This window comes from Narcine bancroftii, chromosome 5 (assembly GCF_036971445.1).
Source record: "Narcine bancroftii isolate sNarBan1 chromosome 5, sNarBan1.hap1, whole genome shotgun sequence".
Classification (NCBI taxonomy): Eukaryota; Metazoa; Chordata; class Chondrichthyes; order Torpediniformes; family Narcinidae; genus Narcine; species Narcine bancroftii.
The window spans coordinates 81,929,445-82,496,150 of NC_091473.1; the positions used below are offsets into that span (position 1 = coordinate 81,929,445).

The following is a 566,706-nucleotide window of genomic DNA, read 5'->3' on the forward strand; positions in this document are numbered from 1 at the left end:
ATTCTACAGAGTCCATTCTTTTCTTTCCTTCTCCTTCCATCAACTTAGGTAATGTTTGTCCTCTTGAAGAAATTCTAGGCCATGAAGGAGCAAGGACAATATTGTTGGTTTTATCTGCTGTGTTCATTTGTGCTATAAAACAAATTAAGGGTGAAGGAGACATTCACTAATCTAATACTTTATGATAATGAATTAACATTCCATCGTACAAATTATGAGCAGGAATACTCTGCTGGTTCATCAAGCTTGCACCATAATTCAATATGACCAGTGTTGATCTGATTGTAATCTCAATTTTCCTTAAATAGCTATTTTCTCCTCTTACTTACTAAGTCTCTATCTATCTGTGCATGGAAAATATCCAAAGACTCTACTTCCATTGCTCTTTGAGAATATGAGTTCCAAAACTCATGACCCTCTGAGATAGAAAATTAACCACTTCTCTGCCTTAGCCAATAGCTCTTTTTAAACAATGGACCATTGCTCAATGTTCTGCAAGAAGAAACCTCCTAAAACATCCACGATGTGAAGTAAGATAGGATTGTCCATCTTTTTTAATGAGGTGTGAGAATGGATTAAAAAAAAATCCTAGTGTATTTTAAGGATGATTTGTTGCTGCTGGGAATAGATTCAAGCATGGGCCCATTTTCTGACATTCCTTGAAGATGTATTTTCTTTTAAATTTTTTTATTGATTATGCAAATTCAAACAGTACAGTTATATAATGTAATGTACAAGTCAAAAGATAAGAAAAACATTATAATTCAAAACCTTTACCACTAACGCAAGGCTAAAAGCTGACACGTAGGAATCAAACACCAAAACTTCAGAATAACTCTAATTCTTTAGGTCTCGTCCATAAATGAGCCCCATGTCTTTTGAAAATTAATATTTGACTCTTTAATGGCATATCTAATTTTTTTTTCTAAACTTAAACAAGACATAATATCCCTTAACATTTTGCGTGTGTAGGTGGGTCATTATCTTTCCATTTTAATCAAAGTTGCACGTCTAGATATCAATGAAGTAAAAGATAAAATTCAGTTTTGAGTTGGAGTCAGTAAAACATCATCTTCCTGAAATAATTCAAATAGAAAAATTAAAGGGCAAGGTTCTAATTTGAACTTAAGAATCACCGATAATGTTTGAAAGATAACTTTCCAAAATTTTTCTAACCTAGGGCAAGTTCAGAACATGTGAACCAAAGAAGCATCACCAATTTTACATTTGTCACAGAGGATTTATATCTGAATAAAAATGAGACAATTTAACTTTAAATGTATGTACTCTATGGATCACTTTAAATTGCAACAAACGGTGTCGTGAACAAAAGGAGGTCATATCAATCAGATTACAAATAGAATCCCAGATCTTATCCGAGAATGAAAGGTTCAAATCCTGTTCCCAATCGTTCTTGGTTTTTAACTAACAAGGTTATCTTTAAATGAAGATTTATTTTCTGTCCGAGGGGTAAATAAGGAGGTGTTTGAGAATTGTTGTTTAGGTTTGGACAGTTAGGGCTGCAGAGCACAACAATGCTACCCTTGGCTGCAGTTTTGGTGGTGAGGTTCGGATTGGAGTGAAAAGGTGTTCCAAGGGAGTGTGATTAGAATGAGTGAGGGGAGTAGTGAAGTCAATAAGGTTGATGTCATGGCAGCATTTGTAAAGAGTGGTTAAGTTCCTCCAGCATTTCAGTTTTTTTTTACCATTTCCTGACATTCCACATTCAGAGTAATGAACTTATCAGTGACTGGAGGTGGGCACCCCCTACCCACTAATATTGCATCGAGTTGTTGATTCTCATTGGCATTTGCCTGGGACCATACTGATAAGAGAGAGAGTTTATTTTTCAAAAACATAAAAATTTCATTGTGGCTTGATCCTCATCTTTGACCCATGTACAAATTCCAGGATTGCTACAATTTGCAGTGATTGGAAACCTGGTTGACAAGGGGGAAGCTGGCCAATTTCCCCTGAAGGGAAGACAACCTCATGGCAGATATATGGACACTTTTGCAATAACTTTTCATATGATGGCTTTAATTTAAATGCTTGATGACAGTAACAATTTTATACATTTCAATATTGGGGAAGTTGCTGCTTCTATTGGTACAGTGCCACTAAACCCACACATACAAAAAAAAGCCTCCAGCTGGTCTTGCTCTGACTGCAATTGATCAGAACTAAATGGGTTTGGCTATTATGTGGTTCTATCAAATTGACATTTGTGTTGTGTACCCTGATTGTCTCTAATTCATCTTTCCTTTTAAATGAGTAAACAGGGAACTGAAATAACCTTGATAGGTTTATTTAGGTTCTACGATTGTCCACTACTGAAATTTCATATTTTATTGCACAAATGCAACTGTGAATATTTATTATTTATCTATCTTTTTATATTTATTAATGTTTTTCTGTCTCTTGGCACATTATGGTAATTTAATTTGCATTATACTATTGGCGTATCTTCTGTACCTGTATGTAGGAATTTTGGTTTATCTGCACATGTACCTGTAACATTAAACTCGTACTACCATATAGATGATATGATGAATGGTCAATGGGTATCCTACCAGAGGACAGATAGCATACATTGAAGTATCCAATGGCACACACCTTTACATTCAGGGAAAGTGGAATGGGTTTAGCTTGGATAACTAAAGCATCAGAAATATGTGTGTTTAAAAAGGTTTTATTTTTGCATATAGTTTCCTGAGAACGAAATAGTGGACTAAATTGCGTATAGAGATCTTCAAGGAATACTTCATTTTCTGTTTTTTTTTCATGTGGTGAGAATGAGTTGATAAATCAGAAATAATATCTTATGAACTTATATTAGTCACACATTCTGAGACGCTCCAACCTCTGCCAGGTCTGCGTTTGTATAATGCACTAAATGAGTCAAGCATGAAATGTCTGCACCATTTGATTTATATTCAACAACACCGTCTGTTATTGTTGGCATAAAGCAATCTGTTTCATTTCACAAAAATCTGTTCATGGCCTCCGAAATTTAAATATACTCAGCACTAATAATTGATGGCCTGTTTCCTTGTTTACTGTATTGTAAAGAGAAAATAAGAAATGTATAGAGACATTCAGTGTGAGCCATGGAGGCAAGTGCAGGTGTATGTGTGTGAAACAGCTGTGGCCGTCCAAACAGCAGCACCACTGTCGACATAGGACCACTAAAACAGATTCATTTGAAACTTGGACCCTTTTTCTTTTGGTCGAGGTGTAATTTTCTTTTTATCTTCCAAATTGCCTGCCTCGCCATATTTCTTCTCCCAATTTCTCCCCTCTCCACTCAAAGCACTTTCAAAAGTCTGGCACTTCTTCCCCAAATTATCACATTTAACGAATAATCAGATATTGTTGGTGGCCTGTTCTACCATGAGTGGGGAGAGGAAAGAGTGCATTATAGCTTGGCTCAAGCTCTTTCCAATTTGCATCCACAGGTAAATCGACTCCTAGTGGGGATCACATGCTGATATCAGTATCAAAGGCATATTATGGAGGGTTGAATGCCACATGTAACATTTAAATTATTGTCTCCGTTAATTCGCTTGTTTCTGAGGAGACAGAGGAAAATCTTGAGTTAAGTGTTTTGATTAGAATTTTCCCACCAATTAAACAAGTGCACAAAAAAACTGGTCCTTTCTTTATGAATTGACCAACTGAACACAGGAGTGAATTTTGAATGCAATGTAAAATAGACTGTTACCCACGTGTTGAAGCCTTTAATCTTATTAATCAGCTACTTGTCGAGTATGAATTCTCTCACAGAAGCTTGTAAATCTTTAGCTTCTAACTCTGGAAAGAAATCATGTTGATATGGCCAGTAAAATCTACAAGAAAGAGTTTATCTTTTTTTTCATAAGCAGACTTTAAACCCTTGAAAAATGTGCAATAATATGTATGTAAAATTTTAAATATATTTAAAGATTATTGCCTTCTCATTGTACCCATTTGGTGGACAAGTCCTTCAAATACAGACACAGAACGTAGAATTTTATAGCATAGGAACAGATCCTTTGGCTCACAAAGTCTGCGTCAAACATGACAAATTACACTAATTTTCTTGTCTGCATATGATCAATACTTTTCCATTCCCTGCATCTTCATGCATCCATCGAGAAGCTCTTAAACGCTACCATAGTTTCTGCTTACTTTACTATCTTTGACAGTCCATTTCTTACACCATTTTCTGTGCAGTAACTTGCCCCACATATCTTTAACTTTCCCCTTTTCACTTAAATGTATGCCGTCTAGTATTTGACATTTTTACCCTGGGAATGATTCTTACTGTCCACTCTTTCTCTGACTCTCTTAATTTATAAATTTCTAGCAAGTTTTCCCTCAGCTTCAGATGTATGAGAGAAGAAAATGTGCATGTTCCCAACCAATCATTATCGTTTACACATTCTGATCCAGGCCACATCCTGTAAGTCTCTTCTGTACCCTTTCCCAAGCTTCCACTTCCTTTCTGTAATGGGATGATCAGAATTGCTCACAATAAAAGTGCAGCCTAACTAAAACTTTCCACACACTGATTATTCATTATCCTGACCAATGAAGGCATGTATGCAATGTGACTTCTTTACCAGTCTGTCTAATTGTGTGACCATTTTCAGGGAGCTATGGACTTGTGGCCCCTTGATACATAATCCTTTGCTATTTACGTGGTGATTTGTGTAGTAATCTATGTTAAATATATGGTTTGATGGTCATATTGGAAGGGGAAACAAAAAAGATTTCATCTGGCTGTCTACCTGTTTATCCCATTTTGGAATGTTAAAGCCATGATTTTGCAAAGCTCAACTGATAGACCAGAGATCTCAAAAATAGCCTGAAATGTGAAAGAAAATCCTTAAAAAAAATTATGGAAAAAATATCATCTGACTAAATCATCTTTGAAACATAAAGGGCTGTCAAGCATTAGCTAAACCATGTTAATGTAGATAAATCAATCATAAATCAACATAGAAACCATGTTGGAAAATAAAACAAACTAGTTTCTTGACATACTTTTGGTTTTAAACTTATCTAGTCAGGAAAATATGGCAAAATGGACCGTGTGTTCGCCATTTCCCCCCCCCCCCCCAATAAAGCTTGAAATTGCTTTCATTTCTCTTGATGGATGAAAATATGGGTACTGTTCAGGGTTATTTTGGCTCTCAATCCAAATTTACTTTCTCTGCTTCATCCAGGTGCTGAAGGTGCAAATCCCCAAGTGATCGAAGCAAGCCATGCTCCATTAATTTTAAAACGCTTTTCTCCAAAATGTACAACAGGTGGCATACATAGAGCAATGGGAAACAATGAATACACTTGTAATATAGAGCAGAAAGCATGAGCTGGAGTGAGGTATATGTGTATGGAGATGGTATTTCACTTGAATAGCATTACTCACTCTCCTAAATCAGTGCCTACAGTACCAAGCTGCTTGGCTTGGGGTAACTCTATGTCTAACATGAGAATGTAGGCACAATCTCTCAGTGGCAGCTGACTAAATCTTTTTAGCCCCAAACTTTCTTAACTAATTACAGCATTCAGCACCTTGAGCTTATGAAGAATTATGGCAACGTTTAAAGAAAACAGGAGCTCTATTTGGGAGCTGAATCGATTGATATTCCATTCTTGAGACATGACATAAACCAGCTCAATGATTGACTTGCAGCCCAGACGTCCTCCTGGGTCTGGTGATGTGAAGGTTTCCAATCCTGTCCCACTTTCTTTTCCCACCCACCAGCCTCCACTGTGGCAAAGCAAGTTTTCAGGTGTGGGTAAGGAAAAGATGGTCTGAGTTTGCATTTTTTTCCCCCCATTAAATCTGTGATTTTTAGGTTTGAGATGTTGCCATTGAAACTGCTAGTCAAATTTTAAACTTTGGCATAGAATGTTGGCCTAGAATTAAATAAAGAACATTGCACTGGTCCCAGTCTTTCCCCATTTTATGCACCAATAACATGTTTTCCAGTGACTGGGATGGTCAGGAGTGCTGAGCCCAAATATGGCGGTCATCACTTCTGTTCTCCCTTACTTCCCAGTCATCAATGTTACAGTTTGCCACTTTGATTACACACTTGCAGCAATGTGTGCATTGGTGTGTGGGTGAGAACACGTGTGGAGGGAAATTTTCATTCCCTCTTAGTCCATCAAACCTTGTGAGTTCTTCAGTGCAGTGAGAGCACAGCCAATACACATACTGCCTCATTAAACATGGGCGGTCAAAGGAATTGAGCCAACTTGAACTGACTGGTCAGAGTACAGTCTTGCTAAGTTTGGCCCTTGAGCCATATAATCTTTATTTTAAGAGAGAAATGTAATTTGTCATGAATAGACTAATTCAAGGTTTAAAATAAATGATAACTGTACTAAAAGAAAAATACACCTCGCATAGCTCCATACTTGAATAGCAATAATTCATTGATAAGCATGATGCTCCTTGAGAAATTAAGGCAATATTGTCTTGAGTCAATTTAATTTGATGTTTTACATTAAAGATGAGATGAAAGGTGATATCAGTTAAAATATAAAAGGGAATATTTTGTAAATTTCCTGTTAAACCATGTAAGAGGGAGTTCTTATATTTACAATTTAAGCCTAGTCTGAATAGGTGGGTGGTGTTACTTAAATGCAGACACATTGTTGTTCCACCATGGGATTGCATGCAAGAAAGTGTTCATTCATTTAAAAGTTATTTAATAGCTCGATTATCTAACTGTACCAGAGCTGGAAGGATCTCTGTAATTGCAGCACATGGATTATTGTCAAGTACCTGATCTAGGAAGCTGGCTTAAATCTCTGCACATGCTAGTCATGCAGGATCTATCATTCCCAGAGCTCCATAGACAAGGTCACTGTGGTTCCCTTTTGCTATTTGAAATATGATGCACATCTGAACTTAGTAGCTATGATTCCCACTTGATTCCCTCCAGTGGATACCCTTTCATGAAGTTCGCTTAAAATGGAGATCAATAAACTTCTAGATTTTCAGGGACCAATGACCTAGTGCTAGGAAATAGCACTGAGGTAAAAGATCAGTCATGAATGGTGGAGTATGTTGGATGGGCCTGATGGTTTTTTTTTCTCCAAAACTTGTGTTCTAATGAACTTCATTTAACCAAGATAATCCTTGTGTCTGAATCCAGTCAGCTCCTGATATTTATTTTTTTGTCCTCCATCCCAAAGACAAGAAACTCAAAATAATGGCCTAAAATGCAATGCTCTGTATAACTTAGAATAAAATTGACTTCATTTTTGATCAGATCATCAAATAGAAATCTTCTGGATGATAGCTCTTTGATTGGAAAAAAAATTCTAATTTCCACAGGAGTAAATCATGTAATAGCTCATTGAAGCATTTTTTATTACTGAATTAAAATAACATATAACAGATAACGTGAAGGCAAGTACAATGAATAGGCTATTCTTCCTCAGTCATTGCCTGCGTTCATTAGTCTCTGACTAGGACCTGTTTAATCTGCCAATAATTCAGACTGAAAATAACCCTGTTGCAATTCAAAGGTAATGTTTGGGCTTTATTTCAAGGGGTGAGCCCTAGAAATGGAGAGACAGTGTACGATGCTCGGAGATGAAATATAGATTGAGCCAGGCAAAGAAGGAAGTGACTCTGCTAGTTGCCGATGGTGCAATGGATGGATTGCTGAAAGGAGTGATTGGCTTTGGAAAGGAGTGATGTATTCAAACAGTATTCCTATTCTTGGTGCTATCCATTGACATCACACTGTAGCACCCCCCCAACACACAAACCCCCCCCCCCCCACCATTTGAATGTTGAGTAGAATCAAGAATGGGATAGTTATTAGGTTGAGCTGACAGAAATTGACCAATGTCTATGGAATAGAATCCTATCACAAGGGTGGGGGGTGGTGGTGGGGGGATAGCTGAATGCTGAAAATTAACAAAGAAAAACTAGAAAGGATTACAAACTCAAAATTGAGGTCAATTTGCATGAAAATCAGCTTGCATAGTATGCATGGCTATCAAGGTAGACATCCATGTATAAAATAGTAAATCTTCAATTTATTCCAGTAAATTAAAAAAAAAAGACTTTATAATCTTTTTTTCTAAATTAGTTATGAGGATTTGCTTACCTCAAATTAAAAATGCAATTTAACATGTATTTCCCTATTGTGTCTTTTTTAGAATACATGGCACAGTTGGGAATAGCATGGAAACAAATTGGGTCTCACATATTGTGAGTCATTGGTGTTTCTATACCCCAATGATCAAAAAGATTCAGAACCTTTGTGTTTCCCACGAAGTTTAATAGTGAGAAATTTCACTTTATGGAAACACATTGAAATTACATCCATATGTGAATATATTTGATCAGAGTGGAGAAGCTGATGTTACTTTATAAAGTTTCATTTTTTTCTGGCTGGTGTCCTTTGTTTCCTGACAGCACACTTTCTGGACCTGAACAATGGGATCACCTGGCAGCTTGGTTTGCTGCATGTTGGCTACCCCAAAGAGGGCTTCTCTGGGGTTGGGACTGTGTGTCTGGTCATATTAACTTCATATTGATGCTGGGCTGTCAAGAGATTGGCATGATCTGAGTTTGAGAACACAGTAGACATAACCCTGGGAACCCAACATGGCTAGACAGTCTTTTAATCAATCCCTATGCTTTTTGTCTTTTCTGATTTACTAATGACAATTTCTTAGAGAGCTCCCTTTTGATGTCTGCCAATTTTTATTCAAAAGATATCACCTCTTGAAAAGCCTCATATCCTCTATCCTGACACAACAACATAAGAAATAGATGTTGGAGCCCTTTACCCCACTCATAAGTTCCCGTCCATTAAACATTTCTCATATGAAATAAAGAATAGGAAATAGAGCAATCAGGTCAAAGAAAAATAGTTACCCTGAAAGATGAGATGATTTAGAGCAAGACAAGATGAGGAATCTCTCTTGTTCTCATCTCACCACAGGTCCTAACCAACAACAAACCTCAAAAAAAAAGATTTTATCTCAGGTGGAGTGAGCTGCAATCACTGGTTCAAGAAAAGGATTGAAATGGGAGCCGATGAGGTATATTCTGCAACACAAATTTGGTTGGGGATGACAGTTCCTGCATTTAATTTTAATTTAATTTAAACAAACAGCATGGTAACAGGCCCTTCTGGTCCATGAGTCCCTGCTGCCCAAATACCCCAATTAACAAATGACCCGGAACTTTTTGAAGGTTGGGAGGAAATCCGAGCGCCCAGAGGAAACTCAAACAGACATAGGAATAACAAAAAAAAGTCCTTACTAACAGTGCTGTATTTGAACCTGAGTCACTGGTAGTGTAAAAGGATTATGCAAACCACTACGCTGACCACTTTTCTCCCCGAAATGGTGCAAGCTTTTTAAACCATGAAATTTGTGTATTTTGTTAATGAAAACAAAGTTCACATGTTCCTTTACCATAAAGCAATAGTTTCAGTAAGCCAATAAAATGATCAGGTATGGTTCAACATGAAAGACCTAACGGAAAATTTTCCAGTGTTGGGCAAAAGTGACAAATCAAAAGGCAATATATTTCCTATCAACACCATGATGAGTCTCCTTGGCCAGCTAATTTGCTATATTCAGACATTAAAAAGGTTTCTAGCCAGTAGTGGGTTGGAAGCCTGCCTGCATGTATGTGGGAAACAGTGATACTGACATTACACTGTGGGAAAACTTATAAGCTACAGTGTGTAGCCAATTAAAGACACCAAGGAATAGAGGTTTATACAGCCTTTGTAAAGTCTATGGCAAAGAAGGTGTGTTTTAAAAAAAAAAAAAATCTGAAGGTTCTATGGAATTTTTGTTCACATATGTCATAGTCTGGGAGAATCTATGGAGTAGATAGATTTGATGTACAATGGGATTAGTTGATGGGTGGGAGGGACTGAACCTGCAAATCTGGGGGTATCTCAAAGTACCAGGATCCTGGGTTCAATCCTGACCTCTGGTGCTGTTTGTGTAGAACTTGGATAGTCTCTGACTGCTTGGGTTTTCCCTAGGTGCTCCGATTTTCTGTTACATCCATGAGCTATGCTGGTATTTCAATTAACTACTTTTGGTGCAGATTAATGAAAAGAAAACAAAACAATCAAATAGGGAGTTGATCAATGTGTGTGAGAGAATAGATCTCATAGATACAGGGAAATTAGAAAAAGGGTCCAGGATTATTGAGATGCTCCTCTGTAATCAACACAGACTTGGTGAACCAAACAGCTTTCTTTGCACTGATGTAAATATAGGGTGTCAGTGAAGATGCAATTTGTTAGGAGCCATCAAGCCAATCTACAGCAAACCATTTGCAAATATACTTGGCACAAATTGTTACTGAGATAATGCCACTGAATACCCAGGTGTGACCTCCACAATCTACATAATTTGCTTTTCTATTCTTCCAATCTACCCTCCTCATCCCCTACATAATGCCCAATTTGCAGACATTTTAGTATTTTGTATAACCTGTCACTATAACTTGGCAGACTTTTTTGTATCTTCACAACTTACTTCCTAGCTATGCATCTTCTCTTTCTTTGGCTTGGCTTCGCGGACGAAGATTTATGGAGGGGGTAAAAAGTCCACGTCAGCTGCAGGCTCGTTTGTGGCTGACCAGTCCGATGCGGGACAGGCAGACACGATTGCAGCGGTTGCAAGGGAAAATTGGTTGGTTGGGGTTGGGTGTTGGGTTTTTCCTCCTTTGCCTTTTGTCAGTGAGGTGGGCTCTGCGGTCTTCTTCAAAGGAGGCTGCTGCCCGCCAAACTGTGAGGCGCCAAGATGCACGGTTTGAGGCGTTATCAGCCCACTGGCGGTGGTCAATGTGGCAGGCACCAAGAGATTTCTTTAGGCAGTCCTTGTACCTTTTCTTTGGTGCACCTCTGTCACGGTGGCCAGTGGAGAGCTCGCCATATAATACGATCTTGGGAAGGCGATGGTCCTCCATTCTGGAGACGTGACCCATCCAGCGCAGCTGGATCTTCAGCAGCGTGGACTCGATGCTGTCGACCTCTGCCATCTCGAGTACCTCGACGTTAGGGGTGTGAGCGCTCCAATGGATGTTGAGGATGGAGCGGAGACAACGCTGGTGGAAGCGTTCTAGGAGCCGTAGGTGGTGCCGGTAGAGGACCCATGATTCGGAGCCGAACAGGAGTGTGGGTATGACAACGGCTCTGTATACGCTTATCTTTGTGAGGTTTTTCAGTTGGTTGTTTTTCCAGACTCTTTTGTGTAGTCTTCCAAAGGCGCTATTTGCCTTGGCGAGTCTGTTGTCTATCTCATTGTCGATCCTTGCATCTGATGAAATGGTGCAGCCGAGATAGGTAAACTGGTTGACCGTTTTGAGTTTTGTGTGCCCGATGGAGATGTAGCTATGCATAGATTATTGGCAAATGTATATAATTCTCATGATCCCTTCATCTAATAGACTTTTTACACATAAGTTCTGTGAAATTGCAGTAAAGAAGACCCATCATTAAGATGGCTTTGGTCATTTACACTGAACCAAACAAAGCCGGCATAATACCAGGTCAGTGTGTCTTTTTACACAGCAAGCCAGCATTCCGGGAGCAAAAGAGGAAGGACGTATAACACAACAATGTTGACGTCTAGTGTCATGTTTGACAGGACATTAGATCCACTTTTTTCCCCTCAAAAAGTGGCTCAAAAATATTCCTCTGGTCTTGTATGCAAAGTTGAAATTCGGGTAAAAATGGTGAGTGTCGCCAACAATGATCATTCTCACAGCTTGGTTCACTAGCATCACTGCTACTGGTCCCCACACTGGTCATTGTGGTGCTGACAAAGTGTCAGGTTCAAGAGAGATGAATCTGGACACGAGGATTTGCAATTAAACGTTACTTTTATTAACACACACTTAATAGAAGAGCATGGGAAAATCACAAAAGTTTGGTACTTTTTCTTTCCAATCACATACCACTTTAAATAATCCCTATACCATAAGTACTCTGTGATTAGTAAGGGATTACTTAGGGCGGTATGTGAGCGGGAAGGGAAGGTTGAGAACCATTGCTCTAGACTCAATTGTTACTTCAATATTTTGCTTGAGAAAAATTGTCATTGGCCCATTTCCTTTGGAGTTATGAAACCATGCACATAATGAGTCAGTGAGGTACGATTAAAACAAGTGGTTTTCAAATTTTTTCTTTCCACTCATACCACCTTAAGTAACCCCTTACTTATCACTGCTATCTATCTCTGGGGGCTGGTGGAAGGCTGTCGGGACATGTGGGGTAGTGGGCTTCAGACTGTTCAAACTGAAGACAAACCCACAGACCATCTTGCTTCGAACACCTGGGGACAGCTGAGTGAGAGTGGGGTGGTGGGATGTGTGAGACCTGGTCTTTATCACAATGCCACTTCCTAACACTAATATCCTCTCCCTTAATATCTGAAGGTCTGTCAGTGACTGTCTTGAATACATTCAGTAATTGAGCATTGAACCCTCCTTCTGTAGAGTTCCAGATTCAATAGCCTTTGGTACATACTTTTTAATCCTATTCATGAATGATCAATCCCTATTTTGAAAGACCAACAGCTACCCCACATCTGTCCTGTCAAAAGCATGAATTATGTACTTATGAACTAAATCATCTCTCATTTTCCTCCCAGCAACACATCAATGCTTAATGGAAGTCTAGTAGAGGATGCATCACTACCTCCAGCCATTCCATCTCTAGCTCATTTTAGACCTGTATTTATGGGAGAATGCATAGACATCTGAGATGTGCAAAACCCCAAGTATCTGCTGGTCAGGCATTCCCTAGTGAACTACTTGCTGTCAGCCAGATTAATCCTGCCTTTTATCTTTGCTGTATAATTGCGGGCTGCTGAGAGAGAGCAGGGTAGTGGGCTGCTGGGAGAGAGCGGGGCAGCAGTATTATTATTAAAAAAGATTTTCCCTGTTGTCCTACTTGCATGCTTTGTCCAAGTTTTAAATGCTTACCCATAAATACACCAAAAAAATATGGTACACATATACATCCTTTCCCATCATGGTCCTGGAATGCCAGATCGCCCCATTTACACAGAAGGTTATCTGGCACAGTTACTACCTCTGCTGCCAAATAAAAGCTGGGACTGGGATGACCCCCACCCCATGCTCTTTACACAGAAGGCATAGCGTAATAAAGCCACAATTATCTTGGAACGAAGTGGCTAATTAAAAGGCAATTATGTCATTTGTTTAAAAAGTTGAGGTCTCAGCACTGATGCCTGTGGCATATCACTAGTTACAATTTGCCTGTCTATTTCAGATTTTCTTTTTCTATCAATTAACCAATTGTCTATCCATTATACAAGAACAATGAATTGAACAGCTAGAAACAAGCTGTGCACATGTCTGCTAAAACATAAATGAATAACTAAATAAACATAGATGGGGAGATGATGTTGTCCATTTGATTCCTCTTTTACCATCTTCAGGAATATGGGTGATTGAGTAGTTGTTATTAACTGTTGATGTGATGACGAAAAATCAAAAGGGCACTAAATTCAAGGGGACCCAACTGACCCTGAATTTATCAGAATGTTACCAGTGGTTAAAATCATCGGGAGAGATTATTCAAATTTTTTATTTCCTGGAATTTGGAAGATTAATGGGCGACCTTAATGGAATTTTTCAAGATGCTCAAGGAAACATGGAGTAAACGGAGAGAAATTATTTCTGTTAGTTTGGAAGTTTAGGACTGGGGGCATTGTCTTAAAGTTGGAGACATTTTTCATGAAATTCAGAAGTAATTCTTTACAAAAATGGAATTAAAAGTTGGAAATTCTCTCTATCAAGGTAACTGATGCTGGGTCAATTGGTGGTTTCATTTGAAAAATTTAATAGCTATATGTATTGAGGGATAGGGAAAAATATGGAGAAAAGTTTTAAAAAAAAAAGCATGATTACATTGAATGGTGAAATCAATGAGGGATGAAATAGCCTTTCCTTCTTCCTGTGTTCATATTTTTCATGCTCCTGAACTTTCAAAAAAGCATTACTCTGATTTATAAGTTCAGCCAAAAAATGTACTATTTTCTTTGTATGATGCCTCAAGCCATGGTTTTGAGATTTAACCAAGACAACTTTTCCATTGCTGACTTGTCTGTCTAACTAACAGTTACACAATTTAACTGAGGTCCAGAACAAATTAGTTGGGGGGGGGGGGGTAAATGGCAGAATGGCAGTAATAATGCCAGCCTATTCAAAAAGCTAGTTTCATGCCATTTTTCATTTCTCTTGTCCAAGGAATCTCATCTTTTGTCTTCAGAAAGAAAGGGAGGACTGGGGATCTGCAATGTTTGCTAAATATCTTTGGTTGCATGGTGAACTATCAGCATAAGTATGCTCCACAGTTTCTATGCATGAATTGAGATTTCAAAAGAACAAACCTTACAGTTTGGGATGTGTTTAGAGTATTTGCTTCCTGTGATTGTGACCGAAACTTGCTTCAAGATATTAATTTAATCAAGAATGACAAAAATGTAAGGTTTCAACCTTGGTGCTTTTTTTCTAAGATAGAAGATGAACTAGTTCTCGTCACTGAGTTTTATACATTTTTCGATAAATTTAATCCATTTTTAGCAACTTGTTATTTAAATTGTAGAAAAAGTTCAGATATCGTGTCACTTAACATGTCAAATGCACAAATAGGTGTGCATAAATTTTTAAAGCTTGAAAATTTGTGTTAACCAATTCCAGGAATGACAGTCAACCTGATTTTGGAGGGTAAATGCAAAGTTACACATCTTGATCTGTCCACATTTATGGATGATAATGCAATATGCGAGTGTATAGATGGGGATCATTCATTAACAGAAGCAGGAATGAACTACTTAGTGCATTGAAGCTGCTCCACATTCAGTGTGAACAGGCAGATCTAGCCTTATCTTTCTCTGCCAGTTTCCTAATTTTTCAAAACAAATGATCTATTTACTCTTTACGTACCTCTTATTATTTAGCTTGCACAATTCTCCAGGGTAGAGAATTCTAGAGTTTCACCAGCCTCTTCAAGAAGAAATTCTAATACAGGTCCTGATGTGAGAGCCTTGGGTAATTCTGCTCCTATCACCATGTGGGTCTGTTGAAACAGTACATCTTCTCTAAAATGAACTATTGCATGAATCAAAGATGGAAGCTGGAGATCTCCCCAAGTTTACAGCTCAGAACTATATTATTGTATATTTTTACACTGAACACAGAGAATGCTCTTGGTTTCTTTTTAAACTGGAATTTCTTTTTTTTTCCAAAATATATTTATTGAGCATCAAAAACAACTTTGTTTCCTATTTTCTTTTTTAAACAAAAAAAGCCACACATATACACAAATGTTCATATACACGCTTGGATCCCTCACCCCCTGTCCACTTTGACATTTTTGCTGACAGAATCATTGATATAGTACCAATTGTATTGGTACAACTGTCTCACCGTCACAGGTAGTTTACACCGTAAGCACTTGGAATTCATTAAAAAAAATACATAAAGCGTTGCCATTTATGGAAAAATTTTCTGCTGGACCTTCTTAAATGTGCATTTGATTTTCTGCCATTTAATAAAGAAACTGATATTCTTAATCTTTTGTGTAACAGAAGAACCTCTGTCAAGCTTCCATTGTAACAAGATGCTTGGCTAAGAGGGATGTGAATGATGTCACGTCTTTCTGCAGGGAATTTAGGGAGTTGTCAGAGATTCCAAATATTGCAGTCAATGACCAGGGCTGTAAATTGATTTTAAATATTTCAGATAGTGAGTTGAAGACTCCACTCCAGAACCCTTGTATTTTGGGGCACTGATAAAACACGTGACTTGGGTGGCAAGGGGAGCCATTACACTTAATGCATTTGTCCTCTATTTCGGGATAGATGGCTGACAGTCTGGATTTTGAACCCTGTGTAGCACCTTGAACTGAATAAGTCCCAAGCGAGTGCAAGAGGGGGTAGAACAAATTTTCTTCCCGTATTTTCTTCTCAATGTCTATTTAACTGATTCAGATGGGAGAAAACTTTTGATCTATTGATAGGGATTCCCATTCCTCTTATGTACCAACTGAGAAATCTGACAGACGTTCCCCCCCCCACCAGGATTGCTCCGATTCATTGGATTGTACATTTAAATTTTGTGGTCTATACTGCCCTAATTGAATTTAAACACTGAGGTGGTTACCCACCCCCCCCCCCCCAAACATACACAAATAAATCTGCATTCGTGCCCATATACTTACTACACTCGTCCCCCGTATTAAGACTAAGCCGTGGGGAGAACACTTAGCATCTATGCGGTCTAAATGTCAAGGACTCAGAGAGTGAGCTGAAGTAGAAAAGAAACATAACATCCCTCCCATTAATTTTGAATTAGATTTACAGGCACAATGCAAAGCACTTTGGTCAGCTCTATGTCATTCAGCCCAATAAATTCATGTATAAATTTAACAGTAATGCCATATTATACAAGTCATGAAATTCTCTCTCAACAACCTTAACAAGTTTGTATACTGTGTGGTGACCCACTTATCAGCAAGTGAACTGGCTCCTGAAGTGGCTGACATGCTGTGGAAAATGCAGGAAATTGACCTGCATCCAACACAGGTTTTTATCTGAGCTGATGACATCACTTCCTGTCCATGTGACAGAAGCAGTGATTGTATACAAGCCCAACATGCAAGTTTGGAGGTGTCAGTCTTGCACTAGATTCCACAGTGTGTACATTGACTTCCTTGTGTATATATCAACTCTACAACATTTACAGTGATTCCACAACATGTATACTGATGTCTATAGTAGCTGTATGGAATATTTTGTTGCATTGGTGACTCTGACAGTCCAAACTATATTTGGACCCCAACATGGAAAATTTTTATTCAATGTTTGCTGTGGTTCTGAAACTGCCAACATTTTGGATTTCACAACCAAGCAGAAGCTCAATTCCAGTTGGGGCGAATAACATCTGATTCCGTGTGGTACTACTATGTAGTAAGTGCCCTGGATCAAGAGATGGCATGCTGAGTTTACAATTTTCTGCAGCTGGCGCTCAAGAGTCTGCTGTTCCATACCTTTGGCCTCTCACGACGTGAGCGAGCGACCCGTTTACTTCACTTGGATGGCATGGGAGACCGGACACTTCTGTGCTCATGAATGAAATGCTGCTGCTAGCGGAAGGGCATAGGCCCTGCCTCATGTTTGAGCAAGCTTTCTTGGAGCAATTGCCAAAAGATGTCCACATGCTGATGGCCAATTAGAATTTCAGTGATTTATGGAGAGTCGCGGCCCATGCTGACATCCTATGGAGGGCTAAGCAAGAAAGTGTGACATCTGTAGGACAGGTCACCAGATCTTGTTCACAGCAGCAGGACCGTGCAACTCCAACTTAAGACCGGCAGTAGGGTCAACCAAATCCATTGTCAGTCTGCCAGGAGACAACAGGATGAAGATAGCACCCACTGGTGTTTCTACTATCAACGATGGGGTGCAGAAACTCACTGCTGCCGACTTTCCTGTGTGTTTCAGGGAAAATGCTGGGGCCAGCCATCACTGATTGCTGTAGTCTATGTCTGGGATAGACATTCTGGCCGGCGTTTCTTGGAGGATACAGGGATTGAGATCAGGGTCCTTCCCCCGTCGGGGGCTTGACACATGTAACGGAAAACTCGCACCATTATTGAAAGCCACAAACTGTAGTACTATCGAGACATTTGGCGTGCATAGGATCCCGGTTCAGTTCTGCAATACTAAGCTTACCTGGACGTTCACATTGACCGCAGTCGCACAACTGCAGTTGCACAACCGCTACTGGGAACTGATTTCTCAGAACATGTGGCCTGCTGGTTGATGAGGGACAAAGGCTCGTTCATACCAACACTTTCCAGTCCTCCGCCTGAGGTGAGGCCAAGCTGCCAGCGCCGCATTTAGACTTTGTTACTCTTTTGGAGAATGAATTTGCCATGTTGTTGGTGGAATTCCCCCCAATAATTACACTGCAATTCACCTCTGCAATGCCGAGACATGGGGTGCTGCACCACATACTAACTGAAGGGCCACCGCTGCATGATTGAGTGCACAGGCTCCCTCCAGATAAACTTCATCTGGCCAAAGAGAAGTTTGAAAGGATGAAGGACATGGTATTGTACAACAGTCTGATAGCTCCTGGACCTCCCCAAGGCCGCAGGTGGATGGAGACCCTGCAGTGATTACCGCAGGTTGAACGAGATTACTGCACCGGATCACATTTACAGGACTTCATGGGCAACCTGCAGGGAGCTTGCATCTTTTTCAAGGTGGACCTGGTCCGGGGGTATCATCAGCTCCCAGTCCACATTGACATTCCAAAAATAGAGATTATTACACCCTTTGGCCTTTTTGAATTCAAAAGGATGCCTTTTGGGCTCAAGAATGCAGTGGAGACTTCATAGACAGAGACTTTACCTTCATACACCAAGACGACATACTTATCATTAACTGCAGTCGTCAGGAACATCTGTCCCAACTGCGCAAGCTTTTTACTAGTTTGAATGAGTTTGGTTGACCATCAACCCAGCGAAGTGTCAATTTGGGTTAGCAACCTTTGACTTTCACGTAGCAAAGCCACTACTGGCAAAGGTCTAAGTGATCCGAGCATTCACTAAGCTCAGCACAATTAAAGGCCTTCATGAGTTTGTTGGAATGGTGACATTTTATTGCCGGTTTCTACTATCAGTGGCTCGCATCATGCGCCCCCTCTTCGTCCTGATGTCAGGCAAGGCAAGGGATGTCACTTGGGATGAAGAATCATCGGCAGTATTCAAGAACCCCAAGGAAGCACTGTTTAATGCTGCATTGCTTGTCCACCCAAGAATGGATGTCCCAACAGCCCTGACAGTGGATGCATCCAGTATGGCTGTCGGAAGGATACTTGGAACAGTATATTGATGGGCATCGGTAACCATTGGCCTAAGACACAATGGTTCAATGTACATTTTGGACATCAGAGGTAAAGAGAAAGCTTTTGCAATTGACCACCTTAAACCTGCCGATCTGGATGGACCAGTCATGGTTCAGGCACCTCAGAGGAAGGCTGACCAAGCAAAAAATACACAGTTTGGTGGTCCGGAGCAGGATTACCAGTTTTGTTGGGGGGGGGGGGTGGAGTCATGTGGCAACTCACTTACCAGCAAGCGAAGTGGCTCCTGAAATGGCAGATGTGCTGTGGAAAACATGGAAAATTGACCTGCATCCAACATAGGTTTTTATCTGACCAGATGATATCACTAATGATGTCACTTCCTGACCATGTGACAGAATCAGTGATGTGTAAAAGCCCAGCATGCAAGCCTGGAGATGTCAGCCTTGCACTAGGCTCCACAGCGTGTACATCGACTTCCCCGCATCTACATCAATTTGACAATGTGTACAGTGATTCCTCAATGTGTACACTGACATGTCAGTGTAGAATACTTCTCTACAACTACAGATTAAAATAATAGTACCCAACAATTGGCAGCGCCCCATTGCAATTGTGCTTTAATCCATTGTATTTCAACATCTTGACATATTCTCTCCCTTCTACAGTCAGGAGGAAATCCTTCACCTCATCACCTAAAAGATGGTAGTAAAGAAAGCGAATGCTATGTTGGCATTCATTTCAAGAGGAATAGTGTATAAGAGTTCAGAGGTGTTGATGAGGCTCTATGGGGCATTGGTGAGGCCTCATTTGGAGTACTGTGTGCAATTTTGGGTCCCATAATCTTAGAAAGGAGGTGATGTTGTTGGAGAAGTTGCAGAGGAGAATTACTAGGATGATTCCTGATTAACATACAAGGAGCGTTTGGCAGCTCTTGGGTTGTATTCATTGGAGTATAGGAGAATGAGAGGAGATCTCATAGAGGCATTTCGTATTTTGAAAGGTTTAGATGGGGTGGATCCAGGTAAGATGTTTCCCTTGGTGGGTGAATCGAGGACAAGGGGCCATAGTCTGAAAATTAGAAGTTATCCATATAAAACAAAGATTAGAAGAACTTCTTTAGCCAGAGGGTCGTGGATCAGTGGAACTTATTGCCGCATACAGCAGTGGAAGCCAGATCACTGGGAGTATTTAAACAAGAAATAGACAAGTATCTTATTAGTGAGAGTATCAAGGGATATGGGGAAAAGGCCGGAAATTGGAACTAGTGTAGATTAGCTTAGTGCAATTTTACAGAACAGACTCGATGGGCCTAGTGGCCGCCTTCTGTTCCTTTGTCTTGTGATCTTGTGACCATGAGTAATTCATTGTCGGGCTGGGTAGATTAACCTGTATCAGTCCCCCTTCAGGATACACAGTTCCCGTCTGACATCATGGAACACTGCTCGGGCCACTTTCACAGTGAGTTTGGGGAAAAATTAAGTTTTAACTTGCGGTGTAATCGCTATAATAGTGAAGTCTGGCCACTATAGCCAGTTAGCACTTCCCCAGCCCTGGTAATGGCCATAAGGTGCGGTGTGCTCTTTATCCAGTCCAAATCCCTCTCTTCATAAAGCTGATAATGCATTTTTACTTGGGCTATCGGTTCTTCAGGAATCTCACAATCTTGATGTTATTTCTCCAGCACCTTGCTTCAAAATCCTCACATCTGTTTTCCAACTTTATCATATCGGTGGTGAGTGTTTTAATTTTATTTTGAATCGAGGAGGTGTCACCGGTAATAAACTAACATTTCTAATCATATCTGTCATTGTATCGTATTGCATTTTTCTTTTTTAATTTCTTATTCAGTGAGCAAGCTAATTGGTCTCACCTAGACTACAAAGCTTTGAACTGCGAGTCTGACTCCAGAAAGTTGAAACATAAATGCAGTGCAGGGGACTGATGCACTGTGAAGGATGCTGTATTGTAGATGTGATATTAAATTGTAACTACATCTGCTCTTTTGGTAATGGTGTAAAATTTAAGCAAATTGCAATGAAGCTGCCCAAGCTAATACTTGTACCTCGATCATCATTATTAAGAGGGCTTACCTAGTCATTATCTCATTGGTGTCTGTGGGAGTTTGTAGTGTTTCCCCATGGTAATGTTTTTAGTTGATTTATTGAGTGCTTTTGGATGGCCAGAGAAAGACTATATAATTATATTTTTTGTTGGTGCTGGCTCTTTCACTTTATTGCGATTAAACCTTGTGAATTTCAAGCTGATGAATTTTAATTAAAAAAGGGTGAGATGATATGATGCTGCTCATAAGCTTTTCCTCATCCTGGACCAGATTGTCCTAAACTCCACCGTCTGGATGGGTGGGTGCCCATGGTTCCTGACTACCCACCCAGAATTTTTTTTCTAATGTGTAAGGTCATGCAAGCTAATCCTCTCCACCAAGAAAGTGAGGGGGTGGGGGGGGGGGGGTAGCAGAGTGCAAGATCTGAGTGCCAACTAGAACTCGGGTGGCATATTACCAAGCCCTTTCTCCCAAAATGTATTGTCTGCTATTGTGCTGTGTTCAATGTACTTGTACTGTGATGGATTGACTTGCCAGTTTGCTCACACAACAAACTTTTTCACTGAACCTGGTACATGGGTCAAAAAAAACATGAGCCTAAACCTGATGATACTTTGAACTGCTTTCAAATAATCTAAATAATTTGGAGAGCAAAAATTATTTTAAAAAAATTAAGAGAAACCAGAAATTTAATTGAAAACCCAAAATACCAACGTCATTAAGAGTATATTAAAAAAAAACAAGTACATAACGTACTTACCTGCATTTATTTCCACATGATCAGCAACTTCACTCAAATGGTGGGATTACTGTTCAGATATCACCCTTCCCTAGTGAAAATCTGAAGGGCTGGAGCATCTAGCCCATCTCCTTAGAATTACAGTGCTCTGCTACTGAGAATAATGAGTCCACAGTGGTCTGGGAGGTCAGATGTGTTGCCATTTGATGTCTGCTTCAGGCCATGGTATGACTTGATCAGCTGAGAGTTGGGGATTTCCTCTGGAACTGACAAGTGTCACTCATCTTGATTCAACCCATAATTTTCATAGGAGTACAATATATAATAAAGAAATGTAGCCGTAAAGAATGGTGTTCAAGAGAAATGTTTGTGGATTCAGACTGCATTGCACTTGTGTGTAAAATGCCAATTCTCTTGGCCATCTGAAATTTGTGCATTTACTACTTTGTGATCAGTAGTTACAGACTGTTGCTCCATCAAACTGTGCTGCATTCTTACCAGTGGTCCTCTTGCAAGATGCTACTTAGGATTTGCAAGTCGCTATTTGGGATTAACGGGGGAGACTGCTCTGGATGGTGTTGAGTTAAAATAGCCAGTCTGCAAAAGAATGCAGCCCAAATACTGATTTTTAAACCATTATTATTTGAAGCCATCAAGCATTAAATAAATTACAGACTAAAGTATAAACAACAGAGATCACAAGGGGAAGACACCAATTTAGGTTGTGACCACATGATCTATAATCAAGCACATTTTTATTTTGAGTTTCCTTATTCAATAATCTAGCTGGATTTGACATATATTTTAAAATAGCCTTTCTTCACAAACTAGAGAGGGGAATTCAGATGTCTGTTTATAATTTTATTTGTATCTGCTCTGAATGGGTCTATAGTTAAGAAATGATTAGCTAAAATAATCGTGTAATGCTCAACTTATAATGTTGTGCAATGGAAAAGTTTTGTATACATTTAATTAGATTGCAAAGGTCAGTTGTAAATTGAAATTAAACAGACTCAGACATGTACAAATGATTTGGAACATGCCAGAGATTTGAAAAAAAATAAAATGATCTTTGGAGCAGTGAATTAAAAAAAACAGGTCAAAGAGCACACATGTCTTTTGTTTTGGAGCCTTGTAAATACAATATTTGCAGAGTAGGATTTGTACATAATTTTTATTAATCAGTTCATAATTTTCCACATTGAGCTGCTAAAAAAATGCAGTTTATTTTCCCTTTGTTATTTAATCTGGCAAGATAGGCTGCATGGAAAAGAAATCAAAGCTATTTGAGATGCTTATAAAAAGAATTGGTACTTGAAGTTCTGTCATGACCCAATATTTCACTGTATGGGCAGCACATCATTGACTTTACTTTAAATCTTTGCTGACTGAGCTAATTCCAAAAGGACAGTACTTTTCGTGCTGCTCATAATCAATATCTTTAAAGCATTGTAGGCACTTGTTAAGTACAAATTAGCTGCTGCATTTCCTACAATTTAACATTGACTTTATATCCAAAGTACTTTATTTGTTGTAACGTGCTTTGGATGTTAAGAATTCACTAAAGGCATGATAAGTGCAATTTTTTTTCTCACCAGTAACAGGGACACAATTTAATTGAGGGATAAGTGCATCATGTATGAGCCACCTAGAATATTATCTTTCTGTAGCAATGCCAGAATCTCACATATAGTCAGTAATGGCTTACAATATTATTGCACACCAGTGAGTGATTCCATGAGAAATGAAATTGTACATGTATAGGTGATTTGTATAAAGAAGGAAATAGCATCTATATTCTACATTTCATACCCTCAAGACTTTTCTGCCACCTTCATGGACAAAAAGTTACTTTTGAAATATGGTCATTGTTGCATTGCAGACAAGCACAATCAATTTCTACAACGAGCTTCCACACACAGCACTAAGAAAACTGATTAGTTCAGTGGTTCTCAACCTTTTTCTTTCCAATCACATACCACTTTAATCCCTATGCATAGGTGCTCTGTTATTAGTAATGGATTGCTTAAGGTGGTATAGGGGTGGAAAGAAAAACTTTGAAAACCACTGTTTTAATCATACCTAATTGACTCGTTATGTGCATGGTTTCATAACTCCAAAGGAAATGGGTCAATGACAATTTTTCTCAAGCAAAATATTTCCGTAACAATTGGGTCTGGAGCAGTGATTCTCAACCTTCTCTTCTCACTCACATACCACCTTAAGCAAGCCCTTACTAATCACAGAGCACCGATGGCATAGGGATTACTTAAAGTGGTATGTGAATGGAAAGAAAAAGGTTGAGAACCTCTGGATTAGTTGGTCTGTTTTCAGTGATATTGATTTTTGAGTTAATGAATTGGATTGTTGCCATGTGTACTGTAATGCAGTTTTGCATGCTTTCTGGGCATGTCAACTCATACAGTAGGTGGTGCAATGATAAACAGAAGTTCAAGGAGTAGTGTTAAAGGAAGAGAAATGGTGCAGAATACAGTGCTTCAAAAACAATGTTCAGGGTATAGAGAAAAATACAGTTTCAGGGCAAAATCTTTTACCAGTGAAAGATTCATTTAAGAATCTGATAACAGCAGGAAAGAAACTATCGTTGAATCACAAGGTTTGTAATTTGAGGCACATATATTTTCTGCCTGACGGAAGGGTGTGGGGATCCTTAAATATGTCAACAGCTTTCCTTAGGCAGCAGAAGGTGTTAATGAAAGGGAGGTTAGTTTACATGATGGTCTTCAAATGATTTGGAATCTTTTACATCTACTTGAATAGCGTTCACTTCAATATGATACACTTGAATACGGACACCCAGGGATCAACATGATTTTTGGAGCCCAATTCACACTTAGCCTGAATTGATATTCCAACTCTTTAGGGAAAATATCATTTTTGGGTTTCCTATCCTGTTAATGTTATCCTTGATGAGGTCCTAAGAACAAGTTCCAATAGCTGTCTGAGTTGGGTGAGCTTTCTTGTGCTGAATGTGAAAGTAGAAATTATTAAATAGTTGAATGTGTTCATAACCTTATTGCTGTCTACATGAATTGCTGAAGAATTCTCAGTGAGGCAAGCCCTATAATCTGTCCTTGGTTTTGATGTCCACTGAGGATGTTTGATAAACAATTCTCAATATTTGACGTGGATTAAATTGATTTGCTTTGCACCCACTCTAAACCCAGAGGAGAAGAAGGACAAGTACCAATTTACATTTTAGATTTCACTATTTGGCCAGCTGCAATGAATTATGGAAATTACTTTAGAGAGAATGTCATGATGCTGAGAGTTTCAAGGAGTTGGATTAACATCAGTAAATTTAACATTTGAAGATCTGTAGCATGGATAGTGGGAGGTTGAATCTCATTGCCAGACCCCCATGATTCTGGCAAAATTATAGACCATTGAAAAATCTTAGTGAGGGGTTAAAGGAGGGTGGGCTGTTGGGTTGGGGTAAATTCACTGTAATAGAATGTGATGGGCAATCTTTTCTGTGGTCATTGTTCTCAAAAGAGTTGCTCCATTGCACTCCACAAAGTTGCTGGAGAAACTCGGCAAACTGCGCTGCATCCACAGAAAGTAAAAGGCAGTTGACGATTCAGGTCTGAGGCCTCTAACTCCCACAGTTACATTGACTACACCTCTTCCCACCCTGTCTCCTGTAAAGATTATACTCCTTTCTCCCTGTTCCTCTGTCTCAGCAGCATTTGCTCCAAGGTATGAGACTTTCCATTCCAGGACAACTGAGATTTCCTCCTTCTTTAGAAAACATGGCTCCCCCTCGACTGCCATTAAGTCAGCCCTCACCCACATTTCCTCTATTTCCCACACATCTGTCCTGGCCTTTCTCTAACTGCCTCCACCTCCCAGACGTAACAAGGACAGGGATCGCCTACCACCCTACCAGCCTTTGCATTCTAAAAATAATTCTCTGCAATTACTACCACCTCCAATGGGATCCCACCATCAGACACATCTTCTCCTCCCCTCTCTGCTTTTCATAGGGATAGCTTCCTCTGTGACCCCCTCATCCTTTCCACGATTTTCCCTCTTGGAACTGACTCCTCTGTCCATAAGAAGTTCATACTTGCGCATACACGTCCTCTCTCATCACTATTCAGGGCCCCAAACAGTCCTTCCAAGTGAAGCATCACTTCATTATGTAGGGGTATTTTGCAGCACTTGATGTGGCCTCTTTTACATTAGACATTTTTTTATTCTAGAACTAAGACCCCTAAGGGGGTAGACCACCATATTTGTTGTTATTCAGCTGCTATAGCCGGCCATACCAATTTTGTGGAACCTGCCAATCAGCTTCGCTACATTCAATATGGAGAGCATGGTTCAAAGCTCCTTGTAAATAGCAATAACATTCTCCACCAAAACCTTACTAGGGAGAGCATCTCTCGATAAACAAAGCACAGTGGATGTATTCTACACCAACCTTGCCAGCGCAAGTCTAATTATTTACTTAAAACAAAATAAAATACCATACAATAACGTTCCTGTTGTAAATCTAGGGTCTATTGGTAACATTTGTAGTGCTCCATATTTAATAAAATAATCATAAATGATACAGAATAAGTATTTTTGGGTTTCTAATCTATTTTCTGAGTGCTTGAAGGCCTTAAACTCTGAATCACCAAATGTCTTTGCCTTTTGATAGGGTTTCTACTCTGTATATGAACATCCATTTTATCTGTGCACGTGTGTTCATGTGCAAATGTGAGCAAAATTCAGCTAAAAAAGCCGACATTGTTGGTGTAGTGATTAGCGCAATGCCTTTTCAGTCCCAGTACGGTGAAAGGAGTTTGCACGTTTTCCCCAGTGGCTCCGGTTTCCTCCCACTGTTCAAAAATGTACCAGGGATTCGAGGTTTAATTGGGCAAGACAGGCTCATGGGCCAAAATGGCCTGTTACTCTGCTGTATGTCTAAATTTAAAAAAAAATTAAAAATTTAAATATAAATCGAAAGATTGGATGCAGATTTGGAGAGGGCTTTGTTGAGTACTTTCGCACTCTCTTTCTGCAACAGCAAGGACTTTCCAGTAACCAAACACTTATCCCACACACAATAATTGTCACCCTGATATGTCTAATCATGGCATCAATTTGAGGTCACCTGAAAACTGGACAAATGTCACTGTATTCTGCCTGAGCAATCTCCAATCAGATGGCCTTAATATTCACATCTCCAATTTCCATTAACCTACTCTCATGGTCTCTCTTCCCCTCATCCTTGTCTCCCTCATCTCACCCCTTCCCTCCTCCTATCAGCTCTCTGCCCTCTTCCCATCACTTCTCAGCTTCTTTTTCTTATCCACTCGCACCTGTATCCATGTATTACATCTCACCTGTTGGCCTGTGTTCTTCCCTTCTCCACCCCTCCCCCTCCACCTTTTCATTAGGGCATCTGGATGTTTTTCAGCATGCCTGACAAAGGGCTCAGGGCTGAAACATGGACTGTCTTTTACTTTCCATGGATGTTGCGTGACCTGCAATGTTTGTCCAGGGCATTTGTGTACTGCACTGGACCCTAGCATCTGCAGTTTTGTGGCATTCATTAGACCCCAGTAACATTGCCACATACATGCACACATAACAACAGGAACTATTGAAAGTGATTAAAAGTGCAAACCCTTGCAGATTCAGGTGTTCCAATGGCATTTGGTCTTGAGGATGAGTGTGCAAGGAAATGGGGTGAGTGCCTGGAGATGTTTGGCAAAAGTATGTTGATTACATTTCCCCTGTAAGTTTATAATGGCATTCTTTAAACCTCTTTAATGATCACATAAAATGACAAAATAAAATACTTTATTTATCAAGAGTAGTACCATTGCTACCTAGACAGCAAGATCAAATATTTTTCCTTGTGAGAGGAATGCATCACAATAAAATATTACATGAAAGCCAAATTGTTTAATCAATAAAATTAACTGCACAAGAAGCTGTCAAGCTGATCATACTCATCTTGGCTGTATTTCGATTTCGTGACTGAAGATGTTTAGAATTCAGTTACTTCCCACAATAATTAAAATGTAAAATTTAGTTCTCTTGAGTTTTAATATTACTTCAGTTAAATGCTTCAAGCTCTAATTTATGATATTTTTACACAAATGGGTTAGAACCAGTAGAGCTGACTTTTTCTCTGTGTTAATCTGCTTTTTTTTTTTGGGACTTCTAACAAAGTGTTTGCTTCAAACATCGCTATGAGTTCATTATGGGTGATAATTTGTAAATTCTGCAGTAGAAATATGTTGCAGTTCTGCCGAACAGACGTTAATTTCCATGACATGTGACTTTTAAACATGACGAGTCATTGCTTTGATATAATTTTGCCCTCTGTGGCTCATTGGTAAAATATACTATCCAACGTGGTTGAGAGTTGTAAGGATCCGGCCTGACTGTGATTTGATCATTAGTCTGTGCTGAATTAGACTGCAGGGGCATTTTAACTGGTGTCAATGTTTCTTGCACGATAAATGACATTGGGTCCAAGTCCTGATTTTGAGACAAAAAATTGACGTGGCGGTGAATAAGTCCACCTCTCCTCCAAATGGTCAAATGCAGCGTCTTGCAGCGGCCGATGTGAAGAGAGAGTTAGGCAAGGTCAACCCATGAAAAGCTGTTGGACCAGATAACATTTCCGGCAGAGTTCTCAGGGGATGTGCAGCTCAGCTAGCAGATGTTCTCACTGATATCTTTAACATCTCCCTGAGAAGTGCCATGGCCCCATCGTGCTTCAAAGCTGCCACCATTGTTCCTGTGGTGAAGAAGTCGTCTGTGTCCTGCCTCAATGACACCGCCATCATCATGAAGTGTTTCTAAAGGGGCACATCGAGCTCCTGCTGCCCCCATCACTGGACCTCCTGCAGTTCACATACAGACCCATCCACTCTATAGATGATGTCGTCATCACTGCTTACCATTAAACCCTCACCCACCTGGAAAATAAGGATGAATGTGTGACTGCTGTTTATTGCTGTTTGTTGATTCATTTCAGGAATCAACACATCATACCTCAGTACCTGATAAGGATGTTGAGCCAGCTGTGTCTAAAATCTTCCTGTGCAATTGCATTCTTGACTTCCTGTCAGAGAGACCTCAAGCAGTCTGGATTGGAAACAGCACTTTCAAGACCATCACACGGAGCACGGGGGCCCCCCAGGGCTGCGTGCTTAGTCTATTGCTGTTCACTCTGCTGACCCACGACTGTGCAGCCAAACACAGCTCAAACCACATCATCAAGTTTGCTTACAACACAACTATGGTAGGCCTTATTAGCAAGAATGAGGAGTTAGCATACAGAAGTGTGGTGCAGTTGCTAATGAACTGGTGCAGAACCAGCAACCTGTATCTGAATGTTATCAAAACAAAATAGATGGCTGTCAACTTCAGGATGGTCTGGGGGGAGAGTCGCACCACGCTTTGCTGAACATTGATGGCTCGACCGTTAAGGTCATCAAGAGTATCAACTTCCTTGGAGTGCACTTGACGGAGAATCTCACCTGGTCCCTTAACACCAGCTCCATAGCCAAGAAAGCCCAGCGGTTCCTACTTCCTGTGAAGGCTCCATCCTCACTGCATTCTACCCAGGATTTATTGAGAGCATCTTGTGCAACTGTATCATCTGGTTTGGAAGCTGTACTTCCTCGGACTGTAAGACCCTGCAGAGGATAGTGAAGTCAGTGGAAAAGGTAATTGGGGGCTCTCTTCCTACCATGAAGGACATTTACAACACTTGATGCAGACAAAAGACAATAAACATTGTGAAGGGCTCTACACACCTCTCACATAAACTCTTTTGCCATTTGGTAGGAAGGATATAGTACTCGGGTTGTTACATCCAGATTGGGCAACTTTTTTTTCTCCCCAAGTCATCAGGCTCCTGAATTCCCAGAACATATGTGGAAAGTGTACTGTGGACCTTTACTGTATATATCATAATATTTTAATATTTTCATTTATTTAACTTCTATTCTAACTTCTAATTATGTCAATATGCTCTGTGGTCCTCTTTACCGTGCAAGCATGGTATGAACGATAAATAAAGGTGACTTGATTGTGTTTGTCACAACTTCCTGTAATCTATATCAAAAGAGTCGGTGTGTTCATGTTAACATCTGGAATGAGACAATTCATTTGTGATCTGGCAGTGTTTATACATCACCACCTTTAGCTTATTTAGTTAATACTGATGGTTAATATCATGAGACAACATTATCCTGATAGCAGCTGTGAATTATCTAGGGATGGTTGGTCTCCTATACAACTCCTGCTGCGCATTTGAAAGTAAGGGAGAGTAAAAAAAAGTAACAATTTCTATAGATTATTTTAGAGTTCTAGTTTCAAGAACAATCGAGTGTAATGGAATCGTTATCACAGGATCTTCATTGACTGCAGACCACCCAAACTAAGTAAACAGATCAGAAGAGAATTGCTGTTCTAAAAGATGGAACAAAAAAAATGAAAGGCTGAAAATCCACAAATCTATCAATGTTAGATTGAACAAGAAAGCATAATTTTCGAGATGAGATTTGACAAATGAATGTAATTTGAAATTAAAATGTATTTCCCTCTGTTTATGACTTTTCATTTCTTTCATTGGCCGGTTTCCTGTATATTAAGAGGATACACTTACAGAAAATGAAGTTGTGCTGTATTGTACATGATGCATTATTCTAATTCTCACACACATCTCTTTCAATGCCTTAACTTTTTACCGTGAATTCTACAGTCGTGCAAACTTACTTTGTGATTCATACCAAAAAAAGCTGAAAAGTTGCTGAATTTTCTGTGTTCATAGCTTTCAGGAAACTGACTATTGCCGGATCAAACTGCCCGTTCAATGTCTAAATTATTCTAATTTTGTTAACTTCAATGCAAATTCAGATGTCAGTTGATCAGATAATGTCAGTTTACAGAAGGGCATTTCAGGCTAAGTGATCTTCATGTCACCATTCAGGATTATATTAAAGATACTGATAAGGGAAACAAGAAACGAATTGGTGGGAGAACCCATTCACTTCTTTTCCCCCTTTTTGCTCTGATGAATATTCAAGTTCCAACAAAAAATTTGTAACATTTATATACACAAAAAGAACATATTTCACAACAATATTTTTAAGCTTGGTGTGATGAGCTGTTGAGCCTATGAGTATTTCATTAGCATTTTTACTGCAAGCCCTGAGCCTCACCCAAAATGTTTTTTAACTTGATATTTTCAGGTAACTCAAAATCTAAATGCATGCAGAATTTATCACAGGAAATCATTATGACTTTCTCTGAAACATTAAATATGTTTCATATCTTTGTCTCTCCAATAATTGGAAAATTTATTGCTAAGTTTACCATCATCATGAAGTCGCTCTTTTCTTTTCTTCTTCTTTGGCTTGGCTTCACGGACGAAGATTTATGGAAGGGTAATGTCCACGTCAGCTGCAGGCTCGTTTGTGGCTGACAAGTCCGATGCGGGACAGGCAGACACGGTTGCAGCGGTTGCAGGGGAAAATTGGTGGGTTGGGGTTGGGTGTTGGGTTTTTCCTCCTTTCCCTTTTGAGGTGGGCTCTGCGGTCTTCTTCAAAGGAGGTTGCTGCCTGCCGAACCGTGAGGCACCAAGATGCACGGTTTGAGGCGATATCAGCCCACTGGCGGTGGTCAATGTGGCAGACACCAAGAGATTTCTTTAGGCAGTCCTTGTACCTTTTCTTTGGTCACGGTGGCCAGTGGAGAGCTCACCATATAACACGATCTTGGGAAGGCGATGGTCCTCCATTCTGGAGACGTGACTAATTTGGAAAAAAATATTATGTCAATGAGAGACAGAATTTAGGCCTTGTATTTTCTCTGTCATGTTTACTGGGAAATATAAAAGTCATTATGATTATTGTAGAAAAAAAATACCTTTAGGAATTTGGAAATTCTCAGCTGTGGAGAGATTAAAAACAAGCTTAGGTTGATGACTGCCCATGAGAATTATTTTGATGAAAGATTATAAGCCTGAAATGTTAACTATTACACTTCACAGATGCTGTCTGATTTGTTGTGTATTTCCTGATTTTTAAAAAAAACTTTATATATTAAAAAAAAAGTGTCTTGAAATTTGATCTCAAATTTTTATTTCAAATTGGCACATTTCCTTCACTTTGCAATTTTGGTTCATTATTATCAACACTATTTTTGACAGTCTAATTTCATTCAGCATATAAACAAATTCCTTCTGAATTGGTGGACTAATAGTACCTCATTTCAGTTTTGTTCTCAACTGAATTCTGTAATGTACCTTCCAGTGGAAATAAATAGGAAGCTCAGATTTTGCCTGAAATATGCACTGCCTTTGTTGGTTAGGTTCCCAATAGTACTGTTAGATCCATCCTGATGAATCTAAGCTACGCAGTACAACTCTGATTATCCGAAATGGTCGCAACTGGGCCGACGTCAGATGAAAGTTTTTTCTGGATAACTGGTCATTTAAAAAATAAAGCCAAGTAGTTACAGCAAATCACTTATATCAATGTTGAAACAACAAGGGAAGGCTTTTTAAAGCATTAAAATAATGTTTAATTCTCACCAAAAAAAAATGCCTGCCACAATGCTGCCGCCGATCACCAAGTCCTCCCAACCACTGCTGCCAATTCCCAACATGTCCCCACCACTGCCACTGAATCCCAGGGAGGCTTCCCACACTGGTGAAACACTCACTGTTGAGTCAGTCACTGGAGCTCCCAATGACCAGGGAGTCTGGTGTGCATGTGCAATAGTAGGTTGAGGGGAGGGTTCGGGTTCAGCATCAGGAGCCAGGGAGGGAGGGAAGTGAATAGGAGGGAACTGGATAGGAGGAAAGGTGAGGGAATGCCCGAGGTCCTGCTCCTGCCTGGGAGGCCACTCTCCTTCATGACGCTGGGACAAGTGATTCTTCCGACTACTTGTGGCTAAGAGACAGTGGCACACAGTTGAAGAGGGAGAGTTGGAGAGAAAAGTCAATAGGGGAAGGTTAAGAAGAAATGGAAAGAGAGAGGGTAGGCAGTTACCTTAAACGAGGACAATCGTCATTCTAATTTCATGTCGAGTGAATTTTTTTTTAACCCGTGAGGCCAATTTGGTTCCGAAAAAATTTCGGATAAATGAGGATTTCTGATTTGTTTCAGATATCTTCTTTTATCTGAAATTTAAATTTTTTTTGGATAAATGAGGATTTTGGAGAATCCGATTTCGGATAATCAGAGTGGTACTGTAATTCAAATCAATTCTGTTTCAGAGCTGGTGCAGGACTTGCGTGTGCATTATTGTATGTTAAAAATTTGCAGAAGCTAAAGAAGATTCAGTGATAGGCACATAAATTGCAACCAGAAAGAGCAAGGCAATAAACATTCCACATTCTTGGCAGGCAGCCCTTGTGAAATCCCAACACTACCAATCCATACTTGTTTTTCAAATGGACCAAATTACATTGGAGTTTTTATTCAAACACGAATGTACAGTTCAAAATCAGCACCTTAAGTGTCGCTTATTTTTAAGTGCCGTTGAAATAATGTGACATAGAACAGTACAGACAGGAACAGGCCCTTATGGCCCACTTTTCTGAGCTGATGATATATCCATAATAAAGGATTCACACCCAAACCATTGACTGGTGGATGCTGTCTGTCCTGTTAAATTCCTTCAGCAATTCTATGTTTGCTCAAGATTCCAGCATCTGCATAATTTCTGTTTCTCTAAAGCAGGGGTGGCCAAACTGTGGCTTGCGAGCCACACGCGACTCTGACATATAATGTGCAGCTCACGGGGAAAAATGTTGATTAAGACAGGAATTGTATGAACTGATGCTCACAATGGACATGGTTTAGTGGACATGGTTTAGTGGACATGGTTTAGTGGACATGGTTTAGTGGACATGGTTTAGTGGACATGGTTTAGTGGACATGGTTTAGTGGACATGGTTTAGTGGACATGGTTTAGTGGACATGGTTTAGTGGACATGGTTTAGTGGACATGGTTTAGTGGACATGGTTTAGTGGACATGGTTTAGTGGACATGGTTTAGTGGACATGGTTTAGTGGACATGGTTTAGTGGACATGGTTTAGTGGACATGGTTTAGTGGACATGGTTTAGTGGACATGGTTTAGTGGACATGGTTTAGTGGACATGGTTTAGTGGACATGGTTTAGTGGACATGGTTTAGTGGACATGGTTTAGTGGACATGGTTTAGTGGACATGGTTTAGTGGACATGGTTTAGTGGACATGGTTTAGTGGACATGGTTTAGTGGACATGGTTTAGTGGACATGGTTTAGTGGACATGGTTTAGTGGACATGGTTTAGTGGACATGGTTTAGTGGACATGGTTTAGTGGACATGGTTTAGTGGACATGGTTTAGTGGACATGGTTTAGTGGACATGGTTTAGTGGACATGGTTTAGTGGACATGGTTATGATCGTGTGGCTGTGTTGTGGATAGTGAAATTACCAGAGTGTAATTACGATCCCAGAAGCCCACTCTCCAAGGCTCCTGATGCTCCGACCATGGACTCTCGCTTAGGCCTGCCCATCTGAGCTTCAGATGCCTCAAACTCAGACTTGCCAACCGGCTGCCCACTTATCTGAGCTCCTGACTCCACGATCGCTGACATACCAATATGAACAAAATATTTAGTATGTATTTGTGTGATTATTGAATCCAATACAAATTAACAGTTTAAAAACTAGATACATTAATAAATATTATTATGTACATGTATTTAATATTTAAATAATTTTTTTCATCACAAAATGTATATGTGAGAGTAAAAATGTGTATATAATATTTTTTCATGCCTTGCAGCTCTTAAAATTCTGAATTATATTGTGTGTGGCCACCCCTGCTCCAAAATAAAACTCAAGTGCTGACAAATGACACTTATCCCTCTATTCCAGTGGTTCTCAACCTTTTTCTTTCCAATCACATACCACTTAAAGTAATCCCTTTGCCATCAATGCTCTGTGATTAGTAAGGGATTGCTTAAGGTAGTATGTGGGTAGAAAGAAAAAGGTTGAAAACCACTGTTTTAATCGTTCCTCATTGACTCGTTATGTGCACAGTTTCAGAATTCCAAAGGAAATGGGCCAGTGACAAGTTTTCTCAAGCAAAATATTTCAGGAACAGTTGGGCCTAGAGAAGGTGATTCTCAACCTTCCCTTCACACTTGCATACCACCTTAAGCAATCCCTTACTAACCACAGAGCATTAATGGCACAGGGATTACTTAAAGTGGGATGTCAGTGGAAAGAAAAAAGGTTGAGAACTACTGCTCTATTCCCTTCATGTTCATGGGTCAATCCAGAAGCCTCATAAATGCTACTAGTATCTGCTTCACTTCTATTTATGGCAGCCATTCCAAGCAAAAACATTTGCTCTAAATATCTCCTTTAAAATTTCCCCTCTTACTTTATATGCATGCCTTCTAGTAAGTGATGTTTTTACCTTGGGAAGAAGATTATGAGGATCTATTTTATTAACGCCTCTCCTAATTTTATAGACTTCACTGAGGTGATCCCCTCATCCTCTGATGCTTCAGAGAAAACTACTCCAATTGTCTGACCTCCTCTAATCCAGGCAACATCTTTCTGATGATTAATAAAGTACACCAACACCTCGACTTTCTCAGAGACTAAGGAAGTTTGGCATATTGCCTTTACAGATGCCATATACCCAGACCCATCCACCCCATTTCTCCCCCTCCCCCAATCTCCACCCCACTGTTCTCTGGTATGATTCTGACATTTTGCTTTTTGAATGAACTTGAGACCAATTTAAATGAGCTTATAAAATCAAGCTGGCATATGTCCAGAATGAAGCAAGACACTTAGCTGGGCATCTGCATTCCCCCCCCACAGTTAAGGACTTTTAATGATTTCCTTTTCATTTATTTGAATATGGCCTATATTTACCATCAAAAGCTAGATTGTCTACATTGCAAACCAAGGTATAATTGTTGATGTACCTGATTCGTAGTTCTACCAATGGCCAATGAGAAATATACTTGGTGTAAATCTGGCCAATTTCTCCGCCACTGAATTATTCAATCTACAGTGTAGAAAATACTCCCCATTTAATCACTTTATTTTGATTACTGTATTTGTTTACCAAGGCGTGCTTGGTATTTTGATTCTCCTGGTCGTTAGGGGCACAAATTTATTCAAAAGATCAAATTGATTTCTGTATACCTTGTAGAAGTGAACATTATAAAGTTAAAAATGAAATTAATGTAAGAAAGACTTTCCAAGATAGTTAACAATCTATTGAAAATGTTTCCAACCCATTTTCATTTCCTTCCACGTTTACCCCTTTGCTCTTTAGACCTTTTTTTCCCCCACTCATTTTTTCTCAGCTGTAAATACTGGATGTAATTGCACATATCACTTGCTTCCTGCATTTGCAAAGTGTTGTGAGCTAACAATTTTTCAACTTTAGGACATTCTTTCCAAGAGGTTATATATGTTTAGTATTTGTGGCAGTGGGTTGTGATATCCCTACTTGTATCTTTGTTCAGGAGAGTGAATCTGTGGAATTTTGCTGTACAAATGGCTGTAGGAGACAAATCATAGGATATATTTAAAGGTAAGGTAGATATGTTCTTGATTAGCAGGAATATAAAGATTATGGAGAGAAGGCTGGAGAATGGGGTTGAGAAGATAAATAGATAAACTATGACTCGAAAGGCATGTACCGAATGGACTAATATTGCTCCTATGGTCTTCACCTCAACCTACGCACTTCACCTTCACCTACACAGAAGCTTTGGTTTATTGACATGCTTTGGAATTAAATGTTGATGGTAATTATCAGAATTTATTGGATTTAATGACTGAAATAGTAAAAACCTACATAACAGTTTGTCCTTTCACCGTTTCCCAATTATAAAATTAATCCGTCACTGCCAGAATTAGTATACTATTTCCTGACAGCAGTTTATAGAATGATTATTGATTCATGTGAGTACTGTTTCTCTCTGTGCAACACACAGCTGCCAATTTTTTTTGCTGGAATGGACATGAATTTAAACATAAAGGCAATGAAATAACTGGGGACCATTATCACATGATTGGAATATGTGAACTTGAAAAATCTGTGAGAAATTGTGAAGATCAAATTGTTGGCATTGCTGCTGGCTCTGCACTCCGGAGTGGAGACCATTTCTTTTGTAGTTGTGAATTATGTTTAGAATGAAGTTGAGAGGACATCGCAGAAACTACTTGGTGGCTTCATCGAGAAAGTCTGCCAACAATAAGGAAATCTTAACCATTTTCAATGCCACCAAGACCCCCCATTTAGAATAAATTTAACCATTGCATAAAACAAATGCTACACAGTGATTTGAATTGTAGATCAGGACAATGGATATCTGTTTGAAATTATAATTATTTTAAAGCCAAGAAGCAAGTGACTGAAGTTGAGTTTTTTTGAACACTAAATAATCCAATTTCATTTAATAAAATGACCTTGAATAAAAATCAGGAACTTTTAGTGTGGTTTCTGAGGGCAAGAGTTGCCTCAGCCAATCTTTGTAATTGCAATCACCATACACAAACCACAAGGGGATATAGCTGTTTTCTTTTTCATGAATTCCCTTAAATATTAGATTTATTTGTGCCTTTATTATACTTGGTTTTTGGACCCTCCCCCCTATTATTTTTAATTTTCTTTAGTATGTTATTTAAGGAAGGCACTGCAGAAATGCTCTTTGGGTCTCCTTGCAATGCTAAAGACTATCAAAGTAGCTGGAAAAGCACATGCAAATGTTATTTTTAGAACCATTATTGTGGAAGAATGCCTTAAGCAATGAGGAATTCTAGATCTAAACAAATGAAATATTATCAGGAGTTATTACTTACTCAATTGATGAAGGAAGTCTTAGAAGAGTGGAAGGTTATAGAGAAGAATATTGGTTTATGGTGGGAATTCCAATTTGTCCTGCTGCGACAGCTGAAGGCACAGCCCTTCATGAGATAAAAGGCGAGCTCACTCAAGGTCTGATTTTAGGTCTGAATTTGAGGATTGGAAATAGTAGTGCTCCAAGGCTGAAGAAGGTTATGGGGTTGGATGGATGAACCCATAAGCCCAATAGATTTGCAGCTGCATTAATGTGCCATATTCAACTGATAATGTTACACGTGTATTGTGGGACTTTTCTTAACCTTTCCCTAATCCATAACAAATGGGCATTACGGTTGTTACTGGCAGTTGCCTTCAAGAGGTCCTGCACAACTATGAAGATAGACCTGTTTGGTTGCAATTAAACCATTGAGCTGTTCAGAATGGGTAATACAAGGTTGGGTGGCTTTCATAGCAGCCTTGTCCACCCTCTTGCCTTCTCAGCCCTGGCACTAACTGAGGCCCTCATTTACGTTTTCATTTAATTTCAATCATATATATTAAATACCCTTCAATTGATGGGTTCTTGATTGGTAAAGTGATGGGGAGAAGGTTTGAGATTGAGAGGAATGAATCAAGAGCTATGAATCAAATGGTAGCGCATACTTGATGGTCTGCATGTTCTAATTCTGCTCCTTTATCTTATGATGTTCTGGTCTTAATCCATCCTTGTGGCTATTCTGCACAATCTCTTGAAAGTCTGATCCAGGGATCCTTGCAGCTTTTGGTCTTGTTGGATGAAGATCTTAAACACATTGATTTCTGTTAACACTACACAACTTTTACTCCTGCAGCTATGACAGGCTTTGCTCCATGACCTCTAGGCCGAAAGATAGACTTCAATGGACAGGGTGAGGTGGGGGTCCAACTGGACCATCAGATGTGTTAAAGCCTTTCCAACCATTGATGGGACTTTGGGGTTGAAATAATTATATGTTATAGGACAAAATATATTAATTTTTAAATTCAGCCATCGAGAATCAGGATTTATTGTCATGAACAAGTTATGAAATTCAGTGTTTTGTGGCAGCATTATAGTGCAAACATACATATTATAACCATCTTATGACATTACTATAAAAAAATAAAAGAATAATAGTACATAAAAAGTAAGGCAGTGTATTTGATTCATTGATTATTCAGGAATCTGATGGCAGCGGGGAAGAAGCTGTCCTCGTGCTGCTGAGTGCTCGTACTCCTGCACCTTTTCACCAATGGTAGCAGTGTGAAGAGGGTATGGCCTGGGTGGTATCTCCATACCAAGCAGTGGTCCAACCAGCCAGAATGCTCTCCACTGTACACCTGTAGAAGTTTATGAGAGTCAGAACTATTAGGAGATGAAAATGAGATGGATGAATTTTTAAACAAATGTTGAACTTCCAAAATTAGAGATAGAAAACAAATTGATTTAGATGCCTCCTTCATGAGAGAAGAAATTGAGAAAGCCTTGGGTACTTTACAAGCTATAAATCTCTCGGGAGGTTGGGTGTCCTCTCGAATTCTACAGACAATTTAAAGATTTATTGATGCCTCATATGATGGATGCATTAGACAGGATGGTGGAGACCCAGACCCTCCCAGAATTTTTATTAGCTGCTATAATTACAGTTAAACTGAAGAATGGCAGAGACCCATTTATGGAAAAATCAAAAATAAAAATAATAATTTAATAAAAGGCTTGCCAGCGGCTATACTTTGTGAGGTGTTTGAGGAGATTCGGTATGTAACCAAAGACTCTGTATTTTTCTTGTGACCCTGATCTCTGTAATTTTTCCAATTTTCCTGTATCTTTCTCTAGGCCAAGTAGTTCTGTAACATGCTCTCTCTTAAGTTTTTTTGTATAGGAAATAATTTGTCCTCTTGGATAAGCTTTAAGCGTACCCCATATTAAAAAGCTATTATCAGGAGATTAAAGATTGGTTTTGTGAAATAGTTCTATCTGCCTCTTAATAAACTCACAAAAGTCCTTTCTTTTCAACAGTGCTGCATTGAGACACTATCTGTATACATTTCTTATTTTACCATTATCACAATACTTAAAGTTAATGGTGAATGATCAGATAGAAGTTTAGCCAAATATTCTGTTTTTACTTTTTAACTGGGCAGACATTAAGAACAAATCATTCCTTATATGTGAATCATGCATCCTTGAGTAGAATGAGTAGTCTCTTTTTATGGGGTTGAGCTGTCTCCATATATCAATTAAATTTAAATCCTTCATAAATGACAATGTCCTTTTTTTAAGCTTTTGCCTTTGTTACTGTTCTGGCTGTTTTATCCAGTGTTGGATTTAGACAGAAATTAATGTCTCCTCCAACCAATATATTTTGTCTTCCCTCTGCTGTTTTTTAAAAACATCTTTCATGAAGTCTTCATCATCATAATTTGATTCATAGATATTCATAAACATCAATGATTCTGCTTAAATTTTACAATGTGCCATTACGAATCTTCCGGCTTGGTCTTCTATTATTATTGGTATATTTTTATTAATTAGAATCACTACTCCTCTTGCTTTTGAGCCAAATTTTCCACCCATCCTCTTTTTAATTTAGCATGTTCCAATTTGGTAAGGTGTGTTTCTTGCAGAAAAGTTATATCTGCCTTTAACTTTTTTTTTAGGAGTGGCAAGACCTTCCACCTCTTCACCGACCTATTTATCCCATTAACATTAAGACTAATAAATTTTAACATTCTATCCATATTGATTTTTTAAACAAATATTTGTTTAACAATAAAACCTTTTCAATTGTTTAAATAACGCAGTGATCTTTCCCCTTTAAAAAACACATACAATGTCCCTGCCCTGATGGTGATGTAAACAGGAAACACCAAAGCCTGCGAAAAAAAGTCCGCAGAATCTCTCAAAGAAAAATGATTTCTCCCTTTAGCCCCATCTTTTATAGACACTCCTCTTTTGGTGGCATTATCCCCCTTAGAACAGAGTCTCCACCTTGTTACTACTTTTCCCAAGTGTTCTTTCTTTTCTGAGCTCTCTGTGAACATTTCAATAAAGATTACTTCAACAATAAATACAAGACAGATTTTAAAGAAATACAGAATTTACTTAGTCCCATTGTAAACATTCCTCACAGTTTTCCTCTTTGGCAGTTTTAGTCTTTTCATAAACCTCCCAGGAGGTCTTCCACCTTGCTCTTAGTCTTGAAAAATCATTGATTACCTCCTGGTATCTTGACCTTCAGTGTCACGTGGTATATCATCAAGTATTTCAAGTTTTTGGAACGTGGTTTTTGTTTTACATCATGAAACTCCTTCCTTTGCTAAATCAAAGCAGGACTAAAATCTTGAAAAAGTAGCAATCTCAGGTGGACCATTATTTTGCTTTGAGTGTTCATATGCTGCTCCCAGAATTGTCTCTTGTTCCCGGTAACTCAAAAGTCTTACCAGGACTGGTTGTGGTCGCTGATCGCTGGCTCTCTTGGGTCTAAGGGTCCGGTGAACCCTTTCAATATCCAATTTTTCTCTGAGTTTATCTTCTCCCAGCACTCACAGGATCCATGTTTTGAAGAAGTTCACCGGATCTCTTCCCTTGATTCCTTCTTTCAGTACAATAATTCAGACATTATTTTGTCTGCTAAAACTCTCCATATGGTTGATCTTGTCCAGCAGAGCTTGACTGTCTGACTTTCATGGCTTTGCATCTTTCTCCCAAGTTTTTAGCTTATCTTGTATTTTACCCAGTCTATTTCTGCTTGGGTCATTCTTTCCATTAAATCTTCAATAATTTCTTGAATTTCAGTCATCCTTTCAGTCATGTCTCATTACATTTTCAACACCAGCAAATCAGTAGCTCAAGTTTTCCATCTTCTCCAGGATAATATTTAGCTCTTGTCCTGACTCCCCAACTCTGCTGAGGTCCACCAATCCTGAGACCACTTTTGTGCTGCTCCTTTTTGGGCTTTTATTTGATTTTGCTGGCTCCATAGAAACATCTTCATTTTTTATTCTTGGCTCCCTTGGTTTTTTAGCAATTGTTTTATCCACATTTTAGTAGAAAATTCTTAAATTTAAAGATTTAACCATTTCTTTGATACTCTTCATGGAGAGCTCAATCAAAACATGTCTGTCTGGGTCCTTTGCATGGCCATGCCATCACCCCCCCTCCCCCAACCACGCTCCCAGAGAGACTTCTTTGTGATTGCATGAACGTGGAGGTTCCAGGATAGATCCTTGGAGATGTTGACACCCTGGAATTTGAAATTCTTGATGCTCTCTGCCTCTGAGTCCTCGATGAGGACTGTGTTATGTTCCCCTGACTTCTTTCTGAAGTTCACAATCATCTCCTTGGTTTTGCTGATGTTGAGTGCAAGGTTGTTGTCATTACACCATTCAACAGCTGATTTATCTCCCTCCTGTTGGCTTCCTCATTGCCCTTTGTGATTCTGCGGACAAATGTGGTGTCATCTACAAACACAGGTTACTATTTCAGGGTTTATAAAGCAGAGAAGATCATTCATTTTGTTAATAGGTAATTGTTTTATAAATCTGATTAATTCCAGTAGGCCACCTATGACATTGTGCCCACGAGTAATCAAATGTGATACTGAAATGGACCATCAATTTCACTGAAGTTTTGTAGGTTTTCCTCAATAGTCACGCAGTACATGGGAGATTAGTTCAGAAGTTTTAGACACAAGGTATCCACGGAGAGGTTGTAAACTGGATTTGAAATTGACTGTGTGGGAGAAAGCAGAGTGGTGGATGGTTGCTTAATGATGCCTTCTTAAAAGTTTATGGGAATGTTGCTTAGGGTCGTGTCCATGGTAAGTCAGTAATTTTCTTATACTTATTCTATTTTGTATTCTTATGTGAGATTTATGACTTTTGTGGATGAATAAACTAAGGTGGACACCCATAACTGTGAATTAACTTTTCAATATTTAAGTTGGCCTGTTCCAGCTTGAACAACATTGAAGGATATTTGAACCATTCTTCTGACCAGTACCTTGTCACCTCTTTATCCCTCCCCAGCTTCTTTCACCTTTGATGGACTTGATATGACCCCTTCAAACTTCAATCTCGATAAAGGGTTCCAATCCAAAATGGTGACTGACCATGGATGTTGCTGACCTGTTGAGTTCCTCCAGCAACTGAGTTCCTCCCACAAGGATCATTATTGGTTTTGTTATTTTCTTGTTGCCTTCAATAAAATTACATTCTCAGGACTTCTGAGTATAAAGGAAAACTGAGTTTATTGGGATATCATAAATAAATGAACAATTCACTAATTTTTGAGAAAATGTCTTTCTATCATTTCTATACAATGTTATCCCATTGATAACAATCTATTCGATTTGAACAGCAGGCAGTGGATAAACTGAGTCTCATTGTGTTCAGCATGTTTGAATCAATTAAATGAGTGGGCTAAGGGTATACAGAATATTTAGCATCGTTAAGTGCAATTTAATGTATTTTACAACAGGAACCATTTATTTGCATGATATTGAATGCCCACAAGCAAAATTGGAAAATGGCTTAGATGTGATTGCTGATCATTAATGGAAAGCATCAGCGTAAAACATTATGTAAAGGACTAAGCACGCAATGTGAATTTTCAAAGTGTAGTTGAGCTTTTGTGAATTCACAAAGGGATTTGAAGGATATGTGTGTTATATATTTGTAGAAATTATTTCTAGGCATAACTTAATATCTAGCCAATATTTCTAAAGAAGAGAATCATCAATTTGTGGATGACACAACTGTTGTTGGCCTTATCGGCAACAATCATGAGTCCATTTACAGAGAGGAGGTTAAAAGGGTTGTATGTAAGTGCAAGACCTGAATCTCAACAAGAATAAGACAAAGGAGATGATTATGGACTTCAGGAGAACAACTCCACACTACATTATCAATGGCTCTGTCGTAGAGAGAGTGGAGAGCACAGAGTTCCTTGGCGTCAATTTATAGGATCTATCCTGGACCCACAACTCATCTTCATTAGTCAGGAAGGTGCAGCAGGAGCTATACTTGCTAAGGAGGTTGAGGAGGGCAAGAGTACCAGCTACCATCCTAACAACTTTCTGCAGGAGCACAATAGAATGTCCTGGCTGACTGCATCATAGTGTGGTATGGTAGCTGTAAAACTTCAAATCAGAGGTCAGTACAGAGGATGATTAAAACTGCTGGGATCACTGGTTTTCCACTCTATCAATATCTGCAGGGAACAGTGCTTAAAGAGAGCTCAAAGAATAATTTGGGATCCTTGTCATCCAGCCTGCTGTATCTTTGAGACACTACCTTCAAGGAAGAGGTACAGGAGCAATGAAACAATTCATTCCTGCAGGCAGTGAACAATCCTAGAAACCCATAAATTATATATATCAGTATACCCTGCTTTATGAAACTAGAGTGTTCTTAGGAAATCTTTCGTAAGACAAAATGAGATAAATTGAAGACCCATTCACTACTATTGGAGCCTATTTTCATAAAAGCAAAAACCCATTTACATCCTTTCATAAAAACAAACACGGCTTTCTTTGTAAAAGTGGATTTTCATCATTTGAATATTCGTAAAAGCGGGACATACTTGTGTGTATATATTTATTTTGGATTGCTGTGTGTGTGTTTTATTATATAGTTTGTATAGGGTGTACTGTGACTGTGTGTACTGTGGTCTGGAGATGCACTTGAGTGGTACATGTATTTGTACAATCAGATGACAATAAACATGAATTTGAACTTGTACATGGTCTTGACAGCATGTTAAATTTGTGTTGACATTTCAGTAATATGGTTGAAGGATTCATTGGCTGCATGCTTGATAGGGGCAGAAGGGCTAGAAATTAGGCATCTCAGATGGTGCTTAAAGCCTGCCAGCACAAGGGTGTGCCGAGTCTGTGGACAGCAGATTGAAGAAGGAGGCTTGAAGACCCTTATGAGGATATACAAAATTGCTGAGGTGCTATCTGTAGGACAACAAGATTTTGTTCCACACAGGAACTGGAAAGTCCTCCAGGTAAAAAATGTAGCCAGTTAGAACATCAGGCTGTTCTAGGAATTCAGCTACTGGGATATGGCTGCAGTATGGCTTGGCCCTCCCATTCCATTGAAGGCATCAATGTGAGGTGCTGTCTCAAGAAGGCAACTAATATCATCAAGGACCTCAATCACCCAGGCATCATAAACTTTTCTCGCTGCTGCTTTTGTGAGGAAGGTACAAAAGCCTGAAGTCTGGGAAGTCTGAGATTTAAGAACAGTTTTTTCCAATGGCTTTCAGTCTTGAACCCCTCCTTATGACTAATAATAAAACAACACCACAAAAGACCCATCTGCATGAGTGAAGCCACTTATTTTTGCACTACTTAATCTGAATATTTATTATCTATCCTTTGTATTGTGTATGTCTTTTCATAAGGTAATTTAATATATACTATTGGAGTTGGTTTATTTATACAAAGTGTTTGTTTGGCTGCAGCAAGTAAGAATGCCAGTGCATAAGTACATTGTACTTGTGTGTTTGACAACAAATTTATTTTCATTATTCATATAAGTTCAGTGATGCACAAGCATTGTCAAGGTAAGAATATTGTTCCCTGGGGATAAGATTGCACATTATGGCTTGGCTGAGTAATTCCTTGTTGAAATGTTGAAGTTGAAGCCAGGACTTAAAATCCATGTTTACTACCAGACCATGAGAAATGGAATCTAGTTAGAAATATGTGGTGGTATTAGGATAGGGAACAAGAACAGGATTCAATAAAGAAGGGCTTTCATAAGGAGGTTTCTTACTTGTATTCTTCATCAATAGACCATCAATGCAATTGAAATGTTTGGTTAACATTTGTTCTTGGTTTATAGTTGATGTTGAAATGAAGGCCACAAAGTTTAAAAAAAATAATCTGATTGTTGCAGCATGGATAAAAATGATGGGTTACTTGGTGCATTAATGGTGGTTGGTTTCTTCAGGTGACATTCTCTAGGATGAGTTGCAATATAACGGTCCTGTTAACTAGTATCACTCGTGACCAATTGTATGATCCCTTCTCTTGCTTCTTTTCAGTTCTTGTAGTCAAGGTGGTAGGAAAAGTTAGCCCCCATGGTAGAAAAATTGTGCAGCAGACAAGGACTCATTTGAACATATGGTTATGCTTGTACTGCAAAGCTCCTCCCAAATGGTCAGCAGAACTATTCCTAGAGCTTGTTTCAGACAATGGCATGGGTCTTGTTGCCAAGTTATTAGTTATTCATGAACAAAAAAGCACTGCAGCCACTGCCTCACAACACCAGAGACCCAGGCTCAATCCTGACCTTGCCTGCTGCCCATGTGCAGTATGCATGTTGTCTGGAATTGTATAGTTTCTTCCACGTGCTTTAGTTCCTCCAGGATCCCAAAAAAGTGGGTGGAGGTTAATTAACTATTGTAAATTTCCCAGAGTGTACAGGTGAATGGTAGGATCTGATGGAGATGAGGAGAATAAAATGGATTAATGCAGGATTAGTAGTTGATGGTTCGCACGGACTCAATCAACATGAGGGCACATTTCCATATTGTGTGTTTTCATTCTTGTATCTATGGTAACCACTGTTGCTATAAATTCAGTATGTACTCTGACACCCAGGTGGAAAGATAAATGCAAGAAATCAACAGAGCATGAGCACAGCCAATAAACTGTATCATGTTAGTGTTGTAACTGTACTGGAGCAAGGCACAATTGGTTCTGGTGTGTACGTCTTCAGAAATCTTGCTCCTTACAATCCAAGCCCAATACTTCTTGCTGTATCTTGTGCTTTCAGGTGATATTATGTGATATGAATTGATTTGGCTGAGGACTGCCTTCTGTGGTCCAAAGGATATTTGAGGGATGCTAAGATTTACATGTTTCAGTCTTTTTTGTGGCACTGTTTCTTTGCCTTATCAACATCTGCAGAAGCTTTGATTGGCTGATTGACTTTGGTCAATTGCATGCTGCTGAACACACATCTAGGCTTGTGTTGCAGCTTCATCAGACACCTCATTTAATGGTGATGCTTGTTGTGTTTGCTTTGAATTTTCATTGAACTAGGATTGAACTGTTGCTTGATTTTAAGTAAGAATGAGGGCTGTGGTGGCACTGGTTATGGTGGAATATAGTTTCACTACTGCCCACAGAACCTTCATAGATTCCTAGTTCTGATCTTTACCTGAGATATTTCAGTGGGCATGATAGAGTAACACATGAAGGCATGACTTTGACTCCAAACAGACCATATAGTAGTCACTCTACCCATTTTCTCTTGTCTAGATTTCTCTGTAGCAGAAGGGTAGGTGAGGACATGATCAAGTAACTTTATTTTTTGTGTTGATTTCTTCTCCTGCTGCAGACCTAGTCCAACAAGTACTGTACATCTTTCTGGTTCAACAAGGTTCAAACTATTGTACATATTAGTAGAACTGAACACATTGGATAAAAGTGACATAGTTAAAAAAATTGTTGAATCAGAAAGCAAAAAGTATTGGTAAACCTTTTTTCAATTTGGCAGAAAGTGTGCGATTGTGTTCATCCAGAAGTTGGTTTTCGAACTAGAGTTTTGTTTATATTAATGAGATGCACTTGTGTATTCTGGGTATAATTTCAAATTTATAGTAAATAGGGAGTTGGTCTGTAATAAATTTCAGGAGGCACATGGGCAGAATAGTTAAATTGGTAATGACTTGGCAATGTAATATGAGGTATGAAATGATATCTTTGATAGAAAGTGTGAGGGAAAACTATATAAGCCCAATATGCAATGTTAAGGAAGCCTCAAAAATAGAGAATACAGTGGAAGTTTGTGAAGAAGTATTTGAAGATGACAGGTAAATTTAAAAAAAAAATGTATACAGCATCCCTGTCTTTATGCACTGGAAAGTAAAATTCAGTGGGGGTGGTGGAAAATAAAAACATAATGTGGAAGAAACTCAGCAGTGCACATTATATAGCAGATATAAAGATACATAACCAGCGTATCAGGCTTGAGCCCTACATCAAGGTATTAGGCTTCACTTCTCCAAATATTGTCCCATGGAGGGATTGACTGGAGCCTTCATCTCTAATTAGAGTCAGAGATGATAAAATGCTCAGTAGGTATTCAGACCCCATGCCTTTTCATCGAGTATCCACTTTCAGTCCTAGTTACAAGCCATTTTAATTCCCTTCACCATTCCCACATAGACATGTCTATCCTATACCTCATCCATTGCCAGTGTGAGGCCAAACATTAACTTGAATAACAACATATTATGTTCCTCCTGGACAGGCAATAATCCAATGGCATGTATGTTGGAATTTCCAAGTTTAGGTAACCTGCACCCTGATCTATTTCCGTCTCTTCTTTTAACTCTCTTTATCCAATTTATAAATGTTCTGCCTACACCAAATGTTTCCAGTATTTTAAATAAAAATGGCAATTCCAAATGGTTGAATGCTTTTTCCGCATCTAGGGAGGCTGTAATACTTGGATTTCATTCAGATTTAGCCACGTGTATTATATTAAATTATCTTCCTGGACTATTTGAAGAATGCCTTCCTTTACCAAATCCTGCTTGGTCCGTATGTATCAGTTTTGGCAAATATTGTCCCAACCTATTAGCCAATGCTTTCACTAGTATCTTATAATCAGCATTTAACAGGGATATTGGTCTGTATGACAAAGGTTTTAGTGGGCCCCTATTCTTTTTTGGTAGCACTAATAATTGCGGTTGAGAATGATTGCAGGAGGGTGTGTGTTTCCACTGCTTGGACCAGGACATCCATTTTACAGGGGCATTAATAGTTCTTTGCATTGTCTATAAAACTCAGGTGGAAATCCATCCTCCCCCTGTGATTTATCAGCCTGTAGGGTGCCCAGGGCCTTTTTAATTTCTTCCCTTGCGAAGAGAGTATCTTCTATCCTTTCTCTCTCTCTTCTAGTTTTGGAAGTTTGACATTCAACAAAAATTATTAGTAGTGACAAATTTGTTTCACAAAATATTTCTATGTGTCTCTTTATAAATTCATAGAAGTCTATTCTTTTAGCAATATAGTATTGAGACACCAACTGTAAACATTGTCTTGCTTTTCCATTATTGCTATAGTTCATATTAATGGAGTGTGGTCTGATAGAAACCTCGCTAGGTATTTTGTTTTTATCACTCTACTTTTTAACTGGGCAAACATTAAAAATAAGTCAATCCTTGTATATGAATCATGCATTCTTGAGCAAAAAGAATAGTCTCTCTCTGTGGGATTTCATTTCCTCCATAGATCGATAAGATTTAGATCTTTCATAAATGAAATTGTGATTTTTGCTGCTTTCACTCTTGTTACTGTATCTAGTATTGGGTCCAAGTAGAAATTAAAATCTCCTCCAGCCAATATATTTTATCTTCCCTCTGCTGTTTTTAAGAAAATATCCTTCATAAAGGCTTCATGGTCATAATTCAGAGCATAAATATTCATGTCCATGCTTTTTCATAAATTTTACTATGTGCCAGTACAAATCTTTTGGCTTGATCAATCGAGTTATCTTCTATTAAAACTGGTGTATTATTTTTATTGATTAGGATTGCCATTCCTCTAGCCTTTGAACTAAAGGAAGATGATATTATTTGTCCCACCGATCTTTTTAATTTATTATGTTCCAATTTTGTAATATCTGTTTCCTGCAAAAGATTAAATCCACTTTTAATTCCAAGTCAAGCTTCCTCTTCACCTTCCTGTTTATCCCATTAATATTAAGACTAATAAGCTTTGTTTTATCCATACCATTTTTCAAAGATAGTATAACAATAAAATCTTTTCAATTTTTAAAAATACTGTCATGACATTTCCCTTTTAAAAGACATTTCCAACATGTACATTTCCCCTTTAAGAAACAGCTTAGCTCTGATGGTGGCGTTGACAATAGTACCTGGAATCCCACAAAACAAATCCTGGGAATTCTTCTTGTTCTTCAGAAGAAAAAATTCTCCTTTTAGTGCCATCTTTTAAAACTGCTCCTCTCCCAGTGCCATCTTCCCTCCCCCACCCCCCCTCCCAAATTTGGAGTTCCAACCTTGCTGCTTTCCTTACCACCTTTCTATCTTTTCAAAGCTCTCCATAAGAACCACATGGTTTTTCTTTTATCAGTGAAAACAAGACAGCTCCATACTATTAGTATAATGTGTCTTTCAGTTAGTCTAATTTTGAAATGGTCTTTTGTGTCCTTTCAGCTGGTGACTTTGATTTTTTCACAACTTTCTTAAAAATTCTTCCAGTTCTTTATTCTTGAAAATTCGTCAACTATCCACCCTCAATATTACTGGGTAAATAATTGAGTATTTAAAGTTTTTTGATAGCAATTGTCTCTTTACCTCATCAAATTCCTTTCTTTGTTTCACCAAGGCAGGGCTGAAGTCCTGGAAAAACATCACTTTTGTATTGTCCACCACTAATCGGCCATTATTATTTTTTGAATATTTGTTTGCTGCTCCCCAAGATCACATCTCTCTCCTGATAATTAAAAAGTCTTATCAGTACTGGTCATGGTCACTGTTTGCTGGTTCTTCTGGGTCCAAGGGTCCAATGAGCCCTTTCAATTTGCAGTTTTACATTAACTTATCCCAGCACTTGTAGGATCCATGTTTCAAAGAAACTCACCACGACTTTTCTCTTGATTCCTTCTCTCAATCCAATGATTCTTACATTGTTACATCTGCTGAAATTTTCCGTATGATTGATCTTGTCCATAAATCCTGTTTTCTGTGTCCCAATGTTTTTGCTTTTTCTTTAGCCTGTCTTTTATCTAGCTCAGCCTCCAAACGAGTCATTTGTTCCATTAAGTTTTCCACAACTTCTTTGATTTCTGTTACCTTTTCTGAGATGTCTCTAATTGATGATTCCATGAGTGCATAAAATTTCCATTTTATTCAAATGTTGGTTACATCTTGGGCTGATTCATTCCCCCCCCCCCCCTTCCCCACTCCCCAGCTTTGTTGGGTTCAGCCAGTCTCAAGACCCCTCCTGAGTCGTTCCTCGTCAGGCTTCCACTCAAAGTTCCTGGCTGAGCTGTTGTTGCTTCAGTTTTTGCTTTTGGTTGCCTTGGTAGTTTGGCACTTGTTTTTATCCATTTTTGAAGCTAAAATTCTGGTTTTTAGTTTTCTAACCATCTTTTTAATACTTTTTGTGGAGAGCTTTGTCAAAGCATGTATGCTCAGTTCCTTAGCATGGCCATGCAGCTTTCTTTAGCATTCTCACCACGTTCTATTTCTCCCCAACCCCCACCTCTCAGACTCCACCATCTTTCAGATTTGACCATCCACCTGCACAGGAGAAACAATTTAGAGTGCCCAGTTAATCTGCCAACCTCAGTCAGTGCAAAGTCCATTTCTAGCTTCAAACTGTAAGAAGGATGTCATGCATGACCTTAAATAGGCTGCAGAGGGGATTAATGGAAAGTTGCAGGTAATGAAGGAAATCAGAAATGTAGAGAGACCAGAAAAAGTATTGAATAGATTCAACAGACATAGTCAAAATCATGATGGGCTTTGATAGAGTGCACAAGGGAAAATAATTTCCAGTGGCAGAAGGGTCTCTAACTAGAAAACACATTTAAGATAATTAGGAAATTTTTAAAAGTTGCTGGCTGTTATGTTCTGCAATGCAGTGCCTGAAAGGATGGCAAAGCCAGGTTCGTTAATGAAATTCCAAAGGCTAAAAGAAATAATGGAATTTCGGCGTATAAGCTGACCTTCAGATAAGTCAGTTCCCCATTGTCAGCCTCATTTTCTTGGTTTTATCATGCATCAGCCGTATAAGTTGAGCCCCCAAAAAAATCGCGGACTGAGGTGTTGGCCGTTGCCTGAGGATGGTTATTATCATGAAGCCTCCAATCAAATTCGAAAGTATGAAGCAATTTTTTTAAAGTTAAAAGTGGCCAAGAAATTTACCAACTGAGCTACTGCGAGGACATTTGAGTTCAGTGAGGAGTTGGTCAGAGAGTGGAGAAAGAATGAAGATGCTTTAGAAAAATACCAAAGAAACAATGTTCGATGAGAAGAGGACTCCTTCGTTGGTCAGAGTTTGAAAATCATGTTGCAGAATGGGTACTCGAACAGAGGCGAGATTGTTACATAGTTATAAGAAATAAAATCGGAGCATATGCACTGAAGTGGGCAAAGTCAAACCCAGAACGTAGTAAAGATTTTAAAGGTGCAGTCAGCTGGTGCACAGGAAAAATCTGGTATTACAACAAAAAACAATAATTACTCAGAAACTACCAAAAGATCTTGATCATAAAATTATCAGTTTTCACCAGTTTATTATATGTCAGTGGCAGAAACATCAGTTTGCATTGTCAAATATTGGAAATGCGGACGAAACTCCTGTGAATTTCAACACGATAGGCAATAAAACAGTGGAATGTAAAGGTGTGAAGATGGTGCAAGCGAGAAGTTCAGGCTATGGTGGACTGTGGGCATGTCCTCACTGGGCTGGACTGGCTGGCCCACCTTCTGTACCTGTAGCCCCTCCCCAGAAGATCCCCTAATAAAGGCTGAGAGCCCTAGTCTCCGCCCTCATACCTGCCTTGGACATGAGCCAGCAGCATGTAGAGGCACGTCTGGGTCTTCTGATCAATAAAGCCTTTGATTGTCTGCTTCATATCTGCGAGTGGTCATTGATCGTACCACAATTTATTGATCAGAATTTAAAAGTGCCATGGACAAGGCAATCCAACGGGAGAAGCTGGAGGTCGATCCAAAGGATCCAGAAGCTTCCGTAAAGTTTGATATGTGGTTACTCTGTTTGAAGGCCTACCTGAGGCACCACAAAATCACAGCTGATGGTGATCAGTACGACCTGTTCTTCACAGCTGTGGGCCACTGAGCGTACCAATTAATTTGTGACTGCACTGGATATGGAGGCAATGGCCCTACTCCAACAGCAGTACAGAGTCCCACAAAACGCAATGTATGCACGCTTCCAGCTTGGTCCAAGGACCAGGTGAGTTGGTTGACTATTTCATGAGGCCGTGCGGGAGCTGGGACGAGACTGTGGGAACCGAGATGTGACTACTGTGACCTACCAGGAGGAGCCCATCTGTGACGGGCTAGTTGCTGGATTCCTCTCCCATCAAGTACAGGAATGACTCCTGGAGAAATGTGATTGGTCCCTACAGGAAGTGGTGCAGATGGCTAGAGTGATGGATACTGCCCAAAAGTATACAGAGGCCTACTGAACGGGCCACGCAGCCAGCAGGTAGGGAGAATGGCCAGCACCATCTTGGGACGTGTGGCCCCTGACTGCCACTGCCATTGCTGAGCACCCGAGGTTCAACTACTGCAGCCAAAGCAAACACCCGTGAAAGTACTGCCTGGCCTGTGGCGTGACCAGCTTGAACTACCAGAGGGAAGGACACTATGCCAGGGTATGTCATTCTAAGCTCCACTCTAGCAGTGCCACGTGTGGACCATGACCTGTGTTGCCATCTTGGTCCGACCCACTTCTGTTGTCATTTCCGGTTGCTGAGAACTGAACGTCCGGGCCAAGGGCACGACGACATGGAGGGTCGTCACATCCGACTTCACTTCCACCATGTGCAATCCATGGGGGCTGCCATCTTCATGATGTCCTGGGTGGCCATCTTGGCAGCAGCCAACCCAACGACATAACACCAGTGACTCAGACAGTAAACTGACATTGGCTTCTATCGTGCTGGACCAGAGAAGACCACACGAGCTGAGATGATTGATGATGGACTTCGAGGTAAATGGTCACACCACTGGCTGTCTGTTCAACACGGGAAACACTGAGAGCTTCATACACCTTGGCATGACCAAACTTTATTCCCTGACCGTGCGCCCAGCCAAATGCAAAGTAGCATAGCCTCCACATCTCTCTCCGTGGAAATCCACAGGAGATGCACCATGATCCTAATCGTGGGGGGCACAAAATATAAGAACTTCAGACTGCAGGTGATGTCCCACCCCTGCATACCTGTCATATTGGGGCTGGATTTCCAGTGCCAGCTTAAGGAACTGCAAACCTGTGGCCACTAAGAGGAGGCGATACAGCCCCGAGGACAGGGAATTCATTAAGTCGGAGGTGGAGCAGCTGGTAGGGGAGGGCATAACTTGGAACAAGACTGATTCATCAATGGTGTGCATCCCCACCTTGGCAATCTTGTCCCTGATGCCCTTGAAAGCCTTACAGGCCTCTGTCAATGGGGGAAAGGTAGTGGTTTTCACTAGGGGTTGGGCCTTGTCTGCATTGTTGGGGATCCATTGGGCTTAATATGAGAAGAGCCCCAGGCACATTTTTAAAGCCTTGGGGTTCTGCGGCAGAGGTATTTCCAGAAGGGGCCATATGCGCTCGGTGTCAGGGGCCATGACACCATGGTCTACTACGTACCCCAGGATAGCCAGCTGCTTGGTGCTTAACATGCACTTTTTCTTATTATATGTGAGATTGAGGGCCTTTGCGGTGACTGTCGTGTTCTTTTTGGTCATGGCTGCAGATGGTGACATTGTCTAGGTATGAATGCGTAGCCTTTAGTTCGTTGCCATCCATCATGCATTCTATTTTCCTTTGGAACACCCATTCGTGAGGCCGAATGGGACCCATAGGAAGTGGTAGAGTCAACCATTGGCCTCAAACATCATGTACGGCTGGTCTTTTGAGCAAATCAGGATTTCATGGTACGCCGATTTGAGGTCTATGGAAAAGAACCTATACTTGATTATCTCATTCACCAAGATAACTGGGTAAAGAGTAGGCATCCAGTAAGGTGAACCAATTGATGGTCTGATTGTACTTCTCCCCACTCTTCCCCACCTCTGCTCGTGCCCTCCAGGGACAGTTATGTTCATAGCAACTGGGGATCTGCCCTTCATGAGTAAGGAGTTGCGGCAATAATTCCGTTCCAGGGGCATAGCTACAAGTAGAACCACCAGCTACAACCCCCGTGAGAATGGGCAGGTGGAGAGGGAGAATGGTACATTCTCGAAGGTAGTCCTTTTGACCCTCAAGTCGAAAGGGATGCCTGTATCCCAGTGGCAAAGGTTTTTCTAGAAGTGCTGCATGCCATCAGATCCCTACTTTGCACGGCAACTATTGCAATGCCACATGAAAAAATGTTCTCCTTCCCTCGGAGGTTGGTGTTGGGAACCATGTTGCTGGTCTGGCTGACGACCCCAGGGCTGGTGCTTCTCTTGAAGCATGTTAGAACGCACTGGTCGAAGAAGTTTACCTCCTGCATGTGAACTCCCAGTATGGTACCTGGACGGACAGAACAATACAGTATCCATCTGGGACCTGGCGCGAACATGAGGCCTGGCACGAGAGCTGCACCTAATATCCCCGGGCAGTGACCAGTCAGCCCCAAGGGTCACCCTGACAGGTGAAGTAGTGATCCCACCTCCAACATAGCCCTCTGAGTGCCCCCTTTATTGGAGTGACCCCCCACTCTTACAAACAAATTCCCCACCCCTACGGACCCGGTAGACACAGACTGGGATCGGTATATGATGCGAGTTTAAACAGTGAAACTCACGATGTTCTTGCTGAGATATTTGCCTCAGACAATGATAATGATTTCTGAAGGATTTTAAATTTTTTTTCAATTAAAAATGTGCTTTTTTTAATTAAAAAATGTTCTTTCTAATATACTGAAAGTATGAAAATTTGTTGTAGGTTGGTGTTTTTTGGGTGTTTCAAGGGTCGACTTGTATGTTGAATTTGCCTTGAGTGGTTTTTTCAGCTGAATTCATTTTTGTATCCAACGTATCAGTCGACCCTCCATTTATTGAGTGCTTTTTGAGGGTTTCAAGATTTGACTTTTATGCCGAAATATAACGTAGTTGGTTTGTTCTTTTAAAAATGCCATTTCACACTCTGATTTAAATGTTTCTGTCATTATTTTGCATGATTTCAGCACGAGTCCTGAATGGGAACTGAAGAGATCCATGATGCTAGTTTGTTGTTCAATGCACACTCCACCCCTTCTAACTTAAACTGGAGCTGTAAGATCCGGACAGTTACTGTTTGGAATTGTCACAGGAGAATCATTAAAATTATGTGAAAAAAAATCTTGTTTTATTTGTGATTTAAAGGGACATCTGACTGACCTTGGAACTCTACACATTTATAACTTCAAAATTAACTGCAAACTAACCATTTTCTAAATCCATGGTGTGGGTTGCAATTACCAAGGAACCTTGCTGAGGCATTTAGCTCAGTGGTACTGGCTGTACTGCATTACAAGAGGTTATGGGAGAGGTAATTCTGTGACCATAAGGCAGGAGGCACCAAATTCTCCATCTGAGAAGTCTATATGTACAAACAGCTGGACATCTTGATGAGCATGTCTTTGCAGGCTCAGGAGGAAACACAGCAGCAGCAATCCAGGTTAGAATCTGACACTGCCTGCAAGGATATCTGCATGTGTTTCCTTTGGGTGCTCTGGTTTCCTCCCACATTCCAAAGACACACAGTTCATAGTTTAATTGGTCACATGGATGCATTTGGACAGGTGGGCTGAAAGGCCTGTTATGATGCCATATCTCTAAAATTAAAATTCTCTCCTTTTGTTTAACCTTCCCTGAATAATAATATCCAGGAATTATTTTTAGCCAGGTCCATGTAAACCAAAATGGTGAGTTGCACCTGCAACTATTCACTCTTGTTTAATGCACTGATTGATTTTTGTCTTTGTACACTTTTTCTCTTACCAGTTTTGGGGCTGATTGCATAACACACACCCATATCATTGGTGAACTGAACTGCAAGGTCACAGGTCTCAGCTCTGAGAAGCAATCTTTTTTTAACCCGCAGTTTCTTCCTCCCTCCAAATTTATCCCTATGTCCCAAGAATCTGAAGCTTTTCTCATGCACCACCTTCCCAGCTGCACATTTATTCATGCTAACCTTCTATTTCTGAATTCACAGGCAGGTCACATGAGGATTAATGTGGAGATTGCTATCTTTGAGATGCTGTGTCTTAAATATTTTTTCCTAAAACCACAGTCACATATCACCTTAAGTAATCCCTATGCCATCGGTGCTCTGTGAATCACTGCTCTCGACCCAGTTGTTACTGAAATATTTTGCTTGAGGAAAATTGTCACTGGCCCATTTCCTTTGGAGTTATGAAACTGTGCACATAATGAGTCAATTAGGTACGATTAAAACAGTGGTTTTCAACCTTTTTCTTTCCACCCATATACCACTTTAAGCAATTCCTTACTAATCACAGAGCATCTATAGCATAGGGAATACATAAAGTGGTACGTGAGTAGAAAGAAAAAGGTTGAGAACTACTAAATTAAAATCTGCCTTTGGGATCTCCTCCATTCTTCTATCTATGTCATTGTTGTCAATGTTGACCAACCCCTCTGGCCTATTATCCTCCCCTTCCAGAATTTTCTGCTGCAGCTCAGACTGGCACATTACAGAAGTCTGTCTGCTTCCCTAATTAGAGAACCCATAATTATTGTTCTCTTGTCCTTTCTGTCTAGCTGAACCATCTAAATTGTATGATGTTGTTTCTGACTGGATTTCTCTGGAGACCTTTAAATATTGTGGGTAAACACTCCCCTTTTAACATCCTATATACTGCAGGCCAGCAGTGGATATTTCTGAAAGTAAATTTGTAAATAACATCACTGTAGCAGCCCGCATACGAAGATGCAGACCGGCCCACAAAATGGCCGACAAATGTGGTGACCATGCGGATCTGGGGGGGGGGGGTTGACACCGGCAGTCATCTCAGTTGACCTCCTGCATGACAAGAAGACAATGAACTGTGGTGGGAATACCTTCCAATCCCAGGCTGGTGCTCTGATGACACGGTGCTCTGATGTCAGCGCATGGAGCCCATATAAATGCGATAGCCAGTTCAATAAACCAGTCTTGACTTCAAGTCTTTGGTATGTGTGTGTGTGTGTGTCATTCTTCTCCATGCCCATGTAGCGCGAATGCTACATTGATGACCCTGACTAGTCCAACCGGCAGTTGGTCGCGAAGATGACTGATCAAGTGGATCCAGCAACTATCCACTCGGTCTCACTCAGGCTCCTAGCATTTCAGGTTTCGTAGCCACACGTGTGGTTCGAGCAGTTCCAGATTCAACACATCGCCTCTGACGACACCTGCTACTTCTACGTTTTGAGCGCACTCAATCAAGACACAGCAGCAAAGCAAATACGTGGTCCTCAAAGAGCTGTTAACCTGCACTTTTGGGTTTTCCTGGCGTGAGTGTGCTGGCCGATTTTTGCACACGGACGGATTGTGGGTCAGGGCCCCGTTCGCCTTAATGAGCGAGATGCTGACTTTGACCGATGACTATAAGTCTTAACTGCACATCGAGCAAATCTTTCTGGAGCAGCTGCCCAAGCATATCTGACTCTTCACCTGCCTGTTTATCCCATTAATATTAGTCTTAACTTCAAGGCTTTAGTATGTGTGTTGTTCTTTTCCATGCCTGTGTAGTGCGTGCGCTACATCATCATCATTGAAATGAGCATGGATTCTACAGGGACAAAAATTATAATGTTTTTGTTCCAGCACTTTTAAGGTCAAGAACAGTTTTTATCCAATGACGATCAATCTCTTGAACCTCCCCTTACTTCCCTAAGCAACAACTACTCTGGGACCACCAGAGAGACCTGTATGCACCATTGAAATGCCACTATTTTTTCTGGCGCTAAATGTGATTGTGAATATTTATCTATATATCCATATTTATTATCTTTTCTGTACTGGAGTAATGCGATTTATAAAAAGGTAGTTGATGTATCTTATGACAATATACCCATTATTATCAACATCAGTGAATGTGACCATATTTATCTGGATATATACATTAATATGCAGGAAATTAAGTGCACTCATGTATATGCAGGGCATAGATGGATAGGTGTCGTGTGCAAGGATCCAAGCTGAAGGGACCTTTCCTATGTCATATTACTCTGTGTTCTACATTTGATTAATAGTGGAATAAAAGCAGAGAATGCTAGAAATGCTCAGTTGGAAATGCTCCTTTCCTTTCCCCCTTTCTCGGTAATTTTTCTTTCATCTTCTCTTTTCCCAGTTCTAATGACAGGTCATCAATCTGAAACATAAACTTTGTTTTTTTTCTTCACGGATACAGCATGAGCTGCTGAGGATTTGCAGCATTTTCAATTTTTAGTTCAGATTTCCAGCATCTGTAATCCTTTATTTTTTAAACAAAATGGAATTCATTACAGTCTTGTGGCAAAGTCTTAAATAAGCTCTTTTAAATTCATCATTGCTAAAGTAAGAAGAGGATTTGTTAAACATTTAGACAAAATGTGAATTATGACAACATTGAGACTGTATAAATTGTACAACAGGTGTCTTCTTTGTTTTTTTTAAAGCCACAATTTAATCACAGTTTTGTACAGAAGCTCTCTCATTGCCTTTACTGTGTAATTAACCCTGTGGTTTCCATATTTGAAAGAAAATGGGGAAAACTTTTGCCTATGCTAATATTTAGCTTTGGTTTTTTTTGTTTGCAGTGACAATGAAACACCTACCTTTGAACATGCACATTGTATATGCTCAATGATTTAGATTGTCATTTTAAAATTTGATCACAAGTTAAAGATACTGTTCATTTTGTTGATAGCATTTGTTTTCTCAGGCTAAAAATGGCATCCCACTTAGCTTTCATTAAATGGAGTTCCAGTAGCCCTCACACCTTGATCATTAGTTTCTACTTCATATATTAATGCAATGTGAGGGAATCTTTGTCCATTCTGTCCAACATGCAATCTCTTCAGCAGAAAATGTTGGATAGAGAGTTCAAGCAGGACCTCTGGCAGACCTTTACTTTACATCCTCTCGCCCATGAGCTGACCAGAGCAATAGAAAAGCATAAACCAGTAATTCCACCTCCTATCTGTCCACCCACTGATGTGCTATCAATAACTCAAAAGACTGAAGTTACAGAACAAGATGGTTTTATTTACAATAAACTTGACGGTCACCGAACAAGAGGCTTTTATTTACAATAAACTTGATGGTCATCCTGTGCGGTGTCCCAGGTTTTCGGGAGGGGTTATGGTGATGAAGCCTTTATACAGGATCAAGAGGGAGGAGCCATGGGTCCAGTCACAGAGTGGGCCAGAGCCAGATTAATGAGTGTACAGCAGTTCCCCACATTCACCCCTTGTTTTTTTTTCATTTTGTGCTGTGGGGTGACGTGGGGCACAAAGTCTTACAGGTTAAATCTGTCCGATGGCTTGGTTTTCTGTTGTGACCAGCGGAGAGTCCATTGCTGTGCTGTAGCTGGGGTTGTTGGTGAATCCTGGACTTCCAATGCCATGTCGACCTGATGGGGGCGTGGCAACTTGACAGGAGTGACTGGGGTGGTAGGGATGGGGTTGGTTTTAATGGTATGTAGTGTTGGTCCATAAAGGGGGGTCCACAGTTTGGTGGGTATGCTCCTCAGGTGCCCCTGTGCATGCACGAGGTCCCGGATGGAGACCATTTCCTTGCGCCCATCTGGGTAGGCCACGTTCGCATATTGGGGGTTTGCATGGAGGAGCTAGACCCTTTCGACCAGTGTGTTGGTTTTATGACACCTCATGTGTTTTTGGAGCAGGACCCCCCTGGGGACATAACCAGGACGGCAGGGTGGTCCCTGATGCGGACTTCTTAGGGAAGGAGAAAATTTGTTCGTGAGTGGCAGTAGATAACAGCAACCTGATTGCGTGGAGTGCCTCGGGAAGGACCTCCTGCTCGTGAGATACTACCAGCCCCCTGGACTTAAAGGCAAGGATGATGGCCTTCCACACGGTGGCATTCTCCCTCTCCATCTGGCCATTCCCTCAGGGGTTATAACTCATGGTCCTGCTAGTGGTGATACCTCTGGCCAGAAGGTATTGGTGCAGCTCATCGCTCATGAATGAAGATCCTTGGTCGCTGTGGACATATGACGGGTACCTGAATGGGCTGAACAAGTTGTGCAGTGCCCTGATGACCGTAGTGGTGGTCATGTCCGGGCAGGGGATGGCAAAGGGGAAACGTGAATACTCATTGATGACTGTGAGGAAATACACATTGCGGTTAGTGGAAGGAGGGTGGCCCTTGAAGTCAATACTCAGGCATTCGAAAGACTGTGTAGCTTTTACCAGGTGCGCCCTACAGGTTGGTAGAAGTGCAGTTTGCACTCTGTGCAGACCAGCAATCCATAGATATGTCTCTGACACCCCTGATGGAGTTCGGCAGATTATGAGATTTGATGAAGTGGAAAAATCTCTTGACACCGGGGTGGCAGAGGTCATTGTGGAGGGGTTTAAGGTGGTCTTTCTGTGCATTGCTCATGTGCCTCAGGACAGGGCATCTTGATGAGTTTCCCCAGTTGATACAGGATATTGTAGTTATCCTCCACCTCAAATTTTTTTTAGTCTTTATCTTACCCCGTTGGCCAATGAGCAGGGTAAAACATCTGCTGGCCAGGTAATGCCTTCAGTGCTGACCACCTCAATTATTGCCTGAGCCTCCTCGATGGAGGAGTGTCTGACTTGAGGGCCTTGAAGGGTATGGAAGAAAAAGGCCACGGGTCGACCTGCCTGATTAAGGGTGGCAGCCAAGGCAAAATCAATCGCGTCACTCTCCTCCTGAAATGGGGCAGATTTATCCACTGTGTTCATTGCAGCTTTAGCAATGTCTTCTTTTATGCGACAGAAGGCTCTCCGGGCCACTTTTGTCAGGGGGAAGGATGTGGACTTGATAATGGGGTGGACTTTATCTGCATAATTAGAGCCACTGGGCATAGTAGGAAAAGAATCCCAGGCACCCAGCCCAGGAGCTTTAGGCTATGGGGGAGGGGGAAGCTCTAGCATGTGGTTGAGGCCAATTACTCCATTCTCCACCACACGGTCAAGGATCACTAGGCAGGTAGTGTGGACAACACATTTATCCCTGTTGTAGTTTAGGTGCTTGGCAGTTGTGAGGAATTTTGGGAGGTTGGCGTCATGATCTTGCCGGTCATGGCCGCAGATCGTGACGTTATCCAGGTAGGGGAAGGTGATGCACAGGTCATTTTGGACCACCATCCAGTCTATCTCCCACTGGAAGACACCATTGGTAACACTAAAGGGGACCCTGAAGAAATGGTAGAGGCTGCAATCTGGCAGTACTGCTGGTCATCCAGGCAGATGGGGAGCTGGTGGTGGGCAGATTTCTCATCAGTTGTGGAGAATAGATGATTTGATTGCCCATATCTGCAATGCAAGGGAGGCAATACACATCCAGAGGTTGATGATCTGGCTATAATCAAGCACCATTCTGTGTTTACCACCACCCTTGACCACCACTGCTTGAGCTCTCCACGGGCTGGTACTGGCCTTGATGATCCCCTTATCACATCTGTTTTAATAAACGCTCTTCACTTTATTGCCTGCTTTTAGTAGCAACTGGTTTACCTTGGAGGTGAGATTTGTGAACAACGATGGGGGATCGATATGGAGAGTAGAGACCGTGTATTGGTTTGACCGGTGGGGGAGGTGGGTGGGGAATAGGGCGGCTGGCTGCAGGTGGCTGACCATGAGGGGAGGAGGAGGACCATCATATTACATCATAATACCCTTGAGGTGGCACTGAAAGTCCACCCCCAGCTGCACTGGTGCACAGAGCTGTAACATGATGAAGAGTTTAAAGCCCCTGTAAGTTGTACCCCGCATGGTCAGTGTCAATGCTGTAGCTGCAGATCACAGCCGGTTGGGACTTTGAGGCCAGGGTGACTTTGTAGCTTACTGGCCTTGCTTTGAGGGAATAACACTGCACTGTATCGGTGTGGATAAAACTCTCAGTGCTCCTGCTATCAAAAAGGCATCTTTTTACCTGATCGTTCATAGAGATGTCCATCATAAACCAGGAGAGTTGATGCAGGCTGCTTTGATCCAGTACCATGGAGGCCAGTGTTGGCTCATAGTCTTGCCCGTGCTGACTTGTAGTCTAGGAACATAATGGCAATGCCCATGTGGCAGCATGGTTATCCCCAGAAGTTGGTGGCGTCCAAGATGGCAGCCCCCATGTCGTGGCATGGTTGCCTCTGGAAGATGGCAGCATCCAAGAGGGTGGCCTCCATGCTGTGCACGTGACAGTGCTGGGACTGGAAGGCAGCTGTGTTCAACATACCTTCGCGTAATGTCCTTTCTGCACTTTGAGCTCATTGTGTCTTTCGACAGGCAGTGTTTTTGGGAGTCCTTTGGTTGGCCTGGGAGACTGCAGCTGTGGTGGGCTCACTCATCGGATGCAGTAGCCTGTAAATGCATGTCCTAAGATGGAGGCCTCTGTGTGGACCCCACACTATTTGCAAAGTAAGCTTGCATGTTAGGAGAGCAATCTCCAGCAATTTCACGAAGTCAATCACTCCTTTTAAGTCCAACTTACTCTGCTCGAGTAGCCTCTGGCGCACGTAGTCTTATCTGATGCCTGCGATTATAGGTGTCCCGGATCATGTCCTCATGTTTTTGGCAGCCAACACCAACTGGAAGTTTCATGCTCTTGTGAGTCTATGAAGGGCCCAGGGGAACTCATCGCTCGATTCACCTGATCTCTGTCTGTGGGTAGCCAGCATGTTTCTGGCATATACCACGTTGACTTTCTCCCTATATTGGTCCTTGAGTATGTCCATTGCCTTCCCATACATTGAGGTGCCGCTGATCATTGGGTACACTCAATGTCCGACTAAGGAGAACAGTAGGTGCAGCTTGTTTGCCTCCGTGGCCATGATTTCAGGGGAATTGTGCAGAAAGACCTCAAAGCAGCGTAGCCAGAGTTCAAAACAGTTTGATGCTTTTGGCGATTGTGGGTTGATCTCCAGCTTATTAGGCTTCAAGAGTTGTTCCATCATTTGAAAAAAATTATTGTAAATAAAATTGATGCATTATCAATAACTCAAAAAAATGGAGTTACAGAACAATAGACTTTTATTTACAATAAACTTGAAGGTCAACTGTGCTGTGACTCAGGTGTTTTGGGGAGGTCTTATGGTGTTGGCTCCTTTATACAGGGTCAAGAGGGAGGAGCCACGGGTATAATCACAGAGCAGGGTGGAGCCAGATATATGAGCGTACAGCAGTTCACCACACTTGCTCCCCTTTCCTACCCCAACTCACCTTGCAACAATTAAATCAATAAAGATCAGACCCTGTCCCAATATCACAGCCAAAATAGCATTTAACAAAAGAGAAAATCTTGGCAAACTTCTATCTGTACAGTAAAAGATTTGTTTGCAATTCATAATAGGAAATCAATGACAAAAAAAGCATATTTAGCTTTTATGAACTTCCCAAACTTATTTAATCTTCTGAAAGTCAATGCAGAGGAAATTCTAGAAACTTTCATTTTAATTCTTGAAAAAGGTTTTTTTTTAGTTTTAGTGTAGAGCAGGGTAACAGGCCCTTTTGGCCCATGTGCCGGCACTGCACAAGTACACCATGTGACCAATTAACCAACAAACCCTGTACTTATTTAGAATGTGAAAGGAAACCGGAGCACTGGACGAAACCCATGCAGACACAGGATGAAACGACAAACTCCTTACAGACGGCATTGGATTTTATCCCTGTTTGCAGGTGCTGTGTTAACCACCACCCTGACTTACCACTCTTATATTCTATAAAAAAACATAAGATGTCAATCTACATTATTCACATCTGACTTCCCTGCTCAGATGTTTGCTTGTTCCCAAAATCACAAATCTTCATGCTCCATGGAACATTTGGAGATCCCAGTCTAAATTGATCCTGATAATCTTTAAATATGCCTTGAGACATTGTTCTTTCATCCTTCAGTATTAGCTACCACGTGTTGATCTTCTTTATTTATGGTTGAACAATATATTTCTGCCAATGAAAGCACTCTCTGATCTATGTGTAGATTGTTGTTTCAGTGGTTGTGAGGCACAATATTTGGAGCAATTTTAAACAATTTGTCCTTTTATGTGACTTTACAAAAATACTTTGCTTGAATACGTGAAAATACTGCATTCTCCTTGACTTTGAAAAGTTATTTTACTGTCATCCGACCAAATGGTGACCTGCTATTTTGGAGGCTGATGCACCTTTTGAGTGATTTCTATTAGTAATCATGGGCGCATTTGCTTCAAAAAAAAATGAACACTTTTGGAAATTTACCATTCTGTTCATGAAGTAAGAAACAAAATATTACAGAAGCAGGATTATGTCTGTTTCTCTCTTCGCAGGTATTGTCTGACATACTGAATATTTCCTGCTTTTTCTGTAAAAATCTTCTCTATTCTTGGGCAATGAAATGAGGAGAGTTTATAATAGAGCACGATCAATGTAGCCTTATTCTTCAATATGTTCTTTTTTGCATCACAAATGAAATAACACTGATTATTCTGGTAGTAAGATTTAATACCCATACATCTCATTTACAACATCTGTTCGTACTTGTGAATATTTTAAATTGATTCTTTGTCAAGAGGACTTTCAGGCTGGTCTCCACATGCAGAGTCCACATGTGTGTACATTAGAGGGCAACAGGAATCCCAAACATGAAACTAGAATCATGAAATGGCAAACATGAAACCCAAATAAAGTAATGCGCTGAAAGCTTGTAACAACACTTTTTAAAGTAATTGTACATTTATGTGTGTTCGAGTTACTATATTGTTTCAGAATCTAATTTTGATGTAATCTTTCAGAATGTGTAACAGGGACTTGTAGCATGAACATAAGCTAACCATAGTCAAACAGCACAGAAACAGGTCCTGTGGCCCACAATGGCCGTGTCAGCCATTGCATTCATTTATACTGGTCCCATTTACCCTCATTTGGTCAGTAGCCTTCTTTGCCCTAGTGAATTAAGTGCTTGTCTGGATGCTTCCTGAAGGTTGTGAGAACACCTGCCACCACCACACTTCAGGCAATGGGGGGGGGGGGGGGTGGTGGGGGGAAGAATTTATCTCTAATGTGACTTGAAGATTGTGGATTTTTAAAAAGAAATATCAACCCTTGATTAGTTGTGGTCATATTTGTGCAAAACTGGCAGTATTTTTATCTAACTTTCATATCTCTCTTCATATCATCTAACTTTCTGGTGCTTGGAGTGTGGCCATTGGGTGACAAGAGTCTGTCTTTGTATTGGAAAAAGGTGTCAAAGATTATACTCATTAGCTGCACAATCCCTAAATACAATTTTTTTTATTAGATCCTCACAATTAACTACAGGAACTGTATAAAACATTAATGCAAAGTTTAAATAGGTTCAATATGTTCTGTTAGAAAATAAATTGTATGCATATTGAAGAATTAATTACCCTCAAAAATAAAACCATCTTTTGTCATTACAAGTCTGCTCTTGTGAACACTTCACATGCAACTTTAATAAAAAGCCAAAGAAAAAAGTAATTAATTGGTGTAATTGCTCTTTTGAAATTGAGATGTGAAAAAGCACAAAATAAAATGCAAGGATATTCTTTTGAAAGCAAATTCAGCTCAGTGAGCTTTTCTTCAGATATTAGTGTTGAAGTATTTCTAATTCTTATGAGTTAATACAGATAGTTATTGCAAACTGGAAGTGCATCTGAGTAATCGTTTATATGGACGTTATTCTCTTCACTTGCTGAACATTACCTAAGATTAGTAGCATGTTAAATATTGATAACACTACAAAATGTATCAATGTAAATTATTTTGTAGTTTTGTTCAAAAAGTGATAATGTAAAGTTATAGCCTGTCTCAACGTTTTTCTGTCTGTCTCAATAACTGAAATTGCACTGATGTATCAACTTTGTGCTCATTTAAGCTTAGTTCAAGTGCCACAGAACTTCTTCTGAGCTGTCAATCAGACAGAATGTATATTCACTCAGTCCCCATTATAGAAGAATACTCCCACCTGCACCAGTGTAACATCTCTATACATTCTGAGTAAATTTGCAATTTATCTCAAGATCACAAGACAGGAGCAGGAAGGCCCATTGCCCATCGAGTCTGCTCTGCCATTCTAATCATGAGCTGATGCACCTTCCCACTCAGTCCCACTCCCTGTCATCGTTGATGCCCTGACTAATGAAATACCTGTCAATCTCTGCTTTAAATACACCCGAAGACCTCACCAAAAGCCGCCTGTGCAACAAGTTCCACAGACTCATGATGCCCTGACTAAAGAAATTTCTCCGCATTTTTTTTAAATCAACTCTTTTTTTTAATCCTGAGGTGGTGCCCTCTTGTCCTAGACTCCCTAACATGGGAAACATCCTTGCCACATCTACTTTGTCCAGGCCTTTCAGCATTCAAAATGCCTCTATGAAGTTCTCCCTCATCCTTCTGGTATCCAACGAGTACAGTCCAAGAGCCAACAATCATTCATCATGTGCTAAGAAGTAGAACATGAAAATCTGCAGACACTGAGATTGAAGTAAAACACACAATGCCAGACAGTGTCCTTTATGTAGCAAAGGTTAAAAATAGATAACCGATGTTTCAGGCTTGAGCCCTTCATCAAGGTATATAAAAAAAATGTCGGCAGGTGTCGGAGCAAAAGAGTAAGGGGAGGTGTGGTTGTAAAGGCAGAAGGTGATAAGTGGAGAAGGGAAGGAGGGAGGGGACAGCAGCGATCAAGGAGAGGAAAGATGGTTTTTGAAGGGAGGGAGGAGAACTGGGAAGGAGGGAGGGGAAGAGGAGAGCAGATTAGCAGAAACCAGAAAAGTCAATGTTAACGTCATCTGGCTGGAGAGTTCCCAGATGGAAAATGAACTGTGTTCCTCCAATTTGCGGGTGGTCTTGGTGGGATAGTATACAAGGCCATGGACAAACATGTAAGTATGGGAGTGTGACACAGAACTGAAATGGTTGGCTACTGGGAGGTCTCTGTCACTGTAGTGGATGTAGTGAAGGTGCTCAGCAAAGGGATCTCCCCTTTCATTCTGGTATCATTCTAATAAATCTGTGAACCTTCTCCAACTCCAGCACATCTTTTCTCAAATACAGGGCCCAAAACATCTGCACAGCACTCCAAGTGAGGTGTCAGCAGTGCTTTATACAGTCTCAACATTTCCATCCCTGCTCTTATCTGCTATGCCAACATCACATTCGCTTTCTTCACCACTGACTCAATCTGGAGGTTAACCTTTAGGGTATCTTGCATGAGGACTCCCAAGTCCCTTTGCACCTCGGGACTTTGAATTTTCTACCCATCTAAATAATAGTCTGCCTGTCTATTTCTTCTAGCAAAATACATGCAAGTTCCAACAACCACCTCTTTGCCCATTCTCCTAATCTATCCAAGACTCTGCAGCCTTTCTGTGTCCTCAGCACTACGCGCCCTACTACCTATTTTGGTATCATCTGCAAATTTAGCCACAAAGCCATCAATTCAAATAATTTATATACAATGTAAAAAGAAGCGGTCCCACATCAACCCCTGTGGAACATCACTCTTCACCGGTAACCAACCAGAATAGGATCCCTTCATTCCTACTCTATTTCCTGGTGACCAGCCAATGTCCTACCCATTCTAGTATTCTTCCTATAATTCCATGGGCTCTTGTCTTGTTTAGCAGCCTCATATGTGGCACCTTGTCAAAGGCCTTTTGAAAGTCCAAATACACAACAACCACTACATTTCCCCTGTCTATCCTACTTGTGTTCTCTTCAAAAATTGCAATAGGTTTTTTAGGTATGACATGCCGACTTAGGTCTAACTTTTCATTATACCTCCCAGGTATTTCATCTTTAACAATCGATTCCAACAGTTTCCCAACCCCTGACATCAGGCTAATAATTTTGTTTCTGTTGCCTTGCTCCCTTCTTAAACAGCGGAGTGACATTCGCAATCCTCCAGTCCACCAGAACCATCCCAGACTCCATTGATTCCTGGAAGATCATTACCATTGCCTCCACAATCTCTACTGCTACCTTCTTCAGAACCTGAGGGTGCATCCATCCAATCCTGGAGACTTATCTACCCTTAGAACACTTAGCTTCCCAAGTACCTTCTCTCTCATCATCTTGACTGCACTCACTTCTCTTCTGAGAGAGAACTGGTATGCTACTAATGTCTTCCACAGTAAAGATTGATCCAAAATATTCATTCATTTCCTCTGCCATTTCCTTGTCTCACATTACAACATGTCTAGCATCATTTTCTATCAGTCCTATGTCTACTTTGGGCACTCTTTTGCTCTTTATACAGAAATATCCCTGGGGATGCTGGATATGCAAAATTTCCGATTGACTGAGACACGCTCTTACAATGCCTAACTAATGCATCTGCATTAAGAATTAAAAGTATAAAAGACAAAAGACAACGTAAAATGTAAAGTAATTTGAAAATAAAATCAATATTGTAGTCGTAATTATGTAAAGTTCACCTTAATCAGGTAATTCTTGTAAATTACAAAATTTAAATTTGAACCCTGTCGTTGGTGCGGTAACAGTGTGGTGCTATCTGTGCTGCCATTATAATTAATCCTGCCCCTCCTCCAAGGTTACAGAGAAAGCCTTACAAATATATCAAATACTAATAAAGATAAAGGCACTTTTTAGGCAGGGATAGGGAGACACTTTGGGAGAATTATCCCAGTGGAGAGCAGCATCAGCTGACTGTTTATCCTGGGAAGCACCATTTTATTCAAACAAACCATATAGAAACTTTGTTCAAAATGCTGCTATGGGCTGGATGTGACCGGGGCGCTCCGGTGGCTGAATATTTGCTCTCATCTTCACCAAGGGGTGTGTGTTGCTTCGGAGAACATTTATTTTCACAATTTTAAACTTTTATTTAAATTTGTATTTATTCATATTTTTAAAAAAAAATTTCCTTTTGCTGGATGGTTGGGTTGCTAATTGTTCGAATTCTGAATATCATGTATTTTACTGTATATTTTAAATAAAGCTTTTAATATCCTCTTTGATATTATTTGCTAACATCCTTTCATAATTCATCTTTTCCTTCCTAATCATCATCTTAGTTTTCTTCTCCAAGTTTTTAAAAGTTTCCCAGTCCTCTCTCTTCCCACTAATTTTTGCTTCCTTGTATCCTGTGTTTTTTGTTTTTATTTAGGCTTTAACTCCCCTCATCAGCCACTATTGTCTCATTTTCCATTCACAAATTTTCTTTTTGGTATGTGCCTGTCCTGTGCTTTCCTGATTTCTCACAGTAACTCCAGCCATTGTTGATCTGCTGCTTTCCTAATGTGCTTTTCCAATTGACTTTGGCCAGATCCTCTCTCATGCGACTGTAATTTCCTTTACTCCACTGAAATATCAAAACATCGGACTCCAGCCTCTCCTTTACAAATTTCAAAGTGAACTCAATCATATTGAGTTTACCTCAGTGGTTTTCAACCTTTTTCCTTTCCATTCATATACCACTTTAAGTATTCCCTATGCCATAGGTGCTCTGTGATTAGTAAGAAATCGCTTAAGATGGTATGTGGATGGAAAGAAAAAGGTTGAAAACCACTGTTTTAATCGTACTTAATTAACTCGTTACTTGCACAGTTTCATAACTCTAAAGGAAATGGGCCAATGACAATTTTTCTTAAGCAAAATATTTCAGTAACAATTGGGTCTAGAGCAGTGGTTCTCAACCTTCCCTTCCCACTCACTTAAAGTGGTATGTGAGTAGAAAGAAAAAGGTTGAGAACCACTGCTTTATCTGAAGTTCTCTTATCACCCTTGGTCCATTACCCAGCACCCAATCCAAAACAGCTGAGCCCCTGGTGGGCTCATCAACAAGCTGTTCCAAAAAGCCATCCCAAAGACATTCTACAAACTCTCTCCTGAGACCCTGTGCTGACCTAACCTACCCAATCTACATTTATGTTCCAAATGTTGCTCAGAGTGAGGCATACTGCTAAATTTGTGCAGAATTTTACTTTGAATATATTCACTTAAAGCTATGTTGAAGCTGCACCTTGGCGGCCTCTGCTCCATAAAAGCTTAGAGAACTGAGCCTCGAGCTGCAAATTTGATTCAGGGTAGCAGTGTAAATCTGTAATTTTGATTCCAATAGCTCTCCCTGAGCCCTCTCCTATCTTATCACATAGCTACACTGGTATTAATTTATGTTAATTTATATTTTACACAATCACCTATATTCAAATTTACTTAGCTGTGTTCCATACATCTGGGATCTCTTTGAACACCTGGGCTGGAGATTAAGGAAAATTAATTTATAAAATACAAAAACACATTTCATATATCTGGTCATTTGATTATAATCTTTCCACCCCCTCACTTAAATTTATGCCCTCTAGTTTTAGATTCCCCTACCATGGGAAAAAGACACCCCTCATGATATTTATAGACCTCTGTTTATTGCCCCTTAGCCTCCTACATTCTATGACCAAGTGCAGTCTCACTGTTGTCCTGTACAATTGTCCTGGCTCCCTCCTGTATTTAGTGCCCTGAGCGATGAGGGTATGTATGCATGCCAAATAGCTACTACACTACTCTGTCTATCCATGTCACCACTTTCATGGATCTTTGTCTTTGCACACCTCCCCCCCAAAAAAAACAAGTCTCTTTATTCTACAGCACTCTCTCGGGCCCTACCATTCACCATGCAAGTCTTGCCCCTTAATTAATCTACAAAATGTAATAACTGAATTAAATCCTACCTGCCATTCCTTAGCCCAATTTCTCAATTCATCTTGCTTCTATTGTAATCTTAGATAACCTTCTCTATTGTCTACTATTCTACTAATTTTGGTGCCATCTACAAACTTACTAACGACATTGTCATTCAAGTGTTTAAAGCAGAAGATGAACAACAGTGGATTCAGCACCAATCCCTGTGGCACTCAAGCGGTCACAGGCCTCCCAGCTGAGTAACAATCCTCCACTCCCACCCTGTGTCTCCAACCATCAAGCCAATTCTGTATCCAAGCAGCCAGCTCTCCCTAGATTCCACGCGATCTGACTTTCAAGACTAGCCTTCCGTTCAAGAGCTTGTCAAAGGGCTTGCTAAAGTCCATATACCACCCTGTCCTTGTCAATCTTTTTGGTCTCCTCTTCAAAAAAAAACTCAATCAAATTCATGAGACATTAATTTCCTAAGCCATGGAGACAATTTCTAATCAGTCCCTGCCTTTCCAAATGCAAGTAGATCCTGTCTCTCGCAATACCTTTCAGTCATGATCATATTGAATTGCAGGGCAGGCTTGAAGGAACAGACGGCCTATTCCTTTAATTTTCTTGCCCCTTCAGTTAAATCCTCGACATAACAATTGTTTATTATGCCTTTATTATTGTCTTTTCTTGACATGAGTGTGTAAAGTGGAGTCCAATATTTTCATATATGTCACTATTAAAAAAATACTTTGCTTTCTGTTTAAAATATGTTTCACATTATTTTCCATCTGCTGCTCACTTGTCTTTACCCACTTAAAATCTTTTCATGTCCTCCTCCCTGCTCACAATCTTATCTTGATTTGCATGATCTGTAAACTTGGAAATATATGAATTTGATCTCCTCAGCCAAGTCGTACGTTTTGTCCTTTACTGTTCTTCCAAGTTACATACTTCAGCCCCTTCATTCTCCTTTTGTTAGAATAGTTCCTAATCCTTTGAGAAGGTAGTTTCCTCAAATTTGCTGATAGCCAGATGGGACTAGATATTTTTGAATCCATGCAGAACTGCTTTGAATGTAGACTTTTTCATCAGTTTGAAAGGCTGTTGTCCAATGGCTCATTAAAGGAGGTGCTTTATATGCTTAATTCATAATTTCACTGTATTTTAAACATGCTGCTTATATTTGAATCAGGATTGCACCTAGATCTATGTGTTTGGAGCTTGCAGTGAATTTAATCAGAAGCAAGACTTACTTGGTTGAAACAAAATTTAGATAAATGTTTGTAAACTGTCTGCTTGAAGCTGATAAATATAGAATGATTTTAGTGGGTGACAATGGGAAGTCTGTCAGTGTGAACTGCATGAATGAGATGAGCCCTACACCTGAGACAAGTCCATTGTGGATCTAATGCAAACTCGTTCAAAGTGCTCAGTGTCTTATGGTCCTTCAGTGGCAGTCCTAAAGCAGAAGGTTCATTGGAATGGGGGGGAAGTTGAAGTGGGAAATGGTGGAAATTAATTCACTGGTAGAAATAGAACCAGGAGGTACATAGGAAAAGGAATAAACATTTATTTCATCAAGTTGATTCCATCTCAGAATCAGAATTTATTGTTGTGAATTTTTTTGTTCTTTGGTAGCAAATATTGTGATAATTTACATTTAAAATAAATAAATTAGTGCAAAAACAAGAGAAAGTGAGGTAGCATCTGTTGTTGATTGTCCATTCAGATATCTGATGGCAGAGGGGAAGACGTTCTTATGCCACTTGCTGTTTGTCTTCTGTTCCTCCTTTCTGACAGTAGCAGTGAGAAGAGGGCATGGCCTGGACAGTAAGGGCCCACAATGGTTTCTTAAGACACCACCTCTTGTAGATATTCTCGATGGAGTGAAGACTGATGCCCATGATGGTGCTGGCTGAGCTCACAACTCTGAAGTTTCTTCCTGTCCTATGCATTGGCAGCTCCATACAAGATAGTGATGCAACCAGTCAGAATGCTCTCCATGGTACATCTGTAGAAATTTGCAAGAGTCTTTGGTGACATCTCTTCAAACTCATTACAAAGCGTAGCCACTGGTGAACCTTCTTCATGATTGCATTGACATGGAGGGTCCAGGGCAGATTTTCAGAGATGTTTACATCCAGGAATTTGAAGTTCTTAACCCTTTCCTCTGCTGACTGCTTGATGAGGACTTGTGTTCTCTTGATTTTCTCCTCCTGAAGTCCAGAGTTGTCTCCTTGGTTTTGCTAACATCGAGTGCAAGGTGTTCCTTTGAAACCACTCATCTAGTAGATCTATCCTGTATGCTTCCTCATTGCTGTCTGTGATTCTGCCGATGTCCATTGGCAAATTTGTAGATGGCATTTGAATTACGCCTAACCACACAGTCATGGGGGTAGATTGAGTAGAGCAGAGGATTAAGTGCCCATCCTTGAGGTGTGTCTGTGTTGACAGTCAGGGAGGAGGGGACGTTGTTTCCGATTCCATACTGATGGTGGTCTTCTAATGAGGAAGTTAAGAATCCAATTGCAGAAGGGTGCGCTGAGCCCAGATTTTGAAGCCTTGTTGACCAGCACTGAGGGCATGATGGTGCTGAATGCTGAGCTGCAGACAATGATGTACATGCTGCTGTTGTCTAAGTGATCCAGAGCTGAGCAGAAAGCCAGTGAGATTGCTCTTGTTTTAGAGCGATTGTGATGGTGGGTGAATTGGAGTGGGTTCAGGACTTAACAGTCAATTCTGGCCATGACCAATCTCTCTAAGATTTAATCACAGTAGATGTTAGTGCTACTGGGCGATAGTCGTTGAGGCAGCTCGCTCTGCTCATCTTGGGCACAGGGATGTCCTTTTGAATCAGGTGGGCACCTCTGACTGCAGCAATGAGAGATTGAAACTGTCCATGAAAACTCCAACTAGTTGATTGGCACAGGTTTGTAATGCCCTGCCAGATATGCCATCTGGGCCTAACACTTTGCGAGGATTCACCCTCTTGAAGGATATTCTGACATTGGCCTCAGAGACAGATATCACAGGATTGTCAGCTTCTACAGGGATTCTTGTAGGTACTGTTGAGTTCCCCTTCTCCCTAGTCATTTATGATGTTCAACCTTGCCTTGTAGGATTTAATGGACTGCACACCTTGCCGTAGCTGGCGAGTATCTGACGTTGTCTCTTGCTTCCCTCAGAATTCCTCTACTGCTGAAATGGGATCATGGTTGATCTGTAACATTAGTACAAAAGCCTTTGTCCTTTATTCTTAATTCCATTTGTTAACAAAAATCAAGCTCAGATTTAAAATGAATCATGAAGCAAGCATTAATTCCTGAGAGCGACGATAGTGCCAGATTTCTACCAACTTTTGTTTATAGAATTTCAGACTTGGCTCTAATATTTAGGCTACGATCCCTTGACTCTGAAACCAGCAAAATTATTTTCCTCATCTCTCCCATTCTCATTAGTTTCTCCACCCATTCATTATATTTTAATGATCAAAGTTAACAAATGGCTTTGTCTCTTTGGGCTTTCACTGTCTTTTTTTTCTGTTCAGAAGTTGCATTGTTTTGGGTCTAGAATGGATAACTTCATATTTTTCACTTCTGTTTCTATTTTATTCAGTTGTGAGATGTGGGCAATATTGGAAACATTTAAAGTTCATTCGTATTAATCCTTGAAGATAATTGTTAATTGGGTTCTTAAACCACTGCCTGCAAAAGTAAAATACTGGACATCTAATGCAAATACTCAACAGTAGTAGCTGTTGGGAAAGAAACAGACTCAGTATTTCAGGTTCTTGACTTTTCACTAGAACCCCAATGCTGTTAGATCAGAAGTTGCAGGAATGATAATTTGAAGTATGAGGCCATTTGCTGATGAGGACCCTCTCTATTCCCCTTTTAAGGTGGTAGAGGTGGTGTGTTTGGGAGTATAGACGACATATCCCCACTTCTAATATTTCCCAATTTTGAAACATGTCATGTTCAAGGAAATGTAAGCATCGATATTCCGAATTGCACCATATAACAATTACAGTACGGAAACAGGCCATATTGACTCTTCTAGTCCGCACCGATTTAAGTGAAACTTCACTGTTTCCTTACCTGCTCCCTGCCCATAACCCTCCAACCCCCTCATAACCATGTACTCATCCAACCTCCTCTTAAATGACAAAATTGACCCTGCTGCAACGACCTCTTCCGGAATGTCATTCCATTCAGCCACTACTCTCTGAGTGCAGAAGCTTCCTCTTGTGTAACTTCTAAAGTTTTGACCCTGATAATCCAAATAAATCAAACTTCATAATTGCAGCTTTATGTAGTCTTTAATTAGTTGATATAATATTTGTATAACTTTGCATTGAGATTTTCATAACTATGAATTTACAAAGCATTCAATTATATTTAAGGACAAAACAAAATAAGAAAAGATGATGAGAAAAGATGATTTCAAAGAAAAGTATTTCAATCTTACTCTCCTTCCATGGTTATTCCAAGAATGAGAAGAGAACATCTTGTCCACATGGATATTACCACATATAATGTCACAGTGACTATGGTAACACTACAAAAACAATTTATCCTGAAAGGGATGGTCATAAGACAACCAAAAATCACAAACAAGGTTTTAACCTTTGCAGGAGATGTCTTGAAATGGCTTGAGGAGTCACTGAAGTGCATTTTATGGATATCGCAAGGAGTCAATGATGAAGGAAGTGGAGGATTAAAAGGTGTTGACTGGCATGTCAGACAAAGAAATCAGTTTGTTCTGGTCAAAGTTGAGTTTCTTGAGTGTTGTTGAGGTAGAAATAATTCAGACATGTGAAGAGTGTTCTGTAACACTTTAATTGGTCTCTGCTATCAAAGATGGTGAGGTTTTTGGAGTTTATACTTTTTATTAGCTATGTCATTGCCTGCTTTTATTAGCAACAAGATGTGGAAGGACTGAGAAGTTTTAATCTGAAGTTTTCGTTGGAGGAATGATTCACTATTTTGTATACAATCTTGTGCTATTGCTTCACCTGAAAAGCGATCCATTTTTTTTCCAGTGGGTCTCGTTCTTCTGAGATACTGTTGAGATAGGATTGGTTCCCTACATTGATGCGTATGATGGTGTTTGGGATATGCTCTGAGATCATGTATTGCTGCTTTGGATAGCTCATGATGTTTCATTGAGCTTTGAGCTGCGACACTAAATCTATTCTAAATGTAAAGGATTCCATAGCAAGAGATTTAGTTAAACTTCTCTTTCTTGATGCCATCGTGTTACAATTACACTTAACTCTGAAGCACCTCCAAGGGGGAACATTGGTGTCACTAGAGGGGTGCACAGAGATGCGGACCACACTGAGTGACGCCATCAGAGGGGTTAACAACAAAATGACTGTCTATAAATTTTTTGTGCCGTGTTTCAGCAGAAATTTATTATTTTTATAAAAATATCCCTGTAGTTATAACAACCAAAACATTTTTTATAAGCCCTGTTTACACGTATCAATATGCCTACAAGGCTAAAACTCTATGCTAATTTACTTTTTGAACCTTCTAATGCGCTCTGGTCAGAGCTGTCATTATTCAATTACAATGACGCTTCAAATCACGTGGTTTCGTCTACACATGCTATGAACGCGCGCTGTTGTTTTCATTGCTGCTGGTGTTTTTATAGTTGCGGCTTTTGTCAAATTTTCTGGTGTTTTAGCTACAATATTATGGTGATTAGTATCTGTGAATACATTTAGGCTGTGCATATGATAAGCGTATACAGAGCCGTTGTCATGCCCACACTCCTGTTCGGCTCCAAATCATGGGTCCTCTACCGGCATCACCTACGGCTCCTAGAACGCTTCCACCAGCGTTGACTCCGCTCCATCCTCAACATTCATTGGAGCGCCTTCATCCCTAACATCGAAGTACTCGAGATGGCAGAGGCCGACAGCATCGAGTCCACGCTGCTGAAGATCCAGCTGCGCTGGGTGGGTCACGTCTCCAGAATGGAGGACCATCGCCTTCCCAAGATCGTGTTATATGGCGAGCTCTCCACTGGCCACCGTGACAGAGGTGCACCAAAGAAGAGGTACAAGGACTGCCTAAAGAAATCTCTTGGTGCCTGCCACATTGACCACCGCCAGTGGGCTGATATTGCCTCAAACCGTACATCTTGGCGCCTCACAGTTCGGCGGGCAGCAACCTCCTTTGAAGAAGACCACAGAGCTCACCTCACTGACAAAAGACAAAGGAGGAAAAACCCAACACCCAACCCCAACCAACCAATTTTCCCCTGCAACCGCTGCAACCGTGTCTGCCTGTCCCGCATCGGACTTGTCAGCCACAAACGAGCCTGCAGCTGACGTGGACATTTACCCCCTCCATAAATCTTCGTCCGTGAAGCCAAGCCAAAGAAAAAGAAATGATATTGTAATTTAAATTTAAATCTTGCTAGTTGTTTAACTCCTATTGCCATTACATTCGGTGATATTATGGGAATTACAATTTATGAATAACATTAGTTCAAAAAACATTACTAAGGATTCTGTATGGTCTGGTATGGGGAAGAAGTCCATGGTGGGAGGGGGGGGGGTTGGTGGGTGGTGATGGTGACACCATGCATTACTGCACTGAGTGACACCAACCTTGGGTGGAATAACGTGCGCAGATTCTTTTTCTGGAATTCCCCACAAGAAATGGTGGGAGGAATAAAATCCTTCAGATCTGGCAGCAGCGGTGGCGGCGTTACAGTACCTGAAACCAAGGGATGGAACACTGGAGAAATGTGAGAAAGAAACCAAACAGTAACAAGTTCGGCTTTAACTGACGGATTGCCTGGCACAAATCTAAATGTAATCTGAGCCATTCATATGAATGAAACAAAAATAACATAGTTATCTTCGGTATAAATTATGTTTCAGCTGGACATTTTTGTGTCCTTATTGCCAAGTAGGTTCTAAAGCAAATAAATTTTATTGGTTTGTTGGTTGTGCATTTTAAAAGAGCAATTTAAGCTTGCAAGGGAAGGCGTGGTTTAAAAAAAACAACAGCATACTTATGGTATTATCCAAAACCATTAAATGTTAAATGAGAAAAAAAACACAGTGACCCTTATCCTATCCCCTTTAGCGAAGTTTTAGTCAGCTACTGGAATGCTTTGGTCTAGCACTTTCAACTATTGTAATTGTGGATGTTTTGATTTCCCCCTTAATTTCCTTAGTTTTCTTTCTGGATTTGCAAGCAGAGAGTGAAAATGATATGAGAAGTGGACAGTAAAGCACACTCTAGTCCATCATGTTTATTGAAGAGCGCTACTCACACAGCAGGTGATTCACAGAGCATTAGCAATATGCTCCTCTTTGAATTTTAAATAATGCCCACATTTAAAAGTTTAGCTTATCTGAAGTTGGGATAATGCATTGCTGGTCATGGAAAGTAAAACCAGCTGAAATCTGCATAAACAATGATTAAACATACATTTCTGATCTCATCAGCCTCAGTGATTGGTCCATTAATAAAGGACTTCTACTTTCTTTGGTAGAGATAGGAAAAAAAATTATTAGTACAAAACAATCCACAAATGTTTGGTGTTAAGAACTGAATTAAACTTGGTTGTGATGCTGTATTGCGTGGAATAACTATCAAATCATCTTTTTGTTGTAAGAATGGCGACCAGCAACGGGTTGATACAGTTGGAGGAGTCAACACTCACTGAAGCACATCTCAGCAAATGATCTTGTTTAGGAAAGGAGGTAGCAATAAGACAAAAGATGAGTTGAAACTTCTGGGGCTTACCAAATATTAGCTGCACAATTCATTGATGTTATCTGCATAGTTCATGGAAAATACAACAAAAGAAGAACTTCTTAAATGGAAATATTCAAGATTTTTTTTCTTTTCAGATGGAATATTTGTTTTACAAAAGTCCAATATATCAGCAGTCTGTCTCTTGGTAATCAATCACAGATTGCAAATCACATGAGGAACAAATCTCTAAGATATGTTCTTCATGTCTAGTGTGTTGGGTTATTTTCATGTCTTGTGGTTTGAGTTTGGCTGCTATCATTTTGGAGGAATTTCCTGCCATCTGTATTCAATAGAATTTTCTCACAGATTTGTGCTTGCTTGTAAATATCAGGATCTGGCAGTGATGCTTTGTTCATCTTCACTGACAGCCATTTTAGTTAAACTGTTAACAGCATTTTGGCAAAATCCATGAGATGCAAAGAAGCTTTTTACTATTATTAATAGGAGACCCCAGACACAAGTTGTTGCAGCATTATGAATGTATGATAAAGGGGAAACATTGCTAAAATTCATCTTTTTAGAAGCAATGAAGTAAAACCAGAGCAACAGGCAGAATGGCAAGAAATATAAATGAAAGAGTTAGCAAATGCTGGGTTTGCTTAAAAAATTCATTTGATGTTTTTGGGGAAATTATTCTCACTATATATTTAATAATATATTTTCTTGGGATTTGGTGCATTGGTTATCAGATCCCCAAGAGGGTGACTATTAAATAGAAAAATAAAAAGTTGTTTTGATTTGAAACACCATAAAATACATTTGTATTTTATGTAATGTACTGAATGGCATTAACACTCAAAAGTACATTGTTCCTATCCCATAAATGGATGTACAATTGTAACAACATACTATAAACACACTACATTAATATGAACTTAGTTTGAATTCAATATGTAATGGTTATCCTAAGACTGGAGGAATTACAAATCAATTTAATAACTTATGTGGTGGATATAGAAACCTACAGAATCACAGATGGCAATGCAGATGCATACAGGAGGGAAATAGATCAGCTGGTTGAATGGTGTCACAACAACCTTGCACTCAATATTAGCAAAACCAAGGAGATGATTGTGGACTTCAGGAGCAAATCAGGTGAACACAAACCAGTCCTCATCGAGGGGTCAGCAGAAGAAAGGGTTAAGAACTTCAAATTCCTGGGTGTCAACATCTCTGAAGATCTGCTCTGGGACCTCCGTGTCGATGCAATCACAGAGGAGGCTTGCCAGTGGCTATATTTGGTGAGGAGTTTGAGGAGATTTGGTATGTCACCAAAGACTTGAGAATTTCTTTCCTTTTTCAATATTTTTATAGGATTTTTCAGAAATAGTGCATAAGTAAAAGTCATTAATCCAAGGTAATATACAATAAGGAATATTCAGAGGAAAAAATATTATATAAGAAAAATAAAAGTTATAAATAAACTCAATGCTATAACAATCATACAGTAAAAAAGTGACAAACACTTATACCATTACAGCTAATGGAGAAAGAATTAAAAAAAAATAACTATTATATTATGCTACAAATTCTAACCCCTTCCCTTTTGAAGTTATCTGGTAAGTACATATAATTTCACTACCATTGAAAGAAACCACAGACTCACAAAGCAAAATGCAAGTGATCTTATAAATTATAAAAAAAGGGCCGCATAAACTTAGAACATTTAAATCTGCTACAATAGAAGAACATCTGATTTTTTTTTCCAAAGTTGGGCAAGCCTTCATATCAGATAGACATTGAGTAGGAGGGACAGCATCTTTCCATCTCATCAACATTGAGTAGGAGGGACAGCAGCTTTCCATCTCATCAACATTGAACATCTAGCAGTAAGAGTGGCAAAAGAGATGACATGGGATTGAGACAAATTTAAATTCAAATCAGTTGTCTTATAATTATAGGATTAGGGATCAAATTCACATTGAGAACTAAAGATAAGATATGAAAAATATCTTCTCAAAAAGTAGAAATAGAGGAACAAGACCAAAACTTATGTTACAAAGTATCTTCTTCAGTCTCTCACATTGTGAGAAAATGCTAGAGTAAAATTTAGCCAAGTGAACTTTAGAAAAGTAAGCTCTATGTACTACCTTAAATTGTAAAAGCGAATGATGGGCACATATAGAGGAGGAATTTACCAATTTTAAGATAGAATCCCATGTATTATCTGAAAATGAAAGTTGAAGATCTTGCTCCCACAATTTTAAAAAATCTTATCTAGGGTTAATAAATCCAATAATAAATAATATGTAGCTGATATCAATTTGTAAAATTTAATTTAATAAATCATCTCTATCATGTTTAAGGCAAGGTCTCGAGGATGTCTCAACACTACAGAGTTCAAAAAACTCCTAATTTTTAGGTATCTAAAGAAATGATGTTTGAAATTTTAAATTTGAGAGAGTTGTTTGAATGAAGCTAAATTAATATCAATAAATAAATCTTGAAAAGATTGAATACCCAACTTAAGCCATTCATGTAAAACAGAATCTTGCACAGAAGGTGGGGGAAAAGAAACGTTAAGTAATATAGGGCTAGCAAGTAAAAATCTACAAAATCCAAAAAAATTTCTAAATAGAAACCAAAATCTCAAAGAATGCTTAACAACAAAATTATCAGAGCATTCTGACTGGTTGAATCACTGTCTGGTATGGAGGTGCCAATGCATAGGACAGGAAAAAACTAGAGAATAGTGAACTTGGCCAGTGCCATCATGGGCATCAGTCTTCACTTCATCGTGGACATTATAAGAGGCTGTATCTTAAGAAAGCAGCCTCTATTATTTGAGGGCCCTTGCCACCCAGGATATGCTCTCTTCACACTGCTGTCATTGGAAAGGAGATACAGGAGCCTGAAGACAAACGTACAAGAACAGCTTCTTCCCCTCTGTCATCAGATTTCTGAATGGTCAATGAACCACAGACTCTACCTCATGCTTCCTTATTTTTCCCATGAATTTATTTATTTTAAATTTAATCTATACCAGTATTTGCATGATAATGCTGCCGATAAACAAAGAATTTTGTGACATGTTTATGACAATGAATTATGATTCTGACTCAGTGGCAAAAAGACAGCTGCTTCTTCTCTGCCATCAGATTTCTGAATGAATAATGAACAACAGACACTACCTCACATTGTCTTTTTCTTTTTCTTGCACTATACTTATTTTGAAATGTGGTTTTTGAAATGTTTGCACTGTGATGCTGCCACAAAACAACAAGTTTTGTGACATGTTCGTGACAATAAATTCTGATTGTGGTTCTATAGGCAGCCAGTCAGTGTTTCACAGGCAGGACTTTAATACTTGAGAATTTTCAAATAGAATAATTGAGGGACTCTGGGCATTTGTGCAGAGGTTTGCAAATACTCATAGTAAATGGACCTCCTAAATATTAGGAGTAATTCTAAGATTATTACTCTCCAAGCAGGGAGCGTCACTAGAGCTTCTCACAATTTGGGAGATCACAAGATTTTCTCAATGGAGTTTAATGAATAGAAAAACCAGAGATCTAATAGCCTATAATTTACTGAGTGTTACTCCCTGGAACCATTTTTTTGCTGCCTGAGACCTGCTAATTGTGAAATCAGTCTGAGTGAGAAACTCTTAAGTTCCCTACTGTCCTCTATCCATGGCATGGCCGTATCCCTCCAGACTGTTAATCTGTTCATCTTTTCCGGGTATTTGTGCATGTGGGACAGGTGCGCATGTCGGATTGCAATGTTTAATGCTCCCCATGAAGCTAATGTTCATCAATCCACACTAACTTTAATGCAACTTCTTCAAGTTTATCAAATAGTTGATCATTGTCAATATCACAACACACTTGGCATCACAATAAATTGTCAGCTGTGATTCTGTTAGTAGCATTTTCACCTTGTTGAGTGAAAATTCAAGTCTCATTCAGAGACTGGAACTCAAATCTAGACTTGCATTCCTGTGTGGTACTTAATATGTTATACCATTGGAAGTACTGTCTTTGGATGAGACTTTAAAACAAGGCACTTGCATCTATAATGGATGTAAGTTATTCAGTGGCACTGTTTCAAATATATGGTATTATTTCCAGATACCTGTCCAACATTTTCTGATGCTGAGTGTCAATGGAGGCCTCCGTCAACATCATCATCCCTCAACTTGTTAAAAACAAAGTTTCAAAAAAGTCAAAGCAAGATTATTAAAACCAAGGGTATTAAAATCTGTGGGAAGGAGCAATAGGCCTACACTGTTTGAAATAACATTACTCAGTATACAAACTGAAGAGTGACTTATTTCCTTGTATCATGTTGCTGTAGTCATACTAATAGGTGGAATTTCAGTACCCTGCCCCCTTCCCAGTCCAGAGGCAATGATCTGTCCTATTAGATCTGTGTTGGAATTTTCAGCAAAATTATCTAATTGGTAACTGAAGATATAAAATTAGGGGAAAACAATCCACTTGCTTTGGAATCTTTTGACATTTGGTTTCAATTTCATCCAAGAAGCTAAACAGGATTTTCAGATTAGGATACACTCAGAAACAGGCATCCATTTCCAATTAGCTGGCCTTGCTGTATAGTATTCCTAGTAAAACTAATAGATGGAGGGATTTGAAAGTTCCTTGATAGAATTGTTATTTGAAGTGTGACTGTGTTCCTTCAAGAAAGAAGAAATAAGTTTTATTTTATGCTTGTGGAGAAATTCTTTGTTCCATAAGGTGGAGAGTTTGTGTTGAAGAAAGTTTAGACATCTGGTTTCATCAACTGTTGACTTTGCCTAAATTCAGATAAAGCCCAAGTGATAACAAACTAAACTTCCTTCTGCATGGTCACATCAAAAGATCAAGAAAATTATTTTAAAAAACTTGCTTTACCTTGTGCCTCAGTCTTAACTTCAGAAAGGCAGTCATTGCTGTTGAGTTGTTATCAAGTCTTCAGGGCTGCAGATCTGTTGTGAAGTTAGGTTCTCTCAACCTTCAGTTTCTAGGAGGAAGGTCTGGACATGCCATCAAACTGCTCAAAAATTAAGAGTCCTTCAACTTCAGAGAGAAGAAAGCGAGATGGAAAGTCTGAATGTCCTTCTGACAATCCTGTGCACGATTTTAGAATTGGGCACGGATTTAGGTGGTAGATCAAGAGAGATTTAACACATATTGGGCTATTTCCCAATGTAACCCATAGGGTCAATAAATGAACATCACGTGTTAAGGAGCGGAATATCTAGATCGTGATGCCAAAAACTTATTGATAAACATGGTTGTCTAAAAGTGAATTGGCATGATCTGATTGATAATTTCTAAGTTGCACAGCTAAAGTGAGGCAAGTAAAATTGCGAGACTAAATTTGTGCCATTATCTTGGTGAGGATCTACTTTATTCCATGGGCACAAGCTGGCTGATGTAAAGCATGCTATTTCACTGAAGTATAAAATTAAAATATGCAAGGTGAAGGTAATTTCACCAATAATATCCATCACTGGATTTCATCCTTTTCATTCTCTTGATGTGCTGCAAACTGGTATAATGTTGCCCATCTATGAAGGGTTGAAAGAGACTCTTGTGTAGATGAACACTTTAGAAAATATCAACACATTTTGGTCATCTTCAGAGAAGGTTATTTAATTTTACATTTCTGTAATTCCTCTCTCCCTCCTCCATCTCCTTACTTACCACTCCTCCTGTCAGTCACTGAGGTAGCTAACTTTCAATGTTTATGGTGACATTGATGAGCACTGCAATGCAGGGTGGCATTCCTCATGCAGTTTCTAGGCCTGCTCATGAAATAAGAGGGAGCATTATTGTAATATGCTTCTCAGTTGCCATCCAAATATGTTCATTTCCTGTTCAGTCACAGGACCATGAGCTTTCTTTTCTCATTACTCACCTCCATGTGGGATTAAAAATATGGGTGCTCGCTAGGTGATGATGCTACTGTAGATGTCATGCCATTTGGTTGTTTTTCCATAAACACGTGTTGATGGAACTTTTACTGATCAGTATGAATCGTGGGTGCTGTCCTACATGGTACAATATGAAACTAATTCAAGAAAAGCTGTATTTTTGCTTTGCATTTGATCTTTCATTTTGAAGTAGAATAAAAACATTTAATTATCTGCAGCTAGACCTTCCTCCGTACCACATGTTGTGTGGGCTTCAACTGAGGTATCTCTTTACTTTCCCTTCAATTAAGACTGCACCGGAACCTAGAATAGAGCACAAGTGGTCTCCATTTGAATTCACTTCATGATTTAATCTGAGTAATTTTCATTTTCAAAATGAATTTCATTGTTGTATTCAGTTAATTGGCAGCTGCAGTATGTGGATTGTTTGATGTATCAGCAATCACAAGAAAATAATAGCTGGAAAGGAATTTGCTCGAGTCTGTTGTAACACTGGTCAAACCATTGAACAAGCAAACCACCACAGAGATTTATATGATCCTAGATGTCACAGAGTTTTCCTGATTTTAAACTTCTAATGCTGTTTCCTTGCTCACCTTTCCCCATTGGAATTTTTACTTTTCAATAGATTACTTGTCTGAATGTTTGTGCATTCAAATTCCCAAGTTCACTGCCTTTCTTCCCACGTGAAGTCCTATGGTTCACAGGAGAAATGAATTCTGAGAACAGGTCTTTAATTGGCCTCCCAACATTTATGGCTTAGAGTGGTAAAACCAAGTACATACCTTCTCCTCTTTAGTGCTTGATATATATGACCATTTGTTGAGGAAAGGAACTTGCCTTCATGGTGAAACAGCTTTTTAACAATTGCCATCTGAAGTCACACAAGAAAGATAATCTTTTCAAGATTTATTTATTGATAATAATTTAGTTTCATTCGAACAACTATCTCTTAATTTTAAACTTCCAAAACATAATTTCTTTACATACCTACAAATTAGGAGTTTTTTTAACTATGTAGTGTTGAGACTTCCTCAGGACCTTGTTATACAATAGGGATGATCTGTGATTTTAAAACGAATATGAAAAATTTAATATCAGCTAGACAGGTATATGATTTATTAAAGACTAAGGATAATTCCTTAGATAAGATTAAAAATTATGGGAGCAAGATTTTTGGATATTACATGGGATTCTATCTTAAAATTGGTAATCTATATGTGACCATCATTCGCTTTTACAATTTAAGGTAGTACATAGAGCTTACTTTTCTAAAGTTCACTTGGCTAAATTTTACTCTAGCCTTTCCTCACAATGTGACAGGTGTGAGACTGAAGAAGGTACTTTGTAACATATGTTTTGGGCTTGTTCCTCTCTTTTCATTTTTTGGGAAAATATTTTTTCAATGTGAATTTGATACCTAATCCTATTATTGCTCTTTTTGGATCAACTAAGACAACTGATTTGAATTTAACTCTGTCTCAATCCCATGTCGTCTATTTTGCCACTCTTACTGCTAGACATTCAATATTGGTGAGATGGAAAGATGCTGTCCCTCCTACTCATACTCAATGTCTATCTGATATGATGGCCTGCCTAACTTTGGGAAAAAAAATCAGATTGTAGCGGATTTAAATTTTCTAAATTTATGGGGCTCTTTTATCAATTATTTTCATAATTTATAAGATCACTTACATCTTGCTTTGTGAGTCTGTGGGTTTTTTTTAATGGTAGTGAAATTGTATGTACTTACCAGATAACTTCAACAGGGAAAGGGTTAGAAATTGTAGTATAGTATAATAGTTAATTTTTAAAAAATATTTCTCAATTAGCTAAATGTTGTTATTATTTAAATATTGCTACTTGTTTTCTGTTTGACTGTTATGATGTTGAATTGATATACGTTTTATTTTTCTTATATAACTTTTTTCTGTATATTTGTTTTTATATATTACCATTGATTAATGGGATTTAATTATGTACTATTTCTGTAAAAATTCAATAAAAATATTGAAAAAGAGATGAGGCACAGAAGAGATGCTAATATCTAAGGTGAGATCACTTTCATTATTTGAGAAGAAAAATGAAAGAATCTGAGAGGTTACCGCAAGGCCTTTACAGCACCAGTTATTGGTACCGGGGTTCGAATCCTGCTTGGTCTGCAAGGAATTTGTATGTTCTCCCTGTGTCTGAGTGGGTTTTCTCCAGAGGCTCCAATTTCCTCCCACCATTCAAAACGTACCGGGGATGTAGATTAATTGAGTGGCATGGATTCATGGGATGAAATGGGCGGTTACTCTGCTGTATGTCTAAATTAAATTTATAAAAACTATCTTCAGGTAACAGAAACTAGGAGATAACAGTGACGCAGTTAGTGCAGCAGTTGGACTAATGTTATTCAGTGCCAGCTGCTTGGGTTAGAATCTGGGACTGTTGAAGGAGCTTATACATTTTTCCTGTGACCTCATGGGTTTCCTCCCATATTTCAAAGACATACAATGCTGGATGTATTTGAGCGGCATGGACTCATGGGACAGAAGGGCCTGTTGCTGTCCTGTACCTCTAAATTAAAAAAAATTAATCACTAGATTTTGGGTAAAAGAAATCCCACATTAAGATAACTCTGAATACAGGTATATATTGACAAGAATGAAAATACTTGAAGTATATTGAGTTTGATGGATAACTGGATGAGACTTATCTTCTCAAAAAGCAGGACAATGCTGAGACAGCCATTGTCTGTGTTCAGTTGGACAATGAATGCAGGACAATCTGATTATTTGTTTCCGGAATATGGCCACTGCTTCATATTATCTTTGCCCTGTATAGTTACCATCATGGATTGGATTTCTAATTTAAAACATACACAAATTTGCAGAAAATTAATCTTGCAAATTTTGTCCTGACAATGTGCCTGCAGATTGGAATTTGTGTTTGATTTAGGTCAAGGATCAAGAAGGGATCTGTTGTGGCTGAAGGTTTATTTTCATATATTCTCCAGTTGTACCAGTTTCTTGAGAAACAAAATGATTGTTTTAATTGCTAATTATGAAACTAAATATATCTGTTAGTCAGTTATTTTCAGCATCAATATCAAAACGCTGTTATTGTTTGGGCATCTTCCAAATTATGCTCCAGGCAAGAGTCATGAGATGTCATTTTAACACTAAAAGTCATTAAACTACTAAAAGCTATCAACTAGTAGATACCGTTGTCGAAAGTGTTAAATTGATATTTAACTATCATTAATCTGCAGGTGTAGATGTTGCTGGTATTCTTCTGTTGGTGTCTGTACATGAAAGACACCAGTACATTCAGTGCCAGTCAGCTCTGTCCAGGCATCAGTTGTACATTCAGTTAATGTATTTTCTAGCCCCATGATGTCTTAAACATATATCAATATATAGTTGCAGAAAATACTTTTCAAGTTCCACTATTCATTTTATTCAATTCAGTTGATTTATGATGGGAGAAATTCTTCACATTATTCAAAACTAGCTTTCACTAAAAAGAACAATATGATAGTCAGGAAACTGTGGTTTATATTTGGTGTTGTGCCAATTGAATAAAACAGATTTTATTTCTTTTGTGTGTGGCACTTCACATACTGCTTGAACAAAGGGAACTCCATTTAAACAAAGTACTTCATTTTTTTCTGAACTGTAATTATTAATTCTGCATTGAGCAGTCGTGAGGTTACAAGGATCTCTAGTAAATGACCTTATTGTGCCTTCTGATGTGCTCCCCATAGATGTTCTGACTCTGAGATTGCACACATTGTTGATGCTGTAAAGTGAAACTGATAGTTTATCCAGTCACAACCCATTGTCTGGATTCCGTCCAACATTTTAATTTCCACAAACCACTTCAAACAGTACTTGCACATGAACTGTCTGAAAGAAATTACCCAAGTGACTAGGGGTGAACATAAGTGTCTTATAATGATGTAGATGAAATAAGGAGTGTTAAACCATCTCCCATGGGAAGGCTAAAAGGTTAAGCTTAATTACCTTGCTTGAAAGGACTGAATTTTAATTTTTTCTCCCATTCTTCCCTCAAGGTAAATCACTCAAGAGGCTTTTTATGCATGGGTCTAGATTTGACAGATTATGACCCATGGGCATCTGTGTTCTAGGACACAGGATATAGTAGGATTGAGCAGAAGATTGCTGCAAAGTCATATCCTGTTGTCAACCAATTTTGACAGGCATCCAGTTTTCATTGGGGAACACCACAGAATGATCAGGAGTCAGAACTCTTTAGGAATTTTCACCTCCCCAATGAGTGGTGCACTCATCAGATTGATTTTTATTCATGTGCAGTTTTTGACACTAAAGATATTTTACATTTTGGGGGAAAATGTATCAGTGCCCAAATCCAGATTGGCGTGTTCATGTAAATAATTAGCATAAGTTTCCAGTACAGATTTGGCTTTGTACCAACACCTTACCTATCAATGCCTGTGCAAAATTCTTCTGACAACTTACATTTAAATGGATGTATGCACTTAAAGATGAGTGGTTGCATATGGGATAAGTATTGTTTTAGGCTGTATAAAGCTTTGAAGTGGATTTTAAATATCCTTCAATTTTTTGACAATGTAGTTGAAATTAAGCTGGTGAAGAGAAGGATAAAGTGCAGATAAGGGCAATGGAGAGAGAATTGCACATTAAGTGAAAGGAAGGGAAACAAACATGACTGTGGAAAAATGACAAAGTAGTACAACATTTGACTCACTTTAATCATGGTAAAATGGTCAAGCTGGATGCTTGAGGGTTGTGTACTTTTTATGCCATGAAGCATACCTGTGAGGTGGCTATCAGGCTTGGTGGCCTCCATAGTACACATCATTTAAGCAGTTTAAAAAAATCTTGCACTAAGGAAAGGTTCTGCTCTCTGCAAAGAGGTACATCTTTTTCACATTGATAGGCATGAGCAATCCAATGTGGAGGGGTAATTTGATTCTGAATTGAAGATACTGATTTAAAGGAAGAGGTTAAAAAAAGAGGTTTGGAAAGGGGAAATGGTTGTTTGGGGTGGGGGGGGGGGGGGGGGGAACTGTTAGTCCTGGCTGGTAAAAATATTTGTTGGAGGAAGAAATGTCAGATGGCTTGCAGAAAGGTTTAGAGTTGGGAGGAATGAAATGTTTGAAGGAATGGGTGGGGAAAGTTCATGATCCTCAGAAATGCTCCCTTGCCCAAATTGCCTACATTTCTTCATACCCCAATTACTATATTTCAGTTGCAGCCTTTGTTTGAATTGCATCAGTTTTTGCCATCCTGTATGTGACATGATCTTTCTATTTCCCATAGCATTATGCTTTTGTGTTTAATAATTATACAATGTGAGGCATTGATTGAGCTAACAAATGGCATTAAGATCTTCACCTGTTACATGGTTCACTTTACATACATGTGTTAATATTCTCAACATGTGTATATTTATCAGACTTGATTCATTTGCACTTCCAATTGGGAAAAAAATTGGCTACCCAGTATATAGCTTTAAGCTGTTTATTAATAGAGAACACCAAAAATCCTGTAACCTGACCCAAACTCCATTGACTTTGATGACTTATTATTCAACAAGGGTATGGTAAGTATCTCAAAATTGCACTCAGTATCCCAGAAAAAAAGTGAGTGGTGTTCAGTAAAGAATTTGTCTTCACAGAAGGGCATGTGAAATTCATCCACAATAACAAAAAAGCTAAGCTGGAAAGAGTAATTCACAGCAAAAGTTGTAAAGAATGGTTGATCAAGTACAATATAGTAACTGAGAATTGATGACTCAACATATATAATCCAGTATAATATTTACCAATTAAAAACACAATGGGCGCCATGATTGGCATAGCGGTTAGTGTAACACCTTTAGAGTGCTACCAATTGGGACCAGGGCTTGAATCCTGTGCTGTCTGTAAGGAGATTGTACCTTCTCCCTGAGTCTGCGTGGGTTTTCCCTGGGGGCTCTGGTTTTCTTCCACTGTTAGAAATGTACTGGGGATGTAGGTTAATTGGGTGTAAATTGAGTGGCATGGACTCATGGGGCGAAATGGCCTGTTACCATGTTCTATGTCTAAATTTAAATTAAAAAAAAAAAAAGCAATGCTGGAGAAACTAAGCAAGTTAAACAGCATATTTTACATGGTAAAGATAAAGAGACATAACAACTGTTTTGGGCTTGAGCCCTTCATTAAGGTATGAGAAAAATAAAGGCAGGCCTGAATCAAATGGTGGGGGAGAGGGGCAGGGGGAGGAACACAGGCCCACAGGCAAGAGATAATAGGTGAATAAGGGAGGGAGGCACAAGGGAAAACAGGGAGGGGGAGGATAGCTCTGTGAATGGAGAGGGGGGCGGTAAGTGTAGAGCTGGAGGAAAGAGACAGGCGGATAGGGAAGGGAGAACGGGGAATGGTCCAGGAAAAACCGATGAAGTTGATACCATCTTGTTGGAGAGTGCCCAGAAGGAATATTAGGTATTGTTCCTCCAATTTACAAGTGGCATTGGTTTGGCAGTGTATGATGCATGGAAAGTCATTATCAGCATGGGAGTGGAGCTTAGAATTGAAGTGATTGGCCACCGGTGAGATCCCTGTCATTGATTGAAGGTGCACAGCGAAGTTATCTCCTAGTCTGCATCCAGTCTCTCTGATGTAGAGAAAGCAACAATGAGAGAACCGAATGCAGTAGAACACCCCTGCAGATTCAGAAGTGAAGCGGTGCTTCACTTGGAAGGACTGTTTGGGTCCCCAAATAGTGGTGAGGGAGGAGGTGTGGGTGCAAGTGTGGCAATTCCTGTGGTAATGGGAAGGTACCATCGAGTGGATTAGTGGGAAGAAATGAGCGGACAAAGTAGTCTTGGATAGAGTGAAAAGTGTCAGGTGATGGGATCATGTTGTAGATGATGGATATTGTGGAGGACTTTGTGTTGGATGGGGAGATGGTAGGTGAGGACAAGGGGAATCCTGTTCTTGTGTCTAGAGGCGGTGGGGGGGGGGAAGAGGGGAGATATGCAGGAGATGTAGGTAAAGGCTGAGTTGATGTTGAAAGTGGGGACACACTTATTTTTGAAGGAGGAAGATGATCTGGAATGGAAGACACCACCTTGGGAGCAGATGCAATGGACACGGAGGAATTTGAAGAAAGGAATAGAAAGCTTTCAAGGGACTGGGTGTGAAGAAATGTAGTAAAGGTAATTGTGGGAATTTGATAAGGTTTTTGAAAATATTTGTAGAAAGTTTGATTCCTGAGATGGAGACAGAGAGATCAAGAAATGGGAGAGTTTTGAGGTCAGGGTGAAAGTTAGCAGAAAAGTGAATTAAGTGGACAAGGTCATCATGGGTGCATGAGGCAGCCCTGATGTGGTTGACAATGTAGCGGAGGAAGAGTTGAGGAGCCTTACCTGTGTTGCCTTGCAGTATGGATTGTTCCATAAAGCCCACAAACAGACAGGCATAGCTGGGACCCATGCAGGTACCCATGGCCATTCCTTTGACTTGGAGAAAGTAGGATGAGTCAAAGGAGAAGTTATTAACAATGAGAGTATGTTCTGCCAGGATAAGGCGGTGCTGGTGATGGAGGGGGACTGGTTCAGTCTGCTGTTAAGAAAGTAATGAAGGGCTTGAGTCATCCTGTATGGGGGATGGAGGTGTGGAAAGATTGGATATCTATAGTGAAAACTAGGTGGTCAAGTTCAGGGAATTGGAAGTTATTGAAGAAATGGAGGTCATGTGAGGTATCACGGATATAGGTAGGGAGTAACTTGACCGGGGTGGGGAGGGGGGTGGAAATAGAGTTGACATAAGATGATATTAGGTTTATGCTGTACAATTGGGTATTGGGTTTGTGTGTTTTGGTTAGTAGATAGAACCTGGCAGTGTGGAGATGGGGTACAATGAGATTGGAGGCCATGGGAGGGGAATGACAAGACGTGATTACGTTAGAGATGATATGTGAGACCATAGCTTGATGTTTTTTTTGTTGGATTACTGTTGAAGGGATAAGTAGAAAGAGGTGTCTGAGAGCTGTCATCTGGCCTCAGTAAGGTAGAGGTCAGTGCGGCAGACCACAGCAGCACCAACCTTGTCTGTAGGTTTGATAGAGAGATTGGGATTGTTTCAGAAAAATTGGAGGACAGAGCTTTCAGAGGAAGCTGAGAGGGGAGTGATGAAGTTGAGACAGTTGATGTCTCAGCAGTAATTGGAAATGTAAAGATCCAGAGTGGGCAGCTGGCCAGGAGAGACCTGACTAAGAGGAGGAAGACCACCAGGCAGGAGAAGACGTCTTCATTGGGGTCTGGAGAATCATGGTAGGAGAACTGGTGGGCACAGAGATGGAGATGATGGAAGAGTTCAGCTTCGTGGTATGCATGGAACTCATTGTGCTGTGGGCAAAAGGGGACAAAGGTGAGGTGTCTACTGAGGACAGAGCATTCCATTTCTGAGAAGGGAATGTCAAAGGCTGGGAAGGTCAAAGCCTAAGCAAGGGTCAGAATGGGTGTCAGTGTGGTGGACGTAATAGAGGGAGGAGGATGGGGGAATTGGGGGGGGTGGTTTGAGAGGCAGAGTATTGGGGATATCGGGGGAGAGGTGCAGAGTTCAGGAGGTCAGATGGTGGAGGTGGTAGGTTGGGGAGGTCAGGGGGAGGTGAAAGGGATGGGGTGTTGGAGGGAAGGTCACTGGAAAGTCAGGGGAAGATGAGAAGGCCAGAGGGACAGGGGATGGGAAGAAAGAGGGAGCTCAAAAGAAGAGATTGGGGTAGAGTAGGGAGAGGTGTGAGGGGATAGGGAATGGTAAGGAGTGGTGGTGATGAGCCTGTAGGATCCTACAGCAGGGGTACCCAAGGTGTCAATCTTGGGGAGGCTGAGGTTGGTTTATCCTATTTACCAAAATGATTTATGTTCAGAATCAGACTGGATTTTACCAGTACCATTGAAAAATGGCTGAATGACAGGAATATATGAGATTAATGTAATGCTTTAGGTACCTCCTAAAGTTTCTCATTTATGTCACTTAATGCATGTGACAGACCTGAATTTTAGTGGCTTAGTGGACCATGGTATTTCTTACTACTAAAGTGAATCCTATCCTTTCCAGTCCCAGCAAGTTAGGAGTATTAATTTTGTTGATATCTCTCTTTCCATCCAAGATTGCCAGAAGCCATGAGTTGAAATACATCAGCTATGATTTGAATTGTAGACTAGACTCAGTGGGTAAAATGGCTTAATTCCATTCCGGACTAAGCCCAGCATCACACCTTCCATTCATTCCAGCTAATTCAACAGAGGGAAGGGGTCAGTTACTTTAAGAGTTTGTTATGTTGATCTTCCAGGTATGTTCATTTTTAACTAGAGGAAAATCAAGATTTTTATCAATGAATTTTAAAATACAAATGTACAAAAAAAATTAAACGAGTCATGGATGGACACTAGATGATCATTTTCAAAAGCAAAATAGATTTCAAGTATTTTCTTCACATAACATACAATTCTTTAATTACCATCATTAAGCTGAGAATAGTGCAAAATAAAACTTGATGTTTTAGTCATTATTAACCAGCTTAATCCTGGTCATGTGATTTATGATTCCACTCGATATGTGGTTAATTTGCCATAAACTATTCCCTGTACTATTCATCTTCCAGCTTTGGCAGCTTTCTGCAATGTAAAACTCAGCTGCTTGTCTTGTAGCTCTCTGAAATTCCATTTTAAATAACTTAAATATACTGTGAAATTTACCCTTACATCTGCTTTTAATATTATCCATCTCAAAATCAGAAAGGCTTGGCAGTTGGTTTGATTGGGGGGAGGTGGGAAGGAGGTGATGTGTATTCCATAGCAATTGCCTTTCTGCTTAAAGTACCTTAAAGGGTTGCAGGACAAAATTAGATATTGCTAAAATTAAACAACAAAACTGGTAATGATCATAATTTGAGATGTGGTTTCAGGCTATCTGTACATCATGGATAATTTCCCAAATGGGAGAAAAAGTATCTGAGGGGGAAGATCAATCATCTGTGTGAAGATAGAAGCTTTAATTTATTTTCAACATTCTGCTGATCATCTGTTTTAATTACAATTTGATTTTTTTTGGGGGGGGGGTGGTTTGGGGCAGTGTGGGTTGTGTTTGTGGAAGAAACAAATTGGGTTTGTTATTTTGGAGACATTCATGCCACAATAATCAGCTGCTTTCAAAGTTTTCTAAAGTTGTGTGCTGATTAGTTTTTAAATTGCATCAATCTCTACAACGCTAACTTATCTGTCAGCAGTCCAGGATAACCAACACTCAGCGCTGGTCTCAAGATTAGGTGCCCAAAAGGATAAAGTGGACTCTTTGCGGTGGATGTCCCCTTTCTCAATGTGATTTTCAATCAGGTGCCAGTTATAGTGGGTCATGGAATAACAGTACCATCAAATAGATCAGCCAGTCTGACTCAAGAATTCTCAAACACTTCTTTTAAAAAAAAATTATAGTTTTTAATACTGTAGATACTTTATTGTTAGTCAGAAGGAATAATAATTCCAGGGCCAATTATTTAATTTCCCAATTGTATTCCACAAAGTACAATTAAAATTGAAATAAGATAGAATCTGAATCATAGTAAATTTAAAAAAAAAAAAAAAAAATTTGTATATCATTATTTCTAAATTAGGTGAATTTAAAATATTCTGGGGAATGACAATTCAAAATGTTTTATTTATTATTCAACACATTATAATTTAACTAAAAGCTCATTTACACCTCATTTGTTAAAGTGTTAGCATTTTCAAAAATTTTAACAAAAAAATCCTGAATGATTGGATCTTTTTTGATTGTCTCTGCAAGGACTTCAACAGTGCATCTTATGGCAGTGAGGAATATTAATGACTTTTTTTTAACTTTGCTGATGCCAAAATTACTGCCAACCTCACAGACTAGTGAACATGAACAAAATACCGGTAATTGTTTTTAAAACTGCATGTTCTAGTCCATTATTCTTAGCTGTGCCACGATGATGGCCCAGTAGATTCCAGATCAAGACCCAACCCAATAATAACTAAGTAACTCTAAACTGATCCTGTGGAAGTGGTGTTTTCAAATGTGGCTTTAAATTAGAGGCCTGGTACATGCAAATAATTTCAAGGCAATATTTTACAGAAAAGTATGGCTGATATGTATTCCTCAATCTGTTAATTTGGTCATTAATATGGGAGTTTGCAGTAAAGAAATTGGCAGCAGAATTTCCCACTTTAGAACATTAACTATATTTTGAAAATACCAGTTGGTTGTAAAGAGCTTTAAGAATGCTTAGAAACAATTGTGTAACTAAAATTTCATTTCTGGAATATATTGTGGATTGACTGCAGTTACAAACTCTTCTTTCAGCCACGGAATCTGAACCTGAATCTAACCCATTCTGATATGATGAAAGTCATCTCAGTTAATGAATTTGAGCCATTCTCAATCCATTTCCCAGGCCAAAAGTCTAAATGATGTCAAAACCTGAAAGAATTTGAGTTGAGTGTTGGTCCCAATCTGTTACTCCTTTAGAATTGCTGGTATAGTAGTTTCTAAAAAGACATCAGTGTTGTGCACATAATGCGTGAAGCACCATGAACAATGAACTAGCAACTATTTATGCTGCAGAATGATGACATGAACCTCGATGGGCAAAAACAAATACTTTCTGAAACAATGTTAAATTTATTTGCCACATGTTGACTTGGGTCCAAACCTCAAAATCAGACGACTGAATGATTTTGCAATCTGTGCAGGAGAATGTCAGATAATTTTGTATATTACCTGTTTACAAAGACTGTATGGTAAACATCTGAGTTTATAATCATATTAATTCAATACAGACCAAGTACCCTTTATCCGAAGTTCTGAAATGCTCCAAAATCTGAAACTTTTTGAGCACTGACATGATGCCACAAGTTGGCACCAGTTTCTTACCAACCATCGTCACCGCCAAACCTACATTACTCAACTGTTTTTTTGCCATCCAAGAGAATTTATCTTCTTTTATAACGTCACGAGTCCAGAGGACCCCAAAACCCAGCAGCAATAGAAATTCACTGAGACAAATGGTTACTTAAACAAAAGTTGCTTTTAATTATCTTTAAATATGAAAACAGGACCAAACTTTAACTTATTACTATTAGCTTAACCCCTTTCTAATTCTAAGTGCACATGTGTATAAGTTCAGAAAAGTTATTTGATTCACAGTCCAATCTCATTTCTCATTCCTCCAAGTTCACTGGTTACAGGCAATTCTTATAGTGTGCACAGAATTTAACATTTATGAATTTTCACCAGGCTCTGGTGGTTGAAAGGTAAATGGTTACCACTCAGGAAGGTTATTGTTGGATTCAGAGAGAGATTTGTTGCTTGTTAGACACATACAAACTGATTTCCTCCGATCAATACTTTAGTGTCTTGCTGAAGAAACTTCCCCATCATGGGTTTTCCAAATGATAACCTCTTCTTCCAGGTCACCACAGAGTTCCCCTTGTTTCCCTTATTTTAGGAGAAACACTCTAGCCAGCCATTTCCTCTTGTAAGGACTACAAGGGTCTTCAACAGGCTGAAAACAGAACTCACAGCCCGTCTTCAAAATGGGGTTTAAACAAGCTGCCAGGTTGCCATGTTGCAGCCTCCAAAGGCTACTGCAGAACTCTATCTCCCTCTCACTCTAAAAGAGAAATTCTGTTCATTTTTTTTCTCTCTGCTTGTAAAAACCAGAACACCTTACAGGACTCCAAACCTAGTCTTTGAAAGATCTTATCATCTTATGAGCGAGGACTGACCATTTGCACCTGCTTTTAAAAATTCCTTCCAAAAGTAATTTCATTGTCTTTGCAAAGGCACTCAGAGCCTGGATGTGTGGCTTGAGCAAAGCTCTGGCATTTTAAATGTGATGTGTTTGTGAAGTGACCTACTCTAAACTCCCCACAATCTAGCTCTTTTATATTAATATAAAATATAATATACCCTATAAAGATGAGCAGAGATCATTTTTTTCTGGTAAGTACAGAACATTATCCACATTATGAAACACATTATTCCAAAATCCAAAAAAATCCAAATTCTGGAACACTTCTGATCCCATGCATTTCAGATAAGGGGTACTTGACCTGTATTTGGTATTGATTCACATGAAAACTCGGGGCCAAACATGATAACTTCATTGATACTAATGAGGATGAAGGCAAGCCAAAATAGTCTTGTTCATCAGGAATTAATATGCATGCAGGGGTTACCAGTGACATTATAAACAACAATGAATTGATCACAAAGGTTAAGCAGAGACTGAAAATTCATGGCGCAGGTACAGAGATGAAATGTGGAAATAAGCAGTGGTCATGGTTTCAATGTGGAGGCAGAAGATAAAAGCTCCTGCCCCTTCTTGCAATTAATTAAGACTGGCAAAAATTTTATTTGCCATTTTTGAGAGTAGCCCCAAGAGTCCTATTAAAGGTTGTTCATTTGATAGAACTGAACTTTCTACTGAATAGTACAAGATTAAAAAAAAGCACCTAGTAAAAGCTCCAAGCCTTCCAAGTCTTCGATACAGCAGTTGGATATCCTGAAAAACCTTGTTCTTCTGATTTTTTATTTCCCCTCTCACACGACCATCTGGAGTGATGGACATTGGAAACATGGTGAAGATTACCTATACATATTTCCCATATGGTCTCTTGCAGCCAGCTGATATTTAATCCATTACTCTGAAGCAGACCTGAACTTGGGTCCCAGAGGCAGCATTGCACCATCCCAACCTCAAATGCATAGTTTCCTAAAATTTAAATGTTAACATACTGCACCAAGAATTTATTTTTCTGGCTGGTTTATTATTTTATTAGCCAAATCAAAATGGTGAATGCTGCTCATTGAAGAGTGGGAGTGTTAAAATATTTGAAAAATCAGGAATTTGAGCTCATTTTCCATGAGCTCTCAATTGCACATGATATAACGTTTTACTCTGTTCCTGCACTTTGTCAATTAAATTCAAACTGAATTGAGTCACCTTAGCCTGGCATGGACCCAATCTAAATGCTGTTTGGGGCTCAGCTTCTTGATTTTCTTAAACTGATCCAATAATCCAAATATTATACTCAATACGTTACCTCCAAAATATATATTTGGATTTTAAAAAAAGCATTACCATACGATGTTAAACTTATCCACATCTATTAAGATTCAGCAATAGACACAAACATTTCACAGTTACAGTAGCTCAAGGTTACTCTCTGAAATAGTTTGAGTATTCCTTTTGTCTGCCATATTATTGGCTAGTTTAGTGTTTCTAACGGTTCAGTTTTTATTCATTTGAGTTGATTGACAATCAAACATCATAACCAGACTGATCATAGGTCCACAATCTCTGGTATCTTGTATTCTTCTCTTTCAGCTCTTGTCTGCTTCTGCTCAATTTACTGCTAGTGTTCACTCCCGCCAGTTCATTTTGGTATGTATCCCATTACCACAATCTTTCCTGCCATGCAGAACAAATGCTTCTGCAACCACAACCTTCTCAATGATTATTGTACACCTCCTTATTTTAACATTGCCCAAACTATCTGCCCTGGTGTTATCCAATAATCCCTTCTTGGATCATGTTTCTTGGTTATCTGATCTTTGCTCCTCTGCCTTCATGAAACTTCAGTCCCCAGTGTAACTCAGAAATGTTAGTTTATTATGCACGGTCTTTTGACTGCCCATAACACATTCCTCCCTTTTTGGAGCAATTTCCATAGTCCACTATATATTTTAAACTAGATTAGTATTTTCAGAAATTTAAGGCAAAAGTTGCTTTCATAACATCAACTAATAATTACCATGGCAAAATGATTACTATTCCATTTCAATCTGCCACATTATACTTTCTATTTAGCTGGAGTCTATTCTGTAGTTCCTTTGTCAATCCCAGCTTCAACTACAGTCTCATTACTTCATGCACACTTAAGAGTTTGGTTTGTTTAATTGTTAACTGCTTCTAATGGAAAATCTGTTTCACGTCTCAGCTAGTTGCTGTGCCAGACATAAGCACTGTCTGGAACACAGTCTAAAGGTGATGTTTACTAAATTAAAAATCTTGTAGCCAGCATTCATTGTGTGTTGAAACAGGTTCTGTGTTGATAGTTGCCATCTTACATGTGAGTATGGCATCTCTTCAGAGTGATAATTTTCTGCTATTCAACTTGCTTTCAAAAAGATACCCATAATTGAAATTTATCCTTTAATATCTGTAATTGATTAGTAACAACAAATGAGCTTTTATTCTCCTCTTTGGGTTGGATTTCAGGCAGTGTTCCAATATTATATTGTTGGGATGTATTTGTATAGAATGATCCAATTAACCTTCAGGATAAATGAAATAGCTACTCAGTTTTGTATTGTAGAATTTTGATTTTTGCCTCCATTTTTTTTACCCTCGCCTCTTGGCAGCAGTGTTAGTTTAATGGGTGTTGACAGAGTTTTGGTATTGTGCCCAAGTAGCTAATCTTCAAGGGTGAGCTCAGAAAGATTTTTCATCCCAATCCTAACTGCAATTTTTCGTCATCACATTAGATCATTAAGTTGTGTATCAGCTTTGAATCAATGGTAGCACTCTTGCTGAGTTGGAAAGGTCATGGGAAAAGTCCTGCTCAGAGAAAGTGTTGCAATGTCATAGGTGTCCTCTTCTCGATGAGATATTAAATGATGATGTCAATTCTTCCAGATGAATGTAAAAATTCCATAGCAGAGTTTGGAGAGGAATGGATATATTATTCAATGATAATACTCATTATTTATCTGTGGTCTGACCGATAAGAATTTTTTTTAGTTAATTTTCTAATTGCTATTTTGCACATTGCCCCACAATATTATAGTGACATCCATCAACATTACTATGGAACTTAAGGAACCTGAGATTATTGTGAGAGAGAAAAATGGGCTAAAGTAGGAACAGAATTTAAACATTTTACACTGTGAGGACACAGGGAATGGGATGTGTGTGCATTTAAGAGGCTCGGTAATTGAACCCTTGAGCTGAAAGTACTTTGCATGTGAGATCATTCTTCATGGGATTTTTTTTAAAAATCAGGTGAAACAAGAACTTCCTTCCACAATCTGCTGGACTAACACAAGGAAAGACAAAGTGTGTTGCTCTTTAAGTGATAAGTCTCCAATCATACTTGCTGTTTCTTTAGAAAACAACTCAGCAGCGCATTCCATTAAAATCTGCTTAATCGTTTGAATCTGAAAGTCTTCTTAGATATTTGGCTGTTTTGATTCTCATCTGACTGAAGTGATACTAGTGACATTTATAAATCAGCATGAAATTCTCAAAATGTTATGAAGAATTACACTGAATTAAAAAAAAAATTATAATGCAGAAATGGAGCCAAGTATAGGTTGAGTATTCAATTTGAAAAGAATAAACTATTTTCAGCTGGGGAAGTATTAAATGAATTGCCCTTGGCTGTGGATTGTTGGGTGGGAAATCAATTGGATTTCTTGCCTCCGATCACTGTTCTGTTACCACTGCTGCTGAATTTGGACATGTCAAGTGAGGACAGGATTGAGCATAGCTGTGAGAAGGTTAAATGACTCTCTTTGAATTGGAGTTTGGATAGATTCTCGACATCTGCATGCTTCTCTCAATATCTGATAGCCTTTCCCTTCTGCAAGGAACTTATCAAGTACATGTACCAAGTTGCTACTGTAAATTCAGGTTTAGAAAGACCTTCAGTCCAAAGGGGAAGAATGGTAGACCAAAGGATGCTGCCATCTTTCACAATGTGGTCTGACAAAAACCAAAGGGAAAAACCTGGGGCTTACTCTCTGCAACTGTTTGCACTACCACCATTGGTGGGAGTAGCAGATCGTGCGAAAAGCAAAACAGGCTGGCAAGGATAGAGTGTAATTACAAGACATGAAAGGGAAGCATCGTGATTGAAAGAGTACATGATGAACATCGGGGCCTCTCATTAATTAAGCACCTAAATGGTCTTGAGTGATTGGTATATGTCAGGACTGTGAAGGGCTGTGGTAGGCTATAATGATGAGAAAAATTAGCATATGACATAGATATGAAAATGTGCATGTAATGAAAATGAGATGGGGGGAATAAAATGCACTTTAAGTGATAAAACAAAGTTAAGAGGCAGGGGGCCTTGTTGTGAAGATACCCATCTCTTTAAAGGTGGTGAGGCAATAGGAAGAGCAAGTGGAATCAAGAACTGAGGAAAACAAAAAGATAATATACAATTTATTCAAGATCTCATTTATGTCACATTTGGATCACCATATGCAATTCTAGGTATCCTATTTTAAAAGAATGCTAAAGCAGCAATGTATTTGCAAAGAAATTAGAAATGGGAGTTGAGAAGGTTGTGGCGATGAAGATCTTTCATGACCTTTGAGATTATGATATGATCTAATTAAATCATAGTTTGCTTACATTATTGGTGATATGGTAACTAAGAGCACAAACTGAAGAGAAATGCAACAGGATTTAAAGAAGCTATAACTTTGCATTTGATTTATCTCCAAATTTTGTTGAACCAGAATGTGAGTACTTCCAAAAAGAGATTAAATAGCTGCTTAACTCAATTCACTTGCCAGAGTATCACTACATTTGTCAGATTTCATCAATGTATTGCTTTTTCTGAAAGCAAAACTTATTGGATAATGTTTGCCAGAAGTTTTTCTCCTCACTAATAAATGTTCTTCTGGTATGATGCATTAGTAAAACTCTTGGTACCAAGGTACATTAGCACGCTGAGAGTAATCTGCTCAATTGCCAAAACAAACACCAAAATGGAAATTGAGTTCATATGGGTTGGGTATTATTATAATTATAAAGAATGTCCCTCGTTGGAATCATAAATGGCTTGAGTATTTTTATTCTAAAAAATAAATGATTCGAGAAGCATGTGTAATATACATCACATGATCAACAGAACTAATCAGAAATGTAAATCACAATAAAATCAGCAGCCTTGCTTGCTACTCCTTTTGAGGCACTCTTGGCCCTGCCCAGGAATACAGAAAGCTGCAGAATGTAGTAGACATAGACTGGACTATCACAGTCTCTGACCTCCTATCCATTCCAGCCATCTATGCAAGTTGCTGGTTCAAGAAGACAGTCAACATCATAAAGGACCACTCCCAACCTGATCACAACCTCTTCTCACTGCTACCTTTGGGCAGAGGTGTAGAAACCTGAAAACCAACACCTCTAGGTTCACAAACAGTTTCTTTCCAACAGCTATCAGATTCTTTCTCCTTGATACGCTTATCATGGACTGTCTGCACCATTGTAAGTCATGCTTCTTTATACAAGGATTACTGTGAATATTTACTTCTATCTTATGCATTTATTGACTCTTTAATTCAATTATTTTACTGTCTTCAAGAACCTGTTTTGGTTCATCAAGTGAGAAATTCAGCAGATATGTGATTGAACAATGTTTATAGCAATCAACTCATTATCATCATCAACCCTAACCTTTCTTCCATGATTATTATCCCATCCCAAGCCCCACCTTTCCTCCTCCATCCTCTGTCTTCAGCCCTTGACCTCACCGACATGAGCCTAGCCCCATCACCATTTTCCCAGCCAGTTCCATTATCCCACTAACTTCTAAGCCTCAAAGTTGGAGAGTCGAGATGCCCAGATTTATTGAGGTAAGTCTTGTTCTTTAAAACGGTGAACTTTCTGTCAAATGGAAAGTTAAAATATAAAGATTCAATTCTGAATTCAAACTGCCTTGAATAGGTTTTTTAATAGGGGTAGAACATAGTGTTGGTGGGATTTTGGGTAGTGGGGGATTGTTAGTGGCGGGGGTTAGTTGCAAGTTGGAAACTGCAAATGGTCATCCTGCATAGCTTGTGGACAATCCACCAAGCCCTTGAGCTAATTTGTTACTCCCTGTGGTTCTGAGCATGCTCACCCCACCCTCTTCTGGCATTGAGTGCCCTCCTTTGGTCTTCCCTGACCTCTGATCCCCTCAGTGCTCCATCTTATTGAAGTTTCCATTGTCAAGTTTTAATATTTGACTCAGAAACACAAGTCCCCAAATTTAGTCATTGTTAGGGATACAGTTGGTATAATGGCTTCATTTATTGCCATGACTTTCATTGACTGTATGGCTTCGGTGGACTGGAGTCTTACTCATGGTTGTATAATCATCATCTCTCAGTGTTTCATTATTAATGTCTCTCTCTCTCTCCACTGATATTTCCTCCTCTTAGCTCTCACCTGCAGATCAGTTGTCTTACTTTAGGTTACTTACCTAAAAAACAGGCTAGCCCCTGGACCTGCTGGCAGCTACCAATTTCTGCTACAAAATTAATCAAGCCCTATGAGAAACTTGAGTTTTCTGACAGTTTAACTTCAACACAGTGCCCCCTTCCAACCTCCATGTAAATATCAAGGCCTGCAGCTCACTTGCATGTCCTGCTTACCAGATTTGTTTGCTGAACTCCTCAAAGTGTTGGCTGGTTGTGCCCTGACTTAACTTGCAGTCTGAATTTTCTGTCACATGTATTGTTGTTGTTGTCTTGCTATGGTTTGGGCCCACCCTTCCTGGAACCAAACCAACTATGCCCCGCTATCCAAGTTGAGACCAAATCCTTGGTTATTGACCATGTTCTGTACTCTGATTGCTTCTATCCTGGACCCCCAACTCTGGAGTGAATGTAAAGTTATGAACTGCTTTATACTCAGAAATCGCTGGAAAAATGAATCCTTACAGTAGAGAAGTAGAAAATTTAGCAATCAAATCTTTACCCGTTTCTTTGGAATATTTTATTTTAATTTTCATAGACTCATCAAACATTATCATTTTTAAAATGCATGTAACGTACAGTCTGTATTTATCCCCCCCACCACCCCCATCCTTGTACAACTGAAAGTACCATCAATTAAATTACCACGATAGCAAGACCCCATAAATTCTTCCCTCCTTTTTTTCCCTGCCCAGTTTATCTTTACACCCCCCCACCCCGGGCACCAATAACCAAACTATTGGTACCAATCCCCTTGCCATTTTGAGATGTGTCCAATGCACCCACCTACCACTTGTATCTCCATCCATTTCCTTGAGCTCCTCGTATTCATTCTTACTTCTAATATACATTCATCTTTAACCATTAACATGAAAAAAACCACATATTCCCTCCCCCCCCATATTCCTCACAATTACAATATTTACAGTCCATCTTCCCCTGATTCTCTCTTTCCACCTTATTTACATTTACATTTAATCCTGAAGCCGTGTCAAGATTCTTACAAAGTCCATTACTTCCCTTTGATCCTTTAAAACTTTATTTTCCTTCCCATCATTACTATCTTCAGATTTGTCAGGTGAAGGAGGGTAAACTTGATTCCTTTCTGTTTAAGGCTCTTTTTAACCGGGTTAAATTCAACAGTGCCACACTTAGGTCCAGGTAGAATAAAACCTTCTCCCCCTCAAAGTCCTCCGGACCCCCCTAGCCTTCGCACCCACTGCTGCCGCCCATAAAATCTTCTCTGTATCCTGGTAGTGAAGGAGTTTTACCAGGATAGAGCGTGGCTGTTTGTTTGGCCTTGGGCGGGAGGTGGGGGTGGGGGGGGGGGTTGGTGAGAGACCAGTGGGCGCATTCTATTCTTAGATTATTTTCAATTTGTTCCCTCCCCACTGCATCTGGGATCCACCTTTTCAGGAACTCCACCATGTCTTTCTCCTCCTTACCCTCCTTCACCCCCACAATTTTAACTATATTCCTCCTGCTGATGTTTTCTAAGGTATCTATCTTCTGCCACATCTTTACCCTACTCCTTTCTCACACATCCATTTCGTTCTCTCAATTCTTTCTTCCTGTCTATTATCCAGACTGTCTTTGATTTCCCACTGCCCTGCCATCAGTGTCTTCAAAGTTCTTTTTATCTGGCCAATGTCCTTCAGTATTTCTCTGGCAAAAAGCATCAGGCCCTCTGACCCTTTATCTGTCTTTCCTCCTCTCTGTATTGACCTTCTTTTACTCCCTTATTCTTCCTCTTCCTCCCTTATTCTTCTTCTTCCTCTTCTTCCTCCTCCACCACCGCACTTTCCAACTCCAGGCCATCCTGCCATGCTATTTTCCCACCAAATCCCACTGCTCCTTGAGTCTTCCAGGCCCGACACCTAGGACGCCTTCCAACGCCTTGGACCCAACCTCTTTGCACCCACAGGTTGGAGCAGCCTTAGCCGGTAAGTCCTTGTCTTCAACTTCCAGCCCATGGAGCGTTGCCACTGACTCCATCTCAACTTGACTTATCTGTGCTTTGGTCTCTGACTCTCCCACGCCCATTGCTTCTTGCATTGCTGTCCACTCCTCGACTTGACTCCCCCAACCTCAGGTCCCCGACTCTCCCATGCCCGACAGTACTTCTGTCGCTACCCACTTCTCCTCAGCCTGGTTCCTGTGATCTCAGGTCCCCAAACCATACATACCCGATGGAGCTCCTGTCATTACCGTCACCTCCTCGGCTAGGCCCCTGTGACCTTGGGCTTCTGCATCTCCCGTGCCTGACAGCACTCTCACTGCTTCGGTCGAGTCCTTCCCCCGGACTCCCTTGGGATCCAACCTTATCAGGGCCAACCTGTCTCTCCCTCCCGGGTGAGTCCCATTGGAGCTTCAAGGCTTCATTGTTACTGCCACTGCTAGGCCCCAGGTCCCAGGTCGGCCTCTCCACCTCCACCATGTGGTGAGTCTCTTCCTCCATCCTGTTTTCTTTTTTCTTTCCCTTTTCACTCGTCTATTCGTATTCTTGGTTGTCTTCCTTCTTTTTGGGGTCTTTTTATTTTAGGGGATCTTTCCTTGTGGAGCTCTTGGATCACCCAAGAGGCCCTTCACTGGCATCTTGAATCTCCAAATCTGTACCCATTCTTTGCAAAATAATCTAATCCACTCCCAGTCTTTATTCTTTCTTCAGAGCCTTGCAGCTATTTTACTTTCAAATATTCAATTAATTCCATGTTGAAGGCCACAGATGAATCTGCATTCATTAGATTTTCAGATAGTACTCACCAGGAAACAAACTTTAGTCAATTCTCAGTGGATCTTCTGGACCTTTACCGCTCCATTTATTCCTTCCCAGCCCATTATAATTTGAATATTTCGACAAATTATCACTTCATTTCCTCTGCACCAAGGAATTAAACTGTTTCTACTCTATCCTCATATCTAAAACCCCACACCTCTTGAACCAGTTTTTTTTTCAGTAAATCTTTCTTGGGTCCTTGTATCCCTCAAAAAATGCAATCACAAGAATTGGATGCAGTAGCCAAGTTGTGATCAAAGCCCTTTTTAAAGTTTCACAATTAGCTCCTTACTTTTTAATTCTTCTGGTTTGTATATTAAGTCCAGGATCTCAGGAAGTCCATAAATGGCTTTCTCAACCTTCCCTGACAGTTGTAAATATTTAAATGTACCCGGATCTTTATTCCTGCATTCAGAATTGCACCATTTGGTACAAATTGACCCTGTTCATTCTTCCTGCCTAAATCAGTTGCTCCTCTATATTATAATTCATCTGCCATTTATCTGCTCATTCTATAAAAGCCTGTATTCTATCCTTCTCAGTGTTCAAAATATCTAACACTAAAATAAAAGTGTTGCAGATATGTAAATTTACTAATAATACTTTGCAGGAAAGATTTTTAAAGATTAGTTTTCTTGAATTGCAGGGAATAAAAATATAAAGAAACAACAAAAATGTAAATAGATACTTGTTCAGGAGGTGTATGTTTTATAAAAAATGGAACAATAGTACAGGGTTAAATGCTTTATGATTTATTGCAATGGATTATATCGCTGAGTCTTAGAATTAGAAGGATGAAAACAAATAGACAAGGCTTTAAGACTGAGTATCTTAGAGCGAAATATAATTCATTATTAAACAGTAATCTTTGGAAGTCAAAGTCCAAGGCTGACTTCTTAGAACATTTAGAAAACAAACACATTGAATGAAGAATTCTTTTATTTTGATTAAAAACTCTGCAAATCTTTAATACTATTGTTCTTGAGATACAAATTATTAGGTACACAGAAAGCTCATTGCCTTCTATATTTCACAATGTATGTGTGCTAGAAGAATGATTTCCCTGCACATATAATCTGATGTACTGTGTTCCGCATCTGGTCACTTACAATGTTGACTTAAGTTTGTAATGTTTGAATTAAAAGATCACTCTTAATGAGGAACACCTTCAGGCATTGTAGGATTATATATTTTTTTGGTTCTGCATCAAAACCAGATGAAAAATCAATCACATAATGACGTATCACTCAGGGGAATTCTCCCCATCTGTTCTGGACAAGAATTCATAATGTAGAACAATGCTTTTTCCTGTCAATTTACTGCACAGCAGAGATTGACTCATTTTTGGATGCAATACCATGGGTGTTTGGCTTCCAAAACCTCACCCAAGTAGAAATTCGTCCTATCTGAATGTGGACTTTGATTGTTGGCAGGCATTTTGACTTTGAAGGGCATTGTTTCACAGCATGAGTCTTTCCTCTTATTACACGTACACCTGCAAAATTTCTTGCAGAAGATATCATGACTATATTCTGTACAGCTTTGAGGACATTCTCTGCAATTATCTTGACTGAGATCAGCTAACCACAGCCTATGCCTGAATAAGCCAGCAATTTGTAAAAGCAAATACTGTATTTTCTTGCACCTTCCAGCACCTCAGGTCATCACAAAACACTTTATGACCATTGTTAACAAGAGTAATTAATTGCTGTCAAAATACGAACAGCAAGATCCTCAGATGATTTCTATTCTTTGGTTAAAGGATGAATATTTACCAGGATAATAAGATTTTGTACCAAGAACTTGTAAATTGTTTTGGTCTTCTACTCTTCTTGTGACTGCATGAGAACAGTCACACTAATCATCAAAATCAAAAAGGGTGAAACTGGATTCCTACATATTAATATTTTTACATGGTGAAGTATTATGAACCTTTTTATTGTAACACATTATGAAAGAGAAATAGCTTTGTGATATCCACAGTGAGATCGACAAAAATAAATTGAATTGTTAAGCACAAAAAACACAGGACTAATAAATGCAAGAACTTTTCTGATGAACAAGTGCTACATTATGTAGCATGCTTGCGTGAGTCGTGGCAAAAGTGACCTTCATTGTACAATTCTCCTTGGAAGTAGAAGAACTCATATACATAGTGACATTGTTGAATATTTTTTCTTTAACCAAAGAATAAAGGGATGGCCTAGTCACTGTTATGGACCACTTTGGTGCCTTTGTTGCAAGCTGTGTAATTTGTTCGAGGTGTCTGGGTGTAGTCTCTTGTCACCTTACACTTTATTTTACCTGTTTCTGTCAACGCTGAAGTGAAGACTAATCTTGTAAGAGACTGGCTCATTTCTTGTGAAAGCCGTGATCCCTGAGGCAGGTATATGCTTGAACCTTGTAATTTCTAAATTCTAAATCAAGAATTGTACTGGCGAAATTTATTTTTTATCATTTCTTCTGCAATCTTGTTTTGTGCTTCCAAAATAACATTATTCAACTGCCATCAATTCGGAGGCATTGCTTTGTGCTATTAAATTACTTTTATGAGAAAATGAAGATTTATACATTGGCATTAATAGTCATTAGGAAAGAATGGAGACATTGCCATCTGTGTTGGCTGGATTCAAACTCTGGTTCAAAACTTAAAAAGTTGGTGCTCAAAGTTTCCTTTTTATCGCAATTTTCTTTTTGGTCAAATTTTTATGTTTGTCAGTTGAAGGATGTTTTGCTGGGCTGGAACATTTTAACAAATTTGGCAGAATCAATAAATGTTAGGATATTCTAGGCTGGGATGGAATAGTGTTCGTTTCACTAGTGTTCCATGGGCATTCTTTATCCTCACCTTGAGAAATAAATCATTGGTGTATCCTTATGATATTTATAATTTTTTTTCATGGTCATCCTTATAGATTTGTTGTATTTTTAAGTGCTACTTGAATAAAGATGCATTAACTCAGACTACCTTAGAAAAATAGAAAAGTACAGGAACAGTACAGAAATGATGTCAAATTAAAATTATTCCCATTTGCCTGAACATAGTCTGTTTCCCTCTGTTTACTGATTGATTGGATGATATTGATATTATGATGTTGCCAGGTAGAACTGCTTAAATGTCATCAAGTAGATTTAATGGCAGGCTTTAACTGGAATGCCCGAACCTCCATAAATATGTATTCTCCTGTTTCTTAGTTTTAAGAAACCAAGACTACCATTCCAAGTTCAGTCAGAACATACAGGATGCTTGTGTGAGTAGTGGCAAAAATGATGTCCATTCCATTGTGCAATTCTCCTTGGAAATGGAAGAATTGATGTGTAGAGTGACATTGTGATGTCACAATGCAATGATGTGCATCTGCTCCATATAATCCATTGTCCTTTATCAAATATATAGGTGCTGAATTAGGAGATGAGATTAGTTATTTTAAAGCCATGATGTGTATGTTGAATTCATGATAAGTTGTGAAGTGAATTTTGCGTCATGGCTGACAGGTAAGATGAAATTTAAAGAACATAAAAGATAGACTCTTTATTGTTAACTGTTTGTGGTAGTGAATCTTGAACTGTTGAAATCCTAGTTAGTAAGGGGTTTTATTTATTTAAATTTTTAAAAATTTTATTTCAGACATACAGCAGGCAACAGGTCTTTTCAGCCCACAATCATGTGCCACCCAATTGCACTGCACTCCCGGCATGTTTTGAAGGGTGGGAGGAAATCGGAGCCCCCAATGAAAACCCACGCAGGCACAAGGAGAGCGTACAACCTCCTTACAGACAGCATGGGATTCGAACCCTGTCCTGATTGCTGACACGGTAGCACCATTGTGCTAACCACTATACTAACTATGCTGCCCGAGGCAAGAATTTTAATGCAGTGTTTTTACTGGAACATGGCTTAGCGTTACGCCAGTTTATTAAGTGACTAGGAGGTGATGTTCCCATGACGACTTGCATTGCATTGGAAAAAGGTCATGGTGTCCAGTAGAGAGATCAAATGCTTGATAAGGCGCACATCCTTATAATTCAGATTTGTATCAAAATGGTGAGTTCAGTAATGGTCCAAGGTTTGCAGCAATGTACTAGAAAAGGTCAGGAGAGAATTAATTGCAAGCAATGAAGTTGTAATTACTCAGATATGGGAAATTTGTATTTTTTTTACAACCTCACAAAATAAGGAAAAAAAGGAAAAGGTGAGGAATTACTTCTTAAAATCTGCGTAGAAAAATGATTAATTTGTGAATAGTTAGTTTCAACTATCAGCCATTCTGAAACTCTCACAACGTTCTCTGCAGAATAATAAGCTGAAGTCACTCTTACTGTATTGACGTTGGCAAACATAACCAGTTACTTAGATTGTTGATGTATGTTTATTTAAATTTATCAATTGCTGCATTTGTTAATTCTTTGTATCTTCAGCTAGGTTTCTGAAGCAGATTTAGCTCTTCAAGTCAGCCAGTGGAATGCTAGCTTCATCTTGAACACCCTCAGTTGAGATGCAGACGCAGGTTTCTTTTCATTGACAGACACTGTAACGTAACAGGATGATGTGGTACCATGATGACATTATTATGTGAACTGCCAATTCCTTTGAACCGTTAGAGTACGTAGCCCCTGTACACACAGTGCTCTGTTGCAGTTAGATTAATTTTGTTTTGAAAAGTCAGCACCTCAAGCTATTAATGAACAGAAAGATCTATTCCTGTGTTACAGTGTGGCTGCTTTATACATCGAGCCAAACTCGATCGTACATCTCAAGTCAGAATAATTTTCTCAAAATAATATAGTTTGAAAAAAAAAATACACTCAATATTTTCTCTGAAAAGGTCTTTATATTTGTGTTTGGCTATTAATATACTTTCTTACTATTGCGATATGTAAAGTTTTTAAAACCCTTGATAGTATTAAACTTTTCATTTATTTACGTTTGAAAGGGCAGTTTGCCTCACCAAGCCCACAGTCTAACCTGTGTGGACTCTATCTCCATGTTTTAAATCTTCTGTAACAAAATCCTGCATTAGTATTTCCTTCCACAATGAAATAACCAGACATCAATCCTTAAGGATCTGTTAATCAGTCCTCTGCTACTGATCTTCGCAGGAAACATTGGTATTTCATAACATTATGTTTTCTGAAGTATTTGATATCCACTCAGAATGACCCCAAGAACTCTTTACCTGACCAATTATTTGGCCAGTAAACCTTTGAAGAAATATTTGTTACAATCTCAGCTATGCATCCCCAACAATATTGCACCTCCTAGACACTTTTGTAGTTCAGTGTTCTGACAAAAATGGATCAGTGAGTAACGCAGAGTATTTTAAGGTTGGGGACAAACTAAAGATATGGAGATGATGTGTAAGGAGTGAGGGATTTGGCTGGTGGCTGTCCATAGGCATGAAGATTGAAGTCTCGGTTTCCAAACATGATGGAGAATATGCATTGAACCCGATTTGATAGAACAGTGGATGTTTCAGTGAAGAGATTGACAAGTTCTCATGCTCGGAAAGAAGAGTGGCAATATTGGAGAAGAGAATGTTAGCTGAACAGTCCTTGGTATTAGACTTGGTCTCGCCAAAATAGAATTTGCATATAGTGTAGTGGTTGAACGACTCAACGAGAAGCCAGGTTTCTGGAGAAGTAATCTGAAGAAGCAACTTGTGTTCTATCATGGCATTTATTGAGGTGGGGGTGGGGGTGGGGGGGGGGGTGATGGGTGGTGGTATGCAGATGGTGGGAGGGATTTAAATTCGAATAAGTAAATTTGTAATTTAAAGAAAAAAACAATCTGATCTTGCTTTGTTAACCATTGAACAAATTGATTGTTATGGAAATCTGTTTTAATAATGGGCCTGCGGGAAAGGAAACTACTACCAACCCTCTCCACTACGTTCCGTCAATTAAGACAGGGGCTTGGTCGGTTGGCCTCCGCTTCCTTAGGTCCACAATAAGCTTCTTGGTCTTGCTGACAAGGACATTTTTTTGTCTTAGCACCACATAACCAGTTTTTCCATGTCCATCATTCATTCCCTGTTATTTGATAATTGAATTTGTACATTGCTTTAGAGCCAGAGCTGGCTACACAGTTGCAAGTGTAGAGGGAATAGTCCAGGGGACTAAGCCCTCAGCCTTAGTGAGGAGGAGGAGGCGATGTTTCCAGTGTGCACTTTTTGGGATCTGCTGATGAGGCAATGGAGGATCCCTTTGCAGAGGGATGAACAGAGTCCTAGATCCCTAAGTTTGACTATTAGTTTTGCTGGTATGATGGTGTAATCAACCAACAGCAGGCTGATGTCGATGTTCTTGTGGTTAAGGTGAGCTCCTGCGTAGTGTAGGGCTACTGAGATGCTGTTAATGGATAGACATTGTTGATATTGAATGAAGAAAATAGTGCTTGTACCATTCATTATTTTACTGTGCCTCTGTTTGTCACTCCGTCACAAACAACATTAATGAATATTAGCTAGCAATCATGAAGGTTCAATCTGTACCAATTCCAGAAGACATTCTCAATCATCAGCTACATAGAAACATGTGGGTCAGAAAGCTCTTCAACCATGCAGTTCATTCCAACTGGGTTCAAAATTTCCTTCACCAGCCTGGACAGACATATACTTTCCTGTGTGAAACGAAAGTCTGCAGATGCTGTATTTGTAGTAAAAGCACACTGAAATACTGGAGGAACTCAGCTGGTCTTTTCAGCATCTATAGGAGACAAATATATATTGCTGATCTTTCAGGCCTGAGCCCTTCCTCAAGGAATAACCAGAATGAAGTTTTATACACTTTCCTGTAGCATAAAGGAACGTTTGATCTGTGTGATCTACTTGCTTAAACCTAGAAGGTCGAGGCCATCTCCATCCAACACTCTAGCTTGCTCTTGTTCTAACAACAGAAGGGAGACAAGATCTTGGGTCTCTAAAGCTGTATTCGACCCACTGAGTCATTGGTTAGATAACATTTTGAAAATGTAAATCAAAATTAATAAACTGAAGTTATTGTATCGCGATTTCCCCAACTTGCATTGCAAGTAGGTCAAATAAATTCTGCTCCATTCTTTGCAGATTATGAGCTTCTTTTAATTTTGGATTGGTGCAGAGGAAGCAATCTCACATGAGGTTTTCGTTCTGTTGCAGCAAATGGTGGTTCCAGCCCCTATTACACGACATCCAGCAAGAGGGATGAAATGAACCATGTGACGAGGAATGAGCCAATAGCAACGGCCAGTTTGGAGCCAGTGAATCATTCAGGAAATCACATCAACACCTTTCCGTCTTCATCCCATGGCCGTCGCCAACTGACTCTGCCCCACTCTGACACCAGGTTATTTTCTGCCACAAAAATATTTACCGCATGTGTTTAAAATCTGCATGCAGATGAAGATTTCCGATCTGAACCATTAACTTGGATTTCTTTCCTGACTTTGACATCCTCTCTGCTAAAGATATAAAAAAAAATGCACTCACCAAGAGAGCAGCGAAACGATCATTGGTTACTCCAATTTAACACATCTTTAACTTCAATTTTACCTGGTTTCCTCCTGAAAGACAAATTGATAAAATGTTATTTACAAAGGATAACAGACCTAGATCAAAGGCAGAAAGATTGAATTAATTCACATTTCAGAATGAAAAAACTGAATGTTTGAGAGCAGATTGATCAACACCTGTTCTTCTAAAAAGGAATGACCACCTGAGTTATGTTTTCCTGGACATTGGTTGCCTTTCATCTTTTGTCCAACCAATTATCCATATCGGGAGGTATTGATTAACTCCTCCAATTATATATTTTTTCAGAACATTTTACCAAAGAATAGCAAAGCATTTCACAAGAAGATATCATTGCATAATTATTCTTGTGTTTCATCTCGCAGCCATGGGCCACCTGGTGTGCAATTAACCATCTGAAAGTACCATATATAGATCATTCTTGTACTTGATTCAAAGAAAGATCACGTGCAAGCCTGGACAGCAAGTGCTATTAGGCTGTTTAATTATAAATGTTTTGCTATCCATGTGTTTTACATGAAAACATAATTTTGCCCTCAACATAACTGATTAAGCCCAGGTGCACTGCTACTAATTGTAGTAGACTCTTTTCCCAGCGCCCAGACAGGGTCCACCAACTCAGTGTAGAATACTTTAGTTTCAAATTAACAGCTTTGACACTTTGCCTTTGAATTGCGAATCGCTTCTGGGGGGGAGGGGGGTTCCTGATTTGTGAGGCTCATTTATCAATGGAGATAACTTCCATCTTTTGTCACCCAAAAAAGTGTCAGAAGTCCACCTGACTTCAGAAGTACAGAAAAAAAATCAAACAGGATTATTATACTTGTTATAATTGGTCATTATTTCATAAATGGATTCTGAAGCATTATTTTGTTGTTGTGATAACTAAGACACAGAATGGGTTAATGGAAATGATCAATAGATCATGCTTTGGTTTAGATATTGAGTTAGATTTGTAAAGTGTTAATGGACCCAGTCGTGAATATCTTTCATAGATGATGTCCTTCAATTAATTTTGGGCATGTTTCTACATCTAAAGAATAAAATACATGGTATAAAATGATTTTTAAAACAGCAATTGATAAAAGTATGTATTCAGTTGCTTTAGACTGGAGTCACAACAGGTTTCTGGCTCTTTTACAGATCGCTTGCTCCTCAAACTTCAATGTCACCCAGCATCTTGCGTTTGGATGAAAGTCTCCCAAACTTGCACATCAAACAGGAATGGCCACAACTCCTTTCAGAGACTGAAGGGATTCCCAGTCATTCTGAGATCGAGGCTGCCAGCAGTCTGCCAGCAGAAGCTGAGCCATTGAACACTGGCATCTCTGGTTCTTATTCATCGAATTTCTTTAGCAATGAGAGTAGCTCTTCTCTGGGATTTATGCCAAGTGCCAGCCCACGTCAATTGAGTAAGCTACATCTAGGCAATGTAAGAAAACGCTCGGTTTCAATTTCACCACTTTCAACTGATGGGCTCGATATCACGGCCATCATTCGAACTTCACCAACGTCACTCATTGCTTGCGTCAATGGGATGCGGAGCAGTTCCAACAATCTTCTCCCTCAATCTGGAGGAAGCGGCCATGTGGGAACCCGAAAGAACTGCATTGCCCAGTCTTGTTCTGTGTTAGGTAGCCAGTGTAACTTGTCTTCCCCTAATTCTTCCCTGTCCTCCTTTCCAACACGCAGTGCTGAACAAGTGGATACTGGGGCTGAGCATGTTCCTTTGCAGCAAGTGGAGGAAAATATGGACCTAAGTCTGGTCACGGGCAACATGATTGTTCAACATGGAATGACAGATGGGGGCAATAAAATTAACTTTTTCAAGCATGAGCCCATTGATGAGTATTCACATGATTCAAAACTGTTTCACCACCAGCATGGTCCTCCTCCCCCATACCATTCCCAGCAGCATTTTGGTCAAGCCCATGTGACCATACCTCATTTACACAGACAACTACTCAATGGACAGATTCAACTTGAAGATCCAGGTGAGATGGCCAAGAACTTTGGGAAGCAGATCTGTCGATGGATTGACTGCAGTGCTGTCTACGACAAGCAAGAGGAGTTGGTGAGGCACATCGAGAAAATGCACATTGACCAACGCAAAGGAGAAGACTTTACTTGTTTCTGGGCTGGGTGTGTGAGGCGATACAGACCCTTTAATGCTCGCTACAAGCTCCTGATACACATGAGAGTTCATTCAGGAGAAAAGCCTAATAAATGCATGGTAAGTCATCTTGCTTTGTTATTGCTGTGAATCCAGTAAAATGCAGCTGTGCACAAGTGAACTATTTTTGTAATATTTGGTCAATGAGAATAGAATTTGTAATGTTCCCTAAACTTGAAATGTGGACGTTCAATAGCTCAGAAATAGATTTTGTCTCTTTAAACAAAATTTGTTTTGAGGAAATACTTGATAATTGAGAAGAATGAAGAATTAATAATTACACTGTAAGTCTGATACTCTCAGCTAAGCTGGAATTTTTAATGAAATTTGGGGTTTTGAATCAAGAATCAGCTCAGGCTATTGGAGAATTTTGGCTTAACTGTGGATTTCCTGCTCTGTAGATGTAGGGAGCATATTCTATCCCAACACATAATATGGTTGGTAGAGTATTTGAATCAATGTCAATAATATTCTTGATGTTATGGATACTTGATTTCTGTTCAACCACAATGAGGGGATGGGGCTGCTGAGCGTACCTTTCACCTGTGTCATAGATGCCAGGATATTATCTATTTTCCCCTGGAGTAGATAAGGGGAGTATTAACAAACTGAGCATTAAGTCCCAACTCCCACAATATCTTAAAGCCCAGAGACAATGTTGCAATTTTGACAAAAATCAGGAGGGAAGTGCAAGTATCTGAATATTTTAAAAAAAATGACTTTTTGGTATATTCAATTTAGCCAGACTTCATTGCAATTATGTTGTGCTTTGAAGTTTTCTTTGATGGTGGTTCATTTTGTTATTTCTAACTTTTTGATATTGAAACACAAGTATGACCATACTTCGCTGTCTTTTGTGAACAGCAGTGATTTTGGATTAATATGCTGTGCTTTGATAAATATTGCATAATCTATATTATCTTGATAAACTTTCAGATACACCAGACAAAGTGGATTGTTTGGTCCCAAATAATTCATATTTAGAAAGTGGTATCAGTGCCACAAGACTCATATAACCACGTTCAGGAATGATTAGTTGCTACCCCTCCACCATCCAACTCATAAACAACAAACTCAATCAGAGACTCATTTAAGGACTCTTATTTTGCACATTATTTATTACTGATTTTTCTTCTATCTTGCGTAGTTGGTTTGTTTACATTTATTTCTTTATTTACATTTCTCTCTTCTGTATCTTGTAGTTTATTTTGCACTATACGATAAGTAGAAATTTTGCCTGGCCCACAGGAAAAATAATTTCAGAGTTGTCTATGATGTCATATATGTACTCTGACAATACATCTGAACTTTTATTAAGCTGTAATTAATATCTTGGTCAAAGGTCTGTTTAATTCATTGTTACTGTTTTTATGAGTTACATGTGATGTGTTGGAATGTCTGATCACACCATCATAACTACCTTTAATTATAATTAAGTTGATACTTATACGTAGCAAACCTTACCAGGAAATTTAAAGATCAAATGTAATGTATGTCAATGGATCTCAATGGCTTTAGCAACCAGGCGTAAATCAAGGCAGAGTTGCAATACTTCTTCTTTTGTTTCCTATTCAGTGCTGTGGCATTCATGTTTATATATTGTGTGTGTGGATGTTGTATGGGTAGAATTGAACTGGTCTCTGATGTCATGGCAGAATCGTTTGCTGGGAATTACTGTTCAAGCTTGAGCAAGATTAGTGTCAATTGGAGAAAGTTAACTTCAAGGAAATAACTTGATAATGATTTATAAAGCAACATAGTGTCTTCTGTTTGCAGGAATTTATTATCCTGGATGCATAATTGCTGTGCCAGCTAGATGTCTCCCCAGATATATTTAATATAGATTTAAAAGCACTCTTACAAGAACTCTGATCCATATTGCCTCTGTACCACAAAGGGGTAATCATTATTAAAACAAAGGGAATGATTAGCTCATTGATGAAATTCCATCTCTTTAATTTGTTGATTAAAAATGTCAAGTTCCACAATAATGACCACAAATATTTTAAAGTCAGTTAGCTTCAATCAATGTTTCTCTTGGAAATTTGATTTAATGATATTGTACATGAAACCAGAATTAAATAAAATTACAATAACATTTGGATTACCCTTAAAACATGACAGGATATTACATGAAATAGGATAAATTATGTGGTTTCCTTTCAAACATTTTCAGTGCCTCAAGCCAATTAGAAGGGAAAAAGCAGCAAATTTAATGTTGTTTGACTGAAAATCGGTCTAATTTCTTACTTTTCTGTTTTCAGAAGCTTGGAGAAAAAGATAATCTATAAAGAAACTAATAGTTTCTAAGGAACTTATTGTTACTTTGGCCAAGAGCCTGTTCCCAATATCAGATGCTGGCTAAATGTGAAGCAGCTGTTTTGATGAGAGAATTCGGCTTGAACAGGGAGAGGATTTAACTCTCGATTATTTTTTGGAAATAGTTGTAGAATGAATAATAAGGGGATTAAATGTGTTTCGAAAAATACATTGGAATTTTTAACTTCAGTGTCTCATTAGTTTCCTGTGAGCAAATAGTTTAGATTCCAGGTTAACATTCAAGTTGTGCTGTACCAGGTAACAAATACAGTCATGGCAACGGATGCTATTCTCTGTAAGAATATGTTGCATTTTGCAATTCTAATTTTCCTCTTTTTTTTGCTTCCCTAAAGGCATTAGCCCAGTTGCTAGGGTACAGTTCTGCAAACCTTGGCAGCTACCACTACTTGCCAAAGTGGCCATTTTTTATATGCAAGTCGAGACTGTGAGGATTGGCAAGCAATGTACTTTATCTTGCTGCTTCTTTCAAACTTGTCTGCAGCAATATAATTACCACTGAGAAATATTGGATATTATCATTAATGAGAACTTTCCTTGCTTAGAGATCAGCCGCAGCATCTTGTGGAAGTGGTTCTAATATTGGCCTTTTCGTGTTTATTCAGCAATGTCAGAAGATTGAATCTTTGGCTCTTGCTTCTTTATACTTAACTCCCTCAGACTTTTTTAAAGAGTTAATTTGTTTCTTTAATTATCTGTGCATGAAAGCAGCCTGACTAAACCCTTGAGTTTTCAACAAAGTGCTGACTCAAATGTTTCGAAAGTTTGTTATTTTTAGAAGTTATATGAGGCATTGCTAAACCACAGAACTTATTGGTAGAAAAGGTTTAAAATGACAATTAAACAATCCCCTGTGAACCTATAAGCGAACTGTCCTTTTGTATCTGCGGGAACCCACCCAACCTTCGTGGTGCTTTGACCTGGATAAATAATAGTCATTTCCTTCAACTCAGATCAGATTGTCATGTAGCAAAACAGAAGTGTAATATTACATGACAATGCCGTTAGTTTGCCATCAGATAGAAAAAGATTTGCCATTAGCATTGCCTGGTGCCCCTTACGATCAGAGAAAGAGTCCCCTCAGAGTTGCTGAGTGTCTGTGGTTTTTCCTCCAGCAGTGCCACAGGCCCCTTTAGACTCCAGTTCAATTCAAACTAACCACAACCTGAGCCCAGATATTCCAACACCTCGAGGAAGCCTTCAGCATCCAGGGCCGTTTTGGAACCCTCCTTGTCCTCAGAACCCTCTTGATTTCCAGTTCTGATGCCTGGTTCTCATGAGTCATTTTCCAGCTGCCCGCATGTCCCTTGACCTCAAGCCACCAGCAGTCCGCAGCCTGTGTGGCTCCCTCAGCTGTTGAGCTCCCCCCCGGTCTTCTGCTGTGGTCACCGTCCATCATCTTCAATGCTTCTCCTCAATTACCCCCATTCTCCTCATTACTGGTGCCCTGTGCTAATCTGCTTGCTCCCCCAGTGTTTATAACCCTCATGGATGCTACTGAACACAGGTGCCGCCATCTTGGGCCCAGACCTTGCATTGCAGGATTTTAAATAATCCTTTAGTAGTCCTAAATGGAGCTGTCTGCAGTAGGACTGCATGGCAGGGCCCTTCGGGGAAGCATTGTGTCTCCGCTCCCTGCGCTTCCAGGGTCCACACCAGTGGCAGCACTGCCAATACAGCAGCTCTGGTAATGCCACCGAGTTTAAATTGTTTGGAAATAATGATCAAATTCCTGAATATCTCAAAGGGAGTGATTGGCTTCTATTCAATGGTTGGGTGGGGGTGGGGGGGGGGTGATGAAGAGTAGAAATAACAACAACATTTCGACCTTTTAAATTAAGAAAGACATATAATGACATGAATTCAGAATTAATTTCAGGAAGTGTCAAACTATTATGCAGACAATCAATTATTTTGAGCTGCAGTCACCAAGATAATCAAGCAGTCAATTTTCACAAGGCAAGCCCTTGAGGTAGATGAACGATTGCGATGTTTTGGTGAATTTTGGTTGGGGGAAATAAATGTCAGGTCAACTTTCTTGCTGTTTGGAGTTGTTGAGAAGTTTTAAAAATGACCTAAGAGGGAAGATTTGAATGTCCCACCTGAAAAAATGTACCTGCAAAGCTGTAGCACTCCAATGGTTAAAGAAATATCAAATATATATTGATTTTGGGGAAAATCTATTAATTTTAAATTGATAATTTCAGTGACATGATACATTTCAAAATGTTTTCACTATGTTAGTGTACAATTTCAAAGATGAATTATACGAGTGGCATGCTAAACATAACAGAGAAAGAAAGCAATTGGCACAAAAGGGAAGCTGAGTCTGATGGAAGTGGCTTCAGCAATAATGGGGTTGCAGGAGTTTAAAATGTGATCATTTGAAAGAGAACGATTTGGGAAAGATGAAGCTGGATTACCACAACTTGATGTTTCGGAAATGTCCTGCAGCCTTGCATTTTATAACTGAAATATAGGAATACCATAACATCAGTTTCCTCTCCAATTCACACACTATCCAATTTCAATAATTGATATATTCAAAGGAAACAATGGCTGTGCCTACCAATGAAGGCCACGGGGATATATAAAGGCTTTTGGAGTCAGAAGATGTGTCACTAGTCACAAAATACGCAGCCTTTGACCTGTCCTTGTGACCAAAGTGCAACTCATCTAGTTAAGACAGTGGACCAGATTATTAATAGTAACTGAGCTATGGAATTGCCATTGAACAAAGGTAGATAGTTGGAGACAGTTATTGGCAGCATTTTGTGGTACTAATTTTGCTTGCAGTTTATGTGCAAATGCCTAATGTTTTCTTGGTCTTGTTGCATACAAACATGAGCTATTTCAACTGTTGAGGAGTTGCAAAAGAAATTAAACATTATGGAATTAGCAATGAGTATTTTTACGACTAAATGTTTTAAAAAAGGTCATTGACGGTTGGTCCTCTGACGTTGTCATGAGGAACTTGTGCAATGCTGCCCCAGGGCTGGAGTGATTGATCCCGCCATAACATCAACTATTTTTTGCCACTAGTTTCACTCTAGTCATTTGAATGTTTTCAATACATAAAGGTGCTGGAGTAAGAATATGAGATAAATACTTTTTGAATGGCCCAGGCCCAAAATGTTTGTTCCCCTTTGCTTCCTGCCACGTGATCTACTGAGTTTCTCCTGCACAGTTGTGCATTGCATCCACACCAAGTTCCCGATGCCCCTGACGCAAACTCCAACCCGGGCCCCGACAACCTACTCACCGGAGCTCCTGACGCTTCATCCACCAACTCCACTGTGGCCCAGTCTGCCTACCTGCAGGAGATCCCAACACTGACTTACACTTGAGTCCCAGCTTCCCACGCTGACTCCAACCATGTGGCTTCTGACATAGACGCCTCCTGTAGTCCTGATCTCACTGCTGGATCCTACTCACTCACCCCCCCCTTACCCTTCCCTATCCCCTACACCTCCTCAACACCACCCCCATTTCCCCCTCTCTGACCCCCTTTCTCCCCAAACCCCTAATCCTCAGACCACATCTCTCCTCCTCCCTCTGCTTACCCCCATACACTCCTCCCCTCTATATCCTCCCTCCAACCCTCCATCTTCCCCACCTTCCATCTCTACCCTCTTACCTTCCTAACCCCCATCTCACCCCAACACCCTCCACCACACTGATTCCCACTCTGGCACTTGCTTCGTCTTTACTAACCTCCTGACCTTCCTTCTCTGAGACAGAGCACTCGGTCTTCAGCAGAGGCCTTACATTCATCCCCCTCCACCCCACCTTAATGAGTCCTGTGCATGCCACGATGCCGAACTCTTCTTTCATCGCCTCTGTCTCCGGATTTACTTCCATGACTGTGACTTTCCACTCCACCCCCTCCACCCCCCCAACCCAAGACCCTTTCTCTCATTTCAAGCCTTCTTCCTCTTCTTGGACTCCTCATCCTCGCCAGCTGCCTGCCCTGGATCTTTTTATTTCCAACTGCTGCCGAGACATCAACCATCTCAACTTCACCACTCCCTCTCGTATACCTCCTCCGAATGCTCTGCCCTCTCGTCTCTCCACTGCAATCCCAATCTCACCATCAAACCTGCAGACAAGGGAGGTGCTGTTGTGGTCTGGTGCACGGAGACCAGAAGACAGCTGTTGGACACCTCCTCCTATCTACCCCTCCCACAAGACCCCACCCATGTCACATCAAGCCACTGTCTCCAACACACATCTCATCACATCTGGTCACCTTCCCCTCCCACTGCAAGCACTGCCTGAGGTAGACTCTAGGCCAAATCACTGTCAGAGAGCATAAAGGTACCCTTTCCCAGACTTAACCCTAATCCTAAAACCCCCAAATAACCCAATGTAATCTCACATGGAGCTTAAGTCCATCTGGTTAACTCTGCCAGGCTAGAATTAAGACAGACCCCCTATGACAGGACACAATCAGTAATCACAGGGACAACCTTACCCAGACTTCACCTTATTCTAAACACCAAACAACCCGAAATCAATCACACAAGGGCCTTAAGGCCTAACAGCAAACTCAAACAGGCACTGCCTGATGTAGACTCTAGGCCAGGACACCACCCAGGGAACATAAAGGCACCCTTACCCAGACTTAACCCTAATCCTAACCCACCTCAAATAACCCAGTGTAATCCCACATGGGCCTTAAGTCCATCTGGTTACCTCTGCTAGTCAAGGATTAAGACAGACCCCCTATGACAGGACACAATCAGTTATCATAGAGGCAGCCTTAGCCAGACTTCACCTAATCCTAAATACCCTGCAACACAAAATCAGTCCCACAAGGGCCTTAAGACCTGACAGCAAACTCAGACAGGCACTGCCTGAGGTAAACACTAGGCCAGAACACAATCAGAGAGCATAAAGGTACCCTTACCCAGACTTAAACCCAAATCCTAAAACCCCCAAATAACCCAATGTAATCTCATATGGAGCTTAAGACCATTTGGTTAACTCTGTCAGGCAAGAATTAAGACAGACCCCCTATGACAGGACACAACCAGTAATCACAGGGACAACTTTACCCAGACTTCACCTTATCCTAAAGCCCCAACAACCTAAAATGAATATCACAGGGGCCTCAAGGGGAAGTAGCAAACACCACCAGGAACTGCTGAAGGCAGGCTCCCAAGGCCAGGACACAACTACAGAGCATATTGGCACTCTTACTCAGACTTACCTTAACCTAAAATACCCCCAAATAACCAAAGATTAATCTAACAGGGACACTAAGACCTTATAGAAAGCTATACCAGACACTGCTTAAGGCAGACTACCCAGTCTAGGACACAATCATAGATCACAGGGGTAATTTTACCCAGATTTAACCCAATGATAACCTCCCAAATAACCAAAAATTGATCCCACAGCGGCCTTAAGTCCATTCAGCTAACTTTGCCAGGCACTGATCAGGACAGACCCCCTATGCTAGGACACAATCAGGAATCACAGAGGCAACCTTACCCAGACTCCACCTTATCCTAAATACACAACAACACAAAATCAATCCCATAAGGGCCTCAAGGCCAGACAGCAAACTCAAACAGGCACTGCCTGATGTAGACTCTCTAAGCCAGGACACAACCAGAGAGAATAAAGACACCCTTACCCAGACTCAACCCCATCTGAAGACAACACAAATAGAAGTCCCACAACAACACCAATTCCCACAACAGACTCCCTGGGCCAGAACACTTATGACAAATTACAGGAACACTCTAACATAGACCCAATCTTACAACCTAACTCTAACCCTAACCTTAACCCTGATCCTAACCCTAATGTGGCAGTAGAGAGTGACACAGAACCCCAGAGAGGGGAAACAAGTGAACACAAGGGGGATGATGATCCCGCTGTCCACACATTAACACCCTAACCCAAACCCTTACCCAGACTCAACCCTTTTCAAAGACAACCCAAATAGAAGCCCCACAACAACAGCAATCCCCACAACAGACTCCACTTATGACAAATTACAGGAACACCCTAACACAGACACGAGCTTACCAAGAAACACCACCAATAACCCTAACATTAACTCTAACCCTAACACCATACAAATTGTAAAAACTTTTGAATGAATGATATAGAGACCTACCAGGGAAGATACAAGGCCAACAGAGGCTAGAAACAGACACAATGTAATGAAAACATGGGCCAGCACAAAGTTGCAGTTCAGAGTGACACAGAACCCCAGAGAGGGGAACATGTGAACACAAGGGGGATGATTATCCCGCTGCCCGCATATATTCAACCTACTCACCGGAGCTCCTGATGCTTCATCCGCCAACTCCACTGTGGCCCAGTCCACCTACCTGCAGGAGATCCCAACACTGACTTACAATTGAGCCCCGGCCACCCTAGGGCTGGAGCTTCCCACGCTGACTCCAACCATGTGGCTTCTGACATAGACGCCTCCTGTAGTCCTGATCTCACTGCTGGATCCCACTCACCTGTAACTCTCTATCACTACCCTCCTCCACCTGGCAGAACTTGTCCTCACTCTAAACTACTTCTCCTTTAACCCCAAACAGACCTTTCAAGTGAAGCAACACATCCACAGGACTTATTTACTGCATCCAGTGCTCCCTTTGTGCCCTTCTCTACATTGGAAAACTTTGGTCACAGAATGGGAGATCACTTTGCTCAGCACCTCCTCTCCGTCACAACAATCGTGACCTCCCAGTAGTCAACCATATCAACACTCCCCGGCTCACATGTCTGTCCGTGGCCTTATGTACTGTCTCACCCCGACCAACCGCAGATTGAAGGAACACCACCTTATTTTCCATCTAGGCATTCTACAGCCAGAGGGCCTTAACGTTGACTTCACTGCTTTCTGCTAAACTTGCTCACTTTTTCTTTCCCCACCCCCTTTCTGTCTTTCTATTTCTCCTGTCCCCCCCCCAGACATCCCTCATCCCCCTCACTGTTGCTGTCCCTTCCCTCCATCAATCAGCTCCCGGCTTTGCATACCCCCCCAACTTCGGTTGCCTGCCGGCATTCTCTCATACCTTGATGAAGGGCTCAAACCCAAAACGTTGGTTATGTATTTTTACCTTTGCTACATAAAGGACACTGTTTAACCTGTTGAGCTTCTCCAACATTTTGTTTTTTTAATGTCCTTTAACTCGTCTCAAAGGACCCCAAAGGACCCCAAAACCCAGCAGCAATAGACATTCACCAAGACAAGTGGTTTTTAAAACAAAAGTTATTTTTAATCAACTTTAAACATGAAAACAGAATCAAACTTTAACTTATCTCTATACTTAACTAACCCAAATGAATCCCCTGCTAATTCTAAGTGCACGTGTATGTAATGTGTGTGTAAATTTATGAAAAGTTCTTTGGGTCACAGTTCAATCTCACTTCTCCTTCTTCTAAGTTTTCTGGATGCAGGCAATTCTTATACTGTGCACAGAATTTAACATGTATAAAGTTCACCAGGCTTTGGTGCTCGAAAGGTAAGTGTTTACTGCTCAGGAAGGTTCTTGTAGGGTTTGCAGAGAGAGATTAGTTGTTCCAGGATTTCCACAACTGAGGTACCACCATTAGCCACCTCAAGGTCTCACTGATGAAACTTGCCCCATCAGGGTCTTCCAGATGGTAACCTTTTTCTTCAGGCCACCACCACAGAGTTCCATTCTGTTCCTCTTATTCCAAGAGAAACATCAGACAAATAGCACTTCCAGCCATCCGCCTCTCTGGAGCTTTTCATCAGTTTCAACCAGCTCTTCCTGGCTTGCACTGTTCAGCTGCTTTTCAGTGTCACACGCACTAGCTGAGAGAGCTTGTTCAACTTGTCTTATCTCTCTCTCTCTCTCCCTCTCCCCAATTGCCAGAAAGCCCATGTGACTCTCTCACTTGCAAAAATCTCCACCTTTTCCAGAAAACAACAGGAGTTCTTCTCCTTTGTCAAGATGTTGTCTTAGATAAACAAAACCCAGGAGTGACCTTTCTGTGAGCACCTTGCAGAAAGGTACTTGTAGCCAGTTTGTCTCAAATCCATTCATTTTATGACGTCAGTTCAATTAGCACCTACTTGTGAAATGTGCATCACATTCTCCAGATATCCTGCAATGTTATTGAATATGAGTTCTTCAGTCTATCAAATAAGATCTGTTTTAAAATGTGTGTGTGTATGTAACCTTACTCTAAATCTTTCAAATTCCCCAAAATATTTATCCATTACAGTACCCACATGGGTCGCAGCTATACCTGCCTGTTTGTGGGCTTTGTGGAACAATCCATGCTGCAAGCCTACACAGGTAAACCCTTCAACTCTTCCTCCAGCATATCGGGATTGATTCATGCACCTGCAATGAGCTTGCCAACTTCATCCACTTCGTAGCCAACTTCATCCACTTCGCAGCCAACTTCCACCCTGATCTCAAACTCACCTGGTCCATCTCTGACAACATATCTCCCCTTCTTGGATCTCTCTTCCTCCATCTTGGGAGACAAACTTTCCACTGACATGTATTACAAACCCAACAACTCCCACAACTACACTTCCTCGCAGCCTATCCCTTGCAAGGATTTTATCCCCTTCTCTCAATTTCCCCATCTCTGTCACATCTGTTCCCAAGATGAGGTCTTCCAGTCCAGATCTTCCGAAATTTTTGCTGCCTTCCACTGAGTTGATGGTGACTTTTCCTGGAACTTTCCACTGTGGCTGCAGTAGGTGCCCACACCACTTTCCACACTACAGTCTGGGGCCCAAAATGGGCCTTTCAAGTGAATCAATACTTGTGTATCCACAGGATTGATTCACTGTATCCAGTGCTCCCTTTGTGGCCTTCTCTACAGAGAGACTGGGTGCATATTGGGAGATCATTTCGCTGAGTACCTACGATCCATCTGCCCAAGTGTCAGAAACCTCCCAGCAACCAACCATTTCAGTTCTGCGTCACACTCCCACACTCACATGTCTGTCCATGGCCTTGTATACTATCCCACTAAGATCATTTGTAAATTGGAGGAATAAAACCTGTCTGGGCACTCTCCAGCCAGATGGCATTAACTTTTCTGGTTTCTGTTAACCTCCTCTCTCCTCTCTTTCCCCCCCCCCCCCCCCGCTTCCTGCTCTCCTCTTCCCTCTCTATTCACCTAGCCATCCCTCCTCCCCTTAATTGCTGCTGTTCTCTCCTTCCCTTCTCCACCTATTACCTCCTGCCTTTGTGACCACCCCTCTCCCATGCTCTTTTGTTGGATGCCTGCCAACATTCCCCCATAACTTGATGAAGGGCTCAAGCCCGAAACGTCGGTTATATATTTTTACCTTTGCTATATAAAACTCAAAACGGTCAACCAGTTTACCTATCTCGGCTGCACCATTTCATCAGATGCAAGGATCGACAATGAGATAGACAACAGACTCGCCAAGGCAAATAGCGCCTTTGGAAGACTACACAAAAGAGTCTGGAAAAACAACCAACTGAAAAACCTCACAAAGATAAGCGTATACAGAGCCGTTGTCATACCCACACTCCTGTTCGGCTCCGAATCATGGGTCCTCTACTGGCACCACCTACGGCTCCTAGAACGCTTCCACCAGCGTTGTCTCCGCTCCATCCTCAACATCCATTGGAGCGCTTACACCCCTAACGTCGAAGTACTCGAGATGGCAGAGGTCGACAGCATCGAGTCCACGCTGCTGAAGATCCAGCTGCGCTGGATGGGTCACGTCTCCAGAATGGAGGACCATCGCCTTCCCAAGATCGTGTTATATGGCGAGCTCTCCACTGGCCACCGTGACAGAGGTGCACCAAAGAAAAGGTACAAGGACTGCCTAAAGAAATCTCTTGGTGCCTGCCACATTGACCACCGCCAGTGGGCTGATAACGCCTCAAACCGTGCATCTTGGCGCCTCACAGTTTGGCGGGCAGCAACCTCCTTTGAAGAAGACTGCAGAGCCCACCTCACTGACAAAAGGCAAAGGAGGAAAAACCCAACACCCAACCCCAACCAACCAATTTTCTCTTGCAACCGCTGCAATCGTGTCTGCCTGTCCCGCATCGGACTTGTCAGCCACAAACGAGCCTGCAGCTGACGTGGACTTTTTACCCCCTCCATAAATCTTCGTCCGCGAAGCCAAGCCAAAGAAAAAAAAAGAAAAGAAAAAGAATATAAAGGACACTGTCTGATCTGCTGAGTTTCTCCAGCGTTGTGTTTTTACTTTTTTTTTCCTGCAGATTTTTTGTTTAACCCCAAGTTGTTTTTCCCCTGGTGTGCATTGACTTCAGTTTTAAAGATCTTTTTAATGACAATTTAGCTTTGTTGATTGGTGTCCTAATTGACATATTCTATCCTAAAGTCACAGCCTACAAGCATGGTTAATTTGAAACTGATGGCTTCCTTTCCAGCATTATCTGTATTTTGAATCTATGTGTTCAAATTATTGTTGAAGCTCTCCCTTAGTCTTTAACCTTCTGCAGTGCCATAACTCTTCCACTAACTCTACCTTATTCCTCTTCTGGTTTCTTGCAACAACTTGTTCTCCAGCCCATTTTCCCTCTGTACGCATCCTTTATTCAACAATATCTGCTCTACAGCCCAAAGTTCAAGTCCTATATTCTGAAAATCTCTCTTTAATCCTCTCCCTCTCCCCTTCCTTCTCTTCACCCCACCCTTTTGAAACCACCTTAAAATCCACCTTCTTTCAGTGAACCTTTTTGACATTCTGTCCTAACTTATCCTGTTTTGGCTTATATAAGATTCATCTGATTGTGTCCTTTAAACATGTTAAAGACAGCTAAATTGTTCATGTTGAGTTTCATAAAATTAGCTTGCAGTTTATAACTCTAAGCATGCAAACCCCAAACAAATTCTACGGTCAAGCTTCTTTCATTTAGTATTTAGTCATTTTAAAAAAAATGCATTAGCTTAGCCTTAGCCACAGCCCAGGCAAAACTTTGTTTGTTTCAACAACTCTTTGTTTAAAATAAATCTTTTTTAAAAGAAAGTTATTGTTGATTATGTTGCATGCAAACTTACAGAATCCAAGTATCCAGATGATATGATCAGAGCAATTATAAATAATGATTGGAAATACCTACTGGAATTTATGCCCACTGACCAAAAAAAAAACTTGGCAACCTCTCTTAAGTCATTTATTGAATCCTAAAGCTTAGTGTTTCAAGCAGCATCTGTGTGGGGGAAAGAAGAATGGTCACTGTTTCAATCCTTGAGCTCCTCCAGCAGGTGGTATTTACCTTCAGAAGGTTCCTATGTGTTCCAGCTGATTGAGCCCTGTTGCATGATGAAAATACACCTTGATTGGAGCTTGTTGACAGTATTGGTTTGTATCAATGTGTCACTAATTGGTGTGAAATTAACTGTTAACCCATTGTCAAGTGTTAACTATACTCATTTAGTAAATATTTTGGTCTGAATCAGGAAAACATAACTTGATGGTGAACTTCAAATTTAGATTTATTGGAAGCATTTCCAATGAATTTTAAAAGTAAGGCCTAGTGTGGAAGTTTAGCCTTTTTCCTTTCCTCACTTAACCTGTTAATCTGTTTCCCAAAACTCTTTCCAAGAATATACTGAAATTACATCCAAACTAACAATGTGCTTGCTGACAATCATGGTCTCTGGCATCTATTACGAGTAGAAAACAGATGTGGTGGAACACAGTAGTGTAGGTATGACCTCACTCGACTGTACAGGCTTCCAACCCTGTAGCTCCTCCCTGTAAAATCGCCAATAAAGACAGATAGCCCTAGTCTCCTCCCTCCATACCAGCCTTGGATCTGGGCCAACAGCATGCAGAGATGTGCCTGATGTTTCAGGATATTAAAGCCTTTAATCACTCAGTTTGAGTCTGCTTGTGGTTATTGATCGAGCTACAATTTAATATGCTGATTACTTGCCATGGACAAGGTGATCTGAGTGGAGAAGCTGGAGACTGATCCCAGGGATCCAGAGGCCTCTGTAAAATTTGATGTGTGGCTGCACTGCTTAAAGGCCTACATGTGGTGCCACAAGATCTCCGTGGACGAAGACAAGTATGATCTGCTCTTTTCATTGGTGGGCCACTGAGCTTACTAAATAATATTGGACTGCAAGAAGAATGACGACGCAATGGCCCTTCTGCGGCTACAATATAGTGCTCCCATGAACTCTGGTCACCTGACACCAGGGCTTCAGTGAGTCTGTCGACAACTTTGTGAGGGTCTGTGGCTGCGTAGATGTGACCGCTGCAATCTATAAAGAAGATCTCATCTGTGATGGGTTAGTGGCCAGTTTCAGCTCAAATCACATCCGTGCGCGACTACTGGAGAAGGGCAGTCGGACCCCACAGGAAGTCGTGCAGCTAGCTTGATCATTTAGGATAGCCCAGAAGAATGAAGAGGCCTACTCTGTGATCCACGTGGCCACCAGGTGGTGAGCACGTGCCACCATCTTGAGACTTGGGGACCCTGACTGCTGCTGCCAAGTACATGAGATGCAACTACTGTGGCCAGACCAAGCACCCAAAGAAGTACTGCCTGGCCCGTAGCACAACCTGCTTGAACTGCTGGAGAAAGGGACATTACACTAAGGTATGCTGTTCTAAACCTCCCTCCAGTAGTGCCACGTGCGAACTACAACCCGTGTCGGTGTGATAGTACAGATCTATCACCAGTGTACATAGTGTATATAGTTACTGTATCTAGACTGTGCTTACAGCGATTGGCTGAGAGCTAAGCCACGCCTATTGTCTGGGCCTTAAAGGGTTGTGTCCCTAGCCAGGTCGGATCATTCTGGACTGGTTGGCCACCTGTGAAGAGCTCCTGTCTTTTGCTAATAAAAGCCTTGGTTTGGATCAACATGTCTTTGATTCTTTCGACGAGCTCTACAGTCGGCATCTTGGATTGACCCACTTTCGGCATCACTTCTGGTGGGAACAGGAGGAAGACAACATGGGATGACGTAAGGTCCAACATCTCTTCTGGGCTCCACAGTGTGTGATCCATGGAGTGGCCATCTTCGGGATCTCTAGGGTGGCCATCTTGGTGGCAGCTGTCTCAACACTACAGCAGTAGCGACTCTGACAACATGCTAACTCTGGGTTCCATTGTGCTGGACAAGAACATGGCACAATCCATGATGGACATTGAGGTAAACGATCACATTATGGGCTGCCTTTTTGACATGGGGAGCACTGAAAGTTTTATAGACCTGGGCACTATCCAATGCTATTCCCTGGCAATGTCCCCCTGCAAAATGTAAAGTAGCTCTCGCGTCCAAACCCCACTCCATGGAAATCCACAGGTGCAGCACTGTGACCCTAACCGTGAGAGGCACAAAGTATAAAAACTTCAAGCTGCTCATGATGTCCCACCTCTTTGTGCCAGTCATACTGGGGCTGGATTTCCAGTGCTAGCTTAAGAGCATGCTGATGCAGTTTGATAGCCCCATCCTCCCCTCATGGTCAGAAATAACCAATTCCTGGATGGTCCACCCACTTCTCCGAACGCAGTGAATCATACACCAGAAGACCATCCAGGGCACTCGACCTATGGTTTGTCCACCCTCTAGGTCCCTCGCCCCTCACTCCCCCCAAACACCACTCCTGACTGCAAACGTTGCCATGAAAAGTAGGTGATGCAGCCCCAGGGACAGAGTTCATAAAAGCTGAAGTGGGGTGACTGCTAGCAAAGGGCATTATAGAGCCCAGTAACAGCCCCCGGATGGCACAAGTGATGGTGGTTAAGACTGGGGCAGGAGCATCAGATGGTCATTGATTACAGTCAGACCATTAACAGGTTTGCCTTATTGGATGCCTACACTCTCCCCCGCATAGCCAACATGGTGAATGAGATAGCCCAGTACCGGATCTTCACCATCGATCTCAAGTTGGCATATCACCCCTTTGATCTCGATCCATCTGGAGGACCGTCCATACACAGCGTTCAAGACCAGTGGCCGCCTCTACCATTTCTTGCGGGTCCCATTTGGCCATATGAATGGGGTACCTGTGTTCCAAAGGGAGATGGACAGCGTGGTGGATGACAATAAATTAAAAACCACATATCCTTATTTGGATAATGCCACCATCTGTGGCCATAACCAGGAGGAACATGATGTTGAAGTTCCTTGCCACCAAAGCCCTGAACTTTACATACAACCAGAAAAGGTGTGTGTTCTGCACCTCATATCTGGCAATACTGGGGTACATGGTGGACCACGGCATCATTGACCATGGCGTCATTGCCCCTGACCCTGAGTACATGCACCCCCTTCTGGAACTCCCACTGCCTCAAAACCTCAAGGCCTTGAAAAGGTTCCTGCGGTTCTTCTCTTATTATGCCCAATGAGTCCCCAATTATGCAGACAAGGCCCACCCCCTTGTCAAAACCACCACATTTCCCCCATCAGTGGAGGCCCGTAAGGCCTTTGATGACATTAAGGATGAGATTGCCAAGGTGGCGATACACACCATTGATGAATCACTTTTTAAGTGGAGAGCGATGCCTCTGATGTCGTCCAGGCTGCCACGCTGAACCAAGCAGGTAGGCCATGGCATTCTTTTCACAGATCCTCCAGGTCCCTGAGCTCAGGCATGGCCATTAAGAAGGAAGCACTGGATTATAGTGGAGGCTGTGAGCCACTGGAGGCATTACTTGGCCAGAACATCATTCACCCTGCTGACAGACCAGAGAGCTGTTGCATTTCTTTTTAACAGTAAACAGTGGGGGAAGATTAAAAATGAGGTGGAGAATTGAACTGTTCACCTACAATTATGAGAACTTGTACAAGCCTTGTAGATCGCATCCAAGCCAGAGGGCCTTAACGTTGACTTCACTGCTTTCTGCTAAACTTGCTCACTTTTTCTTTCCCCACCCCTTTTCTGTCTTTCTATTTCTCCTGTCGCCCCCCCAGACATCCCTCATCCCCCTCACTGTTGCTGTCCCTTCCCTCCACCAATCAGCTCCCGGCTTTGCCAATACCCCCCCCCCCCCACGATAGTCTCTGCTACCCCTGGGTCACCACTTGTGAGGGTGCGCAACCTCCCTATTCAGAAGAGGAGATCAGGGAGCTGATTCATAACTGCTTGGTCTGCACAGAGTGTAAGCTGCACTTCTACCAGCCAGAAAAGGCTCAGCTGATCAAAGCCACTCACCCCTTTGAACATCTCAGTATGAACTTCAAGGGCCCTCTCCATCCATGAATCAGAACGTGTACTTCCTGAAGATCGTGGACAAGTACTCACACTTCCCATTCACCATTCCCTTCCTGGATATGACCACATGAACAATCATTATAACCCTTCACAACCTCTTCACCTTCTTCAGATACCCAAGTTACATTCACAGTGATCAGGGGTCCTCATTCATGAGGGAAGAGTTGCACCAATATTTCCTGTCCAAGGGTATAGCCACAAGCAGGACCACTAGCTACAACCCCCACGGGAACAGGCAGGTGGAAAGGGAGAATAGCACAATTTGGAGGGCAATGTTCTTGGCCCTCAAGTCAAAAGGGATGCTAATCTCCTAGTGGTGAGGTCCTTCTGGAGGTGCTATATGCCACCAAGTCCCTACTCTGTACTCCTATGAATGCCACCCCATGAGAAACTGTTCTCCTTCCCTAGGAGGTCACCGTTGGGAACCACGCTGCCAGTCTGGCTGACGATCCCAGGTTAATGCTACTCCACGGACATGTTAGGACCCACAAGGCAGATCCACTGGTCGAGGAAATGCACCTCCTTCATGCGAACCCCCAGTACACCCACGTACAGTACCCGGATGGGCCGGAAGAGATGGTGTCCATCTGGGACTTGGCTCAAGCAGGGGCCCCACAGAGGAGATGCACCTAGAAGCTCTCGTCAGTGACCAGCCAGTCCCATGTACCGTTCAGATAAATGACCACTACTCCTCCTCAGGCCTCTGCCCCCTCCACCTCTACAACCACGAACTGAACAACCAACTTCCCCACAACCCCCAGAACCTGTTTTGACCAAGACAGTTCAGCCCCTGGACATTCAGTCCATCATACAGGTCTCTGTCTCACTGACAATGACACAACCGATGCTGTGGCGATCACAGTGGCGGATAAAGCCACCGGACCAGCTGAATCTGTGAACTATTAAAGACTGCATGACCAGTCATAATTAATGCTGTCCCACTTCACCCTGCTGGACTCTATCTAAAAAGAGGGTGTGGATGTGGTGGAACACAGTAGGGCAGGTGTGAGCTCACTCGACTGTACAGGCTGCCCCACCTCAGACCCTGTAAACTCCTCCCTGTAAGATTTCCAATAAAGGCTGAGAACCCTTGTCCCCTCCCTCCATATCAACCTTGGATCTGGGCCAGAAGCATGTAGAGACATGCCTGATGTTTCAGGATATTAAAGCCATTAATCACTTGCTTTGAGACTGCTTGTGGTTATTGATTGTGCTACAGCAACCTGCCACATTGACCACCGCCAGTGGGCTGATATCGCCTCAAACCGTGCATCTTGGCGGCTCACAATTCGACGGGCAGCAACCTCCTTTGATGAAGACCGCAGAGCCCACCTCACTGACAAAAGACAAAGGAGGAAAAACCCAACACCCAATTTTCCCCTGCAACCACTGCAACCATGTCTGCCTGTCCCGCATCGGACTTGTCAGCCACAAACGAGCCTGCAGCTGACGTCGACATTACCCCTCCATAAATCTTCGTCCGCGAAGCCAAGCCAAAGAAGACAGCAGATAATGATGGAATATTAAAGATGCTGCTAGATTTGAAAAAGGGTTATCCTTCTCAGAAATTTCATTGAATGGGACATCTCTTACACCTCAGAGTGCCAGCAAGTTGCTAATGTTATTATTTATGAAATTATCTTCTCCTTTCAGATCGTTCACTGCTTCTTATAGCTTTGAGACTGTTGTTACCTTAAATAAAATGTTCACTGTTCCAAGTAAATACTAAACACTTTTTATCACATTTCCTGGGGTTTTAAGTATAACCTATTGACACAATTTTGTCACATTGACAAGCTTCCTTTCTCATGCACTAATCTTATTTAAGTTTTGAGCAGTTTGACAAATTTTCAAATTAGCCTGATCTTACTTTCTGTAACCTAGGCCATCTACACAACTTTCCTTGTTGATTTCTTCAGAACTGGTCTCCTGAGCTGGGGATCACTCTCACTCATTTGAACACATTGACATGGAGTTTTAAGTAAACACAAGCTTCAATTGAACACAAGCAAAGTTTAAAAATACAACTTGACACAGACTGTGAAGACGAGGCTTTCTGTGAAGTGTTAACAGATGCATACCATTTTCTGCAAATAATTTTCCATGTTTGAGCAAACAAATTACTCCAAAGAAGGGAATGTTATTAAAAATGTCCTGTTTGGTAAAGTTCCTTTCACATCTGTTTTCAGACATTCCAAAGCACCTTACAATTCATTGTTAATAGACTCTGCGGTGATGAAGAAAATATGGCAGTTCACTCATATAGAACAAGCTTCCACAAAACATCACTGAATTAATGACTAGAGCATTAAAGTGTAAGCAGGTCACACAGTGTCCAGAGGAAGAAAAGATATATAACCAAAGTTTCTGGCTGTCAAGGTATGAGCAAAAAGAAGCCAGGTGCCTGAATAAAAGGGTGGGGGAGGAGGGAAGACAAGGGGCAGGGCAGGAACACTGGCAAACAGACAAGAGGTCATAGGTGGATATGAGGTAAAGGGGGAGGGGTAGCTCTGAATGGAAGGTCTGGGGAGCTGGAGGAAAGGAGACAGGGGTGAGGAAAGAGAGAAGGAGAGGGGAGGTGCCTAACAGAAACTGGAGGCCAATACCATCTGGTTAGAGAGTGCCCAGATGCAATATTAGTCATTGATCCTCCAATTTGCTAGTGGCCTTATTCCCTTTTTTTTGGAGTAATTTGTCCCAAACATAGGAAGTTAGTTGAAGTGAATAGAAATGGATTTGAACTCAGAAGAATAATCTTTTAATGATACTAAAAAAAAATAATATTATATAGTGATTTAAATTTTGGAATGTGTCATACAAAAGAAAAGAGTACTTTGTTCTGTTGAATAATACAAAGGATATAATTAAATGTTATACTCTGATATGTGTATACTGGAGAGATATCCTGCACGTTTAATACATATAATGGATTATTATGGGCCAATTAGTAGATTTATCATCTCTGTCATTACATTTTGGCTTCATGAATCACTTACTAATATTCAGAATTCCTGTCTGACATCTTTGAACATTTTCTGGGAAAAGTACTTCTGGATCCAAGTGTAGAAAGAGAGCACTGACCGAATCCAAAGATTGCACTATGTGTTCAGGCAACTGTGTCCAAGATTAATGCATGTTACTTCCCTTTACATTCTATTTTTGGGTCACATTAGATCATAATGTTCCCTGCTGGTAATTTGCAACATGCACCCACTGCACTTCACTGCAGCAATGCCATTGCAGGGGATTTGTTGGGGGTGGGGTGGGGGAGATGTCACCTGATGCCATAGGGTTAGGACGTGGAAACCTAACTCTCCTGGGAAAGCTGTAAAGAAAAAAGTTTAAATAAGTAATGTTTTGAACAATTAAAAATTACTGAAGGACATTTTAATACACCTATAATACTTCTAAACATGTCTCCAAAGAAAGAGAAAACTGCTGCAGCCTTTCCTGGAGCCCGATGTGAAGAGAAGACGAGAAGAGACTTGAGGCCTTCTGCTGGTGAGAAACACGGAGCTAGTGTTCGAGCTGCTCCCCAGGAGAGTGATCCTGCTGAGGGGGCTTATTTCGACATCACTTTCCTGCAGTGACAGAGATGGCTTTGAAAAAGAACACGGAAGTAATGTGCGCATGCGCAAACAACAGGGGCTTTCAGTGACACTGTCGGAGGAAGAAGACTCAGGCTTACAGGCATCCAGCAGTGAACAAGATGAAGACCAAGAAGAAGAGCAGCAGCAGGAAGAGGAGGTAATAAAAAAAGAAGTAAAAAAATTTAAAAGTAGAACCAAAAGTAAAGCTAAGAACATATCTAATATTGAGTTATTATCAGAATTTCAAGGAATAGTAAATGGAGAAATAAGTAAGTTTTGGAGGCTGTCAATAAAATGAAGAAAACATTGGATAAATTAGAAGGGACAATGAAAAAATGCAAGAAGATATGCAACATGTAGAAGACAGAATAACTACAGTGTTTTAATTATGGAGTATCAGAAGTTACAGCAAGAAGTGGATATATTGGAAAATTTCAGTAGAAGAAACAATATCAAGATAGAGGGTCTTAAAGAAGACGTGTAAAAGCAAGATCCAATGGGCTTTTTTATGGAATGGATTCCTGAAATGTTGGGAGCTGAACATTTTGAGCATCCCATAGAGATCGAAAGAGTATATAGAGCTCTCAGCAAAACCACTTCCAACTCAAAATCCACAACCTGTATTAACTAAATTTCTTTGATACCAAGATAAAGAGAAGATCTTGTCTTTGGTAGCAAAAATGGCAAGATTAAGAAGTGGCCCCCTTGAGTATGAAGGGGCTAAAGTTTTATTCTACCCTGATGTTAGCATAGATTTATTAAAAAAGAAAAGAATGTAATCCGCTTAAGAAGATTCTGTGGGGGAAAGAATATCAGTTTGTACTGCGTCATCCAGCGTCCTTGAGGATCTACATACCTGGTCGAGAAAATAAGTTTTTTTATTGAGCTTTGTGCAAGCTGAAGAATTCGCACAAAATCATCCAAGAGTTCAGGAGGAACAAAGAATAAGAAGACTTGCTGAAGTCACTGTTTCTTTGATGGACTAAATTTGTCTGGTTGTTCTCACAAGGCGGAGTAATTCAAAACATTGCATATTTAATACTTTTTTGTCAATAATTTCTTTGTTTAGTTTATGGGTTTTCTCTAATAAAGTATGAAGTAAGTTTTAAAGAATAAAGAAAAATGTACCAGCAGGATTGGAGAGGGGAGGAGGTTCTGACTTCTAATGGATCATGTGGGTAATTGTGTCTCCAGACATGGCCCATAAAATAGAGGGAGGTGGTGTTGGACTTTATTATCACAACTTTAATTTGGGAGGATTTGTTTTGTTCACATATTGTTACAATTTGATTATAAGTATGGTTTAATTGTATTTTTCTTTCTTTTTTCTTTTTATCTGGATTGCTGGAGGAGGTACGTGAAAGCATGTTGGGTTCGGATTTGCAGAGTTGTGGGAGGAAGGCTCACAGGCAGAGGTGGAGGAAATAGTGGTTTATTAAGATGAGTAATACAGTGAAATTTGTAAATTACAATATTAATGCATTAAACGGATCCTTGAAGATAACGAGTATTATATATTAAGAAGATGGGAGAAAACATTGCTTTCTTGTCAGAAACTCATTTAACTGAAAAAGAATGCTTGAAGTTGAAGAGAGACTGGGTTGGATATGTAATAGCTTCTTCTTTTAATTCCAAGGCAAGAGGTGAAGTGGCAATTTTAGTGAAAAAGAATATTCCCATCAAAATACAAAATGTAGTTACAGATCCTGCTTGGAGATATTGTCAAATATTTTCAAAATTATGGACTCTTCTGAACTAGTATGCACCAAATGTAGATGATGAGAGATTTATTCAAGAAACATTTTTGAACTTAGCAGAGGCACATGACAATTTTTTTTAATAGGAGGAGACTTTAATTTCTTCCTAGACCCAATCTTAGAACTACAAGAGAAGTAGCAAGAACCAAAGCAGCAAAAGCTACATGGGTATTAATGAGAGGCTTGAACTTGATGCAGGGAGGAGAATTCATCCTAGAGGAAGAGACTATTCTTTTTATTCAAATAGACCTGATTCTTATTCCAGAAATGATCTTTAATGTCTGTGCAAATACAAGACAGGATACTAAACGTTGAATATAAAACAAAAATTTTATCTGACCACTTGCTCTTGTTAATGACTATTGCAATGCCTGTTAAAGATGAATCAATTTATAGATGGAGATTGAATTCAATATTATTAAAAAGAAAAGATTTTTGTGATTTTATTAGAAGACAAATTTTGATATTTTGTGATACAAACTTGAATTCAGTGAATTATAAATTTGTAATATGGGATGCTTTAAAAACATATTTGAGAGGACAAATTCTGAGTTTTACTTCTAAAATTAAGGACCATATGAAAGAGGTAGATCAATTGGAGCAAAAAATAACGGTATTGGAAAATTATCTTCAGAATCAAAGTTCTGAAGATAAACTTAGACAATTAATTAACAAAAAAAAATCAACATAATACATCACAAACCTATAGAACAGAAAAAGTGATTACAAGAACTAACAGATGTACTATGAGTTAGGTGAATAAGGACATAAAGTATTTGCATGGCAACTGAAAGGTTTCAAGAACAATTAATGCAATTAAAAATGAATTATAGTTAGTTATAAACCTCAAGAAATAAATGAATCTTTTAAAAACTTTTATTCCAAATTATATAGTTCAGAGACCTTAAAAGACAATAATAAAATAGATATTTATCCAGGATAAATTTTCCTAGATTGAATATGGAAGAACAGACAGGATTGAGCACACACTTTACACAATTAGAGATGAAGGAAGCAATGAGCTCATTACAAAGTAACAAGTTCCCAGGGGAAGATGGCTTCCAACCTGAATTTTATGATGAATTTAAAGTCGTATTGATTCCTATTTTTATGGAAATGTTACCTCAAGCATCAACAACTCAATCTCTTCCAGATTAATTTTCAACGGCAATAAACACAGAGATCCTTTAAAACCCTAATTGTATAGACCTTCTTTGGCTTGGCTTCGCGGACGAAAATTTATGGAGGGGGTAAAAGTCCACGTCAGCTGCAGGCTCGTTTGTGGCTGACAAGTCCGATGCGGGACAGGCAGACACGGTTGCAGCGGCTGCAGGGGAAAATTGGTTGGTTGGGGTTGGGTGTTGGGTTTTTCCTCCTTTGCCTTTTGTCAGTGAGGTGGGCTCTGCGGTCTTTTTCAAAGGAGGTTGCTGCCCGCCAAACTGTGAGGCGCCAAGATGCACGGTTTGAGGTGATATCAGCCCACTGGCGGTGGTCAATGTGGCAGGCACCAAGAGATTTCTTTAGGCAGTCCTTGTACCTTTTCTTTGGTGCACCTCTGTCACGGTGGCCAGTGGAGAGCTCGCCATATAACACAATCTTGGGAAGGCGATGGTCCTCCATTCTGGAGACGTGACCCATCCAGCGCAGCTGGATCTTCAGCAGCGTGGACTCGATGCTGTCGACCTCTGCCATCTCGAGTACTTCGACGTTAGGGATGAAAGCGCTCCAATGGATGTTGAGGATGGAGCGGAGACAACGCTGGTGGAAGCGTTCTAGGAGCCGTAGGTGATGCCGGTAGAGGACCCATGATTCGGAGCCGAACAGGAGTGTGGGTATGACAACGGCTCTGTATACGCTTATCTTTGTGAGGTTTTTCAGTTGGTTGTTTTTCCAGACTCTTTTGTGTAGTCTTCCAAAGGCACTATTTGCCTTGGCGAGTCTGTTGTCTATCTCATTGTCGATCCTTGCATCTGATGAAATGGTGCAGCCGAGATAGGTAAACTGGTTGACCGTTTTGAGTTTTGTGTGCCCGATGGAGATGTGGGGGGGCTGGTAGTCATGGTGGGGAGCTGGCTGATGGAGGACCTCAGTTTTCTTCAGGCTGACTTCCAGGCCAAACATTTTGGCAGTTTCCGCAAAGCAGGACGTCAAGCGCTGAAGAGCTGGCTCTGAATGGGCAACTAAAGCGGCATCATCTGCAAAGAGTAGTTCACGGACAAGTTTCTCTTGTGTCTTGGTGTGAGCTTGCAGGCGCCTCAGATTGAAGAGACTGCCATCCGTGCGGTACCGGATGTAAACAGCGTCTTCATTGTTGGGGTCTTTCATGGCTTGGTTCAGCATCATGCTGAAGAAGATTGAAAAGAGGGTTGGTGCAAGAACACAGCCTTGCTTCACGCCATTGTTAATGGAGAAGGGTTCAGAGAGCTCATTGCTGTATCTGACCCGACCTTGTTGGTTTTCGTGCAACCGATGGTCAGAACACTTCCAATCTCTTTTCAGTGCCAACCGCTCAGTCCAAGATTCCGCCCTGCTCCAGCTCCCTCAACAGCCCCTAAGGCTAGAGCTGGATGAGGTCCTCACCCTGGATGAGACATATAAGGCAATCGAACAACTGAAAAGTGGCAAAGCAGCAGGTATGGATGGAATCCCCCCAGAGGTCTGGAAGGCTGGCGGCAAAACTCTGCTTGCCAAACTGCATGAGTTTTTCAAGCTTTGTTGGGACCAAGGAAAACTGCCTCAGGATCTTCGTGATGCCACCATCATCACCCTGTACAAAAACAAAGGCGAGAAATCAGACTGCTCAAACTACAGGGGAATCACGTTGCTCTCCATTGCAGGCAAAATCTTCGCTAGGATTCTACTAAATAGAATAATACCTAGTGTCGCCGAGAATATTCTCCCAGAATCACAGTGCGGCTTTCGCGCAAACAGAGGAACTACTGACATGGTCTTTGCCCTCAGACAGCTCCAAGAAAAGTGCAGAGAACAAAACAAAGGACTCTACATCACCTTTGTTGACCTCACCAAAGCCTTCGACACCGTGAGCAGGAAAGGGCTTTGGCAAATACTAGAGCGCATTGGATGTCCCCCAAAGTTCCTCAACATGATTATCCAACTGCACGAAAACCAACAATTGTATAGACCTATCTTATTATTAAATATAGACTACAAAATTCTTGCCAAATTATGGGTGAATAGAGTTACTAAATTGTTGCCTAAATTAATAAACATGGATAAGACAGGATTTGTGAAAAAGAGACAATTGGCAAACAATGTGGCTAGGCTAATTATTATTATACACTCAGCACAAAGAAGGAAAGGGCTGTGTGTGTACAGTGGCTCTAGATGCAGAAAAAGCATTCAATAGACTGGAGTGGGACTTCTGGTTTAAATAGATAAATGTGTGTTTGGTGAAACTTGGTTAATGCGCTATATAATAATCCTAAAGCGAAAGTAGTAACTAATAGGCAAATATCTGCTCCATTTTAATTGGTGAGATCTAGCAGACAAGGTTGTCCCTTATCCCCACCTCTGTTTATTTTAGCTATAGAGCCACTAGTGGAGGTAATTAGGAGTGACTTAGAAAATAAGGGTTCAAAGTTGGTCAGGAATAGTATAAAATTAATTTATTTGCATATGATGTTTTAATATCTCTGACAGAACCTGAGAACTCCTTATAGAAACTACATCTAAATTTGGAAGAATATGGTAAGATTTCAGATAGCAAAATAAATTGGGACAAAGTGAAATTATGCCCCTTACACAAGGAGGTTATAGCCATTGTCAAAGAAGTACTCAATTTAAATGGCCAAAAGAGACAATCAAATAATTTAAACAATCTGTATAAACTGAATTATTCACCACTGCTTAAAAAAAGTTGAAGAAGATTTAACAAAACAGATGACCTTGCCAATAATGTTAGAAGAAGGGGTTAACTGAATTAAGATGAATATTTTTCCATGAATACAATATCTTTTTCAAACCTTACCAATGCTATTACCACAAAAGTTTGTTCAAGAATTAAATAAACATATAAGGATATTTTTTTTGGGAAGGTAAAATATTATGAGTTTCTATAAAAAGATTAATGTGGAAATATGAATCAGGAGGTTTACATCTTCCTAACTTTAAGAATTAGATTTCTTACTGTTTTTTTGAGGGATCAGTAAAATGCCCTGGGCTAAAATGGAGATGGATAAAATAGGAGAGAAATTAACAGAGAAATTTGTATATACATAGGATTCAAGATTAATAACTGGCACGAAAGAAGCACCATTGTTGAAACATTTGATTACTATATTTAGAATAAGATAAATAATGAAATTGAAACAAAAGGAAGTAAATCACCTAAGACACCCTTGATTCAAAATAATCTTGTGCATTTTACTAAAGAAGATTAATTTTTAAATGTTTGGTTTCACAAAGGCATTAAAATATTGAAGATGTTATGAACAAGATAAATTGATGTAATTGCAACAATTAAGTAATAAATATGGAATAACCTGAAATACACTTTTTTATTAGCTTCAACTGAGAAGATATTTGTGGGAAAAGTTAGGTCCGACAATATTTTTATGGGCTTGTAGTGAGCTGAAAACTCTTATCAGGAGAGGTAATACTAACAAATTTATGTCTGCAATGTATCTTTTATTACAAACAGGTACGATTAAACAGGGAGTTATAAATCTAGACAGAAATGGAAGGTCAATCCAAATATCACAAATGATGAGAAAAGATGGTCAGATTTTTGTTGAGATTGCATGACAAACATAATAAATATAAAGTATAGATTGGTTCAACATAATTACCTGCATCAATTATATTTAAAGACACAAAAATTGAATAGAATGAAATCAGACTTATCAAATAAATGTTTTACATGTGATGAAGAGACAGGATCTTTTTTTTACATTCTACTTGGCCTTTTTTGGGTGGACATGGAAATTTTTTAGAGCAAATTACAGATACTATATTTCCACAAAATGCAGACTTATTTTTATTGGGAAATAGAGAAGCAACAAGTTGAAATTATCAATGTACCAAACTAAACTTGTCAAAATAGCATTACCAGTGGCAAAGAAGTGTATTGCAGTGAATTGGAAATCAGATGCATATTTAGGTATGGAGAAATGGAATGCAGAAATTCAAGGTTGTATTCGTTTGGAGAAAATTACATACATTTAAAAGTAAAAACGCTATATTTTTGCAAATTTGGAGCCCATTTATGCAAAGTTTAGGGATAAATATGTAAAGCTGTACTTCCGGCCTCTTGAGATCTGTGTTAATCTCCTTCCCTAAAACGACCATTCAAATACTATGGGATCCTAGTGTGCAAACAGATCCTTTGAGCAATCCAGGAAACTATTTTCTTCTTCCATTTCTATACTTCATATAACTATATATCTCATTTATATTTTTCGTATAGTTTTTGTGTGGGAGCGGGTTATTTGGAAGGAGGGAGGGGAGGGTAAAGGTGGGGTAAAAACCATCATGTAACCCAGTGGTTCTCAACCTTTTTCTTTCCACTCACATACTACTTTAAGTAATCCCTATGCCATTGGTACTCTGTGATTAGTAAGAGATTGCTTAAGGTGGTATGTGGGTGGAAAGAAAAAGTTTGAAAACCACTGTTTTAATCATATCTAATTGACTTATTATGTGCATGGTTTCATAACTCAAAAGAAAATGGGCCAATGGCAATTTTTCTCAACCAAAATATTTCAGTAAGAATTGAGTCTAGAGTAGTGATACTCAACCTTCCCTTCCCACTCACATACCACCCTAATCAATCCCATACTAATCACAGAGCACCGATAGCATAGGGATTACTTAAAGTGATATTTGACTTGAAAGAAAAAGGTTGAGAACCACTGATGTAACCATTGTAATTTTTAAAACTTAATCATTACTGTTTTATTTAAATGTTTATTAATTGCATCTTTGGGAAAAAATTAAATAAAATATTTTTAAAATGCCATTACACTGATAGGATATATATGTATAATAAATGTAATAATAATTGCTAAAAAATATAATAATTAGTATTAAAATCGAGGCACAATTTAAATGGTATTATGCCTCAGGTTCTCTGGTCTGAGGGCAGAGGAGGAGTGGCATACAACAGTAAATAGAGAGAAGGAGAGGCATGATTGCATGAGGAAAGAGTACAGGAAATACATATGTGTGTATATATTTCCTTTCTTTTCTTTAGCTTGGCTTCGTGGACGAAGATTTATGGAGGGGTATGTCCACGTCTGTTGCAGGCTCGTTGATGACTGACAAGTCCGATGCGGGACAGGCTGGCACGGTTGCAAGGGAAAATTGGTTGGTTGGGGTTGGGTCTTGAGTTTTTCCTCCTTTGTCTTTTGTCAGTGAGGTGGGCTCTGTGGTCTTCTTCAAAGGAGGTTGCAGCCCGCCGAACTGTGAGGCGCCAAGATGCACGGTTTGAGGTGATATCAGCCCACTGGCAGTGGTCAATGTGGCAGGCACCAAGAGATTTCTTTAAGCAGTCCTTGTACCTCTTCTTTGGTGCACCTCTGTCTCGGTGGCCAGTGAAGAGCTCGCCATAGAACACGATCTTGGGAAGGCGATAGTCCTCCGTTCTGGAGACGTGACCCACCCAGCGCAGTTGGGTCTTCAGCAGCGTGGATTCGATGCTTGCGGATTCTGCCAGCTCAAGTACTTCGATGTTGGTGATGAAGTCATTCCAATGAATGTTGAGGATGGAGCGGAGACAGCGCTGATGGAAGCGTTCTAGGAGCCGTAGGTGATGTCGGTAGAGGACCCATGATTCAGAGCCGAACAGGAGCGTGGGTATGACAACGGCTCTGTACACGCTGATCTTTGTGTGTGTATATATATATATATATATATATATATATATAGATAAAAAACATCGCAAAGATCGAGCCAGCACATCGCACGGCGCATGTGGTAGTAAACAGCAGCATAACACAACACACGTCCCTTAACACAGCAAATCGGCGTGGTTGAAAGCTGGAGCAGTACAAGACCAACAGCGTTAAAATGGCACTGGCCAAGCTGCCCAGCTAACAGATCAATAACAGGCTGGGGAAGAAGGATATTCACATGCAAGAATGTTCCTGCCCACTTTTCATGCATCTGATGTCAGCCAATCAAACAAGCGGCGGGAACTCTAACTGTATAAAAGGACCCTTTCCAGCCTCAGTAAATTTCAGAGCTTAACTTCCCACACTGAAAGTGTGTGTGTTTCTTTGTAGCAGTCGGCAATTTTATATATATGCATTCATATACATGCATACTTATATACATGCTAACATATGTACACACTCATACACCTGTATTCTTTCCCCATGCAATCATGCTTCTCCTCCTCTCAATTCACTGTTATGTGCAATTTCTCCTCTCCCCTCAGACCAGAAAACTTAAGGCATTACACCATTTAAAGCCATGCCTCGATTTCATTACTAATTATTGAATTAGCTAATGATAGCTTTGTCAAAAAATCAGAGAACATTACTGGACAGAAACATTCCAATCAACCTATTTAGTCCATCCAGAGTTAGTTTTCGGCCTGGTCCTAACGACTTACACATGGACTGTAGCCCTCCATACTCCTTCCATCCTTGTACCCATCTATGTGATTCTTAAATGTTGAAATCAAACCTGTGTTCAATATTGTTCCACAATCTCACCATCTAAGTGAAAAAGTCCTCCCCCCCACAATGTTCACGTTAAACATTTCACCTTTCACCCCAAATCCATGTCCTCTAGTTCTTGTTTCACCAACCTGTGTGATAAAAGCCTGAATACATTTACTCTATCCATACCCACCATGATTTTGTATACCTCTATCAAATTTCCCCTCATTCTCTGATGCTCCAGTAATAAAGTTTCTACCTTCCCCTGTAGCTCAGCTCCTGAAGTCCCAGCATCAATCTAGTAAATCTTCTATGCACCCTTTCAATCTTATTGAAATCTTTCCTGCAGGCATTTGATCAAAACTGCACATAACACTCTAAATTTGGCCTCAAGAAAGTCTTTACTCAATACTTTGATTTATGAAGGTGAATGTGCCAAAAGCTCTCTTTACAACCCTTTTTGAACGTGACTTCACTGAGGAATTATGTATCTGTATTCACAGGATCCACTGTTCTACGGCACTGCCAGTGCCCTTATGGTTACTGTTGAGGTCCCACCCTGATTTGTTCTCCCAAACTGCATCACCTCACACTCGTCAGCATTAAATTCCATCTGCCATTTTGTAGCCCTTTTTTCCAGCTGGCCCAGATCAGCTCCAAGTATTGAAAGCTTTCCTTGCTGTCCATTACACACCCAATATTAATATTATTTTCTTTTCTAATTTGCCACATTATCATCAAAATCAGTGGTTTTCAAACTGCCCCCCCTAAACTCACATTCCACTTTAAGCAATCCCTATGCCATAGTGGCTCTGTGGTTAGTAAGGGATTGCTTAAGGTGGAATGTGAGTGGGAAGGGAAGGTTGAGAATCACTGCTCAAGACCCAATTGTTACTTGAGAAAAATTGTCATCAGCCCATTCCCTTTGGAGTTATGAAACTGTGCACATAACATGTCAATTAGGTATGATTAAAACAGTTGTTTTCAATCTTTTTTCTTCCCACCCACATACCACCTTAAGCAATCCCTTACAGAGCACTTATGGCATAGGGATTGTTTAAGGTGGAATGTGAGTTTAGGGGGGCAGTTTGAAAACCTCTGCTCTAGATCATTGATATGGATGACAAACATGATTGCATGGGGAAAGAATACAGGTGTATGAGTGTGTACATACGCGCATACATATGTTAGCATGTATATAAGTATGCATGTATATGAATGCATATATATAAAATTGCCGACTGCTACAAAGAAACACACACACTTTCAGTGTGGGAAGTTAAGCTCTGAAATTTACTGAGGCTGGAAAGGGTCCTTTTATACAGTTAGAGTTCCCGCCGCTTGTTTGATTGGCTGACATCAGCTGCATGAAAAGCGGGCAGGAACATTCTTGCATGTGAATATCCTTCTTCCCCAGCCTGTTATTGATCTGTTAGCTGGGCAGCTTGGCCAGTGCCATTTTAAGGCTGTTGGTCTTGTACTGCTCCAGCTTTCAAACACGCCGGTTTGCTGTGTTAAGGGACGTGTGTTGTGAGGCACACCTTTTGTCACAGGCCTTCAGTCAGAGAGGCAATCAAGCATTATCACTCTCTGGCTTCTCCAGCAAAGCCAATATCTGATCCAATTTACTACCTCATCCTGAAAATCAAGTGACTATACCCTCGCATGGGGAACCTTGTCAAAGACTGTATTAAAGTCGATGTAGATAACATCCATTGTCTTTGCTTTGTCAACATTCTTAGTAACCTAAATTGAGGATGATCTTAATAAATGGGTGACCCTTCCAATAAGTTTGGTTTGAAGGGTCAACTATATTAAAATGAATGTGCTGCCTAGAGTACAATAATTTCAAGTTTGCCTGTTCCTTTTCCTCAGAGATTATTTCAAAACCATAATAAATGTATCAGGAAGTTTGTTTGGAAAGATGTGCCTTCAAGAGTCTCTGTTGATAAATTAACATAAAATTATGAATTGGGAGGATTAACGCTCTCAGATTTAAAAAAATATTTTTGGACAACCCAATCGAAGTTTGTCACCTCCCTCTTTGGCGGAGGAGACCAGTCTTCATGGGCAAAATTGGAGTCTTTGAAAACCTTATATATAAATGGAATTCTAAATTATTATCTGGCCCTAAAAAAGCCCTGCAATTAAAGCATATAATTACAATATGAAATAAAATTAATGATCGAATTGGGGCAGGGGTTGGGGGGGGTCTTTCACCTAAAACACCCCTGGCTCAAAATATGCTAATTCTATTAATGATTAATAATAAAATCCTGGATGCTTGGTCCCAGAGAGGGGTCAAGTGTATGAGAGCAGGGACAATTTATGACATTTGAGAAAATTAGGAATAAATATGGAGTTTTTAAATACGTATTTTTTCAGCTATCTTCAGTTAAGATCTTATTTAAGGGACAAATTAGGGCCAGCACCAACCTTACCACAGTGTAGTGAAATAAAGACTCTTGTTTGAAAGGGGAGCACAAGAAAATTTATTTCAAAAATGTATTCCTTACTTCAGATGAGAACCCCTAAACAAGGGGTTGATAACTCAAGTCAAAGGTGGGAATCAGATTTGGGAATAGAAATTGATCCATTTTGCTGATCCAACTTATGTCGGGACAACATGATTAATGTAAGGTATCGGCTGGTGCAATATAACTTCTTGCAACAGCTATACCTTACTCCACAAAAGTTACATAAATTCAAATTGGAAATATCAGACCAATGTTTTCAATGTGGTGAAGAAATAGATACTCTCTTGCATTCAACCTGGTCATGTCCTGAAGTGAGGCCTTTCTGGGAAGATTTGGATAATCTCCTGGGGGGAAAAAAATTACTGGAATTCGATTTGCTCGGGCACCTGAATTATTTTTATTGGGGAATTTAGAAGACGTAAAATCTAAAATGAGGCGATGAAATATCAATTAGCAAAGGCCAGAAAATACATAGCAGTTACTTGGCTTAGCCCGCTAGAAGATAGAAATGCATAATTGTGTTCTCCTGGAGAAGATCACCTATAACCTCAAAAACAGGTATGATGTATTTTCAAGAATATGGAATTCATACCCAAGATACTTCGGCGTAAATCTTTAATGATTCCCCCCTCCTGACTCTTCTCCCTGGTGCTCGAAGCACCGAGGGAGGTTATTTGTCCCTCGATGGGAGTGAGGTTTACCATAGGTAAGGTTAATCCTTTCTTTTTCTTCTTGTTTCGGGCTGGGGGGCATGGTGGAGGTGGGAGGGTTCCTCTTATTTTGTGCTTCTTTCTCTCCGTTATCTTTATATTACACTTTTCTTCCCTTGGTTTAACATGAACATTGAATTTGCATTTTTTAATTGTAATTTTTCTTTATAATAATTTAATCTCACGCTGACTTTTTTCTCACTTTAATGTTGACATGCAGATCGATATTTGTATTATTTTGTTAATATTATTGATTTTTTTCATTATTCTTTGTTTTGAATGCATGTTTATTGAAAATTCTCAAAATAATCAAAAGAGAAAAAAATATTCTGGTCAACCTCAAAAACCGTAAGATTGTTTAGACATGACCTATCTCATACAGAACCACGTTGACTATCCTTCATCACTTCCTGTCTATCCAGGTACTTATAGAACATGCAACATTCCAACATAGTACAGACCCTTTGGCCCCCAATCTTTGCTGAACTATATAAGCCTACTCAAAAAACGAAACTTTCCCCTACTTCATGACTCTCTATTTTTCTTGGGTCCATGTGCCGGTCTAATAATCTTTGTTCTGGCCTCCTCCAACAACCCTCATGGCAAATCATTCCAGGCACCCACTACTCTTTTTAAAAAAAAAGCCATCCCTGACATCTCCTTTAAACTCTCTTTCCCTCACTTTGTGGTGTTTGCTGCTACTCACCTGGGGTAAAAACTCTTGGCTGCCCACCCGATCAATGCCTCTCATAATGTTGTGCACTTAAAGTACATGAAACTTCATGAAGCCAAAAAACCTGCAATTTATTTTTGGAATAAGGGAAAATACTGCGTTGATGGTCCCTGAGCCAATAAAATTATGTAAAAACATAAATTCACACTTCTCTACTAGTAAACAGTAGTCTGCATATTTCTCTCCATCCTTCTAACCCCCAAACCCACCCATCCTTATTAGACAAGGTCTTTGGCAGTTTGGCTCAATGGTTTAGAAATCAGAGTATTACTTGTTTTCTGAAACCAAAATACTTTATTTTGATATGTTTTGATTTGATGATGCCATTGTTTCCAAAACCTCTGGATTTATTTTTGTGTCTGGTTTAGAATTTTCCAGTTAAACTATGACTGTAAAAGTTGGATGTTTTTTTTCTTTGATGAAAGGTGAATGGTACTGGAAATTCAGCTCAAGATGCAGAGACAGTTTGGAAGTTTCATATTAGCATTTTTTAAAACAATTGCCATGTAGGTAAATGTTGGCAGTAGAGGCTTGGACATTATGTGACCTAAATTGAACACTGGCCTGATTTTAAATTGTTATTTCTGAGTTTTTGAGTCTGTTTCAGTCTGCCTTTTCACTTTTCAGATGTGCTTTCTGATTGCTTTCTGTTCAGTATCTATTTCTGTCTCACAATCACTTTCTCTCTTACCACTTACTTTGTGCTCCCCTCTGTCTCTCCGCCTCCCCCCTCTCTGCCTCCCCCCCCCCTTCTCTCTTGAGCTCTTACTGCAAAGGACTATTTTACCTGCCTTGAGCTTACTGGTAAACTCTATACTAATTGTTAAATTTTTATGGCCTACTCTCATCATTAACTGCCTTTAGAATTTGTTGGTTCATAAAGCAATCACATTGCCGTGTATCTGGAGTTGCACTGAAGCTAAACTTGGCAAGCCTGACTGATTTCTTTTCTGTAGCTTGGTAACATAACAGCTTTTAATGGACCTTAAGTTTATGTGGTGTGATACTAAGTCACATACCCAAAAATATTTGACGTCATTTTCTCAACTATACTGGTTTATTGGTTCTAATGATGGGTGACAGTCAAACACAACAGCGGACTTCTGTGTTCCGGATCTCTGCCTCAACCACCATCCAGGTGCAGAAACTTAAAGATACTTAATCCAGGAAGACCAGAGAAACTTTGTGCATTGTGAAACATGTAGTCTTCCCGTTACTCTGAGAAAAGGTATACTGTATCGGGTGGATGCAAAGATCTGATTGCATTGTTTAAGGAAAGGCAATGTGAAAGGAAGTTTGAAGTAGGAACACCATTCAAATTGACTCTTACAATTAATTATGAGTTGGTTTTAACTGCAGGGTTGTTTTTTTTTTAAATCTTATTTCAAGGATAGAAGGATTTGGTGTTTTGGTGGAAGGATCTCTTGACCTATCACAAGAAATTTGACACAAAGGTTTGACAAGAAAATATCATAAATACTAATTTATAATTTTTCTCAGAGAATTGTTCAATAAACTTCTGTTCTTTCTGCTAAAATGAAAATTTGTTGCAGCGTTAATAATGACGACCTGATTATCCAACTCGTGCATCATTGATGGTTTCATCACTTTAATTTTGGCATTGCACCACAACTGCATTGTTGTCCAACTGCTTGTTCAGTGTCAAAGTTGACAATGAAACAGAATTTTCTTTTGCTTTACAATGGAAAATTCAAATCCACTGGGCTGTTATGCTGGTAATAGTCAGGAATTCCAAAGAGAATGAGTACTAGTACCTTGGATTGGATTTCTATGCATGTGCAGGTAAACGCATAAGTTGGTCGAGGGAGGCGGAGGACAGTTTACAGGACTACTTGAAATCGGTGAACTGGAACATATTCAAGAACTTATTCATAGACTTGAAGGAATATACAACAGGTGTCACCGACTTCATCAAGACCTGCGTGGATGAGTGTGTGCCCACGCGCACAGACCGTGTGTTCCCCAACCAGAAGCCCAAGATGAATCAGAGGTTTTCAACCTGCTGAGAATGAGAATGAGGGCGTTTAAGGCAGGGGATCTAGATCTCTGCAACGTCCAGATATGGCTTGTGAACGGCCATCTCTGAAGCTAAATGGCAATTCTGGAGGAAGCTAGAAACAGAGACAGATACACACCAGCTAAGGCAGGGACTGCAGCCCATTACAGCCTACAAAGCGAGGGTGAACACTATAGATGGCTGTGATGCTTCATTATCCGATGAGCTGAACAACTTCTATGGCCGCTTTGAAAAGGAGAACCAAACAGTGCCTACTAGAATCCCTGTAAAGGCTGGGGACCCTGTGATATCTGTCTCTGAGGATGATGTCAGAACATCATTCAAGAGGGTGAACCCTCACAAGACATCAAGCCCTGAAGGTGTGCCTAGCAGGGTACTGAAAATCTGTGCCAACCAACTAGCTGGTGTATTCACGGTCATTTTCAACCTCTCATTATTGCAGTCAGAGGTTCCCACCTTCTTAAGGGCATCAATCATCCCAGTGCCCAAAAAGAGTAATATGAGCTGCATCAATGACTATTGCCCAGTAGCACTAACTTCGACAGTGATTAAATGCTTTGAGAGGCTCGTCAAGGCCAGAATTAACAGGTTCCTAAAAAAAGATCTGGACCCACTGCAATTAGCCTATCCTCACAATTGCTCCACAGCAGATGCGATATCACTGGCTCTCCACTCAGCTCTGGATCACCTTGAAAACAGCAATTCATACATATGGCTGTTCTTCATCGACTAAAGCTCAGCCTTCAATGCCATTATTCACTCAGTGCTGGTCAAGAAACTACAATCTTGAGGCCTCTGTACCCCCCCCACCCCCGCAATTGATCATTGACTTTCTCATCGGAAGACCACAGTCAGTACAAATTGGAAACAACGTCTCCTCCTCACTGATTATCAACACAGGTGCACCCCACATACTTAGCTCACTGCTCTACTCATTATTCGCACAAGACTGTGCGGCCAGGAACAATTACCATGCTATCTACAAATTTGCGGAAGACACCACAGTTGTCAGCAGAATCAGAAACGGCAATGAGGAAGTGAACAGGAGGGAGATAGATCAGCTTGTTGAGTGGTGTCACATCAACAACCTTGCACAGTATTAGCAAAACCAAGGATATGATTGTGGACTTCAGGAGGAAGTCAGGGGAACACAACACTCATCGAAGGCTCAGTAGTGGAGACGGTCAATCAAGAGTTTTAAATTCCTGGCTGTCAACATCTCCAATAATCTGTCCTTGAGCCTCCACATTGAATCAATCATGAAGAAGGCTCGCCAGCGGCTATACTTTGTGAGATGTTTGAGGAGATTCGGTATGTCACCGAAGACTCTCAAACTTCTACAGGTGTACTCTGGAGAGCATTCTGGTTGGTTGCATCACTGCCTGGTGTGGAGGTGCCAAATCCCAGGACAAGAATAAGCTCCAGAAGTTTGTTATCTTGACCTGCAACATCACAGGCACCAGAATTCACTCCATTGAGGCGATGTATTAAAAAAGAAGGCTCTATCCTTAAAGATCACTCAGGCCATTAGGAATGAGGTACAAGAGTGTAAAAATGAGCACTCAGTGGCACAAGGACAGCTTCTTTCCTGCTGACATCAGATTCCTGAATAATCAACGAACCAAAGGCACTGTCTTACTTTTCTTTCATTAAAAAAGAATATTTATTGTTGTAAGATGGTTTTTAATATGAAGGTTTGAATGATGATACTGCTGCAAAACACCATATCTCATGACTTGTTCATGACAACAAATTCTGATTCTATGTTTGGCACTTCCTGAAAGTCAAGTGCCATCTTCCTCGAGTGGAACCCAAGGTATTCCACTGTCGCTGAACTTTACACAAGGGTAGACTGGAATTGGAATGGGCACTCTCAAAGACCCAATGGAAAAGATAAACCTCACATTCATGTCAAGCAGCTGTGCATCTCTTTTACCAATCATGGTATGATATTATGTTAATTATTTATTTGAGAGTGGAGATGGGACTGTCATTCAGTTTGTAGGTGACATCAAAATTGGGGTTGCAATGGGCAGACGAAGGTCATATAAAATTTCAATGGGATAGATATGGTGATGGATGACAAATGAAGTTTAATTTAGATAGATGTGAAATTTTGTACTTTGATAAGTCAAACCAAGGCAGGATATACAAAGTAAATCATTGGGCCCTGGAGACTGTCAAACAGAGAAACCCAAGGGTGTAGATACATAGTTCCCTGAAAGTGGTGACACAGCTTGACAGGGTGATGAAAGCAGTATTTGGAATGCTTGCCTTCATAATTCAGAGCATTAAGAAAGAGATGGGACATCTTACTGGTAAGGCCACATTTGGAGTATTGTTTGCAATTCTGGCAAACTATGCTATGAGAAGGATGTCATTAATCTGGAAAAAAGACAATCTGTGGATAATGTAACTAGATTACCTGATATAATACATCTAGTACAAAAGAAGGGAGATCCAAGTGTGGCACTGGATTTGGATGCAGGGAAAGTGTTTGATAGATTAGAATTGGACTTTTTGTTTTAGGTGTTTGAAAGATTCAGGATGGGACAGGCATTTGCAAATTGGGATAGCGCCTTATATAATGAACCTAAGACTAAAGTCATTACAAATGGGCAGGTTTCAGCACTGTTTCCATTAACTAGATAGTAGACAAGGATGTCCATTATCACCTGCTCTTATTTATTTTAGCGATAGAACCACTTGTAGAATTGATCCAATCTGAAGCTGATATTAATGGATTTAAAGTTAATCAAGAGGAATATAAATGAATTTATTTGATGAAAATGTTTTGATCTACTTCAAAACTTCTACTTAACAGAACCAAAAAGGTTTGTTACGTAAATTATGCTTAAGACTGGAGGAATATGGGAAGGTATCTACTTATAAAATAAATTGGGAGAAAAGTAAAATTATGCCCCTTTCTATAGGGAATTACACTCAGTGTCATCAAGATACCCAATTTAAATGTCCGATGAATGCAATAAAATATTTAGGGATACAGGGAGATAAGATAAATAATTCAATTTGTATACATTATCTAATTTATTAATAAAATCGGAGAAGATTTAAACAAGTGGAAGATACTGCCAATAAACTTATTTGGTAGGGTTAATTGTGTTAAAATGTATATATTCCTAGAGTACAATGCTTATATCAAACATTACCAATAATGATAGCTCAAAGGTTTTTTTCAAGAATTTTCTTTGGAAGGGTAAATTGTTGAGAGTTTCTTTAGATAAACTAACATGGAAGTTTGACTTAGGAGGTCCACAGTTACCAAATTTCAAAAATTACTATCAGGCAGCTCAAATTAGGTTTTTTGCCTCATTTTTTGATGAGGAAGAAAAGCCAGCATGCATTAAAATAGAAAAGGGTGAAAAATAGGGATGTTACTAGGCCTGAATTACTTAAGTTATAAGGAGAGTCTGGGTAGGCTAGGCATTTTCCCTTGGAGCATAGGAGGCTGAAAGGTGACCTTATAGAGGCACCTAAAAGAAAAAAGGTACGGTGAACAGATATATTAGAAGAGCCTAAAACTGGAGGATATAGGTTTAAGGTGAGAAGGGAAAGATTTAAAATGGAGTGAAACATGGATTTGTGCAGACTCAATGATTGTAGTAAAAACTCAGAAATGCTGGAGGAACTCAGCAGCCACTGGAGGTAAAGATAACTGATGTTTCGGGCCTTGCCTTTCTTCAAGGTATAAAATGGACCCGAGGGACAACTCTTTTTTCCCCCACACAGTTGGTATGAGGGCTGGGCTGCCAAAGGAAGCTGTAGAAATGGGTACAATTCTGACACTCAAAAGACATTTGAACAGGTATTAGAATAAATAAGAAATAGAGGTCCAAATACAGTCAAATTCGTCAGCATGGAGGAGTTTGGCCGAAGGTCTGTTTCCCTGCTGTGACTCTATACAGTGTCGGAGAGACTCTATTCCTTGCTCCACTTTGGATCACGTGATATTTATTTCGCTAGCAAGATATCTCCATGATTGACAAATCAGTAAAATTCAACCTAAAGCTTGGTGAAGGCCAAATTAATATATGTTCTTGTATGTAGTTACTTTAATTGTATGCATAGCTTTAAATTTTCTGGCTTGGTGATTAACATTAATATTAGGCTGGCACCCTGCCTAAGACCAATGATCCCCAAGTTAGCTGAGTATTGTGCTAATCACAAAAAAATGTCCCAAGAGGCAAGTCTCTGTGCTACTATTTGGATTTATGTTCGGAAACCAGAACAGAAAGTGAACCCATAAAATGTTTGTATTTTTAAGATGCCCAGCAGTATGGTCATTTTTTCTGAAGTTGCATCCATGCTTCTTTGACCAGGCTAAATTTACGCAGCCCACACAATTTTGTTAAACAGACATTTACCAAATCTGTAAATGATTGACATTGCAAATTGTCCCAAGAATGCTATTTTTGGCAAACACAGTAAATTGAAACTGTTGCTGTCATCAGTGGTATTTTACAAGCTGAATATAAATCTCCTTTAAAAAGGAAAATATTCAAAAGCTGTAGTTTGGATCAGAATGTCAAATTGCAGTGAAGTGGAAGTTACTTAATATCTTTTCTTTTTAACATAACATATGCCCAAATGAATTGTCATACTTTCGATGTTATCCAGGATTCAGAGTCCATTATTTAAGTGGATAAAAATAAAGAATTGAGGATTATCAAATAAATTGTTGTAAAAAAAATTCCAAGCAGTCTTGTATTTTCATTTTTTCCCTCAAGGCCAATTTTCTATTTTTATTTTTCTACTGTAAAATATATAAACTATTGCTGGTTAAAATGATTTCTCAGAGACTTGACAAGATTTTTATTTTCTCCTGCTCATCGATGAAGATCTTGAATCCTTAACCTATCCACTGAGTTTCAGTATGTGTGATTCCTTTTAACCATGCTGTACAAAATCCATTTTTATTACCAATGACAAGTTTGTGACATAAATAAAAAGATCATGTTCAAAAGCAAAATATATCTTATCTAATGTATTCAACAAATCCTTATATATTGTATCTTTTTTGCAATTTGAACTCTACATACAAATAAAAAGTTTACAGGTACACTACAGTATCCCAAATAGCTTTGCTAAGTGTATAATATGGTGTTCACACAACATCCACACCGCATAATGCTCAATTTCACAGAACGTATCATGGACATTAAGCAGTGCATGCTGTGTGTGTGATGGGAACATTTTGGGTCAGTTGATCAAAATGTCATTAGTTTCAAATTAATTTTAGAGAAGGATAGGTCTGGACCTCGGGTTGAGATTCTAAATTGGAGAAAGGCCAATTTTGAGGAAATGAGAAAGGATCTAGAATGCGTGGATTGGGATAGGTTGTTTTTGGGTAAAGATGTGTTCAGTAAGTGGAAGACAAAGGTGACATTTTGAGAATTTAGAGTTTGTATGTTCCTGTCACGATTAAAGGCAAAGTTAGCAGGCATAGGGAACCTTAGTTTTCAAGGGATATTGGGGATCTGGTTCAGAAGAAGAGAGGTGTATAGTAGGTATAGGCAACACAGAATAAATGAGGAGCTTGAGGAGTATAAAAAATACAAGAAAAACCTCAAGAAAGTTGGTACACTATCAATAACTTCAAAAGTTTGGCAGTTACTAGGTGATAGGCTTTTATTCCCATAAAACTGAATGTGCACATGCTGCTGGCCTGATTCCAGGGTTCACACTGGGGGACGGACTTTGGTGTAACTGCCTTTTATTAGGGAATTCCAAGGGGAGGAATCACAGGGCCAGTCATGTACACAGAGACAGTACAAATGGAACAAATAGCATTACCGTGATACAGTATCACCACAAAAGCATTATGAAAAATCAACTCCTGTTGGTATTAACACACGAACAGCAATGGAAGATTCACCGACAGTGGTAAATTCAAAATAATAGTTTTCATTAAACTATTAATCACATAATAGTTCTCACTTTAATCTGTTAAAAATGCCACTATGTATGAATGTAATTGTATAAATTTTGTGTATTAAAGTGTAAACTATTCCAATTTAAGCTTAAGTCTGAAAATTTAGTTTTAAGGCCCAGTATTTTAAAGTCATGTTGAACTGTTTTAAATTGTAGTTCAGAAGTAATTATGAAACATCAAGTTCTTCTAAACTGTTGCTTAAAGCAGTAATGAAATATTTGTTAACACAGATTCAGTCCTTAAACTGTTCAAACTCAGAGCCAGGAAGAGATTTCTTCTTAAACTCTCACACTGGTGATCTTCAACTCCCTCTTAGCTTCTTAAGAGTTCTTAAGCTTCCTTCCACAATGAGTCTACCTTCTAATGACAAAAGGAGACAGTCAAAAGTGGACTAGCTTATTTTAAAGCCACTTAGAACAGCACTTCCTCCTTTTCCAGAGAATACTGTCAATCCTTTTCTTCTGGTTTCTTCTTCTTCTGGTCTTTTGGGCTCAAGACGCCTCTGCCTTTGGATATATATGCCCTTGGACTCGTATGAAATTACATCATCAATGAGGTCAGTCTTAATATCTGTGAAATCGTGCAACTATTTAATGGAACCTTTAATAGCTGTTAGCAACAGTTTCTTGGAAATCATGATATCTTCATACCTCTGGCTTAAAGACATCACGACTCTGAAAGATGACATCAATTCTGAATGTATTGTATGGGTGTGTGTGTGTGTGTGTGTGTGTGTGTGTGTGTAACCCTGTTCCGAACCCAACTTAAGACATATAAGAAATATAGTGTAACCTAATATCAACACAGATCCATTACAAAAGAAATTAGGAAGGCTAAACGAAGACACGAGGTTGCTTTGGCAGACAATGAGAAGGAAAATCCTAAGGGGGTCAACAGGTACATTAAAAGCAAAAGGATAGTAAGGAGCTAAATTGTTCCCCTTGAAGATCAGAGTAGTTGGTTTTGTATGGAGCCAAAAGAAATGGGGAGATCATAAATGTGTTTTTTTTTTATCAATATTTACTCAGGAAACAGGCACAGAGTCATGGGAAATAAGAAAAACAAACAGTAAGGACATGGATCTTGTACAGTTTAAAGAGGAGGAAGAGCTTGCTAACTTAAAGCAAATAATGGTGGATAACTCCCCAGGCCTTGACAAGATATTCCCTTGAACCTTGAGGGAGGCTAGTGATGAAATTGCAGGGTCTCTAGCAGAAATATTTAAGATGTCCTTAGCCACAAGTGAGGTGCTGGAGGACTGGAAGTTAGCTCATGTTGTTCTGTTGTTTAAAAAAGGATTCAAAAATAATCCTGGAGATTATGGGCCGGTGAGCCTGACAACAGTAGTAGAGAAACTGTTGGAAGGTGTATTAGCAGATCAGTTACACAAATATTTGGATTGTTGCGGATGGATTAGGGATAATTGCCATGGCTTTGTGCACGGTGGGTCATGTTTAACCAATCTTGCAGAGTTTTTTGAGGATGTTATCAGGAAATATGATGAAGGAAAGTTGTGGATGTTGTCTACATGGACTTTAGTAAGGTCTTTGACAAATTCTCACATTGGAGATATGTCAGGAAGGTTCAGAAGCTAGGTATTCATGGTGAAGTAGTAAACTGGATTTGACAATGGCTGGACGGGAGAAGCCAGAGAGTAATGGTGGATGATTGTTTCTCAGATTGGAGGACCGTGAATAGTAGTTTGCGTCAGGGATCAGTGCAGTGACAATTGTTGTTTGTCATCTATATCAATGATCTGGATGAAAATGTGGTAAATTGGATCAGCAAGTTTACAGATGATACTAAGATTGGAGGCATTGTGGACAGCGAATAAGGTTTTTAAAACTTGCACAGGGATCTGGATCAGCTGGAAAAATGGGGTGAAAAATGGCAGATGAAATTTGTGAGGTGTTGCATTTTGAAAGGACAAACCAAGACAGGTCATAGATGCACTGAGGAGTGCAGTAAAACAGTGAGATCTGGGAATACAGATACATAATTCCCTGAATGTGGCATTACAGGTGCATAGGATTGTAAAGAGAGATTTTGGTATATTGGCCTTTATAAATCAGAGCATTGAGTATAGGAGCTGGGATGTTATGGTAAAGTTGTATAAGACAATGGTGATGCCAGATTTGGAGTATTTGTGAAGTTTTGGTCACCTAACTACAGGAAAAATATCAATAAGATGGAAAGAGTGCATATAACATTTACTAGGATGTTGCCAGAACTTCAGGAACTAAGTTCAATGGGTTAGGACTTTATTTCTTGGAGCATTGAAGAATGAAGATAGATTTGATAGAGCTATTTAAAATTATGAGGGGCATAATTGGAGTAAACAGAGGTTGGCTTTTTACACTAAGGGCAGATGAGATACAAACCAGAGGAGATGGGTTGAGGGTGAAAGGGGAAATGTTTAGCCGGAACATGAAGAGGAACTTCTTCACACATAGTGTTATGAGCTGCCAGCTGGTGGTGAATACAGGCTCAAATTTAATATTTTAGAAGAATTTGGACAGGTACATGGATGGGAGAGGTATGGAGGGCTATGGACTGGGTGCAGGTCAGTGGGACTAGGCAAAAAAATGGTTTGGCACAGTCTAGAAGGGCTGAAGGGGTTATGTGCATATGAATGTGTATGTACATACTGTATGTATGTGTATGTATATGTGATTGGGTTTTCAAACAGACATTAACATTTCACAAAAGGCATTTCATTTAAAATGCAAGAACTGTGCCTCAGCCTACAAGTCTACAGTGACTTTGCAGTGACAATGGAAGAGTACTTGTGACAGTTTTACAAGTAGGTGTTAATGGATCACCATATTTACATAGCACCTAGGCTCAAGAATTAAAAATCTTGTGCTATTCAGACTGGGGCTGGAAGTTTAAATTGCTGGTTGAAGATTGCTGTTCTAAGAGGGCATTCAGGTGGTTTTGCATGCAGAGAGAAGAAAAAAATATCATGTGATTCTTTAGGGGAGGGAAGGGGAGAGAGAGAGATTGAGTCGGTCAGGTTTACAGCAGGAGTTGGTGTTGGAGGCTGCCAGCTTTGCCCTCCTGCTATAAGACCCCATTTGAAGATGGGTTTTGAGTTCTGAGTTCAGCCTATTTTCAACCCCTTGCAGTCAATTATAAGAGGAAGTGGCTGGTTAATGTATTTTCCTGGAATAGGGAAAAAAGAACTCTCCTTGGTAACCTGGAAGAAGAGTCTTATCTTTTGGAAATTCCAAGAAGGGGCAAGTTTCTTTGGCAAAACACTGAACTGGCTGCTTGAAGGAGATCAGTTTGTGTGTCCAATGATCAATGAATATCTCTCTGAAACCAACAAAGACCTTCCTTTGCCGTAACAATTTGAGTTAAAGCACCAGAGCCTGGTGAAGATCCTAAATGTTACATTCTGTGCACAGTAATGAAAATTGCCTGATACCAGTGAACTTGGAAAAGTGAAAAGTGAATGATTGGACAGTGAAACAGAGGACTTTTCTGAACATATACACATTAAATACACATGCGCTTAGAATTAGAAGGGGGCTAAGTTGGGTTAATAGTAATGAGTTAAAGATTGATATTATTATGTTGGAAGAAAATTAAAAGCAACTTTTGTTTAAGTAACCACTTAAACCACTTTTGTTTAAGTAACTTTCTGTTGCTGCTGGTTTTTGGAGTCCTCTGGGCTTGTAACATAATGTACAGTCTATACGTGTGTGTATATCTATCTATCTATATATATATGTCTATACAGTGTATGCACACATACATCCTCAGTGGCCAACTATATTTGGACCTGAAGCAAGGTCTCGACCCAAGATGTCAACTCTTTGGTCATTTGCATGGATGCTGTCTGTCCCAGAGCAAGCAAAATATTTGCTTGTTTGCTCTAAATTTCAGTGTCTGCAGGCTCTAAGACCTCTCTGTGGACAAAAAAAAAACAATAAGGAATATTACAGCATCCCATAGTGTAAAACTTGTTCAGTTTTCTGGTTGCACCTATCCAAGAGAGGGGTGTCTATTTAATAGCAGGTGGATCAAGGGATGAGATATTTGTATGCATGTAAATAAGGGAAGTTGTATAACCTGTGGTGAAATTGCATTCAAGAGAAGAAGTGTTTGTAAATCAGAGCACATCATTAACTGGTATGAAGAAAGTTGCCTATAACAAGAGGTTATTATTGGAAATTTGGAAATGCTGTTTACAAGTGTAAAAACATTGTATTGGAAGGAGTGTGACAGTGCTGTGGCAAGTGTGAAAACACTGTATTGGAAGGACTGTGGTAGTGGTGTGGCAAGTGTAAAAACACAGTATTGGAAGGACTGTGGTAGTGGTGTGGCAAGTGTAAAAACACAGTATTGGAAGGACTGTGGTAGTGGTGTGGCAAGTGTAAAAACACAGTTTTGGAAGGACTGTGGTAGTGGTGTGGCAAGTGTAAAAACACTGTATTGGAAGGACTGTGGTAGTGGTGTGGCAAGTGTAAAAACACTGTATTGGAAGGACTGTGGCAATGTAGTGGTGCAGCTGGTACAGCCACGGCCTCCTAGCACCAGAGAATTGGGTTCAATCCTGACCTTGAGTTTGCATGTTTTCCCTGTGTCCACATGGAAGTGCTCTAGTTTCTTCCCACATCCCAAAGCATGCAGCTTGGTTAGTTAAATGGCCACTACAAGCTGCCCCAATGTGTAGGTGACTTAACGAATCTGGAGGGAGGTAATGGCCACGTGGGGAGAATAATATGGAATAAGTGTTGGATTAGTGTAATTGGGTGGTTGATGGTCAGCTGGGGGATGAAGGGCCACTTTCCATGCCATGTGTTTTCTGTTCTTCAATAAAATGGTAATATAACATGTATTTAATAATGCTGCATTTATTGTTATAATGCTTGGATAAATAAAAATAATTTTGCACATAAAGTATGTTGTATTCAAAGAATACCAGCATTCTAATGAATTTTTCATGTTAATTATCAGGAACGATGACATTGGAATTTTCTGTTCACCCCTCCATCTGGTGTAGAAATACTTGTTGCCTGTTCTAAGAGTGCTACGTACTGCCCCACTAATAATAAACTGATTGGACAGACCAAACATTGGAGTTGGATATTTCAAGATGTGTGGCCTGTGTTTCCACACAAATCAGTGCACATTTCAGTCAAGACATTAGGGTGAGCTCAAACAGTTACTTCCTGTCAATCATATAAATTAAAAAAAAATAGTTCCTAAAGAAATATTCATTATATTTGGTGCTGTTAAGCTGTATAGGAATACTGCATTCATTTTCAGATTAATGATTCATTTTGCTATTTTCACTCCATTAAAAACGAAAATTATTATGTCATGTCTGAATTAACTTATTCATTTATTTCACTATAGTTCAGCAATAAAAGTTAAAAAGATCTAATGTCCCTGAAATGTCTCTACACGTCAAGTACTTTGTGTCAACTTGGACGGGATATTAATCTCTCAGCAGATTCTTAGCAAGGCTATTTGGAACTGTTTTAGAAACAGAATGGGCTTTCAGCTAACTAGAAATCAGTAGTTGGTTTTACAGGGATCAAAATTAAATATTTTCCTCTCAGTCTCATGCAGATTTTCTAACTCACTAATTCAGTTTTCAGATTACATAACAGCACCAGCAATCCTGAAATTCTTTTCTCTGTGGGTGAGGCAGAATTACCCTTATTGGTAGTGCAAAAAAAAACTGCACATAGCGTATACAAGTAAACAAATAAAGAACTGTGAACAGATAACAAATGTTGATAAACTGTGCAATAAAAAGAGAATTAGGAAAAAAAAATCAATGAAGTGCACATAAGAGTCCTTAAATGAGTCCCTGATTGAGTTTGTTGTTGAAGAGTCTAATGGTGGAGGGGGAGCGGCTGTCCTTGAATCTGGTGGTGTGAGTCTTGTGGCACGATACCTCACACTTTCCATCACACTGCTGTAGAAATTTACCAGGGTTCCTAGTGTCATGCAAATTCTTGTGGAAATAGATGCGCTGGACATGCTTTCTTCATGATGCTATTAGTGTTTTGGGTCCAGGAAAGATTCTCTGAGATAGTAGCCTCTTTCATACCGTCAAGTACATTGCCAATTTAGTGGGTAATATGGCAGAATGAAAGGTCCCAACTGGGCAAGGAAAGTAAAAGTCAACCGGGCTCAGACTCTTGGTGGGGGCAAGTGGCAGACCCTGGCCAAGTTAACTCGTTAATCACTCTGTGGTGATGTGAATGGTCTACTTGACTTACCAGGTACCATTAGTGATGCTAGGTGCCTGCGTGCTTGCATCAGTCTGGCAGTATAGGCTTTTTTTTAAATGCACAAAAACTTTGTTATTACCTGCTCAAGTTTTTTTTAAAAAAAAGGAAAATTGACCTTTAATGCAGAGGACGGAAAAGGTGGATTGTGTAGTCTTTATATAGCCCAGAGCAGCACACTAGCTTATCAGGGCAAAAGGGATGAATATATAGTACAGCAGCGGCCACCCTACAACAGCCCCTCCACGCCCCCCCCCCCCCCCCCCCTGCCCTGCTGCCTGACAGTCTCCCACCCCGCTGGTATTGTTGGCAAATTTGTAGATGGTGTTATTTTCATACTGAGTCGCACAGTCTTAGGTGTAATGTGAGTAGACCAGGGAAGTAACTACACAGCTCTGTGGTTCTCCAGTACTGATGGAGATTGTGGAGGAGAAGTTCTTACCAATCTATTGAGATCTGGAAGAGAGGAAATCCATGATCCAATTACACAGTTAGGCGTGGAGTCCCAGGTCTTGGAGCTTGCTGATCAGTTTTGAGGGTTGATGGTGTTAAATGCCGAACTGTAGTCAATAAAGAGCATCTTGTTGTATGTATATTTACTGTCCAGGTGTTTCAGGGGTTTGTGTGGAGCCAGTGAGATGGCATCTGCTGTAGACGTGTTGCTACGATAGGCGAACTGGAACATATCCATGTCTCTACTTAGACAGGAGATGATATGCTTCAACACCAACCTTTCAAAACACTTCATCACTTTAAAAAATGATTTTTTTCTATAAATATACTTAAAAAAACTCTCCAATATTAAAAAAATATATAAATAACTTTTTCTTTACAAAAAACAAAACAAATAAACCCCCCCTTTCACAATATAAATCCACACAATGTCAGGTCTCACATTTATGTTGATCATCAAGATTTATATAAGGGTAAGTCACCACTTTCATACTTTAGCAACATTTATTATTATCCTTTTTATTATTATATTTGTAATTAAAATTGGGCCCCTATATGGTCAAAATATGGCTGCCACATCTTAATACAAGTCAAATTTATTCCTTAAGTTGAATATAATTTTATCCATAGGTATGCAACTATTCATCTCTGCAGTCCATCATGCTATATGTAGAGGGGAGTCAGATTTCCAAGTAATTGCAATATATTTTTTATCCACTACTAAAGCTATTTTAACAAATGAAATTTGGAATTTAGTTAATTTATTGCTTATTTCAATAAAATTCCCCAAAAGATAAAAGTCTGGGAGGTTATTTCTGTTATTCTTGTTAATATTTCAGTAATTTCCTGCAAGAACATTCCTAATTTTATCCCACATTTCTGATATATCATATTTTGATTTATGGAGTTTTTGTGCTGTGAGATATAATTGGTATAGAAAATTATATTGCACTAATCCATATCTTGTATTTGTAATTTATGTCCAATCAAACCAACATCTTTCCATTATTGCAACACCTAAATCCAACTTCCATCTTGATCTCTGTAAATTTGGTTTCGCACTTTCATTCTGGAGAGTGTAGTACATCTTAGTTATAAATTTAGGTTTATTCCCAGCTAAATCGTTCATTCCATTTCACTAATTTCATTCAGGTATGGCTAAATTTGGCCCCATTTTTCTCTTAGGAATGATCTTAGCTGGAGGAAACAAAAGAAAGTCCCTTTGTACAATCTGTATTTATTTTTTAATTGTTCAGAAGACATGAGATTCCTCCACATAACAATCATCAGTATATCTTATACCTTTGTCATTACCAGGAATTCAATATTTTGTTACCAAGATTCATAGGCAGCAGTACATTTTTGGTGTTCTTAATGATATACCTGCTTTTTTTTCATTAATTTCTTGCCATATTCCAATCATGATAATATATATTATTAACTTGACATTTCATTTATAAATAAAGTCCTTTGCTGTTTCTTCTTCGATTGAATTTAATCCCAGTTAAATCCAAGAAGGGGGACTGTCTTCTTCCAAAAAGGATCATAAAAATCTTGCTTGTGTAGATAAATAATATTTCTTGAAGTCCGGAAGTCTAAGTCCTCCAAACCTATAGTCCCATGTTAGCTTTTCCAATGAAATTCTTAGGACTTTGTTATTCCATGGGAGTTGCCTTGTATAATTATTTAATAATTTAAAGAAATTTTAGGTAATGCAATAGGAAATGATTGAAAAAGATACTGTAATCTTGGCATCACATTCCTTTTAATACAATTTACTCTTCCCATTAGAGTAATTGGCAGGTCTTTCCATTTCTATAAATCTTTCTTGATTTTTTTTTCTAAAAGAAGAATGTAATTAAATTTATATAAATTCTGTAAGTTGTGATCTGTCATTATTCCAAAGTATTTGATCCTATCTATCTTGTATTTAAGTCTACTACCTTTTTGATACCTTCCATAATCAAAAATGTTCAAAGCCATTCTCTTGCTCTTGTCCATACTTATTTTATATCCTGATTTTCTTCCATATTTTTCTAATGTTTGTAATTTTATTAAGGATTTAGCTGGGTTAGATGTATATCATAGCACATCAGCAGCAAATAAGCTAATTTTATGTTCTTCCTGTCCACCTTTGAAGCCCTTAACCTCCGGATCTCTTCTTATAATTTCCACCAGTGGTTCAATACTAGGATAAAAAGTGCTGGAGATAGAGGACACCCCTGTCTACATGACCCACTTGAGGGAAAAACTGCAGACTTCTGATTGTTGGTTATAATTTTGACTTGTGGTTTATGGTGGAGAATTCTGATTTAAATTTTCTGCCTATACCAAATTTTTCCAATGTTTTAAATAAGAAATTGATCAAATGCTTTTTCTGCTTCTAAAGAGATGGTAATGCTTGGATTCAAGTTTGTCATGTGTATTATATTAAATAGTTTACTTAGACTATTTGAAGAGTGTCTTCCTTTGACAAATCCCACCTGATCAGTATGTATTAATTTTGGTAAGTATTGTCCCAATCTATTAGCTAATGCTTTTGCCAATATTTTACAATCAGCATTTAGGAGTGATATGGGTCTATATGATGAAGTTTTTAGTGGCTCTCTACCTTTCTTTGGCAGAAATGTAATTATAGCAGTAGAAAAGGATTCCAGGAGGGTCTGGGTCTCCAACTCCTGGTCCAATACATGCATCATAAGAGGCATCATTCAAACTTTAAATTGTTTGTAGAACTCAGGAGGAAACCTATCCTCCCCCAGAGGTTTGTTAGTTTGTAATGTATCTAAGGCTTTCTCAATTTCTTCTCTCATGAAAGAGGCACCTAAATCAATTCGTTCTCTGTCTTCTAATTTTGGAAGTTCAACATTTGTTAAAAATTCATCCATCTCATTTTCATCTAATTGTTCTGATTTATATAGTTTCATATAATATTGTCTAAAAGCATAATTTATTTATTTTTGATTGTGTTATAATATCAGTCTCTGTTTTTATTGAATTTATCATTCTGGACTTTAACTGCCAATATAAGTCTTTGTGCTCCCATTCCCCTAATTTATAATGTTTCTGTTTATTTTTTTTTCCTGTTTTATATGTTTGCAATGTGCTACATTTCAATTTTTTTATTTATTTTCTAACAGTCTGTATTTTTCTTGTGACCCTATTCTCTGGTATTCTTTTTCCAATTTCACAACATCTTTCTCTAGACCATCTCGTTCTGTAACATACTCTCTCTTAAGATTTTTTGTATAGGAAATAATTTGTCTTCTTAGATAGGTTTTAAGCATATCCCAATATTAAAAAGCAATTATCAGTAAGCAAAATATTAGTTTCACAAAATAGTTCTATCTGTCTCTTAATAAACACAAAAGTCTTTCCTTTTCAACAGCGTGGTGTTGAGATGCCATCTGTATACATTTTTTGGTTTATCCCTTATAGTAATAGTTAAAGTTAACAATGAATAATCAGATAGAAGTCTCACAGATATTCCAGTTTTACCTCTACTTTATAACTGGGCGGACATTAAGAACAAATTATTCCTTGTATGTGAATCATGTACCCTTAGTAGAATGAGTAGTCACTTTTTATGGGGTTAAGCTGCCTCTATATATCAATCAAATTTAGATCCTTCATAAATGATAGTGTCCTTTTTTTTTTCAGCTTTTGCCCTTGTAACTGTTCTGACTGAGCTGTCCAGTATTGGATTGTGACAGAAATTAAAATCTCCGACCAATATATTTTGTTTTCCCTCTGCTGTTTTAAAAAAAATCTTTCATAAAGGCTTCCTCATCATAATTTGGTACATAAATATTCATAAATGTCCATGATATTGTTCAAATTTTACAATGTGCCATTACAAATCTTCAGGCTTGGTGAGTTAGTCTCTTCTATTATTATTGGTATAATTTTATTAATTAGAATCACTACTCCTCTTGATTTGAGCCAAATTAAGAAGATATTACTTGTCCCACCTATCCTCCTTTTAATTTAGCATGTTCAAATTTGATAAGATTAATTTATTGAAGAAAGAAATATCTGTCTTTAACTTTTTTAGGTGTGCCAAGACTTCCCTCCTCTTCACAGTCACATTAACATTAAGACTTCATAAATTTTAACATTACATTCTATCCATTTAATTTTAAAAGAAATATTGTTTAACACTAAATCATTTTGGTTGTTTAAATAATGCAGTGATCTTTCCATTTAAAAAAACACACACACAATGTCCTTGCCCTGATGGTGATGTAAACAGGAATCACCAAAGCCTGCAATTAAAAACCCACGGAATCTCTCGAGGAAGAAGATGCCCTCCCTTTCATGTCATCTTTTATAGACACTCCGGGCTTCATTCTCCCCCTTAGAACAGAGTATCCACCTTGATACTACTTTTCACAAGTTTTATCTCTCTTCTGAGCCTTCTGAGAATGTTTCAATAAAGATTACTTTTCAACAATAAATACAAAACGAGTTTTTAAAAAAATCCAACTTTTACTTAGTCCCATTGTAAACATTCCTCACAGTTGTCCTCTTTGGCAGTCTTAGCCTTTTCATAAACCTCACAGGAAGTCTTCCACCTCATTCTTGGGATTAAATTCTGCTACTTTGACCCTCAGAGTCACGGGATAGATCATTGAATAGTTCAAGTTTTTGGTTATCTTTTTACATAATCAAACTCCTTCCTTTGCTTAACAAAAGCAGGACTAAAATCTTGAAAAAGTGGTCAATCTCGGGTGGGCCATTAGTTTGCTTTGAGTGTTCATATGCTGCTCCCAGAATTGTCTCCCAATCCCGGTAGCTGAAAAGTCTTAACAGGACTGGTTGTGGTCGCTGATCACCGGCTCTCTTGGGTCTGAGGGTCCGGTGAGCCCTTTCAATATGCACTTTCTCTCTGAATTTGTCTTCTCCTCACACTCACGGGATCAGATTTCAAAGAAGTTTACTGGATCTCTTCCCTCGATACCTTCTTTCAGTCCAATAATTTGAATGTTATTTTGTCTGCTAAAATTCTCCATGTGGTCGATTTTATCCAGCAGACCTTGTCTGTCTGAATCTCATTGCTTCATATCTTTTAGCTTGTTTTGTGTTTTTACCAAGTCTGTTTCTGCTTGGGTCCTTCTTTCCATTAAATCTTGAACTATTTCTTTAATTTCAGTCATCCTTTCAGTCACGTCTCTCATGACATTTTCAACACTAGCAAATCAGTTGCTCAAGTTTTCCATTTTCTCCAGGATAATATTTAGTTCTTCTTCCAACTCCCTGTCTCTGCCGAGGTCCGCTGGTCTTGAGGCCACTTCTGTGCCGCTCTCTTTCGGGCTTTTGCTCGATGTTCCTGGCTGTGTAGAAACTTAATTTTTTTTTTTGTTCTCTGCTACTTTGGTTTCTTAGTAGTTTTATGCATTTTTTAAGTAAAAAAAATCTTTATTTTAAAGTTTTAACTTTTTTAAAATACTCTTCAAGGAGACCACAATCATAACACATTGCATGGCATGGCTACGCCCCACTTCATCGCTTTTGATGTAAGTTCTACTGGTTGATAGTTATAAAGGCAGGTTACTACACTCTTCTTGGGCACTGGTATGATTGATGCCATTTAAAACAGGTCTTGCTGGAGTGAGATATTGAAAATATTTGTGAATATATTGACAAGTTGATCAGCACAGATTTTTAATACTCAGCGAGGTACTCAATTTGAGCTGGATGCTTTCCTTGGGTTCACTCTCCTGAAGGCAGCATGCACGACATCCTCAAATATTGATAGGATGGGATCATCAGTGGACGTGGAGGGGTGGTTCTTTACTGTTTTGGATTTTGATCCAGAATTGCTGTCACACAAGAACATAATGTAGCAATGTGAAAGGACCATTCAACCAAAAGACCCTTCTGTCCTTGGCTTTCTCACAGACCTCTGCAACTCTTGTTTGATAGTTTATTATTGGAAAGTAGAGTATAGATTTATATATTTTATATTCTCATTCTTTATTCATGAGGTGAAATTCTTTCAGTCCAAAATTGTGTTGATGTTGTTTGGAGTTCCTTTGTTTTCTGTATTGTCCCATATCCATAAATGTAAGGGACAAAAACAAGACGCTAGCTTGACTTGATCATACCATTGTTTAGGCTCCACTTGGGTCATCTCTTGCATACTTCATCTAATTTTTTTTAATCATATCCTGTTGTATCCTTTCCCCTTGTGTCAGTAACAAATTTTGTTTTAGCAGCAACATAGCATTCACATATTGATGAAGGCTTCCCACCTGAAAAGTGGACTTTTGTTTTTCTTACTGATGCTATGCAACTTGCTGAATTCCTCCAGCAGATTATTTTTTACTGTTATTAATTAAATGCCTTTAATTTTGTAAAATCCATTAAAATTATCCCTTGCACTTCCGGGATGTGGGAGGAAATTGGAAGACTGGAGAAAACCTATGCAGTGGCAGGAGGAATACATGAACTCCAGATGGATAGAAATTGCCCTGGCAATTGGGGACTGGAGACATCAATTAATTATGCTACTGTCAATATTTTATAAAGATCCCCAGCCTGTTCAGTATTTTCAGTTTAATGTATGCTTCTACACATAGGGCATTTATATGAAGCTCCTTCTGTCACTATCTCCATGCATATTAAGGTCCATAACATTATTTCTAACTCCCCACACTGTTCCCTCTAAGCAGTGCGCATGTACATGCACACAGGTTTTGCAACCGAAGCACGAAGGAAATTAATGTGCGTACAAAAGGTTTAGTTACCTAAAATAATGTAATAATTAATAATTATACTTATTGAAAGCATAAAATAATCTTAACTAAGTACATTACTTCATAGAATACAATCATACTTGTATTATATTAAAATATGCCAAAACAGTTTTGTTAGCCATGAGAGATAGGCTGTGCCAAAATTATCTTGAAACAATTTCAAGTTTACATTTGCACAAGCATTCAGAGTGCACATATACTTTTGTCACAGGAAAAAATATTGCGCGACATAAGATTTTTGTGGACGTTGACAACTAAAAATTACAGGGAACATTGCTCCCCATGCTGTGGGCAGCTGAAACATATTGACTGCATGTTATAATATACTCCAGACCTGTGTAGCTTAGAAACAGAGTTCAATCTTATCACATTGCCCTTTGCCAAGTATTTATACACTAGCAGCCCACTTAGCAATACTCTACAGATGTTTGATCTCTTATAATGCTCTTGGTCCAGGAAAAATAGCAGAAAACAGTTTTAAAAAAAATGAAAGCATCAATTAAATTAATAAATTTACAGACATTATCCGCTGTTCGTCTTTTCTTAATAAATCCAGTTTGATCTTGTTTTACTATTTTTGGTACACAGTCGGCCAATCTATTTGCTAATAATTTTGCTATTATCTTATAATATGGAGAAAGATTGATTAGACTGGGTCTTTATTCATTGGAGCGTAGAAAGTTGAGGGGGGGGTGAATCTGATAGAGGTATTTAAAATTATGAGGGGGATAGACAGAGTAGATGTGAATAGGCTCTTTCCCCTGAGGGTAGGGGCGATTGGAGCAGGGGGTCATGAGTTAAGGGTTAGGGGGCAAAACTTTAGAAGTAACATCAGAGGAAGCTTCTTCAGTCAGAGAGGGGTGGCTGAGTGGAATGACCTTCCGGAAGAAGGTGGTTGCAGCAGGGTCAATTTTGTCATTTAAGAGGAGGTTGGATGAGTACATGGATGTGAAGGGGTAGGAGGGTTATGGGCAGGGAGCAGGTAGATGGAATTAGTGGAGTTTCACATAAATCGGTGTGGACTAGAAGGGCCAAGATGGCCTGTTTTCGTACTGTAATTTGTTATATGGTATGGTTATGGTTAAAACATACTAGCTTGCCTGTTAAATGTAGCTATGTTGTTCATGTTTACTTGATCACGAGAGTGCATAAATTGTTGCTTTTTGGTCAAGGAGAGGGTGTATATAATGACCACTTTTAGAGCTAATTCATTTAGAACTCTCCTTCATGGGAAGGGATCCCCAATGCTTAGTAGGCACTTTACTTGAGCATGTGCGTCACTGAATCTATCTTTTCAGTGAATTATCTTCTGAAAGATATTGCTGCTGAGGCTGGCTGACTGATTGTGAGACATAAAAACACGTAACTGATTTATCGCTCCATCTTTCATTCTCAATGTGAACACCAATATTGAAATAAATATTTTTCTACATCACAATGTTGTATAATATTAGATATCTATTTGAGATGATGCTCAATATTTTAAATTTATTGCTATTCTAATCACATTTCTCTAACACTCAGACACAATGTTTCCTCAGTGATATTTCATGGCCCAATTATGACATAAATTCCTAAGCAGTTACAACATCATTTTCTCAGGAATTATATTTTAAGTGTTAATTAAAAATATTGTTACCATTTTTGAAATGACAGTAATAAATTTTAAATTTCACAATATTATTGACTCATTAAACATGCAAACAGCGTAAGTTTCTGGAGTCTGCTGACCATATTGTAGCAAATATCACTTAATTATCGTGGTCATTATCTCCTCTTAATTCATTGATTTTCTCACCCATCCTCCAAATCAGTTTTCCTCTCAAAATCCTCAAATTTGCTACTGTCCCAACTTTGTGCATGTTAAATATCTCTAACTCTACAGACTGGTTCAACTTGGTGAAATGTCTCACTCTGGCACAGACTGAGATTTGAGCTGCTAATTTTACCTCTTACCAAGATGACCTTCAGAGTGATTCTGTAACATTATTTGCCACAGTTTCATTCTCACCACCAACAAAACACTTGCTCACAAATCCCATCACATTACTAATTTCTAACATCTAACATACATAAACTCCAAATTTATCCAAAGCCTAACCACCCATCTGGTCCCACTTGACAAAATTTCCCTTCTCTTTTTTTTGTTCCAAAACAGACGATCTCACATTTTCCACCTAACATTCCAACTGCAATGTCCCTGTCCATTCATTTAGTCAATCATTCATTTAAATATTAGGATGGCACGATTGGTTTAGCGGTAAGCCAGCGATTGGGACCGGATTTGAATTTGAATCCTGTGCTGTCTGTAAGGAGTTTGTACGTTTTTCCTGTGTCTGTGAGGGTTTTCCCTGGGGGCTCCAGTTTCTTTCCACAGTTCAAAATGTAACTGGGGGTATAGGTTAACGGGATGTAAATTGGGCAGCACGGACTCATGGGCTGAAATGGCTTGTTACCATGCTGTATGTCTAAATTAAAAAAATTTAAATCCATATGTCTATTTGCATCCTCCTCATAATCTGCTCTGCAATCCAGCTAACTTGGACTCTTCATTAAAATCATTGCTATGGATGCTAAACAGCTAGATTTGCAGCTCACACCCCTTCAGTATTGCCTCTGACCATCTCCTAATCTGAAAATAACTGCTTTATTCTCACTCTTCTTCTCATCTTTTAACCAATTCCAAATTTATATTTGTGGAAGAAAATAAACTGCAAAAACTGAAAATCTGTGGCTAAAACAATGGTGGAGAAATGAAGCATGTCAGCCAGCAACTGTGGAAAGAGAAACAATCACATTTTAAGTTGGCAATGGGCTTGTCTTGACGCAAGGTTGCAGACCTAAAATGTTGACTGTTTCTCTTTCCACAGTTGTTGGCTGACTTGCTGGGCTTATCCAGCTTTTTCTCTCTTGTTGCACACCATTACACGATCCTTGTTTGATAATTTTGTTTAATAATCGCTTAGGCCTTATCATAATCCTTCTGAAAGTCAAATGTTACGAACAAACCTATTAGTACTAACAAACGAACAGCCATGGAAAACTCACCAGACAATGGTAAATTCAAAATAATAATGCTATTAAACTATCAATAATATAACATTTCATACTTATCTCTAAATTTAATCTCATTATGCACAAATGTAAATGTGTGTGTTAAAGTCCAAAAGTATTTCAGTTTAAACATGAGCCTGAAAAGTCAATTTTAAAGTTTAGTTTCAAACTTCTTGTTGAACTTCAGGAATAATTATAAAGCAAGAGTGAAACACCCGATTTCGTTCAAACTCACATATCTTTTGATGAGTTGTCTTTCAGAGAGATATTTTTCTCACAAGTTTCTCCCGAATTTGTTAAGGTTGCATAACTGTGATCTTCACGATGAATTATTTATTAAACAGGAGTGACCAACTTCTGGGCACATGAGGCTGCCTCCCTTTCCTTAAAAGAGCAGTCGGAAGTGGTCTTATTTATTTAAAAGCCACTTGTGTTGTGTATCCCCTATAATATCGAGCACGTTTTCCTCGACCATCTGCCCGAGGACATCCAGCCGTTACTGGCCCAAGAGAGCTTTACCGACCCGAGGAAGGTCGCTCAGAAGGCACAAGAGCTAAGGCTCGAGCGATTCTCGGAGGGCTCGGCGGTCCAGCAGGTCATGAGGCACAGGCATGACCACGCCAAGCCTGCCGCTAGCGCTGCGGTAGAGCATCTGGCCCCTTCAAGGGCCACCAAGAGCATAACCAGGGGCACGGCATCCGTTCCAGGCCTCTGCTTCAACCACCAGTGTTGGGGAGCCAAGCCTCGAAAGTGTTGTCAGCCCTGCTCATTCCAGGGAAACGAGCAGGCCGGCCGCTGTTAATGGCTGCGATGGATGGCCAAGGACACAGCTTCCTCTACCTGCGGGACTCAGTCAGTGGCCGGCGGTTCCTCGTCGACACCGGGGCCCAGATCAGCGTCATCCCAGCCACAGCCATCGAGTCCAGGAACTGACCTTGAGGACCTCCCCTCCATGTGGCCAACGCAACAGAGATCTGGATATATGGAGACAAGACAGTCCACTTCCAGATCGCCCAAGGAAAGTTCTCGTGGAGGTTCACCGTCTTCTCCCTTCCGACCACCATCCTGGGTGCTGACTTCCTCCTCACCCACAGGCTTCTGATGGACATATGGGGTAGATGCCTGGTGGATGCCTGTACTTTCCAGACCATTCGCCTCAATGCCTCCCTTACAGAGCAGCTGCAGATGGCCACGATCAGCACACCCAGAGACGAGTTCCAGTGAATCGTGGACGACTTTCCAGCCCTCCTCAAGCCACAGTTCTCCGCTCCCTCGTCTGGCACAGGCTGCGGAAGCAGATCACGGGCTGGACCAGAACATGCACCTATTGCCAAATGTCCAAGGTACACAGGCACACCAGGGTGTCCATGCAAGAATTCGAGCACGTCCAGGAATGGTTCATCCACATTCATGTGGACATAGTCTGGCCATTACCATTACCTGTTAACGGTGGTGGACCGCACCATTCATTGGCCCGAGGTGATCCCAATGCCGGATATCTCCATGGACTCCTGCTCCCAAGCACTATTGCATGGCTGGGTCACCCAGTTCGGCTCACCAGCGATTGGGGTGCCCAGTTCACCTCTGCGCTCTGGGCACAGCTCACCAACAGGTTGGGGATCAAGCTACACTGCACCACGGCATACCACCTGCAGGCCAATGGGCTGGTTGAGCATCTGCACCATCACCTTAAGTCAGCACTTATGGCCCACCTCACTGGTCCTGACTGGGTGGACGAACTGCCTTGGGTGCACCTGGGCATCCGTTCCATGCCCAAGGAGGATCTGCAGGCATCATCAGCTGAGCTGGTCTATGGCGCACTGCTGGCACTTCGTGGTGAGTTCATTAACGCGCCTCAAAATCCCCAGCGGTCGCTGCATGAGCTGCTTCCCCCTCTCCGGGCCCCCTTGGACTCCTTCGCACTCCCACTGCTGCGCAAACATGGCACACGGCCATCTCGCGTCCCCAGCTAGCTGCTTTCTGCAGAGTATGTTTTTATTCGGCGGGGCCCGCCCGCAGCACCTCTGCAGAGATCTTACGAGGGGCTGTACAAGGTTGTCCAGTGTTCAGGGTCTACGATCATGCTGGATATCGGCGGCAGGCGGGAACTGTTTACTGTGGACAGGCTGAAGCCAACGCACCTTGACCACACCGAAGCAGTGATTGTGGCCCAGCCCAAGAAGCGAGGCCGCCCAACTAAAAAGGACATTGTGGGACTGTGTGGTGGCACACCACTAGGCAGGTGAACCGGCCCCACTTGTAATCCACGCAGCGGGGCAGCTGGCCACAATGGCGCCATCGGGGGTTTCCTCTTCTTCTCAGCACAGGGCTCAGAAACCCGCGCTGAGGGACCATGTGATGCCTGGGTGACGTCAGCGCCCTCCAGTGCGGTTCTCAGCCAAGTCTGAGCTGGGTGTATAAGTCCAGCCCAGCAGCCTGCAATAAGTCAGTTCTGCTCACTGAGCTCAACCCGTCTGGTTGTGTGTTCTTTCAATAGCAGTGTAGCTGCCGTTACAATCCAATATTTTAACTCTATAATTTACTTTAGATAATTTTATTATATAACTTAGCATTAACCTGTTTTGGCATCATCTGCAAATTTAGACATAAAGCCATCTATTCCATAATCCAAATCATTGATACACAATTTAACAAGAAGCGGCCCCAACACCAACCACTGTGGGACACCAATGGTAACCAGTAGCCGACCAGAATGGGATCCCTTTATCCATGCTCTCTGTTCCCTGCAGATCAGCCAATGCTCTACCCATGCTATTATCCTTCCTGAAATTCCATGGGCTCTCAGCTAGTTCAGCTGCCTTATGTGTGGCACCTTGTTGAAGATTTTTTGAAAGTGCAAATACACAACATCCACTGCATCTCCCATCTATCCTGCTTGTGATCTCTTCAAAAAATTCCAATAGGTTGGACAGGCATGATTTGCCTTTAAGGAAACCATGCTGACTTTGGCCTATCTTGTCATGTGCCTAGAGGTAATCTCATCCTTGACAATCAACGGCAAAAGCTTCCAAACCACTGACGTCAAGCTAATTAGTTTGCAATTACCTTTCTGTTGCCTTGCACCCTTCTTAAACAGCGGAGTGACTTAGCAATCCTCTAGAGCAGGGGTGTCAAACTCAAATTCACGGAGGGCCAAAATTAAAAACTTGGACTAAGTCGAGGGCCGAACTAAATATTTATTGAAAATTTTCAACAACATCTGCACGTTTTCTCTTCTTTCAACATATGTAATGTTAAACTTTTTCTTATTAAAATAAATGTTTAATAATAGTTTTGGATAAACTCTTTCCAGAAGCATTAACAAATGAGAAATAAAATATTCAATAAATAATATTTCTCTATAGAGGATTTGTCAAATGTTGCTAGTGTGCTGTCGAATAGTAAAATCTGAGGGCTATTGAGAATGTGGGAGAATAACATGATTCCTGAAACAATCAAATGGGCATGAACTCTAGCAGGGTTATTTGCCATGCCCTTTTTCCATTGGTACAGATATCCTTTGATTTACACACTTTTCAAGTTTTATGCCTAATGAGCTTGTATCCAGGTGCAGGACCATTTTTAACCAGGAATATATTTTTCACTGTGACATGAAACGATTGGAAGATCGTTTTATCCTGAGATTAAAGTTCATAATCCTTACTCAGGCCTGTGTGCGGGTGGGCGGGGTTTGCGGGCGATCGGGTTGGACAACGACAGTGCGGGGGCATCGGCTCTCGCTGCAGGGCGGCATCTTGGCGGATCAGCGGCCCCGTCACCGTGAGTCGCGGATCGGCCTGCGGCAGTGAGGGGGAGTGGGCATCGGTCCTGGCGAGGTCAGGCCCGAGGCCTCCGGTTCCGGGCGCTGGGAAGCGGCCTTGGCTTCCCCTGACACCGGCCAGGCCCCAAAACCAGAGTCCACGGTGAGACCCTGCAACGTAAACAGAGGAGGTGGGGGCGATTAGCAGGCTGACGCCAATGCATTCTGGGATTTGTTGTATTACTGTGCATGCGCTATACTGGCGCGGTGGCCAGCGGGCCACCTCTAATACATTTTTGAAATGATCTTGCGGGCCAAATATAATTATATCGCAGGCCAAATTTGGCCCGCGGGCCAGAGTTTGACATGTGTGCTCTAGACCACTGGAATCATGCCAAAATCCATTGATTCCACAACCTCTCCAGCTGCCTCCTTCAGAATCTGGGGATGCAATCCATCTGGTCCCAGAGACTTATCTACCCTTAGACCATTTAGTTTCACAAGTACCTTCTCTCTCATGATCTTGACTGCACTCACTTCTCTTCCCAGAAACCCTTGAGAGTCCCATAGGCTACTTATGTCTTCCACAGTGAAGACATTCATTCAAGTCCTAATTTCCCATTACAATTTCTCCTGCATCATTTTCTATCAATCCCATATCTTCTTTTATCTGCCTTTTTCAATCCTTTTAGTGATCATATTATAGATACATGAGAACAGGAGTACATAATCAAGAAGGAAAAATAGGATGAGTTAATTGTGTGAAAATGAATGTCTTTCCCCGATTTCAATACCTTTTTCAGACTATTCCTTGCAGAATTCCCCCAAAATTTTTCAAGATCTGAATGCTTTGGTGAGGAAATTTTTATGGAAAGATAAAATGGCAAGGGTGTCGTTGCAGAAATTGACTTGGAAATAAGCTTCAGGAAGATTGCAACTTCCTCGTTTTCAGAATTATTATGAATTGGTGCAGTTGAAATTTATTAATAGAATGTTTGAATTGGATAAACCTTTGGTTCGGGCCAAGATTGAATTGTCTCAGATTGACGAGAAGAGGATGGATCACTTTATTTATAAGTGGAATTCTCAGCTTTTACAGAGTTATAGTTTACCGACGTTGAAACATTTTAAGGAATTATGGGTACGGAAGGCAAAATCTCGGCTAAAACTCTTTTGTTTCAAAATAAGCTTTTTTCTTTTTTTCATTGAATATGTTCTCATCTCAAAATCTTAAAAAAAAAGAAAAATTTTATTATATAAAACCTCATCTTATTCTAAGAAAAAAATAACAAAATAAAAAGACTGGACAGCCTATCCTGAGAATTTATTAATAAAAACTAATTGTCTCATCTTCACCAACAAAGAGAAAGGAAATAAATATAGTCCCAAAGGGAAAATAATTAAACTAACTAAGTCATATGGAAATAATTTATAAAAGGTCACAAAGTCTCTTCAAATTTAACACAAGTATCAAATATACAATTCCTAACTTTCTCTAAACTTAAAGATGACATAATTTGAAAGATCCATTAAGTTAAAGTAGGTGGAATAGAATCTTTCCATTTAAATAAAATAGCTCTTCTAGCCAACAATGTTGAAAAGGCTACAACCCGATGTGTGGAAGTGGGAACTCATTCCACTTCTGGAACTATAATTCCAAAAAGTGCAGTCAATGGGTTAGGTTGTAAACTAGTATCCAGTATATCTGATAAAGTCTTAAAAATATCTATCCAATACCTCTCAAACATAGGGCATGACCAAATCACTTCTGATTTGCATCTATCACAAAGAGGACTAACGTTAGAAGAAATGCAGGTCAATTTAGTCTTTCGACAAATGATCCTGATGTAGCACTTTAAACTGAATCAAAGAATGATGAGGTCATATTGAAGAAGTATTGTGCACTTTTTCAATCAACTTTGGCCATTTCCTCTCTCATGCTACTGTAATTTCCTTTACTCCACTAAAATACCAAATAACCTAACATAGCCTTTCCTTTTCAAATTTCAAAGTGAACTCAACCTTCTAAGGGTTTCTTTACCTTAAGCTCTCTAATCACTTCTGGTTAATGACACAACACCCAATCCAGAACATCTGATATGCTGGTGGGCTCATCAAAAAGTCATCCACAGACTCTCTCTCCTAAGATCCTGTACTAACATGTCTTTCCCAATATACTTTCATGTTAACATCCCTCATTGAGTTTTGTTTTGAATTCTTTATGATTTTCCAGACTCAAATTCAAACAGTTATCAACATTATCAGTATAAATGTTAAAATTGACGATAATTTACAATTGTCCATTTTATAGTTTCTGCAGAGGTCCCTTTATCTCCCTTTCTCCCCAACCCCTATATTCAACACTAGATGTTTAACTAATCACAATTACACTGGACACTAAAGACATTAACAGCAAAGGGATGAAACATATGTCAGGATTTTGTGGGTTTTTCACGGCATGGCAGTCAGAGCCCAGGCTGCTTTATTTTCTTGACTACCTCGTCAGGATGAGTTGAGCCCCCCATGCTCTCCCGCAAATGGCTGAGGAGTAGGAAGGCAAGGTGGGGCGGCGAGAAAAGACAATCTATCTAAAGTCATGCTTCCATGAAATTTAAATTTGGTTGCTAAATTTTTTTTGAAAGTATTATTTTTTTTCCTTAAGTTGTAAGTAATTTTCTCCAGGGGAACACAGCTTTGCATTTCTGTGTTCCATTGAGTAATGCTCAGGCAGGAGTCAGATTTCCAGGTAACCATTATGTACTTCCTGGCCACTGCCAATGCGATATTCACAAATTGAATTTGGAATTTGTCAGTTTCATTTTAAGTCTTATGTCCATTATATTTCCCAACAGGAAGAACTCAGGGTCCTGCAGGAATTCTTTACCTATGATTCTACCTTGGACTTGACCTACCTTCACCCAAAAGGGCCTCACCTTGGTACATGTTGTTAGGTCTGCTTTGTTCATGAATGAGTGAGACAAACACCAGGCTGAGTCGAAATCAGGGTTCTTTGTTCTTTATTACCGGATTGTAACACTTGCGACCAACCATGTTAGTCGGAGAATGCATTCTGCCGTTATCAGCAAAATGGTGATTTTTTATACCCTTGGATACATGCTTAGAACATCATCATATCATTACTTGTCCAATGACTAAAACTGTTGCTATCCTTTCCCTGCTAGCTTCCTGCCTCTCAATCCATCAATGTCTCTCTTATCTTGTAAGTACAAGGATGCATTCTGTTACTCCTTAGTACTGGGTGACTCCTTCTCCGGTCCCATCTCATGATGTTTTACCTAACAGGAGTACAAGGACACCTCCCCTTCTTGTTACTGCCCTGTACAGGGTAACTCCCTACACATTCCCATCTCATGATGTTTTACCTTACAATCCCTCCTTTGTCCTCTTTAGAGGACAATCTCGCCCTGACTATGCTACCACCGCGTTACATTATTTCGCCTATTATTGCCAAGCTCTATACGGGTTCTGTTCACAGGGTAGTTCGGCTGGTGGGCGAGGGCTCCCCCAACCCTCCTTTGCGTACACCCCCCATCCGTCACCCCGATCCCATTGCCCGTTTACAAGTTTCATCCCATTTGCCCCCAAGCAAAAAACTAGCTAACCCCCCGTACATTAGTAAATTCCCAAGTTAACATATGGTCTACAATCTAATTCATAATACTTGTTCTACAATCTGATTAATAATGTTTGTGTTACAATCAATGTTATAATATTTGTTCTACAATCAAGGTTATAATATTTAGGTTACAAGCAAGGTTAAAATTATATGTGTAACAATCTAATTCACAATCCCTCCTTCCCATCACATTCCCCTTCAGACTCCAGATCGATCTCAGCAACTTTCTCCGTCTCCTGTAATGTGAGATAGTCTTGCTCCACAGCCTGCACAGCTTGATATTTCGGAGGCAGTTCATCACGGTCAGCAAAGGCTTTCTCTATGGTCCTCGTGACCAGCGTTCGAATGCATGGAATACAACAACAGCCACAAGTGATAAAAATTGATACAGAAATGAACAAACCCAGCAAAAGTTGTCCTAACAATGTGCTCCATCTCCCAAACACTCCCTGTAACCAGGATAAAACAGGATTGGAGACTCCAGACTGGGCTTTTAATTCTTTCGCCAATGCCCTAAGTTTCGTTAACCCCTTAGTGAGTGATCCATCTGGCCCTGTGTTATTAGAGATAGAAGTGCAGCATAGATCTCCAAACATAGCACACACTCCACCTTTCTCTGCCAGGACCATATCAATCGCTATCCTATTCTGAAGTGTCATAAGGGAAGTTTCTGACAGTTGTTGATGTATTGCCTCAACAACGTCCCTGGTCAAATTTGCAAGGCGCTGGACATTATAGTGAATAAGGTTGATCCTATTAACATTCTTATTTACAGTGATGGGAAAAATTGCACTAAAAACAGGAAAGCTTTCAAACCCAGCTGCAATCTCATCGGCTAACTTAAATTCGTCCGGAATATTCCGGGCTTGGCCAATGGCATCAATCCATACCCCATCAGGGTTCCTTCCTCCCGGCCCCAAGAGTCCAACACTCCTCCTTTTTCTCCACAGCCAACTCTCTGTGTGGCGCAATTCTAGGGAATCCTCGTCTCCCTCCTTTACTGGAACTCCTTCGGTGTCCGGGTTCTCCTTACTAGCATTCGCCACCTGTTGAGAAACTAAAGCAACCATATTACCCAGCATCTGCATATAATGATCCAGTTCCACTTCCCTTTCTTCCCACAACTTAACCCATGCTGGATCAGTCTTTGGACCGGGCATGGGTCGACCCGTTAGAATCTCATGCGGTGACAGGAAGGTATCTTTGGCCTTCTCTTGTCGCATAGACATCAGTACTAATGGCAATGCCTCAACCCAATTCAACCTGGTCCCCCCTAAAACTTTCCCTAATTTAGATTTTATCGTTCTGTTTGCCCTGTACCAATCTATGAATTTACGTAACTTTATCTCCTTGGTGATGTTGGGAATACCCTCATTTAACTTATCAAAAGTATTTCGAATAAACTGGGTGTCTCTTAGGAGTTTGTCAACTTTTTCATTAATATCTCCTACCTGATCCGGACACAGCTGTCGCAGCCTTCTGTCGTCGTTCTTGTTCACCAGGCAGGCGTCCCTGAGTACTTTTTTTGTTGTCTCAAGGTCTCTAGTGTCTGCTGTGGTATTCAACCACGGCGAATTGGGGAAATAAATTCTTAACTTCTCAAGTGTACAGACATTATCATACCTACCGGACATTTATAAGTCAGTCTCTCAGATACAATTGAGGCCAATAAGCCTGAACCTTTGTTTTCTTTCAAAGCCCAACCTTCACGTGGGAGATTTCTCCTCTTAATAACCAGTTTAGGGCAGAAAACTCAGGTCCTCAATTGTTTATAGACCACCTTCTCACTCTATTGGACTTTGCAACGACACAATAAAGACTTTTAAACTCTAGTAGTTTCTTGCGAAGCACTTAATAAATGTCATTCAAACACCTTAAGGACTTTTATCTTGTCTGTAATCACTTACGTGTTACAATCCTGGCATGCGACCTTCAATTGTGGTCGTCTAATTTGTCCGATCTCCAGTTCTTACTGACAATCATAAAGATTTTAAAAAAAGAGAATTTTGTTAAAACAGGCTTCTCTGGACCTTTTTATCAGCCGGCTGAGATGATTGTCAGAAAAAACAGAAACCGTCGTCCAGTGTTCACTCACCCATCACGTCGGGGTCACCAAATTGTTAGGTCTGCTTTGTTCATGAATGAGTGAGACAAACACCAGGCTGAGTCGAAATCAGGGTTCTTTGTTCTTTATTACCGGATTGTAACACTTGCGACCAACCATGTTAGTCGGAGAATGCATTCTGCCGTTATCAGCAAAATGGTGATTTTTTATACCCTTGGATACATGCTTAGAACATCATCATATCATTACTTGTCCAATGACTAAAACTGTTGCTATCCTTTCCCTGCTAGCTTCCTGCCTCTCAATCCATCAATGTCTCTCTTATCTTGTAAGTACAAGGATGCATTCTGTTACTCCTTAGTACTGGGTGACTCCTTCTCCGGTCCCATCTCATGATGTTTTACCTAACAGGAGTACAAGGACACCTCCCCTTCTTGTTACTGCCCTGTACAGGGTAACTCCCTACACATTCCCATCTCATGATGTTTTACCTTACAATGTCCAGGTTGCGTGCACAAAGGTTCCTGTCTCAGCAGCATCTAACACATTGATCTGATAATCGACAAAGTATTTGCCAAAACTAATAAACAAAGACCAAGCAGGCTTTGTGCAAAGAGACAGGCAGTGGAAAATATTGGCAGACTGTTGAGTATAATGCACCTGCCTCAAACTGTGGCCCTGGATGCAGAAAAGGCATTTGACAGATTGGAGTGGGTTTTTCTATACAAAGTGCTGGAGAAATTGGGATTAGGGCAACTTTTACAAATTGGATAAAGCCGCTGTATCATGTGCCCAAGACTAAAGTTGTGACCATCTTCTCCAGCATTCCCACTGACAAGATCAAGTAGACAAGGATACCCGCTGTCTCTAGCCCTGTTCGTACTGGCCATGGAACCATTAGCTGAAGCCATTTGCCAGAATCCAGATATTAAAGGTTTTAGGGCAGGCCAGGAAGAACATAAAATCAATTTATTTCCAATTATTTAATATAGTTGCTTACCAGTAGAGCCACAACACCCCCTCTGCCTAATTGCCTATCCTTCCATTACACCATGCATTCTTGGACGTTCAGCTCCCAATGACATCCATCCTTTAGCCACCACTCTGTAGCTGTACTGCAGGATCATCCACCTTGTTTATAATGCTGTGTGCATTTAAGTATAATACTTTCAGACCAATATTTAAATGCAATATGTCTCTGTCATTCACCTGGCTATAATTTTGTCTCATCCCCTACCTATCATCCTTGTTGCACACTATCTTTGATTTACTCCTGTTTCCCCCTTCAACAGCCCTAAATCTCTGGCTCTTATCCTCCTGCCAAATTAGTTTAAACCCTCCCTAAAATCAGCATCACACCTCCTTGCCAGGATATTGATCCTCTTTGGATTAAGGTGTAGCCCATTCTTTTGTTTTAGTTGTACCTTCCCCAAAAGATACCCCAATGATCCAAGAATCTGAAACCCTTCCCTTGAACCAGTTTCTCAGCCACACATTTATCTGCCTGATCTCATTATTTTTGCCCTCACTAGCACATACCACAGGCAGTAATCCTGACATGACCAACCTGGAGGTTCTGCATCTCATCTTCCTGCCTAATTCTCTGGCAACACACAATCTGGGTGTATAATCTCTTGTCTGTTCTCCTCACTGTATAATCTGCACTACAGAGCCATGCTCACTGCTTGAGATCTGGTCACCATGGTCATCCTCTGTCATTTCATCCTCCCCAAAACTGAGAGGGATGACCACAGAGGTGCTATTTACATACTTCCTGTATCACTTTTTCACTCTCCCTTATGAGCTGTAGGTCATCAGGCTACAGCTCCAGTTCTATCCATGCAGAAGCTCAGATCAATTCTTGACCATAGATTGGACTGTTATAAAGGGGATCACAACCTCATTAATCCATGGCACTTGCCAACTCACATTGCTCTCTAGTATTTGCTGTTTTTACTCTACAGTGCAAAGTAACATTGAAAAAGCTGCAGCTCGGAGTAGGACATAAAAACTTAGAGAAATCAAATGTTCTGCTATATAGAGTGTTAGTGCAAAGGATAGGATATGATTTGATACATTAAGATGGAAGGAAAAAGATTATGTAAGAACAAGAGAAGAAATGATGGCATTCATGATCATGAGAAACATTTTGGGTGAATAATCCTTGTGCAGCATATTTTTCTACTTGGAAATTTATTTTTAAGGATTCAACCATCCTCGCGATAAGCATATTCAGCTAAAATTATAATTTAGTCCTGAAGGATTTATGAAAAAATAGTAAATGCCTTAACAAACAAAATTCATCCTGTGTAGCTATACTATACTGGGTTTGGCAAGAGAAATAAAAACAACTGAGGTTTTTGTTCATGCATGTAATAAGTTTAAGTTAAACAATATCCTAACAGAAACAAGTATGGCAGTGGGCACTGGCTCAGTTACTGCTCTGGCAGTCGGCATTAAAAACAAACCACATAATCCAGGAACTCACGCAAATTGTCATTCAGAAAATAACTTTTCAACATATGGCTGGTAGAATTCACATTTTTATAGGATCCAGGCCAGCAATAAGTACAAATTAAATTAAAACCAAGTTACGACCCACAGACAATTAACATTAGTTAACAGTTCAATTTTCAAGGTATACATTGAATAGTTTGTTATTTATCATTATTTTGAGATTTTGCTTTTTATTAACTCCTTTTATTTGAGTTTTGAAAGCAAGTGTTCATTAACTCCTTTTATTTGAGATCTGAAAGCAAGACTTCATACTTCCCAGAGATATTAATGTGGTGGTGTAAATTCGGAGTCCAAGGAGAAGCAGAATGGGATTCCCTGAAGGAGTGATTCTCACGTTGCTTTGGTTAGCCAAAACAGTAGGTTATAAGTTAAAGGAAGTTGTGATCACACTGCAGAGTTGAGTGCTTTCTTCAGATCAAGCTTTAAACACCATTTATGCTCTGGCCTCTGTGACACAAGGGAGACATTTAAGCGTTGGTGGCATTGCAAGATAAATCAGCAGTACTCAACCCCAACATTAAAGATGTTATAAGTTATATTCAAACACTCAATAATCCTTGGATTTTCGACCTTTGAAGAAGATGCCAATTGTTTATATATTTAACAATATTGGAAAAGTGAATATGAACATTAACTTCAAAGATGAGTACATAAACAAAAACAAACATGTTTACTCAACCTGATTCTTTCACTAGGTAAAGGGAGATGATGAGATTTTGGGTTAGGGAATGGTAAGTAAATTAGTAAAGAGTATGTAAAACCTTAACCATTTTGCTGACTTGAATTATTCTACTAATCATCATCATCTGTTCTGTAGCTTATACTTTCTGTTCTGGAGTTTTAAACAAAGTACGTATATTTTCCCCCAAACAGATTTATTTGTCACTCCTGGGAAAAAGAAGTTCTGAATAATAAGAAAAATAGTTTGTTTCTATATTAGAAGAGCATTTTCCAATAAAAGTGAGCAATTTTTATTTTGGTTTTAAATTGAATCCAATATGTGCAGCAAATCATATCAAAAATAACTTTTCCTATTGGACATATCTGTTAGTAGAAATAAATCCCATGTCTTAACCATTGCTCTTCCTTTTACATTATTGTTAAATTACTGTACCATTCTTTTGTTTTAGTTTGTTTTACTGGGTGCATGCCGGATATTCCTGGAGTTAATATTACAACTTCATGCTCCCCTACACTTTCAAAACACTTTTCTCACATGTCATAAATTTATATTGCGAGGCCATTTATTTGAGTAGTTTGTTGTTTAGAAAATATTCATTAGTTTTTGTTTGTTTCCCAGCCACTCATACTCATACTCTAACCCATGTTGTATTGTGACTAAGTTTACTCTAGATCCCATTTATATGGATGCTCTCTAGCTAGATTATTATGGTTTCAGGGATCTGGGCTGATTTCATCTTCTTTATCTCGAGATGACATAATGGAGGAATGGAGTTTAAAAACTAGATGAGAAGTTAGTGGTTCACAAAAACCAACATGATAAAGATATATTTTTGTCCATTGAAGGTTATTGATAATAAAAATATTTATATTTTTTGAAATTCTACTGAAAGAAACCAGCTAACAAATACAAAATTCACTGAAATTGAAAGTATGAGGGCTAACCAATCTTGCATACACAGGAAGATAGACAAATCTCTTAGTCTGATCAGATATATCCAAAAATACTGTGGGAAGCTAGAAAGGAAATTGCAGATGCCTTGTTTGAGATTTTTGAGTCATAATTAAGTGTAGGTGAGGTAGCAGAAGACTGAGGGTGGCAAATGTTGTGCCAGTATTCAAGAAGGAAAAAGTCTGAGAAATGCAGGCCTAACATCTCTGGTTGGTAAACTACTAGAAAGTGTTCTGAGAGAGAAGATACACTTGCACTCAGATGGACAGAGGCTGATTAGGGGTAATGAGCATGGTTTTGTAAGTGGGAGGTCATGTCTCACAAATATAATTGAGTTTCTTGAAGATGTGACCAAGAACAGAGCTGTAAACATTTTTTATATGGATTTTGGCAAGACAGTTGATAAGGTTCAGCACATTTAGCTGCACTGGAAGGTTTGGTTGTATGGGATCAAAGGTAGGACAGCAGATTGGTGAAAAATTGGCTTCATGGAAGAAAGCAAGAAGGTGAAAGTGGCATGTAACTCGTGGTGTGCCACAAGGTTTGGTACTGTGCCCATTGCTGTTTGTCATCAATATCAATGATTTTGGTGAAAATGTACATGGCATGATTAGCAAGGTGTGGATGCCACTGAAGTTGTAACGACACAGCTTACAAACAGATAAAGAATACACTCACTAGTTTCTTTCATCACACCATGAAATCGACTTTCTTTTATTATTTACTAGACACAACATTGCATACTTCAACTCCCCAAACACCACCCAACTCATCCCCTCTAATCTTCTCATTGGCTCACTGCCACATGGGTGATATCCTGGCACTCTTGCTCTCCTCCTGATGAAGGTAAGTATGCCACCACGACAGACAACTCCCACACCCCCCCCCCCCCCCAGCTTCCCAAACCATGCAAGAAGGCAACTGATTGGAACTGCCCCATTACGTATGTAGCACAATCATTAACCACAAGCAGACATGAAGTAAGTGATAAAAGGCTTTAATATCCAGAAATATCGGTACTTCTCTGCATGCTGCTGGCCCAGATTAAAGGCTGGAATGGAGGGAGGAGACTAGGGCTATCAACCTTTATTGGGAATCTATGGGGAGAAGTTACAGGGCCTGAGGTGGGCCAGCCTATACAGTTGAGTGGGTCACACCTCTACTACCATGTTCCACTACAACATAATGGTCTGGAGGGCTGACAGTTCGGCCTGACCTCATACGATAGTGCAAGACAAACGATGCCTGGTCTGACTGACAAGGGTGTGACTGGTCCTGTGGTTCATTGGCTCACTGTCACATGGGTGATCCTGACACTCTCACTCTCCTCCCGATGAAGGTAAGTACGTGACCGTGACAAAGTGTCAGATATTGCAGATAGTGAAGGCGGTTGCCAAAGATTGCAGCAGGATCTTGATCAGTTGGGTAGACGGGGAGAGGAAAGGTTGGTGGAATTTAATATAGAGAGATGTGAGGTATTGCATTTTGGAAGGTCCTGCATGGGTAGGACCTACACAATGAATGGTAGGATTCTGGGCAGTTTTGTAGAGCAGTGGGATCTGGAGGTTCTTGAAAGTCGCATCACAGGCCTTTAATCATTGAGATTACTGAGTATAGAAGTTGGGAGATCATATTGCAGTTGTAAAAGATGTTGATGAGGCTACATTTGGACTAGTGTGCTCAGTTTAGGTCACTGTATTGCAGAAAAGATGTTATCAAGGTGGAGAGGGTACAGAGAAGATTTATGAGGATGTTGACAAGGCTTGGTGGGGGGATTGGGGGTTGGGTAAGGGGGGGTGTTTATTCCTTGGAGTGAAGGAGGATCAAGTGTGATCTCGTAGAGGAATACAAAATCATGCAAGGAATAGATTGGTTGAACACACAGAGTAGGGGAATCAGTAGGTGTAAGATGAGAGAGGAACAGGAACCTGAGGGGTAAATTTTTATACAGAGGGTGGTGAGTGTATGGAATGGGTTGCCGATGGAGGTGATTGAGGCAGCTGTTATTGTAATGTTTTAAGAAAAGAAAGGATGGATATATGGACAGGGTAGGTTTTGAGGGATATGGGCCAAACACAGGAAGGTGGGATCTTTTGATTGATATGGGCAGTTGGGCTGAAGGGCCTGTATAACTCTGACCAAAGTGCTTGTGGGCTATGTGCAGTTTGACTTGCATTGTATTAAGATAAAATTCTCTTCTGAAATAGCCCATAACAGATTTATTTTTAGTCAACCATTGTGCTGAAATTACTTTTAAATACAGGGCACAACTTGAAAAATGAAAGTCGACCAACTAGGGATGCCTGTATTTGCTCAGAAGTTTCAGCTGTGCTCAACCCCAGTCTTAAGGGATCTTAGTTTAAACCTGTATAAATTTGGTTGAGCCATTAACACACAAATTCTGAGGATTAAAAAAAAAATCCCCTTGTCTTCTTATGGAGATTAAGGCCAAGCGATAACTCTTCAGCCTTAACTCTAATTGTTTAACACTTTATTCCTTCATGTTTAGTCCTCTTCCAGAATCGTTTCTGTCCTGACAACAGCCTAGCCTGAACTGTAACTGGAATTTCCTTCCCTGCCTGCTCGCTGGTGGGAATCCTGGCTGAAGTCTGCTCAACGTCATAATAAACCCAGAGCAAGCAAAATAGTTTTGCATAATGGAAAATTCAAAGGTAGAAACCTCTCTTTCCCTTTGCTGTCACCATGTCTTGATGAACAAAATTGGCCAAAAAGTTCTGCATGTTTCTGGTCCCTTATTGTTTGGAATCGCATAATGCTTACAGACCACTTGAGAAAAGAAATGGATTGTTGCATCCAATTGAATTCATTTTTGGCTTAATTTCTTTATTTTTCTCCCACTTCCTGTTTAATAGTTGCTTATTCCATGTGCCCCTCATCCTCAAATCCCTTGCTTTCTGCTTGACCTGGTTAATAAGGCTGTTGGTCATGGGTTCTTTTCAATTGCCAGAAATGGTTTAGCACACACAAGGCACACTTGCTGCAGGGCTAAGAGAGATGTGGGGGGTGTCATTGGAAGAGTGACACTGGCCTGTAAAAGTGTCAGGCATACCTGTGTGTGTATATTATGTGTATTATATGTATGTATGTATCTTCTTCAATGTCAGTCATTGAAAATGTTCAATAAGCTGCACCTCTAAAGCCTATTAGAGAGAGAGAAAAAAATAGATGTAATTCTACAGGAATACTACACTGCGGAAGACCAATAGGTGTGACCATGTGTATGTTAGTTGTCTAATATCTATATACTAAAAGGGTAATGCAGGAAAGTTTTGGCGCAGTAAGAGATCTGACATGATCTTTTTGAATGGTGGAACAAGCAAGAGCGGCCAGTTAACTAATTGCTTCCGTATTCTATCCCTTTGCCCAGTAAGTGTTGTCAGCTGGATGTAAAAGATCCTTTGGCACTATTTGAAGGAGAAAAGGGATGTATCGATGGTGTCTTGGGCATCATTTATATATCATTACATATTATAGAAACACTTTATCTGCTCAATTTTATGCAATTGTTTGTGGGAGTTTATTATGCACAAATTGCCTGCCAAGTCTCCTGCATTAGAATAGTGACTTTGCTCAGAAAGTGTTTAATTCCCTCTGATGCTTTGGAATTTCCTTAACAGATAATGAGAAACACTATATAAATAAGAATCTTTTCAGTGGTATGACTCCTGCCCATTCATAATCCACGGGAGACTGAAAAGCTGGAATTACATGTGTTTCTCTCTATTGTGAGCTTCACAAAAATACATTAAAAAAAATGCTCATGGGAGGCTGGGCTATCCTGGCCTCACAGAGCAGGTGAATTGGCTCCAATGAGCAAGATCCATTATTTTCTTGACTAAACTCCACCAACATGATTGAAATTAGGAGCTCACCATGAGGGGAAATGTACATGATATCTTTCCAAGGTGGGCCTCTAAGAAGAAAAGGTTTGGGATTTTAGATCTTGGCTAGTTTGTAATATTGCCTTTGAAGTAACTGGCAGTAAACACATTTAAACAATTCCACAGGGCATAGAAATTTAAATTAGGTGGGGGGAAAATGGAAAAAGTATAAAAGCCTAAAAATGAAAAAAAAGTTTCAGATCCCTTATGTTTAATTCCCAATGAGCTGACCTATTGTTTCAAATATGTGTGAGTTCTGAAATGAATTGTTTTATTTGGCTGGAGCAATTTTTGGAAAGTTTATTGTTGTCCATTTTGATATCAAATGGCAAAGCAATGACTTTGTATCCCTGACAGCTGTGTCAACTTCCACTAAATCAAAGGGTTTTTTTTAAAATATGGACTTCAACAGTTAAGGAAATAATGTTTTTTAAAAAAAACCTTAGGTGTGAATAATATGTTTGAACAAGTCCAAGTTTGAGATGGTGGCCAAAGCCATGATCAAATGGGGATGGCTCAGAGTATGGGAGAGAAAACAATAAACGAGGAGTTCCCAGACAGGCTCCAAGCTGCTGGGCTGTTGTGGTGATTTCTATTACAGATGAAAGGAAAGAATTACAATTGTAAAAGACCAATTGCTTTCATTTCAAGTTATCCCAAAGCTTCTTGCAGCTTGTTATGCACTTTTAATGTATAAAAGTACACGTTTTGCAAAGCAAAGCACAGTGTTTGTGGACTGAAAGCTTCCACAAAAAATGGTGAAACTAATTTTCAGTTTGTTTAATATAAAAAATATATTTAATTGTTTGCATTTTTCTTAACCTTTGATCAATTAAAGGATAAATACAATATACATAATAATATAATTTTTGCATATTATCAATTAAAAATGTATTTGAAAAAGAGACTTGGAGCAGATTTGAGACTCCCTAAACAAAGTCAATTCAAAGATATAATAACAGATATATTTGTTGTTAAGAAATTTATTACTAATATATATATAAAATTACAAGAGACTATAAAAAAAGATTTATATAAATCAAAAATCCGATGGGAAAGATTTAAATATACAAATTCAGGAGGAGATTTGGTCAAAATTATGTTATGAAAGTGTTACGAATACAGTAAATGTTAGATATCAAATGGTTCAATATAATTTTCTTCATCAATTGTATTATACTCCACATAAGTTTGTTTAATTATTGATGAGTGAGTAATCTGAAGAGTGAGTGTATTAAAAACACATTTTTATGCGTCTTTGCAGTTTCTTCAGTCAGCTGACAGGTAAGGTTAAAAGGTAAGGTTCCCAAAATTTGCAGACCTTCCAGTATATTTGTCCCATAAATCCAAAAGTGATCTTCCTAAACAGCTATAGATCATCAGGACCTGCCAAACCCGGACTTAGCTTTGGTCTTGGTCAATAGCTTTAATTGCGTGGAGTTTTGTTGTATTTGTTTTTCACCCTTGGTCATCCAGGAGGGGGAAAGAAACAGGTTTAAACTTCGTCACAAAATTACCAGTACTCTATTGAAAGTGTTCAATAAGCGGCACCTCCGAACCCTACCTTGTTTCACAATCTAGGGAGCATTTTTCTCTGTTTTTAAGGCATCCTTTCCCTCCAGATAATTTTCTGATACATGAATAGGTTTATGTGCTCAGACTTGGACTTGTTCAAAAGCATTGCTCACACCTAAGGTCAGAGCAGCAGGACATTGTTATTTGTTTACATTCCTCCTTCAGTTTTAAGTAAATGTGGAGAGCAAATGAGGCCAGTAAATTGTACGATACTGAGAGGTGTGAAGAAACAGGGACCTTGGGGTGCATGGACACTTGGTTGCCGTTCACTGTTGCAAATTGGTTCTTTCTGTATCTTGCTTCTGGCCAAAATTTTAAATTTAGAAACAAATCTAAATATTCCTGAATAGTGATGATCCCAATAGAGATTTACAGGGATTGCCCAAGGAAGTCTTTCCTACTGAAGTGCACCCTCTGCTCACCATGATTTGACAGGTAGCATATCCATACCAAAAGCTAGGAATAAACTCTGGTCAAGTGAAGAAGAGAGAAGAACAAGGAAGTGAACAAGTAGGACAAAGGAGACAATGAGATGAGTGGCAGGGGAGGGAGAAGAAGAAGGGCAAATGGGAAGGGTGGATGGAAGGTGAGTAGAAAGAATGTGGGGAGAGAGGGTAAGTGGAGGGAGAGGAGGAGATGGATGAAGTGAGGGCTGGAGAAGAAAGAAAGGGAAGAAGGACATGGGAAGGAGAGTGGAGGTATAAGAGAAAGAAATGAGAGGAGGGAAGATGGTAAACCTTTTCTTTGCCAAGGAATTTAAACTCAATTAGGTAACTGGGAAGGAGATTATGACAGTGGAAGGATTCCAGGTTGATGGGGAGTACATTAGATTTGATGGAAGGGAAGGAAATGGTCAGAATTATCATCATGAGACCAGCTATGGAGAACTGGTAGTTAATTTATAAGATGAATGTTTATGGTCTTTTTACAATTTGTGCTAAAATCCTTTTTATTAAGATTAAAATTTAAAGGTCAAGTAAAAGGAAATTCAGGATACATAAATTAATTTTTGTTTGTCTTAATTAATTAAGTATAAATCTCCAGAAATATTTTTGCAATACAAGTCTTTGGGTATTAAGAAAAAAAAATTGAATAGCCTCATGACTCCATAGGACTTCGATAGAATTCTCTCTTTTCACAAATTGTCCTTTTGGAACAATGGTGGTTGTGACCCACTTTCGAACAAAGAAGTTCTGTATTTTTTGTTCTGTTATGTTTGCCTAAGCAGACAGAACAGAGAAGTTTGGATACAGTTCAAACGACTGACAACCCTAGAGTCTTTGGTTATTTCCAGGACAGGCTTCTTAATGCACATTTTTGAAGGACTCGGGTGATGGATTTAAGACAATTGATTCAGTCAAGGAGAAGGTCTGCAAAAAGTTCTACCATCAGGGTAGGGTTTTAAAGCTTATAGCTTGCAATATAAATGAACATTTGGGTGAGCTAATGCAGATTTAAATTACTTTTCATTGTACTCTCTTTTGATCTCTGGATATCATCAAACATTATGTAAGGTAAATAATGAACAGGCACCCTTGGAATGAAGATGATCTTGGTGGACAGTTTCTGCACAGCAAGATCCTAAAGGCAACAATCAAAATAAATAATTAGTTGATCTATTTTAAGTGACATTCATTGAGGCATGAAAATTGATTGAGATCTGAGGCAGATTTGGATCTTTAATGTGTCCAGTGTCATCAGTACTGGAATGGATTAATTAAATTTCAGTGTCCTTTTGGCTCCATGCAACTTATCCCATGAGTTTCCCACAAGTAAACACATCCACAATCAGGATGTTGAAGAAAAAATATGCTAAATGGATGTTAGGTTTTATACGTTAGTGGTTAACAGCTTGTTTTTGTGGCATTGCTTGGAGTAACACATGAACAGATAATGCCTTCTCATTGTTTATAATTAGTATAAATGGTAAACCTTTCTGCATCTGAGGAGCATTTGTAAATTCAGTCGAGTAATATTTCAGAAAGGAAAGCTTCTTCACCTCCCAAACTGTCACTGGTTCAGAGTATAAGCTGGTGACTCATCAGTTTCTCATGGAATAATCCCATTTTATTCCCACCCCATCCCATTTAGATTCTGACTGGGGTTTGGTGGGGGGTGGGGGGGTGAAATAGAGGTTTGCAGGAATAAAATGGGCTCAAACCTTCACATGTGGATTAGAAAATATTTAACCATATTGGCATCAGCACGAAATTGAACCAAGGCCACAGAAATGAGCAAAAAATGACCTCATCAATAACAAAAAAGGAGAAAATGGAGAGAAAGAATAAATAAGGAAAATAAATGCAGATTTTCATAATTCTTCAAAATATGAAATGGAAGAGAGCACAGAGTAAACCTGGACCCATCTGAGGACAAGACATGAGAAATTACAGACAACCTTTGTATTATTAGAGTTTATTTATTTACTTTTTTTTTCCACACAAATTCTGTGAACAAATTTTATTTCACATCTCTAAATTTTGGATAGTGATTTGTGAATTCTATAAGGGTGAATTTCTGTTTCCCCAATAACTTAAATGTGGAAGAAAATAGGAATAGTTGGAAATAACAAGCCTATTATGGATGAAGAGAGTTGAATGGTAAAATATAAGGGTGGGGTGAATGCTGGTGAGAATAAAATGAAAATATTCTGTAATTAATGTTAATGGATGCTTGATGGCAGACATGGACTGAGTTTGCTGCAGGAATTGTTTCTGTGGTCTATGACCAAAATTAAAACATACTGGGGACATTAACTGGTTCTGATGCCTACATCCAAAATGGAAGAAGAAATTTTAAATTTAAATTTAGATGTACAGCACAGTAACAGGCCATTTCGGCCCACGATCCAGTGTCACTCAATTAACCTACAACCCCCGGTACATTTAGAATGGTGGGAGGAAACTGGAGCCAAGAGGGAAAACCCACACAGATACGGGGAGATTGTACAAATTCCTTACGGACATCATGGGGTTTGAATCCCGATTTCTGGCACTGTAACAGCGTTGCAGTAACCTCTATGCTAACTGCGCCGAGGAGGCATTGATGATTATCTTCCAAAATTCTCTAGATTCCATGTACTAATCCTGAAACTAAACGTTCTCAAGCTTACAACATCCTCACAATATTTTAAAATTATTGCATTATTGTTTCTTTAGATTAAGCAATCTTTCCATGTCCTGAAATTCCCGAAGACTGGGGTACACTCATTCCAGACACTTAAAAAAAAATGATTAGCTGATTTAAGTCCTTCAAAGGATGGGTCGGGGAATGAGGAATGTGTGATAGTACAGATCTATCACCAATGTACATAGTGTATATAGTTACTGTATCTAGACTGTGCTTACAGCGATTGGCTGAGAGCTAAACCACGCCTATTGTCTGGGCCTTAAAGGGTTGTGTCCCTAGCCAGGTCGGATCATTCCGGACTGGTCGGCTACCTGTGAAGAGCTCCTGTCTTTTGCTAATAAAAGCCTTGGTTTGGGTCAACAAGTCTTTGGTTCTTTCGACAAGCTCTACAATTTTATTAGCAAAAAGAATTTTTTTTTTAAAGGGATGGAGCGTTTAACTCGGCCAGAAAAACTTGATATCGACCCACAGTCAGCTACAGCCTTCAAAGCCTTTAAGTTCTGGCTGCTGAACTTTGAAAACTTCCTGAGACTCATTAAGGTGGAGGAGGATAACCAGTGTCTAACAGCATTGCTGTCTATGGTGTCCTTGAGAGTCTACGAGAACATCCAGGATGAGACCACTTACACTGCAGCCATAAAGATACTGAAAGAACTGTATGATCAACCGGTGAACAGAGTTCATGCCCGGCTCGTGCTTGCTTCGAGGAAGCAACAGCCCAGCGAGTCCAGCAGGGCATATTTACAAGTATTAAAGGCATTGGGCAAGGACTGTAACTGTGTGGACAAAACTACTCCCGAGATCACAAATGATCTCGTCCGGGATGCCTATGTGGCCGGGCTCCGATCAAACGAAGTGAGGCTGCGCTTGCTCGAGCAAGGGGTAGAAAAACTAGAGGACGTGGCCCAGATTGCAATCACAATGGAGGATGCAGCCTTAAAGTCCACCGAGTTCTCTAGGGACTGGACCCCATGTTCTGATGTGAGTAGAGTGCCCTTCTACCCTACCACTGACAGCCTGTCGGCTGCTGCTACCCTGCCCCCTGCGAACCCAAAATGTTATTTCTGCAGGAGGGACAAACACAGCAGGTCCCAGTGCCCAGCAAGAAAAGCCAGGTGCCAGAAGTGCCTTAAAAAGGGCAACTTTGCTGCAGTCTGTAGGTCTAAAATGGCCGCCGGCAAACACAGTGCCTCATGTGAAGCCCAACCGCCACTATCCCGTTCAAACTCTTCTTCCCCAGAGCTCTCGTCCAATGAGAGCGAGGGCTCCTCTGCATGGCAACGCCTGACGTCACGGAGACGCCGAACCCGGAAGGGGCAGCCCACCCTCGCAACCATGGTGTTGGCCTGCCTCTCGCCCCCATGCGGAACACTCGATGCTACCGCCGCTGCTGCCGCCGCCACAGACACCCCAGGGGCCGATGCTACCGCCACTGCTGCCGCCGCCACAGACACCCCCAGGGCTGACGCTACCGCTGCTGCTACCACCGCCACAGCCACCCCTGCGGCCAACCAAGTACTCACCCTAGCGTCCATCGCCGACGACCGCCAGGGGCCGACCGCCGCGACCAACGACCTACCCACTGCCAATCGCGAGCAACTACAAACCCCACTACTTACCATTCACCCGCCGACGCCGCCACAACAGCACTTCCGGGAGTTCCTCCAACCTGCTCCTCGAGCCTTGACTATGTCATCCCGTTGTTGCGTGACGTCATCCCGTTGCGTGACGTCATCCCGCAAAACTCCCCTGTCAACTGCTTCAATAACACTAAACCAGCAATGCTCTCATCCCCTCACCAGAGCAATGGAACTGATTAAAGTGCATGGACACTACACCAATTGCTTATTTGACTCTGGGTCAACTGACAGTTTTATCCCTCCAGATCTGGCCCTCCGTTGGGGACTTGACATTATCCCCACTACCCAGAGGATCTCATTAGCGATGAGGTCGCACTCGACTGGGATAAAGGGGTATTGCATCGCCATGCTGGAAGTACAGGGCGTAACGGTCACCCACTTCAAATTATTCATCCTTCCCCAATTGTGCGCCCCAGTGTTGCTGGGATTAGACTTCCAGTGTCAGTTCCGAACGGTGTCCCTACACTTTGGGGGACCCCACGCCCCCCTCTCGGTCTGCCATCGCCCCACCCCCGAAGCACCCGAGCAACCTGCCCCCGCGCCCCGGGGCCAATCCTGCGGCCTTTCCACACTCAGGATTGCCCCGCCAGCACTCTTCGCAAACCTCACCCCTGGCTGGAAGCCTGTGGCCACCAAAAGTCGGCAATATAGTTACGAAAACAGGCAATTCATTAGGAGTGGCAATTCATTAGATTGCTGGATGAGGGCATCATCGAACCCAGTTTTAGCCCCTGGAGAGCCCAGGTGGTGGTTGTCAAGAACGGGGAAAAACTACGGATGGTGGTCGACTATAGCCAGACCATTAACCGCTTCCTGCTCCTAGATGTGTACTCCCTGCCACGCATCACGGATGTGGTGAACCAGATCGCCCAATACCGCATTTTCTCCACCATTGACCTACATTCGGCCTACCACCAGCTCCCGATCCGCTGCGAGGTCCGACCATTCACGGCCTTTGAAGCGAATGGGTGGCTATATCAATTTCTCAGGGTACCATTCGGGGTCACGAATGGTGTCGCGGTCTTCCAGCGGGAAATGGACAGGATGGTGGACCAGACGGGCTAACCGCTACCTTCCCATATCTGGACAATATCACCATCTGCGGCCACGACACGCAGGACCATGACGCCAACCTAGACAAATTTCTTCAAACTGCCCGTCGGCTGAACCTGACTTACAATTTGGACAAGTGTGTCTTCCGGACCACACGACTCGCTATTCTAGGTTGCGTGGTGGAGAACGGGATAGTCATGCCAGATCCTGACCGCATGCGTCCCCTAATGGACTTACTCCCCCCCCCCCCCCATACCCAGAAAGCTCTCAAACGCTGCCTGGGCCTTTTCTCGTATTACGCCCAATGGGTTCCACACTACGCCGACAAGGCGCGTCCTCTTATCAAGACCACCTCCTTTCCCCTCTTGACCGAAGCCACAGTGGCTTTCGATCGAATCAAATCCGACATCGCTGCTGCGACGCTGCACGCGATCGATGAGTCTGTCCTGTTTCAAGTCGAGAGCGATGCATCCGACTTCGCCCTGGCAGCCACCTTGAACCAGGCCGGTCGACCTGTAGCCTTCTTCTCCAGAACCCTCCAGGGTCTGGAGAGTAGACACTCCTTGATCAAGAAGAAGGCGCAGGCCATAGTTGAAGCAGTGCGTTGTTGGAGACATTACCTCGCTGGGAGGCGCTTTACACTGTTGACTGATGAACGCGCGGTCTCCTTTATGTTCAACAACACCCAGCGTGGTAAGATAAAAAACGACAAAATCGCCAGATGGAGAATCTAACTCTCCACCTTTAACTATGACATCCTGTACCGGTCTGGTAAGCTCAACGACCCGCCTGACATGCTCTCCAGGGGGACGTGCGCCAGCATACAGATGGACATACTACAGAAACTCCATGAGGCGCTTTGTCATCCAGGGTTAACTAGGTTTGCCCACTTTGTCAAGGCGCGCAACTTACCCTACACAGTCGAGGAGATCCGCTCCATGACCCGAACCTGTTCAGTGTGCGCTGAATGCAAGCCCCTCTTCTTCCGTCCGGATAACTCGCACGTTATCAAAGCCACCCGCCCCTTCGAGCGTCTTAGCGTAGACTTTAAGGGGCCCCTACCGTCGACCAACCGTAATACCTACATCCTTACGGCCATCGATGAGTACTCCCGCTTCCCGTTCGCTGTGCCCTGCCCAGACACCACTGCCACCTCAGTGATACAGGCCCTTCACAGTATTTTTGCCATTTTCGGATACCCCAATTCCATCCACAGTGACAGGGGGTCCTCATTCATGAGCGCGGAGCTGCAACAGTACCTTCTGGAGTGTGGTATCGCTTCAAGCAGGAGCACGAGCTATAACTCACGTGGTATCGGCCAGGTTGAGAGGGAGAATGCCACCATATGGAGAGCGTTTACACTGGCTCTCCGGTCTAAAGGTCTCCCCACCTCTCACTGGCAGGAGGTTCTCACTAGTGCCTTACACTCCATCCGCTCCCTCCTATGTACTGCAACAAATGCCACCCCCCACGAAAGGATGTTCCTTTTCCCGAGGAAATCCGAATCAGGAACCACTCTACCGGCATGGCTCACCGTCCCTGGCCCCGTCCTTTTGCGACACCACGTCCGGCACTCAAAGAATGACCCCTTGGTCGACCGAGTGACTCTACTCCACGCGAACCCACATTACGCCTACGTTGAGTTCCCAGACGGGCGGGAGGACACTGTTTCAGTGCGGGACCTAGCTCAGCACGTGGTAGACCCAGCAAACCCCTCAACCCAACCTTTCCCAACTCTTTATTCCCCAGGCCCCGTGCCGCAACAGAAGGACCAACAGCACCCCAACGACCCGGGCCACCCTGCCGACAACACGACTGGGGAATCGAGCGACGGAGCAGTCGCACCCGACGAGCCCGCTGGCAACACCATCCCAGCGACCCCAATCCCGGCACCACGGCGGTCACGCCGGATGGTCAGACCTCCTGACCGCTACAGTCCTTGACTTACCCCTTCCTTTCATTCTCTCCCTCGTTTTTTTTTGTTTTTTTTTCCAGGGTCAGTTCTCCAAGAGGGGGTGAATGTGATAGTACAGATCTATCACCAATGTACATAGTGTATATAGTTACTGTATCTAGACTGTGCTTACAGCGATTGGCTGAGAGCTAAGCCACGCCTATTGTCTGGGCCTTAAAGGGTTGTGTCCCTAGCCAGGTCGGATCATTCCGGACTGGTCGGCCACCTGTGAAGAGCTCCTGTCTTTTGCTAATAAAAGCCTTGGTTTGGATCATCAAGTCTTTGGTTCTTTCGACGAGCTCTACAGAATGAAAACAGAATGCTGCAAATTCCAGCATCTGCCATCCTTCCCCCCCCTGCACTGGAAGGTAAGGAAGGTTGGCTCTTGGCTAGAGACAGCTTGGTTGGCAGAGATAAGTTGGGTCAGAAGGCCTGTTTCTGTGCTGCAAAACTTTACGAAAAGGCACTCAAGCAAATTACCTCCTTGGAGGATATTTTATCGTGACACGTTGGTATTTGGGACAATACATTTGAAGTTTAACTAATTAGCATGAAAATTTGTACCATATATGAAACACTGATGAATGATGACTATGTTGGTTTATTTTTAACTGACTTGAATTTTCCTGATTGCAGTGTTTATTTTTGTTAGTATTTAAAAAAATAATTTAAATATAAAATGTTACACAATGTAATTACAGAAATCTGTGGTTTTGTTTGCTCAAAGCTGCTGGTGTGGTACATTGTGAATAACTACTGTTTCTTGCCTCTCCAATAACAAGAAGAGTAGAAATGGCCTCTCTGATATTAGTCACAGAAACAGCTTTTAAAGGTCTATTGTTCAGGTTTGCATGCGATTCAAATGTGCAAGGTGATATACAAGTTTTCATTTCAAAGTACCCAAATCACCAACTATCCTAGCCCAAGTTTGCTTATCTATAATTTAGAAATACCATGTGAATTAACTGTTTTTGTGGTGCGCTATCGGACAGAAGCAAAGATACAAAACCTAAAGATTGTACAACAGGCTTTATTCGACATAATCTTCCACAGAGCCAGCTGTGAGGAGAGCTGCTGAAAACCCTGAGAGTGTCTTTGAAGGGCTGGCTCAGGCTAATATCTTGGAGGGTGATTGACACCCGACCGGGTTGGGCTTGGTCTATTCAGGTCGGCTGATTGACAGCCGGCCAGGTGTTGTCTTGTCCCCATGCTCTTCTGCAGGTAGAGAGGTTGCTCCCTGCAGTAGGCCAGCGGTGTACCACCACAGTTAATTTGATGGATCTATTGTCCTTTTTACAAGTGATGATGTAACTCATTAAATTATACAAGGGTGCAATAACTAGTTAGCTTCAGGAAATAACACCACCTTACAGTGCTACAAATTCAGATATTCTTGACTGTCTGGAGTGATTTCAGAAAAATCTGTTCATTTTGCAGCACTTGTCACCTTTAAAAAGTAATTGGAAATATATGGCTATTTAATAGTTAAGGGAATAAACTAAAAATTTCATAGAATGGGTTAAAGATTGAGCAGTAGAGATGACAGGGTAGATTTGGATTGATGGTGAGCTAACTGGCCACGTTGATTTACTGCTATGACCTGGAAGAAGGATTGTCTGTTATCCTCAGTGGAATCAGGGCAGTAAGCTTCTGGTGGAAATTGATCACCTGAAACAACCTGCTAGTTGTACTGCCATGTTGGAATGGGGTGAGTGGTATCAGGAGATTTTTTTGTCTGTCTTGTTATTGTTTTCAAACTCTGTAACAGTACCTTAGCAGACAACCTCTGGTATCAAAAGAACTAATGTAAAGTAGGTGCAATAATATGCCATTTGGAATCCAATGTCCTGTGTCCAAAGGCTGCTTGGAAAATGTCTGTCATGCCACCAGATAATATCCCTGAGGTCCTTCAAAGCATATTTTGGGTTATTTATTGAAGGGGTTGAGGAGTCAACTACTTGTTCTGAAACTTTATACTAAATGCTGACGATCTGTGTCTTTACTCCTTATGATAATTATATAATTTCTCTAGCCACATTCCTGTGTAGTTGAGACAATGGTGTTTTGATCAGGTAACCCACCATTGCCATCCTCACCCAATACTGACATTCAATTTACTTCAGATTTGCCTTTAGCAGTGATTGTGAATGGGCACTTCATGTTGATGTGTGAAGTGCAAATATGCAGTAATCTCAGAACAAAATTGATAGAAATTGATCAATTTGTGATGCTTTGTCAAGCAATACAGTAAAACTCTTAGTAGATTGGTAGATGCCGGATAAGTGAATTTTCTGGTTGCTTGAGACTTACTCTTACAATGCCTAACTGATACCTGCATTAAGAATAAACATTTTAAAAGACAAAAATACAATAGTGAACTTATACTGAACAAACATGATTTGCATGAATAAATAAATCTTAAAGCATTTTATTTTTCTGATTTATTGTCAGAGTACATGACATCACATGCAACCCTGAGATTCCTTTTGCCTGCAAGCACACATAATTACCACTAATTGGTAGTGCAAAAAAAACTGTACACAGCGTAAACATGTAAACAAAGAACTAAACAGATAACAAATGTAAACTAACTGCAGTACAGAGAGAACAAAAAGAAAATAAAGTTCACAAGTAAGAGTCTTTAAATGAGACTCTGATTGAGTTTTTCGTTGAAGAGTCTGATGATGGAGGGGTAGTAGCTTTTCTAGAACCTGGTGGTGTGAGTCTTGTGGCACCTGTACCTTTTTCCTGATGGCAGCAGCAAGAACAGTGCACATTCCCTGAAGATGTTCTCAACAGTGGGAGGGGTTTTCATGTGATGTCCTGGGCTCTCTCCACTACCTTTTGAGGGCTTTACGCTCAGGGGTATTGGTGCCCCCAAAGCCTGTTAGCACACTCTGTAGAAATTTGCCAGGGTTTCTGGTGTCATACCAAACCTCTGCAAACTCCTGAGGAAGTAGAGTTGCTTTCTTCACGATGCCTTTAGTGTGTGGCGTCCAGGAAAGATCCTCCAAGATAGTAACTCGCATTCATCCTCTCCACTTCTGATTCTCCAATAATCACTGGATTGTATATCTTTGGCTTTTCTTTCCTGAAGTCAAAAATCAGCTCCTTAGTTTTGGTGACATTGAGTGCAAGGTTATTTTTGATGCACCATTCAGCCAAGTTTTCAATCTCCATCCTGTAGGCTGACTCATCACCTTTCCTTCCCTTATACAACTCACTACTGTGGTATCGTTGCCAAATTTGTAGATGGCATTATTGTCGTACCGAGCCACACAGTCGAGGGTGTAAAGTGACATTCTTTGAAAACATAACTGTCACTGCACCTGCAGGATCATCCCGCTCCACGGAACCGCCCTGAAGATGAACAGTGACATTATATATAATTAACCCACCCAAGTTTACAGATAAAACCTCTGTCTCTTACTAAGAAAGGGTAAAGAGACACTTTAAGAGAGTTACCCTAATGGTGAGCAGCATTAAACCAGCTCTTCATCCTGGGTGATACCATTGCTGTTTCACACAACTTTATTCAAACAGCTGCTAAGAAAGCACATCCAAGGCATTCTGCTGGCTGAATATTTGCTCCCATCTTTACCAAAGGTTTATGTGTTACTTCAGAGAACATTTACTTCTATAATTTAAACATGTTATTTTTTTAACCTATTATTTTATTCTTACTTATTTTAATTTTTAAAATTTATTTTCCTCTATATTTTTCCCAGTTGTTTGAATTCTGGATACCAGGAGTTTTGCTGTAGATGGAACGTTTTGTTTGAGCATTTTGAAGGATTGGTGTAATACTACAGTGCAGAAGATTTAACATGTGACCTTTGATTTGTGCCATTAGTTGATCATTACAGGGTTGGGAATTGACATTTCTCGTGGCTTCTACCATGAAGGGGTAAATAGTCAATGAGGGGTTCTGCTTCTGGTTGCTGCGCAAGAGCAGGATTACCTTCTTCAACTGAGGTCAGAACTCCATCATAGTAGCCTTCTTCTTTTCAATATACCTTTCCACTTTCCTTTGCTCTCCTGAGGAATAATTATACCTATTTCTGTACAGTATGTAAACTTTGAAACTGGTTCTCCATATAAGAAATCACAGCAGAATTGAATACTCTCGGAGGCTACAAACCAATCACTTCTGACCTCTTGGAAAAACTCCCCTTAAAGTACTTAATTTTCCCTGTTCAAACCAATTTTTGTCCAGTTTTCTGCCATCCACATTTAATTCCTAATAGCTTAATTTTCCCCGCTATTGTAGTTCGTCAAAAATTTTCCAAAGTACAATATATTCACAGCATTTCCCTATCTATCATTAACCCATTATCTTCTCAAGAATTCTGTTCAAGGTACTTCATACAGTCATCATCAATTAGCCTGACATTTGTCACTGGGAAAATGCTGGAATCCATCATTGAGGAAGTTGCAGCAGGACATTAAAAAAAAACTATAACGGTCAAGCAAAGGCAACAGTTTTATGAAAAGGAAATCACATTTGACAAATTTATTTGAGTTTTTTGAGGACAAAACCAACAGTGGATAAAGGAGAGACCAGTAGATTAAATGATTTTTCAGAAGGCATTTGATGAGATGCCATGTAAAAAAAAACCAAGTGCACATACACGATCCTTTATCCGGAACCCTTGGGGGACAATGTGTTCTGAATTTTGGATTTTTCCAGATTTCGGAAAGCCCACCCAAATTGTGCTGCCTATCCACCCCCACCCCCTTCCAGTTGCCTGGCCGTCTCCCCCGACCACCGGTCCCTCGGCCGTCTCCCCCGACTGCCTGTCCCTCGGCGGTCTCCCCCGACGGCCCTTCCCTCGGCTTCCCGGATGCCTCCTCTGACTGCCCGTCCCTTGGCCACCTCCCCTGACCACCCGTCCCTTAGCCGCCTGGCCACCTCCCCCGACCGCTGGTCACTCGGCTGCCTCCCCCGACTGCCTGTTGCTCGGCCTCCCAACCACCTCCCCCGTCTGTGGTCCCTCAGTCACCTCCCCCAACCGCCAGTCCCCACTTGCTGGATTTTGGAGCTTTCCGGATTTTTGGTGTCCGGATAAAGGATCGTGTACCTGTAACTGCATAAGATATGCGCATTTGACATTTGAGAGGAAAAAGGGTGAGTGGATGTTATTAGGTCACTTTCAGATTGTAAAATTGTAATTATTGAGGTTCTGTGTTGGGCCTCAACTATTTACAATGTGCATTAATAGCTGAATATATTGCAGCTGACTTTACTAATGACATAAAGGTGGGAAAGGAATTCAGAATAGGATGCAGAAGTCTAGGAAAGGTTGCACAGTTGGACTCCGATAACCTAATATCCAATTGTTCAGAAATCCTGATGGTTTCAGGGCTGTGTACTAGCCACCTTCTCTAGTCAAACGCCATCTATAAACTTGCTGATGATATCACAGTAGTGGGTTGTATAAAGGATGGGGATGAGTCAGTATACAGGAGGGAGATTGAAAACTTGGCTGAATGGTGCACCAACAATCTTGCACTCAATGTCACCAAAACTAAAGAGCTGATTGTTGACTTCAGGAAAAGAAAGCCAGAGGTTTACAATCCAGTGATCACTGGGGGATCAGAGTGGGAGAAAGTGAGCAAATTTAAGTTCTTGGGCGTCACTACCTTGGAAGATCTTTACTGGACCAAATGCACAAATGACATCATGAAGAAAGCACGTCAGTGCCTCTACTTCCTCAGGAGTTTGCAGAGACACCAGAAACCCTGGCAAATTTCAACAGAGGTGTGGTGGAAAATGTGCTGACCGGCTGCGTCATGGTCTGGGATGGGAACACCAATAACCCTGAGCGTAAAGCCCTCCAAATGATAGTGGGCACAGCTCAGGACATCACAGGCAAAACCCTCCCCACTATTGAGTAGAGTACATTTACAGGGAACACTCTGTTGGAGGGCAGCAGAAATCATCAAAGACCCACACCACCCAGCGCATGTTTTGTTCTTTCTGCTGTCATCAGGAAAGAGATATAGGTGCCACAAGACTTGCACCACAAGTTTCAAGAACAGCTGCTACCCCTCCACCATCAGACTCCTCAACATCAAACTCAATCAGAAACTCATTTAAGGACTCTTAATTGTGCACACTATTGATTTTCTTTGTTCTCTCTGTATTGGATAGTTTATTTAAATTCGCAATCTGTTTACAATTCTTTTATTTTTTTACATGTTTATGCTATTTACAGTTTTTTTTGGCACTATCATTTAGTTGTCTTTCTGCTGCGCCTGCAGGAAAAAGGAATCTTAGGGTTGTATGTGATGTCATGTATATACTCTGACAATAAATCTGATCTGATCTGGCTCACCAGGAACTGTTTCCCATTTTGCCCACTTCCCTTAATCATACCAGGGCCCTGTTACTTACACTCTATTTAAACTCTATTTAAACCAAGACACAAGAGAAACTTGTCCGTGAACTACTCTTTGCAGATGATGCCGCTTTAGTTGCCCATTCAGAGCCAGCTCTTCAGCGCTTGACGTCCTGCTTTGCGGAAACTGCCAAAATGTTTGGCCTGGAAGTCAGCCTGAAGAAATCTGAGGTCCTCCATCAGCCAGCTCCCCACCATGACTACCAGCCCCCCCACATCTCCATCGGGCACACAAAACTCAAAACGGTCAACCAGTTTACCTATCTCGGCTGCACCATTTCATCAGATGCAAGGATCGACAATGAGATAGACAACAGACTCGCCAAGGCAAATAGCGCCTTTGGAAGACTACACAAAAGAGTCTGGAAAAACAACCAACTGAAAAACCTCACAAAGATAAGCGTATACAGAGCCGTTGTCATACCCACACTCCTGTTCGGCTCCGAATCATGGGTCCTCTACCGGCACCACCTACGGCTCCTAGAACGCTTCCACCAGCGTTGTCTCCGCTCCATCCTCAACATCCATTGGAGCGCTCACACCCCTAACGTCGAGGTACTCGAGATGGCAGAGGTCGACAGCATCAAGTCCACGCTGCTGAAGATCCAGCTGCGCTGGATGGGTCACGTCTCCAGAATGGAGGACCATCGCCTTCCCAAGATCGTATTATATGGCGAGCTCTCCACTGGCCACCGTGACAGAGGTGCACCAAAGAAAAGGTACAAGGACTGCCTAAAGAAATCTCTTGGTGCCTGCCACATTGACCACCGCCAGTGGGCTGATAACGCCTCAAACCGTGCATCTTGGCGCCTCACAGTTTGGCGGGCAGCAGCCTCCTTTGAAGAAGACCGCAGAGCCCACCTCACTGACAAAAGGCAAAGGAGGAAAAACCCAACACCCAACCCCAACCAACCAATTTTCCCTTGCAACCGCTGCAATCGTGTCTGCCTGTCCCGCATCGGACTGGTCAGCCACAAACGAGCCTGCAGCTGACGTGGACTTTTTTACCCCCTCCATAAATCTTCGTCCGCGAAGCCAAGCCAAAGAAGAAGAAAGAAAGAAAGAAATTTAAACTCACTAATTTCGCTGAATAATTTATCATAACATCTTAAAAAAAATGTGAATTACAAGTCTGTGGAGTGATATTCAGTTGCCTTTACCAGAATAGCACCAGCAAAGTCCTAAGGGTGGTGAATTATCAGAATGTTGCCAAGGATAAAGTAAATGGTTAAAAATTTGTCAGACGAACATAATTTGGGCAAATACAAGATTATTTACTTTGGGAGAGGGATTAGAAAGACAGAGAATGGAGTAACTGGAGAAAAAGCTAAGAGCATTGTAATACAGAGAGATTTGAGTAAAATATGGAAAATTGGCATGTGGGTACAACAGGTAATAAGTATGAATGTTGAGATATCTTGCTACAACTGTTGGTGGTATTGATGAGGCCACACTTGAACTATTGTTTACAATGTTGATTTTATTTAAGGAGGGATGTACTTGCATTGGATGCAATTCAGAGAAAGTTCACTACATTGATCCTGGGGTTGAGGAGTTGTCCAATGAGGGAGTTTGACTGATAGATGATGTAAAAATAGTTCCCCATCAATGTGGAGTCTAAAGCTAGGGGCTGCAGTTTCTAAGTAACTGGTTGCTCACTTAAGACAGGGATATGAAGGAATAACTTCTTGCAGATGGTCATATATCTTTGAAATTTTCTATACCAGAGAAATGTGGACAACATTTCTTTTCAAAGTGTTTGCTTTCTGAAATAAAATTGGGAATTATGATAGACAACTTTAAGCTGAACACAAAGATGATTTCAGATTTGTTGTATCACGTAGGAAGTTGGAGAAACATTAAATTAACTTTTATTGAATAATCGCATAATGGTGCTGACGCTTTGCTTAGTTCAACTGATCTAAAAATGTTTGTCACTGATTTTCATTTGTACTCAGCATCTATTGCCCCTTGTGTCAGTGTCCAACATTAGTCACCAGCAGTGATGGATTCCAGTTGTCTTGATACTGCTTTTCCATGGTCACAATGTCCTGGTAAAACCTTTCACCATGTTCGTCACTGACTGCACCAAATCAGCCGGGAAGATGTCCACGTGCGAATGTAGGACATGTTGCACTTCATGGCTTTATATGTTTGATGTAGAAAAAATGACAGGAAATCACAAAAATAGGTTATATCTTAAAAAATGGTACATGATAGGAAAACTTTAAGGTGATTTTCATAATCAACAACCCAAAATCCATAAAATACACCCCAAAGTATTCAGGAAACAAACATTTCATTGTCCAGTGATGCATTCAGGACAAATTATTGTTTTAAAAGGTTAGGGGAAAGAGAAACCAAGGCCAAGGTCAGATCAGACCAGCTGTGACCTTATTGAATGGTGGAGGGACCATGTGTCTGCAGCATGATTAATGACCACTCACAGACACGAAATAGGGGCAAAGGCTTTATTGATCTAAAGATCCAAGCATGCCTCAGCACACTGCTGGCTCAAGTCCAAGGGCAGGTATGAGGGAGGAGACTAGGGCTCTCGGCCTTTATTGGGGTCTTAAGGGGAGGGGCTACTGGTTCAGTAGGCGATCCAGCCTGCCCAGCCCAGTGGGGAACGTGCCCGCAATGCTATGTTTCAATAGTGTCTTTTGCTGGTCCTAATCTTTTATGTACTTTGAAATAATGCTGGATTTTCTTTCAATCTACATTACTGTTAACTTTATCAATTCGATGTAAAACAACACTTTCTCATTTATATGCTTTTATTTATCAAAATTAATGAATTTCCTTTTCAAAGTGGAAACTACAGGTGTAGTCTCCTGTTCAATGCATGTATATACTTGAGAAAGATGTAAAAAAAAGAGTTTGAGATAAGTTATTCCTTTCCTATCAAGCTGGCTGAGGTATCTACTATGAACAGAGCCAATATTACATTAGCCATCTGAACGTTCTAAAATCTAAGACTCATGAAGGTTTCCATTGGTACTAATTTTATAGAGTATTTTGATCAGATTCATCTAATAACAACATTTCTATTCATGTGGTGCTTTTAGTGTATGAAGATGCTTTACAGTAAAATTATCAAATACAATTTGTCAATAAATCACTGATGACAAAAACTGAATTAAAATGATTTAGCAGGTGTTTTCAAGGAGGAAAGAGAAGTATAGAAATTTAGTGATAGTGTTTAAGATTTTAAAGCCTTGGCAGTAGAAGACAAGAGGTGCCAACATGGAGCCATCAAGTTCAAATATAATTAGAAGGGCAGAATTGGAGGAGCACAGATATATTGGATGGTTGGAGAGTACAGAAATAGGGCTGAGGCCACAGAAGAACTTTGTAAACAAGGTTGATTTTTAAAATCAAGAGATTGTTGAACTGATATTCAAATTAATCAGCAAGTAGAGAGGGAAAATTATGAACAGTTCTTGTGTGTATTAGGCTAGTGTCAGACACATGCCAAAGGGCCCAGGCCTGAAATGTTGCTTCCCTTTCCTTCTAATGAATGCTGAAGTTTGGAAATGAGTGTTCCAAGGACCAAGGCATTGAAGATAGATCTGTAGTCTGCAAACAGTAGTCTAGCCTGTGTGTTATTGACATCCAGGTGTTCGAGTGGTGAGTGGAGAGCAAGGAAAATTACACATTCTCTGGATCTGTTTGGCTGATAGACAAATTGGAGTGGCTGAAAACTGGCTGATAGGCAGCAGTACAGGACTGCTTTTAGACCAGGGACTGGAACTGTTTCAGGAAGGTGGCCACCTACAATGGCTGCAAAAACATTGACAAGTACACGAGCTCATTGACTTGCTACATTATCAAGTATATCAAGAAATCAAAAGCTACACAACCAAAGGTAACCAGAAACCATGGTTGGATGCAGAAGTCCATGTATTCTCAGAGCTCGAGATGCAGTCTTCAGGACATGGACAAGTTGGCACTAAGATCAGCCAGGCTGAACTACCTCCTGTGGAATCAGGAAGGCTAAGGGTCCTTAGTCAACTGTGTGACACAAGATATATGTGGCAAGGTGTTTAAAAAAAACTGATCACAAGAGAAGCTTGCTAGTCAACGACAATGATGCCTCCCTTCCAGATAGACTGAACATCATCTGCACATGATTTGACGAGAAGAACAGGATGACGCCAAAGAAAGCTCTGTCTCCCACTGAAGAACAGGCCACTTGTGTAAGACAAGACAACAGGATCAAACTCAGCTGAGTACTGAAGCACAGTGCAGACCAACTGATGGAGGACCTTATGGAGATCTTCAACACCCCATTGCATCAGTCCATCAACCCTATGGTTTCAAGGCAGCCTAGTACTAAGGAGGGTGACAAAACAGTGGCACTGACCTCCACCATTATGAAATGCTTTGAGTGTCTGTTATCAAAGTGCACCTGCATGTCCCAGAGACACTGGAGCCATATTAATTCACCTACAGCTGGAACTGTTCCACTGACATTGCTATAGCCTTGTCCTTCTAGTCCATCCTGATCCACCTGGAGAACTGCACCTCATATGCCAGGGTGCTGTTCATTGTATTAAATGCCATGCTCAAGTCAATGGTGACCCAGAGGCTGGTGGAGAAGATATTCTTGCTGGATTTATCACCTCTCTCTGAAACTGGATTCTAGACTTCCTAATGGAAAGACCACAGTATGTCATGTTTGGCAGCAGAATGTCATGCACCATCACACTGAGCACTGGTGGACCTTTGGGCTGTGTGCTCAACCCACTCCTGTTCAGCTACTGACCCACAACTATAGCTCTAGCTCCAAAAGAGTTATCCAGTTTGCAGATTACACAAAAGCATTTGGCCTCATTTGCAACAATGATGAATCGAAATACAGAAAAGAGGAGGAAACTCTCATGAAATAGTGAAAGAATCACAACCTAGTGGTCAGAATCACTAGTGGTGTGCCTCAAGGATCAGTGCTGGGGCCTTTGTTGTTTGTCATCTATATCAGTGATCTGGATTATAATGTGATAAATTGGATCAGTAAGTTTGTAGATGACACGAAGATTGAAGGCATTGTGGACAGCGAAGAAGGTTTGAGTATTGGAGTTGGGATGTTACGGTCAAGTTGTATGAGACATTGATGAGGCCAAATTTGGAGTATTGAGTGCAGTTTTTGTCACCTAACTGCAGGAAATATATCAATAAGATAGAAAGAGTACAGGGAAGATTTACTTGGATATTGTCCAAGCTTCAGGAACTGAGTTACAGGGAAAGGTTAAACAGGTTAGGACTTTATTCCCTGGAGCACAGAGGAATGAGGGGAGATTTGATAGTGGTATTTAAAATTATGAGGGGGATGGACAGAATAAATGTAGATAGGCTTTTTCCACTGAGGATAGGTGAGATACAAACCAGAGGATGTAGGTTAAAGGTGAAAGAGGAAAAGTTTAGGGGGCACATGAGGGGAAGTTTTTTTCACACGAAGTGTGGTGGGAGTGTGGACAAACTGCCAGTTGAAGAACTTGGACAAGTACATGGATGGGAGTGGTATGGAGGGCTATGGACTGGGTGCAGGTCAGTGGATGGCAAAAAAAATGGTTCGGCACTGACTAGAAGGGCCAAAGGGCCCTGTTTCTGTGCTGTAAATTCTATGGTTCTAACCTGAGTTTCAATGTTGACAAGACGAAGGAGATGATTGAACTTCAGGAGAACCAGAGTCGACTACCCACCACTATACATTAATAGCTCAGTAGTGGAGAGACTGGAGAGAACTAAGTACCTCAGAATCCACTTAATGAGTGACCTATTCTGGATGCTTAACATCTCCCCACTTGTCAGGAAGTCACAATAGTGACTGCACTTCCTTTGAAGCTGAGGCAGGCAATTTTCTACAGGAGCTCTATTGTTATTTTTCTGTAACTGATCTATATCCTACTATATTCTTTGATACCCCTCTATGCTGCAAACAGTTCCACCAATCTTAGTGTCATCCGCGAACTTGCTAACCCACTAACCTTTTTTATCTGTGTGGTGGGTTGCTGTAGATCATTGGATCAGAGGTCAATCCATAGGATTATAAAATTGGCAGAGAGGATCCCTGGGGTCTACCACCCCCCCCCCCCCCCACCCTCCACCCCTATTGATGTGATTTAGCAGGATTGTTGTTTAAAGAGGGCTTGAAAAATCAGGGAGGACTGCTACCATCCTGCACACAGCATCTTCCAGCTATTCCAATTGGAGAAAAAGATACAGTAGTGTCAGAGCCAAAACCACTAGGCTAATGAACAGCTTCTTCCCACAGGCAGTGAGACTGGTGAGTGACTGCAAAAACGGCTCTCTTATGTGTTGTTTTTCTGTGTGCGTGTTTGTGTGTGTGTGTGTGTATTCTTTCTGTATGTGTGTTTTGTAATCTTCTGCACCCTGGATCAGAGAACACTGTATGGTATGATTCAATGACAAATAAAACTTGACCTTAATCAAAAATAATACAGTGCAGCACAAATCAGGTCCTTCACTTGGTGCTTGCAGACAACATGATGCCTCAGTTAAAGTAGATTGGTTGATATGATACATATCCCTCTATTCCTTGCAGAAGGAGCCGTTTAAATGCTGCTATAGATATGCTTGATCTATTATTATTCCTGGCAGATGGTTCCAGGAATCAACTGCTCTCTGTGTTTAAAAAAAAAATGCTTTGGACAAAATTCTGACTGTCTAACTGATCAATGCCTCTCATAATTTATAAACACATCAAGTTTCCCCTCAGCCTCTGATGCTCCAGACCAAATAACCATAGTTTACCAACTTAACTTTGTAGCACATGGTCTCTAATCCAGGCATCTAATCTTTCTGTATCCTTTCCAAAGCCTCCACATCCTTCCTGTAACTGGACAACCAGAATTTCACTCATTACTCCAAATGCAGCCGAATCAAAGTTTAATATAGCTGCAGCATAACTTCCTTACTTTTATACTCAATGCCCCAGCCAATGAAGCCAAACATACCATGCACCTTCTTTATCACCATATCTATTTGTGTGGCCTCTTTCAATAATCTATGGACCTGAACCCCAAGATGCCTCTGCACATCAATGTTTTAAAGAGTCCTGCCATGAACAATACAAGTTGCCCTTGCATTTGACCTTTACAAGTGTAATACCTCACACTTGATCTGCTATTTTTCTGTAACTGATCTATATCCTACTATATTCTTTGATACCCCTCTATGCTGCAAACAGTTCCACCAATCTTAGTGTCATCTGCGAACTTGCTAACCCACTAACCTTTTTTATCTGTCATTTATATATATAAATATATCACAAATAACACTGGTCCAAATTTCGATCCCCATGGAATACCACTGACCAATGGTCTTCAGCTTGAATGACACCCTTGAACTATTACCCCCTGTCTTCTGTAGCCCAATCAATAACTAAACCAAAATATTAATTCCCTGTGGATCCCATGCATCTCTACCTTCTGGATTAGCTGACAATGAGGGGCCTTATCAGATGCCTTACTAAAGCCTTTGTAGACAACATCCTCGACCCTAACATCATCAACCATCATTGTTGCCTCCTCAAAAATGAAATCAAATTTGTCAGCTGAGACCTTCCCTGAACAAAGCCATGCTGACTGTCCTTAATCTGATATGCCTTTCAAAATGTGGATTAATCCTATCTCTAAGTATCCTCTCCAGTTGTTTCCCGCAACTGATGCGAGACTCACTGGCCTATAATTTCCTAAATATTTAAAAAAATTCTTGATCATGGATATAACACTGACCAGTTTCCAGTCCTCTGTGACTTCTCTTGTTAGTGAGGATACAAAAAATCTTTGTCAAGGCACCAACAATCTCCTTACTTGCCACTTTCAATAAACTGAGATGTATCCTGTTAGGTCCCAGGGACTTGTCGACCTTAATGCTCTTCAAAAGACCAGCACTATCTCTTTCTTGATCTCAAAGTGCCCAAACATATCCTTGATGAAGCTTTTGCAGGGTGTCCACAGTCAGTTGGCTCCTGGTGCATATACATGCGGGTTGAGTTCAGAGGGAGCAGTAGTAGCAGAAGAGTAAACAGGGACAGTGAGAAATATGAGTTGTACCAGATTTAGAGTATTAGCAGCACTAAAGGGAAGGGTGACTGGGTCAACAAAACTCTTAAGCAATGCTATAAGAGTTGCATCATCTTCAAATTTAAAATCTTGGATCCTAACAAAAGTGCCAAATCAAAACAAGTGTTTGTAACAGGAAATAAAAAAAATGCAAATTTCTCCTTTTAACCTCTGGATGAAAAGTTCCTCTGTTTGTAATTCATTGTAAAATCAGAAACATGTTTTTTGTACATGTGTTCCTTGTTGTTGAGCAGAGGAATTATTGTCCTGCAAACTCCTGTTGTTTTCAATCTGTATATAATTGGATGACTTGGAGGCACAATGTGTTGACATGCTGTGCTGCCCCTTGCTGTGTTATGTTGTGGTGTGCCAAACTGAACTATGCCATGATCATGCTTATTATTTCTTGCATGATGCTATCTTTTGTTCACATTCATGGAGATGATGGATGGAATCTGTGATCCTTCCAGGTACAGGAAAAGTCTCTTCCTCATCATCTGTATCTCATTCCCACTTGCAAGATGCAATGGATAATACTGTAGCATTGAGAAATGGAAAATTAAAATAGTAGCAGCATTAAAACTAACAGCATTTAAAGTAATTTAACAACGTGATGTATAAACGGAACCTTTAAATGAATATTATTTCCAGTTGTGGCTCCAGTATTTAGAGACTATTGAGGGAAATGTGTCAAGTGTTGGTATTTATTCAATTGGATTACACATCAGACCTCTGTCCTGTTGCTCCCAATGCTTTGTAGTAGCCCTTGCTCAGGAATATGTTTCCATACCAACTTACCTCCAGCACAATGAACCCAAATTTGAAATATTGGCAGGGAGTGTTTCCCCAAATTTCCTTTTTAATAGAGCTCTAAATTTTCTGATTTATTTTTTAAAGGTTGTTTTGCAATGTCTTTCTTGGCAGGTTCGAGATATAGCAGCAAACTAGAAAGGGCCAAGTAAAAAGACAACATTAAAAATGCTAAAACTAATTACATCATTTTCCAAGTATATTTCTCAACTTTTAACTACGTACTTTTGCCCTGGCCATCTCAGTGCATCAGTAAGTCAAAGGTGTTTTAGTTATGTTCACAGCTGGTATATAGCTTGTGTCATTGTAAAATTAAATTTGCCAAAAATATTTTGTCCTATTCCAGAAAGAATGGATTTGCATGGAGAACCTAGTGTTGTCAGATTTATGGTCTTCCCACAGTTTTTTTCTTTTTTTTCAGACTGTCTAATAGCACTCAGTGATTGGTTTTGTGAGTTCAGCTTCTGAGAGTTAATAGGATGTTCAACATAAGGCAAAAAGTTCCAAATCTTTCCCTCTCCCATATCCATATAAAACACCTTCCAAAATCAATCCTGAATAATAATGTTCTGGACTTGGAAATATTCCTTGTGTTTTGCTGTCATTTGATCAAACTTCAGTTCAAATGGCCTAGGTTCATCTTGATGCACTAACCAACAAAGTTGTGAGAAGGAGCTCTCTACTCTTGAAGTATTTTGCTTTCGATGTGGTTATATCTGCTCACACCTAGTTAACATGTCAAATATTCTTAATTTCACTACTTCATGTACTTTGTGGTCATGGGTCACCTGTGGAAACTTGATCTAACAGACAGGAGGGTTGCTGTTCCTGCCACACAGTAAAAGGCAGAATAATTAAACTTTAAGCCTTTACAACTGTACTAATAAATCATAATTATAAATGGTGAAATATCATGTTTGTCTTTGCGAAACAGCTTGTAGTGAAGTATTTGAAATCTGCAGTTCAATCAAACTGAAAATACTTTCAGAAAACAAACGTTCTTTCAACAGGATATTCTGATGGAAACAAGGGTGAAAATTTTGGAATGGGTTTTAATTAGATTAGTTGTACCATGTAATATTAGTTTAATGTATTCAAATATTGTAACAGTGACAGGCAAATCTCTTACTTTACCTCAGTAATAAATACTTATGACTATATATACTTACAAAACATTGTGGCCCAGTGGTTTTTCTAGTCAGTTACAATGACAGTGATTAATAGTAGAAAAAGCCATGGTCATGTAATTTAAAGAGTGGATGACTTTAGTCTGGGACCATTTTTCCAACAAGAGTCATGTACACCAATTGGAGTCACGTGATGGAGTGAGAAGAATACCAACCCTCTCCAGAAAAGATGAAATAAAGTGAAGAAAATACAAAGTTCAAGAAACACAAAACACAACAAATAAAAGATAAAGTTGTGGAGAAAAGAAAGAAAATGGCACCTAAGAAGGAAAAAGTAAAAACAACGGGGAAAAAAAGAAGAAAAGATGCCAGAAGAGAAAGGAGAAGGTCTTATCTGCATGAAGAAACAGGGAGCCGCCATGGAGAAAAGAGCCCGCTCCCCAAGGTTGGTGACGATCCCACAGAGTCGCGACCTCTCGACCGCTGGACTGCAAAAATGGCTCTCTGAGCCAAACAGAAGCGTGCAATGCGCACACTAAGGAAAAAGAAAACACCGACGGGAGGGGTACCCAGCTGAGGAGTGAACTAACACAGTGCGACCAGCTGAGGGATGCCCGACATCAGGGCTCTCAGCTGGACGAAGAGGAAAGCGACAGGAAAGGGAGTGAAAGGAAAGAAGAACAGCAACAGGAGGCCCACAGATAACTAGCCCAGAAGAAGAGGACCAATAGCAAGCAGCCATGAAAAAAAACACCCAACAAATTGAGGCAAGCAGCTCAACAAGAAAGTCAGAAGAGACACAGATGCAAGGAAGAGAAGTGGAAGACACAATCACAGGTGCAGACACAGAAGAAGAGGAAGAAGAAGACCAAGCTCTGCACAGAGGAATAGAAGGTAAAATAGATGAACAGTATATAGATTAAAAAAAAATTTCAAGAACAAATGAAAGCATTAAAAGAATGGTTGACATTAGAATTTAGTGAAATGAAAAGAAAAATGAAAAGTACAGAAGAAAAAGTGAGTAGAATAGAGCTGGTCATGACAGAAATAGGGAAAAGATTAGAAAATGTGGAAGAACAAGAAACGGGTGTAGAAATGGAAGTGAATGACTTAAGAAAATTGGAAGACAGTGACAAAAAAGTTAAAGAGTAACAAGAGTTGTTAGCTCAGAAGATGGATATAATGGAAAACTATAGTAGGAAAAACAACATAATGATAGTGGGGCTAAAGGAAGATGAAGAAGGCACAAATATGAAAGAATTTATAAAAGAATGGATCCCACAGGTCCTGGGAATGCCAGAAATACAGGAAGGAATGGAAATACAGGAAGGAATGGAATTAGAAAGGCTATACAGGACACTAGCCCCGAAACTACAGACACAACAAAAACCAAGATCCGTTTTAGTAAAATTTCTGAGATACACAACAAGAGAAAATATACTGGAACGGGCAAGGAATAAAATTAGAGAAGACAAAAAAACCATTGGAATGCAAGGGTCAAAAAATATTTTTTTACCCAGACATAAATTTTGAACTCTTAAAGAGGAAGGAGTTTAACACAGCAAAATCGATCCTATGGAAAAAAGGCTATAAATTTATGTTAAGATATCCAGCTGTGCTTAAAATATTTATCCTGGGGGAGCAAAACAGACTGTTCTCAGATCCGGAGAAAGCACGAGAATTTGCAGAACGTCTGCAGGACAGAAGGAGAGATGAAAAGATGTCACAAGAATGAAGAACGACGACAAACTACATATAAAGATGTAAAAAGAATGTATAAGTAAGAACTAAAGAAGGGAAAGAAAAGGGAAGAAAGAAAATAAGGGGAAAAAAGAGGGTGAGCTTTGTTATATGTGAAGATAAATGTCTTTTCTGGAGGAGGTTGGGTGGGAGAGAATAACAGTCACTGCGAAATCAGTTGACGCTTGCGAGCAGGTTCGCAATCCAAATGGAGAGGGGAGTTGTGGTTGCCCGGCAAGGGACAAGGGGCAACTCAGAGAGGGGGGGGGGGGTGGCGGACATTTGGGGTTAAGGGAATTTTAGATGTGGGAGTTGTTAAAGTATTTTATGTTTTAAAAGTGTTGTCATACATTGAGTTCAAAAAGGGAAAACTGAGAGATGCAAATGGCGTAAAGGGGGAAGGTGGTGGTGAGGAAGCAGATAGGTGTAAACAGAATATGAGATGGCCATGTTAAACTATATGACTATAAATATTAATGGAATATATAAACAAATTAAATGAAAAAGGCTATTTAAATTTCCTGAAAAAAGAAAAAAATAGACATAGCATTTGTGCAGGAAACACATCTAACTGAAGTGGAACATAATAAATTAAGGAGAGACTGGGTAGGGCACGTACCGGCAGCATCATATAATTCAAAAGCCAGATGTTTAGCTATATTAATAAATAAAAATGTACCAATCAAAATAGAGGAGGAAATTATAGATTCTGCATGGAGGTATGTAATGATAAAGTGTCAGATATATTCAGAATTCTGGAATTTGATCAATGCACCTAATGAAGAGGATCAAAAGTTTATGCAAGATATTTTTTTGAAGATTGTAGATAGACAGGGAAATATATTGATAGGAGGGGATTTTAACCTTAGTTTGGACCCAATTTTGGATAAAACTGGACAAAAGACTAGCAAAAAAAAAGTAGCCAAAGTTATGGTTAAATCAATGCAGGAAATTAAACTTACGGATATATGGAAGAGGCAGCACCCAAGGGAAAAGGAATACTCATATTATTCGAGTAGGCATACAACATACTCAGGAATTGATATGTTTTTGTTGTCAGCTCATATTCAAGGGAGAGTTACAAAAACTGAATATAAAGCTAAATTGCTATCTGATCACTCACCCGTGTTATTAGCAATAGAACTGGAGGATATCCCACCAAGAACATATAGATGAAGATTAAACTCCATGCTACTTAAAAGACAGGAATTTAGACAATTTATTGAACACCAAATTAAAATGTACTTTGAAATAAATATGGAATTAGTGAAAGACAAGTTTATATTATGGGATGCAATGAAAGCCTTCATTATAGGGCAGATAATAAGTTACGTAACTAAGATGAAAAAGGACTACATTCGGGAAATAGAACAGTTGGAAAGGGAGATAGTAAGTACAGAAAAAGAACTAGCAACAAGGGAAGATGTAACAAAAGAAGAGAATTGGCGGACAAAAAAAATATACGAAACATTACAAACATATAAGGTAGAGAAGAACATAATGAAAGTAAAGCAAAAGTATTATGAGCTAGGAGAAAAAACACACAAAATATTAGCCTGGCAACTTAAAACAGAACAAGCTAAAAGGACTGTATTGGCATCAAGGAAAAAGGACAAACAAATTACATCTAATCCAATGGAGATTAATGAGAACTTTAAGGAATTTTGTGAACAATTATACCAAACTGAGAACGAGGGGAAAGAAGACAAAATAGAAGAGTTTTTAGCTAAAATTGAACTGCCGAAATTGCAAGAAGAGGAGCAAAACAAGCTAATAAAACCATTTGAAATAGAGGAAATACAGGATATATTAAAAAAAGCTGCTGAACAATAAAATACCTGGAGAGGATGGATTCCCAATAGAATTCTATAAAACATTTAAAGAGTTATTAATTCCTCCTCTCCTGGAAGTAATGAACCAGATAGAAGAAACACAAAACTTGCCAGATTCATGTAAGACAGTAATAATTACAGTAATACCAAAGATGGGGAAGGATCCACTAACATCAGCATCATATAGACCAATATCTCTACTTAATTCAGATTATAAGATAATAGCAAAACTATTAGCAAACTGATTGGCTGACTGTGTACCAAAAATATTAAAACAAGATCAAACTGGATTTATTAAGAAAAGATGAACAGCGGATAATGTCTGTAAATTTATTAATTTAATTCATGCAGTTCAAGGAAATAAGATGCCAACAGTGGATGTTGCTTTAGATGCAGAAAAAGCCTTTGACAGGGTGGAATGGAATTATTTATTCAAAGTATTACAGAGGTTCAACCTACCAGAAAAATATATTAATTGGATTAATGCATTATATAATGGACCATTGGCGAAGGTGACAGTAAATGGATATGTATTGAACCAATTTAAATTAAGTAGGTCAACTAGGCAGGAATGTTCACTATCTCCCTTACTGTTCGCTTTAGCAATAGAACCAGTGGCAGAACTGATAAGAACAGAAAATAAAATAAAAGGGATAAAAATAAAGGAGAAGGAGTATAAAATTAGTTTATTTGCAGATGACATTATAGTATACGTAACAGAACCAGAAATATCAATAAAAGAACTACATACGAAATTGAAGAAATATCGGGGTACAAGATCAACACAAATAAAAGTGAAGCGATGCCAATGAGTAATGCGGATTGTACAGAATTTAAAAAAGAATCATCATTTAAATGGCAAACACAAGCAATCTGATACGTAGGTATTAGATTAGATAATAATTTAAGCCATCTGTTCAAATTAAATTATCAGCCATTAATGAAGAAATTACAGGAAGACTTAGAATATTGGAATGAATTACCACTAACATTGATAGGAGGGGAAATTGCATTAAAATGAATGTCTTCCCAAGGATACAATACTTATTTCAATCGTTACCAATTCCCTTAACAGAGAAATTCTTCAATGAACTAAAGAGAATAATCGGGAAATTCTTATGGAAAGGGGGGAAACTGTTCGATAAATTATCAGAGTGGTACAAACAAGGTGGTTTGCAGTTACCAAACTTAAAAAATTATTATAGAGCAGCACAATTAAGGTATTTATCAGATTTTTATCAGACAAGGAAAAAACCAGATTGGACTAAGATAGAGCTAGATAAAATAGGGGAGATGGTACCGGAACATAATCTTTATAAGTGAGATGAAAAGCTGGTGCAATATAAAAGCTCACCAATACTGTATCATTTACTCAATATGTGGAAGAACATTCACTTAGAAAGGAAAAAAAAACAAATTACCAACTACCAAAATTATTATTGACACAAAATCAACTAATTTCTTTTACAATAGATAACCTTTCCTTTTGAGAATGGGAGAGAAAAGGAATTAAAAGAATAGAAAATTGTTTTTTTGAAATAATTTATTAACATTTGAACAAATGAAGCACAAATATAGAATAACTCATGCAAACAATGTTGGCATATCATCAACTGAAAGCCTATTTAAAGGATAAATTGGGAAGCAGACTGAGATTACCAGAAGGAAGCAGCTTTGAATATGTGATTACAGAAACAATGATAATAAAAAGATTTATAACGAACATGTACATCAAGCTGCAAGAGAAGGAACGTGATGAAATAAGCTATAAACCCAAACAAAAGTGAGAAAAAGATTTATTATGATAGCCTTAGCTGTAGCAAAAAAATGTATAATGTCAACTTAGAAATCAGAAGAGAGCCTGAGAGTACAACAATGGTACATGGAAATGAATAAATGTATTCCATTGCAAAAAATAACATATAATTAAAAAAATAAAGTCACATTATTTGAACAAATTTTGGAACCATACATGAAACATAACAGAGAGGGCTTGCCTCGGATCTCCACCCCCTAAAATGATCAGAAGACAAAATGACTTTGATCCAGTGTGTAAAAGTAGATGACACAATTTTCTTGTTTATTTTCATTGTGTGATGACATTGTTTAATGGTTTTATTGTATTGTATATGTTGAACGCTTAATGGGTTTGGAGGGGGGGTGGGTGGGAAGGTAGGGGGGAAAAAGGGGAGAAAATGCCACTGTGTATATTTAAGAGGGGAAAGTTTGTATGTATTTTGATTGATTTGGTTCATAGTGTGAAAAATATTTTTTTAAAAAAAAGAGTAATGTCCACTGATTAGAGATCTATGGATAGACGGTAGTTGTTCACTGAGCTTCTTCTGCACACTTGGTGTGCGCTGTTACCCTCAGCCAGTAAATCACAGAGTTGACATAATAATGCTAGCTGTTACTGGTGATTTTGTTGGGTTGTTTAAATAAATCTGGACAAGTTGCAAGTCCAGGATGTTCAGAGTGACAAATGACACCTGCTTTGATGCTGGATTCCACTGGAAATATCTGTCTTGCAGAAAACCCCTAAAATTACTCTGCAGAATCTTGCTTTCTGATCCTTGGCCTTCAGTAAATTGAATTATTAATGTTTTTTCATCACTCATAATTCATCACCAATAGCAAGAGGAGTGACACAATAGCAATTAGGGCAGTATGGTTGGTGTAGTGGTTAGCGCAACGCCTTTACAGTGCCTGCAATTAGGACTGGGGTTTCAATCCCATGGTATCTGTATGTAGTTTGTATGTACTCCCATGTCTGCGCTGATTTTCCCCAGGGGATAAGGTTTCCTACGACCATTTTGAACATATTGGGGGTGTAGGTTAATTGGGTGTAAATTGGGTAGCATGAACACGTGGGCCAAAATGGCCTGTCACTGTGATGTATGAGTAAATTAAATTTAAAAAAAAATATTTCTGAAGATGAGAGAAATTTAAAAGTTTTTTTAATATTATTGTTCTACATTGATAAGAGGCAATGACTTTATACTGCAGTGCTACTGGTTAAGGGCTATTAGGACATTCTGAGCAAGTTCTCAGCAGGACATTGCCTGAGATTTTTTTCCACTCCTGAGAGTGAAATCCCTGCCTTCTGTAAATTGTCAAGGTAACTTGTGTGATCAGGCGCTGCAGGCAGCGAATGACTGCATTGGGCCAGACACCACATGATTCAGGTGTTAGTCAAGGGAAAAAAGATCATGACTTCTGTGGGGTCAGAAGATCACTTTTGTTCATCCAAGGTTTATCAGTATGTTTATTGAAATGAGCTAGCCTTTCATTGCCAGCTGCTAAGGATTCCCATCAGTCACAAAAAGCAAATTGCTGGAGAAACTCAGCAGTTGAGCAGTATCTTGGTGGGGGTGAGGCCTGGGGGGGGGGGGGGGGTGGTTGGTGTGGTAAAACAAATTGTTATTGTTTCAAGTCACGTTCACCATGGGGACCGACCTTCAACAGAAGGTATCTATGAACAATGCTGCCTCAAGAACGAAACCAATTTCATAAGAATGTACAACACGCTAATGACAACTTCTTTTTGCTGCTACTTTCAGGCAGAGGGTGCAGAAGCCTGAAGGCCAGCCATCTGGGGCTCAAGTTTTTTTTTCAATAGCTATGAAGATCTTGAACTTCTGTGAACTACACTAATCTTAATCATAAACACTCTGGGACCACCAAAAGGTCTGTCTGCTGTTGAATCATCACTTTTAAACACAAGTGATTCCTGATTTGAAATGGAATGTACTGTTTAAATTAAGATGCAACATTGCTTTAAAATGGCTCTTGAAGAATAGATCATATTAAATAAATACCGTACAACTACAATTATCTAAAATGGTCGGGACTGGGCCTATTTCAGATAAACAATATTTTTGGAAACTGGTAATTTAAAAAAAAACAGTTCAGTAGTTACAGCAAATCATTTGTATCAATGTTCAAACTGCAACAAACAAGGGAAGGCTTTTTAAGTATTAAAATAATGTTTAATTCTCACCCCAAAAATGCTGGCCACAATGCCACTGCTTATCACTGAGACCTCTCAACTGCCACCCCAATCCCTGGCACATCCCCACCACAGTCACTGATCCCTAAAGAGGCTTTGGGCTGGTGGAACACTCACTGGCTAGTTGGTGGGCTCCTGTCTCCTCGGTCACCAGAGATCCTGATGCCGTAGTTCCTGACTCCACATCCTCCCCTAGGTCCACCAAGGAGCCTGATGTTCTGCTCCTGGCCGGGAGGTCACTCTTCTTGATGATGTCAGGACAAGGGATTCTTATGACTGCTTGCGGCTGTGAGACACTGGCAGTTTGAGAGGAAGAGTTGGAGAGAAAAGTCAATAGGGGAAGGTAAAGAAGAAATGGAAAGAGAGAGGGGAGGGAGTTACCTGAAACAAGAACCAATATCATTCTAATTTAATGTCAAGTGATTTTTTTATCAACCTGTGAGGTCAGTTCGGCTCAGAAAAATTTTGGATAAATGAGGATTTCTGATTTGTTTTGGATATCCTCATTTTTCTGAGATTTTTTAAAAAATTGGATAAATGAGGATTTTGGAGAATCCGATTTTGAATAATTGGAGTTGTACTGTAAATGTTAAGTTAACTGCAGGTTACCTCAAATTAATACCTAATAGCTAGATATATCAGGTTAAAAATAAAAATTTGCAGATTGAAGTAAAAGCACAACTCAGCAGATCAAGCAGTGTACTTTATATGGCAAAGATAAAGGGCTCAAGCATAAAATGTTGGTTATGTATCTTCATTTTTGCTTTATAAAGTATACTGTTTGCCTTGCTGAGTTTCTCCAGCATTATGTTTTTACCTAAATATTTAATCTTACAGTCATGTCAGCTTTCTGATTTCTGTTGTGATTTATTACTGTAATTTATAAAGAAGTGCAATGATAACTTCAAATTATTTATGCGTAAATTAGGAAAATAAGCATAAGAATAGCTAACCCTAATTCTATCTCTTTCCTTAATCTGTTATCTTTATTGACTGTGGGATTAATGGGCATGTCAGAGTAGAAAAAGCATTCATTTTAGCAAGGAGGAATTTTATATTGCCTGAAAACATGAAAATTTTAAGACAGGAACATATTATTTTAATTTATTCACATCCAAATTTTTATCAGCAAGAGTAACCACGTGAAAGGAATACCGTATTTACACATATAACATGTGCATTATATGTGTATTTACAAACCAGGTACCCCCTATGCATTATATATGTGTGCGCTACCCGAGAATATTTTACATATTGAAAGAATGCGTACAATTTATAGCAGGCGTTGGATATAATAGTGGCATTGAAAGAATGTACACAATTAATAGTGGCCGTGGGAATGACGCACTGACAATTTGTAGCAAGCGTGGGAATATTAGTGAATGTCGGAATATTATAGCGAGTATGAGACTAATAGCGGTAATAAAAGAATGGGCACAATTTAGAGCGGGCATGGGAAATTTTGATTTTGGGAATATCTCTTTGTATTGAATGCCATGGTATTTTTTATAAACAGGGCATTCTGACTAAGGCATTGCACCTTATTAATGTTAATTGCCCAAACCCATCCCTGAGGGAGGAGATTAACATGTCAGGTGCCTCTGATTTGAGGCAACATTGGAATTAAAATCCTGCTCAATTCTGAAGCCTGTCTTTGATCTATTTAATTGGCTCCTCTCTAAAGCTTGTTATGTGTTGCTCTAGGATATCATCTATATATTGGGCAATTGACACCTCTGGGGGAAGTTGATTGGGTGTTAATTGTAGGAGATTAACTGTGGCAGATACTGATATGAGCTTTGTCTCATGTCCCATTTAAATGCAAATTACTTTTGCTAGTCACGGTATATGCATGTGCACGTTATATGAAAATATTTTGACACAATTTATGCTTTTATATGCATTATATGCATGTGCATGTTTTATGAGTGGAAAATATGGTGATAATGATGTAAAATCATCTTAAGATTAATGTTGGCAGAAATGCTTAAAGAAAAATAATGGATTAAGTATACAAAAACAAACTTCAAATTGGAAGTATTGCAGTAGAGCATGTAGGGATTGGAAAAGAAGAGTGGCTAAATAGAGCAAGGTGAATACATGTTTTTTTAAAAATATATTTTGATAAAGTTAGGATTGCAAGTAATTATTCATGCAAAATAAATTATGTGCTAGTGATAATAATGAGGATGGGGAGGGGGTCATGTGGTTTAGATAAAGTAGCACAGAATCTGTTTTGATGATTCCCAAGTTGCTTTGTGGAGTGTATCATGAGGCAAGTGAGTAATGCAGGTTAGTGGCCGGGGCCTAGAGTGGAAGATGTAAAGAAACTAAATCTACTTGACTCTCTGAATTTGGGAAAAGAGTAATTTGAAAAGGAATTTTTTTTATTAATTTCTCCAGTATTTTACATAATCTCTTGACATTCACAGACAGAATATTTGACATGTGGACTCCATTATAATGTAAGGAACTCAGCAGCTAATTTTGTAGACATCAAGATGGCAAAAACAGGAGTATATTATTAATTGGTGGATGAGCAATGATTAAGCAGGAGGGTAGGAGAACCCCTTCATCTTTGAATAATGCTCTAGCATCTTTCTTATTCCCTCAAAGTCTTGGGTTAATATCTTAGTTGAGAAATGCCAGGCCTGATTGGACTGAGGCATGAGCAGTTGTTCTTTGGAGATGTGTTGGTAAGTGTCAGGGCCAGGCTCAGTGCATTCCAAGCTTCCTCACTTGCCTATCACAGTCTGGAAATATGGAATGGACTGGAGGTCAAATTTTGGATGCATCAATGATGAGTTCAGATGTTGTCCTCATTTGAATGAAGCACTAGAATTGCTGATCTTTTTTAAAAAGCATGTAACTTTCTTACTGCTGTCTCATGCACCCACAATGAGTTTGTCAATTTCATCCACTTCACAGCCAATTTCTACCCCAATCTCAAACTCACCTGGTCCATCTCTGACAACACTCTCCTCTTCCTGGATCTCTTTCTCCATCTCAGGAGACAAGCTTTCCACTGACATATATTCTTTGGCTTGGCTTCGCGGACGAAGATTTATGGAGGGGGTAAAAAGTCCACGTCAGCTGCAGACTCGTTTGTGGCTGACAAGTCCGATGCGGGACAGGCAGACACGATTGCAGCGGTTGCAGGGGAAAATTGGTTGGTTGGGGATGGGTGTTGGGTTTTTCCTCCTTTGCCTTTTGTCAGTGAGGTGGGCTCTGCGGTCTTCTTCAAAGGAGGTTGCTGCCCGCCAAACTGTGAGGCGCCAAGATGCACGGTTTGAGGCGATATCAGCCCACTGGCGGTGGTCAATGTGGCAGGCACCAAGAGATTTCTTTAGGCAGTCCTTGTACCTTTTCTTTGGTGCACCTCTGTCACGGTGGCCAGTGGAGAGCTCGCCATATAACACGATCTTGGGAAGGCGATGGTCCTCCATTCTGGAGACGTGACCCATCCAGCGCAGCTGGATCTTCAGCAGCGTGGACTCGATGCTGTCGACCTCTGCCATCTCGAGTACTTCGACGTTAGGGATGTAAGCGCTCCAATGGATGCTGACATATATTACAAACCCACCAACTCCCACAACTACCATAACTACACTTCCTCACACCCTGTCCCCTGCAAGTATTCTATCCCCTTCTCTCAATGCCCCATCTGTTCCCAAAGTGAGGTCTTCCAGTTCAGATCTTCCAAAATGTCTGCCTTCTTCCTCTGAGTTGGTGGTGATGGTGGCTTTCCCTCCAGCACCATCAACTCAGCCTTCAGCCACATCTCCTCCATTTCCCATTCATCTGCCCTGGCCCCCTCTGGCCCCAAATGCAAGAAACATAGAATCCCCCTTATCTTCACATACCACCCCACCAGCTTCTGCATCCAACACATTATCCTCTGAAATTTCCAGTGCGTATAATAGGATTCCACTACCAGATGCATCTTCCTCTCTCTGCCTTCTGTAGGGACTGCTTCCTCCATTACTCCATGCACTCAACCCCCCCTCACCAACTGCCCCCCCCCACAGCTCCTTCCCCTGTGGCTGCATGAGGCACAACATTTGCACCCACACCTCCTCCCTCAACACAGTCTGGGGCCTCAAACAGGTCTTTGAAGTGAAGCAACACTTCACTTGTGTATCTGCAGGACTGATTTACAGCATCCAGTGCTCCCTTTGTGGTCTTCTCTACATCAGAAAGACTGTGTGCAGATTGGGTGATTGCTTTGCTGAGCACCTTCGTTCCATTCGCACCAGTGACAGAGACCTCTCAGTAGCCAACCATTTCAGTACTGCATGCCACTCCCATACTCACATGTCTGTCCATGGCCTTATGTACTCTCCCACCAAGACCACCTGCAAATTGGAGGAACAACACCTTATTTTCTATCTGGGCATTTTCCAACCAGATGGCATTAACATTGACTTTTCCTGCTCTCCTCTTCTCCCTCCCCCTTTTCCCTTCCTATTTCCAGTTCTCCTCCCTCCCTTCCCCCTCCCTTCACCCTTCTTCCCTTGATTGCTGCTGTCCCCTCTCTCCCTTCTCCACTTATCACCTCCTGCCTTTGGGACTACCCCTACCCCCCTCTTTTGTTTTGATGCCTGCCAATATTTTTCCATACCTTGTTGAAGGTCTCAAGCCTGAAATGTTGGACGTATATTTTTACCTTTGCTACATAAAGGTCACTGTTTGATCTGCTGAGTTTCTCCAACATTGTGTTTTTACTTCAACCAAGGTGTCTACAGACTTTAGTGTTTTACTCTCATGTAACTTTCTTTGTTTCATTGTATATTTTTATTCTTGATTATTTAATAGCAGTTTAATGTGTCTTAAAATACATACATTATATTTTAATTTTAACATTTTAATGTTTTCCTTATATTTAAGTTAATTCTAATTGTCATAGACATTTAAAAACTGTGAAACAGGCCTTTGACAGCATGCGCAAGTGCTGTGAAAGACCATCTGTTCTTGCTGGGGGTGGGGCCTCATGATGTAACATTAGAAGTCTGCTGTGAAGTAGTAGGGAGCTACAAGGCACAAATTGTAAGGATAGCTATTGGACTAGCTCGGAGGGTGTGTGCGGCTGGAGGATTGGATCAAATATGATCCAGTGCCATATCTCCAACAGTAGTATAATCTTTCAGTGCTGCGTTGAAGTATCAGCCTCGATTATGTGCAGAAGTCTCTGGAGTGGGACTTGAACTCACAACCTCTGACTCAGAGTTAAGAGTGCTATTAACTCATACCAGGCTGAGACTTGAAATAAAAAACAGGAGAGCTGAATTAATGAAGGAGAAAAAGAAACATGTGTGATTGGCTAGAGAAAAGTAAAGTAACTTAGAAAAAAAGTGCAAATAAGCTTCCAGTGTTGAAAAAAGTAAAAACATTTACTATATTGACAGAAGTAATGAAAAAAGTCTTGCCTGATTATATAAATTCACAGAAGTTACTCAACATTGGACAATAAACTTTTTCAAAAGGTTAGCTTACTGAAAAAAAATTGGGGATTATGATAGACAAAGATAATTTCAAATTTGCTGTATCACGTGGGAAGCTGGAGAAACATTAACTTTTATTGACTTTAGCAGGTTTAATCGCATAATGATGCTGACACATTGAGTTAGTTGCAGCAATGTTTTGCCACTGATTTTTGTTTATACTCAGCATCTGTTGCTTCTTGTGTCAGTGTGCAACAATAATCGGCCAGCATTGATGGATTCCAGTTGCCCTGATACTGCTTTTCCATGGTAGCAATGGCCTGGTGAAACCATTCACCATGTTCCTCACTGACTGCACCATGATCAGTAGCAAAAAAGTCCAAGTGCGAATGCAGAAAATGAATTTTCAATGACGCTGCACTTTGTGGATTTGGATGCTTGAAGCAGACATAAAATATGACAGGAAATCACAAAAATAGGTTACATCTAAACAAAACCGGATACATGATCAGAAAATTTTAAGGAGATATCCATGATCAGCAGCTCAAAATTCATAAAATACACCCAAAAGTGTTTGGGAAGCAAAATCTTCATGGTCTGGCATAATTTAAGATTTAGAAAAGAGAAATTATATTTTCATTTTCACATTGTGGTATTTCAACCATGCTTCTTGCCCTCAATATTGGTCAACCATCTTCCCCTAATTAACAGTGTCTTCCTCACCTCTTCTATTGAAAAAGCTACCTCCCAGTTGATTGGCTTCTTGTATCAAGCCATTGTTTTTCCATGGTTTTTTAAAAACTCTGTCCAAAACTGTCTCTATGTCAGCCAGATACTTAGTAACAATCAGTTCAGCTTACAGCTTCTTCTACTCCAATTTTATGTCCAGTAACTTCAAAATTGTCTCTGTGCCTTTCTTTCCTTTTACAAATTACTATATGGTGTTTTTAAACTCAAGTTTAGGATGATCTTACAAAGGTTTCTTTATTTACCTTGCTCTGCTCTTTTTAACCTTGCTGGCATCCTACGCTGTGGGCTTTGGCCCTTCACCCTGCATGAGGCTAATTGCCCATATCCAACAGATTATGGAATAACTTCAATGATATCAAATGTCCTTCAATCACAAATAGATTTTTGAAATTGATGTGGATTTCTTTGGCACAAAGTATTTGTGATGAATTAATGTAACACACCTGGTCCAGCCCCTTGGTCAGTTTAAAGGACTGAGTAGCTTTCCCTTTCTCAAATTAGATTCAGGTTTAAATTTCAAAGATGGAAAATTAAATTCCTATGTCATGTCTGGATGATGAAAGCACCAGCTTGCATCTTAGTTTCAGTCAACTCTGCCCAAATGTACATTTAACTTTAAGTAAATGAATAACAAGGACCGAAGTAATTTTAGGAAACAGCAGGTCACGACCGACTGCTGTTACATTTCTTTTTTCATTAAAATTTGAGAAAACCTGAAGGAACATCTTACATTTTGTTTAAGAGGAGTTGGACACATCACTGTATAAATAAAGGGACAATAATTCTGTTGCTGCTATAATTACATTGTAAGTACATTTGTAGAGCTTTCCCCTCAATTAAAACCGTATTTGAATGAAATATGTGTATTGTTTCAATTAAGTAAAGAAATAAGGAAATATTTAGAGAGGAATCAGTGGTGAAGAGGTTGTCCTTCAATAATAGTACGCAACTGAGGAGAGCCAGCATTTGGGAAAACCACCCAACCCCTCCAATCTCTTTTTCCCTTTCAGTGTCAGGCTGACCCTCAACATCTCTCCTTCCTGATCCCATTTTCCTCTGATTTCTTTGGAGTCCAAAATCTAAACAAAGTAGTGTACTTGCTCCAGCAAGTTCTTAGTCAGTGTTGAAGTGTTGCATAGCAAGATGGGGAAACACCGAGCTCTGGAAGAACCAAAGTTCTTCTCAGTGATTCTTGGACCCAAAAATCTGTATGATAGACCTTTTGCTCATTTGTGATTTATTCCATGGTGTTAACCCACAAATCATAAACCAAAGATTGTGATGAGGTGTGATGTTCAATTCCACCTTTTCTTCTAGACTTGGCTGAACCTGATTTAAGTGCATCCTGAGCCTTCTGTGCATTAACATTTCTGCAGGTTCTTCCCTGTAATTTAATGCAGAGTTCATCTTTCTCAAAAGATGATAATTGTTTTCAGATTCCACAATAAGGCAGTCAGTAGCCATTCCCCTCACTAACACAAAGACATGTCTCTGGCACGGAGTTTGGCTTTGTACCCAAGATAGGAAGGAGCAGAAGAGGTGAGGTGTGGTAATGGGGGACTTCATAGTTAGGGAAGTAGATAGGAGGTTCTGTGGAAGAGACTGAGAATGCCAAACAGTATGTTGCCTTACAGGTGCCAGGGTCAAGCTCATGGCATTCTCAATAAGGAGGGTGAGCAGCCAGATGACATGGTTGCAAACTCTGGGGGAACACAGGGCTCCAGAAATAGGAAGAACACCCCCTTGTTGAGAAGGAGAAGCAGAGAAAACCATCCAACCCCTCCAATCTTGTTTCCCTTTCAGTGTCAGGCTGATCCTTAACATATTTCCTGCCTGATCCCATTTTCCTCTGATTTCTTTGGAGGCCAAAATCTAAACAAAGTAGTGTACTTGCTCCAGCAGGCAAAGTGACCACGGCAGCGAACCAGTGAGGTGCTCAGCGGCTGAGCGACCCACTCAGGCTGCAGATGACTTGGTTTCAGGTGATTCACATCGGCTGCAGCCTGCTGGAGACTAGCTTATGGAAACAAGTTATTGGAACTGGAATTTGAGAGGGTGCTGTGGGCAAGAAGGGCTTCCAAAGGGCTTTGGGCACTGAAGGCTTACTGATTGTGATGGAGGTTTGGATCAGGAGCTCAGATTGCCAATGAATCAAACAGGAGTTTGTGCAGCTGCTGAGGCTGCGAGAGCGCTGGAGGTGAATCAACAGGCACTCAAGCGACTCCTTGTCTGTCTTATGGCAGGAAGAAGGCAATTCCATGTAATATTACATATCCTGTATGACTCCATGACAATAAAGGAATCTTGAATCTTGTTCTCAGGGGAAAAGCACAGAAATAGTGTGGAGATTGTTTAGGGACCACTTGAGTTTGGTTTTGAATATTTTTGTCCCACTGAGAGAGGGAAAAAATGGTAGGGTAAGAGAACCATGGTTGAAAAGAGAGGTGAGACAGCTAGTTCAGGAAAAAATTAAACACGCATCTGGTTTAGGAAGAAAAAGGCAGGAAGGGCTTATGAGAATTATATGGTAAGCAGAAGGAACTTAAGAAAAGACTTAGGAAAGCTTGAAGGAAAACCCAAAGGCATTCCATGAATAAGTGAAGACCAGAAGGATGACGAGAGTGAAGGTAGGGCTGCTTAAGGCTAAAGGAGGCAACATGTGCCTAGAGGCAGGGGAGGTCCTAAATTAATACTTTGCTTCAGTGTTCACCAGAGGGATCTTGGTCAATATGAGGTCAGTACAGAACAAGTTTATGTGCTGGAATATGTTGAGGTTAAGAAGAAAAAAGTGCTGGACCTTAAAAGCATTAGGATTGATAAATTCCCAGAACTGGATGAATTATACCCAAGTTACTCCAGGAAACAAGGGAAGAAATTGCTGGGGATTTGAGTTTTTTGAAGAAATAGCAAAAGAATTTGATGCAGGTAGGTTGGTAAATGTGTATTTGAATTTTAGAAAAGCATTTGACATGGTTCCCCATGGGAGACTCATTCAGAATGTTGTGAGGCATGGAATGTATGGAACCTTGGTTACATGGATTCAGAATTAGTTTGCCTGCAGAAAGCAGAGGGTAGTATGGTGGAACGTATTTTGCCTGGAGGTCAGTGACTAGTGGAGTTCTGCATGGATCTGTCCTAGGACTACTGGTCTTTGTAATTTTTATAAATGACTTGGATAAAAAGTAGAGATGGGTCAGTAAGTTTGCAGATGACACAAAGGTTGGAGGTGTTGTAGATAGTATAGAAGTTTGTCATAGGTTACCAACATGATATAGTCAGGATGCAGAGTTGGGTGGAAAAGTGGCAGATAGAGTTCAATCCGGATAAGTGTGAAGAGATGCATTTTGGTAGGTGGAGTACATGGTTAATGGCAGCATTATTATCATTGAGGAAGAACAGGGGGACCTTGGAGTCCAAATCCTCAGCTCTCTCATGGTTGCCATGTAGGTTAAAAGGGTAGTTAAGAAGGCTTATGGTATGCTGGCCTTCATTAGTAGGGGGATTAAGTTCACGAGTCATGAGATAATGTTGCAGTTCTGTAAAATTCTGGAATATTGTGTTCAAATCTGGTCGCCTGATTACAGGAGGGATTTGGAAGCCATGGAGGGTGCAGAGGAGACTTGCAAGGATGATGCCTGGATTTGAAAACATGTGTCATGAGGCAAGGTTAACAGAGCTAGGTCTTTTCTCTTTGGAGTGAAATTGTATGAGAAGTGACTTAGAGATCTGGAATATTATGAGAAACAGGGATAGGGTGGTCAGCAAGCATCTTTTTCCCCGGGTGAGAGTAGCCAACACCAGAGGACATCTGTCCAAGATTGGGGAGGAAAGTTTAGGTGAGATGTCAGTGGTAAGTGTTTAACACAGAGGGCACTTGGAATGCATTGCCAGGGGTTGTGGTAGAGTTTGGTGCAATAATCTTAAAAGACTTAGACAAGCATATGAATGCATATGAATGGATGTTAGGTAGGGAAGGTTGAGTAGGTTGCTATCGGTCGGAACAACATCATTGGTTGAAGTGCTGTAGTGTTCTATTAAAACCAGATCTGCTTCACATAATTTTCTTCTTGTTTGTCCCTTATGTTGAGAAACAATTAAAAAAAATCTTTAGCACTGTAACATTTCCTTTTGGCCCATGCCAAGGCCCACCTACAACCCCGGTACATTTTGAAGGGTTAGAGGAAACAAGCACCTGGAGGAAACCCACAAAGAAATGGAGAGAACAGCGTAGGATTTGAAACCTGGTTCCGGATGCTGGCCCTGTTACAGTGATGTGCCAACCGCTACACTAACCATGCCTTGCATTGTTTTGACATGGTACTAAGTCGAATCTTACACACAGGTTTCATGCCCTTTCTTTTTGTAAGTGAAGCAGTTCTCTGCTCTCATCTACTCTATATTTAATGAACAATCTCCAGTTCCGTGGTAGCAACTTTACTCAATAGTCCTGTCTTTTGAATGAAACTTGTTTGCATGATCTGGCTTATTATTAGAGCACCTGCTTTTACTGGCTGCCTTTTGCCTGTATACAACATTATACACCAGCTGAATTTCTTTAACGTTTTTGGAAGCAATTTTCCTTGATTTGGCAATACTGTGTTTATATTCAAAAGATTATATCTTGTGTTTTAAATAACTTGGATTGATTTTTTTCATCTGCTAAACTGCATATGACCTTTCTCTACAATAATAAATTTAGTAAGGTATAAAAATTACAGCATTATGTAGATTCTTATATACATGATCTCATGTGATTTTGGTTTCTGGTTCTGAATTTGTAATTCCTGCAATTTCCAGAAGTGGTAGATTGCGGTGACCTTGTGATCCCTCTATCACTTCATCACATTAAACATCTTCAGCCTTGCTTTGAAAGCCAAGCAATGTGCCAAAGAGGGATACGTCGCTGAGCTCATCTCCAATTTTGTGATTATTTTCTTACCTCCTTTTATAGCTTCATTGTGTGTAGGCACACCTTCACCTTCACTCTCACGATCAACAATAATATTTTCTCTGAAGAACACCTTAATTTGGTCTACCTAAAAACCGTACATACTGTTCTTTTTTCCTTCAATACTCAAGTATGAACTCAAATGCTAACATTTTAAGACAAGTCGCGCTTATTTGTTGTTTATACCTTAACCATTGCAGTGTACAGTGAAAAACAAAATAGTGTTTCTCTGGACCATGAAGCTGGTTATTTACATGGATAAATTACATCAGAAACTTTTTTATAGATAACATATCACATAAATATCATATTACATATGCTAGCCCTGTGTACTCCTGGAGTTCAGAAGTCTCACAGCTTAGGGGAGAAAGCTGTTTCGCAATCTAGTCGTGAGGAGCTGAACGCTTTGGTACCTCTTTCCGGATGGCAGGAGGGAGAACAGATTTCTGGAGGGGTGTGTAGAGTCCGTCACATAGCTTTCTGCAATCAACAGCCATTATAAATGTCCATCACGGCAGGGAGATGTAAATAGTAAGCGGTCCTTACTATCCACTGCAGGGACACGTTCTGAGATGGTAAAGTTTCCGAACCAGATGGTGATACGGTTACATAGGATGCTCTCAATGTATCCCCTGTAGAATGTAGTGAGGGTGGAAGGGGGGGAGGGAGTTGAACTTTCCTCACCTCTGCAGGAAGTAAAGGCATTGTTGAGCCTTCTTGGCAATGGATCTTGTGTTGGAGGACCAGGAGAGATTCTCCACCAGGTGCACACCAAGGAATTTGGTGCTCTTAACTACCTCGACAGTGGAGCCGTTGATGATCAGTGGAGAGTGATCCCCTAGGTTCTCTTGAAGTTAACCATCATCACCTTTGTTTTGTTAACGTTCAGGGGCAGGTCATTGTCTCTGCACACTGAAATTTCTATGATTAATCGTACATTTTCAGATTCAACCTGCCAACAGGAGTGTGCAGTCACTCAATATATTTTGCAAGTTAATTTGACCAGTTTCGGTTTATTTCCATTCCCTCTCATGACCTTCTCCCCCAAACATCATTGTGAGCTACGAAATTTATACATTTCTGGGTTAACAGCATGTTAACAGGCCATTTCAGCCCACAAGTCCGTGCCGCCCAATTTTCACCCAATTAACCTTCAATCCCGGTAGGTTTTGAATGATAGGAGGAAACCAGAGCCCCCAGGGAAAACCCATGCAAACACTGGGAGAATGTACCAACTCCTTACGGACAGCACAGGTTATGTTGAATTGATGCAAGGTTCTTCTCAGATTATACAAATGTGCATAGCAATATATTCACTGTCAAATCACTATATTCCCCCACTGATCTCTCTGCCAGTTCACCAATATCCTCAATATACATTGCTGCCAGCTTATCATTATCCCCTGTATCATTTCCAAATTGCTGTTATCCTTTAAATATTTCACTGCCAACTTTGCATTATTATGTCTTGCTGCTGACTTGCTATTATCTTCCGTATATACTGTATGGTTGCCAATTTAGTTTGATCCACTGTTTCACTGACTGACGATTGGCATTATCCTGAGACACCACTACCAGATCAGCTTTAACCTTGGTTTGACTACTATCCTTGCATCTTAGTGTCATCTCACCATTATTCTCTGAATGCTGCCAGCTCTGCATTATCCTGCCTTATGGCCAATTCACCTTTATCCACAACATAAATCATTACACATTCACCATTATTCTCTGTCTCATTGCCAATCTGCCATTATTCTCTATTTACATCAATGCCAGCTCTGCATTATCCTCTGTCACACTGCCAATTCATCATTATCCATATATATGACTGCCAGCTCTTTATTATCCTCTCTGAAACTCTCTGGGACCTCTGTTATTCCCAGTGCAATTCATTGCCAATCTTTCATTCTGCTCCATTTACCTCACTGCCAGCTGCATATTATCCTCAATATAGATCATTGTCAGGCCTATGTTTACATATGACTAATTCCCACACCTATGAGGGAGATATTCCTGGGTCTACGGTCTCATACTTGGAAAACTTGAATGCAGCAAATTTCAGAAAATCTGTAATTCACAGTGCACACCTATAAAAGAACCCTTGCAATTTTCTTGCATTTATTTCAGTGGAGGATAATTATGTAGGTTCCTCTCCAGACATGTGGTTGGCTGCTTGACTTGGGAAACTTCCCTTATACTATCGTCTTTGTTCCCTCTTTGTAAATCACTGCCATCTGTTCGTATTCAATGCGCTGTGAATTGACAACACCCCTTGATGAATTGGGTTAATGCAACTGTTAAATTCTGTGTAATTTATTGTCGGTCCTGCAATATTCTCTTTGTGTTCTGAAGAGTGTTGTATATGGTCACTGCCAATTTTCTTTGACTTTGCATGTAACTTTACATATAGTAAGTAACTCATTGCCAGATTTCTATTTTTCTCCAGATAACTCTAAGACCTTTGAGGGGATTTTCCTGCCAGCATTGTAATAGCTTAAAAACTCTGTCTTATTAATTCTGTATGAGACCTCTTATAACTCAATGGCATTTCTATCGATTCCTCCATATCAGGATTACCGGCTACATATGTGTAACTGGCAGACAACTTCTTCAAATCCTCTTGCAATTAGACTTTCAACTCTTTATTAATGTAATTTATGGTACACTATTTAAAAATGGATTGAAAAACTAATTGTCTGGATAAAACAACATTATTATTTGGAATTGTAGAATTATAGAATACAGTCTTGGACAAGCTTAAAGTGGAAAAGGATGTTTTGGTTGTTGGGATTTTTGCTCATTAAATTATTTGTAATAAAAGCAACAACTTGTATATTACCATTATCACAGAATATTTGTCAAAAGTATACTCAGTGTACATCACAAATATAGGGTTTTATGGAAGGGAGGAAGAGAGATTTGGAATAGGGATTGTAAAGCATTAGATTTAAGAAACTGAAGTCAAAAGGGGTCAAAATTCATGCTCAACTGTTTGACCTTCCACTTAATGGCTGTACTCTCTTGAAATTCAGATTCATTGATCCCATGAACTCCAAAGATGGGATAGAGAAGGAAGTTGAATAGGAAATCTGAGCTGTGGAAATTGCAGAGTTGGAGTAGGTGACAGAAAGAGAGAGGGGAAAAGCAATGGAATGATTTCAACTGAAGGATAAGAATGGATTGGAAGCATTTTGGCCATTGAAGTGGAGACACAAGAAACTGCAAATGCTGGAATCTGGAAGGAAAACAAACTGCTTAAGGAACTGTTACAGGATCTTGAACAAAAATGACAACAATGCCTTTCTCCCCAAAGATTCTGCTTGACCTGCTGAGTTCCTCCAGCAGTTTTAATGAGTTGGCAGTGAGGGTGAACTGGACTTGGGATTGAGTGCAGGGTTTGAACTGAGTGAAAATTCATGGTTGATGGAGCTTTATATGTCATATAGGAGGGTATGGAGTCAAAGATAATAAGGTAGAGCAAAAGTTTTTTTTAAACAGATTTTATAATATCTCGAAAAACTAATACACCAGCTTCAGACCCAATTACTAGCAAAACCTGATGTATGGTCAAAAGCAGAAAATGTCACAAATGCTTAGCAGTCACAAGCAAACACAAGGTGTTCAAGTAGAATCCATGGAGAGAGAGAGAGAGAGAGAGAGAGAGAGAGAGAGAGATACATTGTGGATAAGGTGGGGACAGTGAGATAAAATGCCATTGAACAGAAACATCAACTCAGTTTCTTGCTCTACAGATGTTTTTCTTGTAGAGTATTTCAGTATTTTCTATTTTTATTTCAGATCTCCAGTATCTTCAGGTTTTGTTCAAAGTCTTAGGCTACAGCAGGATGTAGATTAGATTGAAAGTTGGGCAGTACATTAACAAACGGAATTTATTTCTGGCACATGAGGGGTGATGCATTTTGTGAGGCATATGGGAGTAGGACCCATGGAGTATAGCACTAAGGTATGTTGATGAACTTGGGGTTAAAATCCACATTTCACTGAAAGTGGCAATTGGAGATGAAAGGGTGGTGAGTCAGTGAATAGAATATAGAATTTGGGACATTATATTGCTACTTTGGTTGGACTGCACTTGGAGTCTTGTGTGTAGTTCTCATTGCTACTGGTTGTGCTGGAGAGAGTGCAAAGGCAATTCAGCAGTATGTTGCATTGGTTGGAAGACATTTGATTTAGGGAGAGATTATATAGGTATGGATTTGTTTTCCCGGAGGCTAATGGGTAATCTGATCGAGGCAGATAAAATTATAAGAGCCACAGATAGGGTAGCTTGTCAGAATATATTTTTCATGGTTGGGGCATTGAAAACAAGAGGGTAAAATTATAAGGTGAGAGTGGGGAGTTTTAAAGCGGGTTTAAAATGAGATTATTAAAAAAACATACCTGAAATCACTGCCAGAGAAGGCGGTAGAATTAAATGCAATCATTGTTTTAAAAAATCACTTAGAATAGAAAAAGCATTGAAGGATAATGATTTAATGTGGGCAAATTTGATTAATGTAGATGGGCACAAGAGTCAGCCTAAACCTGGTGGGTTTTATGACCCACTTCTGTGGATACAATTCTATGGCTCTTATAAAAGAACAGAATGCTGAAAGTACACAGCAGATTGGTGAGCATCACGGAAAGAGAAATGGAGTTGGCAATTTAAGTTTCCAACAGACATAACTTTGTGTTTGTTTTGCAGTTGAGGACCAGGGGAGAAACAAATCTATGGGGACAAAGGAATTTTAAAATAATGGAGAAAAAAGAACTGGATTAGTTTATCAGTTAATTCCACAGCTGTGGAATTAACAAAGACATAAAGTAAGGAAACAGAAGTAAGGGAGAAGCCTATAGCCTGTAGGGGCATGGAAAATTCTGAGCTGAAATGGCCACAAAAGTGCACAAGAGGTTGCAATGGAGGGAAAGGTGAAAAATGAGGGAAAGAGGACTTTGCAGACAATAGATGTAATCTTGAAAATGCTATTTACAACATACTATGGAAACATGGATAGAGTAGCTGTAAATATTGATCAGATTTAATGTAATTGAAATTTAAGAGTATTGGCAAAAATAAACATTTGGTATGATGCAGAGAAAGGGTTCTAGGAGCTAAACATGAGTCTTTGTACACTGTTAAATGTTCATACTTGTGAATGAATTGTGCAATTCCTATTATTTAATGGATATTGTGTATGTGTAAATGCCAAAGTAAATAGCTCAAACATCCTGGTGGTATTGCCAACAGCCAATCTTTAAGCCATTAACTAGAATTTCAGTCTATGCATGTTAATAAGTTTGACTCCCATTGGGTTGCAATTTCAATTTTCTCTGAAATGTCCTAGTTGGCTAAAGTTGGGGAATGAGATGTGATTTTAGGAACACATTGGATGTTCAAAGTCTTTTGTTGGATCTGTGTGGAACCTTTGTTTTATTACATGAAAAATATACTTAGAAATCTAACCTGTCAGATTATAAACTTGGAAAGTATATTGGGCAATTCAAATGTTTGCCTCTGTGAAGACTTGTCTCTACAATTATAATTCCTTTTTGCTGTCACCATTAATAATTATGATGATATAATTTTAAACAAGCAAATATCAAATATATTTATTGTTTTAGGAGCAAGAAACAGATTAGGGAAATGGTGAAAAGTCAGAAAGGTGAGTTGAATCCATCAAAATGATTTGTTTGTTAACCTTAACGGCTCATGCAATTTTCTGAAAATTCAGTTAATCATCAAAAATTTGCAATATAGCAATTATTTATGAGAGACAAAATGCCACTTTCTGCCTCTACATCCTTGTAAAATACAGTGCACTCCCATGTTATAGCAGTTTGAGTAACATAAATTCACCCTTATGGAAATCACAAATTATTACCAAAAAACTTGAGAGACATTAGAAACATATGCCCATACAGGATTTGTATGAAAAAATGAAATAAGCACAAAATGCAAAAGAAATAACACATTTTGTCAATATTTATTAAGTGTTTGCATTATGGAAGATCATGATAAAGGTTTATTTAAGGAAACTATTAGCGATTTAAATCCACATGTCATGTTATTCTTTGAAATTTATATGGGAGATATTATAATCTAAGTATACTCAATGAAGGTTTTAGCACTGTCTCCAAAATATTGCTTCAGTGACATTCATGAATGTAACAATACTAGGGATAAAGGTAATTTCCATGGTTTTCAAAGATCCTTCTCCATGCAGAATTAGAGTCTGTTGCTCTCTATAAGCCAACATAATTCTTGCTATCGCCCCAAGAATCATTTTGTTTTGAAGAGTAGTGAGCTAACTATGTCTGTCTCTTTTACTATCTAGTTTTGGTTGCTGCCTAGATAGGTATTCTGTTCCTATCCATCCTACATCCTCCACTTGTTTACCTCCTGGTGAATGTCATTGTCAAATGCCTGGCAATAAGCCAGAGGCCATCTTCTTGGCTTGAGGAAAATTGTGGTCTAGAGAGACCTAAAGAGGTGGAGAGAAAATAGATCTTTAATTTCTGCAAACAAAAAGTTTAACTGCCAAATAATACAATACTCCTGTAGATCCTGGCATTTGTACACAGGGAAGAATTGAATTGGTTATAATTGCAAAAGTATTCTCTGCAGAACTTAGGCTTTTTTGATTTGAACATTCAACGTTTACTAAATTCAAGAAAAATATAACTGTTACAGCCAAACATCTCTCGTGTTTCTACTATTGTTGGAGCAAATTCAGCAATTTATTTCAAATTATTATCTCATTCTTTAACACCTAAGTTCCAGGAACTAAAACAATCAGTGGACTCCTTAATGACTTTTTAAAGAACAGATGTCTGCCCTTTTTATAATGAAAAATCTCATTTTATCTTGACAGTAGAATGGTAATTAAGTAATCTGAATGTTTAATACATATGTTAAAAGGAATAGCTGGAACATCATTGAGAACCAGAGATTCAAGCAATGAGAAGTAACTTTCAATTTTCTGCAATCCTTCTCAATAGTGGGATAACTCAAAACATTTTGCAGCCACAAAGTCTTGGTTTTGGAAGGTTCCCTCCTTCTCAGGCAGCTCCTTTGAATCAACAATGGCTTTTCACTATGGCACACATGTCAAACTCTGGCCCGCGGGCCAAATTTGGCCCGCGATATAATTATATTTGGCCCGCAAGATCATTTCAAAAATGTATTAGAGGTGGCCCGCCCTGCAGCGAGAGCTGATGCTGTTTTTTGGTAATGTCACCCCCACCATCCTCCCCCTTCATTGCACATCCTTCCCCATTGTAACACGAGAAATTGTAACGAGAAGTCTGTCGATGTCATCAGCCGGCAAGCCAGTTGGAAGGCTCCCCGCACAACCAGTCACTTCTCCCACCTGTCAAGCGGTGCGGCGGATTGGCGAGCGCCTGTGATTTCCTGTCGGCGCGACGGGCATGGCAGGCTGCGCACAGCCCCCGGGCTGCGCGAGCCCCACGCGACTGGCAACGGATGGCCCTTCCACAGCGCGAGCGCATTTCTCCCGGTCGCCACGGCCTTCAGCGCTTGCACCCGCGCGGACCCCAGGGACGGCTGGTTCGGCCCTGCACGTGAAGAGAGAGATGGTGGCTGTCCGCAAAGGCTGATCGGCAGCGCGCTGGGCCTGAGTGGGTGGGTAAGCAGGGGTGGGCAGAGGGTGTAGGTGAGGAGTAATGGGCAGGGGAAGTTATGGTGGTGCGAGGGGCAGTTAGAGGGAGGGGTGGATAGGGAAGAGGTAAAAGGGGAGGGGCAGGGTGAGTAGGGGAGGGATGATTAGAGGGTGAGAGACGGGTAGAGGGAGGAACAGGTTGAGGGGAGAGGCAGTAGAGGGGTGTGTATAGGATGGGGTGGGTAGAGGCAGAGCGAGTGGAGTGAGGGGTGAGTAGAGGTTGGGTAAAGGACTGGTCAGGTAGAGGGATGGTGGGTCGAGGGTGAATAGAGGCCTAGAGCCTGAGGAGTGAGCAGGAAATGCTGAGTCCTGATGCAGGCCAAAATGGACACAGCCTGTGAATGCTGACTACATCTCCACAGGGACCAAATATGTTTCCCTCAGGTCAAGCAAAGGGTGAACTTGAGCTATCTACTTCTGACCTGTAACATTATCCTCCTAAAGTTATATCCTAAAGTTTAACATTACATATGTTGAAAGAAGAGAAAACATGCAGATGTTGTTGAAAAATTTTCAATAAGTATTTAGTACGGCCCTCGACTTAGTCCAAGTTTTTAATTTTGGCCCTCCGTGAATTTGAGTTTGACACCCCTGCACTATGGCATTGCAGGTTCTGAGGTGGCTGCTGAGGCAGGTACTTCCACAAAACAGAGGATGGCTGATAAAATAGATTGATGGATAGATTCTAGATGGAGCACTGGTACCATCACTTAGGCAACACTTCTGGGTGTTCCATGGATGTGAGATTCTCAATACCATCCCAAGTGCACCTTCTCCACTTTGAGCAATCGTGGGCCAAAGACTCTTTAAGTGCCAGTGAAGAAATTGCATTTATTACCTCTGTTCAACTGGTAACCTTCACCCACATGATGGAGTTCAGAGTAAAGGGTGAGGTGTTGAGCTTTCAAGTCTTGAAACCTTCCCAACAGTAATGGGGTAGCCAGTGTAGGGAAACAGCAGTCTATTTTCATTGAGCAAGGTTCACCAGCAGCAATATAATTAATGACCAAATAGATGGTTTTTGATGTTGGTCAGGACATGCAGAGAATTCATGCCTCTCTTCAAGTAGTTACACTGGATCTTTAATGCTCATGAGAGAGGGTACATGATTTAACATCCTATCCAAAAGGCTAAAAATTTGATCACATTCCTTGGATTCGGTAACTGATTGTTTATCTAGATTATGTTTTCATGTTTCTAGAATGTGAATTAAAACCACAGTCTTCTGATTTAAAAATGTGTGTCCAACCACAGACTTGTGACTGAAACCTAACTCTTCCTGCAGAGAAACATCCTCTGGCCTGAATTTTGTTTATAGCTCTTGGAATCTGAAGAGAAAGAAGAGACTGGCATAGAAATTATTTCACTTTTTTTATATTAAAATAATATTGTGGTTCATTTGCCTTGTGAAAGAATGAAAGTCCAAATCCTTCAATTATGAGGTTCACAGAAAAGCATACACAGTTTGAGGACTATATTCCCTATTTGTGTTCTCAAGGCTTTCAGCAGTGGTACAGCAGGTACATTCTTTTCAGCCAGCTCTTAAAGATGCTTTAAAACCAGCATCACTCTGTCAGGCATAGGTCTGCGCTGCTACTGAATTAATGGATGTGGCAATAATGGAAGGGGATTAGTAGAATAGTTTCTGAAGATTAAACAATGTGGTCAGGTAGGTGAGGAATGGTGCCTGCAGGAATCAAGTGTGTGCAAGGGGACCATGGAGATATTCGGGGGCATCTGCCAGGCATGCCTGGGAGGAAATTGCTGGGGGGATGTTGTCAGTATGAGGACAAACTCTGAATGTTTAGGCTTTGGGAAGCTTGCAGGCAATACAGGTAAATAACTGTGTTTACTCTGCCTGCTTCTGTGCAATGAACTCTCCTTGCCCAAAACAATGATCTTCCTCAGGCAACAGTGAAATGTAGCAATGGTACACTTGGACTCGGAGACATCCTTCCCTGTAAGTGTTGAGAAAGGAACAAGGGATCCAGTGCTTATCATGAATAGCAAGTGTGTGTGTGCATGTGTGCTTATAAAGTAAAATAAGAAATTATTAGTCTTGGCTGTAATGCTTTCCCCCTCCCAACCATTTCTTCCCCCATTACACTCCCTCTATACCAAGACTGTACAGCTAAATGCCATTCAAAATCTATCTTTGAATTTGCTGACAACACCACAGAAGTAGGTCAGATTTCAAATTACGGAGATGAAATAGAAGAAAGCGATTAAGTCTGGAGACATGGTGTCAAAATAATAGCCTGCCTCTAGACATCATTGAGGTGAAGGAGTTAATTATTGACTTTAGGAGCGAGGGCAGAGATGACACCCTTGACCACATTAATGGAGCTGAAGTCAAAAGAATAGATAGCTTCATGTTCCCAAGATCTCCAATGGTCTGATATGGGACAAGCACATTTGATGTGATCTTCAAAAAAACACACCGATGCCTCTATTTTTTTCCCTATGGCCCCTCAACAACTTCTACAAGCGTGCCATTGAAGGCATGCTCACTAGAAGCTTTACAACGTAGTATGGGAGCTGTTCTGCTCAAGACTGGAAGAAACCATTGAAGTTACTGAAAGCGCAGTTTCCTCACATCTATAGATTCTATCTACATCCACTGCTGCCAGGAAAAGGCAGCCAACAGTGCTCCTCATGATGTCCTTCTTTGGTGCTAATTGATCTTCCATTTCATTGTAATCCTATATTCTGTAAATTTTGCTCTTTACACAGCCTTATGAATGCTGGTCTGTTATGTGGAACCCTTCTCATTGTACTCAGTATTTTTTAGCCTGCCTATACATGCTAGCAATGTTTAAATTTGTAAACTGTACATCAAGTGAAGTTCTGAATGGAGATTGTCAGTTTTAGAATCATTTATTCATTTTTTTTTAATGAACGTTAGTATCTGTACAGTAATTGGAGAGGGAAGCAACATCTCATATAGTGGGCTGTTTTATATTGTGTTAACTGCAAAATTTTGTGTCGATCAGAAGAATTTTAAAAAAATTTATGTCTCAAACGTAGTTTTAAACAATGCTAGAGATTACAGCCTGAAGAAAACTGAGGTCCTCCATCAGCCAGCTCCCCACCATGACTACCAGCCCCCCCACATCTCCATCGGGCACACAAAACTCAAAACGGTCAACCAGTTTACCTATCTCGGCTGCACCATTTCATCAGATGCAAGGATCGACAACGAGATAGACAACAGACTCGCCAAGGCAAATAGCGCCTTTGGAAGACTACACAAAAGAGTCTGGAAAAACAACCAACTGAAAAACCTCACAAAGATAAGCGTATACAGAGCCGTTGTCATACCCACACTCCTGTTCGGCTCCGAATCATGGGTCATCTACCGGCATCACCTACGGCTCCTAGAACGCTTCCACCAGCGTTGTCTCCGCTCCATCCTCAACATTCATTGGAGCGCTTTCATCCCTAACGCCGAAGTACTCGAGATGGCAGAGGTCGACAGCATCGAGTCCACGCTGCTAAAGATCCAGCTGCGCTGGGTGGGTCACGTCTCCAGAATGGAGGACCATCACCTTCCCAAGATCGTGTTATATGGCGAGCTCTCCACTGGCCACCGTGACAGAGGTGCACCAAAGAAAAGGTACAAGGACTGCCTAAAGAAATCTCTTGGTGCCTGCCACATTGACCACCGCCAGTGGGCTGATATCACCTCAAACCGTGCATCTTGGCGCCTCACAGTTTGGCGGGCAGCAACCTCCTTTGAAGAAGACCGCAGAGCCCACCTCACTGACAAAAGGCAAAGGAGGAAAAACCCAACACCCAACCCCAACCAACCAATTTTCCCCTGCAACCGCTGCAACCGTGTCTGCCTGTCCCGCATCAGACTTGTCAGCCACAAACGAGCCTGCAGCTGACGTGGACATTTACCCCCTCCATAAATCTTCGTCCGCGAAGCCAAGCCAAAGAAAGAAAAAGAGATTACAGACACACAAAATTCAAGAAATGTTCCATGTTATTGGAATACTCACCATCTCATGATGCTTGTTTTCAAATACATATATTTTTTGTAAATAAGAATGACAGGCATATCATCTTAAAATTGTTACTGATTGAAAGAATAATAAAAAATAACTTTCCTTCTTAAAATTGTGGATGACCTTTATGGGCTTGAATTGCACTGAACAAATCAAAAGTTTTAAAATATATGTAACCCTCAGGATAAGCTGCTCAGGTTTTTTTTTTGGTTAGTTTTTTAAAAATAGATTAGGTTAGATGATTATTTAAATATATTTTAAAAAAATACACACACACACACACACACACACACACACACACACACACACACACACACACACACACACACACACACACACATACACACGCGTAATATTGTATTTTCAATTTCGTTCCCTTTTCTTCATTGTATTATAAAAACCAATAAAAAAGATTGAAAAGGAAAGAATTGCACTGAACAATGGCTCTAATGTAAACTGAGTAGTGATGTTTCAGTTAATAGAAGCAGATAACTGGTTAATAAATACTTCAGTTATGTACTGTGTGTCTTCAATGTGCTGTTTTATTTAAGACATCAAGGTGAAAAGCAAGAGCCTCTGGTGCTAGACACTTGGAGGATTTATGAAAGGAGACAAGTGACTAGAAATTTTGAGGTACATTGAAGTATAATTTAAAATGGAGGCATTGAACTTGCACAATTTCTTCCAGGGCCCCAGGGGAGTGTAGTCTGGAGATTTATATAAAAAAATGCTGAAGGAACTCAACAGATCAAGCAGCACCTGTGGAGAAAAAGGGATAATTGACATTACAGCACATAATAGTCTGAATACGCCTCGGATTGTGTGATCTCAGAAGCTAAGCAGGCACAGGACTGGTTAGCACTTTGAAAGGAGACTGTCTAGGAACACCAGGTGCTGTCGATTTCTGTGAGGGGCGCTGGACAAAGTGGCGACACTTTGCCTGCCTTACAATGGACAAAAGTTAAAGAATTTCATGTATGTTACATTCTAAATGTAGTATTACATGACAATAATGAAACCTCTACCTTTATTTTGGGTTGAAACCCTGCATCAGGATCTGACAGGTGAAACACTGAGTTCCTTCCACAATTTGTTGTCTGCAAAGGATTTTCTTTGTGCATAAAATGCAGAGAGGAATGTGTGTAAGCAGCGGGCATTCCAGGTCTTTATGCAGTTCCACACAATTATTATAGGTAATTTCAGGAGTCAGGCGAGAACTGCCCATTTATTAATATAGGTTCTCACTGTGCTGGAGCTCTTAAAGCAGCATGAGAACCACTGCAGCTGATAGTGGAGCTGAGGTAGACAGCACCAGATGGAGCAGGGTCTTCGTATGGCTATTCCTGCAGCATAAATGGTCACCTGGGGGAAGGATCTGAACAGTTAGCCCCTGTCCCTCCACCCTTCCCAAATCCCTTCCATGAAAGAAAATGGAAGGCTTTATATCATAAAAAATTCCAAAGTTGCACTCCTGAGTAATGAGCCAAGAAATTTGCCTTGTAACTAACATTCAAATGCATTTTCATTCTACCGTGGAGCTCTGCTTTCATGTTTTTACAGCATGTTGATGCACCACCATTAAATGAATTCATTCTTTACTGTATGGTTAGTACACTGGGAACTGCCGATATCATTTAACAATGATTTTGCATGGCAATTGAGTCAAGTAGAGCAAATAAATGTTTTGTAACTATGTTGCTTGTCCAAGATAAAACTGGAAATAAATTAAAAATGAAATTGAAGGATGCTTAAGGGAAGCCAGAGACACTGTTTAATAAGTTGAGAAAGAATTTGTTTTTGCTGGGAAGTGATGCGACATGTCTTGGTTCAATAGAGGAGAAAGAAAATATATGAAAACCAGTTTGATCTCTGGGGAAACAAGAAACTTTGGTGGAGCAATAATCATAGAAATGCCATGAAAATGGAGGCACTGCAAAAGAGAGAGGATTATTGGGTGTTTGGGTTGTGAGATGTGAACAATACCTATCAAATCAAAGCAATGAAAGTGTCAACAATAACAGTTACTCAGACTTAAGAGTCAAGAATACTTGGGTTTGATTTTCTATGGCATGTTTAACACGGAACAAGCTTTCTTTTGACCACTTTCTCTGATCAGGTGCTGTCAAAGTAAAAAAAATGTAGTTTATAAAAATGATGAAACCAATGTTAAATTCTTCATAAATCACTAATCAAAACCTAGCATACTATTCTCTAGCTGTAGAGTTGTCAGTATGATCCTTAAAAAAAGTTTTGGATTGAAAATCTTAAGATTTTCCATGTGTAGTCTGTCTCCGATGTCAGTAGTCCATGACCTGTTCTTTCCTTACTGTTGTATAAAGGCCATTTTGTTTATTTGACCTGACAGCAACCACCATGGATATTAGCAAGGTTGTTGAACAGCACACTGCTGCTATTTAGTTCCATAATGGTTAAAAAAAGTTTCACTTATTCCATCACAGCTCATTTCCCCTAGAAATGTTACTCAGAGCTACAATCGATATTCATTAAGACAACCTATGTTTCCCCAGTCTTGCTTTCTTTCATTTGCTATAGATTAAAGTTAAAAATGTGCTGAATTTTGCATTTCCCAGAAGATTATTTGAGTTGCAAGTTGCAGGATAATTCCAGAATGATCCATGATCTTGGTACTAGTGATACCATTGGCAATTTGGTGGTTTCCTTAATTGCAAGGGAAAACAATTTAAAACCAGTGTTGATCAGGATAGTTCTTCCAGGATTTTAGTAAAAGCAAATCTGGCTTCTTTCACAAATCATCCAATCAGATATGTAACTGGAAACTATTTAGGGATAAAATCAAGAATGCATCTCCAACAAAGGAATAGGCTTCATTCTATTACACCTTGCGACCTTGAAGGTGTTCCTATCTGGGGGTGAGAAAAATATCTTCAAAGAGGTGATGAGAACCCTGGTTTTCAGTTGGGAGGACACCCAGGGGAGGCAATAAGATGGATAAGAAGGGTTCTGGTTATAAATATTGTAAATATAATTGTAAAGATAGTCATACCTTATTTATTGTGATGTTTAGAGTTTTAAAGGTGAGTATATATGAGGAGCTTTGGTTGATGGAGGAGGTGGCAAGTACTAGATGGGTGCTACAGGCACACTCCTGAATGGCAGGGGAGGTGACACCAATTTTTGGTTAGTGGCACCGGTGGGAGGTGGGGTGGGGTAGAGGTAAATTAAGGGAGAGGAAGGAAGGAAGGAGAGGGGATTATTTGGGGTTTTTTATTGTATTTTCTTGAATTATTGGATGCAGTTTTTTTTTAGTTTGCTTATGTTTTGTCTCAAACATGGATGTCTGTATCAAGAGTCTGTGGAAGACAATGGGGGTGGAAGAAAATGTCAAAGGATAAGACAATTAAATTTATAAGTTTTACTGTTAATGGGATAATCAGGAAGATAAAGAGGAGAGTTTTGGCACACCTGAAAAAATGCAAGCAGACAAGAGTTTTACAGGAGAACCAGCTTACACAGCAAGAGCATGCGAAGCTGAAGAGAGGATAGGTGGACCAGGTGGTGACACACTCCTTTATTTCTGGAGCCAGGGGAGTGGCCATCTTGATAGGACAGAATGTTTCAGTGGTGGTCGGGGAGATGGTCACTGAGATTGTGCTGATGCATTGCCAAACATACTCGGAACCCTGGACACTTGTGAATATATATGCCCTGACTTTCGATGAAAAAAAAAGTTTTATATAAGATGTCATTTTTATTTGTAATTCTTTATTTATCGCACTATGAACCATATCAACCAAAATATTTACAGATGTATCTCCTTAAATATACACAGTGACATTTTCTCTTTTTTTCCCCATCCCTCCCTCCCCCCTTCCCACGCCCTCCAAAACTAGTAATATTGAACATATAAAATACAATAAAACAACATCTTTATACAAAAGCAGGAAAGACAAGTCATCTACTTATACACATTAAATCTGATTGTGTTTGTCTTCTTATCATTTTAGGTGGTGGAAGTCCGAGGCCGGCTTTTTCTGTTATGTTCCATGTATGGTTCCCAGATTTTTTCAAACAATGATTTTCTTCCAATTGAATACACTTATTCATTTCCATGTACCATTGCTGTATTCTCAGGCTTTAGCCTCTTCCTTTTAATTTTGTTATGTATTCCATTAATGTTTATAGTCATATAGTTCAACGTGGCCATCTTATATCTTTGTTTTCACTTTTCCTCCTCTTCACCACCTCCATCCCCTTTTTTCCATTACTGTTCTTTAAATTTTCTTTTTAATCTCAATATATGACAATGCACTTAAAACATGAAATACCCAAACAATCCCACAACCAATAACCCTTTAACCCCAAATAGGTCCCCCCCCCCCCTTGGGTTGCCCCATGTCCCTTGTCGGGCAACCACAACTCCCCTTTCCATTTGATTTGCGAACTTATTCTCAAGTGTCAACTGATTTTGCAGTGACTATTATCCTCCCAACCCCAAAGCCTCCCAAGAGAACACTATTTTCCTATACATATAACAAAGCTCTCTCTTTTTTCCCTTCTTCCCCTCCTTTCACTTCCCTTTTCCATCTTTAAATCTTTATATATACATTATCTTTACTTTATATTATTACATATTTTTGTATAATTTCTTGCCGTTCTTCCTTCTTGTCACTCCTCCTCCTCTCTTCTCCTGTCCTGCAAATGTTCAGCAAATTCTTGGGCTTTTTTTTTGGGCCTGAGAACAGCCTATTCTGTTCCCCAGGGATAAATACTTTCAGTACTGCTGGATGTCTTAATATAAAGTTATAACCTTTCTTCCTTAAGATTGTTTTTACCATATTGAATTCCTTCCTCTTCTTTAAAAGTTCAAAACTTATGTCCGGGTAAAAAAATATTTTTTGTCCCTTATATTCCAACGGCTTATTGTCTTCTCTAACTTTATTCCGTGCCTGCTCCAGTATGTTCTCTCTTGTCTATATCTTAGAAGTTTTACCAATATGGATCTCAGTTTTTGGTGTGGTGGTGGTTTCAGTACGAGTGCTCTATGTGCCCTTTCGTTTTTTATTTCTTCATGTAAATCTGTAATTCCCAGCACATTCAGTTTCCATCCTTTTATAAATTCCTTCATATCTGACACTACTTTGCCCTCTTTCAGGCCCACTATTTTTATGTTGTTTCGCCTACTGTAGTTTTCCAATACGTCAATTTTTTGTAACAATAAATCTTGTGTCTCCTTACTTTTTTTTTTCGCTCTCTTCCAAGTTCCCTCTTAAATCATCCATCTCCATTTCTACAACTGCTTCTTGTTCCTCCACATTTTCTACTCTTTCAGTCATGACCAATTCTAAGCTTTGCATTTTGTCTTCAGCTCTTTTAATTTTTCTTTTGATTGAACTAAATTCTAATGACAGCCATTCTTTTAATGACCTAATTTGTTCTTCAAAAAAGGCTTTATCTAAATTTTGTCCTTCTATTTTACCTTCTTTTCTGTGAAGATCGTGGTCTTCTTCCTTCTCTTCTTCTGTGTCTGTATCTATGTCTGTGTCTTCTTCTTCCCTTCTCTGTATCTGTGTATCTTCATCTCTCTCTGATGAGCTGCTTCTGTATCCTTGATGGGCCTCCAGCTGCTGTGTCTCCTGGCAGGTCGACCCTTTGCTGGGCATCCTGCTGCAGGCCGACCCGCTGCTGGGACTCCTGCTGCAGGTTGTCTCAACGTCGGTTGCCCCATCGCCGTTCACCCTCTTCCAGCCCCTCATTTCCTTTCTCACCACTTTTCTGTTCTTTCTTGCGTGCTTCCCCCAGTCAAACACCCCGATGCTGGGCATCTCTCAGCTGGTCACTCCGCAGCTGACCGCTCCTCAGCTGGGCATTCACCTTTTCTTTTGCTTGCGCACTGCACATGCGTGACTCTTTGCACATGCAACAGTTGCGCACCTTTGCTTGGCTCTGAGAACCAATTTTGATGTCCGCTGGTCAGGAGGACACTGCTCCTCCTGGGACTCACCAACTTCGGAGATCGACCGCTCCTCTCCTTGGTGGCTCCCTGCTCCGATATGCAGGTAAGGTCTTCTTTTTTCTCCAGTGATTTTCCTTCTTTCCTTTTCTCTGTTATTCTTACTTTCTATTTTTTGGGTGCCATCTCCTGGCTCTCCTTTGTAACTTTATCTTTCTTTTCCTGTATTTTATATTTTTGAGCTCTGTTTTTTCAAACTTTTTTTTCATCTTCTCTGGATCTACTAGACCAGTTAGTACTCCATCATGTGACTCCTATTACAAGATATCTTCTTGAGAGTAACTGAAGGGTGTGACAATGTTTTTATTGGAAGGGACTTTAATTTTTGTCTGGATCCAGTCATGAAAAAATTAGCAAAGAAAGTAACAAGGACCAGGCTAAGTCTACCCTGGTCTTTATGAATCTTATGGATGACTGGGGAAGGCTGAACTCGAGAGAAAGGGACTACTTTTACTTGAGATGGCATGATTCCTGCACTTGATCTATTTCTGGCTTCAACTCAATTAGAGGATAGGATAGTGGGATCCGAGTGCGTGGCTCAGCTATTGTTGGATCGCTCACCCTTGACTTTATCCATTATGATTGCAGATAAATAGGCCTCAGTGTATAGATGGCAGCTGAACATGTTGCTGTTGGGAAAACTGGAATTTTGTAGCTTTGTTGGAGCTCAGATAGAATTGTTCTGTGAAATGAACTCCCCATCTACTGAGGATAACTTCCTAATATGGGACACATTGAAGGCTTATTGAAAGGGCCAGATAATTGGATATGCCATGAGCATTAAAAAGGGACACATGAAGAAGATTGATGATCTGGAACAGGAAATAGCCCAGATGGAAAAGGATTATCAAAATACAGAGTTTGGAGAATGAAAAGCTCAAGTACCACACGCTAAAACATATAAGACAGAGAAGTTGATTTTAAGATTTATGCAGCAGGACTATGAGCTTGGCGAGAGAGCCCATAATGTCTTGTCCTGGCAGGTAAGGGTGGAAAGGCTTCAATAACAATCAATGCTATTCAAATGGGGGTAAGCAAGATCTCACACAAACCAAAGGAGATAAATGAAACATTTAGAAGGTTTTACAAAGAATTGTATAGATCTGAGTCAGAGGGAGACCCTACCAAAATAGATGATTTCTTGCTCTCATTGGAACTACCAAATTTGGGTCAGAAAGAGCAAGAGGGGATAAATGCCCATTTATCTAAAGAGGAAATTTGCATGAGCGTTGAACTCGCTGCAGGCTGCCAAATCACTGGGGGATGATGGGTTCCCCTTCAAATTTTATAAAGGGTTTAAATATCTTTTAATACCCTTCTTATGAAGGTGGTGATCAGGTGGCAGAGATGCATACCCCCGGAGTATTTCTCAACAGCAATGATCATGGTGATTCCCAAAAAAGACAGGGTCTCATTGAGTCCTGCCTTATATAGGCCCATTTCGTTACTGGATATAGATTACAAAATTATTGTGAAGCCATTGTCCAATAGATTGGCAGAATATTTGCTGAAATTAATGAATCCAGACAAAAGAGGCAATCGGCAAACAACATAGCTAGATTGCTTAATGTAATACACCTGGCACAGTTGAGGGTGGATCTGGGAGTAGCAGTAGCTGTGGACATGGAGAGGGCCTTTGACATATTGGAGCGGGAAGTTTTGTTCAAGGTGCTGGAGAAATTTGGACTATGACAAACATTTATTGATTGAGTAAGGACACTTTACCACAAACCTCAAGCGAAAATAATTACTGATGTCTCCAGCATTTCCATTGAGGAGATCAAGTAGTCAGGGCTGTCCATTATCCCCAGCGCTGTTCCTACTGGCCATTGAGCTGCTGGTGGAAGCCATTCGGTGGGATCCAGACATAAAGTGGTTCAAGGTGGGCCAGGTGGAACATAAAATCCACCTTTTTGCTGACAATATGTTATTATATTTGATGGTCCCCAGCGGGTCATTGACCAGACTGAGGACCACACTAAAGGATTACAGAAAGGTTTCAGGGTACAAGGTAAATTTGGACAAAAGTGAGATAATATCTTTGACGATGGGGATTATGGGCAGTACCAACAAGAAAGTCAATTCAAATGGCCGCAAGAAGGCATTAAATATCTGGGGATTAAAGTAGATAAGGATTTACATAACTTGTACAAACTTAATTATCTCCCTCTGCTCTGGAAGATTGAGGAGGACTTGGTTAGATGGAGGACGCTGCCCATAACATTGATGGGCAGAGTCAACTGTGTTAGAATGAAGATGATGCCAAGGCTCAAATATCTTTCCAATTATTACCCATTTCACTGCTTCAGAGTTTTTTTTAAAGCACTCATTGAGTGTGTCAGAAAGTTTCTGTGGTTCACTTTTATTTGCATTGATCTTGTACTCCAATATTTCTCCATATTCCTTCAATTTCTTATAATTCTTTTATTGATAATTCTGGTTCTGTTATGTATAGTATGATGTCATCTGCAAATAGACTGATTTTATATTCTCTTTTATTTTTATCCCTTTTATTTTATTTTCTGTTCTTATCAGTTCTGTCAATGGTTCTATTGCTAAAGCAAACTGTGAGGGAGATAGTGGACATCCCTGCCTAGTTGACCTGCTTAATTTAAATTGGTTCGATATATATATCCATTTACTGTCACCTTCACCATTGGACCCTTATATAAGGCCTTAATCCAATTAATATATTCCTCTGGTAAGTTGAATCTCTGTAGTACTTTGAATGAATAATTCCATTCTACCCTGTCAAAGGCTTTCTCTGCATCTAAAGCAACAGCCACTGATGGTGTCTTATTTCCTTGTACTGCATGGATTAAGTTAATGAACTTACAGACATTGTCCATTGTTCATCTGAATAAATCCAGTTTGATCTAGTTTTACTATTTTTGGTACACAGTTGGCCAATCTGTTTGCTAATAGTTTTGCTATTATCTTATAATCTGAGTTAAGTAGTGATATTGGTCTATACAATGCTGGTGTTAGTGGATCTTTCCCTGTCTTTGGTATTACTGTAATTATTGCTGTTTTACATGAATCTAGCATGTTTTGCGTTTCTTCAATCTGGTTCATTACTTCCAGGAGAGGAGGAATTAGTAACTCTTTAAATGTTTTATAGAATTCTATTGGGAGTCCGTCCTTCCCAGGCGTTTTATTGTTCGGTAGCTTTTTTAAATATATCTTGTATTTCCTCCATTTCAAATGGTCTTATCAATTTGTTTTTCACAAAGTTTAAAAAGGAATCACCATTTAAATGGCAAACACAAGCAATCCGATACCTAGGTATTAGACTAGCTAATAATCTAGGCCATCTATACAAATTAAATTATCAGCCATTAATTAAGAAATTACAAGATGGCTTAGAACATTGGAAAGATTTACCACTAACACTGATCGGAAAGGTAAATTCCATTAAAATGAATATCTTCCCAAGGATACAATATCTATTTCAATCATTACCAATTCCCTTAACAGAGAAATTCTTCAATGAGCTAAAGAAAATAATAAGGAAATTCTTATGGAAAGGGGGGAAACCGAGGATAGCACTAGATAAATTAACAGAATAGTACAAACAAGGAGGTTTGCAGCTACCAAATTTTAGAATTATTATAGAGCAGCACAATCAAGATATCTATCAGATTTTTATCAAACAAGGGAAAAACCAGATTGGACCAGGATAGAGCTAGATAAAATAGGGGAGAAGGTACCAGAAGATATACTTTATAAGTGGGATGAAAAACTGGTGCAATATAAAAGTTCACCAGTTCTGCACCATCTGCTCAACATTTGGAAGAAGATTCACGTAGAAAGGAAAACAACAAATTACCAACTACCAAAATTATCCCTTTCACAATAGATAACCTTTCCTTTAGAGAATGGGAGAGAAAAAGGATTAAAAGAATAGAAAATTGTTTTTTGGGAACAATTTATTATCTTTTGAACAAATGAAGTACAAATATGGAATAACTCATGGTACAATGTTTGCATACCACCAACTGAAAACCTACTTAAAGGACAAATTGGGAAGCAGGCTGAGGTTACCAGAAGGAAACAGCTTTGAATATGTGATTACAGACACAATGATAATTAAAAGATTTATAACAAACATGTACATCAAGCTGCAAGAGAAAGAGAATGATGAAATAAGCTATAAACCCAAACAAAAGTGGGAACAAGATCTAAACATAAAGATAAAAAATGAAATATGGGAAAAGCTATGCTCCGGAACTATGAGAAATACAATAAACACGAGGTTATGCATGATACAATATAATTGGTTACACAGGCTATATATCACGCCCCAAAAGTTAAATAAATGGGACCCAACAGTATCTCTGTAAGAAGAAAACACGAACAACAGTACATGCAATTTGGACATGTGAAAAAGTGGAAAAGTTTTGGGAAGATCTAAATCAGGTATTAAATAAAATCACAAAAAGCAACATACCAAAAAATCCAGAGATCTTTCTTCTAAGTAATATAAGAACTAAAGGATTAGGCCTCAAACTGGATGAAGCACAAAAAAGATTTATTATGATAACCTTAGCTGTAGCAAAAAAATGTATAATGTCAACCTGGAAATCAGAAGAGAGCCTGAGAGACAGCAGTGGTACATGGAAATGAATAAATGTATTCCATTGGAAAAAATAACATATAATTTAAAAAATAAAGTCACATTATTTGAACAAATTTGGGAATTGTACTTGGAACACAACAGAGAGGGCCTACCATGGACCTCCACCCCCTAAAATGATAGAATGAGAAGAAGACGAAATGAACTACCCAGTGTGTAAAAGTAGATGACACAATTTCTTGTTTATTTTCATTGTGTGATGACATTGTTTAATAGTTTTATTGTATTGTATATGTTGAACATTTAATGGGCTGGGAGGGGGTGGGAAGGGGGGAGGGAAGGGAGGGGGAAAAAGGGGAGAAAATGACACTGTATATTCAAGAGGGAAATGTTTGTGTGTATTTTGGTTAATATGGTTCATATTGTGAAAAATAAAAAAAATTTTAAAAAAGAAAGTTTTTGTGGAATGAGAAAGTTAACATGAAAAGGTTAACATGGGACTATAATTTGTTGGGTTTAAAATTACCTGATTTCAAAAATATTAATGGGCAGCCCAGGCAAGATTTCTCACCTCACTCTTTGAGTGAGGGAACCCCGCCCTCCTTCGAGGGCACAAATTGGACTACACTTGGTAGGCAGAGAGATAGCCAAAGAATTCACATATAAGTGGGATAAATAAATTGCTTGCAAAGAAAATGATTAAGCCCATCCTAAAGAATGTATTCCAGACATCCCCAAAATGCCCTTGACCCAGAATAATTTAATACCTTGACTCTGGGTAATAAAATCCTGAGCACCTGGTGCCAGAAGGGGATCAGGTATATTAAGGATTGTTACAAATGGGGGCAGCTTATGTCATTTGAACAGTTGAAGAACAAATGCAATTTGTCTAACAGAACATTCTTTTGTTACCTGCAAATAAGATCTTAAAGGAAAAATTGGGACTCTACCTAGATGTAGAAATGTGAAGATTCGAATTTGACAGGGGACTTTGTGTGAATTTATCTGTAAGATATATTCTGTATTCCAAAGTGAGGTCCTGAAGCTGGACTTACATAGGTCAAGGGAGAGATGGGAGTTGAACTTGGGTACAACAATCTATGAAGAGTAGTGGCAAGACCTGTATCTGGTCACCGTGACTGGAGTCATCAGTGCCAGATACAGGTTGGTGCAATACAACTTCTTGCACCAGCTGTACCTCACACCACAAAAATTACACAAATCAAAGCCTGAAATTTCAGAAATGTGCTTTCGGGGTTGTGTGGAGATTGGAACCTTTATCCACTCCACTGGGCTATGTACAAAGGTGAGATTATTCTGGGAAGAACTTGGGGGAACCTGGAAAATAAAATTACCAAAGTGGATTTTCCACAGGATCAGGAGTTGAACCTTCTGGGAAATATGGGGGAATTGCAGTTTAGACTGGCCAAGTACCAAATTTAGTTCATGAAGGTCACCTTGGCAGTAACCAGGAAGTGTATAGCGGTTACGTGGAAGTCCAACTCCCAATTAAATACCACATGATGGAATATGGAAATTCAGAGTTGCATTCCCCTAGAGAAAATTACATACAATTTAAGGAAGAAACAGGAGACATTCGTTAGAGTGTGGCAATCTTACTTGAAATTTATTGGCACTCAGATTAATTCCTCACCCCCCCTCCCCATCCGACCTCCGCAGGGAAATGAGTGTGACTGACGAAAACTGGACGGCATGTGTTTTCATTTGTTCTTGGTTTTGTTCCGTTTCTTTGTTACTTAGTCACTATCATTCCTAGGTTTTTCTTCTTCCTAGGTTTCCACTGGCATTTGTGTCAGCATAAATTAATTGACTTATTTTCAGCAGTATCGGTGGGGGAGGGGATAAATACAGACTCTATATACATATGAATGTGGGAAAGATTAAATTGTTTGCTGAATTTTGTGATTCTTTGAAAATCAAAAATAAAATATTCAAAAAAAGAATGCATCTCTATCTTGAGCAAACCTTGAACTAATCAAAGGGAGTGATATATTTCTGAAAATTAACTAGCTTTGAATAATCATGATTTACAATTCTTGAAGAGTTGAATTGTCAATACGTTAAACAATTCTGAATTTAGTAACTATATAAGTGGTATGTTGAACATTATCTTTGGTTTCTAATGTTTTATGGTGCTTGATTCCACTGATTTCAGTGGAACTGAATGTCAGTTTGAAAGTGCAGCTGGCAGCTGATACTTTTGTTCTTAGATCTATAGACAAATTCCAATTTAAAGCCATAAGTCACGTTTTTCTTAATTTTCACAATTGTTCTGTCTCCTTCTGAGATGCAGAAGATGTGTGGCAGAGAGACTTCACCTTGCATTCTCTAAAAGAGGGATGACCAACCTTTTAATTTTTAATTTAGGAATACAGCACAGTATCAGGCCATTTCGGCCGATGACTCCACGCCATCCAATTAACCTATAACCCTGGTATGTATTCGTTGGTTGAAATGGCCTGTAACTGTGTTGTATGTCTAAATTAAAAATTAAAAGGTTGGACACCCCTGCAAAAACATGGAGTGGTACATGGGTAGCTCATTCAGCTTCCCTTGTCCACCTGTGGGTAGTTACCTAACCACAGGGGTTCTCCTGAGAAAGAGCAAAGTGGAGAGAGGGTGGGGTGTGGTGGTGGTGGGGAAGGGGTGATAGGGAACAGAAGTGAAAGAGAGTAGTGCTTGGTGCCAAAGAAGGCTTCAGCATCAATGGTGTGAATTAAATGCAACAACAACTTATGTATTTATATCACATTGAAGCGTGCTCCAAATTACTATAAAAATGCTGCATAATAGAAATAATAACTAGATGGAGTAAAATCATGTAAAAGAAATGCAGGTATATTAAAGGAGGAAAGAGGAGGCTGAGAGGTAAATTATTTTTAGAAGAAAATTCCAAAAATCTGGGGCTTTAGAAATTGAATGGATTATCCCAAATAATGGAGTAGTTAAAATTGCATTCTCAGAATTAAAAGTAGATAGATACCAAGAGTGTTGTAGCACTGGAGGAGATTGCAGAGGTAGGAAACAATTTAAACCCAAGAATAAGAACTGTAAAATGGGGATGCTGCTTAGTGGGAAGCCCATATAGTTGAAGAAGCAGCAAGGCTACAGTGGGAATCAGTACATGGGGACCAAGATTTAGGACATGAGTTTTTTTCTGAGTAGTTCAGGTCGGAAGGTGGCATTAGGCAGACTTAAAACAGAACATATATTTGGTTTAAAGCTCAAGTTGTGATCAGATATTGCACCAAACTTGTGAATTTTGTGGTTTAGCCTCAGGCAGTTCCCAAGAAGAGGGATAGAGTCTTTGGCTATGTCCTAAAGACAGCAGATTTGGTCTTCCCAATATTTAGTTGAAAAAAACTAAAAATAAGATGATCAAATAATGGATTAGGGACAGGTGTACTGACATTTAGACATAGGGGAGGTGTGAGATGTGGGAATAAGGTAGAGCTGGGGCTCATCAGCACCACATGTAAAAACTTACTGTGTGTCTTCACACAATATTAATGGGTAGAAGTAGTATTAGGGGATGAAATGTAGATTCTTGGGAAACACTGAAGATAATTGTGCTGAAGCAGGAAGAGAAATGTTTGTTGAATATTCTCTGTTTACAAACAGATGGAAAAGTGTTAAGCTAGGTGATTGCCTCCTAGCTAGAGGACTGGTGAAGGATAATATGGTTCACCATAACTGCAGGCAAGTTCGGAAGGATGAGGAAATATATTGTCTTTTGTAATAGTGATAACATTTCATGTTTAACACTAACTAGAGTTGTTTCATGGGGATGAAGACGGGATTTAAGCTATTCAAAGGTGCATTTCCAGGAAAGATGGGTATGATTCAGAAGGCATGAGCACCATTATACAACTGAAAGTGTGCAACTTTGAAAAAATTTGCAAGGTAGAGCTTTTTGAAGAGAGTCGAGAGATGATGCAGAGTAAAATGTAATTGATTAATTGTGAAGGTAAACCTGAGACTCGCAGGAACATCCTTTTTGCAGAAGAATGTCCTGAAACAACCGTCCATTTTCCATAGTAGCCAATTGCCAATTAAAGAAAGAGAAATTGGATAAAGCCTGTCTGCGTCAGATCCTTTCATCCAAAAAACTGAAATGCTCATTATTTGCAGGAGTCATTGAGCCAAAATCTGCTGAAAAAAAAAATAGTGCATGGAATGATGAACTCCATTATTAATTTGTAAGCTGGCCAAAAAATAGAGTGGAAGAGATAACCATATGAATTGCAAATTGCCAGGAGTTGCTAAATTATTTCCATTACTCCATTATTAATGTTTCCCAAATGTCACCCCTTACTATATTTTTCATATACTACACTGTAATTACCAATTATTTTCAGCTCAGAGGTTAAAGTTAGTAGTTAATAGAACAAACTATTTAACTGTACAATGGAAGGTAATTATTGTCTGTCAAGCTCTCTCCTGCCCTAAAAGTGAACAACAAAAAATGTTTTTGGAAATTTTAAGTATTTCCAGTTTTAGATTTTTTTTGCTTACCTTCTTTCCATTTAAAATAATCTCTGTTATCTTCTCTTTATTTTTATGTCATGAACACATTTGAATTAGGAGCAGAAGTACGTCATCCATACCCTTAAACCTGGTCCGTCATTCAATGAGATCATGGCCGATCTGATTGTAACCTCAACACTCCATTTCCTCTGACCCCTCGTAACCTTTCAGTCTCTTGTTTGTAAGGAATCCATCTATTTCTGCCTCAAAAATATTCTACAGTTTCCACTCCCAGTCTTTTCACCTCATCTTTATCTAAATTGGGTGATTTCTTACAGTCTAATCTTCTCTGATTCTTGCTATTGCCTGACTTGCCTTTCCCAATAAGGCAATTTTCTGCATGGATTTATCATTAAATCTACTCCTTTAACCACTTTATTTCATGGTCTTCAAATGGTTAAAGATAGCCAAATTTTGCCCCATTGCACATCAAGATCCCAGATGTTTTTTTTCTCATTCCTGCAAAGCTGCTATTCAGCTTCCAACTCTAATACATATTACCATATAACCATATACAGCACAGAACAGACCAGTTTGGCCCTACTAGTCCATGCCGGAACAAATCCCCACCCTCCTAGCCCCAGTGACCAGCACCTGGTCCATACCCCTCCAATCCTCTCCCCTTCATGTAATTATCCAGTCTTTCCTTAAATGTAAATAATGTTTCTGCTTCAACCACCTCCGCCAGAAGCTTATTCCACATCCCAACCACCCTTTGGGTGAAGAAATTTTCCCTCATGTTTCCCTTATAATTTTCCCCCTTCAATCTCAAACCATGGCCTCTGGTTTGAATATCCCCCACTCTTAATTGAAAAAGCCTATCCACGTTGACTCTCTCTGTCCCTTTTAAAATCTTGAACACCTCCATCAAATCCCCCCTCAATCTTCTACGCTCATAAAAGAGTAAAATAAAATTTGATGAATAAAGTAGAAAGAAGTTTAATTATTAGGCACACAACAAATCCAACCATGTATCTAAACCGCTCAATTCTTCTGAAATATCCAAATGTGACATTTTCATGCCAAAATTCAGAGTATAGTTCAGAGAAAACTGGATGACTTATTAATTACTATAAACAGCACATAGGCTAAATTAAACCGGACAGGTTTAACAGTCAGTTCTGTGACTACTGATTTAAGTTAGTCTCAAAAGGTCATTAATTTGTCTTTAGTGACATTCAGATAGATTTCTCTGAGAATAAAATGCCCTCTATGTGTGTGATTTAAAACAGCTTAGGCAATGTACATTTTTAAAAACGTTGATGAGTGTACTTCAGCAAAAAAGAAACGAATTCAATCTAGTGCTGTTTCGAGGATATGCCAGTGTTGAAAGGTTAAATTAATAACGCAAAAGTTTTTTTCTTTCATCCCTGAGTTAGTACAGATGTTAAGCTGTGGTGATTTACTGGATGAGCCCGTTGGTTTATACTGTGGCCATTGTTGTAAAGCTGCCTTGTTAACTATCTTACCTGGTAATATTGATATTTTTAAATATTTTATTGCAGTTTGAAGGCTGTAATAAGGCATTTTCTAGACTAGAAAATCTCAAGATCCACCTGCGGAGCCACACAGGGGAGAAGCCATACCTTTGCCAACACACTGGCTGCCAGAAGGCTTTCAGCAACTCCAGTGATCGTGCCAAACATCAGCGAACACACCTGGACACAGTGAGCACAATACAAAATGTTTTGTATTATGTGTAATTGGTATTTACTTGATATTGCACCTTTCAATACACTGAATTAGCCAATAAAGGGGAAAGGGAGGGAATGTTAAAATTCTGAAATAAGAAACAGAATAAATTCTACTTACACTCAATAGATTGATCATGATTGTTTTAAAATCAATTCTTTGGACAGGAACCTGTTTAGAATAGAGAAACAGAAGTGCAAGTGATGATTAGGCTAGCCAGAAAATAAAATGAACCACACTGTATGTTGCATTTCTGATTAAAAATCTAACTCAAAATGTCAGCTGGCATTGATAACGATTGAATGTAATTTCAGTATTCCTAATCATGTGTGTTAAATTTCTTATCCAATTAAAAACAAAATGTCTCTACCCTTTTCTACTGCAATGGGATAAAAGGGTTGTCCTGTCATGAGCATCTAAAGAAATTTTATCTATATTCTTTGAAGTTGAGATTGGCCTATTGAAACATACAAAGTTCTTGTCCAGGTAGATGTTGAGATGTTTCAACTTGTGGGAGAATCTGGAATGAGGGGATGGAGTGACTGGACTAGCAGGTTGAATAGGGAACTCCTCCTCACAGAGGGTGGTAATCACTGGTTTGTGGAGGCCAAATAAGAAGTCCTTAAATGAGGAAACAGATAGGTTTTTGAAAGATCAGGGAATTTTAGACCATGGAAGACTAGCACAGAAGAGAAGATGAATCCAGGGGAAGATTAGCCATGATCTTATTGAATGGCACTGCAGACTTGAAAGGCTGAGTGACCTCATCCTACTATTTCTTTGTGTTCTTAAGTTCTTATAAATGTTATAAGATTTTAAATTAAATTTAATTTAGACACAGCACAATAACAGGCCATTTCGGCCCACGAGTCCATGCCATCCAATTTACACCCCATTAACCTACACCCCTGATACTTTTTTGAATGGTGGGAGGAAACTGGAACCACTGAAGAAAACTTATGCAGACATGGGAAAAACATACAAACTTCTTACAGGCAGTGTGGGTTTTGAAACCTGGTCCATTTCTGATCCCTGACATGTTAAAGGCGTTGTGCTAAAGATATTCATTCATTTTGGTTTCAGCTAATAAATGTTTTGAGTGGCTTTCATTAATGATGCTAATTAGTTCAGTGTCTGATATTCAGCAGTTTTACTGGAGGTCTAAATTGCACTTCTATGTCACTCCAGTTTTGTGCACATCACAATAAATGGAATCTTGATCTTACGCTCTCATCCATTTGAACTGCTCAGGAAGGACCCAGACGTGATCCATGATCAAAATGAATTAATGAATGATTTTATAGTTAGCTCTAAGTTCTTTATTCACGAAGTTTGCCAAAAATGGCCGCTACTTTAATATAAATAACACAAGAGGACAGAATAATGATGTGCCTCTAATAGCAAGATAGCCAACCTTACATTTTCTGGGCATATACTCGGGGAATAACACTTGGCCCATTAAGAAGCAGAGAACTGTGCACAACTCAAGAGCTGATGTGCAAACTGAATGAAAGCTTTGCCAACAGGGTTGTGATGGTTTACATTTTGAGCCAGGTAATCCTGAAAACATATGCTTAGGATTGTCAGAGGAATTGTAATTAAATAAGATAAAACAGATGCTGAATCAGTTTGAATTTATGAAACTTTTGTCATGGGATACAGAATAGGTTTCTCTGTCTTTCTGTTGTAAGATTCAAATATTGATGTATGTAACGTACAAACATAAAACTTTTTTTTTCTTCTTTCTGCTTTCCTTTTTTGCCAAGGAACCTCTAACTTCAGAGCTCAGGTACCACTCATTCAATCGATTCAGTTGATGATGGTAGAGAAAATTTCAATTATAATGGGCATTTTTGCCCATCACATGGCCAGTAATTTAACAGAGAAGATTATTTACCTTCATTCTTTGGCTTGGCTTCGCAGACGAAGATTTATGGAAGGGTATGTCCACATCTGCTGCAGGCTCGTTGGTGACTGACAAGTCCGATGTAGGACAGGCAGGCACGGTTGCAGCGGTTGCAAGGGAAAATTGGTTGGTTGGGATTGGGTGTTGGGTTTTTCCTCCTTTGTCTTTTGTCAGTGAAGTGGGCTCTGCGGTCATCTTCAAAGGAGGTTGCAGCCTGCCGAACTGTGAGGCGCCAAGATGCACGGTTGGAGGTGATATCAGCCCACTGGCAGTGGTGAATGTGGCAGGCACCAAGAGATTTCTTTAAGCAGTCCTTGTACCTCTTCTTTGGTGCACCTCTATCTCAGTGGCCAGTGGAGAGCTTGCCATATAACACGATCTTGGGAAGGCGATGGGCCCTAAAATTCTGGAGATGTGACCCACCCAGTGCAGTTGAGTCTTCAGCAGCGTGGATTCGATGCTTGCGGACTCTGCTAGCTCGAGTACTTCGATGTTGGTGATGAAGTCATTCCAATGAATGTTGAGGATGGAGCGGAGACAGCGCTGATGGAAGCGTTCTAGGAGCTGTAGGTGATGCCGGTAGAGAACCCATGATTCAGAGCCAAACAGGAGCATGGGTATGACAACAGCTCTGAACACACTGACCTTTGTGTGTTTCTTCAGGTGATTGTTTTTCCAGACTCATTTGTGTAGTCTTCCAAAGGCGCTATTTGCCTTGGCGAGTCTGTTGTCTATCTCTTTGTCGATCCTTGCATCAGATTAAATGGTGCAGCCGAGGTAGGTAAACTGGTTGACCGTTTTGAGTTCTGTGTGCCCGATGGAGATGTGGGGGGGCTGGTAGTCATGGTGGGGAGCTGGCTGATGGAGGACCTCAGTTTTCTTCAGGCTGACTTCCAGGCCAAACATTTTGGCAGTTTCCGCAAAACAGGACGTCATGCGCTGGAGAGCTGGCTTTGAATGGGCAACTAAAGCGACATCGTCTGCAAAGAGTAATTCACGGAGAAGTTGCTCTTGTGTCTTGTTGTGAGCTTGGAGGTGCCTCAGATTGAAGAGACTGCCATCCGTGCGGTACCGGATGTAAACAGCATCTTCATTGTTGAGGTCTTTTATGGCTTGTTTCAGCATCATGCTGAAGAAGATAGTAAAGAGGATTGGTGCGAGGACGTAGCCTTGCTTCACGCCATTGTCAATGGAGAAGGGTTTGGAGAGCTCATTGCTGTATCTGACCTGACCTTGTTGGTTTTCGTGCAGTTAGATAACCATGTTGAGGAACTTGGGGGGGCATCCGAGGCGCTCTAGTATTTGCCAAAACCCTTTCCTGCTCACAGTGTCGAAGGCTTTGGTGAGGTCAACAAAGGTGATGTAGAGTCCTTTGTTTTGTTCTCTGCACTTTTCTTGGAGCTGTCTGAGGGCAAAGACCATGTCAGTAGTTCCTCTGTTTGCGCGAAAGCCACACTGTGATTCTGAGAGGACATTTTCGACGACACTAGGTATTAGTCTATTAAGGAAAATCCTAGTGAATATTTTGCCTGCAATGGAGAGCAGAGTGATTCCCCTGTAGTTTGAGCAGTCTGATTTCTCGCCTTTGTTTTTGTACAGGGTGATGATGATGGCATCACGAAGTCCTGAGGCAGCTTTCCTTGGTCCCAGCAGAGCATGAAAAACTCATGCAGTTTGGTATCCAGAGCTTTTCCGCCAGCCTTCCAGACCTCTGGGGGGATTCCATCCATACATAGGAACATAGGAAGTAGGAACAGGAGTAGGCCAAAAATGGCCCATCGAGCCTGCTCCACTATTCAATAAGATCATGGCTGATCTAATTTATGACCTAACTCCACCTACCTGCCTTCTCCCCATATCCCCTAATTCCTCTATCATGTAAAAATTTATCTAACCGAATTTTAAATATGTTTAATGAGGCAGCCTCAACCACTTCCCTGGTTAGAGAATTCCAAACATTCACTACTCTCTGGGAAAAACTATTTTTCCTCATCTCTGTCCTAAATCTACTCCCCCGAATCTTGAGACTGTGTCCTCTCATTTTAGTTTCCCTGGCCAGCTCACAAAACCTTCCTACATCTATCCTATCCATACCCTTCATAATCCTATATGTTTCTATAAGATCTCCTCTCATTCTTCTGAACTCGAGCGAATACAATCCTAGACGATTTAATCTTTCATCATAAGTCAACCCCTTCATCCCAGGGATCAACCTAGTAAACCTCCTCTGGACCGTCTCCAAAGCCAGTATATCCTTCCTCAAATATGGAGACCAGAACTGGACACAGTACTCCAGGTGCGGTCTCACCAGCACCTTATACAGTTGCAACATTACCTCCCTACTCCTGAATTCAATTCCTCTAGCGATGAAGACCAACATTCCATTTGCCTTCTTAATAACCTGCTGCACCTGCAACTTAACTTATTGCGATTCATGCACAAGCACTCCCAAGTCCCTCTGCACAACAGCATGCTGTAGTTTTTCACCCTTTAAATGATATTCAACTCTTTTATTTTTCTTTTTCTTGCCAAAGTGGATAACCTCACACTTACTACATTGTACTCCATCTGCCAGACCTTTGCCCACTCATACCTGCTGCTTTGCCACTTTTCAGTTGTTCAATTGCCTTATATGTCTCTTCCCGGGTAAGGACCTCATCCAGCTCTAGACTCAAGGTGTTGAGGGAGCTGGAGCATGGCGGATTCTTGGACTGAGCGGTTGGCACTGAAAAGGGATTGGAAGTGTTCTGACCATCGATTGAGGATGGAGACCTTGTTGCTGAGGAGTACTTCGCCGTCTGAGCTGCGCAGAGGACTTTAGACTTGGGGTGAGGGGCCGTACACCGCCTTTAGTGTCTCATTAAAAACCCCTGAAGTCGCCAATGTCGGCGCTAAGCTGGGTTTGTTTGGCGAGGCTTGTCCACCACTCATTTTGGATCTCCCGGAGTTTGCACTGAAGATGGCGAGACAGAAGGCTCATTTTTTCTCTGGCCAGGAAGGCTTTGTAAGGTGAGCCTGGTGGGCAGCTCGCTTCTTTGCCAGCAGCTCCTGGATTTCCTGGTTGTTTTCGTCAAACCAGTCCTTGTTTTTCCTGGAGGAGAAGCCCAGTACCTCTTCAGTGGATTGCAGTATGGCCGTTTTCAGCTGATCCCAAAGTGTTTCAGGAGACGTGTCCGTGAGGCAGTTTGCATCCTCGAGCTTTGCTTGGAGATTTGCCTGGAAGTTTCCTCTCACTACGTCTGACTGCAAGTTTCTAACATTGAACCTTCATACAGTTTGTTCAAATCAACAATTAATGAAGATGAAAAACCTGCTCTGCTAAATTATTGTCCATTCAATAAAGATGAAATTCTACTTCCATAAACTATAATTTATACATGTTTCTGGAAAGTTTATCTTATGACTATACTCCATATTTAAATGTGGCAGCCTTAATATCAAATCAAACTTGCTGTGTTCTTGATATGTTATAAAGAATACCAGATTACGATCTACTGCCAGCTGTGGCCCAGCATTCTGCCCAGGGACAATTGTCCAAGAGCAGTGTAATATAGCAGTAAGGAGTAAGAAAGTCAAGTAAAATTTGGAACATTCCTACCGTTTATTGAATCTGTATTATGAGATTATGGCTGTTCATGCTTACCCATGAGCACTTTCACAAGGTTACCACATTGGTAACAAGTTAAAAGTTTCACACATCAGCTATGTTTGAAACAAAGAAGTTTCTCCAATGTAATTCTAAAAGTTGCAGCATTTAAATCTCCAATTTTTAAGATTGCATTGGAGCAACTTTTGTAAAGATTATTACTCTTAAATATTCCTCATCTGTAGCTTCTCAATGGTTATATTTTGTGTATCGATAATAATTATTAACAGCTACAGTTGTGAAAACTATTTTCACCTTTAGAATCAGATTCCAAAGCAGAGCCTATCATCTGACACTCCTGGTCAGCTGCCAGGGCTGAGCTATTTGAGTGAAATGTCTTAAAAAGAAGAATTTCTTCTCTTAGTAACTATATTCCAGTTTCAATGTGCTTATACGCAGGAAATAATAATTCATGATTTCATAGCAGAAAGAATCACATGTATGCAGTCAGGACAGAATTGTCTTAATGAGATTCAGCATCAATTGTGAAGTGTAAAACTTTTTCCTCTCTTAAACATTTACAGAAACCATATGCTTGTCAGATCCCAGGGTGCACAAAGCGCTACACTGATCCAAGCTCATTGCGGAAACATGTCAAAGCACACTCTGCCAAACAGCAACAGGTGCGTAAGAAGGTAAGAAATCACAGATAATCCAGGATATCTTTTTTTGGGAAATGAGAATTTATTTTATGGGAACTAAATTTTATTTTTCCGCATTTTTTTTTCCAATTGAAACTGTTTAACATGCCACGATTGGAAAAAAAAAGCAAGTCAAGTTAAAGTAAGAACTAATAGTCAACCTCAGGTTTTAGAAGCTGACTATGAAGAAGGAAAGACTCAGGAGGCAAAGCCATCCATTCTTTTTGAGTCCTTGGAAAGTATGGATTAGAACATGAGATTAGTTTCAATGAAGAGAATGTATCATATGGGTGAGCTGCTTGCGCCTGTTCTGCCTCTACAGAATATTTACTCTTTTCTATCAACTAACATCAGTGCAGTAACTTCAAGCAAATACTGATACAACAACATTTCTACTCTTTCCAGTTTCTGGCTCAACAGGAAAACATTAAACAGAAATTGTTGAAGTTGAGGACATCGCCGATAAATTGAGGCCTATTTTAGTCAAAAATCAAAAAGTGAAATGTAAACCACATTTCACCTTATAAGAAATATTCTCTTTGTCCTATCTATCCCTCTCCATTCTTTCTGCAACTTCAACTTGTTTCTTTCTTCTTCAAGGTGAAATATTAACTCTTTTTCTCTTATCACAGAAACTGTGTTACCTAGGAAAAGCAGGGACTAATCAGACACAGCCAGCATTCTTTTGTCAAAGGCAAATCCCTCCTGACCAATCTGATTGAATCTTTTGAAGAGGTAGCAAAGTGTACTTGAGGGCACTGCGGTAAAAGCAGTTTATTTGACAAGGTCCTGCATGGGGAGCTGATCCAAAAGGCGTCAAGTCCATCAGTACCAGAGCACATAGATAAATTTGATCCAAAATTGGCTTGGCTGTGGGTGACAGAGTGTGATAGTAGAGAGTTATTTTTGTGATTAGAAGCCTGTGACTGCTGGTGTTCCACAGGATCAACTCTGGAGCCATCACTGTATAGACAAGAATGATTTGGATAAGGATGTAAGAAGCACGATTGATATGTGATGCACCATCAATTACTCAAAAGACTGAAGCTGAGCAAAACTGATAGGCAATAGAATGAAGGCACGTTTACACTGGTTGACTGTCCTGAACTGAGGAAGGGGCTGAGGGACAGACACCTTTATTCAGGAGCCTGTGGGAGGGCCACGGGTACAGTAGGACAATAGGTGTGCCCAGACAGATAAATATTTACATACAGTGGTTTACCATAGTCACCTCTTGTTTTTAAAAAGAGCCCTGCAGGGTGAAGTGTTGATGATACAATTACAAATTAAGTCTTTCAGGCAGTTTGGTTTTCCACTGTGGCCATCATTGTACCAGCTGTGACTGTGCCGCAGCGATGGGGTCCTGGACAGTCTGGGGCTCCTGTATGCTGTTGTTGGTATTGGGCAGGTGGGGGCGCGGTGATGAGTCTGGCATGTCATTTGTTGGGGCTCAGGTAATGTCCCTTGGCCCTGGTCCATCGTGAGTGGATAGGGAGGGAGGGGTGTGGTGTTGTCTCCAGAGTCCATGAGGGTGCCAAGTCCCTAGTGGAGGCAGTGTCTTCATGCCCATTGGGGCACACCACATAGGCAACTAAAATAAATTTTGAAGGGATGGAGAGTATGCTACGGCTGGAACACCTCAACATCGACCCACAGTCAGCTACAGTCTCGAATGACTTTAAGCACTGGGTGAAATGCTTCAAAACATACTTACAGGTCTCTGATCCTGCCGTGATAGAGGACAGCCGTCAACTACTAATATTGTTGACTATGGTGTCCCCGAGAGTCTACCAGAGTATCCAGGATGCGACCACTTACGCCAAGCCATGAAGGTGCTGAAAGGGCTCTACGAGCCACCAGTGAACAGGGTCTATGCTCGGTACAAACTTACTACAAGGAGGCAACAGCCTGGTGAGTCCTGTAAAGCTTATATTCAGGCACTAAGGGCAATGGGCAGGGACTGTGCCTGCACAGACAGAACTGCTGCGGAGACCACAGACGATCTGATTCAGGATGCCTATGTGGCCAGGGTTCGATCGATTGAGGTGAGGCAGCGCCTCCTAGAGCACGGGGGAGAAAACCTAGAGGTCGGGATCCGGATCGCAGAGACGATGGAGGCTGCCGTTTTAAGTATGGACATGTACTCTTGGGGCTGGACACCATACTCTGATGTGAGTAGGATGCCCTCCCTCTATCCTACTACTGCTGCTATGCTGCCCGATGCAACCCCAAAGTGTTATTTCTGCGGGAGGAACAAGTACAGCAAGTTCTAGTGCCCGGCGAGAAGTGCCCGGCCAGAAGTGCCTTAAAAATGGCCCCTTCGCTGTAGTCTGTAACTTCAAAATGGCCACCGTCAAACACAGTGCCTCGTGTGAAGCCAAATCACCACTCTCCATTTCAAACACTTCTTCCTCAGAGCTCTCATCCAATGAAAGCAAGGACTCCACCACGCGGTAGCACCTGACATCACGGGCAGACGCCGAGTGCGGAAGGTACAACCCACCCTCACCACAATGATGTTCACCCTAACATCCAACCAGGCCCCAGCCCCGACTTCAATGCCCGCCGCCGACCAGGGACCCGCCACCGCTGCCGACCAGGGACCCGCCACCGCTGCCGACCAGGGACCCGCCACCGCCACCGACCAGGGACCCACCGCTGCCAACCAGGGACTCGCTGCCGACTGGTGACACGCTGATGCTGCTGACCCGGCACCCACCGACGCTGCTGACCAGGGACCCAACGCTGCCATCCGGGGACCCACCACTGCTGACTGCCTCCCTGCTGACCAACCCCCGCTGATCACCCCACCGCCAACGGCAAGCAGCGTCCCCCAACACTTACCTTTGGCTGCAGGCAGCAACACCAACTGCCTGACACTTTTTTCATGCCCAACTGTTTGCGTGACGTCATCACGCACACATTGCCTGACATCATCACGCAGGTCTCCACTATCTACATTAGAAGTCTCTGCCTCAATAACCCTTGACCAGGACACCCCCAACCCCTCACAAAAGCAATGGCATTGATTAAAGTGCATGGACATTATACCACTTGTTTATTTGACTCAGGGGTCAACTGACAGTTTTATTCGTCCAGACCTGGCCCACCGTTGCAGACTAGCTATTCTCCCCGATACACAGAGAATTTCACTGGCGACCAGATCGCTCTTGACTGGGTAAAGGGGTACTGCGTGGTGACCCTGAAAGTCCAGGGCATCACGTTCACAGACTTCAAACTATTAGTCCTTCCCCAATTGTGCGCCCCTGCTCTCCTGGGACTGGATTTTTAGTGCCAGATTCAAACCATTTCCCTGCACTTTGGGGGGGCCTCATGCTCCACTTTCTGTCTGTAACCACTCCGTCCCGGGAACCTCCTGCCAGCAGCAGCCCAAGCCACCCGCCCCCGTGCCCCGGAGCCTCACCTATAGTCTCTCCACCCTCCAAGTTACTCCACCAGCACTTTTCGCAAATCTCACCCCTGGCTAGAAGCCTGTAGCCACCAAAAGACGGCAATATAGTTCTGAACATAGGAAATTTATCACAAGCGAGGTGCGCAGACTGCTGGATGAGGGCATTATCGAACTTAGCTCGAGTCCATGGAGGGCCCAGGTAGTGGTTGTTAAAAATGGGGGGAATCCGCGGATGGTGGTTGACTACAGCCAGACAATCAACCACTTCACACTCCTGGATGTGTACCCCCTTCCACGGATCATGGATGTGGTGAATCAGATTGCCCTATACTGTGTATTTTCCACCATGGACTTGCATTCGGCCTATCATCAGCTCCCGATTCGCCGAGAAGACCGACCTTTCACGGCCTTCGAAGCGAATGGGCGGCTGTATCAATTCCTCAGGGTACCCCTTGGGGTCACAAATGGCGTCGTGGTCTTCCAGCAGGAAGAATGGGCTGACTGCTACTTTCCTGTATCTGTCACCATCTACAGCCATGACACGGAGGATCATGATGCCAACCTTGAGAAATTTTTTCAGACTGCAACTCAGCTGCACTTGACCTACAATTTCGACAAGTGTGTCTTCCAGACCACTCGGCTCTCAATTCTGGGCTGTGTGCTGGAGAGCAGGGTGGTTCGGACCCTGACACCATGCGTCCCCTCATGGACTTGCCCCCCCCCACCCCCCCCACACCCAGAAGGCACTCAAACGCTGCCTGGGTTTTTTTCTCTTACTATGCCCAATGGGTTCCACACTATGCCGACAAGGCACAGCCACTCATCAAGACCACCTCCTTCCCCCTGTCAACCGAAGCCAGAGTGGCCTTCCACTGCATCAAATCAGATATTGCTGCTGCAACGCTGCACGCCATCGATGAGTCCATTCCATTCCAAGTCGAAAGCGATGCGTCTGACTTTGCACTGGGAGCCACTTTTAACCAGGCCGGCCGGCCGGTAGCCTTCTTCTCCAGAACCCTCCAGGGTCCTGAGAGCCGACACTCCTCTGTCGAGAAGGAGGCCCAGGCCATAGTCGAGGCAGTACGTTGTTGGAGACACTACCTCACTGGCAGGTGCTTTACGCTGCTGACTGACCAACGTGCGGTCTCCTTCATGTTTAGCAATACCCAGCGAGGTAAGATCAAGAATGACAAAATCGCCAGGTGGAGAATCGAGCTCTCCACCTTTAATTATAACATACTGTATCGGCCAGGTAAACTCAACAACCCGCCAGATGCACTCTCCAGGGGGACTTACACCAACATGGAACTGGAAAGGCTGCAGAAACTCCACGAGGAGCTCTGTCATCTAGGGGTCACTAGGTTTGCACACTTTGCCAAAGCTTGCAACCTGCCCTACACGGTCAAGGAGATTCGCTCCATGACCCGAGCCTACCCAGTGTGCGCTGAGTGCAAGCCCCACTTCTTCTGTCTGGAGAACACCCACATCATCAAAGCCACCCGCCCTTCTGAGCGTCTCAGCGTAGACTTCAAGGGGCCCCTAACGTTGACCAACTGTACGACCTACATCCTTACGGCCATCGACGAGTACTCCCGCTTCCCGTTCACTGTGCCCTGCTCGGAAATTACTGCTTCCTCAGTTATAGAGGCCATCTTCGCCATCTTCGGGTACCCCAGTTACATCCACAGGGACAGGGGGTCCTCGTTTCTGAGCGCAGAGCTGCAGCAGTACCTTCTGGAGCATGGTATTGCTTCAAGCAGGACCACCAGCTATAACCCATGTGGTAATGGGCAAGTCGAAAGAGAGAATGCCACCATCTGGAAAGCGGTTATGCTTGCCCTCTGGTCCAAAGGTCTCCCCACCTCTCACTGGCAGGATGTGCTCACTAGTGCCCTACATTCCATCCGCTCCCTCCTATGCACCATGACCAATGCCACCCCCCATGAAAGGATGTTCTCTTTCCCGAGGAAGTCCGAGTCGGGTACGACCATACTGGCATGGCTCATGGTTCCCAGTCCAGTCCTTTTACGACACCACGTCCGGTACTCTAAGAATGACCCCTTGGTTGACCGAGCGACTCTGCTCCATGCGAACCCACATTATGCCTATGTTGAGTACCTGGACGGACGGGAGGACACAGTCTCAGTAAGGGACCTAGCCCAAGCCGGATCAGGGGCAACAGTGCCTTTCATCCAACCACCCCCTATTCCTTCTCCTCCAGGTCATGTGCTTGAACAGAGGGACCAGCACCACCCCACCAGCTCAGGCCAGACTGTCGACAATGCTGTTGGGGAATTGAGCGAAGCATTGGCTGCACCCTACGGGCCTGCCGGCGACACGACTCCGGCGACCCTAATCCCAGCGCCATGGCAGTCACGCCGGATGGTCAGATCCCCTGACTGGTACAGCCCCTAACCTCCATTCATCCTGGGGTCAGTTCTCAAAGAAGGGGTGAATATGATAGTACAGATTCTATCACCAATGTGTATATGTACATATGTAGAGATGGTAGTGTAGGATGACTGTGATTGGCTGAGAGTGTAGCCACACCTACTGGGAGGTCTGAAAGGATTGCTCCTAGCCAGACCAGGTCATTCTGGACTGGTCAACCTACTTGTGATATGCTTCAGTCTTTTAGTTAATAAAAGCCTTGGTTTGGATCAACGTCTTTGATGGCCATGAATTTATAGTCGGGAGTGAAGTTAGAGACAGCAATGGAGAGAAGATTTTGAGGGAGGAGAGTCCAGATTCATGTGTGATGACCATCAGATTGTTGGCTGTGTGCGGTAGGGGAGGGCGATAAAGGGTCAGTGGAGTGCAGTGGGCGATTTAAAAACTACTGGGTAGTTTTTATGAGGAGTGGATGGGGCCCATCGTACTCCATCATCACACTTTTAAGGTGTTATTGAAAGTCCAGTCCCAGTAGCACAGCAGCGCAGAGCTGTGGCAGCACTAGAAGTTTAAAGTTTTTATAGTCTGTGCCCCACACTACACAGCAGTCACTACTCAGCAGCCGCAGACATCTGCCGTATGTGACCTTCAGGCCAAGGAGACTTTTTGTTTACTGGCCTTACCACGAGGGAGTAGCGCTGCATTGTGTTGGGGTGGATGAAGCTCTCCATGCTCCCACTGTCGAACAGGCCATTTACCTGAATGTCCATCATCGATTTGGCGAGTTGATGGAGACTGACCTGGGCAAGTGTGATAGAAGCCAGTGTCAGATCGCTGCTTGTTGCTGCATCAGAGAGCACAAGTGTTGAGTCGGGAGATGCGGCCTCCAAGATGGTGCCCCCCAAAGCCCACACACGGTGCTGCTTGATCTCAAAGATTGCACCCAAGATAGCTGCTCCCACGACTCACATGCAGCACTGCTGGGCCTTGGAGATGGAACCCAAGGTGGCACCCCCCAACAACTTGCACATGATGTCGCTAGTTCTTGGGGATGGTGGCGTTCAAGGTAGTGGCCTGCATGCAGGGCTGCTAGCGATGGGTGGTTTTGATTTGCACACCTTAGCATAGTGCCCTTTCTTCCTGCAGCTGGAGCAGACACGCGTTTTGCTGGGCAGCATTTCCTCTGGTGCTTGCCCAGGCTGCAGAAGTAGCTCTTTGAGTGCTCATGGAGTACAGAGATCGTGGTTGAGTCGCTGGCGGGATATGGCGGTAGCGGTGTTAGGCGCTTGCAGAGTACGGCTGCTGTGGTTGGATTGATGGTGGAATGTGACGGTGGTGGCGCAACCCAAGTTGGCAGTGCTTGGGGCAACCACAAGGCAGCTGCATTGTTACTTGAGTAGGGTTCCATGTTCTGAATGGATACCTCCAATGTGCCTGCCAATTCAACTACCCTCTGCAGACTGAGCTCACCTTGCTCTAGTAGACTCTGAGGGATGTAATTGGACCTGATGCCTGCGACATAGGCATCCCTAATCAAGTCCTCTGTGTACTTGGTGGCCATCACAGCCTTGCATTCACAGGCCCATCCAAGGGCTTGCAGGGCCTGGAGGTACTCGCCATTCGACTCCCCAGGTCGCTGCTTTCAGGTCACTAGGAGGTGTCTGGCGTAGACCTCGTTGACCTTTCTCAGGTACTGGCCTTACAATATGTCCATTGCCTCCAGATATATTGCAGCATCCCTGATCATCGAGTATGCCAGAGGGCCGACTCAGGAGTGCAGTACCTGTAATTTGTTTTTCTCCAACCAAACAATGGCTGATGATGCCCGAAGGAACACTTCAAAACAGCGCAGTCAGAGTTGGTAGATGCCTCGGGCGATTGAGAGCCGATTTCCAGTTTCTCTGGCTTCAGGATCTGCTCCATTGTCAAGACTATTGCGAATAGAATTGATGCACCATCAATGACTCAAAAGACTGAAGTTGAGCAAAACTGGTAGGGTTTTATTCGTTATAGAATGAAGGCACATCCCTGCTGGTCGATAGTCCTGAACTGAGGAGGAGTCTGAGGGACAGTCACCTTTATTTTGGGAGCCTATGGGAGGGGCCACTGGCACAGTCAGCCAATGCGTGTGCCCAGACAGATAAATATATACATACAGTGGTTTACCACAACTTGTTTGCAGATGACAAGAAGAGTAATTGATCAAGTTTATTATCATCTGACGGTATATATTCAACCTGATGAAACAGTGCTTATATACACTCATGATACATTTCTCACAAATTCAGCACATATTAATCACATATGTACATACATATATATTTTATATTATATTTTTATGTATATGTGATTTACTCAGTTTCATTTATAGAGACCCAAGGTCACAGGATACCATTCATCAACCTCACAGTGTGCAAAAAAGCTAATTCCCAGCCTGACAGTTTTATTTTTTAACATTCCTGTACCTCTTTCCTGATGGTAGCTGGCCATGGGTACCAGGGATCAACATTCCTGGTAAATGTCATCAGTAGATGATGGTGGTCTTCTCAGCCCTTTTAATGATCCTCTGTATTGACTTCTCACAGCAGTTTTATGATCCTTTATATTGACTGAAGTGGAGGATCATTTTGGTGTAGAGGGCTATATGAATGTGTTGGTGAAATGGGCTGAGAAATAGCAAATGCAGTTTAATTCTATGAGGTGATGCTCTTTGGGAGTACCATTGTAACTGGGGCATATGAATGCTAGAGTCCCAGGAAGTGTCAATGAGCAGAGAGATCAATTGGCATTCAATTTTGGGATCCTTGAAGTTAACAATGCAAATAAATAATGTGGGTAAGAAGGCATATGGGATGCTGGGCTTCATTAGTCAGAGCATTGAATGCAAATACAGGGAGGTTATTCTCCAGCTGAGGACTAATCACACTGTGGTCAAGATGTAACAGGGCTGGATAGGCTGCAGAGGAGATTCATCAGGATATGTCCTGGAATGAAATGTTTCAGTTATAAAAAGAGACTGTAAAGTCTGGGTCTGTTTTCCCTGGAGCAGAGGAGGTTAAGAAAGGACACAAACAAAATTATGAAGATTCCCCATTTGAGGAGTAAATAAAACCAGGGGACACAAGTGAAGGGTAAGGGATTCTGAAGGGAGGTTTTTTTACTGAGAGACTGGTGAGTACCTGGAATACACTGGCTGAGATATTGGTGGAAGCAGAGTTGCTGAAAGCATTTAAGAAGGGTTTGGCAAGCGTCTTGAAACAGCAAGGCTGAGGAGACAATGAGCCAAGTACTGGAAGATGGAAATAATATAGATGGGTGGCCACTGGTCAGCAAAGATATGGAGGGCTGAATATCCTGTTTCCATGCTGAATGAATTATAATTCATTGACTTTGCTGAGTGTTTCCAGCATTTGTTATTTTTTTTTTAATTTTTAGGATAAAGTTAAATATCTTTTCAAGAAACAAAATATATAGTTATTTGATAGGTGTTGATTGAAATCCTGAACAGGGCAGTCTGATTTTCAGGAGGAGGTCTCAAACAAGTATTAACCTTTTCATTTCTCTTTGTAAGTGTAAAAGTGCCTGTTTACTCTACAGCAAGGGATGCCTGCGAAGTGATTTTAAGTTGGAATTTTTTTCAGATGCCCTTGCCATGCAAGGAACTGATTCATGAAAATTAATGTCATTATGCCCATGTTTTTTAAGAATCTCTCAAAAATAGATTAATGGTAGTTGTCCAATGCATAACTTGCTTTAGAATGCTTGTTTATACACAAACTTAGAGTCTTTGAGATATATTCTATGGACATCAAACACAAAAAAGCACATGAGAGATTGCACGAGTTACAGGCTGTCAGGATCCCATTCAGCATTTGTGAGAGTAACTTGCATTTTGTAAATGTTGTGATCATGGCTCTGTAGACAATTGAGAATGTTATGCATGGATGGGGGAGAGGTGGGGGATGGGTGTTGAAAGGGCAAAAAATAGAACTGAGTCCTCAATCAATAAGATGTAAAAACTGACCTAGGGATTACAACTAATAAAAAAATTGTTTAAAAATCCTTGGCTAGCTTGTCTTCCTCTTTCTCCTAATCTTTGCTTTGTTTCTTGGGTGCCAGTAAACAGTTGGTAAAATGGTCAAGAGCTATTCTTAACCAATCAGACCACTGAGTATTCACCAGTTATTCCATAGGCGGCAATGCATTATTTCCCTGTCCCATTCACAACCAATCTTTATAAGCAAACCCCTTCCATCCAGAGTCAGTGGATAGCAATGGGAACTCTGAGTAAATTGCCCACTCTGTAGATTAAGAACAGGTGAGCAGCAGCTAAAAATCACTTGTCCATTTCATGAACGATTCATCTGTAAGTTTAGTATGTTCCAACAATTAAATGTGACAACTTCTGCTTCTAGGGTATCAATTTTTCAAGAAATATTTCTTAAAATCATAACAAGAATTGGACAAACTAAGAAAGTTGTAATGTGAACAATCTGTTTATGAAGTAGCTTTGCATTCAGAGCAGTTTGACTCACTTAGTATCGAGTACTACTTTCTCTACAAAAAAGGAACCTTAACTAATTTGTATTGGCATTTATAAAATGAATGTGGCCAGGGCAATTCTGATTGTCCTTAGCAACAAACAGGTGCTATTTTTACTGATGTTTATTAGTCAATTTTTTTCCATAATTCAGAAAATATATGTCACTTGATATTGTAACCATATGTCCATAATATTATAATGAATGATATTAGAAGCAAACAAGACTGATTTGACAAAACAAATACTAAAAGTTGAGAGAGAGAGAGAGAGAGAATGAACTAGTTGTTCATAGTGATGCACCACCAATGACTCCAATTGACTGAAGTTGAGCAAACTGATAGGCTTTGATCCACTATAGAATGAAGGCATGCCCATGCTGCTCGACTCTTCTGAATTGGAGAAGGGGTTAGTGGGAGCAGCCACAGGTACAATCGGCCAACGAGTTTGCCCAAACAGACAAATGTCTACGTACAGTGGTTTATCACATTCACCCCTTGTTTTTAAAAAGAGTCCAGTGGGTGAAGTGCTGATAATACAGTTTTTCAGGTGGTCTGGTTTTCCGCTGTGACTATCGTAGTACAGGCTGTGACTGCGGTGTCTGTGTGCACTCGTCAGTGTTGGGCAGTGAGAATGCGGTGACGAGTCTGGCATGTCCTTTGTTGGGGGTGAGGTAATGTGCCATGGCCCTGATGCATTGTGGGTGGGTAGGGGTGAGGGGAGTGTGGAGTGATCAATGGAGGTCTCCGGAGCCCTTGAGGATGCCAGATCCCTAACAGAGACAGTGTCCTCGTGCCAGCAGCGTGGTTTCTTGCAGATTTCCTGGGGAAGGAAAACATGCATTCATGCGGTGTGGCATGTAGGAGCCCAGGCACCTTTTCAGGACCTAAGGCTATGGGGGAGGGGAAGATCCAGGAGTGGGCTCATGTGGTTAGGGTCTGGACCAATGACTCCATTCACAATGACACAGCCAAGGATGGCAAGGAGGGTTGTGTGAAATACGCACTTGGTCTTATTGAGGAGCTTGGTGATTCGGAGGAATTTTTGAAGATTGGCGTCATGATCCTGCAGGTCATGGCCGCAGATGGTGACATTGTCAAGGTACAGGAATGTGGCCTACAGCTCCTACTGATCTACCATGCAGTCCATCTCCTGCTGGAAGCCTGAGACCCCATTGGTGACCTGCAGGATATGGTAGAGGCAGTCATCTGCCTTGAACCCAGTATATTAGTGGTCCTCTGGGTGGATGGGGAGCTGGTGATGTGTGGATTTTAGAGAAGACCTGATACTGTGCAATTTGGTTCACCATATCGGATATACAGGGAAGGGAGGCAAACGCCTAGTTGTGTGCACCTATTAATGGTCTGACTGTAGTTGATGACCATCCTGTTCTTCTCCCCATTCCCCACTACCACCACTTGTGCTCTCCAAGGGCTGGTGCTGGCCTCAATGATCCCCACATTGAGTAGCCGCTGCACTTCCGCCCAAATAAAGGCCCTGTCCCCAGTACTGCCTACTTTAAATGGTGATGGGTTTACAATTGGGGTAAGATTGACAAACAGTAGTGGAGGAGTGATTTCAAGTGTGGAGAGTCCACAGATCATACACAATGATTGACTGGGTTGCTGGCTGTGTGCGATGGTGGGGGGAGCTGAAGGGTAGGTGGAGCGCAGTGGGCGATTTGAGAACTACTGGTTACAGACATTGAGGGATGGAGGGAGTCCATCGAACTCCATCGTCACACTCTTAAGGAGACATTGAAAATCCAGTCCCAGTAGCACAGCAGCACAGAGCTGTGACATCACAAGAAGTTTGGTGTCTTTATAGTCCATACCTCATACGGTCAGGGTCACCACGCATTTGCTGCAGACATCCACCATATGTGACTTTGAGGCCAACAAGACCTTTTGGTTTATTGGCCTTACCAGGAGAGAGTAGCACTGCACCATATCTCATTGCTCCCACTATCGAACAGGCAACACATCATGTTGCCATTTACTTGGATATCCATCATTGAGCTGGCAAGCTGATATGGGCTGTCCTGATTGAATGTGATGGAGACAAGTGTCGGATCGTTGCTTGTCTCTGGGGTATAGAGATTGCGTGTTGATCCTGAAGATGGCGCCCACTATGGCAGCCCCCACGACTCGCATATGGCGCTGTTAGTTTCCGGCGATGGTAATATCAAAGATGGCAGCCCCCACAATCCGCATGTGGTGCTGCTGGGAAGGGGTTTTGATCTGCACACCTTTGCATAGCATCCCTTCTTCTCGCAGCTGGAGCAGACCGTGTCTTTTGCTGAGCAGTGTTTCCTCAGATGCTTGCCCATACCGCAGAAGTAATACTTCAGGTGCTCCTGAAGTACAGTGGCCATGGTTAGATCGCTGACGGAATACGGTGATTGTGGTAGTGGGGGTGGGTGCTCACGGAGTTCTGCTGCCATGGTCTCTGACCACATGATGGCTGAAGAGGCCTGCAGGAATGCCTTGAAGCAGCATGGCCAGAGTTCAAAGTTGGTAGATGCCTCAAGTGATTGAGGGTCAATTTCCAGCTTCTCTTGCTTCAGGATCTTCCCCATTATATTAAAAAAATCTACAGTGAACACAATTGATGCACCATCAATGACTCCAAAAGACTGAAGATGAACAAAACAGAGAGGCTTTTATTCGCTATGAAACAAAGGCACATCCATGCTGCTTGACTATTCTGAATTGGGGAAGGGCCTGTGGAACAGTCACCTTTATTCAGGTTCAGGGGTCTGTGGGAGGAGCCACAGGTACAGTCGGCAATGGGTGTGCCCAGACAGATAAATATATACATACAGTGGTTTACCACACCTAGTAATTAAGAATAATTATATGAAAGACTATTAAAGATGATAATATAATGAGGGTTCGTTCACATATACTGGTGTTCTCTATAAGTCCGGTGTTCATAACTTGGGGACAGCCTACTGGTATATAAGATGGAAGAAATGACAAAGGCTGCCATTCAGTCTGTAACTTCAGACAGAGAGAACACCAGCTAATAAAAATGTAAATTTATTTGTTAAAACCTGCTACATGGCATATTGGATATACAATATAATCTCATCTTGAGGTGGGATCAATGTGGTATTGAAGTAGATCATTCATGGTATTGATGAATAGCAGTGCAAGCACACAATGGGTTAGTTAGCGTCTTCTGTTTCAATGTTGTATCTTTGTATGTTCTGTTTTAAGTTCACCTGTGGGCCTAATTAATATGGACTGTTATCAGGTATACTGAACTGAGACTTAATTGGCATAGACTATTATCTATGTGTCAAAAAGAGATTGAAGTGCTCTGTTCAAAATGGAGGGGGATCCGATTAATGATTGTAGAATAAACAAGATGGATGTAGAAAGCGGGATAGAGAAGAGGAATGATTTGGGCTGAACAGGTCAGTAGCACAGCAGGTTGTAATAAACAGCCAGAATAAAATTGGGAGAATAAAGGTTCAGATGTTATCTTTTTTTATTATTTTCAATGCTTATGAAGTGGAAAGTGAATTTATGACTGGCAGAAATGTTATTTAATAAAATTGCAATTCATTTACAGTTCAAAAACTGCTTTATCTTTCTTGTGGTTACCTAAATGTCTAATTCAAATCAAAAGTAGGAAATTAGAGTTGTGGAAATTATTAAATAGAGTTCACATTTGCAGGTAATAGATTTCACATTCTCTGGTTGTGAATGCAGCCAGAAACCATGTGCTGAAAGCCAAGGATTGAGACTCCCTTTCTGTGGATAATGGATGTAAATAGTTAAACATACAGAACTATTCAAGAACACTGGTCAGGTTGCTTGTGAGCAGATTGGCTATACATATGTCTGCCATTGAATGTGAAAATTGCTGTTGCCTTGTAATAGTTTTATCTTTTCAATGTCAAAACTGAGTGCTCAAACATCATTATCTTCAGTATCTTGGAAGAGTCCTGGATCTGCTTGTAGTGCTATCGATGAACCACATTAGACAAGAGAATTGTGATTAATAGGATTTAATGCTGGCCCGGTTCCAAGGTGGGTACTGAGGGAAGAGTTTGGGTGTAACAGCCTTTTTGGGAATTTCCAGGGGTGGGGGGAGACACAGGTGCAGGGGTGGGCGAGCTCATACAGTACATACATACAGACAGTGCTAATAGCTATAGAGTGGTTGCGCCAATCTGCTTGACTTGGATTACTGCTTGCAAAGGATCAGCACTCCTGTCTCCTGAAGAATTTGAACCCATGGAACAGAATATCCATAGAAACATAGACTTGGTTTAGCACCTTCTTTCAGCAAAATAACCTCTATTTTATTTATCAGACAAGCACCAAATTTTCACAACATAGAGAATAACATAATTCATAATGAAATATTTAAGTGTTTAGGCAGTACCCTCCTAACTATGAATCAAATATTAGTTTCATCAACTGGAACTATAGACTGACAGTAGCAAGTGTCCTTCATTCAGGGAACACATGAATACATGAAAACATTTATATTAGAGTTTCATGGAGTAATATTTCCAGTGATGGCTTATTACTGACAAGTAGAATGTTTTTAGTCTATTATTGTACTAAAAAATAAATGTCTCTATAATACGCCAATCCCATTAGTAGCTTCTATTTTGAAAGCAAAAGGATGACATTATATGGAGTGGGACAGGCTGTGTAATAAAGACCTACTACCTCATAAAAATGTATTCACCAAAAGTAATTATACCATCTCATTCAACAATAACCTCTCGGTCAAGTTTAAAAGATGATCAAGCAAACAATGAGACCTATGAGTTGAAATGTTCGGTCAATATTTTGCATCAGGACCCTATATCAGGACTAAAGTAGGAAGAAGTGATGTGCAATATATGAAGAGGGAAAGATGCTGGGGAGTGGGCTGAGAGGTGATGGGCTATTGGACAGAAGGTGGGGAGGTGGAAGGACAGGTAGTGGGAGAGACCACTGGTGGTGGGGTTGGGAATTAGAGAGAAAAGTAAAAGAGATGGAAACATTGGAATCAGATAGAAGTGAGGTTACTTAAATTAGAAAAATTGATTTTCATGCCATTAGATTTAAGGCTGTCCAGGAGGAATATGATACGTTGTTCCTCGAGTTTTCATTTGCCTCATCCTGGTAATGATGAAGCTAAGGACAGACTGTTTCAGTGAGAAGGTGATGGGAGATGAAATTGTTGCTTACTGGGACAGTTGGATGCCCATCAGAGATTGAGATTGTGTTTGTATATGGTCACAGTTTAATGCCAAGGAATCAGGTTTTTTTTTCTTCATCACTCATATTGATTATGTCAAACTAAGCAGATTTAAAGAGATTTTATCCAGATAACCAGGTGGGCCAATTGCGGATAACTATTTGATATAGTACTAAGGCTAACCTCCAGGGGTTTAATCTCCAATAATGATGGCGGTCAATATAAAAACTGAGTGCGAAGTTGGTTGTTTATGTTATGTGGGAGGAGAAAGAAAATAAAATCACTCTGATTTTGCATTTAATTATTTAGTTTATGTTAGGAATAAGAACAAAGAATGGTGAATTAATGCCATGAGATTAAATAAAAAGAGATCTAAGCTTGCATCCTTAAAGTTAGTGGAAAAATTCAACAATTGCCCAAATAAAAAAGTGGAATCCATTCTGCTACTATTGGCAGAGGGAATGGATACATAACAAAGGGGTAATGGCAGCTTTGTGCAACATAAATTTTTGGGTGAGCCTTTGGGTCTACCACTATAGTCATAATAATAACTTTGGAGAAATGCACCGTGAATTTATTAGGATAATTCCAGTGGAAAAAAATTAAACTGACTGAAAACTGGCAATTTCTCAAACTAAGAAAATAAAATATGATTTTGAAAGTGGTATTGTAAATGATTTAAGTAATCTACAAAGTAAAAATGATTATTTGTCATGTCAATTAAATGAAAAGGTTCTGATTTCAAGCTAAAGAGGATGGCAAGTAATGAGTGTTTAGTTTGAAGAAATCTTCTGACACAGTTATTGATTTGAGGACTGCTCTTGTGAAAAGTTGTCACTTCAGCTATTTACAACATGGAATGTTGCAAGATAATTAATTCAAAAATAACTCAAAGGAATATGATGTGAAATGGGAGAAGGTTTTTGGGGAAGGAAGGAAATGTTAACTTTTGTAGTTAATCTAATTCAGTTCAAACAAGAATATGCTGAAGAATCTTCTCAGCTAGAGGCTTATATGATCATTATAGGATAAGTGACACTGTAGAAAGTCTACATTTGTGGATGGTTACACAGGACACAATTGGGGCCTGTGATATTCTGAAAAAGGGTCACAATCTTGGTTCTTGCAAAATTAAATTGGGCAAGGATCATTTAAACACACTTGCATACAATCACTGAAACAGAATTATCGTATACTTTGGAACATAAGGTGACCATCAGATAAGATGGGACTCAATTTTCAGCCTCATTTTCATGGTTTTATCATATATCGGGTATAAGATGATCCCCCCCCCCAAATAAAATGCATTAACTGAGCTGTTGGTCATGACCAGAAGGTGGTTGTTATCATGGAGCCTCCAGCAGAGCAATGAATGTATGAAGCAAGTTTTAAGTTAAAAGACATAGAAGTGGCCAAGGAATCTACCAACTGTGCTGTTGCAAGGTAAACAATTTTAGAATCATAAGGCATGAGTTTAAGTGGAGAGGTGAGAGATTTAGGAAGAACCCAAGGGGCAACATTTTCACACAGGATATACTCTGTATCTGGAATGAGCTTCCAGAGGATGCTTTTGAAATGGGCACAATTTTGATAATTGAAAGATAGCTAAAAAGATATATGGATAGGTGAGATATTTTGAGGTAAGTGAGAAGTTGGTAAGAGATTGGAGAAAGAATGAAGAAGTTTTAAGAAAAATACCAAAGAAACAATGTTTGATGAGACGAGGACTCCTTCGTTGGCCAGAGTTGGAAAATCACGCTGCAGAATAAGTACTCGAACAGAGGCAATATTGCTACATAGTCACAAGAAATAAAATCAGAGCATTTGCACTGAAGTGGGCAAAGTCAAACCCAGAACACAGTAGAGTTGTTAGAGGTACATTTGGCTGGTGCAGTTGTTCCATGAATAGGAAAAATCTGTATTACGACAAAAAACAAAAATCACTCAGAAACTATCAAAAGATGTTGATCATAAAATTATCAGTTTTCACCAGTTTATTATACGTTTCCATTGGCAAACATTTGATGTGCTGTGTGACTTTGTGATCAAAACATGGGATAAAGTGAAAGCAAAGACTGTAATCAAAATTTTCAAAACGTGCGAGATTTCTAGTGCAGTGGATGGTATGGAGGATGATTTATTGTGTGACACTGACGACGAAGTGTACACCAACTCATCAGATTGTGTAAATAGTAAGACTCCGAGGTCTTTGCCTCAGGACGATGATGGTGATAATGATTTTGAAGGATTTAAAAAAAATTTTTCCCAATAAAAATTTCTTTCTAATATTCCAGTATCTTGAAAATTTGTGGTAGGTTGGGTTCTTTTTGGTGTTTCAAAGGTTGCCTTATATGCTGAATCTACATCGAATGGTTTTTTTATAGTTGAAATTTAAGGCCTCATTTTTGTATCTAGCTTATAAGATGATCTTTGATTTTTTGAGTGCTTTTTGAAGGTTTCAAAGGTCAACGTATATGCTAAAATATACGGTAATCACCATTTTTAGGAGGGAATGGGATGAGTCTGGAACAAAATGTGTTTTCTTTAAGAGCATAGTAACCACACTTACATAATTGATGAAACAAATTAACTATATAAAAGTGCCTTGGCTAAATTTTAGTTTTATAGTAGTAAGTAGAAATGTAGGTTTTGTTGAATTATCAATGCTAATAGAGTCGAGTGTGTGTTTAAGTTGAGATATTTTGTGAACTGAATTATACATGGTAACAGTGTGTTGGCAGGGATCCCTGAATCTGAAACTGAAGATTAGAATAATTCCGCTTTGTTGAGTTTGTTCCCCCTGCTGTTTTTAATCTTCTTCTCCATTTGTGTTTTAAGCACTTTGTCTCACACAGTATTGCCAAGAGCAATCATTCTGATAGTTATAAGATATATGTCAAGATGATTTGCTACAGTTCATTGAATGGGCTTAACTTTGCTGGTTATGATCCAATCCCAGCAAGTGTTTTCTGTTACTAAAAAAACCCCCAAAATTCATCAATTAAAAGAGCTCAACTCATATGTTTCCCTTTCATAAAGCTAACAAACTTTCAGCAACATTCTCTGCACATTCTTAGAGGTTTCTGTGTCCTATTGGCTCCATGAGATGTAAGCTTTTTATAAATTGAATACAACTGTATACTAACTGGCCTTCTCCGTGCTCCAGCTACGTGTTCAGTCAAGTATGATAACTCAGCTCTTTGATCATTGATTTGCTGGATAACATTTGTAGCTCCTAGGAGACTCTGGACAGAATAATTTAACATGGTGTAAAAATTCAAACTTCAGAATCAGAATTATTTATTCCGCTGTTTTGGACCCTGTTCTTATGGACACTTTATAAACAGAGACTGTGTTTTAGAGAAAGCAGTCAATTTAACGTATTATGCAAACAGGATGAGGGATTATTGTGATATATGCTGTAAGTCTGTCTAAAAGGCACCAACTTCTAGTCATAGAGTTATATAGCATGGAGCAGGTCCCTTGGCTCAAAGTGACCAAGCTGACCATGTGCCTGTATTTAGTCCATATCTTTTGAAGCTGTTCCTATCCATATATCTATCTAAATATCTTTTGAATATCAAAATTGTGCCCATTTCAAAAGCATCCTCTGGAAGCTCATTCCAGATGCAGAGTATATTCTGTGTGAAAATGCTGCCTCTCAGGTTCTTCTTAAATCTCTCACCTCTCCACTTAAAACTCATGCCTTATGATTCTAGAATTATTTACCAAAGACTAAAGACTGTGAACATTTGCTTTATCAATGCCTCATGTGATATTACATTTCTTTGTAAGATCAGTTTTATTTTCATGCAATCTTTTTCAATCTTTTTATTGATTTTAATGTACAAGAAACAATGGGTGGAGAAAATAAGGAATCAGGATTGAAACTATTATAATATACAACAATCAGTACATAATAATAGTATCTTCATCACCCCATTCTCAATCAAAGAGAAAAAATACAAAGAAAACGTTCACATTCTTGTGAACTATCCAATGGAGAAGAGAAAACTAAAAACTAGAAAGCCTCAGATCAGCATTCATCAAACACAAGAAGCCTGGTCCTCATCCAAAAGAGAAACACAGGGGTATCAAGAAGGGACAATAAATCAAAGAAAACATTAGAAATTATTATCATATTAAAATATTGTATGAATGGGCGCCAAGTTTCTTCAAATTTAACAGAGGGATCAAATGTAGCACTTCTAATTTTCTCTAAATTCAAACACGCCATGGTTTGAGAAAACCATTGAACTAAAGTAGGTGAAGTGGAGTCCTTCCATTTAAGAAGAATTGATCTTATTAAAGGGAGTTAAAATCCATCATCCGACGAGCAGGAGCCAGAAAATGGACCTGAATCCTGCTCCTAAAACTCCAAAAAGAGCAGTTAAAGGATTTGGATGTAGATCATTTACAAGGATCGTTGAAAGAGTATCAATGAACCGGAAAGTACCAAAGCATATGGGTTAATGAAGCCACTTGTGAATCACACCTATCACAGATTGGATTAAAATTAAGAAAACTAGTTTGAGAATTTTTTCCCACATCTTTGCAGGTAAAACCTTTTGGAGCTCCTGCTCCCACATCCTTTAAAATGTTTCAGTAGGAGTCTTACATTCTTATGTGGAAACGAAAAAGATTGTCACACACTTTTTTTTCTTTGGCCTCTGATGGTCGTGGTCGACCATGGGTACTGCGCCTCTGGTAGTCACTGCGCAAGCCAGGGCAGAGTTGATATGGACACCCGTCTGTTGCCCATGCAGTAACACATCCCCCCCCCACACCCATACTAATGATAGGTCCAAAGGAATGACAAAGGTCGGTACAGTTTGGTGCCAAAAGCATCGCAAGAGTTGCCGAGCCGGTGCTGAGTATAGCAGTCAGCCGCCTTTTGGACTTCAACTTCAGATTTTTCCTCAGGGTTTACTTCCAAAGCCTCCGCCAACCATGAGAACTATCCCACATGTGAAGGCCAGAGGCTGTTTGGGTCGCACAGTGAGAGCTTATCCTCACTACCACCCTTTGGCTATGGCAGCCTTGAGAGCCACACACACACACACACACACACACACACACACACACACACACACACACACACACACACACACACACACACACACACATATAGAAACACACATGTATATCCTCTCTTTTCTTTCTCTTTGGCTTGGCTTCGCGGACGAAGATTTATGGAGGGGGTAAAAAGTCCACGTCAGCTGCAGGCTCGTTTGTGGCTGACAAGTCCGATGCGGGACAGGCAGACACGATTGCAGCGGTTGCAAGGGAAAATTGGTTGGTTGGGGTTGGGTGTTGGGTTTTTCCTCCTTTGCCTTTTGTTCGTGAGGTGGGCTCTGCGGTCTTCTTCAAAGGAGGTTGCTGCCCGCCAAACTGTGAGGCGCCAAGATGCACGGTTTGAGGCGTTATCAGCCCACTGGCGGTGGTCAATGTGGCAGGCACCAAGAGATTTCTTTAGGCAGTCCTTGTAACTTTTCTTTGGTGCACCTCTGTCACGGTGGCCAGTGGATATACAAAACACAGATATACACATTCATATTATATATACATATATAGATACATGCGCATACACATATATACATGTACTTTACTTTGGCTTGGCTTCGCGGACGAAGATTTATGGAGGAGTAATGACCACGTCAGCTGCAGGCTCGTTTGTGACTGACAAGTCCGATGCAGGACAGGCAGACACAGTTGCAGCGGTTGCAAGGGAAAATTGGTTTGTTGGGGTTGGGTGTTGGGTTTTTCCTCCTTTGTCTTTTGTCAATGAGGTGGGCTCTGCGGTCTTCTTCAAAGGAGGTTGCTGCCCGCCGAACTGTGAGGCGCCAAGATGCTCGGTTTGAGGCGATATCAGCCCACTGGCAGTGGTCAATGTGGCAGGCACCAAGAGATTTCTTTAAGCAGTCCTTGTACCTCTTCTTTCGTGCACCTCTGTCTCATGGCCAGTAGAGAGCTCGCCATATAACACGATCTTGGGAAGGCGATGGTCCTCCATTCTGGAGACTTGACCTACCCAGCGCAGTTGGATCTTCAGCAGCGTGGATTCGATGCTGTCGGCCTCTGCCATCTCGAGTACTTCGATGTTGGTGATGAAGTCACTTCAATATTGAGGATGGAACGGAGACAACACTGGTGGAAGCGTTCTAGGAGCTGTAGGTGATGCCGGTAGAGGACCCATGATAAGGAGCCGAACAGGAGTGTGGGTATGACAACGGCTCTGTATACGCTTATCTTTGTGAGGTTTTTCAGTTGGTTGTTTTTCCAGACTCTTTTGTGTAGTCTTCCAAAGGAGCTATTTGCCTTGGCGAGTCTGTTGTCTATCTCATTGTCGATCCTTGCATCCGATGAAATGGTGCAGCCAAGATAGGTAAACTGGTTGACCGTTTTGAGTTTTGTGTGCCCGATGGAGATGTGGGGGGGCTGGCTGATGGAGGACCTCAGTTTTCTTCAGGCTGACTTCCAGGCCAAACATTTTGGCAGTTTCCGCAAAACAGGACGTCAAGCGCTGAAGAGCTGGCTCTGAATGAGCAACTAAAGCGGCATTGTCTGCAAAGAGTAGTTCATGGACAAGTTGCTCTTGTGTCTTGGTGTGAGCTTGCAGGCGCCTCAGATTGAAGAGACTGCCATCCATGCGGTAACGGATGTAAACAGCGTCTTCATTGTTGAGGTCTTTCATGGCTTGTTTCAGCATCATGCTGAAGAAGATTGAAAAGAGGGTTGGTGCGAGAATGCAGCCTTGCCTCATGCCATTGTACATACACATATTTTTACACACATATATTTATACACACATGCATATATATATATATATATGTATATACATACATATATAGACACATAGGTACACACGCACACACACACACACACACACACACACACACACACACACACAACACTTACGAGCAAATTGTTCCCCAATTCATGCATGCGTATTTTGTTACCTCATGAATGCCCTTATAGTATGTAAGATATTGATGGAACGAGAGTAAGTGTTAACTTTTAATTTTTTTTTTAATAGAAAGGTGAAATATATACTATGTGTTTGTACTATATATTATGACAAATTGACGCTAAATAAGAACCATTCTGACTTAACTACAAATTCGATGTAAAAACAGCCTGAGGAACGGATCTTGTTCGTAACCTGGGGACTGCCTGTATGTGTATATATGCACACTGCCACCGCCCCCCACACCACCTTATACATAAATCATGTTCAGATTCCAACTTAAGCAAAATGTGAAAGAAGATAGCATCAAGCCTATCTCTTCCATAAATCATGTGTAAGGATGGGTGGATATAAAGGGGACTCTGCAGATACATCCCAAGTTAGTAGGAGTCTGTTTCAGCTAAAGGTGTGAGAGAGGGTGGAAATATAATGCAAAAACCCCAACCATTAGGCTATGGAGAAGTAACAAGATGGATTTGTGAAGAGATTATACAAGTCCTGAGTCAGGAACAATATGGTGATGATGAGCAAGACAAGTGATCAATATCTAGGAAAATAATGATTGAGAACTTGTGTAGGATGAGCCAGTGGACTAAATTCCACCAGTGTTCCTAAGTTGCAGCTATGGCTGGACAGGCATGCTCCGGAGGCAGAAATTATGTCAAACAGTGATACAGCCAATAGGAAGAAACAATCCCAATGATGTCTCCTCCAGAATCACACTCTACACCAGTGGCCTTAAGGATATGTTCTTAGCTGTTTACTACACTTCCTCTACACCCATGGTTGAAAGATAACTTTTACCCTACAGAATCAGGCTACTGAATGAACTCCTCACCAGTGCTCTCATGTTGTCCTTGCATGTACTAATTGATATTTTTCATATAATTGTGTTTGGTCTTCTACTTTGCATGGCTAAATGAATGTTTGAGTTGACTTCCCAGACTGATCGTGGAAGAATCCTTTTCTTACTTTACCATGTGTAATCTGACAATAGACTTGAAACTTGAATTGAGAACATCTGGAGTGGAGTCTTCCCTCCTTTACTGTTGATTTATTACTCAGAAGTTAATATAATGCATAGACAACCAAATTCATGGTTTGAAAATGTGTATTTAAATCTTTAACCTGGTGTATAATTGCTTAAGTTATTGTGGGTATGATTTAATATGTGTAGATGTTGGAGATGTGTATGGGATGCTTCCTTTCTGTTTGGAGAAGTAGTGAAGAATAAATGAGTGTGAACATACATTTAAGAACCTTGTGTGCTGATTTTATGACTTTGATACATCTTTGTACTAATTCTTTTTTCTTCTTGAGTCTTGGTTATGCTTTTTTGCTAACTACTGTATATCCTTTTGTGAACAGCTTTATTTATGAACAGCAATGCAAATCAGTCAGTGAGCATGACAAAAGGATAGATTAGATATTGTTTACAGAAGGGACAGATAACTGGTATCTTTCACATTGTCTTTGAATTTGAAAATATTTTAAATTACATTTTGTAAATTATAAAGGTGATAAATATTTACATTCAATCAATTTTGCTAATATCCATGTGAAATTCACAGTAACATTGGTTGGCTCTCATGCCAATACTCCTGCTATTGTTTCCATGAACAGCTGTCTGCCCATTTTTGTCAATTTAGAAATAGGGAACTGGTTGTGGCCAATAATGGATCTGGCTCCCAAACATGCGTGAATATATCCAAAAATGCCATTGTAAAAGCACCATCAGATTTCTGCCCACTCAATATATGACTAGTTTGTCATTGTCTGCATCTGTCATTTCCGGATAATTGGCCAAAGTCACTCTTCGCTGTCACTGATTAGAAACTGAGTTGTGAAGTCCTGCAGCTGATTAAATATATCATTTAATAATTTTGTTGGCATCTGGTTGAGTGAGCATGAGTTCCAGAGTTTAAAATAAATAAAATTAATACAATACTGTCTAAAGCATGGGGCCCAATAAAGATAGGATAGTCACATTATGATGTATGTTTTTAACAAGGCCAAAACATAATGATAAAACCAAAACTGTTTACTTACATTGATGAAGTTCAATTTTTGGAAAGTTTTCTTTTCCTACTTTCTTGAACATACTGGGCTATCTTATTTAAATCCTAAATAAGATTTCGAAAGTAAACAAGAAATTGACTGAAAAAGATATTGGATATGTGGAAAAACATTCATTTTATTACAATTTACTCGACCTACTAATGACAAAGGAAGATCTTTCCATTTGATCAAATCAGCCTTAATCTTTCTCATTAATGGTACATAATTTAATTTATATAATGATTGAATTTTTACATCAATCATTATACCCAAATACTTAGTTTTGTCAGTCCAATGCAATCTAATAATTTGGCTACACTGATTGTAATTTCCATCTGAAATTGGTAATATTTCACTTTTATCCCAATTCACCTTATATCCAGACAGGGCTCCATATTGTTCTAAACATTTTTGCAAATGAATTAAAGATTGTTCTGGATGTGTTAAATATATCAAGACATCATCTGCAAACAAATTGATCTTATATTCATCATCTAATATCCTTAATCCTGTAATATTCTCATTCTGCCTTATCACTTGAACTAAAGGTTTGATGACCAATGCAAATAGAACTGGCGACAAAGGACAACCTTGATGAATTGAACATGTTAATTTAAATAATGAGGAGGTTTGACCATTTGTCACCACCCTAGCAACTGGATTATTATATAATGCCTTAACCCAACCAATAAAGAAAGGTCCAAACTTAAACTTCTCCAATACTTTAAATAAAAATTACACTCCACCCTATCAAATGCTTTTTCCACATCGAGTGCGACTACCATTGATAGGTTAGGTTGCTGATGAGATGCATTGATCAATGAAATATTGTCAGAAACATACCTATTCTTAATAAAACCCACTTGATCCAAATGTACTAATTGAGGCAAATATTTAGCAAGTCTATTTGCCAATAATTTCGCTATTATTTTATAGTCCACATTCAATAGAGAAATTGGCCAATATGAAGCTACGTTCAGAGGATCTCTGCCTTTTTTTAAATATTACCATTATTATTGGGCTTGTACACGATTCTGGTAAAGCTTGTTTCTGTATCACTCGTTGAAGAACATCCATAAATAGAGGGGACAAATGATCATAAAAAGCTTTATAAAATTCAACAGAAAACCCATCATCATCTGGAGACTTTCCATTCAGCATTTGTTGCATGAGATCTTTTATCTCAAAATCATTAAGAGTCCAATTTTCTCATATCATCTTCCCCTAAAATTTAAACCAGACAAGAAAGATTCAATAGAACCATCATCTCAAACCCCCTCAGAAGTATATAATTATATAGAAGTATATTAGCTCTATCACCTAACTCATAATAACATTGTTTGGATCTTTGAATCAAATGCTGATATTGATATGTTTGTAATGTATTTATCATAATTTTAATTTAGTTAAAGCTGTTTTATTATCTTCCGTACAATTCTTCTGAAACTCTTTTTCCAAATTAGCTATCTATTTCTCTAACATCTGACTGTCAGCCAAAAATTTCTTCTTTTCTTTCGATGCATAAATAATAATTTGACCTTGTAAAAAAGCCTCTAAAGCATCCCATAAAATAAAATTACTCTGTACTGAGTGCTTATTCAAACTCAAAAAAAATTTGATCTTTAATAAAACTAACAGCTTCTGGTTTTTTCAATAACATTGCATTAAATCTCCAATGAAAGGTTGATTGAATAACTTCCGGCCCAGCACAAGAAATAAGTAACAATGAATTATCAGGTACTATTCTACTCTTATATTCAGCCTGAGTAATACGAGCTTGCAAGTGCGCTAAAGCCAAAAAAAATCTATCCTTGAAAATGAAAGATGACGAGAAGAATAAAATGAAAAGTCTTTCTCAATGGGATTTAACCTCCTCCAAACCTCTATCAAGTCCAAATCTTTCATCAATGAAGCCATTTGAACAGAAGCTTTCAATTGTTTCAAAGTCTTCAGAGATTTATCCAATAATGGATCTAATACACAATTAAAATCTCCCCCAACCAAAATGTTTTCCTTGGCTTGACTCAATGTTAAAAAAGCTTCAGACATGAATTGTTCATCATCAACATTTGGCGCATACACATTTAACAAAGACAATGGTTCCGTAAACAATTTACAATTAATCATTAGAATTTGACCAGCTGATTCCACCAATGACTAAAGTTCAAACGGTATCTTCTTGTGAATCAAAATCACCACTCCACGTGTTTTGGAGTTGAAGGAAGAAGAAATTACATGGCCAACCCAGTCTCCAATTTTAAATGTTCTTTTTCAGTTAAGTGTGTTTCCTGCAAAAAAGCTACATCCACTTTCATTTTTTAAATATAAGCCAAAACACAAAATTTTTTTTAGGCTTTAAATAAGGCAGTACGACACTTTCTATGGAAAGGAAAATTAGCTAGAAGAGCGTTGCATAAATTGACTTGGAAATATGCTTTGGGAAGTTTACAATTACCTCATTTTCAAAATTATTATGAAGCTGCACAATTAAAATTTATTAATCGTATGTTGGATGTTCCACATCCTCCTAGTTGGGCTATTGTGCTAGGGTTGAATTGGCCAATATTTCAGAGCCTTATTCACATCATTTTATATTTAAGTGGAATCCTGTTTTATTACAGACATATAATGTACTGATTTTAAAACATTTGTTAGAGATTTGGTATAAAAGGAAACTTATTATAGGTACAAAAAGCGAAATATCAATTCAAATTCCTTTATATCAAAATAAATTGATTCCTTTTTCGTTGAATAATAGATTTTTAAAGGAATAGCTTATTAAAGGTATAAAAGGCCTGGAGGATTGCTTTGAAGAATGTAAATTTCTTTCTTTTAATTAACTTAGAGTAAAATTTGGAATTTTAGCAAATTCTTTATTTGTGTATTATCAAGTTAGAGTATTAGTGAATGATAATGTTGAAAAAGAAATGAAAATTCCTAAGTGAACGAAATTTGAATTTTTGATTTCTCATTCATCAAATAAGGGTTTTATTTCAGATATGTATACATTGTTGCAAGACACTATGGATAAAGTAAATTTGGATAAATCTAGGATTAAATGGGAAGGAGATTTAATTTGTCACATTGATCAGGGTGATTGGGAGATTATGTGCCATGATGGAGTGATTAAATTGCTTAATGTAAGATACAGTTTGGTTAATTATAATTTTTTACATCAGTTGTATCTGACCCCAGAGAAATTGAAGAAATATGGATTTAGTAATTTAGAGTTGTGTTTTAGATGCGGATGAGAGAGAGGGAAGGGAGGGGAGAGAGGAGAGAGAGGGAAGGAAGGGAGAGAAAAAGTAAAAAAAAAAGAAAAATATAAAAATTAAAAAAAGAAATAAAGAAAAAAAATTAGATGCGGATGTTGGATAGAAACATTTTTACATTCAGTTTGGCTTTGTGATAGGGTTCAACCATTTTGGCAAAAAATTAGAGAATTTCTTCAAAAACTGTTTAAGATTAAATTTTTATTAGATCTGAAAATTTTTGTTGGGTTGTATTGTTCTATTTAATGATTTGGGGCTGGATAAGTTTCAGATCGCTTTTCTTCGTCTAGCATTGGCTGTAGCGCGTAAATGTGTGGCGATTTCTAAGAAGGATGACGTAGAAGTGAATTTAGTTCATTGGCATAATGAGTTGAGATCTTGTATTTATAGTGAAAAAATAACATATAATTTACATGATAATTATCTTTTTTCAAATATGGTGGCCTTATTTGAAATGTATGAGTTTAATAAATATCTTAAATCATTGTATATTTTTTTACTATGTTTTTTTATGCTCCCCTTGTGGGGTTTGTTGAGGGTGGGGGGTGGGTGAGTTGGGTTATTTGTAGTTCTTTTTTGATTTTTATTCTATGTACTTTTTGATAAGTATTTTGAAAATTTTTAAATAAAGTTTGAAAAAAAAACATACTGGCCTAGAAATTGTGGTGCATGGCCATGTATATTGAACCCAAGCAATTTTCTTGCAGAAACTATAAGGGATCAAATTTTTAAACATATATAAAGTGCACGAAACCCTCTGCATATGTGAGCCAATGTCCAGAGATGTATTCACCTGAACACCCAATCCCCAATAAAAGAAAGAAGCAAGCCTTATGTACATAGGCTTATGTACATGTACATCTTATGTACATAGATCATGCTCTATGTAGCTTTGGTGATGGACTTTGAAGCAGTGCCTCAAAGGGCAGACCTTTGGACTTGTGCACAACGAGGTGGTTGCCGTCCTGTTCCATCCTACTCATGTAGTCAGGAGCCACAGAATTTTTCTGCTGTGGTTGCATGCTCCAGTCTTCCAATAGTAAAAGAATCAGGATGTATTGTCATGAACAAGTCATGAAATTTGGAGTTTTGTGGCAGCATCATAGAGCAAACGTTCATATTATAACCATCTTACAATAGTACTATTAATAAATAATAACAATTATAGTGCATGAAAAGAAAGGCCACGTCTTTTTGGTTCATTGATTATTCAGGAATCTGATGGCAGTGGGGAAGAAGCTGTCCCTGTGCCACTGAGTGCTCATCTTTAAGCTCTCCCCTAATGGTAGCAGAATGAAGAGGACGTGGCCTGGGTGGTTGAGGTCTTTGAGAATAGAGGCTGATTTTTTAAGACACTACCTCATGTGGATGTCCTTGATGGAGTGAAGTCTGGTGCCTGTGATGTCGCAGGCCGAGTTAACAACCCTCTGGAGTTTATTCTTGTCTTGAGAGTTGGCACCTCCATACCAGGCAATGATGTAACCAGCCAGACTGCTCTCCATGGTAAACCTGTAGAGGTTTATGAGAGTCTTCAGTGACATACCAAATCTCCTCATACACCTCACAAAGTATAGCCGCTGGCGAGCCTTCTTTGTGATTGCATCAACGTGGAGGCTCCAGGACAGATCTTCAGAGACGTTGACGCCAAGGAATTGGAAGTTCTTGACTCTCTCCACTACTGAGCCCTCGACGAGGACTGGGTCATGTTCCCCTGACTTCCTCCTGAAGTCCACAATCATCTCTTTGGTTTGCTTTTGTTAAGCTCAAGGTTGTTATCATTACACCATTCAATGAGCTGATCCGTCTCCCTCCTGTACACTTCTTCGTTGCCGTTTGTGATTCTGCCAACAACTGTGGGGTCATTCGCAAACTTCTGGATGGGATTGGAATTGTGCCTTGCTACACACTCATGGGTGTATAACAAGTAGAGCAGAGGGCTAAGTGTATACCCTTGGCGTGTGCCTGTGTTGATGATCAGTGAGGAGAAGACGTTGTTTCCAATTCATACTGACTGTGGACTGATGAGAAAGTCAAGGATCCAGTTGCAGAGGAGGGTACAGAGGCCTAGAGTTTGTAGCTTCTTGACCAGCACTGAAGGAATGGTGGTATTGAAGGTTGAGCTGCAGTTGATGCAGTTGTATGTATGAATTGCTGTTTTCGAGGTAGTCCAGAGTTGAGTGGAGAGCCAGGATATTACATCTGCCGTTGAGTGATTGTGACGATAGCAGGGTCGGTGCCAAAGAGGAGCATCCATGGGCATTGACCCCCAAACAAGGTGCTGTGCCCCCACCCCTCATATGATTGTGGCTATTCCTGCCTGTCAGACCCACCCCCACTCCCTCCCCTATCAGTAGTGTCTAGGTTGATGCACGCTAGCGACTCTCCAGCTCTCCTGTCCCATGTCAGAGGGATGGCCTCAATGGCAGAGAGGCTCATGTGCACACAGCACCCCTCCCCCTTGTCAACAGGTCAGTCCCAGCCAGCACCACACCCTCCTCCACCATTGACAGGTCAGACCCTGCTCCCCTTAATTTACTAATGCCCCCCTCTAACTTATCTGGATGATAGCAAACTCACATTGCACGTCTACAGTTATCACTAGCCTCCATGTCTAAAGTATATCACGTGCAGAGAGGCAATCAAATTTACTTCGTTCCCATTGTGACTGAATCGATTTATACGCTGACTAAAGTTTAAAGTGATTGAGAAACAAATGAATTGGAAATTGGCTGTCAGTTATCAACACATCAGTGATATTTGTACAAGATTCAAGATTCAATTTATTATCATAATAATAAAACAGTGTCATATTCTTTTTGCCTGCTGCAAGGCAGACAGATTTGCCTAAGTGTCTCTTACAGTCTTAGTCAGACTTGCAGTCAGAGAGAGAGAAGCAAAAGAGTGTCGCCCCGGAGACACTGAGTGTCTGTGGATACACCTCCAGCATTTCTGCAGCCACATAGAGTCCAGTCGAATCTATTGGCAACCCGAGCTCCATATCCAAACCTCTGATGTGGTCAGGAACTCTTCAGTGCCTTTGACGCCTCCTCGCATCCCAGCTTTGATAACTGGTACACCTCCAGCCAGTTTGAGCCAGTCTCCAGCAGTCTGCAGCCTGGTGCAAGTCTCCTGTAGCAGTCTCCAGCCGCCCACGGGTTCCTCACCTCGAGTCACCAGCAGCCCACTGCATGCACTGGTCTCTCAGCCCAGAGCCCTCTCACTGGTCCGCCGCCTTGGTCAGTGTCCTCGGGGGTTATCTCCTCTGCTTCTCCTTCTCAGGTGGGGGGGGGGTGCTCTTCCCGTCCTCTGGTGCCCTGCTCAAGCCCTCCGCTTCCCTGGAGTCTGCAGCTCCTCATGGCTGCTGATTAATAAGCGCCATTATCTTGAGCGCAGACCCGTGTTTGCAGGATTTCAAATAAAAGCCACTGTTGGCTCTCTCAATGGGCCGTTCAAAATCCGTTCTGACTCGATGGAAGTTGACTGTGTGGCTGGACCCTGCAGGAGCACTACCTAACAGACACACAGCAAATCTGAAGAATTTCAGAAATGCTGAAGGATTTTCAATGAAATGCTTTTCCAGTGAAGAATGCATGAGTGTAATTTTTGGGAAGTATTTGAATATTTTTAACAAAGGCTAAATATGAGCCATTGATCCATCAGATGATTGCTATTTCAGTAGTCCTGTAGATAAAATATAACAATATAGAATCCTATAGAATTCCTAAGGAATGAATAAGAAAATTGTAAATGTTCTAGTTTATACCCCACACAAAAATTATTTGTATTGATGACTAAAAATACAAAAAATGCTGGAGAGGCTCAGCAGGTCAAATAGGGACCTTTATGTAGCAAAGGTAAAAATACATAACCAACGTTTCGGGCTTGAGCCCTTTACCTTGTATTGATGGTTATCTTTTTTTCATTTGTAGATCTCTGTATGTCTGCCTGGTTACGTAGCATTCTGCACAGGCTACCAGGGACCTGATAGTGATTGTATGTGGTAAATAATGGTTGGCTAACAGATTGTACCAGAAAATCATGAAACTGAGTTAATTAGCTGCTGCACAACCATAGCATTATCCAAGTTTATTAACCATTCTGAAACCACAAGTTATCTGTAACTTCCATCTGATTCGGCAGCCCCCAGTCTCTTCTATTGGAAATTCATGTGAAACCAATTGGTGCATTTACTTCTGAGGATTTGTAATCCTATAATTTTCCATCTTCTTCGATTCCTTTATACTCTTGATGGTTATGACAAAGTCCAGGAAAGCTTTCTCCTCCTATGTAGCTCTTGCAACAACTGTCAACAAACCTACAAGATAACCTAGTATCACTTTCCATTTGGTTGTAGTTTCTGTGGATTTACCAATGATTCCAATAATTATGTTTAAGACGAGATAAACAAAAAAAGAAAACAGAAATTCATACACAGAACATGGTTGTGGAATGAAATGTGGCACTCGTGAACATTCTTGGTTAAAACTATGCAAAATATAAGGAATATAAATTTGGCTCTTGCTTCCACTTAATCATCAAAAGTATGAGAAAATGTGTCTTGTAACTTTGTTGAAAGGCTCCTTTGTTGTTTCTCTACCTTTTTTACTGGTCTGAATCTGCAATTAATTTAGCCAAAATACAATTAAAAACTCTTTTTATAAGTCTCACTGAAAATTTTAAAACTGAAACTAAGTTCCTCTTAGATTGCAAAAGATTTTATATCAGTAATTATGGTTAATGCTGCAATTACCCGTATATCCACTATTTTTTTCTTATTTTAAATCTCCAATCCTTACTGATTACATAAGTGCATATTTAAAAAAAATGGAAATGTTCAACTTACTAGTTGGGTATGACAGAGTAAAGAGTAAAGTGGAAGCATATCCAACAAAAAAGAAAGCGGCAAACATTGTCAATACTGATTCAAAATTACAGTCATGTTGGAGAACACTATTTGTATCATGTGAAGTAATTTATCTATTTAGTTTTTAATAAAATCATGAACACCTAAATACAGCAGAAAAGTGGATAGTATGCTATCCAATGCCGAAATTGTAACCTAAAACAAAATAAAGATAACTAAACCCAGTGTAATCTGAGGGTAAAGTATAAAATTGGGATCAGCAGAAGGTTTTCAATACACCAATGAATTAGACAATGACATGGGATAAATTATAAAAGCAAGGGAAAATGGTGGAAAAAACTGTAAAAATAAAAGAAGAATTGAATGGGAAAACTATTACCTGAAATAAATACAAATAAATGTTTTTCAGTAAGAAGAAAGAGTCTTCTAAATACATATTTGGTATAGAGAATTTAATTGACATATTCATTGCACCTAAGCCACAAAACGAGCCCGGAAGCAAAGGTGTGACAGAACTACCTTTGTGATCTTGGTGTGGAATTCTAATTTTCTAGTCGTGAGTATCTTGTCTTACTTTTGAAGCCTGGATTTCAGATGAAGCTAGATCCATAGAGCACTACAGCACAGAAACAGGCCTCATCAGCTCTTCTAGTCTGTGCCAGACTTTTTTTTGGTGCCTAGTTCCACTATCCTGCACCATTTCCATAGCCCTCCATACCTCTCCCATCCATTTACTGTACCTGTCCAAATTCTTCTTAAATGTTAAAATTGAGCCTGCATTCATCACCTCAGCTGGTAGCTCATTCCACACTCCCACCTCTCTATGTGTAAAGAAGATCACCCTCATGTTCCCCCTAAACTTTTCCTCTTTCACTCTTAACCCATGTCCTCTGGTTTGTATCTTACCTACATTTACTCTGCCTATCCCTCTCATCATTTAAAATCCCTCTATCAGATCTCACCTCAATCTTTTATGCTCCAGGGAATAAAGTCCTAACCTGGTTAACCTTTCCCTGTAACCCAGTTCCTGAAGTCCGGGCAACATTCTCACAAATATTCTCTGCACTCTTTCTATCTTATTAATATCTTTCCTGTAGTTAGGTAACCCAAACTGCACACAATACTCCAAATTTGGCCTCACCCAATCCAAAGGATGCCAAACTTGTCTCTTGAGACTATTTGCTGTCTTCAGTGACTGGTTGCAAATCACTATCCTTGAATAGCAATCGAAGTAATTTATTAGTCCTGCAATTTAATTTGGCCTATTACCTAACTCAAGGGACACAGGAACAGAATGAAGGCTTTAATTAACTTTCTGTGAATTTGCTAAATTTAAGATAAAAATCGGAGGTTTAGAAGGTGGTTCCTACAATTCAATTAATTATTTTTATGGTTTGGAGGCTTTTCTGGAAAATATATATTAAATGTGAAAAGCCATCACTTTATGAAATTGATTTTATGTCTCGCGGAGCCTTTTTTGTTAATCACCCATCAGTTTGTTTCAAGGAATTAAATTCAGCTACAAAATGACCTGGGCTATAATTCTGGCTATGTCCTCCTATGGAGATTTTTTTTGGTTGGGAAGAGGGAGGGCAGGGAGCGGGAAATGAAATCACCACTTTTGCTGACGATCATCATGGAGTGGACTTTCCCCTCGCATAATTCATGTATTTATTTAGTCCTCGAATCAACAGCCCAATATGCATATCATCTTTTTCATTGACATGGACAATAATGGTGACGATGTACATGTGCACCAACATTCTTACTTCCTGCAGCCAAACAGGTATGTAAATTTTAAAGAAAGCTACGAGTAAACTTAATTGAGTCAAAAAGACAATCAATGCATAAGATAAATAAATATCTCAGTGCAAAAAACGTGACTTGCAATAACACAGACAGTCCTTTTGGGATGTTGGAGCAGTCCGTGATAAGTATAACAATGGGAGGCTCAAGAGCCCGATAGGTGTTGAAAAGAAACTGTTCTTGAAACTAGAGGTGCTGCTTTTCAGGCTTCTGTACCTTCTGCTCAAAGGTAGCAATGAGAAGAGATTGTATCCTGGGTGATGGAGATCCTTTATGATGTTGGCTGCCTCGTTGAGCCAGAACCTCACAAAGATGTCTGCAATGGATGGGAGTTTGGAGCCTCTGGTGGATCTGGCTATGTTTTCTACATTTTGCAGTCTTTTGCTTTCCCGGGCACTTGAATTTCCAAATGAGGCTATGATGCAACCAGTCAGTATTCTTTCCATAGTGCACCTATAGAAGTTTGATCAAGTACCCAATCGCATGCCAAATCTTCTCAGACTCCGTAGAAAGTAGAGGCCCATGTGTAATGTGGCAATCATTGTTCACCAGCCGGCTGCCAACATAATGAAATAAGTGAACAATTTAACTGTTTTTGTTGGCCAGAACAGAGAATTTCTTGCCTTTCATCCAGTGGTATATGGTCCATATCAACACTTCCATAGGCAGATAGAACTTGGTGGAAAAGTTTGCAACAAGAATGGTTCTCCTGAAACTGTTATTTGTCAGTTTTTCAGTGGAAAATCACTTCATGTTTAGCACTGTCTGAGGTCAGATTGGTCTTAAATTCACAATCATCAGTTTCACCAGTGCTGAGTTGCAGATGTTTTTCTATCAGAAAGTGGGGCTCTCCACACTCACTTAATCAGCTGTTTGATAGTTTGATTGGTGTCTATGCTTCCTCACCAGATTTTGAATTGCCAATCACTATTTTGTTGAACAAAGATTTGATTCCTTTCCTCGAGTGGTAATCTAAGTGAACATTTCAAGAATACTTAAGATTTTGGCAGTTGAGAAAGCAAAATGAGACACAAATTAAAAATTAGGATTTGAAAAATAAGGGAAGTCAGATGGAATATTTTCACACAAATGATGATAGACTTACAGAATAAATTATCAAAGAGTAGACAACATAAATGGACTCAAGAGACAAACTATGTTTTCCTGAAGAGAAACAGATGGAGGGAAACAGCATATAAACTGGAGGAGAGGGTGTGGGGGTGGGCAGTTTGAGATCCTGACGAGTGTATAGACGTTGTTGGCTTTCTCTAGTTACTAAAATTATCTTGTTACAACATACACACATGTATTTTCTAACAGGATTTCAGTCCCCAATAGTAATGTTTGAGATTGTATTCCTCCCTTCCCATCTAGCCCTCTACCTGAGAACAACAATTTTTGTGGCCACCAGTACAATCAAAGTAAGATAGTCCAGCTCCATAGATCTGGGCTAGTTGTCATTAAACTTAATTGATTGCTAGGATCTTAGCCACCCTCATCCCATAGTAACGCATCTGAGAATACCCATTAGAAGATCTCTTGCTTTATAAATGGACCTTCTTTGCCTTTATGGTTGTACATTAGAAAACCTTTACGTTATCATATTGTGCAGTTGAACAAAGGCTTTTGATTTGAATTGCAAATACACACGGAAGTTCTCTCATTCAAGAAGTGTTCCTTTTGAGTACCTTTTCATGTGTTTACCTTTAATGTTAGAATTAATTTTAAAACAATTTGCAAGTTAGCATGTCTCAGTTCACATCTTTCTATTAAATATTTAATTCGTTCAAGGACACTAAACCCTATACGTCACTTTTAGTGAGAAGTTCTCGTTTAGCAAAACTCAGAACTAAAATTCAAGCCATTGGATGTGGAGAAAATGTTCCACTCGTTTTTCAAAGAGAAAGGGAGATTTGAGTTGGCCATGAATGATGTATAATTATTCTGTTCCTCTTTTTGAAGCAGGCTTCTGAAGAAGTTGGGGATGTGAGGTGTTAGTGGTAGTGGGGAGGAAGGTGCAATCATGATTCCATACAGTGGTAGTTCTTTAATGATTGGTCTCTGTACCACATCCTATCACTTTCCCTAGTGGTGCAGAGACAGATAGTTTCAATATTTATGGTCAAAAAATAAATGACATTAAGAATAGTGTCTTCCCTAACTTTCTTAACTGTTGTCAGCCAAGAACTTTTTCATTCCCATCATGCTTCTTGACTGCTTACAGCAGTTTTTGTATATATTAAGAATAATTTAACTCTCAAACATTGCTGTTTTAAATAGTATAGTCTACAATGAATTTATACACATGATAATTGAAAGAGCCCTGATTTTATGTTCCTACAGTCAAATCATTTTTTTTTTGGTAGCAACTCCTAAAAATATTTAGTGATAATGAGCTAAAAGAACAGGTGTTGATTGGAGTCTTTTCTACTTTATCTTCCCTTTTGTTTGAAGCTGCGCTCAGGCATTGAACTTGAACAGGATATGATGAATGATTGCCCAGCTATTCAACCTCTTCAACCAGCAACTTCGCCATGCAATATAACAAGCAACACAATTGGAAGAACTTTGGTGGTCAATCATGAACTATATCCAGGTATTTTAAATATTTCAAATTACATTGTCTCATTTGCATAAATTATTGTTGTATGCAAGCAAACTAGATTATAAAAATAAGATGGAGGCAGGGAAATTGTTTCCACTGGCAAGTGAGACTAGGGCTAGGGGAAATAGACTTTAGATTTTGGACTGAGATGAGTAGGAACTGTTTTTCCCATGGAGTAATGAATCTGTGGAATTCTCTGTCCGAGGAAGTAGTAGAGGGTGCCTCATTAAATATATTTAAGTCAGAATTAGATAGATTCTCGCATGATAGGGGAATTAACCTTTATGGGAAAAGTAGATGGAGCTGAGTCCAAAGCTCGATCAACTATGATCTTACTGAATGGTGGAGAATGATTGACTAGTCAGATGGTCTGCTCCTGCACTGATTTCTATGTTGTCACGCAAAGCCTGGCACAGTGCCTTTTCCAATATTACATTCTCGCCTTCAGAAACTTAGTCCTGATAACTTTACTTTCCCAACTACCTCCCTTATTTCAAGAACATCAAAAACTATTCCATTATTTACTTCTATCCAATCACTCCTAACTTTTATTTTGCTGTTGCCCTTGCTATCTGGTGACTTTATTTCTTAAGTCTTTGAATGCAGAATTGAACTTGCTTCTGAACACACATGTAGGGTATCATAACAATTGGGGGAAAATATGACAACACAGGTCAGAAAGACATCAGTAGATTACATAGAATTCAGGTTTTGAAAGAGGGGCATTGGAAAGAAGAAAAGATATGATTGGTGTGGTGGGCTAGGAGTTGGGGAGAGGTAATTGGGCACATCATGGTGAATATAAAGGTAGTGTGGTAAATTTTATAATATGACTTTTGAACTGCTTCAGAGAAAGTCTCATCACTGGAATTTTTCATCTAAGTTGTCAGGGAGGCAATGGTGAAGTTTATTCTAACATGGAGATGTGCAGTAAGGCTATCAGTAGAACAAGAATAAAAAGTAAATACTGTTTACCAAAACATCATTCCATGTAATAAACATTTGTGTTAGGAAGAGATTAACACATAGCTCTGGTGTCCTTTCTTTTTCTGCTTCAGCATTCCCTCAAGATAGACAATAATTTGCTTTCACTCAGATTTTGTGGGTTCTGAGATGACCAATGAGGCCATTCTGGAAACATCTGATGCTTTTACAAATAGGTGGGTGGGTAGTTTATAAGATGGTGCCTTTTTCCTGCAAGGTTCTTAGGCAGAGACTTGGGTTATCAATACTAACCCAAATTCTCAACTTCAAGAGGTTAATGGACAGGCATTATTGAGGCTTTTTCAAGATATTGTGTTTTTTGCCAAATAAATTTTGTGCAATTTACATGATGTAATGGCAGGCTTTTATCAAACTTTTCCTATCTAGTTTGCAGTTCCCATGATTGAGTTTGTAATACAGTGATTGATTTAGGAGTCTGGTGTTAAGTCTGCAGATGATGACTGAGTGTAATTGGGGTCTCAATTCTGGTGATGTTGTGAATAGACATGGTGATAATGATTCACTTGCTTTTCAGTGAATTAGGAGGATTTTGTGGAAAGAATATTGGTTATATCTTGGAAGTGCCTTGAGGTACCTGATGCTGGAAGGAGGACAGGGATACCTGTTGTTCATTAAAGGCATGAGTTAAAAAATTTTTTTTTTCATAGCACCTTTTTATTAATTAAAGGCAGATCTAATGTCTTGATCTTCAAAGACCCTTTTTCTCATTTAATCCAAGGCTATGCTGATGCGGTGAAGGTGAATTTCATCACTGATTCCTTTGCCAAGTGGTGGCTCCAGTGTTATGGAAAACATTTTATCATGGAAGCTTATTATTAGAGAGCAACATTCTGGACTGATGGCAAATTGGTGAAGAGACGTCGTCTTGTAGAGTTAGGCCGATCCTTTAATATATTTCAGTGAATGAATCAATACCAATTTTGTGCTCAACCTCTGAATACGTGCACCCACACATGTCATTGACTATTGAAGTTGGCGTGATCTTGTTTCAGGAGTGTGTTTGAAGTAGATTGAAGAGTTTCTCTTTAGTTCTGAAGATAAGCAGCAGTTCCGTGGGAAGTTTGTTGGGGATGAAATGTACATTGCAAAGTCTACTGCCCTGCACACAATATAAATTGCAGTATTGATAATAGAAATTTCCAAAGAATTGAAATCTATAGGGAGGGATTATTCATATCTCTTCCTCTCCAGCCATTGGGACTTCTATTTGGTGCCAGTATGTCTCTGATCCAGTATTTTGGAAATAACATGCTTTCCAAGCTTGACAGATAGTGTGGTGATAATCACAGGCATTAAGTTAGCCAACTTTATTTTACAATTGTGGCCAACAGTGAACCATTATATTCTTGATTGATGATCCAACTGTATTACTGTGATGTTAAATACTTACTCATACAGCAACCTTCTCAAAGTTGCGTAACACAGTCAAAAATATTGACAATTTTCAACACTTGCTAACAGATGTTATTTCTTTGGATAAATCAACAAAAACTGATTCTGATAGTAAAGCAGAAAATAGTCTAAAATTTGAAATAAAGTCAACAGAGAATACTTTTTAGAGAAACATAAAACCCGCAGATGCAGGAATTTTGAGCAAACAAAGAATTGCTGAAGAAACTCAACTTGTCAGACTGCATCCATTAGTAGTAATGGTTGGTCTTTGTTTCGAATCCGGTGTCTTTATAAAGACTAAGGTTAAAAAAAAATAAAATTACTCATACAAAGCTCTGCTAGCTTCTTTCTCCTTCGTGTATGTAGAACATAGAGGATATAAATCTACAGTACAGTACAGGCCCTTCAACCCACAGTGTTGTGCTGACCTAATACCCCACTCTAAAAACTGCAATGATTTCCTTTTCTTTTTCAATCTTTTTATTGACTTTTGAAAAAAATATTATCAGACACATTGATGTATATGATATAATTTTCAGGAAACAATAAATTAAAATTACAGGAAGTTAACAAATGCTAAATTCAATAACTAATCTAATGAAATTTCTAATCCCAACCTATTATACGAGCGATTACTATCAAAGTCAGGTGTCAATTACTATTTTCAAACTAATAGGTTCAGAGCAAAAGGAAATAAAAAAGAAAAAAATAATAATAAAGACCAAAAATAATTGATCTAAATTTTAGGAAATAATTAAAAAGAGAAAAAAAATGTAATACTTGTTTTAATAGTTCAGCACCTAATTTTCTCTAGAAAGAAGAATGCTGTCAAATCCAATAACCATTATGTATGTGTGGGAGGGACAACATTTTTCCACCACAGTGAAATGAGCCTTCTAGCAATCAGGGAAGCAAAAGCAACTACATGGAATTGAGATAGAGTCAAAATTAAGTCCATTGGTCCACTCGTTCCAAATATAGCAATAAAAGTCTTGGAGAGAGAGAGTTATATCAAGAATTAAAGACAGTATTCTAAATACCTCTTTCCAGTAGTTACAAAGGGAGGGACATAACCAGAACATATGATATAAAGTACCTTCCTGAGTTGTACACTTAACACATTTAGAGGATATATTAGGGTAAAATTTAGCTAATTGAACTTTGGAATAGTGGGCCCTAAGGTCTACTTTAAATTGTAATAAGGAATACCTGGCACAGACAAAGGATGAATGTACATTGTTCAAAATAAAGTCCCATTTATCTTCAGGAAACAGTTGTTGAAAGTCATGTTCCCAATCTTTCTTAATGTTAAATAAAGAACTTTTGCTAAATCTCAAAAGTAGTTCCTAAAGGGCTTCCATCCTTTCTGATAAGGTCTAAAATTATAAACTTCCCAGATAAGATTAAAATCTAAGTTTTGGGGAAGCCTCAGTGTTAAGGAGTTTAAAAAGGTCCTAATCTGTAAATAGTGAAAGAAATGTTGATTAGGTAATTTAAATTTGGCAGATAATTGCTGAAAAGAGGCAAAATTTTGTTCTATATATAACTCCAAGAAAGATTGAATACCTAACCTAGACCATTGACTATCTAATGTCTTGAACTGAAGGTTTTAAAAAAAGGAATTATGTAAAATTGGATTGATTAATAAATTAGAACCAAATATGCAAAGTATGTTTAACTACCAAATTATCAGTTAGTTTGGAGAGGGAAAAAGGCAAATGTGCTCCAAGTATTGAGATAAGAGAGTGTCTTTCAATGGATTTAATCTCCCAAGTCAATCCATCCTGAGGCACCAGAATGTTCATTATGAAGTATCCAGATAATGATATATCTAATGTTTTCTGCCCAGTTATAAAGTCTCAAATTAGGTAATGCCAGGCCCACATTTCTTTTAGAATTTTGAAAGTATTTTTTTTTCAAACAGGAATGCTTATTTTTCCATATAAAAGAGAAAATAAGTAAGTCTAGTGAATCAAAAAAAGATTTAGGAGCAAATACTGGGACAACTTGTAAAACATACAAAAACTTAGGCAGGATATTCATCTCAATAATATTAACCCTCCCTGTTAACGTCATCAAAAGAGGAGACCATTGAGGTAAGGATTTTCTCACATGATTCAATAAAGTAAGAAAATTTTCTTTAAATGAGTTAGTGATCTTTCTAGTAATAGTAATGCCTAGATAATTAATTTGTTCTTTTTTTAACATCTTTAAAAGGGATAGAGGTCAAAGGAGCGGGAAGAATCCAATGGGATAAATTCACTAATTTGAAAATTCAATTAGTAACCTGAGAATTGACCAAATTGATTGAGAAGTGATCAGATCTTTCAAATTGAATGGTCGGGATTATGTATGTGTATATATAGTAGAAGATCGTCAGCATAAAGAGATACTTTATAGATAGTTCCAACTCTAGATATTCCTGAAATATTAGCTGATTGCTGAAAAGCCAACACTAGGGTTTCCAAAGTCAAATTAAATAAGAGTGGACTTGAAGGACAACCCTGTCTGGTTCCCCAAAATAGTTTAAGAGATAGATTTAATTGAATTAGAAAAAAAAGCTGTAGGGGATGAATATATTAATTTAATCCAATTAACAAATTGGGAACCTTGGTTGAATTTCTGCAATACACAAAAAAAAATCTCCACTCAATCTTATCAAATGCTTTATCAACATTGAGAGAGGAATTATATTCAGGAGACAAAATAGTAGGGAAATAAATGCCTAAAAGTCAATGAACATTGAATTGTGAATAATGTCCTTTGATAAATCCCATTTGATCCTCAGAAATAATGAGTATTTTGTAACCTGCAAGCTAGGATCTTAGATAAAATCTCAGCATTACAATTTAAATAGAAATTGGTCTATAAGAGGAAGAGTTTAATGGATCCTTATTCTTTTTAAGAAAAAGAGAAAAAGTAGTTTCGTAAAAGGTTTGTGGCAATTGTCGACTATTTAAAGATTGAGTAAAAACCAAATCCAAATGTCAATAAATAAGAAAAGGATTTATAAAACTCCAGTGAGAAATCAACTGGGCCAGGACTTTTACCAGACTGTAAAGAGTTAATAGCTGCCGCAATCTCCTGCTGTGAGATAGGCTGCTCCAATTTAACTTTATTGTCTGAGGGAACTGAAAGGATTGTCAGTTTGTCTAAAAAATTCCATATTGAAGTTTGATCTTGAGCCAGATCAGAACTATATAATTTAGAACAAAACTGATACAAAGTATCATTTATTTCAGCATGATCGCTAGTGATTTTAATGTTAGCTGTACGGATCTCAGCAATAAGCTGTTTAGAAATCTGGCTTTTAATTTGGCTCGCTAAAAGTTTACCTAGCTTATCCCCATGAAGATAATATTTAGATTTTAATAACTGGGCTTGTATAAGATAAACAAGTAATAAAACTAGTTTTAAGTTCAACCCTCTTTCTAAAAATCTCAGGTTTTGGGGTTGTAGTATATTGTTGGTCAAAAAGTTTTAATTTAGGAGCCAAATCATTTTTCTCAGAATTTGCCTTCCTTCAAAGATTAGCTATATAGGAAATAATTTGATCCCTAATAAAAGCTTTAAAGGCTTGCCAGACTATTAGTCAGAAACCTTCAAAGAGGTATTTTCATTTAAAAAAAAGACAATTTGATCTTTCATAAATTCCAAAATATCAGAGTCAGATAATAAAAGATGATTAAATTGCCATTATTTCGTAGCCTTAGGTAAGTCTGGGATATTAAAAGATAAAACCACCAGAGAATCATCAGAAATTATTATACATTCATAATCAACAGTAGGGATTAATTATTTATCAAGAAGAAAGTAATCAATATGTGTATATGTATGGAGAACTTTATTGTTACAGAAAGGAATTCATAAGCACAACTGACTTATTTAAACTAGTGGTTTTGTAAGACGAACGGTCGAGAAATGGATCAAGCCAACAATTTAAGTTGCCGATATAATCAAAGAGTATGTATTTAAATCTGGTAACAAAGAGAAAAGATGTTCAAAAAATTGTTGATCATCTGTATTAGTAGCATAGATATTAACACAGACATAGAGCTTGTTGTATATTTACCAGATAAAATAACAAATCGACTGTTGATATTGCTCATGTTTAATAAAAGGTAGTGATTTATCTATTAAAATTGAGACTCCCCTGGATTTTGCCATAAATGCTTCATGGAACTTTCCAGAAACCTAAAAAATGTGGAATATCAGATCGATGAAGGTGAGTTTCTTGTAAAAAGATAATCTCGGGTTGATACTTTTTAATATGTGAAAATACCATCCTTCTTTTAACTGGGTCATTCAAACTAAAGTTATTCCATGACAATAGCTTTAAATTGCTAAAGACTTAAAATAGGATAATTCTAGGAAGATGGCAAAGTCATTATAATAACCAGAAGAACTGCTCAAGATCTCAATTAACTTGATTCATCCTTTCCCCAAGCCAAAAATTTTCCACTGTCCTAAACAGTAGCTTATAACCAATATAAACAAACCCACTAAACACTCTCAGCTGACAAAAGCCCAAAGTTTAAATTTTTAAGGTAAAAAAAACACTCCCATCTGTTGGAGTTGTTATGACTAAGTACAATGGAATAAGAAGATTCAAATGCCAGAGTATCAACAAACAGAAATAGTCACTCTACATAAAGAACAAACTGATAAAGTACAAAGAGAAGTAAACCTCTCTTTAAAATCATTGAGTATACTAATGTAGGAAAAATAGTTTAACCAAATGTATAATTTAATATTCTGTAATATAGAAAAACTTGCCCTCAAAAGATAAAGAGCACTACATTCTATAATATAAATCATTTAAACTTCATTTTGAAGTAAAATCAAAACAAACTAAAGCTGCAACAAGAACAGGAGGAGAAAGTCAATAGATGAGTTTCAATCGGCAAGCAAAACAGTAATAGCTGTCAAATTTTCTTTAAGGAACTTATTCACAATTTCTGGAGAGACAAGCCTCTTGATATTATTCTGTAAAGTGATCCTCAATTTTGCTGGATATAATAATGAAGGTTGTAAACCCACTTTATATAACTGAGATATCACATCCTTGTTATCAGCTTGCACTTTCATTACTTCAGGAGGTTAATTGTCCATGATCCTGAAGGTCTGCAAGTGGTATTGCAGGGTCCCTCTGCTTTGCAGTTCTTTTAGAAGTAATTCTTTTACCTGGAGGTGATGGAAGCAAATAATAATTGATCAGGGCTTTGCACCGTGAGCAGGTTTGGAAATAAATGACTGGTGAGCTCTATCAATTTCGGGGGGGGGGGGGGGTGGTTGTTGGCAACACTTCTTCCTTAAATACTTCAGAGAGAGAAAATCCCGTGGCAAATCATTCAGTGCAGATTCGTGAACCTGTATAATTTCATCCATCTCCTGAATCTTGGGGTCATGCTCATTTATATGTTGCTGTATTTCCTTGATATTTCCAGCAACTTAACCAGCAAGGGTGGCTTCATATCTTTGATCTCTTTTTTAAAGTCTTTGAAGTCATTAGTCAAGTCTTTGATATGTTTTAACATAGTTGAAAAATCTTCCTTAGAAGAGGCTTCCTCCTCTTTTCCAGCTTATTTGCATCTCGAGACATTACGAATATTTGTTAAACAAGTTGAAGAAAGAAGGGGAATTGATATTAACCACAACTTCCAAATTAAGGGCATGGTAGATTAAAATGTATAGCATGGGAGCTAACAGGCTAGGAGCAGATAACAATCCATTCTAATCCATTAACCACCAGCAAAGAACACTGCAATGAATTTCCTGACTGCAAAATCTTCCATTTTTCTGAGTTCCAGGCAGCTATTTATTAGTCTCTTAAAAGATTGTATTGTAGCTGCCTCCACCACTGTTCCTATCACTGAACAGATCCTATTGTACCTGTCTCTATCACCATCCCTTTCTTATATTCTTTTAAAAGATCACATTGTACTTGCCTCCACCACTATTCTGGACAGCGCATTCTATGCACCCACCACTTTGTGAAAAACAGGTCCCTGCAGAGCAACTAAGGCATAAAGCAAAACCTCCTTGGATTCCATGCCACCTTACTTTTCGAATGAGCCTTGCATGGGGAAACCTTATCAAATGCCTTACTGAAATCCATATACACTACATCCACCAGTCTACCTTCATCAATATACCTTGTTATGTCCTCAAAGAATTCAATTAGGCTCTTGAGACACAACCTTCCCCTAATAAAGCCATTCTAACAATACTTGATCAGATGATGACTATAATATTTGTAAATCCTGCCTTTCAAGATCTTTTTCAAAATCTTGCACACCACTGAAGTAAGACTCACAGGTCTATAACTTTCTAGGTTTTCTTATTTCCTTTCATTAACACAAGAACAATTTTTGCAACCCTCCAATCCTCTGGTACTTCTCCTGTCCCCAGTAATAATGCAAAGATCATTCCCAGTAGTTCAGCAATCTCCTCCCTCACTTCCCACAGTAGCCATGGGTAAATTTTGTCTGGTCCTGGAAACTTATCTAACTTTTTAAAAGCTCCAACTCATCCTCTTTTTAAAATTTATTTATTAAAATATTCTTTCTTCTTCTTTGGCTTGGCTTCGCGGACAAAGATTTACGGACGGGTAATGTCCACGTCAGCTGCAGGCTCGTTTGTGGCTGACAAGTCCGATGCGGGACAGGCGGTTGCAAGGGAAAAATGGTTGGTTGGGGTTGGGTGTTGGGTTTTTCCTCCTTTGTCTTTTGTCAGTGAGGTGGGCTCTGCAGTCTTCTTCAAAGGAGGTTGCTGCCTGCCGAACTGTGAGGCGCCAAGATGCATGGTTTGAGGTGATATCAGCCCACTGGCGGTGGTCAATGTGGCAGGCACCAAGAGATTTCTTTAGGCAGTCCTTGTACCTCTTCTTTGGTGCACCTCTGTCTCGGTGGCCAGTGGAGAGCTCGCCATATAACACGATCTTGGGAAGGCGATGGTCCTCCATTCTGGAGACGTGACCTACCCAGCGCAGTTGGATCTTCAAACATACAAAGTGGAGAAAAATATTATGAAAACACAACAAAGATATTATGAATTAGGAGAGAAAACCCACAAAATATTGGCTTGGCAACTTAAAACAGAACAAGCAAAAAGAATTATTTTGGCAAGAAGGAAAGAAGACTAACAGATTTCATACAATCCAATAGAGATTAATGAAAATTTTAGAAAATTCTATGAACAGTTATATCAAACCAAAAATTCAGGGAAAAATGACAAAATAGAAGAAATTTTATCAAACATTAAATTACCTCAATTACAATTGGAGGATCAAAATAAACTATTAGATCCCCTGACAATTGCAGAAATACAAGATACAGTAATGAAATTACTGAATAATAAAACACAAGGTGAAGATGGAGTCCCTACAGAATTTTATAAAATATTTAGTAATCTGTTAATTCCTCCCTTTTTAGAAGTAATGAAACAGGTAGAAGAAATCCAGAATTTACCAAACTCATGTAAAACAGCAATAATTACAGGAATCCCCAAAATGAGAAAAGATCCATTATCTCCGGCATCTTACAGACCAATATCCTTGCTAAATACAGATTATAAATTAATTGCAAAAATATTAGCAAATAGATTGACATATACCGAAATTAGTAAAATCATACCAGACAGGATTTGTAAAAAATAGAAGAGCGGCAGATAATATTTGTAAATTCATTAATTTAATCCACACAGCACAAATAAATAAAACACCAACTATAGCAGTAATTCTGGACATTGAAAAAGCTTTTGACAGGGTAGAATGGAATTATCTATTTAAAATACTACAAAAATTCAAATTACCTGAAAAATTTATTAATTGGATTAGAGCATTATATAATGGATCTTTAGCAAAAGTAATAACAAATGGGTACATTTCAGATCACTTCAAATTGACTAGGTCAACCAGACAGAGATGTCCACTATCACTTTCCTTGTTTGCTTTGACCATAGAACCATTAGCAGAATTGATAAGAAAGGAACCTAAAATAAAAGGAATAAAAGTAAAATATGAAGAATTTAAAATCAGCTTATTTGCAGGTGACATTATAATATATTAAACAGACCCAAATAAATCAATAGAAAAGCTAAATATAAAATTGAAAGAATATGAAGAAATATCAGGTTATGAAGTTAATACCATTAAAAGTGAAGTGATACCAATGAACAACCTTAATTACACAAAATATAAAAAAGAATTACCTTTTAAATGGCAATCTCAGGCTATACACTACCTCAGTATCAAGATAGATAACAATTTAAATCATCTATGTAAATTAAATTAGCAACCATTATTAAAAAATTCCAAGCAGATTTAGAAAAATTGAAAAATTTACCAATAACTTTAATAGGAAGAATAAACTATATCAAAATGAATATATTTCCACAGATACAGTATCTATTTCAAACATTAACGATTCCCTTGACATTTTTTTTCATGAAACTGAACAAATTAATAATTTTTTTATGGATGGGTAAAAAAATCAAGAGTTGCTGTAGAAAAATTAACAGAGATGTATAAACAAGGAGGACTACAATTACCAAATTTCAAAAATTATTATAGAGCAACACAACTAAGATACTTATCAGAATTTTATCAGACTGGATAAAAACCAGACTGGCTCAAGATAGAATTATGTAAAATAGGAGAAAAAGTCCCAGAACATATACTTCATAAATGGGATGAAAAACTGGTACAACACATCCTATTAATGTCAATATGAACAAGCATTTCAGCCCACTTTAAGTTATCCTCACAATTGCCAAAATCCTTTTCTCTGGTGAATACTGAAGTGAAGTATTCATTAAGGACTTCCGCTACCTCCTCCAACTCTAAGCACATGTTTCTACTATCACCCTTGATTGGTCCTACCCTCACGACTTATCCTCTTGTTCTTCGCATATTTGTAGAATGCCTTGGGGCTTTCCTTGCTCGCCAAAGCCTTCTCATGGCCCCTTCTAGCTTTCCTATTTTCTTTCTTAAGCTTGTTCCTGTCAATCTGGAGCTCTATCAGTCCCTATCTTCTTAAACCTCTTGTAAGATTTTATTTTTTTCTTGATGACATCCCATATACCGGGGGGTGGCCAAACCACGGTTCGCGAGCCTTATGCGGCTCTTTGACATGTAATATGCAGCTCGCTGGAAGGGTAGCTGTCCCCAGCGGGGAGGGTAGCTGTCCCCAGCGGGGAGGATAGCTGTCATCAGCGGGGAGGGTAGGTGTCTGCAGCGGGAGGGTAGCTGTCACCAGCGGGGTTGGTGGCTGTCAGCGGGTCACCAGCTGACTGTCAACTGCCTGCCCACTGTTAGGCACCTGAAAGCTGCTAGTTGCTTTGACTTGCTGTTTTCAGGTGCCTAGGGATAACGTTTGGTGTGTAGACTTGATTAGAAATAAATCTTTTTGCAAAATTGCTCCCTTTGAAACAATGCTTCTTCACTATCTGCAGTGTATCAGCATTTTGCAAATGGATGATTTGCAAGACAAGGATTGGAAAATACTCTCTCCAACAAAACTGTACCGTGGTGGGCAACCTCCTGCGCCGGCCGCCCCAGCCCCGTAGTCTTGTGTTGGCCACCCTAGCCTTGATGTCCCGCGCTGGGGAGCTGTCAGGCAGCAGGGAATTGGGTCGCTGGGCAGCGTGGATTGTCATCAGCCCACCACCTGCTAGGCACCTTAAAGCTTCAAGCCGCTTTCAGGCTGCTGCTTTCAAGTGCCTAAGAGGAGCGCTCGGAAGTGGAGAATATACCTCCCCAAGGTAGGTTGAGTAAGTACACCTCAGGGACGAGTTCTCTGCTTTTAGTTGGCCTCCCGACAGTCGCATTCATGTATTATGGCCACTTGAAAGGGGCTAATGATAGTGTTAGTGGGTGTGGCTTGTGATCGTGTGATTGCTACGGCTCTTTACGGCTCTCAAACATCTGAAGTTTATGGTATGTAGCTCTTATGATAAGTTGGCCACCCCTGCCATGTACACTATGGTTCTTTCACCTTGCCATCTTTTCCCTTCTTCAATGGAACATACTTGTGCAGAGCGCCATGAAAATATTCCCTGAACATGTAAAGTCATTTTGGCCTGGTCATCCAGGAAGTAAGCTGGTGCCTGGCTACACTGAATTCAGTGAAGTTGCATTGACATGAAAAAAAAACCTTTTCACTGTAAGTGATATCCTGGGGGACGTGCAGATTTTAATAATAGATACATTTATAATTTGCAGGAAGATCTGCTGTGGCCTTGATGATTATCATATAAATTATTAAATTTATGAGGAAAAATTATTATGACAACTAATATTTAACTATCATAAAGTAGGTTTATTTGTTAAAACTATTCATTTAAACCCAGAAGCTTTTTCTCAGATAGAAGAGAAGCAAATTATTCTTTTTCCTTAATATCTGTAAAGATGCTCTGAGCTTATTTATATATTTATGCTCTGAGCTTATTTATCATAAATATATGATAATATATATGATGCATGATCATTGAAAATGTGAACCATATTCCAGTTGTCCGTTATTTTCTTAATAATTTAAATGTGACCCTGTGAGATTAAGATTATAATGACATAAAATTGGTCTGTTTTAGGAAATTATGATCTAATTAATCAGTACTAAATTAAAATTAGATTACATCTTTGGGAATTTTGATATTCAACAGTAGATGCATTAATTCAAAATTACTTGGATAATTTGTGAAGAAAAATACAGTAGAAATATTTATTTTGACTTAATGAGCTGAAACAAATCTTTTACTTGTTCATTCAGGGATGTACAGTTGTTCCCCCACCAGCCGCAATGGATCTGCAGCACCTATTTTATCATCCCCACAGCTCACCCGAAGTTCGTCCTCTGATTGTCATTCTATTGAGGGGGATTTACACAGTCCACATAGTCATCTTGCACAACTGCCCAAAATAGAAGACTCAAAATTAGGGTAAGATTTACAAATTTAAGATTGACGCTGGCACTATAATTATGGATTGTGAATGTAGAAATAAATGACTAGAATTAACCTGTCGCAGTGATGGGTGCTGAGGAAAAGCTGAGAAAATTCCTATCCTGATGAAGGGTTCCTGGTTGAAATGTTGACAATTGATTTTTCCCCACTGATGTTGCTCAACCCACTGAGCTCTTCCAGAAGAATGTGCTTTGCTGAGTAAAAGCAGACTGGACTGCAAGCTGCAGAATGTATTCCTTGGATAACTTAACGGGATAAGGTTGTGGTGAGGGGAAGAAATAAAGCAACTCAAAAACAACTGCAGTTTGCAAACATGAAGGGATTGCAGGATGTAAAAAAAAGTGAGAAGAGCACTATCTTTGATTATTTTTGCCTTGTAACTTGGGCGAGCAAAGACTATTTCAATTATTATTACATGGTTTCCTTGAGTGGAGTAATGACAGACTGTGTGGTGTCTCCTTCTACAAAAGACCAAGGAAGAATGTTGTGCTAGGTGTTTGAATGATGTGTCAATCAAAAATTGTTGACAGTTTCTAAATTGTAATTCTTTGCATGTTTGAGGATACAATGGAGGATGAGAATATTCAAATATGAGCTCCATTTGGTAGGAGATGAGTAGAATTGTGAAGCACTGGACAGTCTGTGAAAATTGTGGTGCAATAGAATTATGGCATTCCCTTCTGTATGGAGACATGAGCTTGATTAGTATTATATGCAGATCCTTGGGATTAACCCTCTGTGATTAACGTATTCCACTGTCTTTTGAAAATCTGGTAGAAGACCTTTTGGCACTCCCTGATGGATATTGGTCATTTTCCTGCTTTCCATCTCCAATAAGACCATCGTTTGCAAAATTACCATCATTCAATTATTATATTTACAGTATAACTCCGATTGTTCAAAATGGTCGGGACTGGGCCCATTTTGGATAAATGGCTTTTTTTGGAACTAGTAATTTTTTTAAAAACAGCCCAGTAGCAACAACAAAAATCACCAAGGGATGGCTTTTTAAGTATTATAATAATGTTTAATTCTCACCAAAATATTCTGGCTACCGCCATTCAGTGACACCTCCCCATCGAGCTCTGCACTCCTGTCGGGAGCCTGAGGGTTCCGCTCCTGCCTGGGAGCTTGAGGTCCCCACTGTGGCTGGGAGCCCAATGTCTGCTGCTGCTGGTGCCAGGAGCCCGAAGTTTGCAGCTGCCGGTGCTGGGAGCCCAAGGTCCGCTGCTGCCGGCACCGGGAGCCTCAGAACCGCTGCTGCTGCTGCTGGGAACCCAAGGTCATCTGCTGCTGCTGCCAGGAGCCCGAGGTCCATTGCTGCCACTGCCGCTGGGAGCCTGAGGTTCGCTGCTGTTGCCGCCAGGAGCCCAAAGTTTGCAGCTGCCAGTGCCGGGAGCCCAAAGTCCACTGCCGCCAGTGCCAGGAGCCTGAGGTCCGCTGCTGCCGCTGCCGATGGGAGCCCGAGGTCCACCACTGCTGGTGCCGGGAGCCAGAGTTCTGCTGCTGTTGGCAAAGGGAGTCTGAGTCCACTGCTGCTGGGTGCCTGAGGTCCACCGCTGCCACAGCCAGGATCCCCATGTCCCTGGTCAGATCGACATTGAAAATATTTCAGATAAATGAGGTTTTCAGATATCATCATTTATCCAAAATTAAAAAAAAAAATTCAGCTGAGGATTTTGGAGAATCCAATTTCGGATAATCAGAGTTGTACTGTACTTCCTTCATGACACTCAGCTCATAGTCAACCATATTTTTGAATTGCCAGCCAAGTTTAAGCAGTGCAGGAAAGTCTCTTTGATGGAGTTGTATCAATCATTCACTGGGAATTAGGGTGGCAAATATGTATGGAAATCATAGATAACCAGAAGGAAAATAGGGTTGTAGTAGTGAGTGATTTCCAATGTGCTTGGTCAGTGTGGAATTTCTTAAGTGTGTTCAGGAATGTTTAGTGGTATGACGGATGGTGATCTAGACCAACAGGATCTAGACCAATTGGAAAAATAGGGCAAGGAATGGCAGGTGGAAGTTAATTCAGATAAATGTGTTACAAGATCAAACCAGCAATCACAAAGAAGGCATATCACACAGGGGTAAAGATGAACAATTACTTTATTAACAAAAATTCACCTTCAAACTTTAATTGAAAATTCCCCCCCCCCTTTTATAACAATGCCCAGTGGTTACTATGCAAATTTCTATAATAGTATAAAACTAATTAATTCCCCAGCCTAAATATAACATATGTAATTAAAGCCTAAGTTATATTTCCAACCAGCCCACAGAAAAACTTAGATACTAAGCAAACACAAAACACACAAGACTCACAAAACTTCGATCTCAACCGAAGCAAAGATCATAAACAAAATTCAGTTTGTTTGGTAAACTGAAGCCAAAAGATCTTTGAGAGAGAGAGAGAGAGAGAGAGAGAGAGAGAGAGCACAAATTCGAAGTTGTCTTCTTGTGTTGCTTGCAGAGAGAGGAACAATGGCTTGGTCCGGATCCTTCTTTCTGGCTGCCTTCGGAATGTTCATCCCTTTTAAAATGCCAACATTCTAAACTGTCCTCCAGACCATGACTCATGCTCAGGGCCTTCTTCCACTCCACAGCACCACCCAGTGGTGGTTTATCATCCAAGTCCAGAAATTTTTTGCAGTCCACCTTAACCTTGGCTCTTAAAGGCAAACTGTCACTTTTTAACATAAAACCACACAACACATAGGTCAATACACAACACAGAATTCTGTAACAAATGCGATGTGATGCATTTCGCTATGTCAAACCTGGTCAAGATTACTTCACCCAATAGCTTGAATATGGCTGGGATTGTCTGATCTTGGAAGCTAAGCAGGCACAGTACTTGGAGGGGGGACCGCCTAGGAACACCAGGTGCAGTAAGTTTTTGTGAGGGGTGCTGGACAAAGTGGTGACTCTGATAACAGTAGGCAAAAGTTAAAGAATTTTATGTATGTTACATTCTAAATGTGGTATTACATGACAAGGCCATGGAGACTTGGGTTACAGGAAACATAATTCCCTGGAAGTGGTGACACAAGCATACAGGGCGGTGAAGAAGGCACACTTAATATAGAAGTTAGGACATCATGTTACAACTACAAGATATTGATGAGGCACACATTTGGAGTACTGCGTGCCGTTCTGGCATAGGAAGGATATTATTAAGATGAAAAGAATGCAGAAAAGATTAATGAGAATGTTGCTAAGGCTAATGGATTTGAGGGAAAGGAGAGGTCAGATAGACAGGGACTTTTCTCCATAGAGCATAGGAGGCTGAGGTTTATCGAAGTACATAAAGATTTCAGATTTCTTGTCAGAGTACATATTTGACATCACATACCACTCTGAGATTCTTTTTCTGCGGGTGAGGAAGAATTACCACTTATTGGTTGTATGAAAAATACTGTACACTGCATAAACATGTAAACAGGTAAAGAACTGTAAACAGATAATGAATTTAAAATCATGAGGAGTAGATAAAGTAAATAGTTTTTATCATTTTATCCTTTAGGCAGTGTAAAACTGGAAGCCTTTCATTTGAGGTGAAAGGGGAAAGGTTTGAAAAGGCCACGAGGCACCCCTTTTCATAGGGTATGTTGAACGAGTGCCAGAGGAAGTTGTAGAGGTGGCTATACTTGCAACAATCTAGACTTTCAGACACGTACATGGCTTGTGGAATAGGGGCCAAATGAGATTTGCTTCAGGAAACAACTTGGTTGGCAAGGATAAGTTTGGCTCAAAGGCTGATTCTGTGCTGTAAAACTCTATGGCTGTAATATTTTGGAACCCCTGGATGGAAACAATCATGTTCATCAGCAAGCAGCAAATGGCATTTGTGGTCCTTGTGTTGGATCTTGGTGGCTATCCAATTTAGCCAGCTAGAATTTCAGTGTTATTCTTTATTGGATTTGTACTTCATTGGTTCTTGATGTTTGAAAGCAGCTAAGTAAAATAGCAAGATTCGGCCTTTGGAGCCTGCTATGCCATTCAGTATGATCATTGTTAATCATCCAAATTCACTATTCTGCTCCTGTTTTCCCCTTTTGTCTCTTCATCTCTTTTGTGCTGACCATGCTTAACCACAGAAAATAATGGAAAAACACAGGTCAGGTGGAAAGAGAAGTTGAATTAACGTTTCAGGTTGAAATCCCTTTGTCAGAGCTCGGAGACAGATTTAACATTTTGGGTTGAAGACTATTAATCAGAACAGATGACACAGCAGACGGCAGATGCTAGAATCTGGAGCTAAATACAATGCTGGAAGAATTCAGTGAATCAAGCAGCATCAATAGGATAAAAAGAATAGTCAATGTTTTGACCAGAAACCCTTTATTAAGAACAGATGCAACCTGATCTGATGTGTATTTCTAGCCTTTCCTGTTTTGTTTACAGGTTTCCAGCATCTGCTGTTTTAGATTTTCATCAATTATTAAATTTACTGTCACTTTTCTTAAGGAATCTCAGTCACAAAGAATTTTTTTATCCATTCTCCATCAATTATTTCTCTTTCTCTTAGTTTTTATTAAGGTATTGGCCAAAGTGCCCCTACAGCCTTTTCTCTTTCCTGAGCAAATGTCTCCAATTCTAACTTGTTCTATAAAGATTCTGATTGAATTTTCTCCTTCCACAACTTGGATCACAAGGACCTACCAACTATGCAGTGTTTATCGAGGCTGTGTTCTCATCACATCCTCAGATTCACATTTGACAAAAAAACATTGGACAGGAGATGATCAGCTAATCCTTCCAATTTGCCATCCAATCATGTTGATGTCCTATGAAAAGGCTGCTTATTCCCTGGTCCTTTCATGCCTCTTTGAAGATATCTTCAAGCATTTTAGATATACTCTACAACTGAAATTGAAAAATCAAATTAAGCTCTTGTTCCCAATTTGGAAAAGATACATCTCTAAGTGACCATCTTCTCTAAGACCATAGAGAAACACAGAAACTGCACATACTGAAATCTTCAGCAAACTGTGCCCTACTGGAGGAACTCAGCAACATCCATGGGTAGAAATGATCAGCCAACACTACAGCGAGAGAAGTATATTTTAGCTGTCTGACATTGTGTGCTCGGAATCCCTCAGGCCTACTATCTATTGGGACTCTTTATCGATACTCTTTATTGACACTCTAGATCAGGGGTGTCAAACTCAAATTCACGGAGGGCCAAAATTAAAGACTTGGACTAAGTCGAGGGCCGAACTAAATATTTATTGAAAATTTTCAACATCTGCATGTTTTCTCTTCTTTCAACATATGTCATGTTAAACTTTAGGATATAACTTTAGGAGGATAATGTTACAGGTCAGAAGTAGATAGCTCAAGTTCACCCTTTGCTTGACCTGAGGGAAACATATTTGGTCCCTATGGAGAGGTAGTCATCATTCACAGGCTGTGTCCATTTTGGCCTGCATCAGGACTCAGCATTTCCTGCTCACTCCTCAGGCTCTAGGCCTCTATTCACCCTCGACCCACCATCCCTCTACCTGACCAGTCCTTTACCCAACCTCTACTCACCCCTCACTCCACTCGCTCTGCCTCTACCCACCCCATCCTATACACGCCCCTCTACTGCCTCTCCCCTCAACCTGTTCCTCCCTCTACCCGTCTCTCACCCTCTAATCACCCCTCCCCTACTTGCCCTGCCCCTCCCCTTTTACCTCTTCCCTATCCACCCCTCCCTCTAACTGCCTCTCGCACCACCATAACTTCCCCTGCCCATTACTCCTCACCTACACCCTCTGCCCACCCCTGCTTACCCACCCACTCAGGCCCAGCGCGCTGCCGATCAGCCTTTGCGGACAGCCACCATCTCTCTCTTCACGTGCAGGGGCGAACCAGCCGTCCCTGGGTCCGCGCGGGTGCAAGCGCTGAAGGCCGTGGCGACCAGGAGAGGTGCGCTCGCGCTGTGGAAGGGCCGTCCGGTGCCAGTCGCGCAGGGCTCGCGCTTCCCGGGGCCGTGCGCAGCCTGCCATGGCCGTTGCGCCGACAGGAAATCACAGGCGCTCGCCAATCCGCCGCACCGCTCGTCAGGTGGGAGAAGTGACTGGTTGTGCGGGGAGCCTTCCAACTGGCTTGCTGGCTGATGACATCGACAGACTTCTCGAGTTACAATTTCTCGTGTTACAATGGGGAAGGATCTGCAGTGAAGGGGGAGGATGGTGGGGGTGACATTACCAAAAAACAGCATCAGTTCTCGCTGCAGAGCGGGCCACCTCTAATACATTTTTGAAATGATCTTGCGGGCCAAATATAATTTGGCCCGCAGGCTAGAGTTTGACATGTGTGCTCTAGATCAATAAAAGGCCCCAATGAATGTTATCAGCATTAATTAAGAGTCCCTACCTGAAACGTTGACTGATCATTTCTACTCATGGATGCTGCTTGACCCACTATGTTCCTCCAGCAGATCATTGTTTGCTCTACGACTATAATTGATACTGACCTTTCATACAACAAAGTCTCCATCCATTTCTTTCTTGATGTTTCATGAAAAATTACTACTCAAGCAGCAAGATTACATAGAGATCTACTGTTCTTAGATTTAATAAAAATGATCCTATAATGACTAGCCTGTTTCTACCAATTGATATATTTAATCAGAATATTAAACTAAAATAATTTGCACAATGTACACAAACTTGTCCATCAATATTTTGTGGTCCACAGTCAACTCATTGGCAAAACCACCCTCTCAAGTATTAAACTCCATCCTTAGGCTTAGTTGAATGACCATAGTATTGTGAATCAGAAGATTATTTTTGTGACAGTTATGACTGTGAGTAAGCCACACAGAGTTTGGAGCTTTTGATGTAAAAAGTCTTTATTCAGCACGCCAACCAGGCATTCTGAAGACTCTTCAATACACAAAATGTCAGGAATCCTGACAAAAGGCCAAGGCTCAAAACGTTGCTTTTTATTTCCTTTGGATATTGTGTGACCTGCTGAGTTTCTTCAACAGACCCCAACATCTGCAGATGTTCTTGTTTAACTCTATTCTGGAGATTCTTTCTCTCTTGGGGACATGCTTAAGAAACTCAATGACACAATGTAATTTTATACTTGTTAGACACACAGACAATAAAAGATTAACTACAATTTCAATGACTATAATTACCTCTTTAACATCAACTTTTTGAGTGCAGACAAGTAACTGTGCAAAATTACATATTTACAATGGAAACATATTTCAAATGACAAGACCCCTTTGAATAAAACACAGAAGTCTGTAGGCTCTGTGGTTGAAGAAAAAACACAATATTGGAGAAACTCAGCATGACAAATTTATGTATCAAAGATAAAGGTATATAACCAATATTTCAGATGAAGGCCTAAAGCCTGAAGTGTTGGTAACATATAGTTACGAGCCCTGAGAACTCCAGAATCCAGCAGCAATAGAAATTCACCAAGTCAATGGTTACTTAAACAAAAGTTGCTTTTAATTTTCTTTAAACATAATAACAAGATCAATCTTAAACTTATTACTATTAACTTAACCTAACTTAACCCCCTTCTAATTCTAAGTGCACGTGTATGTAATGTGTATATGTTCAGAAAAGTTCTCTGTTTCACTGTCCAATCATTCACTTTTCACTTCTCCATGTTCTTATACTGTGTGCAGAATTTAACATTTGTGAATCTTCACCAGGCTCTGGTGCTTAAAGGTAATTGGTTCTTGTTGATTTCAGAGAGATATTTGTTGCTCTTTGGATACACACAAACTGATTTCCTCCAAACAGTCACTTCAGTTTCTTGCCAAAGAAACTTGCCCCATCATAGGTTTTTCAAATGATAACCTCTTCTTCCAGGTCACTACAGAGTTCCTCTTGTTTCCCTTATTTCAGGAGAAACACTCTAGCCAGCCATTTCCTCTTGTAAGGACTATCAAGGGCTCTAAACCCAATCTTTGCAAAGTCTTATCAGTATCTCTGAACCTGGACTTTATTGCCCATACACAATAGATCAGCATTTTTCATTGCTTCTGCAAAGTCAACTGAAACCTCAATGTCTAGCTTCAGCAAAACTCTTACATTTTTAATGAGATGTTGTTTATGAAGTGTTACTCTGTTTGTGAAGTGTAACCTACACTAAACCCCCACAATCTATCTCTTTTAAAGACATATTTATCCATAACCATTCTAACATACCCCATAACAGTATCTTGACCACTTTAATGTTCAAGTATCAATGGTAGGTCTGAGGAATTTTGAGCACACAATACCAGATACCTAAAATATATTTCTTTTACTGTAGTATTTGAGAGATGACTCCCTGATTACCAAACAGCTAGAATATTGTATGGGGTGTCACCTCAGCTCTCACTTGTGGCTCCAAGTAGCTGTAGCACACGCAGTGGCCACACCCCTGTCTCGGCAGATGGGCTAAAGCAGGTGAGGTAGCCAGTGGATGTTCACCCCTCGGTGAGGTAGAGGATCTGTCTATCCCACCGTGTGAAGTCTAGCCCTGGCAGATTGAGCAGAATAGACCAATTAATTGTCCAACGGTCAGGAAGGCAGGCCCAGCAGGTGTTGCGGAGCGCTAAGAGCATGACAAGGCACTTGGTCATCCAATGCAGCAAGAGAGATCTCCAGCCTTAATGGTTGTTTGCACTACTGGATCAAGGTCTCTTCTGCCAAGAGAGTGGATCACCCCTGCACATCAGCTGTTCCACTTAAAACCTCATCAGGCCCAGGTTTCTATTGTGCGATTCATCTCAGAATAGTAATTAGTAAAGTAGACATATCTTGAATATTAAGTGGCAGGTATATTTCTTTAACAATGTCAAATTAATAACTTCCCTGATCTCATCATGGAGGTCTCAATGTAGATCAATTAACAAGAATGTTTATCTATTGTCTTCCTTGCATAGTTTCAATGATATGGAATCAGAAAGTCTCACAGAATGACTGTTTACATTGTTTAATAAAGTATTCCCCAAGTGTCAATATAAAATACAAGTGTCCTGACCCACCTAGAGAATGATGCCTCAAATGTCAGGCTGTTGTTCATTGAATTCAGCTCTACATTCAACTTGATCTTATCTGAGGCTGGTGGATAAGTTGACCTCTCTGGGGTTTAACATCCATCTCTGCAACTGGATTCTTGTCTTCTTGATGGAAAGGCCACGGCCTGTCCCGCAAAACCCAAGTCCCATCACATTGAGCATTGGTGCACTTCAGGGCTGTGTCTACTGTTCATGCTGCTGACTCATGACTGCATTGCCAGATTAATTTCAAACAGAATCATCAAATGTGCGGATGATACCTCATCAGCAACAATTATGAGTCTCATTACAAAGAGGAAGTTGAAAGGCTCATAAAATGTTGCAGGAACAATAACCTGAATTTCACTGAGGACTTCAGAAGGATGAAGGTCAACCTTTGTCCACAAAGTACCAACAACTCCATTCTGGAGATTACAGAGTTCCTTGGCATCCATACAAAGGATGACCTATCCGCACTCTCAACGTTTCATTCGTCAGGTGACTACACTTCCTAAGTAAAAACACAATGCTGGAGAAACTCAGCAGGTCAAACAATGGAGTTTATATAGCAAAGAGAAAGATACATAACCTTACATTTTGGGCTGAAGCCCTTCATTAACTTTGGACCTCACTTGCCAAAGATCCTTTTTGCACTTCATCCTCTGAATCTGTCCACTACAATTCCTAAGGAGACTGGGGAGAGCAAGGCTACTTTAGAACATTTAATAGGGCAAAATTAAGGGCAAACTGACATTTCAGGACTGAGCCCTTCTTCAAGGTATGAGGAAAAAAGCAAAGGGAAGGAGTACAGACCAACAGACAGTAGGTGTTAGTTGGATATGGATGGCACACCAGAGAGATGAAAGGTGAGAATTGACTGTGGGAAGGGAGTTGTTTTGTGCTTTGTGGAAGCAGAGCTGGAGGAAACAAGACAGACTGAGAGGGAAAAGGGGAGAGGGGAAAGGGTAGAGAATGAGAGAGTGCTTGTGGAAGTTTCCCTTTCCTCTTGGTGCCTTTACTGGGAGCATTGTCTAAATAGGGCACAAGGAATTAGAGAAGACCCTTTCCATCCAGTACACAGTATCTTTGACTCACATCAGAATCAGGACTGCCAAGCTGGAGAATAGCTTCTTCCTGCAAAATGTGAGAATGATGAACAGTATTCTGCAACCATTAAATCATCCTAAATATTTGTGCAGATTTATTTCAATTATTTACACTATGTGATCACTATGTACTGGATATTTTGTATTTCTTATGGCATCATGATCTGGAGAGATGCTGCTTTGTCGGGTTGTATATGTACAATCAGATGATAATAAACTTGAAACAATTGCCTTCTCCATTTCCAAAATAAATCCTCTTAGTGGCCTCCTAATGGGCAGCCTGTGTCTTAACAGTCACTGATGTTTGTTTGATTACCACAGAGAGGTTATATGAACTGGTTTTGTTTTGAAGACTGCTTGTATTAACTAGCTGCTACCCCATCAAATAACTCCTAAAGAACATCCCATGCTTTACGATTCCTACCAGTGTCATCCTTTTGTACCATGCCAAAATTGACAATGATAATAAACAAGGATATTAACTTTGTCAAACAATGGTGTATACAGTTTTTATGGAATGAATTTCATGGAATTTCCAATGTGATTTCCAGTTGATTTTCAATTCTAAATGAATAATCAGTTCATATTAAGCCGAAAAAGTCTCAGGCCAGATCCTTGTTCTGATTTCTGTAGGAGTAAAATTTTGCAATTGACTTTAAAAATAAGACAGTCTGGATGGGAGGATGGTGTTGATGTTGAGTGGAAAATGTACATGAAATAAATATTTTTTGTCAAGGTGCCAATTAGTATTCTCTTCCTTTTTTGTTTGGTGGATGTTTGTTTGTTGAAGCTAAATTGTTTGCTTCAAGGTCAAAATGTAGTAATTTGAGCAAAAGGTAGAAGACTATTTAAAAGAAATGGAAATGGAATTAAGGACCAAGGCCTAGATATATGATTCATAGTTGGCATAGCGGCTAGTGCAATGCCATTACAGCACCAGCGATCAGAACTTGGGTTCGAATCCCATGCTGTCTGTAAGGAATGTATGTATGGACTTGTGGGCCAAAATGACCCTATTACTGTGCTGTACATCCAAACAAAAATACAAGACTGACATAGTTCCAAAATTTGATTTGGTACTGTTAGTTACCATGGTGCATTACTTTGTCAACATTAGTGTGGAGACTAGGACTTCTTAATCTCAAATAGTTATTGGAAAGACAAATCAAATGTTTTTATTACACCAGGATTCAATCTCCATGACTAAATTTGCTTACCCTGGCAGGATTGAGAAGCTTACAGTGAAGCTGTTCAAATTGTGTTTGACTGAATACTATCACAGGGAGTCAAAAATGTGAAACAAATGATGCTCGTAAAAATGTAAAGATTACATGATATGAGCAAATTTTATTTAATTACTTTTATTCGTTTTATTAGTTTTCAGTTAAAGCTGAGGAAGCATTCCCATTAAAACAAATTACAATTTTTATCATTGATATATCATTGTGTTTAAAATATTTAAGTAAAATTCTGTTTTTATAAACTTCCTTAATTACAGCATAGATGCAGATCTTGCTGCCAAATATATGGTTAGTGAGAAACTTGCATTTCTTATACATATGCAATGCTTTGGAATTAAATGTAGTCCTTTTAAGAAAAGAATCATAATTCTATATAATTAAAACATGCAGTGTATCAATTGGAAAAATAATATCAGGCGTGAGGATTAATATTTGATGTTTTGATTTCATGAGATAACATATAATGAAAATAATGCAATTGATATGATGTACATAGACTTCTAGAGGCTTTTAATAAGGTGCTGCATAAAAGTCTTCCAGTAAGAAGTTGGTTAAGGAACAAACAAGAGAATGTCATGGTGACTGGTTATTTTTTCAAGCAATAAGATGAATAGATGCACCCACTAGGGATTGGTATTGGACTTTGTTTTGTTCTATATTAATGACCACTTGGGTGGGATAACCCCATTTCTAAATTTGTGGATGACACAAGACATGAAACAGAATCAGAATTTATTGTCTTGAACCAGTTATGAAATTAGGTGTTTTGCGACAGCATCATAGAGCAAACATTTATATTATAACCATCTTACAACATTACTTAAAAAAATGAAAATAATTGTGCACAAAAAGTAAGGCAGTATCTTTGGTTCATTGATTATTCAGGAATCTGATGGCAGCGGGGAAGAAGCTGTCCTTGTGCTATTGAGTGCTCGTCTTTAGGCTCCTGTACTTTTTTCCTGATAGTAGCAGAGTGAAGAGGACATGGTCTGGGTGGTGGGGGTCTTTGAAGATAGAGGCTGCTTTATTAAGACACTGCCTCATGTAGATGTCCTCGATGGAGTGAAATCTGGTGCTAGTGATGTCATAAACCGAGTTAACAACCCCCTGGAGTTTATTCTTGTCCTGAGAGTTGGTGCCTTCATACCAGGCAATGATGCAACCAGCCTGTACAAGTTTTTGAGAGTCTTCAGTGACATACCGAATCTCTCAAACACCTCACAAAGTATAGGTGCTGGAGAGTCTGCTTTGTGATTGTATTGACATGGAGGCTCCAAGACAGATCCTCAGAGATGATGATACTAGGAATTTGAGGTTTTTGACTCTCTCCACAACTGAGCCCTCGATGAGGATTGGGTCGTGTTCCCCTGACTTCCTCCTGAAGTCCACAATTATCTCCTTGGTTTTTCTAATACTGAGCGCAATGTTGTTGTCATTGCACCATTCAACAAGCTGATCTATCTCCCTCCTGTAAGGTTCCTCATTGCCGAATGTGTCATGGTGTCATGGGCAAATTTGTAGATGGGATTGGAAATGTGCCTGACCACACAGGCATGGGTGTATAATGAGTAGAGCAGTGGGCTAAGCATGCATTCTTGGGGTGCGCCTGTGTTGATAATCAGTAAGGAGGAGACAATGGGGGTGTTTCTACTGAGCCGCGAAAAGCGCGGTGATGAGAGGTAATGTGAGGTGATGCGCGGTGACACCTCGAATCTGGCTGCACTGTAAACTCATCCGGTTGTGGCCGATGTGTGGCGATACTTTTGAGGTGGACGATGTGGGGTGATGCGAGGGACTACCTCACAGTGGAGACACCGCGGGTGACTCACCAGAAGTCTCAATTTTTCACCCGCGGTTTTCAATTGCTCATCGGACTTCCTGGTCACCTCGCATCGGCCTGCATCACCTCGCATTCCTCGCATCACCTCGCATCGCCCTGCATCTCCGCGTATTCATTGCTCGGTAGAAACAGTTCGGGTAGTCCTAAAATGCGCGGTGATGCGAGGGACAAAAAATCGCGGTGATGCGGGATGATGAGAGGTGTCCTTAGTATAAACACACACATTGTTTCCAATTGGTGCCGACTGTGGTCTTCCAATGAGAAAGACAAGGATCCAGTTGCAGAGGTGGGTACAGAGGCCTAGAGCTTTTTGACCAACCCTAAGGGAATAATGGTACTGAAGGCGGAGCTGTGGTCGATGAAGTCCAGCTGTATGTATGAACTGCTGTTTTCAAGTTGATCCAGAGCTGAGTGTGAACTATTGTGAAGAAGAAAGTGACAGATTACAGCAGGATTATGCACTTGCTGATGGAATAGGAAATAGGAAGGCAGATTAAGTTTAATGTGGTGAAACATGAGGTCATGTGTGTTTATAGGAATAATGAGAATAATAATGTAGAGCACGTTGAAAGAACCAAAGACTTGTTGATCCAAACCAAGGCTTTTATTAACTAAAAGACTGGAGCATATCACAAGTAGGTCGACCGGTCCAGAATGACCTGGTCTGGCTAGGAGCAATCCTTTAAGATCTGCCAGTATTGGTACGCTCTCAGCCAATCACAGTCATCCTACACTACTATCTGTACATATACACATTGGTGATAGAATGTGTCCTATCACAAAGAGGCAGTGCTCATTCACAAAGAATGAAGAATACCATTCCAAATGTGGCACTGGAGCAGTGTTTTGGGAATGTGTGTGCACAGATCATTAAAAGTGGCAAGATAGGTTAAAAAGCAGCAACTTTCACAATTCTGGGGTTTATCAATAAAAACATAGGCAATAAAGCAAGAAAGTATGAAACAAGTCTTGCCTCGACTGGAATACTGTGCAAAATGTCATATTTACCACATTATAGGAAGGATGTGAAAGCATCAGAAAGGGGTGCAGTTAGAGAATAGATTAAAGAGGCTGGGGGAAGATTTAAGGCAAATGTGGAAAAGATGAGGAATTGAGAAAGAGTGGATAGTGGGAAACTATTCCTGTTGGTGAAGGAATAGATGACTTGAGGCCATAGGTATAAAATAAAAGTTTTTAAAAAAGAAACATGAGGATAGAGATTTTCTGCAATGTATGGAATCTGGAATACATTGTCTCTGGATGTGGTAAAGGTAGGTTTCATTGTTGACTTTAGAAGTGATAAATATGTGATGCAGGAAAATGAATGTCAAGGTGGTAAGGCTGTGGAGAATGGGCTGGTGGGTGGAACTGGAGAGTTGCTTTGGCATAGAGCCAGTGCAGACATAATGAGCCATGTATCCTCCTTCTGTGCTATAACTAATCTATGATTCACTGCACTCATTGGAATACCAGTCTGGTTCACTAGGGAACAGACAAAAACATTGAAGATCTCTCAGTAGAGAGATCTGCAATAATTCATTTTCTAGTTTTGAGTCAGAGAGTTAAACAGTCAGACAGCACCATGGCAGTTGAACTTTTTGCCCATCTGTACTAATCCTATTTCCCCACATTAGGTCCATATCTTTTTATGCCTTACCTATTTGTATCTGGCAAAATGCTTCTTAAATGTAGTAACTGTACATGATTCCACCACCCCTGCCAGCAAGTTCCAGATATCAACTGCTCTCTGGATTAAAAAAAAATCCCTCAGAGACACTTTAAAACTCCCTCCTCTTTTTTTTGATGCCCTTACATTGGAAAATAAAATATTTTGATCATCAATACGTTTCATAACATTAGAAGCTTTTCTCAGGTCATATCTCAACCTCCTTTGCTCCTGGGAAATCAAACCCAGCTCATCCAATCTCTCTCTGCAACAAAAGTCCTCCCATCTAGGCAACATCCTCTGCTCCTCCTTCCCTGAAGCATGGCTACCAGAACTGCACACAGTGCTCCATGTGTGATCTATTATATGAGATTAAGGACACCAAATGCCTTCTTCAGGACATTATTGAGCTCTTTTACTACCTTCAGGGGAAAATGCACTTAGATTCTGAGATCTTTCTGTTCATCAATATTCCTTAGCACCCTGCATTCTTCCACCTCCTATTTGACTTCACAAAATACTTAACATCACATTTGTCAATATCGAATTGCAAAATTTACTTTCAAATCAGAATCAGAATTTTTTGTCATGAACAAGCCATGAAATTTGGGTTTTGCGTCAGCATCATGGACATTCATAGAAACCAATTTTACAGCAATAAATAAGAAAAAACAAAACAGTGCCTGAAAAGTAAAGCAGTATCTTTGGTTCATTGGTTATGGAGTGGGGAAGAAGCTGTCCTTGTGCCGCTGAGTCCTCATCTTCAAAAGCAGAAATATTTGTCTTCCATTGATACAAAAGAAACTTGTTAAGTTGTGGAGTGGGGGGTTGGGGGGAGCAGGGAGTGGAGGGGAGAAAGATGTCTCTGATGAGGTAAAACTGGCGTGAACATTTTGTCTTCCTGCCCATTTGGATGAAGGGTCTTTGGCATGAAATATTAGTTCTGTTTCTCTTTCCTGCTAAGTATTTCCAGCAATTTAAAAAAATATTAGAATTGCAGCATTCACTGGTTTTATTTATTTATTTTTGTTTTCCTTAAACCACTTACTCTTTTCCCTTTTAGAAAGTACTCTGTACTTTTTCCAGGATGAAAGGAAATAGCACATTTGCCTCATTGAAATTCTCATTCACTCAGCTTTGCTTTTCTCTTTAATCTATTATTTTGAATACTTTATTTAAATTTTTCTCCATACATGTAGTAAAGGTTAATATAATAATACAAATTGCAAAAAGAAACAAACTAGAAACTACATACATGACATTAAATATCCCCACCCCCAAAAACCTCCCCCTCCAAACCCCCACCCTCAGAATAATTAATATAAAAGATACAATATGGTTATGTAATAAATAAAACCACTTACTCTTTTCCCTTTTAGAAAGTACTCTGTACTTTTTCCAGGATGAAAGGAAATAGCACATTTGCCTCATTGAAATTCTCATTCGCTCAGCTTTGTCCTTCCCTTTAATCTATTAATAATATTCCATGGCTCTGTTACTTCAGTGCTTACAGTCCTTGCATCATTGGCAAATGAGTATGTTCAAGTTTAATATAATCCGCTTGTCCAAGTATAACCTGATGAAGCAGCATTCTTTGGTCCTCAGTGCAAAAACATGCAGATACTCAAGCAGACATAACATATATACAAATGATACATATGCAACGCATAATATAGATATGGTTTAATAAATTATAGACTCTCAGAGGGTTAGTATGAGCAGTTTATTCATTTGTTCAGCAGTCTCACTGCCTGTGGGAAGAAGATGTTTCTTAGCATGATGGTTCTGGCTCTGATACTCCTCAGTCTCTTTCCTGACAGGAGTAGCTGAAAGATGTTGTGTGCAGGGTGGTAAGGGTCCTCAATGATTTAGCATACCCTCTTCAAACATTGATCACGGTAGGTCACATCGATGAGGGTGGTGGGGGAAGGAAGACTCCAGTAATTGCTCTTCTGGTCCTGTGAGTTGACCCCCGAATAAATGCTTTACAACACCGTACTACATTGTGATACGGCTGGCCAGCGCACTCTGAATAGAGCAGGATGGTGGCTGCTTGCCTTGCCTGCTTCAGTCTTCTCTGAAAGTGCAGTTGCTTTTGTGCCTTCCTGACAAGTGAGGAGATGTGTGCCCAGGATAGGTCACTTGTGAACTCTACTCGAGGAACTTGATACTCTCTCCACTACAGCGTTATTAATGTGTAGAGGAGGATGGATCTTCCTAATCCTCATGAAGTCCACAATTGTCTCCTTTGTCTTCTTCACATTCAGGTTGTTATTGTTACACCATATCGTGAGATTTTTCACCTCTTCTCTGTGGTGCAAAACATTGTTTTTGCTGATGAAGCCGACTACTGTTGTGTCACCTGCAAACTGGATAACACTGTTGAAGTTGGATCTGGCATTGCAGTCGTGGGTCAGTAGGATGAGCAGGAGTAGGCTGAGCACACAGTCCTGAGGCACTCCAGTGCTCAACGTGATGGTGCTCGACATTCTGGTGTCGACCCGGACAGACTGACTGTTCTTTCCCATCATATCAATATAATAAAACATTGAGTTATGGCACAGATTGAGCAAAACCTGGTCACATCTTGTGTTGCTTCTTTCTCTACTTCATTTCTTAGCCAGGCTGTAATATGACCTCAACTGCATGACCTGCACATTTAGGCAATGGTCTTATTTGAGGTATAATTATCATATGCATTTAGGAAGTGCACATAATAGCATTCAGGGCTGGCACCAAAGTGGGGGTGGGGGGTGGGGGAGACATTCACAGGCATCTCTCCTCCCCAAATGAGCTTTTGTGACCCCACACACAGCATTAACACTGGTCGCAGCGTCACTAGTCTCCATGAGATATAAACAGCGCATTTGTCTGTTACATCGGAGAGAGGGGGAAGTGTGATGGTGGCACGTAGAGGAGATTCAAGGCAGGCATGCAAGACCCCCCCTCCACCTCCACTGAGAGATTTTTCGAACATCAGGTTGTGCCCCCCCCCCCCCCCCGCCAACCTGCGCTTACCCTAATACCCCCGATTAGACTTGTTCTGACGCTGATCCTGGCATTCATGGACAAATTCATGTCCACTTTGTTAATGCTGTTCATGAATCTTAATCAGCTATTTCAGTCCCTTCACAAGTCCATAGTGGTTCTTTCTCACTGTCCAGATAAAAGTTCCCCAGGTGTTCATTCATTTTACCCGGTTCTACCACTTTCTCTGGCAGATCACTCCATACACCCACTATTTTCTGACCCTCTTCTTCTCTATCACCTTAAATATATGCCCTCTAGTTTTAGACTTCTCTACCTGGGGAAAAGTCTGTGAACATCCACCTTATTTATCTCCCTCATAATTTTATACAGCTCAGCCTCCTTGGTTCCATGAGAAAAAGTCCCAGCCTATCTAGTCTCTCCTTGTAACTCAAGCCGACCAGTCCCAGCACTGTTGTTCTTAATCTTTTCTGCACCCTCTCTAACAAAGAGGGTTATTTCTTCACCACCTTGTCTCCCTGTGTCGTCACTCTCCGGGAATTATGTACTGAAAAAAATATATCACTAGGTCTCTCTGCTCTGCACCATTCCCCAGGGCTCTGCCATTCAACTTTCCAAAATACATCCCTTCATAGTTGTCCGAGTTAAATTCCATCAGCCATTCTCTTGACCACTTTTCCAGTTTATCAAGATCCTTTTGTATCGTTGCGCAAACTTCCTCACTACACCACTAAGTTTTGTGTACGGTGCACATTTACTAATCATCCACCTACATTTTCATTCAATTAATGAACAGGTACAATATGACAAACAACCAATATCTTTTAATTTGGCAAGATAAACTTTTGTCAATTAGGAATATCACATTTAAATTATTTTTTGAATATGTCGCACTGTTCCAACATCACTTCGCCGGGTTTACTAAATTCAATCTGCGTGCTGTGGCTGATTTCTGACTGTTTTGCATTTCACTTTTTCAACTAATGCATTGACTCAATCAAACTGGATAGGATCTCACTCGGAAATATTGATGGTTCCTACCTAATGGATAACATTCCTCAGTATGTTTGGGTCTCTCATGCAGAGGCAAGGGCATGATTTGCCTGAACACTCATCATTCGAATTTGTTGACTGTGGCTTGATATTGGACTTCTCATGAAGTTTGGGAATGGTGCACAAACTTGCTGCAGTTCCTCAGCACTTCGGCATGAGATTCTGTCTGCTGGACCTTTGCCAGGTTAGAACTGGAACAGCGAGTCCATTCATCTAATTGGAAATGAATAACTATGCAGGACAGGGATTAAATTAGCCAATTTACATTTTAAAAATATTTTAATTTAGCAACTGTTATAAATGCTTTTAAGCATTATCATTTTTTAAAAAAATTTGTATGTCAGAGACATTGAGAAGAATTCAGAGTTCTTGATAGGTTTGACAGAGAGTTACTAAGCTAACTTTCAAAATATTTTTCATGGGCTTCATTGGCAGAGCTTGCTCTGGTTTGTATATCTCTACTTAATATTGCAAAAGGTCTCAACATTTAGGATCTGAATGTCCTTGGGCAGTAAGTAGACACCAGCAGGAATGGAAAAAGTTTAAGTCAAGATTGCCACATGGGGAAGCAACAAGTTGAGACTCTTTGCCACTGCCAGCATGTTCTGTTGTATTATGATTGCTATTATATAATTGTTTTGTTCGCCACATTTAGTTTATTCCTGCTTAAAGAATCTACATAGCCTGCTCCTTTGTCTGTTTTTGGGTAAATTGCTTCAAAAAGTTAGCTGAACAAACTTCAGAAATTCACAAACTTTTTAATCATGAAATATTTGACTTATCCCAAAATATAGGAATGCTAAAATCCTGTTAAAACTGCACTACCTTTTCAACATGTAGATATGCATTATGCCATACTTTAACTGTTATATGGAGGCCTCTTTGAATCTTAAACATTTTTCTATTTCTTAATTTCTTGAAAATTTCCACTGCATGCTTATTTCTTGTTATATCTACTCTCTCATTTATGAGATTACCTCATCCTTAAAGTTTACAACTCCCTCTGTATATCATTTTCTCAGTCTTTTCTGTGAATCTTGTGTGTTCATTTTACATTCTGGTTTAACATAGGACATTACAGTACAGGCCCTTCGCCCTCAATGTTTGCTGACCTATATATTCCTACCAAAAAACTGCTAAGCCCTCCAACTGTCCAAGAGTCTCTTAAATGCCTCTAATGTTTCAGCCTCCACCACCACCCCTGGCAAGGCATTCCAGGCACACACAACTCTCTGTGTGGAAAAACTTACTTCTGATGTCTCCCCTAAACTTTCCTCCCTTCCCTATGCACAGATGTCCTCTTGTATTTGCTATTTCCATCCTGGGAAAAAAGACACTGGCTGTCTACCCTATCTATGCCTCTCAAAATCTGTAGACTTCTGTTAAGTTGCCTCTCATCCTTTTTCGCTCCAAAGAGAAAACTCCTTCTTGCAAATACATTCAGTAATTGATACCATGACATCATTTGCACTTGTGTCTTTTCCATTCATTGATTATCAGCCTTTAAATGTGATTACTAGAACACAAAACTCCAGCTTTATTTGTTTAACACAAGTTTTGTTTAAACTCTGTGCTTTAGTTTTTAAATCTCAGTATGCCACATGATTTTTTTTATTCATCCTGTTACCATCAGCAACATTTATGCACATTCACCTCACATTGCTCTGTAATTGCACCCCTCTAAAATTGTTCAATTCTGCTGGCATTGTTCTTTCCCTTGATACCTTCCAAGCAAAATTACCTTCAAACTTTCTGGGTTGAACTTTTTTCTGCCAACTGATACCCATTTCACAGCCTTGCACTTCTTCTTCCCTACCATTGAAATTAGGTATATATCCGTATCTATTTATTTATTTATTTTTATTATATCTTTAAGTTTGTTATTTTTTATTATTGAACTGTAGTGGTTTCTGGAAAGTAAGACAACATTCCTCCTTCTAGTTATACAATTAGCTATTTATTTCCATTTGTAATTCCTTTGGTAATGGAACATCCATTGATATCTCCTTGCTGATAGTATAATTTTGCTTGTGTCTAATAAATTATGCTTTATCACATCTCATTTGAATGTCCACACCCATAATATGAACTGTACTACTGGACTACTGAATCTGTTTCATTTTAAAGAAAAATTGAATCATATTGGTCAAACAATATTTTTCCTTAGTAAATCATACTGATTTGTTTTTAATTAATGGCTATAGTTCTGATGTGTTACTCCAAAATCTGGGGAAAAAAAAATAGCTTGAGAAATCTGGTCCAGGTTTTGTTGCTTTTATTAATAGCTTTTCCACACAGCTCATGGTTATGATTTTTGATGGCTTGCTGTTTTACGAGTGCATGTTATGTGTAATTAGTTGCAAGGTATTTGTGCATAAGAAAATAAATGCTATGCCAAAGTATGACAAATCTCCCATGACATGATTCATGGTGAGGTGGATAATATAGTAGTACCAGCGATAAGAAATATCTTGATCATATAGAAATAGTAAGGAGTTCATCTGAACCTCAAAAAGGAAAGTGTGTTTAGGTATTACAGGAAAAGCTGGGGACTTGAGAGGAGTAAATTAAGGCTATGGTTACCTTGAGGAGACAGGATACCTTGGGATTGGGTAGCACTGGAGACAAAAGTAGTTGAGGTTTGGCAGAATGGGAATTTTGCAGCAGTGTGGAAGACATTTTGTGGTTTGCTCTTCTGGCAGCCATATTAGCATGGCTTATATAATTAAGCTCTTTAAGTCAACCATATTTACTTAAGAATTTTAAGAAGTACTTAGCATACATGTTTTGTTTCATAAGGTAAGTCACTTGAAGTACGCAACATGTAAACATTTTGAAGCAAAACATCTTTGCTGAAGTAAACTTAGAAAATTCAACCTCCAATGCCTTAAACCTGCAATAAAAGTACTAAACAGTGAATTGTGAAGAAATTAGTGATATTTGTACTCCAAAAATACACCATTTTTCATGAGTATGTATTCTGTGGAAAGAAAAGCCATGTCTGTAGCTCTCTCTCAGAAGTCAACATTGAAGTGTTGATTGCACTTCACATCTGAAACTTTATCTTAAAAGGTTTTGAGAAGTAATTAAACTTTTCAAATAACTTGGGTAAATAAAAGCCTCAGTAAACATTTTATTGGGAAAGTACATTTACAGAGAAAGGACATTTGCAGAGAAAATTGTATATTTTTAATTTATTCAGTTTTGGAAATCTAGGTGTCATTAGCACAGCTCGTTTTTATTGCCCCTTGTTAAATTGCTGCTGTTCTTTTCTTAAGATGACTCCCATAATTCTTTTGGGTAAGGATTAAGGCTCAGCAATGATGAACGATTGAGAATAGATTTCTTTATAAAGATATCATGCACCATGGTAGGGAACCTACAGGTAGAGGCATTATCATGCACTTCTTGTTGGTAGAGGCCACGATTTCAGAAAGTGCAATCAGAGTAGCCTAACAGAGTAACTGCAGTGCATTTTGTAAGTCTGCACACACTGCAGCCACTGTGAGCCAGTTGTGGAAGGAATTTGGGGGGGGGGGGGGTGGAGGGATGTGGAGGCTGTTGATAGGGAGCAATCAAGCAGACTGCTTTTTCATGGATGATGTTGAATTGTGTGAGAGTAATTGGAGTTACACTCATTCAAGTAAGTGGAGAGAATTTCTGACTTGCAGATGGTGAAAAGGCTTTTTGATATCAAGAGATGAATCACATCACAGGCTACTTAGGCTCTGGTTTGTTTTTGTATGTGGCTGATCCAGTTAAATACTTGGTCTGGTTTGTTCATGGTGGGGAGCTCACTGATGGTAATGTGAATGAATCACAAGAATGAGTCTCACTGCCTTGCTTTGACATTCAATCACATTCAGTCCATGTCTGAATGTTGTCCAGGTTTGCTGCATATGCAGGCAAGGACTGAATCAGTAATTGCTCAAAGACAGTAGATTAGAGAGCCGTTGGCTCGCAGTGTCAGAGATCTAGTGTGAATCCTGGCCTGGCCAAAGATGATGTCGGTATGGTGTTAATGAGAATGTGGGGACAATAAAATAAATGGATTAATGTAGGATTGGTGAAAACGATTGAGTTTCTATGCTGTATCTCTATATGACAAATCATATAGGATGTTATTAGAGACTTCAGCAGAGATGTTCTGAGACTGTGAATGTTATGGAGTTAATATTTCAGAATATTGAAAAATTAGGAAACAAGCAAGTTTTAAGTTGTGAGGTGGAAAGAGTTAGAATAAAATTAATATCTGCAGAGGACAAGGGGCTGTCTAGTTAATCACAGATCTGTCTGAGAGAATTTAAATAGATGGAAATATGTAGGGGCACATAGAAGGAAAAACAATCAATAGATGGAACTGTGGGATGCAGGCAACGGATATTCAGTAATTCAGGTAATATTTAGAATGAGCTGTTTTCATTGCAGGTGGTTTCTCATGGGTTGACCATGTTTAATATTCATTATTTCAGGTTAAAGGGTTGACTGAGTAGGATTAAAATCGGATGAAATATTTTCATATTATGCATTATAAATCTTGGAATTCTTTGAGATAAAGAATGTGGGGACAATAAAATAAATGGATTAATGTAGGATTGCTATGTGAATGGCAATGGAAGAGCAGTTTGAGATTGAGTCTTAGTATGGGTGTTAGTGTATTATGGAATAAAGGCATGGAGCAGGAAAGTGGAGTTGCTATTGAAAATCAGCCATTGAATTGATTTTATTTCAAGCTCACATTTCATTTACTGTGACTGTTATTTTAAGGATTAAAAGATGCAACCATTTACGGCTTGTGGTGAGATGGAGTGGCACCAGCAAATATTGACTATAAACAAATTTGATACTCTGGAAGGGAAAAAAGAACAATAGTTGTTTATTCATGAAAAACAGATGGTGAGAGAGAGACATGTGATTATGAGTCATGTTATTGGGACACTTAAAGAAACAAGATTCAGTTTGATCAGCCAGCCACCTGATAAACGCAGAGGTGTAATGACTCTGTCTGAAATGGACAATTCTGCTGATTCTCCTTGTCAGGGGAATTATTGAACCACTGTGATTATTATAATAGTAATTTTGATTGACCCATATCTAGGTTAAAAAAAAAAGCAGGAGAATTTCTTCATTGGATCGTGACCATTGTGATGGTTATTTAGTCTGACCTGTGCTTCGGTTTTGGAAGATTCATAGATGTCACGTGTTTCATTTCCCCTACACAAGGAAAGGGGGAGTTGTGACCACCATTCATATGAAAGGACATTTCTCTGGAAGCCACTCGACAAAGATTTGTGAGTTTTTGGCAGTCTGATCACTCAGTCTCTCTCATCTCCTTTGTGATTACCTCTGATATCAGTTTAAAAGCTGAAGTTTCAACACATGATTTCTAAGACTAACCTTTGGAAAGACTTTCCAGCATTGTGCCTAAGTTTGGGTCACCACCACACACACACACACACACACACACACACACACACACACACACATACTCACTCACGCATAGAGTTGGGGTTAAGTTAGCTAAATTGTTATATTATTAGTTATTGATAAATATATTGTTTTAAAAGAAAAACAATAACTTCCATTATTGAAAGTTTTATTGCTACTGGTCTGTGACGTAACAAATTGGAGGCTCGTCTGGGATACAACCAAAATTTGAAGCTTATTGATCGATTGATTTTTGATTAGATTGGCTAAATTCTTTTTTGAAAGCCAATTAAAGGACTTGTTTGTGCGGAAAACAGCAGCAATAGATATTGATGAGTTTTTGGGATCACCCACCTCTGCAGGTTTGTAGAGGGTGAAAATGGATGAGTTGGTGGCTATCACCCAATAGTTGGAACTTGCAGTGTAAAACTGTTGATGAAAACGGCAGAGACCAGAGAGTTATAGTTGACCATTATATAGCAGTGGGGAAGTTTGGAGAGGAGGAGTTAGAACAATTGCCCAAGAATAAACCCCTTGAAGAGTGGGCAAAGTTGGAACAGAGTGAGCTAGAGAGCTGCAGATTTGAGGATGAAGAAGCAGAGAGGGGAAGGCAGTTTTAAAAGAGAAGATGAAAGAAGGAGTTCCACCTTCTGGTCATAGTGAAGGTTTGTGACCAGTAGGGAGGTTAGGTTACTTCCTCCATTTAATGAGGCTGAGATTGATAAATACTTCCAGCATTTCAAGAAAGTTGCTGAAAGTTTAAAGTGGCCAAAAGACCCTTGGTCCCTCATATTGCAAAGCGTGATTAAAAGGGAAAGCCATCAGGCTTACTTTGACAATAATGATTCACTTTATTGTCATTGTACCAGAAAACCAGCCAATGAAGTACAACCAGCATCGAATTGGAAGTTAAAAAAAAATAATGCTATATACATTACAATAAAACATGTGTAATTAAAACCATAGCAACACTATTCTTCAACGGACTGTTAAAAAGTACTGATTTTACAATATGAGTGCAGTACCACTCAGTGCAGTGAAAAAAAAACTTCTTTTTAAGCCTACTGGTGTGCAAGCAAAGCCTCATGTAGTGTCTGCCCAATGGGAGAAGAATAAATAGTCTGTGATGCATCTTTGATGTTGTTTCTAGCCCTGTTCAGATATCGTTCCCTATAATGAAAGGCAATTGGATGCCAATAGCCAATTGGGCAGGTTTCACTACCCATTGGAGTGCCTTGTGATCTTGTGCAAGACAATTCCCATACCACACTGAAATACCATATGTTAGCATGCTCTCAATTGTGCATCTGTAGAAATCTAACAATATCCTTGGACAAAGGTGTCTTTTTCTCATGCTCCTCTGCCCTTATAATCAGACAAGCTGCTGATTATGAGACTGTTAAGCAAGCTGTGCTTAAGGCTTATGAATTGGTTCCAGAATCTTACAGACAAAAATTCAGGAATTTGAGAAAATTGGTGGAACCAGTCTTATATGGATTTTGCATATGACAAAACTGTGCTTTGACCGATAATACACATCAAAAAAATGATAATTATAACAGACTGAGAGAGATTATTTTAGTTGAGGAAATTAAAAGGTGCATTCCTAATGACATAAAAGCATATTTAGATAAAAAGGGAGTGGAAACTTGGCAGGAATCTGCTGAATTAGTGGATGAGTGTGCTTTAACCCAAAAGATAAATTTGTACCAAGGGGAACCTTCCAAAAGGGTAATATGGGCTATCCAAGTAAGTTAAAAAATAAATCAGGAAGGAGTGCTGGGGTAAAGAAGAAAGGAGACAAGAAAAAGAAAAAAAACCGTCAGTCCCCTTTATAAGAAACCTGGTCACATAATAGCAAATTGTTCTGTGCTGAGGAAAAAGAGAGGAAAGGAGGCAGCACCAGATGTCTGTATTCAAAGAGATGCAACTCACAGAAACCAAAAAGGCTTCAGATCTTCTGGTAGTGTTAGGGATGAATTCAAATATTTTGTTTCAGCAGGTTTGGTTTCAATAAAGAAGGGGTCACCACAAGTGACAGTGAAAATCCTTTGAGATACTGGGTCAGTCCAGTCACTTGTGTTGGACAGTACCTTAAGAGTTTTGTGATGAGACTGCTACAGGTGGAATAAATTTGATTTGAGTTCTGCGGGGGGGGGGGGGGGGTGGTGGGAGGGGGTGATCTGGAGTTGATACTTCTGGACAGGATAATGTTGAAATCAGAATTAGTTGATGGACCTCTTACAATTTACTAGAGGAGTGAGTGTTGCTGTTATTAGGAAATGACCTTATTGATGGTAAAGTTGTCTGTCCAGTGAGGTTGACAGCTAAGCCAGTCTTTTTTAAAACATTTTTTAAAATTTTTCACACTATGAACCATACTGACCAAAATACGCACAAACATTTCCCTCTTGAATTTACACAGATTTATTCTCTCCCCTTTTCCCCCCCTCCATTCCCTCCCTCCTTCACCCCCCTCCCCACTCACTCAACGTTCAACATATATGTGTCTTTGATGAAACAAAAGCAGATTCTGACATATGTCCAGCCTGTTCAGTGACTCGAGCTATAGTAAAAAGCTTGCCAGTGCAGATGGTGTTATGCAAACTAATTTAACAGAGACTGAAATCTGTGATAAGGCAAAACAGCATTTGGGTTGTAATGACCTGCCAAAGATTTTACATTCTTCCTTATTGGTCCAGAGTTCTGGTGTTAAACCCAAGGGTAAGGATTTGTCTTTATCCTGAAAAGAGTTGATAGCGGGGCAGAACAGAGATCCTGATCGTACTGAAGTGAGAGGTAAGGCTCTCTCTGATGATCAAATTAAGAAAGTGCCAGTTGGTTATCATTTCAAGGAAAGCTTGTTGATGAGGAAGTGGAGACCACCTGATATCCCTGCCAGTGAAGAATGGGCAGTTGTTAGCTCATATTTACAACACATTGAATTCGTTGAAAATTTGAAGGATTCCCTGAAAACCCATCCTGTTGGTAACCCCAGTTCCATTATTAATAGTACTGAAACTTATATTTCTTTTTGACATTCTCCAAATTCTTTCTTTTTCCCCTTTCTTTGATATTTTTTGTGGGGAGTTTGGGTGGGGGAGGGGGAAGGGAGGGAGGGATGGGGGTTTATATATACCACGTGTATTTTTTTTCTCTTGTAGCTTTATACATGGATATGGTTTTTAAAATTCTTAAATAGAATTAAAAAAAGAATGGGCAGTTGTTCACCAGGTTGTAGTTATAGGTTGTAACCTATAGGGATGAAATTTTAACCTTAGCCAATAGCACACCCTTGGGTGGTTATCTTGCTGTAAGGAAAACTATGTATAAGATTTTGAAATAATTCTATGGGCCTAGTTTAAGAAGAGATGTTGTGACATTTTGCCAGACATGTCACATTTGTCAGGTTGTGGGTAAACCAAATCAGCATCCCCCAGTGGCTCCTTTACAGTCCATTCCTGTTTTTGACAAAACCTTCTATAAAATTATTGTTATTTTGAGTTGGCCCATTGCCAAAGACAAAAGCTGGGAATCAGTATTTGTTAACTGTCTTGTGTACAGCCTGCAGGTTTCCAGAAGCAATATCACTTAGAAATATTAACTACAACTGTGTCAAAAGCTCTTAAAAAATGTTTCACTTTAGACGGTTTGCTGAAATAGATCCATTCAGACCAGGGAAGTAATTTCATGTTGGGCCTGTTTCAGCAAATGGTTTGTAAATTGGGAGCTAACTAAATCACGTCATTTGCATATCATCCAGAATCTCAAGGGGCCTTGGAAAGGTTCAGTTCGACCAAAAAAATCCTATTGCTTTGAGAATGAGAAGGACTGGGATGAGGGTTTCCATTTGCTTTTATTTGCAGTGAGAGAGTCTGTACAAGAATAATTAGCCTTTAGCCCTTTTGAGCTGGGGTTTGGATATCAAGTTAGAGGACCTTTGTATTGTTGAAGGAACAATGGATTAATGTGAATGTGCAGTTGAATTTGTTAGATTATGTTTCAAATTTTAAAGATAATTTACATAAAACGGCTCAAAGCAAAATGAAGGTCTGATATGATAAAAAAGGATGAAAATTTTTAAACCAGGGATAAAGTGTTAATCCTGTTCCCAACAAATTCAAATTCACTTAGGGAAAGGTTTTCAGGTCCATATGAGATAGAAATGAAGTAAATGAAGTCAACTACATAGTTAAACACCTGGTCAGAGATGTAAAATGCAGAGTTGCCATGTCAACATGTTAAAACCTTATTTCGAGAACTTGGCTTTTAGCAAGGAACAACCTTCACCAGAGGTATTGGTTGTTTACAGAATTAAGGACAAGCTGACTCTTGTGAGGGTCACTTTGAACAAAACATTGTTCCAGTTGGTCTGTCTAATTTGAGTGTTTTGCAGAATTTGGATGGCTAGTTGGCTCATTCTTCAGCCCTAGGAAAAGGAGCAGATGAAAGAGCCACTTATAAAATTTAGGAACCTGTTTCTAGATGTGCCTAAGAGAACCCCAGTAACTGGTCATGATGTGGGTATTAGAGATCCTAAACCTACCAAACAGCATCCATATCAAAATGTGTAGCCTGTAGATCAAGAGATTAAATGTATGATAAATAATTATATTGTTAGACGTTCTGCCTCAGATTGGAGTTCACCTTGTGTCCTGGTGCCTAAATCATATGGGACAGTTAGATTTTGCTCTGATTATTGAAAAATTAATGTGGTATCAAAGACAGATGCCTATCCTATCCCTAGGGTGACTGATTGTGTGGATAAGGTCGGAAAGGCTAAATTTCTTATGAAGATAGACTTATTAAAAGGTTACTGGTGTGTTCCCTTAATAGACAGAGGTAGGGAAATTTCTGCATTTGAGACCTCGTTAGGCTTATATGAACACGATGTTTTACCATTTAGCATGAAAATACTCCAGGAACATTCCAAAGAATGATTAATTCTGAGCTTCAAGGTTTAGAGCTTACAAATGCTTATATTGATGATTTGGTAATGGAGAATGACTCCTGGGAAGCACTTATCTCTGAGTTAGAGAAATTGTTTGACAAACTTTCAAAAGTAAACCTTTCTATTAATTTAGCTAAAAGTGAATTGGAGCATGCTACTGTGACTTAACTTGGTTATGTTGTTGGTCAGGGAAATTAGCGCCTGTTCAGGTGAAAGTTCAGATGCTTTTTGAGTTTCCCACACCCACGGATAAGAAAGCTGTTTGGTGGGTTTTTTTTTGGGAATGGTAGGGTATTATAGAGGTTCTGTAAAAATTTTGCTAACATCGCCCTTGCTTTGACTAATCCTCTGAAGAAGGGTGAAATGTTTCTTTGGATAGAACTTTGGCAGGAAGCATTTGATAAATTGAGAGCCATTTTATGTCAGCAGCTGGTGCTTAAGTCACCTGACTTTGAAAAGCCATTTTCTTTAGCAGGAGATGGTAGTGATGAAGTTGCAGGAACAGTGCTATTACAAAAGAAGGTTTGTGATGATTTTGACCATCCAGTGGCTTACTTATCCAAGAAGTTCAATGAACATCAAAAAATTATTCTACCATAGAGAAATAATTATTGTCCCTTGTACTGGCTTTGCAGTATTTTGATGTTTACATCTGCACAGCTCAGGGACCACTTGTTGTGTGTTCTGACCATAATCCCTCAGTGTTCTTGAGTAAAATGAAAACCAAAAATAGACAATTTTTAAACTGCAAATGAACATAACATAAAATAACAATTTACAGCACGGAAACAGGCCATTGGGCCCTTCTAGTCTGCACCGAACCAAACACCCCTCTCTAGTCCCACCTCCCTGCACAATGCCCATAACCCTTCATCTTCTTCTCATCCATATACCTGTCCAACCTTTTCTTAAATAATACAATTGACTCTGCCGCCACTATTTCTCCCGGAAGCTCATTCCACATGGCTACTACTCTCTGAGTAAAGAAGTTCCCCCTCATGTTACCTCTAAACCTCTGCCCCTTAATTCTTAACTCATGTCCTCTTGTTTTAATCTTTCCTCCTCTTAACGGAAATAGTCTATCCTCATCCACTCTGTCTATCCCTTTCATAATCTTAAATACTTCTATCAAATCCCCTCTCAACCTTCTACGCTCCAAAGAATAAAGACCTAATCTGTCCAATCTCTCCCTATACTCTAGATGCTTAAACCCAGGTAACATTCTGGTAAACCTTCTCTGCACTCTCTCCACTCTGTTTATATCCTTCCTATAATTAGGCGACCAGAACTGCACACAGAACTCCAAATTAGGCCGCACCAACGTCTTATACAATCTCAACATCACCTCCCAACTCCTATATTCCATGCAATGATTGATAAAGGCCAGCATACTAAAAGCCTTCTTCACCACCCTCTTCATGTGAGTTTCTACCTTCAGGGAACGATGTACCGTTACTCCTAAATCTTTCTGCTCTTCTGTATTCATCAATGCTCTCCCATTTACCACGTATGTCCTGTTCTGATTCTTCTTACCAAAATGAAGCACCTCACACTTATCAGCATTAAATTCCATCTGCCATTTTTCAGCCCACTTTTCTAAGCAGCCCAAATCCCTCTGCAATCCTTGAAAACCTTCTTTATTATCCACTATTCCACCTATCTTAGTATCGTCTGCATATTTACTAATCCAATTTACCACCCCATCATCTAGATCATTAATGTATATAACGAACAACAATAGGCCCAATACAGATCCTTGAGGCACACCACTGGTCACCGGCCTCCAACCTGACAGACAATTATCCACTACCGCTCTCTGGCCTCTCCCTTTCAGCCAATGTTCAATCCATTTGACTATCTCAAAATTTATACCTAAAGACTGCACCTTCTTAACTAACCTTCCATGTGGTACCTTATCGAAGGCCTTACTGAAGTCCATATAGACAACATCCACTGCGCTACCCTCATCCACATTCCGAGTCACCTCTTCAAAAAATTCAATCAGATTGGTTAAACATGACCTTCCTCCCACAAATCCATGTTGAGTGCTCCTGATCAGACCCTGTCTATCCAGATGTTTATAAGTACTATCTCTAAGAATTTTCTCCATTAATTTACCTACCACAGATGTCAAACTTACAGGCCAATAGTTGCCAGGCTTCCTCCTTGAACCCTTTTTAAATAATGGAACCACATGCGCAATGCGCCAATCCTCCGGCACTATCCCCATATCTAATGACATTTGGAAAATTACCGCCAGAGCCTCTGCTATTTCCTCCTTCACTTCTCTCAATGTCCTGGGGAAGATCCCGTCTGGTCCCGGAGACTTATCCACCTTTATATTCTTCAAAAGCCCTAAAACTACATCTTTTGTAATCTCTATATTCCCCATATTTACCCAATTTGCTTTTTTTATCTCACATCTCCCAATATCCTTCTCCTTAGTGAATACCGAAGAAAAGAAACTGTTCAATATCTTCCCCATTTCTCTAGGCTCCACACACAGTTTTCCGCTCTGATTCTCTAAGGGACCAATTTTGTCTCTAGCTTTCCTTTTACCATTAACATATTTGTAAAACCTATTATTTGTGTTCATTGCTGAGAGTGTTATATTTGTATTATATCATATTACAATAGTGAATGTTTTATTTCAAACATTGTAGGTTGCAGTTAAAATCTTGCTCTTACAGCTCAAAATTTTCTTTGTTGGGGAGGTATTACAAGCTCACATTTCATTTAGTGTTACTGTTTTTTTATGGATTAGTGCAAGCTGCTACCATTCACAACTTGTGGTGAGAAGTAGTGGCACTAACAAGCATTGACTATAAACATGTTGATAGATACTCTGGAAGAAAAAAAAGTACAATGGTTGTTTATTCAGGAAAAACAGATGGCGAGAGAGAGAGACATGTGATTATGAGTCATGTTATTGGGACAATTAAAGAATCAGGATTCAGTTTGATCAGCTAAACATTTGATAAACCCAAAGGTGGAATGACTGTGTGAAATATAAGGGGAATTATTAAACCACCATGACCACTATAACAGTCATTTTGATTGACCCATATCTGGGTAAACAAAGCAGGAGAATTGTTTCATTGGATCATGATAATTGTGATGGTCATTTCATCTGACTAGTGCTCAGGTCTTGGAAGATTCATGGAAGTCACACTTTTTGTTTTTCCCTATACAAGGGAAAGGGAGTTGTGTCCACCATTCGTCTGAAAGGACATTTCTCTGGAAGCAACTCATCAAGGATTTGTTAGTTTTTAGCAGTCTAATCATTCAGTCTCTCTCACCTGCTTTGTAATTACTTCTGGCATCAGGTTAAAAGTCTGAATTTCAACATTGTGCCTAAGCTGTAATGGTTTGGGTATTCTGCACACACACACACACACACACACACACACACACACGTATATTCGCACATAGTTGCAGTTAGGTTAGCTTAGTTGTTATATTGTTGGTACTTATTAATAAATATATGAATTTTAAAGAAAAGCTACAACAGTCTCTTGGTAATTTTTTATTGCTGCTGGTCTGTGAAGTAACAATAGACTACGTTGTGTTTTATTTGGAGATTGGTTAGGCCAGAATGGACCCATTTTTAATTGTTCAACTTGCACTGATGTCAGCAACCATTCTAATAATTGGATTGGAATTCCACAGCTTCTGTATATTCTCTATGCTCAAACATTAAGGAGAATAATTAGAACACCCAATGGGAAAATTATGTTAAAAATTAATTTGTCATAAGTCAGGATTTTTTTCTTTTTAGAATTCTTTAAATCCTAACAAGAAACAGATATTGCTAACAGCTTAAGTATGTTTTCACTAAAGACTGCCAAAAGGCAATCATATTTTATCATTAAAGTTTAAACATGGGCACACAATCTATTGGCTAGATAAATACAGGCTAGCCAATGTAAAAATATTGAGAACAGGTTAGCTGCCTCATTCAAAATAGGTTGAATTGATATGTGTTGTGTAGGATTTACAGCCATACCACCATATAAATTTTATCATTCAACTTTCCTACTTATTAGATTCAACTCAGTGGGTTCTTGGTTTTGCAGATAAATAGGGTGTTTTAAAGGAAAAATGGAATAATTACTGAAAATTACAAAGTGGTTGAGTATGTGCGTAACTTTATGTTTTACTGAGGGAAGGCATGAAAGTCCCTGGAGACATAAAAGGCTGCAGATGATGGAATTTGGAGCAAAAAACAAACTGCTGGAGGATCTCAATATGTTCAGCAGCAAGAGGAAAGGAAATGTCAACACTTTAGGTTGAGATCATGCATCAGGACTTCTATCCACAATGCTGCTTGACCTGATGAAGCCCTCCAGCAGTTTCCTTTTGCTCCATGAAAATTTCAATGTTTTCCTATTCAAATCTTGAGGAAATGAGAACAGATCTAGAAAGCATGGATCGGGATGAGTTGTTTTCTTGAAAAGATGTGTTCAGTAAATGGAAGGCCTTCAAAGATGAAATTTTGAGAGTGCAGATTGTGTATGATCCTGTCAGGATTAAAGGCAGAGGGAACCTTGATTTTCAAGGAATATTGGGAATTGATTCAGAAGAAGAGAGAGGCATATAGCAGGTATAGGCGTCAAGGAGAAAATGAGGTACATGTGGATTATTTAAAAATGCAATAAAAAACTTAAGAAGGAAATCAGGAGGGCTAAATGAAGACAAGAGGTTGCTTTGGCAGAGAATGTGAAGGAAAAAGATAGTAAGGGACAAAAATGATCCACTTGAAGATCAAAGTGGTCAGCTATATATGAAGCTAGGAGAGATGAGAGAGATCTTAGATGGGTTTTTTGGATCAGTACTTTCTCAGGAAACTAGCATAGAGTCTAAGGAAAACAGGCAGCGAAATCATGGAACCTATACATATTAACAAGGAGGAGGTGCTTCTTGTCTTGTTGTCTTAAAGCAAATAAGGGTGGATAAATCCTAAGGGTCTGACAAGATATTCCATCAGATCTTGAGGAAGGGTAGTGTAGAAATTGCAAGGGCTCTGGCAGAAATATTAAAAATGCCTTTAGCCATAGGTGAGGTGCTGAGGTAACTCATGTTGTTCAGTTGTTTATTAAAGACTTCAAAAGTAACCCTGGCAATTATAAGTCAGTGAGTCTGACTTCAGCAATAGGCATATTATTGGAAGGTATCTAAAGAAATCAGATATAGAAGCATTTGGATAGGACTGAGTACAGATAACCAACATAGCTTTGTTTAACCAATTTTATAGAGTTTTTCAAGGAGGTTACCTGGAAAGGCTGTGGATGTTGTTTACATGAGCTTTCTTAAGGCCTTTGACAAGGTCCCACAGGACAGGTTAGTCAGGAAGGTTCAGATGCTCGGTATTCATGGTGAGGGAGTAAATTAGATTCAATGTTGGTTATACAAGAGAACCCAGAGAGTGGTACTGGATGATTGAATCTTAGACTGGAGGCCTGTGACTCATGGTGTGCCTCAGGAATCGGTGCTGGGCCCATTGTTGTTTGTCATCTATATCTGGTCTGGATAATAATGTGGTAAATTTGATCAGCAAGTTTGCAGATGACACTAAGATTGGAGGTGTTGTGGACAACAAAGAATGTTTTCAAAGCTTGCAGAGGGATCTGGATCAGCCGGGCTGAAAAATAGCAGATGGAATTTAATGCAGACAAGTTTGAAGTATTGCATTTTGGATGGATAAACCAAGAAAGGGAATACACAGTAAATGGTAGGGCACTGAGGAGTGCAATAGAACAGAGGTATCTGGGAATACAGATACATAATTCCCTGAAAGTGACATCACAGGTAGAGAGGGTTGTAAAGAGATCTTTTGGCAAGTTTGGCCTTCATAAATCAAAGTATTGAGTTTAGGAGTTGGTATGTTACGGCAAAGTTGTGTAAAACATTGGTAAGACCAAACTTGGAGAATTGTGTGCGGTTTTGATCACGTAACAACAGGAAGGATATCAATAAGATTGAAAGACTGCAGAGAAGATTTACTAGGATGGTGCTGGAACTTTAGGAACTGAGTTATAGGAAAAGGTTAAGCAGGTTAGGACATTATTCCCTGGAGTTTAGAAGAGTGAGGGGAGATTTGATAGAGGTATACCAAATTACGAGGGGTATAGATAGAATAAATGCTGATAGGCTTTTACCACTGAGATTAGGTGAGATACAAACCAGAGGACATGGGTTAAGAGTGAAAGGGGAAAAGTTTAAGGGCAACATTAGCAGGAACTTCTTCACATGCAGAGTGGTGGGAGTGTGGAATGAGCTGCCAGCTGAAGTGATGACTGCGAGCTGAATTTTCACATTTAAGAAGAATTTTGACAGGTACATGGATGGGAGAGATATGGAGAGCTATGGACTGGGTGCAGGTCAGTGGAACTAGGAAGAATAATAGTTTGGCACAGACTAGAAGTGCCGAGAGGTCTGTTTTCTGTGCTGTAATATTCTGTGGTTTTATGGTTCTAGTCCATGCTCATGATTGGGAGTATAATTGTTATCAGGAAAAAAAACCTATTCTTACGATTCTAAAAGATTCCAAAAGTTCCTGCTGTAAATTGCTTTCTCTGCTATTAAAGTGAATATGTGTAATTATTCATGAGGATGTCAAGCCCCTGTAATGCAATAGCTTTCCATAGTTACTGTTTAGGTACATTTTTTTTTGTTTTTTAAAATTTAGACATAAAGCACTGTATCGGGCCAATTCTGCCCTCTGAGTCTGTGCCACCCATTTTACACCTATTAACCTACACCCTGGTAGATTTTTAAAGGATGGGAGGAAGCCGAAGCCCTGGGAGAAAACCCATGCAGACACAGGGAATATGTACAAACTCCTTACAGACACCGCGCGATTTGAACCCAGGTCTGGTCCCAGTCGCTGGTGCTGTTATGGCGTTGCACCAACCAACTTGCGGCATGACACACCAATATGAGTCATCGTCTTTAGGGCAGATGGACAGTAAAAACTAAAATAATACTCGATGATTTCAATTGATAAGAGAAAATTAAAAATCTCATAAAATCATAGATACAACAGCTGGCTCCATTGTTTATCAAAAGATGTTTCTCAACTGGCATGCCTGTTGAATTTTTGAATTTTACAAAAAGATTTATAATGTTTTTGAAATATTCTGCACATTCCACAACAAAAGGAAAGAATCACCTGGCAACAATTAGCCTATGATACATTTCAAACTATAATATAGGAGAATGTGGCTGCTTAATTCAAAACGTTCCCTGGAAGTGAACAGCATAACTGTTTCCTGAGTATGTACTGACAGTAGTTCCCTGGAGATAGGATCTCATAAAGCAGCATGGGGTCAGGAACTGCACTGAGCTCAAACTTCATATTAACACACTGAACAACAACTTTAATGGCATTCAGTTATGTGACAAAGGTAATTAGGGCAGCTGTCTTAAAATGTATAATCAACTCATCTTTAATTTGCTCAAAAGATGAGAAAATGGGTAGAAATACTTTTATATTTAATCCCGATAATACAGTTGATGATGAGCTGCCACATTGCAGATTTTTCAATGGAGTTTGTTGGACTTGTTCCATAACTTTGCCCAATCGAATGTAAATTTTTAAGTCCATGCCTTCTGATACGGTCACCGAACTGAGAGAAAATTTGCCCACAAAAAATTGCCATATTGGGTGAGATTAGTTTTAAAAATACCTCAAATCATAATACACCAAATGGTGCCAGATGGCGAAGGGTTTCCCGCTACTCTTGCTAACAGAATAGAATAAAATTAGCAGCATTTGAAAGTGTCAGTGAAATGCTCAGAAGGTTGCATCATCATTAGATTGGTTTAAGGTGAAGCATATATATTTTCATGCAACACAAAGTCAGGTACTTAGCCTACAGGTTAACAAGGATGAGCTGAGACCAGTGCAGGAGAAGGTAGCAAATGGATTGAACGTATGGGAATCAACTAATATTACTTGGAATGCTTCAATCTTGATTTTTCTTGGACGATTCCACCTATTAACCTGTTTGCTTAGGCTTTTAGCCAAAAAGTGAGTGTTGAAACTGGGTTGGAGTCGACAAGAATTTTCATATTTGATAAATCTAACCTATGAAATGAACAGAATAGATAAGGGGAACAAGTAGATATGATAAATTAGGACTCCCAGAAGGCCTGGCAGAATTGTGTAGCAGTTTGCATTCTTGCTTCACTGCTCCAGAGATCTGGATTCGATCCCAACCTTAGGAACTGTCTTTGTGGAAACTGCACATTCTTCCTATGTTCATTACTGGGCTGTAGACTGCCCAGATAAAATAGAAGATGTAGTTCCTTTCGTTTATGTTGAGCTTCATTCTGGCAATGGAGAAGTCCAAGGATGGACAGGTCAACGTGGGTAAGGGAATAGAATTGCATGGAACCGAGTGCTCAGGACCAAGTCTGCACTTGATCTCACCAATATAAGAAGCCTCATCAGGAGCACTGAATGCGGTGGTTGAGGTTGGAGGAGGTGAATTTGAATCTTTGCCTCAACTGGAAGGTCCATGGGTGGTGATGGGTGAGGAGGTGTAAGCTTTAGAGATGTAAGAGTAAGTGATGCACTTTCTGTGGTTGTAGGGGAAAGTACCAGTGGTCACAGAGAGGTGGGTATGGAGAGATGAGCAGTCGTCACAGAGGGAGTCCTCCTTGCAGGTGGCAGAAAGAGGTGTTATATGTGGCAGATGCTGGGGTCCATTTGCACCTGGCAGAAATGGAGGATGATGTGCTGAATACAGATATCAGTTGGGTGAAAGATAAGGATGAGGGGAAACCTTTCTCTGATCTGTTTGGAGAGTGTGACAGGGAGAATAGGACTCTGAGAAATGAAGGACAAACAGGAGATGATTCAAATTCAAGGGCAAATTTATTGTCAGAGTACACGCCTGAGATTTTTTTGCTGCAGGCCAGGCAGTTAATGTAGTGTAAAGTGTACTTTAAAAAAAAATACATATACAAAAGAAAGAAATGTAAACAAAGAAAAAGAAATGTAAACAAACTGCAAATACAGAACAATAAATATTCAGTAATAAATACCGTGAATCATCTCTGATTGAGTCTGTTGTTTAGGTGTCTGATGGTGGAGGGGAAGCAACTATTCCTGAACCTGGTGGTATAAGTTTTGTGACATCTATACCTTCATCCTTATAGCATCCATGAGAACAGAGCATGTTCAGGGTTGTGTGGATACCTGATGATTGCTGCTGCTCTCCAACAGCAGCGCTCAACATAGATGTTATCTATGGTGGGGAGAGCTTTGCCTGTGATATACTGGTCTGTGTCTGCTCCTTTTGCAGTGATTTCTACTCGGAGGTATTGGGGCCCACATACTAAGCCATGATGCAGACAATCAGCACACATTCTACTGTGTATCTGAAAAGGTTTGCCAAGGTTTTCAACGTCATACTGAATCTCCAGAGGAAGTAGAGCATTGATGTGCTTTCTTCACAATGGCATTAGTATGTTGGATCTGGGCAAGGTCCTCCAGGATAGTGATTCACCGTCTCCACCAGTAATCCTTCAATGATCATATGCCTCTGGTTTCCCCTTCCTAAAGCCTACAATCAGCTCCTTGGTTTTGGTGACATTGAGTGAGGGTTTGTTGACTTTATTGACTAGAGTGTAGGAGAAGCCATGTTCCCTAAAAAAAGGAACATTTCAGAGGATATCCCACACTAAGCTGGAGTTCCAAGAGAAAAAAAACAGACACAGGTTGACCATGGAAAACGCTGGTGATGCAAACATCACAGAATATAAAGGTAAGGAGAGCAGTAGAGCATGCAACAGTGCAACATTTCCCAATGAGCTAAACAAGTTTTATGTTCACTTTGAACAGGGAGTACAGGAAGTGGCATCCACATCAACTACTATAAGCAACATTGCACTCACATTCACTACGCTAAAGTCAGGGTGGCATTCTAGTGAGTGAACCTGTGGAAAGCAACTAGCCCAAATATTCTCAGGACATGTCCTGACAGCCTGCATAGATCAATTGGCATGTTCACAGACATCTTTAATCTCTTCCTACAACAGGCCAAAATCCCCTCTTGCTTCAATGCGATCACCACCATACCAGTACCAAACAAAAGCACAACTTGTTAGCTCCTAATTTGATACTCCCTAGACAGAATGAATTAGAATTATTGATATGTAAGGGTGGTATTTTGGAGATATATAAACTACTTCAAAAAGAAGCTGCTGAGTTACGAATTCATAAATCAAGATTAAAATCGGAGGTTGATTTAAATTTACAAACAGATGAAAATGACAGATGCAACTATGTAAAGAAAATATTATGAAAATTATTAATGTTATATATAGACTGGTTCAGTATAATTTTTTGCATCAATTATATTTAACTTTTCAAAAATTAAAAAAGTTGAACCCAACATTATCAGATTTGTTTTAGATGTTTTTGCATTCTACTCAGGAGTGTTCTTGAGTAAAATATTTTTTGTTAGAAGTAAGAAACATTTTGGAGAAAATATTAGGGGTTAAACTCCCACAGGACCCGATGTTATTTTTGTTGGGTTAAATAAAGGTTATCTACGTGTAGTGAACATGAATTCACTGACTGTGTGTAATTCTGATGGCTGGCTCCTCCCTTGGCTCCGCCTTCATCTACACACATATAAACCTTGGTTTTCCTGTCTTAACTCCGATTCACCTGAGGACTATTGTATCTACCAGCCATTGATTGTAAGCTATTAAAAGCGTGTTTGTACTCCTCTCGAGTCTCTGAGTGCAATCAGTCCCGTTACAATTTTAATTGCTTAACTTTGAATCAGGATGGAAGCCCTGTTGAAGCCAGCCATGCTTCAGGTCGACCCTCTGTCCCCAGAGGCCCCGGAGGAATTCACCTACTGGCGAGAGTGCTTCCAGTCTTACCTGATGGTCACTCAAGACATCTTCAACTCTGATAGTCTCCAGAGGTCTGCACTTCTCTCTTGAGTTGTTCCCAAGGGGTTCGCTGTGCAACATATGAGTCTGGCATAAAAGGCTTGAAGAGCCCCTAAATAAGGGCTCAGAACAACATGCTGGCGAGACACCATCTCTCTCAACGTCATCAATGGCCGGGTGAGTCATTGGAGGTCAAGTTACATGAGGCAGCAACTGCTGGAGTCATGGAAGAAGGACTTGACCAGCAGCCTAGAGCTGGTGAAAGCCCTCAAATAGGCCCAAGTTAGACGACCTCACCAATGAAAGCGGCACCTTTTTGGAAAACCAGGTCTGTGGGGCGCTGGCAAACCCTGCAGCTCCAGTGCCGACTGCTGCGGCTGCACGTGAGCAGGGATGCTACTTCTGTGGACAGGCACAGCACCCCCACTCCCAATGCCCCACGAATGATGCCATGTGCTCAGAATGCAGTAGGAGGGGCCTCTAGGTGAAGATCTGCGGGCCAAGGGGAACCCAAAGAGGGCAGCCATGTGTGCGACCCCTGAATCAGCATATTTCCCATGCTCAAGTCCTGAAGAGAGGCCCTGGCCTCTCTATGCTGCTTGCCATCACTCTGTGCTGCATCTCGTGGTGAGACCACAAAGCATCGTGGGAAGCCATGGTGGCTATTTTGCTGTGCCTTATGGTTGATGCCATCTCATCTGCCCACGGGTGAAGATGAAAGAGTCGACATCAACATGGGGGAGCAGAATGCTTTCTGAAGCACTGGCCTTGGTTGTCCTTGATCAGGCAAGACCTCACCAATTGAATAATTTGAGTATGGAGGTAAGGGTAAACAGACACTTGACTGATTGTCTGGTAGACACTGACTCCACTGAAAGCTTTATAAACTCTACGACTGCTCTGCAGTACAACTTAAAAGTGTATCTGACAGACTATCGTATTTACCTAGCATCGTATTCGCTCTCTGTGACAATCCAGGGGTATTGTATAGCACATCTAACTGTGGGGGGGGGATTTTGTAAGTTCTGATTGTATGTTCCGAAGGATTTGTGTGCTCCTGTGTTGCTGGTTCTGGACTTCCTGTGTCACCTTAAAAACATGACCATGGAGTACACTAGCCCACTTCCGCCAATCACGGACCGGAATGGAGGCTCCCAAAAGCCTGATGCCACATGCAGTCTCTCCACCCTAAATATTGATTTCCCCCTATTGTTTCTGAACCTGACCCCCAATTGCAAGCCAATAGCCACAAAAAAAATGCAATACAGTGCAGGGGGATCAGGAATTTATTAAAGCCAAGACAGAACGGCTGCTTAAACAAAATATCATTGAGCCTAGCAACAGCCCATGGAGAACCCAGGTAGTAGTCGTAAAAGGGGGAGAAAAGTCCAGACTATAGCCAAACAATTATTCGTTTCACACTCCTGGATGCATACCCCCTCCCTCGAATTTCAGACATGGTGAACGAAATTGGGCAGTATCAGGTCTATTTGACCATTGATCTGAAAGCTGCATACCATCAGTTACCGATCCGTTCCGAGAACCATCCCTACTCAGCATTTGAGGATGACGGATGGCTTTATCAGTTCTGAATGGTCCCTTTTGGTATCACAAACGAGGTCTCAGCCTTCCAGAAACAGATGGACAAAATGGTCAACAAATCTGTATTTGTCAAAGGCCACCTTCCCTTATCTCGACAATGTCACCATTTGTGGACACTCTCTGGAAGACCACAACGCCAACCTTCAGAAGTTTTCCACATGGCCAAATTCCTGAATCTCATGCGCAACTCCAGAAAATGCATGACTAAACGTCTGGCTATTCTGGGCTATGTGGTGGAGGGTGGTGTCATTGGTCCTGACCCTGATCGAATGTGCCCCCTGTTAGAGCTCCCAGTCCTGAAGACCATGAAAGTTTTAAGGAGGTGCCTGGGCTTCTTTTCTTACTATGCCCTGTGGATACCTCACTACCCGGATAAAGTCCACCCCCTCTTAAAGTCCACCCCTTTCCCATTATAAGCTGAAGCCCAGGTGGCTTTCAACTACGTTCAAAGCTATATCGCAAAGGCCACCATGCATGCAGTGGACAAGAATGCACCATTCCAGGTGGAAAGCATTACTTCAGACGTAGCTCTGGCCGCTACCATTAATCAGGTGGGCAGGCCAGTTGCTTTTTTTTCCCTGCACCTTACAAGGCCACGAACTTCAGAACCCATCAGTGGAGAAAGAGGCCCAACCCATTATAAAGACCATCAGGCACTGGAGGCATTACCTGGCCAGCAGAAAATTTACATTGCTCACTGACTAGCAATCTGAGGTATTCATATAGGTAAAATAAAGAATGAAGATTGCGAGGAGGAGGATTGAACCCTCCACCTATAATTATGATAAAGCATATAGGCCAGGTATACTCAGTGAGCCTCCAGATGCTCTGTTATGAGGAAGCTGTACCTCTGCACACACTGGCCAATTGCAGTTACTGCACGATGAGCTTTGTCACCTGGACATCAATCACATGGCTCATTTCGTGAAGACACGCAACTGCCCCACTCAATTGAAGATATCAGGGAAATGACCAGGTCCTGCCAGGTCTGCACTGAGTGCAAACTGCACTTCTACCACCCTGACAAAGTGCACCTGATAAAGGCATCCCACCCCTTCGAATGACTTCAAGGGTCCCCTCCCTTCCACCAATGGAAATGTTTACTTTCTCATCGTCATCGACTAGTATTCACATTTTTTGTTCGCAATCCCCTGGCCAGATATGACCACCACCATGATCATCAGGGCCCTGCACTCTACTTTTTCCTTGTTCGGGTATCCCATTTATATCAGTAGTGACTGGGGCTCATCATTTATGAGCGAAGAGCTACGCTAGTACCTGCTGTTAAGGGGTATTGCTACAATTCCCGGGGAAACAGACAAGTTGAGAAGGAAAATGTGACGGTATGGAAAGCTGTGAAATTGGCTCTCCGGTCTAAAGGCCTTCCAGACTCACGCTGGCAAGAAGTCCTACTCACTGTGCTCCACTCCATAAGGTCACTTCTCTGCACTGTGACCAACACAACTCCTCACAAGCTAATGTTCACTTTCCCAAGGGATATCTACATCTGGGACCACCCTCCCACATTGGCTAATGGCACCAGAACCAGTTCTGCTGAGAAAGCACATGAGGAGGAGTAAGACAGACCCACTGGTTGAGAAGTTGCACCTGCTCTACACCAACCCAACATATGCCTACGTGGCATATCCTGATAGCAGAGAGGACACTGTCTTGATAAGAGACCTAGCACCTTCAGGAACTAAGGATCGAATGCCTCAAGCAAGCCAGGAACCACCAAGTACCCAGCCAGGGTTCCGGATGATGCTCCTTGGGAAGTGGGTCATTCTGCTCTGTGACCAGAGCCGGAGCCCTCAAGACCCAATAACTCAGCACCACAGGGGCTCCAGGAAGTTCAAGAAGCCCAAAGTTCACTAGTACTGAGGCGCTTATCCAGAATAACTAGACCTCCTGACAGACTCAACTTGTAAATATGTGTAAATTATTAGTGTTTTGAATGTATGGTCCCGAAGGAAGGGGTGAATGCAGTGAACAGGAATTTACTGTCTGTGTGTTCAGATGGTTGACCCCTCCCTTGACTCCTACCCCATATAATCCCTGGTTTCCCCACCTTACCTCAGATTGACCTGAGGACTATTGTATATACTGGCCATTGATCGTAAGCTATTCAAAGCATGCTTGTACACCTCTTGAGTCTCTGAGGGCAATCAGATGTGTTATGCTATGTATCAAATTAAATTTTTATGACTATCTTTAGCTGTTTCTAGGAAGTGCATTACCATTACTTGGAAATCAAATACGGACTTAGGGATAGAAAGATGGCAAGCTGAATTGGATTTTTGTATTCCACTCAAGAAAATAACATAGTTTACATAATAAGTATCAATTTTTTTTGAAAATATGGAGCCCAAATTTTTGAAAATTTGAGGACTCCCTGAAAGCCCATCCTGTTAGTAACCCCCAATTTCATTAGTGCTGATACAAATCAGTGTTCTTAAACACAATCTGTTGGAGGAGCTCAGCAGTCAAGCAGCATCAGTGGGTGAAAAAGAGTGGTGATGTTTTGAGCCAAAACTCTCAAGTGAGACTTGTCTGAACTCCTCCAACAGATATCAGTGATTGATGAGATCAGCTAATCCAACATGAGAATGGGAAGTTAAAATTGGAATGCAATTTTGGTAGACAATGGTAGAACCGAAGAAAGTGTGCAGCAAATTGTGGATGTTTTTAGCTTGTATAGAACGAGGCTTTGCTGACATTAAACTCATGGTTCGAATCCAGCACTATCTGTAAGGAGATTGTACGTTCTTTCTGTGCCTGCGTGGGTTTTCCCTGGGTGTTCCATTTCCCTCCCACCTTTCAGAAAAGTGCATGGGTTGTAGATTAATTAGGTGGCACAGGCTTGTGGGTCATACAATGCTGTATGTCTAAATTTAAAAGTTGCATTTAAGAATCATCTGATCAGGCCCCAACTTACCTGGTCTTGATTCAGAGAGTTTATCACACTACCCAAAGCATCCCAGGTGCAACAACATGGTCTAAAAGGCAGTAAGACCTCTGACATTTCATAAAGGAAGACCTGCCCTGAAAACTGCCAGAAAGCTCTTCCCCTGTCTTTGTTAAATGTCAGAACTGCAATGCAACTTAACAGATTTTAAATGTTCCTGAATGTCAGACATTTAAAAGCTGTTAAAATTAAAGAAAATCATTAAAAATAATTATTATGAAGCATTGTTTCATATAGAATGTTAAATAAAGCAGAAATAAGTTTGTTTATTGTGACATCGTACCTGGTACAGTAAGAATGGTTCTTCCACGAGCAGTATTGTAAGTGAACTCTAACATGCATACAGCTGTACAAGGTGGAGGGGAAAGAGCATAAAGTTAATAAAAAAGATCATAGCAAGGGGGCATGGGATCAGAGTTGTGGGGTTCACTCAGGAGTGGAACAACAAAGTCTGCAGACGCTGTGAGGGTAGAACACAAAAGTGCTGGAGGAACTCAGCAGGTCTCATAGCATGCATAGGATATAAAGGTATATAGACAACGCTTCAGGCCTGAGTGCATGGATTAATTTGTTTTATTGGGACAGATATATCTTTATCTCCTTATGGGGCTGCAAGATCTGAGCTCCTCCAGCATTTCTGGGCTCATTTATGAACCTGATGCCACTGGAAAGAAACTCTTTAAGCCTGTTGGTGCACAATTTCACACTCTGCCATTTCTCCAGTGAGAGGAGGGAGAGGAGAGTCTGCTGTGAGATCTGACTTTCAGTATGCTGGCTGCCTTTCCTAGACAGCGGAGTATGTAAATTAAGTTGACAGAAGGGTGGGAGGTCTGCATGATGTTTTGAGCTCCATTCATCACCTTCTTTTGCTTTTAAATGACCTTGAGCAGAGCAACTCCTGTGATGTATCCAGTTGCGATGTTGGAAACTATTACCAGTGCATTTGGCATTAGAGAAATCAGGGGGTTTCTCCTTCAGGGTTTTTTTTATGAGTATCTTCAAAGTCGCCATGGGCAGCACAGTTGGTGTAGTGATTAGTGCAATAGCTTTACAGCACCAGCAATCAGGGCTGGGGTTTGAAACCAGTGCTGTCTGTAAGGAGTTTGTACGTTCTCCCTGTTTCTCTGTTGCTTTTCCTGTGGGCTCCAGTTTCGTCCCTCTGTTTAAAATGTACCGGAAATGTAGTTTAATTGGGTGTAAATTGAGTGGCATGGACTTGTGGGCTAAAATGGCCTGTTACCGTGCTGTATGTCTAAATTAAAAAAAAAATTATAAAGGAGCAGATCCTGTTAATTTTGTTGGTGCTGCAAATGGAACTGCTGCACTCAGGCATTTGATTGCCCATAAATCCTGTATTGGCCTTCAGCCACTAAAGCCTGAGTCATCACAAAATCTGTCACTATACCCTTTCCTTGGATAGCAAAATTGTTCGGCTGTGGAATTCACTCACCACGCTGAGGAAATCAACTCAGATTCTCTGCTCGATCAGACCTGGTGCAATCTGTTCGTCTCCATCGGGATGCTAAGTCTGCATTTTAAGAGGCAAATGTAATCTTTTCTTTAAATTGGGCAAAGCTCCACCTGTAGGTTTGTTGACTATGAAAGCCTGTCAAATGCATTTTTCAGCAGCATTTTCCTTTCAATATACCACCTGTCACTCTTTGAAGTCCAAAGATGGGTAATCTGCATCTGGCTCAGGCAAATGTGCAAGGTGCAGAGATTATATGCCATGTTACAGCTGTGGGCATGAATCAGTACAGTCTAGTTGAACGTGGTATTGTTTGTCCCATTTCCCACAACAGAGCAGCAAAAATCTTACTGTTTCCCTTTATTCTTAAACACAGATGTCCCAATAAAACTAATTAATCCTTGCCCTCTGCTGCAAATACCAAGGAGTCAAAAACATAAATAGATCCTCAACAAGCAATGTAATTTAAAAATAAAGGATGATGAAAACCAGGGATTTTTTTTTGGAAGGTACCACCTGTTCTTCTCTTTTGCAAATCCTGAAGTTACTGTTCATCTTTGAGCAAGTACACGCTTAATGCATAATCAGAAAGAGCAGGATCAAACATGTATATTTGTGGTGAGAAGTTTTAAATGAGAAGTGCAATTTCATGCATGCAGTTTCAAAGCATTATGATGTGTGATAAAGCTGGCTTATGCCCTGAATGCTTTTATTCCTGTCTGATTATGCTTTTGAATTTTCTTTCGCATGTAGGTTTTCATATTCAGCCCCATATTACGTATTCAGCCCCATATTACGTCTTCTAATATGAACATTTTTTTAACTAAGATAAGTAAAATATCAAAATAGCTTCTTTTCTGGATAATAAATTGTTTCAAAAGGTTTGCTTCCTGAAATAACATTGGGGTTTATAAACAACTTCAATCTGAACACAAGGATAATTCAGATTTGCTGTATCATGTAATAAATTGGAGTAACATTCAATTAAATTTAGTATGTTTAATCATATAATGATGTTGACACATTGCGTTAATTCAACTGACCTAAAAATATTTTGCAGCTGATTTTCATTTGTACTCAGCATCTGATGCCTCTTGTCTCAGTGTCCAACAGTTGTTTGCCAGCACTGATGGATTCCAGCTACCCTGATACAGTGGAACCCTGATTTAATACGACACAATTTAACGTGAACCTGGATATAACGTAATCAGCTAGTGGACCCTTTTTTGTCTTCTTTCCGGAGTTGAAATTGTTTTCAGATCAAAATGGAACATGCAATTAGAAGACAAAAATCTTTTTCAGTGAAAGATAAGCTTCACGCACTTGATACAATCAAGAATAAAAGTCAAACCCAAGTTGCAGGAGACCTTGGCATACCTGAATCAACATTTCGTGGCTGGAAATCTCAGGAAGATAAGTTGCGCACGTTGCTTTACCATATGTTGTCTAACAAAGGTGACACCCATCGACATGAAGGGTTCAAACAATGCAAAGATCACATGGCATTGTTGTTTTGTCTTAAAAAGACTGGAACACTTAAGTTAAAACTGCACATGATTGACAAAAACAGTACATCAAAGATCTAGCCCCTAGATCAGGGGATCATCTCTGTGTTCAAGCTGAATTACAGGTGTGAATTAATTCATAGAATGGTAGACAAATCAATAATGCTGGAAGACTATCTGAAAACATGAGCATTAAAAGTTTGCCACTTAGGTGGGAAAGGCTGGGCAGCAGTCAGCTCTATGTGTGTCGAAAAATACTGGGTGAAGGGTCTGGGTCCAGCCATTTAATCACAAAAATCCAACAAGGGAGATGATGGTGATGATCAGGAATTCTATGGCTTCACAGATGAGAGGAGGATGAGGCACAGAGACTGTTTCAAATTAGCAAAGAGGACTTTCGTCGATGACGAATACCTGACATAAGAGTATCTGACAGACTCCGAGATCGTCCATAATGTTACTATAGTACCTGTTCCCAAACCACAGGAGGATGACAATGACGAGCTTCCACCCCCTCTTCCGAAAGTGTCTGAAGCCATTGAGTACCTCGAGGCCAGCCTACATTGGTTGAAGACTCAGGAATGTGGACCACATAAAAATCCTCCAGCTCAGAAGCATTTTGGATTTCGCTCGCCACCAGCGAGCATTCAGGCAACGAACACTCGTTCGCTTTTTAAGAAATAAAATGATGATTATAAGAAATAAAAAGAAGATTGAAAATAAAAGTATTATAAATTTGTTCTTTATTTTTTTTTAAAACACTGTTAGTGTGAACCTGCATTTTTTGCTTTTTTTTTACCTGAACCATCGCGTTATAACGGGGTTCCACTGTACTGTTTTCCCATGGTTGTATTGTCCTGGTGAAACCTTTCACCATGTCCATCACTGACTGTACAAAGATCAGCAGCGAAGACGTCCAAGTGCGAATGCAGAAAATGAATTTTCAATGATGTGCTGCACTTCATGGTTTTATATGCTTGAAGTAGACATAAAATATGACAGGAAATCACAAAAATAAGTTATATTTAAAAAAACGGTTCATGATAGGAAAATGTTGGAGATTTTTGTGATCAGTGGCCCAAAATCCATAAAAAATGGCCAAATGTTCAGGAAGCAAAATCTTCGTTGTCCACTGATGTTGACCTCAGACATCAGTTGGACTCTGACAACTGTACCTATGTTTGACCCTGCACACACTATAAACAGAGACTCTTACACACGCTCCTGGTTCCCTAATCAATAGGGGTGCGGCTCTACTTCAAGTATTGATCTATCACAATACTACGGCTCAGCTTCAGTGTAGTGCACACCTTATCCCGATGATAGTTCCAGTAGTAACGACCTGGCATGGAGTGGTGTCCAGGGCTTAGGGCAGAGAGAGGAAATGTGCTCTGTGCTGGTGCTAAGTACAGTGCTACTCTGTGCTGCTGGCCAACATCGAGGTGTACATTAATTAGTGGCTGGAGTCCAACCTTGACTGACAGGTGATGTGACTTCCAAATAAGTTTCAGATGGGGAGGAAATGTGACCACCCGCAATACACATGTTCCAGGCAGGCAGGGAGGAGGCCTCACTTCCTCCACACACAACATATTCACAGTGACATTCTTGTAATTTTTTTCCTGCTAGACACTAGATCCATTTATGAAAAAATAACTTAAGGAGAAGCAGAAGCCAAACTGTCAATGATCCTCCCTCCACATGGGTCAATTAATATTTTTGAACAATATAAACATGAGATAGGAGCACTGAGTTTAATCTGATCTTATATCAGTAACCAAATGTTCTTTAATGTGCAAGATCACAAAAAGGGTTGGAAACCATTAAAGAAACTTTGAGACTGCCTCAATATTTTCTTCAAAGTGTATATGGCTCTATTTTTGCAAAACTATTATTGTGAAAGTATATTTATTTCCTGTGGGGGTGAATTTTATTCCACATCTCAAACTTTTCGGTAGAGGTTTGTGCATTCTCCAATGACGAATTTCTGTTGCCCAAATGACCATAACTAGAGGTCACCTGTATCTAAAGGAGAATAATCACTTTTTTTCAAATGCTTGATAGTAATTTATATGTTAACCTTTTGGAGTGATGCTCTACCTTTTTCTTCCCAAAATTGCGTAGAAAGGATCTCTCTCTAAACCAGAATATTGAAATGACCTAACTTTAAAAAAAAATGGATTGATTCCGCAAGTTGTAAAATGACAGAAAAGGAAGAGACCATTGGAAAGAAATAATCCTCCATCTGCCTCTTTCTTTAGCAGGTTGCACAGGTGGCTTCATGCTGTGAATTGTTTCATTATTACTAGTGAAGAGCTATTTCATAAATAAAATAAATCAGAATTTGAAAGAAGGTAGCAGAAACAGTGACCTCTGAAATCAACCTCTGAGCATTGGAGGGAAAATGTTTGCTGAATTATTTTGGAAACATCTAAAAATTATTAAAATTGCCTCAAGTAATTAAATAAAATTTATTTAAAACAAAATTTTTAAAAGTTATAGACAATTATAAATTTTTCAATAAAAACACTGAAGTAACATCTCACTTATCTTTTAATGATTCTATAACGTATGGATTCTGTACTTAAGTGAAGGCACAGTTGCTTCTATGCCAGCTCTGAATGGCATTGACCTGACAAGTTGGATTCCACAACACAATGCTGGGGAATCCCAGCACAATTGAGCTCCTGTTTTGAACCCTACATGTAGCTCACTAATGGAGTGGAGTGGCAAGTGCTCTGGTATCTGTCATTCAGCACAGACCAGTTTTGCGGTATTTCTGTGTAAATATATTTTGAATGCTAGCAGTTCCCTTTGGAATCAGTCATAGCCAACTGAATTCAGTCTGATATGTTCCTCTTGAAGGGTTAAGGACCCAAGCAGAATTTCAGAGAAGAGTTTTTTTTCCCTGCTGTACAAAAACAATGTAAGTTCTGTACCAATATCTGTGAATTAATAATTATATTATTTACTTGGGGGTAAATGTTATCTAAGGTTGGCACATTGGCACAACTCATACAGTTGGTGCCTTACAGCTCCAGTAACCTGGGTTTATCTCTAATCTCTAATGCTGACTATGTGGAATTTGCATGTTCTCTCATTATGTAGGTTTCCTCTGTGTTCTTCAAAGAAGTGCAGTTGGTAGGTTAACTGATCACTGATGTAGGCGGGTGGTAGAACCTTGGGGGGAGGGTGGGTGGTGGTAAGAGTAAATGAAAATGTGGGAAGATTAAAATAAGATTAATGTGATGGTTCGTAAGGACTTGATAAGGGAGAGGTCCTGTTTCTGTGTTGTGTGACTTTCTATATCATCTAGAATAAAGGTCCATGTAAAGTTGTTCATGAAAGGTACAGACAAATGAGGCATGGTTGTGTTGGGAATGAAAATAAATCTGGTTTTGACTTTTATCTACCATCCCCTTGTGTACCTGAAAGCAGTATCGGATAATAACTCTTTGTAAGTAGATTCCCTTTACCTCCAGCATTCAAATATTCTGTTGCCATCACAGGTGTCTTTTTTTGTACTATGGTTGCTTTTGGTAAAACTCCTTAAAAATTATGCTAAACAATATCAGCATTTAACAAAACAATAGTTGTATCTATGATGTTGGTTTATGTGAATTTTTTTTCAAAATATTCTCACGTGATTTAAGTTTTCCTAAATAAACCATGCTGCTCTGAATTTCTTTTACAATTGATAAATGTGTTTGACCTTGAATAAAACTTTTATTTTGCTTCATTCAAGTCCCAGAAAAATAAATATATTGGAAAATGAGATGCATTGCAATCAGATGCATGATGGGAAATGTTCTGACCTGTGCTCATCAATAGTGAGATTCTCTGCTGTTTCTAGGGTCTTGGGAAAATGGAGCTAATTACTTTTTAATAAAATTCTGGATTGCTAAAAGGGAAATATTTCCTTGCAGGGATGGACCAGTTCTTCCTTTCTCTTCTCTAGTCAGTCCGAGGAAAATGTTAGGCCCAGCATTGCTACAGAAACATGGTTCGCTCTCACCTCAACCATCCAGCAACCAACTCAACGGAGGACACCACAAATCCTACCCAGTTTTTCAAAGTCAACTGATGCAGCCCATTCAAGCAGGTACTTTGAATATTTATTGTGGGAGTATAGCACATGAAACATAAGATGAAAGCATTGTGTTGTATAAAATTTAATACTGTACCATCTACAAGCAATGATCCTTTTTCTCATCACAAATTCTTGGCCAAGCAAGAAAAGGCAAAGAAGCTTCTAAGTTAATTCCTCAATTTGTATTCGACTATTTTGGCAGTGAGAATGACCATTTGACGAGAGAAAAATTCAACCCTCTGTCAAAGTGTACTTTAGGGAAAACTTTGAATGGGGTAGTGACATCTTGCTTTCGCCCCCAATAAAAATCCCTACTGTCACTCTCTATCAGATATTAACAGTGATAATTTAAATAAGGTCTAGATGTTGGTAGTGAATGTGACATTGTACCATGAGGTAGTATCCTCAGGAAGAAAAGGGAACTTGATAGGTGTGGAACCACAGAGAAAATTTTAACTACTCACAATAATAGTCAAAATGTATCATGTTGCAAAGGAAGTATAATTTTTTATGATATGTCCAGGGATAGTCTAACTAGATCTTAGTTACTATGCAGTAGCCCTAGATGTTTGCAGGCTAAACACAATGGGTAGTACTCCTCATAGTTGAATAATCTGTCAAGCCAGATAATTTACTAATGTATTGCTTACAGCATGAGTGATGTCCAACAAAAGTTAACACCTTCATCTTGGAGGTCAAATAAATTTATCATGGTAAAAGCAAAAGCACAATCCTTTATTCCAAATCTCTCACTTAGAGATCAACATTGGTGAACAGCCTCTCCAGATTAATGTATTAAATGAGTGTTTATTTAGACATTATTATAAGAATGGTCTTTGGAAAGACCATTGATGTTTGGGGGGGTGGAGAAAAAGATTGAAGAGTTGAGTCTCTATGTTCACTTTTTGTTCTGTTTAATTAGATAGTGCTGTTCTGTATTTCCTTGTGTGCCATTAAATTATGTGGTTATCATTCAAGACTCAAATATTGTGCATTGAAATGTTGAAGGGATTTTCAGCTGATTGACCACTAATTATCTACCAGCTGCCTAGCAAGTGGAACTATTGGTATTTCAATAATTAATTTGAAAGTAAAGTCCAATAACATGGAAAAGATTAAAATAAATTACAAAATCTGTGCAAACATGGAATGGTGATTTTTAAATTCCAATGACTATTCAAAAACATCTTTATCTTGTGATCAAATAAATGATTGTGGACCAACAGAACTTCCACTGTGGTATGTGTTATGTGCACACTGTTCCATACAAAGTGCACTATTCATAAGTACATCTGTTGTGTGGTCCCATGCTTATATGTATGTATTTTAATTTTTCTCTTGAGAGATGCTGTCATTTCCTGAGATATGGTTCCATATTTGGTTATAGCTATTAGGCTATTATAAATGGTCCAACACATAGCATTGGATAAACAGACTTTTCTGTCATGCTTTTATTTTAGAAGATGTCTACCTGGAGTAGAGAAGGTTAAGTTATGAAGCTGGAGTAAGAAACCATATTTTTGAGAGGAAACACAGGTTAGCATTGGGTCTTTAAAAGTGTTCACTATCTTGGGGTCATATTTAACCCCAAGATAGCTGAGAACCACATTTCTACACTAACCTTCATTAAAGTCGAATGCCACAGGAGCTCAATAGGCAAGACATTGAAGGATACAAAACCAATGCAGGCCAAGGATATAGAACTAATGTAGATGAGCAAAAAAAGTCATTATGGACGTGCCCTTTCTATGCTGTACAACTCTGTGAATGGTGTGAAGTTAGAATCAGCTCACAGTCATCATGTAGGATGTCAGATTTGCAAATGATCTGGTTGAAAATCAGAAAGTGACCAGATTGATCATCATCAGGGGTGAAGATGTAGCTGTACTTTTTTTTTCCCTTTATGAAGTATCTGCTCAGCTGCACCAAATAAAAGGTTTGCTGCACATGTACATGGTATAATTTATATGACAAAAAAAAAACTCATTCTCAAAAATAATCTGATATTTTGTCTGGAACTGAAATTATAAGCTTTAATCTTCTCGATATCTAGTTGGAGAAAACCTCTCATCTAACATGGTATTGTAACTAGATAATCGGGGTAGTGAAGGGTTCAAGAGTGGCGCTAGAGAAGTGAACCCAGGTGTTAAACATAAGAAGCCATGCTCTTGGATAATGTTAGGAGAGGATGAAGATGGGAAACAACAGAAGTCAAGAATAAATAATTCAGGGATCCAAGAGGTGACAGTGCTGGAATGGAAAGAAAAAAAAAGGGGACTAAGAGTAGAGGTTCTGCATATTTTTCCATTACATGCCAGGAGGATCCAAATATTCTGCCCATACTTCTTTCCCCAGTTCTACCTTTTTAAATCTTGTTATACTATCTCACTTATGATTTGTTACGCAAAGAGTAATTTCAGATTTCATCAGAATGTGAGATTTTTTTTGTTAAATAAGCATGGTTAGATTAAAGTGTGACAACTGCTGTTTGTTTTCAGGTTACCAAGGAAGTTTTCATGCCATGCAGCACACCTTCCAGTGCAGTGATTCATTTAGAACAATGGAGCAAACTACTATTCACAATTCCCTTTCAGCAGATGGTTCACAATGCCCTAGTCCAGCTCGGCACAATGGCTACCATTCACGCTTTGCACATGCAAGTCTGTCAGGTAAACATGAGTGAGGCGGATTTATATGTATGTTGCTCAGTTTAATGTCTTATTCTTTGTGGGCTTTTTTCAACATAGTTGAATGAATAGGTTCTGAATTGGCATAAATATATAGTAAATAATACTAATTCCTTGCATAAAAGCACCTCATATGTTGGTATGCCAGATGTCAATTCATAAAGCATTTCTGTTATCTGTTGCCTTACTTGTTACCAATTCCACATTTTTATTCAACCCTTGGATCTCCAGGACTTCTGAGCAATAATTTGTGACCATCTGCCATTAAGACAGAATCAAAATGTTTGTTTAATTGCTCTGCCATTTCTCTGGTTCCCCAGTACAAATTATGTAATTTCTAAGGTAACAGGTCTACATTTGTCTTTACAGTTCTTTTGTTTTCTTAATAAACTTGCAGAAGTCTATACAGTCCACTTTTATATTCTTGCAAGTTACTCTCGTACTCTATTTTTTTCTCTCTTAATCCATTTGTCCTTTTTTTGCTGATATCCAAGCTGCTCCCATCAGTCTTAATGAAAAGTTCCAGCCAGAAACTCTGACAATTCTTTTTTTCTGGAGTGGATGCTGCTAGATCTACTGATTTCCTCCACTAGATTGTGTGTTGCTCCAGATTGTGGCATCTGCAGTTGATATTTGATATTTAGAAAGGATAAGCCACAGTTTAAAAAAAAGATGGGGTGGATTTTTAGTGAAGGATGAAAACTAAGCAACAGTGAAAAAGGATATTGATTCAGAAAATCAAGATTTAGAATACAGCCATACCTCGACTTATGCCCAAGCAAATAATATCTGATCACAGATATGTCTGAGGTCTGTGACAGAGTATTTAGAGGTGGTTTGAGAGGAATTGTTGGAGCAGCTTGCACACACACATTTTAAAACACAGAATATTTGCAGAATGCTTTTTGCAGAAGGCAACAAAGTATCAACAGCAGCTTGCCTGGGAAAGCATGTGATCTTTGGAGGCAGAGGAGAAGAGTTTTGCTCTCAGAGAGGGAGGGTGTGAAACAGAGAGAAGAGACTGAAATCAGTTCAAGAAGGACAAGCTGGGAAACATTGGAAGGCTGCCTGGTTGAAGGAGAAGAATGGTGGTGTTAAAGGTGACCTGAAAGAAAGAGGATCATCTGGAGAACCCTGAAGGGGGCAAGTTTCATCAGCAAGACTGATTGAGATGGAATCAGTTACGGATGTCCTGGAAAAGGAATCTGTCTCGGAAAACCAGCAAGAACCCTCGTGAGTGGTAACTATTTGCCTGTTAAGCGCCAAAGACTGGTGACCTGTTGTAGTAGGAGTAATTCCAAAGTTACCTATGCATGGTGTCTCATTTTTGTTGGGGAATGATTTGGCAGAGGATAAAGTTGTGTCAGTTTTATGATTGACAAATCGGCCCAGTCCAGGCACAGGGAGAGCAGCAGCGGCCCCGGCCCCGGTCCGGGCGAAGGGTAGACGGCGGCGGCCCCGATACGGGCAGGAGCAAGGGGGAGACGGCGGCCCCGGCCTCGGTCGAGTGAGGCAGGCGGAGGCCCCGGTCCGGGCAGGGAGTGGGAGGCGGTGGCCCCAGTCCAGGCACAGGGTGAACTGCGGCGGCCTCGGCCCCGGTCCGGGCAGTATGGACCGACCTAGGAGGGGAGGCAGGCCCCTCCAGCCCGGGTAAGAAACCTGCATAGGAGAAGGCCACTCCGATATAAAACCTACGACCCAAGGACCTCGCTGCCACGTCCCAGCTTGCTTGGCCACGGCACACGAACCATGGGTGTAAAGGGTGGGGCCAGTACTGCGCGCACTGCACTCCACCTAAAAGCTCCTTTGCGCAGGCCCGAGGACAGGTCCACGTCCTCCCCCTCAACGTCCTCCCCCTCCACGTCCTCCCCCTCCACGTCCTCCCCCTCCACGTCCTCCCCCTCCACGTCCTCCCCCTCAAAAGATGCTCACAAACTCAAGCTAGCATGCTGGAACATCAGAACCATGCTAGACAAGACTGACAGCCACCGACCTGAACGTCGGTCTGCCCTCATTGCACATGAACTCCTCAGACTTGACATCGACATAGCCGCTCTCAGTGAAGTCCGCCTGGCAGATGTAGGCAGCCTCCAAGAACGCGGCGCGGGCTACACACTCTACTGGTCTGGCAAGCCTTCGGATGAACGACGCCTATCTGGTGTAGGCTTCATGGTCAAGAGCTTCATTGCCTCCAAACTCGAAAACCTTCCGACAGGCCTCTCGGACCGAATCATGTCCATGCGACTCCCACTTCAAAACAAGCGTCACATCACCCTCATCAGTGTCTATGCTCCAACCCTCCAGGCGGAACCAGCAGAAAAGAACAAGTTCTACACCGACCTGCGCAACCTCATCCAACGTACCCCTACAGCTGACAAGGTTGTCATCCTGGGCGACTTCAACGCTCGTGTCGGCAAAGACTCAGAAACCTGGCCAGGAATCCTGGGCAAGCATGGCGTCGGCAAGTGCAACGACAATGGGCGCCTCCTGTTGGAGCTCTGCGCAGAACAGCGGCTTGTCATTACAAACACCCTTTTTCAGCAGAGGGACAGCCTTAAGACCACCTGGATGCATCCCCGATCCAAACACTGGCACCTCCTGGACAACATCCTGGTGCGAGAAAGTGACAAACAAGATGTGCTCCACACCAGGGTCATGCCTAGCGCGGAATGCCACACTGACCACCGGCTGGTTCGCTGCAAGCTCAACCTTCACTTCAAGCCAAAGCCCAGGAACAATAAAGCCCCCAGAAAGAGGTTCAATGTTGGAAAACTGCAGTCAGACGAAGCGAGAGGAAACTTCCAGGCAAACCTCAAAGCAAAGCTCGACGTTGCAACCCGCCTCACGGACCCGTCCCCTGAAACCCTCTGGGATCAGTTGAAGGCTACCATACTGCAATCCACTGAAGAGGTACTGGGCTTCTCCTCCAGGAAAAACAAGGACTGGTTTGACGAAAACAGCCAGGAAATCCAGGAGCTGCTGGCAAAGAAGCGAGCTGCCCACCAGGCTCACCTTACAAAGCCGTCCTGTCCAGAGAAGAAACAAGCCTTCCGTCGCGCATGCAGCCATCTTCAGCGCAAACTCCGGGAGATCCAAAATGAGTGGTGGACTAGCCTCGCCAAACGAACACAGCTCAGCGCGGACATTGGCGACTTCAGGGGTTTCTACGAGGCTCTAAAGGCTGTGTACGGCCCCTCACCCCAAGTCCAAAGCCCGCTGCGCAGCTCAGACGGCAAAGTCCTCCTCAGCGACAAGATCTCCATCCTCAACCGATGGTCAGAACACTTCCAATCTCTTTTCAGTACCAACCGCTCAGTCCAAGATTCCGCCCTGCTCCAGCTCCCTCAACAGCCCCTAAGGCTAGAGCTGGATGAGGTTCCCACCCTGGATGAGACATATAAGGCAATCGAACAACTGAAAAGTGGCAAAGCAGCAGGTATGGATGGAATCCCCCCAGAAGTCTGGAAGGCTGGCGGCAAAACTCTGCATGCCAAACTGCATGAGTTTTTCAAGCTTTGTTGGGACCAAGGTAAACTGCCTCAGGATCTTCGTGATGCCACCATCATCACCCTGTACAAAAACAAAGGCGAGAAATCAGACTGCTCAAACTACAGGGGAATCACGTTGCTCTCCATTGCAGGCAAAATCTTCGCTAGGATTCTACTAAATAGAATAATACCTAGTGTCGCTGAGAATATTCTCCCAGAATCACAGTGCGGCTTTCGCGCAAACAGAGGAACCACTGACATGGTCTTTGCCCTCAGACAGCTCCAAGAAAAGTGCAGAGAACAAAACAAAGGACTCTACATCACCTTTGTTGACCTCACCAAAGCCTTCGACACCGTGAGCAGGAAAGGGCTTTGGCAAATACTAGAGCGCATCGGATGTCCCCCAAAGTTCCTCAACATGATTATCCAACTGCACGAAAACCAACAAGGTCGGGTCAGATACAGCAATGAGCTCTCTGAACCCTTCTCCATTAACAATGGCGTGAAGCAAGGCTGTGTTCTCGCACCAACCCTCTTTTCAATCTTCTTCAGCATGATGCTGAACCAAGCCATGAAAGACCCCAACAATGAAGACGCTGTTTACATCCGGTACCGCACGGATGGCAGTCTCTTCAATCTGAGGCGCCTGCAAGCTCACACCAAGACACAAGAGAAACTTGTCCGTGAACTACTCTTTGCAGATGATGCCGCTTTAGTTGCCTATTCAGAGCCAGCTCTTCAGCGCTTGACGTCCTGCTTTGCGGAAACTGCCAAAATGTTTGGCCTGGAAGTCAGCCTGAAGAAAACTGAGGTCCTCCATCAGCCAGCTCCCCACCATGACTACCAGCCCCCCCACATCTCCATCGGGCACACAAAACTCAAAACGGTCAACCAGTTTACCTATCTCGGCTGCACCATTTCATCAGATGCAAGGATCGACAATGAGATAGACAACAGACTCGCCAAGGCAAATAGCGCCTTTGGAAGACTACACAAAAGAGTCTGGAAAAACAACCAACTGAAAAACCTCACAAAGATAAGCGTATACAGAGCCGTTGTCATACCCACACTCCTGTTCGGCTCCGAATCATGGGTCCTCTACCGGCACCACCTACGGCTCCTAGAACGCTTCCACCAGCGTTGTCTCCGCTCCATCCTCAACATCCATTGGAGCGCTCACACCCCTAACGTCGAGGTACTCGAGATGGCAGAGGTCGACAGCATCGAGTCCACGCTGCTGAAGATCCAGCTGCGCTGGATGGGTCACGTCTCCAGAATGGAGGACCATCGCCTTCCCAAGATCGTATTATATGGCGAGCTCTCCACTGGCCACCGTGACAGAGGTGCACCAAAGAAAAGGTACAAGGACTGCCTAAAGAAATCTCTTGGTGCCTGCCACATTGACCACCGCCAGTGGGCTGATAACGCCTCAAACCGTGCATCTTGGCGCCTCACAGTTTGGCGGGCAGCAGCCTCCTTTGAAGAAGACCGCAGAGCCCACCTCACTGACAAAAGGCAAAGGAGGAAAAACCCAACACCCAACCCCAACCAACCAATTTTCCCTTGCAACCGCTGCAATCGTGTCTGCCTGTCCCGCATCGGACTGGTCAGCCACAAACGAGCCTGCAGCTGACGTGGACTTTTTTACCCCCTCCATAAATCTTCGTCCGCGAAGCCAAGCCAAAGAAAGAAAAAAAAAAAGAAAAGATCTATGACTAAGGAAATGATGACAGCTGAAGAAAATCCAGTTGATAGAGATTTGCCCATTACTTCTGAAGTTCTTTTGAAAGAGCAGGGTCATTGTGAGAGTGAGGATTTCTCTTTGTCAAGGAGTTAATTCAGCAACAGAAAATAGATGCAGATCTTGTTAGCTGAAGGGAGAAAGCAGTAACTGAACAGGAGAGTAAAGAAATGGCTTGTGGATATTTCTTAAAAGGTGAAGTGTTGATAAAATGGAGACCTCTTGATATTCCTGCTAATGAAGAGTAGGGAGTGATTCATCAGGTGGTTGTTCCTAGAAAATACCGGAAAGAAATATTAGATCTAGCCCTCAGTACACCTTTGGGTGATCATCTTGGTGTAAAGAAAACCATGAATAAGATTTTGAAACAATTTTTCTGGCCTGGTTTGAGGAAAGATGTTGTAAATTGGTGCCGGACATGTCACATTTGTCAGGTTGTGGGGAAACCTAATCAGGGTCCTCCAGTGGCTCCATTACAAACTATTCCTGTTGTTGGGGAACCTTTCACTAGGGTTATTGTAGATTGTGTAGATCCCCTGCCGAAAACTAAGTCTGGTAACCAGTACTTATTAACAATTATGTATGTAGCATCGAGATTTCCAGAGGCTATACCACTGAGAAATATTAAAGCCAAAAGAATGGTAAAGGCTCTGGAAAGATTTTTCACAGCGTTTGGACTACCGAAAGAGATCCAGAGTGATCAAGGATCTAACTTTATGTCTGGGTTGTTTCAACAGTTAGTTTATGAGTTGAGAATAAAACAGATCACTTCATCTGCGTACCATTCTGAAACTCAGGGAGCTTTGGAAAGATTTCATTCTACTCTTTAAAAATATGATGAGAGTTTACTGTACAGAGAATGGAAAAGATTGGGATAAAAGTATTCATTTATTGTTGTTTGCAGCAAAGGAGGTTGTGCAGGAGTCATTTGATTTCAGCCCCTTTGAAATTGTGTTTGGACATCAAGTTAGAGGACCTTTAATGTTGATAAAAGAACAGTGGGTTAATGAGGATGTGCAGTTGAATTTGCTAGATTATGTTTCTAAATTTAAGGATAGGGTACAAAAAGTGTGGACTTTAGCTCAAGAGAATTTGGAAATGGTTCAGGGTAAAATGAAGTGTTTATTTGACAGGAAAGCTCTGGTGAGAAATTTTAAGACAGGAAGTAAAGTTTTGATTTTGTTTCCAACACATGACAATCCTTTGAAAGCTAGATTTTCTGGACCATATACAATTAAATCAAAACTGAATGATGTTAACTATGTTGTTAACACTCCAGATAGAAAGTATAAAACTCAAGTTTGTCACATAAATATGTTGAAACCTTATTATGAGAATAAGGGTAGTGGAGAACAATCTGTATCAGAGGTGTTGGCTGTTGACAGAGTGGAGGAAGTGGTGGATCATAACATTATGGAAACAGAATCTTGTGAGGGTAACCTTAAAGAAACCATGGTTCCTGTGCACCTGTCTAACTCACCAATTTTGGAAAATTTGGAAGAAAAGTTAGGCATCTTAAGTTACAAGAGCAGCTGCAGTTGAAAGCATTACTTTTGAAATACACAAATTTGATGTTCCAAAAAGGACATAAATGATTTACCATGTAGATGTAGGAGAAGCAAATCCCATAAAACAGCTCCCATATAGAATAAACATTCAAAGAGTAAAATCATGGATCAGGAGATGGAATATATGTTGAGGAATGACATTATTGGACCTTCAAACCCAGATTGGAGTTCTCCTTGTATTCTGGTAGCAAAACCAGATGGAACTGTTTGGTTCTGTATGGATTATAGGAAGGTTAATTCAGTAACTAAAACAGATGCTTATCCTATTCCAAGAATAGATGACTGTATTGATAAAATTGGAAAAGCTAAATTTCTTACTAAGTTGGATTTGTTGAAGGGTTAGTGGTGTGTGTCTTTAACTGATAGAGGGAAGAATATTTCAGCTTTTGTAACTCCATGCGGTTTAAATGAGTATAATGTGTTACTTTTTGGCTTGAAAAATGCCCCTGCAACATTTCAGAGGATGATTAATTTGGTTATCCAAGGGTTAACTCATACAGATGCTTATATTGATGACATGGTCACAAAAAATGACACATGGGAAGAACATCTAAGGCAATTGGACAAATTGTTTGCAAGATTATCTAAAGCAAACTTAACTGTTAATTTAGCAAAGAGTCAATTTGCAAATGCCACGGTAACATACTTGGGTTATGTAGTTGGCCATGGCAAAGTTGCACCTATTCAAGCTAAGGTGAATGCAATTTCTGAGTTTTCTATCCCCAGTGGCAAGAAAGCAGTGAGAAGGTTTTTAGGAATGGTAGGATATTGCAGGAAATTTTGCAGAAATTTTGCTCAGGTTGCTCTTCCTTTAGCCAATCTTTGGAAGAAAGGGGAGAAATTGGTGTGGACTAAAGATTGTCAGGCAGCTTTAGAAAATTTAAAGGAGATGCTATGCCATTACTCTGTGTTGAAAATCTCCTGATTTTGACAGACCATTTTCTGTACCAGTGGAAGCCAGTGAGGGAGCAGCAGGTGCAGTTTTATTGCAAAAACATAATGAAATTGACCATCCAGTTGCCTACTTTTCATAAAAATTCAATGTTCATCAAAATAACTATTCCACTATTGAAAAAGAACTGTTAGCTATCATATTTGCTCTGCAGAATTTTGATGTGTATCTTGAACCAATTGTCATATTCACTGACCACAATCCTCTGGTGTTTTTGAATAAAATGAAGAATAAAAACAGAAGATTGTTAAACTGGAGTTTAATATTACAAGAATATGATCTTCAAATTAACCATATCAGAGGTGTAAATAATGTGATTGCCGATGTTAAGGGACCAGGTGAGATTCTCTGCCAAATGCACTCCAAGAAAATTGATACTCTGATGACCTCAACGGTCAAGCCATCAATGCTCAGCAGAGTGTGGTCCCCCAGGCCCTCCTGAAGTTGACAACCATCTATTTTGCTTTATTAACGTTCATATGCAGGAAGTACTAAGAGCCAGAAAATCCTCCAAATAGTAATGGCAATGTAGGGGACAGCATGAAAACAGAGGGATGCATGCAAAAAGTGCACTGCAGTAATAGCATGCAATTTTAATCTAGATATAAATTGGGAAATACAAATGAGAAATTATACTGTGGAGCATGATTTCCTGGAGTTAGACCAATATGTAAGGAGCCAGGCTATCCTAAATTATATTCTACAATGAGAATGAGCTAATTAATATGTTGTTGTTCAGGACCCTCTAGGGTTCAGTAACTATGACAGGATGGAAATTTTCACCAAGGTCAAAAGTGAAATACTTCAATCTGAAATTAGGCACCAAGTTTTAAAGAAAGGAAACTATGAGGTTATGAAGAATGAGTTGGCTATGATAGATTGGAATATTTCATTAAAATGCAGGTCAGTAAATAGACAATGACTAACACTTAAACAATGAATATAAGATTTGCAGTGGTTTTATGTTCCTTTTTGGAGCAAAAAAAAGGAAGTGGCATTGAAATTAAGTTAAGAACTGTATCAGAACCAAAACAAATGCAGCAAGTCTGATGAATAGGAGTAGTTTAGAATTCAGTAAAAAAAAGACTGAGTTTCAATAAGAAAGGAAAACTAGAGTATGAAAATAAACCTGCAAGAACAGAAAAGTGGACTGTTAAGGCTTCTTTAAGTTTATTAAAATTAAAAATAATTGTAAAAACAAATCTTTCTTGTCATCAGAAATGAGAACATTTGTAATAGGGAATAAAAGAAATAGCAGAACAATAATAGAAATACTTTAATCCTTAATTGAAGATGTGCACAAATTACTTCCCAGAAATACTGGAGAATCAAGAGGCAAATGAAACGTTGGATATCAAGAAAAAATAAGTCCTGGGGGAACTAATGGAATAAAACCTGATAAATCCCCTGGGTCTAATAATCCCCAGGGACCAAATAACATTATGATGTAGCCATAGAAATAAGCAATACATTGGTTGTCATCTTCAATAATTCTACAGGTTCTGGAGGTCACAAGTTCTGTGGATTTAGAAAAATTAAGGGAGTTGTCAACAGCATGGTAATGCAGTGAAATGTTGATAAATGTGAAGTTATCAACCTCAGTATTTAATTGGTGACAGAATCAGAAATGCTGATGTACAAAGAAATGTGTGTGTAGTTTTACAGTGGTTATTGGTTATGTTGGCTTTCATTTTGAAGGATAGAAGAAAGGTTATCTTCTTATAATAATACAGAGCTGGCTGGTGTATGAGGAGAGATTGGATTAGATAAGCCTTATTCCTAGTTTAGAACAGTGGTTCTCAACCGTTTTCTCTCTACTCACATACCACTTTAAATATCCCCTATGCCGTAGATGCTCGGTAATTAGTAAGGGATTGCTTAAAATGGCATGTGGGTGGAAATAAAAAGTTGGAAAACCATTGTTTTAATCCTAACTAATTGACTCATGTGCACTGTTTCATAACTCCAAAGAAAATGGGCCAATGACAATTTTTCTCAACCAAACTATTTCAGTTACAATTGGTTCAGTTACAATCTTCCCTTCCCACTCACATATCACCTTAAGCAATCCCTTACTAATCACCGAGCACCGATGGCATAGGGATTACTTAAAGTGCTATGTGAGTGGAAAGAAAAAGGTTGAGAACCACTGGTTTAGAAAAATGTGGTGTTGTCATTTAAAAGTATAACATTTTAACAGGGCAAGAGGGACATGAATAAGGAGGATATTTCACCTAGCTGAGTTTTAGAATGATGGATAATGGTCTCAGGGTGTGGGGTAAAACATTTAGGACAGAAATGAGGAGAATCCTCTTCTATCAGAAGATGGTGAACCAGTGGAATTCTCAACTAGAGCAGGGAGTGGAGAGCATGTGGTTGAATCTACCATCAAAGATAGGTATATTTCAAGATGCACAATGAACTAAGAGGTATGGGGACAAAACAGGAATATGACATTAGAATGGAGGAGCAACCGTGATTGCTCACTAGAGAGAAGGACCTTGGATAAGGTGAGGTCAGTATAGAACAAGCTTGTGTACTAGAGCAAGTTTATGTTAGGAAAGAGGATGTGCAGGATCTTCTTAAAAATATTAGGATTTGATGTCCCTGGGACCAGACAAGATGTACCCTGGGTTACGAAAGGAAACAAGGGAAGAGACTGCTGAAGCTTTGATCTTTACATCCTCCCTGGCCTCAGATGAGGTACTGAAGGATTGGAGTATGGCAAATATAGTCCCCTTGTTTTTTAAAGGTATTAGGGAGAATCCTGGGAATTATAGACCAGTAAGTCTTACGTCAGTGGTGCGTAAGCTATCGGAGAGGATTCTTAGGGATGGGATTACAAGCATTTAGAGAAGGATAGACTGCTCAGGAATAGTCAGCATGACTTCCTGATGGGAAGGTTGTGCCTCACAAGCTTAATTGAGGTTTTCAAGGAAGTAACAAAATAAATTGATGAAGATAGGGTGGTAGATGTGGTATATATGGACTTTGGTAGGGCATTTGACAAGTTCGCCATCATTCCTGGTAGATTTATTCAGAAAGTCCTGAGGCATGGAATCTATGGAACCTTGGCTTTATGGATTCTGAAATGGCTTGCCTGCAGAAAGCAGAGGGTAGTAGTAGATGGAATGTATTCTGCCTGGAGGTCAGTGGCAAGTGGAGTTCTGCAGGGATCTGTTTTAGGACCTCTGCTCTGGTGATTTTTATAAATGAATTAGAAGGATGGGTTAGTAGATTTGCAGATGACATGAAGGTTGGAGGTGTTGTGGATTGTGCAGAAGGTTGTTGTAGTTTACAACAGGATATAGATAGGTTGCAGTGCTGGGCAGAAAAGTGGCAGATGGAGTTCAAACTGGATAAGTGTGAAGTGACGCAGTTTGTAAAGTTGAACCTGAAGATAGAGTATATGGTTAATGGCAGGATTCTTAATTGTGTGGAAGAGGGTCCTTGGGGTCCAAATCCATAGATCTCTCAAGGTGGCCACGAAGGTTACTAGGATAGTTTAAAAAGCTTTTGGTATATTGGCCTTCATTAGTGGGGGATTGAGTTCAAGAGTTGAGAGGTAATGTTGCACCACACTTAGAATATTGTGTTCAGTTCTGGTTGCCTCATTGCAGGAAGGATGTGGAATCTATGGAAAGGGTGCAGAGGAGATTTACCAGGATGTTGCCTGGCTAGGAGACAAGGTTAACAGAGCTAGGGCTTTTCTCTTTGGTGCAAAGAATGACAAGAGGTGACTTAATACAGTTCTATGAGACTATGATAGGCATAGATAGGATGGGCAAGGCAACAGTATCAAATACCAGAAGATATCTGTATAAGGTGAGTAGAGGAAAGTTTAGGAGTGACATCAGTGGTAAGGTATTTTACATAGGGAGTAATAGGTACTTGGCAGGCATTATCAAGGTGGTGGTAGTGCCTAGTACATCAGGGTATTTAAAAGACTCTTGGATAGGCACATGAATGCAAGAAAATAGAGTCTTATGGGTGTGAGGTTAGGAAGGTTTAGATGGTTGAGTAGGTTTATATAGGTTGGCACTGTGCTGTTATGTTCTATGATCTAAGTCTTGGGCCTTAACACCCCACTGTGTAATTGGATCCTGGATTTTCTCACCTCCAGACCACAATCAGTGAGGATAGAAAAGAACATCACCTCCACAATCTCCTTCAGTTCCAGAGCACCGCAGGGATGCATTTTTAGCCCTGAGTGGCTCTGTATGACAACACCATCTACAAATTTGCCGATGATACCTCAGTAGTGGGTTGTAGACAGGAGGGAGATTGAAAATTTGGCTGAATGGTGCACTAACAACAACCTCTCATTCAATATCAGAAAAACCAAGGAGCTGATTATGGACTTTAGGAGGGGAAAACTAGATGTGTACGCTCCAGTGATCATTGGTGGACTGGAGATGGAAAGATTGAGAAAAATTTAAATTCCTTGGAATCGTCATCTCGGAGGACCTTTCCTAGACCCAAAACACTAATTCATCACAAAGAGAGCATGTTAACCCCTATACTTAGGTTTTGTAACAATATTAATATTTGGGGAGAATTTATAAGATTTAGAGTAGGTCACATATATACACACATTTTAAAACATATCTTATTTGAAAGACTGAAGAAATATTGAAGATCTCTTAGAGAATGTAAGCACCTTTCACAAGTAGGTGTTAATTGAACTGACATCATAAAATGAATGACCATTGTTTGGAACTGGAGACATAATGGCTAGTGGAAGCTCTTTACAAGGGTTTTGCCAGAGGGCACAGAAAGGTCACTCCTAGATTGTTTACAACTTGAGAAGAAGAAAGAACTCCTGTTGTTTGCTGGAGAAGGTGGGGTTTTGCAAGACATGAGTCACATGCTCTCTTTGGAGTTTCAGTTGGAAAAGAGAGAGAGTTGAGCCAACAGCTCAGTCAGACAGTCAGTCAATGTGTGGGACACTGACAAGTAACTGAAAAGTGCAATCCAGGAAAAACTGTTTGAAACTGATGAAAGCAAGTTCCAGAGCAGTAGATGGCTGGAAGTGCTATCTGTCTGATGTTTCTCTTGAAATAAAGCAAGGAATGGAACTCTGTGGTAGCTTGAAGAAAGAGGTTACCATCTAGAAGACCCTGATGGGGCAAGTTTCATCAGCGAGACCCTGAGGTGACTAGTGGAAATCCTGAAGCAACAATTATCTCTCTCTGCAAACCCTACAAGAACCTTCCTGAGCATTAAACATTTACCTTTCAAGCACCAAGCCTGGTGAACTTTATACATGTTAAATTCTGTCCACAGTATGGTGATTACCTGCGACCAGAGAACTTGGAAGAAGGAGAAGTGAGATTGAACTGTGAACCAAAGAACTTTTCTTAAATCCACACACACACACACACACACACACACACACACACACACACACATTACATACATGTGTGCTTAGAATTAGAAGGGGGTAATTTGGGTAGGTATAGAATATAGTATAATTATAGAGTTAAGTTAATGTTTGATTCTATTATCATGTTTGAAGTTGATTAAAAATAACTTTTATTTTGAAAGTCACTTATCTCGGTGACTGCCTGTTGCTGCTGGGTTTTGGGGTCCTTTGGGCTTGTAACATTTTGCATAGATTTGGTACTATGTCAGAAACCTTGGGAAACCTAGAGATATGTAGTGGAAAATGTGCTTATTGGCTGCATCATGGCCTGGTATGGGGGCAATAATACTTTGTGTGGAAAACCCTGCAATAGATTGTGGACATATCCCAGTACACTACAAGCAAAACTCTCCTCACCATCAGGAAAATCTACATGGAGCACTGCTGTCAGAGAGCATCAGCAATCATCATGGATCTACACCACCCAGGACATGCTCTGTTCTTGCTGCTGCTATCAGGAAAGAGGTTGAGGTGCCACCAGACTCTTGCCACCAGGTTAAATTTTTAAAATTTAGACATACACACAATACAGGCCATTTTGCTGCCAAATTACACCCAATTAATCTACACCCCCATACGTATTGAATGGTGGGAGGAAATTGAACCCCCCCCAGAAAAAAACCCACTCAGACACTGGGAGAACGTACAAACTCCTTACAGACAGTGTAGGATTTGACCCTGGGCCTGATCCTGGTGCTGTAAAGGTGTTGCATTAATCGCTGCCTGTTTAGGAACAGTTGCTAGCCTTCCACCATCAGATTTCCAAACAACAAACTCAATCTGAAATTAATTTAAGGCCTCTTACTTTGCACATTATTTTTACTGATTTTTTTTTCTGTATTGCAGTCAGTTTATTTGTATTTCTTTCTTTGTTTACATTTTTCCCTTTTGTATATGTATCTTTTCTTGAGTACTTTTTTTTTGCACCACCAATAAGCAAAAATCTCAGGGTTATAGGTGCTGCCATGTATGTACACTAAAAATAAATCTGAACTTTGAAACTACAGCAACAGCATCCTGACTAGCTCTACCCCTGAGAAAAAAAACTTGGGAAATGACTAAAGAAAACTGACTGATCCTATGTGGAAGCTTCTTGTCTCCCTTTATACAGTAACCACATTTGTAATGAACAGCAATGTTATTGATGATTTTTTTTTCAAATGCATTCTGTTTGACTAATGGGTTAATTTTATTGCAAAATAATTTTTAGTGTGTTAAAACTTTTTTGTCTTGATTATATAACATTAATTTGATTTGTTTTCTTTTGTACTCAAGTGTAGTTAGAAACAGAATCAGTTTGGATGGTGTTGTCAGTTATTTACAGGCCTGATCCTGATGGCAAAGTGTGTAATTGTGCAGCATTGTCCAGTCAACTGCTCAACCTATTAAATGCAGAAACTTTATGCCATGCCAAGTTTTAATAAGAAATACTATTTAAAATTCACTGTATTATTGTGTGACTGGATAAAATTATGTTCAGTACTGATGAGGAGTATTGGCTTGAAATGTTAAGCATTCTTTTTATCTCACGAATGCTGCTTGACCTACTGAGTTCTTCCAGACGATTGTGTTTGGCTTACATTTGTAATTATTGTGTAATTTTAACTCTGATTTGTTTAACTTTATTTCTTTACAGTAAACATCATTAAAACCTGGATCATATACTTTACAGTCTTCAAAAACAGCAAGATAATATTAACTATCAGTTTTTAAAATTTAGATTAAACTCTGATTGTAAATAATAAAGCCCAACAATTAGTATGCTTATAAAATAGCAAGGTATGTACATACACACACACACACACACACACACAATCTATATCACACACACACTATCTATATCACATATACACACACACACACTATCTATATCACACACACCCACACACTATCTATATCACACACACACACTATCTATATCAAACACACATACACACACACACTATCTATATCACACACACACACACACACACACACACACACACACACACACACACACACAGAGTATATATACACATGCACGGACTCACGATACCCAGCACTGCCCAGGAAATAAAACATTCAGTTGTAGTCTAAGTGGTTGAAACTTCATGGCTATATTTTTTTTTCTGTTTCCTGCTGCTCCTTGTTTGTCTGGAGGCCTGAGCTCTGAGGCAGGCCTGGTGTTGCTGTTGTGTTTCACACTGCCTGTCCCTTGCCTGTCCGGAGGCCTGAGCACTGAGATGAGTGTATCACTGCTGTTCTGTTTCCTGCTGTCAACAGTGAGGCGAGGCTGATGTTCCTCTACTGTCTCTTGCTTTCTCCTTTGTCTAACTCTACAGGCTTGTGAAGAGCTTCTGCCAATGTTGTTTTGCTTTTTGGGGCCGATATTGAACTGGGTTTGGTTTCTGAATGTGCATTGATGTAGCACTGTACTGTACTAATTGTAATTGTAATTGCACTGTAACTAATTGAAGTGTCCGAAGTGCAAGTTCAATTTTTTTTTGAACTTTTGAACTTCATATGACCTTAAAGATTAAATTCTATTTGGTCATGAAATTCAGTATCAAATGTTACCACAATTATAGTAAACAGCAATGCAACTCAGTGCTCGTTAATACTTGTATAATAAACAGTAATGCAAGTCAGTGAAAGCTGGTCAAAGAACACTTAAAGGTTAAATCCAATGTGGTCATGACATTCAGCATCAAATGTTAATCCTACTGAACCTCCTTGAACATTTCTAGAGTACTCCACATTGATTTGCATGGAAAACTGACAAACAGACATATACCCACCCACACACTGTGTATATACATACACACACACACAGACACACACACACACACACACACACACACACACACACACACACACACACACACACACCATTATTAAAGTATAAACAGTTTGGAAATGAGTCTTTTCACATTTATAAACTGTTGTTCAAAAGTTCTGTCTCAAGAACCATCAGAATAATTAGACACCTCTCTGATATGAAATGGCTTTGGCAAGTCCCAATCTAGTTCTTTAATGGCCCTGGGTCACAAATGCAGAGTCAGTCCTGATAAGAAAGTAAATGACAGCCTCCCAGATAGAATAGACTGAATATGGAAATGACACAACGTTTCTGTGTGCATTATAAGAATAATGTAAATTTATATATGGAAATTGTTTTGCTGTTTTGTTACAGTGCAAACAGAAACATTTTACCACTGTTCAGACATTACCATGGGAGTCTGGTTTTCATTTAGTAGTTCCTCCTTGTAAGCATTCTGCAACTTGGGAAGAAAGAATTATTCATAGTCCATTGTGGTGTAAGATTTGTGCTGGGATTGAAAGTTTTTAAATTACTGCCTTTAATACACTTGTGGAATTCTGTCCACAGGGTTTGACGTTGTTCCGGAACATCAAGGCACATTTGGAGAAACACTTCGTAATGAACCAGAAGACAATGGACTCTTCCAAATCAACACTGTTGACCGTTGTCTGAGTCAGTTGTCGTCTGTTTATACAGAGACCTGAAATCAGTATATTTTAGTTGTATCATTGATATTGGACTAACGACTGCCTGGCATGCCTCTGCTTAAGTTATATACAAAGACTTAAGCAATGATATTGGATGAGTGAAAATATTACATTTCAACAGTCATAGACTACTATCCAACTCCAAAGTGACATGATTATGGATGGGTATTCCAACATATACACAGTCCTCATGAGCCTATCTCTGCATTTATTAACAAAGTCAGCACAACCGTCATTGTGAGTTTAAGCTTCATCCTGGCTAAATTTGTCTTTTTATTAGAAAACGATTGGAAGCAGCCAAACACTTTTGACTTATGATTAAGATCCATTTAAAACTGTCAGTATTGCAGTTGCAAATTGAAATGTCCAGAAGGTAACCACATCGGCATATGATACAATATGTGGCACATTGCTTGTGTTTGCTAATCTAATGAACAAGGATGCTTCAGTAATGCTAAACAATATGAAATTATAAGAAATAACTTGCTTTATCCTGCCTCTCATCTTGTACTACTGTTGATGCCAAGGCACCCATCCATTTTGATGGAATCCCCTCAATGTCATTAAACACATCCATTCTCTATTCGTACTCCACACACATCCATTCTCAAATTTTCACTGTTAAATACTGGCCTGAGATGAGCATATGTGTTTGTACATTACAAACACACCAAACTCAATAAGTGATGGATACATTCCAGGATTCATAACCTTCTCTTTGTTTATTTGTAATAGTTTTAAAAGCAAATTCAGAAAAAAACTTGGAAATGTACAGCATGTCAATCAGAATTTTAAATATGATTTGATGCTTTAAGGTATGTTGTACAGATAAAGGATCATATAATTTTAACATTTTCCCAAATCCGTCTCCCCCTCTTTGGATCCTTAAGGCATTCTTAAAACCTATCTAACTAAGATTTCAGTTATACCTCAGTCTTGCCCTTCTTTGGCATGATTACCCTCTCCTATAAATTCTAGAAAATACTTTAAAATATTTTGCCGTGTTAAAAGGTGCTACATAAATTAAAATATTTTGGTGTCTTTCTTTGTCACAGTGTATGGCTTGCTGAGCACATCTTAGGACTTTCATTTCAGATTTACATTTACAGTGTTATTTTAAATAATAAACATGAAATATGTTGTTGCTACTGCACTTTTGATACTAATACTTAATCATCCAGATGTGCAGAGAGCAGCCTATTTTGTAACTGTTGTTGATCACTTTTTTTCTAAGGACAAGTGTAAAATAGCATAGGTTGTTTGTAAAGAATGTTACTATTTTTTAAAAAATTCCAGTATCTAAGGTTTCAATTTCACTTTTTGTACAAATTGTTCACATCAACATACTGTACATAGTGTGTGTAACAATTTGAATATTCATGTGACATTTTACAATTTATAACTTTTGTTGAATGGATTATTAAAGGCACATTATTAATGGAGGTATATTTGTTGACTTCTTAAAGATTGCTGAGCTGTTGTTTAAAACCTAACAGTAATTCAAATATATTGGCAAATACTTCAGAAAATAAACTTTTCAATCTTATTTGGCTGAAACACATGAAAAATATCAACTGATACTATTAAAGGCTGAGGTTTCAATGTTCCATCTGCAAAAAAAAACCCAATGGACCACACATGCATTATGTTGACTCTGTTATTACATCCCTGCCATTTATACACTAAATGTTGTATTTTGTTCCCAAGCTATTTCTGATTGATGTCATTTTTACTGTTCATAACCTTGATGTGTATTTTTGCAAGTGAGGGAGACCAATTTGGTACACTTTATCCATGTGGGGTTAATAGTAAGTGCAGGTATGATCAAGCCAACCTGTATCTGTGAAGTCACCTCACCTGCCTGCCTTCTGAGAGAACAGCAAACCCGACACCAACTGTCGCCGCAGCAGGGGAGGGGAATAGCGGCATCCTGCCCCACAGGCACAGTATGAGGAATTGGAAGGGCTCAGCAGCAGCATGCATATTACCTACAGGTGTGCTTGAGGTATGGAACTTACAACCTTTAATGGAGCTAAAACAGTATTTTGGATATACCCCTCGAGGAGCAAATATATGAACTAAAAAGAGACAATGTTAAAGTAAAATGATTTTCTTTTCCAAGTGGACTTTTAAAAGACAAGTTCAGACTGAAAGGAGCAACCCAGGGGAATGCATTGGGAAAAGAGGAGGCCTCCTCAGCACTAATCAACGTTGGTGACTGTGCAAAGATACAGACTGTACATTGAGCTGTTACCTTTGTAATCTCATAGACACTAAATAAAACTCAAGAAGAATGACTAGTTTGACTTGTACCACAATTAATAAAATATATGCTGATGTTACTACAAGGATTATAATGAAAACCCATCTCCATCCAGGCTGGTTTTCCTACCTTGTATAAGACAACTATGTAAACCTGTGTCAAAAGTCTTGAAAACAGAACAAACATTGGAGAGGTACATTCATTTAAATAAGATGCAAATTTAATGTTTCAGATGGTACTTCAGCTACCTTTGGTGTGCCACAGGGTTTGGTGGTGGGGGGGGGGGGGGGTGGAATTGCTATTTGTCATCTATATCAACGATTTAGATGAAAACGCACATGGCATGATTAGCAAGTTTGTGGATGACACTGAAGTGTCTGGTATTGTAGATAGTGAAGACGGTTTCCAAAGATTCCAGCAGGATCTTGATCAGTTAGGCAGATGGGCAGAGGAATGGTTGATGGAATTTCGTACAGAGAAATATGAAATTGTAGTGGCGGTATGGCAGCACTACAACTCCCAGGAGGCATCAAACAGGCCATGTGATGTCAGTGCATGATGAGGTCAGCGCATGACGAGTAGTGATTCTGTCTTTTAAAAGTTTGCGCGGGTGATGAAGAGTAGATCTGTTTGATTCACTCTGAAAATGCCTTGTATGGTTATTTTGTCATGTCCATTGGGATTCCAGTGGCCACAATTAGTGACCCCGATGAGTCCAAAAACATTTTTGGACAAAAATGGACTCTGCAGCCAATGCAGTGAAGCTACCACCTTTCTCGACAGTTGAGCTTGAACTGTGGGTCCAACAGACTGAAGCACAATTTCATCTTCGCAAAGTCGAATTGGACACCACTCGTTATTACCATCTTGTCAGTGTCTTGGACCAGGCTGTCGCTCAGAGGGACAGCGACTTTCTACAAAATCCACCACGTATCAGCATGTATGATGCTTTAAAAGACAGACCAACCTTTCTTTCAGTTCTGGTAGGGGGTGCTGGGGGTGGGGGAGGAGCGTGTAGATGTGCTATGGTGTCACTACAACTCCCTGAAAGCATTAAACCAGCCATGTGATGTTATTGCGTGATCATGTCAGCATGTGTTGAGTGTGAGATTCTGGCTTTTAAAAGGTTACATGAGTTATGAAGAGTAAATCAGTTTGATTCACTCTAAAAATACCTTGTGTGATTATTTCATCATGTCCACTGTGATTCCAGTAGCCACAAGGTGTTGTGTTTTGGGAAGTCTTACATGGGTAGGAGCTACATGTTGAATGGTATGGATCTAGGGACTGCTGTGGAGCAGAAGGATCTAGAGTATGTGTGCACTGTATCTTGAAAGTGATGTCACAGATAGATAGAGTGGTCAAAAGGCTTTCAGCACATTTGCCTGCATCAGTCAGGGTATTGAATACACTCTGTTGGGAGGTCGTGCTGCAGTTGTACAAGATTTTGGCAAGGCTCCATTTGGAGTATTGTGTTCAGTTTTTCTCACTGTGGTGCAGGGAAGATTGACAACGACGTTGTTCAGCCTTGGGTGCCTAAGGTATAGAGAGAGTTTGAGCAGACTAGAGTTTTATTCCTTGGATGAGCTGTATTTCATAGAGATATACAAAATTATAAGATCAGGTGAATACAGAAAGTCTTTTTCCAAGAATAGGAGAATCAGTAGCCATAGGAAGTTGGTTTAATGTGTGGGATGAGAGATATAACAGGAATCTAAGAGCAACTTTTTACCCAGAGGGTGGTGGGTGTATGGAATGGGCTGTTGGAGGAGGTGGTTGAGGCAGGTACTTTTGCAATGTTTAAGAATAAAATGGACAAATAATGGATAGGACGGGGTAAGAGGGATATGTGCCAAACACAGGGTCTAGTGTGGATTGGTCATTTTGGTCAATGTGGGGAAGTAAGGCCAAAGGACCTGTTTTCACCTTCTATAATTCTATTGAACTACAATTTGTAGCTGAACAAAGCTGCCATTCATAAAAGCTTGAGGAAAGAAGGGTTCTGCCTAAACATCACCATTGCCCTCCAGTTAGGGATAAAGTTCAATTGGCAGAAAATTGAGAAAGAGAATATGAAGTTACGTTAATAATTTACTAGCAATCTTTAGAGGATGATGTTTTGTATAAATGCAAACCAACAAAAAAAGAGAGAGTGAAAAGACAATAAAATTGTTGAACTGAATTCTGGCTAACCTTGAGGGTCTTCTAGTGTTTTTTTGAGTTGTATGTTGCTTTGCTTTTTCAATATTTAGTCAAGTAAAAGAGAGCTGCATTTATGGTTGAAAATGGGAGGGGAAGGTGGTAGCACAACTATGGGAAGAAGACAAAGGTCCAAGAGATGCCTTTTGCATTGAGTCAGTGGCCAAATGGCCTCCTTCCATGATGCAACATGGTGAATGTAGGGCTCTGAGAAGTGCCATAGAACAGAGGATCTGGGAATGCAGATCATAATTCCCTGAAAGTGGCATCACAGGTGGATAGGATTGTAAAGAGAGCTTTTGGCACATTGGCCTTCATAAATGAAAGTATTGAGTGCAGGAATTGGGATGTTATCAGGGGTGCAGTACTAATTTTTTAGGTGTTGGAGCTGACAAAATGTCTGCCATTTTCTATATCCTCTCTCTATAAATGTCACGCCCAATTTGTGTACCTGCTCATTATATGTATGGGGCAAGGAAATTGTCTAGTACATGAAATAAGCAGGTACACATATTGGGTGTAACACACACACACACACACACACACACACACACACACACACACGTGAAGCACTAAACCTATATGAAAGAAATATATGAAATCTAGAGCTCCACAGAAATATAGTGATAGTTAAGTCATTAACAAGATTATAGCCATCACTACATTTCAGTATACAATTGGTACAATAAAATATATAATACCTAATTTAATAATATGACAAAATATTGCATGATTCCACACTAATTGCCATAAAATATAATGATCAGCAAGAAAAAGACAGCAATCATGTATTTTACCAATTTAAAACCTTTTTACCAAATGCCACCAATGAGAAGTTTCACAATAATTTCCACAAAGGATCAGGGGTAATATGTTTTCAGGGCTTTGAAGCAACTCTTGTCCTGGTGTCATCTGCTGATCAGTGGTACCACAACCATGATGTGGCATTTGGCTCAGGACTCCACTGAACTAGAGGAGGTCCATGTAGTTTAATAAACAGAAGTGCTGATACATGATTGATGAGAATTCTTGAGTGCGCTATTATCAAGTTCATGTGACTGAATCCCCTCTCACACTCAGCAATACTAATAGGAATAACTTATGAACAGCTCAGTAAATGTCTTAAATCTTGGGGCACGCGGCGTCCATGATCCTCCACAACTAGCGATATTTTCAACACACAGACCAGCAGTCTGTGCTTTTGATAGTTTGTGATCAACAATTTTCTTTCTGAGAGACTTCAAGCTTGTACTTCTATTGGCTCCAAAATAGGATATTTGGTACATTTGACAGCCTCAAACCCTTAGAAGTGAAAAGTGTCAGATTGCTTATGTTTGCACATACTTTACAGCCAAGTTTATCATCCTTGAAGTCTATCCAGGGATAAGTTTCCTTCTTTTTCTTCCACATTTCTTCAGTCCAAACACCTGACTTCAATGAACCATTACTTTCAGAACTGCATTTGGACCTGGTTACAAAATTTGAACTAGAGGTAAGCGAAACACCGTTATCACTATCAGTTTCTTGTACATTATTCTTGTTACACTCCTCTGCTTGTTTATAAAAGAAAGAAGTTAATCTTGTCCCTCTCTTAATCTAATCTTTGGTCTTCTTTGCTCCAATTTCCTACCCCCTTCCCATTCCTATCAGAGCTCCTCCCTGGATTTCCCAATAAAAGCTGGCGTGTGCGGACTTGGCCCCCTCTTGCTCCTGTACCTGGAACCTGGCTAAGTAATGTATCAGTAATGCTCAGGGTTTTGGTAATTAAAGCCGTTTAATTACTCCATCACGTCGACGTGATTATTGTGTGCACCACAATAAAGATTAGCGTATACAGAGCCGTTGTCATACCCACACTCCTGTTCAGCTCCGAATCATGGGTCCTCTACTGGCATCACCTACGGCTTCTAGAACGCTTCCACCAGCGTTGTCTCCGCTCCATCCTCAACATTCATTGGAGCGACTTCATCCCTAACATCGAAGTACTCGAGATGGCAGAGGCCGACAGCATCGAATCCACGCTGCTGAAGATCCAACTGCGCTGGATAGGTCACGTCCTCCAGAATGGAGGACCATCGCCTTCCCAAGATCGTGTTATATGGCGAGCTCTCCACTGGCCACCGTGACAGAGGTGCACCAAAGAAGAGGTACAAGGACTGCCTAAAGAAATCTCTTGGTGCCTGCCACATTGACCATCGCCAGTGGGCTGATCTCGCTTCAAACCGTGCATCTTGGCGCCTCACAGTTCGGCGGGCAGCAACCTCCTTTGAAGAAGACCACAGAGCCCACCTCACTGGCAAAAGACAAAGGAGGAAAAACCCAATACCCAACCCCAACCCACCAATTTTCCCTTGCAGCCGCTGCAACCGTGCCTGCCTGTCCCGCATCGGACTTGTCAGCCACCAACGAGCCTGCAGCTGACGTGGAAATTACCCCTCCATAAATCTTCATCCGCGAAGCCAAGCCAAAGAGAAGAGAATAATAACCAGGTGTGGAATGCTGCTCCGACATCTCTAACAAAAAAAGACAAAATAAACAAGCAGAGTTTAACAGCAGCTGCATATTAATTACAGGGGATTTTACAGAATCAGATGTTGGGGGGAGGTGGGGATAGGGAGAGGAGGTAGTGGCTTGCAGGGGAAAAAAACCACAAATAACCATTTGGCACAAACAGATTCTCCTTCATTTTCCTGATAAATTTGTCCCAAACCCTTCCTCATTGGGCTTGATAGCTGGAAATTCCATCGAGTCGAGAACTGAAGCCGCCACAACAACCAGCTTCGCCACAATGAGTCATCCCCGTCAGGAGGAGGTGGCGGGTTGAGGGGAGAGCTGGCCACTGATTGGGTGCCCAAGCAGCCAATCATATCAGAGTGGGTTCATCTTATTCAGACTACTATGAGGTAACAGGTGGGGAAAAAAAATAGAAGGATTGCTCACTTTGCGTTGTAATATGGGTGGTATAAATTAGATTTGTGCTGGAATTATTCACAGGTATCCCAGTAGGATCCACCCACGTCGGTCAAAGGTCAGAACTGAAGGGGGAGTAGTGAAGGCTGTGGAAGGAGTGAGGCTGGCGGCATCCATGTTCTTGGCTGCAAGATTCCGAGAGCAAAAGGTAAAACCAGGAGGAAGAAGTTCGACTCCAGGGTTGATTGGAAAAAGCTGAAGAAGAAGATGGCAAGGAAAGAGGCTCCTCAGATCTAGTAGTAAGTGCTGTGGGCCGGGCCGACACTGCTGGTAACTTCTTATAAAACCTATTTCAAGGGGAAAATAATTCAACAGTCAAACAAGAAACAAAACATCTTGCTTTTAGTTTGTGGAATTTGATTTGCGGATGAGGTGAGGCTGGTGGGACATAGATAATCCCTCTGATCTTCATATCACTGTACCACCTCCTATGGGTCTGTCCTGCCTGAGTAATGGGGCCTACTTGGACATTACATGAGTTTACTATGTTTGTCGTCAGCCATGGTTCTGTGAATGTGACTGTCAGGGTTTCACTTGAGTTTCTGTGGGATTGTTCTGATTTGAGCACTAGCCTCCATGTGCTTGCCCATGAGGAAGACTTTGTGAGGTCAATTAGACTGGGAGGGACTTGGTGCTGTTTGAATACAAATTCTATGCTAATGATGGGTGGCCCTGCCACAACTTTCTTTTTCTTTTTCCGTTCCATTCTGGTGTTGATGATCTAAGGAAGGGACCATTTAGTGGATTTTGGAGGAAATGTAAAAGTTACCCACATGGTTGTTCTCACGAGTCATATCTGGTAAGATGACATGAAACCAAGAAAATCTGCAAATGCTGGGGTCAAGTGCGGTACACAAAAGTGCTGGTGAAACTCAGTAGGTCACGCAGCACTCATAGGAAAGTAAAAGTTAACCAAAGTTTCAGGAATATTGGAAAATAGGTACACTAAAAAAGATGAGGGGACACAAGAGGAAGGGGGAGGAACCCCTGTCACTCTATGTAGCTGGGGTATCCAAATATAGTGAATATGGTCCAGAGTGCTTTGAAGACCGTGGCTGCAGTTGTACCCGGACAAGGGATAACAAATGGGAACTGGGATTTTGCCATGGCGAGGAATTCCCTTAGATTAGTATTGTGTTCTTCCACGTCATGGCCACATATGGTGACGTTATCCAAATATGGGAATGTTGCCTTTAGATTGTGCTCGTCTATATGTGGTCCATCTCTCTTTGGAACACTGATACCCCATTCATCAGACCGAATGCCACCCTGAAGAACTAAAACAGTCAGCCTTTGGCTTCAAAAGCCATGTAAGGCCTGTCCTCTGGATGGGTTGGGAGCTGATGGTACGCCAACTTAAGGTCTATGGTGGAGAAGACCCAATATAGGGCTATCTCGTTCACCATGGCAGTGATTCGGGGTAGGGGGTGGCATCCATTAATGTAAATCTATTCACAGTCTGGCTGTAGTCTATTACCATCCGGTTCTTCTCCACACCCCCCCTCCCCCTTTAACCACCAGCACCTGCGGTCGCCAGGGGCTGTTAATGGGCTCAGTGATCCCTCAGCCAACAGTCTCTGGATTTCAGTTTTAATGAAATGTCTGTCCACTGGGCTTATCTCCTGCTTTTGGTGGCTTCCGGTCTGCAATCCTCTGATAAGTGCTCAAATAGTGGGGGGGGGGGGGGGGTGGGGGGAGGGACAGGAAGGGTGGACAGCCCACACATACTGCCCAGCTTACTCTCATTGGCAGGGATGAATTCCTCATTTTGCACCATGATCAGGGGATGCGGACCATCAAACTGCATCATTATACTTTCCTGCTGACACTGGAAGTCTAATCTCAGGATAACCACACAGAGTTTGGGTATTACCATGACTTTAAAATCCCTGTGCTCCCTGCCCTGCACTCTTAAAGCTACCCGACAGTACCCACATGTCTCTGCGGGCTGGGCTTTAGATACCAGGGATATTTTCCAGAGACACCTTCAGTGCGCTTTATTAAGTCCAGTTGGATAAAACTTTTGGTGCTCCCTGTGTCAAACAAACAATCCGTGACACGACCGTTACCTTAGTGTTCATCATCAATCGCACCAGCTGGTGAGGCCTATTCTGATCCACGGTTACAGAGACCAGGGTTAGGTCTGATTCAGAGTCACCATTGTACCATTCCTGTTGGTAATATGTCAGACTCGGTGCCTCAGAAGATGGCTGCCCCCAGTACTCGCACATGGCTGGGTCCGGAGGTGAAGTTAGCAGTTGCTGATCCAAAGCTGGAAGTGACGTTAGTGACCGTCACTTTGATGAGAGCTCGCCCAAAGATGGTGACCCTTCCCTCAGATCACACGTGGCACTGCTGGTAGTGGACTGCCCCCAGCACACCTTCGCATAGTGACCTTTTTGCAATTTGAGCACACTCCGTTCCTGGCTGAGCAGGACTTCCTGGGGTGCCTGGCCAGCCCACAGAACCCTCACTTTCCAGCCCTGGCCACAGCTGCCATTGGAGCCTTATCCCAACGTGGCGGTGCCCTCGTTCCCCACGCCGGCGGCGTAAGCCTCACAGCTTTGCACCACAGTTTCCATTGTCTCCCCCAAGTCTAGTACTTGTTGCAATGCGCAGTTACCTTTTTCCAGCAGTCTTTGATGGACCTGGGTCGATAGCATGTTTATCAGAAGTCTGTCCCATATCAGCTCATCAGCATACTCGGAGGCACTCACCGCAGTATACCTGCGTGGTCTAACCAGCTCTCTCATCACCCTTGCAAACTGTGCAAAGAGCTACCCAGGGGCTTGATGCCAGGACATTAATTTGTACTTTGCATACATTGAGTTTGTCGGGGTCCTGTACTGCTTCTGCAGCAGGGGTATCGCCTCGTCTTATGTTCGGCAGTCTCTAATTATTCGAAACACCTGATTGCCCACAGATGCAAACAGGAGATCATATCTTCAGCATCCCTTTGGTTGTGGTGGCGCATGAACGTCTGCATACAGTGCAGCCACCTCTCGAAGGTAACGACTGCGTTGGGCTCCCTGGGTTCAATCGTGAGCATGGTCGGCTGGCAAACTTCTCCCGTTACCTGCTGCAGAGTTGATGCAGACACCTGGGATGCGTCCGCTACTGCACTACATATTGGTTTGAGTCCACCGTCTGTGGGCTGGATGGCCAGGCATCTTCCTGATCGCTGCTGCTTTGTCCTGCATGGCGAGTTTCCGTGGTTTTTGTTTTGATAATTAAATTGTGGTGCACACAATAATCACATCGACGTGATGGAGTGATTAAACAGCTTTAATTACTAAAAACCTGAGCATCACTGATACACTACTTGGCCAGGTTCCAGGTACAAGGTCAAGAGGGGTCAAGTCTGGGCACACCAGCCTTTATTGGTGTGATGTACTGCAGCAGCAGTGAGCAGACACAAACTTGAAGGCTGTACAACAGGTTTTATTTGGCTAAAAGTCTCTGCTACAGTAGTGGCTGTGATGGTGGCTCCCGAGTGACTGGTTCAAGAGAGGCTGGCTCAGGACTATATCCCGGTCCGGGATTGACAGCCGGTCGGGTGTAGTCTGTCCTCTGGTGATCTTCCTGCAGGTCCAGAGATCACCACCTACAATAGGGCTAATGGTGTATCACCACGTTCACCCCCTTCTTTAAAATTATCCTTAGTTGAGTAATAGTCCCAGGCAGTGTTTACATATTAGAGATTAGACGGTCTGGCAGCTGTCAGGGTCTCTGTGACCATCGCAGGGTTGGCTCCTGGTCAAAGGTCAGCGAGGGTATGCTGGGTACCTGAGGACTAGTTGGGGTGGTCGGGACGGGCACCGGAGCAGTTGGCGTGGCTTGGCGTGGAGTGGCCGGGTCGGCCTGGAGGGGAAGGCACTGGAGGGGCAGGAGAGATAGGTTGACCCCCAAGTCGTGGGCAGGCCACGGATGCCCGAGGTAGGAAGGATGCGTTGGGTTGGCGTAGTCCTGGGGTGGTGGAGGCTGTGCTGGTGTTAGTGTCCCTACTGGGCCCAGATCCCTGGTTGAGTGATTGACAGATGTTAGCCCCCTATGGGTCTATTCAGGTCGGCTAATTGACAGCCGACCAGGTGTAGTCTGTCCTCTGGTGGTCTTCCTGCAGGTATAGAGATTGCCCCCTGCAGGTATAGAGATTGCCCCCTGCAGTAGGTTAGTGGTGTATCACCACAATTGGGAAATCCAGGGAGGAGCCAAGGGAGGGGTTAGGGAAGGTCAGGTAGGTTCGGATTGGACAGTCCATACAAATGCCTTTCACCACAGTTATGTTAAAGTTGTATAAGACATTGGTGAGGCCAAATTTAGAGTAAGATAGAAAGAGTGCAGAGAAGATTTATTAGGATGTTTCCCAGACTTCAGGAACTGAGTTACAGGAAAAGGTTATTCCCTGGAGCGTAGAAGAATGAGGGGACATTTGATAGAGGTATTTAAAATTATGAGGGGGATAGACAGAATAAATGTAGATAGGCTTTTTCCACTGAGGGAGATAAAATACAAACCAGAGGACATGGGTTAAGAGCAAAGAAGAAAAGTTTAGGGGGAACGTGAGGGGAAACTTCTTCACAAAGAGAGTGGTGGGAGTGTGGAATGAGCTTCCAGCTGAAGTGGTGAATGTGGGCTCAATTTTAACATTTAAGAAGAATTAATAGCGGTACATGAATAGGAGAGGTATGGAGGGCTATGGATTGGGTGCAGGTCACTGGGACTAGGCAAAAAACAAGGTTCAGCACAGACTAGAAGGGTTGAAGGGGCCTGTTTCTGTGCATTAATGTTCTATGTTTATCTCTGGAGAAAAAATGCAGTGCAAGGTTAATTGAAGAACAAATGTTGCCCAAAACACCAAAACAAAATGCTTCTTTCAATGATGCCATGGGAACCTTAACATTCTTATCTACTGGAGCAGTTGTCAAAATAGATCTCGATTCAGTATTATTTGTAGTTCTTAATATTGTATTCTCCCATTTGTGCTTTGGTGTAACAACCTATTTTGCACATTTAAACTGAACTTGGACCTACATCTTCATGATTTGGAGAAGAGAAATCTATGACAGAATGGCATAGAATAGCCAAAAAGAAAAAAAAAAACAGATGTTGTAAATCTGAAATTAAAATTTCATGAAGTATTCAGTAGATGAGGCAGCGTCGGTGTAGAGTCAATCAGTTTACTCTTTCTGACGCTCAGTCATTTTACTGAAATATTAAATATGTTTCTCTCTTCATGGAAGTTGCCTGATTTGCTAAGTATTTCCTACATTCCCTGCAAGATACATGTGCGATTTGTTTTAGTGTTTTGTGTTTTGAAGAGAGAGAGTTGCAGTTTTGTAATCCTCAGAAGACTAATTTAACAAGAGAGAGAAACCAATATAGAGTAGCGGTGCAAAAAGGAGTACAGTATTTCAATTTCTATTCAAATGTATGATACACCATAAATGCATGAAAGATGTACTGTATTTAATAATAAATGAAGCAACTGATATGATAGGGAAATTTGATACAAATACTACAGCCTATATATTTTTAGAGATTATGTCTGGAAATGTAGGAAAATTAAAAGTAATACTACCTCATCAATCTAACTAGATAATAAACATGTGACTGTAGTACTATTTTCCGAATAGTTATAAATTTTACCAGTATTAATTTATCCTGAAAGTCAATAATGGAGTAAATAATCTCATTTGGTTGATATTCAGCCCTTACAGGCATTATTATATATTTTTAAAATTTACAATGAATGTGCATCTTTATCTTATCGATAAATTGCAACTTATTCCAACTACAGAGCCAGACTGAGGTTCTAAAAACTTGTTTATACTTATTCTGAGTTTAAGAAAAAGTTATATTGAAACTCTTTTTATTATCTTTTTGAGTTTAATTGTATGTTCATTGCTTGCAAATGGAAATTGAGACTTTCAGTGGCAATCGGACAATTAATATAATTAATTGTAGCCAAATCTTGCTAGGGCCATAATTCTGTAATAATGACTAATTAACCTCTTACGACCAATATCTAGGATTCTCCACCACAGCTTGGCTTTACAGATGAAGACTGAGGAAGGATCATAGATGTGGCCATGTCCTTCGAGCCTGCGTAATGGATTTATTAGGTGGAGTGCAGTGTGCGCAGTACTGGCTCCAGCCTTTATACGCAGGGTTTATCTGCCATGGCCTAGCAAGCTGGGATGGCGACAGCAGGTCCTCGGGTTATAGGTGTTATGTTGGAGTGTCCTTCTCCTAGAATGGATGGCCTGACAAGGCTAATGAGCTCCTTCTGCCGGGGATTGAAATCAGAATTTTCCTGCTCTTAGGCTGGCTGCCAACCAAAGCTAAAGAGCCTAGCCTACCCGTCCAGTTATACCTCTGGACACTCGGTCACGCCATGACGTAGCAAACTCAGTGAAAACGGGGGACACCAACGAGAAGGTGTTGCAACGGATGCAGTAATGTAGGAGAGGCCATTTGCAGTGAGCTCCTGCCTGGCAAGCCAGATAGTGGGCCCTACACCAAGAAAGGAGAGGTGATGCACCTGTATTATGCATGCACTTTCCCTCGTTGAGTGGGATATCAGGCCCAACCCTCATCTGTCCCCCTAGTACTGCCATTAAATGCCAGTGTAAGAAAATTGAATAATGATGTTTAGCAAGTGGTTGTCCTTGGTGTCAGATGTATTTTTTTAATGATTTATAATAACAAGAAAATGTTATGGCAGAGATTGTTGTGATTAGAATTCATCAACCTTAAAAGGTTAAATCTATTTCTTTCTCACATTTGAAGGTTTATTTGTCTGCATTTTGTCAATATTAACTCAAATGTTGACCTCAATTTTGATATTTCTGTTAACTTTCAAGTTCCTCACTCTTATCTAGTTATGTAACCTCCAACCTACAAAGATTTCTGCCCACCATTCTGATTATATGTGATTTTAATCCATGCAGATATAGAAAGGGAAGCATAAAAACTTTTAAGGCTTTCTGCTGCTCAGTCCCAATGCTCTGTCATTACCTCACTAGTGCCTTGCAGCTACTTTGCTTCTCTTTCCTTCTGAAGGTGTTCCAGAAAGCTACTGTGAAAAGATTTCATTTCCAGGACTAATAACACGTTGTATGCTTGGTGTCCAATTTAGCTTTTTTAGTGAGAAGTTCCATACAGTTTGTGAACTGGGAAATGAGCAAGCAGTTTTCAAGCTATCAGATGCTTAGAAACAATTGAAATCATTTTTTAAAACTTAGTTTTAGTAACTTTATAAAATGTCTAATCAGCCATTAAAGAGGCTTTTAAGATTAAAAAAAATTATTGAATGCATTTGAAACGATTGTTCTTAAATTAACACAGTCACATAGGCTATCCAGTATCTCACAGAGATTCTCTTCCATTAGGTTATTTTTTTTGCAGTGACCAAATACTTCGCACACTTGGTTTGAAATTGTCAGGTGCAATACTTTTATAAGCAGTGGTTAAGCCAATGCTCACGCTGGTTCATTAATCGATATGTGATTTTAACAGCAGAGGAGCCGGCAGATGCATGCTAATTAACAGATTACAACATTTAGAGTTCTGTTTAAAACCATACAGCTAAATTGAGATATTGCACATCTGGCACATTATGCAAACAGCCTCTTCCAATCAACCTTTCCCTCCTATCAGCATTTTAGAAGTCAGCATTGACCAAAAACGCATCTAGACTTGCTACATAAATACTGTGACAACAAGAGCAGATCAGTAAAGAGTCATTCACCTCCTGACATCCCAAAGCTTTCCATCAGTACAAGATATAAATTAGGAGTGTAATGCTCATCCAGAAATATTCAAGAAATTTGACAGGATCCAAGACTAAGTAGCCCATCTGTTGAAGCATCCATCAGGATGCCCTTCATTTCAGCCTTCATCACCATCATCTTCTCAAAACTCATCTGCAAACTCTAAGACGTGGGCCTCAATACCCCAATGTATAATTGGATCCTGGATTTCCATACCCATACCCTAATCAGTGCGGATTCGAAAGAACATCTTGTAGCAACTCTAAATGGGCTCTGGATGCATCACCAGCAATGCCGGTACTATGCCCGACTCACATAAGTACACAACCGTGACAATCTCTTGCATAGAGTATCACAGGGCTGGATACTTAGCCTTCTGCTCTTCTTACTTCACACTGCGTGGCTCGGTACAGCAACACTATTTACAAATTTGCTGATGACATCACAGTAGTGGGCTGTATAAGAAGGAGCAATAATTGACCATAAAGGAGGGAGATTGAAAACCTGACTGTATGGTGTACTAACAACAACCTCTCATTCAATGTCACCAAAACATTTTAGAAAGGGAAAACCAGAGGTGTACAATCCAGTGATCACTGTGGGATCAGAGGTGGGGAGGATGAGCAAATTTAAATTCTTCCAAGTCTTGGAGGACCTTTCATTGACACTGATGCACCATCAATAATCACAACAGACTGAAGTTGTGAAACTATCAGGCTTTTATTAATTAGAGACTGGAACAGCCATCAACTTCATTGACTAATCAAGGCAGAGTGAAATGGGGAACATGCAAAGGGCTATGGGTAGGCATGTCCAGCCACAGCAGCCAATCATAGCATAACAGTGGTTTACCACAGACCCAACCTACTAATGTCATTGTGAAGAAATCACTTCAGTACCTCTGCTTCCTTGGGAGTTTGTGGTGGTTCGGTATGACACTAAGGACACTATAGACTGTAATCCTGGTTGTGGGGGTGGGGGATCATGTGGTGGCCCGCAATTGCGGAGATTGGGCCGGCACATCACATGCACGGCAGCAGACATGGACAGAGATCACTAAAGTGACTCCCATGTCAACGAACTGGCGGGGGTAGAAGCTGGGGCAGCATCAGACCAACAGCCCTAAAATGGTGTTGGTCAAGCTGCCCAGCTAACTCAGCAGAAACAGGGTGGGGAAGAAGGGCATTCATATGCATGGATGTTCCTGCCCGCTATTGTTATTCATATGGATGACTCAGTCAATCAGCAAAAACAGTGGGAACTTGAACAGTATAAAAGCAGCCTTTCCGGCCCTAATAAAGAAGTGAGCTTAACCTGCCACACTGTGTGTGTGTGTTTCTTTGTAGCAGTCGGCTACAATTGGTGACCCCGAAGGTTTAGAAGGAATCTAAACCTAGCGATGGAGAATGAAGCAGCAGTCAGCGCAGTCGGCCTGAAACTCCCGACATTCTGGATAGTTCGACCCAGTGTGTGGATCGACCAGGTGGAAGCTCAGTTCTAGATTTGGGGCATTACAGCAGAGACCACCCGGTACTACCATGTGGTCAGCACCCTGGATCCGCAGACTTCAAATAGAGTGGCCAACTTTATCCACAGGTCACCATTGGAAGGCACTTACACTGCCTTCAAAGAGCTATTAACCTAGATGTTCGGACTCTTGCGGCGAGAGTGAGGAGCATGTTTGCTCCACCTGGATGGACTTGGAGACAGATCCCTGTCGGCACTCATCAATGAGATGCTGGCCCTCCTGGGAGATGAGCAGCCCGGCATCATGTTCGAGCTGGCATTCCTGGAACAGATGCCTGAAGACATCCAACTGCTCCTGGTGGATGTGGATTTCACCGACCCCCAGGAAGTCACAACACAGGCAGACATTCTGTAGAAACAGAAGTGCTTGGCTACTATGGGGCTTGAAAAGAAGTCCCGCAATCAGACCAGAGCAATCCCAAGCAAGGAACACCAGATGAGAGGCAGGAGTGAGTCCAGTGACAGATGGTGCTTCTACCACCGGAGATGGGGCACTGAGGTCCGCCGAAGCCAGTTCCACTGCAAGTTCCAGGGGAAACAACAAGGCCAGCTGTCGCTGATGGCCATGATGGCTGGCCACCAGAAGAGCCTACTGTACATCTGGGACCGTCTGTCAGGCAGACACTTACTGGCGGATACAGGAGCAGAGGTCAGCGTGATAACCTCGACAGGGTTGGGCACTAGATGCAGGCTAGCGGGACCCACATTGAGGGCTACCAACAATAGCAGTATACGGACCTATGGTACTCGTAAGGCTGAGCTGCAGTTCGGGGGCAGTCACTTCTCGTGGGAGTTCATGCTGGCCGCAGTGGAACAACCACTCCTCGGAGCAGATTTTCTGTGAGACCACAGCCTTCTAGTGGACCTTAAGGGTAAGTGACTCAACCACACTGAGATCTACCAGACCATTGCACTGAGGGGCGCTAGGTTTCTGGCAATGCACCTGGACTCTTGTCTACAGTTCTCCAAGGTGCTAGTGGGATTCCTGGCAATCTTTTCCCCTCAGTTCACAGCAGAGATGCCTCAACACGGCATCAGACATCACATCCTGACCAAGGGCCCACCTCTCTATGCAAGGGCGAGACGACTTCCCCCGAGAAGCTCCAATTGGCCAAGGAAGAGTTCCGCAAAGTCAAGGAGTTGGGTGTTGTTCGACGGTCAGACAGCCCATGGGCCTCACCCCTGCACATGGTGCCTAAAGCAACTGGGGGCTGGAACCATGTGGTGACTATTGCTGGCTCAACAAAACCACCACCCTGGCCTGTAACCCTGTGCCACACATCCAGGATTTTGTGGCAAACCTGCACGAGGCAACAATGTTCTCAAAGTGGACCTCATGCGACGATATAATCAGATCGTGGTGCATCCTGATGACATCCCTAAGACGGCCATCATCACTCCATTTTGGCTGTTCGAATTCCTGAGGATGCCATTCAGGCTCAAAAATGCAAAACAGACATTCCAGCGACTGATGGACGCAGTGGGCTGAGACCTGGACAGCACTTTCGTCTACCTCAACGATATCCTCATGGCAAGTAAAACCTGACAGGAACACCTTCAGCACCTCCGAAATTTCTGCAGTCATCTGTAGGTGCATTCCTGACCCACCCCAGACCAGATGCACCCACAGCTCTCACAGTCGATGCCTCAGAAACAGTGATTGGTTGGGTCCTGGAGCAGCAGATAGAAGGAAATTGGTACCCATTAGCTTTCTTCAACAAACATCTGCGGCTCACTGAACTAAAGTACAATGCTTTCAATAGAGAGTTGCTGGCGCTGTACTTAGCCATCTGCCACTTCCAGTACTTTCTTGAGGGAAGGGCTTTCACAGCCCACAAACCACTGATTTTCGCCCTGGCTAAAATCTTCGATCCCTGGTCAGCCTGCCAACAGAGACACTTGTCTTACATCTTGGAGTACATCACCAACGTCAAGCACATCTTGAGCAAAGACAACGTGGTCGCGGACGTCTTGTCAAGATACAGCATCCACTCCCTGGTCAACGGTCTGGACTTCGCAGCACTGGCAGAGGCCCAGCAGCAGGACAACGAGATCCCACAGTACAGGACTGCTGTCACAGGCCTTCGGCTTCAGGACATTCCAGTCAGGGCCGGTGCTAGGAATTGCAGGGCCCAATTAGAAAATTGTTAATGGGGCCTCTACTCTACAAAAGTCGAAATTGATGTTTTATATTTTGTGTAGTATGCCAGTCTTAGCCAAAAAGCATTAAAGGCTTGATATATTAAATATTGAAAGACAATATGAAAGTTTAAATTTTTTAATACAAGTTAAGACAATTACAGACATACTGTTTATGCAGGTCTTTTAGAAACAGACTTTTCTAGCTTTTTATTTGCAAAATCTTTCAAAATAATTTCAAGTCAATGGTTTTAGTAATGTCATTTTCTATATATAGCATCGCCAAATTGTTTAGTCTCTCTTGTGAAATTGTTGACCATAAGTATGTTTTAATCAGTTTTAGTTTTGAAAAACTTCTTTCGCCCGATATGACTGTTACGGGCATTGTTAAGTAAATTCTCAAAGCAATAAAAACATAAGGAAATGCTCTGAATCGATTGTTTACTACCAGGTATTCAATCAGAGCTCGAGGCTTATCGACACTGAAGGGAAGAAAAGTTTTCAGAGCTTCAAGTTTTTCGGCCAACAGATAACCATCCACATCTTTAGTTGTTTCAGTAACTACCCCTCCATCAGTGCTCTGTTTTAGTATGGTGTCAGTTAAAGCTGCTTCAAGGTATGCTGTGTGTTTCCTTATTTCTGCCTTTTGTAAGCTCTGAAAGTTATTTAAAAATCCAAATAATTTTACATGGCTTTTAAGCTGCTTAAATCTAGACTCTAAAGATTGAATAGCTTTGTCTAGCATTAAGCTGAAGCATTGAAGTCTGTATGCTTCTTTTGGATCATCTAAAGCTTGATCTTTTGCATTATATGAAAATATTCTCTTTCTTCTACCTAGTTTTTTTCCTTGAAATTGTCTAAACTCCAATGGTAATTCAACAGCTTCAGCCAATTCATTTGCACCTATTAGGACATCATTAAAACTGCCATTTCTATAAATTCTTAGCCATGATAATAGTTTTTCAAATGACTCCATGCCTTAATCAATGTCCTTTGTTTCACCTTGTAGTTCCTTGCTTACATAGTTAACTTTAAAAAGTACTTCATGCCAAACTATCAAAGAAACTAAAAATTTGTAGTCTTTTAGCTGGTTTGCTTAAGATTCATCTTCTGCTTTTACCTTGGTCTCATCTGTTATCTCTGATATTTCCCATGTGCATCATATACTTCTCCAACCTGATAACGAATAGCTTTAAGACTATCAATCCGACACTCCCACCTTGTGTGGCTCAAGGGTTTCACTGATAACCTGGGTACATATAACCATATGTTTGTTAAAAACTGCCCACCTCTTAGTTGATGCTCAGAACAATATGCAGATCCTTTGCAAGATCCCAAAAAGTGTTATAGCATCTGGACAACACTTGGCTACATCTCCAAGTAAAAGGTTATAATTGTGACATGCACAGGGTACAAAGAAAGCTCTTGAATTATCCTTCAACAGTCGTGCTTGTACTCCAGATGTGTGACCTTTCATGTTGCTACCGTTGTCATAGCCTTGGCCTCGAATGTCCTTCACCTCTAAATTTAATTCCTTCAGCGTGTTTAATAATGTTTTATATAAATCTTCTCCTGTGCTTCTTTCAACCTACATAAACTTTATGAAATGTCATAAACACCTGAAGGAGCCAAGTTACGATCAGACACATACCTGATCGTTAGAGACATTGCTCTTGGTGGCTCATATCAGGTGTGCAGTCTAAAATTATGGCGTAGTACTTAGCTGCTTTTGCATGTTTCAGTATCTCATTCAAAACAGCTGTAGCCATAATGTCTAGTAGTTCATTCTGAATATCTTTTCCTAAATAGTGATTATGAATTTCGTGGGTTTTGACTTTTTGCAAATGTTCTTCAAGAACAGGGTCAAACTTTCCAAACAGCTCAACAAGACCTAAAAAGTTTCCTTTGTGTACACTCTCATTACCAACTTTTTCCTCTGTTCCTCTAAATGCTAGATTTCTCTCAGCAAGAAACTGCGTTATTGCTACTAGCCTTTTGAATACTTGCTGCCAGTGCTTTGCATGTTCATTGACGATTATTTCAAGATCTTTGTCAATTGTCTGTCCACTGCAAAGTCTTTGGTGTAACTCCCAGAAACTCCATGTGGCTTCCAAATGGTTTTAAGAATTTTCATGCTCACACAACCTTGTATGAAGATTAGACCATTTGTTGAATCCACTTGTTGATAATGCACTGGTTGTGTTCTTACTACAAAGTTTACAATAAAAGCAATAAATTCTATCAACAGACAGAGTATATAATCCAAGATCTTTCAACACACTCCCCATTTGAAAGTTTCCTCTTATAGTGAAACTTTGAAAAACACAATCCCTTTTCATTTCATGGTAAGTTGTTCACTGGAATAGGACCTTTCATTGTTAAATAATCTCTTACATTTTGATTTATGTATGCTGGCCAGTTGGCTGGGTCATCATAAATGTTAATTACAACTGAATTAATAATGGATGATCCATCATTGTGTGATGATTGGACTTGGTCTTTTTCGGCTATAAGTGGACTTTCCGCTTTGGCACTGTCTTCTGGTGTATTGAAATCGTCTTCAATTTGATTCACAGCTGCGTCATCTTTTTCTAACTTGTTATCAATTTCATCATTGTATTCATCAACTATAATTGGACTCAAGGGTGTATTGTCATTTTCTGAATTGTTTTTGTTTTTTTCATCCTCAAAACATGGGCGCTTCAAAGATGGAGTGACAAGAATTTTGTGATAGCACCTCTATGTTTTTCATTTTCAGCTACCTTAGCCTTGACCAGTTCTCGTTTCTGGTTGCCGCTTAAATACTTACGCCCTTTGTCTCTATCTCTGCTTGTGTTTGCCATATAAAATCACATACAAATTTTAAGCTGCTAATTCTCTGGGCTATATTTTTAAGGTAAAAAATGTAAAAGAAGTATATTTTAAAATATCAAGACTTAAGATTACACAAAAAACTTGACGTTAGCAATTTGTTATAAAATTCTCGATATCCCTGATAACATGTCTACATTGTTCCAACAGTGGAACAATGTCATCGTCGTTGGTACAATGGAAGAAACCAACGTCAATCCCACGCCATTTTGCTCCTTAGCTTTTCGTTGTTCCAATGTCAGCTGCTGACCTTGGTATAACGCACCCAACTCTCAACTTGTGAACGCCACCGAACAGCAAAACAAGCGACCGATTCTGGATTTGTTGAATCACGACAACTTCGAATAAGGTAAGAATTGCCTTTTTTTAGTAACGTTTAGGTTAGTTAGGTAAGGTTACATTCCAGAATGGGGGGACGCAGTTTAATTTTGCTGTTTTGTTTAGCTGATTTTCTAGTCAAATGTCTAGCGCTAGTTTGTTGCTAGATATTTGGCTAGAAAATCGGCGGAAAAATTGATGCGTGCAATGGATGAAATTCGCCCCCAAAGAAAACAATTTCCGCATGGTCAAGCTAAACTGCACCTGTTCCAAATCACCAAAAACATGAAATAGGCGATATTAAGCCCTGGCAGTGCAATAGCATAGTTAGTAACAGTAGCCTAGTACTATTTTGATACTAAATCAAACCACTGCAAAATTATGAAACAATGACAGAGACAACCTTGGTCAGAATATCTGGATCTTGTAAAGATGAATAACCCCAAGATGTACAGTACATGCCCCTATAGCTGAATAACCTTGTAAACCAGCTTGTAAAGATGTAGGTTATTACGCCCACAGCAACCTAGGCTAGTAAACTAACCTAACTTCAGGGTTATTCATCTTTACAAGACTCAAATATCCTAACCAATTCCATCTACGATTGTTAACATTGTCAGAAATTCTATGCTTAGGGCCTAGGCTATTTATGTTCCGGCTAACTGCTTAAGCCTAGGCTATAGGCTAGGCCCTAGGCTAGCATGACACTATCTCAATCTTGTAAAGTACAAGTTCCCTTATTGATTAGCCTATAGCCTGTTTTGAACTTGATAATAATAAGAGATGCTTCATCAGCTCCGGAATACATCTATCTTAATGGGTCAAATGAATACGAAACATGAAATTTTTGGCTAGGGAGACAAAGGAGACCTATAATCACTTGTTTAATCAAAGACATATTTCCTAAAAATATTTCACTGAGATAATACGATCAATTAAAGGCAATAACTTCACGAGTTCACTGACAAATCCCTCAGTTTATAAGGCCTATAGTATTATAATTTTCTTACCAGTTTAAACGAAGTCCGTCACAGTGTTCTCTGCTCAAGGCCTGGGCTCAGACACACGTGTAGGGCCCCCTTGAGGCGCGGGGCCCAATTTGATCAAATTGGTCAAATAGGCTTAAAACTGGCCCTGGTTCCAGTCAGCACAGGTACTACCACCCTCCTGTGTGACATGACCACAGGGAAGGTTCGACCTATTGTCCCAATGGCATGGAGGTGATGAGTTTTTGACTCCATCTATGGGCTGGCACACCCATCCATCAGGACTACCATCCGGCTGGTGGTCAGCAGAAACAAGTCCGGGGGTGGGCCAAGGCATTTACGCAGTGCCAAACAGCCAAAGTGCAGCAATACTCCAAGGTCCTCCCACAGCCTTTCGAGCCAACGGAATGGAGGTTTGACCACATTCACGTGGACATAGTGGGACTCTTGCCAGTCTCTCAGGGATTCCGCTACCTGTTCACAGTGGTCGACCACTTCACCCAGTGGCCAGAAGCAATCCCCTGGCCGACACATCCACTCCACCAGGTCCTGTGCCAAAGCACTCCTCTCGTCCTGGATTGCAAGATTCGGACTTCCACAGCATTTCACTTCTGACCAAGGCGCACAGTTCACCTCCAGTTTGTGGATCGACATTGCCAACCTGTGGGGCGCTAAGCTACACCATTCGACGGCATACCACCCGCAAGCCAACGGCATGGTGGAGCGTTTCCACAGGCACATCAAGACCGCCCTCAAGACCAGACTCAAGGGCCCTAACTGGGTGGACGAGCTACCATGGGCACTACTGGGCAGCATCAAAAGAAGACTTCCACACATCCTCCGCTGAACTCGTCTACAGAGCCCCACTCATGGTTCCCGTGGATTTCGTCCACAGGCCAGAGGACAGCAGGAGGAGACAACCACCTTCTTGGACAGGCTGCACGAAAAGGTCGATAACCTGGCTCCGATCCCACCCTCCAGACACGGACAAGTGAAGTCTAACATCTCCAAATAACTCAAGGACTGTGAATACGTGTTTGTACACAGAGGACCCCACCGTTCACCTCTGCAGAACCCATTCGAAGGTACCTTTCAAGTCATCCGGAACAACGGAGCCACCTTCGAGCTGGACATAGGTGGTAAACCAAAGGTCTTCACTACAGATAGTCTCAAGCCTGCCCACACAGACCCAGCAGACACCAACACCTTGACGCAGATGCAGACCACAAAAGACTTTGGGGACTATACCTAAGGACACTATAGACTGTAACGCCAGTTGTGGGGGGGGGGGGGGGTCATGTGGCGGCCTGCAATTGCAGAGATCGGGCCGGCACATCGCACGTGTGGCAGCAGATATGGACAGAGATCACTAAAGTGACTCCCAGGACAAAGAACTGGCGGGGGTAGAAGCTGAGGCAGCATCAGACCAACAGCCCTAAAATGGCGTTGGTCAAGCTGCCCAGCTAACTCAGCAGAAACAGACTGGGGAAGAAGGGCATTCATATGTATGGATGTTCCTGCCTGCTATTGTTTGTTATTCATATGGCTGACTCAATCAATCAGCAAAAATGGTTGGAACTTGATCAGTATGAAAGCAGCCTTTCCAGCCCTAATAAAGGAGTGAGCTTAACCTGCCACACTATGTGTGTGTTTCTTTGTAGCGGTCGGCTACACCGTCATGTTGGAAAGAGTATCAGGTTCAGGGGTTCACAGAGAGATGAGTCTCGACCCGAGTGTTGCAATCAAAGGTAACTTTAATGAACACCCAGGAGACACACAGGAAACAGGGGAGAATGTGAAATGGTACTCTCTTACTATATTACTTAAACAATGATATAGACATTCACATCAGACCTAGGTTGGTCTCCCATACCAGTGGCTGCCTCTACTCTACAAGCTCACACACTTGAGTACACATTCTGCAGGCAGGGACTTTCACATACACACCAGGTTCCCTGCACCACAGGGGTGCAGCTCTCCGCAAGTACTGATCTATCACAATACTGAGGCTCAGCTTTAGTGTAGTGCACAAAAATTTACTTTGGGTACATTAATTTGTTTCAGCTGGAGTGTTTGGTTTCAAAGATCTGAGAGAGAATTAAAAAGTTTCAATGGCTGATACAGTATTCCAATTAAGTTTTGTGATTATAAACAATAACAGAATTACAATAACTTGAAATTCAATTGTTTGGAATACCTGTTCCTGATTCCCTCCAGGCCATGGGGGCTCCTGGACTCATGCTCTTCTATTTTAATTTTGTAAGAGCTTTGAGGCCAATATTATAATTTCAACATGGTGTCAGCTTACTTCAAGTTTGAACATAGAACACTACAGCACAGTACAGGCCATTCAGTCCTCGATGTTGTGCTGGCCTATATATTCCTTTAAAAAAGTACTAAACCCTCCCTACCCCGTAACCCTCTATTTTTATTCCATCCACATGCCCGTCTAAGAGTTTCTTTAATGCTTCAACTTCCACCACCTTCAAGGCATTTCAGGCACCCACAACTCTCTGCATAAAATATTTACCCCTCATGTTGTGATAGTCTAGCCCTGTCAAGGTAAAAGAAATACAACCAAACCACAAAGTACAACACACAGAGAATTTATTAGAGTCACGCCAGCAGGAATGAGTAGTAAATAGGGTTGGGTAGACAAGGTCATCTCCCTAATACTGTTGAACCCAATTCAAAGTACAAGGTTACAGAGTACAATATTTAAGGCATTTATACTGCATATAATTAGGTAACTATTTCCTTGAGAGTATTGTTGGAGTTCTTAACTATCCTATCAACCTATCTGGCAATATAGGTTGCGGGATGTACGGATTTGGACCCCAAGGTCCCTCTGTTCATCCACATTTTTAAGTAACTGACCAATAACTCTGTACTCAGCCTTCTGGTTTGCCCTTCCAAAATGTATCACCTCATACTTAACCGGATTGAACTCCATCTGCCACTTTTCCATCCTGTCTTATCCTTTTGTAACCTTCAACAACCTTCAGCTCCATCCACAACTCCTCCAACCATCATATCATCTGCAAACCATCCTTCTGCTTATTAAAATCATAAAGAGCAGGGGTCCCAGGACAGATCCTTGTGGTTCTTCACTAGTCACAGACCTCTAGGCAGAATACTTTCCTTCCACTACTATTCTCTGCTTTCTACCTGAAAGCCAATTTTTTATCCACACAGTCAAGGTTCCATGGATCTCATGCCTCAAGACTATCTGAACAAATCTCTCATGTAGTACCTTTATCTTTTACCCTTATCTATTTCTTTTGTTGCCATCTCAAAAAACTCAATTAGGCTCGTGAGGCACAACTTTCCCTTCACAAAGCCATCCTGACTATCCTTGAGTCAACTGTTCTTATCCAAATGCTGCTCATAGATCCTATCCGTAAGAATCCTCTCTAGTAGTTTGCACACCACTGACATCAGACTCACCAGTCTGTCATTCCCATCGTGGCACCTTTCTGGTCTGTTTGATTTTGCACTCCTTATGGGCTATTTGTTGTTTAGGAGAGAGATTTTCAGATAGTTTAGTTTTAAGACAGTTGAATTTATATTCTTTATAATATAAATAATAATATCTCAGGGATGATCTAAATTATACCTCCCAAATTAATACTTTTAATCTTGGTAAAAATGGTATATATCTAGAGGGGCAAGTCTTGTTCATCCGGTCCTGTTCAAAATTGCCACCTATTATTACCCGAGCTGAAATTTTCCAGGTCAGGATGTGGAGGAACCATCTTTCTAGCCGAACTAAGCAGGACCCAAACTACTGGTATTGTCTCAGTGGTGGTATAAGTAACCCTGTCCCCCACAACATAGAATAGTAGAGTATAGGAACAAGCCTTGTGGCCCACAATGTCTGAACCAAAACTCTGCTAAACTCTGATAAAGATCCCTTTATTCCTTGCATATTCATGTTTCTAAAAACCTCTTAAATATTACTATTGCATTTGCTTTTACCACTAAATACCTCTGAGTAAAACAACTTGTCCTGCACATCCATTTAAAACTCCACCCTACCCCCACCTAAATTCATGTCTTCAAGAATGTGACATTTTTATCCGGGGGAAAAGATTCTAGTTGTCTATCCTATCTTTACCTCTCATAATTTTATGAACTTCCTATGAGGACTCCCCTCAGTCTCTGATGAACGAGAGAAAACAACCCAAGTTTGTCCACTCTCTCCTTATACCAGGTATAAGGACTTTAGACTCTTTCTAAAGTCTCCTATAATGGTGCAACCAGAATTGCACATAATTCTCCAAGTGTCAAGTAGCTAAAGTTTTAGAGTTGCAACATGATCTTTTTACCCATACACTCAATGTCCCTATCAATGTTCTCAAGCTTGCCTTATGCTTGCTTTACCACTTCATCTTCTTTCAATATGTATTATAAACAACAGGGATCCTAACACCAATCTCTGCAGAACATCGCTGATCATGGATCTCCAGCCAGAACAGTTCACATCTACGACAACTCTCTGTCTTCTCAGGGCAAACCAATTACAAATCCAAATTATCAATTCACCATAGATCCCATGTTTCTTTACACTCTGGAAAGCTTTGATAGCTCAATGTACAAATAGGTTAAGGTGTTAAATGAACATAAAATAACTTTTAAAAAAGGAAACTGTCCCCTTTGTCTCTGCAACCCTACAATCCCCATTGTGATCCAAGAGGCAGTTGCAATCTGTTATAGGATCCAGAGGATTCAAACAGGTGAGCAAGCAGTTGGACTCAGAACTGTAAATCTATCCAAGTACAGTATTTCCACGTTTAATGGCACAAATGCCTGTACGTGACTATCCTTCTGTTGTTTAGTTGGCTAATCACTGGGGGTATTAGCCACTGAGACTGGCCCAATGTACGCAAGTAACAAAATGAAAGGTCTGCATTTAATTATTAAGATTAATGAAGGAACAATACACGAGTCACAAGGAATTTATTGAGTCAATAATAAACAACATGTCCAACATTTGTCAAGTGATAGAGATTAAAATTGATAGATTAGGGTTGCCTTTATTAGCATTGCTGAACTCATTCAATTAACACAATAACATTCTTGTTTGCAAATGAAATCAGGCAATAGTGAGAGGAGGAAGGGAGAAGTAAAAATGCACTGTTGCCCTCTTCTGGTGGAATGGTTTAAAATAAAGTGCTTTATTTTGTCATGATGCGAATTAAATACATTTTTTTGTCATATACATAAGTACAATGTACATACACATGAAAATTCTTACTTGCTGCAGCCAAACAAGTATATAAGCTAACCCATCTATAATAATGACCCCATTAAATTACCCAGTACAGGAGATAACAAATATAAAGAATGGATAAAAAATAAGTAAAACACGAAAATCTGTACATACTAGTGGAAGTAAAAAAACACAATGCTGGAGAAACTCAGTGTCCTTTATGTAGCAAAGGTAAAAATACATGACCGATGTTTCGGGCTTGAGGCCTTCATCAAGGTGCGGAAAAATGGCGGCAGGTGTCCGAATAAAAGAAAGTGGGGATGGGGGGGGGGTGGCTGCATATAAATAGATAAATATGTTAGTGCAAGAGAAAAAAATGGTGATGTAGCGGGCTGAGCGAGCGCGCAGCATGGAGCCGTGAACCGTCGCTGGCATGGTTCTGCGGACCGCAGAACAACAATGCAAACAGGTGAATACTCACCTAACAGAGCGATACTGCATGCTGAAGAATGGCGTGTTGTCCTGCTGAGTATCCTGCCAGAAGGTGCGGGACACTCACAAGGATCAATTTAAACCTGCTGGTCCCGTGGATCGGAAGCACTCCAGTAGCAATGTCTTGCCGTGCCCCTAGGAGCCCAGGACATGCGGGGTATAAAAGAAGATTGTAAAACCTGAATAAAGTCAGTCTTGAGTTGACTAATCTGGCTTTAGTAGCTCTACTGTAGTAGCTGCTACAGTGTTTCACTGGAAGGTCTTTTTGGTTGTCCTGGAGTAGTTTATAGTTATTGTCGTAAGGGTAGATTCAAGAACCCTACAGTTTTGGATTAAAAATTACTCATGAACCGAGAGGTGCTGGACTTTGGGGTTCTGTACCTTCTTCCAGACGTTGACAGTGAGAAGAAGTTGTGACCAGGGTGACAGGAGTCCTTTATGATGTTGGCTGCCTTTTTGAGGCACCACCTTGTATAGATATTTTCAATGAAAGGAATGTCAGAGTCCAGATTGGACCTGGCTATGCTTGCTACTTTCTGCACCCTTCTCTGTTCCTGAGCACTTGAATTACCAAACTGGTAATTTACCTGTCTGTAAACTTGCAACATTGCACCTGTAGAAGTTTGACAGAGCATTTAATGACATGCCGAGCTTCCTCAGATTTCTTAGAAAGCAAAGGTATTGGTATGCCTTTATTACAGTTGTGTCAATGTGCTAACTCCAGGAAAGGTCCTTTGATATACAGACTCTCAGGAACTTGAAGGTATTAACCCTCTCCATAATCAATGGAGACAAGAGCATAGTCCATCAACTTTCCTTTCCTAAAATATATAATAATCTCCTTGGTCTTGATGACATTGAAAATAAAATTCTCAATGTCCATCCTATATTCTAATTCATCAGTTCCTGATATTTAGCCAACAATAGTGGTATTATCAGGAAATTGAGGGATTGTGTTGGAGCCAAACGTATACCCATAGAATCAGTCATAAAGCATGGAACAGGCCCTTTGAGCCAATTTGTCTTTGCAGACTAAGCTGGCATTCTGGGCTATTTCCATTCGCCTGCATTTGATCCATATTTTTCAAAACCCTTCCCCTTTCTCTCTCTCTCTCTCTCTCTCTCTCTCTCTCTCTCTCTCTCTCTCTATCTGTCTCTATCTATCTATCTATATACACACACATATACACACACACACACACACACACACACACCCACACACACTCAGCCCCACATACACACACACACACACACACACACACACACACACACACACACACATCTTTTGAATGCTAAAACAGAACCCACTTCTATAGCTTCCTCTGGAAGCTGGGTTATAATAGAATTTGCCTTTTTTAAACAAAAGATATTTGTGATTTTGGGTAAGTTCAGATCAAATTTATTTACTTATCCAAACGTAACTAAAGACCGGAGAACACTGTTTCGTTGGGTTTGTACTTGTATAATCAGATGAGAATAAACTTGACTAATAGATCTCTGGGGAACATTTAATAGGAGAAGGTATGTTATGAATGCTATATATTGAACTACAAAGCTTTTATGATCCAGCAGTAATTTTGCATGACACTGAATGATTGGATTGACATACTTCTCCAAGATGCTAATACTGCCAGCTATATCTTCCTCATTGATCAGCTTGTCTCCAAGTTCAGCGATATTTAAAAAAAATGTAAGTCAAAGCTGAACTGGAGATCCTCATCCGACCTCCTGTTTTGTTGCTGAATTCACCACTGACTCAAAAGAGGGGGGAAAAGGTGATTGCATTTGGCCCCTCAGTTTTAGAGCAGCCCCATTTCAATCAAATCATTAAAAAAGGTATGTGTCAATTAGTACTTTATTTTTCTTTATTTTATGTTTTAATTGATTTTAAACTTTGAATTTTTAAAATTATTTTTGATAATGTTTCAAATTGTTTTGATTTGGCAAAGGCCCCAGGCCTGAAACATTGGTTACCCTTTACTTCTTATGAATGCACATTTGTGCATTGTAACTGTTTTTAATTGTTTGACTATCATAAATTACTAACTAAATAGCTCAGGCATTTGATAAAATTGGTATCAGGTTGTGATAGTACAGGATACTATCATCAATATATATATTTGTATATATTTACATATAGTAGCAGTGATTGGCTGAGAGCCATAGCGACACCTACTGGCAGGTTATAAAGGGCTGCTCCTAACCAGACCCAGGTCAATCTGGACCGGTCGACCTCGATGTACTACGCTCCAGTCTTTTGTTAATAAAAGCCTTTGTTTGAGTCAACAAGTCTTTGAGTCATTCGACGTGCTACAGGGGTCATTTAGAGGTGGGGTTTAGGACCTGTCTCCCAAGAGCTAGCTGATATTCTTGGGGCACTTCATTTTAACAGACGATCTTAGCATTCATGTTTAGAAGTCACTTGGTACTATTGAATGACAAAAGATAAATGCAACTATGGAAAGAGTGTTGGGGAGAGAGAGAGAGAGAGAGAGAGAGAGAGAGAGAGAGATTAAAAGCTATATACATACATATTTATGTAAAAGTAAAATGCAGATCGCATAATATGAATTTTGATTCACAAATAGTTTGTTATCTCTAAATTGTTATTTCTGCAACTTTCAATGTATTTTACATAAATATTTGACAACTTTTTATGGATATGAGAAAGCAGGTTATAATTTTATATTTAAATGTTGAAAGTTTAAAAATTAGGTTTTGTTTTCTACCTCATACTGGTCATTTATACTTCAAATAATTAGATCATCATTCTGTGTAAACCAAGTTATAGTTATTTTGAATGTTCTTGGCAGAGCAAGACTTCGTCTTTGCTACCTCTGACAGAGAGGAAACCAATGATTGCCAGGTTCGGTGTGATTGTGTCACAACAAATGAGTTGTTCAAAATGAAGAATACATTTATGGAGCACATATTGTCTGTGAGCATTTATAACTTTGCCTTAAAGAGATGAACAAAATAATTACAATGAAAAAATATGACTGATTTTTTTTCATTAAACTTCAGTTGGACGACTGGCAGTGAGTGAAGCTCCTTCATTTTCCCCATCCCAAAGAAATTTTAAATGATTTTATTGATATTCATGCTAATATATCCGTATAAAATCTTGCGTATACCTTGGATTGTGTATCAGCAAATTTTCCATCCTCTTGCCATTCATCTGTGTCACTTCAGCTAGCTACTCTCCACTCTGTGGATTTCCATTCTAAAATTTTCCATTTTCCTCTCTTCCTTGTAGTCTTCTTTAAAACCATTTTCTCTGCATAAGTTTTTGTTTACCCATTCTAATAGTCTTGCTTTTTTTACTATATTGGGCAACAGTGGAAGTCAACTGCTCATGTTTTGGGTTGTATCCATGCATCATTTGCACAACTCACACAGGTAATGCACAAGAACATTGTGCACTTGAACAAGATTCTAGCATATTGCTTCTCCTTGTTAAAACTGGTCTTTTCAAAAGTATTTTGAAAATAAATATCAAGCCTCTGAGATAATTTTTCAAAGTTATAAAATGTAAACATTCTTATTTTAAAGTAATTGGTGCCGAAAGGTTTAATGTACAGGTCTATTTCAAACCATCAATCAATCAAACTTCATATTTAATACTTGTATTATCTCAGAAAGAAATAATATATTGTTGCCAATTGTGAGTCTATGAGATGTTATATTTTGGGAGGAAAATTAGGAATTGGACTCAGTAGAAAGATCTTTATGGGTAGAAATGAATGAAGTTAAATTACATGAGTTCAACTAGATTCTCGGAGGGTCAATATATTGGCACTGGACTTCTAATCTGAAGACCAGTGTTAATAATCCAAAATGTGACACCAAATTCATTTTGGAAGTTGTATTTAAATTTTACCTCCTTTTGACTTCTGCTTCCATCCTTCCTGAAGCCAGTAAATTACAGTATTACTTTTCCATGTAGAACACCACTTGCAGCTATCTCAATAAGTAACAAAAATAGAAAATATATTCCTAATGGTGACTGCAATGTCATTATTTAAAATAGATTTGGTAATAATGACCAAGTGGACCATTCCTGATTGATGTATCTGAAAGGCTGGGCTTGTGACAGATGGCTGAATAACTGAAGAAAGGGAAATGTCTCTGACCATGTCCTATTGTTGACTATTTTGGTGGAAATAATTACTTCACTGCCCTTTTGGAAACCAAATCCCATCTAAATTTTGAGTATAATCTCCATTATAATGCAAAAAAAAACAAGCTTGGCAGCTCATAAATTCTCAATGCCTCTGAGCTGCCTCAACGACTATTGCCCAGTAGCATTAATGTCTACTGTGATTAAATGCTTTGAGAGCTTGGTCATGGCCAGAATCAACACCTTCCAAAGCAAAGATCTGGTCCCACTGCAATTCACCTATCAATATAATTGCTCCACAGCAGACACAATATCACTGGCTCTCCACTCAGCTCTGGATCACCTCGAAAACAGTAGCTCATACATACAGCTGTTCTTCATCGACTACAGCTCAGCCTTCAACACCATTATTCCCTTAGTGCTGGTCAATAAGCCCCAAACCCTGGGCCTCTGCAACTGTTTTTTTGATCTCTTCATCGGAAGACCATAGTAAATATGAATTGGAAACGTCTCCTCCTCACTCGCTATTAACACAGGCACACTTCAAGGATGTGAGCTTAGCCCGCCACACTACTCTCTATACACCTATGACTCTGTGGCCAGGCACATTTCCAATGCTATCTACAAATTTGCCGACGACACTATGGTTGTCGGGGGAATTGCAAAATAGCAATGAGGAAGTGTACAGGAGGGAAATAGATCAGCTTGTTGAGTGGTGTCACACCAACAAGCTTGCACGCAACATTAGCAAAACTAAGGAGATGACTGTGGACTTCAGGAGGAAGTCAGGAGAACACAAACCAGTCCCCATCAAGAGCTTATTAGTGGAGAGGCTCAAGAACTTCAAATTTGTACATGTCAAAATCTCCAAGGATCTGTCCTGGAGCTTCCATGTTGATGCAATCACAAAGAAGGCTCGCCAGTGGCTATACTTTGTGAGGATTTTGAGGAGATTTGTTACGTCACCGAAGGCTCTCAAAAACTTCTACAGGGTGGCATGGTTGGTGTAATGGTTAGCACACCACCTTTATGGTGCCAGCAATTAGGACTGGACCTGGGTTCAAATCCCGTGTTGTCTGTAAGGAGTTCTCCCCATGTCTGCATGGGTTTTCTCCAGGGTCTCTGGTTTCTTCCCACCCTTCAAAATGTACTGGGGTGTAGGTTAATGGGGTGTAAATTGTGCAGCATGGACTTGTGGGCCAAAATGGCCTGTTACTGTGCTGCATGTTTAAATTTTTTAAAATATAAAAGGTGTACTGTAGAGAGCATTCTGGCTGGTTAGATCATAGTCTGGTGTGGAGATGCCAATGCTCAGGACAAGAGAAAGCTCTAGAGGGTTGTTAATTCAGCCTGCGACAACACAGGCACCAGACTTCACTCCATCGAGGACATCTTCAAGAGAAGGTGTCTTAAGAAACAGCCTCTATCTTCAAGGACCCCCATCCTCCAGGCCATGCCCTTGTGACTTTACTGCCTTTGGAAAACAGATACAGGAGCATGAAGACGAGCAATCCTGATTAATCAATGAACCAAAGAAACTGCCTTTCTTTGACCTTACATGCACTATTTTTATTTATTTTTGAAAAGTGGTTTATATAGATGTTTGCACCCTGATGCTGCCACAAAACAATGAATTTCATGACTTGTTCATGACAATAATTATTGCTTCTGATTCTCTTCTGATCATCATCATCCCAGCAGTGGTCAGGTTTGAATCCTAAGAAGTGTAGAATATCGTGCCAGGAGCAGCATAAAACATACCTGAAGATATAGTACCAGTGAAGCTGTAGCAAAGAAGAACATTTAGGTTAAATGGTATCTGCAATCATTGAGGAACTCCAAAGTGTCTTGCCACATCTAGTCATGAATGGCAGGAGATTCCATTTAGGTTCATATCCTCAATGACAATGGAAGCCAGCACTTAACTAAGGAGGAAGCATTTCCAGACATATTTGCTGTACTTTTAGCCAACCTGCCTATGTATATCAGATCATAGTACACAATATAATCAAGATATTAAAATCAAGATCAATCTTCCATTTACTAATAATGCTCAGTTGGGTTTGATAAGGATTATTTGAATTGAGGCCACTTTGGCCCAAAAGAAAACCAGGAACAAAAGAGTTGAAATCAAAAGATAAAGTGAGAGTGGTTGCATTTGATGCTCAAGTGATGCTCGAGTATAATATAAAGGAGGCTGAATAAAAATGAAGAGAATGAGGATTAGGGGAAACATTTTCCATGGATGAAATCATACCAAGAAAAATGGTCAATGATTCTGGTTGTTGGAGGTGCAGCTACTACTTCAAGAGTTTGTCTCAGTAATGATGCAGCTAATTGTTCCACAGGGATCTTTGTGATTTTCTAATAAATGATCTTTGTGATTTTCTAATAAATGATCTGGACAAAAAAGTAGAGGGATGGGTCAGTAGGTTTGTGGATGATATGAAGGTTGGAGGTGTTGTAGATAGTGTGAAAGGTTGTGGTAGGTTACAACAAGATGCAGAGTTGGGCAGAAAAGTACCAGATGGAGTTCAATCTGGATAAGTATAAAGTGATGCATTTTGGAAGGTCAAACTTGAAAGCAGAGTATATGGTTGTTGATAGAATACTTAACAATGTGGAAGAACAATGTGGGGTCTAAATCCATACGTCTCTCAAGGTTGCTACACAGTTTGATAGGATAGTTAAGAAGGACTATGGTATGCTGGGCTTCAGTAGTCGGGGGCATTCAGTTCAGGAGTCATGAGATGATGTTGCAGCTCTAAAAATCCCTGATGTGACCACACTTAGAATATTTTGTTCTGTTCTGGTCACCTCATTCCAGGAAGGAAGTGGAAGCTATGGAGAGGTTGCAGAGGTAATTTACCAGGATGTTGCCTGGATTGGAAAATATGTCTATGAGGCAAGGTTAGCAGAGTTAGGTCTTTTCTCTTTGGAGCGAAGAAGGCTGAGATGTAACTTAATAGAGGTCTACAAGATTATGAGAGGCATCGATTAGGTAGGCAGCCAGCATCTTTTTCCCAGAGTGAGAGGAGCAGACACCAGAGAACATCTGTGCAAAGTGAAGGGAGGAAAGTTTAGGGGAGACATCAAGGGTAAGTTTTTTTTACACAGAGATTTGTGGGTGCCTGGAATGCATGGCAAGGAGTGGTGCTGATAGGGTCATTTAAGTGACTCTTAGGTACATGGATGAAAGAAAAATAGAAGGTATGAGGTAGGGAGGGTTTGGTTTTTTTGGGGTTGGTGTATCACAACATCATGTCCGAAGGGCCTGTACTGTGGTGTTATGTTCTATATTCAAATAATGATGATGCCTCATTCCTCCATCAATCCAATTTCAATCCTGACCTCTGGTACTGTCTATGTAGATTTCCATGTTCTCTCTATGACTATATTAGTTTCCTCCGTGTGGGAATCTTGGGACAAACAATGAGAACATGGTAATCATAAAATAGGATTAATATAGGATTAATGTAATTAGTGAGTGACATGGACTTGGTAGGACTTGGTGCTGTGTGACTCAATGCCCGAAACTCCATCATTAGGTCAGAAATCAGACACTTTGTTGATGATAGCATGCTGTTTAGATATGTTCACATTCTTTGTATAATACAGTTCAGATGGCAAGATCCCAACAAGATGAAAGATTTGATATGCCAAACTTGTGTTACACAAATTCCTGAATAACAGAACTGAAGTGGACCAACTACATAAATGTCATGACTTTAAAAAACGTTAGAGATTGGATTTTCTTGCATCTTGACTTTCCAATGTCTCCCCTCCACCTAAAAGGTAAAAGTTACTTGCATTATACAATAGTTTTCATTTAACTGGATAGATGCAACAAATCTCAAAAAGCTCAATACTATTCCAGGATATAGCTTGATTGGCAACCCAACCAGAAACATCGACTCATTAATGCTCTCTGGTTTCAGTTGGTATTATCTCGAAGATGCAATGCAGTGACTCACTGAAGCAGAGGCCAAGGAGAGATTTATGCTATTTTATAATATGGAACAGTTTTGATCAAGAGATAGGGAATCATTTAAAGAAATGAATTTCAAGTTCACTAAAGAGAAAGTTGAGAGATTTTATTTTCATGCATTAGGTCATTTGAGCTGCAGAGAGTTCAGATAATGGCTATTTTTTAAATCTTTCATGGGCAATCCATATAAATATTGAGGGCAGTGAAAGATCTGGACTTATGGAGAGAAAGCATTGCAATGCAATTAGTTTTTGATTGCTCCATCAAATAACTGTTATGGACATAATAGGCCATAAGACATCTTTCTGAGTTGTTAGACTCACATATGTATTAGCATGCAGGAATGGTAAACGGTAAAGGATGACAAATACCACAGTAACTATTAGTTATTTAATTCTGTAATTCTTTCATCAAATGTCAAGAGCTGCCTTGTTGAATTACTGCCTTGTAAATTGCTGGCAGCCATGTGTTATCATAAGTTAAATTCACAGTGTGAAACATCACCTGCAGGGAGGATAAAAATATAAATGAAGTCACCAAGTAAACAGGTGTTTCTGAATAGCTCTCTGTGTGAAATGCTTTCATTTTGTCAAGGGAACTGAGTGTGAAACTGAAATGATGAAGTTGGAGCATGTGTTGTAAACTCTGGCATTCAAAAGCCTATTTTTAACATCTATACATATATCTTTGAATAATTTCTCTTTAGTTTTCATTTTCGAATCATGATTTAAAAAAAAGATGGTCATCTGGTTAAAATAAATATTTTGCTATTGTTTTGGCATCAGGGATATCATTAGATACATAATAAATGTCTATCTATACTTTCTCATCCATGACTCCATGACAACTAATCCTGGCAGGGAGAGTCTGGAGCAAAGGGAATTGGTGACATTTGTTTTAAAATCTTTCACCATCAAAAATACTATCATTATATATATCTCAGACACCTGGGAAATCTGTCAGACCAAGCCTGCCACCTTTATGCACATGAGATTCGTCATTTGGTCCAGGAGCAAGAGTAATTTATGAACACTGAAGTCAGGGTTTGTTTCCAATTTTGAATGCTTGCATCTCAATACATATGCTACCACAATAGTAAGTCCCTTCCTGCAGGGATGGCCTTTCATCTTAAAAATTCACATTGGTTCTTCCCCAAGTCAGTGACTTGCCTCTCCTCCTGATGTCCAGTGGTAGGCTGTCAAAACATCAAGGATCAGCCATTATGGTCTATAGAGGATATAAAATGTATGGTTTAGTTCCCAGAACTGAAGCATCACCTCATTTCTCACCTCTCCTCCAACCTGATATATTACATCCAGGTTATGTTACACAACTGCTCTCTCAGTCTTGCAGCTTCCTCTACACTCTTAACTAATGCCCAATCTGCCTTTCAGAGATGCTGAACAGAGAGCTATGCAACTTTTTTGAAGGGCTTGCCAATAAACATTATCAGAACAGGGTAGTGTCCCTTAAATTAAAATGTCAATATTGACAGATGAGATGTGGCAGAAGTAGAACCAGGTGAAATTAAGAGGAAGATGAATCTGGATTAAGTTGATATTCACGTTGAAGGCTGCCAACACATTGAGAAAGTAGAAGTAATTAATGTTATCTTTGTCATAGTCCCATTGGATGTAATTGTAACTTTGATATGAGATGAGCCAGAGGTGGAAACATGAATAAAGGGGAGCAAATAAGGAATTCTAGAAAATACTGACACAGAAAATTTGGGCAACAATAACACACAGAGCCTGTGAAGCTCAGATATGGGTGGCGGTTTGCAATGACAAAGATGTCAGAGATTGAAGTTTTGAATACAGATATCTCACAATATATATTCCAGAAGAGGATTATATCTGAGAAGTGAGAACTGAATTAAGCAACATGTGAAGAGACACCAGGGAACCAACACAATAGGGTGAGGCAAGCAGGTGGTAAGTCTCCTAGGCAAAAATAAGTAAAACAGTTATGAATGGAGATAGGAGGAAACTTGAGAAAGATGCCATTTCAGGGCTAGAGTGGTATTACTTCCCAAAGGGAATAGAGTTCTTAAACATTTATTTAATGAAAATAATAACTACCAAAACATTAATGTGCAGATACTGCAAGTAGAATAAATTATCTTTAAAAAGTCCAAACAAATGCACTCAGCTAATTCCTGGATGAGAAGATTGTCCCAACAAGAATATGTATTCTTTAGAGTTTCTAAGAATGAGGAGTGATGTTATTAGAACCTAATCTGACAACACAGTACATGTTGAAATGCTTCTGCAAATGGGTGTGTCTTCAATAAGATCAAATAATATAAAGATAACAGCTAAACATTTAAAATTAAGGTGCATGAGAAGTTCTTCTCAGAGAGGTGGTGAATCTCCAGAATTCTCTACCTGAGTATTTTAAGAGGACATAGATTAATTTTTGAAAAATCAGGGAATTGAGGACTTTGAGGAGCTGTTAATCAAACTGTGGTGAGGCCTCTGGCAGATTGGTGAGGCAGGCTGGAGGAGCCAGGACACCTACTCCTGCTCTAATTTTATCGTTTACTTTTTCCCTTTCCTTCTGTGATCTTTTCAGTCTTTGTTTTTCTATTCTCAATTTGATTGATTTATTGATCTCATTGGTGAAGAAGCTAGACCATTATTTGAAGGAAGATTCCTATTGTCTGCACTTCCAGAAGGGTACAACTCGAGGATATTTTGAGCTGGATAGTGATAGTTTTTAGGAAGGTCAATGTATAATGCAAATATAAGGCTTTGCTGTAACCTGTGATATTATTTTAATTAGATTTAAGATTAAAGGGGATATGTTTAAAAGGGACCTGAGGAACACCATTTTCATGCAGGTATATGGAACTTGCTTCCAGAGGAAATGATCAAAGTGGGTACAAATGTAAAGTTTAAAAGATATTTAGCCAGAGTTATGGAGAGGAAAAGTTTTGAGGGATATGAGCCGAACGCAAGCAAATGGGAATAACTTGGATAGATAATTTGGCTGGGATGGGCATTTGGTCCAAAGGGCCTGTTTCCATGCTCTGAAACTCTATTGTGGCTAGCCTTCCTTTTAGCCTGCCTCATAGAATTGAGAACCACTCCTATCTGTGGTGTTTCATAAGACCAGTGTGAGATCCACATAATCTGTCACATAAACAGTCACAGAAAGGTCCTTGATAAGAAGGGTGGATGGCTGGTATAAATTTTTAATTTTCATTCAAATTTTATATGTTTCTGACAAGAGGCTAGTCCATTCCAAATGATCCATCTCCAACTTGATCAGTCATGGGCTAAAGACTTCCATGAAGACTTTGAGAGTATGTTCTTGTTTTAGGAAATGGCATGTGAGTATGTGACCCATTCACTGAAACTAGTTGAATGTGATTAGGATCTTACTTCTGGATCATTGGCCTGGAAAGGTCTGCTACAGTAGTTAATGTTGTTTATTCTACGCGAATTTGGAAGATTTTGTGGATGTGGAATCTGAGGAACCTGTCTAATTAATCAGAGATGCCTATGTGGGTGGTATTTCTCTGAAATGAAGACTGGGATGATAGCTGCCTGATAAATCATCAGCTTTGTGCTGGGATTGTTGTCTTGATCTTCAAGCAGTCATTTCCACAAGTAGCCAAAGAACGTAGTGGCCTCATGGAAGCGATGATGAATTTTGTCATCACTGTTGCCTTCACTGAATGGTGGCCCTGAGATATGGAAGGATATGAAAAGTCATCCATGTTTTCCAGAGTCTTGCTGTGGGTATTTATTGTCATGGGAATTTGGTGGAGTACCTTTGCTATACTCATATTTTTGTAAAATGCTAATCTTGAACACTTCATTGAACAAAGAACGATGACTAAAATTTTGCCTCCAGATATGGTTAAATATATGGTTCATTCACTCATTGCTGCTTGTTTCCTGTGATTTGAGGGACCTTGGTTCTAGAATAGAGCTGACATGTGCTTTATAGATTTGCTTCACTCCAACAGGAAGCTTATTGGAGGTTAAGTAAAATATTCCAATGAGGAATATTGAGAACATGATTGGAGTGATGATGTAACCTTGCTTGACCCTTATTTGCATAAGGATTGGGCCTAATGCTGGCATGTAATGGAGAAACACAGCTTATAGTCAGAATTATGACTAGTGGGGAATCTGATACTGCAAAATTTCAGGAATAAACAACATTAAAAAATGGAACTGTAATAATTCAGAAGTCATAAAAAGTAATAAAATTATTTAAACGGCAAAATAAACTAACTGAAGCCCCAATGAAAACGTTTCTCTTTGGAGTGACGGAAGATGAGAAGCAACTTAATAGAAGTGTATCAGATTATGGGAGGCATAGATGGACAGACAGCACAATATTCCCAGGGCACAATGGCCAATACCAAAAAAAGCATAGGTTTAAGGTTAGTGGAAGAAAGTTTAGGTCAAGGGTATTTTTTTTTTACACAGAGTGTAATGGGTGCCTGGAATGTATTGCAGGGGATAGTGGTTGAAGCTGATACAATAGGGACTCTTGCATAAGCACATGGATAGAAGAAGAATGAAGGGTCATGTGCTCTGAGAGAGGAAACAGTTAAATTGATGTTGAGTGGGTTTATGTAGGTTGTGCCAACCTATGTATGGTGGGTGGAAGGGCTGGTACCGTACTGTACCATGTTCTATGTTAAAATTGATGAGAAATTTAAAGTGCAATCAATTCCTGCTTTGCGGAAACTGCCAAAATGTTTGGCCTGGAAGTCAACCTGAAGAAAACTGAGGTCCTCCATCAGCCAGCTCCCCACCATGACTACCAGCCCCCCAACATCTCCATCGGGCACACAAAACTCAAAACGGTCAACCAGTTTACCTATCTCGGCTGCACCATTTCATCAGATGCAAGGATCGACAATGAGATAGACAACAGACTCGCCAAGGCAAATAGCGCCTTTGGAAGACTACACAAAAGAGTCTGGAAAAACAACCAACTGAAAAACCTCACAAAGATAAGCGTATACAGAGCCGTTGTCATACCCACACTCCTGTTCGGCTCCGAATCATGGGTCCTCTACCGGCATCACCTGCGGCCTCCTAGAACGCTTCCACCAGCGTTGTCTTCGCTCCATCCTCAACATCCATTGGAGCGCTTTCATCCCTAACGTCGAAGTACTCGAGATGGCAGAGGTCGACAGCATCGAGTCCACGCTGCTGAAGATCCAGCTTCGCTGGGTGGGTCACGTCTCCAGAATGGAGGACCATCGCCTTCCCAAGATCGTGTTATATGGCGAGCTCTCCACTGGCCACCGTGACAGAGGTGCACCAAAGAAAAGGTACAAGGACTGCCTAAAGAAATCTCTTGGTGCCTGCCACATTGACCACCGCCAGTGGGCTGATATCGCCTCAAACCGTGCATCTTGGCGCCTCACAGTTTGGCGGCAGCAACCTCCTTTGAAGAAGACTGCAGAGCCCACCTCACTGACAAAAGGCAAAGGAGGAAAAACCCAACACCCAACCCCAACCAACCAATTTTCCCCTGCAACCGCTGCAACCGTGTCTGCCTGACCCGCATCGGACTTGTCAGCCACAAACGAGCCTGCAGCTGACGTGGACTTTTACCCCCTCCATAAATCTTCGTCCGCGAAGCCAAGCCAAAGAAAAGAAATATGCTCCAAATCCATGATATCCAAGCAAGCTGAGAAAAATCCATTTTATCTTTAGGTTTTGATTAAGATGAACAAAGAAACAGAAAGATTTAGAAGAATATTTCATGCAAGATGAAATGCCTCTTTAATCCACCTTCTCATATGATGAATGATGAGTGAACACAAGAGGGAGCCATTGGTTGTGGATCTGAAGATTACTCTAGTGTTGTGCACCAGTAAGATTGAAATTTGGACTGTGGAGGATAGATAGAATTTAAAGATGTTGATTTAATTAAAGATATATGTGAATGTATCTACATATTGTTAGCTCTGTTGTTACATGGTACTTTGCTTTCAGAGGATCTTTATATTTTCTACATAGATGAAAGAAAAAGTAATAAGGAATCACTTCACCATAAGGGATCCATCTTAACATGATTATTGATAGAACAATATAGCAAATATATTTCTTCTCTTTTTATCATTTTATTCATTTGTATTTGTGCCAATTTTGACTACAGCCCATTTAGTCCTACCATTGAAACTAAAAAGAATCCTAATTTTTCACTTCCTATAATTTTCAGAATCAGAATTTTATTGTCATGAATATGCCACAAAGTTTGTATTTTCTAATGTAAAAGCCTAAATTTGGTATAACAACTGATCTTAATTTTTATTGTTCCCAGAGTTGAGTTGGTCCTTTCTGTAGGATTTGTCATTACAGTATTTTATCTCGAAAAGTCAGCGTAAATAAGAGCTTTTGCACAAGTTGATATAATGTGATATTTCCCCATGGAGACCTTACTTCACTGTCCTAATTTGTCTCATAATTTATGTCTGAAGCAGTAGAATGAAGTTTAAAACATTAAACTCAGGATGTGGGCAAAACTGATGAGATTGCATTTATTGTCCAGCCATAATTGCCATGAGGAAGTATTAATAGGTCTTTGTGAATTTCTAACAACAGCTATTGTTCAGAACAATTTGCTGGGCCATTTTAAGATAAAGTTCATTATCATCTGATTCTAATTATAAAACCAGATGAACTAATGTTTCTTCACACACACACACACACACACACACACAGACTAAAATAAATATAAATAAATATTTGCAATTATTTACTTGGTTACAAGATACTGTTCCTCAATTTCACAGCCTGAAGGAAGAAGCTATTTCCAAGTTGGGCAGTCCTGATTTTGAAACTCCCATAGGTTCTTCTTGATGGTAGTGGGTCAAAGGTACTGTGAGCTTGATGAAAATGGTCCTCAACAATTCTTTAAGCCTTATTTAAGCAATGTTTCCTTTGAATGTAGTGTAGGAAATGTAGGTGCTGCTGTACCTTCCTGATTAATTAGGGGGTGCTGTGGGTCCAGAATAGGTCATCTGATATATGCACACCAAGGAACTTTGTCCTCTCCACTCTTACCGTGATGGCACTATGCATGTGCAATAGAGACTGGTCTCATAATGGGAAACTGCAAAATTAAATCAAATATATCTGGTAAAATATGCAAAAAAAATCAACTGAAAATACTTTGAAGGAATCTGGGTGCAGTTCAGAGAACAAAGCTGATGTAGAAGATCTTCAATGATTTTTATGAGTGGTAGAGCTGTATGTCAAAGGGTTAGATGGCCTATTACTGCTGTTAATTCTTTTCCTCAAAATCCAATTGTTTCACACATCAAGAAAGGAAAACGGCTATATCTATACAACCTGGTCTATGAGAGTCAAATTACACATCATACACCTTGCATAGCTACAGTTTAGTTAAGGAGGATCCTATCCAGGATGAACCCACATAAAGTAGCAGGACCAGACAACATACTTGGTCAGGTTTTGAAGGAATTCAAGGCTCAGCTGACCAAGATATAATAGACATCTTCAACATCTCATTGCAGCTCTTGTGCCCAAGACAGCAAGAGAAACTGGACTAAATAGGAATAGTCCCAACACCTCAGAATTCTAAAGCCCTCCTTTTTGCAACATCTCTACAATCACATCTTCATTTTTTTGTTATCTTCCTCCAGCTCTACTTGTCTCTTTCAAGTTTCCCTCCTGTGAGAGTAGGTATCTATCTGTCTATTAAAGAGTTTTAACCGATTACACATTCTTTTCCTGTGGAAATTAGGATTATTACTTGAGTTGAAAATGGTAACTGCATTTACGAGGAGGTGACAAAACAAATTGATGAATAGAGCAGTAGGAACAGTGTATATCAGGGATGGCCAACCTATGGTTCATGCACCAGAAGTGACACATTGGATGATTAGAAGTCGTGCATTGCACCTCGGTAATTATAATTTAAAAAAGTAAGCCTCCTGCTGCAAAATGTATTAACCAAAAACTTGTTTGTAGCAAAATAATCTATAACAAGAATTCAAGTATCTTAGAGTTAGAAATGGGTTTTACTAAGAATAAATCTAAAACCAATTATTTTTAACGATTTTATTATTTCATGCTTACCTTTTGATGGATGTTATCTTCTTTCACATTAATCTGTTTTCAATGAAAATAATGAGTCAAACTAGGAAAGAAGGACTTTTGTTCTGCAGTCGTTTTGTAACTGTTCAATACATGCTTGATACTTGTTTGATCCTGAGGTGCAGCGTCTGCATCACAGCTTTTTGACAGTCAGTTTGCAATTCATGTGCCACGGAGTTATGCTTTGTTCGTCCTTTGTGAACATGAACAGTTTTGTACTTTTTTGAGAATTAAGCCTTGTTTTTACATTCAGTTAAACCATTACAGTGCAAAAGAAAAACAGAAAGTGATAGTAAGCGGGAATTCAATGTACAGCAGATCCGTCAGAAAAACTGTTGGTCATTGTTTATGAAAATACTTTCTCACATAACAGAAGGCATAATAGACACTAATTCTCTGCTGCTCTCAGTAATTAATTTAACTCCAAGCATTAAAACCTTGACAAAATCAACAGATTCAGAAGTCTCATTAAGGTAAGTAATATTATCTCATTTTTTATATTAAATCAATATATCAGGTAAAATGCTAAATCTGTCTATATTAACATATTTTTACAAGAATTGAATGGTGCATCTGAACACATGCATAAAAAATTGACACATGGAATGCAAAAGGTTGGCCACCTCTGCTGTATATGGATTTCAGTGAGGCATTTGAGCAGGTTCCCTATGGTTGTCTCATTCAGAAAGTCACCAGGCATGGGATCCATGGAACTTGACTACTTGGATTGGGAATTAGCTTGCCCACAGAAACTCAAGGGTGCCGGTAGATAGGGTGTTTTCTGCCCAGATGTTGGTGACTTGTGTTGTTCTAGGACCCCTACTCTTTCAAGTCAAGACAAGTATATTGTACAAATATAACCCGACAAAACAGTGTTCTCTAGTTCTTGGTGCAAAACATGAAGGCACACAATAGACAAATGATATATATGCAGGATAAGTATTCATATATACAAATAATAGTTAGTGGGAGCATCGAATGGTTAGTGTGGTTGCTCAGCATTCTCACTGCCTGATTCTCAGCCTGGTGGTGCTAGCTCTGATACTCCTGTATATCTTTCCCAATGGGAGTAGCTGAAAGATGCTGTGTGCAAGGTGATAGGGGTCTTCAAAAATATTGTACGGCTTCTTCAGACAACTATGCTGGTGGATCATGTCAATGGGTTTGAGTCCAGTGATCCTCTCTGCAACTCTTATGGTCCTTTGGATTGACCTTTCATCCATTTCTCTCCTGCAACCGTACCTCATTGTGATGCAGCTGGCCAGGACGCAGAGGTCCTGTGGAAGGTTTACATGATTGTAGTTGTTAGTCTTGCCCTCTTCAGTCTTCTCAGGAAACTCAGTCGTTGTTGCACCTACCTGAGAGGAGATGTTGTGTGTCCAAGATAGGTCACTAGTTGAGTGGATTCTGAGGAACTTGGTGCTCTCTATTTTCTACACTACAGAGTAATTGATGTGTAGAGGGGGATAGTCATTCTTGGTCCTCCTGAAGTCCACAATCATCTCTTATGTCTTGTCCACGTTGAGTCTCAGGTTGTTACACTCACACCATACCATGAGATTTTCCACCTCTTCCCTGTATTGCGACTCATCTTTGTTGCTGATGAAGCCAATTACTGTTGTGTCATCTGCAAACTCAATGACACTGTTGGAGCTCAATCTTGCAACGCAGTCATGTATCAGTAGCATGTACAGGAGTGGAATGAGCGCACAGTCCTGAAGTGCTCCAGTTCTCAGTGTGAAAGTGTTTGATATTCAGCTACTGACTTGGACAGACTGTGGTCTTTCTGTTAGAAAGTCCAGAGTTCAGTTACAGAGAGGGGTGTTGAGTCCCAGCGAGGACAGCTCTTTGTGATTTTTATACATGGCTTGGATGAGGAAGTGGAAGAATGGGTTAGTAAGTTTGCAGATGATATGAAGATTGGAAGTGTGGGTAGTGTAGAAGGCTGTCACAGGTTACAAAGAGATATGGACAGGATACAGAGTTCGATGAGCAGATGGAGTTCTGTGACAAATTATGTAATATTTTATATTGTATATAGATATGTTTTATAGGAGATAAATTGCGGCTTTTTAGTTTAGGTCCCAAACACTTCAAAACAGATCTCATTTAAAATGCTGGAGCTCTGCTCAAGCCAGAGAGTCAGGAGCCTTTGCACAAACTTTGAAGAATGCCTATAAGGACTTCACAAGTAGGTGTTAATTGGACATGCTGTGGAGTAATGGATTATTGTTTTGGAAAGCAACAGATGAAGGAACTCAGAAGATTAGTTCCGGCGCCACATTCTGTCTGAATCCAATTGGCTGTTCTAAGACGGTCATGTGGTTTTCTCTGAGAGAGAGAGAGAGAGAGAGAGAGAGAAAGAGAATTCAGTTCTACAGTTCAGCAGCAGCAGCTGGGACTGGAACAGGACAAGCTGGCAGGCTTGTGGAAAAACCCCAATTTGAAGACTAGTTGTAAGTGCTTAGTTCAGCCTGGTCAAAACCCTTGTGGTCCATACAAGAGGAGATGGCTGGCTGCATAAAATTTCACTTGAAATAAGGGAAACAAAAAGTAACTCTGTGGTGACCTGAAAAAAAGAGGTTATCATCTGGAAAACCTTGATGGGGCAAGTTTCATCGGCAAGACACTGAAGTGGCTGATCAGAAGGAATCAATTTGTGTCCAACGAGCAACACATCTCTCTCTGAAAACCGACAAAAACCTTCCTGAGAAGTAACCATTTACCTTTCAAGCACCAAAGCCTGGTGAAATTAATAAATGTTAAATTATGTGCTCAGGATAAGAATTGCCTGCAACCAGTGAACTTGGAGGAGTGAGAAGTGAGATTGGACTGTGAATCAAATAACTTTTCTGAACTTACACACACGCATTACATACACATGCGCTTAGAATTAGAAGGGGGATAAGTTAAGTTAATAGTAATAATTTAAAGTTTGATCCTGTTTTCATGTTTAAAGATAATTAAAAGCAACTTTTGTTTAACCATTTGTCTTGGTGAATTTCTATTGCTGCTGTGTTTTGGTGTCCTCTGGGATCATAACAGTTCAATCTGGAAAAATGTGAAGTTATACACTTTGGAAGTTTAAACGAAGGTGGAGTACATAGTTAATGGCAGGATTCTTAGCAGGAACAGAGGGATCTTGGGGTCCAAGTCTATGATCCATTAAAGTTGCCATTCAGCGTGATAGAGTGGTTAAGAAGGCATATGGTGCGATGGCCTTTATTAATCTGAGTACTGAGATCAAGAGCTGAAAGATAATGTAGCAGTTCACTAAAATTCTGGTTAGTCTACCTTTAGAGTACTGTGTTCAATTCTGGCCACCTCCTTTCAGGAAGGATGTGGAAGCTTTAGGGAAGGTACAGAGCATATTTACCAGATTAGATAACATATTTATGGGGATAGGCTGAGAAAGCTGGGGTTTTTCTATTTGGAGCAATGATGAGAGGTGACAGAATAGAGGTATACAAGATTCTGAGAGAGTGGATAGTTCAGGTGCCTTTGCACAAACTTTGGAGGCCAATACTAGAGGACATCTATTTAAGGTGAATGGAGGAAAAAGAATCTTAGGGTTGTATATGATGTTATGTATGTACTCTGACAATAAATTTGAACTTTGAAAGTTTACTTTAGAGGAAAGATCAGAAGTAGCTTTTTTTAATGCAGAGTGATGAGTGCCTAGAACACACTGCCAGGAGTGGGGTTAGAAGTTGATTCAACAGGGACATTTAGATAGGCACATGAATGTAAGAAAAATTGAGAGTTGGGCTGTGAGAGGGACCATTAGATTGTGGGTGAAGGGCCTGTACTTTTCAATGTCTCTGTGTGGCTAACTTATTTTGAGATCTTGGGATGCAATTCCACAGGTGCAAGCTATTGCTCGTCTCAGCTCTATATAAAGTTGGAAGTCAATGTTGGTGAGTTATTTAACAATAGGATTACCTCAGTGGATCAAAATCGTATCCTTGTTTATAATCCCTTCACAAGTTTTCCAGCATAATTTGCTGAATTGCAGTCAGCAGTGTGGATCAAGATGCTTTATCCCCTTTCTAGATTAACAGTTTAAGTAAATCAGTAGTAAATCAGTAAACATTACAACTTGAATTTGATACCTTGTTGATCTCAAGGGCTCAATGTTACACAGGTATTTAGTAGCTGAAACACCTCAGGAGTGCTAAGTATGATTTTTTTTGTCACACACAAAAACTGAATCACACTCCAGAGAAAACATCTAGAAAGAAGAAATGAGAATCACCATAAATGATCTAATAAATCAATTGTTCCGGTGCTGACCATTGATTGTATGGTGATTCAACAAAGAAAAATTCTTTATTCTACTCACGTTTCATGTGTAAATGAAAGGTATACACTAATCTGAAAAAAATGCTAATTTTGAAAACTAAAACTCAATATTTTCTCCTCAGGTGTGTGTTCTTGATTATAACCACTCAATTAATTTTGGGTTAGAGGTTCACTTATGCAACACCCAAAAAACAGACAAATATTGTGTTATTACTGTTTAACACATTTTTGCTCAGGCACCTGCCTGGTTTTTGCTTATAAATTGATGGAGGGCTCAGATCCAAAACTTTAGTTATGTATCTTTCCCTCATATGGACACTGTGTGACCTGCTGAGCTCCTCCAGCACTTGTGTGCATTAACTACAATCACAGCATCTGCAGACTTTCTTCTTTCGCTTTATCAGGTCTCAGAAGGGTGTCAGATCTGAAACATTAACTGGGAATATTTTATAAAATAAGTATCCAATCAAAATTCCAAATAGTATTTTACATCCATGTCTGCATCTTCAGGTTAGCAGTTTTTTTGTTTTCAAACATGAATATAATATAAGACAATAAACATTAACTTCAACACACATGGTTGTAAGAAATAGGTTGATTGTATCTGAATATACTAACTTTGTGGTGGACATTATCTTTCCAAAATAAACAAATTGTATGGGAATAGAGATGATGAAGAAAGATGGGCTGTGTGGTGATTGGGAGTTGGTGAACTTCCTAACCACTAGAGGGTGTTGGAGACAGAATGTCCCACCTCGGATTAGATGCACAAAATGGATGTGTCCCACGAGGCCGTGAGTGCATAATAAAATATAAGTAATACAAAAGAACCAAGGTTTCTTTATTACAATTGAAGAAACATCATACAGTACCATGAGTTGGTATCAGCAGGAGATATGGAAAGTGAAAAGCTACCTCATGCTGTGAATTGGACTGGGAATGTCGACCACAGTGGCGGTTGTTTAAACAACAATTTGTGCTGTATCTGCAAGCCATTGGACTCGATAACAAACCAGATGCATGGAAGATTGCACTGCTACTTATCGTGGTGGAACCTCAGCATTATAGGCTTTCAATGCACATGTTTTTGCCGAAGCAGATTACATGGGCAAGTTTGACAAGTTTATTGAAATGTTTGATGGACACTGCTCACCAAAGAAAAATTAAATGTTTGAGAGGTACATGTTTCATTCACACACTGTGATAGTACAGATCTATCACCAATGTACATAGTGTATATAGTTACTGTATCTAGACTGTACTTACAGTGATTGGCTGAGAGCTAAGCCACGCCTATTGTCTGGGCCTTAAAGGGTTGTGTCCCTAGCCAGGTCGGATCATTCCGGACTGGTTGGCCACCTGTGAAGAGCTCCTGTCTTTTGCTAATAAAAGCCTTGGTTTGGATCAACAAGTCTTTGATTCTTTCAACGAGCTCTACATGCACACAATTGCAGACAAAGAGTTTTGATACTTTTTTAACCAATTGAAATTAAAAATAAAAACATGCAATTTTGGATTTTTGCAAGATTCAATGATCCATGATCAAATGTGTTCAGAATTATTGACAAGAAAGTGATGGAGAGGTTGTTATGAGAGACGGACCTTAGCTCAGCTGGAGTTGTGAAGTTATGCCATGCTAGTGGACTAGTTCTGCAGCATTTGAGAGTGCAAAGATGGAGAAAACAAAGGCATTGTCATAGCCACAGAGTCTGGATGCACACATAAACAGAGAATGAGACATAGGAAACAACAAAAATATGGAGAGACATTCAATTGTAAACGATGTGGTACTCAACATGTACTAAAACTGCTTCCTTCTGGTAACCTCAGTCTGCTTCCCAATTTGTCCTTCAAGTAGGTTTTCAGTTGGTGGTATGCATACATTGTACTGTGAGTTATATCATATTTGTCCTTCATTTGTTCAAAAGATAATAATTTATTTCCCGAAAAACAATTTTCTATTCTTTTGATCCCTTTTCTCTCCCATTCTCTAAAGGAAAGGTTATCTATTGTGAAAGGGATTAGTTGATTTTGCATCAATATTAATTTTGGTAGTTGATCATTTGTTTTATTCCTTTCTATGTGAATCTTCTTCCAAATGTTGAGCAGATAGTGCAGTACTGGTGAATTCCTATGTTGCATCAGCTTTTCATCCCACTTATATAGTATATGTTCAGGTACCTTCTCCCCTATTTTATCTAGCTCTAATCTGGTTTTCCCTTGTTTGATAAAAATCTAATAGGTATCTTAATTGTGCTGCTCTATAATAATTCTTAAAGTTTGGTAGCTGTAAGCCCCCTTGTTTGTACCATTCTGTTAATTTATCTAGCGTTATCCTCAATTTCCCCCCTTTCCATAAGAATTTCCTTATTATTTTCTTTAGCTCCTTGAAGAATTTCTCTGTTAGGTGAATTGGTAATGATTGAAATAGGTATTGTATCCTTGGGAAGATATTCATTTTAATGCAATTTTGAATATGTGATTACAGACACAATGATAATTAAAAGATTTATAACAAACATGTACATCAAACTGCAAGAGAAAGAGAACGAGGAAACAAGCTGTAAACCCAAACAAAAATGGGAACAAGATCTAAACATAAAGATAAAGAATGAAACATGGGAAAAGCTATGCTCCGGAACTATGAGAAACACAATAAACACGAGGTTATATATGATACAACATAATTGGTTACACAGGCTATACACCACACCCCAAAAGTTAAATAAATGGGACCCAACAGTATAAGACAGATGTTTTCGCTGTAAGAAGGAAACGCGAACAACAGTACATGCAATTTGGGCATGTGAGAAAGTGGAAAAGTTTTGGGAAGATCTAAACCAGGTATTAAATAAAATCATAAAAAGCAACATACCAAAAAACCAGAGATCTTTCTTTTAAGTAATATAAGAAGTAAAGAACTTGGATTCGATTTGGATGGAGCACAAAAAAGATTTATTATGATAGCCTTAGCTGCAGCAAAAAAATGTATTATGTCAACCTGGAAATTAGAAGATAGCCTGAGAATACAGCAATGGTACATAGAAATGAATAAATGTATTCCATTGGAAAAAATAACATATAATTTAAGAAATAACATCACAGTATTCGAACAAATTTGGGAACCGTACAATGAACACAACAGAGAAGTCCTACCGCGGACCTCCATCGCCTAAATTGACAGAAGGAGAAGAAGACGAAATGAACTGACCCAGTATGTAAAAGTAGAAGATGCAAATTTCTTGTTTATTTTCATTGTGTGATGACATTGTTTAATGGGTTTAATGTATCATATAGGTTGAACATTGAGTGGGTGGGGGGGGGTGAAGGAGGGAGGGAAGGGAGGGGGGAAAATGGGAGAAAATGACACTGTGTATATTCAAGAGGGAAATGTTTGTGTGTATTTTGGTTAGCATGATTCATAGTGTGAAAAATAAAAAATTAAAAAATAACATGTACTGAAACAATGCCCAGCCTAAGGAAAAGTCTGTAACAAGTACAAAGGAAAGAATACAATTCAAAGCAATGTTTTTCCAAAGGGAAACAAAACAGAAGTGAAAAGTGTGCACATTATAGAAGAAACTGCCCTCAGTGATACATTCTTCATGGGCATGGTAAAGCAGAAGGTTTCAAACATACAGATACTGAACAGCCAAGCATGAAGAGAGTTGAGCAGGACAAGTGGACGGTGCCATTGCCTGGAAATAGAGCAGATATTCCTTTCAAGGTGGACACAGGGGCAAAGGCTAATTTGATCTGTGGTGTAACATCAGGGCAATGAGGATAAAGCCACACATCCATCCACATTCTGTTCAGTTCAAGGCCTAAAATGGGAAACACATTGACATGAAAGGCACACGTAGACTCAAGGTGTAAGTCAAAGGTAAAGAGCACCACCTCATGTTTGTACAGTATATTTCTGATTATCCAAAATGCTCAGGACTGGATGTGTATCGGTTAACTGCCTTTTCCAGATATTTGATCTGCAGCCCAATTTAAGCAGCAGAATACTTGTATCGGTCATCTCAGATCCCCATATCTCCCCACCACTGTCACCGAACCTGCCCGAGACCTCCCCACCGCCATCATGAAACCTGCCTGGGAACTTAGCCCTCGCCTCAGCTGCCAACCCAATGAAGCTCCCGACGCCATGACTGCTGATCTGAAAATAGGCCCTAGTTGCTGACCTGATGGAGCACCCGAAGCTTTGTCCACTGAATCCAGCATTGAACCAGTCCGCCTACCTCCAGGAGATCCCACCGCTGATGCCGCTGACTCTCACCTGAGCCCCGGCCACCCTTGGGCCAGAGCTTCCCGGGAGCCCGTGGTCTCAGCTCCGATTTGGGCCCAGTAGCATCAGCATAATGCTTGTACAGTATCATCGATTAAAATAACAACAAATAACAAGAGAAGGTTTTTCAAGCATGAAATAAAGTTTAATTCTTACCTTGTGTATATTTGAGTACATGAGAAAAATGGTGAAAACAGCATGTGACAGTCCCATTTGAGGACAACCGGTAGAAAAAAAATCAAAATTTTTTCAACTTCAGACATTATTATCGTTGCCTAAAATTTTCACGGATAACTGTTTTTTTTAAAATGGCTTTTGAATAATCAGAAATATACTTTAGTAGTCCCAGATGAACATGACTCACTGTTTGGTGATAAAGCATGTGAAAACTTAGGCCTAGTCAAGAAGGTGTACCACATTAACAGTGCCAATGCACAGAACAGCATAATGGAAATACGGGATCAATTTCCAGGCATTTTCAAGGGGTTTGGAGTTTTACCATTCACCTATAAGATACAGTTAATGTTCCTCAACATGATTATCCAACTGCACGAAAACCAACAAGGTCGGGTCAGATACAGCAATGAGCTCTCTGAACCCTTCTCCATTAACAATGGCGTGAAGCAAGGCTGTGTTCTCGCACCAACCCTCTTTTCAATCTTCTTCAGCATGATGCTGAACCAAACCATGAAAGACCTCAACAATTAAGACGCTGTTTACATCCGGTACCGCACGGATGGCAGTCTCTTCAATCTGAGGCACCTGCAAGCTCACTCCAAGACACAAGAGAAACTTATCCGTGAACTACTCTTTGCAGACGATGCCGCTTTAGTTGCCCATTCAGAGCCAGCTCTTCAGCGCTTGACGTCCTGTTTTGCAGAAACTGCCAAAATGTTTGGCCTGGAAGTCAGCCTGAGGAAAACTGAGGTCCTCCATCAGCCAGCTCCCCACCATGACTACCGGCCACCCCACATCTCCATCGGGCACACAAAACTCAAAACGCTCAACCAGTTTACCTATCTCGGCTGCACCATTTCATCAGATGCAAGGATCGACAACGAGATAGACAACAGACTCGCCAAGGCAAATAGTGCCTTTGGAAGACTACACAAAAGAGTCTGGAAAAACAACCAACTGAAAAACCTCACAAAGATAAGCGTATACAGAGCCGTTGTCATACCCACACTCCTGTTCGGCTCCGAATCATGGATCCTCTACTGGCATCACCTACGGCTCCTAGAACGCTTCCACCAGCGTTGTCTCCGCTCCATCCTCAACATTCATTGGAGTGCTTTCATCCCTAACGTCGAAGTACTCGAGATGGCAGAGGTCGACAGCATCGAGTCCACGCTGCTGAAGATCCAGCTGCGCTGGGTGGGTCACGTCTCCAGAATGGAGGACCATCGCCTTCCCAAGATCGTGTTATATGGCGAGCTCTCCACTGGCCACCATGACAGAGGTGCGCCAAAGAAAAGGTACAAGGACTGCCGAAAGAAATCTCTTGGTGCCTGCCACATTGACCACCGCCAGTGGGCTGATATTGCCTCAAACCATGCATCTTGGCGCCTCACAGTTTGGCGGGCAGCAACCTCCTTTGAAGAAGACCGCAGAGCCCACCTCACTGACAAAAGGCAAAGGAGGAAAAACCCAACACCCAACCCCAACCAACCAATTTTCCCCTGCAACCGCTGCATCCGTGTCTGCCTGTCCCGCATCGGACTTGTCAGCCACAAACGAGCCTGCAGCTGACGTGGACATTTACCCCCTCCATAAATCTTCGTCCGCGAAGCCAAGCCAAAGAAAGATAAGATACAGTTATTGGAGGACACACAGCCAGTAGTACATGCCGCAAGATGGGTTCCAGCCTCACTAAAAGACAAGCTCAAGCAGGAACTCGACCGAAAGACGGCACTAGGGGTCATAAAGAAAGTGGAAGTGCCCTTTGAATGGGTGAGTTCAATGGTGTGAGTCAAAAAGAAGAATGCTGTCCTACATGTGTGCATGGATCCAAAAGACTTGAATGCCATTTTAAAGAGGGAACATTATCAGATTCCAACCAGGAATGAAATTACAAGTGAGATGGCCGATGCAAAAATTTTTCACCAAAGTGATGTATACCAGGGCTTCTGGCAATTAAAACTGCATGAAGATAACACAAAATACAATATATTTAATACACCTTTTGGCCAATACTCCTGTTTGAGAATGCCTTTTGGAATTTCTTCAGCTGCACAGACAATGGAACAAAGGACAATGGAATATGCCAAAGAAAGCATAAATGGGACACATGTGTACATATATAACATGACCCTTTGGGATCCACACAGGAGCAACACAACAAGAGGCTCATCAAAATGCATAAGTATGGATCTAAGCTAAATAGAGCAAAATGTCAATTTGATGTGAAGGAAATCACCTTTCTGGGAGATAAGCTGTCAGAAGCAAATGTGGAGCAAGGTGAAAGCAAATCTAGAGATGCCCAGACCTACAGTCAAAAAGGGTATATTGAGAGTGCTGGGAATGATCAATTTCATTGGTAAATTCATACCAAGCCTGTCTTCCAAAACAATGTACCTGAGGAAGCTGTTACAGGACCTTCTATAGAACTACATTCAAGTGGACAGCCAACCACAAGGAAGAGTAAGGACAAATGAAGACCATTCTATCTACAGATGTTCTTTGACCCATTCAGAAATACAAAAATATTGACAGATGCTTCAAAAGATGGAATAGATGCTGTATTACTTCAGGATGTGGGAGAAGATTGGAGGCCAGTTGCATACGCATCAAGGATGATGACAACATCTGATTGTCGATATTCACAGATAGAGAAAGAGTACCTAATTCTGGTCTATGGACTTGAGAAATCCACAGCTATGAGTATGGTCTACCAACATTTGTGGCAGAGACAGACCACAAGCTATTAATAGCCATAATCAAGAAAATCTTCAGTGAGATGTGGTCGTGAATCCAAAGATTGATGATGAAGCTACAATGTTATGTCTTTGAATTGGTGTACACACCAAGGAATCTTATTGTGCTGGCTGATGCGCAGAGTGAGGCACACAATAAGAGTTCTACAGAAACAGATGTGAATCTCCATGTAAATCTGATCACTGAATCTCTTTCCATATCTGACATGAAATCCAAACAGATCGCAGCTGAAACAGAAAAGGACATAGTTCTACAGAAGGTCATCAAGAATCTGAATGAAGGATGGCCTTAAAGGTGAATCTCAGCAAATACTGCAACATCAGAGCTCAGCTGAGGGTTGTGAATGGGCTTCTACTCAGACAGAGCAGAATGATCATTCCTCAATCACAGTGAGAAGAGAAGCTGAAAAGGGTGCATGAGGGGGACCTTGGAATGGAAAAATGAAAGAGGAGGCCCAAAACTGCTGTTTATTGGCCAGAGATAAATGCTGACATCGACAAGAGGTCTCAAGCTGTGAGACCCATCTGAAATATCACACAAAGCAGCCAAAGGAATCCATGACCATAACTGACTTACTAGAGGATCCTTGGCAGAAAGTTGGGACTGATCTGTTCCACCTGGATGGAAAGAATTACCTGCGGGTTATTAACTATCTATTGAACTGTCCTGAGATGGTGCTGCTTCCCAACATGTCTGCTGCCTGCATAATCAGTTACATGAAGTTGATCTTCACAGATCCTCACGGTAAAAATTGACTATTCTACAGTTGTAGAGAATTCCAGAACTTTGCAGAAGAGCATGATTTTCAACATATGACTTCAAGTCCTCTGCATCCCCAGTCCAACAGTAAAGCAGAGAAAGGGGTTCACATAGTTAAACAGCTGTTCAATAAAGCAAATGACAGTGGTTCAGATCTTAACTAACTCTGTTGAGTTACTGAGTTTCACCACTTGAACATAGCATGTCACCTGCTGAGCTCCTGATGGCATATGGACTACACACCACACTTCCCTACTCTGCAGAGCCAAAAAAGAACAGAGATGTCAAATGGAAACAAAAGTGTCTGTAATGGAGATATAAAGCAAACTATGACAAGTCAGCAAATGCTTAGGGGTACTGATGCAATGACACTCTGAGACTCCAAAAGCAGGGGCATGAAGGCCACTGTTCTGGAGGAAGTAAAACCAAGATCCTACATGGTCAAAACAGAGGATGGTCAATACTGAGGAAGAATCGAAAGAGCCTGCTGCAAAGCAAGTGACACTGCAAGAACAGACAAATGGAGAAGATGCAGCCTGCACAGCAACAGAGGAAACACCCCCAGTGCGAGACAGTAGTGGAACAGCAGAGCCGCCACATGCACCTGTGTTGAGAAGATCCACGTGTTATTAAAGCACCCGATAGGTTGAATCTCTAAAAGAAAAAGAACTGCACACTTAAAAAGTTTGTGCTGTTGATGTTTGTTTTTAACTTTAAATTGAAATGAATACTGTATTACCAAGCAATGTTGCTAGATTGAACATCTTAAGGAAAGGGGTGTGGTGATTGGGAGTTGGTGATCCTCTTGACCACTAGAGGGGTTCAGAGACAGATGTCCCACCTCGGGTTAGATGCACAAAATGGATGTGTCTCTTGAGTTTGAGTTGATAATAAAATATAAATAATCTTGACAAATAATCTATCAGCAACCAACTATATTTTTGTACCTCTGCTTGTGTGCAAGTTCACAGCCACTTTTATAAAATACCAATTGATTTTATGGTTTGGTGTTTCTCAAGTGCTTGTGATAGGTGGTACAAAAGAATGTAGGGTGGGGGGTGTGGGGGAATAAGAATATCAATCAAATTCAGAACATCATTCCCACTAACAGGGCCTGAATTGAATTTGGTTCCATTGGTCAACAGCCAAGTCTGGCAAGGAACCAGAATCGGGATGCTGAGTCTTCAAGCTTGGAGGGTAAGGAGCTCGTGGACCTCTTTATCTTCCCAATTTGTAGGTTTTGCAAATGAGACTCTTGGAGTTTGCCAAGGTGGAATAACGGAAGAATTCAGCCACTGAAGTTGGAATTTGAGGGCCAAACCCATCGGGACCATTGCCTGAAGAGGGCGCACAAAATCAGTGAACCGGTGCGGACTCGAAAGGCCAACATGGCCTGTTTCCGCTCCGTAAATGGTTATATGGTTATATGGTAATACAAAAGAACCCAAGTTTCTTTATCACAATAGAAGAAACATCACAGACAGGCTTATTTAACTGTTTATATTTCATGGTTTTAAACATTTTACTATGATAACTGATTTTAGAAATTGATATAACTTAAACATTAAAACATCTTGAGCACTTTTTAAGCCAATCAATAAATAATTTGGTCAGTTTGTGTATTATGTGCTATATTAGAATTATCTTTTTATCTCTTGTTGAATAATCATACTGGAGACCATTTCCCTTTGTGAGACAGGCCAACAAGGAATGAAAGTGTATGTGCTCTAATAGTAATGCCCAAAATTTCTAAGATCTCAATCCAAAGTTCTTGTGGTATACAAAGCCAGAATGATTTTCAAACTACTATATATTGAAAAGTAGATGAAAGGATCATCCCATGTTTAACATTTCTAATATTTCTTAACTGCAGCCATGATTATATAGGAAAAATTAGGAGAAGCATCCTACATGCTTACTTATCTTTGAAAGGGAATGATGCATCATACAATCTCATTTTGTTTATGCAGGTAACTCTTTTTTAAGTTCAATGGCACTCTGTGAATTCTCATTTGTCATCACATCTTCAACATACAAGTTTTCTCCACAGAACAGAAGGACTGCAAAATATCAGAGACATATGGTAAAGCCAGAATGTATGGGTCAGGAGCTTCACATTTTAATCAAAATATATCTAAATATCATTACAGTAGATATTACATGTTGCTTAAGGGCTGCATTAAAAAAAACCCTGCCGGATCACAACTTTTTTTTGAAATGCAAAGCTCTCTTTCCAAATGAAGCTCACTTCAGAAATGAAGATGTGTTTGAACAGGATGAATTTCTCTTTCAGTTTATTAGCTATGACAATGTAGTGAACAAGGCTGGTGTGAATGAAACCACAAATTTTGACAGTTTTTACATTTAGTCACTCAGGGCAAAATAATTTGGATGCGGCAATATTGCATCAATTGGAGTGGTAGTTGTAGATGAGTCTATCCTTTGCCAAACCCTATTTAGTCCAAGGACACATAAATAGATGCCTCTGGGCACAACGTTGTTACATTCTTCACCTTTGAGTTATTTTCTCTGCTGCAAAAGGCTTGTGGATTTAGGAAGTGGTATTATTAGGGAAAGACTTTGGATTCAAGGATTAGGATTCCTGGAAAAAAGGGGTTGTACAAAGATGTGATAGGGTTAAATGTAGTGATTTAGTGAAGTAAACATTGAGAGATTAGAGGAACTGGCCATTACTACTACACTTCTTCATTGTGCAGTGTGTCAGAGAAAATGCCTCACAGATGATGGGTGCATCTGCACAGCACTCCTGGACAGATTGGAGAAGACATGATAAAGGAGTGACTTGGCTGTGACTCCAACCCAATCAATGTAGTAACATCATATCCAAATTTTGCTGCCCCATCACATTGAATGATAAAAATAAAAATTTACATTTATTGTTTCTTATGAATTTTATGGTCATTTATTTACTCCCCCCCTCCCATGTAAGAGTGAATTTCTCTTACACAAATTGCTGTAACTCATGGGTCACTTACATTAATAAAACTTATAGGCTTTCATGTTGAATCACAAGATGATTTTGCATTAATTCAAGGCAAGTTCCATTGGCTGTGTTCAACAAATACATACATTGGGCTTTTCAATTCTTACATTTTTTCATTATATCAGTTCTTACTCTGTTTATGTTGATATAGTAATGGGGCTGTGCATTGTAGGACTATGAGATCTGTTGCCTGATGGATCCAGTGATCCAGTTCAATCTTGACCTTCCAGTGCTCTCCGTGTGGAGTTCACACGTTAGCTTTGTAATTACATGGGTTTCCTCCAGGTGATCTAATTTTCTGCCACATCCCAAAGGCATGCAAATGAATAGGTTGAATGGATACACAGTTAACTCCTGATGTTTAGAGCAATAGTAGTATCTGCGGAACAGGGAGGGTGGGGAGTGATGGGAATGTGGGGAGCACAAAATAGATTAGTGTAAGTAGCAAGTTAATGATCAGCATAGACTTCATGATCTAAAGGGCCAGTGTCCATTCTGTCTGACACTGAATCTAATGCTTTTAATATTTATGAAACAAAATTTTTAAAATGCACCATACAAGGAGGTAGGACAGATGTTCAAAGAGTCAAAGAATATCTAAACGGGAGGAGATTCCTTCTAAGAGAATAGAGGATTTTAGTGTTTTGGCAGAAGAAGGCACAGCTGGCAATGAACAAGTCAGGGATGATCAAGAGATCAGATTGCAGGTGGACCAATGTTTCGAAGTATTGTGTTGGATGAATATTACAACAGAAAGAAGTAGCAATTCCATGGAGGAATTTAAAACATGATTGATTTAGAAACTGAGTAATTGGGTAACAAGCAGCTTTGCTGGCAGATTTGCTAGAGGTGTTGTAGAGGGTTTACACTCAGTTGGAAGAGGGATGGGAACCAGAGTGTTAGGTCAGATGATGGAGTGGTTGAAGGAAAGGAGGCAATGAGTAAGGAAACTGTGAGGAAAGATAGGTAACGGAGTGGGCATAAATACAGGCAGTTGGATGGCTGGATTGGTTAAAATGTGTTTACATCAATGTGACAAGTATTAAGGATGATGAACTTGGGGCATGGATCAGTACATGGAATAATGATGTGATGGCCATTGCAGAAACCTGACTGACGGAAGGGCACAATTGGCTGCTTGATATCTGAGTTTTAGATGTTTCAAAAGGAATGGCAAAGGAGGTAAAAGATGAGAGTGAATAGCATTACTATTTAGGGATAATATCACAGCTGTAGAAATGAAGGACATCATAGAGAGATCATCTACTGAATCAGTATGGGGGGAAAGTCAGAAACAGGAAGGACGCAATCACCCCATTGGAAGTCATCAGGCCATAACAATCAGGCAATTGAACAACAGCTAAGTAGGCACCATTGTTATCACAGGCAGGGTCGGTGCCAAGGGAAAAATTTATGAGCATTGGCCCCCCTAGACAAGGTATTGTGACTCCCCCACCCGCAGCACTCCTGGTCACCTTGCTGACCGCAAGAAGCACCACCCCATCCTCCAATGAGAGGGTAGAGCTGCGACCATTGAAATTCAAATACTGAGTGCCAACAACTGCCCCCGCATGTCAGCTAATGTCAACTGAGTGCTCAGCTGTCTTCCTGGTTGCAGTCCGGCCATTGGGGTTCGAATGAGCAATCCAGTGGGAAAGAGCCTGAGCCGTTGGAGAGACAATGGTGGTGTTGACACCATAGACCATGTCAGTGGTGTGATACTCACAGAGTCCAGGTGGTTGGTGCAACAGAGACAATGCCAACAGGACAGGTGGTCTCACATTGTGATATCTGGAGATTTTCCCATTGGTTTTGTCTTGACAATTGAGTCTTTCCCCTGAGGTGGATCAAGAGACATGATGGAAAGTTCAGTACCTGCAATGTGAGATCCCTCATGGACATCCCCAACAGTGGGTGACCCAGTCAGTGCTGCTTTAGCCAAGAAGGCAAAAGGTTGAAGATTGATATTACCACCTGTGTGAGGGGTTCAGAAGATCAAATGGAGGAACAAGTGGATGTACACATTTTAGAAAGACAATCTGGAAGAAGAACTTGGTCTTCATGGATTAGAATAGTTAGAATAGTTGTCGCTCACCTTCCACCCCCTCCCCCCCCCATTCTCTGCCAAGCAACCTTTCATTGTGCCCCCTGCAGTTACCCTAATGCCCCCTGCTAATCCTGGTGAGGACGAATTTGTTTGGAGTATCTGAGGGACTCAAACACAGTAGGGAGCAGGCCAACTGCATTTACCACAGGGCAATGAAATTGGTTAGATGGCAGATCTTTCAGTGGGAAAGCACTTTGAATATCGTGACCACAGTCCCTCGACTTCATCATAGCTATGGGCAAGGATAGGAGCAGACAATTTCAGAAAATATTTAATTTGGGAAGGGATAAATAAAATAGTATTAGGCATGAACTTGAAAGCATTAATTAGGATGTTCTCAGAGAAATTCACAGCAGATACGTAGAGCTTGTTTGGACACCACTTGCAGGGGGGTTCTGGACAGATTAGTCCCACTGAGTTAAGGAAAAAAATGGGAGGGTCAAGGAGCTATGGTTGACAAGGGAGGTGGAACATTTGATCAAGAGGGAGAAGGAAGCACAAAAGATTTAGGAAGTAATAAACAGGCAGGGCTATTGAGAAATATAAGTAGCCAAGAATGAATTTAAGAAGGGACGGAGGAGAGCTGAAATGGGTCATGAGAAAAGTATTGGAGGGTAGGATTAAAGAAAGCCCCTCAGTGTTCTACACATACAAGTGGAACAGAAGGATGAATGGAGTGAAGGTAGGACTACTCAAGGATGAAGGTGGAAAACTATGCATGGATTTGGAATGAATAGGGGAGATCCTGAAAGAATATTTTGCTTTAGTATTCATCAGGAAGAGGGACTTAGTGATTGGGACTGGACCTGAGGTTGAATCCTGCTCTGTAAGGAGTTTGTATGTTCTCCCCATGTCTGTGTGGGATTCCTCCAGGGGTTCCAGTTTCCTCCCACCCTTCAATACAGGGGTGTAGGTTAATGGGATGTAAATTGGGCAGCACAGACCTGTAGGGCTGAATTGGTCTGTTACAGTACTATATGTCTAAAAAAAAGGTAAATGTGCATGTTGAGGTTAAGAAAGAGGTAGTGTTGGAGACTTATGATAGATGGGGCTGGATGGAATGTACTCCAGATTACTGCAGGAAGTGAGGAAAGAGATTGCTGAGGCATTGACAATGATCTTTGCAAGCACCCAGGCCACAGGACTGGTACCAAAGGATTAGAGGATGGCAAATGTTCTGGTGATCAAGAAACGTAACAGGGAGAATCCAAAGAATTGTAGACCAGTGCCTACCAGTGGTAGGCAAATAATTGGAGAGGATTTGTCGGGTCAGAATGTAAAAATATTTGGAGAGGCATAGACTTATTTGGGACAGACTGGGTGCTTTTGGAGGGCAGGTCATGCCTCACAGATCTAAATGAGTTTTTCTTTTTTTAAAATTTTTTATTTTTCACACTATAAACCATACTGACCAAAATACATACAGACATTTTTCTCTTGAATATATACAGTGTCATTTTCTCCCCTTTTTCCCCCCTCCCTTCCCTCCCTCCCTCTCCCCCACTTCCCATTTATTCAAAGTTCAATCTATAACAATCTTAAACAATGTTATCACTTAATAAAAATAAACAATAAATTTTTGTATTTTACTTTTATATACTGAGTCAGTTCATTTCGTTGTCTTCTCCTTCTGTCATTTTAGGCGGTGGAGGTCCATTTCTCTATTGTATTTCATGTATGGTTCCCATATTTGTTCAAATATTGTGATGTTATTTCTTAAATTATATGTTATTTTTTCTAATGGAATACATTTATTTATTTCTATGTACCATTGTTGTATTCTCAAGTTATCTTCTAATTTCCAGGTTGACATAATACTTTTTTTGCTACAGCTAGGGCTATCATAACAAATCTTTTTTGTTCTCCATCCAAATCGTGTCCAAATTCTTTATTTCTTATATTACTTAGGTGATAAAACAGATTGGTGAAGGTAGAGTTGAATAGGAAAGTCTGCAGATGCTGGGGATGAGAGCAATCCACAAAATATGCTGGACAAACTAGCAGATCACACAGCATCCATAGGAAGTAAAGGGTAGCCGTTATTTTGGTGTAGGATCCATCGTCAACAGTTTGATTCATCCATGACTTTTGATTAGGATACACCTGGTTAGTGTTAGTAGGAACACATTTGTCCAATCATTTTCTGATAAAGGCAGTAACTACTATGATATATTCATTGAGATCCACTGCAGGGTTCTTGAATATTCCCCAGTCCACCAACTCCAGATAGTCACAAAGCCTCTCTTCTACTATCCCAGTCCATCTCTGAACCGTCTTCACTGCTGCTCTGTTCTCTACTGTTATTGCCTGTGTGCAGGAAGGAGGAGCATAATCAGGTGGTCTGACTTTCTATTGTGCTAGCATGAAATGGAGCGGAATAGGAGAAGAAAACCCAGGTGGCAATAAAAACAGCCCTCGAGGTCAGGATTGAACCAAAGCTTTGGAGCTGTGAGTTAGCATCTCTACTAACTGCTACATTGTGGTCCTGAATGCATTTAACTATTGAATAAGGAATTCAAGCAAGCTTTTTAACTAGTAGATTAATAAAAGACTTTTACGCTCAATAGATTATTTTAAAATTTGGATTATGTATATTCTCTGCTCAGAGCTAAGTGCGGACAAACCCAAAAAATAACATTAACTCTATTGAGCTCACACACACACACACACACACACACACACACACACACACACACACACACCCACACACACACACATACACACACCCACACACACACACCCACACACACACCCACACACACACCCACACCCACCCACACACACACAGACACACACACACAGATACACACATGCAGACACACAGACACACACAGATACACACATGCAGACACACAGACACACACACACAGACACACCCACACACACCCACACACAGACACACACAAACACACACACACACACACACACATATATATATATATATATATATATATAATATCTTCATTTATTTATTTATTCATAACTCAAGTTCAGCAGTTGCCAATATCCTTATTTTTTTTTCTCCATCTCTCTAGTTTAATCATATTCTTTCTCTAATATGGGAACCAGAACTGCACACAATATTCCAGATGCAGTTTTACCAACTCAGGGTACAGCAATAACATGATGTCCCAACTCTTATACTCAAAACCCTATATGATGAAGGCAGGTATGCCATACACTTTCTTCACTACCTTGTCCATTTGTGTCATTACGTTTAGAGAACTGTGTACTTATAGGGGTATGCCTCCCTGTTCTACAATCCCTGAGAGCCATGTCATTTGCTGTGTAAGCCCTGTCCTGAGTTAACTTCCCAAAATGAATCACTGCAAACTTGTCTGAGTAAATTCCATCTTCCATTCATTTGCCTAGTTTCCTAGTTGATTTAGATCCTGTGTTGCCTTAAACAACCTTCTTCACTGTCCACCACACCACCAATTTTCATTTCAAACTTACAAATCATAACCGTCACATCTCGGGGAACCAGCACTGATTTTCGTGACAAATATCCAATATGCTATCTTCAAAAGCCTTGCTAAAGTCCATATAGATAATGTCTATTTGATCCTCTTAAAAAAACTCAGTTAAATTTGTGAGACACATAAATCCCACGCACAAATCATTCTGACTAACCCTATCAGGGTTATTATGAACATTTGTCATGAAATTTGCTGTTTTGCAGCACCAGTTTTGTGCAGAACAAGGGGCAAGATTACTATAAATTACAATTCTATAAATACAAGGTTTCAAAAAATAGTGCAAAAAAAAGGAAAAAAGTCCATAGATTCATTGTTTGTTCAGAAATCTGATTGCAGAAGAGAAGTAGCTGTTTTTGAAACGTTGAGAGTGTATCTTCGGGCTCTTATACCTACTTCCTTTTTTCTTAAACTTTATTTAAAACTTTAAAAAATAACTCTAATTTTAAATAATTTCTTTAAAACCAACCTAACCTTTTCCCAAAATGGTTGTACTCTATCACAAGACCAAACTACATACAAAAGAGTTCCAGTACTTAACCCACATCTAAAACAAAGATCCAAATTACTAAATCCATATTTTTTCAATTTCACAGGAGTCAAGCATAACTGATGCAAAATAATTATAATTATAATTAACCAAACCATATCTTACATTAGTCAATTTAGTTACCCCTTCATGACTCATAACCTCCCAATCCTATTGAGGTATAACATAAGTTAAATCACTGTCCCGTTTATTTCTAGATTTCTCCAAATTTGGTTTATCCATAGTTTCCTGTAACACTCGATACATATCTGAAATAAAACCTCTCTTTGATATAAAGGAAATCAAAGATTCAAATTTTGTTAACTTAGGTAAACTCATCTCTTTACCATAATTATCCCTTATCAAAGCTCGAAGTTGGTAATACATAAATAAAGAATTTCCTGGTATATCAAATTTCTCCCTCAATTGATTAAAAGAAAGAAACTGTCCCTCTTCAAAACAATCCTGAATCACTTTTATACCCTGAGAATACCCCATCTTTAAATACCTCTTAATACCTAGCAATCAGAATTTTATACAATGCCTTAACCCAACCAGTAAAAAAAAGGCTGAAATTAAACTTCTCCGGCACCTTAAATAAAAAATTCCATTCAACCCTATCAAAAGCTTTTTCTACATCAACCGCAGTTGGGATGCTGTCTCGATGCATTGATCAATGTTATCAATCTAAGAATATTATCAGACGCACATCTATTCTTAATAAAACCCGTTTGATCTGTATGAAATATTTAGCAAGTCTTTTTGCAAATACTTCAGCCATTATTTTATTATCCACATTTAATAAAGAAATTGGTCGATACGAAGCTCCTGTACCTACTTCCTGATGGAGCAGAGAGAAAAGAGCCTAGGTGTGAGGGTACTTGATGATAGAAGCTGCTTTCTTGAGGCACCACCTAACGAAATATAGCCACTGGCATACCTACTTCATGATTGCATTGCTGATCCCTCGATGAGGACTGGTTTGTGTTCTCCTGGCTTCCCCTTTCTGAAGCCCACAATAAATGTCTAATTTTATTGACAGTGAGCGCAAGGTTATTATTCTCACACCACTCAACTCGTTGATCAATCTCATTCTTGTTCACTTCCTCATTGCCATCTGTAATTCTGCTAATAACCATGATGTCATCAGCAAATTTGTAGATGGCTTTGAAATTTTGCCTAGCCACACAGTAATGGGTTTAGAGCAAGAAAACCAGAGGACTAAGCACGCATCCTTGATGTGCACCTGTGCCAATTTTCACTGAGGAGGAGACGTTGCTTCTGATCCTCACTGACTATGATGAGGAAGACAAGGATCCAGTTGCAGAGGGTGGTGGGGGGGGGGGGGGGTTTGCAGGTGCCCAGGTTTGAAGCTTGCTGACCAGTAATGAGGGGATGACAGTGTTGAAAATTGATTTGCAGATTTGTTGTTGTCTGGATGACCCAGAGCTGAGTGGAGAACTAATGAGATTGCATCTGCTGTGGAGCAATTGTGGCAATAGACAAATTGCAGTGGGTCCAGATCTTTGCTTAGGTAAGTGTTATTTCTGGCCATGACCAATGTCTCAAAGCATTTAATCAAAGTAGATGTGAGTGCTACTGAACGAAAGCCCATGAGACAGTTCACTCTGCTCCTCTTGGGAAGGGTGAGGTGTCCAAGAAAATCAGGCTGCAGGTGCAGATACACCTTGACCCTCAGAATCCCCTCCAGCAAGTTTCACACTAATGATATTTATCTCACTTACCTGTACAGTACAATTTGGATTATCTGAAATCGGATTATACAAAATCTTCAGTTATCTGAAAATTTTGTGGACCCAGAAGTGATGCCTGTTTGGTTCCAAAAATTATTTTTGGATAATTGAGGATTTCAGAAAAATCAGAAATCCTCATTTATTCAAAGTATTTCAAAGCTAAAATGATGTCATTTTGCCTCCGAAAATGTTCATATAAAAGAGGATATCCATAACAATCAGAAATTCTCAGTTACCTGAAAATTTTTCGGAGCTGAACTAACGTCACAGGGTGAAAAAATTTTGGAAAAATCTCTGAGTAGAGTTTCAAGTTTTTGGTATTGGATTTATCTTATTTTGTTCAAGTTGTTTTTTTGGTGAGAATTAAACATTATTTCATGCTTTAAAAGCCTTCCTTTGTTGTTTAAACACTGTTACAAGTCAGAGTTGGGTAAAGAGGCCTAGAGTTTGTAACTTCTTGACCAGCACTAAGGGAATAATGGTACTGAAGGCGGAGCTGTAGTCGATGAAGTCCAGCCGTATGTATGAACTGCTGTTTTCAAGGTGATCCAGAGCTGAGTGTGAACTATTGTGAAGAAGAAAGTGACAGATTACAGCAGGATTATGCACTTGCTGATGGAATAGGAAGTAGGAAGGCAGATTAAGTTTAATGCAGTGAAACGTGAGGTCATGTGTGTTTATAGGAATAATAAGAATAATAATGTAGAGCATGTTGAAAGAACCAAAGACTTGTTGATCCAAACCAAGGCTTTTATTAACTAAAAGACTGGAGCATATCACAAGTAGGTCGACCAGTCCAGAATGACCTGGTCTGGCTAGGAGCAATCCTTTAAGATCTGCCAGTATGGGTACGCTCTCAGCCAATCACAGTCATCCTACACTACTATCTGTACATATACACATTGGTGATAGAATGTGTCCTATCACAAAGAGGCAGTGCTCATTCACAAAGAATGAAGAATACCATTCCAAATGTGGCACTGGAGCAGTGTTTTGGGAATGTGTGTGCACAGATCATTAAAAGTGGCAAGATAGGTTAAAAAGCAGCAACTTTCACAATTCTGGGGTTTATCAATAAAAACATAGGCAATAAAGCAAGAAAGTTATGAAACAAGTCTTGCCTCGACTGGAATACTGTGCAAAATGTCATATTTACCACATTATAGGAAGGATGTGAAAGCATCAGAAAGGGTGCAGTTAGAGAATAGATTAAAGAGGCTGGGGGAAGATTTAAGGCAAGTGTGGAAAAGATGAGGGATTGAAAAAGAGTAAATAGTGGAAAACTGTTGGTGAAGGGATAGATGACTTGAGGCCATAGGTATAAAATAAAAGTTTTTTAAAAAAAGTAACAAGAGGATAGAGTCTTTCTGCAGTGTATGGAATCTGGAATACATTATCTCTAGTTGTGGTAAGGTATGTGATGTGATAAATATGTGATGCAGGAAAATGAATGTCAAGGTGGTAAGGCTGTGGAGAACAGAGCCAGTGCAGACATAATGAGCAATGTATCCTCCTTCAGTGCTGTAGCTAATCTATGATTCACTGCACTCATTGGAATACCAGTCTGGTTCACTGGGGAACAGACAAAAACATTGAAGATCTCTCAGTAGAGAGATCTGCAATAACTCATTTTCTAGTTTTGAGTCAGAGAGTTAAACAGTCGGACAACACCATGGCAGTTGAACTTTTTGCCCATCTGTACTAATCCTATTTCCCCACATTAGGTCCATATCCTTTCATGCCTTACTTATTTGTATCTGACAAAATACTTGTTAAATATAGTAACTGTACATGATTCCACCAGTCCTGCCAGCAAGTTCCAGATATCAACTGCTCTCTGGATTTAAAAAAAAGTACCTCAGAGACCCTTTAAAACTCCCTCCTCTCTTTTTTTTTGATGCCCTTCGATTGGAAAAAAAATCATTTTGATCATCGATACATTTTGTAATATTAGATACTTTTGTCAGGTCATATCTCTACCTCCTTTGCTCCTGAGAAATCAAACTCAACTCATCCAATCTCTCCCTGCAATCAAAATCCTCCAATCTCTGCACGTCCCTCACTGTATAATGGTTACCAGAACTGCACACAGTGCTCCATGTGTGATCTATTATATGAGGTTAGGGTCACCAAATGTCTTCTTCAGGACTTTATTGAGCTCTGTTACTACCTTCAGGGGAAAATGCACTTAGATTTTGAGATCTTTCTGTTCATCAATAATCCTTAGCACCCTGCATTCTTCCTCCTCCTATTTGACTTCCCAATATACATAACATCACATTTGTTAATATTAAAATGCAAAATTTATTGTCAAGTCAGAATCAGAATTTATTGTGATGTGTTATGAACCCAGAGGACATCAAAACCCAGCAGCAAAGATATTCACCAAGACAAACGGTTACTTAAACAAAAGTTGCTTTTAAATATCTTTAAACATGAAAACAGAATCACACTTTAACTTATCACTATTAACTTAACCCACTTCTAATTCTAAGTGCACGTATATGTATTGTGAGTGTAAATTCAGGAAAGTTCTTTGATTCACAGTCCAATCTCACTTCTCATTCCTCCAAGTTCACTGGTTGCAGGAAATTCTTATACTGTGCACAGAATTTAACATTTATAAAGTTCACCAGGCTTTGGTGCTTTAAAGGTAAATGGTTACTGCTCAGGAAGGTTCTTGTCAGTTTTCAAAGAGAGATTTGTTGTACGATGGACACCCAGTCATTTCAATGTTTTGCCGAAGAAACTTGCCCCATCAGGGTTCTCCAGATGATAACCTCTTTTATTCAGGACACCACAGAGTTTCTTCTTGTTTCTCTTATTCCAAGTGAAACATTAGACAGCCAGTCCTCTCCTCTTGCATGAACCACAAGGGCTTTGACCATACTGAACTAAAAATTCACAAACCGTCTTCCAAATGGAGTTTTCCACAAGCTTGCCAGCTTTTCCTGTTCCAGTCCCAGCTGCTTTTGCTGACTGTGACACTGTAGAAGTGATCTGTGTGTGTGTGTGTCTCTCTCTCTCTCTCTCTCACACACACACACACACACACACACACACACACACACACACACACACACATACACATACACAGAAAGCCTGTTTGACTCTCTCTGCTTGCAAAACCACATGACCCTCTTAGAACAGCAAGTTCCACAACAGACAAAATGCGGCTCTAACAATCTCTCTCAATATGTTGCCATTTTATAAACAACAATCCATTAGAGAGGTCTCTTTGGCACTCTCCAAAGCTTTTGCAAAGGTTCTGAGGCCCCAGCATATCTATCATCAAGAGAGCTCCAGTATTTTAAATAATATCTCTTTTAAAGTGTTTGTGTGTGACCTACTCTAACAAATCTTTCCCAATTTATCTCCCAAAAACATATCTATATACTCTATCACACATGAACAAGTCACGAAATTTGGGTTTTGCATCAGCATCATGGACATTCATAGAAACCACTTTTACAGCAATAAATAAGAAAAAACAAAACAGTGCCTGAAAAGTAAAGTATCTTTGGTTCATTGGTTATGGAGTGGGGAAGAAGCTGTCCTTGTCTTCCATTGATACAAAAGATGCTTGTTAAGTTGGGGAGTGTGGGGGGGGGGGGGGCAGGGAGTGGGGGGCAGGGAGTGGGGGGGAGAAGGATGTCTCTGATGAGGTAAAACTGGGGTGAACATTTTATCTTCCTGCTCATTCGGATGAAGGGTCTTTGACATGAAATATTAGTTCTGTTTCTCTTTCCTGCTAAATATTTCTAGCAATTTAAAAAAAAATTAGAATTGCAGCATTTACTGGTTTTATTTATTTATTTTTGTTTTCTTTAAACTACTTACTCTTTTCCCTTTTAGAAAGTACTCTGTACTTTTTCCAGGATGAAAGAAAATTGCACATTTGCCTCATTGAAATTCTCATTCACTCAGCTTTGCTTTTCTCTTTAATCTATTATTTTGAATACTTTATTTAAATTTTTCTCCATACATGTAGTAAAGGTTAATATAATAATACAAATTGCAAAAAGAAACAAACTAGAAACTACATACATGACAGTAAATATCCCCACCCCCAAAAACCTCCCCCTCCAAACCCCCACCCTCAGAATAATTAATATAAAAGATACAATATAGTTATGTAAAATGAAAGGAGTGAAGAAACATTCAGGATTGCACAGAAGGATGCCGTCTAACGCACATGTATAAAAACACAGTTCTTTAATACAATTCAGAGGAGATTCTCATAGGTTTAGAGGCACAGGAATCACATGACAAATTATGAGTATGTGGGTGACAAATTTGTAAAAACATTGCATACTTATTTCTCAAATTATATATCATTTTTTCCAAAGGAATCCAACTTTGAATTTCTGCATTCCATTGTGCCATACCCAAATGTGTATCTGATTTCCAAGTAACTGCAATACATTTCCTTGCCACTGCTAATGCGATTTTAATAAATTCGTATTGCTATATTGACAGTTCAAATTTATGTCTTGCTCCCTCACTATTTCCTAATAAAATTAAGTCTGGATTTTGCAAAAATACCTGTAACTTGTTCCAAAAAATTCCCTAAATCCACCCAAAAAGATCTTTCCTTGGGACAAGACCAAGTTGAATGCAAAAATGTTCCTACATCCTCACCACACCTAAAACATTGATCTGATCATTCTGATTTCAATCTATTTGTTTTTTGTGGTGTAAGATATAACTGATGTAAAAAATTATATGGAACTAACCTATATCTTACATTAATAGTGGTAATCATACAGTCTCTGCAAAGATCTGCCCATCTTTGTTCATTAATTGCAATATTCAAATCTAGTTCCCACCTCTGTATAGAACAGTGGTTTTCAACTTTTTTCTTTCCACTCACATACCACTTTAAGTAATCCCTATGCCATCGGTGCTCTGTGATTAGTAAGGGATTGCTTAAGGTGGTATTTGGGTGGAAAGAAAAAGTTTGAAAACCACTGTTTTAATCGTACCTAATTGGCTTGTTATGTGCATGATTTCATAACTCCAAAGGAAATGGGCCAATGACAACTTTTCTCAAGCAAAATATTTCAGTAACAATTGGGTCTGGAGCAGTGATTCTCAACCTTCCCTTCACACTCACATACCACCTTACGCAATCCCTTACTAATCACAAAACATCGACGGCATAAGGATTACTTAAAGTGGTATGCGAGTGGAAAGAAAAAGGTTGAGAACCATTGGTCTAGATTTATGAACTCAACGTTTGGGATTTCCTATTTGTAATAAAGAATGTAGAAGTAAATTTATTAACAATTCCACTTATGGCCACTGGAATCGCAGTGGACATGACAAAATAACCACACAAGGCGTTTTTAGAGTGAATCAAACAGATTTACTCTTCATAACCCACACAACCAGAATCACGTGCTTGACGTGCACTGAAGTAATCATGCACTGACATCACATGGCCTTCTGGGAGTTGTACTGCTGTCACAGTGCCGCTACATGCTACCCCTCCCCCCTCAAGAACCGACAGACAAGTTTGTCTGTCTTTTAGGTTGTCGACCTCTGCGACAGACTGTTGACTGCTGCAGTAGGGCAGACGTCCACATAAGCTGGTTTAAGCTTGTCAATAGTGAAGGACTGTGGTTTCCCTTCAATGTCCAAAATACAGCTTGACCTAGTTTGTCTGAATATCCTATAAGGTCCTTCGTAGGGTGTCTGTAAAGGTTGACAAAGTGTTCCCCTTCAGACAAAAACATATTTGCAGTTTTTGAGGTCTTCAAGCACAAAAAAAGAATGCTCTTCATGTGATGATGGTGGTATAGAGGTCAATTTTCCTACGATCTCCCTTAGCCTGCTCAACAGTTCCTTAGGATCATTGCTGGAGTTGGAATAGTAGGGAACAAACTCTCCTGGAACTACCAATGATGCACTGTACACGAGCTCTGAAAATAAAGCTTGGAGGTTCTCTTTTGGAGTTGTTTTAATGCCCAGTAATACCCAGAGCAACTCGTCAGCCTTCTAACCGAGCCATCAAGGCTGACGTGATGTTGATGAAATCTTTCCATCATTCCATTGGTCTTGGGATGATAGGCATTCATAGGATGAGTTGTTGTACTGACCATCAAGACAAGGCCACCCACAGTGAGGAAGTAAATTGAGGTCCTCTATCCAAAGTAACATGCGTCGGTAAATGAAAACGGACACCCAGGAAATGAGGAACGCCCAAGCACAAGTGTCTACAGTAGCATCTACCATAGGCACAGCCTCAGGCCATCTCTCAAACCTGTCTATTACCCTAAAAAGATAATGTATCCTCTTGAAAGAGGAAGCAGACCAATGATATCCACATGGACATGAGAAAAACACCGAATAACTGCCGGAAAGAACTGCAGTGGTGCCTTAGTATGCCACTGAACATTTGCTTTTTGGCAGACAATGCAGGACCTTGCCATTTGTGTAACATCTTTTTTAAGATTGTGCCACATGAACCTGTTCAAAACCATACTAATGGTCGATCTTATCAATTGATGAGAGAGACCCTGCACAGAGTTGAATACTCAACATTTCCATGATGCAAAAACTACTGGCCATGGGCATCCCATTTTTATATCACAGAGGAGTAGTTTGCCATTAACTCCAAACTGGACATCTTTCAATTGCAGGTTCATGATTGGAGTCCAATAAGCATTTGTCTCATGGTCATGTTCTTGGGTCGCAGCCAAAGATGTGTAGTTAGTACTACAGATGAATCTTCGAGTGGAGAAGAGGGGGAAAGTGCATCAGCTACTACATTGTCTTTTCTGGAAATATGTAACATTTTTGTGGAAAATTCTGAAATGAATGATAATTGCCATTGTTGTTCAGCTGACCAGGGCTCTGCAACCTTGGAAAATGCAAATGTTAAGGGCTTGTGTTCAGTCGACATAGTAAAAATCTCTGCCCTTCAAAAAATAACGCAAGTGCCAAATAGACAAGTAAATGGGAAAAAGCTCCTTATCAAAAGCATTGTATTTCTTCTCTGCTTCATGACGATGGCAGCTGATGAATGCTAACTGTTTCCTGTTGGCATATTGATGAAGTGCACCTCCTACGGCCATACTGAAAGTGTCTATAGAAAGGGTGGTGACTGCATTTAAGACTAGGTAGCTGAGCATGGTGGCTTGAGTCAGAAAATCTTTCATTTTCAAGAAGGCATTGTCTCCCTCTTCAGTCCAATGGCTGGTTCTGGGATTTCTGAACAGTAAATTGAATAGAGGCTTCATGATATCAGCCCTAATACTTACAGACTCTCCCAAGATTCTTCTTTACATTATCTCCCAAATATATCTCATGTCTCCTTCAGGGCCTCCTGATTTCCTTCTTTCCTCCAACATCCATTTTACTCCTCAAGGCACAGGTCACTTGTCCCAGCAGCACAAGCCTTGATTTTTCAAGGTGCAGGGATATATGGCAAGTTAAAACCTTGCGATAGGTGTTTAATGGTTTTAAATCTTGACATATATTCACTTCATGTGGATAAATCAGCTAAAAAAAATCATATTACTGTGCATTGCTGGCAAAACAGCAAAATTTGGGTCTTGATGTAATCCTTAATAGGTTTAATGATGGCTTCAACCTCATTTTCCTGAGGTCCACTGCTGTAATTAATAGAACATGAGGCAAGTCAGAAGCCATATTTGTATCATCTGTGATACAACCTGCTGGATTATTGGACAGGTATTTCACAAATAAATTGAGCAGATTTAGTAGAAGACCTTGCAGGGTGTATTTTTTTCGGCTATGCAAGAGGAGTGCATGCCAGCCAGCTACAGGCTTAATGCAAATTTTGCCATTTGGAAAAATCCATCTGCTTCTTCTCATTTTTTTTAAACTACTTCCAGAGGAAATTATGCATTTGCCAAGAGAAAGTCACTCACCTTTTTATAGATGGAAGCATTGTAAACTAATTGATGTCCCCATTACCAACTTAGAAATAATCTATTGCAAAATAATAACTGTGGCTGCTGTGATCTGTTCTTTTTTTCTTCCTGAGGCAATTATGAGAAGTACTTATATTTAATCTAGTTATAATTTTGTAAAAGGTATCTCCAATATCTAGTTTCACAATTTAGCTGAAATACTGAATGCACAGTCTCTTTAATTTCTAGGAAATTACTTCATAGCTGATCTGGTCATTTTTGATTAGAATCATTATGAGAAAAAAGGAAAAACCCACAAAATAAGCCACATCATGGAGGAAAAAGCACAGTCGATGTTTCTGATTGAAACCCTTCTTCATGAGTAGCAAGAAACAGGCAGACATCTAAATAAATAGGTGGGGGTGGAAGGGGAGAAGCCCAGGTCAACAGGAGGGAGAAGAAATGAAAAGAAAAATCTAGGGGATGATAAGAGGAAGAAAGGGAAGGCAATGAGGAGCTGAAGGAAGGAAGGAATGTGTGATAGGTAGCTAGAGAGGGCAGGCAAAGGGAAAGGAGAAGGAGGGCAAAAGAGATGGAGGAAAGCTAGGGCTGGGTGTTGGTTGAAAAATAACAAGGGGGAAGTTTAGCAGAAATTAGAGATGTTGATCCCATCTGGTTGGTCTACTAAGACGAAATACAAGGTGCTGTCCTCCTATTTGTCAGTGGCTTTGTTGCGGCTGCATACTTTATCCATCTGTGGCGATGCTTTGGAAATGTAACATGCATGCGGGGACTGGAACGGGGAGCAGGAAGACTGTAGTGGTTCACGCGCATGTGCAGGGCTCAGAAGGAGGAGAGAAAGGTTGTGTCGTGGTCACCTGCGCATCTAGAGCGAATGAGCAAGGCAGAGGGGTGGCTAGGGAGTCTTCTGGGAAGAAGGTTAATGCTGAAAAATAAAATGTTGACACAGATTTTGTGCTGAGGACAATTGAGTGCCCTCTTCATTGTTCACGTAGCATGTATCTAGCAGTCGCTACAAGTGGTGATCACAACGTGACTCTGGACACAAGCTCTGCATGCCCCCAGTCAGTGGGGAAATAAATGAACTGGAGAAACAAGTGGCAACACTCAGTGTGAAGGTCAATGCTTTAAAAACCCAATGGAATTACCCCTATTTCCAGCCCAACTGGAGGGATCACCAAGAAAGAAAAGGGGGTGGTGAGAGAAGGGACCGACACGATTGACAGAAAGGATATCAACTCGGAAGATGCGGAATTTATATGGGTAGAACTGAGGAATAACAAGGGGCGAAAAACGTTAGTGGGGGTGGTATATAGGCCTCCAAATAGTTGTGTAGAGGTGAGGGAAGGCATTAAAAGAGAAATTAGAAAAGCGTGCAATAAGGGAACAGCTGTCATCATGGGAGACTTTAATTTGCATATGGATTGGATTAGCCAAATTAGTAAAAATACTGAGGAGAAGGAATTCCTTGAATGTTTACGGGACGGTTATCTAGACCAATATGTCGAGGAACCAACTTGGAGGCAGGCCATTTTAGATTGGGTATTATGCAATGATAAGGGGATAATCAACAATCTTGTTGTACGAGGCCCTTTGGGTAGGAGCGATCACAATATGATCGAATTCTCACTCGACATGGAGAGTGGTGAAATTAAAACGGAGACTAAGGTCCTGAATTTAAATAAAGAGAATTATGATGGTATGAGATGGGAGTTGAGTAAGATTGATTGGGTGGTGTTTATGGGGGAGTTGACTGTGGATAGACAATGGAAAGCATTCACAGATCTAATGGAGAAATTGCAAAAATCGTTTATACCGGTTTGGCATAAAAATAAACCAAAAAAGGTGACTCAACCGTGGATAACAATGGAAATTAGAGACAACATTAGGTCCAAAGAGAGAGCATATCAATTGGCCAAAAAAAGTACCACAACCGAAGACTGGGAGCAGTTCAAGATGCAACAAAGGAGGACAAAGGGATTAATTGGCAGGGGAAATTGATGGGACTGAAGGCAGATAAATCCCAAGGGCCTGATAATCTACATCCTAGGGTACTTAAGGAAGTGGCCATTCAGATAGCAGATGCTTTAAGAATTATTTTCCAGAACTCGATAGAGTCAGGATCAGTACCCATGGATTGGAGGGTAGCTAATGTTACCCCACTATTTAAAAAGGGGGGTAGAGAAAAAGCGGGGAATTATAGGCCGGTGAGCCTTACATCAGTAGTGGCCAAAATGATGGAATCCGTTATTAAGGATGTAATAGCGGAGCATATGACTAGCAGAGAAGGGATCGGACGGAGTCAACATGGATTTACAAAAGGTAAATCGTGCTTGACAAATCTATTGGAATTCTTTGAGATGGTGACAGGTAAAATAGATGGGGGAGAGCCAGTGGATGTGATGTACCTGGACTTCCAAAAGGCCTTCGATAAGGTCCCGCATAAATGACTGGCTTACAAAATCAAGGCTCAAGGGATTGGGGGCAAAGTATTGATGTGGATTGAGAACTGGCTGGCAGGTAGAAGACAGAGTTGGGATAAATGGCTCATTTTCTGAGTGGCAGGCGGTGACCAGTGGGGTGCCACAGGGATCTGTACTGGGACCCCAGCTGTTCACAATTTACATTAATGATCTGGATGAAGGGATTGGATGTAATATCTCCAAATTTGCAGATGACACTAAGCTAGGAGGGGTTGTGTGCATGGAAGAGGGGGTCAGGAAGCTCCAGTGTGATTTGGATAAATTGAGGGACTGGGCAGATACATGGCAAATGCCCTACAATGTGGATAAATGTGAGCTTATCCACTTTGGTAATACAAACCGGAGGGCAGATTACTATTTGAATGGCAATAGATTAAGAGATGGGGAAGTGCAGAGAGACCTAGAGGTACTTGTACACCAGTCTCTGAAGGCGAGCATGCAGGTACAGCAGGCGGTTAAAAAGGCAAATGGTATGTTGGCCTTCATATCAAGAGGGTTTGAGTATAGGAACAAGGATACCTTACTGCAGCTGTACAGGGCCTTGGTGAGACCACACCTGGAGTATTGTGTGCAGTTTTGGTCACCTTATCTAAGGAAGGATGTTCTTGCAATGGAGGGAGTGCAGAGGCGATTCACCAGGCTGATACCTGGAATGGCAGGAATGACTTATGAGGAAAGATTGCGCAAATTGGGATTGTACTCGCTGGAGTTTAGAAGATTGAGAAGGGATCTCATAGAGACATATAAAATTCTGGCAGGACTGGACAGAATGGATGCAGACGGGATGTTTCCAATGATGGGAAAATCCAGAACCCGGGGCATGGTTTGAGGATAATAGGCAAACCATTTAGGACCGAGATGAGGGGGAATTTCTTGACCCAGATGGTGGTGAATCTGTGGAATTCATTGCCACAGAGGGCAGTAGAGGTAGGTTCATTAAATATATTTAAGAGGGAATTAGATCTATTTCTTCAGTATAAGGGTATTAAAGGTTATGGAGAGAAGGCGGGGACGGGGTACTGAACTTTAAGATCAGCCATGATCTCGTTGAATGGCGGAGCAGGCTCGAAGGTTCAAATGATCTACTCCTGCTCCTATCTTCTATGTTTCTATGTTTTTAGAGCGGTGGACAACGTATTTGTTGGAAGAACCAGAAATTCGGTGCTGCAGCCTGATTGTGCCAGGCTCCTTGCAACTTCTATAACTAGCACCTGGGAAATGGCGAGACCTGGCCATAGAGCAACTGCTACTCATGGGCAACCCGCCCACCATCTTGTCCTCAAGCCCATTTCTCTCTAGTAGTCAAATTCTTGTCGATTCCGGTGCAGAAATATCTGTAGTCCCTCCCATTCTGCAAAAGCCCTCGCACCTTAACACTTCATGGAGTATGGTTGCTGCGATCGATTCTAATATTCAGTCATATGACCAAAGTTCGCTCATGCTTGATTTTAATCTCAGGAAGCCATTTTGGTGGTTTTTTATGGTCACAAATGTATCAAATTCCATCGTTGGTGTGGATTTTCTGTCACACTTTTCCTTGCTGATGGACTTGAAGAATTGGCGTGTAGTTGGCCGCCACACCTGTAAGCAATGAGCTGCATTCGCCGTCCCTCAAAGGTTGTCGCTCACCTGACCAGTCTTCAACCTCGCATCTGCCCATTCTGGGAGTTACTCAAGTTGTTTCCTCACCTGGTAACCTCTTCATTTTTGCATAGCAACATCAAACCTGCAGTGACCCACCACAAAGAGACCTGTGATCTTCCGGTTGCAGCATATGCTCCTAGACTATCCCCAGATCATCTTTAGATCACTAAGGCTGAGTTTGATTACATGCTATAGATAGTTTGTAGATCTGATAGCTGCTAGGCATCGATCCAGAAGAAGTCTCCAGGGGATTGATAGCCATGTAGTGATAACTGGGCACTAAACAATGGCACCATCCCTGATCAATACAGCGTTCCAAATTTACAAGATTTCTCAGTGAAACTTGATGGCAAATGGGTGTTCTCAAAGGTCGATGGGAGGCTGAAGCCTTTGGTGTTTCTTTGGCAAAGCTTTCACCTGCTCAAATGATATACAGAACGTTTGAGCAAGAACTCCTAGCTATCTACTTTGAGGTAAAACCCTAGTTTGTGACATTCCCACCGGTAGACCAAGGCCTTTTATACTCATGACAATGTGTTGGGAAATTTTCAATGCCCTCCACAACCTATTTCATCCAGACAGGAGAGTGTCATTCAGGCTGATTACGGAGCAATTTACCAGCCCTCATATGTTAAGCGGGTTGTTGGATTATGGGCTCAGACCTGCTTGCTGTGTCAGGGCTCTAAAGTCTCCAGACACACGAAATCCAGACTTGGGGATTTTCCTTTACTGGATTTTTGTTTCAGTCACATCCACCTGGTCTTGGGTGGTCCACTCCCACCATCAAGAGGGAACATTTATTTACTCACATATGAGGACCGAGTTACCAGATGGCAGGACTCCTTTCCTGTCACCAACATGTCACACTGGCTTTTATTGACAATTAGAATCTGGTATTTGGTGACCCAGGCACCATTACCATTGACCAATAGTTTTATTTGGGTCAGTGCTATGCTGAGTTCTCTCTAATCTTTTGGGCACCACCTGCATTCGGACTATAGCTTACCATCCACAGGCTAAAGACCTTGTTGAGCCTTTCCACTGCCAATTGAAAGTAGCATTGATGGCTGGAGGTGTTACATCTCTACGGAGTAAATGTTTGCCCGTAGTCCTCCTTGGCATTTGCACTGCCATAAAAGCGGGCCTCAGTTGTTCAGCTGCGGAACTGGTAAATGGCACCACATTGACTCTATCTGGCGAATTTGTTACTGGGAAGCACGTGCAGGGCTTGGAAAGAGGAGAGAAAGGTTGTGTTTTAGTCACTTGTGGGTCTAGAGCGAATGGAAAAGGAAAGGGATTGGCTAGGGAGACTTCTATGAATAAGAAGGCTGATTCTGAAAATTAAAATGTGGACACAGATTTTGTGTTGCATGTATCCAGCAGTCTCTACAACCTCAGCCTGGCAGTAGAGCAGGCCATGGAAGGACCTGTCAGTATGGGAATGGGAAGAGGAATTAGTGGCTGGGCACTGGCAGATCCTGGATGCTGTGGTGGACAGATTAAAGATGATCATCAAAGTGATTTCTCTCTTCTGTGCCAGGTCTCCACAATATAGAGGAGGTCACACCGTGATCAACAAATGCAGTAAATGACCCCTGAAGATTTGCAGGTGAAGTATTGCCTCTCTTGGAAGGACTGTTTGGGTCTCTGAATGGTGGTGAGGGAGGAGGTGTAGGCTCAAGTATAGCATTTGGTGTAGTCACATTGATAAATACCAGGGGAGGCAATAAGTGGGAAGGGATTGTTGGACAAAGGAATTGCAGTGAGAGTGATACATATGGAAAATGGAGAGGGAAGGGAAGGAAGATGAGTTTAGTGATTGGATCCTGCTAATGGTGGCGGAAATTGCAGATGCCGAGACTGCCAATAGGGACTAGGAGAATCCTATTTTTATGTTTGAAGGGGTGAAGCAGGGACAGATGTGTGGAAGTTAAAGGAGATGTCCAGGAGGGCTGCATTGATAGCAATGGAGAGAAACCACATTTATTGAAGAAGGAGGACATTTCAGATGTCCTAAAATAGAAAGCCTTGTCGTGGGTACAGATATGGAAGAGACAGAGCAACTGGGAGAAAGAGACTAGATAGGATGTAGTCCAGGTAATGGTGGAAATCAGTTGAAAATCTGTCTCCTGAGATCATTGAGAAAGGGAAGAGATGACTGGAGATGGACCAAGGGCAGGGTGGAAGTTTCCGATAAAGTTGATAATGTGGATGAGCTCATCATGGGTGCAGGTTTGTGGGTTTCTCCATTTTTCTAGCAACTGCAGTCTCTCTTGTTTACCTAATGACAAAAATGAGCCCTTTTCCTTTAGTGTTTATGAGATTTCCACATGAAAAGATATCCACTTTATAAAATGACTTTCTTTTCTCTAACTTGAATTCCATTCTGAAGTATGGTTTGTTTTGAAAATAGAACCTAAAAGTTCACCAGGGAATGTTATTATGGCAGCATTCATTTATTATAATACAATCTCTGACGAACAAAGGACTTGTGTCAAAGGACAGAGAAATGCCTTTGGTTACTTTACCTCCCAGAAGATATTTGAAAGGATTGTTGCGATAGATTTTAGTCTAGGGATGGAGGTACTTGAGAAAGAAGAAAATACAGGGACAATCAAGATGCAGAAGCAGAAAGGGTTGTGATCTGGGTCACAAAAAGCTGCTCGCATGACTCGATTTAAATCATACAGAAACTTTCTGGATATCAAAAACCCTTTGAACTGCCTTGCACTTTATTTACTCAACAATAGAAGAGCCAGAACTGCTTGAAATGTTTGTATGGGATTTAATTCATTATCAGAAAGGGAAATGTCTCCAAATGTAAAAGTGTACAAAATCATACTACAAAAAAGATATTAATAAATGTTTTCTTCCTTTTGTATAAAATTCCAATTGATGAATAAATTGTGTACATGATGGTAACCCACAATGTAAAGACATTTGTAGACTATGCCTTAAATTACTCCACACTGTTTATTTGACATTAAAATTGTCCTGTGAGTAACCTTAATTTTTTTTTTCTTCTTTTCTTTGGCTTGGCTTCGCGGACGAAGATTTATGGAGGGGTAATGTCCACGTCAGCTGCAGGCTCATTTGTGGCTGACAAGTCCGATGCAGGACAGGCAGACACGGTTGCAAGGGAGAATTGGTTGCTTGGGGTTGGGTGTTGGGTTTTTCCTCCTTTGTCTTTTGACAGTGAGGTGGGCTCTGTGGTCTTCTTCAAAGGAGGTTGCTGCCCGCCAAACTGTGAGGCGCCAAGATGCACGGTTTGAGGCGATATCAGCCCGCTGGCGATGGTCAATGTGGCAGGCACCAAGAGATTTCTTTAGGCAGTACTTGTACCTCTTCTTTGGTGCACCTCTGTCTCGGTGGCCAGTGGAGAGATCGCCATATAACACAATCTTGGGAAGGCGATGGTCCTCCATTCTGGAGACGTGACCTACCCAGCGCAGTTGGATCTTCCGCAGTGTGGATTTGATGCTGTCGGCCTCTGCCATCTAGAATACTTCGATGTTGGTGATGAAGTCGCTCCAACGAATGTTGAGGATGGAGCGGAGACAACGCTGGTGGAAGCGTTCTAGGAGCCGTAGCTGATGCCGGTAAAGGACCCATGATTCGGAGCTGAATCTTTGTGAGGTTTTTCAGTTGGTTGTTTTTCCAGACTCTGTGTAGTCTTCCAAAGGCACTATTTGCCTTGGCGAGTCTGTTGTCTATCTTGTTGTCGATCCTTGCATCTGATGAAATGGTGCAGCCGAGATAGGTAAACTGGTTAATACTGTTAGTGAAAATCAAATAAAGAGAATGAACTTCACATATGGAATCCACAGAACAGTCCTTGCAATGTAAATTCACACTGAAACTCACATTGTTGGTTTGAACATGGTGTTCCTTATTGATGTGTTTCCAGTCCTTGCTATCTTCATAGGTATTTTTGAAACGGGTGTATTATTGTGCAAGCAATGCTCTTCTGACCTTCTAACTACTGAGGAGCCTTGCTCATGAATGATAGCATGTAACAATGATGGAAAATATGTAGGTGTGTGCACCCAGAAGACCAGATAGGCTGGTGAAGAATTTGCCACCAAAGGCACATTTTGTGAACGGGAGCCACAGGAGATCTTTCAGAGCTACTACTCATTAAGTTGTCACAGAGGTGTCTGTCAGGATAAGAGTGAAGTTTGTAAACATCTGTACTGTAGGGAAGTGTGCAATGCAGGCAAATCCCCATGCTGTGCCTGTGGACCGAAGAAAATTAGGATGAGATTTCTTCTCCTTAATTAAGGTATATGGCTCTTCTATATAACATCTCAATGAACAGAAAACTTTGAAATGGGCAGAAATAAGCAGCAGAAAGACTGGGATGTTCTGAGGTTAGGAAACTCAGCATGGTTATGATGTTGATCTCCATGGGAAAAATAGCCGGAGCACAAAAGAAATTGTACTGAAACCATAGACGACCATGGATCTTGGTGAGAACAGTAAAAGCAATTTGAGTGCTGGTTTCTTCGGATAGCATTGTTTCAAGGGAAATGAAGGTAGAATAACCTGCTTGTTCTGAATCAGACTAGCTGAGATTTAATATCTTACTGCAAATTAATTTTGGGTTCTATACTACATTTTAAGGAGTATTACAGTGAACGAACAAGGTGCTGGGTGGGGAGGTGTAGAAGAAAAGCTTGCCAGAGAGAGAATTTTGTTAATTACCACCTCACAGTTCATAATCCCTGTTTGTTTCTCCATAACAACACTATTTTTATTTCTCAGGCAGGAATTCCTATGAGATACTTGATGAGATTATATATTTGCTACATTGTCAATTTTCTTAGAGTTCCCCTTTATTGCAATGGATTGAAAGCAATAGGAAAATATGGGGTGCATTTGAGAGAGTGATTGCATATGCAGGAAAGTGGGACAACGTAATTGCAGTTCTGACTGTTGTGAGCAGACTGGAATGCCATGGTCCTAACGCCACTTCCTCAGTTGTGCCACATTGTGATCACCTGGTGGTCTGGTTTAATTTGAACCTCCAGTTAAGTTTTGTGAGAAATATGTTATTCATTTAATGCTTTTGTACTTAATTAGCTTGAAATGTTAGTCCTCTGATGTTTCTTCTTGCCCACTGAATAACAATTTAGTGAATATATTGTTATGTTATTGTGGTGACATTGGTTTTAAGCTGCAGGAAGTCAAGATTTCCCTCTGCTGACTGCATCTGATCAGTTAATAGTGTATTTTTGCCAAGGACCAACTTCTGTGTATGAGATTTTTTTTAAAAGATTTTCTAGAAACCTGCTGGGCTCTTTTGTTTGACTGATGACAAACTCTGTTGATGTTAAGGATGACTGTTTCGACAGCGTAGCCTAGTTGACTTTGAGAACTTTCATTTAGTTGGCTTCTTATGAAAAGCATTTGTCTTTGAAAGTGCCTCTTACAGTTTGTGCAGGTTATGCCTTTGTCCTCCAATCGAGCTGCTGCTGTTCAGCTGAAACTTCCTTTTGATAGGTTTTTCCTCCGTCTTGCTTCTTTTCTCCTGCTGCTCATCAAGACATACCTCATATCCACTAGTCTATGTGTCTGCATGCTATGGTTCCTCCAGCATTGGCTGCTGACTACAGTTGGTTAGGTTGTGCGAGCATACCACAATGGAATCTCCACACTGTTTGGTGATGCTGGTGGATCCATGGACTGATGCAGACAAAGGAACCTCATTTTTTTGAAGACCAAAAGTGTTTTTCACCATGATTCTGGTGCTTGGCATTCATTTGCTAGAGTATAAATGTGAATTGGTGTGAGGAGCCAAACTTGTCCTTCAAGGTTTGTCAAATGGCTCAGAAATTAACCAACACTGCAATCTCCCTGAGATGTCATGTATGCCACTGGAAACACGAAGTGGTGATACCACTGTGACGTTGTTATCCCATTCCTACTGTATCTCAGTATGCCACTGGATACACGAGATTAATCATTCTGCCAATCCACATCTACTTGAACATTGAAATGAAAATATTTTCTGTTAAGAAAATAGGTCTGAGTTATTAATGATGACACTTGTGGATATGTGCAGGCAGCTATTGGCTGCATTCATTCATGGGAATCTAATTACGCTGGTGAAACCAAAATCAAGGTGCATTTAATCTTCAAAGTAAATGAAAATTTCTCCATAAGCTCAGTACCTAGATGACCTTTCTAATGCTGTGGTGACTAGAAAACTGGCATACACAGTATAGCAGTCATTTACTGCATTCTCTTAGAAAACTGTTATTAAATTACCTTAACCCTAGCAGTGTGAAGCCCAAGCAAAAAAAAAGCATGGTCAAAAACTTTCCTGCAGCATTTGAAATATCCCTTGCCAAACTTGGAGCTATGAATCCATTCTTCAGCTGAGATTGAGGAAGAATGTTGTTTCTCTGCAATCTCTCTAGTACTTAACTGTTTGTAATTGGATATGTCTTTGCTTCTCACTTACTCACCTACTCTGAATAGTCACTTGTAGCCATAACAATGACTCTTGTAATGGAGTACTACTAATTGTGTCTCAACTGGGACACCTGTTGCCTAAGTATTTCAGCAGTTTTTAAAAAAAACTTCAGTTGTAACACACTGAGTTTTGGAAGTTTTGAGCAACCTGCAAGCAAGCTGTCCAATTAGGTTAGTAGAATGTCCCTCACTGTATGGACTGTGAAGGAGGATGTAGAGAGGTTTTGAGGACAGGCATGGTTAAGTTAAATCTATAGGCAAGTACACATTAGATGGAATATAATGGATAAAATTAGGTTATTTAGCAGAAACAATAGAAGTATGGAGTATGTTTTAAATGATGAAAGATTAAAAATCTGCTGATGACCTAGCACACCAATCACTGAAAGTAAGTAAAGTTACATCAAGCAATTAGAAAGGCAAATTATTTTGCCTTTTATTTCAAGAAAGTTTAAGGATCAAGGAAGAGAGAGACATCTTGTTCCTATTACAGTAAAAGCCTTGTTATCCGAACTCAAGCAACCAGGAGCCTCAAGCAACTAGCAAAAATATTGTGGAAAACAAATCGATTAAAAAAACCCAGAAGTTTAAAATTGGCCCACCTTGCTGTCAGTTCACTAATCATGGAACACACAATCTCAAGCAACTGTAAAATTCACTTATCTGGTATTTATCAATCCCCATAGGTGCTGGATCCAAGGGGTTTTACTGTATATTGGGGCTGATCCACTGTGCATTTCTTGCACTCGCGTTTGGGTTTTGAGGCTCAACAATAACTCTAGTTTACATTTCACAACCTTTTCATATCCCTTTGTAAGTTTTCTGCTTCACAAACTGGATTATTTCTACTTTTCCCTCTACCCCTTTGACTGTATTTAATGTTTAAATTAGCTATGTGTCATAGTCGATACCAAGTAAAAGTCGACCCTTTCCCCGATTTTTAGCCCCCAAATCTGGTATTTTCCAAATATCACATGTAAAAGTTGACCCATCCCTCTATTTTTGGCCCAGGCTGCCTGCCCACTGGAGCTCCCAAGGCCTTGAATAATGCAGGAACTTACCATGGCCAAAAGTAGTATTGGTCAACCCCCTAAATTTTGCCCTAAAAATTGATCTACAAAATCTGACTATTACACGCATATATACAGTAAGTGCAAGGTGCGTTACTTTGGCAAGTCAAACCAGGACAAGATTTGCACAATAAATGGAAAGGACAAAGAGAATGAGGGATACAGGTACATAGCTCCCTGAAACTGGTGACACAGGTTGACAAGTGACCCACTTCATTCAGCAGGGTACTTAGAACAGAAGTTGGAACATCTAAAACTATGAATTTGACAGTATTCTTCATCATAAATCCCTTACTGTCATTACACTAAATTTATGAAGTTTATTTTCTTATTATCTTACTTAAAATTTCCTGACACATGAGCATTTGCTGTGGCATTAGTCCATTATGATTTAAAAAATCTTTATTGTAATAAAATCGGTACACTATCAATAACACCAAAAGAGTGATGTTACTAGGCAACAGGCTTTTATTACCATAAGACTGGACACATGCCTGATTTCAGGATTCGTACTGAGTGAGGGGCTGGGGCATAATCACTTTCATTGGAGAATTCCAGGGGGAGGAGTTACAGGGAGGAGGCGGGCCAGCTATACACTGAGATACAGTAGGAATGGCATAACAGCGGTATGTGTGGTATCACCACACACATAAAGCAGTAAAATTCCAGATTCCATTATTACTCTGTAGCGAATTAGTTAGGTCCAGTTAGGGTGGTTTGCAGGGTGCTGCAGTTTTCTCAACAGGTTTAAGAGAAATTAACCACTGTCTCTTTCCCTATGCTGATAGACACGTTCAAGACAAAGTGAAGTTTGGCTGTGATTTTTCTTCTTCCCTAATACTTCTTAACTAGTTTTGTACCTGAAGATTGACCGTGGCTCCAAGTATCACATGAGATAATAAATATCAGCTTAACAATTGCAACATTATGCAGAGATACCAGGACTAAACCTTGTAAAGTTGAAAAAATTCAAAAGTGCTTCACAAATAGGGAAATGTTTTATGAAAATGTAATAAAAAAGCACATTTAGTAAAGAGAGAAAATTGGGGGAAAAAAAACTATCCTGGAGATTTTAGAGATTAGCAATGTACTATTATAGAAGCCATTTTAATTTATGTGTAAATCCATTGATTTAAAATAGATTAATCATTCCAAAGTGGAAAGGAATATTATGCAGAATTTTAAGGTTCCTTTACTTTTATTGTCAATTTGTTTACTTTTGTTTGCCTTTGAAGGCATATAAAAAGATGCCACTAGTCCAGTGCTCTTATCAAAAGGAGCAATAAAGAGTCCTTTCGGAAAACTTTAAAGTGATCGTAGAGCCCCAGCATCTGCAATTCCAGTTCATGTTACGAACTCGAACTGCGTTATCCTCGGTTCCACTCTCGATACAATTAGGATGCTGTCAATGCCTGAAGCCCTTCAGGAACCCTACTCACCATCAGCGCTCTTACGAATTCCAGTCTTGATACCTGGTTCCCATGAGCCAGTCTTCAGCAGCCTGCAACCTAGTGTGAGGCCTTTGAATGCCGAGCACCTTATTGGTCTGCTGCTGTGGTCACTGATCCTGTAAAGTCATTTCCCAAGCTTTTCCTTGGCAGGCTGGTGTTCTCCCACTCTGTTGATCTGCATTGGTCTGCTGCTTCCCTGGACCCCACAGCTCTTGTGGTCTGGATTATCAAGCATGGACACCACCATCTTGGGTATAGTTCTCTGTGGGTTCTCTGATGTTAAAAAAGTGTCAGCCCTGTTCTACAGGCAACCTTATCATGTTATCTTTACAAATGATGTTTGTCCATGATTATTGTAATTATAGCCTTACTATTTAAAGTACTGCAATAACGTGTTTGTGTAACAGCAATAATAAGATTTAACAATTGTGAAAGGAAGAAACATTTTTCAATGCTGCTTCTGGGAGAATTCAGCTCTATTAAATCACCCACAGTGTAAAGTGACTTAATGTTGCTTTGAACTATGTGTTAAATGAGGAGTTTTATGTCTAATCACTGATGGAAAGCCTTCCATTCACTCATTCATGTAAGAACTTTGTTTACTACCTTTCAAGCACAAGATTGACATAAGAAACTACTATTTTAAGAAAAGTGGACCTGTTCGTTAGTCAACGATACTCTGGACAAAAAATATAAATGTTTCTTTTTCTGGAATTCAGCGCCTTCAGTCATCAGATGCTAAAGAGAAATCAATTGTTATTTCAGATTATATCTTTTTTTAGGATACAATAATCCTTTATGTTGGATAATGATTATTATCCAATTATAGGTTGGATAATAATTGGTTATGAATGTGAGGAATATAAAGGGCTAATATCTTTAAAAGGTGTTTTTTTCATGTTTTGGGCAGTATAGAAAAAGAGTGCCAGTAAGAAATTGTAGCATTTTAGGTTGACTAACATCAACAGAATATATTTCCATGCAAAACATTATTGACCAGAAAAATATTATCGCAATTCTTGGTGTGAAAAGTATCATTTACCTAATAATCATTCAGATTGGTGCCATCTGAAAATACACACGCATACACACAACAATGTAGCACAGGAAATGCCCTTTAGCCAACATTCTTTGGTGCACCTCTGTCTCGGTGGCCAGTGGAGAGCTCGCCATATAACACGATCTTGGGAAGGCGATGGTCCTCCATTCTGGAGACGTGACCAACCCAGCGCAGTTGGATCTTCAGCAGCGTGGATTCGATGCTGTCGGCCTCTGCCATCTAGAGTACTTCGATATTGGAGATGAAGTCACTCCAATGAATGTTGAGGATGGAGAGGAGACAACGCTGGTGGAAGTGTTCTAGGTGCCATAGGTGATGCCGGTAGAGGACCCATGATTCGGAGCCGAACAGGAGTGTGGGTATGACAACGGCTCGGTATACGCTAATCTTTGTGAGGTTTTTCAGTTGGTTGTTTTTCCAGACTCTTTTGTGTAGTCTTCCAAAGGCACTATTTGCCTTGGCGAGTCTGTTGTTTATCTCGTTGTCAATCCTTGCATCCGATGAAATGGCGCAGCCAAGATAGGTAAACTGGTTGACCGTTTTGAGTTTTGTGTGCCTGATGGAGATGTGGCGGGGCTGGTAGTCATGGTGGGGAGCTGGCTGATGGAGGACCTCAGTTTTCTTCAGGCTGACTTCCAGGCCAAACATTTTGGCAGTTTCCGCAAAACAGGACGTCAAGCACTGAAGAGTTGGCTCTGAATGGGCAACTAAAGCGGCATCGTCTGCAAAGAGTAGTTCACGGACAAGTTGCTCTTGTGTCTTGGTGTGAGCTTGCAGGCGCCTCAGGTTGAAGAGACTGCCATCCATGCGGTACCGGATGTAAACAGTGTCTTCATTGTTGAGGTCTTTCATGGCTTGGTTCAGCATCATGCTGAAGAAGATTGAAAAGAGGGTTGGTGCGAGAACACAGCCTTGCTTCACACCATTGTTAATGGAGAAGGGTTCAGAGAGCTCATTGCTGTATCTGACCCGACCTTGTTGGTTTTCGTGCAGTTGGGTAACCATGTTGAGGAACTTTGGGGGGCATCCGAGGCGCTCTAGTATTTTCCAAAGATCCAACTGCGCTGGGTAGGTCACATCTCCAGAATGGAGGACCATCGCCTTCCCAAGATCGTGTTATATGGCGAGCTCTCCACTGGCCACCGAGACAGAGGTGCACCAAAGAAGAGGTACAAGGACTGCCTAAAGAAATCTCTTGGTGCCTGCCACATTGACCATCGCCAGTGGGCTGATATCGCCTCAAACCGTGCATCTTGGCGCCTCACAGTTCGGCGGGTAGCAACCTCCTTTGAAGAAGACCGCAGAGCCCACCTCACAGACAAAAGACAAAGGAGGAAAAACCCAACACCAACCCCAACCAACCAATTTTCACTTGCAACCGATGCAACCATGTCTGCCTGTCCCGCATCGGACTTGTCAGCCACAAACGAGCCTGCAGCTGACGTGGACATTACCCCTCCATAAATCTTCGTCCACGAAAGACTAAATCAAATTGTTTATTGTATCATGTACCGAGATTTTGTTTTGTACCCTCTGTTATTGTGAATTTTACCGTCACAGACTTAACAGTGGAGGCTGAATCTGAGCATATTGACATTGGAAGAAAACTGAAAGAAACCACTTTCACTTGCACTGGGTGCTCAAACCTCATAGTCAGCACTCTGTATTAATTAATTTGCACGTTTAAATTTAAATGTAGACCTACAGCACGGTAACAGGCCATTTCAGCAAACAAGCTAGTGCTGCCCAATTACACCCAATTAAACTACACCCCCAGTATTTTTCAGATAGTGGGATGAAACTGGAGCCCCCAAGAAAACCCACACTGGCACGGAGAGAACGTACAAACTCCTTACAGACAGCACAGGATTCAAACCCTGGTTCCGATCACTAGTGCTGAAAAAGCATGTGCTAATTGCTACACCAACCCTTCCCCCAACATATTTAATATGTGTCTGTCAACACTGGAGTCGAAGTTGTTATGGTTAGTCATCATACACTTCCATGGAAATAGTGAGGAGTCCTGGAAATTAAATAATAATGAAAATAAAAAATACATAGGTACTGGAAATGCAAAATATGAAGAGAAACTTCTGGCAACATTTTCAGGCCAGGCAGCATATGAAAGTTTAACCATGAAGGGCAACAAGGGGGAGTCAATGAGGTGCTGTGCCCCCCCCCCCCCCCCCATACAGTTGCAACCATCGCTGGCCATCAGACCTGTCCCCACTCTCTCCCGCGTCACTAGCGTCTAGCTTGACTCACACTAGTGACTCTACACCTGCCTCCAGCCATGTCACTAGCGTGTGACAAGCGTCTGATACTTGATGCAATAAAAGCAGTGCCTTCATTTCCTATATTGGAGGGGCAGATAATGTTAACGTTCATTGACAAGTAGGTCCCAGCATCCAATAGCACCCCAGCATTCCACCTCACCCCCCACCACTTTCAATAGGTAGCTCCCAGCAAACATCCAATAGCACTCCCTGCCCCACTGAGTAAGTTTATGCCGACCCGGAGATTAATTGACCTGGTGAGTGTCTCCAGTATTTTCTGTTTTTAATTAAATGTTATTACTGTGACTCGGGACAAATTTGTCACTCATTTCCAAGTTTCGCATGTACTACCAAACCTCTTTGCAACTACCCTCCTGCTCATCACCCTCTCCCCTTGTCCTAACCCACTGAGAAATTAAAATGCAGCCCCACGATTTTCTGTCTATCCTATCCTCGTTCTAACTTTGTCCAATGATTTGAACTATATACAAAGATGATAATCTTATTCAAAACATGTCTTTAAAAGGTGCTTAAAGATAATTTTAACAAGGTATGCTCCACTTTGTCTACTGTGGTAATGCAAAGGGGAAAAGAGTGAGATCATATTACATCATTTGTCTTTGAGGTCTTTACTGGTGCTGCTTTAGTGAAAAGAGTAAATGGATCTGATTTCAGTAATAGGACGCGAAGACCACTTGTACTGAGAAAATATAAAAGGAAGTGGAGGCCAAGGACAATGATCTTCCAAGTGAAGTTTGCATAACCATTAAACCACTGAGGCTGAGACTAAGCCTTTGGTAGGAGATAAGAATCAAATGACTAATTTTTTTAGGTTTAACAAGTGTCATATTGCATACAAGTTGAGAGGGCTCTCTGCAGGATATATATAGTAAACAAACTGAAGAACAAACTGTGTACAATTTTCTTTTATCGGTTCTTCCAAGAGGAACTGAAATAAATTTAAGCTAAAAAAGACTCTTGCCAATAGAAACTATATTGTTCTTAAACAAATGAAGCATATGGTATAAAAGTTTTACCTAATGAGTCTGCTGCTGAGTAATTTCTCATTGCAGGTAGAGCATCCTTTACACTGTATTTTTTTAAACTTATCCCATTCCAACCCTTCGCTTTATGTTGCTTTCTTTGGAGCTCAGTCACATTTCAAACCTCTCTGGTGATCCCTGATACCTGTGACCTCTGGTATCCAGTTGCACGCCACACACACGCGCGCACACACGTGCGTGCATACACACACACTTTACTCTGTGTCTGACTTTCACCAGACCTCCCAATAGCTGATTCCATATCTGATCCACCCTATTACACAAGACCAAATCCCAATTCTATCAGTGACTGATTCCCACCCTCCCAAAGCTATCAACCCTATCCTGACTCCTAATCATATTAACCACCCTAATGGTCTATTTGAGGGGTACCCCTCCTTGCCCAGTTTCTCATTCATGTCTACTCGTCAACTGCAAGAGCTGAATGCTGCATATGTGGTGTCCTCCCCAGCTTACAAATTGAAATGATCATTGGACTTCTCAAAATATGTCTTCTATTGGAGAGGATTCTCAAACTATGAGCATTGGAAGAAGTAAGGATTGTCAGCATAGCTTTGTGAAGGGAAGATTGTGCCTCATGAGCCTAAGTGAGTTTTTTGAGAAGGTAACAAAATAAATTGATGAGGATAAGGCAGTAGATGTGGTCTCTATGGATTTTAGTAAGGCATTTGACAATGTCTCTCATGAGAGACTCATTCAGATAGTCTTGAGGTATGAGATTCATGGAACCTTGGATAAAAAAATTGGCTTTCAGGTAGAAAGCAGAGAGTAGTAGTGCAAGGAAAGTATTCTTCCTGGAGATCAGTGACTAGTGAAGTATCACAAGGATCTGTTCTGGGACCCCTATTCTTTGTGATTTTTATAAATGATCTAGATGAAGAGGTGGAAGGATGGGTCAGTCATTTTTCAGATGATATGAAGGTTAGAAGAATTGTGGATTGAGTTGAAGGTTGTTTAAGGTTACAAAAGGATATAGATAGGATGCAGAATTGGGAGGAAAAGTGACAGATGGAGTTCAATCTGGATAAATGTGAGTTGTTGATGCATTTTGGAAGGACAAACCAGAAGGTTGATTACTTGGTTAATGATCAGTTACTTAAGAGTGTGGATGAACAGAGGGACCTTGGGATTCAAATCCATACATTCGTCAAGGTTGCTGCACAGTTGATAGGATAGTTAAGAAAGCCTAAGGGATGCTGGGCTTCATTAATAAGGGGACTGAGTTTAAGAATAGAGAGGTCATGTTACAACTCTATAAATCTCTGGTGATGCCATACTTAGAGGTTTGTGTTCAGTTCTGGACACCTCATTAAAGGAAATATATAGAAACTATGGAGAGGGTGCAGAGGAAATTTACAAGGATGTTACCTGGATTGGAAAATAAGTCTTATGAGGCAAGGTTTCTTTGGATCATAGAAGAATGAGAGGAGACAATAGAGGTCTACATGATTATGCGAGACATAGATAGGGTGGACAGCTAGTGCCCGTTTCCCAGAGCAGGAAAAGCAACAGCATATGAGTACAAAGTGAAGTTTAAAGGAGACATCAGAGGTAGGTTTTTTTATGCAGTGAATTGTGGGTGCCTGGAATGCCTTGCCAGGGATGGTGATGGAAGCTGAGACATAAGGGCCATTTATGAGACTCTTAGACAGGTACATAGTTGGAAGAAAAATAGAGGGTTTCGGGGTAGGAAGGTTTAGTATTTTTTAAGGAATATATGGGTCAGCAAAACATCAAGGCCCAAAGGGCCTGCACTGCGCTGTAGTGTTCTATGTTCTCCACATAATGCTGATGATGACTTCTGAAACGTCATGAGGCAGGGTTTCCTAATTTGTCATGGTCTGACAGCCTTCAGCAAGAAGAGGATTAGCCGGAAGCACAAGAAGAAGAGTAGGAAGAAGTGGACTAACATCAAAAGCATCCACAGCTGTGGCTAGTGGAAGAAGTGGACAGCATGTAGCATGCAAGGGAAATAGAGGTGTATTATTAAGGAAAATGTAATAACCTTCAGAATCTCATGAGATGCCATTGTACAATGGTTTCCAATTTGCTTCCAGCATAGGACCAACATCCTGCATTTTAAAATTCTTGATAAGAAACATTGATGTTGTGAGCACTAGTGTGCAAATAATCCTGACGCAAAGTCCACAGACTGTACAACAGTCGGCCAGGACGGAGGTTGGGGAAGGTGAGCAGCAAAGACTTCTACATGTTGAGCTGCAACTTCTAGGGAGTGGACCACCTCCATGATCCTGCTAAGGGCGGCATTATTCTCCTCCAACAGTCTTTGTCGAGTCGCCTTCACTGTAGCCCTCACACACAAGCATCTCGGATGAGTCGCTCCACATCCCCAGCAGTCAGCCCAGCTTCGATCATGCACGGGCGTGGTAGCTCTCGCAGTGCCCCCAGGTAAGCATCTGCTGTCTCACCTGGCTGCTGTATCTTGATGCTGAGCAGGTACTGGGTGTAGAGTATGTTCATCAGGGGCTGGTAGATGCCTTCCAGGACAGCTATTGCTGGTTTAAAGTCCATATAATCTCGGATAGCCTGGAAAGCACATGGGGCCAGCTTGCTGCGTAGTACCATGAGTTTCGTCTGGTTAGAGTTGATTACCTCAGCCTGTGTGTCAAGGATTGCCTCAATTGCATGCTTTCAGATCTCAAAGTATGCTGGAGCATCTGGATGTTGAGGGTCAATATTCAGCCTCTCAATGGTGAGGAACTTCTCTATGGTCCTTTTTATTTTAAGATAATTAAATTGTGAGCACTACTGTACAAATAATCCTGATGCAAAGCCTGTACAACAGGCTTTAATTAGCTTAAACTTGTATACACCAATCTCAGTATATCGCTGGCTCCACGAGTCGGACTGCCTCCGAAGGAGCTGGCTCGAGTCTTTATACAGGCTGGCGAATGACAGCCGGCAGGTGGAGCCAGCCTTCCAGGGTGCCTACCTGCAGGTACAGTGGATATCCCACGCAGTAGGCTGGTAGGAGTGCGGCCAGTATAATGGTTGTATGGTACGTCAAAGAATTCAGAATATTCTTCTGTTCTGCACCAGTGACCAATAGAAGTTCAGGCTTCTTGAATGATAGACTGAAAATTGAAGTGCTCACAAGATTTATGTTTAAGAGAGTAGTTTCTGCCACTGGATGATAAATTGTCAGCTATCCATAATAGATCTGACAATATCCATAAGAATGAATGGAAAGGTTAATTTGCCTCAATATTATGTTAGTCCACTATGGTTTCCACTGTGAATGTTACTCAAGGTATCAGGTTATATTCACATCAATGTGAGTGTACTCCACCTGCTGTTTTTCCAGTTAAGAAAAGCCAATCCCTCAGGGCAGGCAGCTACTTCCAGTAACCATTCCTGAAGATTTCATAAGCAATAATATAAACAGAGGTCTGCAGTCAACTAACTCAATAGGCATGCTGTCAATGTCATTTTCAGTAAAGTGGTTATCAATAAAATATGTTTTTGTGTTACATCTGACTGCTTATTCAATTAAATCTGATGTCAAAGCAAAAAAAAAGAGGAATTGTGATCCTTTCAGTCAATAGTTCTTAATGTCTGCATGAAATCAGTTCAAGTCAAGTCGTGATTATTTGTCATTCATACCATAACCTTTGCTGTGTACAGTGAAAAACAAGATAGCATTTCTCTGGACCATGGAGCTGGTTATTGACATGGCTAAATTACATTAATTTTTAAAAAAATATAAATATCACTTATAAATATCATGTTACGTTTGCTAGCCCTGTGTCCCCGGAGTTCAGAAGCCTCACGGCTTGAGGGAAAAAAAAAAGTTTGGCCATCTGGTTGTGAGGGCCCGAACACTTCGGTACCTCTTCCCGAATGGCAGGAGGGAGAATAGATTGTGAGAGAGGTGTGTGGAGTTCTTCACGATGTTTATGAGTTTCCGCAAACAATGGTCGTATAAATCTCCATCATGGCAGGGAGAGAAACTTCATTAATCCCCTCAGCATTCTTTATTATCTGTTGCAGAGACTTGCGTTCTGGGATGGTGTAGTTCCCAAACCAGGTGGTGTTGCAATTATATAGGATGCTCTCAATACATCCCCTGTAGAATGTAGTGATGGTGGAGGGTGGAAGCTGGATTTTCCTCAACCTCTGCAGGAAGTAAAGGTGTTGGTGTTGGAGGACCAGGAGAAATTCTTTGTCAAGTGCACGCCAAGGAATTTGGTGCTTGAGTATCTCAACAGTGGAGCCGTTGATGGTCAGCGGTGAGTGATCCCCCAGGCTCTCCTGAAGTCAACCACAATCTCTTTTGTTTTGTTGACATTCAGGTGTCGGTTGTTTTCTCTGCACCAGTCTGTTAGTGTTTTTACCTCCTCCTTGTAAGCTGACTCATCGATCTTGCTTATAAGCCCCACCATGGTCATGTCATCAGTGAACTTGATGATGTGATTAGAAATGTATCTGCATAGTCATTGGTCAACAGGGTAAACAGCAGTTGTCTGAGCAAGCGCCCTGGGGGGGCCCTGTATTCTTGGACATGAAGTCTTAACATTTATTGTAGTATTCGCCTGCTTTTTCAGATTTTTTTCAATTTGCACTTGAGACACAGTTAGTGAAGCTTTGTGCTTCAGGTTATGTATGGAAGGTAGAAATGAACAGTGGAGGGATGGAAGACCATGAAGCTATAGGCCGTGGGGGGGAGGTGACCAGAGGTGATGAGGTTGGAGATGGTGTTGGAGACAGTGGCTTGATGTGCCATGGTAGAGTCCTGTGTGAGGGGTGGATAAATGAGGTGCCTGAGAGCTGTTGTCTGGCCTCAGCAAGGTAGAGGTCAGTGTCCCAGGCCACAACACATTTGAAGGTTTTCCACTTACCTCGCACTCCATTGCCCAAAAACAACTTACTCCAATCCACATATTCAAGATCCTTTCTCATTTTCTCAAAATTGGCCTTTCTCTAATGTAGAATCTCAACCCAAGGCCCAGACTTATCGTTCTCCATAATTAACTTCAAACAAATGGCATTATAGTCACTGGACCCCCATATTCCCCTACACATACATCTGTCATTTGTCCTGTCTCATTCCCTAATAGGAGATCCAGGATTGCACTTTCTCTAGTTGATACCTCTATATATTGATTTAGAAGACTTTCCTGAACACAAACTCCAAGCTATCCAGCCCCTTTATAGTTGTGGAGTCCCAGTCAATGTGTTAAAAATTAAAAACTCTTACTATCATAATTCTATATTTCCTGCAGCAATTTGTTATCTCTCTAGAGATTTGCTCCTCCAATTCTCATTAACTAATACAATCCCATAAGTGTGGTCATACCTTTCCTATTCCTCAGCTCCACCCATATCGCCTCAGCAGACGACCTCTCTGGTCTGCCCTGCCTGTGCACAATTGTGATATTTTCCCTGATGAACAATACCACTCCTCCCTCTTTAATCCCCATTAACCCCCCCCCCCCCAACAGTTCTATCTCATCTGAAGCTGCCAGTCCTGCCTCTCCTGCAATCAAGTTTCATTAATGGATACTGTAATGATACTGATCATGGTTGCAATGCCTTAAGGATTATAGGTCCCATTTCATTAGGCTTGGCTGCCAGCAGGAGGCTGGCACAGAGCAAGAGACAGCATGTAAGATCTGTAATGGAGGCTTGTAGCCTCATGGTATGCTTCATAGTGCCGTTTATATCAACTTTAAAGTAAAGAATATTTTCCTTCATCCATGTGTTGTCTAAGAATTCACACATATGAATACAAGATGAAACAAATGCAATGTCATAATTCCATGTGCCAATCTATCCTCTAAGCTCGTCTGTCTTTCCTACAATACTTTTTGCATTGAAGGAGATGGAACTGAGAACATTTCCACCACGTACAACCTGTTGACTTCTAATGGTGTTTGCAATTTTCACGCCATTTTTTCTCTCCTTCACTTCTCTATCTGTTCTGGCATTCTGGTTCCCATCCCCCTGCAAATCTATTTTAAACCCCCTAGTACTGCACGAACAAATAATATCCTTCCTGAAAGGATATTATTCCCCTGCAGTTCAGATGCAAACCATCCCATCAGAACAGGTCCCATTTCCTGAACGGGAGCCCAATGATCCAGAAACCTGAAGCCCTCCCTCCTGCACCAGGTCTTTAGCCATATGTTAAACTGCATTATTCTCCTATTTCTAACCTCACTAGCATATGGCATGGGTAACAACCCTGAGGTCACTACCCTGGAGGTCCTGTCCTTCAACCCTAGTACCTAACTCCCTGAACCCTCATTGCAGGACCCTCTCACCCTTCCTACCCATGTCATTGGTCCCTACATGGACTACGACATCTGGCTGCTCACCCTCTCTCCTGACAATGCTGTGAACTCGATCTGAGATATCCCAGCCCCTGGCACCTGGCAAACAGCATACCATCCAGGATACTCGATCTCTTCCACAAAACCTCTTTTCTGACTACCTAACTATGGAATCTTCTGTCACTACATGGTATGCTTCATAGTGCCGTTTATATCAACTTTAAAGTAAAGAATATTTTCCTTCATCCATGTGTTGTCTAAGAATTCACACATATGAATACAAGATGAAACAAATGCAATGTCATAATTCCATGTGCCAATCTATCCTCTAAGCTTGTCTGTCTTTCCTACAATACTTTTTGCATTGAAGGAGATGGAACTGAGAACATTTCCACCACGTACAACCTGTTGACTTCTCACCTCTTCTCCTCCCTTTCCTTCTTAGCCATAGGACCAAACTCCATGCCAGAGGCTCAATCGCCGTCGCTTTTCCCTGGTAGGTTATCCCCTACAAAAGTATCCAAAATGGTATACTTGTTATTGAGGGGGGTGGCCACAGGGATGTCCTGCACTGCCTGCCTGTTCCCTCTCCTGACTTTCACCCATCTACCCTCCTCCTGCCTCCAAGATGTGATGGTGTCCCTGCATCTCCCATCTATCTCTTCTGCCTCCTAAATGATCCGGAGTTCATCAAACTCCAGGTCATTAACTCCATTTTCTAGGAGCTGCAGCTGGATTTACTTCAAGCAGATGAAGTCGTCAGGGTAACCCTAACCCATTCTGCAAGAGGAGCATTCTCTTGCTTTAGCTGCCAAACCTACTATCTATAACTAGAGGAAAAAATATATGATATACAGTATATAAAACCTGCCCTTATCTGTGCCTAAGTGCTGAATCCTTTTTGTTCCTTGAATAGGGTGACTCTTTCTTATTTGAACTCCTGCACCACCACCTCAGCCTCTTCTTGCTGAAGCCTCTTGAGCCAAAGCCTTTGTAGTCTGACTCACCTCACTCTGAGGTGATCTCCACTAGCTGGTCCCTCACTTTTATAGTGATAATTAGGTCACCTGACCTCGATTGCCCCAAACGAGTTCATTGCCCAGTGAAATTGGAGAAGATATTAAAGTCTTGGTTAGTGAAAACATTGTAGCTCCATGGATGGATAATATGCCAGAAAAATCAACAAATGAGGCTAAATTTGCTCAAATGAGAGAGAAAAAAAAATTAAATCACAGAGTTGGGTGTGTAGCATAAATATTCGAACAGTCGACAATAAAGAAGCAAATTTCTGAAAAATGTGTAAGAAGATTACATGAAACAAAATGCAGACGACATGAAAATTGATGGTGTGAATGGTGAGGAAGATTATCTAAGGCTACGACAGGATATTAATTAGTGGGAAAATTGGACAGACCTTTGGTAGATTAGATTTAATCCTCACAAGCACAAGGTGCATTTTTGGGCAGTCAAATAGGAATAGAACATATACAATAAGGGACCAAGGAATGTTGATGAACAGAGAAACTTAAGGTCCTAGTCTACAGTTCTCTATGACGTGCTTGGAAGATGGCATGCAAGAGTTGGACATTATGTTGCATATTTGCAAAAATTAGCTGGGACACACTTGAAATAGTGTGTGGATTTGTGGTTTGACGTGATTGCCTTGGCGTGCAGAGGAGATTCACCAATACACTGTCTGAGTCAGAGAGCTTTAGTTAAGGGGAGAGGTTGGATAGTTTGGGCTTATTTTCCCTGAACTTACTTGATATAAGAGGCATGGGGTCGATTAACAAATTTTTGATTTGTGATATTTATTCCACCAAAACAATTTTTGCCCAGAAATTGTGTAATAAAAATATTTCCCCTTTTGCATTCTGCCCTTCCTTTAATGTTAACATTAACTAACTTGACTATCAATCTAGTTCTCTGTTCTTAAACAATTACTATATATAATTCTCAAGTATTTATGCTGTTGTACTGAGGTCGTTACGGCTACAGCTAGGTTATAGCTCTCGGTTATAGCCCTAAGGCTGTAGCTTGAATCCGCAGGAGAAGAAAGACACCCACACCAATAGAGTGTATTTGACACTGAGTTTATTCAGTGGCAGCTCTGCCTTTTATAGTCAACTCGGCCACGTCACCACCGGGGCCTGGCTTGAGTGGGCTGGCTGCTGATTGGTTACCTCGGATGCCCAGGCCCCGACTGGGACCCCTGCGATCCACTGGCAGTGATTGGCCAGTTTCACCACTCTGCCGGCAGCCTATGGAAACGAGTGTTTCAGCTCACGTGATGCTTTGCCGGTGGTCGCGCTCAATGGCCATTTCCTGTGTCAGCCCAAGGCACGGGACGCAGACCACTACACAAACCCCCCCACCCCAGAACCAGTGATCGGGGCACTGTTTTTAGGAGGCTGACCCCTGTGCCGTGGGTTTGGGTGAGTGATGGGCTGGTCAAAGTCCAAGTAGGCTGGTTTCACCAGTCGAGTGTGGAAGTCTCTTCCCTGTCGCCAATGCCCAAAACACAGGTGGAGCCGTTGCGTCCGAGGACATGGTATGGTCCCTCATAGGCCACCGTAGAGATGGCTGGCGAGCCCCACACCGAACAAACGTGTATTTACAGAGTAAAGTTCTTTAGGACGTAAGTGCAGGATTGGCCGTGAGGTCTAAGTTTAGTCGAGACCAGGATGGTCGCATGGTTGAGACAATGTGGTCCACAGAGGCTCCCCTAAGTCCTCAGGGGCCATCACGAATTTGCCCGATATAACTAGGGGTGCGCCATAGATTAATTCGGCGGAAAATGCCTCGAGGTCCAGCTTGGGTGAGGTGCGGATGCCTAAAATGACCCAAGGAAGTTCATCGGCCCAGTTAGGTCCAGTAAACCATGCCATTAAGGATATCTTAAGGTGTCTGTGGATGATAAGCCAGGGCATGGGCTAAGGTGGTCCACAGACTGGAAGTGAATTGGGCCCCCCTGTCTGATGTAAGATGTTCGGGGACCTCGAAATGCACTACCCAAGTGTTGAGTAAAGCCCGTGCGCATGCTTCTGTGGAAGCCTCTGATAGTGGCACCGCCTCTGGCCATCTGGTCTTCTGGTCAACCATTGTGAGAAGGGAATGTACGCCTCTGAATACATATAGGGGCCCTACAAAGTCAGTGTGCACGTGGCTGAAGCAGCAACATGCTGGCTAGAAATTTGATATGAGTCTGCATTTTGGATGACTGGCACTGAGTAAAAGACCTGACCCACAGGGTGACCTCTTTGCAGAGGCCGTGCCAGACCTGTTTGCCACCATTTTGACTGTAGTCCTATTGGCATGGTGAGCCAATTTGTGGACCGAGTCTTCCATCCAGCCGGAATGACAGGGTGAGATTTACCCATCGAGGTACTGCAGAGCAGCATGCGAATGCCGGGGGTGATCTGGATGTCCTTCAGTTGTAAGCTGATGAGTGCTGTCCGGTACGCCGGAATGTCAGGGTCTGCTTGCTGCGCATCACCCAGGGCTGTGTAGTCAATGGCTGGGGTAGGATCATGCACTGCAAAATAGTCGTATGGGATAGGGCATTAGCCACCATGTTGGATTTTCCAGCTATGTATTCAATGTCCGTTTTAAATTTGGAAATGTGGGACAGGTGCTGCTGTTGCCTGGCTGACTACGGATCTGACACCTTACTAAAGGCGAAGGTAAGGGGTTTGTGGTCCATGTAAATTTGAACTTCCCGCCCTCCAGGACATAACAAAAGTGCTGAATTCCCGGGTATAAGGCTAACAATTCTCTATCAAATGCACTGTACTTGAGCTCTGGTGGCCTGAGGTGTTTACTGAAAAAGGCCGGCGGCTGCCATTGTCCATTCACCAATTGCTCAAGTACATCCCCGACCGTTGTGCTGGAGGTGTCTATTGTGAGGGCATCTATCCGTGGGTACACAAGGAGGGTGACATTGGCTAGGGCATTTTTGGTGGCCTGGAAGGCCTTGGTCACCTCCTGGTTCCATTGTATGTTTTTCCTGCCATGAGGGGAAAGAGTGGGCTCATGATGCGGGCTGCTGCAGGTATGAAGCGGTGATAAAAGTTGACCATAGCTGCAAAGTCTTGTAGTCCCTTCACTGTTGATGCCATGGGGAAAGAGCAAATAGCATCCACCTTAGTGGGTAACAGTCTGGCACCATGTTGGTCCATACGATGGCCCAGGAAGTCAATAGTCTCTCGGCCAAACTGGTACTTGGCTGGGTTGATGGTTAGGCTGAAACTGCTTAGCTTGGAGAATAATTGTTTTAAGTGGGCAGCATGCTCGGTGCGTGTGTGGCTGGTGTTTAAAATGTTGTTAAGGTAGATGAAGGCAAAATACAGATCTTGGCCAACTGTATCCATCAGTCTCTGAAAAATCTGAACCGCATTTTTTAACCCGAAGGGCATGTGGAGAAATTCAAACAATCCTAAGGGGTTTAAGATGGCAGTTTTGGGGATATCTTTGGGATGTCCCAGGATCTGGTGATAGCCCCTGATGAGGTCCACCTTTGAGAATATCTGTGACCCTTGCAGGTTAGTAGTGAAGTCTTAGATATGAGCCATAGGATGTCTGTCTGGTATGGTGGCCTCGTTTAAGTGGTGGTAGTCTCCGCACGGCCTTCAACCACCTGCTGCCTTAGGGACCACAAGGAGAGGGGAGGCCCAAGGACTATCAGACTGCTGCACAATGCCGAATTCCTCCATCTTTCTGAACTCACCCCTGGTTAGGTTGAGTTTCTCAGGAGGAATCGCCATGCCCTGACGTGGAGGGGAGGGCCCTCTGTAACAATTTGGTGCCTCACCCCATGTTTGAGTTCTGCCAAATGGAAATGAGGTGTGGTGATGGAGGTGAATTCTGCTAGGACCCAAGCGAGTTCATTGTCAGCAGTACTCACAGAGTGCAGGTGGGGGCTGGTGAGTTCTGTGGCCTTGAGGGAGAGTGACTGAAATGTCCAGGCGTGCACCAGACAGGGCCACTTGATATCCACCAGGAGTGAGTTGGCCTGCAAGAAATCTGCACCCAATAATGGTTGTTGCACGGCTGCCACCGTAAACTTCCAAGTGAATTGTCTTTCCCTGAAGTGTAGGGGAATGGTGCGGGTGCTGAATGTTCGGATGTTGGAGCAGTTTGCTGCTCGGAGCTCCCAGTTCACTTTGCCGCAGCAGGCCTCCAGACTGGTAGGGGAAATGACACTATTGTGCCCCAGTGTCCACCAAGAAACGTCAGCCAAACAGGGAGTCTTGAATATGTAGCAGGCTGTGCAGTTGGCCGGTGATCACAGCCATTAATGACAGCAGGTCTGAGCATTTCCCTGGAACACACAGGGGGAGCGGCATCGACGGGCCTCTGAACCCCACCATCAGTGATAGAAACAATACTGCTCACTGGTGGGGCATGGCATTCGGGTGGTTGGTCGGTCGATGGTCAGTTGGATGGTCAGTCTGACAGTTGGTCGGTGGTCTTCCTGGTTGGGCGCTGTTGATGCGGTGCTGTCAACTGCTCAAGTGAAGGTCAGACGTCCCTCTTCATCGCCCATAACAGGTCTGCTTGGGCAGCCACCTTACTGGCGTCATCAAAGTCTTCCTCCGTGATGAGCAGCCAAATGTCCTTGGGCAGCTTTCCAGGAAGATCTGCTGGAACAGTGAGTAAGAGGTGTGGCCATCGTTGAAAGTGATCATGCCACTCATGAGGGCAGAAGGGGCCTTGTCCCCCAAACTGTCGATATGCAACAGTTCGGGCAGCATGATCACACTTTGAGAGCCCAAAAGTGTGGGTCAGCATCTCTTTGATGGCCACATACCTTCCTTGCTCTGGGGGATGCTGGAGAAAGTCAATGATGCGGGATGTGGTGTCCTGATCGAAGGTGCTGACCATGTGGTAGTATTGCATGATACGTCGAATGGTGAACTGCTCCTCAGTTTGCTGGAACCACACCCGTGGTTGCAACGTCCAGAACCCAGGCAGCCTTAACACTATGGCGTTGATCGCAGGTTACTCTTCCATCTTTGGTTCCAAAGCACCATTTGGACCAGTCAGGGTCACCATTGTAGTGAGGTTGCTACAGCTACAGCTAGGTTATAGCTCTCAGTTATAGCCCTAAGGCTGTAGCTCAAATCTGCAGGAAAAGAAAGACACACACACACACACACACACACACACACACACACACACACACACCAATAGTGTATTTGAAACTGAGTTTATTCACTGACAGCTCTGTCTTTTATAGTGAGCTTGGTCGCGTCTCCACCAGGGCATGGCTTGAGCGGGCCGGCTGCTGATTGGTTACCTTGCATGCCCAGGCCCCGATTGGGACCCCCACAACCCACTGGTGGTGATAGGCCAGTTTCATCGCTCTTCCAGCGGCCTATGGAAACAGGCGTTTCAGCCTGCACAATGCTTTGCCAGTTGCCACGTTTGACGGCCATTTCCTGTGTCGACCCAGGGCATGGGCCGGTGCCCTGTGATTAATAATTCATCTTCTGTTTGAAGGTTTGTTTGGTGTTGTTGCCCCAACTCCTCTGAAAGCAAGCCTCCCTCCTGTCATAGAAATCTGCAGTAATGAAGTGCATATATGTTTTCCAATCTGATTGACAAGTCTTAAATCTGTAAATCAACTACTCATCACCTTTAAACAGCTGAATAATTTGATGGCCACAGAAATTGAGTTTCAGCATCTTTACTGTTACACAGATTAAATTATCTTCTTCCAGCCAACCCACAATTGTTCTTCTGTCTCCACTTTTAGAAGTATAGCTGCTACTTCAGTTCATTATTTCTAAAACTACATTTGGTTGTACATCTGTGTTATGTCTCTGGGTTACTTGAGAGGCTTCCTAAATAACTTAGAAATGCAGGATTCAAATAACAAAAGAGACTTTACTTACTGTTGCCTTCCACCATGTCAGGACAGAGTTCACACACACACAAAAAATACACATACGCCCCACAGTGGTGCACTACAGTTACTACAGTGAGAAGAGTGTATTCTTACATGTTTACAAAATAGTTCACATTATCCTGACTATTTATCAATCTGTAATCATAACAAAACTTAATAGTGTCTGAAAATGACATGCATTTAACTGCAGAGTATATTTTTAAAAATTAGTTTCAACAGTAAAATTGGTGCAATATCTTGGTCATTTGCTGCAAAGAAAATATTGATAAGCTTAGCTATGCATTTGTTAGTACCTAGAGGAAAATTAGTTTTGGTAGATCAAGATTCTAAAGGAGAAAATGCATTGCTGGTATTATTATGTGAATACAGAAAGTTGTAATGCTGCTAGAATAAATATATTATTTCATATTTAGAATATTTCAAAAGCAAAGTTTCTGCTGTCAACAGTAACTGTACTGAGGTTGCATATTTTCCAGTAAGTTTAATTCTTCATGTCTACTTCTTTTTGACACTCCACATAAAATAAAGAGTGGTATGTAGTTAGTATAAATATCTCAAGGATGAGCCTAATTGTTCTAGGAGGTGCTTTTCTTAACTGGAAAACAGTCAAAATAATCATATTGGATTGAGTATGAAATAAAACAGAAAATAATCAGTTAATTCCTTGACTTTAGCTCTGGTTACATTTTACTTGTTAGGAAAAAAGTCTTTGCTCTTTTTTTCCATATAGAGTTATTCCAGTATATTTTCACGATTTGACAAGCTTTGAGTATGTCACAATCTCCACATCTTGCACATCTTTCTTCACAGCTGTGGGTCTCCAGAACAGGGAAAACCGGAGGCAATTTGTTTCATTGTAATTGCTACATTTCTGCAAAGCTTCTATCCAATGGAGACGATGGAGGGGGTGGGGGCAGGTTGGTGGTGGTGTGTGGAATCAAACTAATGAGCAGGTCTGGGAATAAGGCTCTATTGTGCTGAGTCAGTAGCTTCTTGTCCACATACATAATTGCATTAAAATAACTGCTACAATTGGTCAGGTTCTCCAACTTGCTTTTAACAGTATTTTACCCCTGAAAGATAAAGGTCAAGAATTTCATATTAAGTCTGATCTTTACCACAGTTCGTTGGAATGTCTTCATGAATGTTGCGCGCCAGATAGACAGATAATATCAAACTGCAGAGTTTGGTGAATCTGTAGGATTGTAATTTTTCAACTGAATTGAGCAATGATATCTCTGCTCTGCTGTAGCTACTAGAATCTGAGGCGTCAGTAGTTACGCATCCTTACCAATTGAACAAAAATAAACACGTGTCTACATTATCGTGCTCAAGTGACCTTGTCTGCAGTGAATATAATAAAAAAGGTTCAATTTGATAGAAGGTAAAGATAACATTCCTGTACAACAAAACACAGAAAACATACATCACGAACTAAGTCCTTGTTTTATCATGGGATGTGTGGGTGGGTCTATAGAAATAATGCAGGTTTTGTTTTGTGTTGCTTAGGAAAAAAAATTATTTAAAATATCTTCCATTTACCATGACTTTTTTTTCTCACTTTGATGTAACTTTGACCTTGAAATGCTGATTTTTCGAATGTGGATGGCAACTGTAATAGCTGTACTGCCATTCTAAGTGGATCACCCATATCAGCTGTAATCTTTAGTTAGAACTAATAAAGCTGTTCTCAGCTGCATAAGCAGTAGCATTCTTTCTGATGGTCCATGTCACACTTGCTTCGATCCCATGTCCAACATTCATTGCTCAGGCAAACATATTAACAAGATTTTTTAAGTAGCACCTTTCAAAAAGCCCAAGCCTTCAAATATATAGGTACCACTGAAATGTAAGGTTCAAAGTTATTTTATTGTCATGAAATAAAACAGAAAATGTGATGCAACATGAAATTTCCTTTAGTCTATCGTGAGGCAGCAAAAGATACACTGTGAGCAAAAATTGCGGAGTGCCCTCACAATCAGAGAAAGAGAAGCAAAAGAAAGATCCCCCCCCCCCGTCAATGAGCGACCATGGATTTGTCTCCAGCATTCCCGCACCCTCCGCAGCCTCACAAACTTCAGTCCAAACTGTCAGCAACCTGAGCTCCAGACGCAAACCTCTGACATGATCATGGAAGCCTCCAGCATCCTTGGCACCCTGTCACATCTTGTTTCGATACCTGGTACCCCTCCAGCCGGTCTCAAGCCAGTCTCCAGCAGTTCGCAGCCTGGTGTGAGTTCCTTGATTGCAGTTTCCAGCAGTCCACAGCCTACATGGGTTCCTCGCCTCGAGTTGCCAACAGTCTGTATCCTATGGGTTTTTCATTCTCAGAACCCCTCATTGGTCCGTCGCCGTGGTCAGCATGTCATGGGTCACCTCTTCTGCTTCTCCTTCTCAAACAGGTGGGGTAGGGTGGTCTCCCCATTTTCTGGTCTCCTCGACCAGTCCTCTGCTTCCCTAGAGTCTGCAACCTCTTGTGGCCACTGCTGTACATCGGTGCTACCATCTTGGACCCAGAACCTGCGGTCGCAGGATTTTAAAATGAAGTACCATTGGTTCATTTAACAATCAATTTAAAGCCTGTTTGGAGCTGAAGGCAGTCAGACTGAGTGGTTTGACCCAAGGAGCTGTGCCTTCACTCCCCTCTCTTTGTGGGTCCGCACCATTGGCAATGCTGCCATTCCAGCAGCTCCAGCAGCATTTTTCTTTAAAATAAAGCACTGAAATAATGTGCAAATTGTGCAACCAATTTGCAGTTGCCAAGCTTCCAATAACGAAGAGAAAGCTGGTTTTGTCATCTTGAATGACATGCAATTATCAGTTTGATATCTGGGATAATTCTCTTCATCCTTGAAATAACACTTTGGTATCTGTTACATAAGCCTGAAGAGTAGACAGAACATCAGTTTAATATTGTATAAAAATAAACAATGATTCCTTTGGTACTGCCCCAAAGTGTCAGTGTTAGATTCTCTGGAATAGTATTTGAATCCATGACATCCACAATTAAAGCTGAGAATGCGACTATGTGAGTTACAGCTGACATTACATGAAGACTGTTTTACTGAATCAGACACTGGTCAATTACTGCTGCTTGGTTTTTCAGAAAAATTGTAATAGATACCGAAAACACTTTGGCTTGGGACAGTTTTGGAGCCAAGTCAGGGGGATTCATGGGGATTTCCCCCCCCCCCACCCATGAACCCACCTGCGCAAGACAAGCCTTTGAAAACTTTTAAAAATTAAATTATATTTATCATTTTAAAATTTACCTTTTCATTAAATGAAATAAAATCAAAAATAGGAAAATTACATGCGGACATGATGTCAAAAAGGAAGTTACGTTGTAATGCATGGGATGCGCATGTGACATCATATGGAAGTTGCATCGGGATTGCGAGCACTGTACACGCCAGATTTAAAACTGAAGAAAGTGCGCTTTACCGTTCCTCCATTGCAAATCAATTGTTAAAGAAACATACACAACAGAACTCTTCTAAAGCGAAGATTCAATTTGTGGTGATATGTAATTACACCACTAGGTCACCAGGGGTCATCCCGGTGACCTTGTATATAAAGCAGCCCAGAGCTACAGTCTAGCCTTCCAGGTTCATCTTGCAGAGAGACAAGACCTCTTAGTGTACATATTAGTTTATTAAAGCTGTCTTATACTCGCACTGCTGTTGTGGTTATTGTCAGTACACACTTGGCCTTGGCTTTCATGATTATTGAGTAAAATGTTGATTGATCTTTGAGTCTGCCTGCATTTATTCGGTATGAGTCGAGTATATATAGTCTATTTCGAATGATGTTCCGCTGACCCGCACAGTGCAGTGTGTGTGAGTGTGAAAGAGTCTTTGCAGCATGTTTTTAAATTGGAACTGGGTTGGCATGTTGGTTGTTGACGGCAAAGTCTTATTATCAGCAGCTTGTGTGTGGTTAGATGATGCCACTGTGGTGGTACTAGTAACTGTGTAAATAGAATGTTCCAATGTACAAAGATGGAACTTTATGGACACAGAACTTTGAACCATTTTCCTTTTGTATACATGTGAAGAGCAAATGGTTGCTTTTAAAAATAGCTTTATTCCAAACTATGGACACTCGAGTGCAGGACCCAAAGTTGTAAGTCTTTAAGCTGCAGGTCCAAGTGCAGAAACCCCAAAATATTGAAAGTAACAGTGCCGAAAAACAGCCTTTCTGTCTTTTTTTTCCTGAGAACTGGGCAATCTTTAACAACAGATTCTCATATCATTAACATTAAGGATCAAACTATAAACCCAGCCAAATTGACAGGACCAGTAACATAGGACTGCGGAATAAAATGATTCTGCCTACAACCAAAAAGATTCCAAATTTTCTAAACATTAATCGAGTCAATTTTTCTTAGTACAATGATTGCAGTATTAGCTGCCTTACTTAAGGTATAATCTCCCTTGCTTTGAACAGTTTGCAGTCCTAAATAATAGTTAGCCTTGAGAAGGAGTTTAAACAATAATTTACAAGAACAAAGACAGCCATTTTTAAATCACTTCCAAGGCTTTAATAATCTTCTTTCTGTTTTCTCTGTGATCCCAAACCCAAGTGTACAAAACTGAAAAGTTTTTTTTAAGCTAGTGGGAATGCATTTGCTGCCTTCCATTGCAGGAACTATTCTAGAATAAACATCATTTTGGAACATATTTTACCACTAACTCCAGGTGTACCTATTTCAAAATCCTAGGAGGCAGCTAATCAATTGTTGAGATTCATTCACTGGCTTTCACCCCTTTTTCCAGCACTTGAAGTTGTTGGTCTTTAAGCTGCAGGTCCAAGTGCAGAAACCCCAACACTCGCGTCACTGGGGTGTTGGGGGTGGTGGGGGGGGGGGGGTGCTGGTGACATAATCAGAGGGGACGCCAAAAAATAGTCACGTGGTTTCCGAAACCATGCGCACTTCTCTGAAACACAGGAGGGAAGGGGGGAAGTGGAAGTGGGATGGTGGCAGTGTAGGGAGGCGCCAACCCACGCCCCTGAGGGAGTTTTCCAGTGTAAGTGTGTGGCCCCCACCCCCGTAACCCTAATGCCTCCCAGTAATGCTCATTCTGGCGCCGGCCAGACTTGTGAGAGACTATGGATTTCCTCTTCTGCTAGTAGATTTAGAGAATTTTATGGGCCCTCTCCAGTGCTTTGAGATCATTTATGGACAGGTACAGGTTGTCTGGTCATAAACATTGAGTTATGATCTTCAAACACTTTCTCAGAGAGCCAAAGGTTAATCTGCTGTAGTGAAAGCAACTGTGTTTTTGATGTGTGCTTTCATTGAGATGGTGGATGAGGGAAGAGGGAAATGGACCGCATTTTCCATGTGATCATGCTGGACCTTTATTGAGAGAGGAGCAGTGTTGTAGTGGGACTTTTAGAGGCCATTTACTTTGTAAAAGCTCTGTCCTCTTATATGCTTCTGTGACCAAGCTGATAACCTGGATCTCAGCCGCTAATGCATACATTATGCTGCCGCCCAGTGACTGGGTTGAAATGATATAGATTCATCAATTTCACAACATCCTGTGGATTAATTCCACTTCACATCTTATTGAAAATGAGCACTTTGATGTAAAAGACTTTTCACAGAGAAGATTGGGAGATGACACGATCTTTGTTTGACATACAAAGGAAATCTTACAGGATCTGTTAGCGAAAATAGTGGAGTAAATGTAAGATGGAGATGAATTTCTCAAGGCAGAAAAAATTGAGGAGGATACTTCACAGTTCTTAATAAGGAGTTGAACATTTTTTGTGAGGTGAAGAAAGCCAATTGCTTTGTTTTTCTCTCGTGAACGAGATCTGCAACCCAAGAATAAGTTTTCGCTTTTATCATGTTGATAGCCAGATGAGCAATTTTAATGAAATGGAAAGATGACTCTTCACCTCCTAATATGCAGTGCTTACATGGTGTAATGTCCTATTTAAGTTTGGAGAAAATTAGATACAACATTAAAGACAGTAAGTTTCAATATGATAAGATTTGGGGCCCATTCAGAGAATACTTATTATGATTCAAAAATTTAAGAAGTCTGGATGCACCAGAGATTCTCTGTCTAGTGTCTGAAGGTCACTATTTGATCCAAATCTTCATAATTTTTCTGTTAACCTTGATTAGAGGGAGGGGATCAATTAGTTTTAGTTTTTTTCTTTTTATATTTTTTATATAACTTATCAAATATGGGTCTAAATATAGTTGTCATTAGATTATATCATTAAATAAGGTAGAATTTACCCATTGTTTAGATAAATGGATTGTTTAATTTAGTCATTTATTTTCTATCCAGAAATATTTTTGAATATTAAATATTAAAAGAGATGTACGGTTAATTACGATATTGATAGAAGTTAATGCTTTAAAGAAATATTGTTAAACAAATATGGATAGGTTTTTTATTTACATTTATATTTAATTTGTGATTATGTATATGACCTGTTTGCTATATTAGAAGACTTTGTATGTAGGATTTATATGTTAAACTCCATAAAAATATTTTTAAAAGAAAGCTAAGTTGATTATCTTCCCTGCTTATCTCATGGAATTGCTGTGTGAAGGGGATTGTGTGCTATGTACTATGTGCTTCTGAATGGATAGAATCCACACTGTAGTTTAGAATGTGCCTTTTGTGAATGGCTGGAAGTAGTTAAGTGATGAAGTTAAGTGGCATAGTGAAATCTTATGTTTCCTTTCCTGAAGATGATCATGGTCTCTTCAACTCCTCTGTATTTTTCATATATTCTTCCCAAAGAGAGAAGATAGGATAGTGAATTTGTGTCGGAAGTTACTCTTAAGCAACACTTAGGACATGGTTAAAGAGCAGAACAGGATGAGGATGAGGATGAATTAATTGGTCATTGTTGACCAGGTTGGAATGAACTGGAGCTCAAAGATCTCACACAGCAGGTGGAACATAAGAAAGAAAAATAGAAGCTGGTTATTTAACCTCTGGCTGCCTGCTATAATATTCATAAAAAATATAGTTGATCTGAAATCTTTGCACCTCTTTCCAGTAATAATGATAATATTGCAGACCTCCTATGCCTAAATTCACTTAATATCCTAAAAATCTTTCTAGCTGCATCTGTACATAGAGGATCAGAAACCACAGCATTGGTCTATGGGTCTGAAGATTTTCCAGAACCAATTAAATATTCTTTGAATGGCAGACTGTTGATTAATGTAGGTCATATGGCAATCTTTCTTTTAAAATATATGGTTTGAGATTAAATGACCAAATAATTTATTTCAATTATTGAGATAACTGTTGGCTTAAACACACAAATGTCCCTATCTTTCTTCTGTGTTGTTCACCAAAGCTTGGTTTCAGTAACTCATTCTAAATGTGGTACTCCAACTCCTATAGTTACAGCCTGCATTTAGTGTCCAAGTTCCTGGAATGGGTTTTCATAAGACAATATCCTAAACACTTTGAAGGGATGGCAAAAGTTATTTTCTATTTAATTGTACAACATTCCAAAACCCCATGTCCAAGTTTAACCAAGGTATTTGGTTGCCTGCAAGAAGCATTGTCGTTGGTCAAGGATTTATGAATCGGAAACTGATACAGAAATTTCTGGAAGCACTCAACTGGTCAGGTAATATGTTCAGAGTAGAGATAAACAGATTCACAGTTTCAATACAAGGACCCTTCACTGGCAATTGGGAAACTCAGGGTTGCCATTGTGGACTAAGTAGATGATCACCCAATCTGCATTTGGTTTCTCTTGTAGGTTTATAGGCCAAACAAAAATACATAAATTGGAAGTGAATTTCTTGATGATTGGAAGGGAAGAAATAAATGGGCAGCTCCATGAGAAAAACAGTATGCAGCGGAGATGGAAGAGCGGATCAGCAAGTCACAGAGGGAATGCTGAAAGGGAAATAGAAGGAAGATTTGTTTGGTGGTGAAATCCAGTGGAAGTGGCAAAAATAAAGAATGGTGCATTTAATATGATGAGGACAAGGGAATACTTTCTTTGTTCTTGCTCGTGAAGAGTGTAATAACTGAAATGCAGAAAATATAAAAGAAGCAGTTGAAACCCTATCCAGGTAGAGAGAAGGCCACATTTAAGGGAAAAGGAAGACATCTGAAAGACACAATTGAGCAATTAGGAAATTGAAAATTGTCACAATGGTGAAGGGCATCAGAATTGTCACTGTTAAATATGTAACTGATTGGACATGAGCAAAAAAAGTCTGTGATGCTACAACAGGGCGAAACATGGGGCCAACTAGGAGAGTTTTGTTTGTTGATCTTGGGGAAGAAGTGGAATTTGCAGGATTTTGGCCTTGAAGTTGTGGAAAGAAGAGCTTCTGAGAAATTAAAATTGGTGACTATTGAAAAGAGAATGACTGGTGATTGCTGGTAAGATTGTGGTCTAGTGGAACCTTTGAGTAAGGGTCTGAAAATTGTGACAGATTATAGATATGATTTTGGGAGATAAATTGGGGCAGGCTTTTTAGTGTAGGTCACATACAAACACTTTAAAACAGATCTTATTTAAAATACTGGAGCTCTGCTCATGCTAGACAGGCTGGCACCAAGAGACTTTGCAATAACTTTGGAGAGTGCCTGAGAGACTTCACTAATGGATTGTTATTTACAAGATGGCAACAAATGAATGATCTTGTTGGAGCAGCAGATCGTCTGGAGTGGAACTTGCTGTTCTAAGACGGTCATGTGGTTTTGCAAGCAGAGAGAGAAGAACAGGCTTTTTCTCTGTGAGAGAGAATTCAGTTTTGCAATTTTACAGTCAGCAGCAGCAGCTGGGACTGGAACAGGACAAGCTGAAAATCTTGTGGAAAAACCCATATGGAAGACTGGTTGTGAGTGCTTAGTTCAGCCTTGTCAAAGCCCTTGTGGTTCATATAAGAGTAGAGGACTGGCTGTCTAATGTTTCACTTGAAATAAGAGAAAAAAAAGGAACTCTGTGATGACCTGAAAGAAAGAGATTATCATCTGGAAAACCCTGATGGGCCAGATACTAAAGTGGCTGGTTAAAAGGAATCGGTCGTGGGTGTCCAGTGAACAACATATTTCTCTATGAAAACTGACAAGAACTTTCCTGAGCGGTAACCATTTACCTTTCAAGCACCAAAGCTGGTGAACTTCATAAATGTCAAATTCTCTACACAGTATAAAAATTGCTTGCAACCAGTGAACTTGGAGGAATGAGAAGTGAGATTGGACTGTGAATCAAAGAACTTTCCTGAACTTATACACACATTACATACACGTGCGCTTAGAATTAGAAGGGGGGTTAATAGTGATAAGTTCTGTTTTCATGTTTAAAGATAATTAAAACCAACTTTTGTTTAAGTAACCATTTGTCTTGGTGAATATCCATTGCTGCTGTGTTTATGCATCCTCTGGGCATAACAAAATAGATATTTGATTTCTGTGAGATAGAGATCTGTTTGTCAACATTTTCAATGGGGCTGTTAGATTTATAAGCAGAGTGCTGCATGTTTAAAGTTGGATGGTGAAGGGAGGTGTAGGGTAGGTTAGAAGGATAAGAGCAATTGAAAAATATGGTGAATAATGACTCTACAGTTAACAGTGAATAGATCTTGAGGATACGATGACTGGATGGAAGAGACTAGTTGGATTGGGAATTCTGGAAATGGGAGAAAGGATCATTGGTATGGATTTCTCCCAAAGAAATGGGTGAAGAATGGAAACTAGGAATTAATGAAGATGAGGATGTAAGGGAACACAGTCAAGGCCTCTCCCATTACTCTGTTACTGGCCATCTTAATGTCACTGGACGATATGATGAAATACAAAAGTTAAATTAATTCGTCAAGACCTAAAGCTACTGAAGATTATGTGTCAGTACTGTACCATCTGAAGAGTCCTCAAGGAGAGCAGTTTGGTTCTATTTCCATTCTGTAACCACTGGAGTTGTACTTCATAGGAGAATGAATACAGATAGAAGCACATTCAACAAAAACAATGAGCTTTTTCTCCATTGTTTTATGAAATTGGATTGAAAAATTGTCCTTGAACAATTCACTTGTGGTGAAGTGAGAGTAGGATTTACAAACACTTTCAAGTGCAGGCATAGGAAATAGGAGTAGTGCATTTCTTGTTCAAAAACACATTTATCTGGATTGATGGTCATTCCAAACTTTTGAAGACAAATAGTAAGTGTACGAAGATGTTCCAAATGTTCTTCCTTAGTCCTACTGGTCTATAAAATATTGTTGAGGTAAATGAAGACATTGGTCATACCATGTCCTGAAGCATCCATCACTGATTGAATGGCATTCTTTAATCCAAATGGCATTCGTGACAATTTGAAAAACCAAAACAGGGTAATTATTGCTGTCTTCTGACCACGCACCATCTATTTTGGAGAAGATCTTCGCCCCATGCAAATTAGCCGAGAAATCCTGAATATGACGATAATGATCCGGAATGGTGATGCTGTAAGCTACCTGTAATCTCCACAAGGTCACCAACCTCCATTGTGTTTCGTGACCATATATAATGGAGATGCCCGGGGTTGTCAGACCTACGAATAATGCCTAGTTCCTCCATCTTGGCAAACACTTCCTTAGCTAAGCACAGTTTCTCTGGAGGAAAGCAGTAGGCATTAGAATGGATAGGCCCTTAGTACAAATGCAGTGAGTAACACTGTGGAGGCAGAAAATTGAGAATAGTAAACTCAGGGAAATCATCCAACAGCTTGGACTATTCATCTACTGATTTACTTAATGTTTGAAGGCGCAGAGCAGGGGTATAGAGGTCTGCCAGAGGAATAATCTGAAAATGAGTTCCATCTATTAGCCAACTCCCTTTTAAGTTGATGAGGAATGAATGAGCCCGAATAAAATCTGCACCAAGCAAAGGTCGGGATACTGCTGCTATAATAAATGGCCAAGTGTAAAGTTGATTCTCGAACTTGACATTCATCTTCCTGGTGCCAAAGGTCGGAATGTTGTAACTGTTAACTGCTTGTAGTTGCAGGTCCAGGGTAGGATGGCGTATGTCAAAACCAGTGTGTGGAAATACACTAACTTCTGAACCCATGTCCACTGAAATTTACACTGGGATAAGTGATCCCATACATAGAGTATCTTGCAGGTTTCTTGTGAACCACTGCAGCCCTTACTGGTGGTTGGCCTGGGCATTTCCTGCAAAAGGGCAAGGTGGAAGGCACTTGTGGGCATTTACTCCTCAACGCCTGTGATAATAACAGCAAGATGAGGTGTCCACAGGCTTCTTGCTTGTCTTGGGGCGTTGCCTGCTTGTAGGGAGTGATGCGCTAAGAGCACTAGAGTATGGCATGGGCTCAGTATCGGAGGGGTTGGTTGTGCAGACTTGTCTTTCCTTGCTGTGGTTTTTAGCTAGCCATAGAATGTCTGCCTTTGCTGCTACAGCACTTGGGTCTTCAAATGAACACTTGGATAACAAGAGCCTGATATCATCTGGCATTCACTCAAAAAAGAGCTGCTCGAATAACATATTGAGCCTTTCGCCAACTGCTAGGAACAGGATTTCATCCATTAGTTCTGAAGGGCCGCGGTCTGCCAACCTATCGAAATGTAATAGTTTGGCTGCCCTTTCCCTAAGGGACATACTATATACATGTATTAAAAGTGTTTTTAAAGCATCATACTTGCTGATATGTGGTGGATCCCGTAGGAAGTCGCTGACCCTCTTAGCCACGGCATGGTCCAGGGCACTGACAAGATGGTAATAATGAGTGGTATCCAATTCGACTTTGTGAAGGTGAAATTATGCTTCAGCCTGTTGGAATCACAGTTCAGGCTCTGCTGTCCAGAAAGGTGGTAGTTTCACTGCAACAGCTGCAGAGTCCATGTTTGTCCAAAAATATGTTTTTGGACTCATCAGTATCACTAAATGTGGTCTCTGGAATCACAATAGACATGACAAAATAAGCACACAAGGTGTTTTCAGAGTGAATCAAACGGATTTACTCTTCATCACGTGCTGACGTCATCATGGCTGGATCGATGCCTCGTGGGAGTTGTAGTGCCGTCATCGCTTCGCTACAGATTCACCAAAAACTATAATAAGAATTAATTTATTTGAGGTAAGCTAAAGTAATCCAAGTAAGGAATTTGTGTAGATCTTCATTAAACATTTTTCCTTTGTACTGTGACCAAATTGCCTTAAAAGTATCAACAAAGCTTATTTCTAATTATGTTCAATGTTTGAATTTGACTATTGATTACATCAAATAGTTACGGTAAAAAAAATTTAAATGGTTGATATGTAAAGTTCACCTCTGTATGTGATTATTTTTAAGTAAACATTGCCTGCCACTGTCAAGTGGCCTGATGCCAGTTCAAGTTGACCTCCCCCCCACACCCCCCCGCTACCATCATCAACTCCTAAAAAATTTACTGCAGGAAAATTAGATTGATGGATATAATTGCCTAGTTCCCTGCTTTGCTAGTTGTTTTCATTGTTAGGCTCTAATATATATAAAAATAACAAAATTAAAGTCCACAATGCAACATATTGCTCAGATTAAAATGATCAGAAAAGCATAACAAACACTGATTAAGTCATACGTAGCCTTTACAAACTCTGCCAAGTGGAAAGGAGGCTGAAGGAAACTGCAAATGCTGTAGCCTTGAACAAACAATGAGAACCTGGAGAGATCAGTGGGTAAGGTAGCTTCTATAGAGAGAAATATACAGTCGATGTTTCAGGTAAAGGCCCTTTCTTAGGACAAAGGTGGGAAGGTGAGTTTGCAAACATAAAAGGTAATTGGATAGTGGAAAAAAGGTGGGAGAGGTGAGACCAGGAGGGTAGACAAGGAGGGGAGTAGGGATGGATCACAGCAGTGATCACAGCCCAGGTTGATATTCAGATGGATAGGAGGTCTGACTCCATAGAGGTGACCTCTGTTGAGAGATGTTGGCAGGTGGGCAGAGTCGCTGATATTTCCAGAGCTTTAGCCAAGGAGTGGGCAGTTGAGCAGCCAGAATCCCACATTATGTTAGAGGCTTGGAGGTAGGTGAGTTTGCAGTCCTTAATGGATGTGAGAAACTGGAAGAGTCCTGGTTGATGGAATGGATCTGGTGGAGCATAAAGTGAAATTCCAGTCCATGGTATGTGTTGGAGAGCAAGGCCTGGAACTGTAAGAGAGAAAGAGAAAGTACCCAAATATACCAATACATGGTAGAGTACCTGAGAAAAAAAAATCTTGGGAATAGTGATCCAGAGGGCCTAGAAATTAAGCTGTAAACCATATTAAGAAAGGAAAGAAACATGGCTTTTTTAGCAAGTTTTAGTGAGAACGTGGTCACAGAGGTGGGGAGCAGTTGAAAGCTTTGGGGTGTGTGGAGCAGGAACAGTGTGATTGAACTTTACAGAACTCTCATGAGATGGAAGAGGAAAATGTATTCAAATTGGACATACATTGCCTAGAATTTGCAGTGGACTAGTAAACTAGAGATACCATAAATTGCAGATGCTGTAGTCTTGAGCAAACAATGAGAAACTGGTGGTACTCAGTTAGTCAGGCAACATACATGGAGAGAAATGGACTTTCAATGTTTCAGGTTGAGATCCTCTTTTTTAAGTGACCCCCTTGCTTGTCTCACCTTTCCCACCTTCATTAACCCAGCATCCTGTTGCCTCTTGGCTCCTCCCCACTCCTTCCTTTTTTAGCCTTGCTCTCCTTACCCACTTTAGTCTTAAAAAAAGATTCCAATCCAAATGATTGACTTCTTTACAACATAATTGCCTGACCAACTAAGTCCTCCCAGCTTCTCAATATTTGCTGAAGAAAGTAAGATTTCAGTTTAAAGTCCTGGGAATAACATGAATTGGAATATAGATAATGTAATACTAATATCTACTGCATTTTGTAAAGATACAAGGGAGGCTGAATAGGAAAATTCTGGCTTCACAGAAATTTAGCCACTGATAGTAAAAACAAGAATTACAGTTAGGCTGATGGAAATAGGAACAAAATAGATTGTGGTTGATTTCTTAATAAGTTATTTGGATAATTGGGACTGGATTGTAATCTTTACTTGTACACTTGCACTGAAAACAAGAATGAATTTTCCACAATACTACCAAATGCAACTCAGAGAGGAAATTTCCAACAAATTCCTTCCCAGGGAGAGCATAAATATGAACCTCAAACATATTTTCTCGTCGTTTTTCCCCTGCTGCTTGTGGAAAATCTCTATTCCTAAATTTGTTAAAATGCATACCTAATAAGCAATCAAAAAGCAAAAAATGCAGATTCTGGAAATCTGAAATATCAGAAAGTGATGGAAATACTCAGCAATTCACCCAGCTTCTATGAAGAGAGAAAAAGAGTCAATGTTTCAAATTACTGGCCTTTCATCAGAACATCTTACACTTCCAAAACGATACATTAGTTATTATCTATATGAAAAGTACAATATGTCTGTCACTCTTCATCTTAATTCATCTAAAAACACCACATTTTCTGGGTACTTTTCATTAGGTGGCAGTTTATTTGTTCCCTTATCAGAGTGATGAATCCATCTGATTTTAGGAAGTGTAACAGTTAAGCTAGTTATTTAGACATAGAGCACGGTAACTGGTCCTTTCAGCTCAGGAATTTGTGCCGCCCAATTATCCTACAACCCCCAATACGTTTTGCAGGATGGAGGGAAACCGGAGGCCCCAGGAAAAACCCATGCAGATACAAGGGGAATGTACAAACTCCTTACACACAGCATGGGATTTGAACCATGGTCCCTATTGTTAGTGAACAATGGAAAAGAATAAAGCACTCAGAACAATTTATTTGTTCCACAACAGTTAGATCATAGATGATCTTCAGCTTGCCTCTGTTTGGTTTTCCATATCCCTTCATTCCCTTGCATATTCACAATTAGAATTTGTTTTTGATAATTTTAATTAATTTAGCAACAACAACTTCTTAGGACCAGGAGTTGGAGATACACCTTACATTTCACATCAAAATGGGTGTTCTGACCTATCTTGGTGCCCTAGATATATTTTGGGATTCTGCCAAACTGAATGCTTTGAAATTGTAACAGACAAGTTTGTGTATGGAAAGGTTCTAAAAATCTCTATTTCAATGATGTTGCCCTGTCTAAGTTGTTATCTGAGATTTCTTCAGCAGAAGAATGTGTGCGCTTTACTCTCCAGGGAATTGGCATTAGGGCTGATTTTTCTCCAAGGATTTGGGTTCAGTGACTCACCACATACACAGCTCATCTCCAAGTCAACCTTGAGTCTCACTTAGGCAAAGGGTTCAGCTGGTAGAAGACGGATGCTCTGTGGGATTGAGTTGGTGGACATTCAGTATCAACAGCTTCAAATTGTGAAGGGCATTGTTGGAATATGGTTTGTATATGTGGATTCAGGGAATTTATTATCAGAGTTCATGCATAATTTTTATTAATTAATTTAACCAGATTCTTAAAGTGAAATAGAGAATAAATCAAAAATGGTTAGACAGCAACCTTTCATTACTTATGTGCCTACACATGAATGCAGATGGACTTTAGCTAAGAATACAGTTTTGTATGGGTGTAATGATCCATTGGGCAAAGCTTTTCATATTATTTTAGCTCATTGATAGAAAGTAACCACTTGGATAAATGACCAGAGAATTACTTTTTCCATTGGACAATATTCATTAAAAATAAATGCATTCATAAATTGAGTGGAGTGGGTAAAATGATAATCACTAGTGATTATTGTAGGAATAAATTGGAGCTTTATAGTGAACAAGAAACTTGGATTTGGAATTTCCTTATTGATTCTTGAAATATTAACAAATTAAGAATGCTTTATAATCAGATTCAATTTAAGCAAAGAGTGGTTATAGTTTGGGAGAGGTTGTACATTTCTGAGATCCTCAGGGATGTATCAGATGATTCCCTTTAAATGACCATTTTAACTGAGTATGGAACGAGCTACAGAAAATCACAAAACCACAATCACTTCTTACCCTTGAGGTAGCAGAAATCTTTAATTTTCAATCTTTCTCTGTTTGTTTTTTCTTCAAATGCAAGTTTCTTTGGTTAGGTGTACTCAGGTGCCCAGCTATCAGGAGAAAGCTGAACTTTTCATTTAATTGTTTTTCCAAGCATAATATAAATATAAGAATCTTCTGATCCCCAGAAAAAATAAATTAAGTAAGGGATTAAAGTCAGCAAATTCATCTCCCAAGCAACCATAGCTGAATCCAGAATGTTTTTTTTAAATTTGTTGACTAATTCTCCTACATTGAAAGGTAGTCATAACAAGCTGCCACTGTGAAACAGGATAGAAGCCCTTCAATTGCCTATTTCTGACTGTTACAATGAATTCTATTTTCTTCATCTCTATGGCCTTGAATTAACCACTGGTTAAGAAAGTGAAACAAGACATTCAAACAGTAATCAGCATTGGTGTGCCATAATCTGTGGCAGATTAATTGTTAAAAATTTATCCTAATGGACAGACTAACAACTATCATTAACAAGCAAAACAGTTCCAAGATTCAATTTCATGCAACTCTATGCAATATTCCAAAATCCCAAATATGGAAAGCATTTAGACATTAGTTCATAGCTCCTGATCACCACCAACACTCCTTTCAGTTATTTTACACTTTCAATAAGAGTTAATTACTTCCACATGCACTGTTGAATTCTGAGATCTTAAGGATACATGGCTAACAAAATTAAAAGATTCAGCCCATACTTCTGTATCAATAATAACATTTTCCAACATAGACCTAGCATTTATTTTGATAGTTACAGAACAAGGTAAACATAATTTGGTTTCTTTCCCCGGATGAGAAGTGATACTGAAGTTTTGTTTTGCTTTTTTTTGTGTGGGACAATTATGTTGTTCAACTCCCATAGAGGTGACTCCATTCTTTTTGGTTAATGCTTTCAAAATAATAATACAAATGAGCAATTATGGAGGTGCCGGGGCCCTCAGGCAGGTAAAGATGGATAAATATCCTGAGCCGGACAAAGTATGTGTTGTGGGAAGCAAGCGAAGAAATTGCTGAGGCCTAGCAGAGATTTATGCACCTTCCTTGACCATGGGCATGGTACCAGAAGAGTGAAGGATGGCTAATGTTATGCCTTTTATTGAAGAATGGCTACAAGATCAAGCCAGGGAACTACAAGCTGATAAACCTAACATCAATGCTAGGAAAGTTATTGGAGAAGATTCTGTAAAACAGGATCTTAATTAAGTTGTAAGGGCAAGGGCTGATTAGAAATAATTATCATGCGAATTCATGAAATGATTTGAATATTTTGATGTGGTGACCAATAGGATGGATGACAGTGGGATGGTAGATGTTGTAGGGCTCTTGACAAGGTCCTGCATGGAGGCTGGTGCAGAGTGTAAAATCAAATACGATCCATGACTTAGCCAATTGGATACAAAATGAGCTTGTTGGATGGAATCAAGGTGGGGGGGGGGGGGGGGGGAAGGAATAATCCATCTGGCCCATCCATCCTGCTCTGCCATTTGGTAAGATCAGGCTGCATTCCCTTTTTCCATAATCCTTAGAGGCGCTACTATGAAAAAAAATCTATTTAAGTGGAAAAATTGCATGTAGTGAGCAATAAAGTATGACATAAGACCATACTTTAGGGTCACAATCAGGGATGCAGTGCTGCCAGACTTCACCGGAGCGCTGCTCCGGCACCTCAGGGGGCAGCGCTGACTCCTCATGGGGCCACTCCAGGCACCTCATAGGGCATCTCCAGTATCTCCTTGTTGCCATTTTTGGTGAGCTCCAGCTCCTAAAAATTTAGCACCCCTGGTCACAATCCACTGACAAGGTACGATTTCTCAATACATTAGAACATTAATGCTTTGGAGGCTCAGTCTCTTGTCAGATATGCCAGACATTTGAAAATTTGAGGAAGGGATTTGTTGCAAATTGTCCCTAGTGGCCATGCTTTCCAGTAATTATTAAAAACAAAAAATTGCTAGATGAATGAGAGAGACAGGGGGATGGGAGGGGGGAGGGGTCTAATGGAAATTGAGAAATCTTAGCCTCCTGCCCCATCTCTCCCCTTCCCTATCCCTATTTATCCTTTCTTCTAACTTTCTCTCTTTGCCTCCTTTCCTCTAGCTCTGCATTCACAGTGTGAACCCCTTCACCAATCAATTCTCACCTTTCCTCTCCTGTCTTTCTATCCATGTCCAATTATCACCTTTTGTCTGTTGGCCTGTGCTCCTCCCCCTGCCCTTTCTTCCCTTCTCCCCAACCTTTTTATTCAGATTCCTGCCTGCTTTTTACTCATGAAGAAGGATTCAGGCCTGAAACGTTGGTTATATATCTTCATCTCCTATGGACGTTGCAAACCTACTGAGGCAGTATGTTTGTGTTTTTACAATCCCAGTGACTGCAGACTTTCATGTTTCACTGTAGTAATTGTTAAAATCACCACCTCTCTCAACTATTCTATGGCAATGCTGAAGTTACCTGTTGAATTTTACATGTAGTAATTCATAAGGCAGTATTGATTAGTTGGTTGTCAGGTCAAGAAACCACATACAGCGGAACCCCATTATTATGTGATAGTTTGGGTCCAAAAAAATAGCATTGTCATAAAAGCAGGGTCGTACTAAATCGGGGTTTCAATAAATCGCTGTAGTTATAGTTGAAATTAAAACACAAGCTAATTTTTAGTAAACCAACAGTCCCTTCTCCTGGCGGCAGCCTGAAGTACCCGCTCCCCACGGCAGCCCAAAGCCCGAGTTCAATTCTCGTTAAATTGGGGATTCCACTGTATGTCTTTTCTGTGATAACATGATGACACATCCTACATGCAGGATGTCACCAATTACATATAATTAGGGCATCCTGGATCTCCCAAGAGTATTCTTCTTGAAATCCTCTGTTCATGATTCTTGCATCCTTACACTTCTTTTTCCTCCCAAACTCAAATGATAAAACACTTTCAAAGCCCTCACTCCCCATTTTTCATGTCTGGTAAACTACCTGCCAGTCATTTCATGTGACAAGATCGTCAATGTGCAATCTCTACTTTCATGCAAAAGTTTACTCACAATGCCAAACATACAACGAAGGAGGTTGAACCTTTCATTTTTCTGATAGTTGTACAAGCTCCATCAATTTCCATGCCAAAATGAGGGGAACATCTCAGATTAACTCATCAATAACATTATGATATAATTTGAATTGCCAAGTAATTAAATAAGATGTGATCAATTATGCAATGATACAAAATGTTAATTAATTGATTAAGTAGATTGCAAATCAATAATGGAATACCAATATTTTTGAATAGTGCACATGAAGTTCTTTTTACATTTATTTTGAAAGAGAAGAAAAATTGGCCTGGGTTAAAATAGAAATGAATAAATTTGGAGAGAGAAAAGCAGAAGAATTTATATATAAATGGGATGCAACATTGATGGTTGGGGAAAGCAAAACATCATTGTTGAAACATCTGATTAATATATGGAATAAAATAAATGATGAAATTGGTGAAAGAGGACGTATATCGCCGAAGGTGCCTTTGACCCAAAATTCCCTTATATCTTTTTCAAAAGACAATCAATTTTTATATATTTAGTTTCATAAGGGGATTATAAGTATTGAAGATTGTCATGAAAAGGGTCAAGTAATGACATTTTAACAATTGACAAATAAATACGGAATAACCCAAAATACTCTTTTTTTTTGTTATTTCCATTGAGAACATATTTGAGAGATAAGTTAAGACCAACCATTTTGTTACCAGTTTGTAGTGAAGTAGAATTTCTTATTAGGAGAGGAATTGTTAAGAAATTTACTTCTACAATAGATTCTTTATTACAATTAGGAACACCTAAATGTGAAGTTCATAAATCTAGACAGAGGTGGGAATTGGATTTAAATATCACAATTGATGAGCAAAGATGGGAAGATCTTTGTAGAGATTGTATGACTAACACTATTAATGAAAGATATAGATTAGTTCTGTGTAATTTTCTACATCACTAAACAACTAAAATTGAAGATTGAAATCAAACTTATCAGACCAATGTTTCAGATGTGGTGAAGATGTAGGAACTTTTTTATATTCATCTTGGTCCTGTTCTAAGGTAAGATCCTTATGGTTGGACTTAGGAAAGAGTTACACGTGTCATATTTTTTTCAAAACCCAGATTTATTTTTATTAGGAAATATTGAAGGAACAAAATCCAAACTAAAACTGTCAGTATACCATTAGAATTTGCTAAAATTGCATTAGCAGTGGCAAGGAAATGTATTGCAGTTACTTGGAAATCAGATACACATTTGGGTATGGCACAATGGAATGCAGAAATTCAAAGTTTTATTCCTTTGGGAAAAATTACATATAATTTGAGAAATAAGTATGCAATTTTTAGGTTATTAACTCTAATATTAGGTTTAAATTCATCATGTTGTACTTCCTGCGCCTATGGACCCACGAGAATCTCCTTTGAAATGTATTAAAAGATTTTGTTTATGTATGTATGTTAGATGATATTCCTCTGCACAATCTTGAGAGTTTATTTTTTTCTTTCACTTTATATAACTATATTTTATTTTCATATTAACTATTCTGAGGATGAGTGAGGTGTTGTGAGGGGATTACATACCATCATGTATGTGATTCAGGTTGTTTTTCTATTTGTAATTTGTATTAATATATCACATTTGGCTACTACATTTATGGAGAAAATTTAAAATAAAATATTCAAAATAAAAAAAAGAAATTCCTCTGCATCTCTGTTCTAAGTGGACACCCTTCAATCCTGAGGTGTGTTAGGTCTGCTTTGTTCATGAATGAGTGAGACAAACACCAGACTGAGTCGAAATCAGGGTTCTTTGTTCTTTATTACCGGATTGTAACACTTGCGACTAAACATGTTAGTCGGAGAATGCATTCTGCCGTTATCAGCAAAATGGTGATTTTTTATACCCTTGGATATGTGCTTAGAACATCATCATATCATTACTTGTCCAATGACTAAAACTGTTGCTATCCTTTCCCTGCTAGCTTCCTGCCTCTCAATCCATCAATGTCTCTCTTATCTTGTAAGTACAAGGATGCATTCACATCTTGTTACAGCCCTGTACATTCCCATCTCATGATGTTTTACCTAACAGGAGTACAGGGACACCTCCCCTTCTTGTTACTGCCCTGTACAGGGTAACTCCCTACACATTCCCATCTCATGATGTTTTACCTTACAATCCCTCCTTTGTCCTCTTTAGAGGACAATCTCGCCCTGACTATGCTACCACCGCGTTACATTAGTTCGCCTATTATTGCCAAGCTCTATACGGGTTCTGTTCACAGGGTAGTTCGGCTGGTGGGCGAGGGCTCCCCCAACCCTCCTTTGCGTACACCCCCCATCCGTCACCCCGATCCCATTGCCCGTTTACAAGTTTCATCCCATTTGCCCCCAAGCAAAAAACTAGCTAACCCCCCGTACATTAGTAAATTCCCAAGTTAACATATGGTCTACAATCTAATTCATAATACTTGTTCTACAATCTGATTAATAATGTTTGTGTTACAATCAATGTTATAATATTTGTTCTACAATCAAGGTTATAATATTTAGGTTACAAGCAAGGTTAAAATTATATGTATAACAATCTAATTCACAGGTGGTGCCCTCTTGTCCTAGGAAACAACCTTATTATATCTACTCTGTCTTTTAACGTGCAAGATGTTTCAATGAGTTCTCCCACTGTCTCTTAAATTCCAAACCATATGGGCCAAGAGCTGTCAAACACTCATCGTGTGATAACCCTTCAATCCCAGGATCATCCTTATGAACCTACTCTGAAACCTCCCAAACGTCAGCACATCATTTCTTAAATGAGGAGCACAAAACTGCCAACAATTACTCCAATGTCTCACCAGTGCTTTATTAAGCCTCAACATCACATCACTGCTCTAGTATTCTATTCCTCTTGAAATGAATGCCTGCAATGCTCACACCACCCTTAAAGGGCGCGCGAAGTTTGAATATATCAGTTCAACTGAAACCCCTCAGCATCCTGTGGTGTGTTTCAGAGTTAGTAGCTGCCACTACATTGGTGACCCCAGCAAGTCCAGATGTTTTTCTGGCCTCCCAACATGGATTCCACAGCAGTCAAAGAAGTCACAGTGAAACTCCCCCCTTCTGGATGCATCGCCCACACACTTGGTTCGGGCAGGCGGAGGCGCAGTTTCACCTCAGATACATCACTTCAGATGCCACGATGTTTTACCACGTCATGAGCACGCTTGATCAAGAAACCGTGGCCAGGGTGGATGATCTGATTCACAACACACCAGAGGAAGGTAAATAACTCACCCTCAAAAGATTCCTCCTTGGCACCTTTGGCCTCTCCCATCAGCAACGCGCCGCCAAGCTCCTACATCTGGACGGTCTGGGCGACAGAATCCCATTCGCCCTCATGGATGAGATGCTCGCACTGGCAGAGGGTCACAGACCCTGCCTGATGTTTGAGCAGGCCTTCCTCAAGCACATGCCTGAAGACATCTAACTCCTGCTGGCAAAGGAGGATTTCTCAGATCCAAGGAGAGTTGGAACCCACGCAGACGTGCTCTGGCGGACAAAACGAGAAAACGAGGTGCCCTCAGTCAGGTCACCCATCCTGTACCCAGCTGACCATAGGCGACTCCAAGCACAAACCAGAAGAGCCCGACTCCTCCTGGTGCTTCTACCATCGACGCTGGGGGGCTCAAGTCCGCAAGTGCAGGCAGCCCTGTTCGTTTCAGGGAAACGACCTGGCCAGCCGCCGTTGATGGCTGCGATGGCTGGTCAAACTAACAGCCTCCTGCATGTAACCGATAAGACCAGTGGCCGACGTTTCCTGGTGGATGCTGGAGCAGAGCTGAGTGCGCTTCCCCGACTGCCCTAAAGACCCGCACCTGAGCACGAGGCCCCATGCTATGGGCAGCCAATGGATTCACTATCAAGACTTATGGCACACTCAGCGCCCCGATCCAGATCAGTAAAGACAAATTTCACTGGAAGTTTGTACTGGCCACAGTGGGCACGGCGCTGTTGGATGCTGACTTCCTCTGGGCGCACAGCCTGTTGGTAGACATAAAAACCAAATGGTTAGTGCACGCCCACACTTTTCAAACCATCCGCCTTGATTCCACAAACACGTACAACCTGGGAATAGCTTCCATTAGCACCCCCAAAGATAAGTATACTTGTATACTCAACGAATTCCCCACCATCCTGTGCCCCAGCACGGCATCTGCCACCACATCTTGACCCAGGGACCCCCCTTCATGCCAAAGCCAGAAGATTGCCCCCGAGAAGCTACAACTGGCAAAGGAGGAATTTTCCCGACTACAAGAGCTGGGGATCATCCGCAGGTTGGATAGTCCTTGGGCCTTTCCCACTCCACATGGTCCCGAAGGCTTTCAGGGACTGGCGCCCATGCAGAGACTACCGATGTCTGAACAAAGCACCCAAGTTTTCTCAAAGGTTGATCTGTTATGGGGGGTACAATCAAATCCCGATCCACCCCGACGATATTGGCAAAACCGCCATCATCACCCCCTTCAGTTTATTCGAATTTCTGTGGATGCCCTTTGGCTTTAAAAACGCAGCCCAGACATTTCAACTGCTAAAGGACGCAGTAGACAGAGACTTGGATTTCGTGTTTATCTATCTCAGTGGTTCCCAACCTTTTACTTTCCACTCACATACCACTTTAAGTATTCCCTATGCCATAAGTGTTTTGTGATTAATAAGGGATTGCTTTGGTGGTATGTGGGTGGAAAGAAAAAGTTTGAAAACCACTGTTTTAATCATTCCAAATTGATTCGTTATGTGCAGTTTCATAACTCCAAAGGAAATGGGCCAATGACAATTTTTCTCAAGCAAAATATTTCAGTAATAATTGGGTCTAGAGCAGTGATTCTCAACCTTCCCTTCCTACCACAATGAACACAAAGTTCACCTCTGCGCACTGTTTGCTCGCCTGGCAGAGATCGGCCTCACCATCAACATGGCCAAATGCCAGTTCGGCAAGGAATCCCTGCAGTTTCTGGGCCATACCATCTCCGCAGACAGGGCCACCCCCTCACCCAAAAAGGTCGCGACTGTACACCAGTTCCCGATGCCTGACATCCTCAAGGGTCTACAAGAATTCACTGGGATGGTCAATTTCTACCATCGTTTCATTCTGGGGGCAGCTCGCATCATGCAGCCGTTTGCACTAATCGCCACCAAAAGTATAAGACCCTGGAGTGGATGGAAGAGGCTGAAACAGCCTTCACCACGATGAAAGACACTCTGGTGAGCGCCACCTTACTGGCCCACCAAAAGCCCAACGCCCATTCTGCACTCTCAGTGGACACTTCAGACATGGCCATCGGGGGCATCCTAGAGCAATTGGTGAATGGCCAATGGTGCCCACTTGCATTCTTCAGCAAGCACCTCTGCCCTCTTGAACTTAAGTACAGCACCTTCGACAGGGAGCTCCTGGGCCTGTACCTTTCCATCAGGCACTTCTGGTATTTCCTGGAGGGCAGGCCATTCATGGTGTTCACCGACCACAAACCACTCACCCAAGCCCTCGCCATGTCCAAAGATCCCTGGTCGGTGCACCACAGTGACATTTGTCCTATGTCTCGAAATTCACCACCGAGCGGATAAGGACAATGTCATCGCAGACGTGCTCTCACGGCCCACCATTCACAACCTGTCCCCCGGCCTGGACTATGCCCAGCTAGCGCAGGCACAGGAAGGGGATGAGAAAACACAGGCCTCTGCACCATTATCACGGGCCTCCACCTCGAGGACCTTAAGCTTCCAGACAGCCCAAACACACTACTCTCCAATGTCTCCACCAGCCTGCCACACCCGGTAGTCCAGCCGCAATGGAGGGCGCAGGCTTTCAGCTTGGTCCACGACTTGGGTCTTCCCTCGGTCAAGGTCTCGGTGCGCCTGGTAGTGGAATGTTTTGTGTGGCATGGCACACAGTGCCAAGCCTCGAAAGTCCAGCGCTATGTTAAGGCTCCAGTGCAACAATTCGACTCCCCCCAACCAAGAGGTTTGAGCACATCCACATCGACATTGTGGGCCCCCTAACCGGTGACCAGGGATGCCCGCTACTTGTTGACTGCTGTTGAACTGCACAACGAGGTGGCCAGAAGCCATCCCGCTAAAAGACACTTCTGCTGAGACCTGCATCAGAACTCTGCTCGCCCACTGGATCACTAGATTCAGTGTTCCAGCACACATGACGAACGACAGGTACCCAGTTCACATCTGCCCTCTGGTCACAGCTGGCAAACCTCCTGGGCGTTAAGCTCCACCATACCACCGCATACCATCCCCAGGCCAATGGTCTCGTAGAGCACTTCCACCGGCACCTCAAGCTGGCTGTCATGGCACACCTCACCAGACCCAACTGGATGGACGAATTGCCCTGGGTCCTGTTCAGCATCAGAACGGCCCTGAAGGAAGACCTATAGGTATCATCCGCAGAGCTGGTCTACGGCGCACCATTGTCACTATCCGGGGAGTTCTTCGGCCCAAGTTCTGGTTCCGCGACTGAGAATTAGAACTTGCTGGCAGACTTACGGGACAAGTTCGCCTCACATGCGCCACCACCACCAACCCACCATGGCAGCTGCCTGTCTTGCACTCCCAAGGAGTTGACTGCAACATACTTTGTTTTCAACTGGTGAGGCCCACACCCTGCACCCCTGCAGCCCCTCTATGAGGGCCCCTACAAAGTCCTGAAACACTCAGACAAGACCTTCACTTTGGACATTGGGGGCAGGGAGTAGATATTTACAGTCGATATACTCAAGGCAGCACACTTGGACCTTAGCCAGCCAGTACTAACAGCCTGACCTAAATGATGGGATTGCCCGCCCTGGCAGCAAGATGCGTAAGCCGGTTCTGGGGAGCATGTGTGGCAACGCACATCTCTTGTAGCGAACCGGCCCTGCTTGTATCGCCATGCCAGCAGGGCAGCCATGGGAAGATGGCATCGTCGGAGGATTTCAGTGCCTTGTGGCTTAGGCCACAGCGCGTGCCTCGGGCGAATGTGATGACATCACCACCAGTGTGGTTTGGAGCTCATGCCACCCTTAAAGGGTGAGCGTGAAGTTTGAATAAATCAGTTCAACTGAAACCCCTCAGTGTCCTGTGGTGCATTTCAGAGTTAGTAGCTACTGCTACAATACAATAATTTGCTCATTTAAACTGAGTTTCCCTTTGGCATTGAGTATATTTTTCTTCCAGTAATGGCATAATTTCACTTTTATCCCATTTTATTTTGTAACCTGAAATTTTCCCATATTTTTCCAATTTAATATATAATTTTTGTAAAGAAGTTTCAGGTTCAGTCAAATATATCAAAACATCATCTGCAAATAAACTAATCTTATGTTCTTCTTGACCAATTCTAAATTCCTGCGAATTTCTTCTGTGAATGGTTCAAATGCTAAAATAGACAATACTAGAGATAAGGAACATCCTTGACTATTTGACCTTGCCAACAGAAAGAGTGCAGATAGTTGTCTATTAGTCCCTACTTTAGCTTTAGGATTATTATAGTTCCCTAATCTGATTTACAAAGGTTGACTCAAATCCAGATTTATCCAATACCTTAAACAAAAAGTCCTATTCCAGTCTATCAAACACTTTTTCTGCATCTAGAGCAGTGGTTCTCAACTGTTTTCTTTCCACTCACATACCACTTTAAATATTTCCTATGCTATAGGTGCTCTGTGATTAGTAAGGGATTGCTTTAAGTGGAATGTAGGTAGAAAGAAAAAGTTTGAAAACCATTGTTTTAATTGTACCTAATTGACTTGTTATGTGCACTGATTCATAACCCCAAAGGAAATGGGCCAATGACAATTTTTCTCAAGCAAAATATTTCAGTAACAATTGGGTCTAGAGCAATGGTTTTCAACCTTCCCTTCCCACTCAAATACCACCTTAAGCAATCCCTTACTAATCATAGCACCGATGGAATAGGGATTATTTAAAGTGGTATGTGAGTGGGGGAAAAAAGGTTGAGAACCACTCTACTAATTATACTAATAATCGGGCCATATTTTCAACCAACTTCCTCTTTTTTACAAAACCTGCTGGATCCATATTTATTAATTTAGATGCAATTTAGTCATTCTGCCAAAATTTTGGCAACAATCTTCTATGCAACATTTAATAATGAAATGAGTCTATAAGACAAAGGCTTTAAATGCTATCATTGTAATTATTGACGTCAAAAATTTTTCTGAGAGAGTATGGGTTTCCGAAGCCTGTTCTAAAACTTACATAAAAATAGGAACTAATGTCTTTAATTTCTTTGTAAAAATTAAGGTGGGAATCTATCCTCTCCTGAGGATTTATTGTTTTGCAATAAACTCATAGCCTCCCTCACCTCTAACTGAGTAAAGGGAGCACTCAATTCAGTTTGCTCTTCCAAACTTTATCTAGACAAAATTAACTGTGATAAATATCTATTTCAGAGATTCTGAACTACACAATTTCGAATAATTTTTTTTAAAGGATTCATTTATTTCTTGAGGCTTATAAGTAATAACATTAGTATCATTTTTAATTGCTTAAATTGTTTTTGATATTTGCACTGTTTTTAATTGCCAAGCAAGTACTTTATGTGCTCTTTCACCTAATTTATAATATCTCTGTTTTGTTCTTGTAATTGCTTTCTCTGTCCTGTAAGTCTGTAATGTATTATACTGGATTTTTATTAACTGTCTACACTTATCTTCAGAATCCTGTTTTAGAAGATCCTTTTCCAAAACTTTCTAACTAATCAACCTCTCTCATATACTCCTTTTTAATTTTTGAAGCTTATAATTTGTCCCCTTAAATATGCTTTCAAAGCATCCCATATAATAAACTTATCATTTACAGAGTTAAAATTTATATCACAGAAAGACCAAATTTGTCTTTTACAAAAAACTCTCAAAAATCTTTTCAATAACAATTTTAATCTCCATTTATAATTAATTTCCTCTTTATCAGGCATTTCAATCATTATTAATAAAGGTGAATGATCAGATAAGATCCTTGCTTTATAATCAACTTCAAAAATCGTAGCTTGCATTTATGCTGAAATTAAAAATAGATCAATTCTAGAATAAGAGTCATGCCTACTCGAATAAAATGAATAATCTTTCTCTCTAAGATGAATCCTCCTCTATACATCTATTAAATTCAAATCTCATTAATACCAACATAGCTTTTATTGCTTTTGATCTTGTCACTACTCGAGTGGATGTATCCAACGATGGAGCTAAACAAAAATTAAAGTCTCCTCCTATTAAAATATTTTCATGTGCCTCTGCTAGATTAAGAAATGGTATGTTATCTAGGACTAGATGTTAATATCCCTATTGCAATCCTGAGACTTGCTGCCTAGACTCTGCAGGGTAGCCAAGTGAGTGGTGGCATCTTATGGGTTATCAAGTGGGTGCCCTCCTTCCTCAGTGTTTCACTGATAGACTGTCAACACATCTGGAGGGTTTAGCAGTGAATCCCAGCATCCTGGGCTCACCCACTAGATGCCATTCACTCAATTGGGTGCCCAGGTGGAATACTTTCTCCTCATCCAGAGCCACTGACTACCTTTTCAGCAGATCTGGAGAGATATTTGACTGCTTGTTGGTGTGTCTTTCCTTGCACTCCCAACTCCTGGAGTGCCCTTGATGTTAATGTGGCTACAAATCCTCTGCAGCCTACTTCAACTAGTTGGACCCTTGACTTCTAGCCATATTGTTGGACATCAGCTGCAAGCTCAGTGTACCTCAGCATCTTGCCCTCATAGGCCTCCTCCAGGGCACTGTAAGCTCGATTATATAAATGAGATGGAGTGAGCCGACCACAACACAAGTCTGGCCTGAGGTTGGTTTCCATGATTTAATTTTGGAAGCAGAGCCTCTGCCCTAAGTCTGCCACCATCTTCCAATCACTTGCCCCACCTAGCTGATCTTGGTGTGGCAATTCTGGCTTGACCTTCACTTGCCTGTATAAATTCTGTTAACAGCCAATGGGTTGAAGGGGGAGGTAGAACATTAACACTCCTCAGCCGATGCTGCTGCAAGACTCTGTAGCACCTGGCTATAATGTCAAGTTTATTGGCCTTGAATGAGGCTGATCTTGCAGCCCACCAAAATATGTTTTAGTGTTGCTGAAGTCGGGCAGAGGGAGCATATGGGGTCCTCTCCATATCACTGGCTGAGATTCATGGCAGATGGCAAGACATCACATGCAGCCCTGATGGTGAAGTGCGCTCTGAATGTCTCTATCTCCCACAGCTCTTTCCAGGAGATCTTTCTTTTCTCCACTCCCTCCAATCTTGTCTGTTGCCCTTGCTTTCCCTGAGTGATGGCCTTTGCGTACCTTGCCACCTCCTCCTGCTGATGTATCTCCTGCGTCACAAGCCTTTGTCTCTGAGACGAAGCAGCCTTGTCCCAGGCTGGTGTACTGGCCCCAAGACCAAGACCGTTCTTCCCTTGCTGCACTTGGCCCATGATGACTTGAGTGCCGCCTTAGTTGCTTCTGGTGGAATCCATTTCATTCCAGTATCCAGGATGACGACAGCTTGAGCTACAAATGGATCATACATCATCAATATTGGGAGCATATCAATTTAAGCAAGTCGATAATTTAGAATATATTTGACATATTTTCCTACAGGTCAATCACAACATTTTGAATTTTAATTGAAAGCTTTTTTTATCAAAATTGCTGCACCTCTTGCCTTAGAATTAAACGAAGAAGACACTACATATCTAACCCAATCTCTTTAATTTCAAATATTCTTTTTCACCCCCCTTGGAGAAAAGCTACATCAACTCTCATTTTCTTAATGTGTTTTAAAATTTAAAATTTACAAGTTTCATTGTCTTACTCTTCTTCATAAATTATGTTCAATCCCTTGCATGTTTCCTCTGTTACCTCTTCCTGTAATCTCCTCCAAATTCCATTGTTTAATATCCCATATGTCAGTATGCTTTTCCTCTGGCAATATAAAGTACGCTTTTCCTTTGGCAAAGTCGCAGGGTAGCGAACCACGAATTTATAGCCTTTATCGAAAAGAATTTTCTTGGTTGGATTAAATTCTCTCCTTCTCTTCAGAAAATCTTCACTCAAATCAGGATAGAATAAAATTCTATTTCTATCCTTTTGAAGCAGGCCTTTCCATTCCCTTTCCCTTCTCACCGCAAGACTTAAAACTTTCTCTCTGTCTTGGTATCATAGAAATTTAATTAATGTAGAGCACGGCTTCTGATTTGGGAGAGGTTTTGCTCTCAGAGCTTTCAATTTCAATTGGATTTTCAAAATTTTCCTCTCCTAAACCTTCTGGAATCCATTCTTGAGAAAAAAAAAAACAAATTGGTTCTGGGCCCTCGTTTCCTTCCAGAAAGCCTACTATTTTAATATTATTTCTTTTGCCGAAGTTTTCCAATACATCCACTTTCTCTAAAAGGTTTTGATTCACTGTAATTAAACCAGTAGTTGTATTCTCCACATTCGATACCCTGTCTTCAACATGTTGCATTTCCTTTCGCATCTGTTATTTTCTCATCCATTTTGTCCAATTTCTTCATTTTAATCACAACCTCTAAAATTCTTTTAGTTTCCGCCTTCATTCTTTTTTAATTTCTGTCTTCAATCCCTTCATTTCTTCTTTCATTTCCACTTTCATTACTATTTCTGCAGTTAAACATTCTACCTTACCTTGTGAAATAGTTTTAATTCCTTTAATTACCTCATCTTCCTGCTGTTTTTCTTCTTCCTCTTCACTTGCAGATCTTCCTCTGGAGCCTGACTCCTCTATCCAGTGCTGAAGTGGAGGTCACTGACTTTTCCATGGCTATAGTCCTTTTCCCAGTAGTACTTTGTGTTTTACTGCTGTGCACATGTGCAGTGCAATTTCAAGTTCTCCCCTATACCATCTCTCCCTAGTTACGGTTGAGTGATGCCAGTGGATGGCCCTTCAAAAGGATCATGTGACCCACATCAACCACACGAAGCAGAGTGAAGATTAAATGCAGTCTTTAATAGAGTAATATATACAGCTCGGTCTTGCCTTTGTGCAAGCCCAGGTCAGAAGGAGGAGCATGAGGGTCATTAGGTGGTGGCCCCTGGTGACCTAATAGTGTAATGGCATATCAGCACATTTACCCCCCCCCCTTAAAGGAATTCATAAGTCCAGGATCTGGCGGTCTTTCCTTAGTCTCTTGGACCTTCGGGGTACTGGGGCAGGGGAGGTGGGGGGTATTGGGGACAGGGTGTCCTGACATTGGGTGTTTGAGGGCACAGGGCTGCTCATCGGCTGCAGAGTAGGGATAAGCTGGGGGGGATGTAAGGCTTTTTGGACGGGTATTGGCTGTTGGGGGTGCATCGGTCGGCGGTTCGTTTTGGGGTGATATGATGGTCGGTTGTCCTGTTGTCCTGCTGGTCTGTCGGGGTCCGTGGGGTCTGTGATCCTTCCTTGTTGTACATGATACCAGCCGGCGCGATGTCCCTGATGGCTACTGAATCTTTCCGTCCATCCCTGAATGCGACGACCACGTCGTGTGGGTTCGCGTGCCTCAGCTCTACTGTTTTGTGGGGCCTGCAGTGCTTCCAGAGGAGCACCGGACCTGGTGTCATCACCCACCTAGGCAGTACCGTGCCCATCGCCGCTTTCCTTGAAAATTAAAACATGTCATGTGGAATCGTGTTTGTGGTGATACACAACAGTGAGTGTACCAAATATAAAGCCTCTGGTAACATGTTCTGCCGTCTTGCCATGGGAAGGTCTTTGGCCTTTAAGGTCAACAGTACTGTTTTCCAAATAGTGGCATTTTCCCTTTCCACTTGCCCATTACCCCAGGTGTTCTAGCTTGTAGTGCAGCTTGTGGCGATACCTCTGTCCCATAGGTACTGCTGGACTTCTGCGCTCATGAATGCAGTATCCCTGTCAGCGTGTATATAGTTGGGGTACCCACACATAAGTGAAAATAACTTGCAGGCACCTTATTACTGTGGCTGCCAACATATCGGGGCATGGAATTGCGAAAGGGAAATGGGAGTATTCATCTATGGTTATAAGGATGTAGATGTTCCTGTCGTAGAAGAGGAGCGGGCCTTTAAAGTTGAGGCTGAGGTGTTCAAAGGGTCTGGTGGCTTTTATCAATGTAGCCCTGTCTGGCCGATATAACTGCAGTTTGCATTCCGTGCAGATGGGACAGCCCTTGTTTAGTGTCCTTTTCTCCTCTACCAAGAATGGGAGATTGTGGGTCCTTACAAAATGGAACAATCTAGCGAGCCCCAGGTGGCCCAGCTCATTGTGCAACCTCTGCAGCTGGGACGTGTGATTGAGGGCGTGCAGATGCCCCTGGACAGCGCATCTGGGGGCTAATTGAGCTTCCCGGGCCAGAATAGAATGTCGTAATTATATGTGGACAGTTCTATCCTCCACTGCAAAATTTTGTTGTTTTGTTTTCCCCCTTTTCTGGTTGTCAAACATGAATACCACAGATCGTTGGTCCGTGACCAGAGTGAAGTGCTTACAAGCCAGGTAATGTCTCCAATGCCTCACCGCTTCTACGTTGGGCTGTTCCTCCTTCTCCACTGCCGAGTGTCTCACCTCTGACATCTGTAGGGTCCGCGAGAAAAAGGCTACCCTTCTGATTCAGTGTGGCCGCTAGTGCTACATCTGAGGCATCTGTCTCCACTTGGAAGGGGATCGTCTCATCTATGGCCTGCAGGGTTGCTTTTGCAATCAGGTCCCTAATCTCTGTAAAGGCTTTGACAGCCGCTGGGCTGAGGGAAAACACTGAGGCTTTTATGAACAGGCGGGCCCTGTTGACATAGTTGGGAACCCACTGTGTATAGTACACGAAGAGTCCCAAATATCTCTTTAACGTTTTCTGTATGTGAGGGACTGGGAGGCCTAGGACAGGTTCCGGGCTGATTTCCCCATTTTGTACTACCTATCCCAGGATGGCCAGTTTCTTAGCGCTAAAGAAGCATTTGTCCTTATTATATGTTAGGTTACATTCCTTAGCTGTCCGGAAGAAGCATTTGAGGTTCATATCATGGTTGGCTTGAGAGTGGCCGCAAATGGTAACATTGTCGAGGTAAGGGAACACCGTCTGGAGTTGATACTTGTCTACTATGCAGTCCATCTCCCGCTGGAACAGTGACACCCCATTAGTGATGCCGAAGGGGAGACGGAGAAATTGGTACAGTCTGCCATCTGCCTCAAATACCGTGTATATGCTGTCGCTCTCTCTGATGGGCAACTGGTGATACGCTGCCTTGAGGTCTATAGTGGAGAACACCTTATGTATGTTCACCATGTCCGCTATGTGTGGTAGTGGGTAGGCATCCAGCTGCGTAAACTTATTGATGGTTTGACTGTAGTTGACCATCATCCGCTGCTTCTCCCCGACCTTACTTCAACTACATGGGCTCTCCAGGGGCTAGAGCTCTTCTCTATAATGCCCTCTTGTAGGAGTCTGTGAACCTCCACTCTAATGAACTCTCTATCCCACGGGCTGTACCTCCTGCAATGGTGGCTATTGGCGTGCAGTCCGGGGTGAGACGAGTGAATAGCAGGGGAGGTTCTACATTCAGGCCTGTCAGGTTACGGTGCTGTTTGTTCTTAAGGAGCAGTGGGGGAGGGGGCCCATTGTAACCAGTTGTGATGTTCTCCAATTGACATTGAAAGTCCAACCCAAGCAGGACGGGAGCACAGAGATCAGGTGGGGTGGGGGGAGGGGGGGGGGGGAAGAGAACTGACAATTTAAATTCTTCGTACTCTGTGCCTTGTACTTCCAACATGACTTTGCAGAAGTGTGTCATTTTATCTGTGTGGCTGTTGACGCAAACAAAATCTAGTGGTCACTTTAGTATGTGTTCAGGGCAAGGCGCTCTACTAGCCCCTGGTCTATGAAACTTCCAGTACTCCTGCTGTCCATCAGGCAATTTACTTTTGACCCATTATTTTTAATACTAATAGTCACATTTGATAAATCATGTGGACTCACCTGGTTCAGACGTAGAGAGGCCAGCATGGCATGTCCTCGTTCTGGTATTCAGTGTCCTGATCTGAGAGAAACTCTGGGTTGTATTCCTCCCCCGATGGTGGAGTTCTCTGTCCGGCATCCTTTGTCCAACATGGTCAGCTGCACATGGCACTCTGTTTCTGTCTACCTGAGGAGGAAGAAGAAGAGCTTTCTCGCCTCTCATTTGCATGAGAAGAGGCTTTGGCGGGAGTCTTGGGGCTTCTGCAGACTTTGGGATAATGCCCTTTCTTTGTGCAGTTTGATCAGCGAGCTCCTCTAGCTGGGCAGAGACCTCTGGGGTGCTTGTGCTGCCCACACAAGGAGCACTTGGAGTGTTCCAGTGGGAATATTGCTGCTATATGTTGCCCCTGAGCACTAGTGTTCCTCTCCCTGTACAGGGCTAATGAGTCCAGCAAAGTATACTCCTGTTCCTTTCTAGTATCTTCCAGAGCCTCTGAGATAGTTTCTGCCTCCTCCAACCTGACTTTCTCCTTTTCTAGCAGCCTCTGCCTTATCTCGGTAGATCTGAGGCCCGCTACAATCCTGTCTCTTATGAGCTCGTTCACATACTATTAAACAGATACAGCTTTAAAAATGCACTCACTAGCTAGGTCCTTCAGGGCGAGAATGAAATCGCTAACAGACTCCCCGGCTTGCTGAGACCTGGTCATGAGCCTGTGTCTGGAGTGGAGCTCGCTGTGCCCTTTATTATAGTGTCTCTGCAAGGTGCTCATAGCCTCTTGATAGGACTTAGCATCCTGTATAAGAGAGTACGGGTGATCCCCCAGCTGCGCTAGCAGTAGCATAAGCATTTCTTCCTCCGACACCCCCTCAACCCCCATGTAGTTTAGGAAACACATCTGCCACCGGTTGAAGTGAGTGCTTGCCCCGGGGGTCCTGTAGTCTAGTTCCAGCCTGTCTGGCCTCAGCACCTGGCTGAACTTGAGACTCTGATTCTGTGGCAGTGGGGGCGCATACCGAGCCTGATCGCTTCCCTACACAGCCACTCGATCCTGGGGAAGCATAGGCACCCTCTGGGGAGTCAGGGTTAGCTGGAGTTATCTCTGGGGGAGCGGGCTGTCCTCGCATTCCTGGTGGTAGTTCGAGATCAGGAGGGATACTTGCCATACACCTTCTACCTGCGCTTGTCGCAACCCTTGGCTATCGAGCAGGAGCCCAGTGGGCTGTGTGGCTGGACCCAGTCCCGGAGAGTTACTTAACAGACAAGGCTGGGTCATTCTTTACCTGCTCCCAGGTGCTTCTGTCCCTCTCACAGTCCTCGGTCACTGGGCAAGTCCCTCTCTCCACCGTGGCTTCGGTCCTGCGGCTGTCCGTACTCAGCCGCACATGCATGGAGGACATCTCCATTTTCAGATCCTTAGATCTGTTTTCGGTGGAGTCAGGAGCGTGGGCGAAGACAGGAATAGCTTCCATCCCGGATATAAATCACTCTATTAAATTGCGATCGACATCAACCACACGAAGCAGAGTGAAGGTTAAATGCAGGCTTTTATACAGCTAAGTCTTGTCTCTGTGCAAGCCCAGGTCAGAAGGAGGATCATGAGCTCTGATTGGCTTTATATACAGGGTTGTCAGGTGATGGGCCCTGTTGACCTAGTGGTGTAATGGCATAATACCACAGATCACTCACCTAGGGAGCTGCCCGAGTGCTAGCTCCCTGCTTCATTGGTCAATGTAGGCCTCATATCTCTTCTTGTCATCTCTTCTTGTCTTCTCTTCTCGTTGAGCTCCAGGTACTTTTCTCTCTTCGGAGGCACTTTTATTATGAAGTAGAAGAGTTGTACTTTAAAAAAGTTAATTAATTCATAGCATTTCTTAAGCATTTTTTTTTTACTAATTAACCAAGGGAGTCAGGTCCTCACATGCTGATCCTACAGCATCACATGACATCCCTACCCCCAGAGAATGTGTATAGTGGCGGCGGAGTCAATTGTATTATTTAAGAAAAGGTTGGACAGGTATATGGATGAGAAGAAGATGGAGGGTTATGGGCATTGTGCAGGGAGGTGGGACTAGAAAGGGGTGTTTGGTTCGGTGCGGACTAGAAGGGCCTAATGGCCTGTTTCCGTGCTGTAATTGTTATGTTATGTTATATGTTATGTTAAGAGGTTGTGGATGCAAAAATTGATAGGTTCTTGATTAGCCAGGGCACCAAAAGTAATGGGGTTGAGTGGAAAAATGGATCAGCTCATGATTAAATGGTGGGGCAGATTTGATGGGCTGAATAGCCTATTTCTGCTCCTATGTCTTATGGTCTTGCCATCACTTTTCTGGAGGTGGGGGGGGGGAGGGTGGGTGTCACCATTAACCAGAAACTCGACATAAATATTAGCTACAAAAGGCTGGGTGTCCTCCAGTGAGTAACTCTTCTGTGTCAGGAGAGTGATGTAATACTTTCTACTTGCTTGGACGAGTGCAGAGCCAAGAGCATTCAAGATCTGTAGCAGAACTGGCCAGTCCGGATATAAGCAGAGAAAGTGAGTTAACTAAAACTGATTGAATTTGAATCATGCTTAACAGTTACATTGGCCCTTGTTCTGACTTTAAAGTGGGAATAGGTTAAAGGAATTCTTGATTCCACTCCCACTCTGACCTATTTTTACCTCCTGCTTTGTTATATGCTTGAGTAATTTTTTTTTTGAGCACATTCCAACCTTCCAGGTTCAATATTGAATTCAATGAGACCAAGTAACTTTCTTTCTTTGTTTATGTCAAACTGGCCAGTTCTGCTACAGATTCTGTTGGCCCTCTATTCAACCAAGCAATTTCAAAACTGTCATTTAACAAGACTTAGTTTTTCTTTCTCTGCCACCATGTTCCTTCATTTGTGTTCTCTCTATTTACCGAAAATTACATGTCAATCAGATGTTTTCATCAACAACTTATCTGAGACCACTCTGGCTCGAACTATTCTTTCTTGCCCATTCTTTCTCCAACTTTTCCATCACTCAAAATTTTTTTCTTTTATCTTTTTCAGTTTACACAAAAGGTCTTCAACCTGATACGTTAACTCTTAACATATCAGCAAATGTTAACTCAATTTACCTCTTTCCACAAATTAGTATAGGAATAGGTCAGAGGAATGAGGCTAAAGAGATTTTGTGGGAGGGAGGACTAGATTTTGGATCATCTACATCCTGAAATACCTTGCTTTTTCACATCTTTTCAAATATCTCTTAAGCATGGTGACTCCACTAGCTCCAGACATGAATCACTCCTTGTGTCAAAAAAAGTTCCTCTCAAATTCACCTCAAACATCTTTCCCCTCACCTTAAACCTTTTTTTAATACCGATATCATGGCAAAAGATTTTGACTATAAACCCTATCTTATAATTTTGTAAACCTTTCATCGTATTTTCTCACAGAATCTTTCAATCCAGGGGAGGAAAAAAAACTCGATTCTAAAGTCTTCCAATCTGGGCAACATTCTGGTGATTATCATCTTCACTCTCCAATTCAACCTCATCCTTCCTCTGGTTTGACAATCAAAATTACACACAATATTCCAAATGTAGTCTAACCAGTCGTTTATAAAGTTGCAACATAATATCTCAAATATTATATTCTGTGCCTGGTCCCATGAAGGCAAGCATGCCATTTGCCTTCTTCATCCCCCTATCTACCTGCAATGCACTTTTAGAGAAGTAAGGAGTTGAAGCCTATGGTTTATCGGCATCACTTAATGAATATGTTCTACCTGTACCTGAATTCCCAAACTACATCACCTCACACTTGTCAGGATTAAATTCCGTCTGCCAATGCTCTGCCAACTTTCAATTTGGTCTGCATCCTGTAGTATCCTTGAAAACTGCTTTGCTCACTAAAGGCCACCAATTTTTGTGTCATCTGCAAATTAATTAATCATTCCTCATGCATTCAAAACCAAATCATTAATAAATGTCACAAATAACAAGGATGCCTGTGCACTAGTCACAAATTTTCAATCAGAAAAGCATCCTAAAACCAAATCAATTTTGGATCCAATTAGCCACCTCTCCTTGAATTCCAAGTGCTTTAAATGTTTTGATCATGCAGACCCATGTCAGATGGTCCATGGACCACAGGTTGAGAAATACTGCACTAAATTATCAATATGCACCTCCCTGAATTCACTATTTTCCATGTCCTTCTTAGTGAATACAAACAAGAAGTATTAATTTAGGACCATACCCACATCCTTTGGCTCCAAATATAGATTGCCATTTTGCTCCCTAGTGGGACCTACTCTTTCCCTAGCTATCCTTTTGCTCCTGGTAATCTTAAATTAGTATTTCTCGTTGTTAAAGAGCAGGACATTGCTGTTGAAGAAATAGGTCAGAGGTGGCTTGGTATGGGAGATTATAATGATGAAATTCTGCAACACATTATCATTAAAAAAGTTGAGATATTTGATGTCTCAATGGGCATATGGATGGATAAATCCTCAGGGTCTGGATAAAAAAAACAGTATGAAGGAAGTTACTGGGGCTCCGACAGGCATTTTTAACTTTGCTAGATAAAAATGCCAGATAACTGAAGGACAGCAGATGTGGTACCTTTTTTCAAGAAGGAAAATAGAAATAAACCAGGTAATTACATCATCAGGAGTCTAATGTCAGTGGTGGGAAAGATACTGGAAAAAAAATCTGAAGGACAGGTTAATCAAAGTGTGGAAGGGCAGGAATAGTCAGCATGTTTTTTTTTTAGGTGGAGGTCTGTTTGATTGATTTTTTTGAAATATAACAAAATGCATTGATGAGGGCAAGGCAGTTATTGTAATAAATGTGGACCAGTAACAAACTTCCACATGGGAAATGATTCATTGGAGCCGAAGGGATCCAGCACAAATTAGATCATAAATTGATTTGGTAATAGTAGGCAGTAGATGACTTGTTTAAGATTGGCAATGCAAGTGAGGTAGGGTACTTTGGGAGGTCTAGCAAGGGTAAAGGCATACACAATGATTTTTCTGGACCCAAGAGAGGATTGCGTAACAAGTGTACCAGTGCAAGTATCCCTGAAGATGGCAGCACAGGTATACAAGGTGCTGAAGAAAGCATACATGGTGCTTTCTGTCATCAGCTAGGGTATAGGATACAGGAGCAGGGAGATTTATGGCACAACTTTAAATAAAAACACATTGGTTAGGCCACAACCAGAATAACTGTGTGTACAAATTAAATCATAATGCTCGAAGGGTGTGCTTGCACAAGAGAGGGTGCAGAGGAGAACATGTCAGTTGTCAGTTATGAGGAGAGACTGCATAGGCTGAGTTTGTGTTCCTTGGAGCAAAGGAGGAGGAGGTGTAACCTGACAGAGGTATGCTTAATTATAAGGGACATAAATTGTATAGATAACAGGGAACATCGCTAAGGCTTAGAATACAACTGATTGCATTTTGGAAAATGGGATACAAGATTCTTGTTAGTCAACATGGATTTGGTTGAACTGAATAACTTTAGAGTTACCATCTGATCTGTCAATTGTGCAGCATTTTTATTTGCCTTGCCATTCAGGAGACAGGAATCCTCTTCATTTCCATTCCCTCAATCACTGCGGACATTCATCTCTCCTCCACCAGTGGACTGCGGGATGGAATTTGCATAAAAAATTCCATCCTGACATTTTTACACTGCCACCGGAGCAGGAATCTTCTGCTGTTCAGTGGCTAGTGCCTACGGTCTAGTATTTGCAACATTCATTGTATTACTTGCCCAGATTACTCTCAGAGCACTTCCTAAATCTCTATCATCAAAAAGGACAAAGCCAGCTATTTCATGGGAACACCATCACCTGCAGGTTCCTGACAAGTTGCATCCCATTGCATCTTGAAAATCTATTGCTGCTCCATCATCATTAATGGGTCTAAATTGAGGAATTCTCTACCCAACTGCATTCTGGGATCTCCTTCAGTCAGGAAGGAGGCTTGTCACTACCTTGTCAAAGGATGGGTAGTAACATTCGATGCTAAAATGAATTTAAAATGAGCTAGAAGGAAGTTAAGTAGAATGATCTATTCAAGGCATAGACTGTGGTTCCTTGATTGAAAGCCAGTGGACAGTTTGATTTATTGTATGCTTCCATGAGGAGGCAGCTATCCTATCATGCTCTCCCTTTTCTTCTCCCAGTTCTTCCCCATCCTACTGGGCCCACCTCCCATATACCCATTTGACTTCTGTGGCCCTCTTTTCTCCTATCTCCCCTCTACCCTAATGCTTCCTTATCCATATATCTCACTACACACTTTTGAATTTCTTTCTTCCTCCCCACACAAAAGGCCCTTTCAGACTTCCGTGTAAAATGGGCACTAACTGAGCCAGTTATGCAGCAGCTAGAAAGGGTCTGTCCTAGTCAACCCTGTCGGAATCCAACCGGGTCCCTGACCTCCCTCAGAGATAGTCAGGGAACCCAGTTAAACTTACCTAGGTTGCGTACACAGGCGATTTGAACAGGAAAATGGCCAACCCACTTATTCCGGTGACATCAGCACTTGTGTGTGAGTCACCAGACACCCAGCATCCGAAAATCCGCCAGTACTTCCGGTAAGTACGTGACGCGTCATTGCAGGAGTGGGATCTCTCTTAAATCGCCGGGTTGGTGATTTAAAGGGTTGATCCCCCTGTAATTTAAAACGTGCTTCCAGCACCTTTGCCCCAGTAATAACACCGGGTCCCAGGAGGGCTACCCAGGTGCTACAGTTTAAAAGGAGCTATTGGCTTTCTACTCATCCACTGCACCTTCACTACCTGCACCAGGAAGAGGATTATTTTCTTCACGCTGGTGAGATGCTGAGCCCAAGAGGGCCTGCCTCTCTCTTCTCCAATACCTGAAATTTTGGCAGCTGATTATACAGTGGGACAAGTATGGATTGTGAATCTGAATGATTTTTAGAGTAGCAGCATATGAGAATAGAGATTTGGAGTGGATGAGTAGCTGTGGAGGGCTGACTCTGGGGATATGTCAGACCGGGTGGGTAAAGAAAGAATCTTTGAGAAAGATTTTTAGTGTAATAGCTATCAATTGCATATTCTTATGAGATGACAGTAGGTCAGCACTTCTGTTGTGTCCTCCTTTATATCCATACGGAAAACCTTGAAGAGATTTAGATTCTATGGCTCATTCAACCAATACACTTCTGTCATCATCTGTAAGGATTCCAAGATGAAATTGGGTCACAGGGGGCTTGATTCCTTTCTCTTTTATCTCTCTTTTTATCTTTCTTTTTATCTGTTTCTGTTGTGGAATGTTTCCTTTAAAGTGTTGAAACCTGGTCATAGAAAATATACAACTAACTGGTGGAAGTTCGTGGTTCAAGATGCAGGTTTTAAGATCACCAGTGTTGAACATAAGACAGCACAGGAACCATATGTCTGTGCCAAACATGATGTCCAAATCAAGCTAAAACTCTGCTGTTTGCACTTGATAGATTTCCCTCCATCCCCTTAATCTTCATGTGTCTATCCAGAGGCCTCTTAAATGCTGCTTTTGTATCTGTTTCCACCACTACTGCAGGCAACCTGTTCCAGGCACTCTTTGACAACTATTTTCCCCACACATCTCCGTTAAACTTCCTTCCCCCAACTTTCCTGGGAGAAATAAAATTCCGACTGTCCAGCCTATCAGTGCCTCAAATGATTTTATAAACCTCTGTCAGGTCTCTCTTTAGCATGCTAAGCCCCAGAAAAACAACCAAAGTTTGTCCATTCCCTTGTAGTGGGCTGAGCATCCGCGTGAGTAACCAGGCTGAATCACCACAACACACAGCTGATCCAAGATGGTGCGGGCTCCTTCTCAGCAGTGAAGAGGAGCCTGTGCCTAGTGCTATGTGCTGGCTAAGGAGCCCTCCGCTTCCATGTCTCTTCTGGAAGTCAGGGGGTATGTCACCAGAAGTGGGTGGGTCATCACAGAGATGCGGTGAATTCAAACGAATAAAGTCATTCTATGGTTCACCCTCACACTCTGTGGACATCTCTTTACTCGGTCGTGCTGCCACAGCAGTCGCTACAGTGGTGACCCCAACGGTTCCAACTTTTTGGAACCAGCATCGATCACATGAAAATTCAGCAACCGGCCAACGCAGTGGGCGTACATCTCCCTTTGTTCTGGGCAAGTCAGCCCAGGAACTGGTTGCAGCTGGCTGAGACACATTTCCACATCAGGGGAATTGTTTCAAAGGACACCAAGTTCTGACACGTTATCAGCATCATGGACGCTGCCACAGCTGCCAACATAAGCTCCTTCATAGAAAACCCACCGATGGAGTGTAAGTACAAGTAGTTTCGACGTTTCCTCTTCAACACCTGGAACTCAGCCAGCATGAGTGTGCCATTAGAATCCTCAACATGCAGGAGTTCTGCACGACAGAAACCCCTCTGAACTAATGCATGAGATGGTGGCTCTGGCAGATGGGCACACAGACTGTTTCCTGTTCAAGGCCCTATTCCTCTCGAAACTACCAGTATATGTATCCTTGTCCGTTTCAGACATGGATTCCAGCGCCCTGCACCTCATAGCCAAGAAGACAGACAGGCTGTTCCGCATAGCACAGCAGAGGTCCCTCCACATACAAGCAGTCTACATGATCAGCACCGCCACCCTGTCCAGTCCACCAGAAACACCAGCAGTAGCTATGGCACAGCAGAAATGCGAAGGACGCGCACAACAGAACAGCGAATACTGTTTTTACCACTGCTGATGGGGCAGGAATGCCCAGCGCTGCACTCCCTCACCCCCATGCTTGTACCCCACCACCAAAACCAACACGGCAATGGGAAAAGGGCAGGCCAGCCACCGATAGTGTCCTCAGCGGTTGGCACACAGAAAGGCCTACTCTACCTCAGAGACCAAAGGACCAAGAGGGATTTCCTCATCAAGACAGGCACGGAGATTAGCCTCATCCTGCCCACGCACGTTGAGGCGAGACACACCACCAAAGGCCTTCCCCTGCAAGCAGCCAAAGGGCACTCCATTCCCAGCTACGGCACCCATCTAGTCACCATCCACATTGCAGATGCTGTCTTTCAGTGGGAGTGTACCATCATGGCTGTGGGACAGGCACTTCTCGGAGCAGATTTCTGGTCGACATAACAAGATGCCAGTTAGTTAAAGTCACAACTTTCCAGTCTTTCCCCCTCACCCTACAGAGATGCTCTTTTCTGCCACTGGGAATCCATGCCCTGGACCAAGACAAATACGCCTCCTTACTGGCCAAATACCTGGCTTTAATGGCACTGAAATTCCATGACTCGAATCCGCCATATGGCATGGAGCACCACATGGAGACTGCCGGCCCCCTGGTGCATGCACGAGCCATGCACTTCCCACCAGACAAGTTCTAACAAGCCAAGGCCAAGTTCGCTGCAATGGAGGAGTTGAGGATCATTTGCCGTTCCAATAGCCATGGGCCACCCCACTCCACATGGTGCAGAAGAGCTCTGGCAGTTGGTGTCCGTGTGGCGAATATCGATGTCTAAATGAGGTGACAGTCCCAGACAGGTACCCCATCCCATGCCCAGGATTTAGCCACGAGGCTATAGGGCTGAAGGGTATTCTCCAAGTTTGACCTTGTGAAGGGGTACCACCAAATCCCGGTAAACCCCAGCAATGTCCAGAAGACTGCCATCATCACACCTTTCAGCCTCTTTGAATTCCAAAGGACTACAGGAGGTTCTGGGGATGGTCAACTTCTACCATTGTTTCCTCCTGGGAGGGGCCACCCTCATGCAGCCCCTGTTCAGCCTCATCAAACTCTGCCACGGAAGCTTTCCACATCACCAAGTCAGCACTGGTGAAGGTCACAGTACTGGCACACCCGAATCCCCCCCCACCACCAATCCTCACAACAGATGCTTCAGACAGAGCGGTGGGTGTGGTGCTGGAGCAATGGGTCATTGAGCATTGGCAACCTCTTGGGTTCTTCAGTAGGCACCTCCGAACACCAGAGCTCAAATACAGCATGTTCGACCGTGAACTGCTGGTCTTGTACCTGGCGATACAACACTTCCGCTACATGCTAGAGGGGAGAGTTTTCACCACCTGCACAGATGACAAACTGTTGACCTACACGTTGAGCAAGGTCTCAGACCCGTGGTTGGAAAGACAACAACGGTATCAATCCTGCGTATCGGAATTCACCATGTATATCCACCATGTCATTGGCAAGGCAAAAGTAGTAGCAACGCGCTGTCCTGGCCTGTTGTCGCTGCAACCTGCGGAGGGCTCAACATTTCCCAGCTTGCCAAGGACTAGGGGTTGACACAGACATCCAGGCGTACCAGACGGCCATCACCATCTTAAAGGTCAGAGATTTCTGCCCCACACCAGGAGAACCGACCATGCTTTGCGACATCTCCACCGGGTCCCCAAAGCCGATCCTACCCACTACCTGGCGATGGAAACTTTTTGACCAAATCCATTACTTATCGCACCCGTCTATAAGGTCCATGGTCCGGACAAGTTCATGTGGCATGCACTCCGCCGAGACATTACCCTGTGGGCTCGAATGGGCCCAGGTGCACCGGCACACCAAGCCCCCTTACAGACTTTTGGACCTGTGCAACAAAGGTTCGGACACGTCCATGTCATTGGACCAAGGAACACAGTTCAGCTCCTTCCTCTGGTCCAACCTGGCGAAATTCTGTGGCAGCCAGGTCCACCATATGACAGCCTACCATCCCCAAGCAAATGGACTGGTTGAACAGTTCCACTGCGACTTGAAGGCCGTGTTGAAAGCCTGACTGACCAGGCCATACTGGATGGATGAACTCCCATGGGTACCGCTCAGGATCCGCATGGCATGGAAGGAGGACCTACCAACATCATCCGCAGAGATGGTGTACAGAGCACTGCTTTCCATACCAAGGGACCTACATTTCAACCCCCCCTTCCCCCCGGCCCACAGACCAACGTGTTAGACGTCCTGCACAGGCTGAGAGAGCAAGGGGGCGTGCAATCCCGCACCACCACTCCCTCCCACCGTCCAGATGCGGGTTGCCACCCAGCCACATTCTAGCGGATCTGCAGTTCCCCGACTATGTTTTTGTTTGCAGAGGACAGCAAGGGACCCCCTACAGCGCCCGTATGAAGGCCCCTTCAAGGTACTGCGGAGAGACGGCGTGGTTTTCACATTAGACATTGGCGGTCAACAGGACAGATTCACAGTCGACCACCTCAAAGTCACCTACCTGGACTCCCCCCTGCTGGCCCCGGACCCCCGGGTCAAGAACAGAGGTAGACTGCCCAGAGACTGTAAGTCACATCACTCAGAAAGTGGCGGCGATTCTTGGGGTGGGGTGGTGTAGCGGGCTGAGTAACCACGTGAGTAAGATGGCGTGGGATCCCTTTCACTGCTGAGAAGGAGCCCGCACCTAGTGCCACGTGCAGGCTAGGGAGCCCTCCACTTCTGCGTGGTGGCCTGCATGCTGGAGAGTAACACCACAACGCAATGATGTCACTTCCGGAAGGCAGAGGGTACATCACCAGAAGTGGGTGGGTCAACATGGAGATGCAGCAAATTCAAACCAATAAAGTCATTCTTTGGTGGATGTCTCTTTAATTGGTAGTGCTGCCGCAGCAGTCGCTAACACTCTCCCTATAACTCACACCCTCTAAACTAGGCAACAGCCTGGTAAACTAGGCAAAGTCTGTAATGAGGGCAAACAGAACTGCATATAGAGTCTGCTCTGACAAAGTGTGGTTATGATTTGCAATTTAGAACCCTTTGGACATCATAGCACAGAAACAGGCCCCTCAGTCCATTGAGCCGTGCTGAACTATTTCCCTGCACCTGGACCACAGCTGTCCATGCCCCTCCCTTCCAGGTACCTTTCCAAATTTCCCTTAAATGTGGAAATTGAACCTGCATCCACCACTTCTGCTCACAATTTGTTCCATATCCCATCGTCTTTGCAGTGAATAAGTTCACCCTTATAGTTCCCTTGGACCAATGGTTTTCAAACTATTTCCCTACACTCACATTCTACTTTAATTATTCCCTATGCCATAAATGCTCTGTGATTAATATGAAAATGGTATGTGAGTGAAAAGAAAAAGTTTGAAAACCACTGTTTTAATCATACCTAATCGACTTGTTATGTGCACAGTTTCATAACTCCAAAGGAAATAGGCCAAAGACAATTTTTCTCAAGCAAAATATTTCTGTAAAAATTGGGTCGAGAGCAGTCGTTCTCAACCTTCCCTTCCCATTCACACCTTAAGCAATCCCTGACTAATCACAGAACACTTAAGGCATAGGGAATACTTAAGGTGGAATGTGAGTTTAGGGGGCAATTTGAAAATCACTGCCTTAGACATTTCATCTTTAACCATTAACCCATGTCCTCTTGCTCTAGTCTCACGATCAGTGATAAAAAGCCTGCTTGCATTTATTCTGTCTATGCCCCTAATAATTTTGTATAGCTTTATCTAATCTCAAATCTCCCTTCATTCTCTTAACCTATTCACCCTTTCCTTATAACTCAGCTCCTCAGGTCCCAGCAACATCATTGCAAATTTTCTCTACACTCTTTTAATCTTATTGATATCTTTCCTGTCGGTAGGTAACCAAAACTGCACATAATACTCCAAATTTGATTTCACTATTATCTTATTCAATTTTAACATAACATTTCAGGTGCTGTACTCAATAATTTGATTTATGAAAGCCTTGCTCATGCCAGAAACTCTCTTTACTGCCCTATCTACCTGTGACAATATTTTCAATCAAGTACATACCTGTTCTACTGCACTCTGCAGTGCTGTACTCTTGATAAAACCATTGAACATTACAGCACAGAAAACAGGCCCTTCAGCCCTTCTAGTCTGTGCCAAACAATTATTCTGTCTAGTCCCACTGACCTGTGATGATTCCATATCCTCCATACCCCTCTCACCCATGTACCTGTCCACATTTTTTCTTAAATGTTAAAATTAAGACCACATTCACCACTTTAGCTGGCAGCTCGATCAATAATCACACCACTCTCTGTGTGAAGAAATTCCCACTCTGTAGACAGCATTTACTGGGAACATTGTCTAAATAGGGCTTATAAATTATAAAGATCCTTCTCATACTAGTACCCAGCATCTTTAACCCACTACCAGGAGTGGTAGGAGTGGTAGGAGCATCAAAATCAGGCTGGAGTAAAGCTTCTTTCTGCAGGCTGTGATACTTATGAACAGTTTCCTGTAATCATGAAGATTATCCAGATATTTTTATGTTTTAATTTTGATTATTTATCTGATTTTTATGTACTGTGTCTTGTGTGTTTTTGTGCATGCACCATGGTGTGGAGAGATACTGTTTCATCAGGTTGTATATGAACAATCAGATGATAATAAACTTGAATGAACTTGTACTTGACTTCCTTTTGAAGTGACAGCTATTGAAGTAAGCAGGTGTTCCATTAAGACAGCCCGTTCTTTAATTCCTAAAACAAGATAGCTGTTCCTTATTTGTAATGCAAAATAAAGACTGACAATTTTTATTCTGGATATTGTTGCAGACGAACGTAATTCTATTTTCACTCAATATGCAAATCTTTCATTATCATAAACTCAACTTGATTTCCCCTTCCTCATGCAATGAATACTTCTCATGCTCCTAAGTTGAGGATTCCAGAATTGCCAACATAGGAGTGAATTTGTCACACTCTGAAATGGTGAAAAAATTGATTCAGATTTTAGCACCAGCGGCCATTAAGAAGAATAGTGCTGTTAAGGTTAAAGAAGCAATTTTGATAGTGGAATCGATTTGGATGAGAAAACTGTGTTGAGAATGTCATAGCATGTTAAATTTTGAAACATCTGACTAACTTTGAAATTAATCAGTGAGGGTTAATCTAATCAAAGCCAGAAGTCAGGGATGCGAAGAGGAATGTGTTTGTTTTTGCTACCACTCATATCTTTAAAAAGGACGTATCTGCTGCCATTGGGATATTAGTCTGGATGTGAAAGTCTAAAGATAATTTGATTACAAAGTAAATGTTACCCCTATATTTTATTGTAAAATATTAGAAACAACAAAAGGCAATAAATGTTAACCATTAAGACACGATTAGAATAAAACCAAACTGAGTGCTTCACTTGTATATAGAAATAAATGATGAACTCTCTGGGCTTAGAGGGGTAACCAGAATGCCTTCTCAGTAAGTGAGGAATTTAATGAGAGACCTGGTAATGTCAAGGCCCTACACCATTTTTCACCCTTCAACTTTTTGAACTTCATGTGAGTGGAAAGTGGCATAAGAAACCTGCTTCCTCGTTTTATTAAAAATGGTTGGAAATGTTCTGAATTTTGCAGTCAGTGGCAAACTGCCTTACTCCTCACTTATCTCAAATGAAGTTCACACTTACTTTCTGCGCACCTAACAACAGAAGCTTGCTGAACAAAGATTGTCTGATGCTCAATGGAAAGTAAATTCCTTCATATAGGGGACTGATGATAAGTGACATCCACAAAAAAATTATAAAGCCCTTCTAGAAGCAACTAAGCTGTGCTCTTGGGCATAGGCAGCTGTAAAAGATGTCAAAACACAGTAAATAATTCTTTTTCTTCTTTGGCTTGGCTTCGTGGACGAAGATTTATGGAGGGGGTAAAAAGTCCACGTCAGCTGCAGGCTCGTTTGTGGCTGACAAGTCCGATGCGGGACAGGCAGACACGGTTGCAGCGGTTGCAGGGGAAAATTGGTTGATTGGGGTTGGGTGTTGGGTTTTTCCTCCTTTGCCTTTTGTCAGTGAGGTGGGCTCTGCAGTCTTCTTCAAAGGAGGTTGCTGCCCGCCAAACTGTGAGGCGCCAAGATGCACGGTTTGAGGCGTTATCAGCCCACTGGCGGTGGTCAATTATGACACACAAAAACACACAAAATAAATGAGAATGTTCACAAATGAATGGAATGTTATCAAGAAAATACAAAATTTAGAAATGTTTACAAGCATTTAAATTGCCTCAAACAATTTAAAATACATCCTAATTTTTGGCTGCTGTTTTTTGTCCATTTAAACTAATGCCAAGGTCTCCCAGCACCATCCAACCTGTAACAGATTGCCCAGAATGGTGCATGAAAATCCCAAATGCTGGCAATTGCGAGGAGGACACTTCATGACAAAATTTGATCTGATGTGACGGCACATATGTGAAGATAACTGTTGGATACATAGAATTACACATTTTTTACACCTTATCAAATAGAATTTTTTTCTGCATTGTTGCTAAAGGTGTATCCATTAACACAGCACTGTGGTGCAAAGGTAGTGCTACTGCCTCCCTGCTTTAGTGACCTATGCTCAGACCTGACCTGCAGAATGTGTGGAGTATGCATTTTCTCCCTGTGACCATATGAGTTTTCCTCAGATGCTTCAACCCGAAAGACTGGCAAGATGTTAGGTAAATTAGTTACCTGGTGTTAAATTCATCTTGTTGAAAAAATCAGGATGAAGATGATGGATATGTGAAAGAGAATTGGTTATAGGAAGATAAGTGTAGAATAGGATTGCTCTGAGAACCAGTTTTAAATGGTTTATGTTGTGAGAAAATATGAGAAATGTAGAATATGAAAAATAATATGTAATAGCCAGTTTCTGCAAAGAGGTTGATTTCAGATTGTTTTTCCTGGAATCAACAAAATTAAGAAAGGTACACTTGAATATATGTTGTATTTTGCATTTTACCAGGCCAGTAAAGGAGGAAAAACCCAACACCCAACCCCAACCAACCAATTTTCCCCTGCAACCGCTGCAACCGTGTCTGCCTGTCCCGCATCGGACTTGTCATTCACAAACGAGCCTGCAGCTGACGTGGACATTTACCCCCTCCATAAATCTTCGTCCGCAAAGCCAAGAAAGAAAGAATGTGATATTATTCCTTCACAATTGTTGCAATAAAATGGCACAGATACAGTGTTTTTCCTTCTCTATTCACATCCAAGTGTGACAGAGTATAAAGATATGTTTTTGGGAGATAAATTTGGAAAGGTTTGTTAGAGTAGGTCACATACAAACTCTAGGCTTTTTCAGGTGCATTCTCTGCTAAGAATGCGCCTGAAGAAGCAGAAGCGGCCCTTTAAATTGCTGTTCAGGTGGCAGCATTGAAAGCGCAGCATTGGCCACCTGAAAGGACAGCCAACATGCGCATGTCCTGCGTGGGATGTCCCAACACTGATCCCACTGCCCCGCTCTCTCCCCACTCACAAAATCAGTCCCCACACTGTCGGGTGGCTGGCGCGGGCTGTCAGCGCAGGGATGTCCCCATACTGATCCCGCCGCCCCACTATCTCCCCACTCACAGGGGTGGAGCGGCCGGCAGGGGAGGAGGCTGGAGCAGCTGGTGGGGGGGTACAAAGTCTGGAGCGGCCAGTGGGGGAGAAGGAGGCTGGAGCGACCGGTGGGGGAGGAGGCTGGAGTGGCTGGCGGGGGGTGGGGGGGGGGGTAACGAGGGCTGGAGCGGCCAGTGAGGGAGAAGGATACGGTCGAGTTGGGTACCGGCATTGTTTTGGTCAGCCCCCTTCTCCCCGCCGGCTGCTCCAGCCTCCTCCTCCTCCTCCGCCAGCTGCTCCAGCCTCCTCCTCCCCTGCCGGCCACTCTAGCCCCCCTTCTCCCCACTCCTGAAATCAGTCCCCCATAGTGTGGAGACAGCCTGCGCCGGCTGCCCGACACTGTGGGGACTGGGAGAGGAGCTGTCAGGGGTTGTTGAATTAAATTTCTCATTGGTTTTTACTGTGAAAATTATCATGGAAGCCAAGAAAATGAGTTGCAATGTTCTGGACCATATCAGATGTGTCATGGGAGGTGATCTTGGCAGTCTTGGAGCATATTAAGGTAGACAAAACCCCACAGCCTGATGAGGTGCTATCTCGCACCATGTGGGAAGCTAGAAAATAAATTACAGAGGTCCTTGCTGAAATATTAAAATTGCCTTTTGCCTCTGGGGAAGTTCCAGAAGGGTGGCTCATGTTGAGCTGATATTTAAAAAGAACATCATGAAGAAGTCAGGTCAATGAGCTTGACATCAATGGTCAGAAAATTGCTGGAAGGGATTCCAAGGATAAGATCTTCCCCAGCATTTGGATAGCGAGAATTGATTCAAAATAATCAACTTGACTTCATATGTGAGAGATTCCCAAGAGCAGAGGTCAGTACTAGGTCTGCTGTTGTTCATCGTTGCTGTTTACAATATGGAAGTCGATGTATTACAAGATCGAACCAGCAACCACAAAGAAGGCATATGACACAGGGGTAAAGATGAACAATTACTTCATTAACAAAAGAATTCACCTTCAAACTTTAATTCAAAATCCCCCCCACCTCCCCCTTTATAAAAATGCCCACTGGTTACTATGCAAATCTTTATAACAGTGTAAAACTAATAAATTCCCCAGCCTAACTATAACATATGTAATCAAAGTACACTTCCAACCAGCCACAGAAAAACTTAGACACAAAACACACAAGATTCACAAAACTTCAATCTCAACTGAAGCAAAAATCATAAACAAAATTCAGTTTGTTTTGTAAACTGAAGCCAAAAGAACTTTGAGAGAGAGAGAGCACAAAATTCGAAGTTGTTTTGTGTTGCTTGCAGAGAGAGGAACCATTGGCTTGGTCCGGATCCTTCTGGCTGCCTTCAGAATGTTCATCCTTTTTGAAATCCCAATATTCTAAACGGTCCTCCAGGCCATGACTCATGCTCTGGGCCTTCTTCCACTCCACAGCACCACCCAGTGGTGGTTTATCGTCCAAGTCCAGAAATTTTTTTCATTTTCTGCACATGCTCAGTCCGTCTCCCACTCTCTCAGCATTCCTTCACCTTGGGTCTCTAAGGCAAACTGTCACTTTTAACATAAAATCACACAACACATAGGCCAATACACAACACAAAACTCTGTAGCACCTCCCCTGCTAAAAAAAATTTGGTCCACAAGAACAAATTTTTAACAATTAATGGAAGATTTACATAAATAAAATAAAATAAACACTCAATTTTTTTACAATAAGTATATGATTAGATTCATATCTACCCAGAATAACATCTTGACAAACAATCTGCTCTTACATTATCCATTCATTTTATGTGTGTAATAATTAAATCATACTTTTGTAATAGTAAGCTCCAATTCAATAACCGTCTGTTCTATTTTTCATTTTAGACAGAGAAACTAATGGATTATGATCAGTATATATTATTATCAGTTTTTGAGCAGTACAAATATACACATCAAAATGTTGCAATGCTACAACAAGCGCTAATAACTCTTTCTCAATGGTTGAGTAATTTTGTTGATGGTCATTAAACTTTTTCGAGAAGTACGAAATAGGATGTTCTACTCCATCACCATCCTTCTTCTGTAACAGTACAGCACCAACTGCTTTGTCACTGGTGTCCATGGATAAAAAGAATGGCTTTTCAATGTTTGGGGACAAAAGTACAGGCTGATGGTATAAAATGGCCTTTAACTTCAGAAACACTTCCTGGCACGCATCTGACCAGATAAATGTTTCTTTCTTTCCAAGTAGTTTTGTTAATGGGAGTGCAATTTCTGCAAAGTTTTTACAAAATCTATGATAATAGCCAATCATACCTAGAAATCTCCAAAGAGCTTTCTTATTACCGGGGATAGGGAACGAAGCGATAGCCAATACTTTTGCTCCAATGGGTGCCACTGTCCCTGTCCTACCACATAATCCAGATAAATTACAGTGGCATGTTCAAACTCACTCTTGTGCAAATTCACTGTGATGTGTGCTTCCACCAGTCTCTGAAATAACTGCTTTAATTCAAGCATGTGTTCTTCACATATATCTGTACCAATTACTAAATCATTGATATAGGCTCCTGAGTGCTCTAAACCCTGAATTACAGTATTAATCATTCTCTGAAATGTGCCAGGTGCATTTTTCATCCCGAAAGCCATAACATTATACTCATACAATCCCAAAGGTATAACAAATGAGAAAATCTCCCTGCCTTTCTCTGTCAAAGGAACACACCAATATCCTTTTAAGAGATCAGTCTTTGTAAGAAACTTAGACTTCCCCACCTTATCTATACAATCATCTATTCTGGAAATAGGGAACGCATCAGTCTTTGTCACCATGTTTACCTTTTGATATTCTGTACAAAACCTAATTGAGCCATCTGGCTTAGGCACCAAAACACAGGGTGAACTCCAATTTGAACTTTTGATGATGCCATTTTTGAGCATATAATCCACCTCATGATCCAACAATCTGTTCTTTTCCTGATTAACTCAGTAAGGATGCTGCTTAATAGGCTTAGCATCACTGATCTCCACATCATGACAAGCCACAATAGTTCTTCTTGGAACATATATTCTTGGAATATATCCTTAAATTTCATAAGTAATGTCTTCATTTCTTCCCTTCTGATTTAGTCAAATGCATTAACTTGGTGTATAAGTTTTGCAAAACTATAGTATTTTCCAACCTGGGGCTTATTACTTTCTGTGCTCCATTACCTTCCATGAAACTTATCTCCAACTTACTTCCCTCTATAACTAGCCCCTTGGTTGGAATCCTAGTCTCCTCCTCAGTCATTTTCTCAAAGTAAGGTATAAGCATGTTCACGTGACAGACCTGTGTCTCTCTTCAATGATCAGGTGTCTCAATGAGATAGATGACCTGGTTAATTTTTGATTTCACCTTATATGGTCTTGAAAACTGAGCTCTCAAAGGGTTTGACTGAATTGGAAACAAAACCAATACTTTGTCGCCAGGTTTAATGACCCTAATTTTTGCTTTTTGATCATACCGTATTTTCCTTTTTCCCTGAGCAGTTTTTAAATGTTTCCTTGCCATCTCACAAGCCTGATGTAATCTGTTTTTAAAGTTGAAAACATAATCCAACAGATTTGATTGTATATCATTATGTATCCACTGTTCCTTCAACAATAGTAATGGACCCTTAACTTCATGACTAAACACCAACTGAAATGGACTAAGGCCAAGAGACTCCTGAGTTGCCTCTCTAACAGCAAACAATAACAAATGGATTCCTTCATCCCAATCCTTATTATTTTCCATGCAATAAGCCCTCATCATATTTTTCACAGTTAAATGGAACTTTTCCAAGGCCCCTTGACTTTCAGGATGATAGGCAGATGACACAATTTGATGGGCTCCCAATTCATACACCACTTGTTGAAATATTCCAGATATAAAATTACTCCCTTGGTCCAATTGAATTTCCCTTGGTAGGCCAAACAGCGTGAAAATTTTTTGTGTAGCCTTCACAATCGTCTTTGCTTTAATGTTTCTCAGGGGAATAGCCTCTGGAAACCTTGTAGCTGTGCACATGAGTGTTAACAAATAAACATTTCCCGCTTTGTTTTTTGGCAATGGGCCAACACAATCCACTATCACTTTTGAGAAGGGCTCCACGAAAGCAAGCATGAGTTGTAAAGGTGCCACTGGTGGTCCTTGATTAGGCTTGTCCACCAGTTGACAAGTGTGACAGGTTCTACAAAAGTTCACAACATCCTTTCTTAATTTTGGCCAATAAAACTGTTTCCTTATCTTTTCTACCGTCTTCTTCACTCCAAGATGACCTCCAAAAAGTGTTCTATGAGCCAACTTTAATATTTAATTCCTGTAAGTTTTGGGAATCACAACTTGCCTTATTACCGCCCAGTTTTCACTGGCAGGTATAACTTGTGGTCTCCACTTTCTCATCAATATTCCATCTTGAACAAAGTAACCTACTGGCACAGTTTCAATTTCCTGGTTAGACAGAATCTTATCCCTTATCCCAGCAAGATCAGGATCATGCTTTTGTCTGGCTATTAATTCTTCTCTTGACAACAGCAAAGCTGGATCCTTAGGTTTGTCCTTAATGCTTGCCTCAACTACAGGATCATCATAGACTTTCTCTACCTCTACCTTTTTTCTAGACATGGCTCTAGTAATGGCACATGCAGGGTAGATTTCCAAATCCTTTTCAGACTCATAAACCAATGGCTTACTTGTGAGTTTCACTGCAGGTATGACTTTACCCTCTGCTAAATCATTCCCTAACAAAAGAGAAACACCATCCACCGGCAGACTTGATCTTATCCCTATCATAACCGGGCCATTAACTAAGTCTGATTTCATCACTATTCTATGCAAAGGTATAGGCTCTACTTCACCACCAATGCCTTTAATTAAATTCACATCTCCAGTATTGGTCTCCTCACCAAAATTCAAGACGTTACTTAATATAAGCGATTGGGCTGCTCCAGTATCCTGCAGGATTTTAACTGGCACTTGATTGGATCCTTCTTTAACCGAAATGAAACCTTCAGTCATGAATGGTTTAAAAATATCCCTACAACTTTCTCACTCTGAACACAGGCAGTTGGTACCACCCCTTTCTCTTTCTTTCTTTTCAGTACAGGACAATTTGCTATTATGTGCCCTGGCTTCTTACAATAGTGGCAAATAATACTCGAAAAATTTTTCTTCACCCATTTCTCTTCCTCTCTTCCTTTAACCTCACTTCAAGATTTTCTTTCTACTCTACTTGGATTATCAGCAGTATTCCTTTGAAAGATTTTCCTTGGTGTCCACTTAGGCTTGTGGGTTAAAGCATATTCCTCTGCGAATTTAGTCAATTCTTGCCACGTTTTTATACTTTTCTCTGTCAAGTACACTTGAATATCATCAAGAACACAATCTTTAATCTCCTCAATCAGAATGATTTCTCTCAATAAATCAAAGTTATTTTCTATTTTCATTGCAGCACACCACTGATCAAAAGACACAACCTTCCTAAGCAAAATCCAAGTAAGATCGGGTTGCTGCTTTTTTTAAACTCCTGAACTTTTGTCTATAAGCCTCTGGGACAAGTTCGTAAGATTGGAGTATAGCCTGCTTTACAAATTCGTAATCAGCTGCTTGTTGTACCGTGGGACATGAATACACCTGATGGGCTTTCCCTTTAAGAACACTTTGTAGCAGGAGTGAACACTGGTCTGGTGGCCATTTTAAATTTACAGCTACTTCTCAAAATGCTGAAAATACTGGTCTATTTCAGCTTCCTCAAATGGAAGAACTAACCTCACTTTTCTACTGACCAGAAACCTCTCCTCCTGACCCGCATGTAGGTTTTGGGCTTCTCACTCTCCTTGCATTAGGGTCAGCTTTAATTTAGCTAGTTCTAGCTCATACTTCTGTTCTTTCTCTCTTTCCTCTAACTCTAGTTTTCTCAAAGCCAACTTTACTTCCTCTGAAGTTTTCTCCTTTGGAAACTGTTCTAATGCAGCTTCTTCAAATACTCCCTTTCCTACATAGTGCTTAACAATCTTTTGGGCAATTTCCTTTTTTTCCATCCCAGTTCTTACTGTAAGTTTTAACTTGCCAACTGTAACCATCAGTTCTGACTTTTTAGCCATTTTTAAATTAACCACTGAAGGGTTTGCTATGAACTGGTCAATATTCATAGTTGCTGGTTTTACTGCTGGTGATTTATACACTCACCATTTATTTTTAATTTCAAGCTGGAAGTTGAGTCAAACTCAGACGACTGATATCTAAGCACAAGTCTATCGCCCCTAAAGCTTCCAAATTGGTTTAATCCCGGATGATTCCCCCAAATTATGTTACAAGATCAAACCAACAACCACAAAGAAGGCAAAGATGAACAATTACTTTATTAACAAAAATTCACCTTCAAACTTCAATTCAAAATCCACCCTTTTACAAGAATGCCCACTGGTTGCTATGCACATTTCTATAACAGTGTAAAACTAATAAATTCCCCAGCCTAAATATAACATATGTAATTAAAGTCTAAATTATATTTCCAACCAGCCCACCGAAAATCTTAGACACAAAACACACAAGACTCGCAAAACTTCATTCTCAACTGAAGCAAAGATCATAAACAAAATTCAATTTGTTTGGTAATCTGAAGCCAAAAGAACTTTAAGAGAGAGAGAGAGAGAGAGAGAGAGAGAGAGAGAGAGAGAGAGAGAGAGAGAGAGAGCACAAAATTCAAAGTTGTCTTGTGTTGCTTGCAGAGAGAAGAACCATTGGCTTGGTCCAGATCCTTCTGGCTGCCTTCAGAATGTTCATCCTTTTTGAAATCCTAACATTCTAAACAGTCCTCCAGACCATGACTCATGCTCTGGGCCTTCTTCTACTCCACATGACTTGGTTTATCATCCAAGTCCAGAATTTTTTTTTATTTTCTGCACATGCTCAGTCCGTCTCCCACTCTCTCAGCAGTCCACCTTCACCTTGGGTCTCTAAGGCAAACTGTCACTTTTAACATAAAACCACGCAACACATAAGCCAATACACAGCACAGAACTCTGAAACAAATATAGTTAATATAATTAGTACATTTTCAGATAACACATAATTTGATATTGTAATGGACAGTAAGGAAGGATATCAAAGTTTATAACAGGATCTAAATCTGTTGGAAAGGTGGGCCAAGGGGCAGCAAATGGAATTTAACTCTGATAAGTATGACATGTTGCTCTTTGGTAAGTCAAACCAGGTTAGGGTGAATGGCAGGTTTCTGCTGAGGCTTATGGAAAATTGAGACCGAGAGGAACAGGTGCATAGTTCCAGGAAAAAAGGAACTCCGGTGGATAAGGTGGTTGCCTTCATTTGGTAATATTGAGTAAGGGCCCTAATGATTCAGCTATTCAAGACATTAGTGAGATCATACTTAGACTATTGTGCACTCTTATGGTTGCCCAGCTATAGAAAGGGTATCAATGAATTGGAAAGGGTGTAGAGGAGGTTCACTAGGATGTTTCCACCACTAGAGTGCTTGAGTTGTAGGAAGAGGTTAGAAAGGCTGAGTTTTTATTCCCTGGAGTGAAAGAGGCTGAAGGGTGAGCTTGTTCACGTTTGTAAAATTATAAAGGGCATGGATAAAATGAACTCTCACAATCTTTTTTTTATAGGGTAGATGATTCTAGAACTAGAGGGCATGGGTTTAAGACAGTGGTTCTCAATATTTTTTTTTCCTATCACATACCACCTTTAGTCCCATTCTAACCACAGTACCTGGCTTTGGATGCCATAGGTGCTTTTTGATCAGTAAGGAATTAGTTAAGGTAGTATGTGAGTGGGGAAAAAAGATCGAAAACCATTGGTTTAAGGTGAGACAGAAAAAAATTAAAAGGGACCCAAAAGCAGACCTAATAGCACATCATCACTCAGAGAGTGATGCATGTCTGGAATGACCTGCCAGAATAAACTGTAAAAGTTGACACAATTACAACATTTAAAAGATATTAGGGTATATTCATGGTTTGAAAGGCTCAGAAGAAAAGGGGCAGCATGGTTGGTGTAGCGGTTATCACAACACCTATACAGTGCCAGAGATTGGGACCAAGGTTCGAATCCCACACTATCTGTAAAGTATTTGTTCATTCTCCCCATGTCTGCATTAGTTTTCCCTGGGGGCTCCAGTTTCCTCCCACCATTTGAAACATACTGGGGCTGTAGGTTAATTGGGTGTAAATTGGGCAGCACGGACTTGTGGGCCGAAATGGCCTGTTACCGTGCTGTATGTCTAAATTTTTTTAAAAATGAAGACATATGGAACTAGTGTAGAATGCCAACTTGGTCAGCATAATATCATTGAAATTAACCTCTTGGAGATCTCAAGTATCATTTTACAGACTTTATCATGTAGAGCTGGCAGCAGTCTCCATTGCTTACTGACTCTAAAATCTACCTCTACAAGCAATTATATGTATATAGAGAGATAAACAAGCTTTTACAGAAATTATGATTACACTATGGAATAACACTGTTGCAAATTATATCCATGCTTTAGGTGCTCTGTGGTTAGTAAGGGATTATTTAAGGTGGTATGTCAGTTGGAAAAAAAAGGTTGAGTACCACTGATCTAGATCTTGATTACATTTTTATTAAAACGTTAGTTTTTTCTAATGGTAAGAAAAATAAGTCATTAATCACTGTTAGTGTCTTTGACTACAATTAAGGCTTCAATTTAGCTTTCAAATAATGTCTTTTTCAATGGTTCTGAACTTTTTTTCCATTCACATACCACCTTAAGTATTCATGTGCTTACCACAGGGCACTTGTGGCATCCTATGTTATAGGTGCTCTGGTTAGTAAGGGATCACTTAATGTGGTACATGAGTGAAAAAAAGGTTATACCAAATTGCAGAATCACTTTTTTGATCAGAACCATCAAATATGTGAATTATTTGCTGGCAGACATGTGTATCAAATTAATTTGCAACTGTTCAAATGGCATATCTTGACCAGGTAGGTGATCAAATTTTCCTGGAGTCTTGTCTTCACTGTGATGTTGACAGACCACCCTGTCTGATGTTACTGATATTTCCAGTGCAAATCACCACTGGGTAATATTGTGTAGCATATCTCCTTCCCACATGTTAGCTTGCAAACCAGAGGCAAAAAGAGCAATCTGGGACAAACAGGCTGCCTGTTGGGGTGTACCCAGCCAGCAGAACATTTGGTGCACCCAACACGCTGTCAGGTATGCATTTCCTTAAATGTGGCTGCATTCTAGGTTTGCTGCAATTCAGAAAAAGAAATGGGTGGGAGACCGTCAGGGCTGATGACTGTAAAGGGGGCGATTGATTTAAAGAGATTTACTTGGCGTGATGGTCAGCTAGAAAGTTGCCCACACTAATAGGGTTGTTCCTACTCATGTGAATCTCACTTTAATTATCAAGTGGAAAAGGTGAACTATGTCAGGGTCAGCTCATTGATAGTAGACTCGTAGGTGTTAGCTGGGAGCTGCCAACAAAATAGCCAGCTTTTTAGTAGTTAATAAATCTACAAGTTGATATGTACCACTCTTGGGTAGCTCCAGAAAAATCTCTTGGGTTGTACAGTAAACTATGGCTTCCAACTTTCACAAAGTTTACCCACCTAACAGGGATGGGGTATTTGGGATATAATGAAGGATACTGAGACATGATTCCCATTAAATTAACAAGAAATAGGAGCAGATAATGGCTCTACCATCGGGATCCCAGCAATATCAATTGTAACAACATCAGTGTGACAAGGTATGAGCTCCACAGAGGGTACAGAGATGCAGTAGTGCCAGTATCAACTGAAGCCAATTTGAATCTGATTGAGGAGATTCTCGTTCATATTGCTGGACAATCCTAGTTGTCTGTACGACTGATCCCTCATGCCCCCCTATGCCAGCAGATTGAAAGAGATACTGTAGTCTTGGCATTACCTTCATTTTTATACAATTTACCCACCCTTCCTATTAATATAATCAGATCTTTCCATTTCTGTAAATATTTTTCTATTTTTTTCTAATAGAGGAATATAATTAAGCTTGTACAAGTTTTGTAAATTATTATCTGTTATTGTTCCTAAATATTTAATTCCATCCTTCTTCCATTTAAATCTGCTGCCTTTTTGATATCTTTCATAATCAAAATTCTGCCATGTCATTATCTCACTTTCATCCATATTTATTTTATATCCTGATATTCTTTCATATTTTTCTAATATTGTTTGTAATCTTATCAGTGATTCAACTGGGTCAGACATATATAAATAGCACATCATCAGCAAATAAACTAATTTTATGTTCTTCCTGTCCAACTTTGAAGCCCTTAATATCTGGATCTCTTCTTATAGTCTCTGCCAGAGGTTCAATAGGTAGAAAATATAATGCTGGTGATAGGAGACACCCCTGTCTACACGATCTACTCAAGGGAAAAATAGATGACTTTTGGTTATTAATTATAATTTTAGCTTGTGGTTCATGATATTTATGAACTTCCTGCCTCCACCAAATTTTTCCAATGTTTTATATAAGAAAGACCATTCTTGTCTGTTAAAAGCCTTTTCTGCATATAAAGAAATAGTTATGTTTGGATTCAACCTTGATTTTGCCAAATGTATTGTATTGTATTGAATAATCTACTTAAACTATTTGAAGAATGCCTTCCTTTAACAAATCCCACCTGATCTGTATATATTAATTTTGGTAAATACTCACCCAATCTATTAGCTAATGCCTTTGCTATAATTTTATAGTCTGCATTCAGAAGTGATATTGGTCTGTATGATGAGGATTTTACTAAAAACATTCAATGTTACATCCATATTCTTCTTTAAAACAATCTTTAACAATAAAATCTCTTTGACTCTTTAAATAATAAAGTGATCCTTTCCCTTTATGAAAAACACACAATGTCCCTGCCCTGACTGTAATGTATACTTAGACTCCGAAAGCCTGCGGAATCTCTTGAGGAAGAAGAGCCCTTCAGTGCCATCTTTTTTTGTTGCTCCTTTCAAGGCCCCATTCTCCCCCTTAGACTGGAGTGTCCACCCTGCTACTACTTTTCCCAGATATTTTTTTCCTTTCACTGAGCTCTCCATGAACACCTCTATACCTTTTACTTTAAACAATAAATACAAGATAGTTTAGCAAAAATTAAAAGTACAACTTTTACTACTTTTACTTAGCTCCATTTCCATTATTAATATTTTCACAATTTTCTCCCTTGTCAACCTCAATCTTTTTATTACAAACTTTGCAGAAAATCTTCCACCTCGTTTGTGGTCTTGAAAAATCGCTGATTTCCTTTTACTACTTCGACCCTTAAAGCCATGGGGTATATTATTGAATATTTCAAGTTTTTAGCACATAATTGTCTTTTCACAACTTCAAATTGTTTTCTTTGTTTAATTAAGGTTGGGCTAAAATCTTGAAAAAAATCGTGCCTTTTCATGATCAACCTGAAACAGACCGTTATTCTGTTTGGAGTAATCATACGCAGCTCCCAGAATTATCTCTCATTCTCGATAGCTTAAAAGCCTCACCAGAACTGGTCTTGGACTCTGATCGCTGGCTCTTCCAGATCCATGTATTCGGTTAGCTCTCTCAATATGCAGTTTCTCTCCAAATTTGTCTTCTCCCAGCATTTGGGGGATCCATTTTTGAAAAAAATGTTCACCAGGTCTCTTTCCTCGAATCCTTCCTTTACTCTTGTTCAGACTGAAGTTCTCCATATGATCAATTTTGTCAAGCAATTCTTGTTTATATGACTCCCACTCTTTGGCTTATTTTTCCAAAGCTTCAAGTTTTTGATGCGTTTTCGTCAATTCAACTTCTGCTCAACCCATTCTCTCCATCAGGTCTACAGCAATCTCTTTTATATGCTCAAATTCTCAAATTTTCAAGGATCATACTTAGCTCTTGACCTGACTCCCCAGTTTTAGCTGGTTCTTCCAGTTCCATCACCAGTTTTGCACCACTCCCTTTCAGAATTTCACCCTAATTTCTTAGTTGAAGAGGAGTTTCTTCAGTCTTTGTTCTCAGTTGCCTTGGCTTCTTTGTGTTAACTTTATCCATTTTTGATGACGAAATTCTTGATTTTTCAAATTTTAACCATCTATTTAGCACTCTTCATGAGAGTCAACCAAAACACATCTGTCTAGGTCCTTTGCATGGCCATGCCCCCATCTCCATCCATATTAACCAATGTATTAGTAACCTCAGCCAAGTTTTTTTGTTTGCCAATCAGTATTCCTAACTTTAAAGGTTTGGACATGTCTTGGTAGCATGCAATTTAGCAAGCTCTAGATAACAAGTGATTGATGCTGCCATAAAATCTACCATTGGTTCCCCTGGTTGCTCCAAAACTCGAGTCACTTCTCCAATATCCTAAGCCTTTTGGGCAGCCTGCATAGCACTGGAGACAGAAAGATTTTGCTCCCTGAACATTCTGGGATATATATTATAGATTTTGGGCTCATGATCACAAAACAAAAACAGCTTAAAATATTTCTATTACATGCTGTTTTTTTGTGATTTTCTGTCATGTTTTAAGTTTGCTTCTTCTGTAGTCTGTAATGGGAACAAAACAAAATTGCATGTAGATTCTGGCTCTGGCAAAGTATTTTTGTGATATGGAGTTTAGAACCCTAGGACACCAGCACAGAAACAGGCCCCTCAGACCATCTAGCCATGCTGAACTATTTTTCCCTTTAGTCTCATCAATCAGCACCTGGACCATAATCGTCCTTACCCCTCCCTTCCACGTACCTTTCCAAATTTCCCTTAAATGTTAAAATTGAACCCACATCCACCATTTACATATCCCATCATCTTTGGAGTGAATAAGTTCACCCTAATAGTCCCCTTAGTCATTTCATATTTCACCTTTAACCCATGTCCTCTTGTTTTTGTCTCACACAACCTCATATTTTAAGTCTGCTTCAAGCATACAAAACTATGAGGTACAACATGTAATTTAAAATTCATTTTCTCCATTCACACTTGGACTTCTTCTCTGGTGATCTTCATGCAGTCAGCAACGAACTTGGTGAAAGGTTTCACCAGGTCATTGCAACCATGGGAAAACAGTATCAAGGCAACAGGAATCCATCAATGCTGGCAGACTATTGTTGGATACTGACACGAGAGGGATCAGATGTTGAGTACAAATGAAAATCAGTGGCAAAATATTTTTGGGTCGCTAAAACTAATGCAATGTGTCAGTATCATTATGCGATTAAGCATGCTAAATTCAATAAAAGTTAATTTAATGCTTCTCCAACTTCCTACGTGATACAGCAAATCTGATATTATCTTTGTGTTCAGCATAAAGTTGTCTATTATAATTCCCAATTATTTTACAGGAAGCAAACCTTCTTTTAAAAATTGTTGTTCGTTCTCTGCAAGCCAGTGAGCCATAGATACATTTCCCTATTCTGGAAATAAACCATTATCTCACCAATCCTCGTTTTCTCCTGGGGAGAATAAAGAACCCTTCCTGCAGCTCAGGTCATGAGGTTTCCTAGGTGCACTTCAACATGGTTATATCCCGTGATGATGGATTATTAATATTGCAAATTTGAGTCAGCAAGGCATTAGCTGCCTATCATCATTTTGGGATACATAGAGGAATCTATGAGGGGTTACATTTAACAAGTATTGTGATATTCTATTTAGTTTTTATCTTGTCTTTGCCTTCTAGTGGGGAGCACAGGGCTGGGCTCCAGGGATACCATCCCTGAAGCTGCCACGACGACATCATCTACATTGGAAGGTTGGGATTGGCAAAGAGGAGGATTCTAGCAAGCAATAGTTGGTACAGCTCTTCACGTTCCCCATCATCCTTTACAAAGGGTACTTTTGGGTACTGAAAAACTAGAATATCTCTGATTTAATCTTTTATTTAATTCTGGCTTTAATTTCTTCAAAACCTCGTACTTCTTTCTTCAATCTACTAACATCTCAGTTCAGTGTGAGTCACCGGCTGGTTGTGTGTGACTCTAAAAATTTTTCCAGGGACTTTTCTTTTTAGTTAGTTCAGATCCCATTCCATTTGGGATCCTGCCGATTATGCCAATTCTGTTAATGAAATGAAACATTTGGGGACATTGAGTATCATTTCACAGTCTTTATTTTACATGATATATCATGAGAGCAGGCAGCAATTACCACCTCTTACCAACTCTAAAATCTGCTTCTATATAGAGAGGTAAACATGTTTTTACAGAAATTATAATTACATCATAGAATAACACCATGGCAAATTATATCTAGACCTTGGTTAAAATTTTTATTAAAACCTTAGTTTTGTCTAATTGTCATAAAAATACTTCAATAACCACTGTTAGTATTCTTGACTATAGTTAAGGCTTTAACTTAGCTTCCAAATAATATGTCTCGCTGAACATAATTAGTCAGGTCCAGGCCCAAAATTATAATGTGGTGTTGCCAACTATGTTGGAATTAATGTCAACTTCTCTGTATGAAATTTCTTCCACACATCAACTAGTTGGTTTAAAGGCCTGTTCTATGTTGTTTAACTATATGACTCTATAAAAAAGGCACGTAGGTCAGAGGAGATAAGAAATTGGACATTTGTAATTGCTGTTCTCTGGCCTAGATTGTAAAAGATTAGGAAGAGGTTGTAGTGGAGTGCTAATGAAGCAAACAGGTGGGCTCAAGTCTGTACTCAAAAAGTTTATTTTTCTTTTGCATTTTAAGGCCACCGGAAGATCTCGCCCCTTACGCTGGAAACTGTGTCCAGGTGACACCACCACACCACGTATGAGGGCCCGGACCCTGACGCACTGACACATGGAGCCAGTTCTCCAGACCATCAATTATGTGCACTGTCACATAACCCCCCCCCCCCAAGAACTGGCACCGATGTCTGTATTTTGCGGACCTTTTAATTTGGGGGGGGGGTCCTATCCCTGCTCTTGGCCGGCTGGGATGAAACTAGCAGGCTTAAGTCCAGGTGGGCTAGTTTCAAATGATCAGTGGAGATAGGGAGGAACTTTTCACTAATGTCCAAAGTGAATGTAGAGCCACTGTTACGGATTACCTTATAAAGTCCCTCATAAAGTTGTTGTGGGGGTGAGAGGTGGGTACCCTGTGGACAAACACAAACTCAGTGTTTTAAGTCTTTGGGTACAGAGGAAGGGCTGTGACTGTGGTTGTACGGTGGGCGTGGTGCGAGGTTGCCTAACTTGTTGCGAGCGATTGGTCACTTGTTGCCAGCAGGAACTCGCCTGGAAGTGTAAGGGGGGGGATGCCATACACCATCTCAGATGATGATGCCTGAGAGTCCTCTTTTGGGGCCATACGGATCCTGGGGAGGACCCAGGGAAGTTCGTCCACCCAGTTGAGGCTGATCAACCAGACCATGAGGGCCGATTTGAGGTGCCTGTGAAAATGTTGGATTGGGGGTGGTAGGCTGTCATATGGTGCAATTTTGTGACAAGTAGGCGGGCCGATTCTGTCCATAGGGTGGAAGTGAACTGTGCAACTCAGTCCATGGTGAAATGTGCAGGAATTCTAAAACGGGATATGCATGTGAACAGCAGAGGTCTGACGCAAGTGTCCGCTGTGGTCTCGCTGATGGGGACTGCCTCAAGCCATCTTGTAAACTGGTCAACAATGGTGAGGAGATAGCAGTAGCCCTTGGAGACTGGTAGGGGCCCATGATGTCGACATGCAGCTTGGTGTCTTGAACTGCTGGATGGGTGCTTGTGGATCTTGGCAGTCTGGCAGTGCATACATGATATCCATGAAGGCAGATGGCATTCTGTCTCCAAGGCCGACCAGATGCATGAGCCTGTCCTCTCGCATCTGATGAGCAGT

At 40.5% G+C, this 566,706-nt stretch overlaps 2 protein-coding genes across 8 annotated transcripts; one reads left to right on the top strand and one right to left on the bottom strand.

Moving 5' to 3' along the window:
* Window positions 1–62,172: 62,172 nt before the first annotated feature.
* Window positions 62,173–394,065, top strand: LOC138763621 (zinc finger protein GLIS3-like). 7 transcript variants are annotated; one of them, XM_069938091.1, is made up of 11 exons: window positions 62,202–62,238; window positions 64,056–64,155; window positions 113,957–114,143; window positions 115,472–116,561; window positions 265,760–265,921; window positions 272,023–272,133; window positions 309,112–309,253; window positions 322,429–322,597; window positions 374,281–374,456; window positions 376,943–377,113; window positions 393,673–394,065. In XM_069938091.1, the coding sequence occupies exons 2-11, from the start codon at window positions 64,104–64,106 to the stop codon at window positions 393,807–393,809; spliced, it is 2,397 nt and encodes a 798-aa protein (XP_069794192.1). In that variant the 5' UTR covers window positions 62,202–62,238; window positions 64,056–64,103; the 3' UTR covers window positions 393,810–394,065. The 7 variants fall into 7 exon arrangements, with proteins under 7 accessions (XP_069794198.1, XP_069794192.1, XP_069794194.1 ...); XM_069938093.1 differs by having other exon boundaries at window positions 272,023–272,121; XM_069938094.1 differs by lacking the exons at window positions 62,202–62,238; window positions 64,056–64,155 and adding exons at window positions 110,227–110,315; window positions 111,240–111,423.
* On the bottom strand, window positions 182,264–185,389 carry LOC138763623 (uncharacterized). The gene is made up of 2 exons (XM_069938098.1): window positions 184,932–185,389; window positions 182,264–184,808 (listed from the first exon to the last, which is right to left on the bottom strand). The coding sequence occupies exon 2, from the start codon at window positions 184,468–184,470 to the stop codon at window positions 183,004–183,006; it is 1,467 nt and encodes a 488-aa protein (XP_069794199.1). The 5' UTR covers window positions 184,471–184,808; window positions 184,932–185,389; the 3' UTR covers window positions 182,264–183,003.
* Window positions 394,066–566,706: the final 172,641 nt, after the last annotated feature.

Coding starts and splice junctions, on each gene's coding strand:
- LOC138763623 (XM_069938098.1), bottom strand. CDS start 184,470: ATGTCCGGTAGGTATGATAATGTCTGTACACTTGAGAAGTTAAGAATT.
- LOC138763621 (XM_069938091.1), top strand. CDS start 64,104: ATGAAACGACAAACTCCTTACAGACGGCATTGGATTTTATCCCTGTTT. Junction 116,562..265,759: donor AAAAGCCTAATAAATGCATG/GTAAGTCATCTT, acceptor ATTTTATTGCAG/TTTGAAGGCTGTAATAAGGC. Junction 272,134..309,111: donor AGCAACAGGTGCGTAAGAAG/GTAAGAAATCAC, acceptor TTTTGTTTGAAG/CTGCGCTCAGGCATTGAACT.